The sequence below is a fragment of the Lissotriton helveticus genome, chromosome 8 (assembly GCF_964261635.1).
Source record: "Lissotriton helveticus chromosome 8, aLisHel1.1, whole genome shotgun sequence".
NCBI classification, from domain to species: domain Eukaryota; kingdom Metazoa; phylum Chordata; class Amphibia; order Caudata; family Salamandridae; genus Lissotriton; species Lissotriton helveticus.
This window is the reverse complement of record NC_136069.1, coordinates 71509734-72061456: the sequence shown is the minus strand read 5'-3', so window position 1 is coordinate 72061456 and position 551723 is coordinate 71509734. Positions and strand designations below refer to the sequence as shown.

General features: G+C 46.1%; 2 protein-coding genes across 5 annotated transcripts in view; one reads left to right on the top strand and one right to left on the bottom strand.

Moving 5' to 3' along the window:
• Positions 1-64370: 64370 nt before the first annotated feature.
• Positions 64371-427741, top strand: NR1I2 (nuclear receptor subfamily 1 group I member 2). Of its 3 annotated transcripts, XM_078656650.1 has the most exons (10): positions 64371-64624; positions 166928-167009; positions 260844-261126; positions 316344-316474; positions 325246-325436; positions 331844-332136; positions 338120-338265; positions 375409-375525; positions 390424-390529; positions 425327-427741. In XM_078656650.1, the coding sequence occupies exons 3-10, from the start codon at positions 260927-260929 to the stop codon at positions 425469-425471; spliced, it is 1329 nt and encodes a 442-aa protein (XP_078512776.1). In that variant the 5' UTR covers positions 64371-64624; positions 166928-167009; positions 260844-260926; the 3' UTR covers positions 425472-427741. The 3 variants fall into 3 exon arrangements, with proteins under 3 accessions (XP_078512776.1, XP_078512778.1, XP_078512779.1); XM_078656652.1 differs by lacking the exon at positions 166928-167009 and having other exon boundaries at positions 64493-64624; XM_078656653.1 differs by lacking the exons at positions 64371-64624; positions 166928-167009 and adding an exon at positions 253742-254831.
• Positions 427742-544943: 117202 nt separating this feature from the next.
• GSK3B (glycogen synthase kinase 3 beta) overlaps positions 544944-551723 on the bottom strand; it is a 601292-nt gene continuing 594512 nt past the window's right edge. For both annotated transcript variants that reach the window (XM_078656649.1, XM_078656648.1), the window contains exons 10-11: positions 551710-551723; positions 544944-547406 (exon numbers count right to left, since the gene is read on the bottom strand). The exon at positions 551710-551723 is cut by the window's right edge and continues 85 nt beyond it. In XM_078656649.1, the coding sequence (XP_078512775.1) occupies positions 547339-547406; positions 551710-551723 (82 nt within the window). In that variant the 3' untranslated portion in view covers positions 544944-547338. The remainder of the gene's footprint in view (positions 547407-551709) is intronic.

The following is a 551723-nucleotide window of genomic DNA, read 5'->3' as shown; positions in this document are numbered from 1 at the left end:
GACTCCTAAATGCCTTCTGTGAATACCGAAAGTCTTAAAGTTAGGATTTTTCTCAGTTTAGGAGTCCTAAAGTTAGGACTTTTAACTTCTGTGAATACCTAAATGAGTAAGTGCTTTCTGTGAACACCAAAAAGGGTAAGTGCCTTCTGTGAATACCAAAATGGTAGTAAGTTTAGGATTTTGTCTTAAGTTAGTTCTGATAATCGGGCCCCCGATGCTCCTGTAGTCTGCTGACCCCGCCCAGGGCCATAGCTGATAGCGCCCTGAGATCAGCATATCCAGTGGCACTCAGATCAGTCACGCTCACCAGTCTGACTTCATACTTCTGCCTTGTGCCTCCCGGGAGAGGCCTTTGTCACCCTGCACATATGCAGAACCAGCCTCAACCCCAAAAAACACAAAACACTGTCCCAACCAAGTTCATGACCCTTAGAGCTGCTCGCACTGCTGAGTGTGTTCGTTCTTATATGCTACGCCTCTTTTGTCGTTGAATACCACCTGCCCCTGGATATTCCTGATTACTTTTTTGAGTCACTGACATTTGATGTGTTGTCTTAGGAACTGCAGAATTGCAGACGTCCACCCTGGCCCCACAGTGGGGACAGAAAGTCCATTAGACACCAGGGAATAAACATGTACAAAGAAATGAGGGGGGGTTGTTCACCCTATCATCAGTTCAAGCTTCCAGCCACCCAAAGGGCACAAAAGTCCATGTACCCCACCAATGGCAGATTCAGGGTGTTTACCCTGAATCTACCTTGCCAAGAAGGACCAAAATTACTCACCAGACAACAGAGAAGGTAAAAAGTGTCCCAGGCTATAACACACTGGCAATATGGCAGATGAGACATCCACCACTTCTGTGACAGACCATCCCGTCCTCCAAACGCTAAATATATCCCTTATTAGAACATTGGAATGTTGCTAGCTCCATTGAAAACAATGGAGTGCTCCGGGCTTATAATGGCTGGTATAAGCCCAGAGCTCCAACATTCCAATGTGTCTTTGTTCACAGCTCTGGTTGTGAACAAAGGCTTCAGGGAGCCTGAGGGGATTTCAATCCCCTAGTGCTCCCTGAAGGCTTTGTTTAATTTGTTAGAACATTCTGCCCTCTAGTGACAAAATGTTGTAATAGCCTTATAGCCCTTCGTAGCAGGGCTATACCGGTAATTAAAGTCCCGCTGCTTTGTTAAAACCCCTCGCCTTCGGCTTGGGCCTTTAACGCTGCAGCGGGCCTTTAATAGCCAGTATAGCTCACTACGGCGGTTTATAAGGCTTTAATGTTCAATGCAAGGTGTGAGGATCATAGAACGGGTTTACTGCCCTCTGGACCAAGAAGGCACTTGTGGTCACTGGCAAGATTCTATCCTCAAGGAGTACCTGTGCCAAAAAGAGCATGGGAAAGCATGATGGGTCAGTAACATGTCCACTCAATCATTAACCTTTTCACTCAGCTAATGTGTTTTTGTGTTCTGGTCAATATTATATCAGTTTTATACAAGTCTGTCAACAGATTGTGTTACTTTTAGTTGTAATTAGTATAGAGGGAGAATAACTGTTAGTGTTACTTCATGTATGCAGAACATATTTCACCCAATGTTACAGAAGGTGAGAAGTGTCAAACAGTATTTTTTCCTCCCATGAGAGGTCTACCAAAGTAACATGCTATTGAAACGACCTAATTAGAAGCTCTTACTAACAAAATAAGAGATTTACAGAAGTGTTAAAGTGATCGCTATGCATATTTCACCCCATGTTACAGAAGGTGAGAAGTGTCAAACAGTATTTTTTCCTCCAATGAGAGGTCTACCAAAGTAACATGCTATTGAAACTACCTAATTAGAAGCTCTTACAAACAAAAATAAGAGATTTACAGAAGTGTTAAAGTGATCGCTATGCATTTAATTGATAGCAAATTATATGCTTGAAGTGCTAATTCCTTTGCTTCCACCATAGCCTAGTACCTGGACTATAAAAGTGCAAATACTTATGTTTATCTTTGTATCACATGGACACTATGTAGAGTGTACACAGTGCACACACTTCCACTTGTACATATTGTTGACAGTACATTGGTGAGCCATGAAAAGTTAGCAGCTCCTTAAAAAAAAAAAAGTTGTTTATTTACCATGTTGCATGCCTTCCTCTTGCATTTATTTTTCCAGAGACATACAGTGTGTGGTCTCATCTCCAATCCATGTGTGACACCTTCTTCCAATCCTGACTCTTTAGCCACTTTGCTTTCAGTGTCTTGCAGTTGTGATATTTGCATTCCATGTCTCTGCCTACAAATCTCAACCTGAAAAGGGCAAATAGTCTGCAGTGCCTCCAAGGGCCCTATTGCACTTAGGGCACACGTTTCCTGTTTGCGCCACATCGCACCTTTAAATAGATGCGGCACGCACACACATGGAAAGTGCACCCTATTACAGTGAATGCGCTGCCCCCAGGGCAACCATTTACTTCTGATGCCCTGGGGCAAAGCATTCAAACCTTGCTTCAAAGCCAGTCAGTGTTTCGCTGTGCAAGCGACAAACTCGCCTGCACTTTTAAGAGCGATTAGAGATCCCTGTGCAGGCCTGTGCGGTGAGTGACTGCACCCGCCTGCGAGGATGTATCAGGGTGGTCCATAGGACCACCTTTCACCCCTCCGAGGGCTGCCATAGGCGGTGCACTGACAGTACGCCTTCTGAAAGCTATCTTGCCTATGAACCCGCATTCATAATACGGCACAGGCTGGTAAAGTGATCCCCTCATTTAACTGGGGCCACAACCCTTCGCAAATGAAGGAACACCCTCTTGAAATAGCATTGGCACTATATGGGCGCTAGCTCTATCTGTAGGGGAGAGGAGTTGGCCTAAAGCTAGGGCGCTCGACCTTGGACCTGGGGATCTGGGTTCGAGTCTCGGTAACGACGCCAAACATCCTGTGTTTCTGGGCAAATCACTTAATCTCCCCGTGCCGAACAAAAATAAATGCGTGTCCTCATGTAACGTAACTGGTGCTATGTAAAGCGCTCTGATACCCGATTCGGGTCTAGTATGCGCTATATAAAACTCTGCAAAAAAAGAATTAAAAATCTGTATTACAGAAGGGGCCGCACAAGCATCTGCCGCTATATCTCTAATGTGCACCGGGAGCGCACATGCCCGTTGTTCTCCCGGTGCACCTTCTGTAATACAGCCCCAAGTGTCAAAAATAACACAGGGCTAAGTGGGGGATTTGCATCAATTATTCACCGACATTGATGCTAGTTGCAAGGTAGATGACAGGGAGTCACACAGCAGGATTAAGGAATACACCCTCGCTCACGAGGGAAGCTGATCTGTATTTCACACAGAGCTGGTAGCGGCTGACAGCGGTCACAAACAGTGGGTCAGATTTACAGATTTTTCATGCAGTGCAGCAAACCGATTTGCTGTGCTGCTGCATGCAACAGGGAAAACCAGCACAGAGCTTAATCTGCTAAATTTGGTCTGCGGCTGGTGTTATTCTAACAGGCTGCCCTGCACGATGCACAGCCTCACACCATGGTGCGGAAGTGAGTATGTGATGTCTAGCGCAGGCTTAGTATTGGAAGTATACCCTTCCAGTACATAGTCCTATGCCAAGGCAAATTAGGCCAATCTCACATATTGCACATGTGCTGTGCACTGCAGCACAAATGCAGTGCATATGTTTTTATTGAGTAATAATTACATTTCCCCCTCTTAATGCCTGCTTCAAGGAGGTATTTGTTTTTGATGCAAAGCCCAGTTGGAGATCTTAGTAGATTGGGCTTTGCTTCTAAACCTATTGGTATGTGTGCCGCTACGCCCTAGAAATGGCCGTTTGACACAAAGCAACACAAAGGTGAGTTTGAGCTAAGAAAAGGGTACCTTTCCAGTGCAAAACTGCTTTGCTTCAAATGGCTTTGAGCTGGTGCAACACCCTAGAAAATATGGGGCAGAGTCTCAAACTGATTCACTCCTGGTCGCAGTCTGCATGGGCATCAAGTGGTACAATGAAGGTCGCACACATTTGTGTCACTGCGACGCAGCCTTGGAGCGCAACGCATCCTGCTAATATGTGGCCCCAAATAGTGTGTTGATAAAGAGTACAGTTTCCACACTGGATATTGGCCCTGGCATTACCAAGCAGGTCATTAGCTGCACAATAAGCTGAAAGAGGTACAGCCAGGAAACAAGCAATAGAAAAGCCAATAAGTTTGACTTTTAATCACTGCATAATAATTGATGAGTGGCTTTTTCCGTGGGATTGTTAAAATGGACAAATCAGTGACTGTGAGGATTGGGAGTGAGTAAATGCAAGTGACTGGACAAAGGTGAGTGCTAAAGTTTGATCCACGCATCATTAAGTGTTAATGAACATTTGGACATTTCTGGACATCACAGTACTAAAAGCACATGCACTGTTGAATCTTTTTTTAAACGTATATGGTCAGATTTATCATGGTATTTTGTTGCCCTTGTATCATGCATGGTGAAGTCTACGGAACATGCTGCGTTTTCACCAATTTAATACCAGTATAAATGCATACCCATGTATCCCTAAATCCTCTCCTAATTCTACGTTTATGTATTTTCCTTCCTCACCTTGCTCTCCTAGGTTAATAAGGCTCAACCTAACAGGCATGAATTGAATGTCCCGATGATGATCCGTATATATTTCCCCAATAGATCGAAACGCCGTCGACACTTTAAAACACCTTATACGCTCAAAAATTTCGATTTGTACATTGTAAAGGTGTTCTTCGCAATTTGTTCTCTGACACTGTGAAATTGTTCCTATGTAACAAACCACAAGCTTTGCCTGAGCCCCCTGTTGTTGCTCTTTCGTTTCTTGTTCTGTACTCGATTGGTTAAGTAGGACACAGGCCTGTGTCCCATTTTATGCATTAATATTTAACCACTGTTTATTTATTTATAAGTAAATATTAGACCTCTGTCCGGCTGGACATGTCCACTTAATATAGCAATGATTGAGTCTATATTTATTGCTTGGTTCCTATTTTGAACTTCTCTAGAGACCGTTGTTTGAAATAATTGATTCCCAAGGTCCCTGGTCGACTTACCTTGGGTCTCCTTGTTGTTTTATAATATGTTGCATAAGTTACGACTTTGGTGTAAGCCTACAAGGTGCATTTTCCCACTTGGTTCAAAAGCACCATCGATAAATGTAAAAGACAGATTATTGTAACCCCGCGAGATGCTATTCAATGTGTAATTGACATAGAAGTATTGCTTTTGGAATACTAATAATCCTATAAAGGGATCAGCGGCACAGTGATAACAATAACAAACATTATTTCATTATTCACAGCATGACACACACACGGCACTACGAAGAACAAACACTTTTAGGTAAATAGTATTTATTACTATAGGAATAATCTGTTTCTCGGTATGTCTAAGGCAATTACATGGAATATTATAAAAATAGCAAGTAGACACTTTATAAGTAACGAGAATAAAATGAACATTTCTAGCATTTTCTTTTAATGTAATTTAAAACATAAAAACATGCTGAAGCCCATTTCTGTGTTAAACTAAGAGAGCATGGAAGGCAGAGCAACTTGCAGTCTAGAGTTTCTTAGGGAGAAGAGATGCAATGCATACCTTGTTGACAGCAAAAGCGGTCTTTTATCAGCGGAGGCACAAAGACAGTATTTCCTGTGAAGGGCAAGTACACGCTGCAGTAGCAGTCAGTCGGTCTTCCTCTGGGACTTTATCAGTTTCAGGCAGGATGTAGCATCCATGAGGTTTGCTGGCAGTAGTTCAGATTGTCTATGGAAGAATCTTGGGTGACAACCTGGGCTAAGGGCCTCTCCTGAAAAGTGGTCAAATGTTAGTCCTTATATATTAAGGGCATGATTTAGATTTTGGCGGATGGGTTGCTCCATCACAACGGTGACAGATATCCTGCCTGCTGAAATATAACTCACATAATATCCTATAGGATTTATATTTCAGCAGACAGGATGTCCGTCACCATTGTGAAGGAGTAACCAGTCTGCCGAAATCCAAATCAAACCTTAATTCTTATCGGAAATTGGAATTTCTGACATAAGTTTAGGAGTGCCTGACATAGCTTCTGTCAGGACTCGAGAACCAGATGCCAGCAATCCACAGGAGTGAAGAGAAATCCCCTTAACCTCTAAAAAACAACTACAGGACTGATGAAGAACATACAATCCTATAGGCTGTTCTCTAAAAGTATGGGGGAAAATTCCAAGGAGTGTCCACCACTCTCCCCATACGTGGGGTGGGTTAGTGCAGGGGGATAACAGGTCTGTCTGGTCTCAAGACGGTCGTCCAGTGCTGAGAAAGGAAACAATAAGAATATACCACTATACTGCAATATAAACCATCCTGGTAATACATTGACATGTGATTAACATAGCATGGTATTCCACTTACCCCAAGTGAGTCTCGTAATGTCCTTGAAGAGTAGCGGGGTTAGCATATGGAACTCAAGGAGAGAGGAGTTCTGAGGGATGGGGGAAAAGGCTACTCTATATCGCACTCACACAACATACAACCCTGCAGACCAAAAGTAAAAGTGCCAAAGAAGTAACTCAAGGAGTGTAACTTAAGGAATTGCGGAGTAATGGCCGGCTCTTCTGGGGCGCCGAAGAGCGGAGCATCTACTCGCACAAGAGAGGCAAAGCCCGGCCCAATACCTTGAACTAGGCGGAGCAACACACTCTCATATAGGGAAAAAAGAAAAGTAAACGAGCAATGAGGAATCGCAGAGCCAAGTATTAGGGCTATCACCAGGCACAGCGTTCCGTAAGCTTGGGCAAAGAAAAACGCGGCTTGCAAGCCAAAAATGTGCACCAACCGGTGCGGAGGTAACGGGGGTCGAAAGATAAGAAACACAAACTTCGGCGTTCCAGCCGCGTAAAGCACCAGTGGTGCGAAATGGGAACAAGGACCCGGTTTCCAAGTTAACCGGAGAACTGAAGTTGGTAGGCGGAGAATTCCGCGCCGATGTAGCTATCTCGGCAATCTCCCCGAATGCAATCTTCGGCGAGCGGGAAAAATGAAGGGGAGAAAATCAGCAAACAAGTGTCTCGCTAGGATCAATGGCGAACACAAACACGGAACAGGAGAAATGGGGGGGGCGTGGTCACGGCAGTAAGCCAAGCATCAGCATCATTGTAGAGCGTCCCTTTACGTGCAGAAGGGATCGTCTCCAAAGTGCAGGATGTGTTGGCCCCTGAGGGAGTGGATGAAAAGAGACACGGGGTGACTAGTCAAGCACATGTCAATGTCTAGCCCTCGTAGCTGCTCTCAATCCCCTAACAGTACCCCTCCCTAAAGGCCTATTCATGGGTCTAGGTTTAGTAGGACGTGATGTGTGAAATTCTCTTATCAGTCTGGCAGCATGGATATGTTCTGCTGGTTCCCATGACCTGTCCTCAGGTGGGTAGCCTACCCAATCCACTAGATATTGTAGTTTACCCCGGACTCTACGGGAGTTCAATATTTTCTGGACTTCATACTCTTCTTCTCCCTGAATGGTTAGAGGAGGGGGAGGCGTGTCTGGATTCACAGGGGGTAGGTACTTTTTTAGTAATGAACAATGGAAAACAGGGTGTATCTTGGTTTGTGGGGGTAATTGTAGTTTCAAGGTTACTGGGGAAACGACTTTTACTATCAGAAAGGGACCTATGAATCGGGGTTGGAATTTTCTCGACCCTTCCATTCTAAGGTTCTTAGTGGACAGCCAGACTTTCTCTCCTACAGTATAAGTGGGTTCCTGTCTCCTGTGTTTATCTGCCTGTTGCTTCATGGCTTCTTTGGCTTTATGCAATTCACCTTTCGCTGTTTCCCACACATCTTTGATCAGGTTATGTTGTTCTTCTAGTGCTGGGACTAAAGCTGGGGTTTGATCCAAGACCAAAGGAAGCATTCTAGGGTGTTGAGCATGATTAAAATAAAAAGGAGATACCCCTGTAGCAGAATGTTGTGAATTGTTATATGCGAATTCCGCTAAAGGCAGAGCTTGAACCCAAGTAGAAGAGAGAGTGGTAAGCAAACAGCGGAGATATTGTTCTAGGGTTTGGTTGGTTCTCTCCGTCTGTCCGTCTGTTTGTGGGTGGTATGCTGTAGATAACCTATGATCAATGGCAAGCGTTGAACATACCCCTCGCCAGAATTTGGATACAAATTGTGGACCCCTGTCAGAAATAATCACAGAAGGCAAACCATGGAGTCTTACTATTTGTTCTAAGAACACCTGTGTTAATTCCTTGGCTGAAGGAATCTTTTTTAGGGGAATGAAGTGAGCCATTTTGGATAACATGTCGACTACTACATAGATGGTGTTGTAACCTTGACATCGGGGTAACTCCGTAATAAAGTCCATGCTAAGTGTATGCCAAGGTGAAGAAGGAACAGCTATTGTCTTTAATAATCCTGTGGGTGCACAATGAGACGCCTTTTGTCTAGCGCAAGTAGAGCAAGCCTTAACGAACGACTGAATATCTTGAGCCATGTTCTCCCACCAAAACCATCTGTCGCATAGATTTTGAGTCTTCACTCTCCCTGGGTGACCCGCTAGCAAACTGTCATGACACCATTCTATAATTTGTTTCTGTAAAGCCTGTGTGGGGATAAACAGCTTGGATTTATGGTAATACAAGTCCTCCACAATAGTGTTGTCTTTGTCTTTTACCCATTGTAAAGGAGGAATAGTACCATACACAACTTTTAAGTCTTCCAGGAAGGATCTATTGGTGTCTCCTACCCCAATGATTTTGTGTACCGGTATGATCGGGAGGGCAGGATCCCCTGTCTTTTCAATAGTGTGCCCCAAACGAGATTGTGCATCTGCTTTGCCTTGTTGGGGTCCCGGCCGATAGGTAATGACAAAATCATACTCACTAAAGAAAGACACCCATCTCATTTGTCTAGGAGTGAGGGCTCTAGCTGTTCTGAAAAACTGGAGGTTTTTATGATCTGAGTAGATGGTCACTACATGGGGAGAGCCTAAGAGATGATGTCTCCATTCCTGAAAGGCTAATTTAATGGCCAATAGTTCCCTTTCTCCAATGGTATAGTTTTGTTCAGCAGGTAGTAAGGTCTTGGAGTAGTACGCAATGGGGTGTAATTGTCCAGTATTGATGTCTCTTTGTGATAACACTCCCCCTACGGCATACTGCGAAGCGTCAGCTTCTACAAAAAAGGGTTGGGTGTTGTCTGCGTGTTTAATCACAGGCGCAGATGTGAACTTGGCTTTTAGTTTCTGGAACGCTTGTTCTGCGTCATCTGACCAATGAAAGGGGACTCCCTTCCGTAACAACCTGGTTATGGGTGCTACCGAGTCCGAAAAATGGTCAATAAAATGCCGATAAAAATTGGCGAATCCTAAGAAGGATTGAACTTCTTTAACAGAAGAGGGACTCGGCCATTTTAACAAGGCTTGAATTTTTTGAGGATCCATGACTATTCCTTCTGGATTGATGATAAACCCCAAAAAGTCAATTTCTTTTGTGTGGAAGGTGCTTTTGTCCAATTTAGCATACAATTGGTTTTCTTGCAATTTACTCAGGATCTTTTTTACATGGTCAACATGGTCGTTTTCATTCTGGGAGAAGATCAGTATGTCATCAATGTATACTATGACAAAGATGTCCAGGTATTCTCTGAGTATATCATTAATGAAATACTGAAATGCCGCAGGGGCATTGCACAGGCCAAAGGGCATTACACAGTACTCAAAAAGACCGAATTTTGTTCTAAAGGCTGTCTTCCACTCATCCCCCTGTTTAACTCTAATGAGATGGTAGGCTCCTCTGAGGTCTATTTTCGTGAATATCTTGGCTCCTCTCAGTTGGTCGAGGAGAACAGGAATGAGGGGGAGTGGGTATTTGTTTTTTATAGTAACCTTATTGAGGGCTCTGTAGTCCAGGCAGGCTCTCAGGCCTCCTTCTCTTTTGTCTATGAAAAATAGAGGCGATGAGGCTGGGGTTCTTAGGTCTCACCGGACATTCTTTGCCGTAATGTCCTCCTTTGCCACAATATAAACAGAGATTGTTTTTGCGTCTCTTGTCTTTTTCCTCTGCGGTTAACGGACCTCTCACACTACCTATCTGCATGGGCTCTACTGTGTCTTTGACCTCTTTTTTCTCTGAACGGATCAGGACATATTTTGAAGCTAAGCCTCTTCCTTTTTCCCCACATCGCTCGTGTAATCGATTATCTAATTTGACTGTCATTTCAATAAAAGAAGGACAATCGTCAGGTGGGTTAACAATCTGGGACAATAAATCTTTCAATTCATCCCCTAATCCTCTATAGAATAGGGAAGTTCGTTTATCTTCTGGCCAATGTGTTTCTGCGACAAGTCTGTTAAAATTGGTTATGTAGGACAAAAGGTCTTTATTTCCCTGTTTGAGATTTAAGAGTTCATTGTCACTGGCTTGCATATAGGTATGTTTAGCAAACAGACTTTTCATCTTGTCTAGAAAAGAGGTGTAGTCATTCAAAAGAGGATCATTAGTCTCTATCAAGGGGACCGCCCATTCTGCCGCGTTGCCTGCCAGGTAAGAGATCACAAAGGCAACTTTAGCAGCGTCATTGGGAAAAGACGACGGTTTACACAAAAACTGGAGCTGGCATTGATTTACAAACATATTGAATTTAGAGCTATCGCCTGAAAACCGTTCAGGCATAGCTAATGGAACAGGACTCGGCGTAAGGACTGTTACTTGTACAGGGGTCAGCTCACCCTCTATTCTGGCTTCAGCTCCAGTGGGATTTGAGGGTACTGTGAATTTCGCAGGTTGGATATAACTTTTCCTACTTTTTGGGATAGTGCCAGGGTCTCTGTACTCCAGGGTTTTAGACTGCAATGCTTCGGTTTGTAACCTTTGATTCTCCTGACGCAATCTCCCTACTTCTGCCTGGAGTTCCACTACAGCTGTGGCTAATTCTTCCGGCTTGGCTTTCTGTCAGGACTCGAGAACCAGATGCCAGCAATCCACAGGAGTGAAGAGAAATCCCCTTAACCTCTAAAAAACAACTACAGGACTGATGAAGAACATACAATCCTATAGGCTGTTCTCTAAAAGTATGGGGGAAAATTCCAAGGAGTGTCCACCACTCTCCCCATACGTGGGGTGGGTTAGTGCAGGGGGATAACAGGTCTGTCTGGTCTCAAGACGGTCGTCCAGTGCTGAGAAAGGAAACAATAAGAATATACCACTATACTGCAATATAAACCATCCTGGTAATACATTGACATGTGATTAACATAGCATGGTATTCCACTTACCCCAAGTGAGTCTCGTAATGTCCTTGAAGAGTAGCGGGGTTAGCATATGGAACTCAAGGAGAGAGGAGTTCTGAGGGATGGGGGGAAAGGCTACTCTATATCGCACTCACACAACATACAACCCTGCAGACCAAAAGTAAAAGTGCCAAAGAAGTAACTCAAGGAGTGTAACTTAAGGAATTGCGGAGTAATGGCCGGCTCTTCTGGGGCGCCGAAGAGCGGAGCATCTACTCGCACAAGAGAGGCAAAGCCCGGCCCAATACCTTGAACTAGGCGGAGCAACACACTCTCATATAGGGAAAAAAGAAAAGTAAACGAGCAATGAGGAATCGCAGAGCCAAGTATTAGGGCTATCACCAGGCACAGCGTTCCGTAAGCTTGGGCAAAGAAAAACGCGGCTTGCAAGCCAAAAATGTGCACCAACCGGTGCGGAGGTAACGGGGGTCGAAAGATAAGAAACACAAACTTCGGCGTTCCAGCCGCGTAAAGCACCAGCGGTGCGAAATGGGAACAAGGACCCGGTTTCCAAGTTAACCGGAGAACTGAAGTTGGTAGGCGGAGAATTCCGCGCCGATGTAGCTATCTCTGCAATCTCCCCGAATGCAATCTTCGGCGAGCGGGAAAAATGAAGGGGAGAAAATCAGCAAACAAGTGTCTCGCTAGGATCAATGGCGAACACAAACACGGAACAGGAGAAATGGGGGGGGGGCGTGGTCACGGCAGTAAGCCAAGCGTCAGCATCATTGTAGAGCGTCCCTTTACGTGCAGAAGGGATCGTCTCCAAAGTGCAGGATGTGTTGGCCCCTGAGGGAGTGGATGAAAAGAGACACGGGGTGACTAGTCAAACACATGTCAATGTCTAGCCCTCGTAGCTGCTCTCAATCCCCTAACAGCTTCTGTGCATCAAGGTGTGCATCACAGACGTTTCCTTGTGAACATATAAGATAAAAGGACGTCAATGCAGACTACATCATTTTGCTTAAATGTCTGTGTTCTTTTCAAACATTTGAAGAAAACAAGGACCCCCTGAACAGTAAATAGTACGATTCCTGGGACAGCGTAAAATCAATAGGAAGAAAGTAACTCCTAGGCTTATCTTATCAGGACTTATCAAAGATTAGGTTTAGTCCTCCAGCATTGAGAACTGTCCCTTTTCATAAAGTGTTTTAAATAATTGTGTGGCTACTCCTGAGGAAGGCGTTGAATATGCTGAAACGTGTGTCGAAAGCTTACAAAATATTGCCACTTTTTTAATTTTGTCTATGTATATGTTATTATAAAGATTGAAGTACTGTATATTGTGTAATAGACACAGTTTTTATAAATATATAAAAAATCTTTTTAACTAACAATTATTAAAGTGATAATACAATTCATATATTTTCTTCTTTCTGTTTCTCCTTATATTATGATGATTATTTACTTTGATCTTGATTGCCTAGGAGTTACTTTCTTCATACTTCTTTTTAAACATTACAATGGTGAAGAATAGACATTTGACCGATACAAATGTTGCATAAAGTATTGCATCTATGTCATTAATCAAATTACTTGACACTTTCACAATTCTTAGAAAGATACCGTCAGATGACATCGGCGCCTAAAGACATGACAATGATTCAACATAAATCGGGAAAGATGGTGACTTCCATTGATGGACAGTGGGAAGATGGCGACCTCCATTATCCCTGATGGGGTTAGGGCTTACCTAAAATGGAGTCGGACCTAAGGGACTTTTTTCATCCGCGGCTTGTACGTCTTTGAGTGACGTCATTGGGGCATATCTAAAAAATAGGAATTCGTCCAGTCTATATGGAAGTCAATGCTTCCTCATTATGGAGGTCTAAAATACCTAGAGCCGAAAACATACACCTATTCAAACCATATATATATAAAATATAATAAAAAGCAAATCATGCAATATTAAACATAGAAATGAAGCCCAAAATGAAGGCAGTCAACACATCATATATGTAAATGTAAAAAATGAGACATATAATGAATAAAGCGTAGCACAAACATTTTCAAGCCTTGAGTTGTTTCAGATTATCTATCTATATATATGTGTGTTGTAATCCATCTAAAGGTTTTAAACATACCAGTGATCATATGAAGCATGCCAAATAAAAAATATGCAGTATAAAAATAAAAAAAGTCTTATTAAAAAGAAAAGCTTTCTTCAGTTCATCAAAAATACAGGCTTTTGCAGTATGTATGCCACATCGTTATTCGTTGCTCAACTAACTTGTTGAATTCGTTAGTTGTCAGAGAACATGTCGACACCATTGGGTGCACACACAGCACATCTGTGATTGTTGTGGAATCCACACAGAGCATGTTCATAATTACCAGTCTGTGTATTTGGAGCGGCAACTGGTTGTCATGGGCACTTGTTTGTAGTTATGGCTCCTTTCCAGAGGGTTCGTAAGATAACAGCGAGTCAAGCCAGTCATCAAGAGCTGTGTCAAGAAGTGCCACCGGTGAGATTGGCCTATCATAGGAAGCATCCTGTAAAAGGGACAGATGCATTGCTCGGCATTGTTTCTGGTGCCCATGTGGAGGTTGAATATTCAATTCCATATCAAAGTAAGCCACTAGGGGTGGTTCCAGATGTAAGTCCAAGATGATTTAAGTCGGACAGTTTATGCACCAGAACACAGGTTTTTGTGGTGTAGCGTCCATTTTGCAAAAGGTGAGTATCCAGTAATCACTGAGTTCAGATAGCCAAGCTTGTCCCATGTAGCATGTTAAGTCTCTCTGCAGATGGATACATGTACTACATGTTGTTGATTTCCTTGTCATAACAGGAAGAAGATGAGGATACCACAGCCGATTATCAGTATGATGATTGGAAATCCTCCAAAATGGCTGTAAAGCAAAGAATGAAAAAATTGGGAAACAGCCACTACAACGAAGCCGTTTCCACGAATGCACTAACCACGCATGCTTTACAACGCATGCGTGGTTACCACTATAACCTTTACCACGCATTCCTATACTACGAAATACGTAGTAAAGGAATGTGAGTTAAAGGTTAAAAAAAAGGGGGGCTGCAGGGGGTCTCCCCACCCCCCCAAAAAAAATACGAAAACGAGAGGGTTTAAAAACAAAAAAAAGAAAGAAAGAAAACGTACCTTAAACACGCTCTTCTGTGCCTCTGTCCTTCATGGAAAGAGCCTCACTAACAGACGTGATTACGTACGTGCGTCTACGTACTGCATCAAAAATAGAGAAAGGACCATTTAAGGAGTTAGAAGAAGGAGAATACTGTCGAAAGAAAATGTAAGTATATTTCTTAAATATAATATTTTATTAGGTTAGGCATAATTAAAAAAACATATATAGATTTGAATATTCAATCATGCGGTCGGTTTAACATGAAAATGCAAATATCATGCATAGTTAAACAACGAAAAACGTTGTTAAACTACGCGTGGTAAAGGCATTTTCGTGGTAAACCATATGCGTGGTAAAGGCATTCTGTTGTATCGCATGCGTGGAAAAGGCATGCGTTGCAACGGAATGCGTTGTAACATCATATATTCGAAAAAATTACGGAATCAGTCCAAATAGTGCTGCTTTAAATCCAGTCACCAGACCAGATCCGAAGTCGAACAAAAGATGTACAACACCAGTTGTCAGAGACAAATTAAATATTGTGCTTATGACATCTGCAAAATGCATCAGGTAATGTGTGTGTAGCAGCCGCTGAATTTCTGAAGCAGTTCTGGCTGTTTGCAGATTATAAACTTCAACCACTGAAGACAAGGGGACTTCTTTTTGCAATAGAACAAACAATGGCTTTGTTTATATCACATAGATTTCATACTTATACTCGACAAAGGGAGGTCCCTAATGGTATTTTTAGGTGGGGGATACAAGGTTCACAGCACTGTTTTGTTTCTGAATCGATTATCAGGTATGGCTGGCTGGGTTCCAACACACAGCAAGTAACATTTGTTTAAAATAAATGAGACAGGTTATTCAGAAGTTCATGATGTGCAGGAAAGGATGCAGTGGGAGAAACAGATAAAACACAACCCTGACATCAAAGCGCTACACATTTCCTGCAGTCATGTGGTGTAATATGGTGTCACACAGAAGGGAGTGGCCACATGTAGCTTTTTGACGTGGTCAATGGACACCTTTTTTTTCTCCTTGAGCCAGGAAGAGGAGGCAAAATAACAGTGCTGTTGCTTTTTATCCCAAGAACAGTGATGGGTGGTCTGTACGATGGTTTAAAAGCTTTCTTGTTGTAGACTTTTTGCCTAACTGGGTCTCCAACCTTGGGAACCCACCAGTCATTAGCAGTCATAACCTTCTCTTCACAGTTGGCAGCTTTAAAGTGATTTGTGTTAGACCTCTTGTCTCTGACTTCTTTTACTCTGTAAAACATTCAAACATTTCTCCAAGTAAAATGTATCTTTGTCTGCCACCTTCCCAGAATTATTTAAGCCAGGCACATACACAGGAATTCCAAAGACAACCTCATATGGAGTGCGTTCTCCCAATACTCATATAGGCAAGTGTTTTTAATGCTCTCTGAACTCCATACAGATTATGGTACAAACTAAGACCTGAACTTAGCACCCTAGCAGTCGAAGTTTGTTTAATCATGCCATTGGCCCTCTCTACAAAGCCCTTCAATTAAGCTTTGAATGGGTTGCTGAATTGCAGACAATCTTCCAGAGCAGACATTAAATCCATGTACGCCTTGGAGGCGTGTGCAGCACCGTTATCTGAATGAAATTAATTAACTGCCTCCACTAACACTGGGCACTGCAAATCTATTACTACTGCCGTGCTTGCATTTCACTGTGGCCAGAACCATAGAAATTAAGAACATAAATCAATAGCCACCAATGTGTACTTATATCAGTTAGCTGAATGGAGGGGACCAATGTGGTCCAAGTAAATCACCCGATAGGGGATGTTTGAGATCATGAAGGGAATTGTCGAGGGTCTTTTGACTGTGGACAAATGCCTTACTGCCTAACCAAGGGCCCGATGTAGGTAATTGTGAAATACCGATTTCTTAATACCGAATTTTACCGATTCGGTATTAAGAAATCGGTATTTCTGATGTAGGTATTTTTGCCTCATTTTTTCCCCCCTTTCTATCTCTTTGTGTATCATGTATGTATTTGACTTTATGGAAAATATGGTTTAATGTATTGTAATAAGACTGGCTTTCATTTTTTTATGTGCCATTTGTGCGATCATGGATTATGAATAAAAAAAAATGTGTATTTTTTTCTGATGTAGGTAAATATTCTGTAAAAAATACCGAATCTGTAATGTTCCTTATTACTGTATCGGTAATTGAGATTCCGTAATAAGGACTACCTACCCATTCATTCCTATGGGCTTGGAGGCCCATAGGATTGAATGTGAAGTCATTCAGTATTACCGATACGGCATTACCGAATCGGTAATACTGGGAGGTATTTCAAGGGTGCCAGGGTGTCCAAAGGACACCCTGTTGCACCCCTGAAATGTGCATGTGTGCACATGTGGCGCACATCCATGCCCTGTGCCACATGGCACTTTAAAAAAAAGCAAAAATGTGCTTTTTTAAAGGAAATCTGTAATTACCACCAACTTGAAGTTGGTGGTAATTACCACATTGTAAAGGCCCAAAAGCACTCTTTAAAGTGCTTCCTACATTGCATTTAAGGAATCTGTATTACCGATTCCTTAAATGGAAGAGCAATAAGGAATCGGTATTAATGAATCTGTATTTACCGATTCCTTATTTATCGATTCCTTACCTACATCACACATGGCTAAATACCGGTCGGTAACTGTGAAATTTACCGAATTCCACTGTTACCGACCGGTATTTAGCCACCTACATCGGGCCCTAAGTCCTTAGTCATTTTTTATAAACTATGCCACCAACAGCATTGCTGTACCATGGCTACAATTGCGTTAATTCCTGCATGTGCAGAAGCCAACTCTCCATGAGCTTGTTTGATTTAAATCTAATCTAGTCAAACTATTAGGTATTATTCTGTCTCCTACTCCTGGTATCGTAACCACATGAATATGATCTGAATTATGGGTGTAGGAGTATTTGGGAGGAAAGCCTGCAGGAGGCTTCCCAACTTGCTTGGTTGCTTTTCTAGCTGTTAAAATATCTGTGCTGATCTTCGTTTGAGATCTGGTTAGGACTGCTACTCTGACACTCTGAACTGCAGCCTTTGCCACTAGGTCAGCTGCACAGTTCCCTTTGGCATGAATGCCATCACTCTGATGGCCCAAAGCATGCCTCACATGGACCAATGGAAGCCTGCCCTGTAAGAGTGCTACCTTTCCCCAAAGCTGTTTATTCTTTATAGGTTTTCCCTTTGAATCCTTAAATCCATTCAGCCGCCAATGCTGCAAATCGACACTGTAACCTTGCAGACAGAAGGATGAAGCAGACACAGAGGACCCGATTCACAGAATGAATTTAAGACTCAATCCTAAACTTACTACTATTTTGATATTCACAGAATGCACTTACTTCTTTTGGCATTCACAGAATGAACTTACTACTTTTGGTATTCACATAAGTTAGGATTTTGTCTTAAATTTGTCTTAAGACAGACTTAAGACAACATCCTAACTTAAGTCTGTCTTAAGTCTGTCTTAAGACAAACTTAAGACAAAATCCTAACTTCTGTGAATACCAAAAGTAGTAAGTTCATTCTGTGAATGCCAAAAGTAGTAAGTGCATTCTGTGAATACCAAAATAGTAGTAAGTTTAGGATTGAGTCTTAAGTTCATTCTTTGAATTTGGGCCCTCAGTCTTCTGCAAAAGTAAGTGGCAGGGCATGTAATTCTGCATGTTGTGCAGTTCTGTCACCTAAAATTTTAGTGTGGGTGCATTGTGGGACCAATTCAACATCCATCACTACACCTTGAACTGCTGCGCCGGCTGTAGAGTATGTGTATTTAGTTCCTACCGCATGTTTGGCAGAGCCATCTGTATAGAAGATGCTCTGATAAGACTCAATTGGTAAAGTGGCTGCAGTTGGAGCAATATGTTGTTCATATTGGAGTTTTTTCCACCGGATAATTGTGACTTTTGTAATACATGGTATGTCCCATCCAATGTGTATGTTTAGCTTGTAAGCCCCATCAGTAGGATTTAATGTAGATCTAGAGTTTCTGTCTATATAAAGTCATCAGTTGGATTCACATCCAGAAATCATTGAAACTTCGGATGTATTATGATGACTTCTGCGGCGCTGTCTAGAAGCGCCCTCGCCAAAGTCCTGTTTTGTAGGAGGACTCGCAGCTGTATCTGCATGTTTTTGGGAAAGCCCTGTAACTTTCTTCTTATTTACTGGGGTTTAACAATACAATCCTTTCTATTCCCTCTTTCCGACGATATAAGTCTCACGTCCTGCTTCACTTTTCCTCTTGTACTCTTGCCATTGATGCTCAGATCGGCTCCCCTTTCTGTACTTTTGAGTACCCAAGGTATCTCTACCTACAGAGGTATAAACTTATGTGATGACTTTTAGTAGTTCTCTTTCACTGTCTTTTTTATTTTATAAACAATTTTATTGGATTTTAACAGCCACAAGGTGGCCAACAAATGAACAAGGCACAGATTTAGCATATATTATCACATGTATACGTAGCAACCAAGCACTAGTTCGGGTGGATGAGCAGCTGCAGTACCCTTTTCAGTCTGGTGGCCAGCATCACAGCAAAAACTTTTATTTCGCAGTTAAATAATTAAGGGCCAGATGTAGGTAGCTAAATACCGGTCGGTAACGGCAGAAAGTCGGTGAATTTCCCATTACCGACCGGTATTTAGCCCTTCCTAATGTAGGAGGCTGGAAATAAGGATTCAGTAATTTACTGATTCTTTATTTTAAGGAATCGGTAAACTACTGCTTCCTTATTTTAAGGAATCAGTAAATTCCGATTCCTTAAAACCTATGTAGGTAGCACTTAAGTGAGTGCATTTTTGCTTTAAGGATTTGTTTTTTACTACCAACTACAAGTTGGTGGTAAATACCGAATACCTTTAAAAAAGCAATATTTTTCTTTTTTCAATGTGCCATGTGGCAGACACACATGCCCTTAGGGCATGTATGTGCACCACATGTGCACACATGCACGATTCAGGGGTGCAACAGGGTGTCAGTGTGACACCCTGCCACCCTTGAAAAAGCTCCTGCTATTACTGATTCAGTAAATACCGAATCGGTAATAGTGAATGGCTTCCCATTCATTACTAAGGGCCTCCAAGCCCATAGGAATGAATGGGAAGGTATTCCTTATTACCGAATCGGTATTACCAAATCGGTAATAAGGAATATTACTGAATCGGTAAATGTTACCGATTTTTTACCTACATCATATTTACCGATTCCTAAATACCGAATCTGTAAAATCGGTATTAAGGAATCGGTAAAATGAGATTACCTACATCGGGCCCTAAATGGGGCGGCTGTGGGTGCAGGAGGTTGCATCTTGGGGAAAACTTCTATAGGGGCAGGATTTCCAGGTCTTCCGGGAAGGAGACCATGTGACACGCCTCCTCAAACAGGGCAAGAAGGTGAGGGAGAAGTAAGTCTCATTTTCTCAGCAGGTATTCCAGGGTGAACCTGTCTGGGCCAGGCGCTTTCCCTGGGTGTAGTCCAGAGAGAGCGTACCCAGCCTCCCCCCTTTGATAGGGTCGTACAGCAGCTGGAAGTCTCTGTCCCAGGGTGCGGAGTCCAATTCTGTGTAGTGGGGGGCAAAGGCCTGAGCGATATCTGGCAAGCCAAGGTGTGCATTGTCCGTTCTGTCCTTAATCTCTGGGACTATTCTGTGGACCTGCTGGTGGGAGGTGAGCCAATACAGCGTTTTCCCATTTTTGTCACCCCAGCCGTAAATATTAGCTGTTGTTGCGCGCCAGAGGAGCTTGGCCGCTTCTACGGAGTGCAGGCGTATGTCCACCTGGACAAGGTGCAGCTGTTGGGAAATAGCTTCCTGTGGGTCAGAGAGGAGGCGCTGTTCCAGGCGTGAAGACTGGGTTTCTAGCTGAGTGATAAGGGTGAAGCCCTTTTGCAACTTGACCAAGTGTTTCGCGTACTCGCAGAGGGTAGCTTTGCTGGCAGACTAGAGAGTATTCACCCTGGCCACTGATCCCGAGTTATTAGGAAAGTAGACTTGGAGCTTTGTTCTCAGTGCTTGGACGGTGGTTTTGTCTCAGAGATACCATGCGTTAATGCGCCACATGGGTCTTGGGGTTCGAGAGGGGGGTGCCCAAGTGGAGGAGCAAGGGAGAGTGGTCTGAGACCTTTCATGGTCTTGAACCAGAACTGCTTCCAGTCTCTGGCGTATAGCCAGAACTGAAGCCTCTCCCTTGATGTTACTTAAGATGATAGAGGATATTGTAGAAAAGTTTCCCATTAACTTCATCCCTAGATCCATACCTGGTGCAGCTCCGTGCTCATTTTGTTCCTGTCTAAGTACATCAGGGACGACTGACAATGAAGGTGTACCATGTGTGCTAGTGTAAATGCATGCAAAGAGGCTTCCCAAGGTGTTACATTGCTCAACTGGAGACACATAGTATTATGTGTTTGCGTTGGGGAGTAGTGTATGGATGCACTGCTTCTATTTGATTGGTCTTGCAGGCAATGCATAAAGCCATCTCATCAAGCTTTGTGGGCGCTTTTTTCATGATTTTGTTAATAGTCTGTGGACTAATGGCCTGTATTTGTGCGGGAGCGAAAGGCCCTGCTGCAAAAGATCTGGAGCTCTAAGTTCGTTGTACAAACTGTACAAGCCTCCTATATAAGGTGACTGTGTAATTTAGCACCCCTATCACCTCAGCTTGAATTAAGAACGGGAATGTAGCCAGCCAAAACTGGCCACGTAGCTCCATCATTGCCCAGAGGCCCCAAACGGACATTTCTGTGCATGTGTGGCAACTGACCACCAAACCCATTTTGGTGTTCTTGGTAAGTTAAAGGGATTTTTAAATCTTGGTAAGCACTGTAGTGTGCTGGCAGATCTTCTGCTGTGTATTCTTGAAATTGCCCTGAGGCAGCATCAATAGGCTTGAACTCCACCCATGCTTAAAACGTCTTAAAGGCGTATGTTGAATGTGCAACTATTACAAAAGGGTGAACAGCCTTTACAACGAAACTTTTACAACGCACTACCTTTACAACGCAACTTTTACAACGCAAACTATTACAACGCATTGCTCTGGGGGGCGCTCTAGGATAGGGAATAGGTTAATTTACTATCCAATAACCTTACCTAGTGTCCACGGGGACTGGAGTTGGAATAGTAAATTAAACTATTCACTATCCAGCACCCCAAAGCACTATGCGTTGTAATGGACTGCGTTGTAATACTTACGTTGTAAAGGCATGCGATGTAAATGCATGCGTTGTAATGTCATACATCCTTACAAAAGTAACTGCCCCCACCCACATCGTAGACACTGGGAGCTTTGAGATGCTAAGTAACTGCTTTGCTGCAAATGACCCCTACCGCAATAGGTACCGCCATAGGGAATAGATGTAGCATTTGTAAAGTGTGAAGTATGCTGTCAGTAGGTGAAATCGTCTCTGACAGAATCTTGGACGATAATATGGGTGAAGGACATCTTCTGACAAGTGGGCAAATTGTAGTCCTTATATACTAAATCTTATCAGAAATTGAAATTTCTGACATAAGTTTAGGAATATGGCAACACAAACAAGCACCCCTGGGTCTGAATGGAAACGGCAAAGTGAGGTTTCCCTCACCCACTTGTGGGTGGCATGCTGCATCATTGGGAACCTGCTTGCACTGCGAACCTAGTCGCAGAGTAGGTCACAACCCCCTCACTGAAAGGGAGGAGCTCAGGGATGTTTTTTCAAGGTAGTTGTGAGGTATTCTAAAACCTTCAGATGAGCCGGGCATGGAGGAAGTATGTGAGGATAGTGAGTGTGAAATTAAAACTAACTTCCTGATATGCTAAAGCCAAACTTTATTGAGACATCTAGGGGTCAGGTTTAAGAAGGTGTGGGCTATGACAGGAAGATTCAACCTGTCATGGTCTCTAGAAGGTCGACATGTTTCAGCCTAAATGTCCTCTGGGGAGGTGACGTGGCTTTCTTCAGGACTAAGTGATGTGTGGAAAAAATGTGGAAAAGTGAATTGTGCCACAATACCAAAACTGGTAGGTGGGAAAAAAGGATACAGCCAGCCAGTGGGTTATTGAACGAGTTATAAGAATCTACTGGTCAGCGTTGGCCCTGTAAAGAGACAGGTGTTTAAAACAGAAAGTTTTTACACATTCCACACGCACTTCTTAATTCACGTGCCACATATATATTCTTAGTGTAAAATGTGGCTACGCAATAAATACAAAATAACAATTTCGTGATGATTACCCGTATTGTCGGGAGAGCTAATGGCAGCTCATCCTCGGCGCACGCACTCGAAGTGGCTTCCATATCTTATATTAGGAGGGGGGCAAAATGGGTTAATTGTGGTGTACAGTCACACATACACATACAATACAGTTGAATATATATGCTTACGGGTAGGGAGCAAGTGACTGTTCAGTGCTCTCATTGCAAAATACCATCTACTTGAAGTAGGTGGTATTTTGCGATTCCTTAAGCCAAAATCACAATTTTAAAGGCACCCCTACATAGCATTTAAGGAATCGCAAAATTGTGATTCCTTAAATGCTTGAGCAAAATAAGAAATCGCAATTTTTGCGATTCCTTATTTTGCTAAGAGGCACCTACATACCAACAGGCCGTTTGCGATTCGCAAACGCCTTCCTACATATGCCCCTTTATCTTTTGCCCCAGTATTCTAAGAAAGAAAATCACATCATCAGGCATGAGCTTGACCAACAAAAATTGTTAAGCTGGGAGCAGGTCCTCCCTCCAGCACTGACTGCATCAGTTGTGTTAACATGCCTTCACAAACAAGGTGACGGTGAAAAAGAGTCAAAAAAGCAAGGTCAAGGTTAGGAGAAATGTAGTGACAAGGCATAAACAATAAAAAAATGAATCCTAGATACCTTAAGGGACACTAATATCCAATATGACGCCACTGATGTCCAATAGGACTCCCACTTTGCAAAGATGCCATACTAGGAATTGTGTAATATTGATGAAAAATCTGAAAATTTGATGCAAAAATAAGTAATGAAATAGCTTGTTAATCAAACACCATTAGCAGGATGCTAACGGTTGAACCAGGACTGGGTCACCAGGGTCACCACTTCCTCTCTGTATCTGGCACCAATACCAGTGAAGTCATTTTGATTTTCTGTGGAAGTCTGCCTCCTGCAAGTACTCTTTGTAATTCAAGAAGTGAACCTGCAGAACGCAGCATAGAGTGTAAATAGAAAATGGCTGCAACGGTGACTGGTGACAAATGGAAATAAAACATTTTTTTTAAACATAAATATTGGTATCTTTCGGGCCACAGCCCAGCATGTACCATACAAACTGAATAAAATATATTGTTAAAGAAAAAAACATAAATATTGGCAGACCCAAGAAAAAAATGGGTAGGTGAGGAGAAATCCTCCCTTCCCCACTGCAGACTGCCCTTCACAGAAAAAGATGAAACACACTGAACATTTCTTCTTAAATAGTCTCAGTCACAGGGCAAGGCACACTCCGCTCTCTCATAAGTCAGACAGGCTTCTAGGCACTAGGAAGACCCTTAACTCCTCCAGAGGAGTGAAGACTTCTGGTGATGTCCCCTTACCTTTGCACTGGTCACACAACAGTCCTTTGAGTACTCTAAGGAGAACTCCCTTTCTTCGTCATGAAGAACTTTGGGGTATATGTACAAAACATTTTTGCAGTCGGAAACGAGCTGGTTAGCAGAATTTACCTTTTTGCGACAGCAAAATAGCAATTTCTAATGTACATAAACCAAATTGTGATTTCGTAGCTTGCTACCAAATAGTAATTTGGTTTTGCGTTTTGGGTATTTGGAAGAGGCATAATTAGGGCGTCCCTTTCAAAAACAGAATCGCAGAGGTATGTATGAATATTTTGCAGCTTGTTTTCCATTCTTGCTGGACAGGACATCAGGCTGCATGAATTTGGTGGGTTTTAAGTGCTTTGGGGCAGAAGATAACTCGTTGACATCCATTGCCCCACTTTCACAGTGCGATGGACTAATATGGGTTGTCCACAGTACTGGTAAAGAAAATATTTCAGGTAAAAACACCAGAAACATTTTTTTTCAAAATCAAAAGTCAGGAAGCTATGGAAATGCTTCCCACGAGTCCCGAGTTTGCTATTTTTTTGTAGTAATATTTCATAGCATGAAGTGCGTGGTGATGTCACAGCAAAGCAAAAGTGAAAGTAGACCATGCAAATGGAATCCTCAAGGATTCACAAATGGTTATGTCGTTAGCTGTAGTATTTTAGCCCAGACTGGGTTGACACCCAGAGATACCTGCCAGGCCCAGACATTTCTGAAAACAAGGCACCTAGCGTGGTTGCATGGATCCCAATGCCTTTCCTTACCCAGAATGCTCTGCAAAAAAAGCTACACTTGGCTAAATCACAGATTTTTCTGTTATTTCTGTGAAGGAATATTCAGGAATCTGTGAGGATCCATAAAACTCCTAACACTCAGCCTTCCCACACTGTTCCCAATAAAAACTGTACACCAAATGTTCACCAAGTATAATGCATTATATAATGCCCCAACTTAGCCCTGGCCGCCGAGATGCTCCACCCGCTAAGTTGGGGCCACGAAGTGGAGCATGATCCCTGGAAATAGGTTACGCTCGCATGCTGAAGCCCATTTGCGGGCTTTTAACTAACCAGCAGAACATTTATGCACACAGTACAAGGGGATATCTACATCCCTCCATGACTACAGCCTCCAGAAAGCAATGCGCAGGCTCATCCCGAGCAGCCCATAGGGGGCGCGCGATCGTGTATTTCAGAAGCTGACAGCACCGGACTGTGTGTCATTTCCCTTTCACCACCAGCCTCTGATGAAGAAATTCAAAACGCGTCAGGAAGGGGTGTAACGGCTGCGAAAAGGACTCGGCATGCCAGCGTTTCCACCTTTGAGCAGGGCGGCAGCTTGAGGCCCGGGACTGTGCTCGAGAGCATCTCACTAGTTTGGGACAAGCAGGAGCTATATATATATATATATATATATATGCTGTCCGTCCCATGACATGATAACCACGCCTTGCTGGTCATCACGCAAGACAGGGCCCCCATAGGATCACAAATGTATTTATTTATTTATAAAGGATTTATAATGCGCATGACTGCCTCAGCGATGAGGCGTCCCAGTGCAACCAGAAACCAAGGAGGAACAAAGAGACCACCCTTCCAACCACACACCATATATGGCGTATCTTGCTGCCCATGTAGGTACGCACGTCTGTGCTCCACATAGGGATTGTAAACGCTGTGTAATTGCTGCAATACAATATAATAAAATATTGATCGTTACTAAGATTTGTTTTTATCCTATTAAATCTTTGTTTCCATCACACTTCAGGATTACAAAACAAAACGTGCTTCATTTGTCCTTTCATAACTGCTGATATATATGTTGAAATATGTGTACAGTTAATTTACAGGTATTTAAATTTTGTTGAATATAAGAAACAAACTGACATCCTACAACGTTCTTTTCACACTCCCTGTACCCCATTAAGATTGTCACATAGTTCACTTTACAAAATTCTCTCACTTTGCAGTCAGAGAAAGAAAGATAAGCATCTCCATGTTAAAAAAATAAGCAGAATTTTTATCAGAATAAGCAGCAATCTTTTTATCAGAAGACATTACCTGATATTTGGCCTCTGTCTTTAAACCACCCAGCAAATGCAACATTCACCTTCTGAACTCCAGAGTAGTTATTTGAAAGCAGAAGAAACAAAAGGAAATTAACTCCACTCGACCCCAGTGAGTCTGTCCCCCAAGGGTCCAACGGAGAATATATTTTAAAAGAAGCTCCTGACATTTAAGAAGCATTCCTTTTTTGTGACTCTCTGATTGAGCTCACACAGTTCCATTTGTATGCTGCTGTAAACAGTCAAAACAATTGTTGCAGGGATTCTGCTCAGGAACAGAACTATGCTTGGGACCATAGAACATCAGTCTGTAGGGACTGAGTTATCATACTGAGTCATCATACTACCTCAGTATCCATGAGCCTGAGTACGACTAGCTATAGTGCCCCACTTGCTCTACTAACCTTACCAGAGAAACAGGTGAATTGGCACCCCAGAAGACAACACTCTCGACCCTCGCAGGGATCGCGGTAACAGGACACACCCTTTCGCTCTCTCACTTGTATTTTTCCACAATTAAATAGTCAGAAGACACAAAGGAAGTTTAGAATATTTATTTAAACTATTGCACTCTTAAATGTAGTATTCATGTCACAATTAGAAAACAAATGCATACTAAAAATACATGTTGGCATGGTTAATAAACCGTATACCATGAAAAGGCCTGTCATTATATAGGACAGAGTAGCCTAAACCCCCCTCCCCTGCTATTAAAGCTAAATGAGTATATATCAAAGATTAGTGGCGGACCCCGTACCTTAAATCCCAGGAAAATAACACAATGCAAAAACATATGCAGAATCCGTGTGAAAGAACAATGTGGCACAAAAGCCAGCATGTTTATATAGTAACATGTGCAAGAGAAAATGAGGCCTATAATGTGCACAGTTAGGCAAACATAGGGAAAACCACAATGGGCCGTTCGGGAAACGCACAACAAGATGTAATAATAATAATAATCCACATTTGTAAAGCGCACAATCACCCGTTAGGGTCTCTAGGCGCTGGGGGCCGTCGGGAAGATTAAGCAAGCTATTGCCCAGAGTCACATGGTGCTGGGCTAATCTGCCGCCGGGGCCGGGGATCGAACCGTGATCCCCAGATTCCAGCGTCAGTCGCCTTGGCCGCGGCGCCACACCTCTCCCACTCAAAGAGTCTGACCGAATGGCTGTCTTGTGGGTGTGTACAGACAAGGCTGAATAGGGCTGACCTATTGCTTCCGATATGGGCTAATACACAATGTTATTGACAATGTCGCAAGCAAATGCCTAAAGGAGGCTGAGTCAGAGTCCACTATATGATATTTTTGTAGAAATAAAGAAGCCTTCGCCTACATTGAACTAAAATGCAGGATTCTAGGGGCATATTATCAAGGGGGTTTATCTCCGCTTTTTTGGCTTTAAAAGCCAAGAAAGCGGAGATAAAATGATCTCCCTATTACCTAGCTGTCGCTAACACCAGTTAGCGACAGCTAGTAGGAGATAGCGACCATCTTGGGCCCCACTTTGCATGTCAGTGATATTTATCACTAATGACATGCAAAGTGGGCGTGCCAAGATGTTAGCGACTGGAAACTGTCGCTAACATCGCTATCTCCTATTACCAACTTTTGGAGATATTCGCGCTAAGCGCGAATATCTCCAAAAGCTAACACCTGCCCTGAGCAGTTCTTAGCCATGTTATTCAATGGGAGGTGGATAACATGGCTAAGAGCATTAGCTCGGTAATGCATGAATATCGCTGACTTTTCAGCGATATTCATGCATTGCAGCCGTTTTTTATCGCTTTTGCGATAAACCTTGGTAATACCAAGGTTTATCTGCGATAAAAATCGCCGCAGCTCAGCGATAAAATTTTGTCTCTAACCAAGCAATAGCGATAATTATCGCTATTGCTTGGTAATATGCCCCCTAGTCCTTCCCATTTTGAATCAATAATCTTGTAGCCTCAAGCTCTACCTTTCAATGTGAGAATCTTGGAATCCAAAAGTGTATATCAGGGCCTGATGTTCAGTCATGTCTGTAATTAACCTTCCCATTTTCAAATAAGTGAAGGAATTCACATATCCATACAACTGCTAGTTTTTTTTATTTTGCTTGTATTTCTTCTCAACCGGCATATGCAATTACCTTCAGGGTTAAGACCAGTGCTGGAAAGTAGGGGGATCCCAGTTCTGGCAGCTAATCTGGGCTGGATCCCAGGAAGACATGCTGAATTTGCCCTCCTGTCAGTTTCTGACACCAGGACACATTTCAGCAGCGGCTGCATGGTGTTTGCATTGCATTTGGAGCTGCAACATGCAGACAGGGAGAGGACTTTCTTATTTAAACTTCCAAATGTGCCCCAACAAAGGCCTAATTTAAAGAGCCATCAGCCCTTCTTTTATACAGATATCATCCTGGTGGGGAGCCGCCTGACACCTAACACCTAGATGCCAATGCAATGGATGAAAACAATCACTACACAAGTGCTTAAGAGAAACTATGATTTGGAGGCAGGCTTTTACCTTTGTTCAACTCCCTATGTAGGAGAGGTGCATGCACTGCAAGAACGCAAGATGTATCTGTCTGTACGAGCAAGTACATAAATATTGATGTAAATGGCATTGTTTACTTCTTTTATAGCAAGCACCACATATCCCAATGTAGGGTGTCAGAGCGCTTTACATCACACACAGAGGCCCAAGAAATCATACAAGTGTGTAAATCAATGTTACATAGGACATTGAAAGTTATAAGGTGTAGGAATCAGATATCACCGTATGATCAGGAGAAACGTAAAGTCAGGATATAAAACGTAATGCAGTGATTGTGGTTGTCTGATCTAATAAGACTTTATTACTTCCCAAAGGAACCCTTCTTTGCACTCCTAGAATATAGTCTGTTCAATAAAAGACCAATTAGAATCTAAACCCATGATTGACAGTTTGCATGCAGCGCCTTGATGCCGGTAAATAGATCATTGTGCTATAGTAGGAGACTTACAACTTATAAACTGGAAGAAACAAAATGATCTCAGTGTCAAAAGCAGCAGCCCATGTACCTATCTAAATAAAAAACAAATCTGTGTTTGAGTCGCTTTCCAACAGGCCATTAACCCTCTCTGCTACACTTTGAGTCAAAACTGTGAGTGGACAAAACTCAGAACTCTCCCAGAACTATGTTAACCACTAGAGTTATCTTACCTCTATTATAATACCCTCAATGATCTCTGCAGCACGTGTCTGAACTCTTTCGGATATTTTAAAATGCAGCCTCTTAATAATTGTATAGGTTGACTGTCAGACTCTGCTTTTCAAGCTCCACCCCTCGCGACTCCACCCCCTTTACTCTTCCACACCTTGACCCCTAATTTATGGGGTCCCAAGTAATTTTTGGCAATTCAGCAGTGGTTGGAATCACACTGGGCAAAACTGCAGAGAACAAGCGAACTGGCATCAACAATAAAGCCACTGAAGAGACTGCACGTAAGGCTGACCTTTTTCAGTGAGATGATATAATGAAACATTTATTGAAGCAAAGTACCCAGTACCACAGTAGCAGGCCATGCCTGGAAATTAACTGAGAGCTAAATTGTTTTCTGGCGTAGTCATCAAGGTGCAGGGTTCACCCTTGCTAGCATGCTGAGCCACACGCTTCTTTGGAAGGAGCTGTTTACGTTCTACAAATGGAAATCCTTCATTCATTCAAAATGCCCCTAAATGTGTTACCACTAATCGAAATTGACCCTTGAAAGGCAGGTGCACACTAGTGGTTGTAGTTAGGAGTTCCTGCTTCTGTCGTGACACTCAGTGGTGCCCCAGAGGGGATATCTTCACACTTCCGGCCTCAGGGTCAAGCACTAGTTCAGGGAGTTCACCACTGAACTCCACTGGACTGACCATTGCTGCATCCACTTCACCTTTTGGAAACCCACCATGCACCACCGCACTCAACAGATCCCCCGCCGCAGCTGGAGCAAAGTCACCGAAAACCAGATAAACACCACCCTCACCCGAAGCCCACCCGCCGACCCCACCGCTCACCGCCGCCCGCAACCTCAGGCGATAGACCAACGACTGCGCCAACACTCTCGCCCCGATCAAGAAACCCTCCAACAGATGCACTAACAAGAAAGCTAGCTGGTTCAACGCGGACCTCAAGGCCTCCAAGCAAACCTGTCGAAAACTAGAGAAGAAATGGAACTGCAAACAGATACTGGACAGCTACGCAGCCCACAAGAACGCCATCCGCAGACACCATCACCTCATCAGATTCGCCAAAAGACCCTCCTTCAAGGACCGCCTCGACAACAATGCGCACAACAGCAAAGAGCTCCTCAACATTGTGAAAGAACTCTCCAACCCCAGCTCCAACCCCAACGACATCCCACCATAACAAGACTCCCTTGCCACCTTCTTCCATCGCAAGATTGCAGACATCCACGACAGCCCCAACAGCCACCGACACCTCAGACCCCACGGCCACCACCCACATCGATCCCCTGCTCACCTGGACCAACATAAACGACAACGACACCATCAAAATCATGAACACCATCCTCTCCGGCTCGCCATCAGACCCATGCCCACACCACATCTTCAACAAAGCTAGCGCCACCATCGCACCCCATTTCCGCAAGGCCATCAACATCTCCTTCAAGACCGCGACCTTCCCGGAGAGCTGGAAGCACGCTGAGATCATCGCCTTACTCAAGAAACCCAAGGCAGATCCAAGGGACCTCAAGAACTTCCGGCCCATCTCCCTGTTCCCGTTCCCGGCGAAGGTCATCGAGAAGACCGTCAACAGACAACTGACCCGCTACCTCGAGGAGAACAACATCCTGGACAAAATCCCAGTCCGGGTTCCGCAGCAAACAGTACCGAAACTGCCCTCATCGCTGCCACCGATGACATCAGGGTACTGCTGGACAACGGCAAAACCGCGGCCCTCATCCTCCTGGACCTATCAGCCGCCTTTGACACTGTCTGCCCCCACACCCTACGCAGCCGTCTCTACAACGCAGCGATCCAAGACAAGGCTCTGGAATGGACCACCTCCTTCCTTTCCGGCAGAACAGAAAGCGTCTGCCTCCCCCCTTTCCGTTCCGAAGCCTCCAAGATCATCTGCAGCGTACCCCAAGGATCATCCCTCAGCTCGACATTTTTCAACGTCTACATGGCAGCACTCGCCCACGTCGCCTGACTGCACAACCTCAACATCATCTCTTACGCCGACACCCAGCTTATCCTCTCCCTCACCAAGGACCCCTCAATGCCAAAACCAACCTCCATGAAGGAATGAAGGCCGTGGCCAAGAGGATGAAGAACAGCCGTCTGAAGCTGAACTCGGACAAGACGGAGGTCCTCATCCTCGGCTCCACCCCCTCAGCCTGAGACGACTCCTTGTGGCTGACTGCACTGGGAGCAGCACCGACACCCACCGACCACGCATGCAACCTGGGGTTTATCCTCGACTCAACACTCTCCATGACCAAGCAAGTCAACGCCGTCTCATCCTCCTGCTTCAACACTCTCCGCATGCCCCGCAAGATCTACAGGTGTATCCCCACCGAAACAAAAAGAACGGTCACCCAGGCCCTCGTCAGCAGCAGGCTGGACTACAGAAGCGCCCTCTATGCAGGAGCCTCGGCCAAACTCCTGAAACAACTACAATGCATACAGAATGCCTCTGCACGCCTGATCCTCGACATCCCTCGCCACAGCCACATCACACCCCACCTGAGAGACCTGCACTGGCTTCCCGTCAACAAGAGGGTCCCCTTCAAGCTCCTCACCCACGCACACAAGGCACTCCACAACACCGGACCGGCATACCTCAACGGACGACTCACCTTCTACACCCCGAACCGCCAGCTCCACTCCGCTGACCTCGCCACCGCCCCCGCATCCGAAGAGCAACCACCGATGGCAGATCGTTCTCACACCTCGCCATCAAGACCTGGAACACTCTCCCCATCCTGGTACAGCAGACCCAGGGCCTTGTAACCTTCAGGAGGCTACTCAAGACCTGGCTATTCGAGCGGTAGCAGCACCCCTCCCCCCAGTGCCTTGAGACCCTCAGGGGTGAATAGTGCGCTTTACAAATGTTCTGATTGATTGATTGACTGTTGTCATCATCATTATGAGACGAAAGACTGCCAGTTGACAAGAGCATTTCTTTATGATTGACTTGACACAGAGCTGATTTTAGGACGGTGCGACTGGTGCCACTGCACCGGGTGTTGAATTCAGGTGGGGGCACCTTTTTTGCAACCATATTATAGTTTTAACGCCCCTGGTGCCACGTTCCTGGTTTCAGGTAACAATAAAAATGTCAAGATATTTCCGGTGATTAATGTTCTTCCTGGAGAGAAATTGGAGTTTTGTCTAGTGGAAGTTTCCTCTGATCATAATGTAGAGCAGAGGGTTAGTATGTCTGCTGCAAAGAGTATGCATTATGCAGATCACAAAGTGCACATAATGTAAATAGGTCAGTGGGTTACTGCTTTTGTCAGAGAGATACTCTTGTTACTTGCAGTTTATAAGTTAAAATCCTAACTTAGAACAGTGAGCTATTGACCGTCATCAACGAGCTGCATGAAAACTGCTAGATTTCAGATATACATTAGAGCATTATGATTTTTTCCCAGTCTTTCATCATCCTAATGTTGAAAAAAGGGTAAATTTGGGCAGAAATCAATACTTATTACTGAACTCCCGACCATGGTGTTACGTTTTAAAATCGTGAGTTTGTGCTACTCCAGACCAAGCACTCTTAAACTGTACTACCTACCAGTATGGATGACATGTGACTGCTACACCTTGTAGTCCTCTGCCTTACGTAACATTTCCTATACACTGATTTACACATATATGATGGATTGTCTCTGTGTCGTGTGTGTGACGTAAAGTGCTCTGAAACCCTACACTGGTATGAGTGGCGCTATAAAACTAATTAAATGCATCTGAGAGAGCGTAGTTATGGAGACTTGAGGGGCACTGTTAAAGTGTGGTAGTGAGATAATCCATGACAGAGATGGTAATTGGAGGGCGCCAACAAACACTGTTGCACCAGTCGCCACTAGCGCTAAAGCCGGCCCCGACTTGACACCCTCACGGGATGAAGGCCTTTCTGATGAGCTGCTCTTGATAGATGGTTCTGTTGCCTTCTGTTCTGGCTGTGATGTGTGTTTGGAGTTATCAGGCTTTGGACCTGACATTTTTTGTGAGGATGTGCAGTGCTTCAAATGGTGCCAGTACTGCCCGGTACAGCGTTAAGGCACTTTTTTATTTTGAGAGGGAGAGTACAGGCACTTCTCAAGAGAGACCTAGGGGCAGATCTACAAGAAAGTGCCGTAGCACGGCACCATAAGCCCTTTGGCTGCGCCACGCTGCAGCACTTTCAGAGCACAGGAATGCAACATATTTACAATAATATGTCGCATTCCTGTGCTTTCCCCTGTGCTGGTGCACAAACAGCTGCCATGCGCCGCCGCAGGCATCCTTGCATGATGCAGGGATGCCTGCGCCATGGGGAGATTGCTTTTTTGAAGGAAGGGGTCCCTTCCTGCACAAAAGCAATCACTACAGGCATTTTCCTCTTTCAATGTGTGCTGTAGAAAGCAGCACGCATTGAAAGAGGAAAAAAACGAGGAGAAATGAAAACATTTCTCCTCGTATCACTTGGCTACGCCACCCTTATGGTGGCGCAGAAAACTGACGCATTTCCAGGTTTACAATTTCTCGTAGATCTGGAAATGCATCAGTGGACATGGGTGTTGCGTGGGAACACCCACAGCAACACCCATGTCCCGCTCCTAACACACTGAGGGGCAGATTTATGATGACTGCCGCATCCCCAGGGATGCGCCAGTCATCCTGCGCCGCTGCTCCGCCACCCATGGTGCGCCGCATTTACAATGCGGCGCACCATGAGGCAAAAACAGCACAGATGCGTGACGCATCTGTGCCGTTAGGTGGCGCATTGCTGGAGCTGCGTCGCAAGCGCGACGCAGCTCCAGCAAGGCTCGGGGGTGCACCATCTCCGCAATGCTGCGTCAAGACCTACGCCTGCTTCAAGCAGGCGCAGGGTTTTGACGCAGCATTGTCCTGAAAGTGACTGAGTGAAATCTTATAGATTTCACTCAGCCACTTGTAGGAGGCGTTCCTGCGCAGGAACGCCCCCCTCTGTTCAGGAACGCCTCCTATGGCGCAGGGCTTTACAACGTGACGCATCTCCTAGATGCGTCACGTTGTAAATAGGGCGCATTGTTTGCGCCGCCGTTGCGTCAAATAAAGTGACGCACAGGCGGCGCAAGGCCTTCATAAATCTGCCCCAAAGTGTTGTGTGAACAGGGGTGATATTTACAAGCACAGGTTAAGTCATGCAGGGTGACTTTACCTGTGCTTGTAAATATCCCTTAGTAGGTTGCGCCATCCTTGCGTCACGCAACCTGATGCTCCGGCGGCGAATGGGGCTTATAAATCTGCCCCCTAATACCTTTAGTTGGAGAGTACCGGCACTTCTCAGAAACAAGCAGGTACTCTGCACTTCTATTTTTCCATCTCGAGCCCTGGATGCGCGGGAGACCGGATGCGTCTTTGCTGGCTCGCCTGCGCACGTGCTCTTGAAATGACACATTTTCCACATTCACAGTCACTTGGCGGACGTGCAGTGCGCCTGTGTGTGGGGGCTGTAAACGCTGCATTTGTTTCACGTGTGTGTGGGGTCAGACATAGCGTGGTGTTGCCTGTAGCTTCTTCCTTGCTTCCACGCGCAGTGAATACTGCCTGGCAGGTGCCGCCATGTTAAGGGTCCCTCCTGCTGACGTGTCTTCTTGTAGGACCACAGCTCATAGTCAGTCAGTTACTTCTTTATTCGGTCGAAAATGACCATAAAAGCACACATAAAGAAAGCATGCACATAATACCAGGATAAAGTCATTATTGATAAACAAGCATTTCATATTATAAATTAAAACCAACAATTTTTAAGAACATTGTTAAACATAGTGGTGTCAGAATACGATAGGGCGAGCTCCCCAAACGTAATCCATTCAACAAAAAAACCTAAAATGTGTGGTAACAGAAAACGTTTTGGGCCTCCTCATCCCTGAGAAACTGTGATAATACAAAAAGCCGTTAAAAAGACATAAATCGAAGTATCATATGAGAAACACCCATACTCAAAAATAAGTTATTAAAACACAAGTTGTTTAGAAGCAAGACAGAAAAAGTCTGAGGTAGAAGACCCAGCTAGTGAATCTAACAGTTTGATAGAGATCAAGAGGAGAGGTATACTATCAGGATAATGGTTTCAATTATAATTCCACGTTTGTAAAGTACAAACACTATGGGTATCCAGGCGCTGGAAGGCGGTTGGGGAGATGAAGTGAACTATTGCCCAGAGTCACATGATGCACAGAGTCAGCCGCTCTGGCCGCCACGCCACACCTCTCCAATTAACATTATAATATTAGATACTGAGCAAGAAGCCAAATTGGGATTGTAGGTATTAGCCTTCTCCTGAGGCACACCTATTTCTGATCTTTAACGCAGAACAGACGTAGCGAATAACTGAATAGCAAACCCGCTGTGATTCTAGGTGCTGTGAGTAGTGCAAGCCTTCTTTGTGTCCGAAGAAATTCATGGGAAAGTTGCAAAATTGGATGTAGGAAGGATGATCTCGGAATGCTGTGCAATGTGCAACAAAGCATAAAATGAGTTGTGGACTGTTGTGAGATGGAATCGCAGGGTCAACAAGGCAGTGAAATGAACCAGGAGCTGCTAAAAAGTGCACTGTGCTTAGTCTCAAGCGGTTAAGGTAGAATCTGTGTTCCAGGTTGACTACCCGTGATAGATATGGATCCAGACCTTCAGTTGTCGAGATCGGCCCATAGCGTAGGACGAAGTCTATTTATAAGACTCTATATATTCTGACATCATTTTGGGATTTAAAGAACATGGATGTTACTGCCCCGTTTGTGTGAGCGAGTGATACTGCCTGGTGACTTAAAAAGATTAGGTCTACCAAGGTCTTGGAGAGCTTGCTTAGCATGAGCAAGTCATGGAATTAAGTCTGTGTTGTCTAATCTCAGGCAGTCCTGTAGTACCTGGTGGGAAAACCTGGGGGCCGATTCACAGAACTAATTTAAGACAAAATCCTAAACTTACTACCATTTTCGTATTCACAGAAGACACTTACTCATTTTGGTATTCACAGAAGACACTTTCTCATTTCGGTATTCACAGAAGTTAGGAGTCCTAACTTTAGGACTCCTAAATGCATTCTGTGAATACCGAAAGTCTTAAAATTAGGATTTTCCTCAGTTTAGTTGTAGTAAAGTTGAGAAAAATCCGAATTTTAAGACTTTCGGTATTCACAGAAGGCATTGAGGAGTCCTAAAGTTAGGACTCCTAGCTTCTGTGAATACCGAAATGATAGTAAGTTTAGGATTTTGTCTTAAGTTAGTTCTGTGAATCGGGCCCCTGGTCTCGTGTGAGATACATAGTTTAAATCACAAGCAATGAGGCAGTCTTCACTTGGTCTCCCAGTTAGGGGAGGCCCAGTTGTAGATGTGCGATATACCTTGCTGTGGTTTTGGGAATAGCTAGCAGCCTACACAACAAGCATTGGAAATGCAATCGGGCTCGGATTTATTTGAGTTTGAGCTAATGGCATTGTAAATGGCAATGTGTTTTCGCCATGTGTTATGGAGTGTGTGCATGTGGTGTGTAGTGGAATTATGTGAGTTAGATTGGAATTGTAGCAATGGTGGCATGCTGTGCTTTACATGAATATGTTTAAAAGTAAAGTGTACCATACTGACATTGCTACAATAGTTAATTGTGGATGTGTTAACAATTGATGCATGCACTGATGGCTGGTGGTGTGTTTGTGACTGCCTGTAGAAATTGTGCACTGATGGCTGGTGGTGTGTGTGCTTGGTAAAAGACTGCACTGCCGCCTGGAGGTGTGTGTGCCTGGTGGAAGGGTGCACTGACGGCTGGTGGGTGTGAGGTTGATAAAAGCGTGCACAGATGGCTGATGGTGTGTGTGTTTGGTGAAAGCGTGCATGATGGTTTCTGGTGAGTGCGCCTTGTAAAATAATGCACTGACAGCTGGCGTGGTACGCCTGGTGGTGTTTGTGGTTTGTGAAAGCGTGCATTGATGGCTGGTGGTGTTTGGCCCTGGTGAAAGCGTGCACTGACGGCTGGTGGTGTGTTGTTGTGTGTGTAGTGGTGAGTGTGTGGTGGTGAGTCTGTGGGGGTGAGTGTGTGGTAGTGAGTGTGTTACACCAATGTGGCGCACTGGTGCCACTGCACCTGCTCCACCAATGGTAGCTACGCCTACGCCACACTGGTACCACTGCACCTGCTCCACCAAATATACTTACACCACACCGGTCCCACTGCACATGCTGCACCAATGATAGCTATGCCACACTGGTGCCACTGCACCTGCTGCACAATCATAGCTAAGTAACACTGATAACACTGCACCTGCTACACAACGCCATCTACCACACACTGGTGCCACTGCACCTGCTGCACAATCATAGCTAAGCAACACTACCACTGCAACTGCTCCACCAAATATACTTACATCACACGGGTGCCACAGCACCTGCTGCACAATTGTAGCTATGCCACACTGGTGCCACTGCACCTGCTGCACAATGGTAGCTATGCCACACTGGTGGTACTACACCTGCTGCGCAATAATAGCTAAGTAACACTGATAATACCTCACCTGCTCCACGAATGGTAACTACGCCACACACTGGTGCCACTGCACCTGCTGCACAATCATAGCTAAGCAACACTACCACTGCACCTGCTCCACCAATGGTAGCTACCACTCACCGGTACCACTGCACATGCTGCACCAATGATAGCTACGCCACACTGGTGCCACTGCACCTGCTGCACAATCATAGCTAAGTAACACTGATAACACTACACCTACTACAACAACGCCATCTACCACACACTGGTGCCACTGCACCTGCTGCACAATAATAGCTAAGCAACACTACCACTGCAACTGCTCCACCTATGGTGCTATGCCACACTGGTGCCACTGCACCTACTGCGCAATGTAAGCTAGGCCACACTGGTGGTACTACACCTGCTGCGCAATAATAGCTAAGTAACACTGATAACACCTCACCTGCTCCACGAATGGTAACTACGCCACACACTGGTGCCACTGCACCTGCTGCACAATCATAGCTAAGCAACAATACCACTGCACCTGCTCCACTTATGGTAGCTACCACACACTGGTGCCACTGCACCTGCTGCACAATCATAGCTAAGCAACACTACCACTGCACCTGCTCCACGAATGGTAGCTACCACTCACCGGTACCACTGCACATGCAGCACCAATGATAGCTACGCCACACTAGTGCCACTGCACCAGCTGCACAATCATAGCTAAGTAACACTGATAACACTACACCTGCTACACAACGCCATCTACCACACACTGATGCCACTGCACCTGCTGCACAATCATAGCTAAGCAACACTACCAGTGCAACTGCTCCACCTATGGTGCTATGCCACACTGGTGCCACTGCACCTACTGCACAATGGTAGCTACGCCACACTGGTGGTACTACACCTGCTGCGCAATCATAGCTAAGTAAGACTGATAACACCTCACCTGCTCCACGAATGATAACTACGACACACACTGGTGCCACTGCACCTGCTGCACAATCATAGCTAAGCAACGCTACCACTGCACCTGCTCCACCAATGGTAGCTACCACTCACCGGTACCACTGCACATGCTGCACCAATGATAGCTACGCCACACTGGTGCCACTTCACCTGCTGCACAATCATAGCTAAGTAACACTGATAACACTACACCTGCTACACAACGCCATCTACCACACACTGGTGCCACTGCACCTGCTGCACAATCATAGCTAAGCAACACTACCACTGCAACTGCTCCACCTATGGTGCTATGCCACACTGGTGCCACTGCACCTACTGCACAATGGTAGCTAGGCCACACTGGTGGTACTACACCTGCTGCGCAATAATAGCGAAGTAACACTGATAACACCTCACCTGCTCCACGAATGATAACTACGCCACACACTGGTGCCACTGCACCTGCTGCACAATCATAGCTAAGCAACACTACCACTGCACCTGCTCCACCAAAGGTAGCTACCACTCACCGGTACCACTGCACATGCTGCACCAATGATAGCTACGCCACACTGGTGCCACTGCACCTCCTGCACAATCATAGCTAAGTAACACTGATAACACTACACCTGCTACACAACGCCATCTACCACACACTGGTGCCACTGCACCTGCTACACAATCATAGCTAAGCAACACCACCACTGCAACTGCTCCACCTATGGTGCTATTCCACACTGGTGCCACTGCACCTACTGCACAATGGTAGCTACGCCACACTGGTGGTACTACACCTGCTGCGCAATCATAGCTAAGTAACACTGATAACAACTCACCTGCTCCACGAATGATAACTACGCCTCACACTGGTGCCACTGCACCTGCTGCACAATCATAGCTAAGCAACACTACCACTGCACCTGCTCCACCAATGGTAGCTACCACTCACCGGTACCACTGCACATGCTGCACCAATGATAGCTACTCCACACTGGTGCCACTGCACCTGCTGCACAATCATAGCTAAGTAACACTGATAACACTACACCTGCTACACAACGCCATCTACCACACACTGGTGCCACTACACCTGCTGCACAATCATAGCTAAGCAACACTACCACTGCAACTGCTCCACCTATGGTGCTATGCCACACTGGTGCCAATGCACCTACTGCACAATGGTAGCTACGCAACACTGGTGGTACTACACCTGCTGCGCAATAATAGCTAAGTAACACTGATAACACCTCACCTGCTCCACGAATGATAACTACGCCACACACTGGTGCCACTGCACCTGCTGCACAATCATAGCTAATCAACACTACCACTGCACCTGCTCCACCAATGGTAGCTACCACTCACCGGTACCCCTGCACATGCTGCACCAATGATAACTACGCCACACTGGTGCCACTGCACCTGCTGCACAATCATAGCTAAGTAACACTGATAACACTACACCTGCTACACAACGCCATCTACCACACACAGGTGCCACTGCACCTGCTGCACAATCATTGCTAAGCGACACTACCACTGCAACTGCTCCACCTATGGTGCTATGCCACACTGGTGCCACTGCACCTACTGCACAATGGTAGCTACGCAACACTGGTGGTACTACACCTGCTGCGCAATAATAGCTAAGTAACACTGATAACACCTCACCTGCTCCACGAATGGTAACTACGCCACACACTGGTGCCACTGCACCTGCTGCACAATCATAGCTAAGTAACACTGATAACACTGCACCTGCTACACAACGCCATCTACCACACACTGGTGCCACTGCACCTGAGCTAAGCAACACTACCACTGCAACAGCTCCACCTATGGTAGCTACCACACACTGGTACCACTGCACCTGCTGCACTAATGATAGCTACACCACACTGGTGTCACTGAACCTGCTGCACAATGGTAGCTACCACACACTGGTACCACTGCACCTGCTGCACTCATAATAGCTACACCACACTGGTGCCACTGCCCCTGCTCCACTAATGATAGCTACACCACACTGGTGCCACTGCACCTGCTGCACAACTGAAGCCACCGTCTATATAAACACAGCTGTAGTCAGTAAAGAAAACCAGATCTGCATGAAAAGAGGAAACGCGAGACACAGAACAAGCACGAACGCGCGCCACTCACTGCAGACTGGTGAACGCGCCCCGACCATCTGGATTCTATTACGGCGGCACCCTGACAGCTCCTAATTGAAATTTATAACACTCCCCTGCACGCGTAACCACACAGAATATGGCGGAAGTGCCCTAAATGATTTACACATGGCCTATTGCGTGAAGGCTACTAGAAAGACAGCACAGCGACGACGAATCACTATGCAGATGGCAAAAAAAAGGACTGAAAAAGCTCGCGCACTGAGGAATTTTTCCTGCAAGATTCAAAAGCCCTTAACAAAAGGAGCTCGGAGCTCCGCCCCCCTGCTGACGCTGGGGGGGCATAGGCCGAGCCCTAAAAATGTATTTTCAAGGGACTGCAGAGTTCCCAGAGTAGCATGGCCCCAGACTCCTGCACTGTATGCCCTGACTGCTTTTGTACAGTAGTATCATTTCTCGAATTGGCTTATGGCCTAACTTTTTGCAAGTTGAAGATCACCTCGCGCGCCCAAGCGAACGTCTGGGCTCTTTAAGTGAGTAACTTGTCCCATTTCAAGTTGGCATCCAAAGTATGCCTAAATAATTACAAGTTGGAACTTTAGCAATGGGTATCCTCCCTAGTAAATATTTTCTCATGCGAGTATTCTTTGGGTTACAAGTTATTATGTAGGATTTCTGTGGTTCATCTTTAAGTTAATATTTCCCGTAAAACCATTAAAAGAGTCTAGCAGTTTCTTTTTTTTGAATGGTTATTTTTATTGGTATTTACACATTACAAAATACGATTTGACATATAACACATATCAGATTTCGCGGACATTCACATTGGGGCATGCTTCTTGCTGTGAGAGTTGTGTTTGGTTGTTCGAATGTAGACGAGTGGTTGGTTTTCCGGTCTACACTTGTCTGCCCTACAGGCTTGCGCACATATAACATTGAACATATGGGTAAATTGTGATTGGTCGAGTGTCTAGTTGGTACATATAACATAACACAAAACAGATACGTGCTTGGCGGTTTCTATAGGCTGTTTGCCGTGCATGCAATTAGGACCGGGTCTTCAGCATAAAGGAGGACGGGAAGTGGGCGAGATCCAACGTTGGGTACATCCTTTTCTATTTTGACTAGTGCTGAGTCAAGGGTGTCAACGTAAAATAGGAATAAAAAGGGGGCTAGGATACCTCCCTGCTTTACCCCTCGAATTGTCTGTACAGATTGGGTACAATCTTTGTTTTGGCCATAACAAACTTTGGTAATTGTATCCCAATACAGTCACTTGAAAAGGTCTAACTGGGATGCCTCATTTCCCTGTTTCCATCAAGACCCCAAGCTTCTCCCTGTCAACCAGGTCAAAAGCACATGTGAGATCCATGAAAGCCATATGTAGAGAACCTCTCCTGGCTTTGAGGTATTTCCCCATCAACAAGGATAGCTTAGGGGCTTGTTCAACCGTGCTCAGCCCTGACCGGAATCCATATTGCACATCTGAGACAACGGTGTTTGGTTCAGCCCAATCTTCCAACTTCCCTAAAATTACCTGCCCTAGTATTGATGAATCCAATAAGGAAATGGGGCAGTAGCAGACCAGAAGATTTATCACCCCTTTTTAAAAAATTGGTACAATAATTGACTCCCACCATGATTTAATTGGGCGACCTCTTATTCCAGCACAGAGTACATTTGTTATTAAGGGAGCCCAGAAGGTGGGGTTTTGTCTAAATATATCAATTGGGAACTCCATCAGGGCCTGGCGCTTTCCCAGCCGGGCATCTTAAAATGGACTTAGTAACATCTGCTACCTCGATGGAGCCGCTTAACTGGGACATGTCAAGTGGCAGAAGAAATGGAGGATCTGGGGCTAATGGCTGTTCAAGCGAGAGGTTGTCTGGATCAAACGTTTTCGAGCAATGGGGTACCCAGTCTTTTGCCGGAAATTGACATACGGAGCTCGAATTTGGGTGCTTCTAAAAAAGCCGATTTGCAATTGCCAAAAGTGCTCAATTATTTCTTTATTTAGCGTCCGCTTCCAGATCTACCCAGGCTTTAATTCTTCTTTCTATCCTTCTTTTGCTAGAGCCATTTTATAATCATATGTAGCTTCTCTAAAGGCAATAATGTTGGGTGGTGTCATTTTAGTGGTTTTTTTTAAAGTTTTTAATAGCAGCAGTATAGGCGGAGTTAAAACATTTGTGCGTTGGAGGGTCTTTGGATGGTTTCTCTGTGGTCAGCATACACAATACTGAGTTACAGACCTCCACAAAGCTATCCAGAACTTTACCTGACTCAGCTTCGGCAAACAAACAACACATAATGTCCTCATAGATTATTAGATCATAAAAAACTTATTAGGGTGTATACTGTCCCACTTCATGTGAAGATATTGTTAGATATGTTTGGAAGATATTGTAGAGGGAACCTGTTCCCGGATTTAGGGGCTGATTACGATGGCGGTGAACCCGCCAGGACATACTTTCGGTGGTGGGTTTACCCCCATCGTGAGGCCATTTCCCACCCGCCACATTTTGATGGCGGGCGAAGTGCTGGTGGGCAGAAAGCCCGACTGCCAGTAATCCGACAGGCTCCTTGGGCCCGGCGGTGGGCCTCCCAATCCCTACAATGGTGGCGTGCCTGTCTGGCACCGTCGGAGGAATTAGGATGCTCCCTCCCCGCCAGCCTTTCAATGGCAGTCCACGCGCCATGGAACGGCTGGCGGGGATGGGCATTGGGGGCCCGTAGCAGGCCTCTCTTGCCCGTTGGCCCTTTTAAGACAGACTTAAGACAGACTTAAGTTAGGATTTTGTCTTAAGTCTGTCTTAAGTCTGTCTTAAGACAAACTTAAGACAAAATCCTAACTTCTGTGAATACCAAAAGTAGTAAGTTTAGGATTTTGTCTTAAGTTAGTTCTGTGAATCGGGCCCAATATTTCTTTATCCATTGGTCCTTCTCTCCATCACTCTGTCTTTTTCCTTCCTTTTCTATCCAGCCATCCATCCATCCACCTGCCCACCAACCATTATATCTACTTTTCTTTCCATGTATTCATCCTTCTCTGCATTCATCTTTCTCTCTCTTCATCCATCATGTATCTTTCTCTCAGTGCATCTCTGCATCTATCCATTTCCCCATCCTTCTCTCACCCATCATCTCCATCCATCATCTCCATCACTCCACCTTTCCTACCTTTCTCTTTCAACTTCAAGCCTCTGATCAAAATTAAGAACCCATAAATACCAGCTTATATGTTTCGCATAACTCCGAATTCGCAGTGACACATACCCACTGAAGTTGGGGGCATTTAATCATACCCATTTTATAGTGGATGTATCTGACAGTCTTATTTTTGAAGACAGAAAAAAATCCCAAGTCCCAAGACAATCATGTGGAGGGCCCTCTGTTGATTATTGTCTATTTAAAATCTCTTTCAAGATTTATTGGGGTGCTCCAGCATCTCCAGCACCCCTAGTTCCCTCGCACTGTAAGTATATGTAGTCAATATCTGTCTTGGACCTAGAGTATGAAAGATTCTTGTGGGTGGGACCGCTTACACCTATCTGTGTGTAAACCAGTTTAACTCTTATGTTCTCTGTATGTAACAGTGTGGCGTGCTGGGTAGGAAAGAGGTTGCCAGCCTCTGTGTAGACAAAATAGAGAATGCAAGTGTAACCATTCACCTGCCTTTTCCCGCACAGCCTGGGGTGCAAATGCTCTATTTGCTCAAATTAACAATTCATTAAATCAATACTCTTCCAAAGTTCAAAACATGCTGTTCACACATTGTCAGTAGACATTTCTCTTTTATTCCGGATGCTTTACCGTAATCCTCTTGCCATTAACATGTGTTTAACAAAAACATATGGTCTTTACAGACATTATATACATGATATTCACAAGCAACAAATAAACTTTGATGTTGTTTTCCCAATGCAGTTCGGGATATCCTATCCCTTCATCAGGGGCACTAAAAATAAATGTTCTGGTTAAGCATACAAGGAGGAAATAAACCCACTGCTTCATCAAACATTGTCTCCTTTTCACATCATGACCAAGCACTAAAAGATCACATTATGCTCTCCCCAACTACCCAATAATAGTGATTTAAGTCGCCCTTCACCAAGGAGAGTGAATTAATAGTAAACTGTCAACTGTATAGCAGAAACAACCTGAGAATCTGGATTACCATGACTTATTTTCACACCAATTGTACCTGCTGTATGATGTCTGCAAAATTATTTTTGTCAAACAGCTACCTGTAAACATTACAAGAATCCTTTATAATCCAAATCAGAACAATATTAGCTTTGTAATAGGACACTACTCCCACAGGACTTCAGCAATCAGCTGCGCTCCCTACGACCCTGCCTGTCTGTTTTGTCACTTTTTTTTTTCCAGTTGGTCTATTACGTTTACTTCATTTCATTTTATAAATCCTCAAGGCAGTGGTCAGATACACATAACATTCACATTACATCAAACTAAACAAAATTGAGACATAGTGTGTTTTGTCACTTTTTGGTCTCATCTTCGAGGACCTACACTGGTTGCCTGTGGGACAGAGGGCCCGATTCACAGAATGAACTTAAGACTCAACCCTAAACTTACTACTATTTTGGTATTCACAGAATGCACTTACTACTTTTGGCATTCACAGAATGAACTTACTACTTTTGGCATTCACAAAATGAACTTACTACTTTTGGTATTCACAGAAGTTAGGATTTTGTCATAAGTCTGTCTTAAGTCTGTCTTAAGTTTGTCTTAAGTTTGTCTTAAGACAAACTTAAGACAAAATCCTAACTTCTGTGAATACCAAAAGTAGTAAGTTCATTCTGTGAATGCCAAAAGTAGTAAGTGTATTCTGTGAATACCAAAATAGTAGTAAGTTTAGGATTGAGTCTTAAGTTCATTCTGTGAATCGGACCCAGAGAGTTCTATTCAAAGCAATGCCCATAACAAGCTATAGGGATTTAATAAACAGTACTTGCAGGGAAAGTAAGATTTGATTATTGATGTTTTTTCCCTCTCAGTCATGGCTACACAATATTTACCTGCAACTGAATCATTTTTGCAAGAACCTGAGCTGCTATGCATGGGGTTGAAGGACCGGAAAGAAACATTTGAAACATATTTGGAAGCTATAGGGGGGAATCTAAAAAGAAATTATCCATTTTAGAATAGTTTGAGTGTAGAAGGCAGGAAAATCCTCAAAACCCTTCCAAGGCCTATAGTTGAAGGTAGGAATGTAGATGCAGGGTCTCATTCTCATGAGGATGATGAATAGGAATGCACTTTAAAGGCATTGGAAGAGAAAGATGGGAGAAAAGTGAGCATTGTGGTCACATTATTTTCTTGCACCCAAATGCAAGGGGAGACAATTCAACAGTATATTGCTGTGCTGAGGTTAGCCTTTTTGTGCAAATTCAGAGACCTATGTTATGAAATCATAAGAGATCAATTGATAAATAGAATGAGTAAATTGCAAATCCAGGAGAAGTCATGGCTTTAGGACCCCACATTAGAAAAAAACTATAGATGTTGCTAGACATATGCAGAACACCTCACGCTATGTTAAAGAATTAGCTAGCACAACATTTACAGGTGGTGTGGAGACAGGGAGTGCATGTGATTTGAATGTTGTGAAGAAAACCACATGTAGAATTAATGATGCAGACAAGGAGGTGAAAGCTCAAGACGTTGAGAGAAAGAAATTATGCTACAGGTGTGGTAGTGTGAAACATGCAGCTGAAGCAACTATTTGTCATGCTGCCAAGAGCAAATGTTACAAGTGTAAGAAGAAAGGACATTCCTCTAGGGTGTGTAGGTTGTCTGACAACTTAAGCTCTAAGGAAGCAGTCAACTTGGTAAATGGACAGGAAACATCACTGTACAAGGAGGAATTGAGTGTGAGTGAATAGGATGAAGTTGAAGTGTTAGTGGTGTGTGTGGTGGAGCCACATCTTATGGGCAGTGCTAATGGGATAGGTGATGCATAATTCACTCCAAAGAGCGCAGTCAGGGGGAATGGTAAGGAAGTACACGTTTGAGCAGATTTGTGTCACCATTCATGTTGATAAACAAAATCTGCATGGAAAGAGTTGAATGAATGCAAATCATGTCCCATAGAATCAGAGCCATATTGCAGTGAAAAATTGCCAGTTTTGGGATATTTCTTGGCACAGCTGGAATTTGAGGACAGGAAGAAAAACAGCAAATTGTATGTAGTCAAGAAGGGGAGGTCTTTACTAGGTTGGACAGAGCAAAGTGCATTGGGTTTGGAGGTGATCTAGGACCTGAATCATCCTAAGCAGGTACTGCTTACAGCATCCCAATGAAAGGATGAATTTCGAAAATGGGTCACTATGTTTTCAAATTTATTTGGAATTTTATTTAGGATGTTTAAAGAAATGTTAACACTGAATTGTACTAAAGAGAAGTGTGGTGCACAAGGTATGGAACATTCTGCTTGCCCTGAGAGGATTGTTAAGAGAGGAACTGCAACGGTTATGGAAGGAAGGTGTGATCGAACCGATAGAGGCCTCTGAATGGTTAAGTCCAATTGCTATTGCTAAGAAACCCAAAGACAACCTACACATGTGTGTTGACCTCAGGGATTTGAATGAATGCATATGGATAGATCACCATCCTCTTTCCCGAATAAATGAAATGCTGATGACTGTGACTGGTGGCAGATGTTTCACTGCCCTATACTTGTCCAGTGCCTACCATCAGCTACAGTTAAACTCTGAGTCCAAGCATTTGACGTATTTCATAACACTTGAGGGGGCACATCAATTCATTTTCATGCATTTTGGTCTGGCCTCTGCATCCGCAGTGTGCCAGAGGGTAATGCAGGATGTTGTGCAAGGATTGTCAAATGTGCTGGTGTTCCAGAATGATGTATTAGTCTGGGGAGTGATAGAGCGCAGGCTCACCTGCCCGTTATTTACCATACTCACCTGGGCCCATATAAACTTATATACGCAAAAGTGTATAGGTAAAACCTACACTCATATCACAATGTGTTTAACCATTCAGGACCTATACCATTTGACTTACCAATCCTAGTCACCGGTACATGAAAACCTAATGAATCAGGGTGTTAGAACAATTGGTAGAAATATAACATTTGCACTCATATAATAACCACAGACTCTGGGAAAATGTAAACTCTTTATCTATATAAATCTTCAAAAACCAATGTCCATACTACATTAATTGAGACTTGATCAATCAGCAAGAATATGATTAAAAAGAAATTAAATGAAGACCTTTCATTGAGCATTGAAACAAAGGAAGGGTAGAAAAGGGAAAACAGTACAATGACGAACCCACATTATATTTACCTAGAAATGGTGTGAAGACCAACCCTGGCCACAGGCTGGGACAAAGGACAGAACCCCACGAAGCAGGTGCCAGTATAGGGAGGAACAGGCACAGATCAGAATCAGGACAGTTCGGACCAAATTGGATCATGACAGGACCACCTCGTGCTAGAACCGGCACCCGCAGCTAAAGGACAAACGCCTGTGTTGGACCCTCTCTGCAGCTAACAGTTGAACCCCGATTAGGTCAGCAAATCCTTGGACAAAGTGCTTCGCCAGCACCCAATTCCCTAACCCCGATTGGGTTATCGAACCATCTGACAGAGTGCTCCGCCAGCACCTCTGCTCTCGATCACCTATTGAGTGCGTTGGGTCAGTGACAGGTCAACTATTCGGACAAGTCGGACAAATTAACTAGCTAAGCCTACTCTAGTTATACTATTTTTCAGGGCAGTGTACCACCCTCCAATGTTGCAAGTGTAGGGATCCCCAATTTTGATTGGGCAAGAGACGGGGAGAGGTCATCATACCATACCAAATCTAAACTATACTTCTGAATATTTAATTTAACGTTCTCGCCCATCAATTTAACTTTCCCATGCATCTTTATTCCACCCAACAATGGATGTTCTTATAGAAATACAATGTTAACAGTTTGTCTTCCGCTTGGGGTCATCAAGTCAGGTTCCCAGGCGCATCTTCTAGTGCGATGATAGCTTGGCATTGATTCAATAACAAATGACTTAAGCTCCTTCTGAAGCTTGACATGCGCAGTGTGGGTTTTCAAGATGGAGTAATAGCACCTCCCAGGCCCAAGATTACGATAAAATAGAAAAGAAACAGTTTTAGAACACAGAATAACTTAAAGCACTGTATACCACTTATCTCTACTCTATTCCCATTACTTTATTTTAACTATTGCGTTTAGTGTTTAGGCAAACAAACAGCTTAGCAAAAGCAGCAGTGCAAGCTTCATGCATGCTGTGACACATAGCAGTATACAACAAAGGAGGGGTTTGGCTTAAACGCAGTAAGGCTGCGCCAGTTAAATCAAAACAACAAAAACGGATGCCAGTACTGCTCAATAGTTTAGAAGATATATAGAAACATGATTACAAGATCTCACATTTCAAAAGACCACTCTTTCAGTCTAGAACCAAATCTCAAAATAAGTTTGAAGTGACACATAGCAGCCATCTTAGTTCCAGTGCGCAGCAGCAATAGTTTCCCTCCAAGCTAGATAATACGTCGTGTCACGTGAGTATGACAGACGCTTCTGCACTAAGAGATCCCGCGTAGCAGCAGCCATTTTAATGCAAGCAGATTATCTTTAGTAAAAGCACATAAGCAAGCGTCCCTTAGATACTAGTAACGTTGTGTGGTGCAATTATAAGTACACGAAACATGTTTATTATTATGTAAATAGTTATTTCGAGAGGGCTGAGTTTGAGCAAGTCACTCTACGTGCAAATCCTTGCTCCATCAGGAGTGAGCAAGGAACAACACATTGGCATATTCAGAGATGTGTTGCAAAGGTTGGCAAAGGCAGGACTTACCATAGGTCTGGAGAAGTGCAAGTTTGGCATGGAGGAGTTGGAGTACTTTCACTCATGAAGGTATCAAGCCCAAACTCAGTTTGGTGAAAGAGGTTCAAAAAGCACCTACGTTCCAGGATAAGGAACTGTTATGGTCATTGTTGGACCCCTAGGAGTATTACTCAAAGTTTGTGTATCATTTCGAGAGTTCATGTGCTACCGGCTTTAAAGAAAAAGGGTGGAAAGTTTATTTGAAAGACAGCGTGTCAACAGGCATTTGAAGTAGTGAAGGATTACATTGTTAAAGCTATTGCTTTGAAGACATTTGACCCAAATGATGAAAATATCATTGTAACAGACGCCAGTAATTATGGGCTTGGAGCTGTGTTGGTGCAAGTGTACAAGGAGAAAGAGAGCACGCAGACAGCAGCGGGAAGCCTAATCACCACTGTAGAAAAAGAGGCGTTGGCTTGCTGGTGGGGAATGCAGCATTTCTGAATTCTCATGTGGGTAGTAAAATTCAAGTTGCACACTTATCATAGACCCCAAAAAATACTTGATGGCAGTGGTACACAATAGCCAGCACCTCTCTATATGTTTGCCACAAAGTAAAAAGATACAAAGGATATTCTCCAGCGTGCTCAATGTCAAGCACTGATATGTAGAAAACCTCCATATAAATTGGCTATATAGTATCAGAAGGTGGTAAGTACGAAACACTCGGACGGAGTATATCCCTGCCAGGCTACCTGAGTTCGGGTGTGTGACAAGTACCCCATTATCAAATGGGTTTGTTATCATTCTTTGGAAACTTGTGATTTCTAACGTGGCTGAGTATATCAACTTAAATTACTAATTACCGTATCGTGGAAACACTACTATATGTATCTACCTATGAGGGAACTTCCTAATGATTGCCTAAATTGCTGAACTACATTTTTTAGCCCTTTGTTTTTGCATATTGGCAAAAATACATAAGCCAGTGCAATTTTAGTGAATGCATTACACGGCTTTCCGAAACTTTAAGAAGACTTACCACCTTCTGATAGTATATAGCCAATTTTAGCCTTGAAAAAGTCCTGTAGAGACGAAACACGTGTCGGCTGTTCTTGTGTTGTCCCTACGTGTCAACATTTGAAGAATAAAAACCGAGTTGTTTTTCACTTGAGTTTCGCTATTGTTGTATTTCTTATTGCCGACTCACTGGAGTCATTGCTGTTATTCTATTTTAGCTGTGCTCTGTCTGCTTGTTTACTTATCATAGACCGTTGGTGGACTTGTTCTCCACAGCGGTGCCAGTAAAGCTACACCATGCATTGTTAAGTGGCTGTACCTTCTCCGGGAGAACATGTTCGCAATCAAGTATATACACTTGCAGAAGAAATATTAATACGGATTGCTTATCAAGATTACCCCTGAATGTTGCTGGCGCTGTTGAGGAGGGTGAATGGATGGTAGAGGACAACACTGAAGTATGTGGAGATATTGGAGAAGATGAGCAGAGGGAAGCTATTTTGGAAGATTGTGTGTTAGTAAAGTTGATATAGGCATTACTGCTTGTAAAGGGGTAGAAAGCATCAGTGTAGTTAGAGTTGTTCAAGAGTGTATGGGGAGAAATGTCAGTAGTGGATGGCATTGGAAGACAAAGTGAAAAATTGGTTGTGCCAAGCAACTTGCAGCAAAAACTAGTGGAGCCACCATACAAAGGTCACAGGGGAATGTTGGCCATGAAGAGGAAGGCCCAAATTGACTTTTGGTTGCCGGGGATGGATAGACAAATAGAAAGATTTGTTTGTGATTGCATACCCTGCACATGCAGTGACAAAGCGCACGTCTTGCAAGAAACACCTATATGCCCAGTTGCCTTACCATAACGTGAATAGGAAAGGGTATTGATGGACATATGTGGTCCGTTTGATTGCCTGGGTGCGAATGAGAGATTTGTGGTGGTAATTGTCAGGATCCGAACATATGTGGGTCACTGACCGGCATCAGCGAGAACTCAATACATCGGAAACTACAGTTCCCGGCATGCTCGGGGAGGACGTTGCGTGCTTGATGCATGGCACGCATTATCGGAAGTAAATCCCTGCTCGTCAGTGATGACGGGGCCGATAATTCTCTTGGAGTCAGAGGCTGGTTTGTTTCGTTTCTGCAGTACCGGTAAGCGCTGCCTCTGTTGAAGTGATCGTCTCCGGTGGACACTGTACCGGAGGTAGGTTCAGGTCCTTTGGGAGGCGAGTCGAATCTCGCTAAGGAACGTAACCTGGTGCTGCTCATTTTGGCAGAGATCTACGGGGAGCAGCCAGGTAACATTTGCTCTCTGTGGTTCTGGAGAACGGAGTCGACCATGTTTAATGACATTTAATGTGGTGTTCCTGCGAGTGGATTAAGGATTGGTTGGGGCTCCAACCATACTCATTTCGTCATTTGATTTCCTACTTTGAAGGTGTTGTGAAGGGGAACTTTGAAACTCCAGACTTCCAAGGTTGTATGGTACAGCTAGCAAGGTTAAGAATCAATTAACCCTGGCGTGATAATTATTTTCTTTCGTTGTTTCACATTGCTGTTCTTCTTATGTTCAAAATACAGGGGAGCTGAACTGGGGGGAGACTCAGAGGGATTTATCTATTTACAAGATGTGAACTCCTATATATATAGGTATGTGTGGTTATGTTAATAGGATTAGTTTTGCATCAAAAAATCAATAGGCAAATCACACAAACCTGCCTCATGTTTTTTCTATTGCAGTAGATGAATCTCTGCTCTCACCTCATTCCTCATCCCTGGTTTACGCCTTCACTATTTTTCTTTACAGGTAGGGACAAGGATTATACAGGGGTTAGCAAAAGGGTATGTGTGCTGATATTGAACGGAGTGCTTACTGAAGAAATATATACTTAGTGTATGTTATTGTCATTTCAGGTCTCCTTCCCTGCTGTCCCCTACCTTTCTTTCCCTCACCTGACTATCCTAGTAGTCTGTGCATATACTCCAGACTCTTGGGGACGTCGTGCGGGGGAAGCCATAGGCAAATCAGCACAATCCCGAAGAAGCACGACGGTGGAGCCTGACAGTAATGATGGATTACTTCTCAAAGTGGCATATATGAGAGAAGTATAAGCAGCCAATGGGACTGCGTTCTGTGAGGACATTTTCCGAAGAGAGGGTTGCCTTGGTGTGATGCTGTCTGACCGTGGACCACAATTCATTTCAGAAGAGTTTGAATTTTTTCCTAAAAAGTGGGGAATTAAACATTGCAAGACGGTAGTGTATTAGCCATGGGGAAATGGTTTAATTAAAACTTTAAGCGTGAGTTGGGGGAAAGGTATACATTTGGCAGTGTCAAGTAATGAGTGTTGGAGAAGTCAGGTTAAAAACATGGTGTGTGTTGGACTTGGCCCTTCTGGCAGGTTCACCCCTAAACTTTTTGCTTTAATAGGTGACCTGGTGCTGATTGTTTTTGGCTTCTGCACACTTTCACTGTGTCCCAGTGTAAAGTGCGTGCGTACTCTGAGTGCGTGTGGTGAGATTGGCCTGCCCTCCCATAGGAATGCATGGGGAATGTGTGTGTCCATGGTAGTTCCTGATGCGTGGGGAGTGCAGGCTCGAGTTTAGTATGTGCGGACTCGTGAGATTGAATGCTGCGCGATGATGTGTGCGGCGTTAATGTGTCGAGTGTGGAAGTGCCTTGTGGAATTATACAACCACAACGAACTCAGTGACAGGAGAAACGCCATTTTGTTTGTTGAAGGGAAGAGTAGTGTGCACTGTGGCAGTGCCAGCTTGAATGACGAAGTCAAATCATCAGAAGATTGATTATTATGTGTTTAGTCGGAAAGTGGAGAAATGCCAAACTCGATAGGTGCAAAGAAACGAAGAGAAGATAAAAAGAAATGCCAAGAAATTTGAAAAGGGATGTTTGTAAGGGTGGGTCTGGGAACCGCGGGTAGGAAAAGTTACTGCAAGTTGTCTGAACCCAAAATGGTGTTGGAAGCTAAGGGTAATGTAGTAGTAGTATAGCTTTATTTCGATACGGTACATATCATAAAAGCAGTAGAAAAAGTAAAATCATTACAAAGATGCATAATATAAAATACCGTAGGGAATCATGATAAGAACAATAATACATAAAATACACATTTAAGTTATCCTTACAAATATTTGAACTAGTATCTAAAACAGGTCATAAAAAAAGGGCATTACTGGATCAATAGCTTTCTTACAGATCTTATGCGCCATGCCCAGCCAAGAAATTTTGCCATGCAGCATGCAAAGAATGGGCGGGCATCAGAGCGTAGTATACATAGGGCTTCTAGGTGTGATCTTGTTCCCAGACTTCTGCACAAGGGCTTTAGCCATTTCAATCTAGGAGCTGCATAGACACTACACTCAAACAGAAGGTGGGCGACAGACTCAACCCTTGAGTCGCAAAACGGACAAAACGGGACCGTTTGAAAAGGAGGATTCCAGGAGGAAGTAAACAATCCTAAGGGGAGAACACCCACCCTAAATTTGAAGTAAAGTGATCTATCTCCAGAGCTGTGGATTAGGTCCAAATAAGGTTCCCTGAAGGGGAGATCTTTGACTAGTAAAAACTGGGCAACAGATTTGCAAAGGTTGGGATTACGCATTCTGTTATTTTTTACCCATAACCAGTAGGCGTTCTTTAGAAACAGCTTGGGCGGTGCTGTTTTATTGGCCCAAGCATCTCCCAATCCCAGCTCATAGAGCAATCGTTTTACCTCCCTGAACCAGGGTATCTTATTACAACCTGGGAGAGACAACAGATCTTTCAGGGCGTCAGCATAACTACACAATTCTGGGACATTCCATACCCGGGACCAAAGTAACAGGGGGCGTAATTTTGCTTGCTCACAAATTGGGCGGGTACCTGTATCCAACAAGAGAGGGATTGTAGGAGTGCTGTGGGGTAGCCTCATCAGATCTTTATGGAAATTGTTTTCCATATGGGCCAAAGTATCGACTCTCTGCGTACCCCACAGTTCGGCGCCATATAAAGCTGCGCTTACAACCCTTGCTCTGTAGATATCTAGCACTGCCCCGATTGGTTTCAGCGAGGAGGCTCGTTGTTCCTTGAGCAAGACACCCGTGACCCTTTTATGAGTCAGAAACACCTTATGATGGTGTGCCTTCCAACTCATTGAGTCACACAGACGTATTCCCAAGTAGTCAAATTCTTTGACTCTCTCCAGGGGGGTGGAGTCTAAAACAGGCGGGGCGACGGATTTCTTAGGGGGATTAAGGACAAGGAATTTGGTCTTGCTTATGTTTATAGCTAAACCCCTGCTGTCACAGAAGGATTTGAAGCTAGAAAGCAATTTCTGAATGCCTGCTGGAGATTTCGAGATCAGGAGGGTGTCATCCGCAAACAGGAGCGTTGGGACCTTTCTGCCCGCCAGAGTAGGTGCATCCGCAGGATGTTGCAGCAGATGCTCCACCACTCCGTTGACATATAAAGAAAACAGAGTGGGGGCAAGCACACACCCTGGCGGACGCCCCTGTCCACTGGGATGCGAGATGTTTTTTCTCCCTGGACACCCCACCTGATCTGGGCGAAATTACCTTCATGAAATTTTTTAAGCAAGAACAACAGGTAGGTGGGTAACCCTAAACCATCGAGGACATTCCATAGTAGTTCCCGCGGGACCAGGTCGAAGGCCGTTCTCAAGTCTATAAAGACTAGATATAACGTACCCCCTCCCAGCACCACCACCTTCCAGTATATCATTAGAAGGCGGAATGTTTGCTCGATGGTGCCTGTCCCAGTTCAAAAACCTGCCTGAAAATCAGACAGGATCTTTCCCTCATCGGCCCACTGCAGGATCCTACCCAGAACAACTTTCCCCGCAACCTTCTGGGTTGAATCCAGCAGACTTATAGGGCGATAGTTTGCTGGGTCGTCCCTGCTGCCTTTCTTAAAGATAGGCACAACTTCTGCACCCCTCCAGGAGTCAGGAAAAGATCCCCCTAGCAGAGCCTCATTTAAGAGTGAAGCGATTAATCTGCTCCACACTGCTGGGTAGGATTTAAGTAGGTCCCCTGGGATCCCATCAGGGCCTGGAGCCTTATTGGGGACAATGCCCCTAATAGCCCCTTCAACTTCCTGACTAGTGAAAGGGAAGTCTATAGGAAGAGAATTAGCCGTTATAATGGACAAGGATCCCGGACATGGAGGAGACAAGTCCAATGCAGCAGAATAAAGCTTGGAGAAATGGGCAAACCAAGCGTCTCCGGAATATTGCAGGTTATTTGCTGGTCAATGGGCTTGTTCCTTGTTCTTAAGAGATCCCAGAACCCTTTGGAATCCTTCAAGGTACTAGCTTCGGTTAGGTCACACCAGAAATGGTAATCATAAGCCTCCTTTGCCTCAGCCACTATTTTTTTGTAGGATTTCCTCGCAGAACTAATGGCGACCTGGTCCCTACTCTTTACTGCAGCGATAAGCTCCCCCTTAGCAATACGACACTTAGGAGAGTACCAATTATCTCTAGCATTGGAATCACTTTTGGAACCCACCCTGGGCTTAGTATATTGAATAATAAACAGTTTACTCAATGATACTATGGTCTCTATGAAAAGTGGTAAGACTTTTGTGCTTGCTGGGCTTAAAGCGTCAAGCCGAGGCTCCACCACTGACAAGATGGACCCGGCTTGCGCCAACCTAGCCTCATCTGCTTTAACTTTTGCCCACTTCAAACGCCTACCACAATTAGACGGAACAACTTCATGGGATGACTTCCAAATGTGAACTTGCTTGTACTTCTTGGTTTGCCAAATGGGAGAAAGGGTTAAGCAAAGAGGGTTGTGGTCACTATCGCAAGATGCTACAACCTCCATATCTAGGTGGAAGGACCAGAGATTGTAATTCAAGATGATAAAATCGATTCTGGAGGAATGGCCCGGTCTGTTATAAGTGTGAGGACCCATAAGGTCCGATTTTGAACGTCCATTCACTGATCTCAAATTGTGCTCCAAACAGAGTGCATTGATGTCTATCGCACTTTGTGTCCATTTGGGGATCGGGTCAAGGGACAGGGTCGGGATACCCCTTCTTGCATCTTCCTCAAAGGAATCCAAAATATCTTCCTTTGCCAATGGTTCAAAACAACAGTTAAAGTCGCCTGCAAGGAGAATATAGGAGTCGATTTTGCAAGCAGCTAAGTTGTTGCTAAGACCTGTCTGGGGTAGGCTTGATATCCCGCTCCTGGCGCCCCTCAGATATAGGTTGAAAACCTCTAACATCTTGCCCCCCTGGCAATATATTGAGATCCTCTGCAAGTCGGGAGAGTGGGTGGACCTATGGCTCACTTTTAGACCCAAAGCAATTCTAACCCATATTAAAAGGCCTCCAGACGGGCGACCCTTTGAACCCCTTTGTTGGAGAGCTGGGACAAAATAGGTGGTAAATCCTACTCTATGCTTTGGATCCACGGTCCAGGTTTCTTGCAAAATACAAATGTCAAATGGCTCTATGAACACATTCCATTCGGGATTATCAAAGTTCCGATTTAGCCCTGCCACATTCCAGCTTACAATCTTTAACGGGGGTACAGCTATGGTTGGTTGGCTGGGAGAGTAAGCAAATGCAGGTGAAATAGGCACAGCCACTGGGGGTAACCTATCAAGGGGCTCATCTTGGGAAATTTTGTGGAAGGTTGTAGGGACCATAATTCCCTCAGGCTGGATTCCTACAGATGATGTGGCCTGTATAGGGGCCTTTGGTAGGGTATGCGAGGGTTCCAACTGGACATCCCTACCTTGTGGACTAAAGGCTTCCAATTCAGTCAGCTCGGCTAGATCTGCACTACTCTTAGCTATCAAACCCCCCTCAGAAATAGAGCTATATGGTGTTCGAACCTGGCCAAAAGGATGTGCAATTACTGAGGATTCAATGCCTACACAAAGGGACCCGGGACGCCCATGGGTTGGCAAAGATGGTGCATTGCCTGCTGTGTGGGAACCAGAGTGCCTGGGGAGTCAATCTACTTCCTCCAGGCCTCCGAATCTATTTGAGATTGGGAAACCATTCCAATGTAAAAGGGGATCCACTTGATGGTTAAAAAGGTTTCTCCTAGGTTGGTGGTGGACTAGTGACCAATTGTTCATCTGGTTATACATGGGTTGTGGGGGATAGAAAAAGGACAAGGGTTTCGGAATGACACAGGACCCTTCACTGCAGGGCCACGAACATATGTGCTGAGCCGTGTACGGGTCATCGAAGGTTATAACTATACAATCCCCCGCGTTCGTTTTCCTGGTTGGGCCCACCCAGGAAGTTCTGCGCACCATCAGAACTTTACTTCTGCGGCCATTGGGAATAGGTCTATTGACGTTAAGCCAATGCATTATTTTATTTTTCAAGGACCGGTGATCCTCGTATTGGCCATTGCTGATCTGTGGAACCCCCATCAGCACAACTACAAAATCATTTGCTTCCGGGGGGAGGTCAATATAGCCCCCTCTAAAGTTATTCTGAACCTGGAAGTCCCGGCTGGGCGGTATAGTTGCCTTGCCAGGTTGGAGTTTTGGGGTTAGCCCAGCTTTAGTATTAACAGGTAGGTGGGTTGGAGCCCACTTCGGGGCCTTAGGGATTGTAACAGTAGGCATTTGGTCCACCTTCACAGTCCTCGGTTTAGGGACCGGGCGTGCAGTGGTAGGTGTAATGGGCAGGCTTTGGTATGTTTTTGCTGTGGGAGCTGGAGAAATAGCATCAGCTACAGGGAGGCCCTGATTCTCAAGACTTCTCAAACCGAGAGTGGCCAGAGCAATAATGCTCTTTTCCATCTCAAGTAAGTTATTTTCGATTCGTGAAAGTCTGAGATCTAGAGGGGAAAGAAGCTTTTTAAGGGATTCCCATACCAAATCTATAAATTCCCTATCGTTGTTGCCCAAACCATCTATCTGTAAACCTTCAGTTACTGGGGTGGTAGCGGGTGATTGCTCGATGATTGTCCCCACCCCAACTCCCTCCAGTGGTGGCTGCATCCCCAATGGCCGGACAACTTTGGTGGTAGGTGTTGAGCCTTTCGTCGGTGTCAGGTGTTGTGGCACCGCGATTTTCGCCTTCTTCCGTGCATAAGCGGAACGAGGGCGAGGCTTCCGGTTTGGTTGGATAGCACTAGGGGCATTAAAGACCACTGGGGGGGGGAAGGGTAGTAGTGACACTCTGGGCGCAAGAGGTGACGGGCGCGCTCACTTCCAGTAGATTGGGTTGTGGGGTGTGGTGTGGGGAAGGGATAAGTTGGGGTGGAATCGGGTGAACCTCAACCTGAGAAATTATACAGAGGGGAATGGGAGGACGCTCTGGAGTGACCGCCGCAGCTATAGAGCCCAAGGAGGATTTTTTGGAAGTAGCAATGACTTCAGACAATCTTCTAGCCGCTGCCAACTCGAGAGATACCCGAGTTTGAAGCTTGGATATTTCCTGGTCAATGGCGAAGTTAGTGCGGGTAATGAAGTCATCCATTGGACCACTAATTGGGTTACCGCCTTTAGTGACCTTACTCCTGGTTATTCTGGTGCACATATCTTAAGCAAGGGGCAAGGCCAAGCAACAAATTATATAAGAAAAGGAGGGCGAGGATTGAGCTTTGCGGCCCTCTATAGTAGAGAACAGCGGGCGAAAGAGGATGGGCCAGTCCAGTCCGCTCAGTCCTCGAACGGCCCGCTCTTTGCCCGGTCTTAGCCCCGGTGTTCGCCCCGCACGCGTCCCGCGTGCGCGATACTGCCTCTGTTAATCAAGGAAAGGCTAATGGAGGGGGCGGGAAGAGGACCAGCTGCGGCCGATGAGCGCCGCTCAGCAGGCTGGTCCTCGCAGTCCCGCCTCTTGCCTGGGTCAATGATTCGGCGGGTGTTCTGGCCGCGTTGGTGCTCCTTTGGACGTTGCCAGCACAAGAAACAGCAAGTCTCCACCAGTGTCCTACGCCTGCGAGCGGCACCCGCGAAGCGGGGGCCGCGAGGCGTGATGTGGCGAAGGGGCCGGCAAAACAGTTAGGCGAACACAACTCCCAGCAGGGTCAGCAATCAGGAAGGAACCCAGGATAGTAACACTCCACTCTGCTTTTATCCAGTGGAGGGGGCGGGAAGAGGACCAGCTGCGGCCGATGAGCGCCGCTCAGCAGGCTGGTCCTCGCAGTCCCGCCTCTTGCCTGGGTCAATGATTCGGCGGGTGTTCTGGCCGCGTTGGTGCTCCTTTGGACGTTGCCAGCACAAGAAACAGCAAGTCTCCACCAGTGTCCTACGCCTGCGAGCGGCACCCGCGAAGCGGGGGCCGCGAGGCGTGATGTGGCGAAGGGGTCGGCAAAACAGGTAGGCGAACACAACTCCCAGCAGGGTCAGCAATCAGGAAGGAACCCCTAAGGGTAATGTAGTGAAGTTGTCTGATGGCAAGTGATGGAATGTGAGGAAAGTGGCTGTGTGCAGTGAAGTAGAACAGCGAGAATGGTTTATTTGAGAAATTGCAGAGTCAGAAAATTCCGGAAAACATGCCAGGATGTACTGGTCACTCATGTAAGGGTGTAACCTAGAAAACTTGAGGATTATATATGTACAGAATATGTATTTAAATAGTTGACATTTGGGAATTTTTGTTTAGTATGTTTTCTAGTGTTATTATTTGGTTTTAATTGTTCCTAAGGAAGGGGGGGTGTTGTGTTCTCTATCATGTTTCCCAGCAGTTGGGCTGCATCTACTTCTAGAGTCTGGTTGGTGGGATTCCGAGAAGGAGAGCTGGAGACAGTTGCTTAAGGGAGCAGAGATATTCCAGGGATCATTGTATGGAGCTCAATAAACCTTCTTTAAATCTCACGTCCAGTGTGCTGTCATTTTAAAAAGGCCAGTCCCTCCACATACCCTACTACACACACCTGTCATCTGATGGAGGGGTCTGAAAGGAGAGGCCAGTCCCTCTCCAGGCCCTACTACGCACACCCATTATTACAGAGAGAGGTCTCAGCAAAAAGGCCAGTCCCTCTTCACACCCTACTATGCACACCCGTCATTGCAAGAATAATGACACCTCAAAAAAAAAAAATTGCTGGTGACATGTGTTGATATCGGAGTTACAATAACTGAGCAAATAAAGAACTTCAATTGAATATTTATATGTTTAATACTTAAACACATTTTACAGAGATTTTGCAAACTGTGAACCAAACCCTGTTTTGTTACATTAAAAAAACATTATTTTACCAAAATAATATCAGACACAACATATATTATTATGTCATTCTACCATACATACACTCACAAAAATAATTTACTTACATTTTTTTTTTTTTAAATCGAGAGTCACTGAATAAACCAAAGGTTAAGGTAAATGTTCTATGACATTCTTTATGACACCACTGATTACAGCTCAAATGACATTATTGGTGACAACACTGATGACATCGCCCAAGTGTCATTTTCCAGCATATTGCTGTACAAATTGCTTTGGCCTTACTCATAGCATAGTTCACATTAACAATCAACCACAGATATATGGGAAACCTTCATTGAGCATCGTGTTAATCTGCACACAACTTTTTCTGCAGTACCAAAATACTTATGTGGAACATAATGAGGACAAACCTACTGTCACCCGTACACAGAGTTCCTCTTAAATACAAAGATGTATAACGTGTTGAATAACTCTACCCAGCTATGGTGCATTAGGATGAAATGTGTTTTCTAAATACTTACAACCATTAGGGGACCCAAATTGTACAAAATTAAGTGGAAAAGTAATAGAATAGTTATCCGCCACAATCTAAAATATATAACAAACAGGCACACTCATTGGATGATGTCATCAGTGAAAGCCTGTCCTGTGCCTTTAACAGCGAATAGATAAGATCCAAATTGTGGTCCATACTGACTGACTTGGGGAGGATGAAGGGCTTCTTGATTTTTTACGGGCCTTGCACTAAAACTGGTGTTATTTCTTGGTAATATTGGTATCATAGAGAACTAGCTTTGGCACTGGCATAAACATGTTTCTGCTGTGCTTCTGTTGTGTGCCACATTTTCTGATTTAATACACATAGCTGCTTCAATCAATAAATCAATCAATCAGGGGTTTTAAAGCGTGTTACTTACCTGTGACAGGGGCGCGGTGCGCAGCTCCGTAGGTCATTCGAGGAGCCAGGTCTTGAGATCCTCTCTGGATTGGTGCAGTGTCAGGCTTCGTCGGATGCAGTGGGGGAGTTTGTTCTCCAGTATTTGTAAAGCGCGAACAATTACCCGAAGGTGTCAAGGCGCTGGGGGCCTTTGGGAAGATTAAGCAAGCTATTGCCCAGAGTCACATGGTGCTGGGCTGATCTGCCGCCAGGGATCGAACCAGCAGCCCCCGGGTTCCATAGTCAGTTGCCCTGGCTGCTGTTCCAGGTCTTAGCCGCGAGGTAGGCAAAGGATCTGCTATCCACTCCTGCCCTGTGGATGCAGGGGACAGTGGCTAGGGTTAGGTCGGCAGAGCGGACGTTTCTCTTGGGGGTGTGGAAGGAGATTCTTTCGTTGAGGTATTGGGGTCCAGTGATTTGGAGGGCTTTGTAGGCGTGTGTAAGCAATTTGAAGGTTACTCTTCTTTCGACGGGGAGCCAGTGGAGGTTGCGGAGGTGTTGGGTGATTTGGTCATGTCGTGGGATGTCGAGGATGAGTCTAGCGGCGTTCTGGATGGTCTGGAGTTTACAGAGGAGTTTTTTGTTGACTCCGGCATAGAGGGCATTTCCGTTGTCCAGTCTGCTGGTGATGAGTGCGTGGGTGACGTTCTTCCTGGCGTCTAGGGAATCCATTTGAAGGTCTTGCGAAGTATGCAGAGGGTGTTGAAGCAAGTGGAGGGCACAGCATTGATCTGGTTGCTTCTGCAGATGAAAACATTCTTGGATACTGAGCCACTCCAGCCAGTATCAAAACATTTTATAAATTGGCCTACAGAGAGGCATCTAAAGTACATGGTTCTTTAGCTCATTAAAACGCAAGTAAATACCCTGTTGGTTTTCCTAAAACATATTAGGACAGTAGGGGCCAATGCTCCAGGAGTAGCTTTGGAAACAGGGACTTAAGGTTTGCCCCTGCGGCACAGTGGGGCCTCATGCCTCAAGGAGCCTGTAGTGGGTTAGTATTTCTCTTTATTGTTCATGTTGGTGTTCCTTTTGCCTCGCGCTTGAAGTGTGCATGTTCAGGGGTTCGAACGGCTTTTATCAGTTGCAGATCGAGCCTCTGAGGGTGCGCTGCTCCATGCCGTGGCTGAAGCTTTCCTGAAATAAACTACCTGCATGTGAAGAAGAGTGGCTTCTCTTGTGATTAATTATCATTTACCACATTTGGCGACGAGGATGGGAATCCTTTTGCCTCGCGCTTGGAGCGTGCTTGTTCAGGGGTTCGATCGGCTTCTATCAGTTGCAGATCGAACCTCTGAGGGTGAGCCGATCCGTGCCGTGGCCGCCGAAGCTTTCCTGAAATATTTCCTGAAATAAACTACCTGCATGTGAAGAAGAGTGGCTTCTCTTGTGATTAATTAGCACTTACCCCAGGGCCTCAGTTCAACCCAGGTCCATTCATACCTATAAGATATGTGAGACTCGGCAGGGTGCGGGGAGGGCGGGTGGATACTCACCACATTCTAGGGGAGCATAATTTTGCTTTATGTCATTGGTCGGAGGGTGCTGGTTAAAAGGGCGAGCCTGGTGCTGATTATCTATTGAATTCCGCCCCATCAGCGCCACTTGTTAATGCAGTGTTTTAAATGTAAAAAAGAAGTGCAGGTACTCACTCTTTGGAGTACCTGTTTGCTCCTGGGAAGTGCTGGTACTCCTCCATTAAATAAATCCCCCAAGTGCGGAGAAGAGCAGGTACTCTTCCTTTCAAATTAAAGAAGTGCAGGCACTCAGTGCCGGGCAGTGCCTGCCCATTTAAAGCACTGTGTTAATGGGATTATTATTGTCCATTTCAGGTAGGGTGACCAGGAGTCCCGGATTTGCCCGGACAGTCCCGGTTTTCAGCCAGCTGTCCCTGCAGATTTTCATTAAATTAAGCTCATTTCCCGGTTTTTAGAGAGGGTCGGCTGAAAACGGTGGTAGGAATCTTTTTATGTTTTGCAAAGCAGGGATAGTTAGCAGCTGTTATAAGAGAACAATTTAATTAACATGCATGCTGCTGGCTTTAAAAAAATTATTTTATGTATGTTATTACTGCCTCTTCTGTAATTCTCTGCTAAGGAGGCTGTCATTCTGTGCACTATTAATAAAATAATTAAAATAAAAATAAGTTGAAGGGAAATTGTAGTCCTCCTATTTTTGGGAAATGTCTCGGTTTTTGCCTTTAAAATGTTGGTCACCTGGTTGCTGGCTTCCAGGGTGAGTTGCGAAGTAGCGACGTCTAAAATGTATGTATAACATTTCTAATAAAATTTAAAAAAAATGTTGGTCACCCTAATTCCAGGACGCTTCCAGAGGCTGGACGGAAACCTTTCCTAGCCCCACCAGCCTGGCCCTTCACCTGGAGGCTTCACACAAGTCTCCGCCCCCGAATGCTGTTTGGTCCCCGCCCACCCCGGTGCCACCTGTAGCACTCTCCTCCTCCGGGCTCCATGGGAACCTTGAGCCCGCCCATAGCTGCGCTGCTATTGGTGGAGGGAGGCTGACGTCGGTGTAGGTGTGCAGCGGGAGCTGTCAGTGCAGGTCGGGTCCCTGGAGACGCAGGGGCTGAGAGTGACGCAGGAGCAATCCTCCAGCACGTGACACGCACCTGGAGCCAGTGCGCGTGGGAGCCCGGCACGCCCCGGGCAGGATTAAGGACTGCAACGCTCCGCCACCGCCTCTAGGCGCACGCTCTTGTGCCATGGTGGTGAGGCGGAGGCGGCACAGAGGGCTCCGTGGAGAGGGGCGCACAGACCCGGCCACAGGTACCAGCCGCGCGCAGACGTGGGGAGAGGGACGTTTTTATTTGTATTTATTTTTATTTTATGCGTTTTTATATAGCGCCGACTTTACCCGAAGGCGTCAGAGCGCTTCACAATAGGAACAGTGGTGAAACATGAGGAGAAAATTACAAGTGAGAAAATTACAAAAGCAGTCCCTGACCTGTCCACGGTGAGGGCAGAGGGCACCTGGCGCGCGCAGACCTCCCCACGGTGGAGGGGTGTGGAGAGGGGGAGGGCTGCAAGGCTCGTGCACAAGGGGGTGCACCAGAGCCGTGCACCGGGGGTGCCTGGCCTGCCCACGGTGAGGGCAGAGGTCCCCTGGCGCGCGCAGCGGGGGTTGTGTGCAGAGCACCGCGTGCCTTTTGGAGAGAAAGGGGCTTCTTTGCACAAGTCTGCCCCCTCGTGAAAAGGGGTCACTGGTGACCCGGGGGCGCCCACAGTGAGTCTTTGGAAGACGCGGCGCTGGCCTGTGAGCTGTGAAGTGACGGCTCGACTGAGAGGGCCACAGACGACCTTTGCTCTCTCCGTGGGCAGGAGGCGGCAGACCCCGTGGGAGGGTCCCGGGGTTCTATGTTGATGGTCTCCGCTGATCACTCCCGCAGGGCGCCTGTTTCTAGGCGCTAGCGCTGCCAGATGTTTCTCAGAGTCAGGGCATTATTAGACGGCCCGGCCCGGAAACAGAAAGAGGCGAACCTAGTTCACTGTTTCCGAACTCTACTGCAGGGACATCGTAAGGATTTTGGGGGTTTTAAGCCAAAATGATTTTGGGGGCCTCTGTTCGTAGCACCTTTGAATTTCTGATATAATTTCAGCTCTCTGTGACCACTGATTCAAATTAACATTTGTTTGCATCTAGCATTCAGGGATCGTGATGTGTTTCCAGTTTTGTAATGCAGCAGCAGCGCACTAATATGAATACAATGTTTGTTAGTTACCCCCTAACATTTCTCATGTGTGACGTCCTGTTTGGATTCAAAATAATTTTCATGGATATTGGTGTTGAACAACATAAACACGGCAGTTCTCTGCAAAAATGTCTGTAACGACTTCAAAAATACATTGAAAAACAGTATTTACAATAAACTATGTTTGAGGATCATTCAAGGGGAGAGGAGTTGGCCTAGTGGCTAGAGCGGTCGACCTGAATCTGGGGAACCGGGTTCGAGTCTCGGCAATGACGCTGAACAGACTGTGATTCTGGGCAAATCACTTGATCTCCCCTTGCCTAACAAAGTGAATGTGTCTTCATGTAACGCAACGGGTGCTATGTAAAGCGCTCTGAATCGGGTCTAGTTCGCGCTGTAAAAGAAACATAAAAATGTTATCAGGTCGGGTCTGTTTGCAGAACAGAGCTTGCTCGAGCAGACAGCTGATGAGGCAATCGAGGGGCCATCTGAAATGCTGGGGTCCTAGGCCCTCCCCGTGCCTTAAATTATAACACCTCTGCTCTACTGTCTGGAAATGAAGTAACATGGATTGACTTTGCCATTAGGCGCTGCACTCGGCGTTCAGGCAGCGGGGCCCATCAGGACGGCGCTTGGGTGTGATGTAGTTTCCAGCTTTACATATTTGAAATGACCTGTGTGGCGTATGTTTGGTTTTAAATCTTTTGTCTCTCCTTGGTCTGCACACGTGTGTGCTGTGCGTCACGGCGCAGTGCTGCATTGGGTAGAGGGCGGTGCGGGTGGAGGCAATGCCGTCTTGTGCCCAGCAGGAGTTGGGGTTGCATTGCAGGCAGAGGGCTGCACCCCCGTGCGTCAGGAGAACCGGAGTTGCGGGTCTTGTGGAGTCATTGCGAGGCGATAGATGATGCGGGAATTCTGCTAATTGTTGATTGTGGTTCTACACGCAGCTTCGGAGAGCGAGATTCTGACCATGTAAACCCCTACGCCCCTCCCCCTTTATGTTTATGCTGGGTCTACTGGCTTAGTGGACTAATTCGGCCTCTGTTTGATCTCATGGTCACACGTTCAAATCCTGGCGGGTCCACTCAACCTTTCATGCTTCTGAGGTCGATAAAATGGGTACCATTGAGATGAGTAACAACAAACATCTTATTCAGCGCCAAGCTACCCTTCAACGTGCGCTTTACAAATGCACCTTATGTTAGGTGATGTTATGTTTCTCAATGATGTCAGTGGGGCGGGGTGGTTCGGGGTTTGCAGGGGGAGGTGTCCAACAGCTGACACTAGGAAAAGAGAATCTTAGCAGACCGAGTGACTGCTTCATGCAAAAATCTAGCCTTCATGCAGGCCTCGCGTCCCAGTTTGTGCGCCTTGCGGGGAAACCTTGTCCGCAGCACCTGCGAGCACAGATCTTGATGCCGTGGACTCTAATCACATTTCAGAAAGAAATCGATTAGTGTTCGCCAGCTTCTCTAATATACATAATAGATCACACTCAAGCCTTTTTCACTCCCTCTTTCACCCTCTCAGATGGCTTCCCAACGGTTCGCGACCCTAATTGATGAGCCTTAGTAGCCCCAACAATAATGCTGGGGGGGAGGGGGGCTTAATTTAATAAATAAAAACAATTTAAATTTATATTCCCGCTGGTCGGGTCCTGCATCATCTCTGCTGCGCACTCCTGCCTCTGGCAGGAACAGGAAGCAGGCAGCCAGGCTCCCACCCCTAGGCCAATCCCAACGCTGCAATCAGCATTGTGATTGGTCGGGACCTCGCCCAGCCAGGGGCTAATGGCCCGGCAATGTTCTCCATGTAGGCTGCATTGCAGCCTGCATGGAGAAGGGCAGAGTGCGCATGGCTGGTTTGGTCGACCCCAGAGGGCCGACCAAACCAGTCATGTGCACTCAAGGAGTGGACACACCACTCCTCCCCCGCCCAGCCCTGCTTGCAGAGCAACCCGCCCGCCCTTCTGCTTTCTTGCAGTGTGAGAAGCAGAATCTTAAATTGGTAGTTATTACCATTTTATATTTCTGCTTCTCGCACTGTGAGAAATTAGTGGGGCGACGCTCCACCGCCCTAGTGGAGTAGCCGCCCCTGCAGGAATTTTCTTGGGAACGAGTGCTTAAGGCAGTGGTCCCTCCAATTTATTGAATCCTATATGAATGCCCTTTACGATTATGGACACTGTTTCCAGTCCTGGACTTTTGTGTGAAAGCCTAATGCATTCTGGGTGTTGTAGTCTTATTTTGCTTTTAATGAACTATTTATACTAACACACCTGGAATCAGTGGTTTGTAAGCGTGAAGTTCAGAGCTGGAAATAGTGTCTGTAATGACCCGTAGCGCGGTGGTCCTCCTGTTGGGCTGATATCACTTCTGCTCTCCGGTTCCAACCAGATGGACTTGGGTAGTCTCGTCCAATCAGGTTTCTCTGAGCTCCAGGATATGGTTCCATCAGCAGCAAGGTTGCATGGTGTCTTCTTTGATGTTTCGTACATAGTCATGCTACACCCTTGATCTATTTTTCGATGCTGAGAAGTTGCTGTTGCTCCTGCACATAAACATGTTCTTCATGTAATGATGGTGGTGGTGAGACATGGACACATCTGTAATGCCACCTGCTTACGGCACACCTGTATTGGTCTTCTCTCAGTATCTTGGTGTTTCTGGAGACCTGTTTGGGAGGACCTTGATTTGGGAGCTGGTGAGATGGATTATATTCCCGTGGCAGATGGCACCCGTTGACACATCTTTTTGGAAAAGTACCTCATGTCCCACATGACCCTTCCTGCCCTTCTGTATTCACAAAGTAGAATAAGGCTGATGCCATGTGTGCCCTGAGCACAATTATGGTGATCCACAGAGGTCACGGTTAGTGGACTGATAAAGGTAGATGTGTGTAAGACCATGGGTGAAGGTGTCATTGGTTCACAATCCTGGGAGATCAGAATTCAGAATGTCACTTTGTGGCTTTTCAACATCAGATGCTGCAGGAGAGAGAGACCTGCAGTGAGGAAAGTGTACTTTTCATTTGAAACTTTTCACTCTTCTGGGAAAAGTCTTCTGCTCTGTTCAGTTACCACACACCAGGTAGCATGGCTACATCTAAAACATTTTATTTGCAGATAGAAGATTGGATAATGACTAAGCATGGGCGCAAAATCCGTTCCCGCGAATTTGCCGAAAATCCGTGAGCGGAACGGATCCGGGGGGCAAAAGTTCAAGCTTGTAACTATTTTAGAATGGCGCCGGCAATCTGCCAGAGCCATTCTAAAATAGTTACTAAGTTAGCTTCAACAGGAAGCACTAATAGATAAAATGAAGCAGGTGCTCGAGTTTAACTGAATTCGAGCTTCAACTCGAGCACCAGCTTTATTTTATCTATTAGTGCTTCCTGATGAAGCTAACTTAGTAACTATTTTAGAATGGCGCTGGCAGCTTGCCGGCGCCATTCTAAAATAAAACAGGAGTGTGGCAGAGGGCAGAAGTGCACAACAACGAGTGGGGCAGAGGGCAGAAAGGGCACAACAACGAGTGGGGCAGAGGTCAGAATGGCACAACAAGTGAGGCAGAGGGCAGAAAGGGCACAACGAGTGGGGCAGAGGGTAGAATGGCACAAAAATGAGTGGGGCAGAGGGCAGAAAAGGCACAACAACGAGTGGGGCAGAGTGGGTGAACCAGAGGGTGGCAGTGGTGAAACAGAGGGTGCTGTGATGAACCAGACGTAGAAACAACATGGTTGCGACCCGACAAGTAAGTTCGCGTTTGCGAACTGGTAAAAAACACTCACAAACTGGCAGAAACCCTTGCGAACACAAAAAAATTCGCGAAAGTTCGCGAATTTTGCAGATTGCAAATTTGTAAATATGCAAATTCGAAAAATTCGCCCATACTTATTAATGACTGTGGTGTCAGAGCCTAGCAGGAGTCTCTGAAGCCTACCCTCAAACAGGACTGGCTCTAGGGCAGTGCGACCGGTGCCACCACACAAGGCACTAAATTCGGGTGTGGGCGCCACATATTTTGGTTTTATAAGGCACCTGCTGATGTGTTCCTTAATTCCAGCAACAATAAAAATGTCAAGATAACTCTGGTGATTAATGTTCTTCCTGCTGATATAGTGTTGTAAATTGGAAGTTTTGACTCATGACACGTTAGCACAGTGGGTTAATATGCGTGTTGCTAAGAACGTGTACCATGCAGATCTCAAAGTGCATATAATGTAAACAGGCCAGTGGATCACTGCATTTGTCAGAGAGATCCTATTGTTACTTGCAGTTTATAAGTTAAAATACTAATGTAGAACAGTGAGCAATTAACGGTCCTCAAAGAGCTGCATGAAAACTGCAAGGCATAGGTTGAGCAATATGATTTTTCCTCAGTCTTTTATCAGCATAATGTTGCAAAATGGTGTAATTTGGGTAGAAATCAATTCAAATTATTAAAGAGAACCCCTAACCATGGTGTTACATTTTAAATTCTACGTTTTTGCTTCTCAAGATCAAGCACTCTTAAACTAAACTGCCTACCAGTGTGTTAGACACCTTGTAGTCCTCTGGCTTGCACAAAGTTTCCTATACACTGATTTCCACACCTATGATTGATTGTCTCTGTGTAATGTGTGTGATGTAAAGTGCTCCGACACCCTACACTGGTACAAGTGGCTGAATAAAACATTACATCTGAGCGAGAGTGGTTATGGAGACTTGAGAGGCAGGGTTAGAGGGTGGTTGTGAGCATCTCTGGTGGAGGTGGTCATTTGCGGGTGCCAACATACATTGTCGGACCGGGTGCTACCTAGTGCTAAAGCCAGCCCTGCCCTCAAAGCAGGAGGTCTGGGCTAAGTAAATGCCATCATTTGTAATGCGCACCGCTACCTCCAACAGAGGCGTCCTGGCGCAGGGGGCCGTCGGGAAGATTAAGCAAGCTATTGCCCAGAGTCACATGGTGCTGGGCTAACCTGCTGCCGGGGATCGAACCGTGTAACCTGTGGTCCAGAGTCAGGCACCCTGGCCGCTGCGCCACACCTCTTCCACAATAAATCACAGCCTTGTAGAATTCCCCTTTTTATGGCAAGTATTCCAGGAGGACAACCTTGGCTGCTCTTGGTGCCGAGGCTGAATCCTGTAACCCAGGGCGTCTGCTTGATTCTGTGTAATGCTGCCCCACGCCCTACATGGGCGAAGCTGGCTGGATTCTGTGCTGCTCACCTTCCAGCAGCTTTTTCTGCGGGAGGTGGTGCCGGGGGAGTTAATGATTTGTGGACCGGGAGGAGCTGTGTCAACAAGTCACAAACAGAACGCTGCATGCAGTGCAGGTGTCCTACCTTGTGGCAACTTACTGGACTTCCCCTAAGACCACCGGACCTCGTGGGCCTAAGGGGTGCCCTTTCATGTGGTTACACAGATGTGTGATGGAGCCAGACATGCTGCTGCTCCAGATCATGTGTCCTGAAGGTAGGCATGCATGGTGGAATACTTTATACAGCCTGCTGCCGATGGCTATACTGCTTATTAAAGTCCCTGAACCCAGCGAGGGCCTATAACAAGGAAGAGGGCCTTTAACAGCTAGTATAGCCAGAGGCAGAGGTCTATAAGGCTATTAGAACATTTTTTATGGAACTTCGCCGAGGAAAGACCCTTAACGCTAAAACGATTGAGCCAAATAATTATGCCCTCCAGGCGTCGGGCTGAAAGAGTGACTTTTTGCTCTTTCCATCATTTACACATAAGGAGGGGTGTTAACTTAAATTGAGTGCACATCAATTGCACTACCCTCTGCAGAAAAAAACCGAAATAAGATATACATCAAGTTTCTGGATCCATACCAAATTATCGAGGTGTGCATTGTACCACCCTTTGCAAAGGATAAAAAAGGAAATAAAGGTTAAATTGAGAGTCCTGATCCATATTAAATTACTGAAGTGTGCATATCCAAAGTATTAGAGGAGCCACACCTTCCCAAGTGGTTTTTGCACTGGTGAACTATAAATATATGAGTGAACAATGTGGCCGAGGGAAGAAAATTGTTAGTCCTGAGGACGGTGGCTTTAATTATATATTTCCACCGAAATGCGTCGACGCAAAAGATTGTGTTAAATTTGAAGAGAGTCAGCAACTACAAAAAAGACAGGAAAGCTTTTCTCCTGTAGGGTGTTGTCTACATAATTTTCAAACCAAGTTGTAAGACAAATTTCACTGTTAGTTCCCAGTCCAGAGAGATTGCTCATTTATGAATTTGTGTCTGATTATTTAGGTGTTTTTAACATTTTTATTAAGACATTTTTATATTATTGAATTGTGATTTATAACTGTCTAAATGTTTATCATGATATGTAAATTTATTGTTTATATAAAAAAACTTCTTTCTTTATGTGACATGATCTATTAAATACGCACACGTGTGCTTATATACTCTGATTGGAGTTGTTTTAATCTTAATCTTTGGGGGAATAGTGAAACATCATATGTTCAGTGGTATGACTGATGTATGAAACTTTAAGTGTTAATATGGAATTCCAAAGGGAAACATTTTGATTTTAATTATTAGAATATTTCACCCACTATTGATAGAATGTTCTAAATTAAAACGCGAAAAACATGAAGAAAGACATTGGAATGCTGGAGCTCCGGGCTTCTACCAGCCATTAAAATCTTAGAGCTACTCCATAGCCTTGAATGGAGCTCTCAACATTCTAATATAATTTACAGGAGGGTTTCAATTCCTTTAACACTGGCCCAAGCCAGGATCAAAACAATATTGATATTTAAGAGCCAATTCGAGGATACCTCGCAGCCTGTTTTCACATGTTGGACTTGCCCAGTTGGTTTCACACATTATCAAGCGGTGATGTGGACTGAGGGCGCTATTTGTAATATCTTTCTGATTTGTGAAGGTCACTGTGCGCACTCTTTGTGCAGCATTGGCAGCCTGTCTGTCAACAGAGCTGCCCTGCTTGCCAACATCCTTGCGAGCTCCTTTGCAAGAACCAAACTCCTGCATATCTTGGAAAAAATACTGTTGGTTGAAGTTTAAACTGTCTCCTGTCTGTCTAGTTCAATGTGTCAGTGTTAGACCTGGCTTCCTTGGCATATTTTTCCCCTGTATTTTTGCTTCTGACCTCCTGTTTTTGACTGTGCGCTGCATTTCGTTTTTGCTGGCTTTAGTGCTCTGGGCCCTTTACCACTGCTGATCAGTGCTAAAGTGCAAGTGCTCCCTATGTAAATTGTGATTATGATTGGTTATCCATGATTGGCATATTTGATTTACTGGTAAGTCCCTAGTAAAGTGCACTGTGTGCCCAGTGCCTGTAAATCGAATGCAACTAGTTGGCAGCAGTGGCGGCTGGTGACATTTGAAAGTGGTAGGGCAGAAAAGTCGTGGATGAGTGCTACGTCGCAATAAGTTTTTGAAAAAAGAATGGGCAAATAGAGCATTTAAGGCAACATTGAGAGTGCAAGAAGGTTTAGAAAGCAATTGTGAAACTGTAGACTTGAAATAGTTAAACACATAACAAAATACCCCATATCCTTCTGCATTAAATATGTTCAACAGTTAGGTTACTGTGGTGTGCAAATCTGCTTTATTAGCTGTAATTAACAAGTGAGTCCTTTATCATCTAAATAGGTGAATATGTCCATGTGTAATGTAACTACTTGCTCATGTAAAGTGCTCCAATACTTTCGAGTCAAATATACGCTTTATAAAAGTGCAAAAATAATGATATATATCTTTTCAATAGTTTGACTTCATGTGTTTACCCCATGCATTCCTGGTTGACACGTGGTGCACTATTGCATTGGCATCTGTAGCAGAGCGACTGCAATAGAAACAGGAGTCCAACAGCTACTACAATCGGATCTATTCTATAAAAGCGCCAATTTCGAAATGCAGACAGTGCATTGTGAGGTAAACACATGCCCAACCTCGGACAACTATGACATTTTTTTGACTATCGAAAGCTCACTAAATCAGCTTTTTAAACAGTAATTGAGCATTAGGGCGCTGCCAAAGGCTTTCTCCTCACACATCATATAAGCGCCACAGCCCAGTACTACCTACGCACGAAGTAAGCCATAATCATGTAATTTCGGGCACATTGCTTTCCCTCTATGCTTAAAAAGATAAAAATGTACTGTAGCCTTTGCGCTGTGACTAAGTCGTGGAGGGTTTCAAAAGCCACATTTTGACTTTGCTACACGTGCTGACAACCGGTATTGTAATTTGCAATGCAGGCCATTCCTCCAGAGTGTTACATAACATCTCTAGGGCCTCACGAGCAGAGCTCTATCATCGTGATCACTGACTGCCTGGGCCACCGCCACGCACACCACACGCTCTTGTACACAGTCACTGACTGGTGATACTATTACAAAAAAAACTTACGTTACGGTTATATGAGGAATTGTGTTTTTGTTTGCTCACGATTGTCACTTTCGCCTCATGTAATGTAACTTTTGCTTTTGTAATTTGTTCACTTGTAACGTTCTCACTTCTCACGTTTCAGTTCTGTTCCTATTGTGAAGCGCTCTGAGTCCGACACCCTCGGGTAAAGTCCGAAGCCTGTTTTGAACCGAGCAGCATTGCCTGGTAGCATTTGATGACTGTGAGTGCCCTGACGGGGACTGTGGAACTGCCTGAACGCAAGGGCTGGGCCCAGCCTGCTGTGCGCGAACCACGAGGCAGAGAGATGTGGAGGCCGGATTGTTTATCTACGTGGCCTTGGAGTGGTGGCACTGAGGTGGAGGCCCCGACTCCGCGCAATATTTAAAAACGCATAAATAATAAATAAATAACCCCAGCCCAGGAGTCAGGAGCGGCCGCGCTGTCGTCGGCGCTGCAGATATCGGGGTGACACTGAAAATGAGGGGGGTGGGGGGAGGTGCCGGCAGCCGGGGCTCAGGGGCACCTCAGTGCAGTGTCTGTATAATGCACACTCTCCCTCGCCTCGTGACTCTGCCTCGTCGTGTTGTTGTGGTACGTCAGGCGCAGTGACGTCACGTGCAAATGTGTATACTTAGCCAATCCTGACGCAGCTTAACAGCGCCACTGCACCAGGATTGGATAAAGAGCAGGGTGAATACTGCCCTTATGAGACCCGGGGGACCCGGGTCCCTGCCTGTCTGCGACCTAGAGGGGGAGGAGGCGGGAAGGGACTACCTCGTGTGCGCATGCGTGGGCCAGTCGTAAAAAATGACTAGTCCAAAATGCGCACACACGGTGCTGCCTGCTGCGCAGCGCTCCTATTTCTGCTCAGCTGGCCCTGAGGCTGTCACTCACTGTCCCGCAGCCCCGCCCCCACACCCTTCCGCGATGTACGATTCTGTCGGGCTTGTCCCTTTACAGCTGGCTCTCATTGACGCACGCAGACTGTGAGTGCGCTTCTTAGGATAATTTATTTTTGAATCACTGCAGCACTGCACATACTTAATTGAATGCGTGACCTGACGACGGTGGCTAGTGGGGCAACGCCCCAACGCCCCCAATGGACCCACCACTGATTGTGCCACCCACATGACTAGCCCTATCAATCAATCAATCAATCAGAACATTTGTATAGCGCACTACTCACCCGGAGGGTCTCGAGGCGCCCTATAAACATGTCTCAGGCCTTCCACTGCAGTGTCTGTGAGTATAGTTTTAAACTGCCCTGTTGACCTGGCAGGTGCACCCCCTTGCCAGGTCCAAACCTTCCCCATCCCCTTTCTACATGGTAGGCCCATTGTAACCCCATAGGCAGTGTGCAGTGTATGTGAAAGGTAGGACATGTAATGATGTGTTATACAAGTCCTGATAGTGGAATACTGCCAAATTTCTTTATCACAATTGCACGGGCTAGCTCTCCTATAGGCTATCATTGGAGCTGCCTTATAACATTTTGCAAGTGCAACTTTAAATCGGGAAAAGCTAGAGATTTGGAGTTTGGACTCTCTAAGCTCAGAATTCCAATACACATCTTTTAGTAATGGTGGTTTATAAATTGTATGTTTGAAAATGCCACTTTTAGAAAGGGAGCATTTTGTTGCACTGCATCCTGTGCCTCTTCCTGGCTGTGTAACCAGTGTCTGGTTTAGACTGACAGTTGGGCTGTTTGTGCATTCACTCTAGACAGTCACACAAAGGAAGCTGAGGTGTGCCCTGCATATCCTGATTGCCCATTACCAGGCTTATGGGCCTCCCTGGGCTAGAGTGGTCGGTGGAGCTGTCACTGACACCAGCATAGGGCTGTGCATGGCCTCTCACAATGCTGTCTCCACCCCTCTGTAGTTTGTCTGGAGCCAGGACAGGGCAAAGCAGAATCTCTGCACTACAGACTGTCCTTTGAAGTATGCCTACTTCAAAGGCCAACATTGGAATGAACGAAGCAGCATTTATTGAGCGCATAGCTACCCAAGGGTATCCCAGCGCTATGACTGTAGCAGAGAAGGACAGCGCAGCACAATTAAGGGAAGAGCCAGGTCTTCAATGATTTACGGAAGGCTAAATGGCTGGTTTCCCAACATATGCAGGGGGGGAGGGTATTCCACAGCTTATTGGTGTTGTAGGCGAATAGGCGGCTGCCACTTCTGGCCCTCTTAATCCTGGGAACAGTAGCCAGATGTAAATCGTCAGAGTGCAGCTGTCTATTTGCCGCATAAGGCTGGACCATAGAGTGGTTAATCGTGGAACTATTCCCAGTTAGCATCTTGTGGACAATGCACATGGCCTTAAAGTTAACTCGCTCCCAAACAGGAAGCCAGTGGAGGGACTTCAATGCGGGCTTTGCGAATTGCCAGTTTGAGATCCCCATAAGCATTCTTGCAGCGCAGTTTTGCACCGTTTGGAGTTTTGTGAGGGTCGAGACCAGAGCTCGGGGGTAAAGGGCGTTCCCGTAGTCCAGGCAGGAAATAATAAGTGCCTGTACCATGAGTCTTCTTGTGCAGAAGGCGAGAAGTGGAAGCACTTTACGGAGCATCCTTAGGATGCCGAAACAGGAAGCCGCAACCTTCCGTGCTTGGACCATGAAGCTGAGATCCTGATCCAGCCAGATACCTAGACTCTTTATCTGGGTCTTAGGAATGAGGACAATGCCCATACAGGCTGGCCAAAGAGCATCTGCCCTGAAGAAGGATGGGTTGGCAAGTAGCGTCAACTCAGTCTTATCACCATTTAAAGCTTCAAGTATGATCCATTTGACAACCTCTTCTAGGCAGGGACAAAGGCCAATAGAGGCATTGTCAGCATGGTTTAGAGCAACGACCAGTTGGGTATTGTCGGCGTAAGTCACTATGTGAACCCCAAATGGGAGCAGGATCTCTGCAAGTGGAGTCATATAGACATTAAAAAGAGACAGACTCAGGGATGACCCCTGTGGGACTCCGCACTGGAGACGCAGAGATTTTGAGGAGACATCATCCTCCGAGACCTGGAAGGATCTCTCTTCCAGGAATGATTGCAACCATGTTAGAGCTACCCCAGTCACCCCTAAACCTGAGTCGATGAATCAGAATTTGGTGGTTGACCGTGTCAAAGGCAGCGCTAAGGTCCAAGAGGATAATTGCTGTTGAGCCTTGGGTGTCAAATCTTTTTAGATTCTTCGCCAACTGCCAACAACGCAGTTTCTGTTCAACGACCCGGGCAGAAGCCCATTTGAGAGGGATGGAGGAGGCTGAATCCAGATATGTTGAGGGTTCTGTGTTGACATGTTTGTCAGCTATTTTACTAATCCCTGGGAGGAGTGAGATAGGGCGGAAGTTACCCAGTAGATCCGGATCAAGACTAGGCTTTTTCAGGAGAGGTTTTACCATCGCTCTTTTCCATAGGGGTGGGACCACTCCAGAGGAGAGAGAGGCATTGATTAGGTCAAGAATGACTGGGGAAATTATTTCAGACACTTGTTTCATTATATTAGGTAGAGCTGGTTTTATAGGTGACTCGCTCTTTACGAGTGCCGACATGGTTTGGAAACAATCGGAGTCCATCTTTGAGAAAGCCTCAAGGGAGTGATCTCTCCTGTGTAGATCCTTATCCTCTGAGTGGAAATTGTTTAGACTGTCCACCAGGGAGAATGATGAATAAATTGTTTGGATCTTATTATGAAAGTAGTTTGCGAGCTCATTACAACGTTGGCCAGTGGCATCAGGTCTATCCGGGGGTGAGGGGGCCTCGAGTAGTGTTTTTGCTATTCAAAAGATTTTCGTGGGAGAATTGGCTGCCAGGGAGATTCTTTTGTCATAATATGAGGCCTGGACAAGTTTGATTTCGGCTTCGTATGCTCTTATGGCTTCACTATATTCAGTTTTCTTGTTTGGCGAGAAGTCCTTTCTCCAGGCTCTTTCACATTTCTTGCCAATCTGTTTTAGCGACCGGAGCTTTGGGGAATACCGTGGTGTTCTGTTGGGTCTCACTTTAATTTGGGTGAGTTTTTTCGGGAGACTAGAGAGGGCAGCATTGCGGTTATCTTAAGGTCCTGTTACACCTGCTCATTTGTCAGTCTGTGGAGGGCTGCAAATCCGCCAGTTTCAGAATCTCTTTTAGCACTCATTTGACTATGTCAGGGTTGTTAGTCTATCACCCCCCTGGGCCAGCTAAGGAGTTCAAATCTGCTCTTATTGATGTCACCAGCACTCTGGCAATGAGTGCAGCAAAGTTCAGCATTTCGGGAGACTTTAACCTGCATTTTGACCTCCAACATGATAATGAAATTGGCAGGTTGCTCGCAGACCTGGCGGCTTGCCAACGAATTCAATTGGTTTCAGGCCCCACCCATACTGCCAGTCACTTGCTGGACCCTGTCTTCTCTAATATTCCCTCCGCTTCTGTCAAGACACCCAGTCCAGTATGTTGGTCTGACCACTCTCTGGTTCCTATGTCTTTCCCGGTCTTAGAGCCCCCGTATAGAGCCTCTCAACTGCCCTCTTTTAAATTCCCTTGGCGTAAATTGAAGCTCGAGGATTTTCATGCCCTTTTTTGTGAACACCCTCCTAAATTGAACAGTGAATCTGATCGGTCATATAGATCTTTGTAATTGGATTCTTCAAGCTCTTGATTCTCATTCCAGCCAAATGGTCTAAAGGCCGCAACTCTGAATCTAACCCATGGTTTAATGATTCTCTGGCCGCAATACGTAAATCTTGTAAAAAGCCAGAGCGTGCCTGTAGAAAGGACTATGACCCCATGGCTAAAATTTGATATCAGTCCGCTATTAAGAGCTACCATAGGACTATACACTCTGTCCGGTGGCTTACTTTGCCAACGCAATCAAGTGAAGCCGCAATCCGGCTAAGCGTATTTCCAAAATACTTAAGGGTCTCCGAGTTAGGAAAAACTCTACTGCCTTCGGGATTATGTCTGAGCAACATTGTGAGGACCTTGCGACCTTCTTTGTTAATAAAGTGGAAACAATCTATAGGTCCTTCCCTCTGGTGCCTCCATCTCCCATTGCCCCTCACGGACCTCCTCCTTTTAATTCTTTGGAGGTTATTCCTCCCATCTTGCAGGAAGAGTTCTTACTACTGAGTGGTACAGTAAAATCTGGCTCTCCGGTAGATCCTTTGAAACCCGCCAAGTTTAGGGACTCCCTCTCTGTGCCAGGTTGTTAATACATCTTTTTCCACAGCTGTGGTCCCTGAGCTATGGAAGCAGGCTATGGTGGGTCCTCTACTTAAAAAAACATTTGCTGGGCCCGGCTAAGCTGGAAATATTTCACCCCCCATATCCCTCCTACCAAGGGTACCCAAGATCGCTGAGGCTCATGCAAATAAATTCTAAACAGGGTTCCTGAATATTAATGGCACCTTGGATCCTTCCCAGAATGGCTTCCGCCCTGGTCACAGTATGGAGAATGCTCTCTCGGCTGTGACCAAACACCTGCGGACCATTCTCGATACAGGGCACACTGTGGCACTGATATTGCTTGATCTCTGTGCCCTATTTGACACAGTCTCCCATAAGGTTCTTTTACATTGTCTGGAGGAGGCGGGTGTCGTTGCCCTAGCTCTAGAATGGTTTAGATCTTTCCTGTCAGAGAGAACATTCCAAGTGACTGTTCCCCGTTTCTCCCACGTGTCCAGTCCATCGGGCAGGGTGCGCCTCAGGGCTCCGCTCTGAGTCCTTTACTACTTAATCTGTACGTTCAACCTCTTGCTACGGTGGCTCGGGATAAAGGCATCACTGTGGTCTCATATGCTGACGACACGCAGTTGGTGGTTGCCCTCACCGACGACTCCACGCGGGATGCTTCAAATTTTAGGAGCGGCCTGGCTGCAGTCGCAGAGTGGATGACCACCAACTGCCTCCAGCTTAACGCCAATAAATCTGAGGTGTTGCTGTTGGGGAGAGCTAGGGTTCTATGGAGTGAGCAATGGTGGCCCATCACCCTTGGTAGTGCACCCACCCCTAAGACGGTGGTGAAAAACTTAGGGGTATGGATGGATTCTACTCTCAGCTTTCAGGATCACACCAAGAACGTGGCCGGCACTTCTTCGGGGACTTAGGCCCCCGGCTGGGGTTTTTTGATCCACCTACCCATCAGTTGATCGTTCAAGCGGCCATTTTATCTAGGCTGAATTATGCCAGTTCACTCCTCCTAGGGGCTAATCGGGCTGAGGGAGTGCGCTTGCAGCGAGTCCAAAATGCAGCTGCCAGAGCCCTGCTGGGGCTCCCCAATAGCTGCTCAACAGCAGGTGCTATCCATCGGTTACATTGGTTGCCTATGGCCAAGCCGGTCGAATTCAAGGCTCTCTGCTTGTCCTTTAAAATTCTGAAGCTTGTGTCTCCCGGGCTTCTGGCCAACTTGCTGGTACCTTATGTTCCTAGATGCCAGCTGCACTCTCTGGGGCAACACTTGGTTGTGGTCCCTCGAGTGAACCGTCTTCTTGCCGGGGGACTGTCCTTCCGTTGTTTGGCAGCCAAATTATGGAACTCCCTGCCCTTTCAGATTCGTAGTTTGGATAGCTTGCTGGTCTTTCGGAAAGCCATTAAGACATACCTCTTCCCCTTGGCCTAGTCCCCCTTTTCTATGTGCACTACTTTCAGCGCTGGGATGCCCAGTCTCTTAGCCTCTATGTTCCTTTGCTGTTAGCGCCGGGACGCCTCTTTGCTGAGGCAGCTGCGCGCGATGCAAGTCTAGTTAACATCACATAAGTTGGAAAAAATGGGGTCTAAAAGGTGACCTTTTGCATGGGTCGCATTGGTGACCTTTTGTTTAAGTTGATAAGAGGCAATATCTTTGGTAATCTCTGCCGCGGCCACATGTGATAGGTCATCAAAATGCCGATTGAGGTCGCCTAGCAAAGTGAAATTAGCAGGGGTGCTGGCGAGCCTTTTGGCCATCTCTGGTAATGATTTGCAGGATTTACCAAATGCACCGGGGGGGGCGGTAGATTAGGATGCCTGTCAACGAGAGCGTGGGGGTAAACCCTATTGTAAATAAGAGGTTCTCGCAGTCTGGTAAAGGAGCCTCCGATGTACGGCAGCTGAGGTGGTTTTTGTAAATGATGGCAATCCCGCCGCCTTTGCCAGAGCTTCGATCTATCCTCTGAATTAAGTAGCCAGGGGGGAGAGCTTGGACAAGGTTAGGGTCCGACCCTGGACTAAGCCAGGTTTCAGTCAGAAACATGATTTCTCGGCATTCTCCCCTTAGCAGAATGCTTGGCAGCGATCTACAGTTCAACCAGTTTGTATGGCTTTGGACGGGGCTGTGAGGTTTGAGTGAGGGGAGATAGTCTGAAGGAGCAGTGCAAGCAGCATGAGACCAGGCTGCCCGGGGCAATGGAATGGGCACAGTGGGACATAGAAGCTGTGTTTAGTTGTTTCAGCTATTCAGCATTATAGTGAGACATTTTTTTTAAAAGGGGCAGGGGTTGTGGCCCCCGGCTCCAGCCGGACGTGTGCAGACGGGCGCAGACGGGCTTCCCTTTGGTCCGCCAGCAGCGTGCCGGTTGTGCACCCAGCTGAGTATGTGTCTTAATAGCTGGCTGGTGCGAGGATGGAGGAGTGGAGACAGCGTATCCCACAGCGAGGTAAGAGTAGTGTGAGCGGCTATTTTAAATGTAGGGTTTAAAAGATAAAGATAAAAAGGCAGCAAGAGTCCAGGAATTTAAAACAAACTACCCCCAAGTGCTGAGAGCAGCCTACAATTCAACTAAAAAATGAGGCACGAGGGGGGCGTGGCTAGCAGCCGATGATGGCGGCCGCTGCTTAGGGAGGCTCCCGGGAAGAAGCGACTTCCCGCACCAATCCGTCTCTAAATATCCTTCCCTCACTAGCTGGGTGGGGCGGACCGGACCCGGAGTCCGTGCGGCTGTCTTTGCCGAAATTTTGGGAGCGGCGGAGGCTTGCTAAGGTACAGAGTCCCCGTTTTCAGGCAGAGGAGGAGCTGGGCCTACCTGCCGCAGTGCAGCCGCGGAGCCACTGAACGTCTGCAGCCGGCCGGAAGCGGCCGGAAATCGGAGGAGAGGTGACCGGAAGTGCCGGTAAGCCGGGCGCATCGCTCCGAACATCCACGGAGCCCCATCCAGTGCCGTGGCTGCTTGTCCACTTGTGCGGGAGTGGCCCTTGCACATCTACCGGCCCACGTGATCCGCCCGGAGGAGCGGAGGACACCACGCACCCTGGGCTCGGCGCTGCCGTTCTCCCGCAGTACCCACGAGGCACACCAGGACCGAGCGACGGCTGTGTTTGCAGCGCGGTGCCCACAGTCTGTGAGGTGACTACAGCGTGTGCGGACCACTTCATTAGGGCGCCGGGCGGCGCTTACTAGCCGGACAATAGTGAGGGCGGGGGTCTGGACAGCGTCACACTGCGGAGGCACTGGAGTGAGGCACGCCAAGGGACATACCACAGGGGCATAGCCTGGTGTTGGAGGTACTTTGTGGTAACCGCCTGGTTCCCCATCAGGCCCCGTCAGGCCTGCTACTGGGGTGCTGATTCGGCACAGACTCGGCAGACGGCCGGGGCATAGCGTCTGAAGGGGCGAACCCCCCCCCCCCCCCCTCCTCCTGCTACGAACTTGCGAGAAGACGTCCTCCGCCCTCACTGAGCACTCGCCTGCACGCGTTGCCACGACCTACCACCGACCTGCGTGGAGACGACCCGGCTTTCAGTCGCGCCCGACTGCACCCTCTTTGGCAGCTTCGCCACAGCCTGCGCCATGTCACACAGGGGCCCTAAAAACACCTTAACTCAAGCCAAGCTGGACAAGTTTGCGTACGACAGGCAGTCACCGCCCCAGGAGCATCGCAAGACTGCTGGTAAGACGACGGAAACCGAAGGGGCGAAGAAGGCCACGCTTGATGATGTCCTGGCGGCATTGGCCCAGGTGCAGGCTACGGTGGGTGCCACGGCGACTGAAGTCACCTTAATAAGGGCGGATCTCCAAAAAATGAATGAGAGGGTCAAACAGGTCGAAGTGATTACTAAATCACTGGTCGAGGATGTGTCCGAACTGCAAACGGCGGTGGAGCGGCTGCAGACGGATAATAAGCTGCTCAGAGACAAACTGGATGACCAGGAAGGTTGTTCCAGACGCAACAATGTCCGCATTATAGGTGTGCCAGAATCGGAGGACACGGGGCCCTAGACCTCTACGTGGAGGACTTGGTCAAGACTCGGCTACAACCCAAGGGGCTCTCGAACTTCTTCTCGGTCGAAAGGGCTCACCGTGTTCCGGGAGGAAAGCCCAAGACGGGAGGCGCGCCACAACCGATATTGGCCAGACTGTTCAATTTCCGCGATCGTGACGCCATTCTACAGGCTGCGAGAGTGGCGCCGGCCCTTCAAATCCAGAACTCGAAGATCGCCTTCTTCCCGGACTACACGGCGGAAGTGTCCAGAAAGAGGAGGACGTTCCTAGAAGTGAAAAAGACCCTGAGCGAAAAGGAACTGCCATACTCCATGATATTCCCGGCTAGGCTTCGAGTGGTTGCGGACAAAAAAGTGTGGTTTTTCGATACCCCCGAATCGGCCCGGGACTGGCTGGAGGGCTGGCACACTGTTGGGCGACAACGCAGGACGCATAGGCCGGATCAGGACCGTAGAGGTGGCAGCAGAACGGGCTCACAAACGTCGGGTCGAGTGGAGGGCGCGGAACAGTCTCCATCCCACGGATTTGAAGGGGGAGGTGGGGGCGAGTGACTCCTACCCCGAACTCTGAATTGCTGAGGATCGCTGTTTCCCAAAGGTGACTGGTTGCTTGAACTGCTGCACGTAGACTCTGGCGTGGCCGCCCCGACAGCCTACAGGGAGGCCGCCTGCCCGGGGAGACGCTCTTCCCCCCCTACAGGCAAGTACTCTGGTTGTGGGATGGGTAAAGCACTCTGCTCAGTTGGGGTGGCGGGCAGTTCGAAGTCTGTTAGGCAGGGGGGCAGGGAGGGGGGTTTGTTTTGAACTGTTCTTGTTCTTGTTGGGAATGTATGCAAACGGTCAGGGTAACTGTTTTAATTCATGTGTGTGCCAGTGCAGATTGATGGGAAAGGACAGTGATACTAGGCCCCCGTGATGTCCCTTTGTTCTTTGCTGTGCAATGGCACGGCCGCAGGACTAGACCTGCTTTTCAGCCGGTCCATCGCGCGCCCAATAACTACCGATGGCTGATAATTCTGGCCCGACAGTGGATGTAGGGTCTGCTGACTCACACTGCCCTCCCTTGCGTTTAATGTCCTGGAATGTGAGGGGCCTGGGAGATAAGGTTAAGCGGGGGTTGGTATTGACTGCCATCAAGCGCCAGCGGCCTACTGTGGTCCTGTTGCAAGAGACTCATCTGGTAGGGGGAGCTGCGAAAGCCTTGGACAGGCGTGGTTATAAAATGTGGGTCCACTCCGAGTTTACGTCTGGATCCAGAGGGTCCGGCATACTTGTACAAAAACACTCACGATTCCTGCCTTTATCGACTAAGACGGATGACCAGGGATGCTTTGCAGCCTTACATGGACAGTGGGAGGGGAAGCTCTTTAACGTGGTGTCCGTATATATCCCACCAGCATTACAGTCGGTCCACCTCCCAAAGCTGGGAGAATTCCTCTTGACTCTCCCCGAGGGCGAGATCATTCTGGGGGGGGGATTTTAATGCGGTCATGGACACGCAACTGGACAAACACCCCGCGCCGGCTCCACAGGGGGGGGGCTCCTACCTCCAGCGTTTCACAGCAGCTATGGGCTTGACTGACATCTGGAGACACTTGCACCCCAGCGCGCAGCAATACACTTTCCACTCTGCAGTGCATGGCAGCCTTTCGCGCATTGACTACTTCCTGTCGCTGGGTGAGGGCCTCCGACATGTTGATGCAATGGTAATTCTCCCTCGAGGAATTTCTGACCACTCGCCACTCACACTTTCCTCGCAGACCAGTGCGCGCAAACGCATCTACCCCATTAGTGCTGCCTACTTCAAGGTCCCGCAGGTTCGTAAGGCTCTTAAAAACACAACGAAGCAATATTTCATCGAAAACGTGAGTTCAGTGCGCTCCCCGGCGACTCTCTGGGAAGCCTATAAAGCGGTCCTACGGGGGCAAGCCATTAATTCCATTACGGGGCATAGGAGGCAGCTGTCCCGGGAACTGGCTGATCTGGAGGTGGCGCTACAGGAACAAACTGAGGCTCATGAGCGACACCCCTCTCCCTCCGGCCTTCACACACTCACCCTCCAACAACAGCTATATACTGCTCACTTGCGCCAGCTGGTGAAAGGACACATAGTCGATACTCAAAATAGAATTTATGAGGTGGGTGACAAAGCAGGGAGAATGTTGGCGTGGCTTGATAAGCGGGAGGGTAATTCTAGGGGGATCCAACGCCTGAAAGATGAGAGAGGGGAGACACACACTGATCCACGGCGTATCACGGAGCTACTGGCGGCCCATTTTGAGCGGGTGTACACCCAGGAGTGTGCGATCACAGCTGAGAGGGCCAGGACCCTCTTAGCCCCAATCGAGGTCCAAATGTTATCACCGGAGGCCTCCAATGAGTTGGAGGCGGACATTACTGCCGACGAAATCCAGTTGGCGATTAAGGCTCTAAACCCGGGTAAGGCAATGGGCCCGAACGGCATACCCATTGAATGGTACCAGGCGATGCCGGAGACCCTTAGTGTGCACCTGTTAGGGATGTATAAGGATTGTTTGGAGAAAGGTTGCCTCCCGCCGGACCAGCGGGCAGCGACCATCGTGACCATCCCCACGCCTGGCAAACCGTCGGAGGAGTGTTCCTCTTATCGACCCATTTCCTTGTTGAATGCCGAGGTGAAGATATTGGCTAAACTCCTGGCACAAAGGATCCTGCCCCATCTGTCATCGATTATACACCCGGACCAGTCCGGATTTATGCCACACAGAAACACATCGTTGAACCTGCGGCGGCTGCACGGGGTACTGGCTAGGGCGGACACCATCGGCACACCAGCAGTAATTTTGGCATTAGACGCCAAAATGGCTTTTGACTTGGTGGAATGGGAGTACCTTTTTGAAACGCTGAACCGCTTGGGATTTGGACCTCGCTTTATAGCATGGGTCAAACTACTGTACACCGGCCCGGTAGCGCACGTGGTGGCTAATGGCCACATTTCGCACACATTCCCGTTGGGGAGGGGCACGCGGCAGGGGTGCCCTTTGTCGCCCTTGCTGTTTGCGATCTCTTTGGAACCTCTTGCGACTCTTTTGAGGACTACACCCCTCCTCAAGGGTATACCGTGGAAGGGGGGTTGGGAGGACCGTCTGTCGTTATACGCGGACGATATGTTGCTTTATCTAACAGACCCTGAGGGTGGGGTGCCGGCTTTGCTCCATATTTGCGATACGTATGGCAGAGTTTCTGGCTACGCGTTGAACTGGACCAAATCGGAACTGTACGTTTTGCAGGGTCCGGCCCCTAATCTGGCCGACACGTGCCCACTGAAGCTGGCGGGCTCTTCATTTAAATACCTGGGTATTCATATCACCAAAGACCCGACCGAATTTGTTGATAAAAATTTGAAACCTCACCTAGACAGGCTGAAACGGGACGTTGTGTTCTGGTCTGGCCTGCCGCTGCCGCTCTTGGGCAGGGCGGCGCTTTATAAGATGATGGCACTACCGCGTTTCCTGTACGTCCTCGAAAATACGCCCTATCCCGTGGCACCACGGTTCTTCCAGAGAGTGGCTGCTCTGGTTTCGAACCTTCTTTGGGGGAACCTCCCTGCACGCGTGGCGCAATCTAAGCTGCACAGAGATTGGTATGATGGGGGTATTGCACTGCCGAACGTTAAGCTGTATTACTGGGCAGCACACCTAAAGCCAATAAACCTCTGGATTCACGCCCCACACACCGAACCGGCCTTCCAGTCGGACAGGGCTCAACTGGGCACAGATACTTTGTTGGGTCCATTGTATGACCACCGCAAGGTGCGGGCCTTGGTGGGCCCCACTAAATTGACTGTTCAGTTGTGGCACACGGCGACGGCGGCACTGGGCTGGAAGGGGAAGATCACTGGGATGACTCCGCTGTGGGATTCGCGGGCACTGGGCAATATGAGGAATACTAAGGGTTTTGCGAACTGGGATACGATAGGTATTTCCACGGTGGGTGATTTGTGGGAGAGGAATGCTGTGATACCCTTTATCCGACTAAAGGAACTATATGGTTTGGGTGACGGAGTTTTATAGGTACATCCAAATACAGCACGCACTGCTCGCGGCCCTACCCCCCGACACACCTCTGCCCGAATCCTCGCCCTTGGAGGATCGCCTCCTCACTGACTACATGTTAGAAAAGGCGACATCACTCACGTACCGCAAATTGCTTAATAACTCCCCGGATCCGACACTCCAACTGAAGGGGAAGTGGGAGGGGGACGTAGGCGACATGGACGAACATGAATGGTATGCAGCACTTGGGTCCCCTAAGGAAGTGGGCATCTCAGCGTGCATGCGTTTAGTGCAGTTTAAGATCCTACACAGAGTTTATTACACGAGGACCATGCTACACCGCATAAACAGGACTCCCCATCCGTATTGCCTTCGTGGGTGTGGGGAGGAGGGCACGTTTTTTCATACCATATGGGAGTGTCCCAAGATACAAGACTATTGGAAGCGAATACTCCGTACGATTTCACAAACACTGAACCGGTCCCTGTTGCCCGACCCGCGGAGGTGCCTACTTAACATTTGGGAGCCTACTGACCTTTCTAGGTACGATCAACTCTGGGTCACGGTGGGGTTGATGGTGGCAAAGAGAGACATAGCGCAGCGATGGGGTGTGGCAGACCTCCCTTCCAAGTCCCAATGGTGTCTACATATGGATACAGTGATGGTGACCGAGAGGGCGGTGTACTCCAGCCGAGCCTGCCCAAGGAAATGGAACAAAGTGTGGTTGCAATGGAATGGGTACAGGGGGGACATTTGCGATCCCTTAGTGGAGGATGGGCAGGAGGACTCGGACGAGGAGGGGGAGGAGGGGTGAGCCTGAACGAAGTGGTTGAGCAGGGTGTCGACCGGGGCCGCTATGCGCGTTCTTCTTTTGAACCGCTGACTGTGGGATGAGGGTGGATGTGTGCATAAAGCGGGTGGGGGCGCTAGAAAGCTGGGGCATGAGCTGGGAGTAGGCCTCTCCCAAGAGGCACTTATAATTCAATCTGCATTGATCCATGTCTGACCGTACTATCATTCTAATGTTTTAGTTTTAGAGTTTGTTGTTTTTCAAAAAAAGATACAATACCATCAAAACCATCTCGAATGCTGACAATGCTATCTCAAATGCACTTTTACTTTGCAATAAGCTCTATTGGACAGTTGCGAACGCTGTTGATTTATTGGACACTATGCAAAGCTCAATTTTGTCTAATGAGCACGTGATAGCGGCCGGCCCGCAGGGTTGTAGGCGTTTCGCTGTGTAATATACAAAGTGCAATAAAGGTTTTGGAAAAATAAAAATAAAATAAAAAAAATTGAGGCACCATGTGCTAACTGGAGAGCGATCAAGTGAAAATCGGGAGTCCTCTGCATTACTGTTAGACCTATAACTCCAGACTTTAGAACACTTCTGGACTAAGAGGAGATTCTGCCAAGAAGAAGAGCTGGAGAAGCTGTAGGAGGGGATCTGCCACTCTGCTTGTTACTGTGTTGTGCTTGCCTGCTGCTCAGTAGCAGCTCCTGCTGGACGGTGGTTGTGGGGAGGGGACAGGTTGGTAAATTAAGGTAAAAAAATGCTGAACCTTCGGCTGGCCGGCCGGCAGCTACCTCCCCTGCGTCCTCTTGCTTCCTTTTTCCAGTCAGGCTGGCAGCAGGAAGCACCTGACACAGGCTCCCCATAGCCAAAAACAACTCTGCAATGCAGCGTTGTTATTGAACGCTGTGGTTCGGTGCTCAGCCGGGAACAGGAGTCTGTGCATGTTCCTCGCTAGGCTGTGTAATGCAGCCTGGTGGGGAACATGCAAAGTGCGCATGAACTGTTTGGTCCGGCCAAGAAAGTCGGCCACACAGTTCATGCGCGCTTTGGGAGTCCAAACCACTCCTCCTCTGCTCTGGACAGCCCCGCCCTGCCCAGCACAGCACACAGTTTACTGACTGCATACAATAGGAAAAATAAAATGATGATAACAGTACATTATTCTCTTTTTCTTTCTTTCTTTTCTTTTTTTGCAGTGGGGCAACGCTCCTCTGCCTTAGCAGAGGAGCCGCCACTGTCTATCTAAAACCACAAAATATTGAAAAGAATATTATCAAAGACGTTAAACCACAGCTTTTGCTTGAAAATGCGAGTTCTAAAAGAACCTGTTCCTCAACATATGCAGCTGATTTGCAGAAGTGATCAATAGCAGAAGCCCAACGTGTGCCCTCCTCCTTTTTTAGACCAAGCATTCGAGACCTCTTGTATATACTTCAGTATATACTTATATGTGTATGTACTTTGTAGGCTCTGGAGATCAGCCCTAGGACGTATCTGCTTCCACTTAGGGACTTTTTTTCTGTTCAACTGCCTCTATTTAACTTTCTTGATTGAAAACGACTAGCAGAGGTCGGTAAAATACCAGAATCAGTTTAGCATTCTCTAGATTCCAGTCCATAGAAATTGTTTTCCACGAGCACCCGCAGACAATATTTTTTTCAAATCTTGTATTTTCAGTGATACGACAACCGTAGGCCCTGCTTTTATATTTAAAATAGAGCTTTGGACTATACCATTTCCGGCTGAAAGGCAATATTTCTCTCCATGTGTTCACATTTTTGGCGTGTCACACAGTCTGGTGCTTACTTCCCTCCATGTTAAAGAACCGTAGATGTTTCATCACCCAGGCTAATGTGCTACATAGCTAAATACATATAAGGTCCCAAAGGTGAGACCGATTGCATTGCAAACGCTTGTCTTTTCGGTTATTGGCTCCTGTTAGCACTGAGGCTTTGGCCGCCATGTCTAAACTATGGATAATTATACGAAAAGCCATGTTCATTTAGGACTGGATAAGGTAAAGGCCATGTTTCAGTGCTACAATAGGTAACTGGTGCAAAGCTGGAAGCCCGAAACTGGTCCTAGGATGCTTGTTTCTAGTTCAGGGAGGACCAGGCCTGGCAGTTCGGGCTGGACTGTTCCCATTGGGCGCAGGGTCAAGACTGATTTGCATATGGCTGGGTCCAAACTGGAATGGTATGGTGAGCAAAAGAAGGATGGATTTAGGCCCAGATCTCTGTACTGGGGTAAATGTATGACATTATTCTGCATTCTGTCCATCAATTGTTCTTTGTTCTCTATTTACAATAGGTAACTAGAGCACAAATGCTCTAAACTTAACTACTCAAGACTAGGGGAAGAATGCGTCACGAGATAAACAAAACTACTTGGAATTCATTATTCACTCCGATTGCCTTTTTGAAATTGAGAGAAATAAAGCTAGGATTGACAATGGGAAATACTGTCGGCTAGGAAGTGTGTTGTTGTGGGAGATGGGTTAATGATTCTCCAGCACACTTGTTGCTGCACTTTAGCAGGGAAATGGAACATATTTTAATTAAGTCATTTGATTGCTCGGAATCCTCTGCAAATAAGAAATGGAAGGGATTGACTGGGTTATCACTACGGACAGTTTGTAAATAGATTTGCGTATAATTAAAGATAAGAGTTTAAAACGGGTGGTAAAATGAAGACGTAACACCTGGTGTGGTGTTTATTGATGTGCCACCATTGCCTACGTAACGTTTGTTCTTGTGCCTGAGTGTCTAGCATATATTGCAGTATCATACCTCTAATTGTACTTTGTTTTCTCTTGTAACCTGCACACATGTCACTCTTTCCTCCTGTAATGCACTGTTTGCTACCTCATGTATTTTGTTTGCTCACAATTGTCACTTTTACCTCATGTAACTTAAGGTCTGCTTTTGTAATTTGTTTACTGTTCCTTTTGTGAAGCGCTCTGACGCCTTCGGGTAAAGTCCGCGCTATATAAAAACGCATAAATAAAATTAAATAAAAAAATGTGTGTTTAGGACGCACAGCAACGAGGTTGACAGGGAAGCAGTGACTCGTACGAGAATTAGTCTCCTAAACTGTGACGTCAGAGCCGAATGTTCAATTAATGTGCGTTTCAGGTGGGTGGGCGCAGATAAAGGAGTGAGTTGGAAGCTGAGTCAGTTGTAAGTATCCTGCTGGTGTAGTCCGGTATGATAGATGCTCCCTGGAGAGGCCCAGCCCCCGAGAGGGAGACGAGCCTAGGAAAAACCGCGGATATCGGAGAAACATCCGAGAGTAGACGATGCAGTGGCGTTCCTGGGAGAACTCGACATGACCGAGTATCCCTGCCCCTCCTGGTCCTCCAGAGCATGGCTCGAGTCGGGGGTACACGCAGGTACACGGCATCCCCCCCACTCTTTTCACAGGGTGGACGCCGTCCCCCCTGCCAACACCTCTCACATTTTGTTTGCTTTCGATACCTGCACAAGTGCCACCATTGCCTATGTAACGTTTGCTCTTGTGTTTGAGTGTCCTCCATATATTGCAGTATCATACCTCTCCTTGTACTTTGTATGCTTTTGTAACTTGCACACGTCACTTTTTCCTCCTGTAATGCACCGTTTGCTACCTCTTGTATTTTGTTGGCTCACGATTGTCACTTTTGCCTCATGTAACTTAACGTTTGCTTTTGTAATTTGTTCACTTGTAATATTCTCATGTATGAGTTCTGTTCCTATTGTGAAGCGCTCTAACACCTTCGGGTAAAGTCCGCGCTATATAAAAACGCATAAAAAAATAAATAAAACGTGTCCAGTGTAATTTTCAAACACCGGGACACGCTCAGCATGTGACGTCATGAGGTCATTTGCATATTGTCAGCCCCCCCCTTCTTTTTATAGGACTTGTGCCCTGCCTCAGAGGGACTAAAGAGTGACCCTGCACGCATACATCCAACGTTTTCCCACTGAGACTGCAAGATCAGAGAGATCAGCAGAGGAGGCCACAGAAAATTTATTACAAATATGTATTGTTTTGTATTGTAATTGCATTTATATAGCGCTTACTACTAACGAGGCGGCGACGCACCTTTTCAGCCAATAGCACGCTACTCCGGAACCAATAAAGGATTAGTGGTGAATTAGTACAGTGAAACTATGAAAGTAATTTGAGTGGTGGATATGTTAGTCAGATTATTTGGATTGAGAAGGTTAGTGGAAGGAAAGAGAAGGGAAAAAAGGTTTGCATTTATATAGTGCTTGCTACCCCTGATGGGGGTGGGGGGGTTGAAGTGTTTTTTTCGGCGAGTAGTACGCTACTCTGGAATCCATACAGTGTTAGTGGTGAATTAGTATAGTGAAAGTAATGTGAGTGGTGGCTGTTAGTCAGTTATTTAGCCCCACAAAACAACTCTGGCCCCCACCCCCTAAAACTTCTCCACCAACCCAACTGTCCCCTTGGCCTGAAAACTGCCCCTTTGCTGCCCTGCGCCCTAAAACTCTGCCCCCTAAAAACGACTCCGACCCCAGCCCCCCTCTCTGACCTCTAAAGCCTACCCCCACCTCTCCAGATCAACTTGCACTGCCCCGGTCCGTCCTTCCTGCCTTCCGGTTCCTCTCCCATCCACTCCCACAGCTAGAATGCTGACTGTGGTTAAGGCATATGCATGATTAAGGCAAGCGTTGTTCAGCATGCGGCAAAACTGCACAGGCGCTTAAAGCCGCGTTGTAGAGGCCGTTTCCCCTTTTCACACATGTATGAAGGCTGCAGCCTGGCAAGAATCCAAACTCCTGCCACACAGGCCACTTGTAAATGTATGCAGCATGGACTCGGCCACTGAACTATTTCTATGGATTGGAACTTGTGCAGCTGTTTACACAGGTTTCTGCAACAACTTGAACTAACCAACTGCGTAATCCTATTAGCGTTTTAATCTGCGACCTGCTGGTCAGGGCAGAGCTGTGCAGAAGGCACATTGACATTAAACTGAATGACTGCGGGAACAAGTTGCGTGTAAAATTAAAGTGCTCTTGTAATGCACTTAATTTACTTGCACGTTTCACTATACTAATTCAACACTAATCCTCTATGGGTCCCGGAGTAGCGTGCTACTCGCCGAAAAAGCGCTTTGACGCCTCGTCAGGGGTAGTAGGCGCTAAACAAATGCAATTACAATACAATACGTGTAATTTGTGGGCCATTGAACTGGATTTTGCTTGGAGCTGTGTTGTGAAAATGGGGGGATAGGGGTTCAGTGAGCCATTGAACTCTGGGTACACTGGCAGGGTTTTGTATGTAGGGCGAAGGCCTGGAAAGGAGCTCTGAGGCTGCAGTGGGGTGTGTAAAGGCCATTTAAGGCCACAAAGTGGTCCTGTAAGCCACAGTGTGGGTCTCAGGAGTGTGCTTGAATATCCTGAGGTCAGCACAGGTGCTCCCCTGGCTGGCTGCAGTGTCTTCTAGGCCTGGGAGCTTGGATGTAATAGTCAGAGTAGGAAATCTCAGGGGATCTGGTCAGGGTTGAACTGGAACAGATTATCATCCTGGGCACCAGATTAAGTGGCCACCAGTAGCGAATCGGATAGCTAAAAAAAAGTGTCTTACATTTGCATAGTAAACCAGTTTTGAACTTGTAAACACATGCTGTGTAGGTGTTTTGCAAGTTTGGGAGGCCTCGTGCGTTTGTACTTGCTGCAGGCAATGTTTGTGGTAATACCAGGAAATGTAATTATAAACCTCCTCACACGACCATAAATCAGTCTCAGTCAAAACATGGCCAACTCACTGACTTGTCAGACAAGTCCTTCTGGCCTCGCCAGATTGTCCTATAGGCCAGCGTGACAGTCAGGGCTATAAGTGGGATGAAAAAACTGGAGGGTCTCAAAGAGGCGTGGTCGATATAATTCAGGGCGTGGCTTTTTTTTTAAAGTTCAAAAGTGAGTTTATTAGGATAAGGAGTTGCAATAAAATATGAAACACAAGAACAATGAAAGTAAGAAGATAACATACAATATATCAGTTGGATTGAATAAAACTTAAGGGTATAAAACAGTCAATCGCATATTTTTCATGCAAACAACATAAGCATATTATATGTAACATCGGTATAAAGAAAGGAAATTATACATGTTCTACAGAAAAATTATGATAGAAAGTGAAGTATAGAAAAAACTATTTAATAACATAAAGGAAGTCATCGAGGTTTAGTAACTTCTTGTTGCAGAGGAGTAGGGAGAGCAGAGCACCTAGCACTAGTATTGATATATAATGTAACCGGTGCCTACAAATTCAAACGTTTGGACAACAGATGTGCCATGTACACAAATGTGGTATCTAACCTATGATTATAACACACGGCATACCACCATGCTTGATATGAAATTTTTGTGAAATCTTTCCAATTCTTAGTTGTTTGTTGGAAGGCAACCGCTAATAGTAGGTCAATTACTTTCACATTAATGTCGGAACTATCCCATATCGGAGATAAGCTCCCTAAGGGAGTGGCTTAAAACACCTAAGCTAAAAATCTGTGCTTACCATACTGTGCTACCCCACTGGTATTTTGCTGCTTCTGTCATTGTATCCAGACATATAATACAACAAGTAACATTGCGTCTACAACAAGCCAGAACTATTGGCTTTGTCAATGGATATTAGTTGCATAAGATAACTAAGAAACCTCTATGGCTTCGTTGTATATAATATTGAAAATGCTTCCGTTCTGAAATGATGAGAGCATTAAAGTACCACCAGTCTCTTTGAAGTTACCCCATAGGCTGGGATGGGTGGTACTGCTGCAGAGTTGAGATTTGTTTTTCACCCTGATGGGGAGGGCAAAAACTGAGAGGCCGATAGAGACCCGTCTCGGCATCTGGTTTTTAGAACTGCTGGTGCTGAGCACCATTAGGACCCGGCCCACTTAAAGCTCTTGTGACCGTTACAGTGTTTGCTTTTGGGGGGCTGTGGGAGACGGCTGAGGGTTTGTTATTGGATGCTGATGTTCTGAGGATGCCTTTTGGAATGTGAGTGAGCAAAGGGCTTTTCAAGGTGGATATGGGTCTCTGGGATCATATTTTCGTCTCTGGAATCCTCGGATGGCAGTCTGATAGTAGCATATGGTGGGCAAAGGCAGTGTAGGGTGTCTGTACTAAAGAAAATCCATATATTTGCATCAGTGTGAAGTCTAAATAGTTTAATGGAGCAACATTTCTGAAATTGGCACTCGATAACACAGCACTTTACCTTCTGGGACCATGACAAATGCAATGCTAACCCCTCCCACAATTCAACACTTTCTGTGCATTCTGGTCCCATAGACCGCAATGGAAGGGGTATATGCAGCAGAAACTGGATCTCGGACAGTATGCGATTCGGCAGGTGTCGGGCTTCCTCATAACCTGTTGCGTGAGAGCGTTGGCCAACGGCCGTCGCAAGCACTACCGAGGTAGTGCTGCGCATATCCGTTGGCCGACGCGGGCCCCGCCCACTCAATAGAACTCCTGCACTGCGGTGGAATTTGCGCCGCGGTTCAGGAAATAAGGATCGAGAGGATCTTGAAAAGATACATATAATCTAGATTTCTCAAATGCTGAGCTAGTCAATCAATCGGTCTGTTTTCTAGAGCGCTGCTCCTCACCCCTGAGGGTATCTGGGAGCGGAGGTCTCTCTGGTTTTAGTCGAAGAGCCAGGTCTTTGGTTCTAGTCTGTTTTCTGCCAGGGATGGAGATGATCGTAGGTGGAGGGGCAGGTCGTTTCAGGCCTTTGCGGCGAGGTAGGAGAACGCACGCCCTCCGCTGTGGCTGTGCCCGATGCAGGGGTGCGAGCGAGGGCCAGAAAGGAGGAGCGCAGGTGTCTGGCGGATTGGTGGAAGTTCACGCGTGGTTGACGGATGCTGGCCCCTAATCATGTAGGGCTGTATAGGCGTGTGTCAGAAGCTTGAACTGGCATCTCTTCTGGTCATGTATGAAGCTTTGCTTACAAGTGACAATGAGAGAACATTGTTTTCTAAACATTGACCTGAACACCCTGCAAAAGAAGAAACTTAACTCCTTGATAGTTGGCACCTGTGAAAAGCAGGTGCCACAGGGGCAACTTGTTCTTGCTCTGTCACAAAACTCCAGTTCCACTGATTGCATTTTGGTCTCTTTGTTTATAGACCGGCCAGGGCTGAAATTGAAACAAAAAGCGAATTCAGCCTGCGGATTGTCGCTGCCCATGCTATTGCACTCAGTGGATTTCGATCAGGTTTTAGAACACACAATCAAATTTTATCCCTTTATCCTTCCGGAAACAATTGAAAACCTAGCTTTTTTCTCTTCCGTGATGACAGCTCTTTTGGATTTAGTGATGGCTCCTTTCTTTGGCGATCTAGCGCTTTGACGCCTTGGCATAATGCGCTTTATAAGTTTCCTTCCATCCAGCTCAATGTAGCCAATTTTCGATGAACAATGCAATGCTATTAGAAGATCGCCTAGGATTAAATCATTGAAAGCGTTGAGTAATTTCTAACAAATATTCCCTTTTATAGAATAAAAATGTTATGCTATTATTAATCAATATGACAGATCGAGTTAACAAGCATCTTATGATTACGTTTGTAAACTGATGGAAGGAGCAATTGGCAAAAGTTCACGACTACGGTTGTTACTGCATCTATAGTTCTGATAGTTTTAACTAACTATGCAGAAGAGTACATTACACCTCGGAGGTGCCTGTAGGAAAGAGGCTGAGCACCTCAGAAGCACGACTAGAGAGTTAGGCCTAAGTATAGCTAAAGTAAACAAAATGGCTGCAATGAAACAAAATTGTGTTCTCATTAAATGCAGTATAAATCTAATAAATGGTTAAAAGGTAAATGGTAAATGTGTTGTACTTGTATACAGCTACCCCGGACCGGGGTCTCCCGGCGCTTGTACAATACCGCTGTGGAACCCTTCCTGGCCTTTCCCTGTGAAATGTCCACTCCTGGGCATCCCCAAGGTGAAGCCAGGCATCCCAGCGCTGTTGGGGCCGTTGTGGAGATTAAGCAAGCTATTGCCCAGAGTGGCAGCGTGGGGCCCATGATTAGAATAGGCACCGAGGCGAGAATTATCAGGTCCGGGGAAATTAAGCCAGAGACCCGCCGAGGCGGGAATCGAACCCTGGTCCCGGGCCAGAGCTCTGCATCAAGGTCTGCCGCTCTAACCATTGAGCCACACTTCTCCACCCTAGGTCACCTGTGGAAAGGCAGAGGGCATCTTCGGCAGGGTCTGACCCCTTGGAGAGGTCGCAAGGTCAGTTGTAGGAGACTGAGGCCAGTGAAGACTGAGTGCCCGCTGAGGGTCTCTGGTGGGTGGGTGCTGGTCCCAGGGGGATGGTCAGTGTCTGGCTGAGTGTTGGGCCTCCCAGGGCATCTCGGACAGATGCTGAGGGCGAGCTAGGGATTTCTTAATTTGGCTGAGGGGCTAATGGACTCATGAGGGTCTGTGAGCATCTTGTAAGTGTCCGAGGGCTGGTGATGGATGTGGGCACACCTTGAGGGTCCATAACAGCACTGAGAAGAGGGTGAGTCGAGGCCATGGGTCAGCAGGTAGTGAATTGAGGGAGGCTGCATTACCTCGGGTGTTCTGGGGGATGTCAGAGGCCCGGGTCTACCCTCCAGCATACAGTGCAGAAGGACCTCTGAGCAGACCCTTGCTGCTACCTTCCCTCCGATGCACAATGTCGGGGACAGAAGGCCCCCCCCCCCCCCCGTTTTAGCAGCTACAGCGGTATCCCTCCTTAGACTCATCCAAGACGTCATTTACTACTACTATGATCTCCCTAATCCATTTCAGGAGACTCTTCCCTCCGCCATCTTTCTTTTACTCATATCAAGCGTCATCCTACTACTACAACGATACCCCAATAAACACTTTCTAGACTCTTCCCTCCATTATCCTTTCCATCCAACTAACCGACTCGCAGGTCCACTGATTCGTATTTCCCTATACTAATTCACGACTAAACCTTTTGGGTTCCAGAGTACCGTGCTACTAGCTTAACAGCGCTTTGATGCCTCGTCGGGGGTAGTGAGCGCTATATAAATATTATTACAGGGGGGGGGGGGGAGTTATTGATGGGCCTCTTCTGTCTGCAGCTTGACAGACAAAAGTTAATATCCTAAATAACGTGAAAGGGTGGGTGAGAGTGAAAAGGTGAATGGGTGGCTGAGTGAAAGAATGGATGAGTGAAAGGGAGGATGTATAGGTGGATGGATGAGTGAAAGGGAGGATGTATAGGTGGATGGATGAGTGAAAGGGAGGATGTATAGGTGGATGGATGAGTGAAAGGAAGGATGTATAGGTGGATGGATGAGTGAAAGGAAGGATGTATAGGTGGATGGATGACTGAAAGGGAAGCTGGATGGATGGATGGATGGAAGGGTGAATGGATGAATGGATGGATTTGTGAAAGAATGGATGTATGAGCAAAAGGGTGGGTGAATGAATGGACAAATGAGTGAAAGTGTGGATGGATGAGTGAAATTGTAAATGGATGGGTAGATCAGTGGATGGATGAACGGATGGCTGGATGGAGTGAAGGGAAGTTATGAGATGGTGGATGAATGACTGAAAGGGTGGACAAAGGATGGATGAGTTAAAGGATGGATGGATAGATAGATAGATAGATAGATAGATAGATGAATGGATGGATAGGTTTGGAGATGATTGGATAGGTTTGGATATGGATGGATGGGTGGACGGATGGAATGGTGAAAGACTGAATGATGGATCTCAGCAGAAGGATGAACTGATGGATGCTTGGATGGGAGAGACGAGAGAGCTCTTCTGGGGAGGGTCGTGATGACTTGCTTCATTTGCTTGATGCCATAAGAGCTTTGGTTCGAAGTGGTGGGTATTTGGATTGTCAGGCTACTCCCTTGTCGAAGGTCCCTATATCTGCTTGCATACACTGTAGCCCAGGAACGCCCCCCCCCTCCTCTTAACTCTCTGTGAAGGCCGTGCTATACCTGTATTTTCTTACGTTTCTTAGTCTCCGTCACCGGCTCATCCATTAGGCCGCCTATTCCCGCTCTCTTGTGGGTGCTGTTCCCGGCCTCCGCCAATCAAGGCGCAGCTTCTCGCCCTCTCTGACCTGCCGCCTTTACAAGACCCCCAAGTGGCGGCCACTAGAGCCGGGAGGAGGCGGGCGAGTGGGCGCCTTGATGTCAGGAGAGGGGCTTCCATGGAAGGCCTCCCGTTGCCATGGGCACCTGTGACGCGCCGAGGGGGTCTGTGACCCCGGCCTCCCAGCCAAGGTTCATCCACGCGCAGCTTAGCGCACAGGTGAAGAGCTTTCTAAACCCAACGCTACATTATTGTCCTTGCAGAGAATCCTCCTTGCGCACATTAGCTGTTTTAGTGAATGAGTCTTATTATAGCGTTTCAACGCCCCGCCAGGGGTAGTAAGCGCTATATTAAAGTGATTTCCTGCCACCGTTTTCAGCTTCCAGGCGCTGTAAACAACATGTTCTAAAATAAAGCTCCCGGTCTGTCCGCACCAGAAGGATGAAGGGCAGCGTGAATCCCCGGCGTTCATACCTTTAACTGTCAGGTTGCAAACACATCTCAGAACCAGACATTCGCCAGTATTAAAGATTTGCTATTTTATTTTATGCGTTTTTACATAGCGCGGACATTACCCGAAGGTGTCAGAGCGCTTCACAATAGGAACAGTAATGATACACGAGGAGAAAATTACAAGTGAGCATGTTACAAAAGCAAACGTTACGTCACGGGCGGTGACTTATGTAGCGGCGAAATTATAAAGCGGTCAGCCAAGCGCTGCCACTTGAGAGCTACAGCTGAAGCCAACCCCGTGTTAGGGTGTTGGACCCCAAGTCCGTGCCCCCCTGCCTGAACAACAGTGCGAACAGTGAGCTGTGCGAGTCATCGAAGGCCAGGTGCAAAGGTCAGCGGAAATTGCGTCATCACTCGGAGGTACTAGTGACCTTCACTTCTTACTGTTTTGTTCAACGGCCCATTTAAGTTACAGTCCCACAAATGATTTATTTTTGTAGTAATTCACATTTGTACTTTTAAACTGCTCCACGTGTGCTCCGAAATACTCGCCAACACCCTGAGACCAAAAAGTTGCTCGACATTTCAAGTGTAAAACCTGTTCATATAATGGCGTCCCCAGGAATAGCGTCACATAACGTTTGGCCTCCTGATAATATAACGATACATCGCATTATGTGAGGAGTTGGCCTAACGGCTAGGGCGCTCGGCCTTGGACCTGGTGATCTGGGTTCGAGTCTCGGTAACCACGCCAAATCTCGTGTGGTTCTCGGCAAATCACTTAATCTCCCCATGCCTAACAAAAATTAATGTGTGTCCTCATGTAAGGTAACTGATGCTATGTATAGCGCTCTGACATTCGGTTCGGGTCTAGTTCGCGCTACATAAAAACTCTGCAAAAAAAAAAAAATGCAACTCGAATCTTGGAGCAAGGCCATGCGAGTTCTGGGCCAAATGCCATGGTAAAATGTAACGACCATGATAAAAGGAGCGACCCGTGGGTCCAGTGCCCTCTGCTGTGCAGTAATGTCCGTCTGTAGCTTCAGCAGCGAGACATACGTGTCAGAAGACTGCGCTGCTTTGTTGGCACTTCTCTTCCTGCTCGGGGTGCCCATTTCACCCTTAACAGACTTCTAAACTCTGCAGCTTTCACAAACTATAGTGCTTACTCCTCTTATTCGGGGTGCTGAAGCGCCTTTTCCACACACATAACACGCTACACTTTGTGGGTGTGTGGTTGGAAGTGTGTTTTTGATTTGAACCTTTGCAGGAAGTGTTTCTGTCATGTGTGATAACCACCAAGGTGCAGATGTCGCCAATCCGTAAAATCAAATAGTGCTTATTCAGCACACCCGTGATGCTCTCAAGGCGCTGTGGAGGTGGGGGAGGGCGTTGCAGGTCCGACTAGGCGCTGTGGTTTATTCGAAGAACCAGGTCTTGAGATCGTTCCTGAATTGTATCAGAGGCCTGAGGTGGAGTGGCAGGGTGTTCCAGGATTTGGCAGCGAGGTAGGAGAAGTATCCTCCCTCGGGCGTGGTCTTGTGGATCCGAGGGATGGTGGCGAAGGCCAGTTGGACGGAGCGGAGGTGTCTGGATGGTGCGTGGAATGAGAGGCGGTGGTTCAGGTATGCTGGTCCGTGTGTCGGAGGGCGTTGTAGGCATGTGTGAGGAGCTTGAAGGTGACTCTTTTGTTGACTGGGAGCCAGTGGAGTTCTCGTAGGTGTTCGGAGATGTGGCTCCGGCGGGGGATGTTGAGGACCAGTCTGGCTGCGGCGTTCCATACGTTCTGAAGTTTCCTGAGCAGGTTCTAGGTGGGGCCTGCGTAGAGTGAGTTGCCGTAGTCTAGTCTGCTGCTAAGTGCGCGGGACTCCGTGGTGAGCTCTCTGAAGGTCTACCGTAGCAGGCGAAGGGTGTGGAAGCATGAAGAGGTAACACAGTTGATCTGGTGGTTCATGGTGAGTGAAGTGTCCAGTATGATGCCGAGGTTTCATGCGTGGTCAGTGGGCGTGGAGGGGTGTCCTAGCTTGGTGGGCCACCCGGAGCCTTCTCAAGCGGAGGTGTTGGGCCCCAGGAAGACGACTTTGGTCTTTTCCGAGTTGAGCTTAAGGCAGCTCTCTTATCCAGGCAGCGACTGCCTGCATCCCGTTGTGAAAGTTTTTTCTGGCGATGGCGGGCTCGTTGGTGAGGGAGAGAATCATTTGGGTTTCATCGGCGTAGGAAAGGAAGTTGAGTCCATGACTCCTGACAATGGCAGCGAGCTGGCCATGTGGATGTTGAAAAATGTGAGGATCAAGGAGGAGACCCGAGGCACTCCACAGCTGATCTGTGTGGGTTCCCAGAGGAACGGAGGAAGTCTGACTCGCTATGTTATACCGGTGACGAAGGAACGGATCCAGTCCAGGGATTTGTCGTGGATGCTGGTGTTGAGTCGTGTGATTAGGTTTTGGTGAGAGACTGTGTTGAAGGTGGCAGAGAGATCAAGGAGGATGAGTGCTGCTGTGTTTCCCTAGTCGAGGAGGGAGTGGATGTCGTTGGTGGCGGAGAGGAGTGTGGTCTCTGTGCTGTGGTTGCTTTGGAAGCCGGATTGAGAGGATTCCAGCATGTGGTTTCCTTCGATGAACTTTGAAATATGGGCGTTGAAGGCCTTCTCGATGACCTTGGCAGGGAAGGGGATCAGGGAGATGGGTCTGAAGTTCTTGAGGTCTGTCGAGTCCGAGGATGTTTCTTTAACAGGGGTTTTATATCTCCATGTTTCCATGCAAGGAAGGTGGCAGCCTCAATGGAGCAGTTGATGGTGCGACGTAGTTCGGGGGCAAGGTTGGTGGCAGCTTTGTGGAAGATGTGGTACTGGCAGATGTCTGAGGGGGTTCCAGAGTGAATTCCCTTTATGGTTTTGAGAGTGTAGTCTGTGGTGAGTGAGGTCCAGTTGAGTAGGATCTGTTGACGGGCGTCGTCCTCTCGTGAGGTGGTGGCGGGAGTGATGGGCAGGTCTTGGGTGTCAAAGCTGTTGTAGATCTGCTTGGTCTTGTGGTGGAAGTAGGTGCCAAGTTTATTGTAGAGGTCTTGGTAGGGTGGGACTTTGTTGATCTCGCTTCGGGGTTGGTGGAGGAAGGGCAGATTGTTTATTGTTCCCCGAAGCCCAGTAATGGCAGCCTTCACCCTGCGGTTGTGTATGGAGGGGTTGTACACAGACTTGTTCATTTCCAATAGTATTGATCTTTGTAGCAGTGCGTGGCTGGTTGCTTGTTGGTCAAGAGCTAGAGAGGTGGAAATTCTGTTTCCAGGCCAGACTGGTAGCACCCTTAACCTTTACCCTTTCCCTTTCCTGGGAACCCAATGTGGATGCCCTAAGAGCCTTGGATGAATAAAGGTTAACACCCTAGTTTTCAGATCTAGATTTTAATGGGAGCACCAGACACACCAATCAGGTGAACCATGTCCAATGGGAGCCCTAGAGCTAACAATTTGATGACCGTTGTCCAATGGGAGCAGTAAAAGATTGGTGACCCATGTCCAATGGGAGCCTTAGCCCTAACAACCCGGTGGCCTACATCCAGTGGTAGCTCAATAGTCCGTTTGGTAGGGCTAAGCTAATTTATGTCACCGGACCCACCCTTGAGAACCACGGACGGAATTTTATTTAATTTTATCCAAGATCTTTTCGCCAGAGATTGAGACCCACCATCTAGCCACTTGGTGTACTGAGCGACAGCTGTCTCTGGATTGTCAGAGACAGTAGTGCGAGAGGTATTTAGCCGTAATGTAAACTCTTCGGCTTGGATTTTATGCCATGCGCGACAGGGCGTACATACCGGACGAGCTGGGGATTCACATGTGTATGTTTGCTAGGGAAACAGTTGGTTTCAAACCTGTTATTTTCTAATAATTTAGTTTCATCACATAGGAAATACAATATGGCAATATTAAAGTCTACTAAAGGGGGCTATAACATTTGTTAAAGGCCCTCTTTCTGAGTTCTAGGCAGAAGTCTTTGTCGAGGCTTCTAATCCATTGTGTATTTTTGTCAATGTGCTACTTCACACATAGATGAGCGCTATGTCAACATTACTCTGTACTGCTCCTCTCTGCCCTGTGGTTTGGAGGAACACTCTCACCCTTGGAGTTCACTGGACTTCTTGCCTCTGCAGTCTCAGGCACTCACATGGGCGTTTTTTAGGTGAGGGTGTGTTCCTTGTGAAAGGGTAAAATTCTGTCCGTTTTAGTGAAGTTAGCCAGTGGCCCCTTGCCCCATACTGTATTCTGCAAGGGACAGAAGAAAAATGTGATTGACACAATAGCTGATCAATTCATGAAGAAGGCTGGCTGAATGCCTCTTTGAGTAAGAAGTATAGTATGCATATCATTTTAGTAAAGTCCAACAGCCAGATTCATCAAGCGAAATGCGCTCGCAAAAGGGCCAGATTCTGAGAATCTGGCCCTTTGCGAGTGCAATTTTTGCCTTTGGGATTCATCATCCCAAATGCAAAAATCGCTAATAAAGAATTCGCAAATTTGCGAGGATTAGCATTTAAGGAATCTCTATTAGAGATTCCTTAAATGCTATTCATGAAACATTTAAAAATTGCTAATTCGCAATTTAGGACCGCTATTTACCACGAAGTCAAACCTCGTGGTAAATAGCGAAAACTTAGAAAAATGCATTTAAATGCATTTTTCTAAGTTGCATGTTACACACACACATGTCCTTTGGACATGTGTGTGCATAACATCAGTGTAAATTCACATTTCAGGGGTGCTACAGGGTGTCCTTTGGACACCCCTGCATCCTTGAAATCGCATATTTATTTGCGAGTAGCAAATTGCTAATCGCAAATAAGGAATAACTCCCCATTCATTCCTATGGGCCTGTAGGCCCATAGGAATGCATGGGGAGTTATTCCTTATTTGCGATTAGCAATTTGCTAATCGCAAATAAAGAACATGTAGGAATCGCAATATTTTTTGCAATTCCTACATGAATCCCGTTTTGCAAGTCCTTAATAGCGATTCCTTATGAATCGCTATTAAAGACTCGCAAAACGGGTCTTTGATGAATCTAGCAGCAAAGGTCTTGGCTGTCGCCAGAAGTAATCAATTGTCACTTACAAAATGGCATCTCCTCCCAGTTTGCATGTGTAATTTAGCTTATTTTCTGCATTTTGCATTCACCCAGCACACAGGGGGTGGCAACTGCATAGGCAAAACTATAATGAGCACAATGTACACTCCAAATCGGTGGCAGTCCAAAAATGGGAATATATACAATGTTCGCCCACTTTTGCGATTTTATATAGGGTCTAAATCAACCTTTTGCAAACTTTCTGTGGTCCGTGGATAAAGTAGAGTATTTTAGCAGCTGAAAAATGCCTGTTATAGGTTGATCATGCAGGCAAGCCATTTGTAGTCATTTCTTTTCTTTTTTTATTTTTTTTAATTATTTTTTTATTAAACTTTTTATTAACTACATGAAAGAGACAGTAGTGTACATCACATTTTGAGCATTTTCCGCATTTCCGTACCAGACAAAAGCAAGGCTCGGCACATGAAATCACAAATACAAACTTTACAATGAGTAGGATTACATCATTTACGCAACATTTCGAGTTCTGTTTTTTTAATGAAATGCCAAAGTAATCTTGTTTGTTGTAATATGCCACAGCCGTTCGTGTGGGTAAGAGCAACAAAACGGGCATTAAAAAAATGTATGGTGTATACCCTGAAGCATCGGAGTATTCGGCAGTGGGGAAAACTGAAATAAGGCATGAAATGAAAAAATTGGCCAGTGGAGGGGGCAGGTGAATAAAAAAAAAAAAAAATAAGGCCATAAGGTCTTCAATATGATACCAAATATGTAACAATGTTGAGATATGTATGAAATATGATAATTGGGTAATCTAGGTACACATAACGATTATATTCAGGACATGTTGTTATGAATAACGTAATACTGTTCAGGATGTCATGATACTATACTCTAGGAAATATTTCTAATATAAACCCTTATATCAGACAGAATTCATGTCTATCATTCTGCTTATATGGTTAGATTATATAAGCGTGTCTCCACCAGGGAGCATTTTATACTTGAATTTTATTCGTAATTTCATTTGTAATTTCATCTGTAACCTAATCTCATGCCATCTTGTTGTGTCTTTCATTTTCATTATTGTTCTCGTTTTGGAAAACCCAATAAAAATGATGTGGGGAAAATAAAAAAGTGTGTGTGTGTGTATATATGTATATATATGTATATATGTATGTATATATATATATATATATATATATATATATATATATATATATATATATATATATATATATATATATATATATATATATATATATATATATATATATATATATATATATATATATATATATATATATATATATATATATTTTTTTTTTTTTTTTTGACGAAGGCGGCAACGCCGAAACGCGTTTGTAACCTTGCCAAAATTGCAAAGAAACTGTAAATAAACCTTGGCAAACCATGCAAGAGAGGCTCAGAGTGCTCTTTTTTGAAAAACGAGTCCCGAGGATCGAGGGACCTGGTGTTAAAAAAAAAATATATATATATATATATATATATTCGGTAAAGAAGAACGCCGGACACCCAGAGCTTCAGTTCAGGAATTTATTCTGGCATGTGAAAAAGTCTCCACGACGCGTTTCGCCAATAAGGCTTGGTCACGCTCGCCAAGTTTGTGTTGCCAGCCATTTTTAAACCACCCAACACCCTCGTGCTCAGATAGTAATACGAAAAGCGGCGGACATTTTGTAATAGGCATATACTGTAGGCATTATACAATCATTGCGCAGCAAATCAGCGTACATAATGTCCAAATTGCATTAATTCAGATAATACATTATTATCATTGTTATTGAGCCATATTTGATATTTACAACTAATTATTCAAAAAGATACATAAATAATGCCACAATATTCTATATATTTAAGGCATGTCGAAGCGGAATAGACAATGTGGATGAAAACTTTTTTTGCTGCAACTTATATAGATACATTGCATAAATGATATATCTAATGCCCATGATTTCAATTGGTCATTTTTACAAAGCTATCCCGTGATTGGATCACGTTGCGTTGTTGCTAGGAAAGAAAAAGCAAACATGTTCCTTTCGCGTATCTATAGCAAGGAAAAATACCATAATACACAATCCTGTGATGGCCTATACAAGTGTATGAAGAGTTTCAATACTCCACTATATACTTATGGAGGATGGTCTCCGTTTGCGATCCCGCCCCAGTGGGCAATTCAGCTAGCAACCACAATGCATAATAGCTCATAGTGATAAATATAATAGTAGAAAGTATTCTTCTCCCGCCCCAGTGGGCAATTTGAACAAACACAATGTCTATCATGATGGTACAAATACCGCATTGTCATCGACTGTCTTCCGCTACATCGTATTACGTGTAATCTAAAATCAATAAAAAAATAATGCTTTAAAATCTTGAAAAGACCGCAGACAGTATATAAACAATACAAAATTTCATTCATGTAAATGTATTGATAATTCTTCGCTGTTGTTCAACCCTTCAGGAGCTAAACACTCGAAATCCACAATATACTTAGATTCCAATTTCCTGAGGGATAATATATTATATATTTTTTTTCTTGTACTCCATAAATAAACACTATCTAAAGAAGTGCAGCTGACATTTGCTTAGGAGTGAGTCCCAGTGACTGCTTTTTTGCTGTAGTAATACAAAGAAGGGTGGTATCACGAAATCATCTGAATTATTTTATTTTTGGTGTTTCAGTCCAGTCCTACATTGGGGTCACTATGTGAAATTGTGTAGTGTATTCCCATACACCAAGAAGTGGTCGTGAGCAGTAGAAACTGGGAACTAAATTTCACTTGTTTTTTTTTTTTTTTTTTTAAATTGTTAAATACCTTAACTGCTATTTTCATACTTTGGCTGTGTTTCTTGGGGGCTAAGAACGCTTATTTTTATTGTATAATTGTTCTGCATGCTTTTAGTGGCTAATTACTTCCTTGCTGCTACTGATGAGCACCTGAGGCACCTTCCCTACTCCTTCCTGTCAGTCATAATCCAGTGTTTGTTGCAGCTTCCACTCCTGCACGTAGGCAGATGGCTGATTGATGGGGTGGAGTGGCTGTTTTCACTGCTAATTGCCCAACCTTTCTGCTTGTTGGCTGAGAGGTTTATAATTGGATTGGTCTCCTCGTCCCTCTTCTGTGCACAGCTGAGGATACATTTGAAGTGATAATGAGACACTTAGCGGTGGTGTTTTTATGTACATTGAAAAAAGAGGGGTGTGGGGGTGTTGCCTAGTGAATCTCGCAATCTCCCCAGAGAATGGGGAATTTAATTAGAGGTGGAGCTTCTGAGGAGTATTTCCATTTAAGTTTGTCCTTTGTTAATTTGGTGGAAAAATAAAGGTTTAAATGGTGCCCTGAATCGTGAGTTTTCGAGTTCAGAAAATTCTGATTAGCCTCCTATAAAAACACATATTGACCCCCTCATCCTCTCGAGCTGGAGCCCTGTTATAGACAGCAGAAAGTTTCCAAATGTTAATGGTCAGTTGCTTTTTTTGTGAACCAGACAACTAATATTACTTTATATTGAATCATGAAAAATAAGATGATCCACTTCAGTTTGTGGTATGTGCATTTAATCAGTAATTAGGTCTTCCATAGTGTTAATAGGGCTAAAAAAAAAATTACGATTTTTTTTTTTTTAGATTGTTTTTAGTTTTTTTTATTTTTATTTTTTAAAGAAAATGTAAGCAAAACAGTATCCACAATCCCACTTATTCACTTGGGATAATCTGTTTTTCAACCGAATAGGCTAATCGTCCACTGCCCATTTTTAGGAGAACAGTTGCAAGCATTTTAGGTGAAAGGAAGACATGGTGATAGTTGCCAGTATATGCCTAAAGACTAAAGTCAGCCGACCATGTCGGACACAAAGTACCTATTTAGGTGTAGTGAAACATTTCAGAAAATATTACCTGATTAAATGGCGTTATTTATAAATTTGTGTCCAAAAACGTTGTGCAAATGGGCTTACCTGTGTATGATCTTGCATCTTGTTCTGATTAGGGGTGGGTGGAATTTGCGTAGTCGCGCTTCGCAAAACGGTAAAAAATCTCTGCGAGCATGCAGAGTTCCACGAACATGCAGAATTGCTTGTTCTGCCCGTTCGCGATGCTTTTTTCCTGTTCGCAAATGCAGTTTGTGTGCTCGGGGAGAAATATATCTTGGGAACACGCATTTTTAAAGGGCGAACAAGCAAAAGATTTCGCGTATCGCAGAATTATTGGCTTTTCCGCAGAACGCAAAATTACCCAAATTCCGCTAGCAGAATTTACCGCCCAGGCTTAGTTCTGATGAATAAAAAAAAGGTGAGGGCGGTAAAGTACTCACAGGTTACCTGGATACCACTGGAGTTTTGCTGAAATTGAAAGTCCACATAACAAAGGAAAGTCGCATTTGTGCCTCATTGAAGTTGATTGAAAAGTAATTTGCTTCAAGACGGCTACAGGGCCCTACCTCATGTAAGAGTGACTAAGTTTGCTTAAAATAAGGGATGCCAAAAAAATCCTTGTGAAACCCAGACACAGGGTAACGGCAAAAGAGAAGCATGTTGATGTATACAGAGTGGACTGAGGGAATCACCTGTACTCAAAAGAAGCCGTGCAGCCGCCATGATACCATTGAAGCACAGCGTGGCAGATCCATTTAAAGATGGCGGCCCGCGCTAGATTTGCACCAAAATCTCACCAGTTAGAAAATTCACAAAAACTGGTCAGAAACCGATTTTGACAGGAACTAAAATTATGCTGAGTGCCAAGAACTATTGCCTATAATCACATAATCGGTGTAAATAAAGTACGTTTATGAGACCTGTGTATTGCACAGTGTGAATCCGGACTTCTGTCAGAAAATAGAATTGGTGGTTTGGGTCCATTGCTCTGTCTTTCGCTGATGTGATTTCTCTCCAAGCAGATACAATAGGTGTACGTACTTAACTGAGTTTACAGTTACAGAAGGAATCGGCGGCGGCCGTCATAAACAAAGGGTGGTGGGGGCGTGTGGAGGGAACTCGTGAGGGCTCCGTAGTGGGTGGAGGAGTTGGGGGGGTAAGAAATACTACATAAAAAAATACCTTTAGCCATCTCAAGCATTGCGTTCCCTGCCGCTCCTCTTCCTGGGTCCCAGCAGCCACTGGGGCTGACTCCATCCAATCACCGTGCTGCAGAGCAGTGCTGGGATTGGCCTGAGCAGGCTAGAAAAATGCCCAGCTCTGGTCAAGCAGTATGTGGGGTTTCTCAAGCCCAGATGCTCATTGCAGCTCTGCTGGAGAAAACCCAAGTGTGCATGTGGGTTTTGTTCGGCCTGAGACACCCGGCTGAGGAAGTGGAGTGCACTTAGCACTCCTCCTCCCCCCCCCTCTTTCCTAGGCCCCGCCCCTCCCTACAGTACTAGCTAAGAGCTGGCAAATGCAAAATAAAACGAAGCAAGAACATAACTTTGCTGGCTCTGTGCCAAATTTTATTTTACTTTGCTGGCTCTGTGCCCGGCAGTGGGGCAGCTCTCCTCCACCATTTCAGAGGAGCCGCCACTCAGAAAATGAAGCAACTTTTTGGTGCCCTTACGAAGCTGTATAAATTGCGCCTCTAGGCTCTTCAGCTTTTACCTTAATTGTTCCTAAATATAAGTGTTCTGTGGCATTGCACCAATAAAAGATATTTAAAATAATTAAGGATAGTGGCTTCTCATGGCTACATGGCTCTTACTCTGGCAAAGTGGGAATTTCTGGTCCTTTCGCTACAAATTGTATCCCGGGCCACTAAGAACATTATTTGCTACTCTCACATTGCAGCTTTCTTCACTGTACTGGCCGCAGTGCTTAATTTTTTAAAGAGTGTGCCCATGCCAGAAGCTCTGCTCAGAAGCCCGCGGCCGGTGCAAATAAATGTTGATACGCTGAACGCCAAGGCCGGTAGTCTTAAATCCACCCTGTGCTTCTCTTATCTACTACTAGTCACTCCTGCCCCTTTATCCATCTTGCAGGTTCTTGGTTTCTCTCTTTGTGATGTTTTTTCCGTCTTTATCTTCCTCCATCTTCCCCATCCGTTTTTTCCCCCCATCTCTTGCGTTTTGTAAATATCTGATGCGGAAAAGAAGTGTGGGCACCAAAAAATAAGTATTAGTGGCCCCCACTGGCTCAAATTAAGCACCAAGTGCTGGTACATTGGGTGGCACAGTCCTTCAGTGATGACGTCATGGTTACTTGATAAATTCTCACCATTTACTACACTGCGAATAACATTTGGAGCGAAATGAGACAGATTTCTTCCAACAAACCTAAAATTCTTGTTTCATCTCAGATAAAACTTCTGGCCAGACTCTTGGTGCAGTAGATGGCACAGAGAGCTGCCATGCTCAACCACAGGAAGAGCCTTCAGAAAGTGGCAACTTTGGGTGTTCTTCGGAAGCAACGGGGTGGGCCATACGGATTCACCTTTGGGTTGGATTATCGTTCCTAGGTTCATCTTGAGCTGTTCCATGCTCTGGCCATAGGTCGAGTGTCCACGCATTAAGGTCCACAGCGGCTTCAGCATGCTGTTGTCTGGTGTGGTGGGCTTTGACTGGTCCTCCTCTTCAGGATGGTGTACTTGACTTGTATAATCCCTGCAATACTCTCAGAGGCTGCTGGAGCCCCTAGTGGTCCTGAAGAGAATGTCATCTCAGATCTGGTGAAGAAGGAAGAACAAAATGTCCCTTACATAACCCAAAAAACAAAGGAGGTGATTGGATCCTCAAGAAAACAGTTATGTTACAGACGCTGGGACCCTATGGAAGATGCAAGTAGCTGAGAGGGGCTGAAGAGGCAGAGATGGGGAAGGAGGCTGAGAATATCAGGCAGACATCTAACTTCCAACCTGCCTATCAGAGCAATCCTCCAGCTGCAGGGTCAGGAGGGACATCCATGGACAGTGTTGGCCTATTACCAGAAACCATTTCACAGCAAGGCCAAACGTAGAGTGAAAAGTGACACAGGAGCCAGAAAGGCAGATGCACAAGATACACAAGAGTTGAAGGTCTTCAGATACACAAGAGTTGAAGGTCTTCAGATACACAAGAGTTGAAGATCTTCAGATACACAAGAGTGGAAGGTCTTCAGATACACAAGAGTGGAAGGTCTTCAGATACACAAGAGTGGAAGGTCTTCAGATACACAAGAGTGGAAGGTCTTCAGATACACAAGAGTGGAAGGTCTTCAGATACACAAGAGTGGAAGGTCTTCAGATACACAAGAGTGGAAGGTCTTCAGATACACAAGAGTGGAAGGTCTTCAGATACACAAGAGTGGAAGGTCTTCAGATACACAAGAGTTGAAGGTCTTCAGATACACAAGAGTTGAAGGTCTTCAGATACACAAGAGTTGAAGGTTTTCTATGATGTTACATTCAAAACAATAGTATAAACCCAATTCTAAGCCACCATCAGATACCTCTCTAGCCTGTAATTGTTCACCTACCACCACCCCACGGTTGCAACCTAATAATAAAGGCGCTAATAAAAAATGCACATGGATACAATGCAGGTTTACCCTTCTACAAACGCTGCAGCTATATGCAACACACTTGTACTAGGAAAAGACAATCTTATTTTTAGTCCAATTCAGTTAAAAAAAAATATATAATGATATATTCTGTTTTAAACTATATATCCACTGAAATCTTTTCAGTTCGATGGCGCCTGGTAACAGAATAAAAGTAGCTTGTAACATCCCATGGTGACACCCCCTGTTACGTGTGTTGCTTGTAGGCTTTAATTACTGCCTCCGAGCACTATTTTCTCAAATACCTTTATCCTGCCTGCTGTTGCAGGCAGGACACGCTCTCCTAACGCTTTTTACATTTTTTTATAGCACTGGCGCTGGGATTTGCAATCCAAATGGTCTCGCATTTGCGAGAGTTTAAGCCATTGGCATTGTAAATGACAATGCCTTCTATCTGTTTTAAAAACAACACATAAATAAAAGGCTTTGTCATTTACAATGCCAATAGTTCAAACTCTTGTAAATGCGAGACCTATTGCATTGCAAATGCTTGTTATGTGTGTGTTCCTTGGTTAGAATTTAGGCAGAGATTTTTCTCAAGTGTTTTGGTACAAACCTGTAGCAACTGTCACTACAGTAGATGACAGAGAAACTGTTTATCTCCAAGTAGAAATTTGAAAACGTGACATTGTCTCACCCTATCATGAATTTAAATGCACGTTTTTGCACTTGGTTCTCTCTGCAGGGCCATCCCCTAACTTTTTGCCTTCACCTTCCTGTTTTCCAAATCCCTCTTTGTTGGCTTTTAAGATTCTGTGCACTTTACCACGGCTGAAGTGCTTGTGCGCTCTCACTTAAATATGCTAAAATTGGTTTACACCCGATTAGCACATATTATTTACTTGCAAGTCCCTGATAAAGTGGTACTACATGTGCCCAGGCCCCGTAAATGTAATGGTACTTGAGGGCCCGCAGCACTCATTGAGTCACCCACTTAAGTAGCCTTTCTAAACATGTCTCCGGCCTGCCACTGCAGCCTGTGCGAGCAGTTTAAACTGCCATTTTGATCTGGCAGAATAAACATTTTGACTGGCCTAAACCTAACTTTTAATAATACATATAACTCCCACCTTGGGTAGGCCCTAAACAGCCCATAGGGCAGGGTGCAGTATATTTAAAAAGTTGGACATGTACCTTTTAACTTTTACATGTCCTAGTAGTGAAAAACTCTTGCATTTGTTTTTCACAGTTGCAAGGCCTACCTCTCCCATAGGACAACATTGGGTTACCATATTACATTTAATAAGTAATCTCTTACAATTGAGAGCAGGTAGGGATGTCACGTTTATTGTCTAAAGAATTGTAACTTAAAACACTCTTTAATGCTAAAGTTGGAATTTACGTCACAATTCTGAAAATGCACTTTTAGAAAGTTGGTATTGGCTTCTCCCAACCATTTGGTGCCTGCAGCCTGTATCCTTGGTCACATGACCAGGTGTACCTGGCAGTTGGTCTTTGTGTATTACTCGCAGACCGCGAGACCTATGGGGAATAGCTTTTGGCAGGATGGGCGATCTCTGACTTGATACAGGGGGCAAAGCTGTCATCTACCACATTTGCACATTATCTGCCTCATCATACTTGCGAAGGGTTTCAGTCTAGGCTTTTGTGACTCCAGAGAAGCAGGGCCTGGGCACGGAGGCAGGAAATCCCAAACACCTCAAGGTGGAACCCATAGAAAAATGTCTTGCTGCCTGAGCGAGAAGGACTGGACCTGCATCTTGAACGCAGGTCCATCAGAGTGACTCCAGGGGGCTAGTTGGATGGCCTTCTGGTCAGAGTCTAAAGAACAGAAAAGGCTCCAACCAACTTGAACCCAGCACCTGGACTCTTCCTGCAGTGAGTCTTGCCCCCAAGTGGTGCCACCCTGGTTCTGGACCCTTGGAAGTGGGACTGAAGGTTCTTTGCCAGCCCAGCTGTGGTCTCTTGGGCAGAACCAACGCAGCACAACACATCTTCTCGCAGCTCCGCATCAGAACACTCACTGTGTGATGCTTTCCTGATGCAGGACCTCGCATCAGCTTCTTTGAACTACCTCTGCGCAATGCATCTTCAACACCGGACTTTGCATCGCAAGCCTTTGTCGACCGCATCCTCGGCGACGTCGCAGGACCTCGTATCCCAAGCCCCCACTGACCGCTTCATCGGAAATGCCGCTGAGCGATACATCTCTGATGCAGGACTTTTCATGGCCGCCTGCAGCTCCTCAGAACTGCTGCTGCACTTTGTCCCTGCATCCGGCCCATGCTCCATTGCAGCCGGCCTGAACTTGTGACTATAACGTAACTTGTGTATTTTGTAATGTGCACGTTCACCCAGGGGTATCTTGGCGGTGAATAACAGGTGTTTATTGTTAACCAACTCAATGGTACTCATTTTATTGACCTCAGAAGGATGAAAGGCTGATGGACCTGCTGGGATTTGAACCTGTGACCAGGAGGTCGAACACAAGCCCCTACAATGGAGTATTAGTCCACTAATATGTTCCAGTCCGGCACAACCAGATAACCACAGTTGGCCCTTTGTGCTCCTATGCAATGTTTTCACTTACATCTTTAAAGTTAAATATCTACGTTTCTACGGTTTGGATTTTTGTCATTTTGGTAAGTCTAACATAATTTATTAAAATGAACTATTTTTTTAAATTGGTGTGGGATTTTCCTTGTGTTTTGTTTTCATGTTACTGTTTGTGTGCTGCATTTATACTTGACATATTGCCTCTAACGTAAGCTTGACCTGAATGTTTGTGCCACGCTACAAGAGGGTTGAGCCTAGGTCAATTTGGGATTTGCATGAGTTTCACCCTGACAAGAATTGAGGTTGCTGCTTGGGTAAGGTCTAAACTCCCCACCCCTTACCAGTAACCCAATTTCTTACACACATCTTAATTTTTACTGGAATTTTCCAAGCACTTGTAAAATGTACTTGTGTACACATTTGAAACGGATTAACGACCATCGCACAGTTTGTTTTTAATTTATATTGTCATTGCTTGTATTTTGTACCTAGACAGAAGGGCAGCCCTTGTTACCTAAATGCATGCGATAACAAATTATATGAAAGTGATTTGCATTCCAGATGTATTGTGTACATAACTTACCTACCTTGCAAAGAATGTAGTTTTTTCAGTTTGTTGTGCTAACTTGCACATACATAGCTTTGAAATATCATTTTACTTGCACACCTGCCCCCTCACCTCCTTAGCAACTTTTAGTTTCACAAATAAGAGGTTCTTGGCACACACTCAGTCAGTCCTTGCGTCACAACGTCTCTACTCAAGCGGTTCTCCTTTAACTGGTAGCTGACGTCAATGCTGAGCGCCCCCGCTCAAAGTGGGCGGTGACGTGGACATCAGCACCTGCTTAGGAGGACTTGCTATTGTAATGTGATTATGATGCCTTGTAATCTCCTGGGTTTACTCAGGGTGGTGTTTGTCACAGACCTTTAATTATGCACAGCATTGTTAGGCTCTTAGACATTTGGCAAAAAACCCCATTTGCATAGTAGCCAAACAGGAAGCTGATAGTTTTTTGGATTGTGCGACAACAATGCACAATTTAGTGATAAATCGAAATAAATGCAAATGGTTGGCGAGTGGTCTGTTATTGCAGAGAGCCGGGGCTTATGGGACGCAATCTTGCCAACTGTGGTGTCCACCCATATTTAATCCTATAGTTTTTATGCTATTTTTGCCACCCATTTTCACTCTTTGAACGAATATTTGGAAAGATGTTTTTGGAGAGCACAATAAACCGCAGTAAAAGCACAATAATAAATAAAAACAGGTATGCACTTTTGGGGAAAACTCAATTAAGCAAACAGTAGGTGCTGATATGCCTGAAACGTTACCATGTTGTCGGTGCTTAAGATTGACTTTAACAAGTTTTGAATATACAAATCAATACAATAAAGTCTGAGATTTAGCTTTTGTTAGTGAGTTTCTTTCCCATTTAATTAATTTTAGTAATTTTTTTAAGTCCAGCTTTTAAGTTAATGTAGGCTGGTGATTTGGGAAACCATGCAAAATCCATAGGAAAAATGTATACTATTTCATTTTACGATATAACCTAATACTCAAATCTAGCGATTCGTAACCTGTCTGGAGACCTCTGGGGGTCCACGACATCGAACCATGGGGTCCGCGCCTGCTTAGAAAATTAAATCATATTCACAAATGTATAATGTATATGTAAATTAATAAGCAAAATGTACAATTTTAAAAATTAAAACGTTAAGTAAATGTGAAGGTACTTGCAGTTGTGGGCTAAAAATTAAGTTGACTTCCTCAGATTTGTTCGCGGGAGAAGTGCAAATCCAAACAGAATATAGCATAGATGATAGGTGGCCTCAGTTGGATTTAGAAAAGCCCGAACCATCCTATTAAAATGTTGATAATTTTTTATATTTATTTGTACATTTAAATAAAATATGTAATCGTTTTTAGGTATTTGTATAACAAATGCTTGCTTCTGTATTTTGTGTATAGTTTTGGGGTTCAAATCATCCAAATTGCTTAAGCCGGGATCCCTGGCTTCCAGTAATGACTCAGTGGGGATCCCCAGATTTCAATAATGATTAAGTGGAGGTCCACAATTGTCAAAAGATTGAAACACACTCTCGCTCCGTTCCAATATGTTGAGACTAGATCTTCATTACTGGTAAAGCATTAAAAGGCATACTGCTGCAAAAATTAAAAGTTACCATCAACTATAGCATACCTTTCGAATCAAATTAGTTTTTGAGGTAACTCATTTTTAAAAGAAATCAGATTAGTTTTGAATATAAAATCTGGGGATATTGTGATCTACAGCAGATGGGTCCAGAGGGGCTCACTTTCTGTGATAAGTTGATTGTCTGGTTGCCATGGAATGACGCAGGGTGACTGCTGAGCCTCATTAGCGGCACATGGATTGGCGCGTTTGCAGAGCTACCCCTGTGGTACTTCATTATGGCATGCAGGAAATCCCACCCAATCCACATCAGTTCTTCTTCTTCTTCTTCTTCTTCTTCTTCTCAGATATATATATATGTGAACGCGACTGTGGTCAAGGGGATGCAGAATGCTTTTAGCTAGATGGAAGGGCATGAAATTATTATCTGAGTGTGAATATCAATACCTGAAAACGGATTACCCCGTAATGCCCTCGATATACTTTATCCCTAAGGTGCATAAGGACCTCGCAAATCCCCCGGGCAGGCCTATAATAAGCGCAAGGGGGGGACTGCTTGAGAGCACATCAGTGTACATAGATTATTTTCTGCAAACCTATGTACAATCCCTGGATTCTTACATTCAGGATTCAGGGGATTTCCTGTGCAAACTAAAGAATATCCAGTGGCAACCGGGTGATTGGATGTTAGCCCTGGATGTCAGTGTCTTATACACGAGCATTCGCCATCAGGATGGGATCAATGCAGTTAAATACTATCTTGAAAGAAGGGTTGACGCATTTAAAGAACATAATGTCATGTTGATCAAAATACTTACATACTGCCTGGAACATAATGTGTTTATGTTTAACAATCTACTATACAGACAGCGGCGGGGAGTGGCGATGGGGGCCAGTTTCTCCCCTAGCTTCGCATGTTTGCACATGGGAGCTTGGGAGGAACTGGTCCTCAGAACCGACTTTGATCACGAAATGAAAGTAAACGTCATTGCATGGTACCGGTTTATTGATGACTTATTTGTGGTTTGGAGGGGCAGTCGTGAGGAAGCAGTGAAATTTGTAGAAGACATTAATGAAAACGCATATAACATCAAGTTCACTGTCACGATGAGTCAGGAGCTGGTCCCCTTCTTGGACATCGAAGTATATGTCCACAGGAATAAACTGGAAAGCAGATTATTCCGTAAAAGCACAGCAGGCAACACCACACTGCATGCCAGTAGCACCCACCCTGTACATCTAATAAAGAGCATCCCGTATGGGGAGATGCTCCGTCTAAGAAGACTATGCAGTGAGGATGAGGAGTTAGTAAAAGCTCAGGAAGCCAGCACACACAGGTTTTCGGATAGAGGTTATCACATAAACACCATTAACCAGGCGAAAAAGAAATCCATGGTTATGGATAGATCCAAGCTACTTGCCAAATATGATGTCTCGGCTGAGATACAGAATCAGCAAGCTATGGCAAGTAGGAGTGAGAGGGAGAAAGCTGATCCTTTTCGGATAATCATGGGCTACTGTAATCAGCACAGAGAGATTAGCAAAATAATTGACAAAAATTGGCCAATAGCATGTAAAGATTCAGTCATTGGCCAAGACCTCGCTAAAAAAGCATCCATCACTTTTAGTAAAGCTCCGAACATGAGAGAGAGAGAGTGGTTGTCACATGCCCAGAAATACTGGACACTTCATCATGGTTCAGAAATAACAGAGGGTTCTTCAGGTGTAAAGCCTGCACCCATGTTGTAAATAAACGGTCATATAAGGATGGATTTAGTGATTGTGAACATCAAATCACTAAAGTATTCACTTGTAAAACGGAATATGCCGTATACATCCTGGAATGCCCATGTGGACTTAGATATGTGGGGAGCACTAAGCTTCCCGTCCATAAAAGAATACTTCAGCATCTCAGGGCAATAACATCACAGGACAATACCTATCCGGTGGCACGCCACTTCAAATCACGACATCAGAGCAACAACAAGGATCTTACATACTATGTGGTGGATACTGTCCTCGCCAGCAGAAGGGGAGGGAATAGGGAGGCCAAATTGCGTAAACTGGAAACCAATTACATTCTGAAATTAAATAGCAAGCAGCCAGGGGGGTTGAACCTCACAGAGGATTTATATACGTTTTTACATTAGGATGTACAGGTTCATCAATTGTTACCCGCAGGCACCCGGTCAACAGGAATACATATACAGGCGCAATCCAATGAATCAATTATTTCCTCTTGTATAATTGCATTTTTAGAGATTTTTGTATTTATTGTTTTAAATTCACAATATCAAATTTATTAATATGTATTTAACTGACTGGCAACTGAACACCATATTAGTGACTGTATCATCATTTGTATTACACCTCATCACTGGAGCTTCCTATTCCTATTTTTGGTATAGTTAGGGTAATTGGACACTCATTTGGAACTACTCTGTTGTCATGAAGGACAGCAAACTGAAAATGGTCATTATACATTTATGTATGATGTTGCACCTAAGACAAAAAATTAAACCGAGCGAAAGATTGACTTATACTTGGTCTTGAAACCTTCTTTCTCCTTATACCTTGTAAAGTGGGGTATCCATAACTGTATTGTGGTCCAACTGGAAGCTGTAGCAGCTCAAAAGTAACATAAGCAGTGGGGTATGCCAATAGGAGCAGCATCCATGTAAAAGATTGAAGAGACTGGGCTCAGTCATATTCAATTGTAAATGTTAACAAAACAAGTTTTATATTTATTCAACAATATCTATTGCACTTATTTGCACATTGGCACAGTATGTTTTAGCTTAGCTGGTCTGATAAGGGTCATCAGTGGGTATAGCAGGAGTAAAAGGGGATTTAACCCATCATTTGAACAGGTCTTAGGACAAAAGTATTTTCAGGATTTAACCTGGTACAATACAATCATGAAATGTTTTAACAATGATTTTATACAAACGTAACTATATATTTATATATATGTACTTTGTATTGATTCCGGGAGTTGAAATGCATAGGAATCAATGTTAGTCTTTCTTCATTGTTTACACGGTTGGTGACCCAATCAGAGAGTAGCACTTTGCACTTTAAATATTCACTACAAACGATGATGCGCTGTCATGTGATCAAGGCTTTGTGCCGAAACGTTATGGCGACCTGGTCCGTGTCTGCTTCTGAGGGCGTTATCGTGGGAGGACGATCGCACAAGGGAGACAGAGGCTATATATATATATATATATATATATATATATATATATATATATATATATATATATATATATATATATATATTCATATTCGCAACTTGCCTCGTCGCAGGGGGAGCGCGTTGGAGCTGGTGCCAGCAACGAGACCAAGGCAGGATCCCGTAATTATATTCACGCAAAGTTCAACAATTGATGGCACTCCACTCGAGAAATCTTTTAAACAGCATTTATTTTAGGCTGCGAAGACCTATGCGTTTCGAACGTTACGTTCTTGATCACGGTAACATTTTAAACAATAAGTCCCTTTTCACTTTTGCTTTATATACACATTGGTGCTCCTAATGCATTCTGGGCATTGTAGTTAAATTAACATCATTCAACTTAAAGCAACATTTCCTAACTGATTTGTTAACGTGTATGGAAATGACAAAGATTTTCATAAATCATAATCGTTTTTATCATTATTCATTGGACTAAGTGCCCTTTCAATGCCATGCATATGGTGTTAGTTTTAACATATCATGTGTTAAACAGACAAGTATCCAGGCATATGCCTGGATACTTGTCCACTTGTGCAGATGGTTGGATTGAATGCCAATGCCTTTTATTTATCTGTTTTGATAATTGACACATAAATAAAAGGCATGGTCATTTACAATGCCAATAGCTGAAACTCTTATAAATGCGAGACCCGTTTCATTTTAAAGAAGCGGCCGCCGTTGTCCTGGGCTGCTTGGAAAGTGAAAGATTGCCTGGTGACCGCTGAATGTTGCAGGAAAGCATGTCATGCCTGCAGTAGGAGAAGTTCAATAAGGAAAATTGTACTTGCAGACTTAATAAAGCATACGGTGTTGCAGAAGTAAAAGGCCCAGTTCTCATAGGAGGTTACAAATGAAGAAAAGGCAGTACTAAGAAGGGACTAACAAGCCTATTAACTAATCGGAAGACAGCATTTACAAAGGATAATGACACAAACCACTGAAAAATATGGGCGGAGAGCGGGCAGAGCTTCAACTCCATACTCGAATACAGCATGTCTCGGAGAGCAGCGCATGCGCTGCCCAGGCTCGACCTAATAATCTGTGTGAGGAGGGGACAGGGCCTCGTGTTGAGAAGTACCTATGAGGCCCTTTTGCTCCACCCTGTTCCAAGCCCCCCTTCTCCACAAACAAAAAAAAGAAGCTGGTGCTGATGTCTTGGTGTGTTTTCACACCCCTTAACGAAGTCGGCAGTTCAAAGCCTTGCAAAACTAGCTTGAAATCCACTATTTACAGTGATTTTCGACTAGTTTTCCCCGCCACCGTGTGATTCGGCTCCTCACTGGGTGACTGGCTGATGGGAGTCTGTATCATGTGACACTATATAAATACAAACCTCTTTCCATCTTCTATTCCGCCACCTACCCTTCTCTACCCAAATAACTGAATAACATATCCACTACTCAAATTACTTCATATTTTATTATACTAATTTTCAACACTAATCCTTTATGGGTTCCGGAGTGGCGTGCTACTCGCCAGAAAAGCGGTCCAACACCCATCAGGGGTAACAAGTGCTATATGAATGCAAATCTTTCTTCCCCTTTTATCCCTCCGCTATCCTTCTCACTCCAAATAACTGACTAATATCCACCACTGAAATTACTTCATATTTCACCATATTAATTCACCACTAATCCTTTATAGGCTTCCTGAATAGCGTTTGTCAACAAGCTCTATATAAATACAAACCTTTGTCCTCCTCTATCCTTCTGCTATCATTCCAAATAACTGACTAACCTATCCACCACTTAAAATGTACTTGCATGTTTAACTATACTAATTCGACACTAATCCTCTATGGGTCCAGGAGTAGCGTGCTACTCGCCGAAAAAGCGATTTGACGCCTCATCAGGGGTAGTAAGCGCTATATAAATGCAATTACAATACAATACAATACATGGTGGTACGGTGTGAGTTGGCAGGTATGGGATTGGGAGTAGAGAGGTGTGAAGTGGTGCTTTATATTTTTTAGCTGTGAGACTGGCGTAGTTCACATAACAAAATTCATGTTACAGATTTCAAGGAAATATTTGTTAATCACCTAAGAAAGACATTATAATTTTTTTAAAAGTTTAGGCATTGGGTTGTAATAAACACAATAATTCCTCCAGAAAAAGACTCTGGGGCAGATTTATGAGGCCCTTGCGCCACGTTTACGCCGCTGTTGCGTCACGCAAGGCGGCGTAAACGTGGCGCATCCCTACGAGGCATTTGCAACGTGACGCATCTATGGAGATGCGTCACGGTGTAAGGCCCTGCGCCACATGAAACCTGCGTCAGGTTTCATGTGGGCGTTCCGGTGCAGGGGGGAGCGTTCCGTCGCAGGAACGCCCCTGGAAAGTGACTCAGTGAAATCTACAAGATTTCACTGAGTCACTTTCTACGTCAATTCCTTACGCCTGCTTGAAGCAGGCGTAAGGGTGATGCACCATGCAATTTAGGGGTGGCCCCTGTGCATTGCAGGAGTCATGTCGCACTTGCGACATGACGCCAGCAATGCGCCGCCCGTACGCCGAAAGATGCGTCACGCATCTTCCCTGCCTTGCACCATGGTGCGCCGCATTGTAAATGCGGCGCACCATGGATGGCGGGGCAGTGGCGCACTGTGGCGCATATTAACTGGCGCATCCCTGGGGATGCGCCAGTTAACGTAAATCTGCCCCTTAACATCTCCACGTGTAAGAGCTGTGATGAGAAGGCACTAAGAGTTAGGCAATTATTGATGATTGCCCTTAATTGCAACATTTAACACGTCATGGAGAGTTATGCCTTCTTCCCTTAGGAGTGATCTTTTTGTATGCTTTAGAATTCACCGTTTGTTTAATGTGTGCAATGTCCGCACTTGATGTATCCTTACAAAACAGGCTGAATGTCATTATACCAGAGAGTTAAACAGAGGTGTTTATCGTGGCATTGATGTGTGGTTGACCATGAAGTAAATGTGTTTTTTGCCTACAATGGCGGGCTGGTTTTGAGTGCGTGCGACAGTTTTTTGCTTTAAATAGCACCGTAGCACTTACCTGGCACAAGTTGAGAAGTCACAAGTTGAGAACCTCTACTGGTCTGGTGTGTCCGTCACCCATAGTTCTGTATTCTTAACCCTGCACCCATAGCCCCAAACTGTATCCTGGGCCCTAAACCCACTTTCATGTCCTCTTAACATGTGCCATTAATCCTGTACCCTTTATAAATATATTTATGTAAATGTAAATGTAGTATACTTGTAAAGCGCACAGCTGCCCCAGCAAAGGGGCGTCCCGGCGCTGTATAACTCTGGGGAACCCGTCCTGCCTTTCCCTGTGGGATGGTCCCTTGCTGGGAGTCCCCAAGGTGGAGCCAGGCATCCCCGGAATTGGTGGGGCCGTTGTGGAGATTAGGCAAGCTAATGCCCAGAGTTGCCGAGTGGAACCCCTGATTAGAGTAAGCACCGAAGCGAGAATTATCGAGTCCGCTGACCAAGGTCCACGACCCTGCCGCGTCGGGAATTGAACCCTGGTCCCGGGCTGACTTCTGCTCTCAGGCCTGCTGCCTCTAACCAGTGAGCCACACTACTCCACTTATGTTCACTCCTAAACTACAGATCAAGGTTAGTTATGGTTCAGTGAAAAAAAATCCTGAACTTCACCAGTTATGGTATGTAATGCTCACATCACCGCTCAAGCCATGTTTTCATCTTGGTACCTACCCTTCCCCTTCGTCCATGAATTGAGTCCATGGGCAGTCCCCACACCTTCTCAAACATCCGGGCGACTCAGCGAGATGGATACACTAGTTGTTACTGCTGCCTGCACCAGTCTATGCTGGATTGCCAGTCCTTCACCTCTGGAGGTGCTCCCTTACCCTAGTTTTGGAATATATCCAGCTTGGCCCGTGCCAGCGCCATACTACAAAACAGACTTGGATATTTGTCTAGCGACTGTTCTCCCATATACGCAGCATTACTAGAGTGGGAGAAAGGTTCAGGGGAAATCCAGTCCTCCCGGCAATGTCCCAGCAAACTTGTAGGCATTGCCATCCCCACAGTGTCTGCACCTTTGCGCCCCTCCCCTCCCACCCCATCCTGGAGTTTTCTGGTCCGGCCGATAATGCTATCCTGGGGACACCCCCATCCCACAGCAATTGCCTCGTTATCATGTCCACTTCCCTAAAGAGTCGATCTGCGAGCTTAAATGGGGTATTCTGCCGGACATATAAGAATTTAGGCAGGTGGATCATCTTATACAGTCTCCCCATACCTATTATTGTTTGGCGGAGTACTCATCAGTGTTTGACATAATTGTGCTAATTCTCCAGGACCCTACCAAAGTTGTTGGTATAAAATCTGTCCCTGTCTGTTGTCACAAAGATCCCTAAATATCTGAATTCACCTAGGCTACCATTTCAGTGACCAATCCCATTTGTCTTCTGGTTCCAGTTTATCAAGGGATAGATCACAGATTTGTCCCAGTTAATGTGGATTCCTGCATAGGTCCTGAACACTGCCATAATCTTGAAGACCTGCCTCAGGGCGTCATCTGGGTTTGCCAAGTAGAGGAGCATATCCTCTGTGTATAGCGTTATCATATCTTCCCAGTCCAGGTCCCATCGCAGCCACCGGAGCTGCTAGTCCATCCTGAACCACAGAGCCAGTGGCCCAATAGCTACTGCAAACCGCAAGGGGGACTTGGGACAACCTTTTCGGGTGCCCCTGCCCAGACAGAATTCCTGCGATATCACTCCTTAACCCAAACGCATGCCAGCGGTTCCCTCTACAGTAACTCTATCCAAGGTACAGCCACTCCACAGAATCAAAGGCTTTTTCAGCTTCTAGGGATATGAGAGCGCCCGGCTCCCGCACTTGCTCTAGAAATGCTAGGCAACCAAAGGGACTTCTCAATGGTCTTTACATTGTGAAGCTGGAGTCATCCAGAGCAATCAGTGTCTCCACCACCTCAGCACGATTGGCCATTACTTTGGCCAAGACCTTAGTTTTAAAATTCAGCAAATAGATCTGCATATACAAGGCACACTCCTCTCTTGGTTCCCCTCTTTATGGTTAAGCACTATAATCATTCCTTCTTTCGAGCCACCATTTAAGTAAGGACAGCAATATAATCCGCCTCCCCACACGCCAATTGATCTTCCAACTCCCTCAGGTCTTTTTTTTTTAAAACATTTTATTGTCATTTCTTACTTGTACAATCACCAACATTTGGAATACTATTAAACAGCAATCCTCTCCAATTATGTATGATTGAGCAATTTACATCAACATTGCACACATTACAGATCAATATCAGCAGTTCAACATTTCCCCCACGTCTGCAATACCGTTCTCCGCTGTACCCTCCTCCCGCAGCCTCCCATGTAGACCTACAACTCTGTCCCTTGAATCGGATCTCGTTCATGGGCTATCCTCTGGGGTGGAAGTCACATGTGGCGGATCACAGATAGTCCCTCTTGATTCATTCCATTTTCCCCATATTCTGGACCATTTTTTGGAAAAGCCCCTGTGAGTGTAAACCGCTTTTTCCGCCACCATGGCAATGTCCATGTCTGTACCCCACTGATTAAATGTTGGTGGTGACCCTGAGCCCCAGTGTCTGGCAATGTTCCGCTTGGCGATGGTTATGCCTACTGTATCCCAATTCTGTAGCGCTAGGTTTAGGTCGGTAGGTGGCCAGATGTTTAAGAGGCAACACCGGGGGACTCGCTGGACCTCAGCCACCCCCACCTCCGATATTTCGGTTGTAACTTGGTCCCAGTATGATTGGATTTGGGGGCAGTCCCATATGACATGATAGAACGTCCCGACTTGCCCACAGCCTCTAAGGCAGAAAGGATCCGGTGCGCGCCCTAGCTTATGTAAGAGGGTACGGGAGTAGTACACCCAGTGTAATACCTTGAGCTGTATCCGCTTGAGTCGTGACTGGATCGCTGACTCACGGGCCGACGCCAGTGCGCCCAACCAGTCTGTGTCGTCAATGTCTCCGCTTCCCATTTGGCCCGATGAAGCAATGTGTGGTTGGGTTGATTATTAACTAACTTTCTATAAATTTGCGAAATAGCTTTTTTGTCCATGTGGTCTGTTAGAATTCTATCCTCAAGGGGTGAGGAATCAGCCAGTGTGGTGCTCTGGGGGATTGGGCCCTGAGGGGCGTGCCTAATTTGTAAGTATCGGTAACGTTCTGTGTCCCCCATGTTATACTTGGCTTGTAATGTCGCGAAAGTGAGGATCTCTCCTCGCACCCAGAGGTTGCCAATCTTTGAGATACCGATAAGGTCCCATTGTCTGAATCCCTTGGTGTTCACTAGGGTGCCGAGCCGTTGAGTCCTCCGGTCTTTTTCAAGGTCCTTCCGTTTCACAGCTATGTGGACTCAGTAACACATTTCCCTAATTTCTCTAGCCCGTTTAATTGCAGACCCGGTAGGAAGTACCTGGAAGCCGCCGCTATATCTGTTCCATTCCACTGGCCTCTAACCCATCTATTGGTGGTTTGTAATGGTAGGAACCTGTGAGCCAGTCTCCCCATCCCTCTTGACCCGGTTGTAAAGACCGCGTGACCCTCCATTTGGTACTTCCCTCTTTCTAAGAACCCACAGTTGTTCCCTACCAGGTATCTCTTGCAGCAGCATTATGTCTGGGTCTTGTCTGTTCAAACATTTGGACACCAGGACGATTTTAAGTATGCTGCCCAGGCCATTCATGTTCCAGGACAATAGTGTATGGGTCAGCCTGTCTGTGGGATGATGCCTCATGGATGGCGGCAAATTTCCTGCCTCCAGATGATCCTATGCTCCTCGAGTGGTATTATTGTATCCACGTATAGTAACGTGCTGACGTCCATCCTCCTGCCCCCCCTCTTAACTTCCCTATCCCCACATCTTTGTGCTGCAGGTTCCAACCTACCCACCCCCCATGCCCAAGGTCTCCGCCGCCCCTCAAACATTCGTATCGCGAGCAAACTAAGCAGTACTAGTTGCGACCCACGGAACAGACTGAGCCCTGACAATATTTTCTCTTGGGGGTCCGCGTCCTTCTCCATTCAGCATGGATCTCCACTTTCCCTTTCCGAGGGCACCAGCTGTGGGCAGGGCCTCTCCAGTCCGATTATCTTGTCTGCGGTCATTGGGGTGACACTCCGCTGAGAGGGTTCTTCAGGACTCCCTTCAAAGTCAGAAATCCCTTTCTCAGAGTTCCGAGAGTCGTCTGCCAGAACTGACCATCCGTTCTGTGTCAAAATCTACTGCCATTTAGGTATTTCTGCCACCACCTTGGCCTTTTCCGATTCGATTTGGTCACAAGTGGTGGCCACCTGCAATCTGCGCATTGCACGCCAGCTCCTCTTTGTGCCACGGCTATCTGGAGTCCAGGATCAATTGCGATCTCCCAGTTTGGAATGTCCTCTGGCCTCAAGTCAATCCCCTCAATCTGCACCACAGCAGTGAAGAAATGCAATTGTGTCCGTTGTCTAATGTGTATCTTCGCAGGGTGAAGCAGAGATTCAGTATCCATAAATGCAGTTTCACCCCCGAGAATGGTCTCCCCTTGGCGCTGCACTACGGGAGGGTAATCTGAAAATAGCTTGTATGACTCATAATGCCATTCATCACAATACACCCAGCTATCTGGCACAGAAACTGGTGACCTCTTGTGGTGTCAGATCCTCAAGAAGTTCTATCAACCTTCTACTGAAACCGCAAAGATTCAACAAGAATAAAACCTATAACCTAACCTTTTCAGGGATGACGCCCAGAATTTGGAATGCTCTAACCCCAGAAACCAGACTTAATCCCTCTACTGCATCTTTCAAAAAAGAAGTGAAGGCGCTTCTCATGGCTAAACTCACTTGAGCAGGGACTACTATTATTATGTGACTCAACGTATCCTCTACTCAGAACTTTACAATGTCCACTGCCCAGCCAGATATCCTAGATATTGTATCTATATTATGCTTGAAACTCATTGAACGTTTTTATTATGTGTCATATACCTTGTATCAGCGATAGACAATGCTAGAACAATCATTCTATCTGTGAACCTTATGCTATTTACCTTGTTTCTATGTAACTAAGACTCTTGCCCTGTAAAGCGCTCTGATACCCGCAAGGGTCTAGTTCGTGCAGTCTAAAACTCTCAAAATAAAAATAAATAAATAAGTGTTTACCATCCCTCCCTCAATTTTCCATGAGCCACGCATCCTGGCTTCATGCAAGTTGCTTTGCGATTGTGAAAATTTAGAAGTCTGGCTACCACCACCCTCTGTGGAGCCCCCAGCAGCGGCAGTTTCCCGGGGACCCTGTGAACATGTTCAACCATCAACCATTTCGTAGTTGTCCCAGGGCACTGTGGAGGATAGCCACTCCTTCAGTAACAGTTCCATACTAGTGCCCTCAGTCTTCTTTGGAATACCCACCAACCAGACGTGGTACCTGAGCGATTGCCCTTCAGCATCATTTAATTTTTCAAGCAGGGTGGCCACTGCCTTCTCCAGGCATTTTAGTTTGGTGGTATGTTTGGAGGTCATTCGTCATGCACAAGTTAGGATGGTCTCCACTTCTGTTACCCCGTGCTTCATTTTCCTGTGGTCCGCCCTTGGGAGATAGACATCCTGGCCACGGTGTCCATTTTCAGTTTCAGGGCCATTTTAGTATCTCAGATGGGCGCTAGGATAGTCGCCGCATGTACTTACTGGCAAGCCTCCATTTTCTCCTTCTTGTGCTGCTTCCCTTCTCCCATCCTCTGCCCCAGCCATCATTTCTGCCGGGGTGGGCTTGGTTGGTTTTTGTCGCACCATTGTTGTGGCGCTACTTGGGACAACTCCAAGCTATGTAGCCCCATGGACAGTAGGAGCCCGCTTTCAGTCAGTGTTGCCCCGACCCATGGGATTGAGCATAACGCAGCGTATCCTGCCAGGCCACAGGTGCTTATCCTGGGAAAGTCGGCTTTCTAACCCCTCCAGTCCCATCCACCAGCAACGCCCGGGCATGAGCACATATGCTTCAGTTTCAATAGCACAAACTCAGTTTGCGGATCGGAGGCCATTCCGGCACTGGGCCTGGAGCCAGCTCTGGGAGCACCCCAAGAGGCAGCAGGCTGGCGGTGCACCTTTTAACATCCCATAAGCCAAGGCACTGAGGGCTCCCGCGGAGTCCCTTAGGCTCCGTCCCAGGCTGGGCCTTTCACTCCTTTGCCATCTCTACTAGTGGTACCATGTCTGCGGGGCCCACGCACCTAGTGGCAGGCGGGGGGGAGGGTGGTTCTGTGCCCGATCACTCATGCTCTCTTTGGGTGGCGCCTTCTCCCCGTAACACTTGTTCCACCACCTATAGACCGCGACTGCTTAGGACCACCTCCCCCTGCATTTGCTCTCTTGGCTTCCCAGTGCCCGCACATCAAGCAGTCAGTAGATGCTAGTCCGCTCCTTTCCAGTGTTGGCCAATATCTCATCAAGTGGTCATACCTGTACCAGGACTGCCATCTTTTTTCCCCCCCTCCCTGCACCACGTCTCTAGCCTCTCGAATGGAACAGGTCTGGCAGCCTCTCAATACTATCTCCATTCCCCAAAAGCAGCGGGAAACTATAGTTTCTTGGCCCTAAGAGGGGCGGGATGCATGTTTCCGCGGCTCAAATTTCAGGCCTCCAGTTTTTTGTTTTTTAGATGCAATCATCAAAGTCGCGCATTAAGAATTGCGGGCAGCAGGAGTTATGATGTGTTGAGTATTGCATACAGTAACTGGAAAATGTCTGTGTTTTTTCAGGGTTGTATTGCTAACTGTTAAAGTTTTTTCTGTAAATTTCTTTTTTTTTTAATGATTTACTGCATTAACCTGCCAAGTGCAGATATTGCCCTACAGACACAGCATTGGTTGCCCACAGGAGCCCTACAGCCGCTTACCCGTGCACCCTACTTATGCCTTCGCCTAACCCTAGCCTTGATTGTTTTATCATTTTTTTTATTTTTTTTGTTAGAAATTATGATCTTGTCTAAAATTGTGATTATTTATTGGTGCCTTTTTGGAATACAGTATGATACTTTGTGGTTGCAATTTTACCCTAGCAGATTTGCTTTCTGTTTTCTACTGCTATTACTTTTGCCTCTTAGGCACCCCACCCATCCTCCCCCATCAAAATCTTTTCGCATTTGGAATCTTTCTTAGTACCTCTCTTAGCTGTGATTTATTTTTTAATAACCATAACCACTTTAACTGTTTTATGGGAATAAGAGTTTTTTAAACATATATAAATATCATGTAAGCAGAAGAAAGTATGACTTATCATGAACAATGTTTTTTTCTTTGAATACACTTTGAATATATAATATATATTACCTACTGGTAGTCGCCAATATGTAGTTATAGATTGGACCTAGTTTCCACAGGAAAAGCGTTTTTTGACTTGCCTATATCTTTGGCATTGGTTGACGAATCTTCACGAACTTTTCTCAACAAAGTCACAGTAAGTCTTGTTGTGCATGGTGATCCGTGAAGCAGGGCCGCAAAAAAGGGGAATAAAAAAAGTGTGTTTTCCTATGTTAAGTTGGGACGTGTAGTCAAACCGCTGGATGGCACCAAATTTGGTAGGAAGATAGATGTTGTAATGCAGATTGTGCTTTTTGTTATTTAGTACAAATTGGTTCTGTAGTTCTTGGGAAATTTAAGAAGCAAAGTTAGAGATATGTGTTTGAGGATATCTCACAACGAAATCAGGATTAATCGCAAATGTGTGTGCCAACGAGAATGCTGTAATTGGCTGGCTGCAACCTGAAACAGAAACTTGTGGCCGCCATTTTATCGATCGGGGAACGGTTACCAGTGTTGAACATTTTTGTAAAAGTTGATGTAAGGGGTCAGGGTGGAGGTACTCTGACCCAATGTTTGAGAAATGGGGGAGTTAGTGACGCAAGTTGTGTCCAAATTTGATTTTTAAAAATTGCGCACAACATTTACGAAGACGCCGCAACTGTGTGGGCCCCCTGTAATGCCGCAATCAAGTTGCAACGATCACGAGGTCTTTGCGAATATTGGTGAAAATATATATATTCAAACACCCACCCTCCGTTTTACCCACTCGCACACACTCATGCACCCAGTGACACACCTATTCAGAAACTTGTACACCCACTGACAGTCTCACTCTGACACTAACACATCCTCTTACATAGTAACGCACACACCCAGAGACCTATTCACTCAGCCACAGATGCACGCTCACAAACCCAGTGAGACTGTGATGCAGCCACTGAGAGACTCTGTAAGATACTCAGACCCACTCATAGACCGACTCAAACCCTGACTCACCCACTCACAGACCCACTAAGACACTGATGGATCTGGACAGAGACCCACTCACACTGGTGCACCTAGTCCGAGGCCTACTCGGACACAGACTCACCCAGTCACAGACCCACTTAGTCATTGATGTATCCACTCACAGACCCACTCTGACAGTCTTGCACCCTCTTAGAGAACAACTCACTCATGCACCAACTCACAGACCCTCTCAGACAATGATACACTCACAGACCCGGTTTATAAGGATATTTTAGTTGGGAAATAGAAATTTAAAAACCCTAGAAATTCACTTTAAAAAAACAAAGGTTACAGGGACATTATAATTAGAAAATAGAATTTAAAAAAACCTTAGAAATACACTAAAAAAACGAGGGCTATAAGAATGTTATAGTCTGGCTCAGATTTCACTCGTACAAAAGCCATAGAAATTCAGCAGTTCTGTTTACCTGAGCAAACTAGAACTTACGCCCCCACAATGCATTGCTTATGGTCTCACATTTGACATCACTGATGACATCATCCAAAAAACCACTCACACACCCATTCACTGCCCCATACAACCTCTCATACGTCCACAGAGGCACTTTCACATCCACTCACTCATACAGCCACTCACACAACCATTCACTCACCCTTCAGATACTCGTACAACCAGTCTCTAATGCCTACAGCTTGTCACATAGCCACACACACACACCCATACAGCTACTCACATACCCATACAGCAGCTACTCACACACCCACTTATTTACCTACACACGCTCTTACCCATATAGCCTCTTAGCAGACTCACCGAGAGAACCACTTACATACCCATTCACACATCCATAGAGCACTCCCACATCCACTTATTCATATAGCAATTCACACAGCCACTCACTCACCCGTACAGCCACAGCCACTCACTCACCCGTACAGCCACAGCCACTCGCTCACCCGTACAGCCACAGCCACTCGCTCACCCGTACAGCCACTCGCTCACCCGTACAGCCTCTCGCTCACCCGTACAGCCTCTCGCTCACCCGTACAGCCACTCGCTCACCCGTACAGCCTCTCGCGCACCCGTACAGCCTCTCGCGCACCCGTACAGCCTCTCGCGCACCCATACAGCCTCTCGCGCACCCATACAGCCTCTCGCGCACCCATACAGCCTCTCGCGCACCCATACAGCCTCTCGCGCACCCATACAGCCTCTCGCGCACACCCAGTTACTTAGTCATACAGCCATTCAGACACTCACACAGCAACTCACTTATCCACACAGCCACTCGCACACCCACTTACACATCCATCAACACAAGGATACATACAGTCACACAGCCGCTCACATAATACGTTCAAAGTAGTATCACTCAGTAGTAGTGCACCTAGTAAACTCTTAACTTTTATAGTAGGTTAGTATTTATTTAACAATCATAAACTCTTACAAAATACTTACTCACTAGATGATAATCAGTTATGTCTTCAGAGATGTCATTTAAGATGGTCAGTGACATCACTGATGACATGTCATAAGTGATATAATATGTGAGGTCCTAAGCAGTGCATTTCGGGGGCGTAAGTTATTGTTAGCTCAGGTAATTATAACTGCTGAATTTCTCTGGTTTTGTATGAGTGAAATCTGAGCCCAACTACAACGTCCCTGTAACCTTTGTTTCTTTTCAGTGGAAAAAAAGTATGTATTCATTCATCGACAATACCTCTTTTTTTTTTTGTGTGTGGGGGGTCTTCTTGGTGCTTTTTGATCAAACCTTTTGGTCCAAACGGTAGGGCTGGTTCAACTGTTAATATTTTTTTATCGCCTGTTACCTACAATAGAACAAGTTTGACTGGCAGTTTACAATTATGAAATTCAGATTATGTGCTGCAACTTTATAATCAAATGTTTGGTGTTGAAATGGTAGGATATTGTTATCTTACAATACAATCCAGGTTTATTGGCTTTAACTTTGAGGGTTACAAAGTGTACAGAGCTTCATGTGTTCATAGGCGTCGTAACACTTTTACGTAGGGCTGTTTGTGTGTCAAACGGTGTTGCAAGCCCATGTCTACCTCCTCCTCTTCTTCTGCTCTCTGAGGTTTCCTCCAGAAGGAGGTCTTTCTTGGACAACTCTTCAAGCCTTGAGAAGCCTGAGATGTGCACCTTGTTTTACTCAAGGGACTGGTCCCCTTGGAACACAAGGGGCAAGTCACATTGTTGAGTACTCTGGTGTGACTCTGCTCTCCAGACTGTGGAGAAGTGTGGCTCACTGGTTAGAAGCGGCAGACCCTGAAGCAGAGATCGGCCCGGGATCAGGGTTCAATTCCCGTGTCGGGGCAGGGTCTTGGGTCAATGTACGCGGACTCGATAGATCTTGCTGCGGTGCCTACGCTAACCATGGGTTCCACTCTGCAACTCTGGGCAATAGCTTGCTTAATCTCCACAATGGCCCCATCAGCGCCGGGGATGCCTGGCTTCACCTTGGAGGTGCCCAGGAGGGACCATCTCACAGGGAAAGCCAGGACGGGTTCCCCAGCGGTATACAGCGCCAGGACACTCCGAGATGGAGTAACAGTGCGCTTTACAAATATACTTACCTTTACCGCACCCTGTCTCAACCTGAATTCTGTGATCCCCGATGCTCCCCATGGCCACCCATTTCCTATGTTTGAATGCTCCACTGTGATTAAATATTCTGCTGGTGTGTAGTTCCTGTAAGCATCCTGTTCCAATACATTATATTATGTGCCGTGTAGGTAGTGGAGTGTCGACCTTTGGTTCAGCTTCATTTGCTAGCAGGTCCCAGTAGGGTGACCGTGGGTTTCTCTAGTGTGTGTTTTTTGTTTGTTTTTTAAATGCAAAGTGAAGGTGTTGGGCTACTGACATGAACTTTGTGTCTTTAGTGCTGTGGTTCAATGGGAGCTGTGACTGTCCTCCAACTTCAACACCCCCCACCCCATAAAAATCAGTGTATTTTCAAAATAGTATATTTTGTTTACCGGCTGTTTTTTTTTTTTAATTAGCTTGTTGTGAACAAATGAGCATAGAGCATGACTCCATCACAGACCGGTTACTTCCCACAGTGTAATCTTGGCTCATCTTTGTAGGCAGCTTGGTCTGGGTATAAATACACTTTTGTTTTGTAACCAATAACCAGTAAACAATAGCAGCTCCAGAATTTAATGAGGTCTGGGCCTACACCAGTGGTTATTACATTGTGACTTTTTGACCCCCACTGAGTCACTGCCGAAAGCCAGGAAACCTCCGACTAAAATACAGAAACAAGAAATATATCAAATACACAAATTGAGACCCATTTTAATTTACAGACAAAAAAATCGAAATTGAAATTTTACAGGAAAGTTTGGAACTTTTTAAAATGTTAGTATTATTTCTAAAAGAAATCATGTAGTTTTAATTTTAAAAGATGAAGCGATAAGCTAGTCTCTAGTTGTCACTCCTGCAGTAGGTTTTGTTTTATGTCGGCAGGTACCAGTGCTTTGGTGGAGGCCACCAGTCAAGTAACTTTTAGCTTCCAGTTTTAAATCCTTTCACAATTTAGTTGTTTTAAAATTTTCAATTTTGTTTTTTTATGCATATATGCTGAATTTATCTGCTGATATTCGTGTGGAAACAGTTGCCCACCCCCAGAGTAGACATCACGTATACTAGGTTAAGAACCTCCAGTCCACACTGAATTTCAGTAAAGAGAAAATAGAAGTATTTAAAAAAAAGGAGAAAAACAGATGAAGGTTTAATAATTTGACAAAAATGACCAGAAACCCCCACAGGTGTGGGTCACTCCTGGCAACTAGCGGAAAGGCCGTTGTTCTTTAGGCTCCTGCTTTTGCTCTGGCCAGCTTCCTGTTTCAGATGCATGCTGGGCTTCTTTATCATGGGCATTGGAGGGTAGCAGAGCACTGGCAGATATTGCCAGAAAGGATTTTGGGCACCATGGATCGCATCACCGGCGCGAAAGCAGCCATATCTAAAAGTTTATTTCCAGATACAGGATGGCGAATGCTCCATAGGTGTGGAGTTCCTTGGGCCTGCGCCTAGGCATGAGCCTTGGATGGAGTGCCCAGGGCATTGCGTATTGCCATAAAGGAGTCAGTAAGTGGCATTGATGGGCTCTTTGTGGCAAAGCATTTTGAGTTTTGGTATAACCAGAGCCACCATAAGAAATGACATTTTTAGAGGTGGTGGTTGCAAAGGACAAGGCCACAGGGCGAGTCTTTTTGAACCCGACTGTCGGACTGTGGTGTAATGATGGTAAGTGTTGAAGTTGCAGAGTAACCGCCAGAAAGTCAAATATAGGTGAACCGGATTTTCTTCTGCCCACACTTGGAGAAGAAAAATGTTAGTGCCAGCCTGCGAGGTACAGGCAGGATAGAAAGAGCGCATTGTGGGATTGGACTCCATTAGGAGGGAGTAGGACATGGTGGTACTATGAGTGCAAGCATTTGAAACACGACTTCAGAAAAGTTTAGCATGCCATGGGTTGAATCCGATATTCATGGAGAAGAGGATGATTTTTGCCACAAGATAAAACCTGGTTTGATTTAGTCTATATAACATATTGGAGGTGCTGGGAAATATTCAGAAGACGTCAAACTCGCACGTGTTGGGATGTCCTGTAGACTTTCCTGGCTCATACTTAGTTTACCTTTTCTGGATGCTGTATTTCCAGGTGCCTACCTTTTTCCTAATGCACCAGACTTGCACACAAATTGTTTGCCAAGGAATGGCCCAGCATTTGAGAATCCTGAAGGACAATAGAACCTGGATGTTAAAGACTTGGACAGTGACCGCTTAGCCTGCCAGCGGCTGCAAAGAGATTTCCAGGCTTACGTCACAAGTCTATTAGAAAGAGGCAAAAACACCCAAAACTACCCATTCTCTTCTGCAATATAATCAAAGGACACAGTCTTACTCGCAATGCCACCCTTTCCCAAGACCCTATGGACAGTATTCATTAACTTTTTGCGGAAAACATCTGCCACATCCGGGCAGATGTTTGCCACCAACAGCTAAGAAGAAACAGGCTGGACTGTCCAAGTGAGACCTCTCCTTGTTCTAGACCGCTCTTAACTAAACATGAAGGTGAACAACACGATTGTGATGGGAATGAGTCTGGTGAACTCAGATACCCTGAACAAAAGGGAACCTTCTCAGTGATTCAAAATAGATCATAGCTCTCTTTTGTATCCTGGAAACAATTGGCCTTTTTGTCGATTTGCATTCTTAACCCGGGTAAGAGTTACAATACTACAAAATATTTTTTTCGTCACCAATCGGAAAGCCTATGTAAAGTGCTGAGGTGTTCCTGGGGAGGTAAGGTGGTAGCCCTTAATGAGTGACTCTGTTTCAAGAGAAGACCAGGCAGATGTTCCTGGTGAGTTAGAGGTGGAGATTAGAGGTCTTGATGACTTGGCTGCTGAATGCAATCTTGGCTTGAAAATAACCCCAAAGTTTCTGATTGTCTTAGACGAAGTTGGGAGATTCCCCTTGGTGCAGAATGAAAGTGCTTGTAGAACATAGGAAGGAACCCACCAATAGGGTTCACGCTCTATCCCCTTTGAAATTTCTTTACTCAACACAAAGGTCAGCTGAGTTTTACTGCCCGCATGCTATTGTGGTAATACAGGAACGAGCTGAACCATGAACACTTGATTCAGCAGATTAGGATTTTGCCTATCCAAGAAAAAGAAATGTTTCAAAGGAACCTTTATGCAGACTTCTACAACTCTTTCAACCATTCCTCTACAAATAATGAAGCGTACAAATGGCACCTAGGATGTTATGCCTCAATGTTCTTTTAAAGCCCTTGTAGTCTTGTGGGGTCTGGATTTGTCGCCTTACCTGTATTGATTTTCCTTTTTTATGTCTTTATAATTTTGTGTAGAAAATTAGCGTTGTTAAATTTAAAAAAAATATATTTTATTGCATTGTTAAATTTTGGAATATCGTTTATTGAGAACTAATAGCTTTGCTGATGCATTAATTGTATTTTGTAATCTTATAGAATTAAATTATATTTGGATATATATATATATATATATATATATATCACAGTTAAGGTGTCAGTGTGGGATATCACAGATCTTTGCCAATATTTTGTAAGAATATCTGTAATTGTGTGGAAGTGAATGGAAGCAATGTAGATTTGTTGAGAGGGAAAGTAATTTAGCTGCGGATAAACACCCTAAAAAATCCCATTAATGAACTTCCATGGAGGCGTCTGCATCGTAAACTGGTCTGAGAAGAAGATGTATTAGAGATGTCATCAATCGTATAGGAATGCAACTTCATTTAGTTCTGTAGTAGTCTTTTAATTTTTATCCACAACAAATTAAATGTAAGATGATTTTGTAAATGTATTTATAAAAAACAGATGGTGTCAAACAAGCCATCTTCAACTTACTCTTGTTAAAAGTGCCTTAAAAGTGAGCCATGGAGAAATCCTAATTTTCTATACAAACTATTCTTTGTTAGAAATGACTGTAGTTTGTGTCTCCTCCAGTCTGGGTGATCATCTCTTACGAGAAAGGGCTGGAATGATTATCTCGACCAAAATAGATAATGTCTAAGAGGACAAAGCTCTAGTAGTGTCTTCTCCACATTTTATGATCTATTCTAGGAGAGGGCTGGTGTAAATGACTCCTCTTGATTGAATGGTGGTTTCCAAGGGAGGTGTTGCCCGCCTGCATAAAAAGGTAACTTATTAACTAGTTGCCACCAAAGACTCAAGGATGAAAATGGGAGGTCAGAACAACACATTAATTTGTTTTATCCAAAGAATTAGTGATTAGGACACCCTTAGGTATAAGTGCGCTTTATAAGCTCCAAATAATAATAATTATCTTAGTGAATGTCTAAAAAGTTGCAAAATCATTCCCATTGGAATAAAAAATATATACCTTGCTGCATAATTAACTAGTTTAAAGTCTACTAATTGGCAACCTAATAGTCAGAAAGCTGTGAAGATCAGCAAGCCGTGATCCTTCACGCTGGGTTAGAGGCAGGAATAGAGGCTGTTGGGGCGGCTGGCGCGACTTTCCTTGGAATCGGAGGACGTTGGTGCTCAGTGTTTGTTGGGACGCAGTGTGGCTGGTGGCTAGGATAAGACCGCTCTGCTTTTTTTGTTCCTTTCATTGGGCTCTACTGAAAACTCTTTGAGTGATGATACAATGATTATTTGTCCTACATTACCAAAGTAAAAGTGTGTTTGCACTCAAGTTCTGTCTAATGGGGGTGGAGGTCTCTTGGTCCTTCAGGTATTTGAGTGATAAAAATACCTTTCTGGTGTTGCTGAGTTTTCCATCTGAAAGTTTGGCTTTTCTGACTGATTCCCTTTGTTCTTGGTACCAACTGTTAGGCTTTCCGCATGTCCAAAGTTTAAGCCCAACGCTTTTCCTAGTTTCGGCATGCCATGGGTCGCAATCCCGGGATGTAACGACGCACGTTGTAAATACCTACATAGCTAAGTTCAGTATTTTACTGGGTGTAATATTATTTCCACATTCCAATCTATGTACTTAAAAATTGGGGGATAACGTGTTTTCCCCTCTCTGAATCTGCAGTGCATGTCTGCATGAATTGCGCCAGGTTTTGACAAAAATAGTGTGAGCAAAAACATGCAGAGTGCGCTACTATCGCACCAGCTGGAAGCCTGAATTGGAATTATTGGGTGGCCCCTTGGCCACTTTCCTTGACCCGACGCACCTCCTGCACACCATGCTTGTGTCTGGCAAGTCTGTGTAGTGTGCTGCATTCTGGTCTGGTTCACACCTCTCTGCGGTAGCTTGTGACCTGATGGCCATCACTCTGCAGTATTGTGACTTGACCCCCAAATACAGATGCATTGTATGGAACCCACCTGGCATTACAGCTGTAAATTTAATCTTCAGAAAATTGACAAACTGCACGAGTTCCTTCTCTCTGACAATGAATCCAGCAAAAACTGAATTACTCTTACTCTGCTCCATGGAAACCTCCCCACCAGTCCAAAAATGACCAACTCTCAAACCCTGAAGAACAGAGGAAGGGAAAGAGTTTTTTACTGATGGATTCGTACTCCCTAGTCAGATTTATATAAACAACAAGAATCCACCCTAAAGGAGAAGTGTTCACACAGTAGTGTGGAGCGCTTGGTGTTCTTTATACCCCTCACACACCAAAAGGACCCTTGGTGTCATGCTTCATCATTGGGGTCTTCGCACCCCTCTACGGGATGCGGCGTGCTACGACCTAAGACTACGCGGGAGCACTTATAGTGGTAGACTATGTATGGTGCATGTGAGGGTATTTATACAGTGCAGTGAGAGTGGTGGGCTGGGTGAGATTTAAAAGTGCCTTAAAAGAAGTGAAGCGCAAGGTGTATTGCCTTAATTATGGACAGAACCTCTTGTGTGCGTCGACATGTTTCGGAGGCTGGGCTTCTTCTTCAGGACAGGGTGACCCCCTGACGGACATTCAGAAGGAGATATTGAACAAAGGTCTTGGCTTTGTACCTACCAATAGACCGGACATGTTCAAGCTCCACAATGAGATCCAAGATTTCATTAGGAAATTGAAATTACAAGCATTTTCCCAGGGAAAAGAGACATTGGTTGTCCCCACAGATACTGGCTTAAGACCTAAATCGACATTCACCCCTCCTGATCAATGTTTACCGATCGAAGTTTTGACTTTCAAGAAAGCCATCATGAGCGAATTGAGCAAAATGGATCCAGCACATAAGAGCACTTTGCAAAATACGAGTACCCAGGAACAAATAGCAATCAGGGAATTGGCGAACAGTGAAAATATTGTAGTCAAACCAGCAGATAAAGGGGGTGAGATAGTGCTCCAAACAGCCACTGCTTATGATGAGGAGTGCCTGAGACTTCTTGCAGATAGACGGAACTATACCATCTTACCAGATGACCCGACTGAGTCTCTACGCACAAAAATAGGCTCAATGATTGAAGAAGGGTTAGCACATGATTGGCTCAGTAAAAAAGAAGCCGATTTCTTGGTGCAAGACAAACCACGAATTCCCTACTTCTACTGCATCCCCAAGATCCACAAGAACCTTGAAAAACCACCCGGGAGACCAATCGTCTCGGGGATTGGCTCCATTCTTGAGCCTTTATCAAAATATGCAGATGCCTTCCTAAGACCTTTGGTGCAGGCCACAGACACTTATCTAAAGGACACGAAATCAGTCCTCCAGCTACTACAAAATCTACCCTTTGATCCCTCAACACAACTACTGCTCAGTTTAGACGTGGAAAGACTTTATATAAGCCTGCCCCACGACGAGACACTCTCCATCATTGAAGAGATACTCTTTTCCACCCTTTAGCGATATCAGACACCCAGGGGTTTGGTATTAGAATGTATCTCCATAGCACTTCAAAAAAAAAATTTCAGTACAAGTCCACCATATACTTGCAAAGTCATGGGACCAGCATGGGAAGTACGTTTGCCCCAAGTTTAGCTGGTCTTTATGCTCACCATTTAGAAACCAATAGGATTCTGAACGAAAATAACCCTTTCAGGCAGAACATAAGTATCTGGAAAAGGTACATAGACGACATCCTGGTCGTCTGGAATGGAGACTTACAATCAGTAACGGACTTTGTACACTGGCTGAACACTCAAAATCCCTTTCTGAAATTCACTAGCTCGGTGTCTAATAAGACACTAGTGTTCCTGGATCTCAACATCTATTCAGAAGGTGGTATGCTAAAAACAACCACACATTTTAAACCGACAGCAAGAAACTGCTTACTCGCGTACGACAGCTTCCACCCGAGACACCTAAGGGAGAATCTCCCCTACGGCCAATTTTTGCGCCTACGAACAAACTGCACAGAAGTGTCAGAATATAAAACACAGGCACAAGATTTAAAGCAGGAACTGAAACAACGGCAATACCCTGAAAGAATAATCAACTCAGCCATGAAAAGGGCTAGGAACAACAACAGGGATGCATTACTAGAGGACAAGACTGGACAGGACCCAGAGAAAAATAGACCCATATGTGTCACCACATACAACACAATTTCAAATGAGGTTTCCAAAGTGGTAAACAAACATTGGGGCATTTTAACGTGTGGCAACCTGAATCTCGAGAAACCCATGTTTTCACACAGACGTGGCAGGAATTTGAAGGACATACTGGTCCACACACGTCCACGAATTACCTCGGGACACATAGTACCAACGAATCGGGTCCAAGGCCACTTTCCCTGTGGAAATTGTAGTAATTGCCACCTAACTCAGAAAAGCAAGAAATTGACATTCAGCAATGGCACTACTTGGGAACAAAGGAAAATGACCAACTGCAACAGTAAAAATGTTGTCTATCTCATCACTTGCCCCTGCGGTCTAGAGTATGTAGGCATGACAACAAGGGCAATAAAGACCCGCATTACTGAGCATAAGAGCAATGTGCGTTGCAAAAAAACAACTAAAATGGCCACCCACTATCTAAACGCTCTACACTGTGTCAATGACCTCCGCTGGACAGTGATTGAGCAGTTGCACCCAGACGCTGACCTTTTCCAAAAGGAACAACGCGGGGTATTCCGTCTAGGAACAAACCTGACTGGACTCAATGATGAAATACCGTGGGGACAAGTGACAACCTGACCCACAAGGGATAAGGAACCAATACCACCTAATATTCATTGGTTCATCCTGTAAAGTGCTTTTTCCTAAATAGCTCTTGCCATACAGATAAGTGCTAATCCCAATAGTAATCACTCACATAAGGTGCATACAAAAGGATTTGCCCATCCTAAAATTCCTAAGGCGGTTCCCTTAATAAACTCATTTTTGTTTAATATAGAGTATGTCTCTCGAGGATATACCTTGGAACTAACCTTTTCTTGAGTGAGTGATCAACAAAATATAATCCTAAATAACAGTAAGCTATCTAAATATGCATGGAAACATATGAAAACCGTTTATTATATCGCCACAATGAAATGAACAATTTTGAAAGCACAATTCAGCTGCTTTCGTTAAACACTGAACGCATTTGCTCCGTTCCAGAACAGTGCCCATGCGCGAAAGCCTACGAATGCACTGACTCTCTGTGGGCACATGGGCATTGGATTGCTCGTCGTTGAGTAAAGCGCACCCACTCAAAGACAGTGTACAATCCAAACACATGCGCGTAAGAGGGCTCACTAACACGCATGTGCTTCTCAATACTCCGGAAGAATGCGCCCTACATCCGAGACACTGGCATACCCATGTTTGGGCAATCCACCACTTCCGGGACCTCCACCCTTATTGGCAATTACTCCCGATATACCAATTAAGAGCTAGAATAAATACCGAGGGCAATGCACAAGCTCACCATTCCAGCGGAGCCTTCGCCTGGGTAACGAAGGGGAGAACTCCGATTGAGTTCGTGAGTATTCAACAGAATAGAACTTCCACAACCTTCAACAAGTAAGCAAGAGGTTCACGGTCGCCATCTCTTTTCAGATTGCAGATTTGGCAATTACTACTACCCCAGACGTTCGGAGGGCTCATGAAGCTAGGAACCTAATTAAGACAAGTATGATCGTTTGCCACAGTATACAACCCCTTACCTTCCTCCTTAATCACACCACGGCCATTTAGAGTGTGTGTTTTATGTTATATGTTCTGTATGTCGGGTCTTTGTCTTCTTTTTTACAGGGTAAAATCTTCAATGATTATTTTAACCCCTCATACCTTTTTCCTAGATGATTGCACCTGTTAAGTGGTTCTGTGAGGTTTACTAATGTTTCTTTCCTCCATTTTTCCAGACAATGCAACGGGCCTTTTTCTGAGATATACCGCTGTAGGTACGTTGTAACCTATACTGCAGGCACATATATAGATATCATTTTCACGTTTTGTAAATACATACCATTGTTTTTACATTTGAAATACGTGAGTAAGGTGGGGAAGTTGTGCACCCTGTCCTGAAGAAGGAGCCCAGCCTCCGAAACATGTCGACGCACACAAGAGGTTCTGTCCATAATTAAGGCAATATACCTCGCACTTCACTTCTTTTACTAGTACCAGCCCGGGGACCTAATTAAAGTTTTTTTGAAGTCCCACGAGCCAGGCACTTTTTAAATCTCACCCAGCCCACCACTCACTCACTGCACTGTATAAATACCCTCACATGCACCATACATAGTCTACCACTATAAGTGCTCCCGTGTAGTCGTAGCACGCCGCATCCTGTAGAGGGGTGCGAAGACCCCAATGATAAAACATGACACCAAGGGTCCTTTTGGTATGTGAGGGGTATTTAAAGAACACTAAGTGCTCCACACCACTGTGTGAACACTTCTCCTTTAGGGTCAACTCTCAAACCCAGCATCACTCCAAAACTGTGCCTCCTGACAAATCATTGGGTTTCACTGTCGCAAGAAGTCTCACTATGGTACCTCACGTTGGGCTACCTACGATATTTGATTTGATTTATGGTTTTGTAAAGCGCACGTATGCCCTTGGGCGTCTTGGCGCTGCAGAAGAAGACGTGGTGTCCTGGTGTCACCAAGAGCTGGTATTAATGGAGGTTGAACAGCCATGTTTTTACTGATTTCCTAAATGACATCAGTGAGGTGCAGTTTTTAATAGCGAGGGGGAGTCGATTCCAATCTTTAGCAGCGTGCAGTAGAAAGCTTCTGCCTCCCCATCTAGCCTGTTTAAACCTAGGAACTTGTATAAGTTTTGCCTGGCTAGATCGTAGTTTTCTTGTGGGAGTGTATGGCTTAAGGTGGGTTCTAAGGAACAGGGTTCCGGCGCCCAGGAGTGCCTTATATGTTAAACATAGTGACTTAAACCTTATTTGTTTAGCCAGTGGGAGCCAATGTAGGGTATCTAGATGGTGCGATATGTGCTCTGTTCTTGGGATGTCTAAGATTAGGCGTGCAGCTGAATTCTGCAGGCGTTGTAATTTGGTCAGATGTTGGGCCTGCATACCAGCGTATAATGCGTTCCCATAATCGAGTCTTGATAAGGCTAGGGTGGTCACTACGGTTTTGCGGGAATCCAGAGGAATGTATGGCACTAGTTTCCTGATCATTTTTAGGATAAACCACATAGTAGATGCTAATTTGCTAGTTTGGGCGTCAAAGGTGAGTCTGTTATCTAGCATAATGCCTAGGTTTTTGACTTTAGTTACAGGTGACGGACAGTTGCCCATATCCGCAGGCCACCAGTCTGGTGACCAAATTCCAGCATTTGTTCCTAGTAACATGACCTCACTTTTGTCTCCATTCAGTTTTAAGCAGTTTTGCTCCATCCACTGGCTGACCTGTTTCATGCAGTTTTTGAATTTGTCTGCGGTATCTGAGCTAGCATTTTTGATTGACACAACGATTTGTGTGTCATCTGCGTATGACACGGGCAGGAATCCCGATGCCCTGATGATTCCAGTGATATCACCTCCTACTAAAGATATTACAACCAGACAACCCTGAGGCTGACTTCAGAGCTGTGGTACAGGCTCTAGTTGTCTCTCCTTGAGAGCGGGAACGCTCTACTTCCCGGTCTCCTAAAATCCACCCGGCATTCCTCAAAGCCACTCTCCATGCACCATTTCACCTTCTCAAGATGCACAAAGATCACATCTCATAGCCACCATTTGTCGGAATCTACCTTGGCTTCCCCTTAACATCATCTGTATCCTACACACAGTGCTAAATTGAGGCCTCCCGATACATCTCAAAAGCAGACTATGCACCTCTGGAGGTCAGAGGAACATTGAAAGCAAATCAAGCATTCTAGGGGACATCCCAAAGGCAAAAAAGAGAAAGAAAATGAAAGCCATTCTTATGTCAAGCTCCAGGATTTGAAGCCAGCCCTTGCAGAATATCCAGTCGGTGTCCCCAAGCAAAGGGTCTAGAAACCCAACTTTTCAACTTACTCTGCAATCTAGACACCACTAATTCACCACTAATTGTTATTACCGTTGGCCATTATCAAGAATCCATGTCACTATTCATGGTCATCGGTTACACGTAAAGCGCTGCGTTCTCTTGTGACTAGGTGTGCACTATATAAGTACCATCAATAAGTAAATAAATGTTTTATCATAGGTCTCCCTATGCTGTACAAAGGAACTTATTCAGAGCTGCTACCAAGAGTACATAAAAAAGCCTGGGGTTCATTACTCAATGGTCAGATGTCCCAGTTGATGATAGCTTTGTGGGGACATTCCTTCTTTCCTGCGTCAGAGGCAAGCAGCACCTCGTCAAGGGTTCCTAGCGCGATACCGGCACCGGCACCACAGCTCGCCGCACCCGCTCCGCGGGTGCCGCTTCGCACAGGAGTGCGTTAGCTTCTTCAACTGGCACTTGGGCACTCTAGGCGGAGGTAGGGTGTGAGGCTTGGTGTGGGCTGCGAGTGTGCAGGGACTCCAACTACCAGGAGTCCCTGCGAGACCACGGACTTGCCATCCGGTCCGCTCTCCCCGCCGGCCCGCCCCCCCGCCCGTCACGCCCACTACATTAAAGCACCACACTCCCGCAGCGCGGGACGCAGCTCGGGGCGAAGACCGGGCTAAGAGCGGGCCGTTTGAGGCCGTTCGAGGCCTGAGCGGACTGGACTGGCCCATTCTCCTTCGCCCCGCATAGCATCTTAAACTCCATTCTTGGACTACAAACCACTGCGACCCTTTCTCCTTCCCACTTCTAGCGTTATTGGTTTTCTCTTATCCCTTAAGGTATGAGTTCCAGGATGACTAGGAGTAAATCCTCCAAAAGCGACCATTCAATTAGTGGCCCCATGGATGACTTTATTACCCGCACCAATTTCGCTATAGACAAAGAAATATCGAAACTTCAAGCCTGGGTATCCCTAGAGTTGGGCGCTGCTAGAAGACTGTCGGAAATTATTGCTACTTCCAAAAAATCTTCTCTAGGCTCCATAGCTGTAGCCATTACCCCAGAGCGAACTACCATTCCCAGATGTATAGTCACACAGGCCGAGGTCTATCCGACCCCGCTCCCTCCTACTCCTACTCCACCCCCCGCCCTATTACCCAAACCAAATGAAGTGAGTGCACCCGCTACTTTTTGGTTTCAGAACGCTATCGCTAAATTTCCATCTCCGGTGATATTCAATGCCCCTGGCGCAATTTTACCTAAACGAAAACATCGTTCTTGTTCCGCCCACTCGCGGAAGAAGGCGAAGATTGCAGTCCCACATGACTTGGTAAGACTAGATGGCGTAGCTAGCACCACTCATGGTGTACAGGTCCCAGTGGTACAGCCCGTAATGGAGGGGGGGGGGCTGGGTTAATCACCAAGCCAGCCACTGAGCTGGCCAACTTGTTTTCTGTAGATGAGGACCTGCGGGTGGATGGGTTGGCCAACAACGATAGAGAATTCATTGATCTAGTGTGGGAATCTTTAAAAAAAACTCCTCTCCCCTCTAGACCTCAGACTCTCACGGATCGAAAATAGCTTACTCGAAATGGAAAAGAGCATTATTGCTCTTGCCACTCTCGGCCTGAGAAGTCTTGAGAATAAGGGTGTTTCTGTTACTAACACTGTACCTTTAGTACCAACACCACAAGTCCATCAACCTCTCCCTATAATTCCTACCACTTGCCCGGTCCCTAAACCAAGGACAGTGCCTGTGGATCAAATTTCGAGTCTCACAAACCCCAAGACCTTTAAATGCGTCCCTACACACCACCCTGCAAATCTTAAACCTGGAGTCACCCCCATAATTCATCCTGGTAATAAGGGCTACCAGCCTATTAAGGATCCCCCAGTTAAGAGCAACTTTAGAGGGGGTTACATTGACCTCCCACCGGAGGTTAACGATTTTGTGGTTGTCCTGACGGGTGTTCCCCAGATTGTTAATGACCAATATGAGACTCATTGGTCGTTGCAAAATAAAATAATGCATTGGCTTAATGTCAATAGACCAATTCCCAATGGCCATAGAAGCAGAGTCTTGATGGTGCGTAGAACTCCATGGGTGGGTCCTACGAGGAAAAGCAACCCTGGGGATTGTATAGTTGTAACATTTGATGATCCTCATACAGCGCAGCATATATGCTCGTGGCCCTGTAGTGAAGGATCTTCTGTCATCCCCAGGCCATTGTCCTTTTTCTATCCTCCACGCCCTACATATAACCAATCAAACAACTGGTCACTTGTAAACCACCAAGCTAGGAGAAGCCGCCCTAACAATCGTGTGAATCCCTACCCAAACTGGAATGGTTTCCCTACTTCAAACAGATTCGGAGGCCTTGAGGAAGTAGACTGACTGCCCAGGGACCTGGGTTTCCACACACTGAGGAATGAACAATCACTGGAAGCTGAAGGGCCCCCTGATTTTGCTTGTGGTGGTAGGGATTCCTTATTTATCGACCTCCCTTCTGACCTGGTTAGAACATCAAACAGCCCATCTCGGGAGGGAGGGTTGAAAACTACGAGCAGGGTAGCTCAAGGCGATCTGACTCTAGGTGATTTTTGTCCAGGTGGTAGGGAGGTCCAGTTGGTGCCCTCACATACTACACCTATGCCTCCAACCCAAGCTATTCCAGCACTTAACTTTGTGTTGGTGGATACTATGACATCTAACATCCCACAAAATGAGCCCCTAGATAGTCTTCCTTCTGAGGCTGTGCTTTCCAAATTCGAAAATGCCAACTTCGCTGTTCATTCCCCTATAGAGGCATCACTGCTAAAGATTGTTAGCTGGAATGTGGCAGGGCTTGTCCGTAACCTTGATAACCCAGAGTGGAATGCGTTTCTTGAGCCTTATAACATCTGTATCCTGCAAGAAACATGGACCCAGGAACCAAAACATAGGGTAGGCTTTGCAACCTACTTTGTTCCAGCTCTCCAGAAAAATGGATCCAAGGGTCGTCCGTCGGGAGGCCTCCTAATATGGGTCAGCATTGCTTTGGGCCTAAAAGTAAGTTCTAGGCCCACTAAATCTTCTGACCTACAGAGAATCTCAATCCACTGCGAAGGGGGGAGGACGTTAGAGGTCTTTAATCTTTACTTGAGAGGCGCCAGGAACGGGTTATCAAATCTACCATCGACAGGCCTAAGTAACGACCTGGTTGCCTGCAAAATTGACTCCTATGTTCTCCTTGCAGGCGATTTCAATTGCTGTTTCGAACCATTGGCAAAGGAGGACATTTTGGATTCTTTCGATGAGGACTCAAAAAGAGGAATTCCGATATTGACTCTCGATCCAATCCCAAAATGGACGCAAAGTGCGATAGATATAAATGCACTTTGCATGGAGCACAATTTACGCTCAACGAATGGTCGTTCCAAATCGGACCCTGGAGGTGCCCATACTTATAATAGGACGGGCCACACCTCCAGAATTGATTTCATCATGCTGAATTACAATCTTTGGCCTCTCCATAAAGATATGGAGGTTATTGTGTCTACCGACAGCGATCACAACCCCCTCTCTCTAACCCTTACTTCCCCGTGGCAGATAAAGAAACAGGATAAGTCCCCTCACATCTGGAAATCATCCTATAATGTTGCACCGACAAACTGTAGCAGGCGCTTGAAGTGGGCTAAAGTCAAAGCAGACGAGGGCAGACTAATGCGAGCTGGGGCCATTTTGTCTGTGGTGGAGTCCCAGCTCGATGTCTTATGCTTATCCAGCCTAAACGTGCTACCTTTATTTACAGAGACCATAGCAATGCTGAGTGAGCTGTTTGTTATCCCTCAACCTAAGGTTAGGTCCGCTGCTAATAGTGTCCCTAAGGCTAAAGATAAATGGTACTCTGCTAAATGTAGAGCTACGAAGAGGGAGCTCATCTGTGCAGTAAAAAACAGGGACCCGGCGACTATCAGTTCCGCAAGGAAATTTTATAAAAAAGCGGTGACTGAGGCGAAGGAGACTCATGAAAATCACTTTTGGCGGGAGCTAACTGAGGCCAGTAATAGGAAGGACTCAAAGGGGTTCTGGGATCTCTTGAGAGCAAGAAATAAGCCCATTGATCAGCAGTTAACCTGCAACATTCCCGGAGATGTCTGGTTTACCCATTTCTCCAATCTATACTCTGGTACACCGGGGGAAACTCCTTCTCAAGGCTTTATGATCTGCCCAACAACTACTCCTATAGTTATCAACGACCCCTTTACCACCCAGGAAGTCGAAAGGGCCATTGGAGGTATTGTTCCTAACAAGGCTCCGGGTCCTGACGGGATTCCTGGTGACCTGCTAAAGTCCCATCCAGCAGTATGGGGCAGATTGATTGCCACACTCTTAAATGAGGTTCTACTGGGAGGTTCCTTTCCTGACTCTTGGAGAGGCGCTGAAGTAGTGCCAATTTTTAAGAAAGGCAGTAGGGATGATGCAGCCAATTATCGTCCCATCAGTTTACTGGATTCAACCCAAAAGGTGGCAGGAAAGGTGGTACTGGGCAGGATTTTGCAGTGGATCGATGAGGAAAAGATTCTGTCTGACTTTCAGGCAGGATTTAGATCAGGGACAGGCACCATCGAGCAGACATTCCGTCTCCTAATGTTATACTGGAAAGTAGTGGTGCTGGGAGGGGGCAGTTTGTACCTAGTCTTTATTGACTTGCGAACTGCCTTCGACCTGGTCCCACGGGCACTACTTTGGAATGTCCTCGACGGTTTAGGCTTACCCCCCTACCTGCTGTCCCTCCTCAGAAAATTCCATGAGGATAACTTTGCCCAGATCAGATGGGGTGTCCAGGGAGAAAAAACATCTTGAATCCCAGTAGACAGGGGCGTCCGCCAGGGATGCGTGCTTGCCCCCACTCTGTTCTCTCTTTATGTCAACGGAGTGGTGGAGCATCTGCTACAACATCCTGCAGATGCACCTACCCTGGCGGGCATTAAAGTTCCCACGCTCCTGTTTGCGGATGACACCCTTCTGATATCTAAATCACCAGCGGGCATCCAGAAACTGCTCACTTCTTTTAAATCCTTCTGCGACTCCAAGGAACTTGCAATAAACATAGGCAAGACAACATTTCTTGTCCTTAACCCCCCCAAGAAATCTGTTATTCCTCCTGTCTTAGACTCTATCCCTCTGGAAAGAGTCAAAGAATTCGACTACTTAGGAATACGTCTCAGCGATACCATGTCCTGGAAAGCACACCACCAGAAGGTATTCCTGACACACAAGAGGGCTACTGAAGCCTTGCTTAAAGAACAGCGAGCCTCTTCTCTAAAACCAATTGGGGCACTGATTGATATCTATAGAGCTAGGGTTGTGAGCGCAGCCCTGTATGGGGCTGAACTGTGGGGTTCGCAGAGAGTTGATACCTTGGCCCATCTCGAAAATAATTTTCATAAAGACCTGATGAGGCTTCCCCACAGTACCCCTACAATCCCTCTCTTGTTAGATACAGGCACACGCCCAATCTGCGAGCAAGCAAAATTGCGCCCTTTGCTACTCTGGTCTCGGATATGGAATGTCCCTGAACTCTGTAGCTATGCTGATGCCCTAAGAGATCTTCTGTCGCTCCCAGGTTGTAATAAGGTACCCTGGTTGAGGAAAGTCAAACTCCTGCTCTATGAGCTGGGTTTGGGAGATGCCTGGGTTAACAAAACTGCACCTCCCAAACAGCTACTCAAGAAGGCATATTGGCTATGGGTAGATAACAAGCGAATGTCCAATCCCAACCACTGTAAATCTGTCGTCCAGTTCTTGCTAGTTAAGGAGCTACCTTATAGGGAACCCTATCTGGACCAAATCCATAAGTCTGGAGACAGATCGCTGTATTTTAAATTTAGGGTGGGTGTGCTCCCTTTAGGACTACTTACTTCCTCTTGGAACCCCCCGCTCCAAACGCCTCCTTACTGCCCGTTCTGTGTTACAAAGGCTGAGTCTGTCGCCCACTTTTTGTTTGAGTGCAAAATCTATGTAGCACCAAGATCGAAATGGCTAAAGCCCTTGTGCAAGACTTTGGGAACAAGGTCACATGTTGAAGCCCTACGTATATTGCGCTCAGATGCACGCCCGTTTTTTGCATGTTGCATGGCGAAATTTTTAGGTTGGGCTTGGCGCTTAAGAACTTCAAGGATGTTGCTGCTCCAGTAAAATGTCCCTTGTTAAAACTGAATTTTAAGTTGGTGTATATATGGAAAGGGATATTATTATCTGCACACTTGTTCCTATTGTTTTTATCTTTTAAATCTTAAAGTACTACTTTGTATATTTTGTACTGTTTTAATTGATGTTGTACTGCTTTTATGATACGTACTGTATCGAAATAAAGTTAAACACATAGGATAGCTTTGTGAGAATCCCAGCTCCTTCTGCGACTCTTTTGAGTGGCATCCCGTGGCTGGCTAAGTTGGCTGTCCATATTACACAATCTAAGTTTACTGTGGGTCAAGTCGAAACACAATATTGATAAAAACATTTTAAACTGAATAAACTCATTAATGAAGACAGGATTACACAAGGAAACCATAAAACAATAAAACGGGAAAGGCCCCACCCACCGCCTTCTATTAGCCCCAGCATATCACCCAGGTCTGATTTCTAGTTTAGCAATTATCTTTGCAAGAGACACCTTCCCATGATGACGTAAATGAAGTGCCCATTGCAGAGCAAGGGTGGCCACAGACAATCAGGTACGGTAGAACTGGAGTGAGGGCACGTGCGGCCAACTTTTTTATTGACATGGTCACCTGACTAGTGATGCCTTTGAGTGGCGGCTGTGCACAGAGTGGGAGGGACAGTGGTGCTGGAACAATGTTCAGAGCAGGGCTGCTGCCATCAGTGTTACATCACTGAAGTCCTGGGGATTGTGAAAAATCCAAGCGTCCCACAAAGGACAAGGGTAGCAGATGAGCCACGCCCATTCAGTAGGAGCGTGGCAAGTAAATAGCCAGAGGGAGAGAGGGGCATTTTGGAGCACACTGTCGCAAATATATTACTAAAATATGGTGTGATCGCGCACTCATTTAAAGGCAGCGCATTTTCCATTGACGTAGCTACAAAATTTTCACAAACGTACAGTTGTACTGATCAAACGACACCGCGCTCAAAGAATGTGTGGAAATTGGGATTCCGCGAATATTTATCATTTGTGCATCGCCAAATGAAGTCTCTTGATTTGTTTTGATCCTGTGAAAATCTGTTTTCATCATACTTCAGAATTACAAAATAATGTGCTTCGTTTGTAATTTCCTAACTGATGATATAGTTTAAAATGTGTACAGGTAGTTTACTGATATTTAAATTTTGTTGTAAAAATGGCATCCTAGAGTCAATACTTTCAAACTCCCTGTGCCTCAGAAGGATTGTAGTATAGTTCAGTTTACAAACGTCTCCCCAATTTGCAGTCAGAGAAAGAAAAGTAAAGCCAATCTAGATGTAAATAGTACATGGCCTGACATTTGACCTCTATCTCTGAACGCACATGAAATGAGTCAAGATAAGAACGCATCTTGTTTGCTGGATTACCTTCTGAACCTGAGCCTGAATATTTTGGGGGTGCAGCAGCACCCCTTCTTCCAGCAACCATGGGGAGGGACTGTAGTGTGACGTGTCCTGATGAACAATGTAGTCACCTCTGCTTCTAAACAGTGACTCCAGCAGAACCAACCTTTCCCTGTTGACAAATCTTTTGGTGCTACAGCAAGACCAGCCTTCCCTGTTACACTTCCAGGATGAAAGATTTTTCCACCCATCCAAAGCACCATTGAAAGCTAAGAACTCTTGGCGACCTGCTCACTCCATGTCAGACTTTAATAACCTCACTTCCACACAATCACATTAAGGAACAAACTTGAGGGGAACTTGTTAAACTAAGAGCACCCCTTCTTGATGCAGGGTTTCAGACTTGGTAGTATTAATCAGTAGTTTCTTATGAGTGCAATACATTTCAAGTGCACCTAGTGATCATATTGAATGATAATCATTAGTTGGGATGTCATCACGGATTTATTTTAAATGCACTCAAGTGCCTATTACTAGGGGGCGTGGCTTGGTGGCCGATGGAGGAAGACGTGTGAGCGCTGAGCTCCACAGCGGCCTTCCCCCATTAATCCTGCCGTAACTGATCCTGGTGGCCCTGGCGCCCTGAGACTGCCCGTGTCTCCTCCTGTACTCCTGGGGGCCTGCCCGGAGGCGGCGGAGGCGAGCCCCCGGCTGCGTGGAGCCCGCGCCGCACCGACGGATTGGTGGGCGGTGCCGGCCATATTGCGGCCTTGAAGATCAGCCGCATCCCCGGCCTCACGTACTCCGGCGGCCTACCTGCGGTGATACCTGGCCGGCCACTGGCTGCCAAGTGGCCTGGAGCCCTGGGTGCGGAGTTCACCGCAGCGACGGGATTCGACCCGCTTCCTTGTGGGGACCCGTCGGGGGAGCCTACAAACGAGAGGACCTGGTGAGGTGCCCGGCCCGGGGGGGGCCCTGCTGCTGCCCGGCCGAGAGGCTCGCGCTTGGGGTCGGACTTCTTCCTGTGTGGCCCGCCAGGGACACGGCGACCGGCGCTGCCCCCTCCCGACTTGATTTGGGGCCCCCGCTGTGCACCGCCTGTGGAGCGCAGGCTTGAGGTGCGGACCGTTACGGTGCAAGCCAGAGGAGGGGGGTGCTGCGGGCCGAGGGCCCCGGGACTGGGGTGCATCCGGACCTTGAGGCGGCCGACCTGGGGGGGGGACGCCCCTGCGCGACCCCTGGCCATCCTCCACTGAAGGACCCTACCACCACCGGCTGACGAACTGGTGATCGGCACCTGAGGACGCCCGGGGGCTCCTCTCTTGGGGCCCGGGCACGCTGATCCTTGACCCTCGTGCACTTGGGTCCCTGCACGGCCGCCCTGCCGCCATTTTGGACTGACGGAACTGCACGTCGCAGTTGGATTTGAGGGAGTGCTGCGGCAGGGGGGGCCCTTGGTGGCCGGCGGCCTACATTATATCGAGGGGGTCCCTGGCATCGTCGGAGAGTGGCTGGGTTTTGGGGACCGGCGAGCCCAGAGGAAGTGCCGCACGTCAAGAGGCCCCGAGGATTGCGGACTGGCGAGCTGTACGCGGGGTAAGACGTTGACCCTGTTGCTGCGGGGGAGAGACGCGGCTGCCCTCATGGGGAAACGCCCCTTGAAGTCCCCCCCGGAGGCTGCTGGGGGGCCTGTGGTTGATGGGGGCCCCATTTCGGACGCTGTCCCGGCGGCGGGTCTGCCGCAAAGTCAGCTGGAGCAGATCCTGAAGGCCATCGCTGATACCAGGGAGGCCCTGCATCGTGATATCGGGCAGGTGTCCACGAGCCTGGGCCTACTACGTGCAGACCACGGCAAATTGGCAGATCGGGTCAAGGAGACCGAAACCCGGATTGAAGCGCTGGAACCTTCGTCGAAAGCGGCTGGCGCCTTGCTGGGGGAGCTGCAGCAGAGGGTGCACCTGCTGGAACAGAGGGCGGAGGACGCAGAAGGGCGAAACCGCCGCAACAACATTCGCGTGGTGGGCCTGCCGGAGAAAATTGAGGGGACCGACATGCTGGGCTATCTGGAGGTCTGGCTACGGGACGTGGTTGTCCCGGAGGGGCTGTTGCCGTTCTACACTCTAGAGCGGGCCCACCGCGTGCCGGCTCGCCCTCCGGCCGAGGGCCGACCTCCCCGCCCGGTGGTGGCGCGGTTGCTGCACTACAGAGATCGAGACCTCATTCTGCAAAGGGCGCGAGCTTTGGGGCCTTATAAAGTGGACAATGCCCAGGTCTCCATATATCCTGACTACTCCTGGGAGGTCCAGCGGCAGCGATCTACTTTTTTGGCGGTCAAGAAGGCGCTTCGGGAGGAGGGCGTCCGCTACTCTCTCCTGTTCCCAGCCCGCCTGCGGATCATGCTTGATGGCAAATCTTCCTTCTACGACAACCCCGATGATGTCTGGGACTGGCTGGAGTTCTACAGGACCGGTGCGGATGCACATCACGCGCCTGGGGAACAACGGCAGGCGCCACCGCGGCCTAAACGGGGCAGGCGACGCAAGAAACGTCCGCCGAAGGTTCGGACACCTACGGTATCACAGACTGAGCAGGAGCGCAGGGATGCTCTCCAGGCGGTCTCCGACATCTCCCAGGCGCTGGACTCCGCGACGGCTGTGGAATCGGGGTCTCGAGGTGGCACTGGCGGGGGGACCTCGGAGGACTCGGTGACTGGGGACCCCGCACCTCCGCATGTCACGCCTGGGACTGCAGATGGTCTGATGGACGAGTGAAGCTGCTGTTCTCCTGAACTGGTATCGTATGGCCTGCTGTGTTCGTGCACTGGGATGGCGACATTGGCCTGCTGGGCCCGGGACTGGAGTTGGGCGGCCACCTCCTGTTGTGCTGATAGCTTTACTTGTGGAGGGGATGCGGGGGGCATGGGGCGCGTAGGGGAGGCCTCACGAACTCGGGGGAGTGAGCTGCTGGCGGTCTGGCGAGAGAGGCAACAGGCCGCCCCCTCATTTTTTCCCGCACCTATTGTGGGACTCTGGTAGTTACCAGGGATTGTTGCTGTTGGGTGCTACCTATTTGGATGGGTTTCTACTGTTGGGGACCTATTCTGGGGAGGGGTGGGACATGGGGCTGTTGGGATGTGTCGGGGTTCATTTCATGGGGAGTAGCCAGTGTGAGTGCGGAAGTTGTCTTCGTTGGGGTTGTGCTTGTTCTGAGGTATGGGGACCCTCCTTGACCTGAAGTGTGTGACCTGGAATGTGAGGGGTCTGAATTCCATGTTGAAACGCCACAGGGTCCATGCACATCTTGTCCGCAGGGGGGTGCAGATCGCCTTCCTGCAGGAAACTCACATTGATCGAACTGAGGGGCGGGCCCTGCAGCGCAGGTGGCGGGGGCATGTGTTTTGTACCACTTACTCGGCGTTTGCTCGGGGGGCTTTGATATGGGTTCGGGCGGGGGTTCCCTTTCAGCCTTTAGTGACGATAATTGATCCTGAGGGAAGGTTTGTTGCTGTACAGGGCCGCCTAGATGGGAGGGACGTGACACTCTGCAGTGTCTACGCCCCGAACCTGGATCAGCTTGCCTTCTTTGCGCGACTGTCTGGGAAGCTGGCGACTGTCCTGGCTGGCACGGTCCTGCTTGGGGGGGATTTTAACTCTGTGTTGGACGTGGGACTGGATCGCTCTCACCCGCCACTGGCGCAGGCAGCAGCTCACAAGTTAGCGCAAGGTAGAAGAGATTGGCAGGGTAGCTGGGACCTACTCGATGCATGGCGGACCCACCACCCGTCGGAAAGGGATTACTCCTTTTACTCCCCCCCGCACGATCTGCATGTTCGCTTAGACAGCATTCTGTGCTCACTGGACATCCAGAGCCTGATCCGCCATAGTAAGTATTTGACTAAAACTGTGTCTGACCACAACCCTTGCCTAGTGTCGGTACAGTGGATGCGACGCCGCCAAGCTATTCCAACGTGGCGGTTGAACCCACTGACGCTGGAAGACCCGGTGTTTAAGGCAAGTGTGCGTAGTGGGGTGGAGGGGTATTTTGACACCAATGTGGACACAGCCTCCAGCAGAGCTGTGGAATGGGACGCATTTAAGGCGGTGGTTAGGGGCGTTTGCATCTCGGCCACCGCAGGTGTCCGCAAGACCCTGCTGCAGGATGTGGAGCGCAGTGAGGACCGATTGCGCGCGGAGGAACGGCGCAACCACACGGACCCCGAGGCTTGTGGCGCGGTTTCGGAGGCGCGAGAGGGGGTGGCGACGGCATTGGAAAAGCTGCGCTGCTTTGATTATAAGGAGTTCCTGGTCCGGGCTCACGCTGAGCGGGACAAAGTGGGTTCGTTGCTGGCGTGGTTGGCCAGTCCTGGGGCCCGTGGCTCCCCTATAGTGGCGCTCGCCACCCCGGAGGGGCGCATGGTCTACACGCAACTAGACATTAACGACCAATTCCTTCGGTATTATGAACACCTTTACGTGAGCAGGATGCCGGGCCTACCGGCAGGGCTGGAGGAGTTCCTGGTGTCGGCGCAGCTACCCAAGCTCGACCCGGAGCATGTGAAACAGCTGGGCGGAGACATCTCCGAGGGTGAGATCAGGGTGGCCATCAAACACATGGCTCGCCGAAAGACTGCGGGCACGGATGGACTCCCGATAGAATTTTATGCGGCCTACGCGGATGTGCTGGTTCCACGACTGCGGGCGGTTTACCAAGAGGCCTGGGACTTGGGGCGCTTGCCGGCGTCCACTCGCGAGGCCTTGGTGATACCCTTACTGAAGAGAGGGGGTGATGCGAGCTGCCGCTCGGCGTACCGCCCGCTCTCCATGCTCACCACGGATTATAAGATCCTCAGCCGGGTTCTCGCGACGCGGCTATTGACCCACATGCGCTCCCTGGTGCATAGCGACCAAGCGGGCTTTATTCCTCAGCGCACCACTGCCACCTGTGTGCGCCGGCTGCTCAGGATCATGGGGGGTGAGGCCGCCAGCTTTCCGAATGCCGCAATCCTCTCAATTGACATCGAGAAGGCGTTCGACAGTGTCGAATGGCCGTACCTGCTCCGGGTCCTGGAGACATTTGGGCTGGGTGAACGCTTTGTGAAGTGGACTGCCTTGCTCTATGCTGCGGCCACGGCCCGGGTCAAAACGGGGTCCACCATTTCTGCCTCGTATGTGGTGGGTAGAGGAACTCGACAGGGGTGCTCTCTGTCACCCCTGTTATTTGCACTGGCCATAGAACCGCTGGCGGCGCATGCCCGGCTGGGACGGGCGTATGCAGGGCTCCCGCTGAGAGGCGACGCCCATTACATCTCTCTCTATGCGGACGATTGCCTGTTGTTCTTGGCGGATGCGGGCGATTCACTTCGCGGGGCCGAACAGCTCCTGTCGGACTTTGGTCGCCTCTCGGGGCTGCGAGTTAACTGGGGGAAATCTTGCCTCTTCCCGTTGACTCCGAGGGCCGATGACACCCAGCTAGAGGGTGCCTTGCAGTGGGAGCACCATTGTCTCCCCTATTTGGGCACGCACATCTATCACTCGCCTGCGGCCCTCCTCGACGGCAACATCAACAGGGCAATTCGGAACCTACGGGGTTGCATGGGCTTCTGGCAGACGCTGCCGCTCTCGGTCGCGGGTCGAGTCGCGCTGCTGAAGATGGTAGCGCTTCCCCGATTGCTGTATCTGTTCCGCACTCTGCCGATCTGGATACCCGTATCGGTTTTCAGCGGACTCCGTTCCCTGATGACGGGATTCATCTGGAGCTCGGGCAGGAGACGGGTTGCGCTGACCACGCTGATGCGCCCCAGGGCGGACGGAGGCCTTGCCGCCCCGGACTTCGAGTGGTACTATCTAGCAGCGCAGTTGCAGTGGCTGACCCAGGCAGTGGCTTTGGAGTTCCGTGGCCCGGAGGATGCGCCAGGAAAATTGTTCCCGAGGCATATCATCTCTTTTATAGTTCTGGGACAGAAACTGGACCTAGCTTTGCTCACTTTGGAGGAACGGACGATCCGTAGCTGCTGGCTTCGGGCGCACAAGCGCTCTGGTGCTGTTCGCCCTTACGCCCCAGACATCCCGCTCGGGATGTGCACTGCCTTCCCTCATGGTGGCGACTGGTCCGCCCTAGCAGTCTGGGAGGAACTTGGCCTGCATATGGTCGGCGACCTCTACAGGGACGGCTCGCTGCTCCCGTTTCAGGAGCTGCAGGACTCCTACGGTCTGCCGAGGGGTGGGTACCTGCTGCATGCTGCATTGGTAGCAGGTGTTCGCCGATATTGGAGGAGTGGGCTCACTGAACCCCCGACTTCGGAGTGCTGCCAGTATGTGGTGACGGCCGCTGGCACTTATAAGGCCGTCACGTGCCTTTACCGACGGCTGACATCTACGGCCTTGCGACCCTTAGACGGGCTACAAGCCAAATGGGAAGGGGACATCGGGCGTCCTATTCCTGACACGGTGTGGCCACAGCTACTGCGCAGAGCGTGGAAGGGCACAAGGAACGCCAGGTTCCAAATGGTCCAGTTTTTCACTCTACACCGAGCGTACCTAACACCGATGAAGCTCTCGCAGTATTTCGAGGGGGTTTCCTCGCTATGCCCCAGGTGCGGAACCGCGGATGCGGACTTCGCCCACATGTTCTGGTCCTGCACCAAGCTAGCGGGTTATTGGGAGGCGGTAGTGTCTTGCCTGAATGCTGTCACGGACCGGCAGATCGATATTGACATGGGCACATGCCTTCTGTTGTGGTTCCCTCACACCCCTCGCAACCGAGTTACCAGCAAATTTTGCGACCTGGGTTTAATACTGGCTAAGCGGGAGATCTCCATGCATTGGAAGTCAATTCAAGGCCCCAGCTACCTGCGCTGGAAGACCACACTAGAGCGCTGGGCGAAAGCGGAGAGTACATTGCGGCTGCGACAGGCTAGGAGTCTTGACAATGACAAAGCGCTGGAGGTGGCCAGGGCGTGGGAGGCCTTGGTGGTAGCGCTTCAATTGCCGGATGACGACCAGAGCGAGGATGAGGGGGGGACCCCGGGGTGAGGGCACCGAACTTGGGATTCTTCACACTCCCCAAGGTGCACACACTACTTACACTTACCGCTGGCTGATCTGGGGGTCGGGACTCTCCGTTGAGGGGGGCCTCTTAACCTCCATTGTGGTCCTTACTCAGGACGAGTGCTGATAACACATCATCGACTGGAAGAGAAGAGCATGACACACTGGCTACGGGGGGGGGAATTGTAGGAGGGGGGGGGGTCAGTTGGGGACTGTTCATTATAAACGGTGTAGTGTTGGAGTTGTGCCGCTTTATCGCATCGTTAACCGATGCCTGACTTGCTTTATTCTGTATTGTATCTCTCCACCTGCTTGCCAATAAAAACCGTTTTTGCAAAAAAAAAAAAAAAAAGTGCCTATTACTAAATAATGTTGGGATACTGCAAGTCGTGAAGGAGTTAAGTGACCAAGCAAGAGACTGGCTTGAGCTCCTTGTAAGGTCACAGAACTGCAAGAAAATGTGCAATGTTCTTTTAATGTATGTTAGGGGGTATTTTATTGCTTATAATACATGATCCTTCCATTATACTTCATCCAGATCCCTATGAAATATTTTGTTTCCTTCATTGAATGAGAGTTCTTCTGGTTGCAGCTATCCAGGATAAATATAGAATAGGTACTGTAAAAATAGCATAGCAATATTTAATGTCTAGCATACCTATTTTAAGCATTTTGATGTAGCACTAAGAAAACCTGTTTTACTTGTTACAATATTCTAAGACCAGTAGCTGTGCAGGAAATACACTCGCAACCATGCCTCGTGTTCAGTCACGGATTGAACTTCCGTGGAGAGAAGAAATCGAGCTTAAAAGCTATTCCACCTTTTAATTAAGTAATGTTCTACTAAGAAAGCTTCTCATCACACTGTCTACTGACAGGCATTGATGCCTTACAACTGCCTTATAATACATTGTTACAGTAAAGTAGTGATATCTTATTATAGATGAGTAGTTGGTTCACAACTATTCTAAGAAAATTAGGTTTTTAAAGAGTGGTGTGGATGTTTATTTATTGGAAGTCATTCTAGTCAATATCTTAATAATTCAGAAAAATGTATTATAGTTGTTATGCAAATATCCTTGCTGGGCTTTACCCAAGTCACATTTTCTCCTTTACAATAACCTGCCACACAAGTAACCCAGTGCTCGCTCTTCTAGCCCTCCACTGGTTTTATTTGACACCACTACTGATTCAAGGGGCACGTCACTGCTTATTTAGAAGGCAAATGTGTGCTTTTTTTTAGCAAATATAGCGTCTATAGATGCCCCAGTCTTTTTGGGGAAGCTATAGAAGAACCTGTTGAGGGTTGAAACTTTGCTCTTACCTCAGCAGCAAGAGATTTACCAACAAGTCTCTAAAAGGTGCGCCTCGCTTCGCGGCTGCGGAGTGACTACCTCTGCTGCATGGCGCAGGTATGATGCTGAAGAAGAGATGGGTTAGAGAGGACAATACGAATTGTTTAATTGTTAACTGTAATCTGTGTCTGTTTAAAAAAAAAACAATGAAAAGATTATTTTTTTTAAAAACCTGGCCATGCTGCGCCAACGCCATTCATTTATGTCATGACCTGTATATCTTATGGTTTGTTTCTGATTAGCTTTATTATTGTGCTAGATGTAGCCTTTTGGCTAAAACAGAGCACCCAATAGGATAAGTTACCCAGTCTCATGAAAGAGCGATGCAAGAGTGAGAATATATTCAGCCGGGTACGGTGGCGCTCACAAGTTATAAGTTAATTTTCTTTTGTTTATCTACTTAATAAATATGACATGCCTGAAGAATAGGGGATTACAGGACAAGGGCCTTGCTTGAGACTAGGGCTCCCGGTTGTATGGTAGTTATTTTGTTGACATTTCCGTCTGTATTTATCCGTATTTATTTTTTGCTAATTTTATCTGTATTTATCCGTATTTATTTTTGGTTTTGTGGAAAAATTAAGCTGAAATTAGTATATTTCCACTTTTATATAACCGGTAAATATGCACTCTTGCTTGAATGTCTACTAGGTTTCAATGTTGTAAACCCCACAGAAGATAAATCAATGCACTGATAAGAAAATATGCATATTCCAGTATCAACTTTGTGCATATCTACTGCTGTTAAAGCCTCTTTATTAAAATTCCTTTCTTTTTTAGCCCACTTACCTTTCAATCCACACAGCAATTGGCCTGACAGTCATGGCAGACCGTATTTAGAATTACTCAAAAAGCAACCCAATTTCTGTTTTTATCCACATTTAAAAATAAATACAGACAAGAAAAGAAATGTTTTCTGTCTGTATCTGTAAAAATCAGTAAAAACGGAAAACAGGGAGCCTTGCTTAAGACTAATAATATGAGACCTTTACCTTAAAAACGGAATGCTCAGCGACAATGCACTGGAGCCCCCCCATATTCCTCCTGTCTCAGAATGTATATGTTTTTTATTCATGTATATAATTTTATTCTGTTTTTCCCCTCATATATTGTCACATTGTCATAGTTTGTATTTTTTTGTATGATCGTTAATAATTTAAATAAAAATCTACAAAAAAATGGAATGCTAACCCTATGTGCAATTATTGGGGTGAATGGACTGATGTTTGGTTTCAATCTGTGAAAGTGACCTAACACGTTAATGCATGGGTGTCTGGGTCCATGCAATTGATGAAAATGTTCTAGTAAACCAGATGCTTGTATCCAAAGTCGGTATATTATCCTATTCTAACAATAAACCGGGCCCCATGGAAAGGGGGGCACGGGCAGCCCACAGTGCATGAACTTTATGAAGAGGCTGCCCCAAGAGGTTACCTACAGCGAGCGGCATGCCGTCTGCCAAATGATGCATACAATGGGTTGCGAAGTGGGTGGTTTGTTAGGGATCATGGTCCTGATGAAGGCCACAGATCTTGGTTGGGGCTCTGGTATGGTGGCTGAAACATATGAACCCTAGTATAAGAGGGATGCCTACAACCCTCATTAGCTGTTTACATTTTTAATAGTACTACAGGAGAACGAAATACCTGTTTGTCTACCGTAAGGTCATTTTAACCAATTCTGGGTCCGCCACTTCGCTCTTTGATCACAATAATTTAAGAAAGGAGGTGAGCATTACATTTTCATGGAAAAGATCTCCTATTGAGAGGTTCTACATATAAGCTGACCTGAGCAGTGCTAAGTATAGAGCTGGGTAAGGAGCATACCCGCCCATGAAGCCTGTTAGTTCGGCGGGTGAAGGTCCAATGTCCAAGGAACACAAATTAGCTGAATTTAATTTGATCTTAAATAAGATCCTCATTCTCTGCTCTACTAATTTTCACGCTTGTCATACTTATTTAGTACATATATGTACTCTGGGTTTTGGGAGGACCTACGTAAAATCTTATCTCGCCGTTGCTTTCAAGGTGCTATTTAGGTACAACCTGAAGGCAGCGTGCAAGTACCTATTGCATTTAAAAAAAAAAATCTAAAAAGGGGCTTTAAACACGCCTATTACCCATCATTGATTGGCATTCTTAACACTCTTCTTTGCTGCCTTCTAATCCATCAGGGCTTGCAAGGCATCGCTTACTGCATGACTGCCTTGTGTTTGTGTGGAACGTGGTGGAAGTACAGACTGATTTAACTTAGTAGGAAAAAACAGAGCAGGGGTTGAGGCAAGCAAGAAATGCACCTAACTATTACAAATTACCAATTTAGTATGGTGATGGTGCTCAAGACCAGGAAGTACACCCCTATTTACCTGCTATTTGAAAAGAACCAAATCAAAACATAGAACACATTGGAATTGGCACCCATCAAAATCGTAATATTTGAAAATTTTGATGATTTGGATTTTGAAAGACGTTGTGGAAGCTTATCAATAAAGAAAATTTTTTCTACTCCAAGCCGATTCGGGACCTGCTCTTTCAAATCTTTTCTTTTTGGGCATTTGTTGCCGTGATAATTTTCAAATATTACAATTTTGCCGGGATAATTTTCAAATATGATTTTGATGAGTGCTAATTCCAATTTGTTCTATGATTTAACTTAGTGTCCATCTGCTGCTCCCGCTGTAAATTGAGCTACAATTTTTTTTTTATTTTTTTTTTTTTTTTTTTTATATAGCACGAAATTGACCTGGCAGGAAAGTACTGGCGCTTTTCATGAGCACCAGTTACATTTCACAAGTTCACATTCATGTTTTTTATGCCGGAAGATTTGGCCAGAATCTCAGGATGTTGAGGCAACCCCACTTGTATGTTTTTTTCAGCCGAAGCCCTCCATTGTTGCAACTGTTGAGCCGTGTGGGTGGGCTTCAGGTAGTGGTGTTCAGTCAGCAGCAGTAAACCGGATATCTGTGTATTTTTACTGTTCGCATTCCAAATCCTGACATGGGGACTGTGTTGCACTGGCTAAAAAAAACAGGGTCGCTGGCAGGCACCCTGTTTGTTGGACCAGCTACGCGTGCGTAGCCTGGTGATTTCATGCAGTTAAAACCAGCAGCAGCCGCTCCATTAGAGCGGAAGTATGTGTGCCACCCCCCCTGCCACCACCAGCAAATAAACGATAAAACTAGATTTAAATCAGTTTTATAATTGTTTTATTTTAACCCCCTAGGCCCCGCCCACCCCAGAACTTTGATAAGTTTTGGGGTAGCGGGTCCAGGGAATGACACTGCTGGTGGGGGAGTGGTGGACACTCCCTTCACTGTGCATGAGGGTTTGGCCCGTTGTCTCAGGCCGGCCCACCCTTCATGCAGTGAAGTTCTCACAAGCCCCAGCTGCATTGTTGGGGCTAGAGAGGGCAGGCACAGGCTCCCAGCCTGCCCGGGAGCACAAGTTGCCGGCACTCGGGCCAATGGCGATGCTGGTTTCATGCAGCGTCCGGATTGACTGCAGTGCATTCTGGAGCCTGTGGCCCGGAAGCAAGAAGACCGCGATGCGGCGGGAGATGGCGATGGCATTTTAAAGGACTTTTTTCCCCCCCCAAACCCTTCCCACCTACCTTCCATCCTCTGGCCAAGCCAATCCCCCCCCACTTTGGCAGGGGACTGGCCGCTACTGCTTGAAAAGGATGCGGTCCATTTGCATGTTCCACTGTGAGCGCTACTGCTTTGTAACCCTACTCCACTACAGTCTACTCAACCCTACGTGACCCCGCTCTGCCCAACACCAATCTACCCCACCCCAATCAGTCCCAGTCTATCCTACTCACTATATCCCGACTCTACTGCACCCCATTTTACTCTACCCCACCCCAATTTAGCCCACTCTACCCTACCCCAATTTAGCTCACTCTATCCCCAACTACCCTACTTCAATTTACCCCACCCCACCCTACCACACCACCATCTACCCCAATCCACTCTACCCTACCCCAATCCTTACCCCAATCTACTCTACCTCAATCTACCCCACTCCTCAAATTTAAACTACCCCACTCTAATGCAATCTAACCCACTCTACTCTACCCCAATATACCCCAATGCAATCGACCCCAGTCCAATTGACGCCACTCCAATCTAGCCCAGTCTACCCCACCCTAATCCACTCCACTCTACCCACTCCAATCTACCCCACTCTATTCCGCTCTACCCCAACCTATCCCACTCTAATCTACCCCAATCCAATCTACCCTTCACTCTAGTCCCTCCACGCTACCCCATTTTACCCCCTCTACTCCATCCCTATCTACCTCAGTCTACCACTCCACCCACTACAATCTGTACCACTACAATCTACCTCACTTCCTAACAACCCTACTACCTTCAATGTACCCCACCAGATCTACCCCACTCCAATCTACCCCACTCCCTACAATCTACCCTGCTCTATTCCCACTCCAATCGTCCCCACTCAACTCCTATCTAGCCCAACTCCACGCCACCAAGTTTTAGCCATGCTGAACAGCAGCCAAATTGGTGTGCAACCTGGCTAAAACACATTGCCAAAGCCTGTAGCTCTTGCATAGGTGAGACCTTCTGTCTTTGCCAATGATTTTTACTTTTTTTTTTATTGTCTCCTAAAACGAAAGTGGTGGGGCTCTGCTCTCAAGGAGGGGTTTGGGGGTTCCATAGTCTTGGCCTGAACTACTGGGATCCTTCTCCAAGCTTGAACGTAATGTCTTTTGAATCAGATGAGCACAGCTTTCTGGCTGGAGCACAGCGTGGAGCAAGGTTTTTAAAAGGATTCCAGCCGACACAGGTGGTCCAGGCGACCTACTGTGGATGGATGGATGGATAGATAGATATAGCTCCTCCCTTAGCTGTATCTTTCTTTCACCTCATCCTGTTGGCTGTATGGTGTATCTTGCCACCTTCCTGGAAGGACTACTTTCCATCTTAAATGTGCACTCAGTCATGACCCGGTTGCAAACAATTCTTCATCTGCTTGAGAGGGAGAGGTGTGGCGCCGCGGCCAGGGTGACTGACGTTGGAATCTGGGGATCACGGTTCGATCCCCGGAACCGGCGGCAGATTAGCCCAGCACCATGTGACTCTGGGCAATAGCTTGCTTAATCTTCCCGACGGCCCCCAGCGCCTAGAGACCCTTACGGGTGATTGTGCGCTTTACAAATGTGGATTATTATATGCATTATGTCGTGACGTGTCCCCCAGTTTAGTCAAAAGTAACGGGCCTGGCTTCATATGAGAAGCAGCTTTGTTTGTATAGGACCTGTTCATTAAAGCTTGAACTATTGGCTTTGGCAATACTAATTTTGAATAGACTTTGTGAATGGCAGAAATGTTTTAAATCGCTGCTTTCACTAGTAGGCATCTGGGCCATAAACCAAAGTAGCCTTTCCCTGAGCCTGTTCCCGGGCAGTGTAGTGTGATTTCCTCAGATGTCGTGTGATGTCACTTCCAGTGCTGTCATCGCTATGTTAATTAGTGGGTTTTAAACGTGATCGCCCCTGCCTCCTGTGGCCATGGAATGCTGTTTAGTAGCTCTTGACGGCTCTTTCACCTGCCTGCTGCCGGTCGGGTCTGTTTGGAGTACTTCCCCCAGGTAAACATTAACATTATCTCGGCTGGAAAGGAACACCGCGTCCCGAGGCCGGGCCCCGCTCTGCGCATGCCCGGCTGGGTCTCGAGCTGGGGAAGGTCACGGGAGTTTTTCTTCTGCACATAGCGGGTGGGGTGATTGCTTTTATTCATATCTGCCTGAGCCGGTGGGGTGACTTTTTTTTTATTCCTTTCTGCTCACAGCTCACCAAAGTGACCTTTAATTGTGGTCTGATCGGTTAATTATAATGTTATTTTACAGGGTTCCTCCTGAAATGAAGGGAAACTGACCCCAGAAGATGCTCGCATTGCTGTCCAGGAAGACAAGATGCCGGTCTGTGAAGGTAATACTACACTTTTTACTTATTTTTTTTTTTACAAAAGAAATAGCAGAAATACAGGGCATACTAGAAACAGGAACTGAGCAGCAGAGTTTCAAATGTACCGTAAAATTAATGAGGAAAACCTACCAGAAAAAAAAATCACTACTCTAGGGGCAACCTATAGTAGAGGTGTGCTGGGCAGCCGCCCAGGGCGCCACCCCGAGGGGCGCCATATCACAACTGAACACCTCAAATAGATCCTTGGTGCTAGAAGCATTGGGACCTTTCTAAGAGATAAATGCTGCCACTTGTTCCTGTTTTCAGATTCTGGCAGCCAGGACCAGGAACATAAATAAGAATGTTTGTAAAATGCTCTGTATTCATTTGTACATGGTAATGCTGCCTTTTTAATTGAATTATCAGCTATAGGCAGCTTTTGAATACTTTTCAAGTGATTTATTCTTGTGTTTTCTAGTTTTTCCAGGCTTGACGTAAAAGTACTAGTCTTGCTGGTAAAACACTAGCCAAGGGGCAGTACTAGTCTCTAGCAGGAGGGTGAGAGCAACTTTTTTTGTTGTTTCAGTTTTATATAGCCCAAACACCACCAAAGGTATCAGAGCGCTTTACATGAGCACCAGTTACTTTACACAAGGAGACATTCATTTTTTGTAGTTTTGGGGAGATTAGGTGATTTGCCCAGAATCACAAGATGTTCAGCTGACGCCGAGACTCTAACCCAGTTTCCCAGCTCAGTTGTCGGCAGCTCTGGCCTTTTCGACACATATATCTCGTCATCTCCTTTTGCCTGTGGCCCCAAAATCCTTCCATGAGAAATGAGCCAACCTGCTTACCTGTGTACTACTTGACACACAACTATCCCTCTAGCTTGTAAGAGCCTACGGGTATTGATGCGAAACACTTTATGTATGAATTGTGTTGTGTACATGTGTCCATGTGTATAAATGTATATTTATATAGCGCGTACCTAGCTATAAAGTAATGGATCACTCGGTCTATCCGCATTCCATTGCTATGTTTTCTATCTCCTTCATTGCATGAAAGTAGGCATTGGTAAAGCCAAGGAATTCATAGGGTTAAGCTGATGATGTTGGGACCGTCCGGAGGTGCTTAGTTTGTATTGAAAGTTGGTATATCAATGTTGCACAAATGTTGGCAAGCTTTCCGGCTCAGCAACCCAGGAAAACGCAACTACACAAAGCCAGGCAGGTATGGCAGAGTGACTTGGACATGACCGATGCTGGTCCTACTGCTGCGAAGCGACAAGGCGGGTGTCACTGAACGGTAGGCACCGTCTGATACACTTTAAATGCATCAACAGGGTATACGTCACTCCCAACAGACTTTTTTTGCTATGGCCTGCGGGAATCCCCGAAATGTGACCGGTGTGCGGCGCAAGAGGTTGTGGGACTTTATAGTTAGGCTCAGCTTTCACTCGTGCCCCCGCAATGCAAGGCTTATGACCTCGCATAGTGCATCACTCATGACATGGTTAGTGACATCACTGACGACATCATATTTTCAAAAAGTTTGAGTGTTAAATATATATACCAAGGTGTTTTGGTGAATTAGTGGGTGTATGAGTGCCTGTATGGATGATTCAGTGGGTGCGTGACTGACTGTATAAGTGAGTGATTAGGTGTCTCACTAACTTTTTGTGTGAATGTTTGTATCAGTCTGTCAGTTGGTGTCTAAATGGCTATAAGGGTGTGTAGTATGTATGTGAGTGACTGTATAGGTGATTGGTTGTCTGAGTACATGTATAGGTGTCTGAGTGTCTGTGAGGGTGTGTGTGACTGTCTGTAGGGATGAGTGAGTCAGTCACATTATGGTTTAGTGTGAGGGTCTGTATGGGTGAGTGAGTGTTCGTATCGCTGTGTGGGTGAAAGGATGTGTGCGTGCGTGTGAGGGTGAGTAACTGGGTATGTGAAAGGCAGTAAAGGTGAGTGATGGGGTATATGAGTGACTATGGGTGGGTGGGTGAGTGAATGTGAGAGTAGCTGTGTGAATGTGGGAGTAGCTGTATGGGTGAGTGTGTGCTTGTGAGTGGCTGTATGGGTGAGTGTGCATGTGTCTGTGAGAGTATAGGTGAGTGAATATGTGTTGGTAACAGTGTGAGTAAGTGTGTGTGTGTGTAACTGTATGGGCGACTAAGTGGCTGTGTTATTGACTGTATGTGTTAGTAAGTAGGTGTGTGAGTAGCTCTATGGGTGACTGCCCCAGTGTGTGAGTGGCTGTATGGGTGAGTGAGTGGATGTGTGTGTAGATCTAGGAATGGGTGAGTGGATGTGTGAGTTCTGGTATGGGTTTGTGAATTGGTGTAAGGGAGTGGGTGTATGAAAGGTTTTATGGGGTGTGAGTGGGTGCGTTAGTGATTTTGTGGATGATGTCATTAATGATTCCATCGGTGATGTCACTGACCATGTCATGAGTGATGTAATATGTGAGGTCATAAGCAGTACATTGCAGGGGCACAAGTTATAGTTAGCTCAGTTAACTAGAACTGCTGAATTTCACTGGTTTTGTATGAGTGAAACCTGAGCCTCACTATAACATCCCTGTAATCTCGGTTTTTTAGGTCTCGACTACGGCATTGCTTTAGTAATGCTTGTTTGTCGAGATTATAGTAAGGCTTTTAAAAGTCTACCCAAACTGCGGATCGGGTACAGTGCATGTGACCACAACCACGCGCTCGTGCGCGCGCTCTCCGCCTCTGCTGCCACTTCAGCTCACCAGGCTGCACACCCCCCTCACTCTCCATATGCTCGCGCGCCTTTCCTTTGATCTCACAGGCTCCGCCCCCCCCCCCACATCAGACTTGAAAGAAATGCGCTCCCTCGCCACGCCGAGAGCTTGTTATTTATATAGTATTGTGGCAGTCACCTTACTTTTCTGCAGCATGTCCCAACTCTTTAACAACAGATATGTCGATGCTAAACACACCGCATTGCTTCCCGGAGTAGAGCACAGTTCATTGTGGTATATATTGCGATGAGTCTGTTGGGAAATCCCCTTTCTACTTTGCTGACTTCTCATACCTTAAACCCCAGTTTTTCTTGCTGTTCCTATGGTATCAAACAATTTTCATAAGTTCCTCCGTTGCCCAATCATTCACTTTAAAGGCCATTTTGGGCACATGGAAATGTAGGTGTTTTGAGGCATCCTCGTTGAACTTTTGACAAACTATTACTAACGCTGGAGCCCTCCTCAAACAGCATGATTATTTTCTCACCTGTTTATCTTGTATTCTTCTTCCAGGCGTGTTCGCTTTGGCGAGTTGCTCATGTTTAGACAATGAGCACTGGGCAGTGAACGGTCAGTCGTGCTTAAAATTGGTGTCCTTGAGATAAAAGCCATCCACAGAAGGCATCGGCTTGTGTTGTCTACTCTCGTAGCATTGGCTGTAAATAATTATGATTTATATGATGTCATCAACGGAAAAAGATCGATGGTTTATAATTTGAGGTGTGCTACTTATTCATATTGGAGGAACAAGGTCTGCTTTGATCGACAAAATACATTAACTATTGATTAGAAACACAAAGGGAAAAACGAAGATTTTCGGGAAAATACTTGTTTTGCAATAACCGTGTTTGTTTTTCGTTTCTAGGTCGTAACTTTATATTTTCATTTAATGGAGCAGTAAAGGCTATGTAATGAGTTTGTTTTATCCTGAGCCCATTGCAGGCAACATTTTCTCATTTCATTCTCCCATAACTACACCACCAGTAATTCTCAATAAGTGTGCCTATTTTTGGTCGTATAATTTTACGTTTCCCATTTAGATTGCATCATATTCTACCATTTTAGATTTTAGATTGTATGTATGTGCGAGGTATCTTAAATAAGTTGCGGTAACATTTTCTCTACACTACAACTTTACTTCTAATACTTTCTACACAATTAAGTTCATTTATCTCATTAATGACAATAATACTGTTAATACATTAAAGCAATAAGGTGAAATGAGGATCTTGGTGATAAAGACACATAAGATGCGACCCTTATCTGAATGCACCCTGAGAGCAGCAATCAATGCTGTCCGTGCACTTCTGGGGGCGGATAAAAGGTGCAGAGTTATGGACAGTTAGACGCCTTCTTAGACTACTTCCTGGAAAATATAGACCCAGAATGCTGCAGTAATTTAGTCATGAATAGATTAAGAAAGTCACTTTAGCAAACCTGTGGAAAGAGATTCAAATTAGTTAAATGCACATTAGTGGTTTCTGGTTTACAAAAACGGATTTACCAATTTTCTCATTTGAGAAGCCAAAGAATACTCTGTTGTCTCGGTTTTTTTGCACAAAAACACAAGAGAAGGACAATCATTCATATGCTCTGACCGGAAATGGTTTGACTAAAGAACGAGATGACTATTAAGGTTTCCAATCTAGTCTTTCTTGAGATCAGCAAAAGCAACATGTGTGCAATTTCGGCAATATGCTCTTCTGGATATCAAATGTGCTGCAGAGTATCAAACAATATCTTTAGAAATTGTGTGAAATATTTAAGGACTGGCTAGAGAATTTCAACATTAACATTTGTCAAAAATGATACTATGCCAGTATTACAGTTTTGATTAGCTTGAAATGGATTGTAGATTTAATTTCATGATTGGCAGTCAGTCCTATGATCAAATAAGCAGTTCCTTTAGCTCTTACTATTTCTTGGTATTCTACAGACCATACATTGCTTGTGATATGAAAACTTTTTTCGCCCTCACTCTATCTATCCGTCTGTCTATCTATCGCCCTCACTCTATCCATCTGTCTATTGCCCGTACATTCAGCACCACCACAGCATCACTCAGCACCACCACAGCATCACTCAGCACCACCACAGCATCACTCAGCACCACCACAGCATCACTCAGCACCACCACAGCATCACTCAGCACCACCACAGCATCACTCAGCACCACCACAGCATCACTCAGCACCACCACAGCATCACTCAGCACCACCACAGCATCACTCAGCACCACCACAGCATCACTCAGGGGCACCACAGCATCACTCAGGGGCACAACAACATCACTATGCGCTACCACAGCATCACTGAACGCAACAGCATCACTCGTCGCCACCACATCACTCAGCGCCACCACAGCATCAATCTGTGCAACCATTCAACAACTGGTTCAAATATGTTCTCTCAATGTTTCAACTATAAATGTCACAAAAAGATGTTCATATTTCACTTCTGTTCTTGGATTTTCGTCACAATAAAATACACTGAACATAATCTTCACAAAAGTTATTTACAAAAGTTTAAGCTATTGCCATTATAAATAACAATAACTTTTATTTACGTATTGATTATTAAAAAAATTAAAAGCCATTATTTGTCATAGCAATACATCTAAGTCACGTAAATACAACAGATATTGCATTACAAATGCTATAGGTGTCACATTTGTGAAAGTTATAACTATCGGCATTGTAAATGACAAAGCTATTAATTTCGCTATTTTCAAAACCAACACATAAATTTGTCATTTACAATACCAATAGCTCACACTTTCCTGATGCGAGACCTATTGCATTGCAAATGCTTGTTCATTGTGGCCCCCTTCCCTGGGAAGTATTGCGTCCTGGGGACCCCATCCTCTGGGGCCATGCATTTTTTGAATAGGGAGGGGTGCTGCGAGGCCCCCCTCTTTGGAACCCCATCCCTCAGGTCCAGCCGTTTCTTTTTTGAAAAATGTGTTTTAAATTAAAGGAAGGGAAGGCCAGGTGGCCCCTTTCCCGGGCTGATTTTAGCACCAGGGGCCCCATCCCCTGGGACCTGCTCTTTTATTTCTTTTATTTAAAAATGTTATTAAAAAAATAAGGGACGGGGGGGGCGCATGGGCCCCCCCACCCCTAGGCCATTCTGGCCCCGGGGACCCCATCTTCCTGGGGCCTGGCCACAATAAAGGCCTCCCCCACATTAATATTTAAGGTGGACCTTGATGCATAATAAACCCCAGGGCATTTTAAACCCCAGGAGGGGGGGCATGAGCCCCCCCTCCCATAATTTGAAATGCCCCCGGGACCTGGCCTACCCAGGTGCTGATAATGAACAAATCATTTTTTGTTTTAATTTTCAGACGGATCCGTGGGTCCCGACAAAAAAAACCCTGCTTTTGTTTGGCCCTGCAGGGATGGAAGCTATGTAGGTAAAGAAAGGGCCCAGTTTTTCAGATGTAGCGTTCATTGACAAACATGCATGGGAATGGCAGGGGTCCAATCAGCAGGCCTGGCAGCAAGGCTGCAGTGACAGCCACGACTGGAAGTCTCTGAGTCACAGCAGCAGGACGTGCAGGACGCTGACGTGAAATATTACGTAACGAGAAGGTGTCCGAACTTGCATATTCACTCACCAGCCTGCCTCTACGTTCCTCTCAGTGTGATTAAGTTCACACACCAGAGATTTGTTGCTAACCTGAATGTCGCACATGCTTTAATTATGTGTGATCTGTGAGCAATGAAAGCTTGTAATGATCTGCCCTGCTGGCTCTGGTGCAGGCAGTGAAAGCTTGTACTGATCTGCCCTGCTGCCTCTGGTGCAGGCAGTGAAAGCTTCTACTAATCTGCCCTGCTGGCTCTGGTGCAGGCAGTGAAAGCTTGTACTGATCTGCCCTGCTGGCTCTGGTGCAGGCAGTGAAAGCTTGTACTGATCTGCCCTGCAGCATAATGTCTGGAAGCAATAAAAGGACTGTACTAATCTGCCCTGCAGCATCCAATCTGCAGGGCAGCGAAAGCTTGTATTGATCTGCCCTGCTGCCTCTGGTGCAGGCTGTGAAAGCTTGTACTAATAGGCCCTGCTGCCTCTGGTGCAGGCTGTGAAAGCTTGTATTGATCTGCCCTGCTGCCTCTGGTGAAGGCAGTGAAAGCTTGTACTGATCTGCCCTGCTGCCTCTGGTGCAGGCAGTGAAAGCTTGTACTAATAGGCCCTGCTGCCTCTGGTGCAGGCAGTGAAAGCTTGTACTGATCTGCCCTGCTGGCTCTGGTGCAGGCAGTAAAAGCTTGTACTAATAGGCCCTGCTGCCTCTGGTGCAGGCAGTGAAAGCTTGTACTGATCTGCCCTGCTGGCTCTGGTGCAGGCAGCGAAAGCTTGTACTGATCTGCCCTGCTGCCTCTGGTGCAGGCTGTGAAAGCTTGTATTGATCTGCCCTGCTGCCTCTGGTGCAGGCAGTAAAAGCTTGTACTAATAGGCCCTGCTGCCTCTGGTGCAGGCAGTGAAAGCTTGTACTGATCTGCCCTGCTGCCTCTGGTGCAGGCAGTAAAAGCTTGTACTAATAGGCCCTGCTGCCTCTGGTGCAGGCAGTGAAAGCTTGTATTGATCTGCCCTGCTGCCTCTGGTGCAGGCAGTAAAAGCTTGTACTAATAGGCCCTGCTGCCTCTGGTGCAGGCAGTGAAAGCTTGTATTGATCTGCCCTGCTGCCTCTGGTGCAGGCAGTGAAAGCTTGTATTGATCTGCCCTGCTGCCTCTGGTGCAGGCAGTGAAAGCTTGTACTGATCTGCCCTGCTGCCTCTGGTGCAGGCAGTAAAAGCTTGTACTAATAGGCCCTGCTGCCTCTGGTGCAGGCAGTGAAAGCTTGTACTGATCTGCCCTGCTGGCTCTGGTGCAGGCAGTAAAAGCTTGTACTAATAGGCCCTGCTGCCTCTGGTGCAGGCAGTGAAAGCTTGTACTGATCTGCCCTGCTGGCTCTGGTGCAGGCAGCGAAAGCTTGTACTGATCTGCCCTGCTGCCTCTGGTGCAGGCAGCGAAAGCTTGTACTAATAGGCCCTGCTGCCTCTGGTGCAGGCTGTGAAAGCTTGTATTGATCTGCCCTGCTGCCTCTGGTGCAGGCAGTGAAAGCTTGTATTGATCTGCCCTGCTGCCTCTGGTGCAGGCAGTGAAAGCTTGTACTGATCTGCCCTGCTGCCTCTGGTGCAGGCAGTAAAAGCTTGTACTAATAGGCCCTGCTGCCTCAGGTGCAGGCAGTGAAAGCTTGTACTGATCTGCCCTGCTGGCTCTGGTGCAGGCAGTAAAAGCTTGTACTAATAGGCCCTGCTGCCTCTGGTGCAGGCAGTGAAAGCTTGTACTGATCTGCCCTGCTGGCTCTGGTGCAGGCAGCGAAAGCTTGTACTGATCTGCCCTGCTGCCTCTGGTGCAGGCTGTGAAAGCTTGTATTGATCTGCCCTGCTGCCTCTGGTGCAGGCAGTAAAAGCTTGTACTAATAGGCCCTGCTGCCTCTGGTGCAGGCAGTGAAAGCTTGTACTGATCTGCCCTGCTGCCTCTGGTGCAGGCAGTAAAAGCTTGTACTAATAGGCCCTGCTGCCTCTGGTGCAGGCAGTGAAAGCTTGTACTGATCTGCCCTGCTGGCTCTGGTGCAGGCAGCGAAAGCTTGTACTGATCTGCCCTGCTGCCTTTGGTGCAGGCAGTGAAAGCTTGTACTAATCTGCCCTGCTGGCTCTGGTGCAGGCAGCGAAAGCTTGTACTAATCTGCCCTGCAGCATCCAATCTGCAGGGCAGCGAAAGCTTGTATTGATCTGCCCTGCTGCCTCTGGTGCAGGCTGTGAAAGCTTGTATTGATCTGCCCTGCTGCCTCTGGTGCAGGCAGTGAAAGCTTGTACTGATCTGCCCTGCTGGCTCTGGTACAGGCAGTAAAAGCTTGTACTAATAGGCCCTGCTGCCTCTGGTGCAGGCAGTGAAAGCTTGTACTGATCTGCCCTGCTGCCTCTGGTGCAGGCAGTGAAAGCTTGTACTGATCTGCCCTGCTGCCTCTGGTGCAGGCAGCGAAAGCTTGTACTGATCTGCCCTGCTGGCTCTGGTGCAGGCAGTGAAAGCTTGTACTAATCTGCCCTGCTGTATCTGGTGCAGGCAGTGAAAGCTTGTACTAATCTGCCCTGCTGGCTCTGGTGCAGGCAGTGAAAGCTTGTACTAATCTGCCCTGCTGGCTCTGGTGCAGGCAGTGAAAGCTTCTACTAATCTGCCCTGCTGGCTCTGGTGCAGGCAGTGAAAGCTTGTACTGATCTGCCCTGCTGCCTCTGGTACAGGCAGTAAAAGCTTGTACTAATAGGCCCTGCTGCCTCTGGTGCAGGCAGTGAAAGCTTGTATTGATCTGCCCTGCTGGCTCTGGTGCAGGCAGTGAAAGCGTGTACTAATCTGCCCTGCTGCCTCTGGTGCAGGCAGTGAAAGCGTGTACTGATCTGCCCTGCTGCCTCTGGTGCAGGCAGCGAAAGCTTGTACTGATCTGCCCTGCTGCCTCTGGTGCAGGCAGTGAAAGCTTGTACTGATCTGCCCTGCTGCCTCTGGTGCAGGCAGTGAAAGCTTGTACTGATCTGCCCTGCTGCCTCTGGTGCAGGCAGCGAAAGCTTGTACTGATCTGCCCTGCTGCCTCTGGTGCAGGCAGCGAAAGCTTGTACTGATCTGCCCTGCTGCCTCTGGTGCAGGCAGCGAAAGCTTGTACTAATGTGCCCTGCTGTATCTGGTGCAGGCAGTGAAAGCTTGTATTGATCTGCCCTGCTGCCTCTGGTGCAGGCAGTAAAAGCTTCTACTAATCTGCCCTGCTGCCTCTGGTGCAGGCAGTGAAAGCTTGTACTAATCTGCCCTGCTGCCTCTGGTGCAGGCAGTGAAAGCTTGTACTAATCTGCCCTGCTGCCTCTGGTGCAGGCAGTGAAAGCTTGTACTAATCTGCCCTGCTGCCTCTGGTGCAGGCAGTGAAAGCTTGTATTGATCTGCCCTGCTGCCTCTGGTGCAGGCAGCGAAAGCTTGTACTAATGTGCCCTGCTGTATCTGGTGCAGGCAGTGAAAGCTTGTACTAATCTGCCCTGCTGCATCTGGTGCAGGCAGTGAAAGCTTGTACTAATCTGCCCTGCTGCCTCTGGTGCAGGCAGTGAAAGCTTGTACTAATCTGCCCTGCTGCATCTGGTGCAGGCAGCGAAAGCTTGTACTGATCTGCCCTGCTGGCTCTGGTGCAGGCAGCGAAAGCTTGTACTGATCTGCCCTGCTGTATCTGGTGCAGGCAGTGAAAGCTTCTACTAATCTGCCCTGCTGCCTCTGGTGCAGGCAGCGAAAGCTTGTACTAATCTGCCCTGCTGCCTCTGGTGCAGGCAGCGAAAGCTTGTACTAATCTGCCCTGCTGCCTCTGGTGCAGGCAGCGAAAGCTTGTACTGATCTGCCCTGCTGTATCTGGTGCAGGCAGTGAAAGCTTGTACTGATCTGCCCTGCTGCCTCTGGTGCAGGCAGTGAAAGCTTCTACTAATCTGCCCTGCGGCCTCTGGTGCAGGCAGTGAAAGCTTGTACTAATCTGCCCTGCTGTATCTGGTGCAGGCAGTGAAAGCTTGTACTGATCTGCCCTGCTGCCTCTGGTGCAGGCAGTGAAAGCGTGTACTAATCTGCCCTGCTGTATCTGGTGCAGGCAGCGAAAGCTTGTACTAATCTGCCCTGCTGCCTCTGGTGCAGGCAGCGAAAGCTTGTACTGATCTGCCCTGCTGCCTCTGGTGCAGGCAGCGAAAGCTTGTACTGATCTGCCCTGCTGCCTCTGGTGCAGGCAGTGAAAGCTTCTACTAATCTGCCCTGCTGGCTCTGGTGCAGGCAGTGAAAGCTTCTACTAATCTGCCCTGCTGCCTCTGGTGCAGGCAGTGAAAGCTTGTACTGATCTGCCCTGCTGCATCTGGTGCAGGCAGCGAAAGCTTGTACTACCCTGCCCTGCTGCCTCTGGTGCAGGCAGTGAAAGCTTGTACTACCCTGCCCTGCTGCCTCTGGTGCAGGCAGTGAAAGCTTCTACTAATCTGCCCTGCTGCCTCTGGTGCAGGCAGTGAAAGCTTGTACTAATCTGCCCTGCTGCCTCTGGTGCAGGCAGCGAAAGCTTGTACTGATCTGCCCTGCTGCCTCTGGTGCAGGCAGTGAAAGCTTGTACTGATCTGCCCTGCTGCCTCTGGTGCAGGCAGCGAAAGCTTGTACTGATCTGCCCTGCTGCCTCTGGTGCAGGCAGTGAAAGCTTGTACTAATCTGCCCTGCTGTATCTGGTGCAGGCAGTGAAAGCTTGTACTGATCTGCCCTGCTGCCTCTGGTGCAGGCAGTGAAAGCTTGTACTAATCTGCCCTGCGGCCTCTGGTGCAGGCAGTGAAAGCTTGTACTAATCTGCCCTGCTGTATCTGGTGCAGGCAGTGAAAGCTTGTACTGATCTGCCCTGCTGCCTCTGGTGCAGGCAGCGAAAGCTTGTACTACTCTCCCCTGCTGTATCTGGTGCAGGCAGTGAAAGCTTCTACTAATCTGCCCTGCTGCCTCTGGTGCAGGCAGCGAAAGCTTGTACTAATCTGCCCTGCTGCCTCTGGTGCAGGCAGTGAAAGCTTGTGCTGATCTGCCCTGCTGCATCTGGTGCAGGCAGCGAAAGCTTGTACTGATCTGCCCTGCTGCATCTGATGCAGGCAGCGAAAGCTTGTACTGATCTGCCCTGCTGGCCTCTGGTGCAGGCAGCGAAAGCTTGTACTGATCTGCCCTGCTGGCTCTGGTGTAGGCAGTCCAGCTTATACGAATCTGCACCGCTGCCTCTGGTCTGCAGGCAGTGAAATCTTGTACTAGAGGCAGCAGGGCAGATTAGTACAAGCCTTTTATTGGCAGCAGACCAAATACAGGAAGGCAGATCAGTACAAACCCTCCCTGCCTGCACCAGATGCAGCAGGACAGATTAGTACATGCTTTTGATAACAAGCATTGGAAATGCAATAGGTCTCGCAGCATTAGAGTTTGTGCTTTTAGAATTGTTTATGGGTTTTTTTTTAAAATCTTTAGCATTTTTGTTTCCTGTAGGCAATGCTAAAGAATTACAAAGAAAAAAAGCCATAAACAAATCTAAAAGCTCTAACTCAAATGCTCCGAGACCTATTGCACTGTGTGAGGGTGAGGGGTTGAGGGTGAATGCAATAGGTCTCGCATTAGGAAAGTTTGACCTATTGGTATTGTAAATGACACATTTTGTATTTATGTGTTGGTTTTGAAAATAGCAAAATTAATAGCTTTGTCATTTACAATGCCAATAGTTTTAACTTTCGCAAATGTGACACCTATAGCATTTGTAATGCAATATGTGTTGTATTTACGTGACTTAGATGTATTGATATTACAAATAACAATGGCTTTTAATTTTTTAAATAATTAATACTTAAATAAAAGGTATTGTAATTTATAATGGCAATAGCTTAAACTTTTGTAAATAACTTTTGTGAAGATTATGTTCAGTGTATTTTATTGTGACAAAAATCCAAGAACAGAAGTGAAAAAATGTAACATCTTTTTGTGACATTTTGTAATAAAGCTTGAAACATTGACAGAACATATTTGAACCAGTTGTTGTTGAATGGTTGCACAGATTGATGCAGTGGTGGCGCTGAGTGATGTTGTGGTGGCAACGAGTGAGGGCGGTAGAGTGAGGGTGGTAGAGTGAGGGCGGTAGAGTGAGGGTGTGAGGGCGGTAGAGTGAGGGCTGTAGCATGAGGGTGGTAGAGTGGTAGAGTGAGGGCGGTAAAGTGGTAGAGTGAGGGTGGTAGAGTGAGGGCGGTAGAGTGGTAGAAGTACAGGCTTACCTGACTCTTCGCATGCACCCATTCAGTTGTTGGCCTCTCAGCTGAGTCTGCCAACTAGACAACAAAGTGGAGGTGGAGCGGTTAACTAATGAGGCAGTAAAAAAAAATGCGTTCTGAATTAGTGAGACCGTGGCAGAAGTGCAGGCTACCTGACTCTGAACTATCCCACAAAGTGGGTCATCACACTGCCCTCCAAAAACTAACAAAGGGAGCTAAGCATGAATGCCGAGAGGCGAGTGAGATACTAGCGCTGCCTGCTCTGTAAGCATTAGAAACAAAAGTGCGTGGCAGAAGTACAGGCTACCGGACTCTTCGCACGCACCCATTCAGTTGTTGGCCTCTCAGCTGAGTCTGCCAACTAGACAAAAAATCTCAATTTACTAAACTACCCATAAAACGGTAATGGGATCCATGCCTCGTGCGGCGGGGATTATTCAAGCAGAGTCCCGCTCGCGGGCAGATGTCAGAGGGGGCGGGGGTGGGATGCGCGCGCTCTGGATGAAGTCGGCCGAGCTCTTCCTGAGCCCTCGGGTCCCGCTCGTGCAATCAGGACATGCCGTGGATCACATAACATGAGCAAGACCAGCAAGTAGCACAAATTGATGCGGAGACCACAAGACGCAGCCGAGGGCCTGAGTGCATTTCTTCTTAGAGGGTGGATTTTAAGTGAAGCACGTAGGAGGTTACCATGGGTAACATGAGGGAATGAGGTAGCATGAAATGGAGGAAATCAAGCAAATGTGCAATAGCAAATGTGACACCTATAGTATTTGTAATGCAATATGTGTTGTATTTATGTGAGACTTGGATATATTGATATTACAAATAACAATGGCTTTTTTTAAAATAATAATAATAATACTTAAATAAAAGTTGTGTAGAGAGAGAGAGTGCGAGAGAGGTGTGTAGAGAGAGAGAGAGATAGTAAGAGTACGCGAGGTGTGTAGAGAGAGAAAGATATGCATATAGAGAGAGAGAGATGCATATAGAGAGAGAGAGGTGTGTAGAGAAAGAGAGAGAGAGAGGTGTGTGGAGAGAGAGTTAGAGAGAGCGATGTGTAGAGAGAGAGCTTGTGCTCTCCTGGCTCCTCGGGTCGGTTTAGTGTTAACACGTAATTGACAAACCCATCGTCAAGCAGGATGCCTCTGTCTATGTTGTTGCCCACTGGCGCCTGATGTCTGTTTCAAGCAGAAGAGCTGGAGAAGGCGGATGCACATGCTGCTAAGGGAGAAGGGAGGGGGTACCCCCATAAGAATGGCTCTGTCTGCCTTGTCCCCAGTGGCGCCAGTTGTCGGTTCCAAAGTAACACTTGCTAATTAATAATTGTAGCAGAGAAAATGAAAAAAAACGACACAGATGTGTACCAACAGAGTGTAGAACCGGTATTTCTGTAACAAAATGCACAACCACGCAAATGTTTTTCCCTTCAGTAAATACTTAATGTAATAAAAGCGCTTGTTTTTTGAAAATTACCTTGCATCTCGCAAACAGAATTCCTTAATGCACGCGCTCTATATATTGTGGAACAAGCATACTAAGCCCTGTTGAGTTTTCAAACCACATGTAATATAATTGGGCATGTATGAAAATGAACTGTGCTTCCCTTGTGTACTTGTACACAAATGTAAAGGAGTAGTGCGAAATAATTCCAGGCTGTATCCTGAAAAGCGATCTTTACAGGTTATAGGTTGAATCCCTTCAATCTTGTACGTTTGTTTCGGTACGTTTGTTTCGCTACCAAGTGAAATGTTGGTGGTTTGCATGTAAGAAGGGATAGATGTTATATTTGTCTCAAAATACGTAGCAAAATAATTAGATGTATTAATTTAGTGTAAACTTTTAAAGCTTGTAGAGATTTCCCTGCATTGGGATCTTCATTATGCCCCGTTAGTTATTGTCACACCTCTCGGTTTTAGTAAAAAAAAAAAAAATTTCATCCACCCCAGAGACTTAATTGCAATTAAATAAAACTTCTAAATTCACCGATGCACAGAGACATACAAACGCGCAAGCACAGATGAAAAAAAAACGTGCAAACACAGACCAGGCACACCTTTTGGAAACCCATCCACTTGCAGCCGTATACACTGATGTATGCAACTACACATGCATGCAGCGACCAGCACATACAAACCTACACACGCACATAAATATACACACAAAAAAAGCATGCACAAACATATAGGGCATTAGCAATTTACACACACATAAACAAGCACACATATGCAGGCACTCCTACATACCTACACATATTCACACTCAAACACACATGCATGGAGGCATGCTCCCGCACATATACACGCACACGCTCTTGTCTGTGAAGCGACTTTAATGAAACATTTATTTTAATCCTTCAAAAAATGCAACATTTTAAAGTGCTAATACGGTGGCAGCATGTGGGAATGCCCTCTGTGTGGGAGTACACATACTAAACGTGGTTAGTGGGCATGTGAAGCGTACGCTGTGTGGGAGGCGGGTTCAAATAAAGGCATGGACACATGCTCCCGCACATATATACAAACACTCTCTTGTCTGTCATGCGACTTTAATTAAAAATTTATTTTAGCCCTTTAATAAATGCAAACTTTTACATTGCTAAGACGGTGGCAGTGGGTGGGCATGTCCTCTGTGGGGGAGTACACAAAGTAAACGGGGCAGTGGGCGGGTGGAAGCGTCAGATGTGTGGGAGGTGGGTGCAACTAAAGGCACTGAGGCATGCTCACGCACATATACACTCACACGCTCTCGTCTAAAATGCGTCTTTAAATAAATGTTTATTTTAAGACTTTATAATTTTAAGACTTTAAAATATTTAAACTTTGACAGTGCTAAAACGGTGGCAGCGGGTGTAAATGGCCTCTGTCTGGATGGACGCAGGGGCAGTGGGCGGGTGGAAGCGTCCGCTGTGTGGGAGGCGGGTGCAAGTAAAGACAGGGCAGCTGGTGGAAATAAAACTGCTAAAATGAAATGGAAGAAGGGAGTAGGTGCATGCGAGATGGTAGCGTCCGCTGTGTGGGAGGCGGGTGCAAGTAAAGACAGGGGAGCTGGTGGAAATAAAACTGCTAAAAGGAAATGGAAGAAGGGAGTAGGTGCACGCGAGATGGAAGCGTCCGCGGTGTGGGAGGCGGGTGCGAGTAAAGACGAGAGCTGCTAAAAGGGAAACTGCTGAGAGGGATTGGGATAAAGGAGGGGGTACATGCGAAACAAGACGGAGGGAAGAGAGGGGAGGGGGGAGGAGAAATGCGAGGGGCCAGAGCGGGTAAAATAAACAAGACGGAGGGAAGGGAGGGGGGAGGAGAAATGCGACACGGCGGGAAGGGGCAGGCAGGATGACTCAGGGGAGGGGGCGGAGCGGGGCAGAGCGGCATGTGGGTGTGAAGAAGCCGGGCCTTTGAAGTGAAGCTAAGCTTCACTTCAAAGGTGTCGGAGGAATGCGGGCGGCTGTGCACGCGCTTTTAAGCTCAATGCACATGCGCATTGAGCTTAAAAGTCACGGGCACTGCAAGGAATCGCCACGATTCCTTGCAAGTTAGATAAAGTCTGGATGAGCCCCTATAGTCTCGCTTGCTCGATGCGCATGCGCATCGACAGGCGAGACCTAAAAAGTATAGGCGACCACGATGGCCGCTCCGAACTGAAGCTCCATGGCGGACCAGCTCTCTAACATCCAAAGCAGCACCTTACCGGGATCAAATTCCCTCTGGACGCATATTTCCCACAATCTGAATGCTGCCTGATCTCAACGAGCATAAAACCGCCTTTCTGTGATTCGGATTATCCGCGTAATGTCTTGCGGAGTCCCCGTACGGGAGCGAGCTAAGACGGCGCCCGGAGATCTACGCGGGAGGACGGGAGCCAGATACCGTGATGCCGCTTATTTTCCACTTGAACTCCCAGTAGTAGTCCATCTCACCCAGCAGTAGAGCAGTACTGTCGGCCGATCTCTTGGGGGTAGCTTCCTCGAGGAGGAGTTGGTTAATGATACCCCCTGCGGTGCTGGCATGGCGAAACCTGTCTCCCCCCTCTTTTGCGACACACTCGAACTGCCGCCGGAGATCTGGGGCGGAATTCATCCACGGGGCTCAGCTCGTGATTCTTTCGGATCGTTCTGATCATTTTGCTGCGGTATGGAGACAAGATCGTTAATTGAAAGGTCTCCATTTCACAGAGGTTCTGCCAGGACATAATGGTGGCCAGTTGAATCTGCTCTGAGCAGAACGACTCCCGAATCTCTGGATGGGTGACAATAGCTCTGATTGTCCCCTGATTAATACTTGTGGCAGACACCTACGGGCCCGCATCACCACCCAAGCACACACTGGCTGTCCTTCCCTCACCCCCTCTACTAAACTCAACATCTAGTACCTCCCATACGCGGCACAGACAATCCTTTCACGAGCTTCCCCTCCTGGGCAGCAAGCAGGGGAGAATCCATTCGCTCAAGGGGATGCCTGACTCCAACATGGCAGCTGTGGGAGTCACGATCATCAGGATGAAGCAATTGAGGGATCTCAAACTACATGGGTGCCTGACCTCGTCTTGGCCTCCGCACAAATGGACTAAACTCCTAGGCTCCTGACATCTATTCTTCTATTCCTCACCCTTGAAACACCTCCACACACACTGGACTCCCTGGACTGGCACTTCGAGGTTACTCTAGCGAGACTAAAGGTGCTCCCCCTCCACCCTGGCTCACCCACCTTGACTTTAATTTTGGGATCTTCCTCTGACCGTTGAGACCTATCTAGCTGACCAATGCCCGGTGGAGCTACCTGCTAGCTGAAAAGGAGTTGGACTGTGGATTTCCCCTGCGACCATCACCTACCCAGCCAGACTTTGGGCAGACTTTCCTTAGTCTGTCGTTTTCTCCCCCTACCCTTTTTCCTTTCTCCCACCCCTTCTACGCTCCACTTTTCTCGTCTTCCTATACTCTTTAAAATGTTTTGCTTCTTAAACGAGACCTTGCTATTTGGCCCAGGCCCGGAGGAGCTACCTGATAGCTAAAGAGGAGATGGGCTGTGGACTTCCACCTTAGCCGTCACCTACCCGGACTCGGGCAGATTTCCTTTTGTCTCCCTGTCCTGTCTTCCCCTGCCCCACCTTCCTTGCCCCCTTACCTTTCTTCGCATCTATGCTCTTGAAATGTTTTTCTAGCAACTGATGTTACCTGATTCTATTGTACTGTCATTTTGTGGAACCTTACGTAAAGCGCTCGGATACCTTCGGGTTTAGCCAGCGCTATATAAAACTCTTCAAATAAATAAATACATTTTATTGGTGGAACACCAGATGCTGCAGGGCATTTTTAATGTATAGCTGACCTTGGTGGATGTCTGACGCCAATCTGACTTGCGGCCAATTTACTTACTAGAGCTCATCGTATTCACAGATGCATCAACTCTAGCCCGGGGAAGTCAACTGGCCGTTGGTCTCAGATCAAGCAGCACCACCATATAAATGTTCTCAAGCTGCGAGGTATCCTTATGGTGCCAAAGGCTGTTTGCCTTCCAACACAGGTGGGTTCAATCAAGTTGGGAAGAGGAGTTGGCCTAACGGCTACGGCGGTCGGCCTTGAATCTGGGGAACCCGGTTCGAGTCTCTGCAATGATGTTGAACTTCCTGTGATTCTGGGGAAATCACGTAATCTCCCCGTGCCTAACAAAAAAAATGAATGTGTCCTCATGTAACGCAACTGGTGGAGAGGTGGGGCTCAATGGTTAGAGCGGCAGACCCTGATGCAGAGGTCTGTCCCGGACCAGGGTTCAATTCCCGCCTGGGCGGGTCTTGAGCTCAATTTCCCGGGACCTGATCATTCTCGCCTCGGTGCCTATTCTAAGCATGGGTCCCACTCTGCAACTCTGGGCAATAGCTTGCTTAATCTCCACAACGGCCCCAACAGCGCTAGGATGCCTGGCTGCACCTTGGGGGTGCCCAGGAGTGGGCACTTCACAGGGAAAGGCCAGGAAGGGTTCCACAGCGGTATGTGTACAGCGCCTTGAGACCCCTTTGGGGGTGATACGTGCGCTATATAAGCACTACATTTACATTTTACATTTATATTACAACTGGTGCTATGTAAAGTGCTCTGATACCAGATACCTTCGGGTCAAGTTCGCGATATATGAAACTCAATAACATTTTTATTTAAAGTGCTGATAGACCGAGCAAACACCATGTGATACTGAAACAAGCAGGAGGGAGTGTGAACTCCTGCCCTCCTTCTGGAGGCTCTGAGTTTGGCGATGCTGACACTTCATGGTATTTCCCTGACAGTCAACTAGTGGGACCCCCGAAAGCTTCGAACCCTCATTCTGTAGGACGTATGAGTATGTGTGGTTATGCTTCTGTGTGTGTGTGTGTGTGTGTGTGTGTGTGTGTGTGTGTGTGTGTGTGTGTGTGTGTGTGTGTGTGTGTGTGTGTGTGTGTGTGTGTGTGTGTGTGTGTGTGTGTGTGTGTGTGTGTGTGTGTGTGTGTGTGTGTGTGTGTGTGTGTGTGTGTGTGTGTGTGTGTGTGTGTGTGTGTGTGTGTGTGTGTGTGGTGTAAGATGTGCTTGGACGATGTTGGGTATATTGGATACCTTGTTTTCATATAATTGCGATGTTATATTTATTGAATACATTTGGTACTTTTTTGGACTTAATGTACTTATGTATTATATTTTGGTAGGCCAGTGTTTTATGTTTGCAGCACTTATATCAGTGATGAATAGCACTTTGGATTATTTACACGGGCAGACAAATCCTGTTCTGATTGTAATCCAGATTTCCACTACCTCCAAAAACATTAGTTGGCTAGCCTTTTGCCCCTTAGAGCTTCCTCCTCAAGAGAGGGGTTCTGCCCTCGGGAGAACTCCAGGCTGCTATACTCAGTTCTGTCTCTGCTGGTCTTGAAGTGTCGGGTAGGACCGAGCATACCGGATTATGGTGAGCTTGGGTGAGGCCAGAAGGGTCGGGGACCCTGAAATGCTGATCCTGAATATCTACCAATCAATCAATCAATATCATCTTTATTCGGATTCAGAAACATATCCATAAAGTACAGACAAACAACAACATATGCGATGAAAATTCCAGCGAAAAAGGGGCAATTAACATATCCGATGAAAATTGATCCTCCAGTAATACAATTCACAAGATGTTAAAAAGAAAGCAAAATTCATTAGAATATTTATATGCCAACAAATACACATAGCTTAACCCCTTGCATGCTGATGACGTCCCCCAGCCGTCATGCAGGATTGGTGTCACTATAACGCGGATTTTTACAACGCATTCCGTTACATCGGAATTTTTACAACGCAGGATCCATTACATCGGATGTCATTACAACGCATGGCATTACATCGCAGATGCTATTACAACGCATGGCATTACATCGTAAGTATAGGTAAGTATACTTTTTAAAAAAAATGTAATTAAGTTAATTTAATTAATTTAATTTATTTAATTTAATTAAAATACATTTTAAAATAGTAATTAATTTAATTTAATAAATTTAAATCTATTTATTTAATTTAATTTTAATAAAAATTGTAATTAATTTTAATTAATTAATATAATGAAATTATTTTAATTTAAATATGTTTAAAATTGTAATGAAATTAAATTAATTAAAATAATTTATTTAATTTAATTAATTTAATTAAAAATGTAATTAATATAATTAATTTAATTTAATAAATATATTTTAATTAATTTATAAATGGTAAATATAATTTAATTAGCCCTAAGCACAAACCCAACCCTGAACCCTAAAAACACCCCTGTACCCCAAAACCCAAACCCTACCCTAAAACCTAAAAACACCCCTGTACCCCAAAACCCAAACCCTACCATGAAACCTAAAAACACCCCTGTACCTCAAAACCCAAACCCTACCCTGAAACCTAAAAACACCCCTGTACCCCAAAACCCAAACCCTACCCTGAAACCTAAAAACACCCCTGTACCCCAAAACCCAAACCCTACCCTGAAACCTAAAAACAACCCTGTACCCCAAAACCCAAACCCTACCCTGAAACCTAAAAACACCCCTGTACCCCAAAACCCAAACCCTACCCTGAAACCTAAAAACACCCCTGTACCCCAAAACCCAAACCCTACCCTGAAACCTAAAAACACCCCTGTACCCCAAAACCCAAACCCTACCCTAAAACCTAAAAACACCCCTGTACCCCAAAACCCAAACCTAGCCCTGAAACCTAAAAACACCCCTGTACCCCAAAACCCAAACCCTGCCCTAAAACCTCAGTACACCAAAACATATACTGCTATACTCATACTTATTTAAAAAATTACTTAAATTAATAAATTTAATTTATAATATTTAAAAACATAAATAAATATTTTTATTTATTTTTATTTATAATTAATATTAATTAAATCAATTATATAATATTAAATAAAATAAAAAAAATTATATACTTACCAATACTTACGATGTAATGGTATGCGTTGTAATAGCATCTGCGATGTAATGCCATGCGTTGTAATGGCATCCGATGTAATGGATCCTGCGTTGTAATAGCTGCGTTGTAACAGCATTACGACGTAAAAGTTGCGTTGTAAGTGATACACACCGTCATGCACTATGGCGCTCGTGTGCTGATGACGGCTGGGGGCCGTCATAAACCCGCCCACTTGCGATTCTACCGCACAGGCGTAGAATCGCGGCCGCATGGAAGGGGTTAAGGATTAAAAGGAATGGGATACAATTATATGGTTCGGCAGGGGCACATAGAGTTACGATTGCGCACCGCCGCTTTCAGAAAATAACCAACCCAAATATCTACCATTCACTTCAGTTTCCTCTTTTGGCTACATGTTTCCCCAGCAATAAGGCAGGGTGTGGTAGCAAACCTCGACAGGGTCCACCAAACTGGATAATTGAGTAGAACCAACTGGGGAGCACTGATCTACCATCTGAGGTGGTTTGTGGTTAAGATATTTTTGGCCTCTTTTCACTCTCCAACCATCTCATGCTATTTAGGCCACTGGTCCTAGTTTGTCTTCTGGTGCAAGCAGAAGTTGACCGTTTACAGACCCGATTATCTGAGACTTCTGTTTGTGTTATCTTGACCTGGCAAGGCTTTGCTTTGGATACTGTTAAGGGTTGCAGATCATGACTTTTGACCTTTTACCTGCCTGATCAAAGCTCCTTATTCAAATCACTCATTGTGATGTCTTTTCTAAAAGGGCTTCCACATGTTTCCTCCTACCTCGTTCATTGTTTCCCCAGTGGAACCTCAATTTTGTTTTAACGTTCTTGATGTACGCTCCTTTTGAACTTTTTCACAATTGTGTTCTGAGATGCTTAACTCCAGAGACCATGTTTCACACTGTTATCACCTCTGCACATCACATTAGTTAGCTGCAGGTAAACCAGTACTTAGGATACTTTCTCCCAAAAGTGGTGTCGACTTTCCACATGGGGCAGTCAATCTTGATTCCTACATTCTTTTCTCAGACACATCCATCTTCAGAAGAGGGGAGGCTATACCAGTTAAATGCAAAGCAAGCCATTAGTGTCTGCATTGATGGGACTATGGAGTACCGGGTGGATGATCAGCAGTTTGTTGTTGGTGTGAACTAAGGAAAGGCATCCAGGAATGGGGTTTGTCATCTCATAGTTTGCCCTCTGCTGCACTGCTGAATAAGCTCGAGTGTTTCAGTTTTCGACATCTGGCAGGCAGCCACAAGGGCATCTGTTCACACTCTCACTAGGCACTATACTGCATCGATTCACAAGTCAGCATGGAGGGTCATTTTGCCTGCTCAGTTCTGCTGGGCTCCCTGGTCTAAAGTCCACTCTCCAGATCCACCACTTTGGGGCTTCGCAATGGATTCACAAGGTTAGGAATTTGTGGTTGGAAGTATCCATCAGAAAAAAGTTACTTGCCTCAAGTAATCGTCTTTCTGGTGGAAATGCTGTTGCCAGTGAAAGATCCGTTCTGTTAGCCATGTTCTGTGTTCCTTGGCGTGGGATGTCTGATTAGGTTGACAGTGTGCAGGGACGATACCTTCATGTGGCTTTGTATTGTCGTGTCTGGAGGTGGGATGGAGTTTCAACGGAGATCCATGACACCATTTGCCAGCATGCAGGAGGTGTTGTAAGTTTGTAGGCCAAGTCTGGTGCCTGGGGAAATTCACACGGTGAGGAATCTGAGGTTTGATAGAGAATACACCAGAAAGAAAAGTGTTACCATAACTAAGTTGGTTACACATAGAGTAGACCAATGACATTGTGGAAAATCTCTTTTTCGGGGTGTTTGAGTATGCAGATATTGGTTATCTGAGTTGTTACCCGGGTTGAAAGGATACATGAAATTGCTGGATGTGCTGGAAGCGTCTAGATTTAAGGGTGTTTCTGCGTAATCAGTGGAATGATCCAGTTGCCTCTAAAAGGGAGCTCCTCACGTGTGTGCATAGTTGGTTGCAATGCAGTAATTCTAATTAGGTACGTATAAAAGGGGGTCCCAGTATACAGTCTATATGGCAAAGGAAAAATTAAGTAATCATACATGTAAATACACATATAAAGATTGTGTGAATTAAGCACACTGTTATTTAATCACGATGCGTAAAAAAAGAGGCATATATCATTAGCACATTTAGATATAGTAAACATTCGTGCCCCAAGGTCTGAAAGAGTAAAAAAGTGCAAGTGAAGAAAAGATATGTGCAAAATGTCCTGAGTAAACAAAGGAGAGGCTAGTCTTCCCTCTTCTTCTTGTTTACTCAGGATATATGTCTCTTTTTTTCTTTTACACATTGTAATTAAATAAGTATGCTTAATTCATACAATCTTTGTGTGTATTTACATGTATGATTACTTACGTTTTCCTTTGCCATATAGACTGTATACTGGAACCCCCTTTTATACGTACTGCATTGCACCCAGGTCCCAGTGACTTTAATGGGTATACCCGTCTACTGTAAGCAATTCTAATTAGGACGTGCAGTCTGGAATAAATCATTGTTACTCTTTGGTGTTGGTGCATCATCCTTGTGGTTCTGAAACCAACATTTAGGATGAAGAGGAAGACTCCATTAAAGTATATCCCCCATGGCATGTTGCTGAGGAGCTTTGTATTGTGAAATGGTGACAATTCATCCTAGTATGTAAAGATTGTTTGGTCTCGTACGTGTTTTTCCAAGAAGGTCTTCTCTTGTAGTGGATGCGATGAAGAACAGTTTTGGATCAGCAGATGATCCACACTTTTTCACGGGCAGTTGCATTACAAGGTCTTGGAAATGATGTGCTGCCACAAATGTGAGCATGTCTGGCATGGAGGTGGTACCCTGGAATGGTGGGGCAGGAAGGGGTCCTAGATCGAGGAGGAAATATTGCTCTGTTGTAACTGTTTCCGAGCTAGCATGATGGGATTACATGGGAGCTTTGGGTGTCCTCTGCAGACCCTCTTCTCACAGTCTCCAAGAACAAATAGACTAACTCCCTTTCCACCTAGACTAATACTTCTTCGAAGACTTCCATTTCTCATCTTGGACCCCAGCAAGTGGGCTTCACCAACGGCTATTTCTCTAGGAGACACCTTGGCCTGCTGCACAATGGTTGAAAGCTGAGAAAATGCCCCTTTTTAGGTGGCCACTCCCATTTTTGGTTATTTTTTATTTTTTATTGCATTTTGTTTTTTAGATTCTACACCAAAGGACCCTGCTGTGTAGTGCCCATGGTGTATGCTCTGGCCCCTAAAACAAGTAGAAATTGGCTGATCCCTAATTAGAAAATTTTACAATCTTATACGGTTCTAGTAAGTGGTGTAGAAACTGCACCCATGGCATGGAAAATTAATTGTCACTTGTGGACTGCAGCACATATTGCGTCAGGCTTTGTGACCTGTTAAAATAACCTTTTCTTACAGGTAATACCCTCCCTTTTAAATATCAGTAGATCGCCCCTATGTAACCTGTGTGGCCCACTAGGTAGGGTGCATGGTATTTAAATTTGGGACATGTAGAAAATGAATGGTACTATGTCCCTACATTAACTAGAACCCAAAAGCTATTTTAGCTGTTTAAGGCCTAACTGTTTTGTGTAGTAAACCAGAGTATTGATTAAAATACTAATACTGCTATCTCAGGAATGGAACCAGCCCAAATTAATTAAACAATTGATTAATCATTTTTTGTAAACAAATGTCAAGCAAAATTGTCATTTAGTAAGTTACTCCTTACCTGCCTGATGTTCCTGGAGGTGAATTTGCATTAGCTATTCAGCTTCTCCCAGCCTGTACTTGACCTGAATAATGTGTGGACAAGGTGTGAAATGCCTCCCAAGAGCAAACAAAAGGCTAATGTGACTAGGCAGAGATGACTTCTCTGAACTCCACAGAATATGCAGGTGGGGGCTGTGGGCATCTTGTGACAGCATGGTGTCAAGTCCTGTTTGACAGGCCTGTTGAGTCACGTGTAAGACCTCGGGTGCACTTAAAGGCGAGAACAGGATGTCAAGATAATTCTTGTGTATCCACTTTCTGGTTGTTGAAAGCCCCTGGTTTTGTTCCCTACCAAACATGTGTCTCTGGGTTTGTTGTGAGTAAAATGTTTGCTTCAAACTGGATTTTAGTGTTAAACGTGGGAGGACACTGCCTAATTTCCCTATCACACACACACCCCACACCACGTTTAGTGTGTCCAAAGACTTTAAGTTTCAAAAAAGTAAAGTTTATTGAAACAAAAGGGGAAAGAAAAAGACAAGAGGAAATACAATAAGAATATATGTACAATATGATATGAAGACCTATGATTATATATGAATGAGTGATGAATCTAACAATAACAAGAAATATAAAGATATAAAACTGATCTGGTCATTTATCGGAAACGCAACAGCATAGCTCTATTACATCTATATAAACTAGGTTAAAAGTAGAAGAAAAAAAACTGAATGTCAAGGAGGTTTTAAAACCACTTGTTTTAAAGCAGTGCGTGCATGTGAAAGCTTAGCATGACAATCGATAAATGTCGTAACTGGGGACCATATATTTAAACGAAGACTTTTACGATCTTGAAAATGCTTTGTCACATGAAATTTTGTGCTCGTTTGCAGTAAGGTAAACGGGAACTATTGCAAAAGTGGGTAGGTCCCGGCCTGGGAACATGTATCCCATTGGTCATAGAGGAGCCAGTAGTGTGTCTATGGGCAAATGAACCCTACAAAGCTGAACTCTCACCCAGCCTTCCTCCGAACACTGCTGGGCTTGCGATAGGACACCAGGTGGACTGAACATGATGCCACGTGCAGCTCTGACCTGTAGGAAGTACTTTAGGAGGCTGACCCCTTTTTACTTGAAATCCGAAGACCGGAAGCTCTCCAAGGATAATAAGACTGGTGCCCTGGGTGGCCCCAGGAACATAAAGCTGAAGAGGACCTTTCTGGGAAGAATCCCAGTTGACCAGTGGCAACTGGACTTTGGTTTTGCCCCCTGTCTTACACCATGAGACTCTGAAATGCTCCACCTAAGATACTAGGGGTGATGGAAGCGTACTGTAGTTGTGTGGGCACCCAAGTAAGTTTTGCACATTTTTTGAAACCTTTGCTCCATAGCTGCAATGGGGCTGACTGGGGAAAAATATCCGACTGACCGTTCCATCATGCTGGATTGGATTTCAGATTTGTCCCGCATGAAGAAGAATTAATTCTCAGAAAAACGACTAACTCCCTTGCCAGAGTGAGACTTAGAAACCCTTTGATCTTACCTACTTCCAGGCATCTAGACTTTAATGCTGCGTGAAGGACGTTTCGCCATCACATTTGAGTGAAGTATATATGAGATTCGAGCATTGATTTATACGCGGCCGTCCAGCCGCGGAGTATGCACCACCCCGATACCCTGGGGGTCACGAAAGTGAAGCAGCAGTCGTACTTGGAATCGAGGACGGGCCCACTTGTGGAGTCCATACAGGACTTGATTGTGTGCTTCCCGGACCACACTTCCCAGAATGCAGTCTCATTTGAGCCTCCCATCGGTGGGTGTGTTATATATAAAATGGGGAAGTGGGTCGGTGGTTGCGCACACCGCTTCTGTTAAAGCCCCTGAAGAGAAGCATATGGAGCTTCGAAACGCGCCGGGCAGATCCCGTACGGAGCGGCGTCTACGAGTGGATCCCCGTCCTCACCTATACATAAACCAAGCTGCTGTTCGCGTGCTACTCAAAGGTGGACACCTTCGAGCATTGATATGTATATGTGTATGTATGTATATATGTGTATGTATATATGTATGTATATATGTATGTATATATGTGTGTATGTATATATGTGTGTGTATGTAGGTGTGTATATATATATATATATATATGTGTATATATGTATATATAACGTATATATATATATATATATGTATATATACATATATATGTATATGTGTATATATATATGTATATATACATGTATATGTATATGTGTGTGGATGTATATATATATATGTGTGTGTGTATGTATATATATATATATATATATATGTGTGTATGTGTATATATATATATATATATATATATATATATGATGAAACCACTTTCCAAAGTGAAACCACAGCATATGCACCACCACCTCAAATCTAACTTCTATTTCTCTCCGGACTGCATTATGATACAATATCAGCACACCATTATTTAGGCACCATCTCTCGCCGACCATGTTTTACTTTGTACCAAATGTACACTCGTTAAAGCAGCAGTTGGTCCTGCATAGAATATACTTTCATTTTAGACCTCATATTGTAGTGTAGTTCCTATTATCCCAATAGGCTCTGCGCATTGGAATAATACCTCCAATAGTATAGACCTAGACCAGACGTTAACTAGGTCTTCTACTGTCGATATTAGACTTAAAGTTTTGGGTTTGCCAGCTAGCTCAGAGTTCACTAGAAACTTTCTCGAATAGACAAGGAGGAGTTGAACCTCCCTGGATAGACAAGAAGGGATTTAGTTTCTGACAACCATAGAACATGACAACTTTGCTCTCCCCTAATCAAGAGTGTATCTCTAGAGTCGTGTGAAAACAAAAGACAACTTATTTTACTCAGTCAGTACGTGCAGTCTTAGTTTCACCAGATTGTAGAGAAAAGGAAGAGACGGGCGTGTTCAATAAAAGATGTTATTTATTGATCAGTCTCTTTTCTCGTACAAGAGAAATGAATCGATATTATTGCAATACTTATGGTTAAGTAAAGTGCATACAATAAAAGCAGAAGTATAAAATAATACTGTAAAAACATTGATATGGTTTCTAAGCCATACGTTATTTAAAATGGACAGAATAGATACATACACATATACATTTAACTAATCGTACTCAACTGGTGCTTCTAACCACGCCTACCCCGGTGTACCTGACCTAAGCCTAATACGTGGGCGGGGATAGAAAGTAGTAGTTTAAGTTAAGTTTGTTTTGCCAAGTGACTGATTCAAGAATTCTCTGCAAGGGGTTATTCAGTTCCGTACCTTGAATCTAGGATGATTGAGGGATGGTATCTCTCATCTTTGGTCTCGATATTCCAGGCTGCCTGCAAGGGCTGCTCGGAAGCGCCGGAGCTGGATTTCTCGGCAGGAGAAAGGCAGCGTCTCGTTCTCAGCGCGTCAGGAAGGCGGGGCAGCTAGTGGGCTTCGCTCTCTGCTGGGCTTCGGGAAGTCTCGCTGCTCCGATCTCGTCACCACCGCGTGTGTTTGCTTAAGGCAATATCGGTAATATTTATACCTGTAAGGTGCCGAGATTGACGTAAGGATGGACATAGATACGTCAATAAGGATGTCATACGAGCTGGTCGTTAGCGCATTCTTTTGCTGAAGTTCTCGGTGAAATCAAAACAATGGCCGCAGGGTTTTTCCCAGGTTGTCATAGGTTTGATTTGTTTTGAGAACTCCGTATGCCTTATCAGGGGCTGGAGGAATATTGCTTGCCTAATTAGATGGCAAGCGTTATGACCTAATCAGATAACGCGCTCCTGTGCCGTGGTCTGGCGTAATCCGATAACGGTTTCTGCATCATGGGATGGCTGCTAGTTAACTCGTTAACCAGAATAGGGTCAGGAATAGGGGGATCGATACAGAACCTATAGGAATACATCACAATATTAACGCCGCTTATCTATTATTTTCATGGGAATGTCCAACTTCACTCTTATATACTGAGCATCACATACAACCCCAACAAGTCTGCACACATTGCTACAAAAGATAGTAACAAGGCCAGTGTATATCTGTTCCCTCAACCTATGAAGTTCATCCATTTAATTAGAGTGCTACAATTACTGATGACCAATTACTTTAAAACTATTAAAGCCTATAAGAGCATCATGTAAAACAGCAAAATCTCAGGCATGTCTCTACAAGAAAGGAGACAACAACCTATGTGTAGTTTCCGAACTATGTGGAAAATAAATTCACGTACACTATTTCTAACGCGGCTCACTTAAGGCCTTAGAACCAAATGCAGGATCTATACAACATACGTGGGAAGCGAAAAGAGCCTCCTTTTTAATTCTTAGAGCCTTAAATGGCGTTGTCCCAACAAATCCTGTTGTGTGGCATCTATACTGTTGACATGCAAAAATTTATGAAACCTTGCGTCTACCAAAGGGGTACTCAAAAACGAAATATTCAAAAGTCTTGCATTCATATTTGTGCCAATTTGTGCACTGGATACACAGTAGAATAACATTAAATCAAAATAACCAAACTCACAAACTACAAATACAGAAATCAAATTATAAACTGCTCTATAACCAAACTAGTTGATAAATTGTTTGTCCGAGTATGAATATAGCCTCACTCTGTCAAACCGTGCCGACCCCTTCCAGTATGTACATCACCAGAATTGACATCCGAAATAAGAATGCGAGTTCCACTATGCATCAATGGAATTTCTATAGGAACAATTCTCATAAACAAACATTCGGCTATATACGTTTATCGCCAATGTAAATTCAGGACATACTCCCAATTACTATATATCAGTGCACCTCAACCTCCAAAAATTGAATTAAGAGAAGGACTACCACAATAAATAAGATGCCATTAAATTGTGGGCATACATACCTATCCCTCATTTCTAATGGCAATTAGGAGTCCCTTAATCAACACAACAAAGCCACCACTAAGCAAAAGCATTTCAATCTGTTAGCCAAGGATGATATTGACCGGTTTCTCCAACCTAATCTCGTTGACATCAAAATACAGAGACTAAATAGTTCAATTCCATTGGGGTTTCAAGCTCCCAGAAGAGCTAAAGTACACCATTCAACTGCATCATTAAGGCCACATTTATCGGTATCCAGGTTCCATATGCATTGATTCTTTCTCATTGACCGAATCTTATATTAGCAGCTCTTTTGAGGCACTGACCCCATTGATGACAAATCAAAACACATCTCTTTTCCTTGGGATTCTTTCTTCATCATTTTTCACCCTAGGGTCCTTCAGTTCACCACGCCAAGCCCTCAATTGGTGATATAAAATGCAACATCCCACTTCTTGAGTGGTGATTCTTGTGTACAGTAGGCACCAGGGACACGCTATAGAGTAACTTACTTTCTTACTGTTAGTTTGAATGCATCATAAGTGTCAATTTCTTCTTATTGACCCACAGTGTTTTAAGTTTTCCAGTTGTTTTACAAGCAGCACAATGTCCACATATAAGGTGACTTATAACAGGGCTTACAATCCGACCATTAAAGGTATATCTGGGCACTGCCCACTTCTCTCCTGGGGACACACGAGGGTATGTCTTTGCTCTACCCTTCTCTCTCTGGACACACAGAGGGTATGTCTGGCCTCTGCCCTCCTCTCTGCTGGGGACACACACAGGGTATGCCTGGGCTCTGCCCTCCTCTCTGCTGGGGACACACACAGGGTATGCCTGGGCTCTGCCCTCCTCTCTGCTGGGGACACACACAGGGTATGTCTGGCCTCTGCCCTCCTCTCTGCTGGGGACACACACAGGGTATGCCTGGGCTCTGCCCTCCTCTCTGCTGGGGACACACAGGGTATGTCTGGGCTCTGCCCTCCACTCTCTGGACACACACAGGGTATGTCTGGGCTCTGCCCTCCTCTCTGCTGGATACACACAGGGTATGTCTTTGCTCTACCCTCCTCTCTGCTGGGGACACACAGGGTATGTATGGACTCTGCCCTCCTCTCTGCTGGGGACACACAGGGTATGTATGGGCTCTGCCCTCCACTCTCTGGACACACACAGGGTATGTCTGGGCTCTGCCCTCCTCTCTTTGGACACACACAGGGTATGTCTGGGCTCTGCCCTCCTCTCCGCTAGTCACACACAGGGTATATCTGGGCTCTGCCCTCCTCTCTGCTGGGCACACACAGGGTATGTCTTTGCACTGCCCTCCTCTCTGCTAGTCACACACAGGGTATGTCTGGGCTCTGCCCTCCTCTCTGCTGGACACACACAGGGTATGTCTGTGCTCTGCCCTCCTCTCTGCTGGACACACACAGGGTATGTATGGACTCTGCCCTCCTCTCTGCTGGGGACACACAGGGTATGTATGGGCTCTGCCCTCCACTCTCTGGACACACACAGGGAATGTCTGGGCTCTGCCCTCCTCTCTGCTGGGAACACACAGGGTATGTCTGGGCTCTGCCCTCCTCTCTGCTGGGCACACACAGGGTATATATGGGCTCTGCCCTCCTCTCTGCTGGACACACACAGGATATGTCTGGGCTCTGCCCTCCTCTCTGCTAGGGACGCACAGGGTATGTATGGGCTCTGCCCTCCACTCTCTGGACACACACAGGGTATGTCTGGGCTCTGCCCTCCTCTATGCTGGGAACACACAGGGTATGTCTGGGCTCTGCCCTCCTCTCTGCTGGGAACACACAGGGTATGTCTGGGCTCTGCCCTCCTCTCTGCTGGGCACACACAGGATATGTCTGTGTCCGCCACTTCTGTTTGCCTCTAGGGCAGGTACTGATCATCTTTGCCTGCAGGTTCTCTTTTAGATCCGGTGGATCCTGTTCTGCGGTTGTGAATTCCTCTCTACTCTGCTTCGTACTGATCTACATACAACCCACCCCAGATCTTTCCCAATCCGGTTCTTCTTATGTGGCCCGACCTTTGAGGCTACCTCTGTCTGTCGACGAGGATGAGCTCTTCTCTTAATCGCTTTGTAAAATTGAGATCTCTTCTCCTTCAGTGTATGAAGGTGATTCATAAACGCTGACTCTGCAGTTTTGTTGTCACTTGGAGAGAAGCGAACCTACTAGCCCTCTTGGTGCAGCCGCAGAAGGAAAAGAGTTTAAAGAAACCAAAAGTTTGATGTGGTTACTTTCCATGGACTGACTTGGGGATGCACAAAAGACAAGTACCCACTGGTACAGGGATATGACACTGTATTGGTTCTAAAGAGTGCATCAATAAAGTGGTTGAGGTGTGAACTTAGGGGCCAGTTAATAGAAATGTGCTGTCAGGGCAGGCAAGATTTTAACTTTGTTACCCAAATTTGTCAACAAGAAGCTTCCTGTCATTATCCGTATCAGAATTTGAGTGCAGACCAACCATGCTAGGGGTGCATCAATACGGCAACACTTAACAAGAAGGCCCCTATTGGCACGAAGGGCACCATAGGGATTTCTTCCTGAAAAGTGGTTAAAGTAGAGATCAGTTGTCGCAACCCCCGGGCAGGCCATTGAACATGCCTATGGGGGTAAATAAAGCTGTGGTTAAAACTGAGAACAGTAGTTCCCAAGTTAAGTGGAGGCCATCGAACTTGCATCTGGAAGGGTAAATAAGCCATGCACAAGCCCACCAAGCATGAGGGCCTGGTTGAAATCTAATTCAAAATCAAATTAAATCAGAAGGGCTTGGTGAATTGGGGGTGGTCTCTTTAGTGCATACATCACAAGGTTCCCCTGGTAGGGCCGGGCATCACTTGCAGAGGTAGATGGGAATTGTCCAGCCGATAGGACTGGTAACCTGTCCGAGGTAGATGGGAATTGTCCAGGTCTAGAGAGACCTTTGAAATTTCTCGCAGAAGGGTAAACCGTGCCATGCACAAATTCACGGAACAGAGGGATTTTGGCTTTATCAGACACGGTCTCTTGCATGCCAAGACTACAGGATGTTTTGATGTGGATGGGGTCCATTTGTCTAGAGTGGGCATGGACCTCTTTCAGTTGGACCTGAGTGATGCCCTAGAATCACAGGGTTTAAGTAAGAATGCCGGCCTTGGTGGGGGGCCCTGGGTATGACGGGTGCCACACCTAGAGCTATGGCAGAGTTACTGGGTGATCCAGAGGCTGAGTGGGCTGGTGGTCCACAGGATGTAAGGGATAATCTCCTAAAATGGTTAGCACGATTGGTTAGGCCATGGTGCAATTTGGCTCTTGTAATGTAAACTGGTACTTATACCACGCAACTGTCACTCCAGGGAGCATCTAGGCGCCTAAGCTGACCAGAGAGATCTAAAACACTGGTCAGACTGCTTTCGAAGGTCCAGCCCTAGATGGTCACACTAGTGCTCTGGCGCCGGCATCAGGGAGATTAAAGATCCAGGTTTTCAGTGCCCTTCGGAACTCGAATTCTCGTTCCATGGCACGCAGATGAGGGGGGAGTTTGTTCCGTGCCTTAGACCCTAGAACAGGCAAGGATTTGCCACCTCTAGAGCGGAGTCTAAAGGCAGGGACCGACAACAGATTGGCATTGGAGGACCTCAAGGTACGCAGAGGATGGTACCGTGAGAACCTTCTTTGTATGTACTTTGGTCCCCCGAGAGTGAAAAGCTCTAAAGGTAATTAGTAGGATCTTAAAAAGGACCCGTTTAATTACTGGTAGCCAGTGCAAGGTATTTAATGCGGCAGATACGGACAATTTCTTTGGCCATTTCAGCACCAACCTGGCCGCTGCATGTTGCACCATCTGCAACCTGTACAAGACCACTTTATTGGTTCCCGCATCTAGGCTGTTACAATAGTCAAGTCTCGAGGTTACGAGAGCGACTGCCATCATTTTCCTGGCTGACAAAGGAAGTAGATCAAAAAAAATTCTTAGTCCCTTGATGACATTAAAGCAGGTGCCTGCTACCGCTAGTGCCTGTTTGAACTACAGAGCGGCATCAAACTTGATACCTAGATTACGTGCCGTATTGGTTGTATGCGGCGGTACCTCTGCGTTCTCCGGCCACCATAGCTTTGGGACAAAGTCATTTTGCGGGCCCATTAGCATAATTTCAGTTTTGCCCGTATTACATTTTAAATGGTTCTTCCCCATCCAATCAAATGTTGCCGTCAAGCAACGTTTAAGATTTTCTTCCCAGTCCTTTGAGTCTTTATCCAGGACTAGGATAAGTTGCGTGTCGTCCGCGTAGGCAACCACATCTATTCTAAAGGACGATATCAACCTGATCGGAGGGGTGGTGTACACATTAAAGAGTGTCAGGCTCAAACTGGATCCCTGTGGTACTCCAGTGGTGAGTATTTTTTCCTTTGAGCAGAATTCGCCCAAGGTGACCACTTGCCGCCTGTCACTTAGAAAGTTCTTCATCCAATCCAGTACCTTTCCAGTTATGCCAGATGTTGCTAGCCGGTCAATCAAGATGTCATGCGAGACCGTGTCGAAGGCTGCCGACAGATCTAATAATATCAGGACAGCCTTCTTACCCTGGTCTAGCGCCATTCGGATGGTATCGGTGGTGAACAGTAGAGCTGACTCTGTAGAGTGTTGAGCTCTAAAACCAGATTGGTTAGAGTGCCAAGCAGAGTTGTCTTCCAGGAACTTAGTGACTTGTTTATTCACGAAGGACTTTGTTACTTTACATAGCACAGGGAGCAGTGAAATTGGTCGGAGATTGGATAATGTAGTAGGGTCAGGTAGTTTTTTTTTTCTGCAGGGGTTTGACTGCCGCCAATTTCCATTCTAAGGGAATAATTGCTGTGGCTAATGATGTATTTATGATATTGTTAATCTCTGGAGTGACAGTGTCTACAAGCGCATGTAGAAGCATCGGGGGGCAAGGGTCAAATGGTGATCCTGATTTGGTCGCCAATATTGCCTGGCGAGTTTCCTCCAAGTTAATTGGCCGGAAAGTCGCCATCAGATTCGAGGGCATACTAACCCTGCTACTGACTTCACCCAATTCTTTGTCAGGAATCACAAAGTCCTTGGTGAGGCCCTGCACTTTTTGCTCAAAATAGTCCGCAATTGTGTTAGAGTTTTTCGGGTTGGTAAAGCCCTTCACTATTTTGAAGATAGATTTTTGTTTGTTGTTTGCCGCTTTAATAGCTGTTGTGTGAAAAGTTAATTTTTGCCTTTTTTATCAGTGCATGATATACACTTCTAGCAGCTTTGTAATTACAGCGTTCCTCCTCTCGATACTCCTTCCGCCACCTACGTTCAGCCCTTCGTACTTCACCTTGTTTTTCTTTAAGTGATTGATTGAACCATGGGGCGGATGCTCTCTTATGGCTAGGCCTATTCCTAACCTTAGCAGGACCGGCTTTATCTTTAAGCGCAGACATCCATTCCCTGAAGCTGTTATTGTCAATTTCCGGGTTTCCTGTCATTGGAGGCCTGCAGTCACTGGCCATCGCGATCAGGTCCGGGTGGCCGACGACTACTTTGTTCAAGTGGGCTAGGCAGCATAGGGGCTGCCTGCCCTTGGATTCCCCGTAAGTTGGCCCACCATGTTGGCATATTTCTTATGCAAAATAAACCTGCAGCAATGTTTTCTCCAACGATCAATGTGTCTTGTGTGTTCTTTATTATGGTATTGCTGTATTAGCGGGTTGTGTGTGTTGCCGATATTGGCACTAATAATGCAACTGTTTCAAGCCCACTGTGGGTGTGGTAGGTGGACTGCTGTAGAGGCAGGGTGTGTCTGCTGGGACTTTCTAACAGCAGAATTGTGTCCTTCTCCCTCATGCCAGAACCGTCACATACCCTGGTGCTCCTAGGTACATGGCTCTGAATATCATTGGAAATCTGGGGTTGTGACTACTTCGTGAGGGTCGACTCCACCGTTATGGCAGAAGGGCCTCGTACCACTGCAGTAACCAGCAGGCGCATGTAAAAGAAAATCCAAATAAAGCAATTAATAAAACTGCTTTATTATAATTTTTCTTTACTTCAGTGCCGCAGCTGCGTCTGAGGGTGGAGCCATCACCAGCAGGAGTTTTGGGTAAAGGGCACGGTAAGTGTGCATGCCGGTCAAGCCGGCTATCTTAGGACATCCAAAAAAAACTTGGATATCTCCAGGCTGTTTGGAGATATCAGCAGGGCTCAGGAGCACAGGCTCCCAGTCCTGCTGGAGCCTAGAACCAGCCTGCTGCGCCCAATCCAGACTCCTCTTTCATGCTGGGTTATACCAGCATATGAGTATCGTCTGGATTGGTGCAGGGGAGTCTGGGAGCCTGTTTGAGCATTGTCAGAGCTGAAGAGGCAGCTGGCGTCCGGCTGTGCAGGTAAGTGTTTGTTTTTTTGGTCCCCCATGCTGCCTTACCACTTTCCCTGTTAGCAGCCGCCACTAGCTTAAATTCTCCAAAATATCCCCTCCAGGCGAAAAGCATGTCAATAATTGTTTATTGGGCCTTTCTGATGAGGTCAATAGGTCTGGCTGTTCTAGAGGCAAAAGTGATTCTTCTTGATTAAGATGTGCACCATTGCCGCATCAGTCACCTTGGTTGCATGTCACATATGCGCTGTCGCTCATTAGTGCTTGCTTCTGGTCTTAATCCTGTTGTGTGTTAAAATTCACCTTATCCCAGATAATTAGTGCATGCTTCAGTTTGCACCACTAATCCTCTGTGCAGACCTAGATTTGTACAGTCAGTCAGCAATGATTAGTGTGTGCTTATATTTGCAATGTCATTCATAATTCTAGTGTGTCTTGGTTTTCTTTAATACTCAATAATTATTGGTGCATGCTCACATGTACACCATCACTTAATATTCCTCAATATATGCCAAGATTTGCACCATCATTAGTTGATAGTCCGTGTGGTCTTATATTTGCATCATGAATTGGAATTCTAGTGTGTGTTGAGATATACCTTATCAATATCGAATCAATAGCGCATCTTCTGATTTCCACCATCATCCACTAATCTTCATACCAACGTTTGCACCATAACTCAATAATTAGTATGTGGTTCAGTTTGCACCATGAGTCGTAACTATGTGTTCAGGTTCAGTTTAGTACTGTAGAATAATTGGTGCAGATTTTCACCATCACATCACTAGTCTTCAGTAGATAACAATATTTGCACCATCACTTAATCTGTGTGCTTATATTTGTGCAGTACCTCTTAATTATAGTGTATGTAGATTTATTTTACTGCGCGCAAATAGTTCAAGTTCAGATTTGCACCATCCCTTATTAATCCTTTGTACAAAATCAAGATTTGCAACCAGAGTGCACTCATTTTTGCAGAAACTCTCAGATGTTTAATATGTACACAATTACTCAGGAATACTTGGTGCATGCCTTGTCTGTTATATTTATAAGAGACCAAAAATGGGGCAGTGATATCTGTCTTGGTCTGTCTCAATCTGTCTCGATCTGTCTCTCCTATCAAATCTAATCCATCCAATCTGATCTATTTTATCTGATCTATTTTATCTGATCTAATCTGTCCTGTCTAATCTAATCTATCCTGTCTAATCTATCCTGTCTAATCTAATCTATCCTGTCTATTCTGTCCAATTTAATCTAGCCTATCTATTCTAATCTACCCTTTCTAATATATCTTATTCAGTCTCTCGCTACTAGGTAGTTACAGTTAGGATTGCTTTTTTGGTTTGCTAATAACTTTGGCGTAGTTTGACAAAACTTCACCAAACTTTCCCCCCCCCAAAATTAAGCAAATTCACTTCAACTCCTTGCTGTCAAGTTTCAAAGTGATCCATAAAGCGATGGCAGAGTTAAAAAATTGGGGGTCCCAAAAGCAAATGTCCCCATGTGTTTACCATAGACTTCTTTTAAACAGTTACCCCAAAAACTGCTGAACGGAATTGCCCCCAACTTGGCAGAAAGCCAGGTCCTAATCTGTAAAAAATTTTGTGATTTGGTGTAAATCTGTTCAGTATTTTTTGAAAAAATAAAGAAGCGAATATATTTGTATATCTGAATCGATGGGTCTGAGGGACTCTGCGAGAGTCTTACGGGAGGGCACCAATTTAAACATAGAGCTTTCTGATTGGCCCAGGAAGCTTTATTTCCTTTGGACCATCTCGCTGGTGCTAAGATTAACAGGCAGGAACTTGTGCAAAAATATAGCTGGCAGCCATTACTGGTCCCCTGTACTGAAGATAAAAAATAAATATGTGGGCAGGTTAGGGAGACCCTGCCCCCCCCCCCCTTAGGCCCCATGGGGCAGCTGGGGGGTAATCTGAGTCAATGGGCCAAAATAAAATAAATCTGCAGCATTTTCAGCGATTCCTGTTGGATTGCGGCAAAAAAAAATGGCAGCTAATATATATGGATCTAGATAGATATAGTGTCACAGTCCCCCTCCCCGGGGCAGAGTATATTTGAAAGGAAGAGGCACGCGGCCTTCATTCAGACCCGATGGTGGCCCTGAGGACCCCTTCCCAAGGCCAATTTCCTAAAATAAAAAGTGGGTCACATATCCCAACACCAACCCCCCACCCTCCCAAGCCTGTGAAGCAGAAAAAAACATACATTTTTGGTTTTGCTCCTGTCTGGTGGGAACATTTTTAACTCTCCTGCCAAACGGAAGCAAACTCTAAGTCTGCTCCCAGCCAGTGTGAGATTTTTAAAATGCTCCCACTGGCTGAGAGCAGACTTGTGTTCTGTTTCCATGCCCACACATACTGCTTCAGCCCGGAGGGAGCACCCAGAAAGCAGCTACTCCCTCTGGGCAGGAGCAATGCCAGATTCTGCATCATACAGGGAGCCGACTGAGGCGGCAGGGGCCCTGGGGCTCTCCCCACTGCCCCCACCATACTTGTGGGTGCCCCGGATGGGCACTGGGACACCCACCTATATTGCAGGGAGGCCCTGGGTCCATAATAGGCTTGGAAAGGGGGACAGATGGCTACCTACCCATTTTAATCAAATACGTCCTCAAGGAATGGGGTCCCTTGGGCCCAATAAGGCTTGTACGGGGGGGGCCATGCGGTCCCCTATAATAAAAAAAAATGCATGGTCTCAGGGGATGGGGTTCCTGGAGCCTGAAATACCTTATGGGTAGGGGGCGTGCATCCCTTATCTTTAGAAAAAATGATAATAATAAAACACTAGGCCTCAGGGGATGGGGTTTAAATGGCCTACAAATGCTCGGGGGGGATGTAAGCCCCTCACCGGTTATATTGCATTTAGCCCCAGGGGATGGGATCCGCAGGGCCTTTTAAGGCTTGGGGAGGGGTTGTACACTGCCCTACCCCCTTTTATTGGAACTGGACCCGGTCAATGGGGTACCTGGGGCAAATTAAGGCCAGGGGAGGGGGCGACTGCATGCCCACTTTCCCGTCCCCTCAATATGTATGTTTTGGCCTTAGGGAATGGGGTCCCCAGGAACCGAAGATCAACCCTACGCTGTGCTGTTGTTTTGGCCCCACAGCTTAGCAGAAGGCCAAGTCCTGTGGCCAACCCTCAGTATGGGGTTGGCTGCCTGGGGGGGGTTGCGAAGGCCCTGGCCGCAGAAGGGCGGGATGGCATAAGTGATGTAATATGTGAGGTCTTAAGCAGTGCACTAAATTCAATAATTCAATTAAACGTTTTTTTTATACAGTATGCGATTGCCCGAAGGCGTCTTGGTGCTAACCAAACAGCAGAATAAAAGTAAAGAAAGGAAAAAGAAAACCTAATTTGAATCTACCGATTAAAACGCTACGTCTTAAGATTCTTCCTAAAGGAAGTGCATGGCTTGAGATGAAGTGGCAGAGCGTTCCACCGTTTAGTGGTCCCGTAGATAAAACCTCTTTCGTCCCAGCAGGCTCTTTTATATTTTGGGACAATTCGATTGAAAACTGATGAAGATTGCAGTGACCTAGACGGATTTTACTAAATGAATTTCTTTTTCTGATTCTACATCATGCAAGGCCTTAAAGGCAGTGTACAAATCCTTAACTCCTTGGCCGTGGCGGTAAATCCGCCGCGGCGCTAGGGGGGAGGGGTGCCGCGCGGCGCCGCCATGCTCGTGACGGAACCACTGTCACGAGCCGCGGTGGCGCTGTGCTTGTGACGGAATGGTTCTGTCACGGCCCCGCCCGCCTAATAGAACGCTCAGCGCAGGCGTGAAATTAGTGACGCGCAGGCGCGGCGGCCGGGCTGTGACGGAACCATTCCATCACCAGCACAGCCCCACCGTGGCTCGTGACTGAATGGTTCCGTCACGAGCATGCAAGGGGTTAAAACTGATACGCCTATGTACTGGTAACCAGTAAAGTTGAACGAAGGCTTTGGAAGAAGATTGATGCCTAATAATTCCACCTAATAGCTGTGCCGCTGCATTCTGCAGGATCTGTAATTTATAAACATTTCTGCAGATTGATATGCAGAGCATTACAATAATCAACCTGAAAGGATGAGAGCAGTAACGACTAATTTCCGCAGAACTATTGGAATAAAAGGAAGGATCTTGTTCAAGATTTTTAGAGTGAGGGAAGATGAGGTCACTGCGTTGACCTGTTTGTCAAATGACAAATGGTTGGCAAATGCAATTCCCAGATTTTTTTACTTTTGATACCAGCACAGGTGCATTGTCTAGCTCAGATGGCCACCAGTTTGGAGACTAAAAAGAGACGTTATTACTTATAATTCCGTTTTGCCGGAATTTAATTTTAAGCCGTTGCTGGACATCCAATGGTCAACATGCTGCTTGCAGCTGAGAAACTTTGCGGCAGATTCCTGCTGTTTTCTAGATATAGAAACTACAATCTGGCTATCGTCTACAAAATTAACAGGAGCAATACCAAATCTTTTGATAAGAAAGGCGAAAGGCGTCACATACAAGTTGAAAAGGGTAGGGCTCAATGATAAGCCCTCGGGGACCCCACAAGGAAGAGAGAAAGAACTTGAACAATATCCATTCATGGATACAAATTGCTCTCTCTGAGAGAAGATTTAATCAGCACAAGAGGAGCGCCACTAATACCCAGAGACTCGACACAGTCAATCAAAACCTTATGATCGACCATGTCGAACGCGGCTGAAGGTCCTCGCAAAATCAATGCCGCAGGGTTTCCATTGTCCACGATGGCTCTCAATTCCTCCAAAGAAGCAATCAAGGCTGACTCTGTTCTATGCTGGCCGCGACAGCCAAATTGAGAATGATCCAGTCATTTGTTGAATTAAAAAAGTAGGTCAGTTCTTTGTTGATTGCCTTTTCCACAGTCTTGGATGGAAAGGGAAGGTGAGATATGGGACGATAATTGCCAGTGTCCAAAGGATTGAGAGGTGTTCATTTTTTTTTATTTAAACAAAGGTAAAACTGAGGTTACCTATTTGTTGGGAAGTATCCTTAACAAAATATTTCGTTAAAAATGATGTTCCAGTGGCTAGCTAGAGTATTAGAAGCCAGCTGAAGAATCTTTGGTGGACAGGGGTCCAGAGGTACCCGGACTGTGTACTAATAAGATCCTGAACTTGATCCACGGTTAAAGGAGAACAAGAAAGAGATGGTGAGCTTAGAAGCAGAGGGTATTAACCTGGGAGTCTGGAGGAAAAACACTTCCAGAAACTGGGGCAACACATCTAGATAAGACCGGGGCTTTCCCCAAAGTACTAGAAAAGTTGTTATAAATATCCAACACTTTAACCTGAAAAGCAGACACAATATTACCGGATGTTCAAGTTATAATTAGCTCTGGTAACTGAACTGGTGAATTTCTATGGTTTCTCGAGTTCAAAACATTAATGTTGCCACTGACCTTCACCAAATTATAATGTCACTTTAACCTAAATATATAGATTTCCACTGAACATATATGTCTGGGCTTTGGCCTCCTCTCTGCTGGATGCAAAGGGTATGTCTGGGCTCTGCCCTCATCTCTGCTGGACACACACAGGGTATGTCTGGAATTTGCCCTCCTCTCTGCTGGACACACACAGGGTATGTCTGGGCTCTTCCCTCTTCTCTGCCGGGGACACACACAGGGTATGCCTTGTTCTGCCCTCATCTCTCCTGGGCACACACAGAGTATGTCTGGGCTCTGCCCTCCTCTCTGCTGGGGCACACACAGGGTATGTCTTTGCTCTGTCCTCCTCTCTTCTGGACACACACAGGGTATGTCTGGGCTCTGTCCTCCTCTCTCCTGGACACACACAGGGTATGTCTGGGCTATGCCCTCCTCTCTCTGGACACACACAGGGTATGTCTGGGCTCTGCCCTCCTCTCTCTGGATACACACAGGGTATGCCTGGGCTCTGCCCTCCTCTCTCTGGACACACACAGGGTATGCCTGGGCTCTGCCCTCCACTCTCTGGACACACACAGGGTATGTCTGGGCTCTGCCCTCCACTCTCTGGACACACACAGGGCATGTCTGGGCTCTGCCCTCCTCTCTGCTGGACACACACAGGGTATGTCTGGGCTCTGCCCTCCTCTCTGCTGGACACACACAGGGTATGTCTGGGCTCTGCCCTCCTCTCTGCTGGGCACACACAGGATATGTCTGTCCCGCCACTTCTGTCTGCTGCTAGGGCAGATCATCTTTGCCTGCAGGTTCTCTTCTAGATCCGGTGGATCCTGTTCTGCGGGTGTGAATTCCTCTCTACTCTGCTTCGTACTGATCTACATACAACACACCCCAGATCTTTCCCAATCCGGTTCCTCTCTTATGTGGCCCAACCATGGCGGCTACGTCTGTCTGTCGACGAGGATGAGCTCTTCTCTTAGTCGCTTTGTAACATTGAGATCTCGTCTCCTTCCGCGTATGAAGGTGATTCATAAACGCTGACTCTGCAGTTTTATTCTGACTTGGAGAGAAGCAAACCTACTAGCCTTCTTGGTGCAGCCGGAGAAGGAAAAGAGTGTAAGGAAACCAAAAGATTGATGCTGTTACTAACCAGGGACTGACTTGGGGATGCACCAAAGACAAGTACCCACTGGTACAGGATATGACCCTGTATTGGTTCTAAAGAGTGCATCAATAAAACGGTTGAGGTGTGAATTTAGGGGCCAGTTAACAGAAATGTGCTATCAGGGCAGGCAAGATTTTAACTTTCAGTTACCCAAATTTTGCTAACAAGAAGCTTCCCAGCAATATCTGTATCGGAATTCGGGTGCGGCCAACCATGCGAGGGATGCATCAATACGGCAACATAGCATCCAACTAGAGCCCGCAGTTAGAATTGCATTGGATGCTGTACATGCTGTCTTCCTGTTTGTTACAAAGAAGAATGATGAGAAGACCAGGTGATGTAGAACAGGATCACAGCTTTATTCACAAGATCACTTCTTGGTTGCAGGTTACAAGATGTTAGGTAGATCCATTAAAGTGCCCCACCAGGAGCAGCCTCCTCGCTGCTCAGCCCATCCACACAACTGGTTCTCCCTTCCAATACAAACACGCTCAACATTCTGACCTCATCATAGGCTGAGCAGCAAGGCAGAGAACTTCTGTAGGGAGAGTGCATTGAGTAAAAAGTACATTACAACACTGTTCTCACCATTCGGAATCTTTTTCTATCTCTGGTCTGCACCCTGGTATCATTAGCAGAAGTTTAACACTGGGCTACTCCCGCTATGGTGGGAACATCAGCAGGGTGACTCGGGAGCTAAAAATCGCGGTCAGATGTGATGGGCTTGCAGGCCAAGCTGACATGAAGCAAAATACTGTAAGGATGAGTGTAGGCAAAGGTTCCCTGCAATTAAGCTAATACAACCTGTTGCCCTTCAGCCAGATGAGCTGTGTCAGTTCGTCATCCAAAAAGTGTGTGGTGGCCTCAATAGTGTTGAGAAAGAGGGGTTTGGAGCACATATGCTGACAAACACCAAAACACACATTTGCATTTTCAGTTAGAAAGGTGCAGGTAATTGGTTCGTATGTTTTACTTCAGGTTTTCACGATCCAAAAGCAACGGCATCTGTTCGGCACACTGGTATACCTTTAGCCAAAATAGGGTTATGGGCTACACACAAAAAGCGCTATTCAGTCAGGTGGAGGCATGAGTTTGTCATTCCTAAAATGGTGCTGTTACCTCAATGGTGCTGAAAAAGCTGTGTTAGATCACAAATATGGACAACTACCAAAGCACATTTTGCCTTCATATTTAAGAGGGTGCCGGTATATTTGCTCATATGTTTTACTCCATGTCCTCAAATCCAAAAGCATTGGCAAATCTTTTTGGCACCCTGCCATACCGTTCGTATAAGCTGTCGATGGGCTACTACTCGGGTGGGTACACCAGCATGGCGACACAGCAGCGGTCACATTCCATCCTGTCCCCTCCCAATGACCCTCTCCAGGGGGTTCATATTTCTCTTGGTGCCGCACATGGTCATCAGTTTGAACCTCCAAAGGTGGACTTGCCAAGCAAGGGAGGTAACCAAGGGCTTAGTCAACCCCCCATATAGAACTGCACATAATGGTACACATAGTGCACAATGGAGTACACCACCCAGAAGCCTGGTCATGAAGAGAGCGGTAGTTTTAATTGCTATGGTAATCTGTCTGGCCGGCGCTGTACTCCCATATAACGGAGGTCGGCGAGTAGAGATTAGGTATTATGTTGGCCACAATTAATAACTGTTAACAATTATACTGATGGTCTTGGAGGCGAACTCCACTTTGTCTACCTGCAAATCCTTATACCAATGACTGGGCGGTAATGGGTACACACATGATGGGACAACACCGAACAAGAAGGCCCTTCTTGGCACAAAGGGCACCATAGGGATTTCTTCCTGAAAAGTGGTTAAAGTAGAGATCAGTTGTCGCAAACCCCGGGCAGGCCATTGAACATGCCTAGGGCAGTAAATAAAGCTGTGGTTAAAACCGAGAACAGTATTTCCCAAGTTAAGTGGAGGCCATCACACTTGCCTCCGGAAGGGTGTATAAGCCATGCACAAGCCCACCAAGCATGAGGGCCTGGTTGAAATCTAATTCAAAATAAACTAAAATCAGAAGAGCTTGGTGAATTAGGGGTGGTCTCTTTAGTGCATACATCACAAGGTTCCCCTGGTAGGGCCGGGCAACACTTGCAGAGGTAGATGGGAATTGTCCAGCCAATAGGACTGGTAACCTGTCAGAGGTAGATGGGAATTGTCCAGGTCTGGAGAGGCCGCTGAAATTTCTCGCAGCAGGGTAAACCGTGCAATGCGCAAATTCAGCGGAACAGAGGGATTTTGGCTTTAACAGACACGGTCTCTTGCATGCCAAGATTACAAGATGTTTTGATGTGGATGGGGTCCATTTGTCTATAGAGGGCATGGATCTGTTTCAGTTGGACCCGAGTGATGCCCTAGAATCACAGGGTGTAAGTAAGAATGCCGGCCTTGGTGGGGGGCCCTGGGTATGATGGGTTCCACACCTAGAGCTATGGCAGAGTTACTGGGTGATCCAGAGGCTAAGTGGACTGGTGGTCCACATGATGTAAGGGGTAATTCCCCCAAAATGGTTAGCACCGATTGGTTAGGCCAGGGTGCAATTTGGCTCTTCAGGTGGGCAGGGCAGCATAGGGCCTGCCTGCCCTTGGATTGCCCGTAAGTTGGCCCACCATGTTGGCATATTTCTTATGCAAAATAAACCTGCAGCAATGTTTTCTTCAACGACCAATGTGTCTTGTGTGTTCTTTATTATGGTATTGCTGTGTTAGCGGGTTGGGTGTGTTGCCGATATTGGCACTGATAATGCAGCTGTTTCAAGCCCACAGTGGGTGTGGTAGGTGGACTGCTGTAGAGGCAGGGTGTGTCTGCTGAGACTTTCTGTCTAACAGCAGAATTGTGTCCTTCTCCCTCATGCCAGAACCATCACACACCCTGGTGCTCCTAGGTACATGGCTCTGAATATCATTGGAAATCTGGTTTTGTGACTACTTCGTGAGGGTCGGCTCCTCCGTTATGGCAGAAGGGCCTCGCCCCACTACTGGAACCAGCAGGCGCATGTAAAAGAAAATCCAAATAAAGCAATTAATAAAACTGCTTTATTATAATTTTTCTTTACTTCGGCGCCGCAGCTGCGTCTGAGGGTGGAGCCATCACCATCAGGAGTTTTGGGTAAAGGGCACGGTAAGTGTGCATGCCGGTCAAGCCGGCCATCTTAGGACATCCAAACCAACTTGGATATCTCCAGGCTGTTTGGAGATATCAGCAGGGCTCCCAGTCCCTGCTGGAGTCTAGAACAAGCCTGCTCCGCCCAATCCTGACTCTTCTTTCATGCTGGGTTATACCAGCATATGAGTATCGTCTGGATTGGTGCAGGGGAGTCTGGGAGCCTGTGTGAGCATTGTCGGAGCTGAAGAGGCAGCTGGCGTCAGGCTGTGCAGGTAAGTGTTTGTTTTTTTGGTCCCCCGTGCTGCCGCACCACTTTCCCCTGCTAGCAGCCGCCACTAGCTTCGACTCTCCAAAATTCCCCCCCAGGCGAAAAGCATGTCAATAATTGTTTATTGGGCCTTTCTGATGAGGTCAATAGGTCTGGCTGTTATAGAGGCGAAGGTGATTCTTCTTGGTTAAGATGTGCACCATTGCCGCATCTGTCACCTTGGTTGCATGGTCACATATGCACCGTCGCTCATACTATATGAGCAAATTTCTCCCTTAAGACTTTATTGGAGGACTGTTGTCTATAAATTGCTCACTGGCCTTCATAGCTCTGCTAACCGTGGGATGGTACAAAGTGTATCCTGTTTTCTAGCTGTGCTTTGGTAATTTAACTACTGACTGTATATATGTGTATATGCTATACTGAAGTGTGAAACAATAATGACTGGTTTTGTCCTTTAATGTACTGGTTTTGCTGAAACGCCACTGTAAAGCGCTCTGATACCCTACACTGGGTCATGTCCGCGCTATAGAAAACACTAAATAAATAAATAAATAAAATAAATAAATTCACCTTATCCCAGATCATTTGTGCATTTTTCAGTCTGCACCACTAATCTTCTGTGCAGACCTAGATATGTACAGTCAGTAAGCAATGATTAGCGTGTACTTATATTTGCAATGTCATTCATAATTCTAGTGTGTTCAGGTTTTCCTTATTACTCAATAATAATTGGTGCATGCTCACATTTACACCATCACTTAATATTCCTCAATATATACCAAGATTTGCACCATCATTCGTTATTAGTCAGTGTGGTCTTATATTTGCATCATGAATTGTAATTCTAGTGTGTGTTGAGATATACCTTATCAATATCGAATCAAAAGCACATCTTCTGATTTCCACCATCATCCACTAATCTTCATACCAACGTTTGCACCATAACTCAATAATTAGCATGGGCTTCAGTTTGCACCATCAGTCGTAACTCTGTGTTCAGGTTTAGCTTAGTACTTTAGAATAATTGGTGCAGATTTTGACCATCACATCACTAGTCTTCAGTGGATAACAATATTTGCCCCATCACTCAATCTGTGTGCTTATATTTGCGCAGTACCTCTTAATTATAGTGTATGTAGATTTATTTTATTGCGCTCAAATAGTGCAAATTCATATTTGCACCATCCCTTATTAATCCTTGGTACATAACCAAGATTTACACCATAATTCAATCAGCGCGTATTTATTTTTTTGCAGAAACTCTCACAGATCTTTAATATGCACACTATTACTCGGGAATACTTGGTGCATGCCTTATCTGTTATGGTTCTAAGCGAGCTGAAATGGGGCGGTGATATCTGTCGTGGTCTGCCACTGTCTGCCTCAATTTGTCTCTCATATCTAATCCATCCAATCGAATCTATCCTATCCAACGTAATCTAACCTATCCTATCCAATCTAATCTATCTAATCTATCCAATCTATCCTATCTAATCTATCCTGTTCTTTCCAATCCATCCAATCCAATCTAATCTATCCTAGCCTATCTAATCTGATCTATCCTAGGCTATCTAATCTGATCTATCCTAGCCTATCTAACTTAATCTATCCTAACCTATCTAATTTATCCTAGCCTATCTATCCTATCCAATCTGATCTATCCTAGCCTATCTAATCTGATCTATCCTAGCCTATCTAACTTAATCTATCCTAACCTATCTAATTTATCCTAGCCTATCTATCCTATCCAATCTGATCTATCCTAGCCTATCTAATCTGATCTATCCTAACCTATCTAATCTGATCTATCCTAGCCTATCTAATCCCCCCCCCCCCGAGGCTCCATGGGGGAGCTACGGGGACATCCGAGTCAGAGGGCCAAAATAAACTAAATCTGCACATTTCGCGGCAAAACAAATGGCAGCTAATATATTTAGATATAGATAGATCTAGTGTTGGAGTCCCCCTCCCCGGGGCAGAGCATATTCAAGAGGAAGGGGCACGCAGCCTCCATACCAAGCCGATGGTGGCCCGAGGACCCCTTCCGCGGCCAATTTCCTAGAATAAAAAGTGGGTCACATGCCCCCACTCCCCGCCCCGAGCCTGTGAAGGTCCAGGGGCATAGCGCGTGCAGAAAAAACCTTTTTGCTCCTGTCTGCAGGAACATTTTTAAATCTACCACCAAATGGGAGCAAACTCGAAGTCTGCTCCCAGCCAGTGGGAGATATTTCAATTGCTCCCGCGGGCTGAGAGCAGACTTGTGTTCTGTTTCCATGCCAACACATATTTCTTGAGCCCTGAGGGAGCACGCAGAAAGCATCTACTCCCTCTGGGCAGGAGCAGTGCCGGCTTGTGCATCGTACAAGGAGCCGACTGAGGCCGCGTGGGCTCTGGGGCTCTCCCCACTGCCCCCACCATGTTTGGGGATGGACACAGGGGCACCCACCTATATTGCAGGGAGGCCTCAAGGGAAGAGGTCCCTGGGTGCATAATAGGCTTGGAAAGGGGGACAGGTGGCTCCCTACCCATTTTAATCAAATACGTCCTCGAGGAATGGGGTCCCTGGGGCCTAATAAGGCTTGGAGAGGGGGGCCACGCGGTCCCCTCCAATAAAAAAAAAATGCATGGTCTCGGGGGACCGGGTTCCTCAAGCCTGAAATGCCTGGGGATAGGGGGCGTGCATCCCTTATTGGGTATTTTTCAAATGCAATTAATTTTAATTTGACAAGTGAATATGCAGAGTTGTATGCACTGTTGATCCTCTCACGCACTTTAGATTAACAAGAAACATGTTATTGGTTCTAAATGCATATAATAACGATATTGAGAATGATGATGGGTTAAAAACAATTGTGTTTATATTATATTTTTAGATGCCCCTGATGAAGGGATTTTTCCCCAAAATGCATTGGGTTCTTTTAATAAACATCTCGACATGTGGAATCAACCTGTGCCTTTAAGTTTTTTAACAGCTTTGTAAAAGCAATGGAATGGATAAAACTAATTGAATGACCAGTTTAACAAGCATTTGCAATGCAATAGGCCTCGCATTAGGAAAGTTTGAGCTATTGGTATTGTAAATGACAATTTTTTTATTTATGTGTTGGTTTTGAAAATAGCTAAATTAATAGCTTTGTCATTTACAATGCCAATAGTTATAACTTTTGCAAATGTGACACCTATAGCATTTGTAATGCAACATGTTTTGTATTTACGTGACTTGGATGTATTGATATTACAAATTACAATGGCTTTTAATTTTTTTAAATAATTAATACTTAAATAAAAGTGATTTTAATTTATATTGGCGATAGCTTAAACTTTTGTAAATAACTTTTGTGAAGGCTATGTTCAGTGTATTTTATTGTGACGAAAATCCAAGAACAGAATTGAAATATTAACATCTTTTTGTGACATTTGTAATAAAGCTTGAAACATTGAGAGAACATATTTGAACCAGTTGTTGTTGAATGGTTGCACAGATTGATGCTGAGGTGGTGCTGTGGTGGCGCTGTGGTGGTGCTGTGGTGGCGCTGTGGTGGTGCTGTGGTGGTGCTGTGGTGGTGCTGAGTGGTGCTGTGGTGGTGCTGAGTGGTGCTGTGGTGGTGCTGAGTGGTGCTGTGGTGGTGCTGAGTGGTGCCGTGGTGGTGCTGAGTGGTGCCGTGGTGGTGCTGAGTGGTGCCGTGGTGGTGCTGAGTGGTGCCGTGGTGGTGCTGAGTGGTGCCGTGGTGGTGCTGAGTGCTGCCGGGGTGGTGCCGAGTGCTGCCGGGGTGGCGCCGAGTGCTGCCGGGGTGGCGCCGAGTGATGCCGGGGTGGCGCCGAGTGATGCCGGGGTGGCGCCGAGTGATGCCGGGGTGGCGCCGAGTGATGCCGGGGTGGCGCCGAGTGATGCCGGGGTGGCGCCGAGTGATGCCGGGGTGGCGCCGAGTGATGCTGGGGTGGCGCCGAGTGCTGCCGGGGTGGTGCTGAGTGCTGCCGGGGTGGTGCTGAGTGCTGCCGGGGTGGTGCTGAGTGCTGCCGGGGTGGTGCTGAGTGCTGCCGGGGTGGTGCTGAGTGCTGCCGGGGTGGTGCTGAGTGCTGCCGGGGTGGTGCTGAGTGCTGCCGGGGTGGTGCTGAGTGCTGCCGGGGTGGTGCTGAGTGCTGCCGGGGTGGTGCCGAGTGCTGCCGGGGTGGCGCCGAGTGCTGCCGGGGTGGCGCCGAGTGATGCCGGGGTGGCGCCGAGTGATGCCGGGGTGGCGCCGAGTGATGCCGGGGTGGCGCCGAGTGATGCCGGGGTGGCGCCGAGTGATGCCGGGGTGGCGCCGAGTGATGCCGGGGTGGCGCCGAGTGATGCCGGGGTGGCGCCGAGTGATGCTGGGGTGGCGCGGAGTGATGCTGTGGTGGCGCGGAGTGATGCTGTGGTGGCGCGGAGTGATGCTGTGGTGGCGCGGAGTGATGCTGTGGTGGCGCGGAGTGATGCTTTGGTGGCGCGGAGTGATGCTTTGGTGGCGCGGAGTGATGCTGTGGTGGCGCGGAGTGATGCTGTGGTGGCGCGGAGTGATGCTGTGGTGGCGCTGAGTGATGCTGTGGTGGCGCTGAGTGATGCTGTGGTGGCGCTGAGTGATGCTGTGGTGGCGCTGAGTGATGCTGTGGTGGCGCTGAGTGATGCTGTGGTGGCGCAGAGGGCATAAAGGCACAAAAAGAAGTCTAACAGAGGGCAGAAGGGCAAAAAACAAGGGAAAACGAGTAACAGAGGGCAGAAAAACAAGGGAACAAGCAACAGGGGCGGGCAGAGTTCACACTTAACTCCACATTGTTAACCCACTGAGCTGTCTTGTATGCGCTGAAGCCTATGATGTTCGGTTTACGCGCAGAATTCTGCAATGGCTTTATTACTTCCTTGTGGTATTTCATTGGCATGTTAACCGGTTATTAATTTTAATCCATTTCAGCTAGAAAAAAAACCTTTGTTGCATTTTGCAAATTACTTAACAGATGACGGATTATGTAGCAATTGCGCAAAATTCATGAATATGCAGAAAATATTGCCACCACAGAATCATATAATTCCAGTGAACCTGCATATAGTCCTTTGCTCTGGTGAAATATATATATATCTGTCTGCAGGTCTCAGTTACCATAATCAACCACAAACTTTGGTTCCAACAGGTGCCTTTGGCCTTCCTAGACCCCGTACAACTTTGGTTTATGTTCACCATTTCACCACCCCTTCGCGCAGCAGAGGCAAGCATGTATTCCTGACTCACACTACATGATCCAGGATGTAGTAATTCTGCAGCCACTCAATCCCTTGTGGCACGTGACCCAGGATAATATGCTGCATAGCTAAACACGTATATGGACCCAAAGGGGAGATCGATTGTACTTCAGATGTTTGTTTTACATGTTGCACAGGAGTTGATCTGCTGTGCAACATTGCTTAAAGAAATATTAGAAAAAACACGTTCTACGACGCGTTCAATGCTGGCTGAGCAATAGTTTTTTTTAACTACGTCATAGCGTGTTTAATTTTTTTACTTTAAGCCATGTTGCTCATTAGCTCAAATGCCGTGCAATATGTAGAAAAAATACTGACAAAGTCAATACATTTCGCATAGGCGAAACCTTTGTCTACAACACATTGACAAACAAATAGATTTAGCAGAGGTGAAACCTATTGACTTTGCCAATGCTGTTTTCTTTAAGCAGGCTGTAGTGCCACGAGCCACTCTCTTCGCAGGCCAGCACAGTAGAAGCAGTCAAGGAAGTCATGTCTTTGCCTGTCCACAAGTTACTGTTCTCCCACAAGAACCAACTGGCTTTAAACAGCCCTGTGTGTGTAGTCAGCATCAATCAATTGCGTGTTTGGGAGGCAGGCTGCGGGCTGGAGGTGTGGGGCTGCCTGCTTGTTGATGGCAGTAATGGAAGCTGTACCGTGTCAAATTATTAAAATGGCTCAGTGTGGTGGGAATAACTACGTTTCTAAGGCTGTCCGGTTTGGTATGTTATTAAGTGTTAATCTAAAAGACGACTATGTATGAAAGTTTAAACAGCCATTGCGAAAAAATTCCAAAAGTAAATATCGCCCCGTTGATGGAACCAAAGTCATATTACCAACCCTTGGTGTCAGTGCACAACACAGCACAAAGGTAACGAGTATGTTAAAGCAAACACGCCGTCCGTAGTGCATAGTGTGAACAGATTCACTTCTCAGCAAGCTGCGGAAACGCTTATTATAAACGCCTGTTTCTGTTTAGAATGCTAGACCCGTCACTGTGGTATTCAAGCTCCGTACTAATTACACGATAATGGTTCTCAATTAAATCACATCAAAATGACAGACTGAAAGAACCCGATGAGACTCCAATAGTTCACTCTCAAAGCAAGCATGCCAAACTGTGAAACGGGACCCCACCGACTGAGCTATCTCGTCGGCGCAGCGTCCATGCCATCATGCATGGGGTGCGAAGTGTCACTGTAAGTACTCCGGGACATTGACTGAGATAAATGCGTGTCTCCTTATATCACTGACCTTTCAATCACCCCTTCAACACCTCCCTTCTGTGTTAACCATACGTTTTGGCTGCTGCCCCTTGTTTTGTCTGTGGTTAGAGATTCAAGAATCCTACATCCTTCTAATGTACCCTCCACCGATAAAGAAATGCGGCTCGGGAGCAAATGGTAACAAGCGCGTGAATAGCGGCCGTGGGAGGTGGGAGGGGAAGTCGGAGAGTGCTAAGTGCAGGCGGGGGCGGGGAGCGGAGCCTTTGAAGTGTTCCACAAGTTACTGTTCTCCCACAAGAACCGACTGGCTTTAAACAGCCCTGTGAGGTCAATAGGAGAAGAAGCCGGGATGTTAGAGGCAGTAATCTGCCTTTTTTAAACAACGAAAGGCTGTTTGTGGAGTTTTGTGGCGGTGCCTCTCTGTGGTTGGGCGTTTTTGGCTCTGCGTACTGCTCGGGCGCACCGGGTAAACACTAGGAAAGAGCTGTGATTTGCTTCAAAGGAGCGCTGCATAATAAAGCCCTGGCTTCCTTGGCGCTCGCAGCAAGATCCTACTGCTGGTGAAAGCAAATGTGCCAAAAGGGTTGAGTTGCATCTTGGAAGGAGGGGGAGGGGAGGAGAGCGGAGGCCACTGTGAGAGGAGGGCCTCGCACAGCATGAGCCGAGGAGGGGAAACAAGGGTGCAATGATGTGTTTGTATTGTAAAAGAAAAGCACCGAATGAAAATGAGGCCTGTAAATTTGATGGCTGTGGCTACAAGAAAATGGACGTTAGGACAGACACTAACGTAGTGTAAAAAAAACAACAAGTCATGGCCTGGCGGCCGTGAAGTGTGAAGCAGTGGGTGGGGAATCTGATACCTTTGAAGCTCTCGCTGCGCTGGAGGGGGTGGGCTGCCTGCAACTCGAGCGACCATATGGAGAGGAAGGGGGGTGGACGGCCTGCTGGGAAAAGCTTGTGTGAGGGAGACTGTGCTGCCTTTGATGATCGAATGCAAGCTCGTGCACGAGGAGCTTGTGGTCACGTGATTCACGTGAATTGTTGAAAATCCTCATCGTAAAAAGTCAGTTTTGTGGATGGGTGGCATTAGGTCTCTCTGCGAGACCTAAAAAGGATGAGAAGCAAGTGGATAAATAAATGGATAAAGGGGAGTAAAAAATATGGTTTAATTTAATTCATTGGATTCATACTGTGACACGGCTGTGCAGCTTGGTGGAACCATTGATGGCCCCCCCTTGATTTGTTTTGAAAGCAGCGCAAAGAGGCATGCTGATAAAGTTGAATCAGTTTAAATATGGACGAAAAGTAAGAAGGAAGGGTGTGCATCTCACCGCCCCCAATCTCAGTGCTGGGGGTTTGGCCACACAACCTAGCAGAAGGTCAAGTCCTGTGGTCACCTCTCTGTGTGGGGTTGGCTGCCTGAGGGGGTTGCCGAAGGCCCTGCCCGCAGAAGGGCGGGATGGCATAAGTGATGTAATATGTGAGGTCTTAAGCAGTGTATTAAATTCAATGAAACTTTTTTTATAAAGTATGCGATTGCCCGAAGGTGTCTTGGTGCTAACCAAACAGCAGAATAAAAGTAAAGAAAGGAAAAAGAAAACCTAATCCGGATCTACCGATTTAAAACGCTATGTCTTAAGATTCTTCCTAAAGGAAGATAAGGAAGTGCATGGCTTGAGATGAAGTGGCAGAGCGTTCCACCGTTTAGTGGTCCCATAAATAAAACCTCTTTCGTCCCAGCAGGCTCTTTTATATTTTGGGACAATTCGATTGAAAACTGATGAAGATTGCAGTGACCTAGACGGAGTGTACTAAATGAATTTCTTTTTCTGATTCTACATCATGCAAGGCCTTAAAGGCAGTGTACAAAGCCTTAACCCCTTGGCCGTGGCGGTAATTCCGCTGCGGCGCTAGGGGGAGGGGGGCCGCGCAGCGCCGCCATGCTCGTGACGGAACCACTCCGTCATGAGCCGCGGTGGCGCTGTGCTTGTGACGTAATGGTTCCGTCACGGCCCGCCCCCCTAATAGAACGCTCAGCGCAGGCGCAAAATCAGCGCCGCGCGGCGGCCGGGCCTTGACGGAACCGTTCCATCACGAGCACAGCACCACCGTGGCTCGTGACGGAATGGTTCAGTCACGAGCATGCAAGGGGTTAAAACCGATACGCCTATGTACTGGTAACCAGTGAAGTTGAACGAAGGCTTTGGAAGAGGATTGATGCCTAATACTTCCATGTAATAGCAGTGCCGCTGCATTCTGCAGGATCTGTAATTTATAAACATTTCTGGAGATTAATATGAAGAGCATTACAATAATCAACCTTTGAAAGGATGAGAGCAGAGTCAACTCATTTCCGGAGAACTATTGGAATAAAAGGAAGGATCTTGCTCAAGATTTTTACCGTGAGGAAAGATGAAGTCACTGCGTTTAGCTGTTTGTCAAATGACAAATGGTTGTCAAATGCAATTCCCAGATTTTTTTACTTTTGATACCAGCACAGGTGCTTTTCCTAGCTCGGATGGACACCAGTTTGGAGACCAAAAAAGAGACGTTATTACTTATACTTCCGTTTTGCCGGATTTTAATTTTAAGCAGTTGTATGACATCCAATGGTTACCAAGCTGCTTGCAGCTGAGAAAGTATGCGGCAGATTCCTGCTGGTTTCAGGATAAGAAACCACAATCTGGGCATCGCCTGCATAATTAACCTCTTCCATGCTCATGACGAGCTCAGCTTGTCAAGAGGCACAGTTGAGCTGCACTCATGACAAGCTGAGCTCGACACGGCCGTTAGAACGTTCGCACGCGGGGATAATTACCCCGCTGTGCTGAACGTTCGAAAACGGGTGTGGTTGTGACGAGCTCCGCTCGTGATGAGTGCAGCTGCACTGTGCCTCATGACGAAATGAGCTCGTCACAAGCACAGCACCGCCGCGCCCCCCCCCCTCCCCCCCGCACAGGGGGGGAAAACACCCCACAGCAAAGGGGTTAACAGGAGAGAGACCAAATTTTTTGATAAGAATAGCTAGGGGCATCACATACAAGTTGAAAAGGGTAGGGCTCAATGATAAACCCTCGGGGACCCCACAAGGAAGAGAGAAAGAACTTGAAGAATATCTATTCATTGATACAAATTCCTCTCTGAGAGAAAAGATTTAATCAGCACAAGAGGAGCGCCACTGATACCCAGAGACTCGACACAGTCAATCAAAACCTTATGATTGACCATGTCGAACGCAGCTGAAGGTTCTCGCAAAATCAATGCTGCCGGGTTTCCATTCCAAGATGGCTCTCAATTCCTCCGAAGAAGCAATCAAGGCTGACTCAGTGCTACGCTGTCCGACAAAAAGACCGGGGCTTTCCCCAAAGTACTAGAAAAGTTGTTATAAATATCCAACACTTTAACCTGAAAAGCAGACACAATATCACCGGGTGCTCAAGTTATAATTAGCTCTGGTAACTGAACTGGTGAATTTCTATGGTTTCTCGAGTTCAAAACATTAATGTTGCCACTGACCTTCACCAAATTATAATGTCACTTTAACCTAAATATATAGATTTCCACTGAACATATATGCGTAAATGTAGATATAACTCCATAGCCCTCCATGACAACTGGCTGTGATGCGAAGACAGACTTACCAGGCAGCATTTACAGCGGTCGGTGTTTCCATCCTGCCTATAAGTATAGCCTGGATTTTTGCTGTGCTTTCCCCCTGCATCTGCATAACTCCTGCTGCAACCCCTTTCCCTCCGTCTGTACAACAACAAACCGCCTCGGCTGCAGTCACCACAAATGTCTCTCTAAGAATAGACCTGGGACAGGAAGCCAGAGTATATTAAGGTACAAAAGCAGGAAGCACAGATGATGTGGGCTGGGCTGGGAGGGTAATGGGGTCATGTTATTGATCTGCAGAACCACGATTTCTGTTTGTACTAAGGTTATTCCAGTAGCTTGCGGAAAGCAAAGGTTAACAAGCATTGGCAAAACCAATACGTTTTGCCTATGCGAAATCTATGTTGTTAAATCAACATAGCCTGAAGTAAAAAAATGTTTTTAAAGCACTGTGACACGGCCAGCATTGACCACATCCTGGCACTTGTTTACCTATGAGCCATGTTGCACAGCAGCCAGCACTGCTCTACAATATTGTAATTGCATTTAGATAGCGCTGACTACCCCTGATGAGGAACATACATCAGAATCTGCAACTTCAAATTAGAATTCAGATGCAGAATCTGCAACTTCAAATCAGAATTCAGATGCAGAATCTGCAACTTCAAATCAGAATTCAGATGCAGAATCTGCAACTTCAAATCAGAATTCAGATGCATGCAACTTCAAATCAGAATTCAGATGCGGAATCTGCAACTTCAAATCAGAATTCAGATGCAGAATCTGCAACTTCAAATCAGAATTCAGATGCATGCAACTTCAAATCAGAATTCAGATGCGGAATCTGCAACTTCAAATCAGAATGCAGATGCAGAATCTGCAACTTCAAATCAGAATTCAGATGCATGCAACTTCAAATCAGAATTCAGATGCGGAATCTGCATCTTCAAATCCGAATCTCTGCTACACTTGATTTGTTGTCGTCCCGGTATGCTACAACCCCGTCAGAAGCTTTTACAACAAATATGGCTACGCAACGGGGTTCGGACAGTGAAAGAAGCAGCTTTGGTTTTATTTTCCTGCACCCTACCGTCCGACCTGGCCAGATTTGGGAGATATATGGCCGAACAGCATCTCGGGCTTACTGAAGAAGAGGATCCTGGCTATACTGAAGGCCATTTTGTCCGCTAAAAAGTCAGACTCCGGCAATTAGCTTGTGAAGATGCCTGCTTTGAATGCAAACCTAAGTAGACATATTAATTTTGTCACAAGGATGAACTAGTAACCTTTCACCTTCTTTTAATGTATTTAATATATTATTCTTGCTTTTATTGGAACTAGATAATGCCCCATATGAACTCGCTTTGTATGAATTTTTTAAACAATAGTAATCCTGTTTTTCCTTTTAAACACTTTTTTTATGCATGTAAGTAATATTGCAAATGGTTTTAAGTCACTGTACAGTAAAAATAAAATTCATTCATTCAAATGTTGCATAAGCAAAACTGAAGTAACGGGTGCTGTATCGAGTACATAAAAATCCCGTAATAAAAGTGAACGCATACGAAACGCTAAACATCCTTCCGCTTTATGCATTAAATTTGAACACTTTACAACAAAACTTAGGAAACGTATATAGTGTGCACATTTATATTTATTTATTTATTTATTTATTTATTTGTGGTTTTACATGTACAGCCCGTCCGAGGGTATTGCATTGCTATTCCGGAGCACCAGAATATGTTGCATCATTTTTAGGCACTGATAGATAATGTGATTTGCCCAGAATCGTAAGAAGTTGGGTCGAGGCATGGATTTGAGTCTCATAAATTGCAAAGTCGACAAAATTAGCCACAAGTAGCAAGCAGTAATTTGCTTCCCTTTACTTCTTTACTCATGTGTAACAATTTACGCGATCTGCACGCCTTGAGCAACAGTGTGCAACTGTAAACAAGCGAATATTTATTTATAGCTTTACCTGAATAATGTCAGTTTATGATGCACACTATCCACTGTTGTTTACATTTGTCGACTTTCAAGTGCCACACTAATTGTTCCCCTGATGTCTCCACTAAGTGATAAACATTGCAGAGTAACTGCATATTAACACCCATTAGCCACAAAAATTACGATTAATGACACAAAATTACCTGGATACAGTGAGCACAGTGTCTGCTGTGAGACTTCACCACCCCCTCCAAAATGGCTGCCCCCCTTACACCAACTTCCCTTGAAAAAATGTTTTAGGAAGGCGCATCCATCATTTTTGATGATTTTGTCTTCTCAGAAAAGGTGGCTGAGTGGAACCTGCAAGGGTACCCGCAGTTTTAATGGAGGCTACACTGGTTTGTGCAAACTGCATATTGCATTAATGTCCCCTCGTCCTACTAATTATAGGGTCCTTTGGCAACAGAGTATATCAGTATGGGAAACCTAAGCAACCTCCAAAGGATTGACAGCATCCCTGGAACAGCAGCCTCAGCGTGACGTTACCGGGACAACGGGTGTGTACAAGCCCCATTTAAAAAAAAAAAAAAAAAAAAAAAAACAAGCATTGGCAATGCAATAGGGCTCCTATTTGCGAGCGCTTAAGCCATTGGCATTGTAAATGACAATGTCTTTTATTCATGTTTTGTTTTTTAAAACCTAAATAAAAGGCATTGTCATTTACAATACTAATAGCTAAAACTCTCGCAAATGCAAAACCTGTTGCATTGCAAATGCTTGTTTTGGAAAGCTGTGTAGTAATTGGCTAAAAGGGTAATGCTGTCTGAGGCTCCTTAAATTTAAAGTGAAAGCCTTGTTGTACACGTCTGTTTAAAGAAGGGAGCACACTTCCCATGAGCTCAGGGAAGCAAAAGGGAGGAAGGGGTTATGGGTGGGTGACTCAGTGAGGCAAACCGACACAACCCCACCCCCCTTAAAAAAATATATATATTGTCTTTATGCAAGACGGTTGCTCAACATCCAAAGCTGCCTACGTTGAAGCTGGGTGACAGAGTTCGAGCCTCGGCGTGGGCGATAATTCTTATCTCCTATCCGGATCTATTCACTAAAAATAAATAGCGATGTCGGAGAAATGGCAAGCAGCCACCATTGCTGAGGTTGCTCTTCTGAGAAATACAAGTGCAAAGTGTGTTAGAAAGCAGCCGCCATTGCAGAAGTGGCTGAAGCTGGGGTCCTGCGAGTGCAGCATGAGTGCGATGTACATTAATAAAGTAAATAGTTCTCGGGACTGCTAATGAAAGCTACCGAGTTAACCCCTTCGCGCGGGGCTAATTCCCCCGCGGTGCAGGGGTGGCCGCGCTTGGCGCCGCGGTGCTTGCGATGAGCTCAGCGCCGCGGTGCTTGTGACGAGCTGGGCGAAGCGGTGCTTGTGACGAGCTCGGCGCCGCGGTGCTTGTGACGAGCTCGGCGCCGCGGTGCTTGTGACGAGCTCGGCGCCGCGGTGCTTGTGACAAGCTCGGCGCCGTGGTGCTTGTGACGAGCTCGGCTTGTCACGCTGCACGGTGGCGCTGAGCTAGTCATGACCACGCTCGTTTCCATGGACCGCTCAGCACAGCAGGGGAATTATCCCTGCGTGGGCGTTCCGCGGCAGTCCTGACGAGCTGAGCTCGTCATGAGCACCCAAGGTGTTAAGATACTAGCAAAAGGCCCAATCCTTATGGTAACCACAGAAGACAGGGTGGTACTCAGGAGAGACTAATGAGCCTATCAACAAATCCGAAGCCAACAATTACAAAAGACAATATCACAAGGCAATGACCAATATGGGCGGAGAGTGGGCGGAACATCAAGTGCATATCCAAATACAGCATGCCTTGCATAGCAGCGCACGCACTGCCCAGGCTCGACCTACCAAGGGGGTTCACGATGGTCAAGCAACACTAGGGAGGAGGGTGGAAACACAAAGGAGAGCAGAAGAAGGGCTACGAGAAAGGGTGAAACAAGGGTGTCTGAAATAATGGAGAGCGGAGGAGGATTAAAAGCAACGGCTGTGAGTGGGAGGAGGGCGGGGTAAAAAAAAAACAATTGGGTTAAAGGAGAGGGACTGCAGACCTATGCGCTCTCTAACAGTGCATTACAAAAAGTAAAACCAGCATTACCTGCCCAAATTAAAAAGAAAAAGGTAGTAGTCCGCGATAGTCTGCTGTCAGGTGAAATTGTGCAGGGTAACGAGAGCTCAAGTGCTTACTTGTGTAAGCCTGGTCCCGTGCTGCGCATGGAAATGTCCCTCCCGGTCTGAGTGTGGACGTAACTAGACGTGGGGTCAAATATCTGAATACCAGTACACGTGCATATAGTCCGGAACTAAGGATAGTCAACAGCATGAAAGGACTGCATATATTGTTTATGCGACCGAGATAAATGGTCAACGTGTGCCGTTGTTGAATAGACCTAGAAGAGATATTTTTACCCATAAGTCAATTGTGCTTTTTAAATGCCGTATCCTTGGCATACTTCAAAGAAGTATCATGGGAGTAGAGAGTATGTGGCGCAGCGGCCAGAGCTGCTGACTCTAGAGCTGGGGATCTCTGTTCTAGTCTTGGTGAAGCAACATCCTGTTGTTGGACCCTGCCTCGTGGCGTGGTCCTACCCCTCCCACATGGCGGGCCCTGGACGACATTGGCCCTCCATCGACCCGCTGTAGCCCCCCTGAAACTATCCTCCACGAACTCTCGACGAGAGCAGCCCCCCTGGCAACCCACGGCTCTCCCCCCTGGAACCCGGCGAACCCTGCTCGCCCAACCCTGCAGGTCCGGCCACCACCCCGGGCCGCCATTTCAGGCCCGACTCCATCTTGGGCCCATCACATCCCGAGCACGTGGCCTCGGCCCGACCCCGGCCCCAGCGAAGCCCTGACATCGAGGCACCAAGATCCGCCCAGGTGGTAGAGTGGCCACTTCACGAATCCAGGAAGAGGGGAGTTTCGATGGCCCTCCAGCCGTCCCCGGACGCCTGGTATCGATCGCCCTCCGGCCTCCCGGGGCGCAGGCTCCACCCCCCTGCTGGGTGTCTGGACCCTCTCATCCCGGCGCCTCTGACCCCCAAGCGCGAGGGTCCGGACATCAAAGGACTCAAGTCCTATATCTGGGCCAGCCCTGGAGTAGGACTCCAGTTGTATCTTGGAGTCGAAGCCCTGCTGACCTCGTCGCGGCTGATCCTGATAAAGAACTCTCGTACTTGGAACCTGGAACCTCAGAGCCCTGCTGACGCTGTCGCAGCCCGACCACGCTGAACCATCCTCGGAGCCCTGCTGACGCTGTCGCGGCCCGACCACGCTGAACCATCCTCGGAGCCCTGCTGACACTGTCGCGGCCCGACATCGCTGAACCATCCTCGGAGCCCTGCTGACGCTGTCGCGGCTCCTTGCACCCCCCAGCTCGAGGATTGAGAGCTGTGCATAGGGTATCCTAGCACCAGTTAGTACCAAGACTGTCCCGCTACCCCCTTCCCCCTGATACCGAGACTTTTAAGGATCCCTCGATCCCCCTGTACATATTGCTGCGAGAACTTGCCTTTATCCTTTATATAAAGACTCTTAAGAATCTACTCTCGTGTGGTGTCCCTTTGTAGTGGTGTGATTGCTCGCCTGTTACGATTGTAGGAGAGGAGCCTCGCCAAGGAGGCCTCTCGACGGCGCTCGGCCAATTCCATAAGGAGAGGTGGGTCTCGGGGTGGTCAGTCAGACATCTTCTGTCTCCCCTGGGATCGCCTTTCTAACACCTGTGATTCTGAGCAAATCACTTAATTTTGCCTGGAGATACGTTGCACTATATAAATCTGCTGCAAGACGAAAAAGCATTAAGAGCCAAAGCTTTATGGAAAAAATAGTTCCATCAATGCGAATGTTAATGGTATTTCTGCTACGGGAAACTGATAAGAAAAGCAGACCAGGAACAAGCATTCGTAAATGAGGAAAATAAACTACAACCAATAGAAATTGAGGAAAAGTAAGTAGCATGCACTGAAGTTGATGAGAAGCCAGGAAAGAGAGGAGGCGGGATGTAAGTCCCTTTTCAGTTTATATTAAAAACAATAGATGTCTCAAGCGCAGGTGGAACCTAAAAAGCACCTGCCAGGTTGGAGGGGGCAGCGGGTGAACAGCACAAACTAACTTTACGGTCACACGACTTGATGGTGGTCCGATCCTATATTTGTTTAAAACCAGTAGAATCCTTCAGCACGACATATCCAGCATGTCTAGATAGAAAGCTGATGGCTCTTAGATTCAGAGTTGTGCCATCCTTGGCTGACCTATCCACATGGAGCTACAAAGGCTCAAGATCGTGCAGACTCTGTGATGCACTAAAGGAAGATATAATCCAACTAGTCCTCCTTTGCCCAGCCTTAAAGCAACCTGAACTCTATTTACTGAAACAGGCATTCAACGAATGGGAGATTCGCACATGCTGGATGCCAATAATGAAGAGCCTTGCTCCCACAGATCACAAGATCAGCTGCAAACAGTTGAAATTTGTGCGCCAAGACGCCCTTGGGCATTCGTGCGCTCTATAAATTTATAAATCAAATCCCTGCATGAGCAACAAATTAACTCTTCCTGCCTCCTTGAACACAATACAACCCCTGAGTCTCTTAGGCTACTACCGTCACAGAAACTGTTTTTTCTGAAATAAAATACCAACAGCGACACGAACAGGTTATTTCAGCTAAAGGATCACTATTTGAAATCGAGCAAATATTTTAAACAACTCACCGGGGATAATGCATTCGCTTACAATCATGTATGTAAGTTATCACTCCGAAGGTTCAATAATAATGGGAACAATAATACTATTATAAGCACAAGCCCCGCGATCATGCCTAGTGACAGCGGGGAATCCATGTTCCCCAGTAGGTCAAACAACGCAACAAATAAAAAGTAGCCACAATGGCACCATATTCACTCTAACAACGAATGATCTTAGATCACTCAGCAGTTTAGAATGATATTTAACCATGCACATAATGTCAATTTTATTCATTGTTTTATATGTACCACGAAATTACCATATGTAAGGTTATTGCGATGGTTTTGATTAACTTACAACAATAAAGATTGATCGATAAGTGGGTCAGTGCATCTACAATGCAGTTCATGCTAAATAGTTTGCAATAAAAAGTCTAAATATGTACATCGGATGACATAATCTAGATTTTTTTTTTTTATTAAATGGTTTTCTTTGGATAGTAATCGTATTCTTCTTGCTTGTGCAGTCCTGCTCGAAGATTTCTTGTAAACCGATTTTTAAAATTAGTGGATCCGCCAGCGTGTGTTTTGCCTCCATCTTGCCTGAGCCGTTCTCAAGGCTTGGGTTGTCGCTTCTGTCTTCTAATCTGTGTAGCTCCGTTGAATATTGAATCCATTATCGGCTGGGCATTCTGTGTGGGTGAGTGTGTGGGTGGGTGTGTTGGTGTGTGTGTGTGGGTGGGTGTGTGTGTGTGAGTGGGTGGGTGTGTGTGAGTGGGTGGGTGGGTGTGTGTGAGAGTGGGTGGGTGGGTGTGTGTGAGTGGGTGGGTGGGTGTGTGTGAGAGTGGGTGGGTGTGTGTGAGAGTGGGTGGGTGTGTGTGAGTGGGTGGGTGTGGGTGTGGGTGTGGGTGTGGGTGTGTGTGTGGGTGTGTGTGTGGGTGTGGGTGTGTGTGGGTGTGTGTGGGTGTGTGTGAGTGGGTGGGTGTGTGTGGGTGGATGTGTGGGTGTGGGTGTGGGTGTGGGTGTGGGTGTGGGAGTGTGGGAGTGTGGGAGTGTGGGAGTGTGGGAGTGTGGGAGTGTGGGAGTGTGGGAGTGTGGGAGTGTGGGAGTGTGGGAGTGTGGGAGTGTGTGAGTGGTTGTGGGTGTGTTGTGGGTGTGTGGGTGGGTGGACGCGTAGGTGGGTGTGTGTGCTCTCGCGGGTGTGTGTGCTCGTGTATGTGTGTGTGCGTGTTCAGATAGGAGGTCAGGATAGATCTTTCTTAATGCTGGTTTTGCCCCTCATGCTTTGTTAGTGGCCACTGCCTAGGATAAAAGCATATGTTGCAATAGAACTGAAAGCATGCAGGCCCTTAATATGAGACTGAATCATACATCCCACAGCTAATAGCATGAGGTGAGAGAGACACACTAAGCTGGGTGGAGCAGCCAAAGCCCACTATTTTTAAAGAACTGGAAACAGAAGATCGACCACAACCTAACCCTGTCTGTAGCCAGATCTGAAAACCAAGAGCCTGGTCTAAGCTGCCAGTCCGCCCTGCCACAGCCTTTGGAGCACAGAGATGCTGGTGCAATCCAGGCTCCAGGACCTTTTGAAAAGATGATCGCTCCAGCGAGATGAGATACGTGGCGGCCATGATACACTGTGTGGCACAGCACCAGGCCAGCTGTGATGTCGTAAAGGACTCCTATTTTAGAGCATGAGCAGTCATTTTTTGGATCCGGTATAAAACGTTTAAGACACTTGGGAAAAAACGTGTCTGAAAATGGCGGACTCTAAGCCAGTGGCGGCTCCTCTGCTAAGGCGGATGAGCATCGTCTCACTGCTTTTAAGCATTGTACATTAAAGAAGCATACAATTATAATAAAGTTATCATTTTATATTTGTGTTGCTTAGCGGGCAGGCAGGGCTGCTCTCAGGACAGGAGAGGAGTGCTTTGCCCACTCCAAGTGAGCAATGACAATTTGGACGGCCCTCTGGGGCTGTCCGACCCAGTCATGCAGACTTTGCATGTTCTCCATGCTGGCGGCATTACAACCGGTGCGGAGAACATGCCCAGGCCCCCCAGTCCCCATCTGAGCGCCGAACCACTGCGCTCAGACCAATTACAACGCTGCATTGCAACATTGTGATTGGTCAAGGGAGCCTGGGTGGTTCCTGTTCGGTGCAAGCAGAGTCCTGATGCAGATGAGAGACGCGGCGGCGATATGGTAAAAAACATTTTTATGTCTGACCCTCCCTCCACCGGCCGCCACTGCTCTATGCTAAAAATGGCTGCAGAAGTCTGACCCAAAGCAACTAAAGCTTGCTGGTGGCTGACCCAAAGCAACGAATGGCTGTAGGAGTCTGACCCAAAGCAACAAATGGCTGCAAGGAACTGACTCCAAGTAGCAAATGGCTGCAGGTGGCTGACCCAAAGCGGCAGGTGGCTGACCCAAAGCGGCAGGTGGCTGACCCAAAGCGGCAGGTGCTGACTGGCTGACCCGAAGCGGGCAGGTGGCTGACCCGAAGCTGCAGGTGCTGACTGGCTGACCCGAAACGGCAGGTGGCTGACCCGAAGCTGCAGGTGCTGACTGGCTGACCCAAAGCGGGCAGGCGGCTGACCCGAAGCTGCAGGTGCTGACTGGCTGACCCGAAGCGGGCAGGTGGCTGACCCGAAGCTGCAGGTGCTGACTGGCTGACCCGAAGCGGGCAGCTGGCCGCCCCGAAGCGGGCAGCTGGCCGCCCCGAAGCGGGCAGGTGGCCGACCCGAAGCGGGCAGGTGGCCGCCCCAAAGCGGGCAGATGGCCGACTTGAAGCGGGCAGATGGCCGACCCGAAGCGGACCCCTGGCTGCAGGGGGCTGACCCAATGCGGACCCCTGGCTGCAGGTGGCTAACCCGAAAGGCCTTCTGCTCATTGTTTATGGCAATTGGCTTTATTTATCATTTGGCGGACTGGATGCACTGTCGCAAACAGTCACAGATAGCCTGTCTCCCGTATTACGTGTGCCTTCTAGCCTGTGGCACTTGTAATAAAGCGGTTAAGATATCTACCATTTTTTGAGGTAGTACCCTGTCAAACTTTAAATAAGCCGAAAGCGTATTTGGCTACACCAGACTTTTGTTATGTACTACCGTAATTAATCTGTGTCATTTTCCCCAATGTCAGTGGTTTTAATTAATCAACCTTAGAGGGATGAAAAGCTGTGCTGGCCACAGTGGCACTGGGGTCCATGGATTTCAACTGCTCTACAGATTCCTCAATAGAATCATTACCTCACTCCGCTATTGTAATGTTTGTATGCGGGCCAGATGTATCAGATAGTAAGATATCTCAGTTGGTCAAGGGCCTTGCTGCTGAGATCCCTGTGTAATCAAAGTCACAGCTTTCTTTCAAACTAATGTAATAGCTCAGTTGGTCCGTGTGCTTGCTGCAATGCACTGTGCGTGATCTGTGTCACAGGGTTGAATCCTAGAAGAGTGCTCTGTGGGTTCACGCATGCCTTAGAGATTTAGTGACCACCTGTAGGGCACAGGCTCTGTTACTGATAAGAAAGCAGAGTGTGTTATGCACATGCTGCAATCACCTGCAAGTCGGGCCCGTAGCATACATTTGAATCCCTGCAGGGCCAACTTGTGTTTCCATTCATCTGAGGTCGATCAAACGAGTACCTTTTGGGTTTGGTAAGTAATTGATGCAGTATTTAACGCTAATTAAAGGGTAGTTAACAATTATTTTTAAGTTCAATGCCATATATGTGGACATTATTGACTGAATGCTCACATACACTTCAAATATTGGGAGAGGATGTGGTCTAACGGCTAGACTGCCGACTTTGGAGCTGGGAAGCCAAGGTTAGAGCCTCTGGGTCGACCCCACACCCTGTGATTCTGGGCAAATCACTTAATCTCCCCAGTGCCTACCAAAAAAAAAATTACTGTGTCCTTGTGTAACGTAACTGGTGCTCATGTAAGGCGCGCCAATACCTTTGGGTCGTGTTCATGCTATATAAATCTGCAACAACAACAAAATATATCCTATCCTGTCTGTCTCTGTCTGTCTGTCTCTGTCTGTCTGTCTCCTGTCTGTCTCTGTCTGTCTGTCTCCGTCTGTCTGTCTCTGTCTGTCTCTCTCTGTCTGTCTGTCTCTGTCTGTCTGTCTGTCTCTGTCTGTCTCTCTCTGTCTGTCCTGCTCTAGATTTGAACTGCAGCATATTTTATTTCAGCAGAAATTCTACATGTGCCTGTTCAGAGGGTTGGAGCATTGAGACACAGCTCTGTTGGGCCCTAGCTGACGTATGCTCTTATGCTGCAGCCCCCGACCTCCCACCCTCCTCTCAGGATACTTAAGTGCCCAAGATAAAACTGGCACTGCGTGTTCTCTGGTGAGTGGTTACAGAGAGGGCTGGGACAGCTCTCTGCACTACCCCCTTGTGGGTGGGCACCCTTTGGCCAAACAGGAGAATGGGTAAATCTACCTTGGTGGCGAGAGGAAGTAAGTTGGTGATACACCCTTCCCAGGGCTGTGCAGTGTGGGGCCACCAGCTAGACTCAGCCTCAAACATGTCTGCTCCTTTCAGTCCGATCACTGAGTGCCTGCCCACCCTCGTTTGTGTAAAAGCTGCATGACGTAAATCTGGGATTCGATGTCTGTCAGTGATTGTTGAAGGTGGTTTGAGCTCATTGCTGTCAGCAGCAGGAAAATCTGCAAGCCCCGTCAGGGGCGGCTCTAGGCTCATGGCGGCCCTGGGCAGGGAGCGTAGTTAGGGGGCCCCGGAAGAGGGGGTCTGGGCGGGGCGGAGCGTGGAGGCCAGTGAAGAGGGAGGGTCAGGGTGTTTGGAAGTGGAACAGAGCCGGAAGCCACCAAATCCCTGCCAGGGGCTGCCAAGCAAATATGTATCCATCCTCAGATGATTATTATATTAAGGATATATATTGGCGTGGTGGCTCCTGGCGTTTGGCCGCCCTGTGCAGGTGCACCGCTTGCACATGCCTAAGGCCGTCCCTGCCCCATTCACATAGCGTGTTTACATGAGTGATTTTAACAAACTTAAAAATCCAGAAGTAAACGCCTACTCACACACACAATTCTGTGAATCCATCCCCTTGGACAATAAACATCAGGATAATTATCCATAAATTGCCATAAAAGTAGGCCGATTCTAAAATATATTTCCCAGACGTTAACCCACCCACACTTGCGCTGATTTTAGCATGGTTATTCCTTCAGTCGTTTTATGAAATTGGTTTCCTTTTTTCTGTCAATAGTAGGTCACATTTTAAATGGGTCAATCGGCGCCCAGAACGCAGTGCCCTGCTTCCAGCATCAGTCACGCTCACACTGCCTGTGGCAGGACATTGACACATTTTGTAGCACAAGCCCCAGTTTCCGTAATGGAGAATTAAAGTAGAATTCGAGAAAAATGAAAGGAAATGGGGGAAATTTCTCATAATTTGATGGTGTAATAAACTATGTCCCCGCCACCTGCAAAATCTTCGTCTCTTTCGGCAGTGTCTAGGAAGGCATATGCAAAAGAAACAATTGATGGACGGAATGCTGACAATGCAAACATTCACCTCAGTCACAAGGATCTGGGCTTAATCTATCATTCTTTTGCTCACCAAACCACCCCAGTTTGGACCCAGCCATATGCAAATCAGTCTTGACCCTGTTCCTTGTGGGAACAGTCCAGCCCAAACTGCCAAGCAAGGTCGTCCCTGGACCGGAAACAAGCATCCTTCAATTGTTTCTTTTGCATATGTTGCCCTAAGTGGGAAGGGTATGCCCAGACCTGGGTCCCATGCTCACTACACCACTAGATTCAAGCTAGCCTGGCTGATGAAGGGTGATGCCCTGAAACCAGGCCCAGGATGCTTGTTTCCGGTCCAGGGAGGACCTGGCTTGGCAGTTCGGTCTCGACTGTTCCCACAAGGAACATGGTCCAGACTGATTTGCCTATGGCTGGGTCCAAACTGGTGTGGTTTGGTGAGCAAAAGAATGATGCATTTAACCCAGATCCTTGTGACTGGGGGTGAATACTTGAATTGCCCAGCATTCAGTCCATCAATTGTTTCTTTTGCAAGTATCTAGGAAGGGCCAGTGCTCGACTGTGGACTTGTGCTGCCCCCTCTACGGTTGGTGCACGTTCTGGCTTCCAGGTCCCGGTGGCCTTTACCCGGGGACTTTCTCCTTTGCAGAGAGAGCGATAGGTGGTTGCATTTGAAATGATTGAAACTGCACTAAAAATTGAAGGTATTTGCCGTTATAAATGATAGTGATTTTCGAGTATATATCCGAGTTTTGACAAGAGCGAAACAGGTGTCAGTAAGTTGCACTGAACAGTGGAAACTATGAAACTACATGCATAAGACGATCAGGCACGGAATGCTGTGGTGGAAGGCAACAGCGGTCTCCCCTCGCTAGACCAAATACTTGGAAACAAGAGCTGGTTTGTTGGGAGTGCGGCCCCTCCAGAGTATAGTGAAAAATCACTTTCCGTAGATGTGGCAGAGACCCACAAGTCCATTACTGTTACTAGCTTCAGCGTTGTAAGAAGGGCATCTTTAGCACCAGTGTTCAGCTTGCAGGGTAGTAAAATTCAGCATTAATTAATGTTCAGTGGGCCTCTAACTCTCCTGAGCCCCTGTGCTACTTCTCCTCTGATAGCTACATCCCTATTTAGCCTCTATTTCAGGGCAGGAGTGGGAACCAAAATTAGCCCTGGTAAAAATGTGCCAGCCAGCTCCACGCTGCAGGAGGCCGCGGCTAGAAGGGGGCAGGGTCACGACAGCGCATCCTGGCCCTTCTCTGTTTCAGTGACGTGGTCCCTGGAGGAGGGTTAAGGGTCATGGCAGTAGTGTAGTTCAAGGAAGGAAATGCACCCTCCTCAACCATTGTTTGAATTATAAAATAAATTAATAATAAGGGTTCGGTGGCGCCTGAGGCTTCTGGTGCCACTGCACCTGCTGCATCATTGAAAACGAATCTCCTGGATGATTATCCAATCAGAAGGCTGGGGGAGCCGCGGTAGGACCGCGAATACCTTTCAGGGAATTATGAATCAGAAGAGCCGAGCGTCAGCCCGAGCGAGCTTGCAATGCCTAATTAACTAACAGAAGAGTTGGAATGACAAAAGCCAATTAGGGCTAGTACTTGGACTGCATGAACCGGGCGCCTGGGCCAGCTGTGGGCGCACTGGTGCCTCATTAGATGCTCAGCCGCGGGGGCGGGTGCGCGGGCCGCGCATTGGCCAGCTTCTCATTGACGTCATAGTGTCGGGAAGCAGTGGGCGTCCTCGTGGAGCTCGTGACGCAGGCTCTGCGCGGATTACCCGGAATCAGGATACAGAGCAGGATGAGGAAAGGGGCGCTCGGAGGATGAGCGGATCATGTCTGTCTGAGCAGGAGGCGATCCGATCCCGGAAGGCCTTTAATCCCGTCTGAGGAGGCTAATCCGGGCGGGTCTGTTTATTTATGTTTACCACTTGGGATTGTGGTGATTAACACTACCATACAGGCCAACATTTTAGGACCAGGAAGTGGGAGATTTAAAAGAAAAAATCGGGAGAATGAAAGTTCCCCATTGACTTCTTGTAAAGATGCACAAATCCATAGGTTGAAGTATATACTTTAATGTAGCAGGTATACAAATACAGGTGAGCGCCAGGGAGCGTACGCTGCCTTCCACCGTGGCTCCTTAACTGTCCCCACAATCAAAGCATGCACATAACATTCCAGATGACATCATTACATTCCAAGTCAGTCTCCCACGAGCCTTAAAGGAAAACCCAACATAACACATCCCCCTCTTTCCAATAAGAGAAGAAAAAGGGATATGTAACTAAATCAAAATAAAAGAACTAAAAGAACATTAAATAAAAAAAACAAAGAAGATATAATTATTCTGTAACATAATCCTTGAGCCAAGCAGGTGAAGTGCGAGTTCTTTTTCCCAAACTTCCTTCCGTGCCATTCAACTCACAACTGGCATTTTCTGAAACTCCATCAGCACTATGGACCCTCACACTTCCCCCCTCCTCACAAACGGGGTCGTTCACCATTTCGTCAATGTTCACAGCCCCCCCGGCGAGTTGTGTTTGTACGTCGCTGTTTTCAAAATGATCCTCCACCCAATCATACATATTTGGAGAATGAGATGCATCTTCCCTCAATCCTTCATGCTGGTCATGACTAAAAGCTATACTTTTCAAGTTCCAAACCTTTCCATCACTGAGTCTGACCGCATTCCTTAAAACCTCAATCACCTGTTTCTGTGGTTCAAATTGACTTTCACCTTTAGGTACCTTGTACGGTTTTTTCACACGCACCCACTCACCAACTTTAATCTCTACATCCTTTGAACCATGGTGACTGTCATAAAACTCTTTACTTTTGGAATGAAGTAGTTCCAGATCCTTCCTCACCTCCTTAGGTGACCATTGTGTGACTTTACCATCAATTAACCAACCAGGATTGACTTTACCTCTCTGTACTCTTCCCCTCATCATAATAAAAGGTGACAACCCTGTACCCATCTGTACCGTAGTTCTATAAGACCAAATTGCTTTCTGCACTTGTACTTTCCAATCCAAATTTTTACTAACAGCTGCCTGGATGACCCCTTTGATCACTCTGTTGAACCTTTCAACAGTGCCATTCCCACTGGGATTGTACAAAGCCGTAGTTTTATGTTTTATGCCACACTTCTCAAAATAAGTTCTAGCCATGTGTGACAGAAACTGTACACCATTGTCCGTGAGTACACACACTGGTAAGCCCTCCATAAGAAAATTTTTGTCCAAAAATAACAAAACACTAGATGTGTCTGCTTTGTCCACGAATTTCACTATAGGCCACTTAGTGAATAAGTCAATAGCCACCAAACTCAACTCCCTGGACTCCCCAATAGGCCCAATGATGTCAATTGCAATAGTCTCCCACGGAAGCCCCGGAATTAGTCCCTCACTCATACAAGGTTTCAAGGTCCTGAGAGTTTTGTCAGCGGAACTACAAACACCACAGTTTCTTGCAAAAGTCTCAGTGTCCTTATCCACACCCGGCCACCAGAACATACTCTTCACCATGATCTTATTCCTCCCAATGCCAAAATGTCCCTCATGACATAGCTCTAAAACTTTTTTCCTTAAAGAAACAGGAGGAACAACCCTGTCTCCTCTGAACAGTACCTCCTTCTCTAATGACAACTCCATCCTCACCTCCCAAAACGCCCTAAAGACTCCTTCCAAGGAACCTTGTCGAGGCCAACCAGTACAGATAAACTCTTTAATCTTTTTAAGTACAACATCTTTGTCTTGTTCCTCCATCCACTCTTTATTACTAATGGCAGAGGCACCAGAATCATGAATTAAGGCAATGCTAACATTCCCCCAAGGATCATCCTCACATTCCTCTAACGGAGACGGCAACCTAGACAAACAATCAGCAATTATATTATCTCTTCCGGGTAAATACACCATTTTGTAAATAAACTCACACATACGCATGGATAATCTTGCCATCCTTGCTGAAGCCCCAGAGATGCCCTCAGAAGACAGGATTTTTACCAAGGGACGGTGATCCGTTCTGATAGTTACAGGTTTCCCCCACACAAAAGCCCTAAAGTGCTCAAGAGCCCATGCACAAGCCAACGCTTCTCTTTCGATGATGGGGTACCTGACCTCTGCCGGGGAAAGTGCTCTCGACGCAAACAATATTATCACCTCTTTCCCTTTCTCACTCACTTGAGATAACACCGCACCGATACCCTTATCACTTGCATCAGTGGTCAATAAGCATTCCGCATTAGGATCAAAACTTGCCAAAGCGCTAACATTCTGTAACTCAACTTTAATCCTATCAAATTCCTCCTGGCACTCCTTGGACCATGTAAACTTTACATTTTTCTTGAGCAGACCACGAATGTTAAACACTTTAGATGCGAAATCCTTAATAAACTTAGCACAATACTCCGCCATTCCAAGAAATGTTCTTATCTCTTCTTTGGTACTAGGTGCACTCGAATTGACAATATTCTCGATCAATTCCGGTTTGGGTTTCACACCTTCTTCACTAATGATGTGCCCTAAATATGATACACTCCTTTTACAAAATTTACACTTCGACAACTCTACTGTAAGTCCTGCAACCTCTAAAACTTTCAATACCTGTCTTAGTTTGTCATCATGTTCAACTTTGTCTTTTGCAGCTACTAAAATATCATCCTGGAAGAATGTAATCATATCCAAATTCCCTAGTAACTTATACATCAATTTCTGAAATACAGCCGCAGCTGATGCCAATCCAAAAGGCATTCGTCTAAATTGGTAACACCCAAAAGGTGTGATAAAAGCAGTCAGGCATCTTGACTTACCCTCTAATTCAACCTGGTGGTACGCAGCAGACAAATCTATAGTAGAGAACCAAGTGGCATCTTTGAATGAAGCAACCATTTCATTGATCTTAGGCAAAGGGAATTTCTCTACAATGATGTTGTTATTGAGATGGCGTAGGTCGATGCACAAACGGATTTTTCCGTTGGGTTTCCGTGCTATGACAACGGGACTGATCCACTCTGAGGCCTCTACTTCCTCAATTATCCCCTTGGCCAGTAGTCCTTGCAATTCCTTCTTCACTTCATCTCTAACCAACATTGGGATGGGTCTAACTTTGTGCACCTTAGGTTCTGCATTTGCCTTAAGTAATATTCTATGTTCGAACCCCCTTAATTTCCCCAAGACATTACCAAACACTCCTGGAAATTCCTTGATCAAAACATCATTCAACTTGCTCTCCTCATCCACAACTAATACTTTTTCTTCACTGTTAGGGTCCAAAATTATACTTAGGCTTTTCTGATCCCACCACCCCAAAACTGATGGTCCTATTTTAGACACGTACAACTTTCCCCTCGTGCTCCTTCCTTTAAACCAAAATGTGAGCCATCTGTAGCCCAGCATCTCAATCCTTTTCCCTGAAAATCCCACTGGACAAATATCAGAACTCCTCAATTGATCACCAATTTTCCCCACAAAATGTTTCTTCCATACTTCCTCATTTACGATAGTGTAAGGTGATCCGGAATCTGCATAAACTTCCACCACCACACCCCCAAAAGACACTTTACATAGGGGTTTCCCTTCTAAAGCCTCATCCGATATATTAATGACGTAATTACCACTCACATTCTTTACCCATTCCAAACCCTCTTCTTCTTCCTCAACAATCTCCTCTTCTTCACCCCAAACATATTTAACGTTACTGCGTTTGCGGCACATTTTTGAAAAATGACCTAACATTCCACAAATCCCACATTTCTTATTAATAGCAGGACAATTCCTACTAAACGCTAAGTGTTCCTTGCTATCGCACCGATAGCATCTTCTTTCTTCTCCCCTAGTGTCCTTCCTCTGAAATCTATTGGGTTGAGCGTTCCATCTTCCCTGTGCATTAGATTGAAATCTTGTTGGAGTTTTGTTATGTGGTGTAACCTTACAAACGGCACCCGCTGTTTTCTCAAGTTCCGTCTCTTTTACTACTGAAGAGCACCTTCCTGACATTTCAGCTTTCCTCATAATGGCTAACACCTCTTCCAATGGAGCATCGCCATTTACCCATAGTCTATCCTGTAGAGTAGTGTTATTGTTATGCATCACAAGTTGGTCCCGTATCAACTCATCGTTTATAGCTCCAAACTTACAGTCAATTGCCAACTTTTTTAACTCATCCACCCATTCATCCACTGTCTCCGTCTTGTTTTGCTTCCTTTGAAAGAATTTGTCTAGTTACACCCATACACACTTTCGGTGCGAAATATCTATCCATGTTTTTTATACAGTTTTCAAAGTCATCCACATTCGCATCCTCAATTTTGTTCATTCAAGAGTACGTTTTTAGACCAATAGCTCCTAAACCATGTAGTAGGATCCTCTTTTTCTGTTCGGGTTTCATTTTCTTCTCCTCATCAATTGCCTCAATGTAGTTGATAAAGTACTCCTTCCATTCAATCCATTTAATTTCCGGCTTAGATCCCGTAGCCCAAAATGGTTGTGGAGCATTTATGGTAAAATTCTGTTGTGCCATCCTGTATTGTACAACTTCAGAATTTTCACTAGTGATGTTCTCCACAGAATCCCCACTCTCCATAAACTATATAAAAATTGTGCTTCAAAAGGTTTCACAATTATATAAAGTTTCTCCTCTTTATTATGCTCCCCGACCGTCTCACCTGTATTTTCCTTATATCCAACAATTCTAATTGCCCTTAGTACCTCGCGTAATCACAAACGCGGTAACAGCGTCAATTTCACCACTTCACAACGATATGCGCGTTGACTTCAAATTCCACAATGTGTTTTCCCAAAATGGCCGCTGCGCTAGGTTACGCTGCGTGCGTCGACTCGTCACTTCCTTGTACGCCAGCTGGTGTTTCACGCGCTAGACCCTCGCGCTTCCAGAGGGATCGTTGCTCTGCGCGCATCAGTTTGGAACTTAGCCCCACATTCAAAAACTGCACCACGGAATCGCTAGGCAAGGTGTGACCTACAAATATCACAAAAGACGCGGTATGCCGATTTGTCTGCGCGCTTACCGCATGAAGGTCTCCGTAGTCTTTTTCTTCTTCTTTTTTTTTTTTTTTTTTAATTACCGTGATTCTCCCTCATGATGCAGCATGAAGCTGTAAGCCGACTTCGACAGTGTAGATGGTTTCCAAAAGGGTTCTTCTGTACTCCGATCGTCGCCAATTGTAAAGATGCACAAATCCATAGGTTGAAGTATATACTTTAATGTAGCAGGTATACAAATACAGGTGAGCGCCAGGGAGCGTACGCTGCCTTCCACCGTGGCTCCTTAACTGTCCCCACAATCAAAGCATGCACATAACATTCCAGATGACATCATTACATTCCAAGTCAGTCTCCCACGAGCCTTAAAGGAAAACCCAACATAACACTTCTGTTGTAGAAAATGCAATTTTCTCTCATGTCCCAGTTTTTAGAGGGGCTCAGCTGAACACAGTGAAAGGTACCTTTTTACGTGTTCTAAAGCAGTGCTAGTTAGCAGCCGATGTAAGTAAGCAACGTAATTAACCGGTATGATGCTGGTTTTGGAGATTGCATTTTATTTATTTTCTCAGAGCCTCTTCTGTGTTCCTGCGTCGATGAGCTGTCATTCTGCCCCGCTCTATTGATGTAAACTTCGAGTCCTTCTATTTTTGCAAAATGTCCCGGTTTTTGGTTACCCCATCCTACTACAAACTCTCACCACTGCAGTGAGCCTGCACCACTTCACTACCGCAGTTCACCAGTGGACACAGTTCCCAAAATGGCGTCCTTCCACCCCACTGCACCACATTGCCATCCTACAGCTTGCACTACTTACTCCACAGTAGTGCACGGGCACCACATTTGCTGCACCACACCACTAAGTTGTCGTCTCAGCAGTGTACTGCACCCTAAGGTATCGGATTATACAACCACCACCCTATCCATAAAAACTACTACGACCCTATCACACCACTACTTTGCCCTCTAGACTACCACACTGCACAGCACTGTATCCACACCACCGCAGTGCAGCACACCACAACCATGACAGCTGTCCTGAAACTACACACTACACCATCACCTGCACCACACTCCCTCTACCCCTCTGGAGCCCCTTGCATGGTGGTACCCTCCTAACCTGAAAGTGGTCCGGTGTTAGTGTGTTACAAGTAAATAATGTGTGGGAAGTGAAGGTCTTGCCTAAAGGGGGGGGGGAGCAGGATACCCCCTTGTGATGGTCCTGCACCTCGTCCCACCACCCCTCCAAATTAACTGACTGCCACCATGTTACTGCTCATCCTGCAGTCAATTCTTTTACTGCATTTGCCTAAGAAGTTGATAACCGCGCAACTGGAAACAATTATTTTAAAATGTATTATTATTTGTGAAACGCAAGTTGAATTTTGACCTGAAACGTTGCCTGATAGTTGCAGTGACGCCAGGGGTGCAGGAACAGTTCTTAAAGTGGGGGTGCCGGCCAGTATCGTCACCTCACTAAAGGCAGAGGGGGGCTGCAGCAGTCTTTATTCGAAAATAGGAAGCTGCCTGAAGGAAAACATTTTAATTCCCCCTTTATTGTTCTCTTTCCATCTAAACTTTTCAAGTGTTATGGGGTGCTGCAGCATCTCCCGCACCCCCATTTCCAGCTCCGCTGGTTAACGTCATGTAGCGCAGTGTGGGGCATTCTCAACAAAAATGAGCAATTTTGGTGTGAAATATTCCCGCTATTCTCTGACAATTGACAGTCAGGTTAGTTAATGTCTGTACTTGACAAGAACCACAAGCGTCTTGTAATTTATAGCACTAGTGGCCCACCGTAGGCAGATATTTGTTCAACACTTAATTTGTGCCGGTGTTTGCAGGTGGTGGCCACTTGCACTTGTTTTTTTTTTTGGGTGGGGGGGGGGGTCAGGAATTCTATTTTATCCTCGGTCTTTAACTTCGAGTAACACAGAGCGGAATACAAACAAAGTGAGAAAGAAGCATGAAAAGAAAGCTGGGGAAACAGGGAAAAGAAAGCTGGGGAAACAGGGAAGGGAGAACCTTTGCAAGAAAAAGAACCTAGAAAGGGGCAGGAGGTGTCGGGTGGTGGGTGAAAGAGGCGTGTGGCGGAATGAAGTCCAGGTGGAACCCTTCATAATCCTGGCATTCAACAGCGCTGACATCAAGCTCCCAAGAAAGCATTTGATTTCCTAATTAAACACTTCCTAACCAGTACCTAAACCCAGGGATCCGTCTCCATGGCAGCAGTGCACGTGGCACTCTGCTCAGCATGTAACCTACAGCCACAGTGTGATGGTTACTTTTGAAATAGATTGATCTGGCCTCGTCTAAGCACCACCTGCTGCCCCCTGGTGTGGCAGCAGGACAATTCTTTTAAATATATACTCGAAACACTAGCAAAGTGTTTTGAGCCATTAAACCTAGCTAAACCTTTTAAAACTATATTTCTAGTGAATATTTGCTTGCATTGATAATCTTTCCTAGTTTGTTCCAAAAAATGTGCATCCATAAATTGGTAGATTATTCATACTCGGTATTTTATTTCATATTGGGCTCACAACTCCCTTCCTCCTCAGGGCATTGCATTCTGGTTGCAGTGGAAAAAGACAAAACAAAAAACCTCCCAAACCCTGATAGCTGATGTGAAACTGTTCATAGCCCCATGGTGCAAAAGACAACATTCCGCATTGCCTACAGGGCCGGACAGGCCTTTTTATTCCACCGGGCATTTCCCTAGTGGGTTAGAGCCTTTGGAGGCCGATTGTGAAAGGCCAGTGTGGGTTTTTATTTATTTATTTATTTATTTAATGAGATTTTTTTTATAGCGCGAACATTACCCGAAGGTGTCAGAGCGCTTTACAAAAGAACCAGTTGCGATACATAAGGACTGAGGATTACATGAGTTACATAAACGATACAAACAGAAAAAATTGCAAATGTACACGTTGTAAAGTCACACAAGGAAGAGGTACAAACAGAAAAAATTGCAAATGTACAAGTTGTAAAGTCACTCAAGCAAGAGATACAAATGGATAAACTCTAAGAATCACATAGGAATGGTAGTGAGTAAAATGTCTACTACATATACTAGTGGTTAGAGTTATCTCTATATACATATATATACAAATAGATTTTCTCAGGATTCCAGCGATTAGGCTTGGACAAGTATATATCACATATTTACAGAGTGAAAAGAGAAATAAAAATAAAAAGACCCGGGTTGTGGGCATCGATGGAAACCATCTCACCATGGCAAGATGCACCCAGGTCAAGACCCAAAAAACCAGGAGAGCAGAGTTCCATTAAGTGGGGTCGAAGGGAGGGGCAGTAGAATGTCTGCTGTTTCGCAAGATGGCGGACCAAGGACAAGAGCGACAACAGGAGAAGGTCCCAATGGCGCACACGAGTTCCAGTCCAAAAGTTACGAGGGCCAAGTCCAAAGAAAACCAGGGAGCCAAACCAACGGCTTTAACAGACAGGGAGAGGGAAAGAGAGATGAGTGGATGGGTGGATGGATGGATGGATGGAATTGCGCTTAGCACAAGGAGAGGAAGAGAGCCGGGCTGGTTTGAGCATTTTTGTCTGGGCTGCTTTTGGTTTCCAGTGAGGCCATGATTGCCTTTATGAAGGCTAAATGCACCAGGAGCGGGGATAGACCTGTCGGTCCTGGAATTATTTTCGCTGTGATCCTGTGCAGGGTGAGACTAGGCTTTGCAGGGGGCGGGCCTGCAAAAGAAGGCGTGGATTTGGAGCAACAGCACTTTCAGACGCCTCACCTACTTTCCCCAACAGCTCAAGGAAAGGCATCACGGACTGCTTCATATGTCCTTGGGAATTTGCAAAAGTCATACTTGATTATCAAAGTGCAAAGTTGCACGTGTCACACAAGTTGGGAACCTCTTCTGTGCAAGGGATTCCAGCTCACCTAGCGGGCCTGTGAAGTGTGCCGATTGTGTCTGGCCCACGAGGGCCATGTGCCTGCCAGGTCTGCTCAGGGGTGAGCAGGCATCTCACGGTGCAAGGCCTGTAGATGGGCTGCAACATCAGACTGAACGTTTGCAGGAATAATTAAGCCCATTAGATGCAAAGTGCACAACAGGCATAGTTATTTGACTGCACTGTTGTTGAGATATGGTGACTGTTTCCTGTGCATCTTCGTTTAATGCAAAACATCTTGGCCATCTCAAAATGCATTTCTTTTCCCTGTAATTGCGAAGTTTTCTTGAACATTGTTCCACGATCCCTCCTTTGTATTACATAAGTGCCCCAAGGGTGCAATGGGTGTTTGCGCCCGCTTTGCACATCCCAGTGCACTTTGGTATTACAGAAGGGGCTGCAGACGCTTGTGCAGCCCCTTCTGTAATACAGAGAGTGCTGACGCACATCCAGCGCGATCAGCAGGGGGGGGCATTCCCTCATTTGCATGGGGGCGTGCCCCATGCAAAAAAGGGAATTTGCATGGGGCAAAGTATATAGTATATTCTGTGCCAACAGACAGGGCTCTCACCTCGGAGGCGGAGTTGCCATAATATACAGATCTCATTGGACTCTATCCTCTTTTCCTTACAACCAATTGGAACGTATTGAAGCACTTCCTTTTTGTATCAAAATAGCGGCCAATTTTACTTTTACCGGCCTTCTGGTTTATCGTCCCCCTAACTCTAAAACATCTCATCTCCCTGCATTCCTAGATTATGTTCTGCAAGCTACATCGCGATATGTTAATTTCACTCTTGGGGATTTTAATCTTCACGTTGATAATCCCTCGGACTCCACCTCCCTTAATTTTTTGTCTATCTTCTCAGATGGAGGGCTAAATCAACTCATCAGTTGCCCTACTCACAAGGCGGGCCACACCCTTGATTTGATCTGTACCAACTTGGGATGGTCTGGCCATAAGCGACCCCCACCCGGTGATCTGGTCGGACCACCTCCTCGTCCCTTTTTCGTTCCCATGGCATCGTCAAGATCGTCATATTTGCCCGGCCAAACTACAGGGCAGAAATTGGAGTAAGATCTCCCCTGACAGCCTTGCTGCCCATCTCCAATCCATTGATCCCCTTGACACGACTCCTGACCTAGACACTCGTCTGAACAACTTTAACGGCTTGATTTTATCCGCAATTGACCTCCTGCCATTATCAGGCCCATCAAAACCTACCGTTCTGTTCCATCGGCCCCGTGGTACTCCAACGATCTCCGAAATCTCAAATCAGAATGTAAACGCCTTGAGAGACGTTGGAGAATAACCTACTCACCTAACCGTAAATCCCTCTATAAATCTGCCTTAAAAGAATACAGGAAAAAGATCATTGAACATAAAAGAACCTTTCTAGAGGAAAAAATCAATCGTTCTCAAGGCTCATCCAGGGAAATATTTGACACAGTCAGATCCTTCACCGATCCCTTGGCTTTAAAACGTCCCCCTCTGGTGTCCCAGACTCTTTGCAATAGCCTCTCTGATTTTTTGGAGAACAAAATAGCCACCATATACGATTCCTTTCCCAGTAACACCCACTCTGACAAAAGTACCACTAATATTATCATCACTGGACCTGACTGTACGTTTTCCAACTTTAAAGAGATCACTTTGGACCAATCTCTCAAAGAACTCCATAAAAGTAAATCTGGTTCTCCTCTCGATCCCTGGCCTGCCAAGCAATACAAGTCCCTAGCACCCATTCTCAATCATACACTGAACGGGATTTGGAACGACTCGCTACATACGGGAGTATTTCCAGACTCCTGGAAGCAAGCGCGATTAGTCCCCATAATTAAAAAAGTCAACGCTGACCCGAGTGAACCTTCCAACTATAGGCCAATCTCTCTTTTACCAACCCCCGCCAAGGTGCTCGAAAGACTCGCTCAGCAACAACTAGTGGGTTTTTTAGAAACTTCAGGTGCTTACCATGACTCTCAGCATGGCTTTAGACCAGGGTATAGCACTTAGTCAGCACTAATTGAGATGGCAGATACAGTACGTTGGAGGATGGACGAGGGATCAAGAGCGGTGTTGGTGCTGCTTGACTTGTCAGCAGCATTCAACACCGTCTCCCACCCCCTCCTCCTAGACCGCCTACAATCTAAAGGTATCCAGGGTACGGCCTTAAAATGGATTGCATCTTTTTTGTCTAACCGTACGCAGGCAGTGTTCACCCCCCCCCCCATATACCTCAGATAGCCATCCTCTTCGGTGGGGAGTCCCCCAAGGCTCCTCTCTGAGTCCCCTCTTATTTAATGTTTATTTTTCACCCCTTTTCGACATCATCGCCCAAACTGGAATAAAGGCCACCTCCTACGCAGATGATATTCAACTTTTGTTTTCATTCAACAGCATTACCCACACAACCTTTGATCCCCTAAAAAACTGCCTTCGCACAATCGCCCAGTGGATGGACAACAATTTTCTAAGGCTAAATGCCGTCCCCACTAGACCCCAACATCTGGTGGCCTCTTGATTTGAGTGCACCGCCTCTGCCCAAAGACTCGGTGAAAAACTTAGGTGTTAGATGGGACTCCAACCTCACACTACATCAAGTCCAAACTGTCTCTGCAGCATGCTTCGCCAAGATCAGAATGGTGAAAAAGTTTATCAATTTCTTGCCCAATAATACCAGGAAGATTGTAGTCCAGGCGTTGATTACTTCGCACCTGGACTACGCCAATGGCTTATATACTGGTCTGTCTGCGGGTCTCTGTCATCGTCTCCAGACAGTCCAGAATGCTGCAGTGCGACTGGTTGGTGGTATTCCCCTACGTGAGCACTTCTCCCCCACCGTCGTAGACTTCATTGGCTCCCGATACAGAAAAGGGCAGAATTCAAGGCACTGGTACTGGCTCACCGTGCACTGCGAGGCAAGGGTTCTGTCTATCTTTCCTCCTGTCTCATCCCTTATAACAACACTAGGACTCTTCGGTCTTCCTCAAAAAATCTCCTCACCACTCCCAAATTTAGGAAAACTCGCTCAGGCGGAAAAACTTTCCAAGTATTTACCTCTGCTCTCTGGAACAAGTTACCAAATACCATCCGGTTGATCCAGGAAGAACAACCCTTTCAGAAAGCCCTAAAAACTCACCTGTTCTGTTGACCACTACTTTTCCAAATAACACCTTAGCCAGCATAAGATCACACAGGAGCGCCGGGACACCCCGTTGGGGTATCTGTGCGCTATATCAAAATACACTAAATAAATAAATAAATAAATCCCTTTTCCTCTACGCCCCCGCCGTATTACAGACGCGGGCACAGAGGTAAAGAAGCTCTCAGGAGGCGCACACTGAGAGCAGCACTCTGCACCCCCCTATGGACTCCCCAGACATCCCCTTGCAGGCAGGAGCAGTCACTGACTGGACCCGCTTGCATGAGGATTTCTAATACCCCTTCAAAGTACAGACGTGTTGTCGCCAGCACAGTGACGCACTGAGCGGCTTCAAAGCCGCCGCTCCAGATTTCACTTGAATGTTCTGCCCTCAGGGTAGCACGAGTTTGCGGCTGCCCTGGGGGCAGCGCATTCTATGTAATAGGGTGCACTTTCTTGGTTTGCGCCCGGCGCACCTGTATTCACTTACATGCCAGGTACTGCACATACATACCTATGGCCTTTGTAGAATCAGCACATGAGTCTTTATTGCCTCATCGCTTCATACCCCTGAGCTGGACAGCGATGGTCACAGCTCTGTTTCTTCATCAGACCCACCACAAGCTCTTGTGTCCTCTACATCTGACCAGCCATTCGTGATCGATTTGTTCTTGCAAATCTTGATGATGGCGCCTGAAGCTGTGTGGACAGGAACCGTAGGAATTGCTGCACATCACTTCATAGGACATTGAACGATCACTGAATGTGGTAAATTTGACGAGTTACTGGTATCGTACTGCACACGCCATACCGCGTCGTACACATGCATTTTTTGCTTCAGTCAAGGCTTGAGATTTACTTAGACCAAAAACAGGTAGCTGATAAAGATTCAGGATTTTGATCAAGGTTACACTGGAAGACCTTTGAACCCGGCATGCACTGGACTTGTCGATTGTGTCATCTAGGCCGTGCATGGAGGCGGCATGCAGATTGCAGCAGCATGGGATAGGAAGTGCATCTGGCCTTTTCTTTTTACCATCCCTCTGTCTGTTCTGCTACATTGCTGCCCTAAATGTAAAGGTTCCTCATCCATACTCTATTGTATGTGTGTGTATAGGGTTAGAGCGGTGTCACTCCACCATGAAAGAAGCAGATTGCCCACCTCACCTGCCACTGTTTTAGAGTCTTTATTTGTTGTGTACCTCTTGTAGTGCCCCTCCTTACACCACCTTCTTTTTTTACTAAGGGCCTTTGCCCTCTGTTCCCACCATGTGGGTATGTTTTCATGCGTTAGTCTATTTTAACACCTTCGCCGCCGGGGCAATTCCCCCACGGCGCGGGGGGAGGGGCCGCGGTGCTCGTGACGAGCCCAGCACGTCATGAGTCACAGCTGTGCGTCACAACCCCGCCCACTCATTAATTCTCACGCACAGGCGGGGAATTAGCCGCGCCGCGGCAGGCTCGTCATGAGCACAGCTCCACTGTGCCTCATGACGAGCTGGGCTCGTCATCAGCATGGAAGGGGTTAAAGCAGTAATGACACCAATATACGGCACGGCACCTAGTATTAGTGATCAAATGTTCTGGAACCCTTAGGGTCCCACTGCCAAAAGACCCTCTTCATAACTCCACGAGAAACACACGGTAAAGGGGAGCGCTAAAATGTGTTGGAATGTCCCCAATTTCTTACACAAATATATCACAAAAAATGAAGGTCCGATATATATCACAACTTAAATCCATTCTTCATTCAGTCCATTCTGAGTACTTGAACCAGTGTCTGTTATCCACAAAGTTTTTATTCTTCTGGAAAAAAAATTCTCAACCCAGGCAAACGCTTTTTGTCCAACAAATTGGACTTCATCAGAGCTGCGAAAAACATGCAAATACACCCAATGAGTTAAGAACGTTTAAAAACTCTTAATACTAAAAATACTGCCCATAACAGCTTGGCTCAAAACATATACAACAGAACATGGAACTGGATTTCAAGTGTGCAAATATATATCAAATCACAATACCTACAAAAATATAAACTTTCAATTTTATTAGCAATAACAAATTGTTGAATCAGTGGTTGTTATAATCCTCTACCACCTTATTTGATATATCCTCACACGAAGAGTCCGTTATAAAAATCTACCCCCATTATTCCATAAATCATTGCACGAAGACAGAGGACTTCAAATCCACAAAACCTTTTTTTAAATCCATATTAATATATACATACATCATTATGATTTTCACTAGAAAGCAACTCCTTTATAAAACGCATCAAATGCCTTACAATTACATAGCTCCGTATATATCCCCCATATTGCAACCAGTGTACATTATATATCCACCATATTATATTAAATGTAAAACACAAGCAATAAATGACAATTAAATAACTTATAACCATGTAGGTCAAATAAAAGTTCAAAACTGTCTGCTGCTACTTGCATCCTATTTAGAAGGAATTAATAACGACCTTTAATCTCTCAGTACCCGAAGATCGACATTGTCTGCATAATTTAGCTCTGGAAAAGATGTATGTATATATCAGCAAAAAAAAATCATAGCAAATATTTATCATTAAATTGACAGACAAATCAATCAACACAACCTTCCCAAAATGTAATGCCATGACATTTATACCCCATCCTCATATTCAGCACCATCATTTAGACCACATCCTCATAGTCCACTCACAACATACTCTCCAATACCTCAGTGCAATCTTAATCCTCTCAACAAAATTGCCCTACAGCCTATCTAATCATTTAAATCAATAGACAACATCGAAACGTTCTCCATGCAAACACTGCATCCCCATGCATCACTGCCATTCCGTAATGCACAAATTTGCCCAGGATCAACCGTGGCCACAAATAACAGCATCCCACACTACTGTATATATCAACCCCCTGTGAAACCGACACCACCACTCCTACAGCATAAATCAGCTCCATCTTAAAATAGCCAAATGTTATCAGTACCATAACGCTGCAGGCCAGCATCCTATCAAAAATCTTAATGTATCACAAAGGAAAGATAAAGTCTACAACAACACCGCATTCATTCCCACCGACTCTTCAGTCGATAACTTCTTAGTGTGGGAAGTACCAACCAGCACACACAGCCTACGTGTCCACACACCAATCATTCATCTTAAAGGAAAAATCATTAGCCACCTCCAAACTGTGTCTGTAATGCTCTGAAAGGACGTGCTCCCCCATCACCAATTCTCTTTTCCTGCTCATCGCTGTGTACCAGAATCTGCAACTCTGCAACTCTGTGCATGCACACTGCAAGCACTCTGGTCCAAGGGATGTTGGTAGTATTTGAGCCTCATGGGAGGGTCCTGGAACAATGACGTTGACAATGACGTTGGCGCCCCGTTAGTCCTTTGGGCGGTTGTGGGTCTGAACAACCGGGGGCTTGCCTTGCTACGCTCCGCCCTGAAAGGGGCATGAGTAATAAGGGACCAATGTGTTGTGTGAGCCGTTAAGGGGATCATCCCTATAAGGGTAGCGCTGATTGGGTTTTCCACAGTGCTTGGCTCATCAGGCAAGCAGGGCAGCATAGTTTGGTGCAGCTGCCTGCCCTTGCATCGCCCGTAAGATAACCCACCGTATTTGCATACTTTTGTATGGAATAAACCTGCAGCAATATTTTCTCCAAACAAAAAAGTTGTGTATTTATTCATGCATGCCTATTCTGCTGTGGTGTGGGTGGGGTCTTGCACCTATAATGGAACTATTCGTGCCACGGGTCTCTCCGAGAGTTGAGGCTGCACACAACGCTGGCCCCCTGGGTGCAGAAGCGGTGTGTGCAATCCAGCGCCTTAAAGTAGAGTCTCTGCCGAGCAGGCACTCGTGGTAAATGTGCCAGGACTGTGAATCATTCTGGCGCTGGGGGGCATGCGATTGCAGGCTGTCGAGTTAGCCTGTGCTGTGGAAGAGCCCCTGGTAGTAGGGTGGTGCCCCTGAGATCATGGAGAAGGCTGCCAGCGAGTCGCAAAGTCAAAGAGTCAAACCCTTCTGAGTGTTGTGGAGAAATACTGCTCCTGATTATTCCTGCAGAACCTGAGGTATTGGGTCATGTTATGAGCTCGTGCTGTGCAATGGAGCCGAGCGTAAACCGCACGCTTCAGTGCTGCTCGCAGCCGCCTGCCTGGAGGCTGGCCCGTGCGTAAACACAAACCAGAATGAGTAATCCGAGCCAGCAGGTTATGTAATAACAAAACCGCAGTGTCTGGCAAAGTGAGAGTACAAGCCTGCTGTCTCCACCGCCAGAACACGCCTGAGGGCAAGGACAGAACAAAACAATGCACAACCTTTCACACACCAGCAGATTCGTTCTTTCTCAGTTCATCTGGGCCTGGTGAAGGACACGTGCGCCTTTGCGCAGCAGGAGCGCCCAGCCGAGTCCCCTCAAGAGGGTTGAATGGCTTCAGGCTGTTAATCTGGAGGACTGAATTGGGAGGAGAGCCTGGCATGGCCCTCCAGCCATCGCCCTCCTGAAGCCCGGGCGCGTCGAGATGGATGCATCACACCCTCTGCCACATCTTGCTGTTTCCTGGAGTTTACCTGTTGTGATTCACTGTTCTTCCACCGCAAGTTTGCCTGGGTTTCATTCAATTTCTTCACTTTGACAATCCGAGCATGGGTAAAAAAAAATCATCCTCCGCTGAGACCTTGTTTCATTGCCCTCTGGCACCTTTAGCGCCTGCACTTCGCACTGCTTGTGACCGGGGTGCTGCTCCGTACACCTCATGTTTGTTCACAAGGCTCTCTCTGATATTCACTGTAATCGAGAAGCTTAATTTTCTGTCTTTTTTTAAATCAATTTTTTAAAATTAATTTTTGATGTTGGATACAGGATTAAATAAATACAAAATACGCTACATTAAGGTAGTATACAGAGCTTGAGTGTTGCATTAAGAGTACCTTAGTATATGAGACCCAGGCTCAGGAGAGCAATAAGTAAAGTGAACTGCAAAATTAGTGATGAAGGAAAGCATTGGTGTTGGCGTGGCAGATGGAGTAAGCGGTGGTCGCAATCCGTTGAGGCTCCAGCCTGCGCCTGATATCCTGATTTGATCCGGACTCCGCATCTGCCAGCGACTCCTGGCAGTGCTGTGTTGCTGCCGGAGGTGTTGCAGAGCGTTCGCAGATGGGCCCGGTGGCTGCTGCGTTCCTGGCTCTGCTGTGACCTTCGCGATCTACGGGGGACTAGAGCAGGCAGTGGCTCAGTGAGCCTCACAATTTGTGGCAAGTGGAGTGGACCCTGCTGAACCCCCGGGCGAAGACTGAGAGCGTTGGCGGGCCTACAAGATAAGTCGGACCGGAGACAGTTGGTCCAAGACCTGGAACACCCTCCCCATCCACCTATGGCAGACCCAAGATCTGTTGACCTTCAGAAGGCTCCTCGAGCAGTAGCAGCTCCCCCAGCGCCTTGAGACCCTCACGGGTAAGTAGTGCGCTTTATAAATGACATGATTGATTGATTGGTGGCACGGGCCGCCCTGTTGGGTGTTGCTTCTGGTAAGGGTGGGTGCAAACACCAGTTGCCTCATTAGGTATGGCTTTTGGCATCTGTTCATGCCCGAGGGGCAACAGTGGAAAGCAACCCCCCCCCTTTTTTTTTTAACCTCCTCCTACAGGGCCGACACACCGTGCCGAATCAGAGAGGGCAAGGAGACCGTCGCTGGTGACCCCTCTCAACTCCCTACATATTGTAGGCGTGGGAGAGCGGCGCACCAATTAGATCTGCGTACATGGACTTCACTCCTGCACACCTTACTGAAATCAAGATAATGTATCTCTGTAAAATTAAAAAATATAACATAGATACAGTGATAACGCTATTGTATTAGAATAATAAACAGTATTTTTCTACTTGCATGTCTCTGTGTGTTGTGGTATGTGCCTTTCACCTTGATTGTATTTAGAAATAGTTGGCCTTGAGTTTTTTTTTAATTCAGTGATATCATCTCTGCCTTGGGCATGTTATCTTGTAGCAGAGGACCCCTCTTTTTTTCTACATTATACAACCCAGAGGAAGACATTTGAACCAGCTAAGCCGAGTCTGAAGGTTATGAGCGTTAAATATATGCCCCTGTTCCCGGCCAAGCTCAAAATACCCTACCAGGGGGAAACGCTGTTCTTCAGTCACCTCCATAGAGTGGCTGGATGAGCCCCCCCCCCCCCTCCCCCTGCCGGCAGCATGTTAGCTGTCTAAGATGTGGAGGTGTAGGGGGGCACGGGTCAGTCTCATCTCAGCAGGGGAGATGTAGGGCACCGTGGAGGTGCCTACAGAAGGACATTGAACCGTAATATGGGGGTGATCAAATGCCTCTGACGGGGAACGGGGCAAACCATTTCTTCAGCAGACCAATGATCACCTGCCAAGGTTCATACTTCTGGGCCACGCGAAGGGGTGTTTGATGATTTAACTGTTAGAGCAAAAACCCCAAACTAAACCTATAAGTTTGTTACAAAGAGCATGCATTTCTATTCCAACCCAGACATAATGTACATGTGTCTCCCAGATCACTATAGTCATCTAACATTTGGTGCATGAAGACCAAAACCGCTTTATGCCCGGCAGAAGCACTCGGCACTGCCTACGTAGACTCCATGTTGCCCTCTCAACTGGACGAACTCCAAGAGCCGGCAGACCTCCTCCAGGTTGACTATGAAAAAGCCTTTTATACTGTCCATTGGCCATTTCTCTTCCACATACTTAGAAGAATGAACTTTGCTCTAGATTTCTCTCCATGATAAAGGCCCTATACGACTCCCCAAGCACTAGAGTTCGCGTGAACGGGATGCTCTCTTCCTCCTTTCCCATACAATGCAGTACTTGCCAGGGATGCCCCGGTGCCCCTTCTGCTCGCCCTCGTGATTGAACCACTAGCACGCTGGATCAGTGTGGACGCCCAGCTGAAGGGCTTCCTCTGGACCTCTTGCCATGAGAATAGAGTGGTGCTTTAAGTGGACAATATAATTTTATACCTGCAGTCCCGCAGATGACTTTACCCTGCATAATATGGATACTGGACATCTGGGACGATGAAGCAGGGCTACGGATCAACTGGGAGAGGTCTCGATACATGCACCTGACTGGTCAGATCCCTGACCCTATGCTGGATAGAAGACTAAGAGTTACACATGGGCCAGTCTAGTATCTAGGCAACACTATCTTCCGGGTCCCACAGATATCCTGGGAGTATGGACAGATCTGGTCTCCTAGGCTACTCTTCCGCTTAATCTCCTAGGGCACATCGCTCTCTAAGAGGTGACAGTCCTTCCCAGGTTCCTTTATGTGCTTCAGAACTACCCCAACACTTTCCCCCATCATTTTTCCAGATCTGCAGCCCATGACTACAAAGTTTTCTGTGGGAAGTAAGATGCCCAGAGCGTCATTCTAAATGCACTGCCACACAATTTGAGGGAGGACTATGGACCCACGTCTTCGTTTCTACTACTGGACGGCACACATTGTGCCGTGCGACTGGGAGTCTGGTTGTTTGGGAATCGTAACGACGACTCCAGGTGACTAGAACTAGCCATGCTTGAGAGATGGGGGGAGACCGGAACTCCTGTATGGGAACCGCTTTCTGGCCTCCCTTCCACAGGTCTCTTAATCCCGTTTTGGTGCTGGCGCGTGCCTTGACACACATCGGATGGCTAGAGGAATTCACTGCTCAGATCCCCTGTGGGAGGTAACTTGGCTAGCACAGGTGACCATGCCAAAGGGCTTCTGGGGCTGGGATTTTATTGGAATTTTAACATATGGACTCATATGGGACCGTGACTACATCTTCTCCTTTGATCATCTCAAGATGGAGGGGGAATCCCGACTTCAACTCACTAGAGGCGAAGCTGTTGACAGGCCCCCTAGGTCAACAGGAGATTTACTCTTTTTAGAAGTCCCCGTTACTCAATGACTTGGACCCCTTGGTGAACCTCTGTGCTGGGAGCTAGATGGGGGCGAGCTTAATGATGACTGGCAAAGCCAAAATGGCAGCAGGGGGTCTCAGTCATACCCTCTGATCTCAGGCCTGTACAGTCTCACTATTTCCACAGGTTATATTATGGCCCGGACAAGCTGTGTAAAATGGAGCGAGTGAGAACACCATTCTCTACATGATGCGGCGACCCCGACGGGTCATTTTTTCATGTCCTATGGTCATGCCCCATCAATGTGAACTAGTCCTAGATTAATGCCCTAATTACCCAACTACTGCAAGCCCCTGTTGAGCTGAATCCTAAGGTGGCACCTCTGGCGAACATGGAGGGACCGACCTTGAGATCGCTCGCGGGAATTGGTTAACTCATTGCCAAAGGAGACGATGACTGACAATGGCCTTCCCCAGACCCTTGTCCAATAGCTCTGTGGCGCAGGGCAATGAACTTTTGCGGAAAAGCTGAGAAAAAAATACATAAAATACGTAAATAGCGGGGGCGCACCACAAAATACCTTAAAATGTAGGGCCTGGGGCACGTAGTCTACATATTCACCCAAACGTGAAGAATCTTGCGGAGCCCTCCCTTCGCCTTCTCTATCTTGATTGCAGGTACAAATAGAATGTATTACTTGATATGATTGTAACTGCTGATGCCACAGGCGGCTACTGCATGACTTTGTTTTGGTGTATTTTACATATATCACAAAATTCAATAAACATCTATTCAAATATATAAAAGTTAAACATTGGGAAAAGAACCGAAAATAAGATATTTGCAAAAGCCAATGGAAAAGTACAGCCTGTTGAACATCTACTTTTGATTAGTTGTTCCAGACTTTGACACATCATTGTTCTTTGCCTTGTGTTGTGTAAATCACTGTTACTTAGGAGGCTTAGGAGGCCATGTTGGCAGTCCAGCTTTTGATGGATGTCTTGTGCTTGATTTTCCGGTACCTTGGGATTGCCGCTTGTCGTGGTTAGACTTTTCTGAACCCCGCAGGACTGGTCCGCGGTGTATATTTTAAGTCCTCAAGGATGACCGCCAATGGCTGTAGCGTAAAGTTGTGCTCACTTGAGTCTTCATCGCTCATAGGCAGTGGTCCCTCCCCACACTCAACAATGGTAATACACAGCATCTGCATATATACCATATATTGAATTTGTTTGGGTCTTTTTGTAGCACTGGTATATTTCATAGGGACCGGTGAAATAAGTTTCGTATTTATGTAAATAACATCCCAATGAGAGCCTCTGCAGAGGTTTTTCTTTGCTTATTGTTTACTAAGCAACCACTACATGAAAGCTAAATAAAAACCGCACCACTGAAATTGCAATCGAGGCACATTGTTAACTGAACATTGCAGCAGAAGCTTGAAGCAAGAGCTTAGCTACCGCCCATTGTTAGTTTCACAGCGTGTTTGTGAAAACAAACAAAACATGAATATTGTAAATGCAGTCGGTGCTAATGGCTAGGTGAACACAGCAGGAGTAGTTTCACACATTCCCGAGCATGACTGTTGTGTACTGTGTCAAATGTCTATTTATGAATGTTGAGTAGTCTTATTTTAACCATTGTTGACACTAACTGGCTGTGAGTAGCTTCAACAATCTGATTTATATAGCCAGAATGTTTATTTAAAAAAAAAGCAAATCATGTCTTACCTGTTTTTTATTTTAAAAAAATTCTATTTATTATATATATATATATATATATATATATATATATATATATATATATATATATATATATATATATATATATATATATATAAAAAAAATAATTTATAAATTAAAAAAAAGATTAAATACTTTTCTCTTATTTTTCTGCAGACAGTCCAACATTATAGTCAGTATTTGCTCACTGTTTTTTTCTTTAATAACTTTCAGTTTGACAGTTTTGTTTTCATGCACACTGCATTGAATGAAATGTGATATAAAAATACAGAACAGGCAAGTGTTGTAATATTTACCTATATTGCTATATCAGTGACATGTATGACCTCTACGTTAGTACTGGATCATCAGGGCTGTCACTCATTGCTCTACAGATTCCAGCCCGGATTTCCACACGGGTCCCCATACTTTGCATTCCTTGGGGGGCCGGATTCTTGCAGTTTAGTTCGAAGCTGCCCAGCAGCGTTCCTAAAGGCTGTTGGCACACATGAGGGATATTTGTCGCCCAGCCCACTGGAGACTCTTTGTAGCGACCTCTGAAGGATGAAGGGCTGAGTGAAGCCAGAAGGACTGAACCTGGTACTTCAGGGGTAAACACACATTTTCCTGTACCACCACACCTGGCGTGTAGGCCAGGAGAGCCAGTTAAATGTGAATAAGGGGCTCAGTTGCCACCCCAATAAATAAATACTGTGTACGTGTGTGAAGGGCAGCAGTCCAATTAGAAGAAAAGTTTTGCTTCAAGGATAGTAAGAAGGTTTATGTCGAGTGGAATATATATATATATATATTTTAATTTCTGTAATGTATAAATAAATAATCTGCTATAGTGAGTTCCCGGTCTCCGCACTGCAGCTCGGCCCTGCAGACTGCACTGAGCGGCTAGGCAGGGACATCTTAAGGATTTTTGGGGCCCTGGGCCAAACGTATTTTGGGGGCCCCTGTTCGGAACAGCTTTGAATTGATGATCCAGTTTCAGCTCTTTCATGCCCTCTTTGGCCAGGTCACTGAAAGTGCACAGGCACACTCGTCCAAATTCTAAATGTTTACATCTAATAATTGGGGATAGTGAGGTGTGTTTTCGATGCGTAACACAGAAGAGGCTCACTAATACTACTGCAAATAATCTCTGTGACCTATGAATACGTGAGGTCTTGCTTTGATCTGAAAGAATGAAACATAAACACATTTCTCTGCAAAATGTCTGTTTCAAATACCTTTCTCCTTTCATTTATTTTGAATATGGGTGAGTGCGAGAGTCTATTACAATCTGTTTTAAGAATTTTTCAAGGTCATCAGGGAAAGACTCTGCTGGTACAGAGCTGGGTCTATCAGGGGGCCCCCTTGAAAGGCTGGGGCCCTATGGCAGAGCCCACTTTGCCCGTTCGGCTAAGCCTGGCCACAGAGCATCAGGGGACGCCACAGATGGTCCTTTCAGCCAGTATTTCCCTTCACTGCGGGGTGTTTTCCCCCGTGTGCGGCGGGGAGGGGGGGCCGCGCGCAGCGCCGCTGTGCTTGTGACGAGCTCAGCTCGTCATGAGGCACAGTGGAGCTGCACTCGTGACGAGCTGAGCTCGTCACAGCCACACCCGTTTTGGAACGTTCAGCTCAGTGGGGAAATTTTCCCCGCGTGTGAACGTTCCAACGGCCGTGACGAGCTCAGCTCGTCATGAGTGCAGCTCAACCATGCCTCATGACGAGCTGAGCTCGTCATGAGCACCCAACGGGTGATTATAGATTGAAACTAGAGATGGTAATTGTGCAAAGTATCTCAAAATGTAAACTAAAGTAAGAGCACAGTACTAGCAGCCTTCTGTTTGGTTCTCTCCTGGTAGATTTGCTGAAGACATCTTGGCTTGAGGTCCATCAATAAAGAAGCTGTGGCTCGGATTGGGTGTCAGTGGACCAGGGCGCGGTCATGTCTGTCATCGTGGACCCCAACGCGGTGCAGGAGATGGACGAAGAGTGGGAGTCTGAGGCGGCCACGAGCGGTGACACTGGCCTGGATGAGGAGGAAGAGGATGACGGAGAACCTAAAATCTGCCGGGTCTGCGGTGACCGGGCCACGGGCTACCACTTCAACGCAATGACGTGCGAAGGGTGCAAGGGCTTCTTCAGGTACTGGTGACTTCTCCTGACTTGGCCTTCATCCTCCTGCTCTGTTCACTTCAAGTAGAGGGCACCTCAAGGCACTTTGTGGCTTCTAGAACAGCATGAGGTTGCAACAGTGTGACAGCAAACCATTTGTGTCCCGAATATTGCAATTTATGTTCACTATGCTGCCAAAATAATGTTTTAAACCAGAAAAGTGCCAGTATTTGCCCTGATTCTGCCTTAGAGGCCCCACATGCTGCAACAAAGTTTAGTTTATTAAAAAATTGCTAAGTTAATTAAACCCATTGCAATAAAAGTTACACAGGATATAAATACAAGAATACATGATGAGCATAAAATTAACAAATTTAAAAATTAAGTCTTTGCATTCAAATTTAAAAGTATTTAGTTATAAAAAAAGAAGGTGGAAATCAGTGATTTAGTAAACAAGAAGCGTTACTATAGTGTATTAGATGTTATTGCGTGGGTTAATGTCACATAGAAAGGGAAAGCAGTTTGTTTTTAAACTTTGGATTTGGCCGTGTTTACAGCACCTGCTGCAACAAGTTTTTTTCAGATTAGCAGCTTCAGTCATTGTGCAAAAATCTAACCTGTGAGTGCCTCATATCATGCTGTTTTTGTCCAGAATAGTGATACGCCCATTTTGCTATGACTTTCAGTATGCCACCGGTGTCCAGATAAGTGCTGAATACATATTGTTGTGATATAATCTGATAATGTGCCCACGCTACGCCACGCTTATCCAAAGAAGTGCAGACACTCGATAGTGGTGTTACAGTAGTGCTCACATTATTATTATTATTATGCGTACTTATATAGCGCTCGATTACCCGTAGGCATCTCGGCGCTTGCCTTGGGAACCCGTCCTGGCTTTTCCCCTGTGAGATACCCGTACTGGGCATCCCCAAGGTGAAAGCCAGGCATCCCGCCGCGAGGGGGCCGTAGTGGAGATTAAGCAGCTAATGCCCAGAGCTGCAGAGTGTGAACCCGTGATTCGAGTAGGCACCGAAACGAGAATTATCGAGTCCGTGGATATTTGGGCTCAAGACCCTGCCGCGTCGGGAATTGAACCCTGGTCCCGGGTCTGACCTCTGCTTCAGGGTCTGCCTCTTCTAACCAGTGAGCCACACTTCTCCACACATGCCAGGGTGTTGGAGTCTGCAGAAGAGGCTCCTGCGTGAGCAGGATTTCACTAAAAGTACCATACCAACAACTAAATGTTGGCTTGGGGAAACTATGCCAATATGCACTAGTGAAATAAAAAGGAGGTTTAAGTGGAGATGGCACAATACACCCCGACAGCACCTGCCAGAGCCTGGACCACGGGCTCTTTAAGAAAGACGCATTCAAAAGAACAGATGTAAGCATAGCATTCTACATTAAGACCCAACCCAAAACTCTCCAGAGCACGGACACAATACAAAACACAAAGGGTAACCATGCAAAAGAAAAACAGCAAATCTATAGGGGAATATATTACATTCGTAACAACTAGAGAGGAAGGGAACAGAGTTGGCGCTGCTATCCCCCTCAAGGTAATTCAAAAGAAACAACAAAGGAGCGTCTAAAGACTTTGAGAAGAGAGCACACATGTTAGCACTCAGTCTCAGTCGGCTGTGAAGGAGACCTTTTAAGGTTGTTTGGAAGGCCCTCACTCACCAACCTGGTTGGTGACATGCTTCATCATTGGGCCCCACCAGGAGTGGCCGCGTGCCACCCTAGTGTGCTACAACACCAGGTTACTGCGGAGCTGGGTTTTTTGTGAAGTGTGATGTGTAGAGTGATTTAAAAATGTGCCAATTGTGTCAAAGAAAGTAATTTTAATAGTTTTGCCAATTGGAAATAAGTAAAAGCAGTGGTGTGGGATAAAGGACCAAAATTACAAGTCCAGATTTATCCTGTGTTGTTGGTCAACATGTTTCTGCCTCAAAGATAGTGGTATATCGGGCATTCGTCAGGACCAGTGAAGTGAATAAAAATGTTATTAGACCCCGATGGTATGGTGCGCTAAGGCCCACCCTAGCCTGGGGTATAAGTGTTAAAAGAGAAATATCAAAAAACACTTGTCTCAAGATTCCGGTAAATAGGAGTGGAACCGAGTTTATTAGAAAGTGCTAATCGTTCAAGCACCATGGGTCTCAGGAGGGGGTGAAAGCAATTAGGCACACCGCCCTCAGTGCTAGTCACCCGTTCGGTACCTAGATGAACCCTCAAATGGCAGGACCCCGAGGATTCCCTCACAGCCGACTGAGACTGTGAGTGCTATTACATGCGTGCTCTCTTCTCAAAGCCTTTTGATTCTCCTTTGTTGTTTCTTTTGAATATATCACATTGTCACAAAATCTTTCACTTGGTTAGGCAGATAATGTTCTCTCCAAGGACATTTCTTCTCAGTTATGTTTCCACTCCCAATATTTTCACTTCCAATCTAGGGCACTTCTTTAAAGTCACACAGACCAAACGTCCACACACCACATCAACTTTGTTTTTGGCATGGCCACCAGCTTTTCATCCATTGGCCACAACAGTGTGCTCTTTCACCCTCATTACAAACACAGGTGCTCAGAATTTGTTTTTGTGAACTAAAATGGATTTCCTAACCCTTCTTCAATCTCCCACGGTCACTGTTGTACCATGCTTGCTGTCAGAAGAGTACGGTTCTTGCAGATGTCGGTCACTTTCCTCAACTTGTCAAATGTAATGTCCCCATGATCTATCCATCTCTAGTCAACATAGAACATTGAACCCCAGCCCTAATGCAAACAAAAGGGGATCTCCCATTACTCAAATGTGGCATGGCCCTCCTTGCCCACAGCATGTCCTTCAAGGCTTGCCTCCAACCCACACACTGACCAAAGCAAGCTGCAGGCAGTCCTTAACAGCCCACTTGACTTGCTTCACTAACTAACCTTACTCAAGGATGATGCAATGAAGGCCTGATACCTTTGATCTTGCAGACTCCAAAAAAAACCTTTCTTTCGAACAGTCATCTGAGTGCCATTGTCTGTTTCCAGTTAGTTGGGAAATCGCCTCTCCAAACCCCCTACTGAATACTTCATTGAGGAATTCAATCATGGCACAAGTTCTGACATCAAAACACACAAGATAATGGACGGAATATTGCACATTGGCAAAACATTCACCCCCAGTCACAGATCTGGGTTTATCCATCATTATTTTGATCACCACGCGACCCCAGTTCAGACATGGCCATATGCAAATCAGTCTTGACCCTGTGCCTCATGGGAACAGTCCAGCCCGAACTGCCAAGCCATGTCTTCCCAGGACCGGAATCAAGCATCCTAGGACCGGGTTCTGCATCCACAAATTTAATTTCTGGTCATTAAGACATAAAATCAACAAGTACGAGGTCATATATAGGTGCTTCTCCCAATACACCAAAGGGTCTTGAAATGTCAAAAATGTCCTGTAGTCCCGCTACAGGAGAGATAGATGTGGAATGCTTTACATGGAATTTGTCATTTAAAATGCAAAAACTGCAATCTTTTACATATTTTCCACAACCTTATTGATCCCAGACCACCAAAAATCGTGTCTTACTCTAAGATTCTTCCTCATGGGCAAGCTCTAGCACCTTAGCCCAAAGGATTCCCGTATAACCAACAGTCCGGGGTATCTGAATCATTTGATATCACAAGACCACTTGTCAGAAATCTGACCAAATAATGCAACTTTCGAGTTCAAATTAATGACGAAGACCGTCCTTCCTGCACAAATCAAATCACTTCCTTCTAAATTAAATAGTCTAAAGCCTCCCTTCACTCATCCTCCTCCACTTTTGTTCCTTGAGTACACTGTCTAACGCAGACAGCACTTGACTCACAACACAGACAAATTCTAACTCCTCACATTTGACATCCAAGAATGCAAGACGCCAGCATACAACACACAAAAAATTTGTAGCAAACTTTTACTAGGGACATGTCACATCATACTGATATTGCCACTACCCTGTTCACGGAAGAAGTCCGCCAAGGGCTTGTGGTAGGTACGTAACTTGAACCTTCGGTTCCCCACCTATGTTCTAAAATGCAGCGTTCCCCATCCTAGTGCTAATTGTCTCCTTTTTGATGGTAGACTCTGCCCCTGCAGAATGCTGTAAGTGAATGCAATAATTTCCTCTGACATCGCTTCTCATTTGAAGCAACCGTGCATCTAGCACTTGATGACTGACATCTGTCATAATATTGGTAACTTCTTCTGTGTTGCAAAGTTTAGGAGGCTGTGCATCAACAATATCAAGCGTTACACGTGTAAAGTTGACTTGGCAGTCTTCACAACATGCCGATCTCCCATTCTTCTTTAAAGCTTATGCATGGCAGTAATCATTTCAGAAAATAATACCACAATCTGAACAGTTTTTTAATGAGTCCAAGAAATTACCTTAACTGCTCCATATCCTGTTTAGGAGGCACATCTTCAGTAGCTCTCATGATTTTCAACTTGGACACCACACCCTTCCCTGGAACTTGGTTTCCCAGATAATCCACAACACTCAGAGCAAACCTGCATTTCCCTCCCTCTCCTTTGTAGAGTCATACCATGCTCCATTAAGATTTTCAGCCCCATCTCCAATCTTACATCGTGCTTCTTGACATCTTTTCCATACACCACAATGTCATCCTGAAAATACATTTCTCCACACGTGTTCCCAAACAAACTTCTCAAAACACCAGAGATGCAGAGATGCGGATGCAAAATCAAGGGGCATGAACCTATGTGCGCTCTCTGGTAACAAATGAGTAAGATGTTTAGATTCTTCACTAAGCCCGATTTATGATATGCCTACAACATTTCAAGAAATGTGAAGCACTCTGCATCTTTCAGGTCACCTAGCAATCCGGATATTACACAATCAGCCCATATAGTCTGGTTGATCCCCAAGTCGATGCACATACTGAGCAACATGTCTACCTTGAGTGTCAACATAACTGGGGCCAGCCATTCAGAACTTTCATTTGGCGAGCTAATCTCAAGCTCACATAACTTCTAAAAGTCTTTGCGCAATTCCTCTCTCAATCCCAGAGGTACTTTTAACACCCTGTGCACAACTGCACATCACACCTTGAGCACCACTTGCACTGCATTATCCTGTAAAATGAATCTCTGTTAAATCATTTTCCTAATACTTTCTCTGAAAACCTCAGGGAACAACTGTGGCCACTTCAAAGTGCATCTATTTTACTCTTCAGTCTGAGTGACTTTATGAATGACGTCCAGCACGATATTCAATTCACCCTTGTCATGCCAATCGAGCAAGTTTGAACCTTCCTTGGCCTTATACACTACCTTACTGACAACATTACCATCAAGCTCCAACTGCAGTTAAACTCGCCCTTCACCTTCTCTTTCTGCCATAGGCTAATATTTTGATCCTTGAGTTTCTCGAAGCAATGGGTTGAAAAATCTCAAATACATTTTCACCAGTTGGAGAGCAGGGCGAACCTGAATCGGCTTTAACTTTCACTTTGTGACCGGGGATAGTAATATTGCAGTTTCCTCCTCTCCCGCATAGTACAACAATCTCACTAGATATGTAATTGCATTCCACAGGCAATACATTGCCATTCATCGCTGTCAATATCCTTACTCACCCAGCCAACAGTGCTACTTTGTACCATAGCTAATTTCCACACGCATGTGAAAAGGGGTCCATTTTGCTGCAGTTAAAACAAAAATGAGACCAAGCAGGACATTGCTTTACATTTCCTAAGTGTGACCTACTGCTACATCTGAAACATATAATGTCCATGTTATCCTTGCATTGTTTCTTCTGCTAATCAGCATTACTACTTTTTTGTGCCCAAAACTGGGCTTCGGTACATCCTGGACCTTGAAACTAGGAGTTTTGAGTTCCCGTGTAGAAAAGTCACTGGCAGTGGATATTTCTTGCATGTGCGCCTCTGAATGTTCAATAGCACAAGCTGTACTTGAAGCTTGTTCCAAGTCTGGTCAACAATGATCTTTCCTGAATTCTTTTGTTATTGTTTTTTCAATAAGATCTGATAATTTTGTCCTTTAAATGACTGTAATTACATGTTACAGCAAGTATTCAAAGTGGAGCTATAAAATCATTAGTAGGATCTTATGCTTGCTGGGAAGAATATTCAAGGGCCAAAACAATGCTGTGGAAAGAAATTATTTCCAACCAACTACAAAAAGTGAACTCTGTGGAAGTAGTTAGTTCAATGCGATGAGTGGTTACTACTGGAGCCAAGGTCTCAAGTTGCTTCAGCACCACAAGCGCTATGCAAGTGTTGAGGCAATGCTACATTGTGCTGCTCACCATGTCAATTATCATGGGTAAGAGCAATTAATGCACAGGAATAAGATAGCCCAGCCGGCATACAGGCTTTTGACTGGTGCGCTCATCATTAAACCATACAGGATTGGGCCTTGTATGCACTGAAACTGAATTGAGACTGTCCCAGTGTCCCTGCATGACAATAGGGAGGTATGACGATGCGTTGGCCCGTTGTTCGTTTTTCATCCAGTAGGGCTTATACCAACTTGTCCTCCAGTTGTTCGCCGTGCATTGGCCTGGCCTGGTTAACGCACTGTCTGCTGTTTGGACCTTCTCTGATTAGGGTCCGGGTAAAGCTGTGGTTAGGATGGAAGGTGAAGCAATAATCAACCAGGTGTCTGAGCTCCTCACACTCACTGAAATGAGGGTGCTTGATCATTCTGCATTCGCGCTATTTCAGTACATCTGCTTCTGTCTTGGGACCTACATGTCACAGATCAAAGTTAAGAAGACACATAACAATCAATGTGATCTGTCTAATGGTGCCCCTGCTTCAGCTGATCTAGGGTGGGGCTTCTCTATTTCTTGGTAAGCAGAACATTCCGGAACGATGTCCTAAGACCCAACACTTAGTGGCTGGACTGACAAGTTTATTTTAGGCTTCCAAGTGGAATAAAGGAAATGTGTAATAGTGGTGTTTTATTTTGCTGCAGATTTTAAAGAGATTGCCTTAGGAAAGATAGAATTTGACCACCTATTTAAAAGTGGAAAAGTGGATAAATATCTAGTTCCATTCAGCGGGGCTGATTCCAGAGAAAGCCCTGCCCCATCCTGTTCTAAGTTAGACCAGTGAGTTGCGATACCGCATCGACTTAATATGGTCTCTTGCAGGAAGCCAGTCAGCGATAGAGCTCATCACACAGACAGGATCCCTCCAGCTCATGCCAATGATCAGCAGTTCCTTGACCAAAAAACTCTGGAACTGGGAGAGAAATTAGGGGTGCATTCCCTTTGATGTGAAACAAAGTGAAACTGTACTTTGAGTTAAGTTGAAGGTTGGGTTCCTCCAACTTTCCTTCTCTCCGGGACTCTTTGCAACTCTGATGCCAAGGTGTTGTCCTGGGAGAATTGTATGCTAATTGAATGGCATCGGCCTAACATTGTACCCCTCATTTTCTATTGTGAAAAGGCTGAAATAAGAGTGCAGACTAAATGTAAATAGCCTAGTGACCAAGAAGAACCTCAGATTCTGGTAGTGCTTCCTGGGATAGGAACTGACCGAAAGAGCTCAGAGACCAGGAAAGGGCTCCAAGCTTAATGGGGAGACGGATGGGGACAAAGGTAAATGTGACTGTAGGGTGGTCTTTCTTTTACATGTGTCCTGTTCTTCTCTCAAAAGTATATTCTAGCATATTGTAATTCAAAAGCTTATTTTGTACATATTTTTTTAGCTGGTTTGGGTTGGAAACTCAGCTCTGCCCGGACTCTTGTTGTCCCTTTTGGTGCAGTGGAAGTTGCACTGCTTACTAGGAGTTTTTTTAATGGGTTAACAAAAGCATAAATGTTTGGTCACTTCGACCTACTGAGACTCGCTCCTCCATCTACCACCTATCCAAGGTGACTGACCCCTGACCATCAAATGGTTCTAATCCTTTCTTTTGTCTCAGCCAAGCTTATATTACACTGCAAAGGTCTTAAAAACAGATACCACACAGTCAATACGAGTATCCGATTGAAGGTTAATAAATGTACGCTTTTGTAATACATAACAATTAATATGCTGCTATTTTATTGACTGTTGTAATTGTTTTATGACCTGTGTAGTCCTAGAAAAGAGGAAGCTTTCGAATAATTTGATGGTCGGGGGTCACCTTGAGTGACCTTGGGTAAAATGCTAAAAAGAACACGGTGGTCCACGGAGGAGCCTGCTGTGGGCAAGTCCAAGTGGACAAAGGCATTCTGCACAGTCAACCATAGTATCACCATTGGCATCCTTTTCCACCCCCCCCACATAATATACATTTCCCATAAATAAACACACAACACATTTTTGGTTTGGGTGAAGTGGCTGCAGGTTTATTACATACACCGTTATGTAATAGGTGGGTTATCTTACGGGCGATCCAAGGGCAGGCAACCAACTGGGCCGTCTGCAGAGACCTATTAAGCTACTCTCTGTGCCATACCTAGGGCGGAAGCCGGATTGAAATGGAGTCGGGTCATTGTTATGATACTTTCATGTTCCATCGCTCAGTGGGTTGTATGTGATGAAGTCTTCTTTGCAGAGGTGCTTTTTCAGCTCGTTCCTAAATTGGAGCAGCGGTGGGGCTGTCCTGATGGATACAAGGCAGTTGTTCCAGGTCTTGGGTGCTTATATGAAGAAGGCCGGTTGCCTTTATTTTTTTTATTTTTTGTGTCTCTGGTATGATGGTGTCCTGGCTGTGAACATGCCGAGAGCTGCTGGAGGTGGTGAACTGGTCATCCAGATGGGCAGCGGTGCCAGCTCTCATGGCTTTCCAGATGATGCAGTTGGTTTTGAAGATGGTGCGGGCAGGCGGTGGAGTTAAAGCAGCAAGGGGTCACGTGCTCTGATTTCTCTAGGCTTTGCGTCCTGCCGCTGGTCTTGGATGCCCAGAAGAAGGGTGGCTTGTGTGGACTCTACCAGGCCTTGTAGCAGGGCACTGCTACCATCCACATGCAAGAGGGCTTGAAAGTTGGCCTGACTTTGTTTTCTGGGAGAAATTTCTCACTTTTTTAGTTGAGAGTTTTGGAATCTTGCTGTGTTAGTTTTCTTGGCGATGTGTATGTTCTCAAAAGATTCTCCGATTTGCTAAGTTTTTTTCTATTTTTCTCAGCCCAGGTGCTGTTTATTGAAAGCAGAAACTGCCATTCAGGTTCACAGCAATGACTTTGTAGAAAAAGGATGCGAATGCAACATGCAATTTAAACCATAAGCGTTATTTTCTGAACTACAAACTGACTCACCAGCTTTATTCCGTTTTGTGGATAATAACCATAATTATATTAATGATAATAATCCAGTCGCTGTTGGTTTCGTCATCTTATATCTACGCACGCACACACAATCCATACTCTGACTTGTAGCGACACGCACATAAATGCCGATACCCACGCAGGTTACACATACTCACACACTGGCAGATATGTACAGGTGCACACACACCTATATTCAAACACTAGGACATATTCACACAGACTCATGCAGAGGCATGTGGGCACATGCATAAAGAGACACTTGGAGTGAAACACACAGACACTCAAACATACCCTACACAAACACACACTCAGACATGCTCTTAAACAAATCCACACACTAAAACACTCTGACGCCCACACACACTGGCAGGCACATACAGGAAATAAATGTATTAAAATCGCCTTCACATCAAAGGAAACTGATTACCCATTACCTCCACAGTAATGAAGATACACCCATCATTGCTCCCGTCACACGGAATATGCAGTTAATCATTGCCCCATTATACGGAATATGCAGTTAATCATTGCCCCATTATACGGAATATGCTGACAATCATTGCCCCATTATACGTAATATGCTGGGAATCATTGCCCTCATTATATGGAATATGTTAAGTTATGTTATGTTAAATTAGCTCTTCTATAGCGCACGGCTACTCGGAGGAGTGTCCCGGCGCTTTGGCGAAGAGTGAAGCAAGGTTAGGTACAGCATAGCAGTGATCCAGAAAAGACACAGACTACAGAGTGAAAAGCCAGGTCTTTAGCTCCTTTCTAAAGGCTAGCAGATTAGTCATCAGTCTTAAGAATCGAGGGAGATCGTTCCAGCACCGGGGCGCAAGGTACCGAAAAGAGCGACCTCCGATTCGAGCGCGCCTAATGGAAGGAACCACCGCTTTGGCCTCGAAGGCAGACCTGAGAGCTCTTCTGGGGACATAGAAGGCTATCCGCTTACGGAGATAGTGAGGACCAATTCCGTGAAGCGCCTTAAAAGCCAGAGTCAAGGTTTTAAACGTGACTCTCTTGGCCATCGGAAGCCAATGGAGTTGCTCCAAAAGCTCCGAGGCCCGCGCCCTCCGGGGAAGTCCAAAGATGGCTCTGGCCGCCGAGTTCTGCACCACCTGCAGACGGGCCATCAGATATTTGGGAAGGCCCAAATAAAGCGCGTTCACGTAATCGAGGCGTGATCCTATCAAGGCCTGCACCGTTATCCTTTTGTGATGAAAGGACAGCAAAGGGAGAAATTTTCGTAGCATCCTAAGGATGCCGAAACATTTCCCCGTCAGCCCGATGATCTGAGGTCTCAGGGAAAGGTCGGCATCGCACAAGAAGCCAAGATTCTTCGCCTTTACTGCTACCGTGGAAGGAGGGGACATATCACACGGCCACCATGACTTCCAGGCCGGGTCGGGAGAGCAGCCGAAGAAGAGCAACTCGGATTTGTCTGAGTTGCACTTCAGACTATGTCCCTGAAACCACTCAAAAACGGCTTCCAGACATTCCCGAATCCGCCCGCCGTCGAAATCCTCCCCCTTGCCACATGAAAAAAGAAGCTGCGTATCATCCGCGTAGGAGACGATCTGGGCACCAAAAGACTCCGCCACCGCCGCAAGAGGGGCCATATAGATATTAAAAAGGGTGGGGCTCAGGATGGACCCCTGAGGAACCCCCACCTCGAGCGGCGGCATTTCGGCGGAGAACGGCGGTGCCCAGACCACTTGCCGGCGGTTGGTCAGGAACGACTTAAACCAATCCAACACCGTCCCACGAAAGCCTATCTCCCAGAGTCTTAAAAGGAGACCGGCGTGGGGCACGGTGTCGAAAGCCGCCGACAAGTCCAGCATGACCAAGATGGCTTTTCCCCCTCCATCCAATATCTCGCGGATAGCATCAGTGATCTCAAGAAGAGCCGTCTCCGTGCTAAAATTATCACGGAAACCCGACTGAGAGTCGTGCAGAATGTTATTACTCTCTATAAAGGTGGAAATAGAGAGGTGCACGTGCTTCTCGATCACTTTGGCCAGCGAGGGGAGGAGGGAGATTGGTCTATAGTTCGCATGTGCAAGAGGGTCTAAAGATGGTTTCTTCAGCAGCGGGAGGATAAGGGCATGCTTCCAAGAATCCGGTACCTCTCCGGAAGACAGGGAGGCATTGAGCATAGGATTGATCAGATTGTTGACTGCCGGCGCAATCTTCCCCAAGCACTTAGCAGGGCAGGGGTCAAGCGGCGAGCCCGATTTGAGCCGAGAGAGCAGATTCAAAGAGGAAGCATGGGAGATAGACGGAAAAATCCTGAGCAGAGGACCCGCCGCCTCTGCAGCAGAAAGCCCAGATACTGGGGGGTCAGCCAGAGGAGAAGGTGCCGGAAAAGAGCCCTGAATGATTTTAATTTTATTGGTGAAAAATTCACCAAGTTGGCTGATCCAGACAGCGCTATGTGCATGAGTAGGTGTGCCGGATACAGGTGACACAAATTCCCGTACAACTTTAAAAATTTCCTTGCTTATGCATTCGGCGGCATCAATTCTACGCTCTAAGTACACCTTTTTTGCCTCAAAGATGTGCTTATGATAGACATAGATAAGCTCCTTATATTTGCTCTTATCTTCGGGATCATATCTTCGTCTCCAAGCCCTCTCTGCCCTCTTACATTCTTGACGCATTGAGGCCAAGAGTGGGGTAAACCAAGGGGCCGATGTCTGTTGACCCGCAGCCTTACTCGGCTTGCCCGGGGCGAGCTCCTCCAATCTCATGGACAACCACTTCTGAAACAGTTCCAGGTCCTGTTCCAGGAAACCTGTAAGCTGACAGGGATAACGAACAAGAGCGTCGGCTAGCATGTCCGCCGTGACTCGGTGGAAAGGTCGGGACCGTCTTGTTGCGTCAGTCACCCCTCTAGAACCAGATGAGACTGTAGCTAAGATGCAAAATCTGATCAGATAATGGTCGGTCCACAGGACTGGCAAAGGAGAAGATGCCTCTATAGTCCTAGTGGAAAAGATCTGATCCAACACATGGCCTTTAACATGCGTAGGATTGACCACATAAGGGGTCATCCCGAATGGACACACCATGTCAGAAAGCTTGATGGTATCAGCGTCTAAGGGTTTATCCATGTGTAGATTAAAATCTCCCAGAAGGATACAGTGCTCAGATCTGAGACACGGCACAGACAGAGCGGCCTGCAGGTCATCAAAGAAGGTGCCCAGCGGGCCAGGAGCCCTGTAGATAATGATCCCTGAACAAGTTTGGCACGGGGACAGTTTCAGGGTGAAACCAAGGGCCTCACAGCCAGCAATGGTCTCCACCGCGAAAGTCCGGCAGGGGATGCTATTATCCACTATAATCGCTACTCCACCACCTCTGCCGTTATCTCTATCTCTCCTAAAGATGGTATAATTTGGAGGAATAGCAGCGGCAACATCGGGGGCGGAGCTATCACTCAGCCATGTCTCAGTGAGAAACAGACACATGATTTTAGAGTCTGTTAGCAAATTCCAGATGTCTGTGGAATGCTTGCTGAGTGATCTGGTGTTGAGCAGATAACAGGGGTACTGGGGTGAGTTACATCCAGCAGCACCATCCTCCTTAGGGAAAAGATTCCAACCACAACCCGAACAGCCCTTCCTCAGCGACCGACCGCCCGGGAAGACATGATGGCATGCAGGCGCAGAATGCCTAAGTGCAGATAACTCGCTAGATGAATAACATAACATAGCTCACAATAACTAAAAACAACGAACAGCTAAAAAGCCTACCACGCCGCCTCGCCGCCCTCCGAGACGCTGACGAGCGCAGACGGGCAGGACTCTGGCACGACTCAGGCACAGAGAAGGCACGCCCGCTGCGCGTCACCGCTGCGCGCCATCAGGCGAGCTTTAAATAGGCAGCTCCCCCAGTCCACGAGCGTGAGGACGCTCAAAGATGGCGCTCAGAGAAACTCACCACTACAAGATGGCGCTCCCCGCCCTCTGCCTCCCCGGAACCGGACCCGCTAAACAGCGGTGGGTATCCAAACAATTAGAGTGCGGGTGAGTGGCCAGAGACCCTGAGATTAAAACCAGGGGAAAAGAAAAATAAAATTAAATAAAATGAAAAACGGGATGATTAAAATCCAGAGTAGCGCTGAGAGAGCGCGCGTGGGCTGCAGCAAAGCGCTGCTGCAATCCTGACCTCAGGTCCAATTCGCCAGGATATGCTGATAATCATTGCCCCCATTATACAGAATATGCTGACAATCATTTCCCCGTCACACGGAATATGCTGATAATCATTGCCTCCATTATACGGAATATACTGATAGTCATTGCCCCATTATACGGAGTATATGCTGATAATCATTGCCCCCCGTCACACGGAATATGCTGATAATGATTGCCCCATTATACGGAATATGCAGATAATCATTGCCCCCATTATACAGAATATGCTGATCATCATCGCCCCGTCACACGGAATATGCTGATAATCATTGCCCCATTATACGGAATATGCTTATAGTTATTGCCCCATTATATGGAATATGCTTATGATCATTGCCTCCATTATATGGAATATGCTGATAATCATTGCCTCCATTATACGGAATATGCTGATAATCATTGCCCCGTGATACGGAATATGCTGAATTTTGCCCCCGTTACAAGGAATATGTTGATCATTGCCCCATTATACAGAATATGCTGATTATTGCCCCTGTTACAGGGAATATGCTGATGATCTTTGCCCCCCTTTATACAGAATATGCTGATTGCCCCCATTACAGGAAAAATGCTGATAATCATTGTCCCTATTATATGTAATATGCTGATTATCAGCATATTCCATATAACGAGGGCAATGATTATCAGCATATTACATATAATAGGGACAATGATTATCAGCATATTCCATATAACGAGGGCAATGATTATCATTCCCCCTTTATACAGAATATGCTGATAATCATTGCCCCATTATATGGAATATGCTGATAATCATTGCCCCGTTATATGGAATATGCTTATAATCATTGCCCCCGTTATATGGAATATGCTGATAATCATTGCCCCATTATATGGAATATGCTGATAATCATTGCCCCCGTTATATGGAATATGCTGATAATCATTGCCCCCATTATACAGAATATGTTGATTATTGCCCCCGTTACAGGGAATATGCTGATGATCATTGCCCCCTTTATACAGAATATGCTGATTATTGCCCCCATTACAGGGAATATGCTAATAATCATTGCCTCCATTATATGGAATATGCTATTAATCATTGCCCCCGTCACACGGAATATGCTGATGATCATTGCCCCCATTATACGGAATATGCTGATGATCATTGCCCCCCGTTATAGAGAATATGCTGATAATCATTGCCCCATGATTCGGAATATGCTGATGATCATTGCCCCCGTTATACGGAATATGCTGATAATCCTTGCCCCCGTTATATGGAATATGCTGATAATCCTTGCCCCCGTTATATGGAATATGCTGATCATCCTTGCCCCCGTTATATAGAATATGCTGATCATCACTGACCCCGTTATATGGAATATGCTGATAATTATTGCCCGTGATATGGAATATGCTGATGATCATTTCCCCTTTATACAGAATATGATGATTATTGCCCCCATTATATGGAATATGCTGATAATCCTTGCCCCCATTATATGGAATATGCTGATAATCATTGCCCCCGTTATATGGAATATACTGATAATCATTGCCTCCATTATATGGAATATGCTGATAATCATTGCCTCCATTATACGGAATATGCTGATAATTATTCCCCTGTGATATGGAATATGCTGAATTTTGCCCCCGTTACAGGGAATATGTTGATCATTGCCCCATTATACAGAATATGCTGATTATTGCCCCCGTTACAGGGAATATGCTGATGATCATTGCCCCTTTATACAGAATATGATGATTATTGCCCCCATTATGTGGAATATGCTGATAATCCTTGCCCCTGTTATATGAAATATGCTGATAATCCTTGCCCCCATTATATGGAATATGCTGATCATCATAGCCCCGTTATATGGAATATGGTGATAATCATTGCCCCCGTTATATGGAATATGCTGATAATCATTGCCCCCATTATATGGAATATGGTGATAATCATTGCCCCCGTCACTCAGAGTATGCTGATAATTATTGCCCTGTGATATGGAATATGCTGATGATCATTGGCCCTTTATACAGAATATGATGATTATTGCCCCCATTATATGGAATATGCTGATAATCCTTGCTCCCATTATATGGAATATGCTGATAATCATTGCTCCTGTTATATGGAATATACTGATAATCATTGCCTCCATTATATGGAATATGCTGATAATTATTCCCCTGTGATACGGAATATGCTGAATTTTGCCCCCGTTACAGGGAATATGTTGATCATTGCCCCATTATACAGAATATGCTGATTATTGCCCCTGTTACAGGGAATATGATGATGATCATTGCCCCCCTTTATACAGAATATGCTGATTATTGCCCCCGTTACAGGGAATATGCTGATGATCATTGCCCCTTTATACAGAATATGATGATTATTGCCCCCATTATATGGAATATGCTGATAATCCTTGCCCCCGTTATATGGAATATGCTGATGATCATTGCCCCCATTATACGGAATATGCTGATAATCATTGCCCAGTGATACGGAATATGCTGATGATCATTGCCCCCGTTATACAGAATCTGCTGATGATCATTGCCCCCATTATACGGAATATGCTGATATTCATTGCCCCATTACATGGAATATGCTGATAATCATTGCCCCCATTATATGCTGATAATCATTGCCCCGTTATACAGAATATGCTGATAATGAATGCCCCAGTTATATGGAATATGCTGATAATCATTGCCCTCGTTATACGGAATATGCTGATAATCATTGCCCCCATTATATGGAATATGCTGATAATCATTGCCCCCCTTATATGGAATATGCTGATAATCATGGCCCCGTTATACAGAATATGCTGGTAATCATTGCCCCAGTTATACGGAATATGCTGATAATCCTTGCCCCCATTATATGGAATATGCTGATAATCATTGCACCCGTTATATGGAATATGCTGATATTCATTGCCCCCATTATATGGAATATGCTGATAATCATTGCCCCCATTATACGGAATATGCTGATCGTTATTGCCCCTAATGCAGGAAATCTACCAGTGCTACAGTTGAGACCACCAGTTCTCTATCCTAGGTTTTCTTTGCTTTACTTGTGTTGCTCCCATGAATCATGCTAAAGATACCAACTTTATTTTTAGCCTACAATGTCGAATTTCTTCACATTTACAAGGCGCTTTACATTTTTATGTATGTCACCTAAATGAATCTGCTAATGTGAATTGTCTAAACTGTTACAGACCCCTGAATATGTGTCGTGAACCCCAAGGTAAGAGCCTTAGTTTACTAGCATCAAAGAGGCTTTTCTATGCCCTCCTGCAATCTTTCAAACCAGTTTGATTGTACATTTTTATTAAACTTGCCAGCTGTTTTTGACCGTTCTAACCCCACCTTTTACATCATATAACTAAAAAAAAGCTGTACAGGAGTCCAAGATATCAAAGCTTGCCATAGCCTCCAGATCATATATATTGATTATTCATTACATGGATAATCTGGCCTTCTCGCTCATGGTTCTGTTTTATCGAAGTTCGACTATTACTACTGGTAAATTTCTCTGCGTGTTCAGCCTGTTGCATACAGGATGCAACTAAGTGGTAAGGAATTTGGATAATTATGATTCACCCGCATTGAGGAATAGGCCCATATTCATTGTTCCCACCAGGGCAATGTGCTAATCTACATTGTCCCCAGTAGCTTAATCATTGTCCGTTTTGTAGTAAATATGCCACTATTCCCAATAGAAGGGATATGTCCTTCATTGCCCCTAACAAAGAGGATATGTTCATATTCATTGCCCCAGTAGAGAAGATATGTTCATATTTATTGCCCCAGTAGAGAGGATATGTTTTTTTTTTTTGCAGAGTTTTATATAGCGCGAACTAGAACCGAACCGAATCAGTTATCAGAGCGCTTTACATAGCACCAGTTACGTTACATGAGGACACACTTTCATTATAGGCACGGGGAGATTAAGTGATTTGCCCAGAATCACAGGGGGTTTTTGGCGTCGTTACCGAGACTCGAACCCTGTTCATATTCATTGCCCCAGTAGAGAAGATATGTTCATAGCCCCAGTAGAGAAGATATGTTCATATTCATTGCCCCTAATAAATATTATATGTTCATATTCATTGCCCCAGTAGAGGATATGTCCATATTCATTGCATCTAATAAATATATGTTCATATTCATTGCCCCTAATAAATATATGTTCATATTCATTGACCCTAATAAATATTATATGTTCATATTCATTGCCCCAGTAGAGAGCATATGTCCATATTCATTGCACCTAATAAATATATGTTCATATTCATTGCCTCTAATAAATATATGTTCATATTCATTGCCCCTAATAAATATTATATGTTCATATTCATTGCCCCAGTAGAGAGGATATGTCCATATTCATTGCACCTAATAAATATATGTTCATATTCAATGCCCCTAATAAATATTATATGTTCATATTCATTGCCCCAGTAGAGGATATGTCCATATTCATTGCACCTAATAAATATATGTTCATATTCATTGCCCCTAATAAATATATGTTCATATTCATTGCCCCTAATAAATATTATATGTTCATATTCATTGCCCCAGTAGAGAGGATATGTCCATATTCATTGCACCTAATAAATATATGTTCATATTCATTGCCCCTAATAAATATATGTTCATATTCATTGCCCCAGTAGAGAGGATATGTCCATATTCATTGCACCTAATAAATATATGTTCATATTCATTGCCCCTAATAAATATATGTTCATATTCATTGCCCCTAATAAATATTATATGTTCATATTCATTGCCCCAGTAGAGAGGATATGTCCATATTCATTGCACCTAATAAATATATGTTCATATTCATTGCCCCTAATAAATATGATATGTTCATATTCATTGCCCCTAATAAATATTATATGTTCATATTCATTGCCCCAGTAGAGAGGATGTGTCCATATTCATTGCCCCTAATGAAGATCTGTTCATATTCATTCCCCTGATGAAGATATGTTCATATTCATTGCCCCTGATGAAGATATGTTCATATTCATTGCCCCTGATGAAGATATGTTCATATTCATTGCCCCTAATAAAGAGGTTGGGTCCATATTCATTGCGCTTAACAGAGGGAATACGCCCACAACCACTGCCTCTAATAGAGGCACTATGCCAGTACGCATTGCTACTAATGGAAACCACAATTCGAGAAACATTCCCTCAAAGTAAGGAAATACACCATTTTTAATTATGCCTAGTAGAGGGTGTTTGTCATAAGTCACTGACTGTAAAATAGGTAATAAGCAAGTATTCGTTGCTCCTAATAGAGGAAGTATGTCGGTTTCAGTGCCCATCATAGAGGGACTGTGCCAGAGATCATGGTCTCGATGCTGCCACTGTTCGTCATGGCCAGCTGTGGCCAGTAGGGATGGAAAATATAAAACTGTTAAATGGTAAATTGTACACTACAGTCTTAATCTTTGCTTTTCGTCTAGGCTTAAAACTTAATGAAGTTCCCGGTCATTATGTCCTAGGTTTAACCCCTTGTGTCCGCATGACGGAACCACGCCGTCATGAGCCACGGGCAGCCCGTGACTCATGACTGCGTGGTTCCGTCACGAGCACGTAAGCGCCACAGTTCTTTGCGTGGGACCAGGCAACATCCAAAGGATTATTTTTAGCTGCTTTAGGATGGTGAAACAGGTTGAGGCGACCTTGACTGCTTGCTGCCTCATTGACAGCTGATCGTCCATGATTATGCCTAGATTGCGGACCTGTTGTGCAGGTTGAGGAAGAGTGCCCATTTGAGGAGGCCAGTGCTGGGGGCCCCAGAGATCTTTATTTTTCCCAAAAATTAGTACTTGTTTTTTCGCCGTTAAGTTTTAGCAAGTTGGCTTGCATCCAACCTGCTATATTTTGTAGCCCTGCCTGGAGAGAAGATGACTTGGATGCCTCTTTGATGGAAAGGCAGAAGATTAGCTGGGTGTCATTGGCGTAGGAAAAAATAGACAGCCCAGCGTCTTCAGCAATCATAGCCAGAGGTCTAATGTAGACATTGAACAGTAGTGGGCAGAGAATGGAGCCCTGCGGTACTCCGTGAGGAGACACATGGGACTTAGAACTGGCTGATGGAGAAAAGACCTGAAAGTACAGTCTGCCAGGAAATCAGTGAGCCATTTGAGTGCTGCCCTGACAACGCCCAGTGATTGTAAAGCTTTTAGTAGGGCGGTATGTGACAGTGTTGAAAGCAGCACTCAAATCAAGCAGTAGGAGTGCCACAGTTTCACCCATATCATGGCAGTGGCGCAAGGTTTCCGTAACTCCCAAAAGAGTGGTTTCCATAGAGAAACCAGCTCTGCCACCAGACTGTGATGCATTAAGATATTTGGGGAGTCAACCAAAATGCGTCAATTGCTGGTTAATATGTTTTTCTAGTATTTTGGAAAAGGCTAGAAGTAGAGATCGGGCGGAAATCGGATGGTTCCTCCGGATCAGCATTGGCTTTTTTTATTTTTTTTTAGGAGTTGGAGAACCATGGTGTTTCCATTCAGATGGAACAACTGCTTCCTGCAGGGATGCATTGAGCAACTCCATGATTAGGTTAGTTAGAAGATTCAGCGGGCACGCGCAGTAAGGGAGGCTGCCTACCTAGTGGCGCCTCTATCTAGCCAGATAGCTAGGACAGGAGGAGCTGTGGGAGAGGCTGCGCTCCACCCTCCCTGTCAGTCTGCTGTCATTGGCAGCGAGCAGCTGGTGGGCGGTGCTCTCAATGCACATCTGTCCCTCTCTAGCTCACATCTGTGCTCTCCGCCATCTTGGAGACGGTTCTAATAGAGGTCTGGATTTAGGAAGGTTGCTCTGGAAAGAAGGGGAGGATGCCGAAGCCTAAGGTGTCTTTGATAATCAAACACCAAAGAAGGGGAACTGGGAGCTAATGGAGAAAGGTCCAGTCCCCGTGCTCTCAATGTCTACGTGTCAATCACTGGAGGGTAACTGTTCCTAGAAAACAAACCCGGCCTAGTGGGTCACTAGAAGTACAGGCGAAGGAAAGCCGAATTCCTACACAGGTTATTGGTTGGATATAAAGAGGTGAGCGGGCGAATTCCTTCTTGTTAGAGAAGTGCCCTCACACACCCAGGCGGGTGTCATGCTTCATCATTGGGCGTTGCTCCTTGTGGGGGCGGCGCTGCCGTCTCCCACAAGCCCCATGAGAGGGCTCTTTGTCGAAGATCTTTTTAGAGGAACGCCGCTGTTGAGTGCAGGTGTGAGTGAGTTAAAATTATCATACTGGTACCCTGATTATTATTTTTTTATTCTGGGGTCCGTGCGATGTGGTTAAAAACTGGAGCCAAGCAGAATACTCTTGATCTGGTTGTCAGAGTTGGGAGTATTTTCCTTCTGTGTATCTCCGTGCTTGTGGTAATAATAAAAAGTGGTGGTTTCAAGTCGACATGTTTCACACCGATTGTGGTCCCTAATGGATCGAATGGTGTTTCTTCAGGACCATGGAAGATTTGGAAAGTGAGGTGCATGGGTCTGGGACGGCGACACTCAATTCTGTAGTAATACCTAGATTCAGGTGTGGTCAGGGCGACTCTGCACCCGAACAGGTTCGACCTCCTACGTATCAGTATCCAACCCCAAAGAGTCTTGTAGGGAGTCCTCATCGGCATATAGCACAACTTGAGTTGTAAATAATGACCTCTGCACGAGACAAGTCAGTTACCTGCCCACCGCTGCTCGCCCTCCGTTGTTTTCTAGGAACAGTTACACTCCAGTCTTTGATAATCACCCACACATCGCACTCAACCTGGCTTTCCACTCCTGAGGCGCCCTGCTTGACTTGAGCTGAGTTGGTGGTTGCAGGTGGTGCCCACCGGCGCCTGTTTTTGGGGACCAACACTTATATTATTCATCCTCATCAGACTTTAACCAGATGTGACCAGTGGAGTGCCCTGTCTCCAGGCACCTTCCTAATGGGAGTGAACACCCCTTCTGCAGTAATGCCATTGCAGCATTGTGCATTTACAGACTCTGCTGCAACTGCAAAACATGCATTGACAAAGCCAAGAGGTTTGACTCTACTGTAGCGCATGTAGAGGCTTACACCGCCCACACTCACTGAAATTGATGAGCCATGAATGCACATATGCAAAGAGAGCAACATACCTGCAGACATCATGCACACAGACCAACATATCAATAGACACGCTCACTAACACTCTCTCTCACTATCACCCTGTCTCTCTCTCTCTCTCACTCTCTCTCACTATCACTCTCAATCTCTCTCACTCACTCACTCACTCTCTCTCTCACACAGGCACTCTCACTCTCTCACACATGCACACTCTCACTCTCACACACGCACTCACGCGCACTCTCACATGCACTCTCACACGCGCACTCTCACATGCACTCTCACACGCGCACTCGTGCGCACTCTCACACGCGCACTCGTGCGCACTCTCACACGCGCACTCTCACGCGCACTCTCACGCGCACTCTCACGCGCACTCTCACGCACTCTCATGCACTCTCACGCGCGCACTCTCACGCGCGCACTCTCACGCGCGCACTCTCACGCGCACTCTCACGCGCACTCTCACGCGCACTCTCACACTCTCACGCTCACACGCTCACTCTCACGCTCTTTCACGCTCACACTCTTTCACGCTCACACTCTTTCACGCTCACACTCTTTCACGCTCACACTCTTTCACGCTCACACTCTTTCACGCTCACACTCTTTCACGCTCACACTCTTTCACGCTCACTCTTTCACGCTCACTCTTTCACGCTCACTCTTTCACGCTCACACTCTTTCACGCTCACACTCTTTCACGCTCACACTCTTTCACGCTCACACTCTTTCACGCTCACACTCTTTCACGCTCACTCTTTCACGCTCACACTCTTTCACGCTCACACTCTTTCACGCTCTCCCTCTCTCCCTCTCTCCCTCTCTCCCTCTCTCACTCTCTCACTCTCTCACTCTCTCACTCTCTCACTCTCTCACTCTCTCACTCTCTCACTCTCTCACTCTCTCACTCTCTCACTCTCTCACTCTCTCACTCTCTCACTCTCTCACTCTCTCACTCTCTCACTCTCTCACTCTCTCACTCTCTCACTCTCTCACTCTCTCACACTCTCTCTCACTCTCTCTCTCACACACACACACACTCTCTCTCTCCCACACACACACTCTCTCTCTCCCACACACACACTCTCTCTCCCACACACACACTCTCTCTCCCACACACACTCTCTCTCACACACACTCTCTCTCTTCCACACACACACTCTCTCTCTTCCACACACACTCTCACTCTTCCACACACACACTCTCTCTCTTCCACACACACACTCTCTCTCTCACTTTCACACACACACACACACACACACACACACACACACACACACACACACACACACACACACACATACATACATACATACATACATACACACACACACACACACACACACACACACACACACACACACACACACACACACACACACACACACACACACACACGTGAAATAGGATAACTCTGTATTGACTCTTGGATTATGAAAGATTGGACAAGAAGTGCACACTGCACAGACGCAGAAGGATCATTTGAGAGGCACATGCTCCTCGCACTTTGCTCCTGCTGCCTCCTCCGCCTGCCCCACCGTCTCGGGTGTATGCGAAGGGATCCTTTCCTGTAACCAGGCTCATGCACTCCAATAAGTGTGTCCCAGTGGGGTGTGATGTCCTCTACTGCCAGGATGCGCTTTTCCTGCCTTCTGTAGGAGATGTGGGGGGCGAAGCAGTTAACCTCACTGCAGCACTGATGTCCAAAGGAGGCTGTAGGAGAAGAGAGCAAGGCGACAACAGCGACCCTGGTTGATGCAGTTTATTTATGAAAGGCTCCCATGTTTCCAATAGCTGCCTGACTGTAGTAGTGTAGCCAGTGTCACAGGACCTAGTGAAAGGTAGGAAATTGCCCCCCCCCACTAAGGGCCCGATTCACAGAAGTAACTTGAGACAAAATCCTAAACGTACTACCATTTTGGTATTCACAGAAGGCACTTACTCATTTCGGTATTCACAGAAGTTAGGAGTTCTAACTTTAGGATTCCTAAATGCCTTCTGTGAATATCGAAAGTCTTAGAATTAGGATTTTTCTCAGTTTAGGAGTCGCAAATTTAAATTAGCTTGAAACATTTTAAGCTAAAGCGCTGGTGCCGCGATACAAAAGTAAACAAATAGAAAACAAATGGCTGCCAGGTTCTTTTTTTTCTGTTTATTTACATTTGTTACAATTGTGGCAAACGTGCTTTAACGTAAAATGTTTTAAGCGCGAGGGCCGCGATTTATTTATAATCACTCCAGATCTGTATGCACCCCTGCCATCTACATTACGTGAACCAGTCTTTCATCTGAAAATCTTTCCCAGAAGATTTCCGTTCAAAGATTTAATTCTGTTCAAGAACGCAGTCCACAGGAAAGTGTGTCGTGTTTGCCAAACTCCTTAAGAGAAGTTGTTTGCAACAGAGAATGTTGCCGAGCACTATAGTGAAACAAAACATGAGTCTGGCACCGCTGTCTCCAATCTGTTGAAATCAGCAAGAAGCCCAGCCCACCTACGCCCAACTCAGTGACCAGATGTAAATTGAAATGTAAATTGATACTTGTATAGCGCGCTACTCACCCGCAAGGGTCTCAAGGCGCTTGTACGAATACCGCTGTGGAACCCATCCTTGCTTTCCCTATGAGGTGTCAACTCCTGGGCACCCCCATGGTGGAGGCCAGGCATCCTTAGCGTTGTGGGGGCCGTTGTGGAGATTAAGCAAGCTATTGCCCAGAGTTGCAGAGTGGGACTCCATGATTGGAATAGGCACCGAGGCGAGAATTATCAGGTCCGTGGAATTTTTGAGCCCAAGACCCGCCGAGGTGGGGAATTGAACCCTGGTCCCGGGTTAGACCTCTGCATCAGGGTCTGCCGCTCTAACCACTGAGCCACACTTATCCACTCCACTCCAGATCAGCAAGACTCCAGAGCTATGAAACCAACTACAATTACTGTTTGCAATAAAACGAAAGATGGACGTAGCCACCTTGTAGAGTGCTGGAAAAACACCTAAAATTACATAATCCCTATTCATGAATCCTCCATCGGATTCATCACAATGAACTTCTGCAGTCCAAGCAAAGCTGAAAAGAAGTTTAAATAAACTAACTAGGAAGCTCTACTACTTAATGGGAGTAATTCGGAGAAGACCTGCATGTACACCAGCGCCAGGATACCTCATTGAGGACGCCCTATGACTTAACAAAGATTCTTTATTCATGAATTAAACCCAGGGCTTTAAGTGGGCCGGGTCTCACCGGGCTCTGAGCACCAGCAGTTTTTTCAGGGGGTCTCAAAATGGGTCTCGTGCTCGGTTTTGTGCCCTGGCACAGGCGGTACTTTTTTTTTTCCCAGACTGCAATGACACAGCAGGCACAGGATGTGCGCTGCTCACACTGCTCACTTCTCACTAATGGAGAAGTTACGGCATGACGTCAAGCCAGGTGAGTGTTGTAGGGGAAGGGAACTCCTTTAAAGAGTCATATTCTCTCTGGATTTCCCTTCTCTTTTTGAAACTCCGGAGCAGCAACATTGTTGTGGTTTCACCAGGGCTTTAGGTGGAAGTTTTTTCAATATTCTGTACAAGCTATAGTTGCTGCTTATTTATCTTATGCAACTAGCAACCATTGGCAAAGCCAATAGTTGTGACTTGTAGGTATGATGTGACTTTTATCATATATCTAGACGCAATGACAGGAACAGCAAAATACATGTCGGGCGGCACACTGTGCTAAACACAGATTTTTAGCTTGCGTGTTTTTAAGCCACGCCCTCAATTACATTGACCACGCCCCTTTGAGAGACCTCCCAGTTTTTTCATCCCACTTAAAGCTCTGATTAAACCTGTATGTATATAAATATTCTTAAGTAAACAGGATCACTTATTCCACACTCTGATGTAACCTTCAGGAAACGGTGTATAGTGTTGTACTAACCCGTTGGCGGCTGCCGTCGGCCATTGGCCGACGGCAGCTCTACCTCGCTGGTACTGCCGTCGGCCAATGGCCGACGCGACCGCACCCGTTTTTTAAAACAGCTGCAAAAAAGCGGAAGCAGCCAACGGGTTAAACTTCTACATAAACAAGAACAAGATTGTTCATTTCAAAGGGCTGGTTTGGCAATATTTACATTACACACTCACACAATTCGTGTTACCTAATGTAATCTGCACTTGTAAATATTACAGATTTTAACCATTTGTATGGTGTTTTGCCATTAGGGCGTCTTCGGTACAGCTCGTGTCGTGCTTTGGTTAATCTCCCCGTGGGGTGCCCTCCACACACCACCACCCATCGCTGCTTGCCATGTTAACCCCTCCTCCCATTCTGCTTTAACCCCTTCCATGCGTTCGTCAGCCAATGGCCGTCGCGAGCATTATCTCCGTAGTACTGCGCACGTCTGTTGGCAGACGCGGCCCGCCCACTCTGCTAAACCGTAATTCCACCGTGGTTGAGCGGTTATCCATTTTGTAATTAAGCTCTCGTGTTTCATCCGTTCATCTAATAGCAGGCAATTTGCAGAGTAGACGACGGAGTTCTCGCTGCAGTCCAGTAACTTTTTTTATTCCTAGGAACATTTCAAACAGATTTTTATTCAGTCCACCCAAAACATCTTTAAAAAGACCTTAGACCCCCTCACTGAAACAAACGGAGATGACTTTAACACAAAACAGTCGGTAGCTTATCACAAACATATGACGTGTTTGAGTTGCTTAGACTCCCTTTCGAATCAATTAAAGGGTTTTCCCTTATCCAGTTCCATGCAAGGTTAGTGTGAAGCCCCCAGGCTAACTTTGGAAAACAAATTCTATCGGAGCCATTTTTGTTTTTCTTAAAGTAACAAAGAAGTTGCCGATGATAAACATATTCTTGTTCCAAAGTCACTCCTCTGCTCGAAATGAATGACTAGATATCCCTAAAAGAAAGGTGGCCCCCAGATTAAATATACATAAATTCACACTGATAGAGCGCAGGCTCACCTGCTTGTTTTTATCATACTCACCTGGGCCCATAAAATGTACTCTTTGAACAGGTAAACCCACGCTAATCAGATATTTTAATGAACCTATTAGGACTTAACTTATTAACCTTTGACTTCCCAATCCTTGTCACCGGTACCTAAAGCTCTAAGGGATCAAAGGGAGTTAGCATAATAGGTAATAAATATCACATTTTCACTCATAAAAATACCACAGACTCGGGGAAAGGTTTAAACACTTAATCTACGTAAATTCTTAAATGTCAGAGTCCATACCAAATCCATTAAAGCTCATTTAATTAGAAAGAATATGATCAAAGCAAGTTGAGGTAAAAATAGTACGAGATTTCATTTAGCATTGAAACATAGGAAGGGTAAGAAAAGGGAAACAATACAGTGACAAAACCCACATGAATTTATAGTCACCTAGAATGGTGTGAAGACCAACCTGGCCATGGGCTGGGATAAAGACAGAAACCCCGATGGTTCAGGTGTCAACAGGATAGAAGAGGTGTAGACCAGAATCAGGACAGGTTCGGACCAAATTCGATCAGGACAGGACCACCACAGGCTAGAACTGGCACCCACAGCTAACGTGCAACGCCAGCGTTACACCCCTCTCTGCAGCTAACAGCCGAACCCCGATTGGGTCATCGATAACCTTCCCTGAACCCCAATTGGGTATTCGATTCTTCTGACAGAGTGCTCTGCCAGCACCTCTGCTCTCGATCGCATATTGAGTGCGTTGGGTCAGTGACAGGTCAGCTATTCGAACAAGTCGGACAATCTAACTAGCTAAGCCTACCTTAGTTATACCATTTTCCAGGGTAGTGTACCACCCCCCAATGTTGCTAACGTGTGAATCCCCAATTTTGATTGGACAAAAAGATGAGGAGAGGTCATCGCACCATATTAATATGAGGTAACTTCCATTCAGAATTCAAATTAACGTTCCCTCCCATCAATTTATTTTCCCATGCATCTTTATTCAACCCGGCAGTGAATGTATCAATAACGTTGTATTTAATTTTGTACAATTCAGCTTCCTCTTGTAGAGTTGAAGGGTTAGGTTCCCAGGGTTTTCACAGTCAAGTCTGATGCTGGCATAAAATCAATGCCACGGCTTGTGAACTCTTCTAAATTCAGCACATGCGCATTCTCGGGACCCAAGATGGATCAACATTGTACTTGATTAGGCCAAACACGAGCTAATAGCAAAGTCGAAGAAGAACAGTTTTAGAACAAAGAATAAATGAATGCACTGTATACCACTCATCTCTACTCTATTCCCATTACTTTATTTTAACTACAGCGTTCGGAATTAGGCAGAACGTACAGTTTAGTGAAAGCAGCAAAGCAAGCGATTAGCACGTTAAAACATAAAACAGCCATCTTAGTACTAGTGCGCAGAAGCAAGAGTTTCCCACCAAAGCAAAGAGTATGTCATGTCACGTGAGTGTGACAGACGCATGCGCAGAAAAGTTCCTACATTACGGCGGCCATATTAGATCACTCGAGTTGCGGTTAGTAAAAAAGCACATAGGTAAGTTTCCCCTAGATACTATAAATATCATGTGGTGCATTGTTAGTAATACAAAACATGTTAATTAGTACATTGCAAATTATTTCGCGTGGGCGGAGTCCAAGCACGTTGCTTTTCGTGAGCAACTTTGCTCCATCAACACTCCGCGACATATTGGGTCTTCACACCCATGAAAACTAACTTTCTGACATCACGCCCGTGTGTAAACACGTCTGACAGACGCACATTTCAAACCACCAGGCAACTTAATTTCTTCTTTTCTCAGGCAGTTTCCGAACAGAAATATGGTAAGAGCATAGTTTAGCATGTTTCTGTGTTTGTATTTGAGGAGGCATGAAGGGATATAATTAAAGCAGAAAAGAGCCTGAAAGAAAAGCTATGCTCAGTAACTAACAGGTGTTACTTGCAGACCACTGCATGTTGCAGCAGTGAACGTTAAAATGAAATAAAACACCTTGCCGCCTTGCATCCCAACCCACAAACGGACTTATCTCTTATGTGGTGGTGGTGGACGTGGTGGTAGTGGACAATGCCTTTTATCTGTTTAAAAAACCAACACATAAATAAAAGGCATTGTCATTTACAATGCCAATTGCTGAAACCCTCGTAAATGCGAGACCTATTGCATTGCAAATGCTTGTTGTATTTGCTGTAAATTTAGACCCCATGGACAGATCTGTACCAAACTTGTCAGTCACTTAGCGCACCTAGCTAATATCTGGCTCTCTAAATTTCAGTGCTTTGCGGGGACAAAAGCTGCACGTGTCAAAAAGATGAGTTTTCTTATTTTAGCTCCCATGGGATATTTAGCTTACACCCACACCCAAAATTTCTTAATGGATTTACACCAAACTGGGCCTCAAATTAAGTTATTGAGAAAGTGTGCTTCTGTTGGTGTAAATCCATCCTGCAGTTTTTGACTTATTAGCGTTCTTTGATAGGCATAGTTGGCTTTAATGGGCTAACTCTTTTGTACATCTTGCGCGTTTTAGTCTGCAGGCCGGCCGAAATAAAGCCCTCCGTGATAAAGCTTTGTAGAATGGTTTGGGGGCTGTTATGATGCCGAAAACCATATTTCACAGGGAACTGTGAACAGGGAACTTCTTTCAGGGTTCACTTTGAAATATGTATTTTTTTTAACCACTGTATTTTGTGCAATGAAACTACAAAAACATGTAATATATATTTATGCCATGGAATTCAATATAATTTGTAGTGTGGCAGAAGTTCGATATACATGACAATAAATGCTTAAACCCTCACGGGAAGGGTGTGACTCACGTGCTCGGCAACGTTCCTGAAGGAGGGGGTCCCGGGGTGGCCAGAAGTAACTACCTCTGTCCCCTGGAGACCTTCCCCTTCCAACACTGGAAGCAACGGAAGGATATCGAACCTCAGCCACACTACAAATTGACACCACACGGGTTGGTCAAATGCGGAATAGATTCTTTATAAAGCAATTCTCATCAGGGCAATAATACAATGCACAATCAGGTTAGGGATCAGGGTTACTCTGAGGTTGGGGGTAACTAAGGAAGGGCTTGATCCGGGGAGGTCGGTGGAATGTTCCAGGTACTCACAGTCCCCACTAAGGGGGTGTCCTTAGTCCAGGTCTGGGCCAGTTCGGGGGACCAGTTAGAATAGTCCCACGGTCGCTGGTGAGGAGGCTGACACGTATCCGGTGCACGGCTCTCAATCCTCGTGCCGCGGGATACAGAGGGGCCTTGTTGCGGCTGTTTCAGGCTTACGACTCACAATCCTCGAGTCGCGTGACACAGCACAGCCTCCAGTGCGGGCCGCCTTGCGTGTTCAAGTCGTACTCCCCGGACCGATGTAGTTCTTTGAGGCGGAGGTTTATTCGAGGGTTCGTTGGTACCTTTCGAGCCCTGGGCTGTCCCCTTGCGGTTTACAGGTTTGGCGTGCACAGGATCCGGCTCGTACCTCACGAGCACTGCGGACCCCCTGGTGATTAAGTATGGGGCGCACAGGATCCGGCTTGTACCTCACGAGTGCTGCGGATCTCCTCGGGTGTTGCAGTACGGTGCGCACAGGGTCCGGCTCGTACTTCACGAGCGCTGCGGATCTCCTCGGGTGTTGCAGTACAGTGCGCACAGGGTCCGGCTCTTACCTCGCGAGCACTGCGGACCTCCTTGTGGATTTTCAGCAAGGGGCACCCAGAGTCCGGCTCAAGCCGCGACTAGGTCCCCAGGGCTCGGACAGGGGTAGATAAAAGTGTCCTCGAGGTCCAGGGGAGCCGCGACCAAGTTAGCAGGGCTCCAGGGGTTCGAGCAAGGAAGTGAACGGTCTTTACTCAGAAGGCTGGGCCGCGACCAGGTCAGCAGGGCTCCTGGGGTTCCAGCAAGGAAGCGACCGGTCTTTACTTAGCATGCTGGGCCGCGACCAGGGCTCCAGGGGTTCAAGAAAGGAAGCGAACGGTCTATACTCAGCAGTCTGGTCCGCGACCAGGTCAGCAGGGCTACAGGGGTGAGGGACGGCTCGTAGATTTCTTTCCTTCCAACAGATCAGCCGCGACCAGGTCAGCAGGCTCTCTTCTTCCAGGATTCAACTGCGCCCCCTCTACCAGCAGCTTTGGTTATACTCCTCTTTTCCTTTGAAGCTTGAGCCCTCCCAGGCGGCTTCCTTGGCCCGGGGCTAATTGTCGGTCCCTTGGGCCATCTGGCACTCTTTCCCTTTGAAGTCTCGCTGGAGAGCTCCCAGACGCTCGGTGGGGAGTGGGGCCATCCCTGGCAGGAGGTGTTATTGAAACTCCTCCGCCCCATTCAACGGAGGAGAGGCTCGCTTTCCCTCAGCTGGTATGTCGCATTGGGGGTCTAGGTTTCTCGGGGATTGGAGTGCGGTGTGGGGGCGGTGTGGGGGCTATCGGGTTGGGCCTCTGGAGGGAAGGGGGGTGCTACACGGGACTGCTACTATTCCTCCGGGGTCAGGAGGGATCGGGGCGGATAGAGGACAGGGTTAACGGGCGTTGGCTTCGCACGGGGCCAACGGACGGGGCACTGGATGTACGGAGACCCAAGCCAAGGGGGCCAGGTCTAACATCTTGTTTTTAAGTTGGGGTGTACAATCTGGGGGTAGGTCTAGGTGGGGATGCAAGTTCTTTGCCTCATTCCTATCCCTGTCGTTACTGCGGCTAACCCCATGTATCTCTAGGGGAACTATGTTTTCACCACTCACAGTTCCACCCCTTAACTTATTGGGGCCCGTTGGTTGCACAGCCTGATCCACAGTGGGTGGCGCAATGATATTCTGGCAGGCTGCGGGATCCCTTCCTCCCTCCCTTGCCGACTTATTGGCGTGACCACAGCTCACTATTTTGTGATCGGTCCTCCCAAGGTAGACATTATCAGTCTTTCCGATTTTTCAAGCCTGTTCACAATTAATGAGTCTTTTCATTAAGGGCTCCAAAGAAGATGTTATGAGGGTGCCTATTTTTAGCCAATACACTTCCTCAGTCTGCGGTAGTCCAGTTACAATTTCGTCCATGTTCATGGCATTTACTGCAGACAGAGATCCCTGTGAGACTTAAGTGATTGGAGGGTCTATATTTGGCGGCTCTGTTTGCTTGGTTTAGAGAGCTTAGGCTTCTTTCCCTTCTGCTGTGTGCCTCCTCGTGTGCTTCCTCGTTTTCTCTTAGAAGCAACCCTCTGCATGTATTCCATATATTGTAAGGGCTCTTCGTGAACTTGTGCCATGCACATAACCGTGCTCTTAGATGAATTTGGCAATGCGCTGCGTGGCAGTGATGTAGAGTTCGAGGGGTCTCCATCAGTGTTATGGGATGCTGAGGTTTGCTGTAGATTAACATTCGCCGTCTGGGGGCCAATGGCAGGGGCAGTCTGTCAGTGACTTTCTGGCAAACACACATTCATAATACCCCCCAGAGATGATCTTTTTGAAAACACAGGGTCCATAGAGAGATGTCGCTCCGTGATGGCGATCTCATGGGCAACCACAGATGTAGCCCTCGTTATGAATTGGTCAAGAGTTCCTGCAACATACCCAATTCCAGCTGCTTTCCTCCCTCTCCCCTCACATGCTGCCATTTTAGTTCAAAAAGAAAAAAAGGAATTAAGATTAGCTCAAATATCAGTCTATAAAACCACTTACTGGAAAGGCAGGTCAACCGTTGATATCGAAGGCCTTAGAGGGGAGCCCCAGCCCAGCCCATCCTTTCCCTTTCTCGAACGGGCTCAAACGGGCCCGCCCTTGGCCCGGGCTTCGCCCGGGCAGCACCCGCGTGCGTCCCGCGCTGCGGGAGCCCTGTCTCCCTTTTGAGCACCTCCCAGTGCTCGCGGTGCAGGGCGTGCGCGCCGCACAAAATTCTGGGGGATGTAGTTTCTGGGCAATAGGGCGTGCAGCAATGGCGGGTCCCATGCGCCTCGTGCCTGCCAGCAAGTCCGCAAAAGAAGACCGGGTCAAATGTCCAGGTTGAATGTCCCGCCTGGTCAGCAGCATGAAGAGAGCAGTCCCCAGTCCAGCAGCCGGTAAGTTTTGCAGAGAGCTATATAGACTGACTTTTCTCGGAACATGCACCAGTCCAGATCTTCCCTCCACTTTTCTATTCTAGGTGGTTGAAGGGCTTCCCAGTTTTGTGCTATATTCCTTTTTGCGATCATTACTGCTAATGTTGTCCATTGCTTAGTGTAGGAGGTGAGGTCTGTTGGTTCCCAAATGTTCAATAGACATCTACGTGCTTCCGGATACAGGTCGATTGTGAGAACCTCACTGAGTGTGTGGTGTATGGCATGCCAGTAGGTTTGTATGTGTTCACACTTCCATAGAATATGGATGAGTAAATCTACTTCTTAGCAACAGGGCTCATTGTGATGGACTTTCATAATGCAGTGAAACTCCCCAATTTATAATCTGTTTATAAATCTGCATCCAAAACTACCAGTACAAGCCTGACTCCATGCCACGGGCCTGTGGATGCCTTTGTTAACCTATTGCTAGTCTTCGCCATCACGTGAAACAATAATGTTTCGGGTCCATAATCCCAAGAGAGTATCCTGGGACAGCACATTTTGAAACCACACTGTGACATGGCAGCATGCAGCAGTGACCTGCTGTGGAGAATCCAGTATTTGGTTGAGGGGGTGTAAACCCTGCTCAAGCAAAAACCACAATCCCTGTCAAGATGAACCACAAAGTCACTACATTAACCTGTTCTTAACCCTATGATAGCTTGGCACAAAAGCAGTCAGGCTTAACTTAGAAGCAATGTGTAAGATATTTATGTGTTCCTCACCCAATAATAAAATGAAAATAACAAGAAAAATCACACGCCCAGTTAGAAAAAAAGAGTAAAATTAATAAATTTGATACTTGTACAGCAAAAATCCAATCAGTAAAACCGGAGTTATAATTTTTTAATGTTCTTAGTGGATCACAGCTCCAACCGTGGGCATCTGGTGCTCTAGATGGGGCAAAGTCAAAAGTTACGGCCAACTGCGATGCAACACGGTTCGGATATATGCAGTGGATTGTGCTCTATTTCGACTGACCTTCGGACGCTGAATAATTTTCACAGCAAAATCTCTGAGAAAGTAAAGTTCAGCAGGGCAAGGCAGCCGGAGGACAAAGTTGTTGTGAAGATTTCTTTCGGACTTTGTCACATTTTTGGAAGTTGAAAATATTTAGTTGGGCAAAGATTCAGGCTTTAGCCGACCAGGACTCCCTTCCACAAAGGTTCAGCTGAGCAGGATTTGCTACTGAGGATAAGAGCGTAGCAGGAGTGTTAGACTTGGCATCTTTTGGCCTGTTTCCCCTGAGTTTTTGCTTTCTGCCCTCCCGGTTTTTACTGTTTTTGCTGGCTTGGTGTTTCTGCGCACTTTTCTCACTGCTGATCAGTGGTAAAGTGCAAGTGCTCCTGTGGTAAATTGTGTTATGGATTGGTGTTTCCATGATTATTTGATTTACTTGTTAGTCCCTAGTAAAGTGCACTGAGTGTGCCAGGGCCTGTGAATCAACTGCTACTAGTGGGCTGCAGCACTGATTTTGCCACCCATGTAAGTAGCCTTAAAAGGTACCTCAGACCTGCTATTGTAGAGTCTGCACGCAGTTTGTAACTGCCATGTCGACTTGGCCAATGCACACACTTGCCTGGCCCTAACCTTCTCTTTTCTTTCATGTCAGGCACCCCTAAGGTAGGCCCAAGGTACCCCAGTGGGCAAGGTGGAGTGTATGTGAAAAGTAGGACATGCCCTGGTGTGTGTGGCATGTCCTGATAGTGAATTACAACCCATTTCGTTTTTCACTATTGCAAGACTACCTGTTCCCCATAGGACAGAATGGGCAGTTTGGTTATAACATCTTATAATCCTAACTGACCCAGGGAACATGGTAACAATACGAATTTAGTATGTCTGAACTCAGAATCTAAAGATGCATCTATTAGTGAAGGTGATTTTTAGGTCGAGCATCGAGAGACCCTCTCGTATACTTTAGTATACCTCTTGCTTACTTGAATGTGGGACAGGGGAAGTGCACGCGCTTTCCCTCGCCGATTTCACCTCGTGGGCGCGCAGGCCCAGGCCGGCGCCGTACACATCCCCTGTCCCACTTTCACTGCAAGTCAGCCTCTCGTTTAATTATCATGCCCAGACACGGCGCAATAATTCAAAACAGATGGCCTGGTGCTAGCTCTCGCGCGTGCGCCATCTTTTGTTTCCCTCTCGTGCAGGCACACCACTTGCGAGCTTGTTCTTGTCTGCCTCCCATCTCCCCTCCCTTATTGTAGCAAACCCTTGTTGGGGTGGGTGGCGCTTCGCGTACTGCAGGCTATCGCTTTGGGGTGTCCCTGACGAGTATGTATGAGGTAAATGACATGTTACACTTGTTCTAGGCATAAGGAGATAACGTGATGTGCCCAGAATCACAGGATGGTGAGCTGAAGCTCGGATTTGTGGTTCTCAAGCTTCGAGGGTGGCAGCTGAAACTGCCGGCCCCCCTCCCTCTCATGCTTCACAATGTCTGCCCTCTGACATTATGTATAGTTCTGTTCGGTGTTTTGCCGCCCGTGGCTGTATCGATAATTCTGTTCTCTTTTGCTTGCTCGCGGTCTGTGGGACTGTTTCATGTGTGTTGCTCTCTCTTTCAATATGTATTTGACACAACTACTCTTTTGTGATATTTGTTTATCATATCTGTCATATCATATCATATTTGTTTATCATATCATATTTGTTTATCTGCTGGAGTATTTCAATATCATAAGCTCCGTCCATATGCATTTGTTTTGCTGGTGCCATATGTTTTTTGAATGTATTTTCTGTATTGCATACTTGGCCCGATTGCACCGGAGCGCTTTACAAAAAACAGACCAGTTACACTTGTTCTAGGCATAACGAGATAACGTGATGTGCCCAGAATCACAGGATGGTGAGCCAAAGCCGGGATTCGTGGTTCCCCAGCTCCGAGGGCGGCAGCTGAAACTGCCGGGCCCCCTCCATCTCCTGCCTCACAATGTCTGCCCTCGTATATTATGGATAATTCTGCTCTGTGTTTTGCCGCCCGTGGTGCATCTATAATTCTGTTCTCTTTTGCTGGCGTCCTGTCTTTAATCGGAATTATATATTACTGCCTGGGTTCATTTTGCTATAGAAACTTTGGAAGCGTGCGGATTATTGGCCTCTTTCAATATGTTCTGTCAGTTTGTAACTCGACCCAACGTTACAAGTTATCATTCAACAAATGCAGCTAACACTTTGTGGTTAGCTATCAGCGCCGAAGGTGACGCACGCGCGTATGCCACCCACAGCTCGCTGACTTTCGTGCGATGAGTTTCGTGCTCTATTCGGCCTTTGGTAAAGAAAAGTGTGTTGCAATTTTTATATAGCGCCAACTCGACCGCAAAGTATTGGAGCACTTTACATAAGCACCAGTTACATTGCACAAGGACACATTAATTTGTGTAAGGCACGGGGAGATTAAGTGATTTGGCCAAAATTTCAGGGTGTTCAGCCAACGCTGAAACTCGACCCTGGTTCCCCAGCTCCAAAGTGGCAGCTCTGGCTGTTAGGCCACGTTCTATCCAGCAGGCAGCAGCTGAGTGGGTTACAGCTCATGTTGTGGTGCAGGCGTGCAAAGAGGGCTTTACGGCTAGCATCCCACCCTCCCCACTTTCATATCTCAGTTGTGGTTTTTGTTACAACCCCCAACCCTCCTTCTTTTACAGACAAGATCTCGTTCCTGCCCTTGCGTGCCTCTCTGGCTTCTTGGCTCTGCAGGTACAGGAAGTCCCACAAGCATTGGCATAGCCAAGAGGTCTCACCTTTCGGACCTTTAAGTGTTTAGCCATGCAACACTTGATGTTGTTGCACCAAGGATATTGTGCTGGATAACTAAAAACGTATAAGGTCCCAAAGGCGAGACCTATTGGCTATGCCAATGCTTGTTACATTCTGGGTTTAAAAATACCACTTTTAGAAAGTAGGTATTTTCTTGCTCCGTCATTCTCTGTGTCTCTGTTGGAATGTGGATTGCCTGTCTGGGTTTTGGATGACAGAAGGATGGGGAGCCAGAGGGGCTCCAGATAGTCTAGGTAGGTCAGGAAAGGGCTGAATAGACCTGAGCTGCGATGGGGGGAGGAGATTTCCTTGCACCTCAAAGGGCCTGGTCTGCCTCTGACAATGCAGTCTCCACCTCCTACCAGGAAATCACACCTGAGAAGGCAGAACTGGTTTTGGCCGGGCACAGACACCCTCTACCTGCCAGATCAAAGGATTTTTGTGTAAAAATACTGGGGCCTAGACCCCTGAACTTTAGAACTCTTTTGGATCAAGAAGACGGACTAGGAAAGCTGGAGAAGCTGTGAGGAGGACCGACCACTTTGCTGTGTTGGCCTGCAGTGACTGCTTCTGTCTTGGGCAATGAAAGGACTGGACTGAACTTTCTGCAATCTGCTTTGAGTTTCTCCAAGGGCTTGAGGTAGAGCTTGCCTCCTGTTCAAGAAGTCTCAGGAACAACAAAGACTTCAAGCTCTTCTGCCTGCAGCACTGGAGACTGTAACAGAGGAAAAGCAACTTCAGGACGTCTACGACGCCGCTGCCGACTCCGTGTCCTGACGGCACCTCAGAGGGCAACGCCACAGCGCAAGCCTGGTCTCACAGATGATGCCTGCTGACATCACCGAGTCGCTGCTCACTCCGCGACCTGTGGGCACCGCACTCTGCACCGCCTCACGACAATGCCTTGGCACTGCAGAGGGCACCTCCGCTACGCAACCCTGGTGTAGCATTTTCACTTCATTCATATCTGTACTGTTTCCCTTTTAAGATTATTTATATTGTGTTTCCCTTTTAAGATGCTGTTCATTTGTTCTGTGCACATGCATGTGTCAGAAGATTCACTATTGGAATTGTTTATCTGTAAATGTGTTGTACTGGCATTATTCTGCTGGGACTTGAAGAAGAGAGTACTGTGCTGTTACCATTAAACCAGTACCAACTATCCTTGGATTATTTGAGTTATTTATCTTTATTTGCTACACCTGATCTCACCGACGCCGCCTGCTGATGCCGCCACCGAGCCGTTGCTCGTACTGCGACCTGTGGGCACCACACTCCGCACCACCTTGCTTCACAACGACGCCTTGGCCTCCCTGACACCGCCGCTCCACGCCAAAATCGACGCTGCTGCTTGCACCGTGGTTCGAGGGTAACGCTCGTAAAGTTCCACAACACACCGCCCTCATCCCGCACAGCAGCCTTGGCCTACCGAAGCCGGTGACATCGACTCCAGTTCGTCAGCCGACAACAGCGCTTTAGCAACGATGACACTGCTGCTTCCATCGTGACCTGCTAGTACCGTGACGAGCACCGCCTTCACCGCGACCCTGGTCTCACCGATGACGCCATCGGACGCCGCCACAGAGCCGCTGCTCGCACCGCGACCTGAGGGTACCGCACGCTGCACTTCGCACCGCAGCACCCGACGCCCGCTGACGCTGCCGCTCCTGACTTCAACAGAGAGGAGATCGACCTGCAACGCGTTTGACTTAGAGTGCCCGACAACTCCTGCACCGACGCTTGCGGACTCGGTGTTTTTGAAAGCTCAACGTGAGGTCGCAGACGCCCTGCATTTCTAAAAGGTACTGTTTGCGGGTCTTCCCGACACCGTAGTTGGCCCGCGACACTGTGGTCAGCCTAAACTGTTTGGATTTGCTTGCTCACGACGCCGCGATAGCCTCAGACGGAGCTGTCGACATCAAGGAACTGTTTTTAAAGCCTATTTTGATAATTGCTGATTTTTAAGTACTGTATTGTGAGTTTTTATTATTTTTTGGTCTTTTATATAAACATCTGATATTTTTCCAAACTGGTGTGGTGTCTTTTTGTAGTGCTTACACTGTGTTACTGTTGGTTATGCGCAAATGCTTTACACACTGCCTCTAAGATAAGCCTGACTGCTTGTGCCAAGCTACCAAGGGGGTGTGCAGGTGTTATTTTAGAAGTGTAACTGCCTTATCCTGACTAGGAAGTTCTTCTATCGGTCCTCAGGCCACTTTTTAGTGGGAAATTTTCAAAGTCCCAAGTTTTGGTTTTTGGCTGTTTGGCACATTTATCACGACTTTCAAAGGACCATTACTCATTGGGCACCACTTGGCGGGTAGGACTCACTTTAGGCAGGATCCAAGTTGGTGAAGCATGTTGTGTCCCCATTGTTCAGAATAGGAGGCCAGCCAACTAGCCCTTGGACTCACTCTGGTAGTCCTGGGTTCAAGCGACAAGGCAGGCTTCAAGCAACAGGGCAGTCTTTTGAAGGTACAAGGCAGTCCTCTGGTAGCAGAAGGGCAGTCCTCTGAGGTTCAAAGCTGTCCTTAAGCAGCAGGGCAGTCTTCTGAATTAGAATATATTCCTTCAGAGTGTCCATAGGTTCAGGAGTGTACTGAAAAGTTGTTCTGAGGGTTCACTATTTATACCTGCTACCAGCCTTTGAAGTACGAGAAACACCTAGACTTCCCCCTAGATTTAGTTTTAGAATTTCCCTCCTCTCCTGCCCAGGCTGCAAGAGGTCTAGGGTGATGGAAGAGTGGTGTCCAGATATTTTTGAGTGCTGGAGGCAGCTCATTTAAAATGTAAGTGAGGCAGGGACCAGCTCCACCCCACCCCTCCCATCCTGGCAAGATGTCCCATCCTGCCAATATCTAGCCTCCCTTTTGTCTCACCGTTTGGGAGGAAAACACAAGGCCTACTGCCACTCCATTTACAGTTATGTGACCCAGGACACAGGCTACAGGCACCCAATGGTTAGGACAAGAAAAAGCAAACTTTCGAAAAGTGACATTTTCCGAATTGTGACTTAAAATCTAACTTTACAAAGGATCTTAAATTACAAATCTTTTGAGACCAAACATGACATTTCTACCTATTCCCAAAGAAAAGTTATCACTTATTAAATGTAATAAGGTAACCCGTTGTTATCCTATTGGAGAGTAGGCTTCACAGTGAAAACTCCCAAATTAATTTTTCGTTACTACCAGGACAGGTAAAACTTAAAAGTACATATCCAACTTTTTACTTACACTGCACCCTGCCCTGTGAGCTGTTTACGGCCTACCTTAGATGTTACCTCTGTGTATTAAATAAGGAGGTTTAGGCCTGGCAAAAGATATATTTTGACAGGTTGAAGTGGCAGGTTAAAACTGCACACAGGCTGCAATGGCTGGCCAAAGACCTGCTTTAAAGGGCTACTTAAGTGGGTGCACAATAAGTGATAGGCCCACTAGTAGCATTTAATTTACAGGCCCTGGGTATACGTAGTACCACTTTACTAGGATCTTGTAAGTAAATTAAATGTGCCAATCAGATGTAGGCCAATTTTGCTATGTTTTCGGCAGAGGGCACAGAGTCCTAAAGCCATCAAAAATGTATGCAGAAAACAGGAGGGGAGAAGGCAAAAATGTTTGGGGGTTATCCTGCGGAGAGGGCAAGGTCCCACACCTGTATTTGTTTAAAATGAGAAATCGAAAACATTTCAAACAAAGTTTAACAAAGTTAAACTTTCAATGTATCGTCCTACCAGAAATCAGAGATCCAAGGATCAATTCTTGCTCCTCCCACGCCGCGTTCGTACAGTCCGATATGGCGGCCGATCCTTTTCATATCTGGGTCCTTATCATTGGAACAGACTCCTGCCTCACATTCACGTTTGTAGCGATTTTGTCTGTTTCAAAAAGCTACTTAAAACCTGGTTCTTATGATCGCGTTACTTTTCCTCCTCTTTGTTGGCGCTTCAGCACTGAGATACCCCTTCTGGGGTGATTCGTTACGTTTCACTGTTGTGAACTGCACGCCATCGTTGGTGGACTCCACAATATCACTTGGAATCACACTGGGTAAGAACCTCAACATGCAAGCTGACATCAACGTGATGGCTAAAAATGCCCGCTTTCACCTCAGCTATCTCAGAAAAATGAACCCATTCATCGAGAACCCGGACTTCCAAACTGCAGTTCAGTCCTTAGTCATATCGAGATTGGAGGACCGATGTTCTACCCTCTCAGGGCTTCCAAAAATCTCCACCGCCCCTCTAAAAGCCTGTCTTAACGCCGCAGCAAGACTCATAACAGGATCTAGGAAATTTGACCACATATCGCCACACCTGAAGGCACTCAACTGGCTACCCTATGAAGCTCGTATTCACTTAAAGATGGCTTGCATCACTCACAAGGTGTTACACCACAACACCCTCCAGTACCTATCCCAAAAACTCACCTTATCTGGAGGAAACAGACACTCTAGGAGCACAGATAATCTACTCCTGAAACCCTCACGGTTCATCAAGACAAAAACCTCCAACAGAGCATTATCTAGAGTGGTGCCAAGCATTTGGAACTCGCTTCCGCCATTTATCCGAAAAATCATCTCAACACCTCTCTTCAAAAAGGAAGCAAAATTATTCTTGATTAGCAAACTCCTCCCTTAAAATCCGCACAAACACCACGCCAGCTTACAACCTCAAACTTTCCTGTACTCTACGTCCACTGCTAATTCGAAGCTAAGACATGCACAATCTTGAACATATTCGTACTACTTAGAACAATTCTCTAATCTGCTTTTATCCCCCCCGATCTCCGTTATGCTATATTGTTACTTTGTATGTGTTGTTCTTGTATCCCATGGGTTTACTATTGGGCTATTCATACCTTGCTCACTATGTAAAGTGCTCTGATACCCTACCTTGGGTCTGGTTCACGCTATAGAAAACTCTAAATAAAAATAAATACATCAAGTTTTGGTAACATAAGTGAAAACTATAGTGGGTGCAGCTCCGGTCAGTGATGGTGCTTTGAGGACACAGTGTGAGGACAAACATTATGCTGCCTAGTTTCAGGGATTGCTATTGAATGCCTAGCCCTAGGGTGCTTACACTTAGGGCCAAGTAGCCTCTAAGTCTTCTCTATTAATCCCTTGTTCTGGAAACTGACGGATTAGTTTGATCAGTAGGAGAAAAAAACACTCACACATACGTGCACAATGCACCTGCAGTGACCTACAGCTGACAAGTTCAAATCCTGTGAAGGCTGAGTCTGCCTTTCATGCTTCCAAGGAGGGTAGGTTGAGTACTGTCAAATCTGTAATTTACAGTGGCTAGACACAGGGCTAAGTGATATGCGCTGTATGTAAATGATGTATTACTGGAAAAACTTCATTTTATTAATGGAGCGTTTTACCTTTGAGACTGCTGCAGTCACACGTGCTGAGCCTTAAGAAAGTGGTCTAACCTCATAGCTTCTGCTGCTGCCTTTAGTAGAGCTACAAAAGCATGAAATTATAGCGAGTCTTACTTGCCCTTGGCTAATAGCCAAACTTGACAACAGGTGGGGGGTCGGCGATGGAGCTTGGATAGGTGCTGGAAGGAGCGCCCTAGCTTCTCCATCCAACACACAAGAAGCACATTTTTTTAAAAATTGCCATCACTAATGGAAGACTCTATGAGAAGAAGCTGTTTGCAGATGCAAGCTGGGAGCTGTATTCGTTCAATATCTGCAGAGAGATGGCTAATCTCATGGTGACTGTCAGAATCCCAATGCTGCTTTGGGGCCACTTCAATACATGATTTGACATTTCTCCTGATTAGCATAAAGATGCAAACACATTACTTTTTCTAAAGCTGTGTTCGGCCTCACAACTTCTTTGCTGCTGCTCCTCCCTCCCACATAACTCCCTAAGCAGTTATACAAAGCTTTATAATCTGTGGCTCAAGTGATTCACAGAGGAGAAACAATGTTATTCAAAAAATTAAATAGATAACGTTTTAAGTGCCCATTCTGTTTTTCCTTACTGTCTTCCTCCTGCCTTTTGCTTCTATCTAGCATGAATTGGTCACTAGAGAGAGTGCTAGAGTGTGAGGGGTGCTGGCTGACACATTAGTCCAGTTGCTGGTCAGTTTGTCAAGTGAAGCAGTGCTGCCAATATCCAGGTACACACAAGCAGAGGTTTTGGCAGGAAAATGAAACGTTGCTACGCAGCATTCATGGGTCTCTGCTGCCATCTATTGGCAAAATGCAGGTGAAACACTATTTTTATTCTAGTGGCTTTTTTATTATCTTGGGGAATCAGTTGAATCCAAAAGTCCTATCTAAGGCTCCTTATCACACTCCACACTGGTAGTCAATTGCATCCTACACGTTGCACAGCTGCATATAGACTATCAGTATAAACAATGGAGAAAAAAAATTTAGAAGTGATGTGCTCATGAATTAAAACCAGAAATCTAGTGAAATCTGCCAGGTATGGTTAAGAACATAGGGCCATATGTATCATCAAACTATTTTGGATTTCCTAAATAGCGAATTTTAAGGAATCGCTATTTAGGAAATGCAAAACGGTATGTATGTACAAAATCCCTTTTCAATAGCGAATCCTTAGCATTCCTAATTTGCGATTAGCAAATTGCTAATCGCAAATTACCCATTCATTTCCATGGGCCAGGAGGCCCATAGGAATGAACGTGCAATTTGCGATTAGCAATTTGCTAATCGCAAATTAGGAATTTTTCCAAGGGTGCAGGGGTGTCTCAAGAACACCCTGCTGCACCCCCGAAAAAGACATTTGGGGGCATATGGCGCACATACATGCCCTAAGGGCATGTATGGGCGTCATATGGCACCTTTTGTTTTTTGGAAAAAAGCTTTTTGAAAAGAATTCGCAAATTACCACCAACTAGAAGTTGGTGGTAATTTGCGAATCCTTAATGGCATTTTTTGCATATTTTTTGTTTGATACATTGCATTTAAGGAATCGCAAAATTTGAGATTCCTTAAGTGCAATCGCAAAATAAGGAATAGCAAATTTTGCTATTCCTTATTTTGCATCAAACATGTTTGATGCATACCATTTATCTAATTAGCATTCGCAAAGGCCGACATTCGCAGAATTTCGGCCTTTTCGAATGCTAATTAGCTTGATACATATGGCCCTACGTCCCTAACTCTAACTCTGCCAGCTTAGGCTCACCTTGGCCCATCATGCCCTTGGATTTTTTTCCCCATACAGTATCGCAGCACTCTGTGGACGCAGTTGCAATCTGCAATCCATATATTTTTGTGTTACCCAGCCAGTCGGAACATAACAGATTTGTGAATCATCAGTGGACAATGGGAGAAAAAAACTCCCTTCTCGAGTCATGTCCAGTTATAATTTTAATTGGATTTGCAAATCTACAGATAAATGGTCCAAATTTCTCTATCATGTAACCCTTCACGCCCACGCTGAAACACTCTTTTTATTTTAAAGTCTGTTTATTGAAAGTAAAGCAAAAACAAAGGCCAAACAAATTGAGGACACATGTCCCTGTGAGTGATGTAGCAAAATAAGTTCACATTCCATGTTACACGGTGAAATATCATAAGAAAACAAACACACAAGGAGCATAGTCTAGACTATGCAAAATATCACCAATTCCTCCCTTGTGTAGTATGTCAAATTAGAGGAAACCAATGCATGCAGTACTCCCAGACCTTAATCAGCTTGACAGTATACCCACTTCAGGGGAGTACATAGAGAACTGGGGAACAAGAGATACTCCACAGTCCGGTTGTCCTGTGTGGTTTCATCATTGCCACAACCATAAAATCGTTGGGGACAAGTTATGCATAGCCTAATTTTTTTTATTTTATTTTTTCATTTTTTTTTTTTAAATGTTTTATTGAAACAATTAATATACAGTTACATCACTGTGAGCATATTGCAATGAGGAAGAAGTAATCCAGCCAGCATGTGCATTATATGTGAAAACAATAATAGCAGTCAGTGTTCCGGTAATTACAATCGTCACAGAACTAGGCAGTTGGCTTCAGTGGGAATAACCCCGGCACTATGACTAGATGACATTCTCTCATTACACCTCATTGTACGTGGCGTCATCTATCCCACCAGAGTACCCGGCTTACCCTGTCGTCCAGGGCGCGCCTCTGGTCGATGCCCTCCATATTGCCCACACCCTCATACTTTGTGTTACAGCGTGTTGCTCCCCAAAGAATTGACCTCTCCGGGCAGATCGGTCACTGAGATCGGTGTGGTGATGCTGCTTTCTGAGAACGCGTCTTGGCCATTGTCATATTGCAGCGGGTGAGCACGGCGTGGGCTGCCGTATGGCGTGTGTTCGTGAATGTGTCTGTCAAACATGAAAGTACAGCGCTGTCAACTGGGGGGCAACAGCCTGTGAAACCAACCTCCAAACCGAAGGAGGAAGTATAAGAGATATCGGGTATGGTGTGAACATTAATTCGAGGGGAAGGGGGTGCTGCATTACGGTTCCGATTGTCTATGTCTCGTGGCCAGGTATCGCGCCTATGCGGGGTGGGAATGTTTTGCATATGTGAGTCGGTGTATGTGGATGAGCTGCGGGGGCGTCCAGTGTTGGGGTGATGCAGCTTTGTATAAGTCGGTCGCATGGTCGGTCGACCCCAGAGGGGGGGGGGGGGAGAAGAGAAATGGGGGGGGGTGGGTTGGAGGGAACGGTGGGTGGAGGGGGGAGGAGCGAGGCTAGTTTGTGACTCCGTGCCCTATGTGTGTGTTTGTACCAATCGCCTTGGTGTTACCACGTGTCTCTCCCCACCTATGTTCTTTCGCGCCATAAGGGGGTCGCCCTACTTATGTTATACCCTGCTCCTGACATGCCTTGCTGAAGGCCTGTAGGATATCGTCCCAGATCTGCGCAATTGGGATAGCTCTCCGTCCCGCAGTCTCCTCTCTACGGAGGACCGTGCCTTCTGCTGTCGCCCAGTAGGTGAGAGAGGCACACCAGTGTTTCGTCTGCGGTGGATTTGCGTCCTTCCAATGTCGCGTTATGAGTCGTTTGGCGGTTATCAGTCCCAGATCCCAGAACCTGGCATGGGCTTTGGTTTGCTTCGTCCTCTTGAACAAGCCTAGCACGCAGGTTTCCCAAGCGTGTCGTAGTTCTGTTCCTGCCCCCTTCGTTAACAGTGCAGTTACGTCCTGCCAGTACATTTGCAGCCTGGGACATGCCCACAGCATGTGCAGGAGGTCAGCGTTCAACAACGAGCAGCGCGGGCAGCCGGAGGTGTCTAGTGCAAAGTATCTGTTGATCTTATCGGGGGACAGATATGCCCTGTGAATGATGTAGAATTGTATGATTTTAAATCTCGAGTTGCGGGGTATGTGGCGCGGTCCTTCCAGTATTCTTTCCCACTCCTTGTCCGTCCAGTCCCTCCCTCTGTCAGTTGTCCATGTGTCTCTCAATGGTTGGAGCGTGCATGTTGTGTGTGACTGTAACGCCTGTGTCAGCCAATGTATCACGTGGGACCCATTCCCCATGATGTGGAGGTACTGCATCAGCAGGTGTGTCTGAGGTTCCTCCGTCATGTCTCCCCAGTGTCTCGTGAATTCCCGGATCATGGAGGCGTGAAGTAGAAATTGCCCCGCCGGCAAATCGGTGTCCTCCACTAGGGTCCCAAACGGGATGAGGGTGCCTTCATTGTACAGATCCGCCATCGTTTCTATCCCCGCACGTTCCCAGCTGTCTAATAAAGTCGCAGTAATCACTCCTCCTAGCCTGGGCATGCCCTGTAGTGGGAGTGCTGGGGCGTAGGGTGTGACCTCCCGCGTGAGTCTTATTGTGCATTTGTAGCATTTAAGTGCCACCGTGAGCTGTAGTTGCGCTCCGCGAGGTGCTTTATTTAAGGGGTGGAACAGCGTTAGTGCCCGTGCATGGGTCAGGGCCGATTTTTCCGAGGCCGTATCGTTCAGATTCCTTCCCGCGAGCCAGCCCACCACCCATTGAAGCTGCGCCGCAAGATAATAAAGTTCCTGATTGGGGACCGCGAGTCCCCCCAGTAGCGTCGGGGCGTATAGTTTCTTCAGAGCCACTCTGGGTCTCCCTGTGTTCCAAATGAGCGCCCGTACCATAGTTTCCAGCTCTCTAAAAATCCGGGTGGGAACGTACACCGGTATGTTTGAGTAATAATAAAGGAGTCTCGGTAATATTATCATTTTCGTTAGAGTGACTCTGGCTGGGACATTCAGTGGGAGTGTGCCCCAGGAAGCCATTTGGGCTCGCAGGGAGGAGATAGCCCGTACCAAGTTGCCGTCCAGCACGTCTGCCGGTGACCGGTAGATGTGGATGCCTAGATATTTGAAGGCACCTGCGTGCCAGGTCAGCGTCGTTTCTCCTAGTTGCACCTCACATTCCTGCATGTCAAGGTGAAAGGGGTAAACCCCGGACTTCCCCCAATTGACTTTCAGTCCCGAGTGGGCCGTGAATTCTCATAGGGTGTCCGTGAGCCCTTGTGGTATCTGTGTGGGGTCCCGAATGTAGAGGAGCAGGTCATCAGCGTACAGCGAGACCGCGTGTGTGCCATCTATCAATGGGATGCCCCATTCTGCACCCTGCCCCCTCAGCAATTCCTCCAGTGGTTCCATCGCTAAGGAGAAGAGCAGTGGCGACAGGGGGCATCCCTGTCTTGTGCCCCGTCTGACTTGTATGGTGTCCGACAGGAGGCTCCCGATCCGGACTCGTACGCTGGGCGTTTGGTAGAGGAGGCCAACCATATCTGTGTACGCCTCTCCTAGGTCGTACTTCTGCATTACTGCCCTAAGATACGGCCATTCCACTGAATCGAATGCCTTTTCCAGATCTAGTACAAGACATCCTGACCGTGGCCAAGGCATCCTCGCATACTCCTGCACCCGAAATAGCCGGCGGATATTTTGTGATGTACTACGTGTGGGTACAAAACCGTTCTGGTCTGCATGGACCAGTGTGGGCGTATACAGGGCTAGTCTCCGGGGCAGTGTTGATGCTAATATTTTATAGTCGGTGTTCAGGAGGGCGAGTGGCCTGTATGAACCCAACAGCGTCCCGTCTTTTCCTGGTTTTAAGAGGGAGACCAGGGTGGCTTCGTTTAGGGAGGGTGGTAATGAGGAGTCTTCCATCGCTGCCTCATATACTTTGATCAGTTCAGGGATCAGGAGGTCCGGATACGCTTTGTAGAACTCCGCTGGGAGTCCGTCGGGGCCCGGGGACTTCCCATTGGAGAGCGCCGCTATGACTACTCGGAGTTCTTCAGAGGTGATGGGCGCCGCTAGATCGTCGCGTTGGACGTCTCTAAGAGTCGGTAGCGGTATTGGTCTGAGGTATTCCTCAGTGTCCGGAGCAGGGGTAGGCAGGCAAGAGCGGTATAGTTTGTCATAGTGACCAGTGAATGCGCAATGTATCTCCTGCTGAGTGTGCAGGAGCGTTCCATTGGCTCCCAGTATTTTCGTTACGGGTTTCGTCCTTTCCTCCCTGCTAATTAACCATGTTAGTAGCTTGCCTGGTTTATCTCCTCTATCGTGGGTACGCGCCGCGTGGGCTGCATAATTTAAACACCATAGCCTCTCCATTAATTTCTCATGCTCCGCCTGCGCAGACCTCAACTCTGCTCCGTCATCCCTCACTGTATCTTGTTCATGTCGTATCAACTCTGCCTCTACCCTTTGAAGGTCTTTCTCAACGCGCCGTTTAAAGTTGACCTGTGTGCCCAGGCATTGTCCCCTTATGACCACTTTGAACGCATCCCATTCTATCTGGGGGGTGGTGGCAGTGCCCGTGTTCTCCTCAAAGTAGTGCGCTATATGTGTAAACAGTGAGTCTCGGAAAGGTGCGTCCAACAGGAGATCTGGCTGCAGTCTCCAGGTGGGGACAGGAGGGTGTGTGTTCGCCCATGTGACTTCCAACATGTGGGGATTGTGGTCCGAGTGCGTCTGGCCCATGTAATATGCATCTGTTACTAACGGGAGTTAGTCTTCGGTGAGCATGTACCTGTCCAGTTGTGTGTGTAGGTTATGGGCTCCCGAATAGTATGAGTACGTCCGGGTGTTCGAATTTCGGTGTCTCCATACGTCCTGCAGGTTCCAGTGAGTGGCCCAGGCCATAAGGGCCTTCATGGCGCCCACTACTGGCGCATTGGGTAATGGTGGGAAGGAGCGGTCCAGTGTGGTGTCTAGCACACAGTTGTAGTCCCCTCCCAGTATCCAGGGGATCCCGTGCCAGTGCGATAGGGCTGTCGAAACTTTCGCAAAAAAACCCTGCTGGTCCGTGTTAGGAGCATAAAGCGACGCCAAGACTAATGGGCGTCCATCCAGGCGTCCCTTCACAGCAACCAGCCTCCCCTCTACGTCTATGTAAGAGTCTTCAATGTCAAACGGGGTCCCCGGTCTCATCCATATTAACACACCCCGTGCATAGGAGGAAAACCCTGTCGCATACAAATGTCCTCGCCACCGTCTTCGTAGTGTGTGTACCTCTGGTGTTGTCAAGTGTGTCTCCTGCAAGAGTGCTATTTGGACCTTATGTCTCTTCAGGTATGAGTAGATCATGTACCTACGCGAGGGTGTGTGTATACCACGCACATTCCAAGTGCAGATCTTATCCGCAGCCATCACAGTTTATCAGCAGGGCCCCATCCACCCTCCCCCCAGCCACATACACCTCCCTGGAGAGCCTCTCACCGCCCATCACAACAACATTTCCACGCATACCTGCAGGGCATAATAATGAGTACAATGAAATCGCCACTAGCCTGTGGATGCAGCATATTCCAAAAGAAGGGAGAAGGGAGAAGGGGGAACATGAACTGGGGATAATACCATAAGGTCGGCTGCTGAACGTGCAGTTGTCCAAACACTCTACTGAGATAGTCAACGTTCAAGTCTGGGGGGTTGCTGCCCATCACGCAGGGCGAAGGAGATACAACCTTCAAGCAGAGCATGGGTGCGTGCGTAGTCACACATGGGGGAAGTGTGTGTGTGTGTTCCTGGCTGGCCACTCAGTGGGCCCCGCCGTAGACACTGCAGTGTGTCCATTAAGTCGCGCGGGACCACTTGTGCCAGTCCTCAGAGTGCAACGGCGACCCGGGTCCGCCGAGAGGGACCGGTCCGGGGGGCCTCCGCTGTAGCAAGACCAATTAAGAGTGGGTACCTGAGGCCGTCTATTCGTTGACAGCCAGCGCCCTGCATGTCTCAGTGTCTACTCACTGCGTCTCAGGCGTGTGTATCAGCGGGGACGGTCTGGTCCATCGATCTCCTCCCGTGTGGGCAATCAGTGCCTTGTGACTGTCTCCTTCCAGCACTCCGCTCTTTCCGTTCAGATAATGGTGGGAAGGGGAACGGAAGGATTTGTGGAGCGATGGGGAGGGGACGCCAGGGCGCGCCATTCTGTTAGCCGAACAGGTCCGACGTCTGCGGTGTGATGTCAGGCAAGTCTCCCGAAACTTGTGAGTCTGGTATTCCGTAGATCGCCTCGTCGTCGCTCAATAATGCTCTGGGGCTGGTGCTAGAGCATGTAGGGTGGAGGAAACGTGAGCACAGTTATGTAGCCAGAAACACAACTTTGGCAGAACTTGAGGTAAGTATTAAAGGTATATACTATGGGTGTGGTAGGTCAGCTTTGTTCCAGCTGCCACAAAATTGGGCAGGTAGTTGCGATTCAGCTTTAGTGTTTCAGAAGATCCGTCACACTGCCAAAATAGACTGGACGCCTATAGTAGCAAACATAATTTTAAGCAGATAAGTGACATTTTTGGAGCTTTTATCCCTGTAGTGGGAGTGGTGTTAAATGATGCAAAGATTAGGAAACTGTCGACCCTTGTTGACAGGCCGGCAACAAATACAGCAGGAGCACTAACTGTAATTAACAAGGAGATGCTTGTAATGAGGACGCTGATCATTCAGAACAGTCTTGTGCTGGGCATGCTGCTTGCAAAAGAAGCGATGTCAAAGGGATGATGGACGGAGCATTTGAGCAAATCAAACAATCTCCCCCAGTCAACTGATCTGGGTTTAATCCATCATCCTTCTTTATCTCACTCCACCACCCCAGTTCAGACATGGCCATATGCAAATCAGTCTGACCCTGTGCCTCATGGGAACAGTCCAGCCCGAACTGCCAAGCCATGTCTTCCCTGGACCGGAAACAAGCATCCTGGGACCGGTTTCTGGCTAATCAGCTGTCATCAGCCAGGCTAGCTTGAATCCAGTGGCAAAGTGAGCAAAAGAAGGGCAGAGTCTGTATGGCAAACCATGCCAGAGTGCTGCACATACATCCCAAACATAGCTACATTGTCAACATTAAGTATGAGATAACGGAGCTGGAGGAATCTGGTGCTTGGGAAGGATTAAGTGTCAACTTTGGATCGTTTGCACAGGAATTTGCTAAGATTGGTCAGTGGCTGTGAAGCCTGGGTGGAGGCAACTTAAAACTGCTTCCAACTCCTCTATTGGCCGTACTAAGTTGTGTGGTCTGTGTGCTTTTCTTCCTAAAACTCTGCAAACACATTTCATCAAGTGGTGGGTTATTCTGTGGCAAAAATAAGCTTTCAGCAAGAAGTGGATGAAAAAGGAAACTAGTGGACCTTAAACTTGAGGAGATACAGAGCAAACTTTCATGCGGTTGGAAATATCTAAGAAGAAAAATCCCTGATTGTTGAATAATGTGTTGTAATAAAATGGCACGATGAATGTGATGATTTAAAAATAATCAGGGAGTTGTTTTTTTAATATTGCTTTCCAAAATGTGTACAAAATAAATGAGAAAACTGCGCTTGGCCTAACTTGCGGTAACTTTGCCTTTCTGTCCATTTCGACTGTGATACCGCGGTACACCCTGCAATCATTTCACTGCTCGCATTCGGTATACCAAAGGATCTGTTAGACTTGTTATGAAAAGACTTGGGATTTTTCCAAGTGCGCGGGATGAGACTGTACCTTTCGAAGGACAACTTAACGGGTCCAGACTGGATAACATACATGTAACAAAATCATGCTTAATGTGAACACCTGAGCTCAATATACTAGAATGGTGAGAGAATCACCTAATGTATTTAATAGTAAATGTTTCTTTCTCATTGGTTGAAAGCTTGTGAATCATGTAGTGAATTTATGAAACCCTTTGTCTAAAGTCATATAAAGGGGATTCCCTCTACCCACCATTCCAAAGGTGGATCTGTTCTGGTTTTACTAGACCCCTTGAGCTCTTTGATTGCTAATTATTGTTCAGTCTCTTAGCTATGCTTTAAATTCATGGATCAGCTCATGCATCTCCGTAACTGACTTACTTTAAGTACATTTTTTAACCTTGTCTGTCATTTTTATTCAGAGATGCTTTCCGCAATCTCAAATTTAGGAATTTAACTAGAAGAAAAACTTGTCCAGCGGTGAGCACCAGAGTCCGAAAGGGACTTCACCGCTCCTGGCTCGCATTGGCAAAGTAAACCTGATCCGACAGATCAGCAAGCAGAGATCAAAGACAAACCGTATCACAAATATCACAGCACTTATTAATTAACTGATGAATGACTAATTGATCTAACATGATATTCTAGGGTCTGCATGTGGGTGTCACATACTACAGAAGAACAGGGATCAACATAACCGGTGTTAGACTAAAAATGAGTCCTTCCAGAGAAGGAGTGAGCTTGTTAACAGGGATTTCAGAGACCTTGGAAGCTGAATTTGACAATCTGCTGACACCCACATAACATTTATTGGCACTGAGAGAAAGCAGATTGTTGCCCTTTGGTTTGGTATTAAAGCCTCTTCGTCATCTTGTGTGGATGGTTTGAGGTTGTCATCAGCCAGGACACTCAGTTGCAAGAGCGGAAGACAAAATTACCTAAAAGCAGATGAGCATTTCGTAAAATAATCAGGGAGGATTGAGGTCGTGACTAAAAGACAAACATTTGAAGAAAAAAAAAGGTGTATCCTTCCACTGTGAAATTAAAAGCAGAAACCTAGAATATTTTATGCAGTTTCTGAAATACAGAATGAAAAATAAGTAACCGAAGCCCAATTAAACCTCTTACTCACTAGCTGCGAACAAACATAATGGCTCAACCTCCCTTTTCCGAAGCTGTCTGCTTTTTCGAAATCTAGAGAAGCAAAATAAAGCCCCCAAATAATGAGTAAGGGGAAGTGTTCTTCCATAAAAAGGTATCCTGTATCCAGGCACAGATGACCTGTAAAAAAAACTGACGACCATTGAGATCTGTTAAGTTCTCACTTGCTGGACCACACCGCAATGGCTTGTATCCCCTCAGCACCACCACCACCAGCAGCAGCAGCAGTCTGCTCAGCTGACTCGCTGAACTGCAGCCTCCATAAGTCCCTAAATTGGACCATTCCAAAGACAATATCACCTCACAACGGCCAAGACCCAAGAAAAGGACACACGCAAGGTTTGCCAAAAGCACTGAAACGGGGCTCTTCTGAAAATGGGTTCAACCCAAGACCAGTTGTGCCTCACCAAGAGGTGATTTGTCCACATCTAGAGACACTACAACCATGAAGGTGAGCTAAACCCTGTTCACTCCCACCAAAACGAGGCTCCGCTCACCCACACAAAGTACAACAATGGCTAACTATAGGTAGCCAAGGCTTAGATTGCCTATATCCGGTCAAGCACATTATTATTGGATTTTTATATAGCGCATAGCTACTCAAGAGTGGCCCAGCGCTTGCTCTGCTTCAGAAGAGACGGAGACAAGTTAATACAAAAACAAGGTACAATATGATTGAGGACTTCAATAGTCAAGTACTACGCATAACCAATTAAAAAAATGTAAAGAAAAGTGAAAACAAAGTTTTCAAAATGTGAAAATGTCATCACGATAAAGGAAGCTTAAAATGGTTGACTAGATGCAAGAGTCGATGTGACAGTAAAACAAGCTTTGCAAAGCCAATAAATCTTAATGCCTCCTTTTTGCCGGCGCTTATACTAGTGCTGCTCCAGGTCAGAATTTGTTCATTCTAGACTCTGTTTGCAGTACGTGTGCTGCAACCATGAATCAAGATAAGGATAACAACTTAATTGTTAGCCTCCAATTTCAAAGTCCTCCTCACGTTTACAGAGTTTTTTAAAACTTTGATTTGTTCTTTCTTTACATGTGCTTTATTAATTTGCTAATATTTAATTTTATTAACAGTTGCGGGCGGTGGCTCTTCGGACCACAGATTGAGAACCACAGGTCAGGGGTTCAGACATTTTTTACCTGCACCCAAGGAGAGGGACATACTTGCCCTCTTGGTGAATTCTGTCAGTCTCCTGTAACTGTCTCCCTCACTTCTCTATTTGAGTAAATGGTGTATAAATCCATATGTTTATCAGACCTTGTGGCTTTCATAAAATGATGGCTCTCTCGTGAGGGTCAATCCCAGAAGATCTGATCTCTGAAGGAAGTAGCCCACATTAATATTCCTGAGAGATCCCATTAATGTTATTAAGATATTTGGCTTGGGTAAGTCCAATACACAACTAGCCGCTTTGGTTACTTCCACCTTGCATGCCCTCCATTCTAGATGGCGCGATGTCAGGCTTGAGTCTATATAAACAGTATTTCTCATACAGAGGGGACCTGCATAGACTGTTTTGCCGGCTGCAGGAAAATTGATATATTTATTTAAATATAACCCCAACCATCTAGACAGCTGAGTCTTCAGTAAATTGCCATTGATCAGGGATCACAATAGGCACAGGGGTCCTGGCTCCCTGTTTGCCAGGAATTCTCAGGATTTTTATTTGAGCGGGTATTTTTAACAACAACCCTGCCAAAAGTATTGCATGCTCCTACTGTCGGGGCAAAAGCCGCTTCTGTGGCTTTTCCATGCAGCTTCTGTAAAGTTTGGGCTGCCGCACTTCAGAATCTCTCTGCTGGAATCTACATGTTCACTCCTAAGTTTTAATTTTCTTGGGGAATTTCCTACTCATGGTGAGTAAAGTGGGGTCCGCATGCGATAAGTAGGAGGTACTCACAGTAGTGACTCTTGAACTCCTAGTTGTTCAGTTGTCTTTTCTATAACTGACCCGGGCGCCCTCTGCATTCGAAGAATGTGTAACATCTGGATAGAAGGAAAGTGAAAAAGAAGTGTGTAATTGTCCCCATGGAGTTGGGGCAGCATTCATTATCCTCTGATGACTGTTTGATTGTAATGGAACACATGTTCATATCATTTCTCCAAATAAGAGTTCATGAATAACTTGTACATCTTTGTTTGAGTCCCCTTTTTTGAGTGGAAAGAGTGAGGTGGCCAGAAGGGTAGGATGATATTTTCTTTGGATCTGGGATGGCTATGATTGGAGGGACAGATGCTCCCAACTCTGAGAGCAAAACTATTTAGCATTCCTGTGGAAGGAGGAGCATCTGTTGGCCTCAGGTCTGTGCTTCACTTGCACCTATACATATTTTCTTACTCCATGTCTGAAGGAGACAGAATGTAGCTTATCAAGGGGGATCAAGGGTTCAACCTGCACTTCATCCCTTAAACTCTGGGTTCTTGGACAATTGATAATGACGCTTGTACCTTCATCACAGGATGTCCATTCTGTATTTCCGGTTATGGATTAACCCCTTCCATGCTGGTGACGAACCCCAGCCGTCACGCTCCACGGTGCTCGTGTGCTGATGACGGCTGGGGTTCGTCACGGCCCCGCCCTGTTCGTGCGGTTGCCGCACACAGGGGGAATCGCGGCCGCACGGAAGGGGTTAATTCAGAAACACTGTAAAGTTCTAATTTTTTTTTTTACAAAACAGGAGAACTACTCTGTTATGACACTGTACTGAAATCTTTGTAAAACCAGGCTTCTATTTACTTTTTGTTTTTGTTTTGTAGACGTGCCATGAAACGGAGCATTCACTTGAGCTGTCCCTTTCAGAGATCCTGCGTCATCACCAAAAACAACCGCCGGCAGTGCCAGGCGTGCCGTCTGAGGAAGTGCCTGGACATTGGAATGCGGAAGGAGTGTAAGTGTCTTCTCTGAAGACCGTGGGCGTGCGGAGTGAGGTTTGCATAGGATGTTCAGACGGGTCCCTGGTCAATTCTTCGCCATCTGTAAAGTGGGCGGGAGCGGGTCAGGAGGAATGGCCCGCACTGGTCTGAGCTATCAGGGATTTGAGTGGACATTCCTTCCTGGGGATGCTGGTGTTTGGATGGGGTCTACATGGAAATTCCTTTCTGAGAACCTCGGTGTGTGATTGGAAGTCTTCAGCAAACTTTATTTTGGTAACATTGTGCAACCACTGTATCGGAATCCAAACCTAGAAATGTTGGTTAACTTTTCACTAGGTTCATTTTATACGTGTTATATGCAGAGATGGAGGAGGAGTGTGGCTCAATGGTTAGAGCGGCAGACCCTGATGCAGAGTTCTGGCCAGGGACCAGGGTTCGATTCCCGCCTCGGCAGGGTCTCGGGCTCAATTTCCTCGGACCTGTTAATTCTCGCCTCGGTGCCTATTCTAATCACGGGCCCCACGCCGCAACTCTGGGCAGTAGCTTGCTTAGCCTCCACACCAGCCACAACAGCGCTAAGGATGCCTGGCTTCACCAGGAGTGGACATTTCACAGGGAATGCCAGGAGGGGTTCCACAGCGGTATGAGTATCAGCGCCAGGAAGCCGAATAGGCGACACCGCAAGGTGACCGTCTGGTGACAGTGTGCTCTATAAGTACCATGACATTTACACTTACATTTAGAGATAAACCTCGGCACCCTGACCTGTTCAGTAGTTTATTCGCGGAGAGTTATCCAATTCTATGATACTCAATTTAAACAAGGAGCAATAGATAGTTTGCAGTTCAATTTAATGTATATAAGATACACACATTCGGCAATTTTCTCAATACATTTAGTTCAAAAGCAAAGATTGCAATGACACAGTATTACATGGATGGCGGGCATAATACAGTAAACCTCCTTTAGAGCGTTGGATCGGCAGCCAACATGTGTTTCGTTACATAGTAACTTTTTCAAGGCTTAAAAAATCCACAAAGTTTGCTCGAATTTCATAGACACCCAGGGTCTTCTTATGAGGTTGACTGAATCCTATTCAGTGACTTTGTCGATGTTGTCCAAAGCGATAACTGCACCACACTGATTCAGTGGGTCAGATACTTGTCAATCCAACATCTTTGGAAACAGTCTCGAAAGATTCATCATTTTATACGTGCCTAACCACTAGCCATCCAACAACATGTGGTGCAGCCTGCTCCAGGTTTTTGGTAGTGAGCCAACACACCAACGTTTCCTTAGACATTTGTATCTTAAAATGTATTCTCCACAGACTTGACCTAAAAATGAATCATAATCCACATGAAGGTCATGATCTACCTTGCAGTGGCTGTGCTCTAGCTAAGAAAACAAATGGTACAAGGTTGACGACTCGAGCCCTGGAAGCGCAAGTCATCCAGCACTGCTGATTGCAAGGAGCCTCTTGGTCATTCATTTGACTGTAGACGACATCCATGCAGAAAAACCATGAGCGAGTTCTAAACAACAAAGTTTTGCATGGCATCTTTTATGAGTAGGTTAACTCAAAATGGACCTCCTTGCAAGTGGAAGCCATATCAAAAGCCCAGTTATAGTAGTGTGGGCTCAGGATGGAGTGCAGTGCCCTTTTGGTCACCCCATAAGCAAACATTTTCTACATTTCTTCCTTCCCTCTTATTAGTGATCCCAACAGTCTGGAACATTGATACTTCTAGCTCTGGATGATACTGCAATGCATTGTGGGAATCCTGGTTACTTTAAAGGGGCAGTGTTCCATTTTGATGTTCATGATGCTGTTGCCTATCGGCTCCATTTCATTCCTTCTTCCCTTAAAAATGGAGTTGGAAAACAGTTTTCAGCCCCCTAATTGGTGGGAATTAGGTCTTTAATGGCTTCTTTCTTAAAATACAAATAGACACAAATATGCTGTCAATGCACTCTGTAGATATATGTGCATGTGTGTATTTAGATCTGATTAACAGACAAACATAGTGTATTATTTCACCAGCGGTATTCACTTTCTGGATGAGCCTCTGGGAGACCTGGTGGCCGAACATGGAGTGTCCATCCATGAGTAAGCTTTTGATACTGAGCTATACCTTATTACCTTGTTTCAAGCTGATGTAATCGGATTACAGAATTGTTTGTCAACCAGCGAGCCTTGGATGACTCACACCGGTCTGAAATGCAGACCTGATGACACTGAATTTATCCTTTGTTTTTCAGGTCGAGAAACTTCATTTTGTAAGTGGCTTTTAAAAAGTGCCACCAGAGGCTTTTGCTGGCCTACAGCTTGAGTTCACAAGCGCGTGCACAGCTGCCATCTGTGTTTTTATTGCTGTAATCAGGCTCCTCTGCTCGCACTCCCCCTCCTCCTCTTCGTCCGTTTCATTTGTGTCTTCTATCAATGTGAATGCTCCTGCTTCCACCAGGCGCACACACCATCAGTCGTCCGTGCACGCTTCCACCAGGCACACACGCCATAAGTCGTCCGTACACTCTTCCACCAGGCACACACACCATCAGTCGTCAGTGCACGCTTTCACCAGGCACACACACCACCAGCCGTAAGTGCATGCTTCCACCACGCACACACACCACCAGCCGTAAGGGCGCGCTTCCACCAGGCACACACATCACCAGCCATCGGTGCAGCAGGCAGGCTCTTCTCAGTTTCTTGGTAAATATGTGTTCGATGTCGTGGAGGGAGTGGGTCGAGTTTCCTTAAACCATGCTGTGTATGCAGGTGCAGTGCATGAACTCCTGTGTGAGTGAGTCATGCTGCCTGGGGTTCACTCACTCCACACTCGCAAATTGCGCCTGCACCAGGCTTTTTCACATTTGCAAAGTTCGGCGCATGCGCACAGCTAGGCAGCCCCACACCCTCGGGAATGACTGCTTCCTACAGCCAGAATGGAAACAACATTCAGAGCAATGAAAACAAGTTCATTTGATGCAAAGAACTGTTAACAAAAACCATGTAGAGCTATTGTAGATCTGGCAACTTAAACAAAACAGAAACAAAAGCAAACCAGCATTGGCATAGCCAATAGGTCTCACTTTTTGGACCCTATAAGTATTTAGTTAGGCAGCAGAATATCCTTGGTGCAACAACACCAAGTGTTGCATGGCTAAACACTTCTAAGGTCCCAAATGCGAGACCTATTGGCTATGCCAATGCTTGTTACTAGAAATTAGAGTACCCATTTCTTGTTGACTCCGCTAAATACCATGGTTTCGTGCTTGACTCCAAATTAACCATGCTTATTGCAAACCCCCCAGAATGCTCAATTCCACATTTCCTTATTTGAGTAAAACCTAACATTCCTAGATCAGCTTTTCCGACAGGCGCCCAATTATTAGTCTGGTCTCATTCTGATGGGTGAAGGCGGGCACTGCTGACTGACTTCCCTAAGAAGACCCCTTTGTTGGAACACTGTGTAATAATTCCATGTTAAATCTGTTGCAATGCCTGCTTTTTAATTGATTATGTTTATATTTAAACTTTATGTACAGCACTCAGTCATCCGTTGACGAGGGTTGCGTTATACAAAAATTAAAAAAATTAAAAATTAGCAAACAATAAAATAAGTTGATCTCTTGAAGCCTGCACAACACCCTATGCTACGGTTATGCAAACATCTCAAACTACTGTATGGATATAGCCCACAACACAAAAAGGCTGTATTTTACATGAATTTCTACGTTATTGTAAATATAGCTGTAAGTCTGTTCAGCCGGTCTTTCTGTGGCGCAGAAAAAATAAAATAAAAAAATAATCTGAAATGAAGAATGAGATGTCTTTTCCAACCATATACAAAAGTTCATGAAGGTTTGTCAGACAGCACCAACGTTTTAAACCAATCTAAACCAACCTATGGAAATCTCAGCACTCTTGGGACTATGGCTTATTTACCTGCCCCATGTTAATTAAATAAAGGACACTCCTGAGTAGCAGTGCGCGATATAAGTCCCTTTATAACATACCATAACATATCTCACGTTCTAATTAAACACCACTAGGTTACTGGGGTGATGCAAAATATTGAAGATATAAAAGATAGCACCTCCACAGATTAGAAAGTTTATAGAATATCTAAAAGTACATTAGGTGGTTACTGATGATTAACAAAGCGCCTCTGTTGCATAATTTGCAGCCAACAGGATCTGTGAATGTCCGGTGAGAGGGCAGTAGCTCGGGGAAAGGTGAGCGATAAAATGTCAATGAGTTGCATTGCAAAGCAAATGCAACAGGGTGGTGGTTAGATCGCTGTGCCACATTGTGGTCAGATTCCACCACCATTAAAAGCAGAAGAAAAGACGAAGAAAACCACAACAGTGACAAATATATATATTTTTTTTAATTAAAGTTTAAGAAATATTTTAAGTACATTAAGTCCTGCATTATAGTTTGGGTGAGTAAACGTACTGAAGCACCATTTATCTCCTGTTCCATAATTGGAATCATAAGTTGTGTCTTAAATGGTAGTACTGCCTTAACCTCTTCATGAGCACCGGAGCGCCGTGGCTCATGACGAGCTCAGCTCGTCATGAGCGTGGAAGAGGCTAAATCACTGAGGGCCAGATGTAGGAAGCCCAATACCGGTCGGTACGTTACAGACCGGTATTTAGGGCTTGGGATGTAGGAGGCATTTTTTGGGATTCGGTAATTACCGATTCCTTATTTTAAGGAATCGGTAATTACCGAATCCAAAAAGCTCTGTAGGAGGCACTCAAGTGAGTGATTATTCACCACCAACTACAAGTTGGTGGTAAATATTGAAAACCTTTAAAAAGCAAATTTGGATTTTTTTAACTGTGCCATGTGGCAGACATACATGCGCTTAGGGCATGTATGTGTGCCACATGTGCACACATGCACGAATCAGGGGTGCAACAGGGTGTCAATGTGACACCCTGCCACCCTTGAATGTGTTCCCCAAATTACCGAATAGGTATTTACCGATTTCAGTAATTCCCATTCATTCCTATGGGCCCCTTATCGATTCGGTAAAATTTACTGAATAATTACCTACATACTATTTACCTATTCTTAAATACCCAATCTGTAAAATTTGTTATTTAAGAATCCGTAAATAGTATTTACCTACATCTGGCCCTTAATGTTTGGGAATCAACATACATCCTGGGTATTCAGCAGGTAGTGTCTATATGGATCCATGCAACTAGAAAGACTGAAAGTTGCAAAATATTGTAGTGAGAAAATGTAAACTTAGAGCAAATGCAAAACGTGTGAAAAACGATGAGCTAAGATAAAAGTGAGCAATACAAGTGAACATAAACATTAACTTGAACTAAATTTCTTATTTCTAACTGTAACTCCTAAGTGAGCCAGGTAAACATAATCCTACCCCAAAGCCACATACTCTATTACTCTGTTCCTAGTTTACGGACTTCTTTGTACCCTGTCCAAAGCTTTGTCTATCTCTATTCAACACCATCCTTAACAGAAACTCTTTCCTCTATCCTTTTCTTCAAATTATTTCTGTGATTAACCCTTATCCTGCCTTTAGTGTAAATACTTTCCCTTGCAGTATTCCTATTTCTAACTCTGTCCTAACCCTCTCCTATCACACCTGGTTTTAGACTTTTTTGATACCCCTTGTAGTAAGGTGGAATCAGACTAAATGGTTACCCACACTTTTTGCCTGGTGTTTTGCTGGTTTTCGACTTAGTTGGACTGGGATCCTGCTATTCAGGGCCCCAGTCTATCTGCTTTCTCTATAAAATGGATTGCATGTACTTTAGGTACATATCAGATTGGTCACTGGGTCACCATTGAGTCCCTGTATATGGTACCTTAGGAGCCCAGGCCATAGGTACCCCAGAAGCCTACCAGGGGCTGAAGCATGTATTGTGCCACCCCTGGGCAGCCTTCCAAAATGACACCACAGGTCTGCACTTGCAGCCTGGGTAAGGTGGTGTAAGCACCTCTCACTTATATAGGTATACTATATCTAACACATATTAACCTATAAGTCACTCCTATGGCAGGCCTTGACAATCCTGAAGGCAGAGTGCTTGGTTTTGTGTGAGAGGGTGCCCTAGCATGAGTTGAGCCCCTCTGCAGCTTTCAGAACCATCTCCTTATAGCTGTTCTATGATATAGCCATACCATAAACTCTTAAGTGCATTATAATCCTCTCGGTTAATGCTAACTTTGGTTTGGCTTTATCAAAAAATGTTGTGTACGGTGTCAAACACTTTGGAATACTACTCCCCGCCAGTTCTGGCGGCAGGGGTAGCATTCCACCCTTCTAGAGGGAGAAGACATGTACACACTGGTATACCGGTTAAAGTTTTAAAAGAGCCTCAGCATCACAAAATGGATGCTGTTGCCACAGACACGAGTCTGCCCTCCTGCTGCTGGACGACACTCTGGCAGGGGAGGCCTGGACAATAGGTTTCCAGTCCACGGAGGTGCTAGCACCTCCCCAGAGAGGCTTTAGTGTATTGGGGCAGGGTGGGTTGCAATCAGTGAATGCTTTTCAGACACTGCCTGGGGCACACAAGGTGCTCCATGCATTTCCCAGTTCAAACCGGGTGCTGAGGCACTCAGCCCCAGCTCTGGCGCAAAACTGGACAAAGGGGAAGGGGTGTAACCACCCCCTCCCAGGTCCTCCCATAGGTGGGACCCTAGAGTTAGTCCAACCCCTAAACTTACTATAAGAATAGGAAGCAAGTCCCTAGGACTTGAGATTACCCTGGACGAAACTCTGCAACATATATCTTGGACCTTTGACATTCCATATCGACTGGAAGACGGAAGAAATCTCCCTTATGGTCAAGGAGGGACCACCCTGTTCAAACAGGCTACAAAAGCATCTTTGCCGGTCTGCATTGTCGAGGCTCCAGCCGGATCCCGAAGACACTGCCACACAGGACACAGACTTCCAGACATCTGACGCTGACCTGCGCTCCCAGCAAAGCTGAGACCTGTAGCGGACACGAGAGACATAGGACCGGAACTCCTAGACATCCTGCATTTTTGCAACTGCACCTACTTCCCGAAGTTGTGCATTGGGGTATTTGAAGCCCCTGCCCGAGCACCTTTTGCACCGAAGCTCAGAGGCCTACACTTCACAAGTGTTCCGTGGGCCCGCTTTGTGCATTTCCACTCAACGCTCCTTCACGGTTCCTAGTCCATTGGCTAGTGAGCCCCCACAAAGGACAATCCTTAGTTTCTTGAGCTTTCCTGGTTGCTCCAGACGTGCTCTCACTCCTCTCCAGAGGAGGAGTCCCTCAGGCCTTGCTGGTCTGAACAGAAGCCAATCTCGACATCTTGCGTGGGTTGCTGTTGTCAAGGCTTGTTGGATCCAATCCAGATTCTGACACTGCAGCACTCAACATCCTTTATGGGACAGCTCGAATCCAGCTCCTGGTCGTCGTCGACGCCTCCTGGTCCTCGTGGCTGAAGAGTCCAGCTTCACCTCTTTCACCTGAAAACACCCGACATCGGCTGGCATCTTCTTCTCCTCGCCATCCTGTTCACTGGCTAGTGAGCCAGACTCTGTCCCCTTTGCTTTCAGGTTCTTCACATCTCCGAACTACCCTTGGATCCACCCGAACACTTTTCCTCGGGTCGCCTGCAGCATTGCTATGCAGCTCTCCATTGGAATCGATGACGAAACCCGACACCAAAAGACACCTATGCACCCGGCTTCCCTGAGTGAGGTAACACGAGTACTCCGGTGCTCCCGTGGGTCTTAAGACTCGAAGTGTCCTAGTCTAAAAGGGTTCCATCGTAGTTCGCCTCTAAGTGCCCTTAATCTTTAAAATTGTAACTTGCTTGTTCTCTATAGAAAGTCAATGGTGATCCGCGGCTGTGTTTAGACACTGCACGCGTCCCCCGTGGGCTTCCTGTGTCCCTACCTTGGGTGGTTCCTGGTTGCCCCAGCGGTTCTACAGGCCCTAGGCCTGCTTTCTATTCCTCACATGGTTCTTATACCACTATTTTAGTATATGATTTGTGAGGCCCCTAGCGCAAAATGTATACTGTGCAACTTATCGTATGCTAATTAAGTTCCTTGTATTGTACTTTTACCTCTGACCTCATAAAGAGTCCAGAGGGGTTGTGCTTAGGTTAAATACATATATATTTGATATTTACCTTGTGTGGTGTGCTTTCATTTGATCATTCAAGAGCCTCCATCTGGTAAAACAAGTTGCTTAACTCGCCGCTAAGTCTTAGCCTGAAGGCTGCTCTCCACAGCTACCACTGGGATAGCTTTCTATAAGGTTGAATTTACAACCTACCATCAATAAGGGTCGTTTGGACTGGTGCAAGGTGCCCACGAGAATAGTGGACATCATATGCCAGGCCAACTTCTCACACACCTCACTAAAGGTTCTCTGTATTTTGTTCTCTTTGGTTTTCTCTCCTTTTCCCTTTCTTACTTTTGACATACTACAACAAAGTGTATTACTTAGCCCAGAATCTCTTATGGTCACTCAAAGCCAAAAGTGGGCATTGTATACAAACTGCCCTCTTGCTCATTTGAAGGATGCCCTCTCAAGGGGTGTTGAGGCATATTGACATCACTGTCAAGGTCACGCTTGCCTTTATGTCAGTTTGACACCAATTATGAGTCCCATATTCTAATCTAACAGTACCACAGTGTCCAAAAAAAGGCTTGTTTTGGTATTTCTTTGTGTGTCTTGGGTTTGCTAACTTCCTCCCTTAACTACCACACAAAGGCTCTTTACCTCCTCTTTTGTCCCTCCTTAGTGATCATGACTGACGAAGCCGTGGAGAACAGGCGGGCCTTGATCAGGCGGAAGAAGCAGATGCGCCGCGTGACTGTGTCGGCCGAGGTCCAGACTGGATTGACATCCGAGCACCAGCTGCTCATTCAAGAGCTGACCCAAGCACAGAACCAAACCTTCGACCGGTCCTTCAGCCACTTCCACCATTTTAGGGTAAGAACCACTACTGAACCATGGGCGTATGGCGTCCAAGAGTGTTGCATACCGTGTGAGCTACGCGCGCCTTGTCATTCATACATTCATGGGTTCTGCTTGAGCTAGAGACATGAACTCTGTGTGAGCTCTGGGTAACGTCATGTGTGTGAGCACTCTTCGTTGAGTCAGTTCAGTAATACTTTATTCGGTAATTGAAACCCATACAAAGTTAACAAAGCCATTAAAACCTTGCACATTGATTAATCTATAAAAAGTGAAAAATGTCCTTAAAAAATATAAAAACACAGTACAATCATTAAAAACAAGAGGTTTCGCAGCTCATTAGGTGGGGTCCCCATAGTGACTAACTTATTTGCAAGTCTAAGGGCATCAGAAAGAAAACTTGTGACCCCCAAAACAGACCATAGGGGATGGGAACATTTATAAATACAACAAAGCTGGTTTTACTTGTGCAAATTTGTTATCTCTTATCGAGGTAATAATGAAACGGTACCCTAATATCCTATAGAAATCACACAAAAAAAGATAGAATGTATAGTATCTTGCTCAGAGAAATTATCACAGAGACCAGGTTTCAGCTCCCCAATTTTATGAAACCCATTTCGGACTTCGTTGAGTCAGTTTGCCACCATCAACCGGTTAAGGGACTTTTAGCCCTTCCATTCCACCCCTTTCACCCACTCCTTCCAATAACACACTGGGCTGTGGATCCAGTTCCCTAATGGAACCCCCTATGTCTTGTTAATAATGGATCTCTGTGGGTACTGCATCAGCACAAACCATCTGTTCTGACCTTCCTGCATGCACCCGTATTTCAGACTGACGGGTTATCGATGGGCATTGACATCTGCATGCCCTTGGGGGAAGGATATGCCATCTTTGTAGCACTGAAACCAGTTTCTACAGACCTCCTGCTCTACCACTACCCGTTCTTTCAGGTCCCAGCACTTTATCTCTAAAGGGGTCTCTATTTATAAGAGACGCCAGAGTTTGAGGAACTCCTCAACAAATAACACACGCTCCAAGGTCTATTAAAGTAGTCTGTTATGTCAGGGCTGGCTTTAGGGCAGTGCGACTGGTGCGGCCGCACTGGGCGCTGACCTGTAAAGGGGGCGCCAACCTCATGGGGAGGCGCTGTGTTTAGCAAAAATGTATGATTGGAGAGATGAGGCGCACTTATGCCCAGTAGTAGTGAGAGATCCCGAGGAGGCATTCATGTGGGGTGAGGGCACCAAAAATGATTCTCGCACCGTGCGCCACCAGCACTAAAGCCGGCCCTGTGTTATGAAATTAAGAAATTGTTATTTCCAACCAAGAAACCACTTTGCAAAGAGTTCCTAAAATAATACTCCGATGAAGGCTGTCAAAGCCACTGCAACATCACAGAATTCAATGCAAAACAGTTCTATTCTTATGAGGGAGGGCTTACTGGCACAGGCTTGCTCTCCACAGCAGATGCCGTGTCTTCCACTTCTGTGAACCCCAAGCAAATCCTCATCACCTCCACCACGCTTGATATCCAAGGGCATTAGGGATTTGTGCCCTCTCATTGCACTAAACATTTCTCCCAAGGCAGGCCATTAAGCACCTGACCAGACCGAGGGAGTTTCCCCAACCCTACCTTAATGGATCCTTCGAGCCAGGGTGCATGGGTCAAAAGGGGCATGGTTTGGGTTAAACCCCACACATGCAAACACAGAGAGCTTCCTGGCCCAAAATGTTCATCTTAGGAGTTGAATGAGATAAACAGCTTAGCCAGGGACAGAAGATATTGATTGTGGTGGTAATATGATAGAGAACATTGATATCTTTTTATATGCGTCCCTTGTGAACTATTGTTCCTTCTATTCATATTGACCCTGATGTCTTGTGGCATATGGATTGCTCTTCTATGTAATTTTATTCACTACACTCTGTGCTGGCTGAATACACTATATGCACATGGTTCCTTCTGTGCCCACTGGCATCAGTAACTGAATGCATCCTCAATGGCCACCTGGAGCCTGAGTGCAACAATTTACAAGCCGGAAAATGCATAAAGCAGAATCTAATCCCTATAGAGCTCTGAAACTGAGTGAGTACAAGTCATTGTCCCTGGTTATACACATAGAACAAACGGGTCAGTGAAACAAATGTCTGGGCAACAGAAGCTCATAGAAACAATATTGGGAAATATGTGCAGAATTGATATTTCCTGGTCTTATATTGTTCTGTGTGCAATAGTACACATCTTTAAGAGACTAATGATATTGATTAGATGTGGGTGTTTTGGAAAAAGAAATTCAGATGCATCAGCTAGTTTACCATAGTCCACTATTGAACTATTGATATTGATTTGGGTGAGGACCACCTCAACTCCCATGGCACAGGTATCTGTCTTTACAGTGAAAAGGTTGACTGTAGCCAAGGGTGTTCAAGACTGGCTTACACAAGTACGGGACTCCATTGCACAGTGTCTCCTTCAGGTAATCAAAGACTTACCTGAAGGAGACCACAGTCCAGATCACCTTCTTGGTCTGCTTCACAGAGGTCAGGTCTGCTAAGGGGCAGTTATGGTTCCATATTTAACACAAAGTTATGGTAGTACCCGGTGAGGCCTAGGAAAGTTCCCACCTGGGTTCGAGTAGTGAAACCTTCCTATCAAGTACTGCCTGTACTTTCCCCTTTATGGAAATACTTTGTTTCCCTACCAAGTGTTCAAGATAGGCCAAAGATTACTAGCTCACCTAGCATATTGTACACTTGAGGGTTAGTTTGACCCTCCATCTTAATCAACCCCTTCTCTAGGTGTTTCAGGTAGTTGTCCCATAAACTGCTAAAGATGGAAGTGCCATCTTCCATCCAGACAGTACATTGTTGACCAGGTGCTTTGAAGTGGTGAAGTTTTCTATTACCCAGAGGTAATCATCTTTAACTCCCAGAGGCCCTCTGGGATGGAGAATGCTGTCTTTTGCTTGGCAACTGGCGCCAATCCAATCTGCCATTAGCCACGGGTCACATCGCAAATACTCCAGTACTTGTCTGTCCTCAACCTGTCCACCAGCTCGTCAACATCTGGGACACGATGGGCATCCATCTTTTTGACACTAGTAGCCAGTAGTCGATGCAAAGAGAAGGTCATTTTTACCCCTGCTTAGGTACCCCCTGCACTGATCAATGGACTACAGTACTACTTGATCACTGCCAGGTCCAGCATCCTCACCACTTCTCTCTTTACGCACTCCTTGGCATGGTCTGCCATTCTGCAGAGCTTACAATTTCGCTGAAATGTTGTCACCATTGTCTATGTCCCACATACAGACTAGAGTCAGTACTGAGGCAGTGAGAAGAGGTAGGTGAACCAGCCTAATGCCTCTCTACACTTTCCGCTAGATAGTAGTCGAGTCAGGTGTGAGTTTTGCCTTATTGACTTAGCCATCTTTTTCATCACAGTGTAATAAGTTTAGAAGGGTCTCACTCTTATCCTCAACCTCTTCTGTCATTTCCATTTGCTGACTGCGTAATCTCTGTGGAGTTGCAACTTGAGCTTCTCCAAGTGGAACATTTGCTGGGGCTCTCGAGTGGCACCGGTGTCAATCAAGTAGTGGACATAAGAGATGACCATGGCTTTGTGTAGGGCACACTCCATTCGTTCTCCACAGCTTGAGGATACATTTGCTTCAGCACCAGTGTCTCAAGTTAACGTGGTCTTCTGGCCTTAAGATTCCGTAATAAACTCCTGCCTAGCCTGAGGATTCGGTTTTGCTTTTCTTCTGAACAGAGCCATCTTCTTATGGGGCCCAGAACACTATAAGATGACAAAGGAGCCAAGAAATACCTTTGCAGCCCTCTCTGATCAAAGTTAATGGACCATGGGCATGGAGCCCAAAGGGAAGTTCTTAGGTGCTAAATTGTACCTCTTTTTGTGGGTTTTACTATAAGCAAACCAGATATGATAGGAAGAGATGAGATGTCCTCTTCCTTTTTGTGAATTGTTCCCATCATGCTCTTTAAGTTCATGTTGAGGTTTTCCACCAACCTATTCGTTTGGGGTGATAAGCAGTTTGAGTAGTGCCAGGCCACTCCTGCCTGCTCCCACATCACCCTCCTTTATGAGGAGATGTAATTCATGCCTCTGTTACATACCTCTGTGCTGGGAAATTGGGACCTTTCAGAACATTGGAAGAAGGGCTCTCTGCACTCCTCACAGGACCCACCTCAGAGGACCTGGTAGAGTTATCTACCATAATAGAATTATCTACCATAACTGTTGGAAGGGGGATCAGATGGACCAACCATGTCAAAGCACATCCTCTAGAAACTACACACCAACTATGAGTAGAGGCACCAATTGTGACTTGCAACTCACTTTACTATCTAGGCAGGTTGTGTAGAAATTCTCAGACTTTTGGCCCATCCCTGGTGAGTAGCACAAAGCTTCTGACCTGCCTTAGCCTTTCTTATACCCAAGTGCCCACCAGGGTGTCCCTCATGGACTTGTAACAACAAAGTGTCTGTATGCTTATGGAGCTGCCAGCCTCTTACTGGGATGGAGCTTTGGATCCACTGGCTCACTATATAATATTCCATCCTTCTAGACCTTGCGGTGTCTGAGTTCTGCAGAGGCAGTCTGTTTTTAGGTCACCCTATGTGGACTCACTAGAGTAGGACACCCCTCCAGTGCTTGATGGAACTATTCTTAGGATAGTCCTCGGGCAGAGCTAGCAGCTTATGAAGCTCAGACAAGGACCTAGACTCTGCATGCTGGGCCTCGACTTCTTCTCCATCTGAAATTGGGGCAGTGAGCACCACCTTGCATCCAGGGCCTATTCCTCTTCTCTGACTGGAGCAGAGGCGATGGATATTATGGCCAGTGTAGTCTTAGAGTATGGCCTGTACTACACTACTCTTTTCAGATTCCTCCACTTGAGTGGTCACCTCCTCTTACTGAGTCTGAAGTGCCCTTTGTGCTCTGGTAAGAACTGATGTAATTCAGGACATGTAGGGTTGGCCCTAGCAATAGCCTATAGTCATTGTCAAGAAGACCCTAACGCCCTCTTTTCCTCACACCCCTGTGTTGACCATTAAGCTGTTGCTGGCACCGCTGCTGGCTATCAGACCACTGTATTTACAAAGAAGTCCCTGACAGGGAAGATGCACAAAAAGAACAACGAATATAGGCCTGAAATCAGTGCTATATTAAGGATGTCCAGCCGGACAGAGAATTTTAATAATGTTTTGAATCATAAAAAGTAAGAATAAAGTGGGACAAAATCCTGCGTCTAACACAACACATGTAACATAAAACACAAATGGACAAAAATTCGCAGGAAGGACAAAAAAGTGCTTGTAAATTATATGTGAAAATACAAGCAAACAATAAGTAGTAACACCATTACACATCAATATTTATTTCAATTGCGTTTACAGTGTATATAAGGTCGATATTTCGATCTTGTAAAACCAATACTGGGATCATCATCGGGACGTAAAGTTTACATGTCTGAGATAAATTATGCCTGTAAAACAGTAGTAAAAGGTGGAAAAGACAGAAATAAATAGTAAATAGATCATAGGAATGGTTGAACACAACCTCTAAAATATAGTGCCAGTGAAGGAATAGGTGTTAAAACCTTCCATCCAGTCGTCGTGTGCTAGGTGTTCCCAAACTATGCACAAGTTATTCGGCATCCACTTTTAGCCAAAGAGACAGGAACCGACCTCACAAGTATTCCAGCAGTTGAGTAAGTAATTTCAAAAACTAAGAAGTCATTTGCACTCCTAGATTTCAGTATCTCCCATTAGCAACAGTTATGGCGTGCCATGTCACCCAGGCGTGGCGACGACATTACCCCATTTTTACAGTTTAAGCGTGTTAACTTACATCCATGGCACTGCATGTTTGTCCTTGTGTACAGTTGGTGATTGGTTCCTCTTTTTATCGTCTGTCTCTGCGCATCCTACCCATTTAGAACCTGTTCTGTAGGTCCTTCGCACGCTGCAACCTTTAGTAAACATCCACAATGAACCTCGTCCACCAGGCAGTCAACCACAGACACCACATGAAACAGGCAGCTGTAAACCCTAAAATTAGCTCTTGCCAAGCAGGGAACTTTACTTCCTTTCCTGAGCCACTATAATATCTGTTTGGTGATAGTAGTGCCTCACCCAACGCAAGACTGAGTTTGGGATTTACTCTTTGTTTTCTCATTCTCCAGTGCGGAAAAATTTCCATCTCCATTTTGTCAGGACAAGTTTACAAATCTCATCATGCATCGACTTGGGAGTTGAAATGCTTGAAGTCTGTTTTGCGTTGAACCTCTTGTTGAACTTTGCTTCTGTTGCTTTTTCCATCATAAGTTATGTTGGCTGGACTCTTCCATGTGGTCCTTTGATTTCACACCCTGGGCTCTTTTGTATTCCAGCCAGTTGAACGCAGTCCTCTCCGGTCCTGTCATTCCGCAGAGAGCTTTGATGAATACGTCCCGACCAGCTATGGTCAGATCTGGAGGGGAGGCAGCGGCGGGAGCAGCCCGGAGGACCCTTACCTGACTCACTGCCACCAAGATCCGATGGATACTATGGCTCCTGACTCCTTGCACAAGTCTGAGAACAGTGCGGAGCGCAAGGTCTTCTGCATGCTGCCTCACATATCTGATCTCTCAACCTACATGATCAAAGGTGTTATCAGTTTTGCCAAAGTTCTGGCTCCTTTCCGGTACGCTCAATAGTACATGTCTTTGTTACTGTTTTAATACTTACAATGTGTGCTGTATGTTTCTACAGGCTAGTGCGGTCTTGTGGTGCTGATACCTTATCCGAAGCCTAAGCGTGCACGTGTGGCTGCATACTGGCCTCAATGGAAAATGTTCGGTATTGTACCTGATGCTCTGAGAGGTCACCTGATGAATGTAGATCAATGCTGTGCACTTAGTCTTGCAATGCCAAAATAAGCATGCAGAAGGCCAAATAGTGTTGTTAAACGCCGCAACGTCTTATGCTTATTTGCGTATTCCTGAATTATTATGAGGGGAGATCCGGGTTTGAACCTTCACTAAATATATAATTCAGACCCTTGACTAATAAATCAGGTTTCAGTGAGGATCCTGGGTTTAACCCTGGTAGCTTTGGCACAATGGAAGAGGCCTTTATGTGGGACAAGTATTTAAAGCGGCACCACACGTTATCTTTCCCAAACCAATTTAGTTAAAAGAAGAAAAATGCAGTTGCTAAAGTAACACCATAATTGGTGAAAATGAAATGAGGGGATCCGTTATGGGTCTTGGAAGATAAAAAGTCAAAAGACTCCAAGAAACAGCAAAATGCTAGCCTGTGGGCACGGGTGACTGGTACTAGGTGCATTTTCATTTGCAACGGTGATGCAACATGGCTAAGTAAGCTTAGTGGAGCAACCCACTCATCATTTTTTATCTTCTCATGAAGTCTCAAGATTGGAAGTCAAACTCCTCCAGCAGGATATTATAGGACACTGTTAGGTGGGGCTCCACAGTGCTAGATATGGTGACCTTTCGGTTCAGATTACCCCCTTCCTTTTGGCACTAAGAGTTTGGAGTGTGGCAAGCTTGGAAACTCTGGCCACCAAAGTCCTCTTATGGGTATCTTTGCCATCTCACGCCCTCCATGTTGTGACTTGGTTGCTTTCCAAAATACAAACTTCCCTAGTAGGGCGAGGCTGGTAGTATACCTGGACATGGCTAAATGAGTTTGATACCTGAAAATCTTACCCTCGGAGGTCACGCTTTGGTCAGATAGCATCAGCACCTCATCCTGGTCCTCCTGTGTTCAAATATTTCTAACTGCTTACTTTTTTTTTTCCGGAGTCCTTCCTTCTGGTCACTCCAAAAGACCTCGGACTACAAGAGAGCTTCTATGGTACTAGGCTGCAGACAGCTGTGGGAGGAATGCTCAACCGCGTCTCATCAGCCATGGAACAACCACACTTGTGTCCACTGGTCAACGGATTCTTCTGCGAGTGCATTTTTTGTGCTCTACGTCCCTGGGACCATCGGAGTCCAGCTGTCTGACCTTTGATAAGCACTTCCACAGCTTCAATGCATGCAGAGTCCAAGGTCTCCGCAAGGCACAGTTGTTTTCCAAAGTGTTTTGAAGTCGGGAGCCTTCTTAGAGTAGTCTCCGGCTGGTGCTTGGTGATGGTACATAGGCTTAGCCTAAGGAAGATCCCACGTTAGTTCAGTCTCTGTTGTGGTATAGCAGATTTATTTTAATGCGGTTATTCGTGCCCATACAGCTCAGTGCAGTCTTATCTCCACAATCCGGATTAACGAGGCGGTGCATCTGATTTGAGGTACAAACACATCAGAATATGCACCTCCCCCCCTCCCCCCCTCTCCCACTGAAGCGCAAACTGGACCAGTGAGGTTGTGGTGACCTGAATAGTGGTATCAGTGAAGAAAAGTAATTCACCAGTGTAGGAAAGTGGTACTTGTTGCGTATTTATAGATCTGTCTAATGTTGATACTCTACAGCACTATCAGAACACATAGACAAGAAAGGACCTAGAAACGTTCCAAGGTGCCAGAAGAACAAGAGGAGGCTACATCTGTTTTTTTTGTCAGAAATGTCCGAAGCTTTGACTTCAGCTTATATACGTTTGTTTACCATTTTACGGCAAATGTTGGCTCTGAACCATGGATTTGTAAGAGCCATATTTCATGTACCAAGAATCTCCAAACATATGATGTCCTTTCGCTTCAAAATCAACTGACACAATTGGGACCCATTTTCGGTCCTTTGACCTCAAATAGACTTTTTCCAAACCCATCAAGTAGGTAGCAGCCTTTTTGATGGGTCTGTGGGCTTTAGCCTACCTTGCCAGGATGATGGACCTTAGGCCGTAAATGCAGAAATTGGCTGCTTGCTGTCAAGAGTTTGTCTGGGAGGGAACCCAGTAGGCCCACCGGATTTCCAGTTCACACTGGGGGGTTAGGTTTAGGATCCAAACCAAATTTAAAATGGGATCATAAATTAAATAAGCTCTGGATGAATAGTTGAAATGGTTCAGGGGATCCTGGTGACTGATCAAAGTCAATGGGCTGCTAGCCAGAGACTTAGGGTAAAGTTTATAAAGCACTGAGTCCTTCTCAGTCTATAAAAAAACATCCCATCCTCCCTCAAATCAGGGGAGGTCCTTAATGGTGTGTGGATGATGCAGGCTATGGAAATGATTCTGTAGACCGCAGAGAAAGGAAATAATCTGTGCACTGACGAGCATTTACTGTGTCCTCCACAAGGCACCATTCGCTCTGCCCATCTGCTTCCACCCACTCGGTATATATAAAACTAGTCATACCCGCTCACTCACAGTGCCATCATTGCCAATACACTTGATTTATACAGGCGTATCAACCAAAAACGTTGATATTTTGCTTTTTTCCTCTTCAATCTTCCTCCATTCCAATGCAAGGTAAATATGTTAATACATTTCTTGAATGCCCTGTTGTGCTTTTCGAAATGGTGACCTGTATGCAGTAGAAACACGCCATGGGGATAATTATTGCAGAGGTTTGTTTTAGGAGAGAGCGCGTGGACCTTCCCTTTCAGTGTACCCTGCACTAGAATCTGCTACCATAAAGTGTAAATCTTGCAATATAATAATAATAATAATGATAATAGTAGTAGTAATAATAGCCAACCATCAACAATGGAGTCTTGTGCTTCCTCCAGTCAGTCTTCAAAACATGGATCAAGTGCAGTAGACTTAGACTGGGGAATTCAATGGATGAAAAATCCTTGGTAGTTGAGAAGGTACCGTAGGTGTAGGGTACCACAGCTTTTCTTACTGTTTGTAGATTCTTCAACCCTACAGCAAGTCTGGAAGTGTGCAGACTACAAATGTTAGCAGTATTCTCATATTTCTATACAAGGCAAATTTATAGTAAAAAACTACTCAAATCCACATCATATAATGTTAGTACATAAATACTTTTATTTGATTTGTTAAAATATTAAAAGGGTGGAACATACCACAATGTGATAAACATCAACATATTGAATCAGCGTAAAACAGCATAAAACATGCCCAGTGTCCTGGGCGACTTTGCACAGATATACATGATAAGTAAAATCAGGGAGAGTGTTTTTAAATATACAAAGATAAAAGGAACAGGGGTAGCACTTTTATAAGGCGGTGGCCCTCTCATTAAAAGATTGGGGCCAGCAAATGACTGTTCTAACAAGGGGTGCTGCACACATAAGGGCTTATATTTGATTGGATGTAACTGTCCCCTCTTGTCTCAAATAGAAGGCTTGCAGTGTCTTAAAATAAAAGAGAAGAAGGGGGGTGGCTGTAAAGAGAATGAAAGAGGATCTGGGGCCGCTGCAAGGTGTCCATATGTTCCAGTTCCTTTTTTACTGCTTCCTTTTTTTCGAGCTCTTGAGCAGCAAATTTCAGGAATTTTATTGTTTTTCAGGAAAGTTGTATCGAAGACACACTGAGGCATTTTATCACAGTTGCCCTGCAGGTCCTGAATTGTGTTTCTCTCAGGAGTGGCCTCAGGAGGATCTTCCTTTGATTTTGTAAGGCCGGGCAGATGCATAATAGATGCAATAACGACTCTACTCCCTTATCACAGAGGCGACAATCCAGAGTTTGCCAGGTCCGTAACCATTTTGGGGTAAGGTCGTTACTCGAAAACCACCCCAACCCCAATGAGCTTAGTTTCCTCTTATAGTGATCCCTGAAACATTCTTGTACATAGAATTGTTGTATAATGTTAGTGTATACTCTAGCAGTTGACAGTTATGAGGGTCAGCACATTTAGCAAACTACACATTACGTATACAACCAATAGTCTACTACATTCCTGATTGATTCAAATTATTGTAGAGTTCATTTGGGAGTCCAGGACTGATATGTCTCCTCTTTGGGAAGTACTTCAGATTACAAATTTACATCCGACATTCAATATGGCATATTGTTACGCAAATATAAAAGTGAACAGAAAGGAAGTGGATGGACATCTAACAGATCAGCCTGGCTGCTCAGTCTCAAATTCCTAAAACAAATCCTTAGTCTTTAGTCTAGCAAGATTGGTTTCACCAACAAATTCCACGTTTCCAAGCACTTTGCTACTTCTCCAAAAGCCATATAACATAATTGCAAAGCCAAACCAATTGACTTTCCATCTCTCTGCTTTGGAGGTTCCATTGAGTTATCTAAATTCAGTCTGTCTTAGTAGGAGAGTTTTTTTCAAATAAAGATGTTATAGTTTCTTTTTTATGAAGGTCAAGAAATTGCCACCAGTCTGTTGATTGGAAGGAGCAATGATTGAATTTGCCCAAACATATTGTCAAGTTTTATCGTTCACTTTCATCTGAGTGGAAACAAATTCTGAGGGATTCTGATGAAGATTTTGCTTACTAGCCTTTAAATGTTCAGATGTTTTTCACTCCTGCCACTGTTGAGCTATAGGTTGAGGAATCATGTTTGCAGCCGCCTGTGAACGTCACACAGTAGTGCTGTTAATTCTAGGGGGGGGCGGAATTTGTGTAGTCGCGCTACGCAAAGCTCAGTGAAACGGTAAAAAAACTCTGGGAGCATGCAGAGTTCCGCGAACACGCAGAATTGCTTGATCCGCCCATTCGTGATGCTTTTTCCTGTTCGCTTGCTCGGGGGAAATATCTTGCGAACAGGCATTTTGAAAGCGCGAACAAGCAAAAAATTCCACGAAGCTGCCGTTCGCAGAATTTTTGGCAATTCCTATGCCCAAATTCCGCGAGCGGGACGGAATTTACTGCCCAGGTCTAGTTAATTCCCTCTGTGAAGTCTGTACCAAATTGACAGTCTAGGTTGCACAGACACACCAACCTCCCCCCTTTCAAATTCAATTCAGAAGACCTTGATAAATGTTCTAACTGGATCACCTAAAGGTCCCCACAAATCCTATTTTGCTTTGTATTGCTGCATGAGCCTTTGCGTTTCAAAGGGATTCAATAATTCATCACAGGTGTGTTTACAAGAGAGCTGAGGACCGTGAGCACCTACAAGTACAGAAGAGACCAAAAACACATCCTGGTCAGTGAGGTGGGAGGTAAAGGATTCAGGCAGGGGTGGTAAGAAGGTTGTGAAGAGGTGGGTTTTCAGACTTTGCTAGCATATTGTCCCAGATTGTTTGCTGTCACGGCTCTCAAGGGTGGCACAGCAACCAAGTCCATGTGCTGCATGGCTGGATGTACGTCCACGGTTGTGTATCAAGAACTAGTTCAAGGGGCTTTCCGCACAGCAACCCTTCTGGCACAGGGGTGGCTGGTTCCAATCCAGCACAGCTGCACATGTTTAGCCTAACCCTTTGTTATGTTAAAATTATTTCTTAAGCGCGCTTACACCAAGCGGTTTCATGGCGCATGGTTTCATGGCACATGGCGGTTGCATGACCCTTTACTAGGTTAGTTCATGTGATGATCTGGTATTACAACAGGTTGGAGTTAGAGCCTTTTCCAGCTGTTAGCATAGTAGGAGGTATTAGAGGCTCTCTTTTCTAGATTCTCAACTCACATTTCATTAGATAACGATTCCAGTTCTGTATAAAGTTTTAGTTTTAATTCTTAAATAACATTAAGGAAGAAGATATCATGTAATTTATTAATTCCCTTACATGTTGTTAGACTTTCCAACCTGTTTTTGTTGATGGGCCTGCCTCTCCTCTTCCCATTTCCTCCAGGGAGCTCAGCATCGAGGACCAGATCGCGCTGCTGAAGGGAGCCGCGTTTGAGCTGACCCAAATCCGCTTCAACACTTTGTTCAACTCCACCACTGGGTTATGGGAGTGCGGCAAATTGGAGTATGACATCAACGATGCCTCTCTCGGTGAGTCAGTGGATCCGCCCACGTTTGGAGACACAGGAGGAGAAGCTGCAGGAAGAGGAGGGTATGGAGGAGTCTGTCCCCTTCCTTGACTTTGCATGCTAGGGAGGTCTGGATTGGAAGTCCAACCTCCACCTCTTGCTTTCAAGCAACTTGTAATGACAACAGGCAGAGTAGAGACACCTACAAGGCTTTGGTCGGCAGCAGTGCTTAATTTGTTAAAATAATTGGTGCAAGCTGCAGTGCCCTCCCGACAAGGGCCCAGCACTTCTCATTGCCCCTGATAGTGCTTACAAAGACAGTATCAACACACCCACTAACCATCACTCTCCTCCAAGTGAGACAATTCAGACTATACCAGTCCTCCAACGCTATAAGAATGTTGCAGGTATTAGTCATTTTAAGGTATATTGAGTTAACAAACTACTGTTGTGCTTGTTTCTAAATTAGACAAACAGCGCCACCATATGGCAGACTATCATAAGTGATGGTGTTGACAGTGAAGTACCGGCACCGAGCACCGGAAACCACCGGCTCAAATTAGGCACTGGCTGACAGTATGACCAATCTTACTCCTAATGAATCGGAGTCTTCCTTGATGATGGCCTGCTGGGTCAAGCAGGCCAGCTTAAACAAGAGACTGGTGATGCCTGTGGCCAACTTTTAAGACTAGTAGCTGCTGCCCTTTGCAGTCCATACAGGCGAGTACGGTCATAGGGTAGATCCACCTAAGCCCAATTGACATGCTCGAGCCTTGATGGAAGTAAAGTGAGGGTACCTTGAACTGATTGCATGTGGAAATGACAAGCGGAAGCACTCTTTTGATCATTTTCAGGCGCCCCATAACCGCTCGGATCACCTTTGTCAACGGTGATGCCAATAACATGTATTTACCCATTAGGAAACTTACAATTGTACCTAAGTGATGAGCAATGAGCAGTTGTCCCTCAGAGTTTGTGAGATTTCCCCTTGGTCAGCATCTCTCTGTAGAATTATTTTGAAAAAGTATATCATTACCAAACCCAAGACAATTCTCGGATAAATTTGAAAGGGTGGTTACGGCCAACTACTGATAAATATCACAGACCCATCACAGAAATTTGACTAAAACAGAGGTTCCCTTAAACTTTACCCTAATAGCCGTCATATTGTTTAAAATGCAAAACCTTGAAAAAACACTTGTTTGGCAGCACAGCCACCCTGCCCCTCATTACCTTATGGGACCTCATGTATTAAAATATCTAAACTCTTTTCCTACATAAATAAGTTTTCTATTTTAGTAAAATGCGTAATATGTGAAGAAGGAAAAAGAGAATAGTTGAGTGCGCAAAGGCTAGACTAGGAACTGGCAGGTAGAGCTGGGACGTGCGGTCTGTTTTTTAATATGATATTATAGTGCATTTATATAGCGCTTAATAACACCCATCCAGCTGTTGAAGCGCATTAGCAGACCGGTGACACACTGCACCTTGGATGAGAGCTCGGTTGGAAGAGAGTTGAATGAGAATGTGGTTTATGACCGTGTGAGACCATTTACTAGACACTACATTTTGTAGTAGTAGTTCTTTTCTTAGTGCTTAATGTGCAAAAACAGCACACCTGGGCGTACAAATTGGATTCCGAAATACTTTCTGTTAATATTTTCAAATTCTAAATTTTTATTTGATTCAGACCTCACAAGAGATCAGCAAATACAGATATTTAAAAATCATTATTCTTGGGGCTTGGATAAAACTGTTACATTTCTAATTAATAGTGATTGAATAATACTATTTATACAACATACAGTTAATGGAAATACTCAAATGAAACGTTTTTAAAACCAGTCTGTTCTCAGCTTGGCTCCTAGCAGCTGCCCTTCCTGAACCCTTAGCAGAGATTTGTACTCTGGACTTCTTGGGTTTTTCACACACTCCCCCATGGGGTTTTAACTGTGTGAGTCTTTACACCAAATAGATATGATGTGCAATCTGTGCTGCACTTTTATTCTATCTGGTGTTGGCCACAACCTTTTCATTTTATTCAAATACTATGCATAATATGCTTTATCCTCTTCTGTGCTCATGACGATCTCAGCTCGTCATGAGGCACGGTGCTCGTCATGAGCCGTGCAACGCTCGCACACGGGGCTAATTCCCCCGCTGTGCTGAACGTTACGAAAAACGGGCGCAGCACAGCGCCACCATGCTGCATGACGAGCTGAGCTCGTCACAAGCACCGGGGCGCTGTGTGCGCCCCCCAACACAGCGGGGGAATTACCCCCGCTGCAATGGAGCTAAAGGTGCTCTCAGCCAGACCTGTTCATCCATTGATCATTAAGTGTATCCCTCACGTGTTTTTCTTCTGCACACTACAGCATGAGGCAGCCTACTCCAGCCATTGGTTCATTTCACTATGTTTACTGTGAGTGAGGGCATTCTGTCCTTTCACCAGGAGCACATCCACACACAAAGTAGTTTCCTTAATGCCAGGGACTACTGTGGTAATTTCAGATTTTTCAGACCAAACATATTTTTACTTTTATCCATTGTTTTTTTTTTTTAGAGTGCGGACCCGGCCACTTCCCCAGGAATAAAGCTTTGCAAAACGCATGACAAAACGAGCATTGACAAATCCAAAACTATGGCAGCCAAAAAAGTCCTATTCGCTTTGCCAATGCTTGTTTTTGTTGGGCTTCTCTGTAAGCAAGGCAACCTATATATTCACACCACATGCTGCGAAGCTCACGAGCCCTGCAGTTTTAAAGTATGGACCACTTGTAGGTAGATTAAAAACACAGAGCCATGTTGGTAGTATGTGTTTTGTGCACTTGTGTAACTCTCTCTGGATTCAGTGAATGCAGTCTAACGCGCATCCAGGCTGCTCACTGCCCAGGGAAAGCACAATCTATTAATAACAAACATTATAATACTACGATTACTACTAATAATAATATTCGCACATCAGTATAGAGTCTCTAGGCTCTGATAACAGGTGCTAATATTCAAGACAGTGTGACTTCTATATCAGCCTCTGAAGAATGACAAATTATTGGATCCTCAGGGATTCACACATTTGACTTTCCGGTTTGAGACATCTGTAAATCGGATGCATTTGCCCTCTGAGCCTTCTTACTGCCTGGTAACCTTTCCCCTGACTGGTGTAAACCTCACTGGTTGCCACTCCCTGCTCACCTGGAACTGCAAGTATGTCCGCATCGTCCTCAAAGGTGAAGCAGATAATCATCTACTCCAGGGTGTCTGTGCAACACAACACAGAGCACCCCAGGGCCATATTATGGATTGAAAAGTACAAAGAAGCAACATGGACCAATCCTTCCCTAGCTAAGCACTCTGACTCTTGAGCAACCTGCTCATCAATCTTGCAGTGCCCACATGTTCAGCACTTCCGGAAGGAGCCAAGGTTCCGAAAAGCGTTATAAACATGCTGGACTTCGGTGTATATGTAAGTAGCTCTTATTTTATAGTGAAGTAGAAGCAATAAGTACGCCTAGATGTCTCACCAGCACCTAGGAAGCTTTGTGCTCAGCCTTATCTTTCACTTTGTATCCCCACTCATACATACCCAGGATGACCTCTCCAGTATTCCGTACAGCAGTAGCATTCTAGCTTGGGCAGTGGTAGAGACCACGAAGGACGTAGAAGAAACCAGTTCCAACACATCTCCCTCCTTTGCAACAACCATGCAATTGGGACTTGCATCTGCACACTTAAGGTCTGATTCACAAAGGAAGCCCGCAGTCGTCGGGGAGTCTCCGCACTCGAGGCAGAATCGAGGCAATGAGAATTCTCATGACGAAGATTCCGACTCGTGTGCGGAGATGCTTCCATGGCTGCAGGGCCTCCGCAACAAGTCCGGAGGCCCTTTGTGAATCAGGCCCATTCAGTCTAGTAAGTTAGTGACTCAGACTGGAACACCATTCGACACACTTAGAGACGCAGCCAAAAATGAGTGTTCTACTCTGGACTTCTTAATCCTCAATATGGTTACATACTTTCTCAGGGGCAACCATTCCTCGCTTGCATAAACATACAGTGACATTTTCCAACTATGTGGACCTATTTAATACAATAAATTGCCATATACTATTGAATTGCCCTGAAGAAGTTCCTTTGGAACGAAACGCATTGGCTGTTTTTAAGAAATGAAATAATAAATAGGGAAGTTTTGGGAAACCGTTGACTACTGTGCTCAACTTGTGTGCCCTCTTGTTTAGAAAGTTCTGTCTCAGACTGGAAGACAACTTGGGAACAGGCTTGATGAATCTCCTCTAACGTACATTTTATATTAATACACTTTACATTTTCGACACAAAACCTAACTTACTCCCAAAAAACGCTCATTAATCTTCCCTAGTAGATGATCTGCATATATTATGTGCAGATGACCACGTGCAGATTTCCTTCATGTGACACAGAGTTGGACCCGGATTGCTGTGTTTCTGGGATAAAGTGCTGAGAAACTTGTGAGCTGCAATGTGTGAATGGCTCACAACATTGGAAAAGCAATGCTTATTAAAGTAGCGGGAATATATCAGAACCTACGTGGGTCCACTTTCTACGTTTGCAATAGTGTATTAATATTCAAACTACAGAAGAATCCACAGAGGGACAGAAAATGTTAATTTCTCCTCTAATGACAACACTTCCTTCGGCTTCCAGAACTATGAGGTTATCATGGTTCCAACAGAACCTCAAGACACCATCTTGACGTCTTTCTAACGTGGGTAAACTGCAAAAAATGATCATTTCCAAAAGCCGCTTCGATGGAGCACTGGTGCCAAATGGCCACCCTCAAGGCCTTTTTATAAAACAGATCCCGTGTTCTGGGCGCCCGAATGAATCCTGCTGGATGATTATATCCTGCAAAGGGAGGAATCCCCAGATTCCTGGAGGGGTGCAATTCTCCCCCCAATATTCAGCAGGAATTACAAATCAAATCCTACAAATTGCCAACTAGTTGCCCTCTTCAATAATGATGGTGGAATCCAAACAAGGCTTCAAGTAAGCCACTTAAAATAAACAAGCATTGGAAATGCAATAGGTCTCGCATTAGAAAAGTTGGAGCTATTGGTCTTGTAAATGACAAATATTTTATTTATTTGTTGGTTTTTAAAATAGCTAAATTGATAGCTTTGTCATTTACAATGCCATTAGTTATAACTTTCGCGAATGTGACACCTATAGCATTTGGAATGCAACATGTTTTGTATTTACGTGACTTGGATGGCAGCTCTGGTCGTTAGGCCACATCTATATAGAGAGCAGGAGAGTGCAGCAGGGGAGAGAAGCACAGCAATGCAATAGGTCTCGCATTAGGAAAGTTTGAGCTATTGGTATTGTAAAGGACACATTTTTTTATTTATGTGCTTGTTTTGAAAATAGCGAAAATAATAGCTTTGTTATTTACAATGCCAATAGTTTTATCTTTCGCAAATTTGACACCTATTGTAACACAATGTGTTGTAGCACTGAGGGGTGTGAGGGTTAGGGGGTGTGAGGGTTAGGGGGTGTGAGGGTGAGTGGGTGTGTGAGGGTGAGTGAGGGGGTGTGAGGGTGAGTGTGTGTGAGGGTGAGTGAGGGTATGAGGGTGACTGAGGGTGAGGGGGTGAGGGTATGAGGGTATGAGGGTATGAGGGTGTGTGAGGGTGAGGGTGTGTGAGGGTGAGGGTGTGTGAGGGTGAGAGGGTTGTGAGGGGGGTGAGGGTGAGTGTGGGTGTGTGAGGATGAGGGTGTGAGGGTGTGTGAGGGTGTGAGGGTGTGAGGGTGAGAGGGTTGTGAGGGGGGTGAGGGTGAGTGAGTGAGGGTGAGGGTGTGTGAGGGTGAGGGGGGTGATGGTGAGAGGGTGAGGGGGTGTGAGGGTGAGGGTGAGTGGGTGTGTGAGGGTGAGGGTGTGTGAGGGTGAGGGTGTGTTGGGGTGTGTGAGGGTGAGTGGGTGTGTGAGGGTGAGTGAGGGTGAGTGAGGGGGTGTGAGGGTGTGTGAGGGTGGGTGAGAGGGTGTGAGGGTGGGTGTGTCTGCTCACAAAACCAGAGCTTTCAACACAACTATCTTTTGTGTGCAAGAGGGACACATCTTGCAAGGCAGGCACAGAGAATTTCGGAACTGGCTGCATATTTGAAATGCATCAGTTCAGTGTGCAGCTACTAGAACTCACCAATGAGATTGTGCTTTAATCTTGCTCGTCATAGCCACCGGCTTTCTGCTGCAAATTTAAATGAAAAAATTGCACCGAAGAGCGTCACATATAAAAGTGGACTACACAAAGTTTTTAGTATGGTCTCCAGCTTTACCCCCATATTCTCCGCAGTGAAGAGGTTTAGAATTCCACTGTAACTACGATAATTGGCCGCATTTAATCAAAAACTGTTTGTGCAGACAAGGAATGCTTTCCACTTTTACCTCTGTGTAGTCTCTTTCAAGTGAAGGGAGTATTTTCTAACCTAGGTGTGGCTCAGGGGATTCCCGTGCAGAAGGCAGATCGAGGACAAGCCAAGCGTCTGCAATGAATGAAGGCTCTCTCAGGAGCCAACACACGGTCATTGCTTTTGTGACCCCCATCTCTCCTTCAGCAAGATCACTAGCCCGTACAGAGAGTGACAGTGCAGACTGGCACTCTGTGAAACTCTCCCTGCTCTTTGGTGCATGAGACCTGGGCAAAAGTTGACCGAGTGCAAACTTCACAGCAATGTAAAGAATTCTCGGTGAGGGAAGAGGGTGTGAGGGAGAGAATAAAAGAGAAGACATTGCCTTAGCTGGTAAGGGAAGGTGTCGGGAAGCAGAAAGCAGTGAAAGTTCGCTAAATCTGAAGGAAAGAAAAGCGTGCAGAACAGAAGGGCTGCGGAGGAGGGGTGGCAGCTGCTCCTGCACTGCACACTTGAGGAGGAGTATTCACCAACGCACTCAAAGCACAAGACGAGAGGGAGTCTGTATGTGTGTGTTAGATATTTACCCTGAACACAGCGGCATAAAAAACGGTGACCTACCTGTAGAGGCACAAGATTTCCATATACAAAACAAGCATTGGCGCCGCGCGGCTTTAAAAGTGACGCCGTGCTGAAATAAAACAAGAAAGGAAACAAGACGGAGGGCATTGCTGTGGGGGGGGGAGGAGAAATGCACACGGCGGGCAGGGGAGGGGGCGGAGCGGGGAGAGCGGCATGAGGGTGTGAAGCAGCCGGGGCCTTTGAAGTGAAGCTAAGCTTCACTTCAAAGGTGTGGGAGGAGTGCGGCTGAGGGAACAGACGGCGATTTGGTGATGTGCACGCGCATTTTAGGTCAATGCGCTTGCGCATTGACCTAAAAGCCACGGGCACAGCACCAAATCGCCACAGTTAGGTAAACTTTGTTTAAAGCCCTATAGTCTCGCTTCTCTCAATGCGCATGCGCATTGATAGGTCACGAGACCTAAAAAAATTACAAAATAGCGACCCCAAAGGTATCTCTGGGTTAGAAAAAAACAAAGAAAAAGAACATTAACATTCAGAAATACAATGAAGCATGAGAAAAAGGAAAACATGCCCAGATGCGAATAAGTCACAGACTACAGTACCTATGCTTAAATGAGCCTTTTTAGGGGCTCACTGGTGGAGGGGTTCACACTTATCTGTCCACTGGTTCTTAAACCAACCAACAAACAAAGAAGAGATTGGCACAGAAGCTGTAATATCAAAGAAATAGATTTATTAACCTCTCGTGAGTGGGACTATATCGATACAACACCCTTGGGCACTGTATAAGGTAGTCCAAGGAGTACAGAAACCAGGGGTCTTTTATATACAGTTGCATTGTCAGCATGAGACCAAGGGGAAGTACTGGCATATACAAGAATAGTTATTGACTAACATGGGCATACACATGTGTTTTGGTCAGCAAAGTGGGAGGGGAGACATTTCTGCTTGCGTCAGTTAAAAAAGCCTGACAGTTACATACAAGACAGATGCATTCTGGCAGCCACAGGCCTTTCTGAGCATGTGCAGTGCTCTGGCGAAGTACTGAAAGAGTTAACTATAGTTGATGACTCAAGTGAAATAGAAAAGCGGGCAACAGTGAAGACAGGAGAAGCACATGGCGAGCACATGGCTAACTAAAATGGATGCCACAAACAAAATGGCTTCAGCTTATGCTAACGGTAATTTCTGCTATTTCCACACCTACGTACAAACAATTTAATTGAAGTAGAACATTTATTATCCAAAATAAACAATCACAAACATTCACAAAACAATAATGACGCTCATGGAGTTACACAAGCATTGCTGGAAATACAGACAATACAATGTGTAATCGAACAAAGTGGCAGAGAGAAAATATACAAAAGCACGGTTCTGGACAAAACGGAAGCTCACAGCAGAAAAATGAGTCCTCATCAATTAGAGCCACATATCAGCGTTGACGGCATTTCGACCAAATGAATCTTGGAAGGTCATCATCAGGACAAAACATCAAACATGAGAGCGCCCAATAGATTTCAGTAAAACATCTGTATCAAAACAGGAAGTCCTCAACAATTAATAATGAAGATAAAGCTCAGGAGGTACAAGGCTTCAATGCACAAAGGAGAAGTCGCACTCTAAAGGGATATCAGGAAGCAATGACAGATGTGGAGAATAGCAAAGAGTCAATAATGAGGCTAAATATTCTGCTGGCCTTTTACTACAAGACCTTAACATTTGGGATATTTGGCGGAAGATAATTCCTGTGAGCCAAATCACTGCCGACGATCGGGGCTCTACAAGATGGCGGTGTCCCCAGTCTTGCCTAACCTCCGTGCACCTGGCCATCTGAGGACCCCGCAGTGTTTGCTACCGCATGTTTCTCTACACTCTGGCTGCCTAATCTACGGAGTTTCGCAGAGCGGGCCAATATGATGCTCAGCTGCTGCCTTCGATCAGCGCTCAGTAAGTTTAAATTAAAATGAATAAGATTAAATTAATATGGTGGTGACCAGATATCCTCAGCCATTGAGAAGTGCTCATCAAAATGGCAGTGACCAGATCTCCCCAGTCATTTGGTTATCTGCTACTGGATGATGACCTGACTCCCGTGCACTCATCCGTGCATGCAACTCACTGTCATAGTTCACCGTACAGACAGACCCGTCCTGAGGCTATCTCAACACCTGTATGCATGAGCATACCAATCGACCTTTAACCGCGTTGCCACGCTGGTTCCCATTACATTGACGCTCCGTATTCTTTCAAAGAATTTGCTTCTTTTTTCACAGCCCTGAAGAGTCACAGCCCTCACACGGTGTGACGAAACACGTGTTGGCTAATTGATCTCATATGTACTGATCAACACTGAAACATTAAATATTTGTATACTCTACGCTGCTGGACTCCGACCTCACATTTTGAACTTTCACCAATTATCTTAGAGTTCTCACTTGAGAACAACATTACACATATACTTGTGCGCAGGACACTCTTTGCATTTGTTGAGTAGGGAATTCTTTCTCTATTTTGGCAGGGGCGGTTTTTCTACTGTTTGTTCCCCTGACCTGCTAGCACCATGGCTACTCCATCTACCAATACTACCCACATACCAGGTACCCGCTGAGCTCCACTTCTTCCGGACTCCCTTCCAAACCCAACCTCTTCTCGCGCACCAGATCTCCCCAGTCATGCCTTTAACCTCTGTGCGCCTAGCCGTTCTGGGGGGGCCCTCACTGTGTTGCGGCTGCACAATCTTGAGATCCAACTAATCACACTGTGCCTCAACGCAGCCTCTAGCCTAACTTTGGCCGATCTCTTATCTCTGACCTCTGCTTGTGCCCTGCCGACCATCCTTCCAGCTGAGAGCACTTTCAATTGAGGCTAGAGCAGGGCTTTCACTCACAGTTGTCTGGCCTCAACGCAGCCCTCAGCCCATCTTTGGACCTCTGACCCTCTGCTGTGTCCTCCTGACTACCCTTTCCCACTGAGGACACCTCCAAGTGTTCCTGAGGTAAGACTAATACCCACCCTTATCAGGACTATCTAGAGCTTGCTGGCTGCACCAACCCCTGCTGAAGTGTCGTCCCTCTAATGAAACCCTACTACTGTTGAAGCCCTTTGTGAACTGGCCATAGTCTTAGCCTTAGCTCTCTGGGCTCCGTGGGCTCAATAAAACTATGACGACACCCCCTGGGCGGATAACAAAACTGTTTGTACTTACCGCGGAGCCCGAGCAACCTTGGCCGAGGCCCGTTGGAGCTGTCCTACACAGCAATAGAGGAGTCTGACCCCTGGGCCGTCACCTACCCAGCCGGTCATCTGACATTGTTTTCCTAGTCTCCCAGTCCGTGTCTCCTTCCCTCACCCTCCTTCTCCCTCTGTGTTTCTTTGATTCAAACTGATGTAACTATGTAACCTGTAACTCACTGATTCAAATGATATAACTATGTATCCTGTAACTCGCTGATCCTCCTGTAAAGCCCTCGGATACCTCCGGGCCTAGCCAGCTCTATATAAAACTTTGCAAATAAATAAACATCAAGCCCAATCTAGCCGGCCTTTTCATTAATCTTGAAGAAAAACATTTGCAACCCAGACATCATTACGCCTGTGTTTTGTGGACTTTAGATCTGTGTTTGCCTGCATACAAAGAAATGAATGGTGGCAGGATACCATTGAACCTCCTCAGGTGCATTTAGATATTGTTCAACAATACCTGGGGAGTGTTAAGATTGGTGATGGTCACCATGTGTCACTGAAAGTTTTGACCACTGAGGCCTAAAGCAGGGCTGTCTGCGTACACCACACTGTGTAATCTCTTCACAGATTGGTGGAAGGTTAATTTAATGGTTCTAGTTATGCTGACCATGCTGTGCTGAAAGCAAAAGTAAATAGGCCCAGAGGCTCCTCTATAAATTGAACAATTACCCAGATACTAATAAGCTGGAGATTCATTTCAATAAAACCAAATCCTCGTAATTGATAGGAAGCTAAAAAAAACTGGGACCTGGAATTTAAATAACTGCCATGTGGAGAAGGAAGTGGACTATACATATCTGTGTGTGGTCCTTGACACCATAGGCTCCTTTGTGCCCCATTAGCAGTCAGTCTAATCTGCAGCATGTACACTGCTGTCAGCATGTTTCAGCTTGCACAACACCATATGGGGCCAGGCCGTGGTGCCTCTGCTGAAAATAATCTAGGCTAAATTGCAACGCACCATCTCCTAGGGCGGTGAACCACTTCACAGTCGAAAGGTAAACTCCTGGATGCAACTACTTCTAACCACTATCGACAAGTATTACTTCCCTAGAAACAAGTGTTTGCCGGACTCTTTTTGTAAATATGTGCTTCATGCTTTTGGTCTTATCAAGCAACAATGTCTCAACAGGTAATATTTGAAAGACAAATACTAGAATGCAAAATAAGTTACAAGGAAGAAGCAAGAAACTGAAAAAACCCAGAGTTGGATTTTGCTGTCTGTTTTAGAATTTTTAGTTTAGGGATGACACCAATATTACATTTCATTATATGCAAGTGTGATCCAAAACATAAGTGCACACAAAGGGCTCATGGCAATGTGAACGGCACAAAGCGAGGCACGTGATACAGTGAAGAAAACAGTGAGACGCTCAGTTTTAACATTGGTACATAACATGAACACTGAAATCACAATTTATTGGAAACCTGCTAGGAGCCAAGGAAGACGTATTTACGCTAAGTTTTGTCGACTGTGTGTCGATCTGTGTTTCAGGTGATCATCAGGACAGGATTACACATATTGATTAACCACAGCTTTATGGGGGGAAAGGAGAGGGTTAGGGGAAGGAAGGGGTTGGAAAGAAGCGAGGGAAACAAGGGTGAGATAATGAACTACCTGAAGTGCAGTCTGGATGCCTCAACAAGCTTTAGGTCAGCACAAGAGGAGTCATTAGAGCAGCTACTTTCGTCAGAAATGAACTGCTCCCATGACGAACCTCCCTCACAACAATATGTGGAGCAACCTGCAATTAAGAGATATCTGGACTGCAGCAATCACTTTAAAAGGACTTAAAAAGCACCTTAATAAAAGGATGCAGACACCATCCCACCTTCAGGACAAAATGAGTTGGCAAACCGGTTGCATGCAGAAATGATTATAAGGGATTGTCACACTATACAGTCAACCAACCATACTTTGCCATTTGCTATACAAAACATATAAAATTAAAGTATATGGTCTATCACTTTGGAGGTTTACCAACTCTAAAGTATGTCCCAACGTGGACTCCGCATCGTGTCGGTAAAAAATATAGATTGTGTAAAAAAGCAGCTGAAACTATCTTACACATTGGATACCTTTGTCCATACTCTACTTTGTTTATCTTTGTCTATCTTCCTTTGTTTGCCTTTGCCTATTTTCCACGTTGTTTATCTTTGTCCATCTTCCACAGTATGTCTTTGTCTGTCTTCCACATTATGTGCCTTTGTCTATCTTCCACGTTATGCTTTTCTCTGTCTTCCACGTTATGTGCCTTTGTCTATCTTCCACAGTATGTCTTTGTCATCATATAAGCTTTATTTCGACTATTCAAGTCATAAAAGCTACAAAGAACATGCGTAATGAAACACAGAAATATAATAAAGAAAGAAAATGCACAGAGCATCTAGCAATGAACAAATGAAAACTTGTATCAGAAGATTTTTGTTTGGCGACAAGTTGCCTACATGGCTAAAACATGTTAGAATAATATAGGGGGAAAAAAGAAAAAATTACATAAGATGCTCAATCCAACTACCCGCAACAATTAAAAATGAAGACAAGCCCATGTAGCAGCCGGCAAGTGGATACCATATCGGTTCAGGAGGCCAGTTCATAGTTATACATCATAAAATCTTTCATACATTTAAAAATCGGATTCAAACACAAGCACGGGTGCACCACATTACAAAACGCAATTCAAAATGGAACAAGTGCAAGTCCAAATCCGAAAGATAACGAAAGCAAGGCTCCTCAGTTTTGATCTTTTTTTTATTCCATTACGTGGTAGGGAAAATAGTACAGTAGACGTGTTTCATCCCAGTGTGGGACTTCTTCAGGGCAAAAGTCATTCCTACTATCTCCACGAGTAGCAGAAGCTATCCAGAACATCCACCGCAACCAGGTATGAAATCATCCAAACAGATATGTCAACGGTGGTTAGGTGTCCTCTTATATGGAATCACAAATAATAGCACCAGATCTAGTTTCCAGACTTCACAAAGATTGTACCAACTTGACCTCTTGTAATAGCTACAAAAATATTTCGGAGCGAAAGTGATAAGGCGTCCAGTTTGGACTACCAGATGGTTCCACATGGTGAGTTTCCCTTGATTAGGCTTAATAGACTTGCGATGCTCCAACCTTTTCCAATAGCATTGCTTCAGGTCCTCTTTTTGAAGCAGGGTGGGGTTTGGCCTGTCCCAAAGGCCTGGAGCCTGGCATCTGACATCAATGTTTAACGTTTTTAATCCACCTTACCTTGTTGCATGTGTCAAGACGGATGACCTCTGCCAGGCCTACCGCAAAGGGCAATAGCTCCTGTGTCCTCATAATGCGTGCCCAATAAAGCAGCGGGCGAAGCCTCACTTGGTCGCTAATAGTGCGTCTGTCTATATCGAGGATTAAGGGTGTAAGCGGGGTAATCTGGGGTAGCAACGCAAGGTTCCTAAAATTTATTTTCTGAGGGACTAAGCTCGGATGTCTTGTCAAAACCCCGTAACTCTGCGCCATAAACCACTGCGCTAACCGCCTTCAGATCATAGACCTGCAAAGCGGCAGCAACCAGTCTACTGTGCGAGGAGCGATGTTCCTTCCCTAGCGCACCAGTAACACGCTTAGGGTTCAGGAACATCTTGGTTATGCGGGGATTCAAAGGCATTCTATTTGAAAGGCGGACACCTAGATCGTCAAAGGTACCGACTCTTTCCAGGGGGGGAACCATCTAACACTACACTGCCTTTAAAGGAATTATGCAAATTAAAGGCCATGAATTTAGTTTTGGTAGTGTTAATACCAAACCCCTAGAATCACAGAACAATTGGAATCTATTGAGCAGAAGCTGAAGTCTCGCCTGGGTCTTAGTCACCAGCAGGGTATCGTCTGCAAGCAATAGAGTTGGTACCTTGCCCCTCTCTTTCCCCCTCACCCCCCCACCCCCAAGGTTGCAGAAAGCTGACCATCCCGTTCATGCATAATGAAAAAAGGGTGAAAGCCAAGACACAACCTTGGCGGACTCCCCTACTAACTGGGATACGCTCTGTGAGTTGACCCTGCGGCCTCCATCTGATCTGTGCATAATTTCCCTCATGCAAACGAACTAGCAAGCTGAGGATAGGTGGTGGAATCCCCATGTCATGGAGCATGAGCCATAGCTTGTTCCTGGAGACTAGTCGAAGACAGTCTTTAAATCGATAAAAGCTAAATAAAGACTGCCCGACCAATCACCACTTTCCAATACAGAAGCAGGAGACGAAATACTTGATCAATAGTCCCCATAATTTTCCTAAAGCCAGCTTGATACTGGGATAAAATTGCATTTTCTTCCTCCCAAGCCTGGATTTTATGCAAAAGGATCTACAAAAGACCTTTTGGAGGGCATCGAGCAAGCTGATAGGCCTGTAATTTGAGGGTTCGTCTCTATCTCCTTTTTTATGAATTGGGACCAGCTCTGCCCCCTTCAATGACCCTGGAACTGGAGCACTGGACAGAAGTAAGATGTATTAGCCCAGCTTGGGATATCCGATAAAAATAAATCCACTGTTATGCCATCAGGCCCTGCCGCTTTAGCCCAAATAATTCTACTTTGAGAGGACTCGATCTCAACAGAGTAAAAAAACTCATCTGACGCATGCTGGATATGGGGCCCAGCTTACTCCATAATGGGCATCTCCCCAGAGACCAAATTAAGCTTCGAAAAATTATCAAACCAAGCCTGGGCAGTAATACACGTGGGTGGTGATTGGGCCCATGCTTGGTTACCCCAGGCGACTAGGGACCAGAAAGATTGAGAATCTTTATCCGTGCTCGCTGCCTTTAATTGCTGCCATCGGGATTCATCCCAAGTCCATCTTGCTTGAGGCAAGGTTATTTTACAGCTCTTCCTAGAGGTCACATCATAAGATACAAAAGAAAAACACAAGATATAAACCCACAGCAACAGATTGCACCCACAAAAAATATACTATGAAGCTATTACGCTGGCTAAAGGGCCATTTTACTCAGCCCGCATTGAATCAGCCAGTAAAAACTCTAAAGAAATCTTTGCTATCATTCAGAGCTTCACATCCCCTCTGGCCCAAGCTAGCATGTCGTCATCTTCGCCTATTTATTTATTTATTTATTAATGACACTTGTAGAGCGCGTACAATTACCCGTGGGCGTCTCGGCGCTAATTTGCAATGATGTCTCTCCGTGATCAGTTTGTTCAGAAGCTTGAATTACTGATTAAATAACCATGTTTTCAGTTTTTTTCTAAACTGAAGGAGTGAGGAACTTGTTTTTATGTGGTTTGGTAGGGTATTCCAGATTTTAGGGGCCGCAATTGAAAAGAGGCGGTCACCCCAAGAAACTGTTCTGCTGCGTTGAACCACTAATTGGTTAAGTGAGGTAGATCGAAGTATTCTGGACGGATTGTAGGGAATTAGTTGCTCTTTGAGAAAACGCGGTCCTTGGTCCTGCAGTGTTTTGTAGACTATGCACAATGATTTGAATTTTAGCCTGTTTTGGATGGTTAACCAGTGGTAAGTTTTCAGAGTATCCAAGATGGGTGCGAATTTAGGTTTTTTAGACAGCACGCGTGCCGCTGCGTTCTGCACGGTCTGTAGCCTACTTGGTGCAACACTCTCTCCTGCTTCTTTAGGGAAAAGATCCGGACTATTCAGGTGGCTTTCACCCCCTGTGGTACCAGCAAGGGGCATCAGTGGAGTTTCAATCTGCTGATCCTATTCATTCTCTGTCCATATTTAGGACAGTCGATCCTCTGGAATCTCTGAAAATTCTAAAGGTTCTAAAGTCTGGCTCGGCTATTCGCATCAGTGGCAGTAGCCATGAATACAGAAGTAAATACCATCATTAACATGTCTCTTCAGAAAGCTGATGTACCACAGGCTTGGAAGCAGGCTAAGATCTTACGACTTCTAAAAAAGCGGTCATTGGACCCCCTCAGCCCAAGGAACTACCGGCCTATCTCACACCTTAGCCAGAGCAGGTAGGAGGGAGAGAAGGTGGTTAATAAACCGCTTACGGAATTTGTGGAAAGGGAGGCACTCCGGCATCCAGCCTAATCTGGGTTTCGGGCGTCTCCTAGTACAGAATCTGTTCTGGTTGCGGTGGCGGAGGCCATCCATGAGTGTTTGGACACTGGCGGGAGAGCTGTATTAATTTTGTTGGACCTATCGGCGGCGTTCAATACGGTCCCGCACTCGCTTCTCCTGACATGATTAGCCAGGATTGGTGTGTCAGGTGCCTTTTGGGTTTGGCTCAGGTATTTTTTGGAGGGTCGAATCGAACAGATTTGGCTCCCACCGTACTCCTCCTACCCTCAGCTAGTGACTATTGGAGTCCCCCAGGGATCCTCCTTTAGCCTGCTTCTTTTTAATATTTGTTACTCTGCTGCTACATCTGGCGAAGGAGTTGGGGGGGGGGGCAAGGTGATGGCCTATGCTGACAACACCCAGTTGCTTTTTACCTGGGACAAAGACGCGGATTCTGTGTTATTGGTTCAGCATTGCTTATCTTCTATTTTTAAATAGTTGGCGAATGCGCAACTTAAGTGCAATGAAGAGAAGTCAGCGATTTTGCTATTTGATAAATTTCCATCTAACATTCGAGAGCAGCTCTGGCCTCCTGAGTTTCCATTTCCTACCTCCACAGGGAAGCCTGTTACAATCTGGGGGTATGGTTGAAGTCTTTCTTTTTCGACATATTCCTATTGGGCACTTCGGCTGGGAACAGCGTCCGTCCTCAATTGCGATCCTCCACTAGCGCCCAATGGTAGATAGTGTTACATTTAAATCCTTGGTTTTGGCCCATCGTGCCCTTCCAGTTGCGGTCCTCTCTACCTGCAGAGACGTTTCTCCTTTTATGTTCCTGCGCGATCTCTACGATCCTCAGCCCCATGTTTTGTCCAGATTTCCAGCTTCCAGTTTCAGAGGCTTGGGGGGCAGCTCCTTTGTGGTGAAGGCTGCTGATGCCTGGAATGCTCTTCCTCTTGCCCTGTGCACAATTCAGGATCCAGTGGCCTTTAAGAGGAAATTAAAAACACATTTTTTTTGCTTGAATCTCACTTTCCATACCCCGCTAGGCACCACGCCGGGATACTCATGAGTAGCTGCACGCGTTACAAATTCATGTATCATAACATACCATTTCCTATATCAATTCCAATCATTTCCCCCCTTTGTCTTTACTTCCTCCACCATTGCCATCTCTTTTCTATTCCATTGTATGTATTTTCCCCCTACCCTTATCATCTCTTTCCCATTGTATGTATTTCTTCCCCATGTCAGTCTGTCATCTCTTTTCCCAATTATGTCTTTTCCTCCGCCATTTATTTTTGTTACGTGATCCAGATGCACCATTTTCTTATCTTTTGGATGGGAGGAAAGGGCGGCAGCTGTCACACTTTCAACTATAGATGGGAGGCTGTAGAGGCATGTGAAGTGTGATGCTGCAGTGAAGCTGACATGCCACTGCCTTTGCGCAGCACTGATGCCACGGCGCACGGATGATATTCCTATGGAATCCTAGCATGGGTCATGCACCAATTCCTATGGAATCCTAGATGGGTCATGCCCCAATTCCTATGGAATCCTAGCATGGGTCATGCGCCTATTCCAAAGGAATCCTAGTATGGCTCATGCACTAGACCAGTTTGGGTTTTGTTTCAAAATGAGTCCTTTGTCTCCCCAAACCTGAAAGGTCGTTTAGGGTGATCCTGGCAAATTAGCCAAGTATTAAACCTTACCTTTAATGCAAAAAGAAGATAAAGGTAAACACGAGGCCCATTGCAGAATTAAATGCTCATTGGTAAACGTGAGGTCTGTTAACAGGCACTGTGTGTAGCTAAATCACAAAAAAGTGTTTTGATAAAGCATTAAATCAATCATTGTTATTAATCCTGCAAAATTATGGAACCATCTAAACCAGTAGCCAAAGTTTTTCTCAATCTCATGCCCAACTCTTCCAACTAGTAAGAAACACTATGGTACGCCCCGGAAGGTGTGCTACATTACGGATTCTCCTGGGTTTGTCTGCTGCCGCTTGCTCTGTTGCTTTCCCCAGTCGACCGCAGCAATCTCGTGCTGTTTGTGTGGAGGGAAGCACTTTCGTTTTTACTTCCTGGTTGAGCACGTTAGAGCGGCCATTGTGGCAGGGCGACGCTCTAGTGCTCCATCAGCTGCAGGGCATTTAAACCCAGTTTGGGGCTGACGCGCTTGAGGACAGTAAGCAAAATCTCCTCGCGCTAGTTCCGCTCGTGTGAACTTAATGCAACTGTATTGTATTCTTTTAAAATTGCACATAACCTAATTGCTTTTAGCTGTTTGGCTCTCGCTTGCTCTGTTGCTTTCCCTGATCCACCGCAGCAATCTCGTGCTGTTTGTGTGGAGGGAGGCACTTTAGTTTTTACTTCCTGGTTGAGCACGTTAGAGCGGCCATTGTGGCAGGGTGACGCTCTAGTGCTCCAACAGCAATGTGCCATATAAATCACACCATGACGCTAACGCGCAGCGGATGCGCGCAGCGGGTGCGCCAAAGGCAAGCCCGTCTGCGCCGGGCCGTGCCCAGGGGCCATGGATTATGGCAAAAATGTAACCTATTCATTTAGGGAACTAAACTACTAAGACCTCCTACACACCTCTGTCCTTCTCTGGACCTCAACACCCATCACCGTATTTCCATCAATGGCATCTCTAGGCCTCTATCAGAGCATCGTCCTGCTCCTCCCGTTATCACTAACCCTACCACAAACTCTCAACTGGATCTTCATTGTGTATATCTCAACACACACTCTTTGGTAAAACACCAACTGGACATCTTCTTGCTACTCGCCACTGAAAAACCTGATATTCTATTAATCACGGAAAATTGGTTAACCCAGGACTCATTACCGGATATCCTAGCAGCACTCCCCTCAGATTATTACATTCTATCAGCCAATCGACCCCTGGGCAAATTGGGAGGCTGGGTGGCAGCTATTATCCACAAAAACTATAAGTTTGTCGCTCTATCCCCTCTTGTCCTGCCGGAGGTCGAGAACCTAGTCATTAAACTCTACACGGACACTGGCTCGCTGGCACTCATGTTGATCTATTGACCCCCTTAGGCTATGGCCACATTTCCCACCTCCCTTGGTGAGCAGATGGCCTCCTTAGTTGTAAACTTTGCTAAAGTTCTCCTAATTGGGGACCTGAATTATTGGTTCAACAACACCGCAGGCGGCCCCCAGGCGGTCGAACTCTTGGAGCTCCTTCTGAACCTGAACTTGGTCCAACATATACATTCCCCCATGCACGAAAAAGGACATATCCTGAACCAAGTATGGTCACACAATCTCTCACTCTCGACTCCTTCCATCACGCCTTGCATATGATCTGACCACCACTTAATCCAGTTCACAACCACTATCAATGGCTACACTAAGTCCCTGCCCCGGGCGGGAGGGGTAACTAGAAAATGGAAGTCCTTAAACACACCGGCCTTTGTCGACACTCTGAAAACCACCTAACCCACTTTCTGTTTGGATGTCAACATTATGGAAGGAAAAATCACGGAGTGGTTATCAGCGGCTAGCGACACTCACGCCCCCCCTGTTAAATTTTCCCGCACACGTTGTATGGATGCCCACAAATGGTTTACTTCTGACCTAAAAAAATTAAAACTTGAATTACGCCAGAAAGAAAGGAAATGGAGAGCAAAATACACCATGCAAGATAAGGAGGAATTATCCATAGCCTGTAGAGAATATAAGAAAACTATCCTAAATAGCAAAGCGGCTTATTTCTCTACGAAAATGCTAAACTCTCAAAACAAATCAAAAGTTATTTTTAAAATAGTGAATGACCTATGTAACAGTGAAATAACAGCACCTACTCAGACCCCCCCCCACCCAGGAGCTCTGTAACTTGTTGAATGAGATCTTTATAGACAAAATCTTTGCTATTAAAAAACAGCATCCCTAATTCCCTCAGTCAGGAACCATTGGATGACATCTGTAATAATCATCTTACTCTTGATGCCCTCCCTCCTATTGACCCGAAAACATTCTCGGAGCTTCTGTCTCGGGTTAATTCCGGGTCGCCTAACGACAGCTGCCCACCACATATTATGAAAGCGGTCTTCTCGGCCCTACCCCAGAGTATTCTCCCCTTCCTCAATGAATCTCTCGCACAGGGCAAGGTTCCTTGCACCAAAAATGCAACGGTCGTCCCACTCATAAAAAACCTGGGGCAGACCCCATGGACCCGTCCAATTATCGGCCCATCTCCCTTCTCCCCTTCATGGCCAATGTAGGAGAGTAGGGTCTGCTTCCTATGGTCACCCCCACTTTTTGATGTGATTCACTGGTTTTTCGACTTTATTGTGGCTGTGGGCCTGCTAATCAGACCCCCAGCCCAGCTGTTCTCTATCTAAATTGATACCATGTACTTTAGGCACATACCTGATTGGGTATTGGGTCACCTTTGTGAGCCCCTGTATAGTGTACCATAGGTACCCAGGGCATAGGTGCATCCAAGGCCTACCAGGGGCTGCAGCATGTATTATGCCACCTCTGGCTGGCCATTCAAACTGACACCACAGGCTGATCACTCAGCTTGGGTAAGGTGGTGTAATCACCCCTTACTTAGATATAGTATTTCTATATCTACCTTATATATAGACACATAGTAACCTATAAGTCACTCCTATGGCAGGCCTTAACAATCCGGGAGGCAGAGTGCTTGGTTGTATGTGAGAGGGTGCCGTAGCATGAGCTGAGCCCCTCTGCTGCTTTCGGAACCATGTCCTTATAGCTGTTCTATGATATAGCCATACCATATACTCTTAAGTGCATTATAATCCTCGCGGTTAATGCTAACTGTGATTTGGCTTTATCAAAACATGTCGTGTAAGGTGTCAAACACTTTGGAATACTACCCCCGCCAATTCTGGCGGCGAGGGTTGCATTCCACCCTTCTAGAGGGAGAAGACATGTTTGTTACTGCTTTACCCGGTTAAAGTTAAACAGAGCCTCCGCATCACTAAATGGATGCTGCTGCCACAGACACGAGTCTGACCTCCTGCTGCTGGACGAAACTCCGGCAGGGGAGGCCTGGACAATAGGTTTCCTACCTTGGGAGGTGGTAGCACCTCCCCAGACAGGCTTTTAGTGTATTGGGGCAGGGAGGGATGCAAAACGAGACACTGCCTGGGGCACACAAGGTGCTCCATGCATAGCCCAGTTCAAACCAGTTGCTGGGGCACTCCAGCCCCGCTCTGGCGCGAAACTGGACAAAGAGAAAGGGGTGTAACCACCCCCTTCTCAGGGTCCACCCATAGGAGGAACCTAGCAGGTAATCCAGCCCCTTAGATTAGTATAAATATAGGAGCTGTGTCTAGAGACATTAGATTATCCTGGAACGAAACTCTGAAATGAAACTCTTGGACCTTCGACTTTCTATATCGACTAGAAAACGGAAGACATCTCCCTTGTGGTCAAGGAGTGACCATCTTTTTCAAACAGGCACCACCAGTAACTTGCTGGTTTGCTTTGTCGACGCTCCTGACGGAACCCGAAGACTCAGCTACTCAGGACTGGACTTCTAGACTTCTTGGACTCCGACCCACATCAAAACTGAGACCCGTGGTGGACACGAGAGACGTGGGACCAGACTCCTTGGACATCCTGCAAATTGCTAACTGCATCGACTGCTGAGGTAACTCGCAGTTGTGCATTGGGGTACGTGAAGCCCCAGACCCGAGCATCATCTGCACCAGAGCTCAGCCCTCCTCACTCCACGAGTGCCGCGTGGCGCCCGCTCCTGTATTTCAGCTTGACGTGTCTTCCCAGTTGCTAGCCCGTTGGCTAGTGAGCCCCCTGAAGGCGAACCTTTGAATTCATCTTGCTTTCCTGGTTGCTCCAGGCTTACTCCAGCTTCCCTGCAAAGGAGAAATCCCTCAGACCTTGCTGGTCTGACCTGAAGCCAATCTTTACTTCCTGCGTGGGTTGCGGTTTCCAAGGCTTGTTGGGTCCAATCCGGATACCGACACCGCAGTCAACTACATCCTTTGTGGGACAGCTTGAATCCAGCTCCTGGTTGTCGTCGACGCCTCCTGGTCCTCGTGGCTACAGAGACAAGCTTCACATCTTCACCTGTTTGCATTGCGACATCACCTGGTTCCATCCTGGTTCCTTCCTGGTCACTGGCTAGTGACCCAGACTCTGTCCCCTCTGTTTTCAGGTTCTTCAGCTCCTCGATCCACCCTTGGATCCACCCGGACACTCTTCCTTCGGCCGCCTGCAGCACTTCTTTTGCAGGTCTCCATTGAAAGCATCGACGAAACCCGACACGAAAAGACACCTATGCACCCGGCTTCCATGTGTGAGGTAACTCAAGTACTCCGGTGCTCCCGTGGGTATTGACTATCCAAGTGTCCTAGTTTAAAGGGGTTTCATTGTAGTCCACCCGGAAGTGTCTTTAATCAGTAACTTTGTGACTTCTTCGTTCCCATTGTAAGTCAATGGTAACTCGCGACTGTGTTCCCACACTGCACGCGTCTCCCGTGGGTCTCCTACTTCCAAACCTTTGGTCCTGTAGTGTAGCCCCACCGATGCCCTAGGCGTATTCACTATTCCTGAAGTGGTCCTTATACCACTTACTTAGTATATGGTTCGTGAGGCCCCTAGGGCAGAATTGTATTTGTGCAACTTATAGTATGCTTAGTGAGTAACTTGTAACGTATCTCGAACTCTGACCTCATAAAGAGTGCAGAGGGGTTGTGTTAGTAATAAATATATCTATATTTGATATATACCTTGTTTGGTGTACTTCAATTTGGTATTCAAGGGATTATATATGGTAAAACAACTGGCTTTACATGCTCTTTGATGCTTTTTAGCCTAAGACTGCTGGTCCCTGCTACTACTAGGATAGCTAGTCTATAAGGTTGACTTTACAACCACCATCAATATGGGCCGTTTAGACTGGTGCAAGGTGCCCACTAGAATAGTGGACATCATATGCCAGGCTAACTTCTCACAGCCAAAATATTAGAGGCCCACGTGTCTAGCTGTCTTTCGAATTTCATCGAACACTCTGACTATCTAGAACCTAACCAAGCTGGCTTCTGCCTGTCACACAACGGAAGCGGTGATCCTCGCAGTTCAGGATACTCTTAGAGTCAATGCGGACAAGGGCAACCACCAGGCCCTGGTGCTCCTGGATCCGTCAGCCACGTTCGACACGGTCGACCATAACATACTATTGAACCGTGTCGAACAGGCTGACCTCAGGGGATCCACTCTCAGGTGGATTGCTTCCTTCATTACCAAGCGGACGCAATCAGTATGACATGGAAAGTTTACCGCCCGAGACTCTCTTCCCTCTGTGGGGTCCCTCAGGGATCATCACTGTCGCCACTACTGTTTAATACACTCCCTAAAAAACCGCAAGATTACCATTTTCAATTACTCTGATGACCTGCAGCTGATCATTCCTCTGAATTCTCCAGGTTCAGCGGCACAGTTCCGGGCAACCATGTCCCACATACGGAGTTGGATGGACTTGAACCATCTAAAACTCAATCCAGGCAAGGCGGAACTAGTATAGCCTGGGAAGAGTGAGCTCAGTTGGGGCCCGCATTTCTGGCCGTCCGATATGGGCTCTTCTCCCTTTGCTTCCCCTTCGGTAAAAAGCTTAGGGGTCATCCTCAACGCAGACCTGTTGCTTAAAGGACAGGTGGGAGCTGTTGTCTCCTCTAGCTTTTTCCAACTTCGAAAAATTAGGAAAATTGCACACCTGTTGACTCACTCTGCACTCATACAGGTAGTGATAGCCCTGGTACTCTCGCGCCTGGATTTTTCGAACGCCCTATATCTTGGCCTGCCACTGGGCTTGCTAAAACGACTCCAGATGGTTCAAAATCAGGCGGCAAGACTCATTTGGAAACAGCCCAAATGGCAGTCCGCTAGACCGGGTATGTCAAAACTTCACTGGCTACCGATGGCCCAAAGGGTTGCCTTTAAGACGGGTTGTATAGCTTTCAAGGCATTGCATGGGAACGGCCCCAAATTTGTAAGAAACATGATTAACAACTACAAACCTGTGGTAAATTAAATTTACTTATTACCTCATTTCTGAATTTCTATGCTTAATAAATCATAATTTCTTGTCAATGCAAAGCGAGGAGTCTGTGGTGCTCAAATGAAGGAGGAGGAGACCAATAACTCGAGTTAAGGGGAGCGCTTCCAGCACCAAGCGGGCACAGTAGCAATCTCTCAAGTCCCTCTCTTGAAGTGGGTGTCTTTATTTTCAACAGCAGGACATTTATACAGTCTTGGTCACGAGGCAAAATAGAGGAACAAACAGGTCATGGCAGATAGAGGAACAAAGATCAGCAAGAGGAGCAGATTGTGAAGAAATGGGGGCGTGTCTTAGGCTTCGTGAGGGGACTTGCGATGTGAAATAGTCTGACAGTTGGAAGGGGGAGGCTTCCTCATTTGGGGTTTGTGCTCGTGCTTCATGTCAAAAAGAGGAACTATCTTGTGTAAAACCGAGAGCTATCTTGCTGGTTCTGGGAATTGGCTGAACCACAAGAGTCAAAAAGAGGAACTATCTTGTGTAAATCAGAGACCATCTGCTCTCTGGCTTGCAGTAACTAATTCTTAAAACAGGAACTATCTGCTGGTTCTGGGAATTGGCTGAAGCACAGGAAAGGGTGGTCAATGTGTGGTAAATAAAATATTACCCTGGCATAATTTCTAGTCATTAACAATTAGCATGCATCAAGTGAGAGGCAGAGTCCGTGGTATCTGAGTTAGAATGGGCTTTATTCCAATAACTCGAGTCAAAGGGAGAATATGTTCCATCACCTCTGAGGTTCAGGAAGAGTCTTCTAATCATTTAATAGCAAAACATCATATATATACTTTTTACTCCTTGTACATAGGGAGCTCGAGGCAGAGCAAGACAGAAAATGAGATAAGAACATGTGGGTGTACACTTGATGAGTCATAGGTGTGTGATAGGTAGGTGTCATAGGTGGGTGGGTACTTAGAGGAGGAGTTGGCATGACCAGCTCGAACTGTGCCCTAATAGTGCAATTTGAGCATGACGTGCAATTGACGTGTAACTGGGAGGAGGCTGACTTTCAACCTAGCAGAGAGATCTCTTGTGTCAAGGCGACCAGCACATCTAGTACAACTGATATCTAGAGTCAGGGGATGTATTATCTGAAGAAAAGGTTGTTCGTCACTAAAATACAGAGAGGGCATATTTATTCGTTCATTGCATGAGGGCTGTGAGCTCTTCTATGGTTGCAAGCACCGTGATTTACTTAAATGGAGTCAGAATGGCTAGGCCCTATCTCCCTCAGATAACAGTTATACATAATACAGTCTTGGCAGGCCTCTTGCTGGGCTTCTCTCGGCTGAGCTAGAAGTATGCGAGGTTAGAGGGACGTAACTGCAGCTTCAGTGTGTCAGGAGTCATGAACTGCAAATACATGGGCCTTATGCTACCTTAACGTTTGGGAGATTTTGATGACTGGCATTTCTAATGCAGGACATGATTGCAGGGGCCTAGTGATTCAGGCCACTACAGGGAATATGCATGGATGACATGCACACACATGTAACATAGGGTATATGTAGTGGACATTTTTGGTCAGGCAAAATATCATTTTCCTCATTCCCTCCTTGTCCCCTACATAACCCTTTAGGATACATCTATATTCATGAGACCGTATAGTTGATCATACAGAATCATTTGTTCATCTTTAACTCTTTGTTTACGTGGATGGGGAATACAGGCAGTAGCACACAGGCCGCAAATCGCCGGGCCGCACTGCAGACAGAGACAGCAACCAAATACCATAAGTAGGGCCATTCCTAGGAAGGACATAACTTTCCATTCCCATGCAGATATTACACCCCAGAACCAACTGGACCAAGTCCATGTGCCTGGATCTTGATGTATGACATGAGCAATCTTGTGGAGTCTTGTTATTGCTTCGTACACAGATGGTGCATTATCTGGGATGAAAATGCAACAACTAGATCGGATCACTTTACAAGCTCCGCCCCTATCCGCCAAGATGACGTCTAGAACGAGGCGGTTTTGAAGAACGACAAGTCTAATAGCAGACTGTTCCTGGGTCAAGTTCGCCAGGGCAGATGCAGTTATATTTACAACTTTTTCAAGAGTCCTTGTTAACCTGCGTATCAGTTTACTGTTTTGGACGGGACCTATGAAGAAAAAGAATCCTCTGTTGAAATCTGTATATTGCTCCAAAGCTGTTTCAGTCTGATCGATCCCTGCGGAATCTGTCTCTCTCTTTTGTCTAACATGTTCTAGTCGTGAATCTCTATGATAATTTGATGGGGCTAGAAAAACGGGTGGCAATAAGAATGCTATATAACAAGTCCCACCCCAGTCTAAGGGCAGATGTACATAGGCTGTCTGACCACAAATGAAATAGGTATGGCATGATGTTTTGAAAGAAGAAAGTCCGTTATCATCAAACTCTACTACAGTGTTACACTTGCTGTGTCCCATATGTACTGAGCCTTTCTTACTAACACATAAATCACCTTTTGCTGGCAGGACTGATATAAACGGTGGACCTGTGTTTTGCTTGGGCTGAACGTTTAACATTACAAAATTAACAGATGTATTTCCCTGTTCGTACTCTTCATTCTCTAAATCGGTTCCCTTTCTTTGGGGGAATCCGTCTTTGTCTGGAAAGCATGCTTCATTCATTACTTTATTCAGGTTTCCATATATCCAGCCACCTGGATAAGCTATGTACCTTCTATCTATTGATGTCATTAGAGCAAACCATGCTCCACAGGAACCATTGTGTGAGACCGGTAAAGGGTAGAAGGGCAGAACTCCCTTCGTTTCTTGATAAGGAGGCAGTTGGCCACATACCCAGCAGTCAGTCGCATTGCTGGTCTGATGAGAATGGTGTAACATTCGAATAAATGTATTGTTACGCAGTGCAAGTCGATATGACAGTACATGGGGTGGCAGGTCACTAAATGTATGCTCTGCGGAACTGTTACTGGAAGAATGTATATGTGAGGAAATGGGAAAGAAAACATGTAGCAATAAACTAACACCCATTATAACAATGCACAGAATAAAAAGGATGATCAAAGTAACTATACATCTACTGCGTAATACCTTGCAGTACTTTTCCTTCTTATCTCTCTTCTTGCTATTCTCATATGTGATCTTATGCATGTCAGAATCGAGTCTAACCGATTCACCACCGGGTGGGCTTAAACAATTAAACTACGTCTGACTTACTAGTTCTTAATCTAGACCTATACTCTTGCTGAGGGGTATTTTCTAGCAAAGGTCAGTGTTCTTTATCAAAAGTTTCAAAGTTCCAAAGTTCCAAAGTGTCTTTTGTAGTGATGAAGGTGAGTTTGGCCTTTACGTCCTTCCACCAACTTCGGCGTCTTCCAACGTGGCTCAAGGGGACTTGAACGATCAAAGATCCTGAGGAGTCCAAATTCTCCTGGTGCTATGGCATGTTCCTTGACCTGGGTGTTGTCAGGGAAGGCGGCAGCAACCTGTGAATGAAAAGAGAGTAGTGCAGAAATCAAGGAAGCCAGGTGATCTGTCAGCATGTTACTGTCAACATCAGTAATTTTCTTTGGCATAGGCGTACCTCACATATATACTCCATAAGGAGATAGGCCTGTTCTGGAATGAGCTACCATACGCATGTAAAAGAGGGCAACCGGCAAGGCCACCATCCAATCCACGCCTTTGTCTGTACAGATCTCAGCAACTTTGTCTTAATTGTCTGATTTTGTCTTTCTACAAGGCCTGCGGCTTCTGGGTGTCTGACACAATGGAATTTCCATGTATAACCTAACAGAAGGGACACTTGTTTCATTAATTCAGAGGAGAATGGCTGATCGTTATCTGAATAGATCACATGAGGTAGATCACATGAGGTGATTCATAGCTGGGGAAGTACTGCGCACTAATTGTCTGGCTGTTGTAACAGCAGTATAATCTGGAACTGGATATGCTTCTGTCCATCTAGACAGTGCACACACAACTACTAGGACATACTTGTTAAACCTCTACATCTGTCCATTTGGATACAATCCATCTGGAGAACTTCAAAAGGGTGGTCAGGAGGATGAAATCCGCCTTGTTCCACCGGAATGCCTTTACCTGGATTGAACTGGTAATAGATCATACATGTTCGCTGCTTGTTAAACCAAATGTTCTGTAAGCTGTCTAGCATTGCCTTCTCTCCCAAGTGTGTTGGACTATGTGCTGAGAAGAAAACAATGTACCTTTTCCCCTAGTCATCTAACCTTGGTTAGTCTGGACCCCTCCTTGTTCAGTCCAATTCTTTTTCTCATCTGTTGTGGCATGTGTCTGTATGTCAAGTACATCTTGTGTAGGGTCCCTGACTGTCATACTTTATATCAGTAATGGTACCTCTGTCCTTGTCGTGTCTGTTGGTGTCTGGGCTGTCTGAGCTGTTCGGTCTGCCAGGTCATTACCCTGGGAAATGGTGTCTGTAACTTTGGTGTGAGCTTTGCATTTCAGGATAGAAATGGCTGTAGGTAAATGTATGGCCTCTAACAGGGCCTGAATAAGCTGGCTGTGCTGAATCTTGGTCCCATGGGAGGTCAAAAAAAAAAAAAACTCTCTCCAAAATCATGAACTACGCCATAGGCATATTGTGAGTCAGTATAAATGTTTACTTTCAAGTGCTTTGCTCTTATGCAGGCTTGTGTCAGAGCAATGAGCTCTGCTGCTTGTGCAGACAGGGTGTCTATTTTCTGTGTCTCTATGACTTCTGTGGTCACGGCATACGCTGCTACTAAGTCTCCTGTACTTGTTCTCATGCATGATCCATCTACATAGAGTGTCAGGTCTGGGTCTAGAAGTGCAATATCTGTCAGGTCTTGTCTTGGTTTATTCATTACTTCCACACAGTCATGTGGTGATGCATTTACTGTACTTGAGGGCAAAAGCGTTGCAGGATTCAGAATATTACAACGTCTGATCTCTATGTGTGGTTGAAATAATGTCAGTCCATATCCTGTCAGTCTCGCTACAGTCAAATGTAAAAATAAATAAAAATAAAAAAGCATAAAATGTTTACTGTAACATGGAGTCGCTTAAAACTGGCGCTTGACATAATGCTCTTTTTAATTCCTCAAATGCCAAGGTGTGTTCTTGTGTCCTAGGGAGAACAGTCAAAATGGCTGCCTCCTGTGTAGTTAACTGTATGAGTGGTTTGGCTAGATATGCATACTGGGGAATCCATTACCTACAGTAAGAAGTAAGGCCAATAAATGGTTATGTTAGCTGTATACCTGGTGTACCCTCCTTGGAAAGCAAGTGTTGTACACCACTTGCTTTACACAGAAAGTACAAGACTGTCAGAGATGCAATGTCACAGTCTGGTTCTGATCTTGCTGTAATTAGAATGTCGTTTATGTACTGTATCAGTGCTGTGTTGGAAGGCATGTAAACACTGTCCAGCCGTTCCTTTAGTGTCTGACTGTAAATGCTAGGGCTCACTGTCATCAATCTAGCAAAAATAAATGACATAGAAATAAATAAATAAAGAAAAATGAATTTTCAATTCAAAAGCTCTGCAGTTTACAAAAAAAAAAAAAAAAACCTACTCTAGATCTTGGGAACAGTATGACCATACTACCTACAATATGTTCTCTAAATGTATTTGAATAAAACCAAAGTATTCTTGTCATAGACAGAAGGCTGGAGCCTCTGTGAGAAACAGCCCCTCCCTCTAGAATTATGTTCGCGCTCGGAGTTTTGAATCCACTCCAAGCCGGGCTACACTGAGATCTACAATTGAATGACTGCCAGATGCTGAACTCATTGCAAGAGCAAGACTCCTGCCAAATATTCTGTTTACACTACTGGGGGAACAACTATCCATTTGCAAGCGTGACTTTATCTGAAGTCAATGAAGCTTTTAGTGTTGACCGTTTCAGAGGAGCGACTTGGCCCCCCTTTACATAAACATTGTCTTCGTGGCTCGTCAAGTATTTTTATTCTGTTCGCGAAGGAAGCCTGACTTAGCTGGAGAACAGCCAATAATCGTCCGCGGAAAGGAATTTGAGGATGGCCAAAATCAACAAGACAGGCACTCCAAGAGAGAAAAAGCCCTCCCTTTACATAAACATCATTTACTGGGAACCAGGCCATCTCGGACGGACTGTGTCTCAAGGTCAAAAATACACATTCCTTGTACTTCAAAACATATCTGTTCCCAGGCCAGAGCTTTTCTAACTTTAACTGAAGCAAAATTTAAAACGTGGTAAAAAGTAAATTAATAAAGACATATATTTTTCTGTAACTGAGTGACATGCTAGCATTTTAAATAATTCTGTACTGCTACTAAAAAGCTCCACTTTCTAAAAAACACTTTTGTCTAACTAATTCAGCTAGAAGGCAAGACATTTGAAACATGGGCATTTGTTTAGCATGCAAATTACCATACAAAAAAGAAAGGGACAATTTGCTTCTGCACACAATGTTAAGCACTTTGCAGTTGAGAGAAAAAAACAAACGAATTATCATGGACTGTTGCGTTGGGACTGTTCTCTGCATATATCAATGGAGGCTTCTCCACTTAATGTTGATCTGAAACCATCTGTGTAAGTATTGTAGCCCTGAATCAGACATAATAAATCCTATTTTCCAAGTCTTGTTTAATGAACACTGCTTTTACCGTGCAATATATCACCATTCTATCAGCAGCCTGTCAAAGTACATAGGTGAGCCTTGAAACTAAATGAATGCAAACTAAACTAATGTAGGGGACTCTTAGCAATGCACTAACATGGTAGTGTATTGTAGCTATCAAAAATGGCCACGTTCATTAATTTCACAAATAGCCACTTTCCTAAGCGAGTGGGATAACTGTCACACGCTATTCTAAAGGGCAGCTTGCATTGGGAAAAATATTCTGTAGAAACATTCCTATTAAAACAAAAAACACTGTTGCATTACACTAATTAAAAACGCATTCTATAATGGGTCTGTTTCATATTTTCTTTCCAACCGTGAAAACATTGAAGCACTCTTTGTGCAAACCCTTATCTCACATTTCAGAAATACGCCCATTGGATAACATGGCAAATCGCACCTCCACACAAAACATGCTTTTTTCACCACTTCCACAGCTCAAATCCCTTTCAAATTTGGCATCACAGTAGTCCAAGCTATTCCCTAAATCCTCACCAAAAAGCAACCAAATCCCTCCACTGGAACGGGTACGAATTTCCGCTCAAAAACACGCCCCCCCGCAAACACCAAAAAACGCCAAAATCCCTCCACACCTTGTTGATCAGCATGTTAAAACAAATACTGCCTACTCAGTACAAGATATTAACTCTTCGGCAGCTGAAGCACAATCATTCCCCAATGACTGCAGTACATGGGAAAGTCATGAACTCATCTCTCCACGTTATCACATAACACATACGCACATCTTCAAAACATTTTCTCCAAGTACTTGAAAGAGATCCAGCTCTCTCCTGACTAACGTAACGGCTAGGGACCTGATGATAACATGCTCTGCACAAGCCATAACTACATGGCGCTATTCACAAGCCATATTTACAAGAAACTCAACAAGTCACAAAAATGACACGCTATTCACAAGGCATATTTACAAGGAGCTATACTTAAGAAAATTCAACAAACTACTCACAAGTCTTAATCACAAGTCGCTATTCACAAGCAACTACAAGCCATTCACAAGGCGATACACACATGGATGTAACAAACTATTCACAAGTCTTAAGCACAAAGCGCAATTCACAAATAAACCAACTAGTTACTCACAAGGCACTTGCGCAGTCCAGAAGGGACTTGTCTAGATACAAGGAAATGAACGCTTCAGATGCTGTCGGCTTTAATTCTACATACTCTAAAGGGTACAGGTGGTGGCGTTCTCTACCTACTGGGTCTTTCTGAGGTGGTCACTTTAGCTAGTTTTTCTGACAGAACGGGATCAATACCAGTTAACAACGGCATTTCTTGGCTTGTTTAGCTCTCTCTGCTTTATTGAATTCTTTCTCTGTTCTCCTATGTCACTCTTTGCGCCATAACTCAATGGCATCTTTCTGAGAGGGTCTTGACTTCTTTCTCCAAATGGCGTTTAGCCCATGCTTATTATACATAAAATGACCAGGTGTGTCTCTAGGCCGGATATTAACTGTCTATTCTAGTAAACCTCTTCTGGTCCCTATCTGACGTAATTTTGAAAACAGAAACCAATACAATGGAAACACAATACACAAAAATAGACTGTAACAATCAACAATCATTCACACTAAAACAACATAACATTGAAACACTAAAACAGATACAACGTAAACTGATACAGAGAGTTAAACATGTACTTGAAAAACATTTTTGTGCACTGAAAATACAGTACAACCATACCGGTCCCAAAAATTGAGACACGTCTTTACCGGGCCCACGTTTTACTGTGGACACGTCTTGACCGTTCTCATCTAAAATGAGCCCGTCTTGAAACTAGATACATTCCCCATAGTGGTACTCACCGGGAAAGCAGAACTTGAAACTTGAAGGCCTCGGAAACTTGACTTGACTACGCTTGCGCCTTGGAACAGGTGGACCTCTGGAGACCTCGGACCTTGCTCTCTCACGGGCTGGGCCTCTGGTTGAGACGATCCGCGATTCTCACCGCCTCACATGGATGCCTGGTCGCAGTCCGTCCTCCTCCGTGGGCCTGAGGGAGTGGCAGGAAGTCCTGCTGGTGTGCTTTGAAGTCCGTCACGGCTGTAGAAGGGGGCAAAGACTAGACCGACAACTCCGGCGAGTGGGGAAAGGGATATGTTCCTGTTCGGGCGCCAAATTATGTGGTAAATAAAATATTACCCTGGCATAATTTCTAGTCATTAACAATTAGCATGCATCAAGTGAGAGGCAGAGTCCGTGGTATCTGAGTTAGAATGGGCTTTATTCCAATAACTCGAGTCAAAGGGAGAATATGTTCCATCACCTCTGAGGTTCAGGAAGAGTCTTCTAATCATTTAATAACAAAACATCATATATATACTTTTTACTCCTTGTACATAGGGAGCTCGAGGCAGAGCAAGACAGAAAATGAGATAAGAACATGTGGGTGTACACTTGATGAGTCATAGGTGTGTGATAGGTAGGTGTCATAGGTGGGTGGGTACTTAGAGGAGGAGTTGGCATGACCAGCTCGAACTGCGCCCTAATTGTGCAATTTGAGCATGACGTGCAATTGACGTGTAACTGGGAGGAGGCTGACTTTCAACCTAGCAGAGAGATCTCTTATGTCAAGGCGACCAGCACATCTAGTACAACTGATATCTAGAGAAAGGGGATGTATTATCTGAAGAAAAGGTTGTTCGTCACTAAAAGACAGAGAGGGCATATTTATTCGTTCATTGCATGAGGGCTGTGAGTTCTTCTATGGTTGCAAGCACCGTGATTTACTTAAATGGAGTCAGAATGGCTAGGCCCTATCTCCCTCGGATAACAGTTATACATAATACAGTCTTGGCAGGCCTCTTGCTGGGCTTCTCTCGGCTGAGCTAGAAGTATGCGAGGTTAGAGGGACGTAACTGCAGCTTCAGTGTGTCAGGAGTCATGAACTGCAAATACATGGGCCTTATGCTACCTTAACGTTTGGGAGATTTTGATGACTGGCATTTCTAATGCAGGACATGATTGCAGGGGCCTAGTGATTCAGGCCACTACAGGGAATATGCATGGATGACATGCACACACATGTAACATAGGGTATATGTAGTGGACATTTTTGGTCAGGCAAAATATCATTTTCCTCAAATGAACTAAGATGCCAGGTGCAGGGTGTCTTACAGTTAAGAATATTAACCCCCCTCCCCAAGCGCCTTGAGACCCTCTGGGTGAGTAGTGCGCTATATAAATCCTTGAACTTGAACTTGAACTTTAAGAACAGGAACTATCTGCTGCTGGTTCCCAGAATTGGCAGAACCACAGAAATGTGTGTGTTCACAGTGTACAACCTTGTGCTTCTTCTTTCAGTTGGGGGTGGTCACAGGGCAGTTGGTGTGACAGGCTGAGTTACCAACAATGGACAGGATGTGGCTGAGTCTCTGGCACAACTGGGGGAAGGCACACAGGCAGGCTTCTTGGCATTGGCTCGACCACAAGGAGCAGGGGGTTGTGCAAGATTCAATGGGGATGTGAAGGACAGTTTTCAGACAAGTTGCTGAGAGCATGTCACACACAAAATGGGTGTTTGTCTGAGAAAAATGCCTGTCAGGCAGAAACAGGGAAATGATGGGGCACAATTGTCAATTTTATTTCCACAAACCCCAGCGTAACCTACGCTCTGCCCATCTCCACTTGGTAACTATCCCATTGTTCAAACGAAAAAAGCAAGGAGGAAGCTGTTTCTCCTACCTAGCCGCCACTTTCTGGAACTCCCTCCCCTTGTCACTTAGGAACTGTGACAATCTCTTGGTCTTCAGGAAGTCCCTGAAGACGTGGCTGTTCCAGCAAGCATACGCCTAGGGATTTGGTTACGTCTCTCTGCACTAGCGCCATGAAACCTACGGGTGTACGTGCGCTCTACAAATGGTTATTAACATAACATAACATTGTTGGTTCCCTGAACCACTCGAGTCCTCAGAATTGAAGCCCTGTTTCCTTCAGAGTTCGAATTTGAAGACTTACTCCATGGGCAAGATAAAGGTGATGAGAATGAGCCTCACAAACCTGTGGCTTAGATGGACACCGACATGGGTCTTTTGTTGGATTTTTAGAATGGCGGTTTAGACAGCTCTCAAAGGGAATTACTCGTACCAGGAGCACCACCCCAGCAGACAAATCTTTTCTTTCTCAAATTCTCAATGACGGATATAAAGTTGGGTAGGTTTTCAAACATTGTACAACCTACTGTAGTTAAGTTGGAATTATAATTCTGTTTATAGAGTCTAAGACATACTTCATGCTTGAGTATGCTAAACCCCATTCACTGCCAGCAGTTAATAAACAGACGGTAAAAAAGTAGGCCGGTGCCTTGAAAGTCCACATTCCTGACCCCTTTTTCAACCCCAGGTTACTTGCAACTGCAGACATCATAGGATGAACATTACTTTGCTTCTTAGCAAAGAATCAAGAGGATTGATGCAATGGTCAAAAGTTGTGTATTGGGAGGTATCACCCTTGGGATAGCCAATGCTGACTTGGTCCACCAATGTACCATGGGGAAGGGTCACTGATAACCTGCCAGGGCAGAGGGAAGGATCACTTGCACAGCTGATGGAGAGCAGATACACACAGACATATCCTGTGTGCAAGCCTTTACACAATATATATGATTAGACGGCATGCTTGGATTGCGACTGCTGGAGAGAGGACGTGTGAAAGCAAGTCTTATTTGCATGCCAGTGTATGACCTTTTTTTAGGAAAAAAGACAACTTAGTGGGGGGAAATTAATTTAGACAGTTTGCTCTTTGAAATCAATGTTTCCATAAAAACCAGTCTACTGAAAATACTGGAAGGGAATTCTAAAGCAACTTGATGTCACGTCGGCTCCAACTGGCGTCACTGCAGCAGGAACCTTATTTTAGAGTGAAAGCAAATCAGTTAGAAAGGCTCACTAAAGCAACATATCAACTTCAGCTCTGCCCCTGCAGCATCAGAACTATTGGAAGGGCACAATATACTCCTTGCTTGCAAAATGGAGGGTGATGACGTCACACCGTTTTATGCTAACCTTTAAACTGCCACCCATCACACCCTTCCCTTGTCACCTCCCTCCACACAAGCATCTTGATCAAATAAGTGAGGATGCTCATGGCTAAATGAATTCTTGGGAAGATTCCTGCATCAAAGAAGTGACGTGTTACACCTGCCATTTCATGATTCCTAAAATGAGCCAAAAACTGTGACCAATACCGACTGTGCTTGTTTAATGAAGACATTGTTGAGGAAACAGCATTCACCTGCATAAGTTCAAATTTTAGAACTGCAATGGACTGGTGTTTGATTTCCTGAATGTGTACTTTTGTATTCCTCTTAGAGTGTGCCAGAGGAAATATTTGAGGTTTGCCATGCAAGAGGAACATTTTAAAATGGAGATTCAGCATCCCACCTTACATAAGCTCACACAGTCTTCTTCAAGTCAATTGCAGGAGTGGCTGTCCACCTGTTTTACTGAGGATTCGTATAGAGAGTCTGAAAGCCCGGATGCTGCAGCAGAACATTTTGAAGTCCAAGGCATCTATTGCACGAACTTTGTTTCTTACCAAATTGAGACACGTTATTAATGTTGTTCTCCTTGAAGGTCAGATCATCATGGCATTGCTTGACCTAGGGGTGTCATCATCTTCAGGTGGATGGTGGTATTGCTAAAAAAGCGAAAGTGAGAATTAAGTCTGGGGGAACTTTCAAAACCGGTGAATTTGTAGGAAGATGTACAATAAATTAGAAAATATGTTATCAAAAATAATCACTTTTTTAACAAGATAGATGGTAACTACTTGAACTAAGCCCCACGTGATGTGTTTTGGACCTCACCACTGAAAATACATTCAACAGAGCCTCAAAGTAATAAGACAAGTATTTTAACTATAGAGCAATCATCACCCGCTGAGTTGGACATTATCCTCCAATTATCAAAAATCATTTCCACTTTAATTAGTTTATCTGTGCCATTCCACTGTATCATTTTTTTCACCCTCACCTTGAAGTTTGTGAATCTTACTTTTTCTGTGTCCACTCAAACTCCGAGGCGATGGCTCAACTGCAGCGACATGTACTACAACCTCCCTGTTTCTTCCCTTATAGCTTTCTAGGGCCTTCGTTTGTGGTCCATATTCCTGCTGCCAGTACAGCTCAGTCAGATCCAGTGTCCTCTTGTAAGTCTCCTTCCTCCTATGATCATCGTTGCTCCCTAATTTTGCTTTCTCTTCCTCTTTCCAGCTGGATTCAAGGCGCTTCTCCTGGACCCTCTCCTGAAGTTTCACTACATTTTGAAGAAGTTAAATCTACAGAACGAGGAATACTCGCTGATGCAGGCCATCTCCCTCTTCTCACCAGGTATTAACATGATTGCTACGAAGTCTTCCCCCAGGCTTTTCTTCCACCATCAGCCTTAACTTGTATTTATTTGAGGTTATTCATGCTCGACATGCATTTCTAGTGAGGAACTGTTGGAGTTAGGGGATACAATCTGCACGGTAGACCACATTCTTCTCCGCTCATAGTGAAAGTCTTGATTTGGTTTTATCCACCCTGAGACATTCTGCTTTGAAACCAATTTCCTTTTGTGATTTTCATTACAAATTTCTTAGTATCCTCTATATAGGTAAGGAAAGGTGTGAAGAGACTGCCCAGCCAAAATATTGGGAATTGGAAAGCGAAGTAGAAGGGAATTATCTGTCCATGGAAATAATCTGCTGTTTTCAGATGGACCTCCTGGATGATTATCCGGAAAACCAGATATAAGCAAAGTTGAAAAGTGATTGCTAGATCTGCTTGAATTAAACTTAATTGCTTGGCGTTCCACTAGCAAGCATTCCATTCAATTGTTTAGCATGCATGTTCCTTTTAGCCTTGGCCTTGCCCCAATATAAGTAGTTCTGCCTTGAACTGCAGTGCTGCGCCTCCCCTGGGTGGGAAAACTAACCAGTGAGACACATGAAAATCTGATGCATATTTGTCCGGAGCCTAAATCTCCATCGCCCATCTGATTCAAATTTATTTATCATGCATAGCTAATTAAAACCATTACATGTCCATTAAACCACATTAAAAAACAATGCCATATAACATACTATCAGATTAAGCTGTGCCAGGCTAAACAATTAAAACAATATCTTATCTGGTTCAGGTCCAGGAAAACAGTCCCCTAAACCCTAATCACCAGCCGGCTGGACTACGGCAATGTGCTCCACGCAGGAGCCACCACCCAATTCCTGAAAAGAATCTAGGGGATACAGAATTCAGCAGCCAGACTCATCCTCGACTTCCCCAAATGGACCCACCTCAGGACGTTCCACTGCCTCCCCATCCTGAAAAGATGTCTATTCAAGATGCTGACACAGCCCTGCATGACCCAGGACCAGCATACATCAACCACCACCTGAACTTCCAGCAACCTTCCAGACACCTGCCCTCCGCATACCTCACCCTCGCTCGCGCTCCCTGCATCCACAGAGGACGCTCCTTTTCCTATCTCGCTGACAAGTCCTGAAATGACCTACTGCTGCACCTCCGACAGCATCCTCTCTCCAGGTATTCAGAAACGGAGTTGAGACCTGGCTTTTCGACTGATCCCAGCAATATCTTAGTGCCTGGATACCCTTGCAGGTGATTATCCGAGCTCTACAAATCCTAGTTGATTATTCAGTCAGGAGGAGCTGAACCCAAGACTAAAATCAGTCAGAACAGATATTGAGAATCCACAGGAACCAGTTTGAAGGAAATCCCCTTACGTTGTATCTCCTGAAGGACTTCGATCTCTATACCCATTCAGGCAGTGAAGTGCCTGTCGTACTGTGCAAACTTTATGCATTAAAGTGCGTGTGGTGCAGCTATTTTTATACCTATTAGGGAAAGCATGTGCACTTCTACGTTAATACTCTTGCCATAATTAAAATATTTGATTGCATACCCATAAAAACTTTATTTCCTGATGATAAACTCTTCTAACCGGTTATAAAGTGCTAATCATAATTACTCCCTTCCCAATGCATTATGCACACTCAAACCATAGGTGAGTTATTCCTTAGAGGAGTATCATCTTAGCCAATACTTTACCCCGTGTATCCGTCAAGGTATGGCATGCTTAAAATGCAATGACGAGTACAGGTTATTATGTACCTGGCGCAAGCACAAAAACTAGCTGTATAGAACCTTATAAAACGTAATGTGCTAAACCGGTTTAAGGTAGTAAAATGCTTGACATGCTATTTAACCCCTTCGCAGCGGGGGTAATTCCCCCGCTGTGCTTGGGGGAGGGAGGGCGCGCACAGCGCCCCGGTGCTCGTCACGAGCTCAGCTCGTCACGCAGCAGTTCCTGTGGAACGCTCAGCACAGTGGGGAAATTAGCCCTGCGTGCGAGCGTTGTGGCCGTTATGACGAGCTCAGCTCGTCATGAGCACACGGCCACCGTGCCTCATGACGAGCTGAGCTCGCGATGAGCACCCATGTGGTTAATGGACCTCCCATAAACGAAAAAGAAATAAGCTTACAAAACAGGCAATAGTCCTGAATAACCATGCATTCTGATGTTCTCAGGCTCTCAAAACAAAAGATTATACGATCTTGATCCGTTTTGTAAACAGTAATATGACAAAGCCTATATTCAGTGTTGTATTGATGGGTTTCAAGCAAGCACTGTATGACTACAGGTATGGAATCTCACCTTAATCAGAGGCTTCCTGAGATACTGTGTTTGTGCAGCTAGGAGGTTAGGACAAATACATAAGATATGTATTAACGTTTCCTCGGCCTTACCCCAAAGCTTTTCTGGTGCCTTGGTCAAGAGTGGTAGCTTATCCAAAGTTGAGAGGGCCCAGAAAATATAGTGTAAAAATGTACTTTCTAAAACCTGTGAAGAGCAGTCAGATAAATAACCCTGTGGACTAGAGAAGGAATCATTATTAATTATCTGCCATGAAGCAGTGTGCTTGGCCATGTCGCTTTTATTAAAAATAATTTTTATATATATTTGTGTGATTTTAACCATTTTATAAACATGCTTTTTACATTGTGATAACATTAATTGAATGAAACAGGTTTTGTAATTTTCTAATTGAATGAGTTGGCATATGATTTTACTTGTTGGGTAGGCTGGAAACAATACCAGTGTGGTTGTTTGGTAGGTAATAGTTAATTCTCAATCTAGCAGTGTTCTAGGTGATGTTACATATACTATGGTTCAAGGGATTATTTGTTTAAAAAATCAATCTGTATATTCCAAGGAACCTGTAGAAGTGCTCATCTCTTGCCAGATCAAATTGTCCAGGAATCCTGGGTGACCATTTTTAAATCAGTGACATATTTATCAGCATTCTCTTACAACTTATATCCAATTTAAATCCCCATCACTATTCACATGGAAGTTCCAGCCAAATCTTTCACGCATTTCTTGGAAGTTATAGCTATATCTTATCTTGTATCCAACATTATTCTGTTACAAGTTACTGCCTAGGTCACATATGTGCATCTGCTTACAGTTTCCAGAGAAGCATATTTCTGTGTAATAACATTTTAAAATAGGATATTTTCTACACTCTAGGTAAAATTACTTTAATTGAAAATGTTTGCCTGCTTTTACCAGATGTAATACATAGACTAGATTTGCCTCAGCAAAACGGCCAACCTGTTGAAAATTTCTTGAAGTGCTGCAAATGCAGAATGAAGTGACAGCATGATGGTCCAATGAAATCCTTACTACCACAGTTGTCATAAATTTCACAACACACAGTATTTCCAATGTTGATCATTGTGCTTTGGTCTCCAAATAGATAAATATCTTTTGCACATCTCTAGGAACTGTGAAAAGCCATTACCAACTTTTGAACTAACAGGGAATTAACAATATAGATGGTTTGTGAACAGTGATGGCCACAGAGTTATGTATTGTTTGGCCTTAATGCATTAGAACATCTAGTCCTATTTACAGGCTTCAATGATACCTTCGATTACAGCTGTAAAGTTTGAATGCAGGTGTGTGTGTCTGTCTGTTTTGTCTGGTCTGTCTGTCTGGTCTGTCTGTCTCCGTTTCATAAATTGAGAGCCCAAAAAGTAATGTCATTGTGTCTGTGATGGATGGCTCTACTTTTCCTTTGAAACTGGTCTTATCCACATGTCTGTCAGATGTGGAGGACCTGAGATTGGAATAAAAGATCTAAAAATGAAATGTTGCCTGGCTTGGGTCAGGTTGCATGATCTCCTCTATGTATGCCCTGAAATTGTGAATAACTGTAGGAAGTATTAGAAGAGAAGGCCCTACATAGGATACTAGGTCTCATGTTGGGTGCATTGTGGTTGCATCGGGTGCTTCACAAGTGGCATGAGGAGTTGAAAACAGACATTTGAAAAGCAGCATTTCAGACACTAGCTTTACCTGAGAAATTTGCTTCAGGTTGGTCAAAGGTTGTTAATGGTAAGATCCCAAAACAGGTCACTTTGTCAAACAGCGTAGGAAGGGCCATAGGTCATTGTTGAATTTTGTAATCCGAATTGGAACATTGGAATGTCGAGCGTGCCACTGAAGAGGATACAGGGCTTCTAATGGCCGGTAGAAGTCCGGAGCATCAATATTCCAATGTTTCTCTTTGTTCACAGCTACTGCAGTGGACAGAGGCCTTACGGAGCCTGAGGGGATTTCAGCCCTCTCGGGCCCCATGAGACCGTTCTTTTACTATTTAGAACATTCTACCCTCTAGGGGCGGAATGTACTAATTGCCTTATAGCCCTCAGTAGCTGGCAATACCGGCTGTTAATAGGGGTGGAATGTTCGAATAGCCTTATAGCCCTCTATAGCGGGTTATGCCGGCCATTAAAGGCCATTAAAGGCATGCTCCATTGTTTAAGGCCTTGCCTTTAACGTTGCGATGGGCCTTTAATGGCCAGTAGAGCCCACTACGGCGTGCTATAAGGCTATATTAGAACATTGCAATGTTGAAAGCTCTGTAGAAGACAATGGAGCAGCTTCAGGCTTATTATGGCTGATATAAGCCTTGTGCTCCAACATCCAATGTTTGTCTGTGTTTCTCCCTTTTCAATGCACAAGATGTTATCCTTAGTTGGGTGAAATAAACAAATAAAACCATACGATTTCTTCGAACTAACTTAGCTTAATACATTGTTTAAAGGGTCCGGTATCAACCTTCTCCCCTAGTAGCATCAACGTTTTCAATATTGTATACACAATTAAATAATAAAAATTCTAATAGCCTTATAGCCTTCTGCCACGGTCTATACCAGTTGTTAAAGACCTGTGTCTCCGGCCTATAACACATGTTCAGGGCCTTTAACAGCAAGTATAGTCTTCAGCAGGGGCATAAAAGACCATACTAAGTGCCCAGTGCACATACAACAGTGGTGTATATGTCAGTAAATGTTTATGAACCATCACTGGTTTCTAAGATCACAATAAAAACTTTGCAGAAGCTCTGTGTAGGCGATACCCGCATCCTGGCTGTCTCAACTGTCAGACGTACAACATACAAACACTCCCATCTCAAGTAACATTGGAGTCTAAAAACAGACATACGTAGTCCATTATTTGTGAGCATCATAGAAAACACAACAACTATGTCTGTGTGGCATAGCCCATGATATGGGAGCCACAATTATAATACTTAAAGCATACACGCTTATATTGAAATAAGAAAGCAGATATAGTTGATTGTAAGTGAATGTAAAAATAACAGGTTAACAAAGTTGGCGTAGGCTGAGCTTGTGGTCTCTGTAATACTAACTGCCACACTTACTTCTAAAACGCATCAACAAAGTTTGGACAGTGCCACACATACAGACAAGTCTGGTCAAAAAGCAGAAGATCCTAATGTTTTGTGAAAAGCCTGATGAGTATAATGTACAAGAGCAACTCATATGCCAAGGGAACCTAGGCAATAAAATATTAAAAACAATGGTTTGCCAGGGACTAATTTAAGTGGAATGGATACATGCATAGCAAAGCAATTACTATCAACTGAAAATATTGATCATAGTCCTGAATCTAAAAACACAAAACCAATTATTGTATTCAATAAACTTGTAGCAAGCCTGTGAAGCCAGAGAGAGAGCAGGAGAAACAGGGGCATTGAGCAATCTGAGGAACCAAATCATGAGAAAACTGTGGGCTCAGGCCCAGTGGTAAAATGCACAGCAGTTAAGACCATCACTATCCCAGGGTGGGTGGCAGAGGAGAGGACACCCTGTGTTATGAAGCTGAGAGGTTAGTGGTGCCCCAGCAGCTACCATGTTACTGGGATACAGAGAGAGCACACCACTGGAACACTGAGTCATATAGGTTATTGGTAGGCACCAACTTGTATCTACAATCCTTCTCAAGGGGATATGGGTGCCCCTTCACCCACCTCACCTAAAGCAGACCATGTACCTTAGACCTGTGGCCATAAGGGCAGGGGTACCACCAGGATTACTCGGCCATCCCTCCCCACTCATCATATCTTTTTGTGGGTGTTGGGAAGGAGTGAAGCGTGTGCAGAGGGGAAAGCTCCTGACACTCCTGAGACAGTCGCCATTGGTGCATGCTTGCGTATGTTTGGTTCCTCATGAGCACCAAAGCTGACAGAGGAGGTGCATAAATGAAAAGTTTAGAAATCTTGCAGTATTAAGGGTCATAAACCTCTGAAAATCCTGTATAATTACCTGTAGGCCCATGAAGATAATATGAGGGAGGGCTCTGAAACTTATGTCTAGGTCTGAGTAAACACAATCACTGAAGAACCCCCTTTCATAGCTGTGGGGCAATAAGGGTGCACCAGGAAGCAATCGGATATTGAGAAATGTCACCTGTTATAGAACATATTGAGTTGCGGTGAATGTGAGTGTATTTGTCGCACTCCCAGAATAATAGACTATTTTGAATGGACACAAAAAAAAGTACTCGTTGAGCACTCTTTGGAGAGGGAGCTTTGGAAATAAATGACCTCACGATAAAACATCTGCAAAATTCTGGTGGCTTCCTCACACCTTCTCTAGGTCTGTAGGGCCAGAAACTGTAGAATTGAAAAGCAAACAGACCACTGGGACTGTATGGACTAGGGTGGGTCTCACAGCACCAAAGCCCAGGCACCCTTCCAGTAACTTCCCTTTCCTATCTTAACAGAAAAGTAAGGGGATGAAAGACCTTCTAACTGAGAACAGGGGTCTTGGGAAGGTTGGGTGGAAGATAGGGAAAATTGAAAGACCTAAAATCATTAAGTTTGCGTGAATGCTGTTCACCTCAAGCTGCATGGACTCGGGGCCTGTGACCCTCACCCTATGGGTTCTATAATACAGTTCTATGGTTTGGATGGACAGGTGTTTCTGTACCGCCCTGGGATTGGAAGTTGGGTAATTTTTCTTACTGTTAAGCGTGGTCACTATCTTGTAGTTCTGGGCACGGGCTTTGCTAAAAAAGTGATCCCCTATACACATGTATCTCAAACATAGGGGAGTACACATTGCCTTCTTACAGGAAACTCTTCTTGGCAATGGGAGGGTCATAGACTACAGAAACGTTGGAGGGGACAGGGCTACTGCACGGTCCACTCTAGTTATGCAAGCAAGCCACTCGTCTGGATCAGAACCCTTGTCCTCTTCCAGTACGTACATGTGCTGGCATTTACGAAGGGGTGCTATGTGTTTGTTTAAGGGATCTAAGAGGACCTGCCATTAGTCTTTCCCTGGGTAATTTAGCATACTCCCAGGAAGCCATAAACACAGCATTTTGCATCTACTAGCACTGCTGAAATTCCGTGACAGCCTCATGATGCAGTCTTTTTCTACTCAGTCACCTTACCGGTGGTGCCTGCAATGCATACTCTCTGTAGACTGACTTATCAGAGAACAAGAAATCCGTAGCACCAGAACTGACTCTGCAACTTGCAAACCTGAGGTGTGCACAGTCCGGTGATTGAATTTTATATGACATATGAGGACCTACTGGTCACAAAGTTGGCAGAAAGTGTACAACTCCACCCTGGATACCAGAATACAGACACAATTTGTGTGCAAGGTCCATCTGGTCTCTTTCCCCAAAATGGTCATGTTTGACAACGATTATAAGACCCTAAGCAAAATACTAGTGATGAGACTAATGGAAGCAATGTTCAGCGTGGTCCGCCCTGACCAAAATGTCTTTACATATGGCAGGTCCACCTTCTTCAATATGCACAGGTTACACAGGCTCCTTGAGGAGGCGCCACTACTTTGGCCTTTTTCAGCTTGACTGGTTTTGGTTTTAGAAAAGGCCTTTGATTTTCTACACTGGGGATATATGTTCATGATGCTAAGTAGGGTCGGCCTGGGGACAGGTAGGTAAGTGCCCAGACATCTCTTTTGCTTCAGTGAGACCTTGACCTCGCCTTGCCCTTCTGACTGTATTGGTGTCTGTCTTGTGCCGGTTTCCCTGTTGGCTGCTCGTTCTGCCACGAATCAGTAACTACTCTTTCATTGTTTTTGCCATCTGTTCTATCTGCCCCAGTCTCTGTTTATCTGCTACTTTTTGTACCCCTTGTTCCTCTCAACTGCCTCTTCTAAAAAACAATTTCACTCTCTTTTACATCTTGGTCTCTCCTGTCAGTTTTTGCCCTCCAACTTGCTCCTCTGATCATGTTTTCCTGCCTTGCCTCTCCCACCAAACATTCTTGCTCTCCCCGCTGGACTTTCCAGCCCTTGCTGAGCCCATACACCACCCCCTGCACTACCCCCAGTCTCCATGGTCCTACTGGACAATAGTACCAGGAGTGATTCAGGCCCCAGCGGGCAGCGCAGCGGGCATGCTAACGGTGCACCAAATGCAAGCCCATCGGCGCCCCGTCTGCACCTTGACCACACCCATTGCTAGGAACCCTGGTCCAAATGCCACACGCAGCTACACCGCTAACAAGCTCCACCTGCCACCGCTGCCCTCAAGACCTGGCTGCTCAAAAACACCTTTGGGACCTGCAAGCGCCTGGATACCCTACAGAGTGATTAGCTGCACTTTATAAATCCCAAGTGCTGGGCCCTTCGCCACACCACACCCTTCCATGACGTGGCCAGGATCTGGCTTAGGACATGGAACATCCTGGGCATGGGCTTTGCTAAAAAAGTGATACCCTATACACATGTATCTCAAACATAGGGGAGTGCACATTACATTGCCTTCTTACTGGAAACTCTTCTTGGCAAAGGGAGGGTCATAGGCTACAGAACCGTTGGAGGGGACAGGGCTACTGCACGGTCCACTCTAGTTATGCAAGCAAGCCTCTCGTCTGGATCAGAACCCTTGTCCTCTTCCAGTACGTAGATGTGCTGGCATTTATGAAGGGGTGCTATGTGTTTGTTTAATGGATCTTAGATGACCTGCAGTCTTTCTGGGCAGCATCTACTCGCCGAGCCACCTGAAATTCCTGTCTGAACTATCCATGCAGTTAGCTCGCTATCCACCCTCAATCATTGAGACTTCAACTGCATATTCAACACTGCACCGGATAGGTTGCATCCTCTCTTCCCCTGAACAACCACAGTGGTGGTCACCCTGGTCACTGGAAGGCTACCCCAGCACTAGGGAATACTCCTCCTCCCCTCCACCCCCGATCTCCACATCCGGCTGGATAGTGGCCTGTGTCAATTTACCACACAGACGTTGGTGCCTAACGAGGAAAACCTAGCGAGGACTATTTCCAACCACAATCCCTTGCTCTGCTCCTACAACTGGGGGGTGGGGTGGATGGCTTCTCACCAGTCCCAACCTGGAGGCTCCAGCTGGACGCCCTGGAAGACCAGGCCTTTTACCAAACCCTCTGACACCATAACCCATTACGTAGCTGAAAATAGTAACTCCGCCTGTCTTGTAGAGTGGGATGCTCTTAAAACTGTGAGTATGCAATGCCCCTGAACCACTCTTATTGGGGCTCATGGCGCAATGCACCGAGCAATGATCCTACTAGAAGTCTCCTCACAGTTCCTGGAAAAGCCCACTGTGGAGGGGTGAGCATGCTCGGGACAACCTATTCACAGCACGTGAATGCCATGTGCAACTCATTAAATCCTTACGCTTCTTAGATTAGAAGGCATATCCTGCTAGGCACGCACATGGATGCGGAGAAGTTTGGGTTGATGCATGGGTGGCTGATGCAACAAGATTCCGTCACCACTCCCACAGCTGCCATTTGCCTTTCCCTGGGTGATATAGCATACTCCCAGGAAGCCATAAACACCGCATTTTGCATCTACTATTTCTGCTGAAATTCCGTGACAGCCTCATGATGCAGTCTTTTTCTACTCAGTCACCCTACCGGTGGTGCCTGCAATGCATACTCTCTGTAGACTGACTTATCAGAGAACAAGAAATCCGTAGCACCAGAACTGACTCTCCAACTTGCAAACCTCAGGCGTGCACGGGCTGGCAAATGAATTTTATAAGGCCTATGAGGACCTACTGGTCACAAAGTTGGCAGAAAGTGTACAACTCCACCCTGGATGCCAGAATAAGGTCCATCTGGTCTCTTTCCCCAAAATGGTCATGTTGGACAACGATTATAAGACCCTAAGCAAAATGCTAGTGATGAGACTAATGGAAGCAATGGTTCGGCCTGGTCCACCCTGATCAAAATGTCTTTACATATGGCAGGTCCACCTTCTTCAATATGCACAGGTTACACAGGCTCCTCGAGGAGGCACCACTACTTTGGCCCTCTTCAGCTTGACTGGTGTTGGTTTTAGAAAAGGCCTTTGATTTTCTACACTGGGAATATATGTGCATGATGCTAAGTAGGGTCGGCCTGGGGACAGGTAGGTAAGTGCCCAGACATCTCTTTTGCTTCAGTGGGACCTTGACCTCACCTTGCCCTTCTGACTGTATTGGTGTCTGTCTTGTGCTATTTTCCCTGTTGGCTGCTTGTTCTGCCACGAATCAGTAACAACTCTTTCCTTGTTTTTGCCATCTGTTCTATCTGCCCCAGTCTCTGTTAAGCTGCTACCTTTTGTACCCCTTGTTCCTCTCAACAGCTTCTTTTTAATTTGTTTGTACTCTGTTTTACATCTTGGTCTCTCCTGTCAGTTTTTGCCCTCCAACTTGCTCCTCTGATCATGTTTTCTTGCCTTGCTTCTCCCACCAAACATTCTTGCTCTCCCCGCTGGACTTTTCTGCTCTTGCTGAGCCCATACACCACCCCCTGCACTCCTCCAACTCTCCATGGTCCTACAGGACAATAGTGCCAGGAGTGGTTCAGGCCCCAGCGGGCAGCGCAGCGGGCATGCTGCCTGTGCACCAAATGCAAGCCCATCTGCGCCCCGTCTGCACCTTGACCACACCCATTGCTAAGAACCCTAGTCAAAACGCCACCCGCAGCTACACCACCAACAAGCTCCACCTGCCACCGCTGCCCTCAAGACCTGGCTGCTCAAAAACACCTTTGGGACCTGCAAGCGCCTGGATACCCTACAGAGTGATTAGCTGCACTTTATAAATCCTAATTGATTTAGCAACGCTCCAAGCCGGCTGCTGGAACAACCCTACCAACGAACTCATCAACAGCAAAAACAACTTTCATATCTTATCTTATCTTAACAAGGTTTTATAAAGCGCTCGCACACCCTGAGGTTTCATGGCGCTGGCCAACAAGCGCTATATGACTACAAATTGGGCGGCTAAGAAGAGTTAGGCCATGGATTGAGCAAACAGCCAAGTTTTAAGATGCCTTCTAAACGGAAGGAGGGTGGTAGAGGAACGGATTTCCAGGGGAAGGGAATTCCAGAGTTTAGAAGCAAGGGTGGCGAATCTTCGCTCACCCTTGCGTTGGAACTTGAACCGAGGGACAGCAAAAAGTATTTGCGAAGCGGAACGTAGACTGCGGGAAGGAGTGTATCTGGGTAGGAGGTCTTGAATGAACTTTGGACTACGAGCATGCAGAGTCTTAAAAGCCATACAGGCCATTTTAAAAATAACACGCTGTGTGATAGGAAGCCAATGGAGTTGCCTCATTAACGGTCTGGCAGACTGCCAGCGCGGGAGTCGATATATAAGTCTGGCAGCCTGATTTTGGGCTATCTGCAGCCGCCTACTGAGGGCCGCAGGGAGGCCCAGGTAGATGGCGTTGGCGTAGTCTAAATGAGACAACACCAAGGCCATCACCACCTGGGTCAAGGCTGACTCTGTAAGCATCTGGCTGATCTTTTTTTATTTTACGGAGCTGAAGGAAACATGTAGCCCACCACCGAATTTACTTGAGGTTTTAATGATAAGTCTCTGTCGATAAGCACCCCCAGACTTTTGACCGAGTTGGATGGAGTGGGGTGGGCCTAGTTCGGATGGCCAATAATGTGGGCCCCAGAATAGCTGGCTTTTGCCAAAGAGGACCAGTTCCGTTTTATCCGGATTTAACTTCAATTGGTTACCATCCATCCAATGACGTATGTGGAGCATGGTTTTCTGAAATGAGTTGTTCGAGTCAAATGAATTGTCGATTGTGAAAGTGAGTTGCAGATCTGCGTAATTAAAGGTGGTGACTTTGAAGGTTTTAAGAGACTGAAGCAGGGGAAGCAAATACCATTTAAAATTGGATCACCTCCTGTGCTAATAACCTGCTACCCTGAAAAAACACCGAACGCAAAAGATCCAACAAACAAGCTGGCTGGTACAACTCTGACCTCCGAGTCCTTCAGAGTTTGCAAACAACTCGAAAACAAATGGAGAACCCCCCGGTGGAACCACCGCAAGAAACACCTACAAGGCTGTACTTGGACAGTATCACCATCAAGTGAAAGAGACCACGAAAAAGGCCCTGACCCTGAAAATCAAATCTAGCTCCAACCACTGCAAGGAACTTTTTGCCATCGTCAAGGAATTCACCAACCCAACAGCTGCAATCAGCATCATCACCCCTACATAAGAACTCTGTAACTACTTCTTCGACTTCACTGAAAAAATTACCACGATCTACAACAACTTCGAATTCCCAGCCTCCTTCTCTGCCGCCTCCCCCCCCCCAGTCGACCTTCCCAGCTTGCTAACCTCATCAACCAAAGACTCCCAACTGACAGCATGGAACCCTCTATCCATCGAGGACAGTGCGGCAATAATGAAGAAAGTCCGACAGTCCACTCAGGGGCGCCCACATATCCCTGCCCCCACCATATCTACAACCTGGGAAGGGGCGCGTTCAGCGTTGCACTCACCTCCTTCATCAACAACTTGCTCAAGAAAGCCACCTTTCCAGATAGCTGAAAACATGTCAACTTCACCACCCTCCTCAAAAAACTCTCAGCTGATCCCCAACTACTCCGCAGCTACCAACCAATCCCACTGCTCCCCTTCCCAGCCAAAGTCATCGAGAAGACCATTAACAGACAATTCTCTAACCACCTAGAATGCCACAAACTTCTTGACGACTTAGAATCAGGATTCCAAAACAACCACACTACTGAAACAGCCTTAATCACAGCCACAGATGACATACACACCAATTGACTGTGGACAGACCACCACCCTCATCCTCCTTGACCTCTCCACTGCTTTTCCACACTGTCTCCCACCACACATGCCTCTCCAGATGATACACACCGAGAATACAAGAAGCAGCACTCAAATGGTAGCCTCCTTCCTTTATAGTCCAACTAGCAGCCCGTCCCGACCTTGTCCGGGAGCAATCAGGCTTCCCCGACCCCCGCCTGCCCCGACATGACCCCCGCCTCCTCCGACATTGCCCAGCAGCCCGGGCCCCCGGCCGCTCCGTCCCCCGCCTGCCCCGACCCCCGCCTGCCCCGACATTGTCCCCCGGATGTCAGAAAGGCCCAGTGTTGAGGCGCTCTGCATAAATCTCCATGGCAGATGCTGTAAGTCCCCGTCCCCCGCCTGCCCCGACATTGTCCCCTGGAGCCTTTCCTCAGCCGATGTAAATTGTACCCTTCTGTTTTGTTGTAACTCCCCGTCTCCCGCCTGGCCCGAAATTGTCCCCCGGAGCCTTACCTCAGCCGATCTAAATTCTATCCTTCTGTTTTGGTGTAAGTCCCCGTCCCCCACCAGCTCCGACCCCCGCCTGCCCGACATTGTCCCCCGGAGCCTTACCTCAGCCGCCTCTCCTCAGTTCACCGCTCCTCCTCCTGTTTTGGTGTAAGTCCCCGTCCCCCGCCTTCCCCGACCCCCGCCTGCCCGACATTATCCCCCGGAGCCTTACCTTAGCCACCGCTCCTCATTTCACCGCTCCTCGCCGCTGGTCACCGTCCTTCCGCCGATCTGCTGCTAGTCACCTCCTCCCCGCGCCATGTCCGCCGCTCGTCACCGCTCCTCCCCCGCGCCATGTCCGCCGCTCCTCCTCACGCTCCTGGACGCCGCACCTCCCCGCGCTCCTGACGTCAGCACGCAGGTCGCGGCCGGCGCTACTTTGAGGGGACTACTTTTTTTATAATGTTAATTTTTTAAATAGAACGTATTTTTTTACTTTATATAGCCTATGTCCATCTGCACACCCTGAGGATTACAACGATGTATCGGGTGTGTGGATTGGCGCTGTGGTTCCAGAGTTTACCCGCCTCAAAGCCTCAAAGTTCTTCCTTTATAATAGTAGTATAGATTCCTGACCACATGTGAACCCCCGGTACTCTTTCAAAGAAAAACTTTCAGATTAAGACACGTCTATCATATCCAGTAGATCATTTCAATTTGTCTCCACAGATATTCAAGAGCTAAAACCTTGTGTTATCTAATTGATCAACCAGGATTTCAAAATTCAATAATCGCTATTTATTAGCAATATCAGTCAGAGATGCACATTGAGCTGAATGTTTATTGAAATGTGTGTCATGTTTCTGATGTCACTCTGAAAACCTTTTGATGTCCCACATTCATTCCTATTGAAGTAGTTCAATTACACTTTTTACGGAATTATACGTCGGAGTTCAGGCGAACCGACCCTCTGTGCTCATAATGTTTCTGTATCTGCAAGATGGGTGTCACGTGGGTGCCCTTAGGGTTAGCAACGGAATTAGTTCCCAAGCTTCTGCATGAGACCACTGTGATGTATCTAATATGATGACTGACCGTTGGAGATAAAGAATGCCTTTAGATTTTTCTAGCTTTGTCCTGTAGTGCTTGTATATGTCATCAGTCACTGTTCATTAACAGGGTTAGGTGTGTTGAAAAAATGTTTACAAATTAATCAGCAAACCAGATCAGTCACACTTTTAAAAAGTGTGAATAACATCACCATCAGAAGAACTCAGTAGTATGTGGTCATATCTTACCATAGGTGTTTCTTTACCTTATAGATCGCCCTGGTGTCAAACATAGTGAGAGGATTGACCAATTGCAGGAAATGTGTGCTCTGGCGCTGAAATCATATATCGACACCAGACGTCCACAGCATGAGAAGAAGTGAGTATGAATGGACTTTTACATGCTAATCGGGTTGGTCCTTAATTTTCAGTGTTTTGAAAAGAGAATAGTATCCATTCCATGCGACAGAACAGTTGCCCCGTATATAGATGTGTAGCTATAAATTACAGCTTTGCTCTTTACGAACCTTGAACCTTTTATTATAAAAATAACTTTGTCTTTAAATCTAGAAACTTTACAGAGTAGTCTCATTAATTTGCACATTTTAGTGCTCCTCAAAGTAAGACTCTCAAAGATGGCAGAAACGTTCAGTAAACTATGTCCCTCATACATGCTATAAATCCCATTGGACCAGGATTGTGTCAGGAGGATGTGTGTTAGGGTGGAAAAGTCCTCTGCATGGTGACGACCTGTCCCCCTGCTCCGAGTACCCAACTGTACTGTTGTCTGGAACCGTAATTCAGATTTTTTGTTGTTGTCATAGGTGAACATAGAGTATACATGTGCGCCATGACATAGGCCTGTCTCAGATTGCGGTCTTGTTGGACCCGGGGGAAGGGAGCGCCCGAAGCGCTACCCTCATAGTGATGGAAGGCTACTGCCTTCAGCAGGAGTTGTGTTACAGCAAACAAATGATGGACGGAATGCTGACAATGCAAACATTCTCCCCCAGTCAAAAGATCTGGGTTAAGTCCATCTTTTACCCACTACGCCGCCCCAGTTTGGACCCAGCCATATGCATATCAGTCTTGACCCTGTGCCCCATGGGATCAGTCCAGACAGAACTGCCAGGCCAGGTCCTCCCTGGACTGTAAACCAGCATCCTGGGACCGGTTTCAGGGTATGTCACCCTTCAGCCAGGCTAGCTTGAATCCAGTGGCACAGTGAGCAAGGGACCCACGTCTGGGAATACCCATCCCACTTAGCGCAAGAAAGCAAAAACACACAATGTCCATCAACCGTTGTTTTTGCATTTGTCACCCCGAGTGGCGAATGGCTTGGTGCCACTGGATTCAAGCTAGCCTAGCTGAAGAAGGTTGACATACCCTAAAACTGGTCCCAGGATGCTTGTTTCCGGTCCAAGGAGGACCTGGCTTGGCAGTTCGGTCTGGACTGTTCCCATGAGGCACAGGCTCCAGACTGATTTGCATATGGCTGGGTCTAACCTGGGGTGGCATGGTGAGCAAAATAACAATGGATTTAACCCAGATCTCTTGACTGGGGGTGAATGTATGATTCATTCAGCATTCCGTCCATCATTTGTTTGCGTCGCACATTCAGCAGGACTTGAGCAGCATTAGAGCTGTTGTGACGGGTCACTGTGTAGTGATCTGTAGTAATGAACAGGACCTTTACCCTCAGTCACTGGACTGAGGCCTGCAGGTTCACTCACATTTTTTAAAAAGGTCTGTTGCTTTGTGCTTAACTCACCCTTGACCTACATCATGTAAGATGTCCAGTGTTGCGCAGCATAGGAGTAGTGACTCTGTGTAGTTTTTACATGTACCTGGGAAGAGTACAGTACAAGGAGGGAGCAGTGCTGTGCAGTGCATGTGTGGTTAGTACATGTACTGGGAGTATTTATGCCTGAGCGCAGTACTTTACATAGGAGATGTAGCACAGCAAAATCATATGCTTGGGTGTATTTGTGCTTTATTGAAGTATAATACATGAAGGGAGAAATGTGCAGCATTCATATAGTGAATGTGTGTGTTAGCAGTGTGTTTGTAAATAGCACACACTGGTTGAAGATAGAAAAGCTTCAGTGCTGAGCACTGCGTGCAGATTGAGTGTGTGTACTGAATATATGTGTACATGTATGGGTACAATGCATGGGGTAACTTTACTGGATGCAAAGTATGCTGTGAATGTACACTGAGTGAGTGTGCCTGCAATGGTACGTTGTATGGAGGACTATGGGTTCCATTTTGGGAAGAAGAGGCCTGCCTGGTGAAGACTGAGAGAAATTGCCCCAGACACATTTGTGTGTTGCTGCATTCCTGTGAGCTGGGTGGGACACACTGGAGGGAAAAGGAAGAGACTCCCTTTAGTCTTCAGAAGACTGCTCTGTGATTCAGTGCTAGGTCACAAGGGAGGGGCCTGGACACATCTCAGGAAGTGAGATGAAGCTAATAAGGGAATCATAAAGAATAAGGTTGGGGGTCTGGGATTAACCTTTTGATGGACCTATTACTGTTGCTGGCATCCAGGTGTCAACTCTGGACACTCCCATGAATTGTGTTGAGGACAATCGGCTTAGGATTCGTGCCTGCTGTGTCAGACCTCTTTCATAAAGGGAGATGAAAAGTGCCCACTTCAAAAGAAGCAGAACCCTAACATAAAACTTCAAAGACCCAGACCCTAAATCACATTTGGTGTATGGAAAAGGGGAGATTCGATCTCCAAAAATGTAATCTTCTAAGCAGCCAGACAGGCTGTGTGAGAAGGGGAAGCTCAGCAAGACTTTTGCCTGTGACCTGGACTGGAGACCAAGGCCTGCTAGTCACCTTGCTGGGTGAGGGGACATCACCCAGGAAAACCAAGATCACTTAACCTGGAGCACCAGTGCATACCAAAATCAATGACTAAGAATTTATTAATAAAGAATTTTTTGGCTTCCAATTTGAACGCAGTCGTTGAAGAGATTCGGCCTACTTCTGGTGGAAGAGAGTTCCATATCTTTAGGGCAGCGCTGGAGAAGGCTCTGTGACAAGTTGTCTTTTTTCTAAGAATGAGTGGTTTCAAGAAAGAACACAAAAATGAAGGGGCGAGACCTAGCTTTGTACTCTCAAAGTAGGACTCCACCTAGGGCTGCCACCTTTCCAAGAGAAAAAATACCGGCCATTTATTGTTGCATTTATTGTTGTTTTAAGGGTCTGCATTGGCTGGGACGTGATACTAAATACGACTTTAAATAACTAGCAAGCCAGTAGGGCCAGTGAGAACACTTGGCTTTGTCAGTGTTTGTTGGAAACAGGATCCCTGGCTGGCCAGGGCTTTCGCCAAAGTCAGTCAGAGACCCCCACCTCCAAGGTCAGGGCAAGGGAGTTACACGCCAAGATAGCCCCTGCTCACCCTCTAGGTAACGTGGCGCGAGCAGCAAGGCTAAACTTGGAGGCGATGTGAGTTAAGTATTTGCGCCCGCACCCCAGCAACAACACCCAAAGGCCCACCACAAAGGAAACTCCACACAAGGTTATATAAAAATAGCCTTTGTATTATAATAAAAACACATTAGATGAAACACAGACTGTTACAGTGTGCCAACAGGCACGGGCAGAATTTACAAGGGATTATGTACAGGACAGGGCCACCTGGACCACTGTCAGGGGTATGCACTTTTTAGAACTTAGCACTTGTAGAAATAATAACTCTGTAGGAATAATACTCAGCACATAAATCATATAAGGACTGTAGCATCAAAATAACACATGTAGCACACACAACCAGGACTTCCTGGTAAAGGGTAAATACCTCCTACGTAACCCTAACCACTCTAGGAAAATCACGCAGGGAACTAGGACCTTAATATCAGGACCTATGGAAGGAAAAGCAATCACCTAAGCATCAACACATAGCAAAGGGAAAGAAGAGCAAGACACATGATGCATCTATACATTCAGAGGTGTAGCAATAACCATTGCGCAGAAATCACATTTAGCACGTAAATCATAAATGCGCCAGAATCACATGGCACAACACTAGAACTGTCCCTTAGGCCAACTGGCCTCACAAGGGCTGTAATGCCCTTAGTCCACAATGTCAGGCAGGCTGCGCAGGCAGCCAAGAACACAAGCCTAAACGTGGCAGTTGCCCACAAAGTGCTGGGCAACTGGTGTAGCAATGATGATGCCACCGTTGGAGCCTCGTGGGCTCAAGAACACAGGATGGCACCCAGGAGCCTCTCTGGGGCTCTAAAACAGATGTGGGCTGCGAGCCTCTCTGGGCTCGTGAACAAAGACTGCGGGGCGAAACACCGCGTGGGAGCCTCGGGGCTCTGGACAAAGAACTGGCCCTCCTGAGCCTCTCAGGGCTCGTAAAACAAGGAGCTGGCACTCGAGCCTCGCAGGCTCGTAAACCCAACTGCGCCACTGCTGAGCCTCTCGGGGCTCTGAATCAAATAGGGGCGGGAGCCTCTCGGGCTCGGAAAACACACATTGCCACCAGGAGCCTCGGGTCTCCAAGCACCAGAAATGCGGGGTTGTTGGAGTCCCTCACGGGGGACTCAGGAACACAGAATGCCCACGGTCGTCGGAGCGGCCCTACAGAAATGCGGCCATCGGAAGAGTCCCCCCCTCTGGGGACTCAAGACACAAGATGCCCATGACAGAGACGCGACCGGGGGCACGCCAGCACTCACCAGAGACTTCGGGAGGCGGTGTCTCCTCGCGGCGTCGGCTCTTCTCGGCTGGGCTTCTCCTCTCCCTCGGGAACCTCGGCAGGCTGTTTCCTGCTTCTCCGGCCTCCCCGCAGCCAATCACCGCACAGGTCGCCCGGCGAGCCTCCCGCACCCTCCACCAATGGCAGCGTGGCTCCCGGGTGACGTCAGCGGCTGCTCCTTCGGCGTCTCCTCTGCCCTGGGGCTGCGGCGGTGATGCGGGGCGGAAGAGGGGTAGGCTCCCTCGATGAACTTGTGAATCTGCGGCGTGTGCAGCCGCGAAAGGAAAATAAAAGCACTACCAAGCGCTTTAAGCAAAGTCAAGCGCTCCCAGGTGCCAGGGGACAAAATAAAGCGCTCACAGCGCTATGGGCCAAATAAATCGCTCTCAAGCGCTGTGCAAGGAATCACAGCGCTCCCCAGTGCTGAAGGACAAGAGAGCAGCGCTTCCAGCGCTATATGCACAGCCAAAGCTCCAGCAGGGTCTGGAGGCAGGCAGGGGGGCAAGGCTGGGCCCAGAGCCAGCTCACTGGGTCTCCAGGCAGGGAGACAGTCCAAGTGGCGGTCCTCCTGGCCCCAGCAACAGCAGCAGCCCCCTCAGGATCCTGGAACAGAACAGAACAACTTGTAAGGGGACACAGCCCCTTCTTATACTAAGAAAACCTTTGTCTCAGGGTGCAGGGTGGGGGGAAACCAGTCGCAGCTGGTTTTGGAGCACCCTTGATGGCCCAACCGCCCCTTTCATTCACTGGGGAGGCCAGGGTTGTTAGACGCACCACAGGGGGGCGGAGCCAGCATTGTGTGGGAAAAGCCCAGCCTCATCAGGAACCAGGTGCAGCCCTCCCTCACATCACTCATGCTGATCTCTCCACTCACTCCTGGGCAGACCCATCCAGACTTCCTGGAGCCAGGCTTGCCAGCCAGCTCCAGCCAATCACGCTCCAGCACCCTCACTGCACACACACATCAATGTCTAGAAGTGGCACTTCCCCACTAGACACATACAAGCCGCACATGCCATCGCGCAGCATTCACTCTCACGAGTTCACACATACCAAACTCGAGCCTGCACTCCCCACACATCAGGAACTAACATGGACACACACATTCCCCATGCATTCCTATGGGAGGGCAGGCCAGCCATACTACACGCACGCACTTTTACTCTGGGACACAGGGAAAAGTGTGCAGAGACCCAAAAATCACTACCACCAATTCACAAGTACAAGCAAAAAGTTTAGGGGTGAACCCGCCAGAAGGGCCAAGTCCAACAATGTTTTATTACCCATAAAGCACTACTGCCTCTGGTGCAGATTCCCAGCCAGAATAGAGTCTTAGTGGAGATCCTGGCCTGCACCTTGGTCCCTGTTAGGATCTGCTCTCTTTTCTTCAGAGGTCTCTTGGTACATGCACCATTCCTGTCTTTGACTAAAAGCTTCCGTGTCGAGAGCATCACCAGGAACTTGTGCATGATTCGCTGTTGGCATCTACGTTGAGCGCTCCTTTCTCATGGTCCAGGGTTGGATGCTGCAGCCCATAGAGAACCATGAAAACGCCTCATAACTTCTAATGATCCAATTCTTTCAGGAGGTCTGCACCAAAGGAAGCAATAGAGTTTGGAGCCCTCAGACTAGGACGTCTCATCCCAGAAACGAAAGGAGACCTGAGGTTTTCCGGTCCTGACGGGTGTCTTGCTTCAGGGGACAAAGAAGAACTTGTCTCCCTCAATGGCCTAGGAGTAAAGGGAAGGCCTCGGAGCAGAGACCCAAGTATCAGTCAGTGGCCAAGATGGAGCAGATGCTCCATGAATTCTCCTTATTTCATTCAGTCTAGAATTACTTCAGTGGATGACAATACTATGTTTAACGAACATGGAGGTAACATGATCAGTAAGATTGGTGGGGGGTGGGAGCTGCACATTTTCCAACCATCATGCTGGCATATCATATTAAGATATATGAGAAGCAAGGAATGAGGGGAGCTTAAGAGTCGGGGAGAGAAGGACAGATTGCTTGAGATATTTAAAACACAATATTTTGCAAAATAAGCAATGCTTTTGAAGATCCTCAAAAGAGAGCATGTTTGTGTTTTGTTCTGTGTGTATGTAAAAATCCCAGGTGAAATCCAACAGATACCGCAGCATACCGGACTAAAAGTGCCTGTACTGAACTACTTACTAAATAATACATTTATTAGAGTGGTACATTACTCCAACCCCATCCCCGAAGCTATGCACCTCCTAATGAGAAATCAGGAAGCTCAACATAGTGGCTTTTGACTCAAAGGTGCAGACTTCCATGTTTTGTACAGACTTCTCACGCCACGTAAAGAACTCTTGTCCTTCGGATTCTGAGACCACTTCAGCTGACCATGGAAGTTTTTGTAATTCCTCCCCAGGAACCCTTATAAATGTAGACTGAAGAAACCTATATGGCTTTGATAGAGCGCGCGAGGTCACCCAGCCAATGATTTCGCCGTTTCCGGCTTCCGGGCCCATATACTTTCAATTCACACTATTCATTGACCAGGCGACTTCACGGGCTGCTACCAATTGTATGTGTTCCCTACTGTTATTACTCAGTGTACCCGACTTACCATCCACCGACACGGGTACCTATGACTTCAATGGATCAGGGGCCTAGCTGTAAAAGGAAAGGCAACAAATGCAATTTCAAATGACATTCAATACTGTTGGAAATGACCACGGACAACTGGAAGTTTTAAAATGTTTATCTAAAGTTCGTTTTCTGAAAGCATGAGATTTACAAGAATAAGGCAATCGATAATCAGGATAATGAAAAGTACATAACTATAGAGAAATAAAGTCAGGGTAATCATTAAAATGCAATAATGAGATGCAAAGGAAATATGCTATGCATTCAAGGCAGGAATTCTTTAGAAAATCTAAGTAAGGTCGTTCTAGACCATATCAGAAAATGACAAACAGCAATGCAAAATATGATTTCTAAAAGATAGGGTAACATGGGAACATATCAAGAAAATTATGCAAATGACTTTACGTTTCAATAGTTTGCGGTAAAAGCATGGAAAAATCAACATATGCAAGATGTCTTTTATTAAAGCAAAAGACTGAAATATAGAAAGGTGCAAGTTTTAAGGAACTTAGAGCAGTATTTACCTAGACTGGTGTGGAAACCAAACCCTGGCCACGGGTCAGTTAAGGACAGGAAACCCTCAAGGAAGGATTCCCCTCAAAGGACAGCAGGTGCAGAATGGACACCCAGGACAGGACAGGATACCCTCAGATTAGGAATCAGGACAGGACCTCAGGACAGGACAGCAAACCCTCAGGACAGGACCGCTCAGGACAGGACCACACCCGCAGTTTGGAAGCAACGCCTGCGTTCCACCCTCTCTGCAACTATCGATTAAGACCCCGATTGGGTCAGCGAACTCCCAGCAAAGTGCTTCGCCAGCACTTTAAGGTTCAGTAAAACCTTAGTCTATGGTCAATTTCGGACAGAGTGCTCCGCAGCGCTCTGTATCTTCAGTCACCTATTGAGTACGATGGGTCAGTGACAGGTCAGCTAAACCAGACAAGTCGGACAATTCCCTAGGTGAACCCAGGGTAGATCTACTGTTTTGGGACAGGGTACCACCCCCCAAATGTTGCAAAGTGTCAGAATCCCCAATTTCGATTGGTCCTAAGGTAGGCTTTGGGTAACACACCAATCATATCAGTCTATTTAGATGCTACATTTACATATTTGGGTACCGCCTAGCGAGATTGGGGTTCCCATGAGAATTTGTGCAGAAATACAATGGCAAGTTAACAATGTAACACATGAGGAGCAACAATTCTCCGTTCTCGTAGCGCAGAGGTGGCTTTCCCAGGCGCATCTTGACTGTGGCTGCCAGCTGGCTGAGTTCCACTGCCCAAAGTTGCCACCTTTCAGTGCTCCCTGGTCATGCGCAGAAGAGACAGTCAATATGGCTCCCAATCAGTTTGGACCCCCATTCCCCGCGGTACATGAAAAGTAAGCGAGAACAAATTAATACACAAACATAACGTTCTGAAATCACATCACAGGGTTGTACTTTCAACTTATCATCATAAAATATACTTATGCAGTCTAAATGTTAGCTACATAGAAACGGTGACAAGAGCAGTGGCACGAGCAGTACCACATTATGGGCCAAGCTATGTATTACGCATGCGCATAATTTTCCCTCCAACTCTGCAGACGCGTCAGGACACGTGAGTGTAACTGACGCATGCGCAGTAACTAAATACAAGCGGCAGACATTTTAAATGACTCGAGTAAATTATTTTAGTAAAACACATAGGCAAGCGTCTGGAAACCTCGTTTAAACATAAAATGAACATTAGTAAGACGTACACTTATTACCTTGTTATACATAAACGAGGTTCATGACTTCGGCAAGGTCGCAAAATATGCGAAGCTTTGCTTCATCAATCCCCTCTTTGATGATATTTACTATCATCACAAAATAAATGGAACCAGATGCCAACTTTTCTTTCACACTTTATACAGTTCTATTTCTTCTAGCAATCGCTCCAGCTTTTCTCGTTCATTTTTGGTAGGGTGAGAATTCTTCACCTTTTTATAGATCTGATTATTCATCTCTTCTAATTCGAGCTCATCCACACTCGGTTTCACTCCTCTTGTATTTACTTCTCTCGCATTCACCTCATACTTCTTTGTGTGCTTGCGGCATTTGCAACAGACAAATATGAAAAATAGGATGAGACCTATAATTCCAATTGGCATTAGTACTTTGAGCAATAAGCCTTTACCTATACTAGCGAACCAATGACCTACATTTGAGAGACCATCTACCAGTCTCTTCCAGGCACTATCAACCTCGAGTGGTCTGAGTTCCTTTGCCAAATTAGTAATGTTTCTCACATATCTTTTGAGCTGCACACTTTTGTCCGGAATATAAGTGCAACAATGTTGCGCCTTCAACATCCGGCAGACTCCGCCCTCTTTTGCTAATAAGGTGTCAAGAGCAAGTCTGTTCTGCAAAACCATTGATCTGATCGCAACCATTTCAGTATTGACCAGCAGAAATCCATGAGCTGTCTCAGTCGACAACACATCCACTATAGTGGACAATTTACAAATTCTGTGAGTGTTCAGAACCACTCCCACTCCAGGTATCAGTGCACTGAAAATACTACCCATTATTTCACCTATGCTTTCTCTTTTACTACGCACTAAGCCATTAGTATTTTCACTGCTTCCAGCAACTCCATTCACATGGTATATTTTCGGGAAGACAATGCCAAAATAGCAACTTCCATACCAGTGATCCGGCAATTTGAAATAAGCCTTGTCCCCACAAATATAATAAATTCCGGGAAACACAGGCTCTGACCCATTTTTGAAACCCCAACCTCCAATAACCTTGTAATTATGTTCGCATTCACTGGAACCAATGAAAATGTTATTATAATAGCTAGTCTTCTCGCGGTGAAGACATAGCTTGCCTTTCTTTTCAAAATCCAGCAACAGAGCAGGACCCGCTCCACCAGTTGAGGTGCCTTCCATGTTCTCTGCCCACTTTGGCTTTTTCTGACTTTCGTCATTAGCCTTCTTTTGTATTTTAATTCTCCTTTTCTCTGCCATGTTTAGGAACATCTTTTCCTGCTCATGCAAAGAACAAGTCAAGTTATCTCTGTGTGCGTCCGCTATGTCAATGTTACCTATAGTCAGGAAATAATCTCCCATGTATCGTATTGCGTCACTTTTGGTATGTACAGGATTCAAGTTCCCACGTATAGGAAGCTCAGAAAAGATCACGTCATTATTAGAGTAATAGTACTGTAACGGTCCTCTTTTGTAAAATAAACTAGCTAAAATGCTACAGGAAATTCCGTATGTCAGCGGTAAGTGATGGTATGTCACGCCTTCAGCTACAGAAGTAGGTAGCTTCATGCAGACATAGCAATCTTCAATTTCCATAGTCTCTACATAGTGTATTAACAAGTTTGCGAAAACATTTAAGCGTGTCCTGTTTTTGATTCTATGATAATGTAGTTCTTCCTCATCTGATGCTTCTAAGTCTTGTTTTGTTTGTCTCAGTGCTCTCTCATGTCTAGCTACACTTTGTGTTGTCAGCTCTTCACTGTCAGTATTTACAATTTCAGTAGGGACAATATTAGTGTCTTTGCTTACAGCAAAGGGAATGAAAATTGTTAGTCCTATCCAGAGTAATATTAGGACAACTATACTACAGACACATACCTTGCAGCATGTTTTGCAACCGCTGCGACTAGGTCTACCATTCACGTTTGTATCAGACATTTTGGCTTTCAGAAGAAGTTTCTCGACCCCTCTTTGTGACTCTACACAAGTATCTTACTTTGTGCAAATTCACGGTGGCTCTTCTTCCTCTTCGTCAGAGTACTCAGGGACGGGCTCTCCGTCGCTTACGTCCGTGATATCGAGATCTTCAAGTTCTTCTAACACAAGTGTCCATTCAGGTGACTTGTACTTTTTGTTTTGTCTCTTTATCCGATCACTCCTTCTTTTGGAAGTGTCTTCTGGTTGTTCTGCTATACGAGCACTTCTCCTTTCTTCTGCACGTTTTTCTTCTACTGTTTTTATTCTCAATCTCAATTTCTTTATGTATTTAGGCTCAAGATGCTTTCTTTTCTTAAGTCTTTTGGTTGGTACTTGGACTTCGTTTTCTCCTCTTGCCCTCTTATTTTCATTAGCTTGTGGCAATTCTGTTTCAGTTTCTTCTTCTTCTATCTGACTAATTCCAGGGCTAGCATCTGTTTCTTCTGCCTGGGTACTAATCTGGCCTTGTTCAGGTATACTGTGTGTTTGCTCTTCAAGTGTCTCTGACTCTGTTTCCTGAACACGTTCTTCTAATTCTATCTGATCCTGTTCAAGCACTTCGATCTCTGGACTTTCTTCTGCTCGAACTATTACACTATCTCTAGTCTGTCCCTTCCCGATATCAGGAGTCAGTGGAGGAGTATCAAACACTTGCTCTGTATCCTGCACTTGTTCAGTATCGGGCACTTGTTCAGTCTTATTCACTTGTTCTGTATCAACCACGTGCTCTGTCCCTGTCTGACCTTCTCCTTCCTCAGTTTTGATGTGAATCTCAAGATTCTGAGGCTCTTCGCCTATGCCTTGCTTTTCCTGACTAGTCCACTCTCTACCTTCCCAAAGTCTCTCATTTGTTCGAATAGGGTCTTCAGTGAGGTCAATCAATGGAATCCACTCTTCTGGCCATATGCTTGGCAGCTACTTCTGGCTCAGCTTCTTGGACCCCTTCAGCAGGCTGGGCTCCTGGTAGTTCGTTGTCAACTATTCTTGGGCCAACGTCTGCTGATTCTGCAGCTTGACTGGTACTGGGCTGTACATCGTCAGCTACTTCTGGCCTGGCTCCTGCAGAGTCCTCTGCTGGACGTCCTTCTGCTTCAGGCACTTCGTCTGGTGGTACCTTCTGGGTGTGGCTGGCGTGTACCCAGCGTGGAACTCCTGCACACTTTACTGCTGTGGTAGTTACCAGGATCACCTGACGTTTTTCTCCCCACCTTGGCTCCAGGCAGCTCTTCCGAGTATGCTTCTTTATCTTCACCCAGTCCCCCGGGACCAGTTTGTGGAGGGGAGTCGTTGGATTGAGGATGGCGTCTTCTCCGATCTGGCGAGAGATAGAACGCACTTGGTCACCCAATCTCTTGCAGTATTCAAGCACCAAATCATCAGTATTACTCAACAGTTTGCTTCCAGGTACCCATGCTTGTCTCATCACTCTTCCCATAATGATTTCATGGGGACTTAGGCCTGTTTTGCGGTCAGGAATACTTCGGAGTCCCATCAGGACCAAGGGCAGGGCCTTCACCCAGGTCAATTTAGTTGCATCACACAGTTTTGCTAGTCTGTTTTTGATAGTTCCATTTATTTGTTCCACTACTCCAGAAGCCTCTGGACGGTAGGCACAGTGAAGCTTCTGTGAAATTCCAAAGGCCTTACAGAGTTCGTCGATCACTTCATTATGAAAATGTGAGCCTTGGTCTGATTCAATAGTGACTGGAACCCCGAACCTAGGTATCAGTTCTTTTAATAAACACTTAGCTACTGTTTTTGCGTCATTTTGGGGAGTAGGGAAAGCTTCCACCCACTTTGAAAATAAACAGACCATGACAAGGACATATCGTTTCCCTTCACAACGGGGCATGGTGATGAAATCAACCTGTATCCTTACAAAGGGACCCCCGGACCTCCCAATTTTCCCCAGTTCCACTACAGTCTTTTTCCCTGGGTTCATCTTTTGACATGTCAGGCACCTCTGGCAGAGGGACTCTGCTACTTTCCTGAACTTTTTACTGTACCAAGTCTGTTGGAACACTAGAATCATGGCGTCCCTACCAATGTGTGATCCTTCATGTATCAACCTCGCCATTGTGCTAAGTAAGAGTCTAGGTAACACAGGCATACCAGTTGGACCTAAAATGACGCCATCCACACGTCTTGGTCTACACCCATCGTCCTTCCACTTCTCTCTTTCTTGCCAAGGTGCCGCCTGCTGCCACTCTTTCACTTCATCCCATGTAGGCACTTCCTCAAACACTTGAAGTTGGCAGCTGATTCCTGGCCCCCCTCGTTTTGGATTTACGATATACCGATCTCTTGCGCACCATTGGGCCACTCGATCAGCATAATCGTTCCCCAGTGATACCTTGTCCATGCTCTTCTTATGAGCAGCACATTTTACCACTGCCAGTTCCTTTGGTAACTGGATTGCCTCTAAAAGGTCTTGGACAACTTTTCCATTTCGAATAGGGGTACCTGATGAAGTCAGGAACTCCCTCTGTAGCCACAACTGGCCAAAGTCATGCACAACCCCATAACAGTACTGACTGTCAGTATACACCGTTATGCGTATGTTCTTCCCAATTTGGCAAGCTTTTATCATAGCAATCAATTCGGCTACTTGTGCAGACTTGATGTGATATAGATAACCTGCTTCCTCAATTTTCTCTAGGGACACTACTGCATAGGCAGCACTCAGGCCTCCTTGTTCATGCCTTAGACATGAACCATCTACAAATAGTTCTTTGTCATGCTCAGGCAATGGTGTTTCTTTTATGTCTGGGCGTGGCTTGGTATTGAATTCAGTTAGATCAATACAATCATGTTCATCATCCACCCCCCCTTCCATATCCTTCGGGTCGGGGAGTAAGGTGGCTGGGTTCAGAATACTGCACCTAACAATGTTTACATTTGCAGCACCCACAAGAATCCTCTCATATTTAGTCAGCCGACTAGGGGTGAGATACTGAGTTTTTGTTCTGGTCAACAAAATTACCACTCCATGCGGAACATACACAGTTACCGGATGTCCCATGACAATTGACTCACTCTGCTCTAAACTGGCACAGGTAGCAGCTACTGCTTTCAGACAACCTGGTAATCCAGCAGCCACTGGATCTAAGGTGGCAGAGAAGTATGCCACAGGCCTTCTTGTTGTGCCATGTTCTTGAGTTAGGACTGACAATGCGCAATTATCGCGAGTGTCACAGAATAGGGCAAACTCTTTGGAATAGTCTGGCATTCCCAGTGCAGGAGCAGTACACAGACAATCTCGTAGTTTGGTGAAGGCTGTTAAGCTTTCATCATCCCATTCTACAATTTCGGGTGTTCCTCTCTTAGTCATTTTTATCAAGGGCCTGGCTAGGACTGCAAATCCCAGAATCCACTGCCTGCAGTATCCTATCACACTCAGGAACATTCTTATTTCTTTCTGAGTACGGGGCAACTGCATCTTTTGAATTATTCTCACTCTTTCCGATGTCACTTTTCTGACACCTTTTTCTATCTGGTGCCCCAGATATTTCACCGATTTTGCACAAAACTGTAACTTGTCAGGGGACACTTTATGTCCTTTTTCACACAGGTGATTCAGTAGGGCAATGGTGTCAATCACACAATCCTTATGACTTTTAGACGCCACCAAGAGGTCGTCTATATATTGCACTAAGACAGAGTTCCCAGGTAGGACTAAAGTTTCCAAACATTTTTTCAAGATCTGATTAAAGATAGAGGGGCTCTCTGTATACCCCTGAGGGACCCGGTTCCAGCAATACACGTGACCTTCGAAGGCAAATGAGAAAAGAAATTTGCTATCTGGATGCAAAGGAATGGGAAAGAATGCATGACACAAATCTATCACAGTGAACCACTCAGCATCCCAGGGAATCTGATACAGAATCACTGCTGGATTCGGGACAATAGGGCAACAGGGGACTACTATTTTGTTGACTTTTCGTAGATCCTGTACTACTCTGTACTTGCCACTAGGCTTCTTAATGCCCATAATCGGAGAGTTACATGGGCTACTCATCACCTCCTGTATGATGTTTCCTTCTAACAATTTCTTTATTTCCACAGCAACACCAGCTTTCACTTCTGCATTCATCCTGTAGGGTTTAGTATTGGAGTATACTGCATTGTCCTTTATTGCTATCTGTATGGGGTCCACATTTTTCATCAACCCTACATCTTTCCCAGTAAAGTCCCACACCTCTGGCTTCACTGCTTCTTGTAGTTCTTGGGGTAAATCCTGCATGGTCATTCGTTTAATTTCCGAGTCAGGGCGGACTAACATTAATTTATAAATGCCGTCTTCATCTGGGGTCTGAATTTCAACACCCTTTGGTGTGCAAAAGATGGTACAGTTCATTTTGCACAGCAAATCACGTCCCAGCAAGTTCACTGGACTGGTGTCGCAAACGACAAATCTATGCATTTCCTTAAAGTTTCCAATTGAGATCTCCATGGGCTTGGTAACAGGAGTACTAATCAATTGATTAGATACACCCACTACTTGGATGGCTTCTCCTGAGAGGGGTAGGTTTGGAACGTCCACTGTTCTCACAGTAGAACGGGTAGCGCCAGTGTCCAACAGAAAGGTGACATCATTTCCGTCAACCTTTCCTTCAATGTATGGTCCGGACTGGTCTACCGGCAAGGAGGCGCCAAGTACGCACTCCTCGTCCTCCCCTCTCAGGCCCCGTCAGTACTGGTCATCACAAAGGAAGGTATCATTTAGAAGATACTGCGAAGTTGCTGCATTTCTGTTCTCATTGCTTTCCCAGACTTCTATCTCATCTCCCTCTGCCTGTTTTCCCCTATATACTTGCTTTGGTGCTCGGGGCACCTGAACTGTTTTTACCTGTGGTTGAGTCTTTCTTGGTCTCTCTTTCTGCGTCTGTGGAGTTAAATCAGGAGTTTTGGGGTTATCTTCGGGCAAGTAAGGACACTCGTTACGCCAGTGTCCAATTTCGCCGCACTGATGGCAGGGAAATTTCTTCATAGCCTCTTCCCTGCTCATTTTGGGCCGGGGCTTGCCTCCTCCCCCTCCCCCAGGGCCTTCGTTCTTTGTATTTTTGACCATGTTACTCAACTGCTTTTCCTGCTGTTCTGCGAGCTTCACCTGAGCCCACATCACTTTTTCCTTGAGAGCCTTTTTCTTTTCTGCCATCTCGTCCTCGCAGTACTTTGCGTACCGCAGGACCTCGTCTACCTTTTTGGAGTGCCAACAGATTTTGTTATCTTTTATCCACTGACAAATTTCTGGTCTTAAACCGTTTACAAACCTGTAAATGAAGTGCGTCATGTCCTTCATCTCGATGTTATCTATACCACTGTACGTTTTAAACACCTGCAACAGCCTTTCATAATAGGAGTGCACTGTCTCCTCTCTTTCCTGCGTTGTTCTATCTATCCTGGTCCAATCAGTTTCCTTAGCTGGCACCTTTAGTTTCAAGTGCTGAATTACTTGTTCATACTTTCTCATGACTTCCTTCGAAGGTTCCCCTGTTTCTTTATCTCTGGTATACTCTTCACTAGGCCAGGCTATGGCTATTTTACACTCGGTCCATAGATCGACTGGGACCACAATGTCGAAAAACCCATCCAGGTCTTTCCACAGGCATTTCTGCACCTTTATGAACCTTTCCACTTGCCGGTACCATTCAACCGGCTTCTCGCGCAGTTTCGGGAAATCGTTAGTAAAGGACACGATATCCTGTCGGGACCATGGAACGTGCACATATCTCCCACCTGGTACTTCCCGCATGGGGCATAATGTTTCGGGTTTGTCTACTTCTCTCAGAGGGAACTCGGGGGTAGCTTGTCTTGATCGGGCCTCATCTTTCTTACGTGCCCACCTCGTTTTCCACCTTTCCACGTCTCCCCATTTTTGCAACACTGCAAGCAACTCTTTAATCTGCAACTTCCTCCCTGACACATTCAAGTTCTCTAAATCCTTATCTGAGAACTCAGCTCGGTATGGTTTCTGCAAGGGCTTTGATCTCGATATATCTATCCCCATACTAGCTGCAGTGTCGGTCAGTTTTTCGTGGAGCACCCTGGTACTTCTGGTAAGGCTTTTACACATGAACAGCAATTCTTCTTCAGAATAGGTGTTTAATCTGTCTAACCCCACATTTCCTGCCATCAATTCCTCTATTTCTACCCTCAGCTTGTAGAGGTCTAAAGGTTTCGTTTGCGGAGCCTGTTTTTCTAAATCACGACTCCAATTTTCAATCTCTTCTGGCGTTACCAAGGAAACACTCCTAGTCCCTGTTGCTGATTCTAATTTAATTTCTTTCGCATCAAAAGGATTATGCCTCTTCCGCACTCCCTTTCCGGTCTGTTTGTTTGGTAGATCCAAGAACACCACTTCAGACTCGCACTCACTGGACTGATCGTCTATCAGTAGGGGCTCTTGCCTCGGCAGGGCCATTATCGGGTTCATAACTGGAGGGTTCAGACCTCCCTGATTATTCCCGTACAACGGAACCACTGGTCCGATTGTTACTGGAATAGTCAAAGCTTCAGGACTGGTATTTAACTGGGAGATCTTCTGAATTATTTCTGTCCTCTGTCTAGCTAGGGCCTCTTGCTCCCTTTCATCTAATACTCTTCCTAAAGTTCGGTCAGGTATCATCTGTGGGGTCAGGTGAGGGGTAAGACTCAGGGCAGTAGGATGCGTCTCACTTGGACCCCCACCATAATTTGGTTTCGGGAACAAAGTTCCTGTGCCAAATGACCTACGCTCTTCCCCATATGGAGGCTGCAAAAAGGGTACTCCTGAACTTACTGGCTTTTCTTCGTTTTCATACAGAGATCTGGGGTAAAATGTTCTTTCACGGGAATATTTTTCCTCTGAGCTCTCGGGCATTCTAGGATATATATTGCGTACCTCCGGGGGCTCGGGCTTCTCGAAATAGGGCAATACCTGGCCCCCTCCCCCCCTACATAGGGATCTGTCCTCCTCCTTAATATATGGACGCTGGAGATTCTCTCCTGCACTGGAAGGTCGGGCTCCTTCATTATAAGGGGGCGGACTTCTCGTAAAGATGTCATCTAACAATTCATCGTCTGACTCTCCAAGGGCTCCCCAATGCTTAAATTTTTCTGTCTTTTTCCCTTCCCCCGAAGGGGTACAAGCTGGCATCATGGGAAACAGACCCTCAACAATCATGCTCTGCCTCCACTGTTTCATCCTCTTGTCCTTTGTCTCTTGTTTCAGCCTGGGGTACCACTTAGTCAGACCTTTGTCCATTCGGGGTTTCTCTCTTTCAAAAGCCTCAATTTCCCATTCCTCTAATGCCTCATACTGCGTTAGTCTCGGTCTGGGATGTAATTCATTCATGCGGGTTCTCAAATTAAATAAAATTCTGCCATTAAAAGTACCGTCTAACGGAAAAGCCAATACTCCGTCATCTTTTGTGTATTTTACCCAATTCTCCAACCACACACAGGTGTTGTACCCTCGGTCAAACATCATAAATGAGGCAGGAGTATTCGGTGGCGGGATAGTAACGCCCTCTCTAGACTTAATCGGGTTGTCCGTTTTGAAGAAATTCTTTACCCTGCTTACAAGGGACATCTTTCTCTTAGCTCCGTATATAATATCGTATCTATTAGCTTTCCACTGATCCCTTTCAAACCCTTGGTTTCTTGGATCCGGTCTAGTCTCTGGACAATACGAGTGCCACATACAATTTCTACGCTTAACTCTGTTTACAAAATCACTTCCAATCAGAACGCGTCTTGCAATTCCGTGCGACCAATGGGGTGCGCACGTTCAAATAATTTCGGCCAATGGGTGCGCGGCCCCTTCGTGAGACTGTCCTCACTCCTCGGTGCTTCACCCCTCCTTTACATTTCCAGCCCCGCTACCCGCCCGCTGCTTCTACCAATCCCAGGGCGGCACGGAGGGACGTCAGAGGCGCTTCGCGACTGACTCCCTCCCTTCACAAGGTAACGGAAACTTTCTTTCCTTTTAAAGTGCTCAGTGCTTGGTTATTTTACAACAAATACACATTCGCCACAGTGCTCAAGTGTCTAGACAGCAAGATTTCTTTTACTGCAAGAAAACTACTTCCATTTACTTTTCACGTGCTGCGGGCAGATCTCTTCCGCCTACCCTTCACTCTAGCATCGGTGAACCTGTTATTCCCCTAAACTCATCCACTTCTTTCCGGGATATATCTGAGTCTAAGGTTTCCCAGCGGACCCCTTTGCTTTCACCCAAGCTCCGAGGAACCTGCTACTCTTCCGATGTGACCCTTACTAGGTTACGCCACTATGGGAATTTTGCCAATGAACCTCGTTACTGACATTTATTCACACATGTATTCAGAAAACCCTAGTTAGTGCTTCCCGGTTATCCTAACCTGCACCTAACTTTCCTTAAGCCTGTGACCTCAGGACAATGGATTCTATTCACCACTTGCCCTTTCAATTCCCCAGGGAGTTCGGACAACAAGAAACAATACGGTTTACAAATGCATGGATTAATACATATAACAATATAAGAACAAGAATAATAATGAAAAAACAGTTCATTGATTTCAGCAGCGTATTCACAAGAGAGTGATCAGTCCCCTCGGAACAGCCGCTCTTATAGCAGCATTAATGTACTAGCAGCTTCCGACTTAACTAGTCTAACTAATCCTGCCTAACCTTTAGCTAGTCCCTAACCATCCTCTGATCTACCAGAAAACTGATAGAGCGCGCGAGGTCACCCAGCCAATGATTTCGCCGTTTCCGGCTTCCGGGCCCATATACTTTCAATTCACACTATTCATTGACCAGGCGACTTCACGGGCTGCTACCAATTGTATGTGTTCCCTACTGTTATTACTCAGTGTACCCGACTTACCATCCACCGACACGGGTACCTATGACTTCAATGGATCAGGGGCCTAGCTGTAAAAGGAAAGGCAACAAATGCAATTTCAAATGACATTCAATACTGTTGGAAATGACCACGGACAACTGGAAGTTTTAAAATGTTTATCTAAAGTTCGTTTTCTGAAAGCATGAGATTTACAAGAATAAGGCAATCGATAATCAGGATAATGAAAAGTACATAACTATAGAGAAATAAAGTCAGGGTAATCATTAAAATGCAATAATGAGATGCAAAGGAAATATGCTATGCATTCAAGGCAGGAATTCTTTAGAAAATCTAAGTAAGGTCGTTCTAGACCATATCAGAAAATGACAAACAGCAATGCAAAATATGATTTCTAAAAGATAGGCTAACATGAGAACATATCAAGAAAATTATGCAAATGACTTTACGTTTCAATAGTTTGCGGCAAAAGCATGGAAAAATCAACATATGCAAGATGTCTTTTATTAAAGCAAAAGACTGAAATATAGAAAGGTGCAAGTTTTAAGGAACTTAGAGCAGTATTTACCTAGACTGGTGTGGAAACCAAACCCTGGCCACGGGTCAGTTAAGGACAGGAAACCCTCAAGGAAGGATACCCCTCAAAGGACAGCAGGTGCAGAATGGACACCCAGGACAGGACAGGATACCCTCAGATTAGGAATCAGGACAGGACCTCAGGACAGGACAGCAAACCCTCAGGACAGGACCGCTCAGGACAGGACCACACCCGCAGTTTGGAAGCAACGCCTGCGTTCCACCCTCTCTGCAACTATCGATCAAGACCCCGATTGGGTCAGCGAACTCCCAGCAAAGTGCTTCGCCAGCACTTTAAGGTTCAGTAAAACCTTAGTCTATGGTCAATTTCGGACAGAGTGCTCCGCAGCGCTCTGTATCTTCAGTCACCTATTGAGTACGATGGGTCAGTGACAGGTCAGCTAAACCAGACAAGTCGGACAATTCCCTAGGTGAACCCAGGGTAGATATACTGTTTTGGGACAGGGTACCACCCCCCAAATGTTGCAAAGTGTCAGAATCCCCAATTTCGATTGGTCCTAAGGTAGGCTTTGGGTAACACACCAATCATATCAGTCTATTTAGATGCTACATTTACATATTTGGGTACCGCCTAGCGAGATTGGGGTTCCCATGAGAATTTGTGCAGAAATACAATGGCAAGTTAACAATGTAACACATGAGGAGCAACAATTCTCCGTTCTCGTAGCGCAGAGGTGGCTTTCCCAGGCGCATCTTGACTGTGGCTGCCAGCTGGCTGAGTTCCACTGCCCAAAGTTGCCACCTTTCAGTGCTCCCTGGTCATGCGCAGAAGAGACCGTCAATATGGCTCCCAATCAGTTTGGACCCCCATTCCCCGCGGTACATGAAAAGTAAGCGAGAACAAATTAATACACAAACATAACGTTCTGAAATCACATCACAGGGTTGTACTTTCAACTTATCATCATAAAATATACTTATGCAGTCTAAATGTTAGCTACATAGAAACGGTGACAAGAGCAGTGGCACGAGCAGTACCACATTATGGGCCAAGCTATGTATTACGCATGCGCATAATTTCCCCTCCAACTCTGCAGACGCGTCAGGACACGTGAGTGTAACTGACGCATGCGCAGTAACTAAATACAAGCGGCAGACATTTTAAATGACTCGAGTAAATTATTTTAGTAAAACACATAGGCAAGCGTCTGGAAACCTCGTTTAAACATAAAATGAACATTAGTAAGACGTACACTTATTACCTTGTTATACATAAACGAGGTTCATGACTTCGGCAAGGTCGCAAAATATGCGAAGCTTTGCTTCATCAGCTTCTGATCAAGAACTCTAGTTTAGACCAAGCAGGTCTCCATGAGATTCGTTCTTCTCGGTTTCCATTTGCCTCTGCTCTTTGTGACAAAACTTGCAAAAAATGGACAAGGCGGGTTAGAAGGTGTTTCAAATACTAGCTCTTACCTTAAGAGTGTCCAGGTCAAGCAGTTCACATATCTTCTGCCCAGAGACAAATTAATTGATTTTAAAGAGCTGGTAAACATAGGTATTTTCTTGCTGACTAACTTATTACTGCTGACAAGAATGCGCCTGACCTCTCCACCACAAATTTCCATGAAACTGGAGTCCTGGCTTCACCCACCTGGACTTCAGAATGATGCATAAGAAAAGGCGCAGGAGCCTCATTTTTCAGTACTTTCTGATGAGACTCAGAAGGTGAAAGACAAATTGATACAATCAATCAGGGGGTTTAGAGCGGGCTACTCACCTGTGAGGGTCTCAAGGCGTGGGAATGGGGGGTGCAGCTCCGGTTCAGACAAAGAGCCAGGTCTTGAGGCTCTTCCTGAAGGTGTGCAGAGTAGGGTAGCGTCTGATGTTGACCGGTAGCTCGTTCCAGGCTCTGGCCACGGTGTAGGAGAAGGCTCTTCCACCCGCTCTGGTTGTGCGGATGTGCTGGGTTTTTGCTAGGGCGAGGTCAGCAGAGCAGAGGTTCCTTTTGGGTGCATGGAAGGAGACTCTTTTGTTGAGGTATTTGGGTCCGGTGGTGTGGAGGGATTTGCAGGCATGGGTGAGTAGCTTGAAGGTGACTCTCTTTTTGACGGCAAGCCAGTGGAGGTCTCGCATGTGTTGGGTGAAGTGCTCATGTCGTGGGGTGCCAAGGACAAGTCTGGCCTCGGTGCTCTGGATGGTCTGGAGTTTTTGTAGCAGGGATTTGTTGATTCCAGTGTAGAGGTGTTTCCATAGGCCTGTCTGCTTGTTATGAGTGCCTGGGTGACAGTCTTTCTGTCTTGGGGGGGGGAGGGTCCACTTGAACTTCTTGCAGAGGGTGTTGAAGCAGGTGGACGGGACGGCATTGATCTGTCGGGTCATGGTGAGGGAGGAGTAGAGTATGATGCAGAGGTTACGGGCGTGGTCTGTGGGGTTGGGGGGGTTGCCCAGGGTGGAGGGCCATCAGGATTTGTCCCAAGCTTCAGGGAGGGCCCAATAAAGAGGACTTCTGTCTTCTCTGAGTTGAGTTTCAGACAGCTGCTGCTCATCCAAGCTGCAACGTCTTTCATTCCTTCTTGGAAGCGGAGTCTGATGGTTTTGGGGTCCTTCGTGAGGGAGAGGATGAGCTGGGTGTCGGCATAGTATACAAAGCGGAGTCCATGCTGTTTGACGATGGTGGCGAGGGGGGCTATGTAGATGTTGAAGAGCGTGGGTCTGAGCGATGATCCTTGTGGTATTCCGCAGGTTATCTCTGTTGGTTTGAAAAGGAAAGCCGGGAGTCTGATCCTGTGGGTTCTGCCAGTGGAACGGAGCCAGTCAAGGGCGGTTCCCTGTATTCATGCGTCGTTGAGTCTGGCTGCAAGAATGTGGTGAATGAATGAATGAACGAAATGAAATTTTTAACGCGCAACTTAGCCCAAGGGCATCAAGGCACCTGACAAAACAGAGATAGAAGATCACAGGTCTCTAACAGCCGGGTACATGATTTAAGAATAAGCCTCTCGGAACAGCCAGGTTTTTAGCTCTTTACGAAACTGTGTCAGCGAAGATTGACCTACCAGATGGGGCGGAAGGGCATTCCAAAGCTTCGGAGCCAGGGCGGAGAAGACCCCCCCCATCTGGCCATGGCAAATCTTGGCACTTGAAGAAGATTTTTAGTAGAGGACGTAAGAGCTCTACTGGGGAGATAGGGAACCAGAAGAGACCTAATGCCCTCTGACCCCGAGCCATAAATGGCCCCATGGGCTAGGCAGAGAAGCTTAAACGAAATCCTGACCTGAATAGGCAACCAGTGCAGATCTTTCCTGGCCAAGGAAGCTGAGGAGAGTCTGGGAAGATTAAGCACCAACCTGGCCGCCGCATTCTGGACCATCTGTAGTCGATGGACAGCGCTCTTATTCATGCCCACGTATAACGCATTAGAGTAGTCCAGTCTCGATGAGACCAGTGCTACTGTCGCCTGCTTCCTCGCCTCGAAGGAAAGAAAGGTACCTATCTTTATGAGGATCCTAATGATCCCACAGCAAGTGGACACTGTCCTACTAACCTGGAGATCAAATGAAAGGGAAGTGTCAATCAACACCCCCAGGTTTCTTGCCGAATGGGAGGGAAGCGGACAGTCCCCGAGGGAATCCGGCCACCAGTCCTTGGACCAAATATCCTGGCCGCCCCCAAAAATCAAAACTTCGGTCTTTTCACCGTTAAGTTTTAGGAAGTTTTGTACCATCCAGCGGGAGACTGCCTCCATACAGGTTTTAAAATTGAGGGCAGAGTCTTTTACCGACTGGGTGAGGGAGACCATAATTTGGGTGTCATGAGCATAAGATAGAACCTCGAACCCGTAGGATCTCACCACCCTGGCAGGTGGGGCCACATAATTATTAAAAAGGGTCGGGCTTAAGGAAGACCCTTGAGGGACCCTACACTGCACAGGGGTGGGAGGCGACAGGAAATCACCCAGTTTAACTCTCTGCTCCCTCTGATGGAGAAAGGAGGCTAAGAGTTTGAGGGCAGTACCCCCGACACCCATCTCCCCAAGCCTGGAAACCAGGATTGAAGGGGAAAGGGTGTCGAAGGCCGCCGTCAGGTCTAGTAACACCAGCAGGGTGATCTGGCCAATGTCCACCTTCCCACGGATGTTGTTAACAACCACGGTCAGAGCTGATTCAGTACTGTGGGCTCTTCGAAAACCGTGCTGTGAGATATCCAAAAGGTCCGAGTCGTCCAGGAAGGCGGTAAGATGTTGGTTAAGGTGGACTTCCAGAATTTTAGCAGGGGCCGGAAGCAAAGAAATGGGTCGGAAGTTTTTCAAGACCCCAGGTCTAGTGAAGCTTTCTTCAGAAGCGGCTTAACCACCGCCATCTTCCAGGGACGAGGGAAAACCCCTTCAGTAATGGCAAGATTGATCACCTCTAGAAGAGGGGGCAAGATCACCTCCCTGCAGCTTTTTAGAATTTTCTGCGGGCAGGGGTCCAAAGGAGAACCCGATTTGATCCTGTCAAGGAGATGATTTGACTCATCAAGGGTAAGGAGAGGAAAAGTAAGCAGACTCTGACTGGGGACAACACGGTCCGACACTGCATTAACCAGTGACAAAGGGAAGGAGGAGTCTGACCCCTGAGTGAGTCCTTGATTAAGGAGCTCCAGGGAGCTGTGAATATCCGCGATTTTCGCATAGAAAAAAGTAGAAATCTTATTGCAGATCTCCTGAGATTCTACTATAGCGTCCACCTTCTGAGGTGTCGAGAGGGAATCAATGAACTTGAAAAGCTCCCTGGAGAACACAAGGAAGTGGGCAGGTTAAGAAAATAGGACCTTTTTTCTTCGATGATGGCCAATTTGTACTCCTTTCAGAAGGAGTTTATGATGACATTTATTCTCAGCAGATCTCAGATTGGCGCGCCAGAGCCTCTCCTGCAACCCTATCTCAGTCCTCTAAGTCTGTTGGAGTACCAAGGTGCAGAGGGACTCTTCCTGGCAGAATAGTGAGGCTTAACGGGGGCTAAGATGTCTACAGCCCCCGAAATGATGTTAAAGAGGCCTGCCGCAGCAGAGTCAGTGTCCTTAATAATAAGGGAGCTGAAGCTGTTCAAAAGTGGCGCAAGCGCTTTGTTAATGTTTTTAAAGCTCCTTCTGAGTTGCCATTTATTTGAGTCAGAGGAAGGGAACGAATTAGTGTAACACTTAAGCTCAAATGGAACTGCCAGGTGATCTGACCAAGCTAAAGGGAATGGGGTACCAACCGTTAGTCTATGATCGTTAGAAAAAACCCCCATCAAGTGTATGACCGGCCAGGTGTGTAGGACCCTCCGCAAGTTGCATAAGACCACAAGCCTGCAGGGACTCAATCAGGGACAGAGTGTCCCTAGAAGTCGAGTTCTCTAGGTGAAAATTAAAATCTCCCAGGATGGTGAGGTTGGGTCTGTCAATAAGGGGTTCTAAAATCCTTATTAAGTCCTGACAGAAGGAAGTTCTGGGGCCTGGGGGTCTGTAGACCAAGATGCCAGAGAAAGAGGCCGTAGGAGTGAAGTTGATGGAAAAATACAGGGCCTCAAAGGCATCTGCGGGAGAGGAGAGATGCTCAATTCGACAGATGGAGGACCCTTTATGCAGAATACCCAGTCCCCCTCCTCTACGTCCAGATCTATCCATCCTAGTCAGAACATAACCCCCAGGGATAGCCTAAACAAGGTCCGGGCCAGATGATTCCGAGATCCAAGTCTCGGTGATAAACACCCAAGAGGGGTTAATGGATGACACAAAGTCCCTGAAAGCAATGTTGTTCTTAATCAGGGATCTAGCGTTTATCAGAAAACCTGTTTCGTTCTCCGGGATAGTAGCTCTCAGCACCCTGACATTGGAGGAGCCCCTCGAGCCTTCCGTAGCCTGCAGGGGGCAGGATGACATATGCCCCAGTGCAGGTAGGAGAGGGCATCGGGTAGAACAGAGGGGTGACAGGCTTTTTTTGACGGTTTCAAGGAAAGCAGAAAGTCAGTGGAGTAGAGGCTACTTCCCCGATGGATGGAAAACCGGGGTCCAGCCGCATGGCACCTGTCACTGACTCAGCCCGGACGGGGGCAGACTTTGGCACGACTTTGACGCGAGTCAGCTGGGCGCGTCCGCTGGGCGCGGAGAGAGCCATAGAGACCTAAATAGTGCTGGGCTTGAGTGTCACGGCCCACGTGACCCGCAAAGGCCAATGGGGGCAGAGACAGCAGCTGTTCGCCGGCGCCCTCCACAGCAATCGTGAACACCCGTGGTGGACCGGGGCGCTGGCGGGATGAACAGGTAGCAGTTAAGCGCAAGGAGAACACAGCTTACAATAAGCAACCAAGTGATTTTACAAGCAAATTATGACCGAGGCATCTAATCATGCACACTGCCACAAGGTGAGCACAGTTTTAAAAATAAGCAGCAAAGTGATTTTAAACAAGTTGGTAGCGAGGCATCTAATCATGCACACGGCCAGAGGCGAACACAGTTTTAAAAAATAAGCAGCAAAGTGATTTTAAAACAAGTTGGTAGCGAGGCATCTAATCATGCACTCGGAAGCAAAGAGACATCAAGCGCAAATCCAGACATAGAGACCAAAATAATATACAAGCACTCGGTTATCATATACAAAAATATGATCCTAGATGCCAAGAAGAAGTATTTTTCGGAAAAAATCGAACTTGCTAAAAATTCAAATAAAGCTTTGTTGGAGACAACTAAACAACTGGCCGGTTGTTTACCTAATCTTCAACCCCCTTCCTCCCAATCGTTTTGTGATGCACTGGCCAATCATTTTTATGACAAAGTTAACGACATTTATACTGTCTTCGCCAGCTCCGCAAAAACGCCAGTAAATACCACTTCTGAGAAGGCGAGTTCCTCCACAGCCGGTCCTTTTCTTTCTCAGTTTAAGGAGGTATCTATCACTCAGGTCAGGGATTTTTTATCACCTATTAAATCAGGATCTGCCCTTGATCCATGCCCTTTTAAAGTATTGCTACCAGTTTTGGAAATCCTGCTCCCAGCCATCACTAATATATGTAATACTTTGATCAATACAGGAGTCTACCCTGTTGATCTAAAAAAGACATTACTTAAGCCGTTGCTGAAGAAGCCAAATTTAGACAGGAACGAGCTCAAGAAATACCGACCGATTGCCAATTTGCCCATCTTGGCCAAAGTTGTCGAAGGTTTTAAACGCCCAACTGTCAGCCTTTATAGAATTCCATCATCTATTGGATGATTCTCAGTTTGGTTCTCGCCGACATCATGGGACGGAGACGGCCCTGATCAAGGCCACAGAGGACATCCGAATCATTCGTGATGCTGGTGGCACTGCGGTCTTGATACTGCTGGACCTATCGGCAGCATTCGACACGGTCGATCATGCTATTTTGATCGACCGTGTCGAAGATCTGGGGATTAAGCACAAGGCTAAGACCCTATTGGCATCCTTCCTTGCCGAGAGGACTCAGGTGGTCACCATAGGGCCTTTTCAGTCCACCACCTTGTCCCTGCCATGCGGAGTACCCCAAGGCTCATCCCTGAGTCCGACACTCTTTAATATATACGTGTCGGACCTTGCCAATACTATCAGAGCTCATGGGATGAGCCTTACATCCTATGCTGACGATACCCAGTTGGTCTTGGCCATCAGAAATGACGGACAAAAAGTGGCTAATAACTTCAATCTGGGCATGCAAGCTATAGGAAGTTGGATGGCCTCCAACTGCCTCAAATTGAATTCGGATAAGTCCGAGGTGGTCATCTTTGGACGCTTATCCCCAGATTGGTCTTCCCGCTGGTGGCCACAGTCCATGGGTTCACCTCCCATCCCAGTCAGCAAGGTGAGGAACTTGGGGGTCATGGTTGATGACCGGCTCACTTTTCTTCCTCACGCAAATCAGATTGCTTCCTCCGCATTTTATAAATTACGAATCATCAAAAAAATCCTTCCTTTTCTTCCTACTTCAGCTGGCAAAACCTTGATCACGTCCTTGGTCTTATCCACCTTGGACTATTGCAATGCTCTATTCTTGAATGCCCAAGAGAGAGTCCTCAACAAACTGCAAACTATTCAAAACGCTGCTGCCCGACTGTTGGGTAACATCCCCAAATTTCAATCAGTCTCGAGCACTATCAGAGAGTTGCACTGGCTTTCCATTAGGAACAGAACTAAGTTCAAGGCTATGTGCATTGTCTATAAGGCACTGCACAACCAGGGACCAGCCTTTCTTACTCAACAACTTATTCCCTATCGGCCCACCAGGTCCCTGCGGTCCTCTGATCTCTTCCAGCTGAAAGTACCCCGTACCAAACTGGTCTCATGGGGTGACAGGAGATTCCTTGTTTCAGCACCCAAGCTCTGGAACTCTTTGCCACTAATCATAAAGAACAGCCCCTCTTTGTGGTCCTTCCGAAAACAACTCAAAACGTGGTTATTTGACCAATAATCAGATTTTCCTGTAGGGTTGAATTCAGCAGATACCAGCGCCGAGATGCCCAAGGGCCTTTGTAGCGCTTTACAAGTGTTTAAATAAATAAATAAATAGTGCTGGGCTTGAGTGTCGTGGCCCACGTGACCCGCAAAGGCCAATGGGGGCAGAGACAGCAGCTGTTCACCGGCGCCCTCCACAGCAATCGGGAACACCTGTGGTGGACGAGGGCGCTGGCGGGATGAACAGGCAGCAGGTAAGCGCAAGGAAAACACAGCTTACAATAAACAACCAAGTGATTTTACAAGCAAATTATGACCGAGGCATCTAATCATGCACACGGCCACAAGGCGAGCACAGTTTTAAAAATAAGCAGCAAAGTGATTTTAAACAAGTTGGTAGCGAGGCATCTAATCATGCACTCGGAGGCAAAGAGACATGGGAGACTGTGTTGAAGGCTGCAGAGAGTTAGAGGTGTGGCCTTGGTCTAGGCCCGTGCAGATGCAGCCTGTGGCGGTGAAGAGGGTGGTCTATGTGCTTCAGTTGCTGTGGAATCCGGATTGGGAGGGGTTGAGGATGGACTTCTGTTCGATGAAGTTTGTCAGCTGGGCGTTGACGGTCGTCTCGGTGACTTTGGCTGCCAAGGAAAGAAGAGAGATGGGTCGGTAGCTCTTCAGGTCCGTAGGGTCTGCAGAGGGTTTCTTGAAGAGGGGCATAAATTCTGCGTGCTTCCAGTTGTGAGGGAAAGTGACAGATTCGAAGGGCGCTATGTTGGTGGTGGCTCTGTGGAAGATGTGCGGGTGCAGGGGTCGGTGGGGGCTCCTGAGTGAGTGCTCTTCGTGGTTGTGGTGGTATCTTCGGTGGTGACCGGGGTCCAGGCGGTGATGGTGGGTCGGCTGTTGTCACTGTAGAGTCAGTTAAAAAATTCGATCTAATTGGTTTTAAACTGCTGGATATTTAAAACCTCTACTGGCATAGACATGAGCGCTAGCCTGGATCAGGTTTTATTGTTAGCACCTTCTCTCGTCATGGGCCACGGTGCTCGTGTGCTCATGACGAGCTCAGCTCGTCATGACCATTAAAACGGTTGCATGCTGGACAAATTCCCCTGCTGTGCGAGCGTTCTAAACAAACGGGTGTGGTCATGACGAGCTCAGCTCGTCATGAGCACACGACCACCATGGCTCATGACAAGCTGACCTCGCCATGAGCACGGGGGCGTTGTGCGCGCACCCCCCACCCCCCAGCACAGCAAGGGAATTTGCCCAGCTGTGAAGGGGTTAACTAGGATTACACTTAAGTAGCATTTCTTTCTTGTCTTAATCTTAACTATGAGAAATAAGAGGCCTACACATTTTGCTGTGGTTTTTCCAGTAGAACCAACAAAGACTGCTTGATTTTCTGAATTGATCTGCTAGAGAGCAAGTTCAGTGTTCAACCTCTGTTTGGCGTTTGGTCATCTCTCTCCAAAACTTGAACATGGCACTAGTACAAAGCTCCTGTTAATTTGAAATACATCTTACCACAAGTTAAAAAAGGTGCACAAGTTACCTCTGAGACTCCTGAGTAGGTCTGTAATTGCTCAAAAACTGTGGTTTTGGGGTAAATTGTCTCCAAGGACTTGAGCACTTGCCTCATCCTCTCTAACTATTTTATGCTGTGGTTGACTGCGCTGTGGTTGACGGTGCTGTGGTTTCGATCTCCCTCATCCATGATGACCGATCTCTCAACGACCAGCATCTTGACAAAGATTACTTCTCATTGCCCATATGTCTTATGTCGCGGAGGCCACAGTCAACTACTAGTCCAGCGACGATGTCCTCAACGATGAGTAACCATCTATGATCAGGTCTACCTCACAACTCCTAAAGTCACTGCTGATGTTGACAGTACGTACTGTATCGACAAAGGGAACCTGACATATCAAAACCTACATCCCAGAGAAAGCATCATTTGGTTTTATGTTTTTCAAACTAAGCCTTGTGTGCATCTTAAAGCATGACAGACAAGGTGGAACCAAGGGCACTGAAGCGAGACCTGTGGAGAGGCAGATGGCCGTTTTGATAAAGGCCTGAGACCTTGAGATTTTTCTTCATATGCTCTGCCTAATGAATGTGGGACCCTGAAAGCTTTTAAAAGATGATTAAAGGTCAGCTGTCTTTATGTGAAAGGCTCTAGTACTTTGGCCATGTTTCAGATGTGAAGTGGAAGCAAGGCATATGGTAAAGATTTCTGTGGTTCTGCTACCTAAGAATAAACCATAGGATTCCACACACATTCTAAAGGAGGGGCAAATCACCAGATCCAACTTTGGGGTAAGATTCAGTGGATATTGGCAAAGCTTGCTGATAGCGGGCTATTCTTATAAAAGGTAAATTAACTGAGGGACACCAATTGTGAACTAGAAATTCAGATGAAATACTTGAAAAATACACTAAAATGAAATGGGAGGAATGCTTGCTAGAAGTCTAACAACTTGCAATCACTCAGGGTAGCATACCAACCCATCTTTCTTTTGCCTACCAGGCCACCTCAATTTTGACCCACCCATATATAAACCAGTCTTGATTTAGCTCAAGTAATTACTAGTGGCCGAGCTTAATTCCTGCAATTCACACTTTACTAATAATCCAAATAAAATAATAATGCAAACCCTTATATAGATTGTGGAAGCTGCCAACCCACAGTGAGCGCCTTCCTCAGTATTGTGCCATGAGACAGTAGACCTCTAGAGTTTTCATCATGCAAAACTCCTTGACTTGTTCATACATTGACCTTGTTGTAGTCTTAGCATCACTATGTAATTGTGGGGGGGACAAAGGAGGGTGAAACGCTGAGTAGCTATGTTAGACTGGGCCCTTCTGGCCGGTCCCCCCCCCTGGTGTTTTTGCTTGCTATAGGTGACCTGGGGATGGTGATTCCCACTCTGAGTGCGTGTAGATGAGAGAAGCCTGCCCTCCCATAGGAATGCATGGGGAATGGGTGTGTCCCTGATAGTTCCTGGTGCGTGGGGGGTACAGGCTCGAGTTTGGTATGTGTGGACTCGTGTGATTGAATGCTGCAAGATGATGTATGCGGCGTGTGTGTGTCCAGAAGGGAAGTGCCACTTCTAGACCTCGGTGTGTGTGTGCAGTAAGGGTGCTGGCGCGTGATTGGCTGAAGCCAGCTGGGGAGCCTGGCTCCAGGAGTCTGTGTGGGTCTGCCCCGGTTGTGAATGGAGAGATTAACATGCTGATGTGAGGGAGGGGCTGTGCCTGTATCCTGTATGGAGCTGGGCTTTCCCCCACAGTGCTAGCTCCACCCTCCGGGGGTGCGTCTGGTGTCCCTAGCCTGGCCAGTAACAAGAAATTCCTTATAACCAGTTCTAGCTGGTTCTCACCCTGCCTGCCCCTTTTCAGACAAAGGAATCTCATAGATAAAAGGAGGGTGAGCCCTCTTTTCTCTCTCTTTTCCTGCTTGTCCTGACTGGTATCCTGCCAGGGGCGTGCTGCTGCTTGGGGCTCAGAGGAAGGGCTTGCCTCCCTGAGCCCTGCCTAGCCCCTGAACTACTGCTGTCCTGGACCCTCTGCTGCTTTCTGATACCCCAGCGCCTGGAGGCGCTTTATTTCCCGTTTCTGGCTGTCCTAGCGCCTTGGGGCGCTTCATCCATGCTCCTAGCGCCTTGGGGCGCTGCATTCATGCTCCTCGCGCTGGGAGCGCTATAATCTTCCAGCCGGTGCCCACCCGGCATTTGCCCGTTCGTGGGAGGGGGCCCGAGCCCCCAGCGAGTGTCTACCTCGCTTGCCCCCGTCATCGCTATCTTCATCGAGGGGGCCTGGCCCTCGTCAATTTCCCCCCGAGTTCACCACCGCAGCCCGGGACCCCTCGTGGCAGCTGCCACGTGTAGGTTTGTCCCTGGCTACCTGCAGCCTGCCCTGAAAATCGTGACATTGCCTGTTGGAAGTATCGATTAATGTTAATGTGATTCTGAGAGTATTACGTGTTGCCTTCTGAGGATGCCTCTGTTGTGATATGTACCTTGTCCTTCCTTCCCTCCTGAGTATCCGATGTCCCCTGCATGTAATCCTGGTTAGAGTGAGTTCTACCGCTAGTTCCCTGAAGCTCCTGGGTGTAATGTGTTCTAGTGCTAGTTCGAGGAAGCTCCCAGGGGTTATGTGTTCTAGTGCCAGTTCCATCATGTGCATATTCCTGGCAGTGGTCCCCTGGCCCTGTCCTATGTACAGTCCCTTGTAAACCCTGCCCGTGCCCCTGGCACCTTGTAAGTTGCGTATTCCTGTCTAAGTGTGTTCTTCAATACAAAAGCTATTTTCATATATATCTTGTGTGGAGTCCCTTTTGTGGGGGGCCCGGGAGGTTGTTGCTGGGGGTGCGTGCGCAAATGCTTTACACATGACCTCCGAGATAGGCCTGACTGCTCGTGCCATGCTACCAAGGGGGTGAGCAGGGGGTGTTTTGGCGGGTGACTTCCCTACCCTAACTAGAAATGGTGATTCCTGCCTGGCCTTGGCACAAGCCTCGGCCAACCAGGGATCCCGTTTCTAACAAGCTATTACCAGAAAGACCGTAGAAGTTGTAAATGTGAAGAGTGCCTGTGCCCTATATTTTTAACCATAAGTACTTTCCATGAGAAAATTGTAGTTCAGCTAATCTATGTTTAGCATAGGACTATGAGTTCTACATTTTGTAGTATCGGTTTTCAGTAGGCCTAGTTACGCCGCTAACAACTATCAATACCTTAGAATAGAAGTTGGCACGGAAACTGGAATAGAAAAGACAAGTTTATTAAGACCACATGGGGTGGTACTACATTCAGACAACGCCCTTCGGCAATGCATGAAGTAGCACACCGAACGGAAGGCACATGGTCCTTTTATACCCACACAGGGGCTCGGAAAATAGGCAGCAAAAACACAAGACGAATTTATGTACATATAAGGGCATTTTCAATGCACATTCAACAAGTGGGAGGAGCTAACGATTTGACCAGTTTGGGGTAAACATCTCTCGACCGTGATTTATCAGAAAAAGATGTGGCTCAACTGAGCATGCGCGTATTTCGATCACAAGCTAAAAATAGCTCGTTACTAGGCAGAATATGTGAACAACTAGAAAAGAGGTAGGACAAAGCACATGGCGAGCACGAGGCAATGTGAAGCATACAAAATGGAGTGTAGCAATACAAAATGGCCTCCGAAAACAGGCAACATAACAATGGAAAACACGTTCGCTTCAGCAAATGCTAACCTTATCGCAGTCAATTTACGACACCTGTAAAGTGCTTGTGACATTCTGTGGACCATGTTCCTAATGTTGATGTGAAGTAAGCTTGTGGTCTGGCAGAGCACCGGTGGGTTAGTCAAAAAACGAGGACAAATTCAAAGATAAATACGTGGAAGGTGAGACGAGAAAGACATTCAAAAGGGATAACTGATTAAATTTGCTTTGGGGCGGTGGGAAGACGCGTTGAGTACCACGGCACTGAGAATTAAGATCCGTTGAGTTACCTGGAGTAGTTCTATAAAAAGCTCCTGACCTAAAGATCCTAATCCGCTTGGCGCTAAAACTATTTGGGATAATTAGATGTATACATGGTGCGGGTGAAGATCTACACTTGAGGGTGTGATGCTTGTGTGACACTACTTGGCATTGCATAAACACATGGAGTGATTAGAAGAACATGGAAAATGTAGTCAAGTAGCCTTGAGATTCATTGTAATGTCACCAAAGAGAGTGAGTGATGGAGGACGTCTTAACTCCCTCCAACATTGTGTCTTTTAAGTCCCTCCATGCCTTAGCTCCCTCCATGCCTTAGCTCCCTCCGTGCCTTAGCTCCCTCCATGCCTTAGCTCCCTCCATGCCTTAGCTCCCTCCGTGCCTTAGCTCCCTCCGTGCCTTAGCTCCCTCCATGCCTTAACTCCCTCCATGCCTTAACTCCCTCCATGCCTTAACTCCCTCCATGCCTTAACTCCCTCCATGCCTTAACTCCCTCCATGCCTTAACTCCCTCCATACCTTAACTCCCTCCATGCCTTAACTCCCTCCATGCCTTAACTCCCTCCATGCCTTAACTCCCTCCATGCCCTAACTCCCTCCATGCCCTAACTCCCTCCATGCCCTAACTCCCTCCATGCCCTAACTCCCTCCATGCCCTAACTCCCTCCATGCCCTAACTCCCTCCATGCCCTAACTCCCTCCATGCCCTAACTCCCTCCATGCCCTAACTCCCTCCATGCCCTAACTCCCTCCATGCCCTAACTCCCTCCATGCCCTAACTCCCTCCATGCCCTAACTCCCTCCATGCCCTAACTCCCTCCATGTCCTTGCTTCATTTCAGGTTCCTGTTTCCCAAGATCATCCGGTGCCTGACGGAGCTGCGGAGCATGAACGTGGAATACTGTAAGCAGGTTGTGGAGATCCATGACATCCAGCCGGACAACAGCCCTCTTATAATGGAGGTTTTCAGCAGAGGGAATGACTGAAACGCTAACCTCCTCCTAATCTCTGTTCTTCTGGGAGCGTTACGCCGGGATATGAGTCTGAGGAGTCTGTCTGGCGTTTGCTTATGCTTTCCTAGGAGCCGCTGTTCTGGATACGAGCCTGGTGGCCATTGGGAAGATTGGCAAGTGGATTGCAGGTCCCATGCAACTGCTTGTTGCTACCTGGGAGGACTGCTGCACTTTAAAAACAAAGGTGCAATCAGCATTTATGAAAGGAACGCTGGAGCTGCACTGGTGGCAGCAGACTGTGGTACATGAACAGCTGGGAACAATCCCCAGAAAAGACAGTGATGGTGTTGCACACAACCTTAGCTGTGGGTTGTCCTTGGTCTAATCAGGTGGTCCTCACAAGGACTATTTGCACGCACAATCCGTGAAAAACTGGAGGCATTAACTCAGGACAGTGCTCTGTGTATTTTTGATGTTTTATTTTTCTATCGAAATTTGTTGTGGAAATAATTTGTGGCTGAGCTCTAGAAATTAGTCCAAGGCATTGACTTATGAACCTTTTAGATCAGAGTAAATACTGGACAGTTCCAACAAGAAGCAACTTCAGAATAAATGGACATCCAAGCACTAGTGAAAAGGTGAAGAACAAGCAATTGAATGTACACATTCTCTATACAGTAACCAATAATGCTTGGGTTCAAGTGGGAACTTTTTGTAAATGCACTTTGTAGAGCATTGATATGAATGTTGTGCCGTATGCCTGTTTTATCTTCTCCGTTGATGTCTATTTCTTTTTTTACCCTAGTGAAATCTACTCAGTGATCCAAAAGTGTCTCTCTGTACAAAGTGTGCAAGCACTGAAGAAGGCAGTTCTTTATTACCTGCATGTATGCTTGCATCTATGCCCCAAGAAGATGGAGGGGATATAGAGAGCATGTTCCTAGGTACTTACTGCCTCATTAACCAGGATTTCTGGCAATCAAGAGGCTGTACTCACTCAGGGTGTGATGTGGTGTATTGCCTGTTTCTCTAAAATGGTACTGAGGGATGGAGAGTCTATGCAAGTTAGACAAGAGGCATTTGCCTGGCTGTGTCTTTTTCTCTGCTAGACCTCTGAGGATGTGGACAGCAGACTTGACAGATAATATGGTAATTCCCTGCTTGTGACTCTGGGGCCCCTCTAGGGGAAGAGAAAGTACATGACATCCCTTGGTGTGTGTTTGTGTGTCTGATGTGCATCACAGGTGGAGGAAGATGTCTTAAAGTTTCATGCTGAGATGTGTATATGTCTCTAATATGGAACTCAGTAGTAGGGAGGATGTGCAGGAAGATACTTCTGTGCTTAAATATCAGTGTCTTTCATCTGTACTGCTGTAGATGGAGTAATAGATGTGGTTGTAATTAGGTGTTTGATGCCTGTGTGTCTGTTCTGTAGTTGGCAAGAGTAGACATAGAAGATGAAGAAGTGCGTGTGTGTCTGTGTCTCTGGGAGTGGGGGAACTTAGTAGATTTAAACTATTGCTATTGTACAAGTTATGCTACCTGTTCAGAAAGAGGGGTTTTCCAAGGTTGAATTCTGTGTAACTTAGCAAGGTCAACTGTCTGTTCACTAATGCTTCAAAGGCTAGTCACTACTTGTAGACACACGCCATAGTTCTCTCTCTTCACTCTTGCTGTATGGGTGTGTTGAGGAGTACCTTTGCGTAAGCTGCTCTGAGACCGCCTTTGAAGTTGGCTGTGAGTTGGAGATCACCTCTACGTGTGCTGTTGAGCCTATCCTCTTCTAAAAGATGTACTTTACTATGAGCTGGTATTTGTTTTCTTCTATGTATGATTAAGGAAAGAGGACAGGGTCATGCTTTCCTGAAGAGCAGACTCCATGTCAGTCTTTACTGCAATTTCTACCGAGCCAAAATGTGAAACAGGTACACAGGGTGCCACGCAGTATCTGTGACTTATCGCTTGGGAATACTAATTGCCACGTCCTGTGCCCACATAGCCAAGTCGCAATTATAGTAGTGTGGAAGACAGTCTGGCTTCTTCAACATGAATTTCTACCTCATAGCACAGGTTTGATGGTGCTTGCACATATATCCCACCTTCTGTGCCTGTGATCCTAACAAGGTCGGCTTGATCAATTCTCAATGATGATTTTGAATTCTGCACTCTCTTGCTTGCTAGACACCTCCAAATATCTGTGTCCGCCAGGTTTCATGTTGTTGCATTATGAGGAGAGCATTTGTGCAAGTACAAGTTAAAGGGGAACTATCCTGTACCAATAAATTAAAAAAACATTTATCTGATGGCGACTTGTACGGAATTCAGTTTGCACAAGCACACTATTTGCTCACTGGAATGCTTGGGTAAATGACATACATGCGGATATGTTTGAAAGCAATCAATCTTATCAACTTATTTTGTAAGACTTTATAAAATGTGCAACAAAACCAATTGTCATGAACCTGTTCTTTGCAATACACAACTTTGGTAGTTCTGAATACGCTCTTACCCCCATAGCACCTATGACCGATGAGCAAGGGTACACAAGTGTTGGTCAGTGGTGTAGCTAGACCTACTGCCACTAGGGGCAACCCCTAAGTTTGCCACCCGGAACAGGTAAGAGCGGGGTGGTGGCATCCAACAGACTAACTGTTTGGAGGGGGGAGGGGGAGGGGGGAGTAGCAGCCGACAGATGACTTGTTCACCTCTGCTGCCCCAAAAACAGTGCCCCGGGTAGGTACGCCACTAGTGTTGATTCTTAAAACATATGTAATAAACAATGTGTTTGTTTCATGTGTTGCTGTAGATACTAGTGTTCTGCATGCTCTTGCTATCTAGTGTTGGGATTACACATTTGCAAGTTGTATATCGGTGAAGTCTTTTGTGTTATGGAATGCACTGTGACACCACCCACAATTGTTAACGCACCTGGACATTAGCTCCATGTTAGACTCTATTTTTTTCCACCATCTGATTTGGATGTGTATCTACAGGGATTCTAGATTTGAAGTGTCCACCATGTGTCTTTGGGCCCACACGGCAAATTTTAACACTGATGCTTGGAAAAGCTTTCATCGTCCTTGCTTTCGGCCACATCATTTGAAGACCATTCCAATCACATACAGACTGCAGGCAATTGGGCCCTCTCTGGAGCCCCGGGCCCATCTCCTATCATACTGTGATTATGTCCTCCGAAGAGGCCTGATGTAGAGATCAAGCACCATCCCTGTGGGGTTTGGGGGTTTGAGTTCCACATGCAAACCTTCCCAGCCTTTAGGTCCTCTGCTGCCTTCAGGCTGTGGTCGGCACTCACTAAAGGCATCGGAGACTAGGCCTCTGAGGCTGAGGGCCTTTTTGATGCTGGCACTGAAGCAGTCATCGACTCCTAAGCCGGTATTGACTCCAACTACCATTGGTGCTGAAGATTGTTGATGACCGGCTCTGATAACTCAGAGCAACCAATCCTACAAAGATTGCAAGGTGAACTGGATGCAAGGCAGAAAAGACTTTTTATCCATCCCCAAATGGGGCAAACTTTGACGACGTTACCTCAATTGAACCTCCTCAGAGACAGTGTCTCGGAGGTGCAAACTAACTTGCTTGGGAGCCCTTTCAAGCTCTTATGCTCAAAACCATAAAGATCGGGCCACCGGCCCCATCCCCTATATTCCATCTCCTTCCACCTCTTCATCTTTATCCACCAAATTGTCTGCCACCGCCCTCTGGTGCTACACTCTCCAGAGGGATCTCCAGGTTACTGCTACAGGTCTGAGGGCACCTTCTGCCCTGCGGACCTTTGAGGCTCCTTTTCACCCAGAGCCCACAATGACGACCTCTGTGTAGACAATGATTTTCTCTCAACACCCTCCACCACCCCTCCTGCCAAGACCTAGATTTTGGCCATTACCTCATGTGAATATCTCCTCTATATGACACCACAGCTTATCATGAGGTGATTCAACAGAAGATCAGCTTTCATAATTTTGATAGTATGTCCGAATGAGGTCGCACACCGCTCGTCCCATCAGCGTGTGACCCCGGAGCATGATGGTCGATGTAGTAGGTATCAGCGGGTGCGCTTCTACCCGGGTCTTGAGTCTTCAAGGTATTCACTTGGTGTGCTTGCCATCCCTGGACACGTGTTTCGCGTTCATTAACGCTCATCAGCAGGGATTAGGCGTGTGCACGGGGTTGCTGCGTGGGCTGCCGAAAATATTCGTAGGTCCAGATACCTCTTAAGGCGCGCGGATGCGTTATCTCGAGGTAGTCACCTCCACCAGCTCAAGGGAGCCTGTATAAATAGTGTGCGACCTCATTCGGAATTACTATTTATACAGGCTCCCTTGAGCAGGTGGAGGTGACGACTTCGAGATTACGCACCTGCGCGCCACAGAAAGGTATCTGGACCTATGAATATTTTCGGCAGCCAACACAGCAACCCCGTGCACACGCCTAATCCCTGCTGACGAGCGGTAATAACCGCGAAACACGTGTCCAGGGATGGCAAGCACACCAAGTGAATACCTTCAAGACTCAAGACTCGGGTAGAAGGGCACCCACTGATACCTACTACATCGACCATCATGCTCCGGGGTCACACGCTGATGGGACGAACAGTTTGCGACCTCATTCGGAATTACTATTTATACAGGCTCCCTTGAGCCGGTGGAGGTGACGACCTCGAGATTACGCACCTGTGCGCCACAGAAAGGTATCTGGACCTATGAATATTTTCGGCAGCCCACACAGCAACCCCGTGCACACGCCTAATCCCTGCTGACGAGCGGTAATAACCGTGAAACACGTGTCCAGGGATGGCAAGCACACCAAGTGAATACCTTCAAGACTCAAGACTCGGGTAGAAGCGCACCCGCTGATACCTACTACATCGACCATCATGCTCCGGGGTCACACGCTGATGGGACGAGCAGTGTGCGACCTCATTCGGAATTACTATTTATACAGGCTCCCTTGAGCCGGTGGAGGTGACAACCTCGAGATTACACACCTGCGCGCCACAGAAAGGTATCTGGACCTATGAATATTTTCGATAGCCCACACAGCAACCCCGTGCACACGCCTAATCCCTGCTGACGAGCGGTAATAACCGCGAAACACGTGTCCAGGGATGGCAAGCACACCAAGTGAATACCTTCAAGACTCAAGACTCGGGTAGAAGCGCACCCGCTGATACCTACTACATCGACCATCATGCTCCGGGGTCACACGCTGATGGGACGAGCAGTGTGCGACCTCATTCGGAATTACTATTTATACAGGCTCCCTTGAGCCAGTGGAGGTGACGACCTCGAGATTACGCACCTGCGCGCCACAGAAAGGTATCTGGACCTATGAATATTTTCGGCAGCCCACACAGCAACCCCGTGCACACGCCTAATCCCTGCTGACGAGCGGTAATAACCGCGAAACACGTGTCCAGGGATGGCAAGCACACCAAGTGAATACCTTCAAGACTCAAGACTCGGGTAGAAGCGCACCCGCTGATACCTACTACATCGACCATCATGCTCCGGGGTCACATGCTGATGGGACGAGCAGTGTGCGACCTCATTCGGAATTACTATTTATACAGGCTCCCTTGAGCCGGTGGAGGTGACGACCTCGAGATTACGCACCTGCGCGCCACAGAAAGGTATCTGGACCTATGAATATTTTCGGCAGCCCACACAGCAACCCTGTGCACACGCCTAATCCCTGCTGACGAGCGGTAATAACCGCGAAACACGTGTCCAGGGATGGCAAGCACCCCAAGTGAATACCTTCAAGACTCAAGACTCGGGTAGAAGCGCACCCCATTTACCTACTACATCGACCATCATGCTCCGGGGTCACACGCTGATGGGACGAGCAGTGTGCGACCTCATTCGGAATTTCATAATTTTGATATGCATGTTTTCACAGGGAAGATGACTTCCCAGTGGAGACATATCCTAACCAGGAGTCCTAACTTTACTACTCCTAAACTGAGAAAAATCCTAACTTTAAGACTTTTGGTATTCACAGAAGGCATTTAGGAGTCCTAAAGTTAGGACTCCTAACTTCTGTGAATACCGAAATGAGTAAGTGCCTTCTGTGAATACCAAAATGAGTAAGTGCCTTCTGCGAATACCAAAATGGTAGTAAGTTTAGGATTTTGTCTTAAGTTAGTTCTGTGAATCGGGCCCAATATCAATGCAACGTATTATTATTCAGGCGTTTATAAAGGACAACAGCCAGTCCAGAGAGTGTCCCGGCGCTGATAGGGAAGTCTAGACCAATAGATAGAGGCATTAAAAAACAGACCTTAAAAGTCTTGAGGATTAAAAAAAAAAAAGCTAAATGTCCTCAGTGGCCTGTCGTTGTATTGGAAGAGCATTCCATTCCTTGGTAGCCAAATAGCAATAAGAGATGCCACCATCATTTTTCCTTCTGAATCGAGGGATGACCACCAACGGAGAATTGGAGGACTGTTGTGATCTATTCGGTTGATATGGAATAAATCTGTTGGACACATACTGAGGGCCTTAACGATCAAAAGCTCTGTGAGTAAGGACTAAGCCTTGCCTGCTCGTGACGAGCTCAGCTCGTCCTGAGGCACAGTGGAGCTGTGCTCATGACGAGCTGAGCTTGTCATGACTGCCGCGGCCAGCCCACGCGGGGCTAATTCCCTGCCTGTGCGGGCATTCGAAAGGAGTGGGCGGAGTCGTGACAAGCTCAGCTCGTCATGAGCACAGCTCCACTATGCAGCATGACGAGCTAACCTCGTCACGAGCACCGCGGCGTGGAAGGGGTTAAACCTGATGCTCTTTCACATTCAACTGATGTAAATGTTTTAAGGCTGGCTGAATGTGGACTCTCCTGGGAAGATGCAGCAAAAGTCGGGCCGCAACATTCTGCACTAGTTACAATCTTCTCACAAGATAGGCTGGCAACCCCCAGTAGAGTGAGTTGGCGTAGTCCAATCTAGAAATGATGAGATTTTTTTTTGTTTCTGCATAAGGGGGAGCAAATAAAGAATTTTATTTTAGCATGCCAAAGCAAGTATGTAATACCCGAGATGCAAAAGACGGAGTTATCAAACGTCACCCACAAATTGTGTGCTACCTCTGCCGGAGGGGAGCATCCTGTGGTCCAAGACCATTGTCTCCGGTCAGGGAGGAGGGGGCGGGGAACGGGGCAGAAAAGCAACATTTTGATCTTGCAAGTTTTATTTTGGAGGTTCCAATTACGCATCCATTGAAACACGGCAGTCAGACATGGCTTGAAATTGCTTTTGTCAGTGGGGGATATATGATCTAATGTAAGGAGGAGTTGCGTATCGTCCGTGTATGAGACCATGTGTACGCTAAAGGATTCAGCCAGTCGCTAAGGTAGTCATATACACAATAAACATTGTTGGACTCCCTGCTGAACCCAGCAGAACTTCAAAACCCATTGCCTAATTTTGTGAGGCAAAAGCGGCCATCCCCACTGATTGAAACCTCTCTGCCTGGAAAAGATCCCAGCCATGCCAAGATTGAACTAACCACACCTACAGCACTGAGACACTGCAAAAGAATTAAACGCAAGAACGTATCAAAGGCTGAAGATAGATCTAGAAGAACCAGTGCTAACTGTTTCCCCTGATACACCGTTAGCCTGATCGTGTCTGCTACATCCAACAGAGTGGTCTCAGTGCTGACGACAGGGTGGAAACCCTCCTGTAAGGGTGGAAAAACGTGTTATGCTCTAAAAAGGCAGAAAGCTGTTCATTAATAAGCTTCTCCAATATCTTGGTGAAGACTGGGAGCAGAGAGATCGGGAGATAGTTGGCATGGATGGTTTTATCAGCCGATGGTTTCTTTCGTAATGGGATTAGCTTCACTTGTTTCCAACCACAAGGCACTGTGGCTAAATGGATTGACTGATGCAAAAAATGGTTTAAGAGCGGGTTGATAGGATCACAATTAGCGACCAACATGTGAGGAGGACCGGGTACATCCAGTGGCCTGGATTTGCAAGATCTGAAAGGGATCCTTCAACAAGTTTTGGGCAAAGCCCTGTAGTTGTTGGCCCGTGAATGGCAGAACCTCCTGCTGGACTAATGGGCCATCAGTACTCGGTGGAACCTTATCCATCGGAGAAAGGGAAAAACAAAGAGAAAGAATCCTCCACACAGTAGGTGTGAAATGGGCTCTTGTGTACCACATTGACAAAGCCAAGCCCTTTGGTAATATCCCCCCAATGGATATATGCAAAGCAGCCAACTTGGTCAACCCCACACACATTTACCATGTACTATTGTGTGGATATCTTAGCCAGCAAGCAATGGTTAGCAAAACAGTCTTAAAGGCCTTATGTCCGACATCTGCATCATTTACATGCTAGCCACCACTCATTGGGGGTTACTCCTTTACAGTCTATGCAGAGCATGTGTATCTACACCAACACATTCTACAAATGGAAAACTAAGTGTTTACAACATAGCCGTTACCACGCAGTACCTTTACCACACATCCATTACAACGCATATGCCTTTACCATGAAAATGTAAGTATTTTGCAGGTAAGCATAATATAGAACAATAGTTTTTGATTTTGGTATAAAACAGCAGAGAGTTGGCAGCAGAGATTAGGCAAAGGTGTCTGGATGGGTGAATTTCTTTACAATTTTAAAAACCTTGCCAATTTTATTTTCTGATGCATCAATTGGAGTTGTAAGAAATTCAGTCTGAGCCGTTTTGAGCATGTCTCCTGAAGCAGAACAGCACTACCTCTCTCCATCTGTCGCATCTATGGCAGCAACTTAGCATTGGGCATTCCATCACCGCATACACCTCCCGGGTCAAGAATCTCCCAGGAGTAGACAACAACTTGGCAGACCTGCTCAGCAGGACGCATCAGCAAGTTCGTGAGTTGGAACTCCCATCGCCAAGACCTACTCCGCTACTTACCTGCTAAATGTTTACATTTTTGTTGTAAAGGCATGCGTGGTAAAAGTTTGCACGATAAAGGCATATGTGTTGTAATGGACGCGTTGTAAAGACGTTTGGTTCCATCATACATTCCCCTGTTAGCATCGGTTTGTAGCGTGTAGTGCTGTGGATTCACGTGTACACCTTTCTCTGCGGACGCATGTGACTCTATTTGCAGATCTCCTCTTTACTAAATACTTCCCTATTCAAAATGCACATTTGCACCACACTACATTTGCCACTCAATAACCATCTGTGCAAAAAACAGTCTAATGGAGTTGATCCCCATGCGTATTGCCAACTAAAAGGGTGGAGTCACGGTGCACCCTGTGACTCGAAAGACTTTCTTCAAAGAAGAACTGGGAAACGTCCTGCAGTAGTTAGGATTATGCACAGCATGTGAATCTACAGCACTACACACTATGAACATATGTTTACCAGGCAACATTTTCCTTCTAATATATGTTTAAAGAATTTGTAGCCACAGCCACCAAGTGAGCATGAATTTGTAGTTTGAGACCTACAAATCTCTAATTGTTCATTTTATTTTGGCTCTAGTCCTTGATTGAGGTGAAAGGATGTTTAGAGGATAGGACATCGATTCAAAATTATATAGGCTATCACTGCCCATTCTGCCCATTCTACCCAATCTGAACATGGAAAATATTAAACAAATTTAATTAGAAAGTACAAAGCGATCATTGTGTTGGTATTGAGGTGTCAGAGAAACAGTAATGTATGTGAAGGTAAGTCTCTTGATTTGTGGCTAGTCCAACTGTGAGGTGTCACTATCGAATTTAATGCCATTAATCGTAATACGTTGTCAACGACTCTTACTATAAGCAATTTGCAATTAAACAACTTCATCATGGGATGTTCAATGAAGTCATAAATGCAGATCATCTCTGCCGGGTTGGAGCCGGTACACTTTATTCACATGGAGATACTTCTTCCCCACCTTATTTTAAAATAAATCCTACCTGTAGGCAACATCTCCTAAATTGTTTTGAATGATCCAGTTGAAAAATAGAGGAAATTAAGTTCAACCAGTTAGAAAAGAAATAAAGCCCTAGAAGTGGCTGGGCTGAAATGCTTAAATCTCTCTCTCAAAAAAATGAGAGGGCCCCACCTTGATTGTTTAGCTCAGTTCAAGGCACCATGATAGAACCACAGGAACCTTTGACATGGTTTAAGCCATTTTTCTGTTTTCCATTCAGGGTCAGCAGCCTACTCTTACTAAACCAGAAGCATCCATGGATACAGAGAAGGCAGTGATCTCCCAGATCATAAGGCTAATGACTCAGGGGCACGCCCTGCTCCAGACAAGGCCAGAATGCTCAGAAGAATCGTCCAAGAACACCACTGGCCAACATCTTCAGGAGCCCGTGACTCAACATCATCTCCTACATTGACGACACCCAACTCCTCTTCTCCTTGACAAACAATCCAACAACTATCAAAGACCAGTTCCATAGATGCATGAAGGACGTGGCCATCTGGATGTACAACAACCTTCTCAATCCAACACAGACAAGACAGAGGTACTCCTTTTCGGGAAAGGCAAGGACACCCCGAGGAACAACAAATGGTTGCCACCTGAGCTGAGCCCTACCCCCAAACCCACCGAACACTCCTGCATCATCCTCGACCGCCACCTATCCATGAGGCAGCAGGTCAGCGCCATCGCCTCTGCTTGCTTCCTCACTCTCTGAATGCTCAGGAAAGTCTTCAGATGGCTCCCACCAAACACAAGGTGAACTGTCACACAAGCTCTCGTCACCAACAGACTCCACTATGGCAACTCCCTCTACATAGGAATCACTGCCTTACTCATGAGGAAACTCCAAACCATCAATAACAGAGCAACCAGACTCATCCTCAACACACCCAGGCAGATGCACATCACCCCTTACCTCAGGAAACTACACTGGCCACCAGTTCAAGCTGTTCACCCACAACTACACAACGAAGCACAAGCGTACCTTAGCAAATGAGTGAATATCCACCAACCTACCAGGAAACTTTGTTCCAGATCTTGACACCATCCCAGGTTTACTTATCTTAGTAAATCTGGGATTGCGTCAAACTCCACAGGTAGGTGCTTGGGACGCCGTCCCAACGCAGAGTAACGTAAGGCAGCGATTTGTGCCACCTTGCATTGCTCTGGATTTACTAAGCCACGTAGAGATATGCAAAGTGACTTTACGTGGCTTAGTAGATTTCACTTAAGCCGTTGTGTTGTCTTGCGACGCCTCGCATGACACAAGGGCTTATTAAAACTGATCCCGTATACCTAGGAGGATATGTACTGTGTACACAATTAACGCAACACAGTGCAGCAAGGCAAGTTGCTGTGCTGCATTACATAAATGGAGGGAGCTAAAAACTGGCATATCTTCAAAGAAATCGCGCTCTCCAGCTCTCACTCTCTGCGCTGGTAGACTTGTAGCTACCTGGAACCAACGCAGGCACTCTTGCACTTTGGTGCAAAAGTGTCTGGTGAAATGCAGGCTTGTTTTGTGCAGCAAGGAGCACCTTCCTGCTCAAAACCAATCCGTATAGGCGTTTTCCTCTTTCTATGTGCCGGGATAACCTCACGGGTGATTAGTAGCGCTCTACAAATTTACTGAGTCTTTGTAAATCTGGGAAAGCGCTAAAACATGTGTGGTTGCTTTGGACACCCATGCTCCAGTAATGCCTTCCTGACACAGAGTAGTGCAAGGTAGCACATTGCGCTACCTTGCTTTACTTTACTTTGTATTTACTAAACCATGCAAAGCCACGCAAGGTAGCTTAGTAAATTCCAAAAAGGATTCCGCGTGTGGGCTGCCATGAAAGTGGCACAACCCAGACTCAAAATCTTAGTAAATGGGCCCGAAGGTGTCTGAAACTTTGTGACCTTTATTTTTTTAAGAAGTCCACAAAACAGAAACAAATCAGGCACTCTTAAATAGTGGGCTTGAAAAGAGGACGGAAAATGCAAGGCTTCAATAAAAAACCTTGTGAAGAAGTTTGCTTCAATTGCACACTAACACTAACATCAGCAGACACCTTTCACTAAACTCGGCACTCTCAAATGTTACAAACGAAATAGTAAACCATTAGTAGATGAATAAAGAACATTTTCTTCAACAACTGGGAGGCAAAATGCAAGAAGATTCACTCTTGTACTTAAAGAACCATTCTTCATTTGTAAAGGTTGCTTGCCGCCTGTCAAAACTTTTTCTCTCTGCAGTATATATGTTTCGTTTGCTTCGAACTTCTTCAGGGTTGATAGGTTATTCCTTTGTGGTATCCTATAACAATCCCCATGTCAGAATTAATACTGCAATCAAAATGTGTTGCTTTAAGCCTAAGTATCAGCACAATATTCTTTGAGTAGCTTGTAGGTCGGTTTTAGTGATGAATACTCTTCCATGTCCTCTAACAGGCATGTTGACTTATTAGAACTGGCCTTCTGACCTCTTGTTTTGGATGGTATGCTATACTTCGTTGTTGCTGGTCTAGTGTATCTGCTCACTTTTTCACTGCTATTTAGTGCTAAAGTGCAAATGCTCCTACTGTAAATTGTGTTAGGATTGTTTTTCCATGATTGAGATATATGCTTTACTAATAAGCCCCATGTACATTGCACTGTGTGCGCCCAGGGCTTGTAAATTACATGCCACTAGTGGACTTGCCGCACTGGTTGTGCTACCCACAGAAGTAGCTTTCAAAGGTGTCTCAGACCTGCCACTGCAGTGTTTGCATGCAGTTTGTACTGCCATGTTGTCCTGGCAAGTGCACCCACTTGCCAGGCCCTTATCTTCCCCTTCTGTTTTTTGTTGTTGTTTATTTTACATGTAAGGCACTCCTCAGGTAGGGCCAAGGTACCCCCATGGGCAGGGTGTAGTGTATGTGAAAGGTAGGACATGTATTGGTGTGTTTTACATGTCCTGATAGGGAAATACTTTGTATTTCGTTTTTCACTATTGAAAGGCGGTCTGTCCCATAGGCTAAAATGGGAGCTGCACAGTAACAATTTACAAGTGTAACTTTCCATTGGGACAAGATTGAGAAATGGAGTTTAGGCTTCCTGAACTCAGAATTAAAAAATTCTTCTTCTTAGTAAAGATGATTGTTATATTGTGTGTTTGAAAATGGCACTTTTAAAAAGTGTACTTATCAAAAATGGCAGAATGTGCACCAAATTACACACTTACATAGCTTTAAAGATGCTCAAGGGCTTTATGTTGTTACGTGCAATCCTGGTTTAGCGTGCTCTGTCCATGCGCGTAAAGTTTATTCAAAATAAGTGGAACCTCGTCAAGTTCCAACCCAGGATGCACAGCATGAAGTGAGTTCATGAACAAATCGAATTCCAACAGTTTTTTTCATTATTATTTCCTTTAATGTCATCTCAACATTGGTAATCCATTTTGATCCAGCATATTCATTCCAAATATTTCATCAATAATTTCAATGGATGCCTACCCAGGTTTTTCTCTACACATGGGGATTCACTATTCCTATTAAAGCGACATAATTTATAAAAACCCAATGCATTTCGGGCAATAACTGCCCTTCTTCAGGGGTAACTGTGAATTAAATAAATAAATAGTGTATCAGTAACAATTCCCCATCCCAGACTCATCTCCATTAGTATAACTTAATACGCCTCTCCACAAATGTGATTTGACCTTAGCTATAATGCAGCCAATTATTCAACGACCGAACAGCCCTGCGTGCTCCCATGGAATTCGTTGTGAAAGTTTAAATAAAAAGAATAAGACAAAACTGCATCCTATAATGTAGTTTACATGTTGAGTTAACATGCTCTGTGTCAGAGAGACCATACCCAAACTCTGAACCCCTGTGAGTCCCCCAAAAGGAAAAAACTGTGGTAGCAAAGCATATTTAAAAACGAAATATTGTAATGACTCATTTATCTGCGTCTAAATACACACCCAAGCTTGCCGAATGCCCAAGTAAACATGCTACTTAAAACCAACTGCCGTCTCGAGTGCATTTAAATCAACCTAGGTGATACAACCAAACATGTGCCTCACGAGCCCAAAAAGCTAAACAAAAAACTAAGGTGCCTATTAGCAAGAAATAGCGATATTTATCGCTAAACGTGGTTAGCGACTTTTTTTTAAATTTAAATCGCTGGATATTTTAGCGAAGAAAACATGCCATTAGCAACGTTTTTCTCCATTGTGCTAAAATATCCAGCGATAGCGGCAAAATGCGAGAATATCGCTGGAAATCCAATGATATTCTCACAATAACGCCAATGGGGGCTTAATCTGATAATCCACTCCCCATTGACTACACAGGTAAGGCAACGTTTTAGCAGGCGTTAGTTTATAGCGATAATCGCGCTTAGCGCGATTTTTTATTATCGCTCTGCCTGCCTTGCTAATAGGCAATAGCTGTGTTAGCGATTGTTTTCAGACGATAACAGTTTGGGTACGCCCACTTTGCATGTCATTAGCGATAAATATCGCTGACATGCAGAGCGGGCCCCAAACCTGTAGCTATCGCCTAAAATCTGTCGCTAACTGCTGTTGGCGACAGCTTGCTATTAGGGCGATAAAAATATTGCCGCTTTAGTGAGAAAAAGTCCTGTTAAAGCGGCGATATTGCCCTTGCTAATATGCCCCTAAGATTCTTAGGTGCCCACAAACACCTTCACACAAGATCAAACAAACTAATAATACAAGATGTGTGTAAGCACATAATTAATCAAAGTGTAATTTTCAGTCTTAATAATTTGCATGAAACATAGGTTCTTATGTGATAAACAATGCTATCGATGATTATTCGGCTAGGAAGCCTGCTGATGTTCTCCATGCGTCGAACTGTCCCAGAAAGGTGAACCTCCACTGTACTTTTCCCCATTAGCTGTTCGCTTAACTAATATTCCTTTACATGCTTATTCTGCGGGTGCAGACAGGCCCCGGCATAAATATATACTCCTAAAAAATGACACACCAAATTACACACTTACACAACTTTAAAGATGCTCAAAGGCTTTATGCTGTTGCGAGCAACCCTGGTTTGGCGCGCTCCAGCCATTCACGTAAAGTTCATTCAAAATAAGTTGTTCCAACCCAGGATGCATAGCATGAAGTGAGTTCAGAAACAAATCGAGTTCTAACAGTTTTTTCCATTGTTATTTCCTTTAATTTCATCTCATTATTGGTAATCCATTTTGATCCAGCATCTTCATTCTAAATATTAATATAAAAAGTGGGCATTTTCCTGCTTATTCATCCTGTGTGCCTCTGCCTGTTTGTGTATTCACTGCCCGGGTTACGAGCGACAGGAGCTGGGGATGTGCATTATCACTAGATAGACACAAGGGGGAGGTTGAGGTGTGTCCTGCCTTTCCTGAGTGACTCATAGCCAGGCTGAATAGACCTGGCTGCATTTAGAGGTGTGGGAGGAGTTTTCGCTTGTATCTGAATAGACTGTGGCTGCCTCTCACAAAGCTGTCCCCCCTCCTGGAGTGAACCTGGCCTGAGCCAGGCAGAATTGGTTTATGTATGCCAGAGGAACTTTTGTTGTGCCAACTTCAAAGGGTATAAATATTGGGGCCCTGACCACAAGACTTTACACCCTTCGGGATTAAGGAACCTGGCAAAAAGAAGAGCTGGAGAAGCTGTAAGGAGAGACTACCACTTTTCTGTGTTTTATTGGCCTCCAAGTGAAAGAACTGGACTGAACGTTCTACAACTTGTTTTTCTGAGTATCTCCAAGGGCTTGAAGTAGAGCTTACACCCTGTTCAAGATGTCTCAGGAACAGCAAAGACCTCACCTTCTGTATCTGGAACTGTGTGTTTCAGCTGCCACAGAGGGATAAAACAACCTGATGCCTTCAACGACGCCACTGCTGGCTCCATGATCTGCGTGCACTGCAGAGGGTGCAGTTGCACTGCAGCCCTGGTCTCACTGACGAGACAGCTGCCACTGAGCCGCTGCTAGCACTGTGACCTTTGGGGTCCGCATCGCCTCACACTGCCGTCCTCGTCTCACCGATGACGCTGCAAGCTGACATCGACGCTGCTGCCTGCACCATGGTTTATGGGAACCGCTCATAAGTCGCATGACGCACTCCCCTATCCCACACTGCAGTTTTGGCCCATCGACACCAACACCATCAACTCCAGATTGTCAACCAACACCGCTGCTTGCACCTTGTCCTGTGGGCCGGCACACTGCATTTTGCCGTCTCTCACCGCAGCGTTGGGTCTACTGACAACATCGCTTCAGCAATGACAATGTTGCTGCTTGCAACGTGACCAGCCAGCACTGCCCAACTTCACACCACAGCCCTGGTCTTACCAACGCCGCTGAACGACTGTCCCCTAGTGGCTGCCTGTACCGCAACCTGAGGGCACAGCACACCACACCTCTCCAGTTCACACCGAAGCCTTGATGCCTGCGAATGTCGGCGCTCCTGACTTCAACCTCACGGAGTTCAACATGCACGCATGTGACTTCAAGGGTCCGATGACTCCTGCACTGACCTCTATAACAGACGCAGGCTCTTCGGAACTCATTGCACGGTCCCTGATGCCCTGCATTTCTAAAAGTACTGTTTTGCAGGTCTTCCCAACACCGTAGCTGGTCCTAGACGCCGTGGCCATCCTGAACCATTGGATTTGTTTGTTCCTGATGTCGTAATAGCCCCGGATGGAGCTATCGACTTCAAGGAACTATATTTAAAGTACATTTTTGCATTATTTGTATCTTGTTAACTGGATTTTGATCAGTTTTGCTATTTTTCTAAAACTGGGGTTTTTTTGCAGTGTTTTCACTGTATTATTGTGTGTTATGTGCAAATGCTTTACACACTGCCTCTAAGATAAGCCTGTGCCAAGCTACCAAGGGGATGAGCAGGGGTTGTTTTAGAAGTGTGACTCCCCTATCCTGACTAGGAAGAAGGGTCCCTACTTGGACCGGGTAACAATCTGCCAACTAGAGATACCAATTTCTAACATGATTCCAGATTGTGTATGGGCATGCTCACGGCAAAAGCTGCATTTACAACAAAAGCACCGTACAAGAGCAGTTTTGGGAGTGGTGGGATGTTTGGGGTGTGACACCCCCAAATAAATGCATTCTTGGCTTGGTCAGTGGATCTGGGGGCCTTAGTCGGATCTGCTTGTCTCAGTTGGTTGTTCTCATTCTTATTTCATAAGCATAGGATGAATGATTGCAAATAGTCTAACTGCTGCTCTGGGAACCATTCCAACTCATCATTTCTCGCAAACTGTGCCACTCTAGACAGAGGCCACCTAATGCAAAGTACTACTGACTCTATTCCTCTTGGGGAACAATCCATCCTAAATCTTCTTCATCTCAACCTTCCACCAAGGGGCCCACCTCAATTTTAGTTGGGAAATTTAAGATTCATGCTCCTGATTTTCTCTAACTAACCTACGCCGCACTGAAGAAAGGGGCTCTCCCAGGACCAATCTATATTTTTTAAACAACAATACCACTTATGTTTCTGCAATTTTTCATGTGATCTTCAATATTTTTAAATGGACACCTCCTGCTGTATACTGCATCAGTTGCATCATCATGCTTGTAACAAGTACATAGGTGCCTAAGGTTTCGAAGTTTTACTTATGCACCTGAATGTTTCTAAAGTTAGTTAAGACGATTGCTTGACTTTGATTTTCACAAATGTTGTTCTTTTAAGCAGTTCTACACACCCTTGTATTGTCCTGAGGAGGCCACGAATAATTAGGCTGAAATGCGTCAACCATAAATATTTTGAGAAGCCTGCTGCGAAGAGCTTAGAAGGACAATACACTTGTGGACCTTTGTTTCAAACTCCCAGATGCTTAAAACCCAAGTTAATCTGAGGGTTTCAGCTTGAGTGGGCTACCTCTAGACAGTTCACTTCCCTTGATGCAGTTATGATTGATATTCAAGGATGGTGTACTTCAAGATTTATTTGTTATATCTAAAAATAAACTTGTTTAGATGTATCTGTTCTACCTTTACTAGATATTGCAATTCTAAGAGCTATACAGCAGGAGATATCCATTTACAAATAGTAATCAATCAATCAGACAAATTTGTATCGCGCGCTACTCACCCGTTAGGGTCTCAAGGTGCTGGGAGGAGGGGGAGTCGCTACTGCTCGAACAGCCAGGTCTTGAGTTGTTTCCTGAAGGAGAGATGGTCCTGGGTCAGCCGTAGGTGGGTGGGGAGGGAGTTCCATGTCTTGGCCGCCAGGTAGGAGAAGGATCTTCCTCCGGCGGTGGCTTTGCGGATTCGTGGGACGGTGGCAAGGGCGAGGCTGGCGGATTGGAGCTGGCGGGTGGGTGTGTAGAAAGAGAGGCGGCTGTTCAGGTATTTGGGGCCCATGTGGTGGAGAGCCTTGTGTGCGTGGGTGAGGAGTCTGAACGTGATCCTCTTGCTGACGGGGAGCCAGTGCAGGTCTTTCAGATGGGCAGAGATGTGGTTGTGACGGGGGATGTCCAGGATGAGTCGTGCCAAAGCGTTCTGTATGCGCTGGAGTCTTTTCTGGAGTTTGGCTGAGGTTCCAGCGTAGAGGGTGTTCTCGTAGTCCAGTCAGCTGGTGACGAGGGCCTGGGTGACCGTTTTCCTATTTTCGGTGGGGATCCACCGGAAGATCTTTCGGAGCATGCGTAGGGTGTTGAAACAGGTCGACGAGACGGCGTTGACTTGCTTGGTCATCGTGAGGGAGCAGTCCAGGATGAAGCCTAGGTTGCGTGCATGGTCCGTTGGCTTGGGGGCAGTGCCCAGGGCAGGGGGCCACCAGGAGTCGTCCCAGGCAGAGGGGGATGGTCCCAGGATGAGGACTTCCGTCTTGTCTGAGTTCAGTTTCAGATGGCTGAGCTTCATCAATTCCGCAATGTCTTTCATTCCTTCCTGGAAGTTGGCTCTGGCGGTGGCGGTGTCGTTGGTGAGGGAGAGGATCAGCTGGGTGTCGTCAGCGTAGGAGATGATGTTTAGGTTGTGTTGGCGTGCGATGGCTTGCAGGGGGCTCATGTAGACGTTGAAGAGGGTGGGGCTGAGTGAGGATCCTTGCGGAACGCCGCAGATGACTTCGGTGGCCGCGGATCGGAACGTGGGGAGGCGGACTCTTTGGGTCCTCCCGCCGAGGAACGAGATGATCCACTCCAAGGCCGTTCCTTGGATTCCAGTGTTGCTGAAGCGCTGTATCAGAGTGCGGTGGCATACGGTGTCGAAGGCTGCTGAGAGGTCGAGGAGGATGAGGGCAGCTGTTTACCCGTTGTCGAGCAGGGACCTGATTTCGTCGGTAGCTGCGATGAGGGCGGTCTCGGAGCTGTGGTTTGCTCGGAAGCCGGACTGCGAGGGGTCAAGGGATCCGTTTGTCTCGAGGAAGGCGGAAAGTTGTTTGTTGACGGTCTTCTCAATGACTTTGGCAGGAAAGGGGAGGAGAGAGAAGGGGCGGAAGTTCTTGAGGTACGTGGGGTCCGCGGTGAGTTTCTTCAGGAGGGCGCTGAGCTCGGCATGTTTCCAGCTCTCCGGGAAGGTGGCGGATGCGAAGGAGCTGTTAATGATGTCTCGGAGTTGGGGTGCGATGATGGAGTCGGCTTTGTTAAAGATGTGGTGTGGGCAGGGGTCGGTTGGGCAGCCGGAGTGGATGGTGTTCATTGTGCGGGTGGTGTCTTCGGTGCTGACCGAGGTCCAGGTACAGAGGGTGGTGGTGGGGGGGCGCTGGTTCGGTGGTTGGATGCGTGGTATGTGCGCCGAAGCTGTTGTGTATGTCGGTAGTAGATCAAAAATTGTAGGCGCATAGCCAATAGCAATTGAAGTGTTATTGTTGAGGGAATAAATCAAAACATCAAAGGAACACGATTTCAGTGCTTTCCTTACCTAAAAAGTCTAACTAAATAGGTAAATAGAAGTTCAGAGGGCCCGATTCACAGAACTAACTTAAGACAAAATCCTAAACTTACTACCATTTTGGTATTCACAGAATGCACTTACTCATTTTGGTATTCACAGAAGGCACTTACTCATTTCGGTATTCACAGAAGTTAGGAGTCCTAACTTTAGGACTCCTAAATGCCTTCTGTGAATACCGAAAGTCTTAAAATTAGGATGTTTCTCAGTTTAGTAGTAGTAAAGTTAGGACTCCTAACTTTAGGACTCCTAAATGCCTTTTGTGAATACCGAAATTCTTAATATTAGGATTTTTCTCAGTTTAGTAGTAGTAAAGTTAGGACTCCTAACTTTAGGACTCCTAAAAGCTTTCTGTGAATACCAAAAGTCTTAATATTAGGATTTTTCTCAGTTTAGGAGTCCTAAAGTTAGGATTCCTGTCTTCTGTGAATACCGAAATGAGTAAGTGTCTTCTGTGAATACCAAAATGAGTAAGAGTCTTCTGTGAATACGAAAATGGTAGTAAGTTTAGGATTTTGTCTTAAGTTAGTTCTATGAATCGGGCCCAGAATGATTAATGTGCCCAATAGGCTAACAAGATGCCTATTTTTTTCCACTTTACCATCATGGAGGAACACATGAAATATTTTAGGTTTGAAGTCAGTAGTCAACCCTACCAGTAAATGGCACTTCACTTTGCCTGGAGTCTGCACCACTGGCCTTCTCCAGATGCATGACATTGGTATCCGCTCACCTAAGAAGAATCTTGAGAAAGACGAGGGGTACAGATTGGTCTGTGCAAATATGCATCTACTCCAGTAATATCAGTCAATACTTGAGGTATGTATTGAGCAGATTGAACACAAAAAAGTATCATTTAGAGAGCTGGCTGCCTCTTTCCTTTAGAAAAATCCTTGACCGAATACCAGACTGATCTCACCTCTTCTGGATTTGATGGCCTCCTGCATCAACATAGTTTATTATCTGAAACTGCACAAACTATCTTCAGAGATGCCTGAAAGAGCAATAGTGCTAGAGTAAGGGGATATAGAAGCTAAGCTATCTCTAATGCGCATTTCTCTTTGAACTCTTAGCTTGTGAAGAGAGTTCTTCTTCACAACCAGCTTCCCACTTCCATAATAGTTGTAGATGCATCTGGGTTAAAGTGAGTTACTCACAACAAACACCTAAAATGTAAGGATTTTTTGTTTATTGAGCGAGAATAGCAGGCATGATAATCAAGGTATCTACAAAAGACAAGTTTACATAAAACCCAATCTCATATTAAAATAGACAATAATGCAAATTTATATTCTATTTTACATGATATAAAACCAGCAATCTATAAGGCACATCCGACTATCACCCAAAAAGCACAGTCAAGATAAAAAGGTACAAGTAATATTACTACAGGCTGACCTCATTGAGATATTTGCAAGGAAAAAAAAGAAGAAACCTGCAGTTTCTGAATTGAAACCCCTCTCCTTACATTATGCCAGAAACAGCCACTTTTACAAGTTATCATTTGTATAAATGGTCAAAGCATAGCCCTCCCAGGTCTGCCTAAACCTACGAAGTGCCCCTAACCTATGTAGGCTTCTTCAAATTGGTAGGCCCGATCCAGCTGTAGGCACCTTCTGGGATCGCCAATATTGCAATACCAATGATCTGGCTACCACTATGGCCGTAAATACAAAATATTGGCTATGTTTTGGTAGCTGAAAAGCCAAACAAGGCCAGCAATATTGAGGGAAGGATTAGCATTGACATTCAGAGACTGATAAACCTGAACACCTCCTCCCAAAAAAGTTGTAATCTATGGCATGTGAACAATATGTGTGACCAGTCACCTGCCTCCGCCAGATTACATCTAAAATGGCTTTGGGATTGAAGGAAACCATTTATGTAGTCTGAGGGGAGTATAATACACCATCCATCTTGAAAGAAAGGACATCTGTTAACGGCTTAACGGCGGCCGCGATTTTGCAGAAGTGGGGCACTTCTGCAAAATGGGCGGGGCCGCGTCGGCCATTGGCCGACGGCAGCACTGGGGAGGTAGTGCTGCCGTCGGCCAATGGCCGACGGCAGCACGGAACAGGTTAAACTTGTTCAGAGCCCTATGCCCCAGCTCACACTCGCGTTGCCATTCCTGAATAGTAAACCAACAATCAGATTGTTGAGCAATTTTAGGGAGCATTGTTTCAACAAGACTCCTATTTATGTGCTGAGCAGTAGCCAGTACCACTTGCCAATTCCAGTTAAATTCATCTCGAAGGCTGCTTTTAAGGTTGGTCTTACCCTCTCATTGTTTTATTATTATTCGAGAGAAAGATTGTTATCTGCCTAAAGCTTAACCAGAGATCACAGCCCTAAAGACCGCATTGCGCTACAAAAGCCTCCCATGTTTTCAAATTAGTGCCTTCGTGGAAGTTACCTAGCATACAAAAGCCTAAAATATTACATGATTGCAGACCGTTACGCGAAAGTTGAAGACCCATAGTTCATAATCTTGGAGAAAGGTATGTAGTCATGGCATGTTTGCACATTGTAAAATTTATCAAACTGCTGCATGCGATTTTGAAATATAATCACAACCTTATATTTGTTTTTTTTTGTAATTTTGAGGTGCATAGGAATGCTGGTAACTTAATTGCACTTTCTGTTAAAATATGACTAAATAAAAAATTATCAAGATTTGAGTAAGGGGCCACTAGCTGCTTTATTAACCCTTTGGCCGCTGCCGCGATCTCGTGGCAGTGCGGCCGTTTTAAAAAATGGGCGGGGCTGCGTCGGCCGTTGAACGTGCGCAGCACCAGCCAGGTAGTGCTCCGAACGTTCAACGGCAGCACTTAATGGGTTAAAATAAGTAGCGCAGCTTGATAATAAGTAGATAAATGAGGTATTGCAAGCCCCCTCCTGCCCTATGTCTTGTAAAATAGGTAACTTAACCCGAAGTTTCTTTTTTGCCCAAACAAACTCATGGACCACTTTATCTACTACATTAAAATGAGATTAGTAGATTTAAAAACAAAAAAATCAGCAAGGGAAGTATCAACATCTTTACTAAGGCGACTTGACCTATTATGGTCAGTGGTAAAAGCGACCATCTATCTGAAAGATTTTTTATTTTATTAAGTGTTTTTACATAATTTAAGTGAAAAGGTTGAGAGAAGTCGGCTATAACGAGTTGGCCTAAATATCTAATAGGTCTTAAAGTCAGAAATGTCATCCCTCCAGGGAGATCGGCTCCCAATGAATTAAATAAGAGAAGGTCCGTTTTCGACTGATTGACCTTGTAACTCCCCAGCTCTGTAAACGCCTGGATTTCTCCAAGGGCCAACTGAATGTTCGCCTTATCTGGGTTCACGTACGAGATCAAATTGTCGGCAAACAGCTTAATTTTTGCCATTCCTGTTATGGGAGCCCAAATTAATATATTATTGCTACTCTTTATCGCCAGTGGCTCTATAAAAAGGGAAAATAGAAGGGGGGTAAGGGGCGCAGCCCTGCCTATTACCTCGCCTTCTCATCACTTCTCCCACTAGATCTGAGTTTATGATTATTTTTGCGCTTGCCCTCTTATAGATTCACACATCGCAATGAGGAGGAGTGGAAAGCCATACCTCCTTAAGATGAAAAAAAGGGCCTACCAATGCGCCAGATTGAACGCTTTTCCTGCATCCATCTTTAATCCATTGGCTGCTGCCGTCGGCCAACGGTCATGACGAGCACTACCTCGGTAGTGCTGCGCACGTCCATTGGCCGACGCGGACCCACCCGTTTCTTCGAACGTTCCGCACTGGTGCGGAATGTTCGAAGCAGCGAACGGGTTACAATGGCAGCACTAACCTTTCTAGCTGAAAAATAGTCAATAGCTTGAACAAAATAAATGTATTTGGAGCCATCAATCTACTAGGCAGGAACCCTTTTTGGTCTGCATGTATTACCTGTTGCGCACTGCCCGAGATCCTATTCGCCCAAATTATTATAAACAGCTTATAATCTACATTCAATAGACTTATTGAGAGGTAGGTGCTCGGGTCATTAGGCTCCTTATCCTTCTTCAGAATAGAGAACACAACAGATTGCTTAAATCTGTCCGAGACCGGCAGTCCAGCCATAAGCTGATTAAACAGTGATAACAAAAAGGGAGAAGGTTCCTCTAAAAACAACTTATAGACTTCAATCGGTATCCCATCGTTACCACTTGCCTTAGCAGTAGCCATTTCTCTTATCATTTTCTTTAGTTCTGCCAATGTAATCGGTTAATTCAGCAATCTATAGTCTTCTTCTGGGATCATAGGCAACTGAACTGTCGTAAAATAATCTACAAGAGCCTGGATGTTAACTAACTGGGCTTCCGCATAGATCTTCCTAAAATGAGACACAAAACTTTCAGCTCTTCTATCTTTATCATTAACCAATTTCGCAGTGCTAGGATCCCTTATTTGTGGGATTATTTGTCTACTCTGATGTGTTTTTGTTGACCAAGCTAGAAATGTATGTATGCGATGGCTCACTTCGTAACTTTTTGTTGAAATGCTTTGCTTTCAGAGATCTCCTCCAGAAACAAACGTTTTTTAGTTGCTCTTTCACCCTTACTAGTTTTTGCTGGAGAGCCTCTTCCCGAGAATTTTCTGGGGCCCTAGACATAAGAACTTCCCTAGCCCGATCAACAGCCTTCTGAAGGCCTGCAATCTTATGTTGCCTTAGTCTGAAGAGATTCGCCCTGTATGCAATGACCCGTCCCCTAAAAGTAGCCTTAAAATCCTCCCAGACTATAAAACCTGATTCTATGTTAACATTTTCCTTAAAAAACCATTGTATAAAATCACGGGTTTCAGCAATCCGTATTGGGTCTGAGAGCAATGCTTTATCAAAATACCACCTGCTATTATTTTTTTACCGGGGCGGGTAAATATGTTACTAAGGAGTGGTCTGAGAATGAATTAGAAAAGATAACAGACTCCCCTCTTGTAAGATGATTACTTATCTAAAAGAAATCCAGTCTGGATGCTGTTTTATATCTAGCTGAGTAGCATGTGAATTCAGTAAAGCCTGAGTGGTCAATCCGCCATAGATCTAATAGGGTGAAATCTTCTTTCATAATTTTTAATAATCTTGCTCTCTATGGCTTTAATTGCTGCTTACCCTTACTGCATGTATCCAGACCAAGATCTTTAATAAAAATTAAAGTCCCCACCCATAACTATAAAACCATGAGCGTAAGACACCAGATCATAAATCTGTTTCAAGGACTGCGTGTTATAAAAAATTGGTGCGTAATAATAATGCAGCACAAGGGCTACTCCACTGAGACTTCGACCCAGATCCAATTCGCTCCCTCATCCCGAATCACCTTTCCCAGCTCCCAGTCTAGCGCAGAAGAAAGTAGAATACCCACCCCATGTACCGCTGCATGTGCCGATGCAAAAAACGCATGAGCATAGTTCTTGGGGAGAGAAAGGTTAGGGGAATTAGACTTAAAATGTGGCTCTTGTATAAAAAAAAATCACCTGAGGGGAAAAGGATTGTAGCCATTTCAACATTGCTCCTCTTTTCTGTATGTTTAACAATCCATTTACATTACAAGAAATTATCTTCAATGGTTGTGTCATTTCAAAATAAACCATGTCATCAAAACAAGTACATGATGTACTCTTTCCTATGCCATACTTCAAACTGTACTGTCTCTAATGAAAAGGTTACATATAGCTCCTTAGTGACATGGAAAATGCTGCATATCCCTTGACCCATAAGCTTGATTATGTTACCTTGTTGCTTGTTAACCCATGTTTACCTGCTATTCAACCGCCCATTTTTTAGGTCTCGCCCAGCAGCGCGGAAGCGCTGCTTTAGAGACCTTTTGGAATTGCTCCAGGCTTTATTGGGAACTCGTGCATGTTTTGCACGGTTCCCAATGAGCCCTCGTGCACGTTTGGAGATTGCCTTGCGGGAGCGAGCAGCAGTGCCAAATGTTAGCAATTATCATGCTGGCTCCCGCAAGGTAAACGCTGTGCACCACAGGAAAGCCATTGGCCACACAGATGCCAGCTTTTAGTGCCCCACGCGTTTGTGTTTCAGTGCTTGTTCTCTATGAGTATGCGTATTTTCATTTCGGCTCTTGACTGCTACATTTTAGGAGCCCGCATTGGCCTTGTTTAGAAGAAGTCCTACTTCGGTGCAGTAGGCGCACTGCTATTGGCTTTCCTAGCAATGCGACAGCTTTTTCTCTGAGTATGCGTATTTTCATTCCGGTTTGTGACTGTTACATTTCAGGAGCCCGCATTACCCTTGTTTAGAAGAAGTCCTACTTCGGTGCAGTAGGAGCGCTGCTTTTTGCTTTCCTAGCAATGCGCTAGCTTTTTCTCTATGAGGGTGCGTATTTTCGTTCCGGCTCATCCTGTTCTGGAGTGACGGCCTAGTTGTTTTGTTCCCCATTGCTTCGATATGTACAAGACCTACGTTTAGTGGTTTTCCGGTTTCTCGAATATGCACGAGATTCATGTGGTGTACGAGATCTGCGTGGCTCGCGCTTTTCATTAGTGTTTCAAGCTGTGAGCAGTCCAAGAACCCTTTCCAACACGCTGGCAGGTAAAGGATGTTACTTGTTTAACTAATTTAACTTGTTTAATCTATACCTATATCGTTCTAGGTCTGACTGTTTTGTTGACACACTAGCAAATTGATTCTAGCATTATGGTGACAGTGACCCCCCCCCATATTAAGTATTACAGATCCGGTCTCTTGTTGTCTTAAAAATCCACACCTAACCATAAAGAATTCAAGGTACATATTTTGGTGACGTAAATATGCGGCTAACAAGAAGGGCTGGGCTTGACATATGTATGTCAGGACAGCACCAAGCAGTCTACTACCTGGTTTATTACACAGACGGGTGATACCATTTACTCAGCACGATTTCGATGGCTTTTAAGCAGGTACTTCGGGCATGAATACTGAAGGAGCATTACTTGGCTGGTCTAAGGAATTCTTGAGTCCTTCTTTAATTTACCATTTCGAAACGTTTGGCACTTCACATACTATGCATGCTGTGCGTGTGGTGGGAGTTTCTCAGTTTTTCATGAAAAAAGTTTTTCAAGTGATTGGTGTTTTAAATATATTCCTCTTTAGATTCTCAGACCCTTACTTTTTGGATGGTGTCAGATACAGACCAGAAGTAGATTGGCCAGGGGAGGCTAGTTCATTCTTTGGTTGGTCTCCCTCATGACCTGTATTTAGAGGTCTGACAAGATTTATGTTCTGTTTCTTAGGTTGCTATCAAGGTAATATCTGTCCTGTATGATTGCCTGTAAGCAGTCGAAACCTCAACATTTTTGGGTTTCCACCACATCATTCATTGACAGACTGTCAAAATCTAAAATATAACCATGTCGGATTCGTAGAAACCTGGATTAGAGTGACATTGAAACCAACTGGGCTCTCCTCTTTTTTTGCTATTTAGCGTGCACACAGGGCGCTGGCCCCGATGCCACAGCTGGGGGCCCGCCTAGGAATTCATCCCGAGTGCTTAACTATAAAGACTGTGGGCCCGATTCACAGAATTAATTTAGGACTCAATCCTAAACTTACTACTTTTGGTATTCACAGAAGTTAGGATTTTGTCTTAAGTTTGTCTTAAAACAAACTTAAGACAAAATCCTAACTTCTGTGAATACCAAAAGTAGTAAGTTTATTCTGTGAATGGCAAAAGTAGTCAGTGCATTCCGTGAATACCAAAATAGTAGTAAGTTTAGGATTGAGTCTTAAATTCATTCTGTGAATCGGGCCCAGAGATGGTATTTTAACAGCTGTCAGGGAGAACCCGATCCCCCAGTTCGAGGGCCGAAATGTTGCCATATACCCTGACTATACTCATAAAGTGCAAGAACACCGCAAGCTATTTATTGAAGTGAAAAAATGCCTTAGAATGATGGGTGTCCGATATATGCTTCTATACCTGGCAAAAGAAAGTCCCACTTCTTTGAGAGTCCGGTAGAGGCATGGTCATGGTTGGATATGGCGAATCCCACTGGAAAAGGTCCCTGGTTGACCAGGAACCTTGGCTTACCCACAGTAGTAAAGGCAACAGCCGTAGGCAGCGGCCTAGAAGAACAAGCATTTTCAATGCAATAGAGTTTAAGCTATTGGCATTGTAAATGACAATGCCTTTTATTTAGGTTTTAAAAATTAAAACAAAAATAAAAGGCATTTTCATTTATAATGTCAATAGCTCAAACTCGCGTAAATGCGAGACATATTGCATTGCAAATGCTTGTCTTTTGTGATGCTACACCCCCCATTCCCACCCCAGGCTATCTGCAGAGGGAGGTAGTCCTTACCTCGCCTCCCCAGCCCCCCAACGAAGAAAGGTACCTTGACGTGGCCCCTTATTGCATGTCCAACCCTCCCTCTGCAAAAATACCATCAGATTAAGTAAGCCCAAAGGTATTACTTACATAAAGTGCTTTTGTTGTCAAAAAGTGCTTGTGATTTAAATAGTACAATACTGAAAGTGAGCACAGTGCATAAAGTGCAAGCTATTACTTGAATACTGCTTGCAGAGAGAAATAGTATATATACACCAGAAACAGTACTAGCGGCTGTAACCACTACCTCAACCCCGGGAGAACAAAGTGCAAATGGCAAAAATACACACAATTAAAGTGGGCTTAGTGCCCGAGTGTCTAAAATGCCTAAAGTGCAGAAAGAACAAGCTTGGATTACAATTACTTTATGTAACCACAGTAACTTGAGGAAATCTCGTTATTTTCCATTTGCTTGACCAACCTATTGTAGCAGTTTCTCAAAAGCGAAACATTTAAAGTACAAAACATCCTTCAATATCCAGCGCATTCCCCCCAGCCCTCCCCCTCCCCCCCAAAGGGGGATCTCCGCAAGCTTTCCTCAATACCGTAGGGATAGTACCATTTTTTCCTGGTAAGGCGAGGAAAACTAAAGTGCACTAGTGCGACAGTGTAATATTGAGAGTAAGCACAAAGCGTAATGTGCAGAAGGCGTTCTAAAGCTCCAACACTGGATACTTTTACCAAGCGAGAATAATATCTATAGCAAAAAAAAACACAGTAATAGCAGCTATACCCAATACATCCCCCCCCCACCCTCCCCACAAGTGGAGAGCAAAGTGCAAATGGCAAACCTACACACACTTAAAGTGTTCCCTAAAGTGAACTCAGTGCCTAAGTGACTAAAGTGCTTAAGGTGCAAAACGATCATGCTTGGGTTTCCATTGCTGAATCCGCTTAAATACCCCTCCATTCATTAATTTCCATTTGCTTGAGTAATCATTTGTAGAAGTTCTTGGGCTTCTTCAAGAGGGGAGCAGAGATGGAACCTTCCTTTCCATAGGACTTTCAGTTTAGACTGCTGGGCAATTGAAACCTGTGTTCCCTCAAGGGAAGTGAGGTAGCAGGGGTCTACATTGTGAGTGTGGTAAAGTGGATTATTTAAAGTTAATGGTCATCCTGCTCCCCCCTTCTTCTGGGCGTATTTGATGCAGTGACCATGCAGACAAATGCAGACATTCAGTTGGGTGTGAGCCAGGTCTCCCTGGTCACCACCATGAAGTGCCAAGCTATACTTGATTTACAAATGAGATTGTGATGAGAGGAGAAATTACAGTTTCTTAACTCGTTGCGTGTGCATGACGAACTCAGCTCGTCATGATGCACGGTTGCGCTGTGCTCATGACGAGCTGAGCTCGTCATGAACCACGCGGCGCTCACACACGGGGCTAACACAGCGCCACCGTGCTGCATGACGATCCGAGCACCGGGGCGCGGGGCGTGCCCCCGCCCCCCAGCACAGCGGGGGAATTAGCCCCGCAGGGGAGGGGTTAACGTGCTGTTAGGAGAGTAATTTTGATGCAATGGGATTGAAAAAGGGCGAGGTGTAGGAAGTAGTACAGGTGAGATGCAGAAGGTAATCAGGAGTTTAGAGGGTTGAAATTATCAATCCAGACAGTTAAGGTGAACAGTAACTAGTTTATTAGTAATTGTGGGTCCCCAGCAACCACATAACCCTACATAGGCAGGCAAGAACAGCAACTGCCTTTACAAATGCAAACCAGTACAAACGTTCGTTCAAAAGAGCGTGCCTTAGCGTAGAGTGGAAAAGAATACATCTCGCGCCATGGGGTGGAATCAACACTACACCCCCCCCCAATGAAAGGGGCATCGGAGGAGGGCAGAGTTGATGCAGACAGGGGGAGCTTCCCAGGAAGATGATGACAAAAAGAAAACAACTTATTAAACTAACACATAGTATAATCAGAGTGATCCAGGAAGATGTAATGGGCAGGGACACTGGAGGAATAAAACCCTCATACCAGCAGTATTGTTAACACCAGTGGCGGCTGGTGACGTTTGATAGTGGTGAGGCGTAAAAGTTTGGGATAAGTGCCCAGTGGTGAGCATAGCGAGCAAGTCCAGCCATCATAATGAGGTCTGCGTGGATTCTCCCCTCGAGAAACATTTGAAACAAAAGTGGGCAAACTGCATTTTCAAGCATATTTGAGAAAGCAGGGTGGTCAATAAAGCAATTGTGAAAGGATAGTTATGACATTAATAAAGAGATTTGATATGATAAGTAAGTAGGTAGCTGCATTTTCAGTATTAGCAAAAACCTACTGACAGGAACTGTGCGGAACGTGTTGTGGGCCCTAGGCCCACATGCTGTTAAGTAAATGAAACAGACTCAGTTACTGTGATTATTCAACTGGCCACGAGCACTCGCACCCGGGCCCTTTTATTAGCAGGCTCACGTCACTCGTGATGGATGGGTGTGGGGTGCAAGTGTGCCCACTCCCATAGGGGGAGTGGTTAGCAACTCTGGGCCTGTCGAGACACTACAATGTGTCTCGCAGGACACAACATTCCTCCAAAATTTTAATAAAACAAAAGCTCTATAGTTCAACCTATAGGGATAAACAGTAACAAAATATACACCACAGGGTCCATCAGTTTCTCGGATCCGTCATCACGAAGACGGCAGACACAGACCGGTGAAGTCGACTGTGGTAGGACACTCTCAGCAGGTATGCATCATTTAACCTGACTGGTGCAGGACACAAACTCTTGCTTGAAGAAGTCATCTGCACACTAGGAACGTGCCGGTGTAAGTATGTCCTTGAGTCTCACCTAGCTTTCGTCCGCTGACCTGGATGATGGTATGTGGTGTGTAACAATAGTTCATTTACTGGGTGCGTCAAGATCATGGTGGGAGTCCATGGTGACAGTTCACTGGATTATTTCCAAATCGCCTGAAGTCTCTATGAGGCGGTCTTGCTGTGTCCGGCGACCTGTCAGTGGGGCAATGTCTCTTCTGTCTCTCCCGCCTGGGGAGGCCCTTCGTCGAGCTTGCCACGGGACTGCTGGTAGGCTGCGATGGGGCTGTGTGTGTGCCGGCTAGGGGCAGCTGCAAACCACTGATGAGTCGGTAGCCAGTCTCTCGCACAAACGTCAAGGGTGTATGGGTCTTGGTCAGGACATGCTCTCACTGCCGCAGTTCATGTGCACACCAGGTTAGCAGGTATCCTCTGAGTTTTCTTGTTGCCTGGTTTGACAACATTGTAGGACTCCATTCCATGTGTATTTGAGATGGTGTCGATAGACACACGTGATTGAGGACTGGCGTATTAGCATGGCCAGCCGTGTGGTGAATCGGGACGACGGCGGGTGGTGACTTACCTTGATGGATGCAGGCGTCTGGTCTGGAGTCGATGACTTGAGGCAGGGAGTGGCCAGGTCCCTCCATGTTCTCTGGGGAGGCACTTGTATTCGTGTACTCGGACTTCTTGGGCTGTTGGGACTTTGAAAACGGAGGAGCAATGAACACGCTGAGGAATGTACGACTTGAGACTCAGTTTGCGCAGGCTGTGCGGCTTACTCTCGGACTCCTGCTGTGCGGTTGCCAGTTCCTCTTCAGGTTACCTCCTCTTCCCTTGCTGTCGCGGTATCAGGACTCACTCCTGTTGTAGCTTGGATTTTCTTCATCATCCGGCCCTGTCATTCACGACTACCCCTTTTGATCTCAGCTGATTGTCCGATTCTTGGTCTAGACCCTCCGGTCACACTTCCACGTTTCTTGTTGAGTGCGGTGTCATGCACATGGCACTGATGACGTAGCTGCCATGGGGCCTGGATGACAGGTGACGATGATTAACTGGGAGAGGAAGTTTCGGAATGGACGTCATAGCCACGTGACTGTTGCTTCTGAATCTTCTTTTGTACCTCTGGCATCTGCGGTCAGGGGCAGGGATGCCGTTAGACTCCAACTGCCGACACTCGGGGCTGGACGGTCTCACTGTGAAGCTATGAGAGCAACGCAGTTTGCGCTTGCTGCAGCTTACGTGTGGTTCTCCCTTTGTGCTGTCACCAGGGCCGTCGGTCCGCCTTGATGGCTTTCTGGTGTCTTTGGAGGTGTTCTTGGCTTGTGGTGCTACGAGTCCTCGTGCTTCTCCTCTCGTTGTCTTTGACACACCTGCGTTTGTCCAGCTCCTCTGGGTGACACGATCTCCACTCTTCTTCTGCTTCTCCTCCGGGTGCAGTAACATGCACCATGTTCTAACAACGCCAACAGGCCTATTAACTTCAATGGACTCTGGACCATGCAGGCGAAACTTCAGTCGCTTTTCTCGGCTGCATGGCGAGCAGCCACTCATCTTGGGTGCTCCTTCTTCAGGCAGCTTCTCAACGCTCCTATTCTGGGTGTTCCCTCTCCAGGGAATGGCTTCTACAGGCAGTGGTGAGCTGTGGTGGTGGCTGGCCACTTGTGGTGTACGACTCTCCTCTCGTCAGCCTTGGGTCACTAACGACTCCTGCTTGCAGCAGTATGAGGGAGGATACTATGCTGCATTTTGGCTCCATTGCTGTTGCTTCTGTGGAGATGTGTGGGATCTCCTTGCTGATTCCAGCAGTGCTTCTTTGCTTTTGGAAAGGTCTCTCTTCCTCCTGGGCGTGCACCTGTGCTGGCACGCTTCTGGGTGGATGCGGCGCATGCCTCGGACTGCGCGTTCTTCTTTGCTAGGGCACCCTCTTCTGGCACCGGCCGTGCCTGCTCTTTCTCCTTGCGGTGATGGTTGCTCACTGCCAGGGGCGCGTGGCGCACCCTTCTCACTTGCTGTGGTGTAAGACAGGCACTGAGGCTGCGCTCTCCTTCAGTCTTTCCCTAGGTTCCTTGTAGGGTTTAACAGTTTCACCCCTCCAATGCGACAGACCTGAGTTGGTGCCCCGTCAGGCAGTGCTGGGGCTACTATTCAGTGTCTACTGGCGTCTTGCGTACTCACTTGCCTCTAGTAGTGGTGGGCATTTGCATGTTGGGGACGTGCTGTGCTGTCTTCTTTTGCAAGGATGTCTCTTGTCTACCTGTGGCCTCTTTCTCTGGCCAGCATGCACTCAGTACCATACCTCTCCCTAGACTTGCTGCTGTGGTGGAGTGCTGGTGGCTGACTCCCACTGCTGACCCCTTTCTTTTTCAGACCTTCTGTAGAGTGAGCAGTATCTCTATGTCAAACTGTCCTGCAAACCATGGGCACATGTGGCACTATCTTGATCAGTTTGTAACCGTGACGTCTTGAACAGTGCTCAGTGTAGCAGCTGTTCCTGTGCTGCTGCACACTTGCTTGGTGCTGTGCTTCCATTTACTCCTGGCGTGTTCCTGCGCATTGTCTTTTCCTCCGCAAAGGCTGTGTGGTGGCCTGGCACCACTCTAGCACACCAGTTCGCTGTCACATTCGCTTCCTGTGGCTTTAGAACCGGTGCAGCGTGCATGCAGTCTTTTTTTGTTTTGTACCATCCTTATTTTATGGTCACATTTGCTGCTTTTTGCTTGTGTGGCTAATGCAGTACTGGGGTGCTCTGCTCACTGCAAATGTGCCGCTGACCCCTTGCATGCGCGGCTGCTTTGACCTGCTGCTGCTGGGTGTTTACCTGGCTGGGCGTCATCTGTGTGCCTCATGCAGTCATTGCTGCGCATTCTGTTCTGCTGTACTGTACTTTATATCCACTGGTGTGGTACTGCTGATCAGCCACTAGGTGGACGTGTTGCTTTGCATTTTTTTTATGCCTTCGGCAGCTTCTCAAACGCTGTGGGCCTCATGCACTCTCTCCCCCAAGCTCTCACTAACAAACATGGGTGGCTGGAGGCCCCGGGACGACTCCGTCTTCGCCACGCTACGTCGCAGTGCAGCTTTCCTTTTCCTCTGCGGCTGCGCCGAGTGCACCCTATCTCTTTTGTGTGCTCTGTCCCTCGCAGCAGGCGCCTCACGCTGTGCGGGGTCAATCTTTGCTAACTGCGGTCTGTTGACTTGGCTGGGGGTAAACCTCCACTGATGCCACCACCCGACTATCCTGGCTCGGTCAGTGCGGATGGCCTCCAACCAGACAACCGCCTCCACTCTCCTTTGCCCCACCGCCGCAGCCCGTCAGCATGGCGTGGTGGGGACAGTGGCTGCACTGGGGGGTTATCGGCACCCTTTACAGGGCATACGCTGGCGCCGGACACTGCTGACTGTATAACGGGCACAGTCTGTTTTCTTTCCCGGGCGAGGGAGTGGTTAGCTACTCCACTTCTGACCTTTTCACCGTAAGCCTACCTTCCACTTCAGATGCGGGGTAGGCTCCCGCAGATCTCCGGCGGTCGGGATCACTCCTCCCTGTTATGTTCTGGGGATATGGTCCGCCCCTGACGCCAGGGGCGTGCAGTGTTAAAGTCATGTGACCTGGTATAATAAAGAGAGGCCCCGCACGCACGTACGCAGTTCAGAGACGAGCACACGGAGAGCCAGCAAGTTATTCCCAGAGTCTGTCTCAGTTATTTCTAGGGCCACGTGTCAGGCCTAGTTAGACTTAGATGCCCCGGAGTGTAGGCCCCCAGTTGTTACCCCTAGGGCGGTCATTCCCTACCTTCAGGACACAACAATTGGCGACGAGGGTGGTTGCTGGATCCTCGCCTGGTGGGTGTACCTGCCTCTTGCCCCGTGGGGCAGCTGCGAGCCCGTCCTTTGGCTCGTGGTGCTCGTGCCTCGCGGTGTACCCCACCCCCACGCGGAGCGCCTGGAGGGGCGACTTCGAGCCCTGGAGTCTAGCAGGTGAGCCGTGCTGCCCAGCGCCTGCCTGCAGTGTGCATCGGTGTGTCTGCCCAGTAGACACGCTCTCTCTCCGGTGGCTTCACCCCCAGCGCCGCACTGTGCCCCCCGGCTCGTGCGTGAAGCGCGCTTCGGTCCGTTTGGCCCGCCGATCGGGGCGGTGCCCTGTTTCTTCTCCCGCGTCTGGCGGACGCGACGTGTGCCTGTCCTGCCACTGGCCTTGCCCGCCCGTGGAAAGTGCGCCGGTCGCACGCGCATTCCCGGGGTTCCTGTGGCTTGCTCCACGGCCACGGGCCGCCATACCTGCGGGTGCGGACGGTCCGGTGCTCCGTACAGACCAGCATCTGCTCACCCCGCGCACCGCCTCGGGTGCTGCCATGGCCAGGTGGTTGCCTGATCTAGCGCTCCCTAGAGGATGGCCACGATTCCGCCCATCGAACCGTTTGTGGTGGAGGGTGCGCCTTCGGCTCTCGCCCCGAAATGGAAGGAGTGGGTGGACAGGCTCCTGGTATTCTTCGAGGCCACGAAAACCCACAAGGAACAGAAACGGGCCATGGTGTTACACCTAGGGGGCAAGGACATCCACTCTATTGCTCGGACCCTTACAGAGGCGACCCCCAAAACGCATCACACGTTGATAAATGCCCTCAATGCCCACTTTGAGCCTATGGCTAATCAAGACTATGAACGTTTTGTATTCAGACAAGCGCGTCAGCTGCCGGAGGAATCATTAGACACCTATCACACCAGACTCAAAAAGTTGGCGCTGACGTGTGGCTTTCAAGATGCCACAGAAGAGATCCGTGGGCAAATCATACAGGGCTGTGCCTCGGCCAAATTGAGAGAACGGATACTGGAGGAGTCTGGCAAGCCGCTGGCCGACATCTTAAGTCTCGGCCGCACGAAGGAACTTTCCTAGGCCAGGGCCGCGCACATGGAAGCTGCCTTGCAAGCATCGGTCAAAGTGGAACCAGTCAATAAGATTCAGGCCCAAACGCCCACCAAGTGGCACAAGAGACCACCCACCCCGGGTGGAGCATCGGGACATTCATGTGGTTATTGCGGAGGCCCGCGGCACCCGATGTCAGAATGCCCAGCACGAGGCAAGCGGTGCTCGGGATGTGGCAAACAAAACCACTTTGAAAAGGTGTGCCGATCGAAAAAATTCCGCAAGCCACGCCCAGCTGTGCAGGCCATAACGGAAGGGGAACAGAGTCACAGCGACATGGATGACGATGAGGAAGAAGAACGGTCGGTGCACAAGGTACATATGATCGGCACCGCCGCCCGTCGCACCAGACCGCTACCTCAATGCTCCATACAGGTGGCAGACCAAGACCTAATGGCGGTAGTGGACACGGGTGCATCCATAAATCTCATGAGCGCTTCGCTCTACAGAACCATGGCCACGCCTCCGGCGTTGAGCCCTACCCCCATCACCGTCTTTGCATATGGACAAGACACCCCTCTCAAGATTCGAGGGAAATTCAGAGCGGCTATCCGCCATGGGAACAAGACCATCAGAGCAAACATCTTTGTGTCGGAAGAAGGTCAAGGCATGTTGTTGAGCTGCAGGGCAGCCGAAGACCTCGGCGTGGTGACGTTTGCCTTCGGAGTCCATGAGGAGTCAGTCCAACAACTCCTCATGGAATACCCGGACCTCTTTGAGGGCATTGGACGGTTCAAGGGCCGGGAGATCCACCTACACATTGATCCCACGGTGCAGCCGGTGGCTCTGCGACACCGTCGCATCGCTTTCCATCTGCGGACGCTGGTAGAAGAAGAACTCCATAAATTGGAAGCGGCGGGTATCATTGAGAAGGTCTCGGGTCCCACTCCCTGGGTCTCGCCCATTGTAGTCACCCGGAAACCGAAACAGCCAGGGGCGGTCAGGATCTGCGTGGACATGCGCCTTCCCAATGCCGCCATAAAACGGGAGCGTCACATCACCCCCACCATTGATGACCTTATTGGAGAGATGGCAGGAGCCTGCTGGTTCTCGAAGTTAGATCTACGGTCAGGATATCACCAGCTGGTGTTGGACATGGAGTCGCGGAACATTACCACTTTTTCGACCCACATTGGCCTTCGAAGGTACACTCGACTCAGCTTCGGAATCTCCAGTGCAGCGGAGGTGTTCCAGAATGTCATCCAAGAATTGATTGCTGGAATACCCGGAGTGATAAACGTCAGTGATGACATAATGATACACGCCTGCACCATTACCGAACACAATCACAGGCTAACTCAAGTGTTTCGAAGGCTCAGAGATGCAGGACTCACGCTCCACAGAGAAAAATGTGAGTTCCTACGGAGCAGAATAGGATTCTCTGGATATATCTTCTCAGCAGAGGGCGTTAACCCAGACCCTGACAAAGTGAAAGACATTAAAGATGCACCACCCCCCAAGACAGTCACCGAAGTCCGGAGTTTCCTGGGCATGGTCAATTATTGTGGCAGGTTCATCAGAGATTTGGCCAATCTTACGCTTCCCCTCCGTGACCTCACAAAGGACTCCACTCCATGGAACTGGGGACTGGAGCAGGAGAAGGCATTCCAAGACATCAAAGACTCTCTGTCCAGCAAAACCACGCTTGCATTCTTTGACCCTCGAAACATCACTCTCATTGCGGTGGATGCTGGGCCGGCCGGATTGGGAGCTGTCCTCATGCAAAAGCAGAGGGATGACACAGACTGGACACCCGTCGCTTTTGCGAGTAGATCCCTCACAGACACTGAGCAACGGTACTCGCAAATCGAGAAGGAAGCGATCGCCATTCATTGGGGGTGCAGACACTTCCATCTGTACATTTATGGCAAGCCATTCACGGTGGTGACTGACCCCAAACCACTACTGTCCCTGTTCTCAGGAACCTCATCAAAGCCGCCGCCTCGTATCGAAAAATGGTTGCTCCAATTGCAGGAATACAACTGCACCATTGAATATCAGCCAGGAGCAAAGAACCCGGCGGACTATCTCTCTCGACACCCCAGGCCAGCTACCCCAGAAGAGATGGATGAGGCTGAAGAGACGGAGGCCTATGTCAAATGGGTGGTAGCGCGATCATGCCCTAGTCCCCTCTCCATAAATGACATTGTGAATGCCACGACACAAGATGCCTGTCTCCAGAGGGCCAAAGAAATTCTCCACACGGCCAACTGGCACCGAGCCAAGGAGGGATGGAAGGTGCTCACTCCAGATGCTCAGAAGATAATGGAAAGCCTATATCATGTCCGGGAAGAACTCAGTGAGGAAGAAGCGGGATGCCTGCTGCGAGGGCATCGCGTAGTGATACCCACGGCCCTGACTGACCAAGTAATCCAGCTGGCACATGTAGGTCATCAAGGAATGGTTAAAACCAAGGCACGGTTGCGAACAAAGGTGTGGTTTCCCCTGATGGACGACATGGTAGAGAATGTGGTGAGGACATGTGCTGCGTGTCAAGTGACTGGAGAGGCTCCTCGTGAAGCCCCGATTATAGTGGAACCCCGACCCCAACAGCCATGGGAGAGGGTCAGCATGGACTTTGGCAGCCTCCCGGATGGCAGATACACGTTGGTAATGATTGATGACCATTCCAAATATCCTGAAGTGGAGATAGTCTCCAGTACAAGTGCTGAGAGTGTCATCCCGAAGATAGAAAAAATTGTTGCTACTCACGGGGCCATGCGTGAGCTCCGCACAGACAATGGGCCCCCATTTCAAGGGCAAGACCTGGCCACTTATCTGTCATCCCTGGGCACTCGACATCGACGCATCACCCCTCGCTGGCCTCAAGCCAATGGGGAAGCTGAACGCTTCATGAGAACTCTGAACAAAGTGATTCGTATTGCCCATGATAAAGGCCAGTCCGTGGAGATGGCTATCTTCACGTTTCTCCGCAGCTACCGGCAAACCCCACACTCAACCACGGGGATAGCCCCGGCACACCTCCTCATGGGACGGGTAATACCTGACTCCATTCCTCACCATCCCCAGTGGTCACCGGAAGCAGTGAATGAAGAAATAATTGCGAACAAGAGAAAGGCCGCTTTTGCCAAGATCAGCCGGAAGAGAAGGGCGATAATGACACATTTCAGCAGAGGGGATGTGGTACTTCTTCGCAACCGGGTGACCAGTGGTAAGTTCAGGCTGAACTATGAAAAAGGACCGTGGCGAGTAATCGGTGTGAAAGGCACCCGTATCACTGTGGTCCGAGAACGAGAGACAGTAACCAGAAACGTATCTCATTTCAAACATTTTCACGGGGAGCCGACGACAACGGATTCCCCAACGCTGCCTGCTGAAACTGAAACTGCAACGAACTTGCCATGCCAGGAGCTAACGCCCCGTCCCGAGGTCACCCAGAGTAACACTTCGAGAGCAGTGATCAAAGAGGCGGGGGATGGCGCTGAGGCCCTCGAGGGCACTCCAGATCCGGAGGGGGCCGACATAGAGGCGCCCGAGGCAAATGCTGCCCCAGAGACAGACTGTTCAAGCCAGCGAGGCGTGCATCAAAGGCTGAGAAGAAACCCAACGCCCTCCTGCCGGCTACGCGATTATCTCACGTAAGACTGTTTCATGTACCAGTGCTAAGTGCAATGTTCATTAATATGCCCTACCCGTTGGCAGTAGTTTTTGAAAAGTGAACTCGGAGTCTATGAATAATGCTATAATAGACTGCCCAACACGATTGTTGCTGGTGTTGTTGGTTTTTCTTGTTTTAGGAGGAATGTTATGTTCTGGGGATATGGTCCGCCCCTGACGCCAGGGGCGTGCAGTGTTAAAGTCATGTGACCTGGTATAATAAAGAGAGGCCCCGCACGCACGTACGCAGTTCAGAGACGAGTGCACGGAGAGCCAGCAAGTTATTCCCAGAGTCTGTCTCAGTTATTTCTAGGGCCACGTGTCAGGCCTAGTTAGACTTAGATGCCCCGGAGTGTAGGCCCCCAGTTGTTACCCCTAGGGCGGTCATTCCCTACCTTCAGGACACAACACTCCCTTCTTGCCACGACACCTTCACATCTACAGGCTCACCTCCTGCCGGATGGGACAGCCGCAGGCTCTTCAGCGCGGGGTGTGCTCCCGCTCAGCTCTTTCACCCCCCAGGGCTCTTTCCACGCACTGTGGGCTATCGAGCTCCTCTTCCCAGGGGTTGCAGGCACACCAGGTGCGGGGTGGGCTCCCGTTCACCTTCTTCATTTTGTTCAGGCCCGGGGCTCATCAAATGCCTCGCGGGTCGTTAGGCGTGCCTACTCGCAGGGGGTGGCCTCAACACGGGTAGCATTATCCCCCTTTTCCGATCTGCTGGGCTGCTGCACGCATGGGCACAGCCTCCTCGTCACCAAATGTTGTGTTGTGGGCCCTAGGCCCACATGCTGTTAAGTAAATGACGCAGACTCAGTTACTGTGATTATTCAACTGGCCACGAGCACGTGCACCCGGGCTCTTTTATTAGCAGGCTCACGTCATTTGTGACGCCTGTGATGGATGGGTGTGGGGTGCAAGTGTGCCCACTCCCATAGGGGGAGTGCTTACCAACTCTGTGCCTGTCGAGACACTAGAACTTGTCTCGAAGGACACAGCAGAATTCACACTGCCTTTAGCAATTGCTCTATAGCTCTCAATGGTGGCACTTCAAGTGATCTAGTACGCATCTTATAAAAACATAGATATCTCCATAGTTTTTCCCCAAAGGCTTTTTTAAAATCTGAATTTAATACAAAATAAAGCAGTAAATTCTGTTGTGCCCTACTTTACATTTCGCAGCGAATGATTGTGCTCTACACCACAGCTCCCATGTGCAAACTGCAAAGTCTTGCCTCACAACAAACCAGGCCTGATTTCTCCTTTACCTCTGATTAATATTTTTATTATCACTGTAGAGCCTATGAACCACAGGTACCAAGAGCTGGCCATGGAGGGAGGCACTCACAAGAAGACAAGCAGCTCCAGCTCCTAGTGCTTTCTATGCAAGACTTTTTCAAACATAAAATAAACACTTTTAATTCTCTCAAGCGACAAAATGTTGATATAATTTACAGCGTTTGCTAAAAACGAAATGATGCGTGCATTGCGCCTTATCTGTGTATGAGAAGAAACATAGGTGCCTCTCCTGCGCTGTGTGCTAGTCAACCGCACTTGGGGGTAGAGGGGGGCCCAGGCCCAGTACATTGACACTTTTAAGAATACAGAACACATCTTCTTGAAGTAAGGATTTATTGAAGAGTGGTACAACGACCCCCAGAGGCCACCTCTCAGCTCCACTGCTGGACTCTACAATACAGATTCCAGCAGTAGAACCTTGTTGCTAAGAGATGAAAAGGAACATACAGAATCTCAAGTAAAAGAAACATAACACATCTCCATGGCTTAATTAAAGGAAAGATAACAATTTATAATTACAACAGAAATGTAATAAAAATGCAATTAAAGAATGCAATTGATATACGTAACTTAAATAGATATAGATTTAAACTGTCTATGTACTAAAATTGCAAATCCTGTATGCAAAGAAAATCTACATTAATCACAAACCTAACTGTCCAAAAACTTCGGTCTGATCTTCAAACGTTCACTGGGAAGTCTTCTACAAACTTCACTTGAATAATTGATTATTTCAGAACTTTTATTTTTCCAAAATTTCACCTTTGTGTCATTACATTTGACAGCCCTACGTACATTCCACCACTTACCATCAGACAATTTAAGTGAATTTCCTTTGACCATCACCACTTCCTTTGGTTCACATAATTTAGAAGCACCCTTCCTTTCAATGTTACCTGAACACAATCTTACGAAATCATCTTCTTTATAAACCCTATTGCAATTTCCTATTTTGTCATTATGTCTATTTTGATAAACATCTTGATATTTTTCCACCTTGGTACGTATATCGTAATCATTGATGTTTCTCCTACCACTCCTTCCCATCCACGCTGGTACAGGGACAGTACAAGGAACTCTGCCCTTAAGCAAACAAAAAGGAGTTTCTCCTGTTGCAGAATGAGGGGTGGTCCGGTAATTCCACAACATATTCTTGATTTGCGACCTCCAACGCCCATTCATAGATAAAGTTAGTTGAATGTTTTCACCCAAAACTCGGTTAAAGCGTTCAACTAAACAGTTTCCCCTGGGATGATAAACTGGAGTTCTCAAATGTATAATGCCCCATTTTTTTTAGAAAATCACCAAATTCTTCCGAAACAAATTGAGGTCCATTATCTCTGAGTATCTCTGAAAAATCTCCTCACAAAATGCAATACCACTACTAGTTTTAACTTCGCTAACAAAAGCCACCTCCGGCCATTTTGAATAATAATCTATCATTACTATAGCATATTTCTCAGACACACCTAAGCTGTCAAATGGACCACAAATGTCCATGCAAGCCTTTCCCAAGCTTTACTAGGTAGCTTCGTAGGAGAAATAGATGATTCTCTCAATATGTGAGATTTGTCGCTACACATGCGAGATACGCACTCCCTCACACATCTTTCTATGTCTCTATCCATGCCTGGACACCAAAAATCCATTCTAGCCTATCTTTTGAGTGCAGACATTCCACCTTGGCCTTCATGTAATAATTCCATTAATCTGAACCTCAAAGGTTCAGGTACTACTAGTTAAAACATCATTTACTAGAGATAATTCCTCTCATACATCCTTATACATCAAGACATCATTGTCTAATTTCCGTCCAAAAGTTGTGGGCAAAGTCGACTTTCACCAAAATGGTATCGGCAGAGATAGCTTCCTTCCATTCATTCTCACTGATGGCCTGACAAACATCAATAATGTTAGCTACACTCCATTCATCATCATCTTTATAATCTTTTCCATCTCCTTCCAAAGGTAAAACAAACAATCTGCATTCTCATTTTTCACTCCAGGAACATACTTCAATTCAAATGAAAATTCTTGAAGACGATACAACCATTTAGCAATGTGTGGAGTAGCCCTACCGTCTCCAGCTGTGGTAAAAATTTCCAACAAAGGTCTGTGATCCGTGTAAAGCTCGAACTTTGTGCCCCAAACATAAACACGAAAATGTTATACGCCCCATCAGCAAGCTAGGGCTTCCTTGTCTATGGTAGAATAAGACATCTCCGCACCCTCGAGAGTACGTGATTCAAAAGCCACCACCCTTTCCATACCTTCACTCCTTTGCATTAGTACCACCCCCTGACCATAACCACTGGCATCAGTTACAATTATGGTTTTGTCTTGGGGATTATATGTCTTTAAAGCAGTAGCACTAGCCACAGCTTTCTTCACTGCCTCAAATGCTGTTTGACACTCATTTGTCCATTGAAAAGATACTCCTTTTTTCATGAGTTCAATCATAGTACAGCTGTACTAACTCCGAAAAATGATATACGAATTTGGCATAATACTCGGCCAGACCGAGAAATTACCTTAATTGATCTTTGTCACGTGGGGAAAGGAGCCTTTTCCAAATCTTCTACCAGATTCAAATTAGGTTTGATTCCAGCAAATGATAATGCGTGACCCTAAAAGTCTACCTCATGTTTACAGAACTTACATTTCTGGAGACTAATGGTGAGGCCAGCTGCTTCTAATCTTGTGAGTACATCTAACAAAACCTCATCATGATGTTTTTCGTCTTTTCCCCATATCAAAACATCATCTTGAAAAACCAACACATTTTTTACATCCCTCAAAATGTTTTGCATCATCCTTTGACATACAGCCAATGCCAAAGCAAGGCCAAATGGCATTCAAATACATTGAAACACCCCTTCTGGTGTTATAAAAGATATTAAATGTTTTGATTCAGGTTGCAACTGTACCTGGTGATACGCACTGGATAAATCCAGTGTGGTAAAATACTTACCACCTGCTACACTAGATAACATCTCATTTATACGTGGCAAGTGTTATCTGTCCAACCATATACAAGTATCTTAAATCCACATGTGGATATTTCCATTGGGTTTGTGTGCGATAACAATCGGACTTAACCACTCAGATGCTTCTATTGGTTCTATGATCTTATCCTTGCACAACCTTTGCAGTTCATCCTTTAATTTCCCTCTCAACGCCATGGGAAAATTGCAAACTTTATGTACTTTAGGGATGGAATTCTTCTTTTACACAATCCGATGTTCAAACTTTTTGAGACATCCTAACTCTTCTTTAAACAGATTTGGAAAATTATCAACCCATTTGTTAGCATTAGAACTCGTCAGTAAAACTTGTAAAGGATGATTAGGATCGAGAATAATGCCCACATTTTTCTGTTCTCTCCATCCCAATAAGCATTTTCCTGATTCCACCACAAATATTTTTGCTTCAGTTTTTCTCCCTTTAAATAACACCATAGCATTAAAATATCCCAACACAGGTAATTTCATGCAACAATAACCTTGAGGTTCAACGTCAGTAGGAATTAATCCTACGGCTCCTTAGTCTTCCCACTTCTGCTTGGCAACTAAAGTAAAAGGAGAGCAAGAGTATGCCTAGATAGGTACATCAATGTTATCTATGGTTACCATACATTTCGGGGGTACATAAACACTGATTGACTTTTGATCTAAACTGTTAACTTCTTCCCCCACCATTACTTCTAAATCAGTGTCACATTCGTTTTGTGTCTCGATAGTGGCACAAGATGTAACTGAATTGTCAATTATGTTTACAGATTTCTTTTGTTTGTGAAACTCTTCTGCTTTGCAAACTCTTGAAAAATGGCGTATTCTCTTGTACTTCTAGCAATGACTTTTAGAAGCAGGACAGTGGTTGGCATCTGCTATATGTTTATTAGTCCCACATCTATAACATACTTTCTATAACTGTCTTCTTGTTTTACGATAAGCTTTTTGTTTTCTACAGTGTCTACTTTTGTAATATTCTTAGTGGAATTCAACACACACACTTTACTTGGATCCATATAATTTTTTTGTTTAGTATCAGCCAATTCCTTTACATATTGAGAAGTATTTTCAATACGTTTGGCAATCTCTAATGACTTATCTAATGTAGGATCCTTCAAATCAAATAACTTTTCTTGAACCCTCATATTGTTGGTTCTATTAACCAGCTGATCTCTAATGATCTGATCCCTTAGATCTTTAAATCTACAGTTTACTGCCTACCTCCTCAAAGCAGCCAAGTATTGTTCAATCTTCTCACCTTGTTTCTGCGTACGCAAGAATAACTTAGGTCTTTCAACTAGAATGCTTAACTTCTTTCCAAAATTTTTAGGTAACACAGTCATGGCATTCTCATACACAGCACACTGATCATCAGAATCTGACTCAAGATTTTCTGTACTAGGTTTAAAATTGGGCAATGAACTTAAAACCTTCCTTCCCTCCACTCCCAGTATGAGTATAAGTTTTAATATGGCCAATTTTCTCTTTGGAATAAATACTTCACACCAATAGCTTCTAAATATGTGGTAAAGGCTTACTTCTAATCTTCCCACTCCATGCAAGTGGGTCCATGTTCCTGCAAGAACGTAGGAGGTGGCGGAGTATTCTGTGTTGCCATTATTAGTAGTCGAATACACAACCAAATGGTAAGATTAGTAATAACGGTTACAGAAAAATAAAGCACAGTATAATATGGGTTCTTACGTACTGAAATGAAATGTCAGCCAACTTGCACAATCAATGATAAATATTAATAAGTAATTGTCACTTTAAAAAAAAAAACAACGTACCGCGGTTCCTATGTGCTGATATGAAATGTCACTCAAAATGCAGTACCAACTTACTGTTCTACTGTCCCACTACGCATAGATAAACACACTCACTCGTGAAGATATAATCAATAAATAAATAATTTCTAATGTCACGGCACACCACAGTTTTCTCTGTTGCCTAGTAACAATATAATGGATTTCAAAATGGGGGCACGTACACCATGTACATCACCACGCCGCCTCCCATAGTTCAATTTGCTGTAAATGTGCAGGGTGGAATATCACGTCACTTCTCCTGACGTTAATACGTAGATATGCCCACGATACCAAATCACGAAGATCGTGACTAGGATAGGACGCTCTCCGCACGCTTCACACACGCACGCTCCTGGATTCCACTCTACCTCGTTGCAAGGGAACCTTGAATCACGAGAAGCGCAGCGCAGCGCGACCTCTGATCACGTGCAGTGTTTACCTACGAAACTTCAGCTCTCTTCGCACGCTCCTGGACTCCGCTCTTCATTGCAGGTAAGAATCGCACGCTCCCGGACTTTACACCTCATTGCTAGGGAACGGTATTTACATGCAAAGTCCAACTGTTACATGTAATCTCCGAAGTCCAACTGTTACATGCAAACTCCAACTGCCTTATCTGTCTGAGCCAGACAACTTCAGAGAAATAGTCCAAGTTTGCTGATTATTTTCTTCCTTGACAGAAAATCAGTAACCACATCAGCGTAGCCACTGATCATGTTCACCCACAAATTCAGACAGCCTTTCTTGTTCGATCCAGACGGTTTCAATTAAAACAATAATTTCCTACAAAACGTAACTTTCCCAACAGCGTGTTGTAGATCTTTCAGCACGATGGTCCAAACTGAGGGTCAATAAATTTAAAATTGTCCAATGGATTAGACAAAGTCGTAATCTTCATAATGTATAAATCCTTCCATAAATGAGAAATTTCTCATCTTTAAAGGCATCCCATCCTCGTCGCCAACTTTAAGATTACAGAACACATCTTCTTGAAGTAAGGATTTTTTGAAGAGTGGTACAATGACCCCCAGAGGCCACCTCTCAGCTCCACAGCCAAGCTTCACTGCTGGACTCTACAATACAGATTCCAGCAGTAGAACTTGTTGCTAAGAGATGAAAAGGAACATACAGAATCTCAAGTAAAAGAAACATAACAAACACCGCACAATAAGATATTTTATTTGTACTGGGGCGACGGAGGAGAAGTGCGTAAGATATGCCTTAGGCCTCAAAAGCTGACAAGTTATGGAAGATTTATTAAATACCAACATTCGGCTAGGAAAAGACGGGACAAATGCATTGCTTCTATTCTCGCGCACCTCCCGGAGACTTCTGTCAGGGGTTTTCCACGCCTGCGTACTGCGGTTTACTCTGTCTTGTGGAAAAAGGGAGCTGAAACTTAACATGGTCTGGGACTACCGGCCACCCCCCTCCTTAACACACTGACGGCATTACTTAATTCAACCATTCAACACCTGGGTCTTTGGAAGTCAGGGGGTCAGGGCCCCCCCTGGCCGTATTTAATAAAATATGAAAACAAAATTAAAATTTTAATAAAATAAACATTTAGACAATTATTAAATGCACATTTCAGAACATTAGATTAACATCCATTTTGACATGGTATGATGGGCTAACCTTAACAAATATCTAGTACAGCGTGTTTCCTAACCGAATCTAACATCCTGAAAATTAAAATGCATTCTAATAATTAAGTCGTACGGCAAGGTCGCTAACCGGTGTCAGATCCTTTTACAGCTACGCTCTCACGTTCGAGATGCGCATGCGCAACCCAGGGCACGTTTCACCCACGTGCGCTCCCTGAACTCCATTTAACCATAACAGGAGGGCCCGTACACTCGCGCACCTTGATGACGTCATAGTGTCTGTGAGGGGTGGCTACCAGCCTGAGGAGAGCGTAGACTCCCTCTCCCGCACCCTTCTAAGTAATGGATATCATATCCTGCCCCTGAAGTTCTGGGAGAGACCAATGGCCCCTCCCGACGGGCGGCCCCTTTCGTGAATGGGCCCGCCCCCCCCTAAGGACCTTAAAATGCTGCTCACCGATTATGACCTTACCGCCAGACCCACATAATAAATACGACATTGCTATACTAAGAGGGAGAAAAAGGCTTAGTTAACACACAGCAAAGCACAAAACATATACATATGTACATTTTCCTGTAAACGGGAAAAAAGGCCTAAGGAGGAAATTAGTTAAAAACCACAGCAAAGCACAAAAACATCTCCATATGTACATTCCACCTGTAAACGGGAAAAAAGGCCTAATGAAGCAAGCATGTTATTCCTATGATCCTGCACATCGCTAGACAGTATTCCTACCATTGACTGTACCCAAGTTCCGCTAATCAAGGGGATGGAGGGTGGGGAAAATTACACAGCCCCACGGTGGGGCGAGGAGCGAGCCTGGGAGCGCGGGCACAAAGAGGCCGCTTCCCGCGCTCCCCCGGCTCTTAACCCTTTCGCCGTCGCGGCCCCGCCCCCTCGCCCCGGAAGTGCACAACTACTTCAGGGGCGAGGGCGGGGGGCAAGCCACCACGAAGGAACAGGGGTATGGGGGGGGGCGGGCCCCGCCATGCCTGCGTGGGGGCCGATTGGCCTCCCCTTTTCTTGTCTCCCTGTGGTGACCTTGGCATGGCGTTGTGGCAAACGGTGAGAAATTCCCCTCCAAGTCACTCCGCTCCTCGAAACTGACCATAAGAAAGGTAGCGTGTAACCTCAAAATTATTAATTTTGATCTTTCCAAATACCATAAAAAAAACTGCAATGGTAAAAATGTCCTGCTGCGTGAGGCAGAGAGGGGTCTGTCGTAGTTGGGGAGCCAGGTTCGTCCCCGAGGTCTTCACGGTTTAATATTATCCCAGCAGAGTCGGCGTGCCAGAGCCAGGTGGGCCTCGTCTGGCCATCGCACTCACTGCAAGGATTCTCAAGAGCAAGACGTGGAGAAGACTTTTTACTTAGTTCTCAGCTCTCCCGACAAACAAGAAATACATTACAGCTGGGAGGTGCTAGCCGAAACCGGGTAGTAGAAGGTAGGTGATTGAAGCAGGGATTTTTTCCCCTTGGTAGGGAGACCAGACGTCCTGGTTTTTGGGTGTACATCCGGGTGTCTCGATAGCTTTCTCCAAATTAAATACTAAATACATTAAAAACAAATACATGTCCCTGTTTTGAGCCGAGGTCAAGCCAGATACAGCTCTGCACTTGAAATGCTGCTTATAGAGATGACCCTCTTGTAATAATTCTTTCAGCGCGTTGGAATGGCAAGCTTCTTTTTTTTTTTGCAAAACACCTGCTCCATTCTCTCAATCAATCAATCAATCATAGCATTTTTAAAGCACACTACTTACCCGTGAGGGTCTCAAGGCAGTAAGCGGTGGGGAAAGCTGCTACTGTTCGAAAAGCCAGGTCTTGCGGAGTCTTCTGAAAGTCAATAGGTCTTGGGTCTGCCGTGGGTGGGGAGGGTGTTCCATGTCTTGGCGGTGAGGTGGGACAATGAAATGCCGCCGCCAGTCACTCTTCTGATGCGGGGGACAATGGCGAGGGCGCGGTCGGCGGAGTGGAGCTGGCGAGTAGGGGTGTAGAAGCGGAGTCGGCTGTTGAGATACTTTGGTCCGGTGTTGTGGAGAGCCTTGTGTGCGTGGGTGAGGAGCTTGAAGGATACCGTTTTGTTGACGGGGAGCCAGTGCAGGTCTCTCAGGTGGGGTGTGATGTGGCTGTGGCAGGGGATGTCAAGGATCAGGCATGCAGAGGCGTTCTGGATGGGTTGGAGCCGTTTCTGGAGTTTGGCCGAAGCTCCTGCGTAGATGTCATTTCCGTAGTCCAGTTTGCTGCTGACGAGGGCCTGGGTGACCGTCCTTCTCGTTTCTGTGGGAATCCACTTGAGACCCTGCAGAGCAGGCGGAGGGTGTTGAAGCAGGAAGAAGAGACAGCGTTGACCTGCTTCGTCATGGAGAGGGTGGAGTCGAGGATGACCCCTAGGTTGCATGCGTGTTTGGTGGGTCTTGGAGCTGTTCCCAGTGCGGTCGGCCACCAGGAGTTGTTCCAGGCCGAGGGGGTGGGTCCGAGGATGAGGACCTCCATCTTGTCCGAGTTCAGCTTCAGTCGGCTGTTCCTCATCCATTCGGCGACGGTCTTCATTCCTTTGTGGAGGTTGGTTTTGGCGGTGTGGGGGTCCTTGGTGAGGGAGAGGATCAGCTGGATATCATCGGCGTTGGAGATGATGTTGAGGTTGTGCAGACGGGCGACTTGGGCGAGCGGTGCTTTGTAGATGTTGAACAGCGTTGGGCTGAGGGATGAGCCCGGGGGTACACCGCAGATGATCTCGATGGCTTCGGAGTGGAAGGGGGGAGGCGGACGCTCTGTGTTCTGCCGGAGAGGAAGGAAGTGGTCCAGTCCAGGGCCTTCTCTTGGATCCTGGCATTGAGGAGGCGTGTTCGAAGTGTGTGGTGGCAGACCGTGCTGAAGGCGGCAGGCAGGTCCAGTAGGATGAGGGCCGTGGTTTCTCCGTTGTCTAGCAGGGTCCTAATGTCATTGGTGGCGGCTATGAGGGCTGTCCTGGTGCTGTGGTTGCTGCAGAACCTGGACTGGGACGGGTCCAGGATGCTGTTCTCCTCGAGGTAGCTGGTCAGTTGTTTGTTGATGGCCTTCTCGATGACCTTCGCCAGGAGCAGGGAGATGGATCGGAAGTTCTTGAGGTCCTTGGGGTCCGCCTTGGGTTTCTTGAGTAAGGCGTTGATCTCAGCGTGCTTCCAGCTCTCCGGGAAGGTTGCCATCTCAAAGGAGATGTTGATGGTCTTCTGGAGATAGGGTACGATGGTGGTGCTGGCTTTCTTGAAGATGTGGTGTGGGCGTGGGTCTGACGGGGATCCGGAGTGGATGGTGTTCATGATCTTGATGGTGTCTTCGTCGTTGATGTTGGTCCAGGAGAGCAGACAGTTGGTGCAGGTGGTGGTTGTGGGGGCGCAGGTCTCAGCTTCAATGCCACGGCCACCCCTTCAACCACTGTTGTGGATGTCGGCGATCTTGCGGTGGAAGAAGGTGGCAAGGGAATCGCACAGGTCTTGCGAAGGTGGGATGTCGTTGGTGTTGGAGCTGCGGTTTGAGAGTTCCTTCACGATGTTGAAGAACTCTTTTCTGTTGTGTGTGTTGTTGTCTAGGTGGTCTTTGAAGGAGGCCCTTTTGGCGGATCTGATGAGCTGGTGGTGTCTGTGGGTGGCTTTCTTGTGGGCTGCGTAGCTTTCTGGTGTTTGTTCACGGTACCAGTTCTTCTCGAGCTTTCGGCAGGTATGCTTGAAGGTCTTCAGTGAACCAGCTGGCTTTCTTGCTGGTGTGGCTGTTAGGGGGTTTCTTCTTGAGCGGGGCGAGGGCTTTGGTGATTCGTCGATCCACTGTCTTAGGTTGCGGGCGGCGGCGGCGGCGGGGTCGGTCAGGTCTGCCGGTGGGTTTCTGGCGAGGGTGGTGGATAGCTGGTCTTCAGTGACTTTGCTCCAGCAGCGGCGAGGGATCTGTTGGGTACGGTGGGGGGTTTCCGGAAGGAGAAGTGGATGCAACGGTGGTCGGTCCAGTGGAGTTCGGTGGTGTGGTTGAAGTAGACGTGGGGGTTTGCGGGGTAGATGGGGTCTAGCGTGTGGCCGGAGTGGGTGGGTGTTGTCTTAGTCCGAGGTTGGCGAGGTTGTCGATCAGTGTAGGGGAGTTGCTGTAGTTGTTGTTCTCAAGGTGGAATTTCAGGTCCCCAAGGAGGATGTAGTCCATGGACGCAAGGGCGTGTGTGCTGACGAAGTCGGCGATTGAGTCGCTGAACTGTGGCCGGGGTCCGGGGGGTCTGTAGATGAGCGTTCCTCTGAGGGTGGTGTTGGGGGTCGGTGTGGATTTGGAAGTGCAGGTGTTAAGCTGTGCTGAGGGTGTCATTGGTGTTTGTCGTGACTTTCAGGGTGTTCCTGTGGACTATGGCGATTCCTCCTCCTCCTACTCCGTTGGTGTGGTCCTTGCGGGTGATCTTGTATCCTTCCGGTACTGCTGTGGCGATGTCCGGTTCAGCCAGGTTTCCGTCAGGAAGGCGACATCTGGGGTGTTGGAGTAGAGTAGGTCCCAGAGTTCAACGGTGTGTTTGCAGGCGGAGTGGGTGTTGAGAAGGATGCATTTGAGGTAGTTGAGTTCTTTGGTGGGTGGGTGGGTTGGCGGGCCGGATGCTGGTGAAGCTGCAGTTCCGGCAGGAGAGGGTCCTTGGGTGTGCTTCGGGGTGGCCAGGCAGCAGGTGCGTGATCATCCGGCATTGAGTGCATGGAGGGTGCTGGCGTCGTAGTGGTGTTGGGTATCGTGCCAGTTGCCAGGGGTTCTGGCGCTGGGCGAGGTCCAGGCACGGACGGGCCCAGACGGGCTTGCCTTAGGCGCGCCCGCTGCGCACGACCGGCATATATGGGGAGGAGGGAGGGAGGAACCGGTGGGAGCCGGGTGGCGAATAGGTACGCAGGGGGGGCGGGGCCACAGGGGAGGCAGCAGCGGGAGATGAGCTGGAGGTTTAGCGGGTGGGAACAATGGCGAGGGGACAGAAAACGGGCAGTACAGTACACAAACAGCTGAAAACAGTAAAACACACAAAAGGGCACAGAAATGCAAAATACAAATGCAAGGGGCACAGAAACCAAAAAACGCTGAAGGTGCAGCTGACTTGCGGCGGCAAACTCAGGCAGCAGGGGGTAAAGGCACAAACACACAGGTGGTGCTGTGTGGCATGGGGAGCAGCCTGGCCTGCAAGCAGGGTCAAGGGTCTCAGCTTCATTAGGAGAGAAAGGCTAGCAGCTGAGCTCCACATGTAACATGCCACATAGCTTGCCTTACTTTTGTGGCACATGCCATTTGAAAACGTTCTTTCATGGCATGCAAATTAGGTGTTGCTATAAAATACAAGGACTAAAAGGGTTGCAGCCCTAGCCCTGTCGTGACTTATTCATTGCCATTTTTTGAGGGCGTAATTGGACATTTAATATGGATTATAACATTTGAAATAATGTCCTCTGTGATTACCACAAAAATGCCTGTCTAATGTTGTGCAGTGAGTATTTTAATTACAGAGCAAAACCAAAGGGGATGATGGACGGAGTGTTGACCATTGCAAGCACTTACCCCCAGACAACTGATCTGGGTTTAATCCCTCATCATTCTTTACCTGACTCCGCCACCCCAGTTCAGACATGGCCATATGCAAATCAGTCTGACCCTGTGCCTCATGGGAACAGTTCAGCCCGAACTGCCAAGCCATATCTTCCCTGGACCGGAAACAAGCATCCTGGGACCGGTTTATGGCTAATCAGCCGTCATCAGCCAGGCTAGCTTGAATCTAGGGCAAAGTGAGCAAGGGACCCATGTCTGGGCATACCCTGCCAACTTAGGGCGAACAAAGCAAAACCAAAGGGGATGATGGACAGAGTGCTGAACATTGCAAGCACTCACCCCAGTCAACTGATCTGGGTTTAATCCATCATCATTCTTTAGCTCACTCCACCACCCCAATTCAGACATGGCCAATGCAAATCAGTCTGACCCTGTGCCTCATGGGAACAGTCCAGCCCGAACTGCCAAGCCATGTGTTCCCTGGACCGGAAACCAGCATCCTGGGACCGGTTTCTGGCTAATCAGCCGTTATCAGCCAGGCTAGCTTGAATCCAGTGGCAAAGTGAGCAAGGGACCCACGTCTGGGCACGCCAGGCCAACTTAGGGCGAACAATGACATTGCCTGTAGTTGTTCACCCTCACTCACTCTGCACTTATTAAAAAGTTAAGACCAAATTAAGGTCCCATTTGGGCATAATAAAAGGTGAAGGGTGAATCATATCTGTACAAGAGGTGAGTTGAAAAGAGATGGCTGATCGGCAGCTAGAGACAAAGCAGACAGGGCCAAAAGGTAGCCCTTCAGAGTGCCAAGACCAAAGCAGAGCTCTGCTGGGCCAAGGAGAGAATAAAAGAACATCTGACCGGAAAGCAGAGAAAGGGTCAACAGACCGTCTGTACAGTATTAAAAAATGTTTTGCTAGTGGCAGGTGTATACTGACTTTGTGGAGGGATGCCTGGTTGCCAGAATAACCTCACAGACATCGGCAGGAAGGTCAAAAGTAGTCAACTGTTGCTGCTCAATCGCCACGCAAGGAGGCGGAGATTGGACAGGTTTGGGTGGAGGACTCTCCCCTGCTGTGGCAACAGAAGGTCCTCCTGAAGAGGCAGCCTGACCAGAGGAACAGTGCTCATTTGGAGAAGCTCGGGATACCAGACTCTCTGTGCCCAGTCCGGAGCCATGAGCATGACTTGGGCCCGGTCACTCCTGAACTCTGGGCAGGAGTGGTATGGGGTGAAAGGCATAAAGGAGGCCTGTGCTTCACTAGCGATGAAAAGCATCGCCTAGCAAGAGCCGCCTTGGAAACTCCAGCACACAAAACGTATGACATTGCGCATTCTTTTTGGAGGTGAATAGATCTAACCAAGGCTCTCCCCACTGTTGAAAGAGACCTTGCACCACCTCTAGATGAAGATGCCACTCGTGATCCGCAAGACACCGACGGCTGAGTTTGTCTGCTCTGGCACTTAGAGAACTGGCTAGATGTTGAAGCACCAGAAAAATGCCCTGTTGTTCCAGCCAAGTCCAGAGACACAGAGCCTCCTGCCAAAAGAGTCCACGACCCCACTCCACCCTATTTGTTGAAGTACTACATGGCAGTAGTGTTGTGCCATAACACCTGACCTAGCCTTCCTTTGACAGAAGGTAAAAAGGCTTTCAGTGCCAATCAATCGCACGAAGCTCCAACAGGTTGATATGGAGCTTGGCTTCAGCCAGAGACCAGATCTACAACTCTCCCAGATGGCCGCCCCATCCCAGAAGGGACACATCCATCCCTTCTGTTAGATCTGGGTGGGGAAGAGAGAGGGGTCTTCCTCTGGCCCAATCGCTGTTTGTCAGCAACCACCGCAGTTCGTTCGCAGTTTTCTCTGATATATGAACTAGATCAGTGAGGTTTCCCCGATGATGTGCCCATTGGAACTTTCGGTCCCACTGCAGAGCCCGTATGTGCCATCTGGCATGGTCCACTAGCAGGATGCCAGAGTCATTCTTACCGAAATCCAGGATAGAGGCTGAAACATCAGTATCATACCATGAATAACCTGGGCTTGCTGCTCGGGAGGATACGCCCGAAACTGCACTGTGTCCAGAATTGCTCTGATGAAAGGAAGCGTCTGAGAGAGAGTCAAATGTGACTTCAGCATGTTGATAGTGAACCCCAGCGAATGCAGGAGGTTTGTCGTAGTCTGGAGGTGGGAGACAACTGCTTAGGCGAGCCCACCTAAACAACCAGTTGTCAAGATAGGGGAAGACTGGAACCCCTGATCTCCGCAGATGGGCTGCGACCACCGCCATCACCTTCATGAACACCCGAGGGGCAAAGGTGCAGCTAAAAGGGAGCACAGAAAACTGGAAGTGCTTGTGGCCCACCGTAAACCGCAGGTAGCGATGATGGGCAGGCAGGACGGGTGTAGGAGGCTGGCTGAGCATATGTTGCACACTTATTTAAGTGAAGCACGCTGCACTAATACAGACAGCCTTTATGGTGATTTTAGTGGTCTTAGGCGACCATAGAAAGATCTCCAAGTTGTAGCTGAGGAGAGCATCCTTCAGGCTTAGTCCAGAAGGAGTGTTAAGCAGCTTGTTTTACCAGAACTAATCATATAGTGTAGATTAAACGAAAAAGAACCACACAGTGTAGTTATACAAAATAGTTATATTTATTAAACACACTCACTAACACATTGGCATATCTCCTACCCGGAGGTATGAACACAATACACACAATATTTACAAAAGGAAACAGCTAAGTAAGCACAAACACACAGTGGTCTCCAGGGGGAGACCACACCATATACTAAAAAAGTGGAATGCAAACTTCAACTAAAGTCGAGACTTGACCCAGGAGGTTGAGAAGAGACGATGACCCAAGAACCACCCAAGGTAAGTAACCAGGACCCCCCAAGGAGGCTGTGTGCAGAGTGGAAACACAGCTGCATACTCAATACAAGTCAGTGAGAAAGTCGCAGTTGCAGTTTTGAAGAAGAACCCTTCCCAGTAGACCCTGAAGAAACCCCATGGAAGATGGAAGGTTGGAGAGCCACCCCACCCGTGGATATTACAGCAACCAGGATACCTACACCAGAGAAGCCGGGTGCATAGGTGAGAAGTGACGTCGGAAATCGCGAACACAATGGAGTACTTCAGTGAAGATGCCGCTGATGAAGAAGGTAAAAGAGTCTATGCCACACGGGAGTGTCCAGGAGGCACGGAAGACCAATGACGGAAGATGCTGGAGAGTTGACGGTGCTGTGGAAGACCAGGAGCCATTCACGCAGTGTGCCAGGTTGGAAGTTAAGAACCACGGGGTCGGTGTCCGGCGGGAGCACTAACAAGCATTGGCAGCAGCAACAACAGACGTGGTAAATGAAGAAGGTGCAGTGTCAGGACCAGCACGGTGCAAAGGACTCACCGAATGCAGGAGAGTCATAGCCGGCCCGAGCAAGAAGGGGAGCCCACTGAAGCCCAAGAAGAACCTCAAGAGGACCCACCGGCCAAAGTCACAAGAGTCGCAAGAGGACCTCGAACAGCTCACCAAAGATGCAGGCTCACGGTGCATGGGATGTGGTCAGGCAGAAGATCTTGGTAGGAAGAGATGCTGGAGCTTCTTGGAGCCTGAAGATCTCTAGATGACAGTCAACAAGCCTTGGAAACAGCAAGTTAACACTATGCACAGGGGTTCTATTCCAGCGGTTCTGATGAGGGCTACTGCCTCAAATTTGCTGAGAAGACAGTTCAGGCCTTGAGGGAGTTGCAGAACCACCACCTGTGTTGCTAAGCTTTTCAGGTCAGTGGGACCTCAGGAGCAGAAGACAGGTCAGCTTCATTGCGGTGCCTGCGGATGCAGGGGAGTGACTCCTTCACTCCAAGGGAGATTACTTCGGGTGTCTTTGATGCTGACAGGCCTGGAATAGAACCTGGATGAAGCACAAGCACAGACGAAGCAGAAGAGTGGCAGTACGATGAGACCAGGAGCAACAGGAGTCTCGGTTCCAGGCGAAGTCCCACAAAGTCCAAGGTGCCTAGACGGTTGAAGTGAAAGTAGTTTTGGATCTGAATCTTGTCCCACAATGAATCTGAAGAGCCACCCACAGGTAAGCCCTTAACCACATGGATGCTTTAAATATTTCTCTGCTGTGCTGCAGATCCTAGATTTCCATTGTTCATGACGAGCTCAGCTCGTCATGAGCACACAAGCAGTGTACTGCATGACGAGCTGAGCTCGTCATGAGCATGGAAGGGGTTAAGTACCCTAAGTGAAGCGTTGGGACGATTCAGGGGTCCCTCCCAGAGGAGGGGCTGGACAGAGGGGAGGATACACCCATGACCCATATCCCTTGTACATATTCGCACCAGAGAAGGAGGCAACAGCTCCCTGAACTGCTTTCAACTGGTGTATGCCAAGAGGGCACCGAATGTGCACTTCAAAGCAGTCTGGTGGCACTGGCAAGTGCCCCTACTCCAGCCAAATACATTAAGTCCTGTCTGGGAGGTGGTTACACCTCTCTGCAACAGGAAACCTATTGTTCTACCTTCCCCCTGCTCGAGCTTAGCTCTGCAGCAGGAGGGTAGAACCGTCTCTGTGGTCATCAGCAGCAGCACTAGCTTGTTGTTAGTCCCTGAAAGGCTGGTGCTGTGAATACAGAGGGGGCTCTCTAAGGGAGCCCCCAGTACATGGGATCCTTCATCCAACACTGGAATCGGTGCTGGGGTAGGATTCCAACATGTTTGATACCAAACATGACTGGTTTCGGTGCAGCCAGTATATAGTTAGACATCTTGTATTTGACTTGATGTCCACTATTTATTTATTTTAAAAGTTTTCAAGAGTGTGAACAAAACCGAAATGGGTATTAGAGCGCTGGGCAAAGGAACGGACGTTGTCATGAGGCTGATGAGGGTTATGAACCCGAAACCGGTCCCAGGATGATTGTTTCCGGTCCAGGGAAGACATGGCTTGGCAGTTCGGGCTCGACTGTTCCCATAAGGCACAGGGTCAGATTGATTTGCATATGGCCATGTCTGAACTGGGGTGGCGGAGTGAGCTAAAGAATGATGATGGATTAGGGCTTTGTTCGCCCTAAGTTGGCAGGGTATGGGTCCCTTGCTCACTTTGCCACTGAAGTCAAGATAGCCTGGCTAATTAGGGTTATGAACCCGAAACCGGTCTCAGGATGCTTGTTTCCGGTCCAGGGAAGACATAGCTTGGCAGTTTGGGCTGGACTGTTCCCATGAGGCACAGGGTCAGACTGATTTGCATATGGCCATGTCTGAACTGGGGTGGCGGAGTGAGCTAAAGAGTGATGATGGATTAAACCCAGATCAGTTGACTGGAGGTGAGTGTTTGCAATGTTCAACAATCCGTCCATCATCCCCCTTGGTTTTGCTGTGTTCACCCTAAATTGGCAGGGTATGCCCAGACGTGGGTCCCTTGCTTACTTTGCCACTGGATTCAAGATAGCCTGGCTGATGATCGTTATAAACCCAAAACTGGTCCCAGGATGCTTGTTTCCGGCCCAGGAAAGACATGGCTTGGCAGTTCGGGCTGGACTGTTCCCATGAGGCACAGGGTCAGACTGATTTGCATATGGCCATGTCTGAACTGGGGTGGCGGAGTGAGCTAAAGAATGATGATGGATTAAACCCAGATCAGTTGACAGGGGGTGAGTGTTTGCAATGTTCAACACTCCGTCCATCATCCCCCTTGGTTTTGCTTTGTTCACCCTAAGTTGGCAGGGTATGCCCAGACGTGGGTCTCTTGCTCACTTTGCCACTGGATTCAAGTTAGCCTGGGTGATGAGGGTTATAAACCCGAAACCGGTCCCAGGATGCTTGTTTCCATTCCAGGGAAGACATGGCTTGGCCGTTCGTGCTGGACTGGTCCCATGAGGCTACGGGTTCAGACTGATTTGCATATGGCCATGTCTGAACTGGGGTGGCGGAGTGAGCTAAAGAATGATGATGGATTAAACCCAGATCAGTTGACTGGGGGCGAGTGTTTGCAATGTTTAACACTCCGTCCATCATCCCCTTTGGTTTTGGCTTTGTTCACCCTATGTTGGCAGGGTATGCCCAGACGTGGGTCCCTTTCTCCCTTTTGAACCCGAAACCGGTCACAGGATGCTTGTTTCCGGTCCAAGGAAGACATCAATCAATCAATCAATCAATCAATCAATCAGAGTACTTGTAAAGTGCGCTACTTACTCGTGAGGGTCTCAAGGCGCCGTGGGGAGGGAGGGGGGTGCTGCTACTGTTCGAAGAGCCAGGTCTTGAGGAGTCTTCTGAAGGCGAGTAGGTCTTGGGTCTGCCGTATGTGGGTAGGTGGGTGTTCCATGTCTTGGTGGGGAGGTAGGAGAAGGATCTTCCGCCATAGGTCATACGTTGGATGCGGGGCGACAGCGGTGAGAGCGAGGCTGGCGGAGCGGAGCTGGCGGATGGGGGTGTGGAAGCTGAGTCTGCTGTTCAGGCAGGCTGGTCCGGCGTTGTGGAGTGCTTTGTGTGAGGAGCTTGAAGGTGATCCTCTTGTCGAAGGGGAGCCAGTGTAGGTCTCTCAGGTGGGGGGTGATGTGGCTGCAGCGGGGAACGTTGACGATCAGTCGGGCGGAGGCGTTTTGGATGCGTTGTAGTCATCGTAGGTGTTTGGCTGCGATCCCTGCGAAGAGTGCGTTGCCATAGTCCAGTCTGCTGCTGATGAAGGCCTGTGTCACCGTTCTTCTTGTTTCAGTCGGGACGCACTTGTAGATCCTGTGGAGCATGCGGAGGGTGTTGTAGCAAGAGGAGGAGACCGCGTTTACCTGTTTGGACATGGAGAGGGAGGAGTCGAGGATGAATCCTAAGTTGCGTGCATGGTCGGTGGGTGTTGGTGCTGTTCCCAGTGTGGTCGGCCACCAGGAGTCGTCCCAGGCTGAGGGGGTGGGTCCGAGGATGAGGACCTCCGTCTTGTCCGAGTTCAGCTTCAGACGGCTGCTCCTCATCCAGTCATCGACGGCCTTCATTCCCTCATGGAGGTTGGTTTTGGCGGTGTGTGGGTCCTTGGTGAGGGAGAGGATGAGCTGGGTGGCGTCGGCGTAGGAGATGATGTTGAGGTTGTGGTGGTGGGCCACTTGTGCGAGGGGGGCCATGTAGATGTTGAACAGCGTCGGACTGAGGGATGAGCCCTAGGGGACGCTGCAGATGATGTTGGTGGCTTCGGATCGGAAGGGTGGGAGGCGGACTCTCAGGGTTCTGCCTGAGAGGAAGGACGTGGTCCAGTCAAGGGCATTCTCTTGGATTCTGGCTTTTAGGAGGCGTGTCTTTAAAGTGCGATGGCAGACCGCGTCGAAGGCGGCTGACAGGTCCAGGAGGATGAGGGCTGATGTTTCGCCGTTGTCTAGTTGGCACCTGATGTCATCTGTGGTGGCGATGAGGGCTGTCTCGGTGCTGTGGTTGCGTCTGAATCCATGCTGGGATGGGTCCAAGATGTTGTTGTCTTCCAGGTGGCTGGCCAATTGCATGTTGACTATTTTCTCAATGACCTTTGCCGGGAACGGGTGCAGGGAGATGGGCCGGAAGTTCTTGAAGTCCTTGGGGTCGCTTTGGGCTTCTTGAGGAGGGTGTTGATTTCGGCGTGCTTCCAGCTTTCCGGGAATGTCACTGTTTCGAATGAGATGTTGATGACCTTCCGTAGTTGGGGTGCGATGGCTGCGTCTGCTTTGTTGAATATGTGGTGTGGGCACGGATCTGACGAAGATCCTGAGTGGATGGAGTTTATGACCTTGCGAGTCTCATTGTCGTTGACGTTGGACCAGGAGGTCAGGCGGTTGGCGCTGGTGGTGTTGACAGGCGAGGTGGAGTCTGGCGTGGTCGGGCGGTCGTGGTGTTGAAGCCGTCGTGGATGTCAGCGATCTTGCGGTGGAAGAAGATGGCTAGTGAGTCGCACAGTTCTTGTGAGGGCAGGATGTCGTTGATGTTGGCGCTGGGGTTGGGGAGTTCCTTTACGATGCTGAAGAGCTCTTTGCTGTCGTGTGCGTTGTTATCCAAGCGGTCTTTGAAAGAGGATCTCTTGGCTAATCTGATGAGGTGGTGATGTCTGCGGGTCGCGTCCTTGACATGACTTGGCAGTTCGGGCTGGACTGTTCCCATGAGGCACAGGGTCAGACTGATTTGCTTATGGCCATGTCTGAACTGGGGTGGCGGAGTGAGCTAAAGAATGATGATGGATTAAACCCAGATCAGTTGACTGGGGTGAGTGTTTGCAATGTTCAATACTCCGTTCATCATCCTCCTTTGTTTTGCTTTGTTCGTTCTAAGTTGGCAGGGTATGCCCAGACGTGGGTACCTTGCTCACTTTGCCCCTGGATTCAAGATAGCCTGGCTGATGAGGATTTGTAGTGAAGTTCCTATATTCCCAATAGGCTCTGCACATTGGAATAATATACACTATAGATTTGACATAGGACTGAGGTCAGTATGTCTCTATCGAGTATATTAAACTTAATTGTGTGTGTGCCAGCTAACTCAGAGGTCACTAGAAACTTTCTCGAATAAACAAGAAGGGATTCGTCTCTGACAACCGCATAATAGAGTCGGAGGCATTAAAGTAAATTACCTGATATTCTTTACAAGGAAAACTGCGAAATGGCGAGATGTAATTTCAAACTTACTAAACATAGTGTCCATCACCAATATTCCTCATGGCACAAAAATCAAGACTAAACCAGCCCCTAGATGCAGAGCTGACCTTAACATAACTATATACAAGAAGGGTATAATACTAATACAAGCCTCTAATCGCGAGTTAGAAAAATTTGATGAGATATTCCATGCATTAAAAGGTCGCACGGAGAACACAAGAACGAACCAGTACATAACGCGTCTAGAAGACACACCGGTCACCAGGAATATTACGTCTACTGATCTTATGATAACCAGAGAATCACAAAATATACAACACTCTACACAAGTAACAGAGCCAAGACGTATAAAGGGCATAACACCGGGAATTGAAGCAGAGAGAACAGATAATGCCTCGCAATACACGGGGAACAACAAAGAAGATCAGAAGAAAGATGAATCTACGCTAGTAACCGACTCAAGACTTATAAAAAGCACAACACCTAGAAACGAAACAGAGAGAACAGAAACTGCCTCGCAACACACGGAGAACAACAAAGAAGGTCAGAAGAAGATCAAATTTCCTTCATCTAGGCCACTCCATGAAGATCGTGAAGGCAGAGATACAGAAAATCCCAACACAGTGACACCCCATCCTACAGAAGTGCAAAGAACCTCAGAAAGAATACCGTGTACTAAGCTATCTTACACGAACAAAACTAATAATATCAAAAAAGCAGGAATTCTGTTAAAAAGACCGGATCAAAAGAATAAAGGGAAACCAAATCACTCAACAAAAAGGGAATCGTTACGAACACAGCTCCTCAAATCAAGATAGAGCTCAAAGATCTTAGAATAAAAATGAACATCATGTCGCAAGACATTCGAATCTCTCTGCTTAAGATAGGAAAACTATATGAAAATACTGAAAACACCCACAAAAAAATAGAGCACATCATAGAACTAATTCTTTACTCCCAAAGAAAAAGTAAGGAGATGGCGATACCTCTATCAAATAGACATAATAGACCAGACAGAACACCTAAGGACCTAACGGAAAAAGAAACATTCTCCTTACTAACAGATTATGAGATGCCGGAGCACAATAGAGTAGAGTTAATCAAAACAGTCCAGATCAACGTCAACAGAAAGCCTAGACCGAATGACAGGAAACCCAACCTCAATAACTTACAACAAGTTCAGGTTTTCCCTGAACCACTAATGCCGTCCTTAAACGACATAGATAAATCACTGAAATGCCTCTTGATCAACTGCAGATCCGCAGCTAAACATGCCTCAGACATAGCCGACCTCATCATTAGCCAAGAAATAGATGTGATAATCCTCACTGAAACATGGCTATCTGAATCATCATCGCCAGTTCTGGACCTCCTAGTGCCCCCCCACTACAACATCGTGAGACTGGATAGACAACTTAAGAAAGGGGGTGGCATAGCCAGCATACATCGCTCGGATATAGAAATAGGCCAAATACAATCAGAACCGCTCAAAGAATGTGAATACCTAGGGCTAAAGATAAGGTCGGACAGCAACCAATCATGCACCCTGAATGCACTATATCACCCACCTGGTAATAATATGCCGTTCATAGATCAATTAATGGAGATAATCACAGCAAATCATAACTCCGACGGAAACAATATATTCTTAGGAGACCTTAATCTACACTGGAACAACAACAATGATAAACAAATAAACACCTTTAAAGATTTCCTAGCTGAACTCAATCTTTCACAATTTTGTACACAGCCAACTCATTCGAAAGGAGCTACGTTGGACTGGATAATTTCAAAAAACAAGAACATATCAGTTGTATCAATAGAGCCTTGTGACTGGTCAGACCATCATGTCATAACATTCACGATTCTTACATGGTAAAAGAACAATCACACTCAACCGAACAGAACTAAAAAGTGGGTGAGGGACACGAAAGACTCGAACATCGAGCTTTTACTAGAAGGCTGTGAAAAAGACCTACAACCACCAAAGAACATACAAAACGTAAATGATCTAACCGACTACTACTATACGTCTATAACGGATATAGTCAACTCCTCAATACCTCTTAAAATGAAAAGAATCACAGAGAAGATTAAAAACCCATGGTTCAATGGTTCACTTAATGAGGAAAGACGTAAACTGAGAATGGCGGAAAGAAAATGGAGACAACACCCCTCCTCTCCAGTTCTGAAATCTCTAAGAAAAATAAGAAAAGAGTATAACAAAAAGATCCTCAACTCCAAAAAAGAATATATCAGATCGGAATTAGACACCGCCAAAAATAGACCGCATAAATTATTCGAAATATTGAAACAACAGTCCAATAAGGCGGCCAAAACGAACCAAGAATTCACAAAAACACAACTAAACTGTGAAAGCTTCTCTAACTTCTTCACAGACAAATCCAACACTTTGGAAAAGGAGCTCAAAAGTGCAGCAGATTACCTAGAAAACCAAACTCAAACAAACATTTCCAATACATTAATCAAGGTTAATGAAGCTAAAAACAAATCCCAATGGGACTCTTTCAAGCTATTGGACCAAAACTACATTGCCAAAACTCTACGGGAAATTAAACCCAATAACCACTACAGTGATCCACTCCCATCGAAATACTTAAAAGAAATCGACCAGGCCGTGATTCCCATATGGACAAAAATTAACGCCTCGTTATCTCAAGGGATTCTTCCTGGATGCCTAAAAACAGGTCAAGTAGTCCCCATTATCAAAAAAGCGACTGCGGAGCCAGACGATCCGAACAACTTCCGCCCGGTAACTAACATTCCGGTACTTGCCAAGCTAATAGAGAAATGTGTGCAGCGTCAAATCAACCAACACATAGACAATTTTTCTCTTTTGGATGAATGCCAGTCGGGTTTCAGGGCAGGACATAGCACTGAAACAGCGATCTTACAGATAGTTGATTATGCATTACAAGCCCTAGACCAAAATAGATCATGTCTACTCATCCTTCTAGACCTATCAGGGGCATTCGACACGGTGAACCACCTGAAGCTACTAAACAGGCTACAGGATAGGATGGGAATATCCGGTACGGTGTTGAAATGGTTTGAATCTTTCCTTCAGGACAGAACACAAAGATTCTCAGTCAATCAATCACTTTCAACATTCCGTCCTAACACGATTGGAGTACCACAAGGATCCACTCTATCTCCTGCACTGTTCAACTTATACATCGAACCGCTCACAGTAATTTTGCATAACTCCAAAATCTCCTATCACATGTACGCAGACGACACGCAGATATACCTCAAGATCTCGTCATTGGAAGACATCAGGTTAATGAATGAGGTTTTAGAAGTGACGTTAAAATGGCTAACAATCAATCACCTAAAACTAAATGCTCAAAAAACAGAATTCCTTCTAATTTCTCCATCTAAGAAACACACAGAAGTTAAGTACTGGGCCAAAATGATCACTGCGCTAAACTGTACCCCTACATTGGTCAACTCAGCTAAATCCCTAGGGATATCATTAGATGAGAATCTGGATATGAAAGTACATATCAAGGCCATGGCAAGAAGCGCCTGCTTCCACCTGAACTACTTAAGAAAGGTGAAACCCTTCATTTCAGAAGCAGATCTCAAGCTAGCTGTACAATCACTGGTTATCTCTAGGATTGAATATGGATGCTCTACACTAGCAGGCTTACCACAAATCTCCACTGCTCCGCTAAAAGCATGCCTCAACGCAGCAGCAAGACTTATAACCGGCTCAAGGAAGTTCGACCATATCTCTTCACACCTCAAAGCTTTAAATTGGCTACCCTATGAAGCCAGAATTCAGTTAAAAATAGCATGTATCACCCACAAAGCTCTTCACTACAACACTCCAAGATATCTTGCCCACAAGATAGTTCTATCAGGAGGAGACAGACCTGCTAGGAGTGCTAAGGAGTTGGTACTGAGACCACCCATATTCAAAAAGAAAAAAACTTATGATAGAGCATTCTCCGGAGCTGCCCCTAGAATATGGAACTCTCTCCCACCAAACATCAGAAAGATAACAAACACAGCAACATTCAAGAAGGAAACGCAAATATTTCTAATGAGCAAATTGCTGCCTTAACTCTAGCTGGCTACTCTATAGCTTAAAAGCAGAGCTATATTACAAGGGCGAAGAAGATGGAAATTACAAGCCCAGATACAGGAATAATTGAACTTAATTGTCCAAAATCAGAGTACCTCAGGCCACGGTAAGAATAATGTAGATATTGTAATTAATTGTCTTGTCATATATACGGTTACATTTAATCTGTATAAGTTGTATCTCCTTACTACCTCATAATATGTAAAGCGCTCGGATACCCACGGGTCCTGTTCGCGCTATATAAAACTCTTTAAATAAATAAAATAAAATAAATAAAATAAACATGACAACTTTGTTTCCCCTAGAACCGGAACAATATCCTCAGAGTCATGGAAACAACAGATAACTATTTCACTCAGTCAATCATTTCTACAGAGTTGCACAGAAATAGAGAGACAGGCGTTTCAATAAAAAGGTTTATTGAACAGTCTTCTTTCTCAAGCAAGAGATATGAACTGCTACAATCGTTAGAATGCGAAGTATAATGCATACAGCGTGAACAGTAATATAAAATAATACTGTAATAGCATTGTCTGTTGCTGTGACATATATAAAAATACATACATAAATAACACAGGCTAAAATACTCAACTGGTGCTTCTAAAATACACCTACCCCAGTGTACCTAACCTAGTTCTAGTACCAGGGAAGAAGTAGGTGCTGTTTAGTTATAGTTTTAGTTCTGCCAAGAATTTGCCAAAGGTTTCTCTAGGTTCTAATCAGCTCCATACCTTAGAATGAGAGAGTTTTGTATCTCATTCCCTGGACTCGATCTCCCAACACCCCGCAAGGGTAGTCAGAAACAGTGGAGCTGGATTCTGGGCAGGAGGACGACAGATTCTAGTCACTGCGTCAGCTGGAGAGTTGGCTTCCTTCGGCACTTGCTATAGCGAGCTGCGTCGTGCAAGTAGGTAGTCGAACTGCACCGACCACACCGTGCTTTGCTATAGCAAGTGAAGGTATATTTATACCTTGAAGGTGTTTAGTAATGCCAATATTGATGTAAAAGTCGGGCATATGAACGTCATGAATGAACCCCTAAGGAATAGATGTTCATGCATAATAAATGAGTTCTTGGAGAAATCAATATCCAGGCATGGGGAAGTCAGTTCTGCTTAAAAGTCTGGTTTTCCAAGAAATCGTTGAGTTGTAGATGAACGGATGGAAGTAGCCATGCCTGTATTTGGGTAGCATGGACTACGCCTAAAAAAGGACTGGATTTCTATGCCTATATAAGGGCAATGTGAATTGTGCCTATATAAGGGCATGAAACGGGAAAATTCATACAGAATCAAAATCATACACAACACCCACTCCACTTTCTTATGTATGATGTTCCTAAACATGTTTAAACATATCTAAAACATATCTACACATGAAGTGCTAAAACCCCTCCAAAATACATAAAAAATGCATTAGAACTGGTTGTAAGCATAAAAAATGCATTGGTGCCGTACACATTAAAGCAATGTTTCATTCTAAGCATATATTTGCATTTGAATGCTAAATGAATGAAGCACGAAAATATACATTTATGAAATGGCTCATAAATAAAGAAGAAAAAAGGCTGAAACCATTTCATGTCAGATTACATAAACGGTTTGTATGTGGACAAGGTCATATATTGTCTCTTGGAGTATTGAAAGAATTCTTGTTCTCTATGAATAGTTCTACTATAAACAGATTACTTGTGCCAAAAAATGAAAAATACAAATTTGGGGGAAAAAATGTATCATAGGAAAAAGTTCTTTGTTTTCAAAAATGAAGGTCAAATTCAAAGTCTCTCAGAACACTGTGGCAATTTCAAAAGTCAGTGTTAACGCTTGGAGAAAACATGAAATCTTCTATGTCTGTAAAAAAATTGTCTATCATTGTAGGTGACAGTTGGATTACCTCGTTTAGAAGATTAACTGCACATAGATGTGAAGCATCGCTTTCAGCATTGGTCCCATTAGCAATGTTCGTATCAGATGTTACCTGCGTGCCAGTAGTTTCCTCTCGTACCTCAGCATCAGCATTTTGCATCTGTGATATCTCAAATGCCGTCATCAGAATTGGTAGCCGTTGGGGACAACACAGAGCATGGGCCGTTGCCGGGTCCAGCAAAGTATCATCATCCGTTGGCATGACTGATGGGAGTGTTAGACAGATGTCTAGCACGCATTCTTCTCCGCATAGCAGGCAGCGTAGAACAGGTAAGATGCAATCTTGCCAGATTGGTCTGAATGACTGAAACCATGTGGTATTAAATTCTCGTAGACGAGGTAATCCCACAATTTGGACAATGCGCTTACGACACTTCATCTCCAATAGAGCTCTCTCTATGTTGCTTGGAGTGTCGCTGGTGATTTGGCTTGCCATATCGTAGCAGAAGGAGCAAAAATAGTATCCCTGCAACGAGTCCCGAAACGAGAGGCAGTCCCAATTACAGAGTGCACGAAGTTTGGAAATATTCCTAGGAATGCTTGAAAAGGTGCCAACAGCCCGTAACATACGTTCTTAAATAGATGTACAATACCGCTCGTATCAGACATGTTTAAGATACAACTTAACATTTCCGAGAAATGTATAGGGCAGTTTGTAGTTAAAAGGGCATGTATCTCGGCAGAAGTCCTTGCAACTTGCAGATCATAGGTTTCTTTGGCCGAGGTCAATGCACAGTTTTTTGCAAAAGAATGGCTTTCATTCTGCTTAGAGTATCAATTCGTATAGAAGAGATGTTCAGTGAAGGCCATAACGGCGACTCCCTGACTGTCTTGGTTTTAGGAAACAATACTTGCATACAGCAAGTGACCCTGGCTGACACAGTTATTAGATACGGTATGCCTGGCAACTTGCCACAGCAGCCGTGATCGTTCAACGTGAGGTAACTCCCATTTGAAAATTGTCCAAATATTGGATCAATCACTGCAGCTGGTGAACCTTGCAGGTGACAGGATAAATTGTTAGAGGAACAATCGCAGGCCCCGTGTAAATTAATACCCTGACAAAGAAGAGAACCGCTTAGTGCGTTTTCACCGATAAGAAACACCTCACGTCCCCCACTCCAACATCTGTGTGTGCATGGTAAATCCCTGGATGTCTTGATGTATTCTTTACCCAACCTTTCATATGTGCCTGCTGGTATGTGTTTTAGGCAATACTGAAAACGGAAAATTGTAACAGGCAGAGTGATTGTTCCATGTATAATCCATTGTGTAGCTGGTTTCTCTGCTACCTTAAATGGCAATCTTTCCAGTTTTTCAATGCTCAGCACCGTATAGTCTGCTCCCCTCTGTGCCAGTTTGTTCTGTTTATCAGTGAGATTGAATTCTGAAAACAGGGACGTGGTATTGATTAAACGACAAGGCACATAACCTGAACGAAGGTTTTGCAACCTCCAGCCTAATAGCATGATAGATCGTAATTGCGACTGACCATGTTGCAGCATGACCAAGCCCTGTTCCATGATGTCTATGGCAGAAGACACTATGCTGTCCAATGAATATATCCTGGACGACAGTCGTTAACCCATTGTCAACTACAGAGAGAGTTTTCTCTAAATGAATACGATCAATTTCTTGTATTCGTTCTGCAGTCTCCGCTTGCGTAATCTTCCATGCTTCATTATAAGCAGCATATATACCAGCATATATAAAACATTTATGACGCGGTTTTCTTGGTCCTAGCAAGAATTCCCTAAGGTCTGTGCCATCTTTAAGTAAAGATAAGTGTTGTTTTACATCCTTAAGTGTAGATCTTTGTAGCCAATCAAGGCATAACTTCCCTACACTGTATGTTGTTACTATTCCAGGATGCTGTCTTTGAACATATCTTGGGTATGGCCTATTGTATTTAACCCCTTGTGTTTTGTTCAGGAATCTATATTGACAGTTGTTTGTGTCTGTGGGCCAGATCAACCATTTGTTCCAATCTGGATCTGTTCTGTAGTGAAGCAAAATAGCATGTACGTCGACCTCCCCCTCTGAAGTGTCTTCACTATCAGGTGTAGGTATGGACGGATTGTTCATGTCTATGATCTTGGCTAACCCAAGGCAAGACGTCTGTTGGACAGTGTCATTTAAAAACATAATTTGCTCAGAGCTGATACAGGCTCTAAACATAGCTTCTATCCCCTGTACGTGCCAATCTTTTGTAGCCCAGACAGTTTTTGTCTCAATGTTGTCTTTCCAAAAGTCGAAACCTAGTCCAGACAATGGGGCATAAAAGGCTGCAGAATAAATCTGTTTTGTGTTTGTTAACATAGTTTTCAGTCCCGTTTTGTTTACATTGAACCCTGAAAAGTAAGGAAGCTTATTAGTAAAAGTTTTTGAGCTACCCTTTGGTGGTGTAGGACAATGTTCCCATTGGTTATACATATATACATTTCTAGGCATTGTTGATTTGTGCAAGAAATGATACCCTTAGTGATTATAACAATACATTTGTTCATAGTCTGAAGAACCTTCTAAATATTCATGATTAGTGAACTCTGCAGACATTTCTAAGTCTGACATCATATTATTAACAGTCTCAAAGTCCCAATCATCGGAAAAGGTACTATATGAAACAAAGTCACTTAATGAAATCTTGAACTGGTGTGGAATCTGCAACAGCTCCGACGCGCCAAAGATTTCATATTCTGTTCTGTCCCAAGCTTTACCATCAGGTACACAAACGGCTGTGATGTTCACTCTTGACAAGTGTTCACGAAGAGATGATTTGTGTGGTTTGAGGAGTAAGTCTTACTTGCTGTGTCCATTTTGACATATCTTCCATTTATCAGCATACCCAGAGTTATTACCAGCGCTAACCAAAGTAGAAGTAAAAATATTCCCAACACAATCCAAAGTTCAATCCATGTTGAAACCAGATAAGTATTTTCCAGGAGATGAAAAAAGTAATTTGCTTGTTCTTTGAAAGTTCTTTTTGCTGGCGTCGTTTCAGGTTCGCTGGGATCTTCAGAAAACGTATCAAAGTTAATGAAATAGCCAGAGGCAGTTCTGTCAATTGTAGGGATTGCATCATGATTCGTTGAAATCACTGGAACCACTTGATCACTTGTTACTACGTTGTAGACAGGTGTTTCTTGACAAACTGTTATTTGGGTCTCAAGAGGTTGCATAGCTTTGTGGCATAGTCCTTTTTTCACTGCAGATTCCTCAAAGGTGATGAGTCTCTCAGTTTGAACCTCTTGGATTGTAGCTAGAGAAGTGCGTCTGCTACTTGGCCTTGGTGCTTAGTATTGGCCACATAGTATGGTTTGATCAGGTCGATAGACACAAACCTGTTCTCCTTTTTACCAGCAAGGGTTGACAGTAAAACTGTTCTTGATCCATGGACTGCTAGGACAGGTACTGATGGTCTGTAAGAAGGCCCAAATTCCTCCTTGTCCGCAATCTTTTCTCTAACTAGATCACCAAGGTTTGGGATCCAGACAGGCCTTGCTGGGACAGTTCATTTTTCTCCAGTGGTGGTTGGCTTCAGGAACACATTGCTTTGTTTAATTCTTAATTCATTTAAGTCCTGTAAAACAGCCAAACGATCTTTGATATCAAATGTTTTTTATTCCACCACTGATATCTGACAATCAAGGTCGGGACCAACATTCTTATCCCAAAAAGGACCTCATATGGAGTGAAACCCCTTAGAGAACTTCTTGGCAAGCTAATTAAAGTAAGGTGGACACTTATTAGATGTTTGACCCACCCGTTACCCAAACCGGATACCCTAGCTGTTATAGATTGCTTTATGTCCCGGTTTTTTCTCTCCACAACCGAATTTCCCTCAGGATGAAATGGACTAGAATACCGCAATGTAACGCCTAAACTGGCCATGGGTTCTTTGTAAGCTCGAGAGCTAAATGCAGGACCCTGGTCAGAATGTAGCGTACCGATTGCGTATGTGCCGATAAAGACTCGCAAATCTTTTAGAACAGTTTGAGCGTCAGCCGAGCATGGAGGCCACATCCAAATAAACCTTGATTTAGTGCTTGTGGGACTGCATTTGTCTGTGTGTAGATAGTCTAATGCTGTCTAACAATGGTGTCTGTACTGGGATGACTATGCTTTAGTCTGTTATCTGGCGGCGTTCTGTGCTTAGATCTCTTTTGCAGTCTATGAAGTAAATTTAAAAAATGTGAATGTGTGCATTCATTACTGGCCACCCGTACGTCTCTTTTAACTCTAATATTGTTTTAGAGATCCCCTGATGTATCAGACCCTCTCCCAGAAGTGCTTTGTAAATCAAAGCTGTCCTTCGTTCCTTGTTTAGAATTACTCTATCCCCCACTCCAGTAATTCGAGCAAAAGGAACGTTGTTTGCATCAATTATATGTGAGTATTTGAGTGGATAGTTTTGAGGTAATGCTGCACAGCTGCCTTTGCATGTTGCATTGACAACTACCATTATTTCACGGTCTAGTTTCGTTTTCGAATGAGTGATTGCAGCTACGGAAGACGTTTGCACAGACCCCTGTGCAGCTTCATCAGCCAATAAATTCCCTTCAACGTGAACGCCAACACGTTGATGACTCAGCGTATGTGTCACGTGAGTGTTTTGTAGTCCTCGTAACTGAACTACTTGTTCCCAAATCGTTTTATGCTTAATTGTGCCACCTTTTGGATCTTTGAAACCATTTTGAAGCCAATTCTGTAAATATTCATTTTAAGACTGCGCACAATAGAAAGAATCGCACACTATGACTGTCGGGAATTCGCGTTCCGTATTTTCAAGTGCCATTTTGAATGCTTGTAGTTCAGCTCGCTGAGCTGTACAATCTCCTAGAGATCGTGTTTTAGTGACTATTGGTCTAAATTTGCCATCGCGCATACGTCCTTTAACGATCGCACACACCGCACTATAGGCTTGTTTACCCTCCGTAGCGGGTTGAGCTGATCTGTCAGTATAAATGATACATTCATACTGGTCAAGAGGTAGAAATGCTTGTGTTTTCAAATATGGATCAAAAACGTATTCAACATATTTTGCTGTAAGAGAATTAACCCATTGTATCCATCTCAGATGTAAAACTTTAGCATTTGGGATGCTCGCTTTTGTCACTGCCTCTACGGCAAGTACAGGAGTTACGATCATAACGTGTTTCTCTTGTGCTAGGGCTCTTTCTTTTGCTACAGCGGTTTGAACAGCTGTCAGAATTTTTTCTGTTGAAGTGAATTTCATTTCTGCTTGTGTGTACAAATTTGATTTGTAAGTTATTGGAATTGTTTCACCTTCGTTAAAAGTTAAGTAGGTGAATCCGCATTGACCCGGAATGATTCGGATCACTAGGTTGCGTACGTTTACGCTTGTTTGCAAATGTGTAGTTGCTAACATGTCTGTTTGCAGTGAACGCAAAATTTCTGTGTGTTTTGTGTCCAATTTATCGTTTTAAAATCAGGTTTGATTAATTCATAGAGAGGCTTAACCCTTTCTGTGTAGTTCAGAATGTAAGTTCTTCCGAAATTTAGAAAACCTAGAATTGACTACGTTTTTCAGCGTTCTTGGAGGTTGGAGCAGCGCACACTTTTCTAGAAAGTTCGCTGCTAGGCTTTTGCCTTCACTTGATAGTTCATATCCTAGAAAGAGGACTTTTAAAAGGGCAATTTTACATTTTTTTAAATTGATTTTATAACCCTCAGAGGCGAATCCAAGTATAATGGTGTTCACCCTATTCAAGTGCCTATCCAAGTCATCATCTGTCAGATAGATGTCATCCACATATGACAATGCTTCATCATCATAAGTTTGTAGTAACTCTGTTACTCTTGCTGAGAATAACCCTGGACTATTCTTGAATCCTTGAGGGGGAGGACAGAAGTGATGCTGTGTCCCCATAATTGAGAAAGCAGTCAAATACCTGCTTTCAGGTGCAATATTTTGACAAAAGAAACCATTAGAAATATCTATTGTGGTTTTATATTTTTATGCACGTTGTTATTCTTTAATGCTGTACTGTGTGCATTTTGCACTGCAAATGTTTGCAACAAGAGTTTAGATGTCTGTCATCCAATACTAGACAATATGTATTGTCTGGTTTGGAGACAGGCAACAAAGGATTGTTCATTGAAGAGGTGCATGTTTCAATCACCCCTTGGTATTCAAGTTGATCTAAGATCTCCCTGACCTGTTTTTTAGCTTCTTGCTTAACTGGTTACTGCCTTCGTGCAGTTGGTTGATTTTTTAGTTGGATTTTATGATGAGGCGAGTCCTCATCTCGTCCTACATGATTTTTGTATAATGCTGGGGCTTGGGCAATTGCCCATTTCCTGGCATAAGTATATTTGAAATGAATTGGAATATGGTTAGAGAAGGCTAGCATAATATTGTCTTCGCCATGTGGGCACTCCCTGACAAATGTCGGTGGCCAGACTTTTTCAGCTAGAAGTAAGTTATAACCCTCAGAAACTCGCTCCCAAAAGAGTGCTTTCACTTTTCTTAGTATGTCTCCCTCCATCCAGAGAGTTATTTCATATAACCTATGTGGAGAACTAACCCTGGTATCTGCAGTTTCAACTTGAATGAATTCATTCAAGTCCACTATCTCCAGTAGACCATTCAGGTTCTGGCGAGCTATTGTGACTTCTGTTGCACTGTCCAACATTGTCTGAGCCCATTCTCCATTCTTGAGTTGTGTCCTCAAGATCCTCAGTATGTCTGATTTTTAGACCCGCTACCTTTTTTTTGGCGAATTGAGATTTCTTGTTTTTCTGAACGTGTTGATAGTCTTTGGACTTCATGCGTTCTTCCTTGTTTTCTGACCGTCCTCTTCTTTCAGATTTCTGTGACGAAGTCTGAAAGGTACCAGAGGAACGTGCCTCAGTATCTTGATATCTATCAGGTTCTCTCAAATTATCAATATTCCTGAGGTTATACCTCCTTTCGGAGGGCTTCTTTTGAGGAGACCTACCAGAGGGAATGAGAACGCTTCTCTTTGGAAGTTTGTTTGCTATTTTCCCACTTCTTTTTAGAAGAGGTAGGAGTGTTTTTAGTAAAGACCTTTTCAGGACTTTCAGACAGTTGTGGTTTCCCACCCAAATTGTCTCTGCCTAACTCTTCATAGGATTTTTCAATAATTCTGGCTGATTCTTGTTACATCAAATTCCCTCAACTTCTTGCGGATAGCCACTGATGCTGCTTCTCCTTAATTATTAGTTAATATTATTGCTGAGACCTGTTTGAAATCTTTCAGTAGTTTCGTACCCAAATTTAAAGCAGGCTCTGCCCCTTATTTGTTTTGAATCTGTTTCAGGACATCAGGCATTACCTCCATAGACGGAACACCATGGGGTCGATTCCGATCTGGTAAAAAGCGCTCCGAATCGTCGTACGGAGCGTTTTTCCCCTGTACGAATCGTACCTGTAAACGTCCCGTACGTACAACGAAGTATAATTCGTACCAGGAGCCGTACTCCGTACGAATCGTACAGAGACCGTACAAATCGCATCCCCATACGATTCGCCCTCGGAACGCGGTGTACGCGACGTCTTTACGGTTCGCGGCTGCTTTTTCCGACCTGGCAGGTACGATTCGAGTACGACCCTTTTTCTACGGGAGCTGAAAACTCCAGTAGAAGCAGAGTTTGCCCCGAAACAGGTATGGAACACCCCACCCCCCGGGTACGGTGCGTACCCCCCATGATCGTAGGTGTACGGCTCGTACACCCCATGATCGTAGGGGTACGGCTCGTACACCTACAATCATGGGGTACGGCTCGTACACCCCATGATTGTAGGTGTACGAGCCATACCCCTATGATCATGGGGTGTACGAGCCGTACCCCTACGATCATGGGGTGTACGAGCCGTACGGTGTGTATGTGAATGTGCGCTTTTCCGTACGAATCGCCCTTACCTGATGTGGCCCGTACGAATCGCGTCCTGATCACCCAGTCTGGATCGTACTGGCCGAGTCGTATGGTGTGTGTACGAGTCGTACGGAAACGGCTCCGGATACGAATCGTACGGACGGTGATTGTACCCGATCGGAATGGACGCCCATATGTTTTAGTGTAGATTGAAGCGAAGACTGTACCCCAAGTGGTGCAATCCTCCAGATGTGGTGTGATCCCCAGTGGTAAACAGATTGTTAAAATTGAGTGTTTCTCATTAGGGCTAGTATTAGGAAATACTGCTTCGATTTGAGTAACTTTTTGAGCTATCTAGAATGGAATTTGTTCACGTTTTGTAGGTAATTTACCTATGACTAAGTGTAAAGTCTGTGGTGTAATTTTTAGTGTATTCCCCTGGTGAGAGGTTTGTTGTGGAATATTTCCTGTAGGTTGGACTGTAAGAGTCCACATGACATATTGAACCATTTCTCTGTAAATTTTGATTAACTCTTTGAGTTGAGCTAATAGCTCTACACCTGTCATTTCTTCAATGTCAGGATGTGGTTTATAGCCGGCTTAAATTGGCCATGTTGCTCCTGGTCTACCTAGTGGACCGAGCCTGGTAATGTGATTTAAATGTTTTAGGGTACCTTTAAACCAAAGCTCATGCTCCTGGTATGTGAGTGGAATTTCAATATCCTCGAAAGGAATATACTCATCCGGTGGTTCATCTTCTTTGTAGAAGTGAAACAAATGTGTTACTGGATTTGCTTCTGGGAAGACTATCCATGAATAGAATACCTCTGTCTGGTGATATTCATGTGCCTCTATCACAAAAACTGCCCTACCACCTCTCGATGTTAGGCCATGTTTTATAAGCTTTATAGTGATGGCTTCCTTAAATTTGGAGGAATGATTATAGCATTCTCATCGGTTTCTCGGAAACCTGTATAGTTTAAAACTGCATTGGCTGGATCAGCTGCAGCTCCACCGGTTTCGGTGTTGTTATCCCCATTTAGGGACATTTTTCTGTTTAATGAAAACTGCAGATCAAGTTTCAAGGAAACAAAGATAAGGTGCACAATATTTTGGAACACTGTATCCTTCAACGTTGAACAAACCAAAAACTAATACATTGGATTTTTCGTCCTACTCAGCTAGGGCGGATATTATCCCTTACCCACTCCAGACATCTGTTGGAGTTTTATGAGTAGAGGTCTCTGAGAAAAGAACGACTGAGTTAGTTCAGTATCTAGCGTTAAATTAGTGTCTTACCAAACCGTTAGGCGCCATGTAGTGTAGTTCCTATATTCCCAATAGGCTCTGCACATTGGAATAATATACACTATAGATTTGACATAAGACTGAGGTCAGTATGTCTCTATCGAGTATAATAAACTTAATTGTGTGTGTGCCAGCTAACTCAGAGGTCACTAGAAACTTTCTTGAATAAACAAGAAGGGATTAGTCTCTGACAACCACATAAACATGACAACTATGTTTCCCCTAGAACCGGAACAATATCTTCAGAGTTGTGGGCGTTTTAATAAAAAGGTTTGTTGAACAGTCTTCTTTCTCATGCAAGAGGTAATAACTGCTACAATCGTTAGACAGAATGCGAAGAATAATGCGTACAGCGTGAACAGTCATAAAATAATACTGTAATAGCATTATCTGTTGCTATGACATATATAAAAATACATACATAAATAACACAGGCTAAAATATTCAACTGGTGCTTCCAATATATGCCTACCCCAATGTACCTAACCTAGGTCTAGTACCAGGGAAGAAGTAGGTGCTGTTTAGTTATAGTTTTAGTTCTGCCAAGAATTTGCCAAAGGTTTCTCTAGGTTCTAATCAGCTCCATACCTTAGAATGAGAGAGGTTGGTATCTCTTTCCCTGGATTCGATCTCCCAACACCCCGCAAGGGGATTCAGAAACACTGGAGCTGGATTCTCGGCAGGAGGATGACAGCTTCTAGTCACTGCGTCAGCTGGAGTGTTGGCTTGCACTTGCACTTTCTGTAGTGAGCTGCGTTGTGCAAGTAGGTAGTCAAACTGCACCTAACCACACCGTGCTTTGCTATAGTAAGTGAAGGTATATTTATACCTTGGAGGTGTTTAGGAATGCCAGTATTGACGTAAAAGTCAGGCATATGAAAGTCATGAACGAACCCCAAAGGAATAGATGTTCATATATAATAAATGAGTTCTTGGAGAAATCAATATCCAGGCCAGGGGAAGTCCCTTCTGCTTAAGAGTCTGGTTTTCCAAGAAATCGTTGTGACGTAGATGAACGGATGGAAGTAGCCATGCATGTATTTGGGTAGCATGGGCTATGCCTAAATAAGGACTGGATTTCGATGCCTATATAAGGGCAATGTGAATTGTGCCTATATAAGGGCATGAATCAGGAAAATTCACACGGAATCTAAATCGATACACAACAGGTTATAAAACTCGAAACCGGTCCCAGGATGCTTGTTTCCGGTCCAGGGAAGACCTGGCTTGGCAGTTCAGGCTGGACTGTTCCCATGAGGCACAGGGTCACACTGATTTGCATATGGCCATGTCTGAACTCGGGTGTCGGAGTGAGCTAAAGAATGATGATGGATTAAACCCAGATCAGTTGACTGGGGGGTCAGTGTTTGCAATGTTCAACACTCCGTCCATCATCCCCCTTGGCTTGGCATGAGGTAACAGCATGAATACAGTACAATAAGGAAAATACGAAGTACCTGAAACATAAAGAGTACATGGGGGTACAAGAGAAAGACTAAATAAAAAGTGATCAACAGGTATCGGCCCGACTAGTAGGCGCTATTCAGTTCTAGCAGAGCAGTATTTCAAAAAGGCAACAAAACACACTTGAAACACATTGTAAAAATATTTTCAAACAGGAGATGGAAGTAAATTGCAAATAGCATCATGGCTCTTGATGGTGAAGTTCATTCAGGAGCAGCCATTTGAAATGTTTTTTTAACGACGCAGTCGATGGGTTGGATCGGATCTCAGAAGGAAGGGCATTCCAAATTCTTGGAGCAAGCCTGGAGAAGGCACGGTTGCAAGTTCTATTCTTGTTAAATTTAGGTCTCAGTAGTACAGTATTAGAGCTTAAGTTCCGACTAGAGCCGGAGAGCTTATGTTTTTTGCCAGGTAAAAGGGGGTGTTGTTGTGAACAGCTTTGTACCTCAGGCAGGCTATCTTGAAGCAGATCCTTGCTTCAATGGAAAGCCATTTAAGTTGAATTAGGTCAGGTGAGATATGGTAATGTTTTCTGGAGCCTGTGATGAGTCTAGTAGAGGCGTTCAGAGTGACTCTTAGCAGAGCTAACCTAGCTTTAGGAAGCCGAGCTGGAGTCACCAAACCATATTCCAATCGTGAGATAACTAGGGATTGGACTGCTGACAGGATGTCCTAAGGAGGTAAGAAAGGCTTGATTTTCCTAAGAGTGTTGAGCTGATGATTGGCACCCCTAATGATGGCACTGATTTGCACTTGCATATTAAGGTATTAGTCCAGGGTAACGCCTAAAGATCTAGCAGAGTCAACAATATGCGGGGTGCAGTTCAGTGTGGAAAGTTGTTTGATCCAGTCTTGCGTAGGTGTCGAGTAGTTACGAGGGGCAATCAGGAGAAATTCTGTTTTGAGGGTATTTAATAACAGATGATTATGCGTTAGCCATTGCTGAGTTTTTAGAAGTGCACCATTAAGAGTTTTTATGTCATCTGGAGAGGAGCTCTTCAAATACAGTTGAGTGTCATCTGCGTACATATGGTATTGAATGCTAGAGCAGTTCAGAATATCAGATAGAGGTTTCATGAAGAGGTTAAATAGTGTGGGTGAGAGTGTCGAACCTTGAGATACTTCAATAGTCACTGGGGTACTAGCAGCAAGTGATTGGTTGACTTTCTTTGGGTACAGGTATGCAGGAAAGAGGTGATCCAATTTAAGACAGGGCCAGATAACCACATCCTATGTTGAAGAAGAGCAATCAAATTATCATGTTTGATAGTGTCAAATGCAGAGGACAAGTTAAGAAGGATCAGAAGACAAGGGAATGGCTGACCGCACTTACAAAGCCTGAAGAATAGACTCCTGGGTTTGTAGTCAAGTCAAGTCAAGTCATAACATTTATATAGCGCACTACATACCCAGAGGGTTTCAAGGCGCTTAGGAAGGGGAGGAGGATTATTTGTCAAATATCCACGTTTTAAGCTGCTTTCTGAAAGCTAGGTGATTCTGGGTGAGGCGAAGGTAAGCGGGGAGTGAGTTCCATGTTTTGGCAGCCAGGTATGAGAAGGATCTGCCTCCCATGGTGGTCTTGTTGATGCGAGGTACAGTGGCGAAGGCTTGGCTGGAAGAGCGAAGTTGTCAGGAGGGGGTGTAAAAGGACAGTCGAGAGTTGAGGCAATCTGGTCCGATGTCGTAGAGTGATTTGTGTGCGTGGGTAAGCAGTCGGAAAGTAATCCTCTTATTGACGGGTAGCCAGTGGAGGTCTTTAAGGTGACCAGAGATGTGTTCGTTGCGTGGGATGTCTAATATGAGCCTGGCTGAGGCGTTTTGGATTCGTTGTAGTTTCTTCTGGAGTTTAGCGGTGGTACCTGCGTAGAGGGTGTTTCCGTAGTCCAGTCGGCTCGTGACTAGAGCGTGGGTGACTGTTTTCCTTGTATCGGAGGGGATCCAGCGAAATGTTTTTCTGAGCATGCGAAGAATGTTAAAGCAGGAAGAGGATACGGCGCTGACTTGTTTGTTCATTGAGAGTGAAGAATCCAGGATGACGCCAAGGTTCCGTGCGTGGTCTGTCGGGATGGGTGCATTTCCGAGGGCTTCCGGCCACCAGGAGTCGTCCCATGCAGAGGGGGATTTACCTAAGATGAGGACTTCTGTTTTGTCTGAGTTCAGTTTCAGACGGCTTTGTTTCATCCATTCGGCGACTTCCTTCATTCCTTCGTGTAGGTTAGTTTTGGCGGTGCTGGGGTCCTTGGTGAGAGATAGGATCAGTTGAGTGTCATCCGCGTAAGAGATGATGTTGAGGTTGTGTTGGCGGGCGATGGCCGCGAGGGGGCTCATGTATACGTTGAAGAGGGTGGGACTGAGTGAGGATCCTTGTGGTACGCCGCAGATGACTTCGGTGGCCTCGGACTTGAAAGGTGGGAGGCGGACTCTCTGGGTTCTTCCGGTGAGGAACGAAGTGATCCATTCCAGTGCCTTTCCTTGGATTCCGATGTTTCTGAGGCGTTGTAAAAGGGTGCTGTGGCAGACTGTGTCGAAGGCTGCAGAGAGGTCGAGGAGGATGAGGGCGACTGTGTCTCCATTGTCCAGCAGAGTTCGAATGTCGTCTGTTGCTGCGATGAGGGCGGTCTCAGTGCTGTGTTTGGCTCGGAAGCCAGATTGTGAGGAGTCGAGGGATTTGTTGGCTTCAAGGAAGGCGGCGAGTTGGTTGTTGACGGCTTTCTCGATGACTTTGGCCGGGAATGGAAGAAGCGAGATGGGGCGGTAGTTTTTGAGTTCGGTGGGGTCTGCTGTTGGTTTTTTCAGAAGGGCGGTGAGTTCAGCGTGTTTCCAGTCTTCTGGGAAGGTAGCGGAGTTGAAGGAGCAGTTGATGACGTCTCTGAGGTGCGGAGCTATGACGGAGTCTGCTTTGTTGAAGATGTGGTGAGGGCATGGGTCTGTGGGGGATCCAGAGTGGATGGAGTTCATCAGGCGGATGGTGTCCTCAGTGGAGATTGGCTTCCAGGCGTTAAGGGTGTTAACGGGGGGAAGATGGTCAGCTGATGGTAGGGTGGGTTGGCTTCCGGGTTGGTTGACAAAGCTGTTGTGGATGTCAGCAATCTTGTTGTGGAAAAAAGAGGCTAGGGAATCGCAGAGGGTTTGAGAGGGGGTGATGTCGTTGGAGTTGGCCGAGGGGTTGGAAAATTCCTTGACGATGTTGAAAAGTTCCTTGCTGTTGTGGGCGTTGTTGTCAAGTCGATCTTTGAATGCTGTTTTCTTGGCTTTTCGGATCAGTTGGTGGTGAGTACGGATGGCGCTTTTGAAGGCGTCCTTGTTGCTGGTGGATGGGTCTTTTTTCCAGGCCTTTTCAAGGGAGCGGCATAGTTTCTTGGACTTCTTGAGGTCGTCGTTGAACCATGCGGCCTTCTTGATGCCAAGTTTGTGTTGACGTTTTTTCAGTGGTGCTAAGGTGTCGGCGGTGTTGGATAACCAAAGGGTGAGGTTGGAGGCGGCTTCGTTGGCGTTAGAAGAGAGGGCTGGGGAGGTTTGAAGGAGCGATGTGGAGATCTGTTCTGTGGTGATTTTGTTCCAGTTTCTTTGTAGAGTTGGTTGGAGGTGGATGATGGGTTTCGGCTTGTTGTAGGTGAAGTGAACGCAGCTGTGGTCAGTCCAGAGGAGATCCGTAGTGTGGCTGAAGGCGACATGGTTGCTGGAGGTGAAGATGGGGTCGAGAGTGTGACCTGCGATGTGGGTGGGGGAAGTGACCAGTTGTTTAAGTCCGAGGTTGTCGAGGTTGTCTAAGAGGGTGGCGGTGTTGCGGTCGTTGATCTTTTCAAGGTGAAAGTTGAGGTCTCCCAGAAGGATGTAGTCTTTGGAGGGGAGCGCGTGTGGGGTGATGAAGTCCGTGATGTCTTCACTGAATTTTGCGCGTGGTCCTGGTGGTCTGTAGAGGAGGGTGCCTCTGAGTGTGGTCTTGGGGTCGATGTGGATCTGGAAGTGAAGGTGTTCGGAGTTGGCGAGGTTGGCATCAGAGCTGGTTGAGATGCGGATTGTTTTCTTATGGACGATAGCGATTCCACCTCCTGTATGGTCGGTGCGGTCCTTGCGTGTGATCTTATAGTCATCAGGGATGGCGATGGCGATGTCAGGGGCGGAGGAAGCGTTCATCCATGTTTCCGTTAGGAAGGCGACGTCAGGAGAGATGGTGTCTAGTAGGTTCCAAAGGTCAATGGCATGCCTGTGGACCGAGCGGGTGTTGAGAAGGATGCATTCTAGGTGGTTGGGGTCGGGAATCTGTGTTGTGGTCGTAGCGGAGTTGGTGACGGTGCTGCTGAATTTGCAGGAGTAGCAGGAGAAAGGTCCATGGGTGCGTCCAGGAGCGGCATGGACGCAGGTGGGGGCGCGGCCGGGGTTAAGGGCTAGGAGGGTGGCGGCATCGTAGGTAATGCGGGGGGGGTGGGCGGTGAGAGGGGCAGGGGGTCTGGCGCTGGGCACGGTCCAGGCGCGGACGGGCGTAGACGGGCTTACCTTTGGCGCACCTTCGGCGCGGATTGGGCGCGGTCGCTGCGCGTGAACGCTGCGCGCGGGAACTACTGTCATATAAGGAAGAGGAGGGGGGGAGGGGCGAGGGCGACTCAGCTGGGAGGCGGGGCGGGCTGACCACGAGAGCAACAACAAACAAAATGGAGGAGGGGGGAGCACAACAGAGCGCCTGGGAACAAACGCGCTAATACAGCAGCTGAAAAAGTACACTTTAAAGCCAATGCGCGTTATATGCAAAGCGGCAGCCAGGCAGATCAATAAGAGGCACACAGGAGGCAAATGTCACAGAAGCGCTGCAGTAACGATACCAGTACACGCCAGGGGGCACTGGGAGCGACCACACTAGGGGGTGTCCTGCTCATGCAGGGCACCCTCACACTCATAACCTTGCAGGCTGCCTGCAGGATTGAAAGGCCTACCTTAGGGGTGACTTATAGGTTTTAAGTGCAGTGACCGCAGATATAAGGAAACTTATATGTGATGAGTAGTGCTAACACCTGCTCACACAGGCTGCAATGGCAGGCCTGCAGTCACAGTTTGAGTGGTCTTTCATGGGTGACATAATACATGCTGCAGCCCATGGGAGTCCCCTGGTGTATGTGTGCCCTTGGTACCTCAGAACCATATACTAGGGCCTTAGACTGGTACACCAGTAGCCATTTGGGAAGGTACCGAAGTACTTACCATGTCCAATTTTAGGAAGGGAGTAAAGTGACTGGGTCCTAGTCGACCAACAGAATGACACCAGCAAAAAGTGGTGGTAACCATGAAAGCAGATCCTAATTTCCTAGACAACTCTCCACCCCAAACTAAAGGAGATGAGACTAACCTTGCCCAGTTGAGTCTTTATTTTCTAAGTGGAAATATCTGCAGGGTCCATCTGCGTTGGAATGTTTACTCCCAGGTCTATGTTCCACTGAAGAGTCCATCCCCTATAGGAAAATAGGCAACCAAAAAAGTTTGGGATTTTCACCCTCCATCTATTCAAGCCATAAGAGGGGCTAATAGTCTGTCTGAACAATGAAGTGAGTACCAAACAGGTATGGCCTCAACGTCAAGGCCCAGACCACAGCAAAGGCCTCGCTCTCTATAGCTGACGAACGTTTCTCCCTGGAGGTCAACCTTCTGCTTCTAAAAGCTACTGGTTGGTTGTGGCCCTCTGTATTAAGTTGTGACAAAACAACTCCTAACCCGATCTACAAAGCATCTGTCTGGCCAATGAAGGTTTTGGAGTAATCAGGACTTTGCAGAATGGGAGCAGTGCACATGACCTGCTTTAGGTCATCACATGCCTTTTGACAGCAAACTGTCTACTGAACATTCTTATGCATCCTTTTTGAGGTGAGATCATAAGGGGAGTCACAATGGACCCATATCCCTTAACAAACCTACTGTAGTACCCAGTCAGGCCCAAGAATGCTCTGACCAGAGTCTGGATAGTTGGAGCAACCCAGTCCATTATGGTCTGGATTTTGCTCTCCAAATGGTTGAACGTGGCCTCCACCTACCAGGTGACCCCAGTATACCACCTTACTCTGCCCTATCTGGCACTTTGTGACCTTGATAGTGAGGCCTGCCTTTTGTAGGGCCTTCAGAACATTTCTGAGGTGGACCAGGTGAACTAGGTGGAGCTAAAGACAGCCTTGTCGTCTAGATATGCTGCACTATAGGCTTCCAGACCTGTGAGAACATTGTTCACCAGCCTCTGAAATGTGGCAGGTAAATTTTTCAGAACAAAAGGCATTACAATAAATTGATAATGACCACTAGGGGTTGAAAATGATTTTTTGGGCTAGGCATATTCCGAGAGTCTGATTTGCCAGTAGGCAGGTCAAATGTACTTTGATACTAGGCTGAGGCCAAAATATCAATAAACTCATCTGCCCTTGGAATTGGATAGGCATCCGCCCTAGTGACTGCACCAAGGCCCCTGTAATCCACACAAAACATCATCTCTCATTTACCATCTTTGGTGTGAGGTTTTGGCACAAACTACTGAACTAGCCCACGGGCGATCCGAAGGCTCAATGACCCCCAGTTCCAGCATCTTTTGGACCTCAGTACTGATGCAGTTTGACATGGTCAGGCTGTCTGTAAATGTTATTCTTTACAGGCAGACTGTCATCGGTGTCCACTTCATGGGTACACCAGGTGGTTTGACTGAGTGTCAGAGAAAACATGTGGGAAAACTGATTGAGGACATTCCTGTAGTCAGCTCTCTGCTGGTCAGGGCTGCCAAGGCTAGTGCATCAGCTGACCCACCAACAGGGTCACTCTCTTCCACCTGTCCCTCATCAGTGGCCAAGAGAAAGCTCTAACAAAAGGCTTCAGGCGGTTCACATGAAGTACGCTGTGGGGACTTCTAGGAGTACCTAGGTCAACCAAATAGGTGCCCACACCTTTTTTCTCGAGAATGGTGTGGGGGGCCCTCCACTTGTCCTGGAGAGCTGCTGGGGCCACAGGCTCCAGCACCCAGACGTTCTGCCCTTACTGATAAACAGTCAGTACAGCCTTTTGGTCATGCCAAGCTTTCTGAAGCTCCTAGCTGGCTTCAAAATTATTGCTGGCCTTCTTTATGTACTCAGCCATATGTGAACACAGGTCAAGGACATAGTCCAAAATATCCTGTTTAGGAGTTTGGAGAGGTTGCTCCCAGCCCTCCTTAACCAGACACAATGGATCCCTAACTGAATGTCCAAACAGAAGTTCAAATGGGCTGTAGCCAACCTCCTTCTGTGAAACCTCTCTGTAGGCAAAGAGAAGGCAGGGTAGTAAGACATCCCATTTTTGCCTGAGCTTTTCTGGGAGCACCTTGGTCATACCTTTGAGAGTCTTGTTGAACCTTTCAACACGCCCATTGCACTGTGGATGGTAGGGTGTGGTAAACTTGTAGTTTACTCCACATTCTTTCCACATGGCAGTAATATAACTAGACATGAAATGTGTTCCTCTGTCTGTTAAGACCTCCTTAGGGAACCCCACTCCAAAAAATACACCCAGAAGGGCCCTGGCCACTACAGGAGCTGTAGTGGTCCTAAGGAGAATAGCCTCTAGATACCTAGTGGCATGGTCTACCCCACTGGAATGAAACGGTGTCCAGATGATGATGTAGTGTTTAACGGACCAACAATGTATATCCCTAACCTCTCAAAGGGAACCCCAACCACTGGAAGTAGAATTAAGGGGGCCTTTGTAGTGACACCTGACTTACTACTGGCTTGGCAAGTGACACAGGAGTGACAGAACTCCTTGGTGTCTTCAGACATATAGGGCCAGTGCAAATGAGGTACAAGCTTGTCCCAAATCCTGATTTTCCCAAGATGTCCTGCAAGTGGAATATCAAGTGCCAGGGACAGAAGAAAACCCCTGAACTTCTGAGGTATTACCAACCTCCTGGTGGCACCAGGTGTGGGGCTCTACACTCGGAGAACAAGAGCCCATCTTCACAATTAGATCCTAAGGGACCTATTGACATTCCCTGCTTCCAAAGCAGCAGCTTGCTGTCTGAGCTGTTCAAAAGAGCGGCAGGAGGTCTGCTCCAAACTAAAGTCTGCCCTGGAATTGCCTTCTGCCCACAAGAACTATGCCTAGTCAGGCCCAAGTTCATCTGGTGCAAAAGGGGGTGGTGATGGACGGAGCATCTGAACCAATCAAACACTCACACCCAGTCAAAAGATCTGGGTTTAATCCATCACCGTTCTTTAGCCCACTCTGCCACTCCAGTTCAGACATGGCCATATGCAAATCAGTCTGACCCTGTGCCTCATGGGAACAGTCCAGCCCGAACTGCCATGCCATGCCTTCCCTGGACCGGAAACACGCTTCCTAGGACCGGTTTCTGGCATTTCAGCAGTCTTCAGCCAGGCTTGCTTGAATCCAGTGGCAAAGTGAGCAAGGAACTCACGTCTGAGCATACCCTGCCAACTTATGGCAAACAAAGCGGTACAAAAGGGGGTGGTGGTGGACGGAGCATCTGAACCAATCAAACACTCACATCCAGTCAAAAGATCTGGGTTTAATCCATCACCGTTCTTTAGCCCACTCTGCCACCCCAGTTCAGACATGGCCATATGCAAATCAGACTGACCCTGTGCCTCATGGGAACAGTCCAGCCCGAACTGCCAAGCCATGCCTTCCCTGGACCAGAAACAAGCTTCCTAGGACCGGTTTCTGGCATTTCAGCCGTCTTCAGCCAGGCTTGCTTGAATCCAGTGGCAAAGTGAGCAAGGAACTCACGTCTGAGCATACCCATATGCAAATCAGTCTGACCCTGTGCCTTGGTTCAGATTCTCCGTCCATCACCACCCCCTTTTGTACCGCTTTGTTCGCCATAAGTTGCAATAATTTACTTTCTACTCTTCCCTACATAACAAATTAGACTACATTGCGTTTTCATTTGAACTGATGGGGCAAGTAGGGATTGAGAGTTATCCTAGGGCTCTGTCAGATCACAACCCCATTATGTTGGAGTTCTCAGGTGTAGGATTACCAAAAGAATAAAAAATCTGGACTTTTGAGAGGAAACTTTTGCAGGATGCATTGTATAAGGACTATATGTCTAAATGGATAGAGGAATTCTTTGAGATCATCAGTGGGACGGCTATGGTTAGCTCAGTTTGGGAAGCCGCAGTTAGAGGAGAAACGCTCAGCTTTTCTCTCTACCAGCAACAAAAAAAAAGGGATATGATGCGGGGGCTATATGATCAATTGGCCCTTGCTGAAATGGATCTTATAAGTAAGGTTTTTAGCGGGTTGAACACCTACCATTCTCAAAAGCAGATATCGATTTTAAAATCTAGAACTAACAAATACTTTGGGTCGGAACTGGCCGCCAAATTTCAGCAATAGAGAGCCGAATGTTAGGTTTATGGGATTTTTATTGCGCACAAATACCCTAGGGTGTCTCGCGCATATCGGACTTCCTGGGACAGAGAGCCGCCAGCTGGATCATTGATTAAATAACCAGGTTTTCAGAAGTTTACGGAAGATGATAAGAGTGGGACTGGTTTTGATGGACAAAGGGAGAGAATTCCACAGCCTGGAGGTTGCTACTAAGAAGCGTCTGTCTCCCCAGCTAGTGGTTCTGGTACGTGGGACAGAGAGGAGGCAGGTACAGGATGAGTGGAGTGATCTTTTAGGAGCGTAAATCCGAAAAGCATCCTTAAGGAACCTGGGTCCTGAGTCATGAATGGCCTTGTAGGCGATACAGAGTGCTTTGAACTTTATCCGACTCTTGACTCTTAGCCAGTGCAGGTGACGTATGGCCGAAGAGGTGGGGCGGCGAGTGGGGATGCCGAGCAGGATTCTGGCTGCAGCATTTTGCACTGATTGCAGTTTGGTTAAAACCTGTTCTTGCGCGCCGAGGAAGAGAGCGTTGCCATAATCCATCATAGAAAAAACGAGGGTGGTGATCAATGTTTTCCCTGCAGCTGAGGGAGATATGGCTGCAGCTTCTTGATCTTCCTCAGCATATAGGAGGAGGATGCGACCACTGCATTCACATGGTGCTTAAATAACAGCTTGTCATCGAACATGACGCCGAGGTTTCTGACCCTGGCAACCGGAGTGGGGGGTGGACCCATTTCACTGGGCCACCAGATAGAGGACCATTCCGGTGAAAGGTTGCCAAAGGTCATCACCTCGGTCTTGTCCGAGTTTAATTTCAAGCAGTTGCTCGACATCCATGAGCTAATGGCCGACATCCCCTCCTGGAATCTTGCAGCAACGTCTGGTCCATCCTTATGTACCGCCAACATCAATTGGGTGTCATCCGCATAGGTGGTTAAGCGCAGCCCGTGTGCTTTTATGACCCTCGCCAAATCCGCCACATATATATTAAATAATGTGGGGCTTAGCGAGGAGCCCTGGGGCACCCCGCACGGAAGGGTGAAAGTGGGCGAATAGAAAGTGCCCAGTTTCACCTCCTGCGTGCGGTTGGTCAGAAACTATGCAATGAGGTCCCTGGCAAGATGAGCCACCCCCAAGGATGTGACAAGGTCGATCAAGATGGAGTGATCGACCGTGTCAAAGGCAGCGGACAGATCTAGGAGTACAAGGACCGCTGCCCCACCCTGGTCCATTATAGTCCTGATCTCGTCCGAGGCCTTTATCAAAGCTGTTTCTGTGCTGTGGCCCTTCCTAAACCCGAACTGGGTATCATCTAAAAGTTGGTGACAATCGATGAACCCCGAAAGCTGTTTGTTCATGATTGCTTCAAATATTTTGGCCCGGAATGGGAGGCAGGCAATAGGTCTGTAGTTAGCCGAGTCAGCGAGGTCCAGGGACGTTTTTTTTTTTTTAACATGGGCTTGATGACTGCCTTTTTCCAAATTTCAGGATAAATACCTGTCTGGAAGATGGAATTACATAAGTCCGTGAGCAGGGAAGTAATAACCTCAGTGAGAGCGCTCAGTATGGAAAGGGGGCAAGGGTATAACGGAGACCCAGATTTAATAGCAGTGATGAGGTTGCTGATCTGATCTGTCGAGACCATATGAAAGTTGGGAAAGGTAGGTGTGAGTGAGGGGGACAGAGGAGGAGTGTCAGGACAATCCGAGCATTTAGGGGAGGAGAAAGATGAATAGATATTCGTTACCTTTGTGGAGAAAAAAATTGCTACCGCATTACAAAGGTCTTGAGATGGCTCAATGGGAGGCCCTGTCGGAGGGTTAGAGAGAGAGAATCGACTACTTGGAATAGCTTTCTTGCCGAGTTCTGGGCAGACTCAATCTGGGCAAGAAAAAAAGGGCTTTTATGTTTAATAATAGATTTCTTATATAGCGCTAGCGCATCTTTGTAGGTTTGCTTGTCCGAAAGACTGTAATGCTTGCGCCAGCGCCTTTCTAAATTCCTACAAAACTGCCGTTGTAGTTGAAGATCCTCTGTGAACCATTAGGCAGATGGCGTGGCCCGGTTGGAAATAATGGATTTGGCCAGGACTACTTGATTGATTGCATCCAGAATCCCTTCCTGGTATCTGTTGGACAGTAGACTGGGGTGCGGTGTTGCCTCATAAGGAGAGCCAGCCAAGATATTGGTCAATAAAGGGTAATCCAGATTTTTCCAGGCTCTGGTATTAATGGGGGTACGAGATATGAACTGAAGAGGGTTGGAGTTATGAGCCAGGATGGTGAAAAGGACTGCAAGGTGGTCTGACCATACTACGGGAAGAACTGTGGACAGTGAAATGTTGGGGTTGTTGGTAAACAAGCCATTAAGCGTGTGACCTGCTTGATGAGTAGGGGCTGCCACCAACTGCTGTAATCCTACAGGTCGGCGATAAGTTGAGTGGTGTCTTTGTCCCCTACGACTTCCAAATGAAAATTGAAGTCCCCTAAGATGGTATAGTCAGAATGGCCTAAGGAGTGTTCCGTAAATTCATCAAGAGCCGAAAGGAAACGGGTATGCGGGCCAGGGGGGCGGAATAAAAGAATTCCCTTGAAAACTTGATTGTGAATAAGTGTGATGGAAAAGGTACAGGCTTCACAGTCCAGTCGGTGAATAGGTTCGATCTTGGAGTGAAAAACCCCTTTATGGATAATGGCTAAGCCACCTCCTCTCCCCGTAGTTCTGTCCTGCTTTACCACACAAAAGCCCTCCGGTGTGGCCGAACAGAAATCCGGACCGGAGGCAGCATCTTCCCAAGATTCAGTTATAAACAGGATGTCCAGCTCCTGACTTACTATGAATTCCCTAATTTCCAAGCTATGTTTCGGGAGGGAGCGGGCGTTGATAAGCGCCGAGCGGAAATAGCGCTTAGGAGTGGGGCAGATACTATAAGCAGAAGGCATAGGACATGGGAGAGTATAGTTACAGCCTGGACGTGGGGCAGGGGCGGACACAAGGCAGCTAGGGGCAAGTGTCGGCACCACGTGTTAGTGATGGGTGTATTAAGTTCCCGCAACTGAAAAGAGGAATAGCGCAAGGGGGTAGTGTGGGAATCAATGAGCCCCGGTTATGATTTTGGGGCGAACACAGGAGGACTCCTGGCCAAACATATCCGACAGAAAGAAATTGGCTATCACACTCCAGGCAGGACAGCTGTTTGAGTCCCCACTGGATATTCTCAGGAACTTAAAGCAATGTCATGAACAACCATACACCACAATTCCAGACCTGTTGAAAGATGAGGGCAGGTTTTATTTTTTAGGAATTGGATAATGCTAAGGTTAAAAAGGAGGAAGGACTGTGGGAAGCAATATGCTTTCTAGCAACTGGCAAGGCCCCAGGCCCCGATAGTATTTCAGTCGAATTTGATAGACATTTAAAAAAGAAATATTGCAAGATATGCTAACAGCGGCTCTACAGGCTCAAATTGAGATGATCCCAATGTCATGAAGGATCAACAGTATATTATTTTTTTTAAAAGAGGGTAAATCTGCTGAACTACGGGGGTCGTTAGGCCAATCTCCTTGATCAACTGTGATGGTAATGTCTATGCGATGTTAGCCAATATATTAGGTAAAGTAATCGCTCCCTTAGTCTCAGTGCATCAACATGGTTTTTATACCAGGAAGTACAGTTGACCATGTCTGGAGAGTCATTACTCTGTTTGACATCACTCAATATTTGATATCAGGTCACAACCAGCAGTCTCCAAGCAGCATGTAACATCTTTAAAGTCCGAGGTACTATCTCTACACTCAAAAAAGCTTCCACCAAACATCCCTCTGGCAGAACTCGATATCAACTTGGGAATACCTGTCCAACATGCCACAGCGAATATCATCAACTCGACAACACCCGCAACTGCAAAGGAACTACCAACTCTGAGCCTAGCTATTGCCTACTGGAACGTTGCAGGCCTAACAACTAAAATAACTTGTCCTTCATGGCTCGACACAGCAAGGAGCAAACAAATCTTGTGCCTACAAGAGACCTGGCGCACAACTCCACTTCATTTAGCGGGCTACAAAACATTCTTCACCAAAGCAGTACCTAGTACTATGGGAAGACCTAAAGGTGGACTCATGATCTATTTTTCCAATACTGTTCCACTCACTGTAAAATTATTAAAGGAAACGCATAATTTTCAAATCATTCAAGTAACACAGCCAATGGAATCAAAGAAAAAGTTATATGTATTCATAAACTACTATAATAACACCGGTACTCTGGAATGCTGCTCACACCTAGACGAAATAGCGGCATACTTATTTTTACTTCAGAAGACAAATTCCAATTCCATACTCAAGTACATCTGGGGAGGTGACTTCAATTTATCACGGTGCCCAAATTACAAAAACGGGAACTGTGGGCTCCAGAACGAACTCGGAAATCCCATTCCCCACTTTGTGCACACCTCGGGTGGTAACAAACTAAATGAAATCCTCTTTACCCTAGACCTTGACTTTGCTAACGAATTAGTTAACCCGGTGCAGGACTTTCTACCCACCTTTCACGGGCGAGGCTTTCTGTCTACCATCGACTATATTTTAGCTTCAAATTCTTATAATGGGCAATTAAAAAACTACAAAATAGGGTCTAATCCAATCAGTGACCACTATCCTCTAAGTGTGGAAATCCTCATGAAAAAAGCAGGAACACTCTCTGCAAAAGTCAGCCCTCTTGACCAACAATCGCTGGCCATGAGGAAGACGAATGGCTACGCAATCAAATGGTCAAAGATCGACCCGGAAGAGATAACACAAAGGGTTCTCGAAAAAACCCATCTCTGGTTAACGAACTGTTTGTCCCCCGAGGCATCATCAGAAATAATTATCACCTCCTTTAATAACATCCAGGAAGTAATAAGGGACGAGCTATTCATAAACACTAAAAACAAGCCTAGACTTCCGACCACGAGATGGTTTGACACCGACTGCCGAAAGACCCTTACATCCCTTAAAGAAGCCCTAAGACAGAAACCGAGGGACCTCCAATTAATCTCACAACGGAGAAAAATCTATAATACCGCCCGAAAAAACCGTAAAAAGCAGATAAAGCAAGATCTATGGCTTCAACTACACGACAGTGCAGCAAGGAAAGATAGCACTGCTTTCTGGCAGACCATAAGATCACCCTTTTTGGCCAACATCACTGACCCAAACCACCTTGATGTGGCAATAACTGAGGACGACTGGGTCTCTCACTTTACAAAAATCTTTGCATTACCAACGGGTGCTCAGATAATTCAGACACAAGATTCTGAAACAGCAAAGAGAAATATCTATCCCATTAGGCTACGTTTTACCCTCAACGAGGTCAGAAAGGCAATCAAGGCCTCAAACCCTGGCAAGGCCCCCGGCCCAGACGGGGTTCCCATGGACTTGTTCCTACACAATGTCGATTATTGGTCAATAATACTCACACGGGTAATGGCAGCAGCTGCCGAAACTGGTCTCATCCAATCATGGTCCACATCTACATTATTGCCCATCTTTAAGAAAGGGGACCGAAATGACCCCGCGTGCTACCGACCGATCTCCCTTCTGGACTCTACGGGTAAGATTGCAGGTCGAATACTCCTGGACCGACTACAATCATGGGCCCGGGAGAATAACATCATCACTGACCTGCAATATGGTTTCCAGAAGGGGCTCGGAACGGTGGAACAGGCCCTAAACCTCGTCCTTTTGGCAGGAAAGTACACACGCGCTAAAGGAGGTAACATCTATCTGGTCTATGTAGACCTAAGCGCGGCTTTCGACTGCGTACAGCATGCAAAGCTATGGCAGATCCTGGAAAACCTCGGAGTGGACCCTCCCATACTAGCCTTCCTGAGAGAGCTATATACCAACGCAGAAGGTCGAGTTCGTTATGGCATTGGCGGCGAATTATCACGTCCCTTTAAAATATCACGAGGAGTAAGGCAGGGGTGCGTGCTGGCTCCCTTCCTGTTCAATTTATACACAAACGGGCTCGAACAGGCCATGCTGGAAGGGAGCCTGGACCTCCCGCAGATAGATCATCGCCCGATACCAATCCTCCTATATGCCGACGATTCTGTCATCCTGGCACGGACATCCAACCAACTCCAGCGACAGCTAAACAAATATGTGACTTTCATGGACTCCTTGGGATTGAAAGTTAATATCAAAAAAACCTTCACAATGACCATCGGACCAAGACCAGGAGTCTCTAAGCCCATATCCATTAACAACAGTAGATTAGAAAAAACATCGGTGTACCCATACCTGGGCATTTTAGTGGAAGACAAAATGAACTGGACTAAGGCAGTGGAAGCTAGAAACCTTAGTTTCCGTCGCGCAGTATCAGCATTAAGTGCGTTTTCAAGGAAACTAGGCAAACCAGCACCAGCGGAACTAATAACGATATACTATGCAAAATGCCACAGTGTGGCCACGTACGGAGCAGGCATCTGGGGCTATGGATGTATCGACCAACTCCAGGTTACTGAGAATGCTTTTATCAAATACATCCTAGCTCTCCCCCAAAGTTCCCGATCCTAACCTCACACCGGGAACTGGGTATGGAATATATGACCGACACCATACGATGCCAGCCCATTCTACTGTGGCAGCGAATATGGTGTAACCCCGAAAGTCACATCACCCGCTCCCTTATCACCGAATGTCTCGGCCTAGCGTATTGGAAGAAAATACCTTGGCTCAATTATATTTACAAATTCTTTTTAGACCTTGACTGCGAGCACTACTTCCTCGAACCCCCCTCAATAGAAGATATCTCGAAGAAACATCTGAAGGAACTATGCATGGGTCACTTAAGGGAACTCCGCAATCAAGCTGAGATTACTAAAAAACATAATGAAAAATCTCGCATATTGCAGACAGGGAAACTCATACAGCCATACCTGACATACTTTCTCTCAAACTATGAAAAGTTTTTAATAACAAGACTCCGGTTCAATCTTTTTTTCCGTCTGGTCTCATTTCCAGAAATGAAGAACTGGTCTAGAAAACTGATGAGCTGCCCCTGCAATGGAGTCTCTGAACAATCAACGATACATGTTGTCCTTTTCTGCAAGTACTACAGACTAGCAAGGAAAACATGGATCTTGCCCCTCCTCCGCTCAACTGGTCTTAGACAATCACACTCAGCACTTTTACACTTACAATCTCCGAAATCCCCGCATGAAGCAAAAATGATAGCGACCTTTCTTAAAATTGTAATATCAACTCGTCGCAAAGTCAACTTCTAAATTCGTTTCATTTCTATAACAGTAACCCACTTTGACATTTTCTGTCCAATATAGCGATGCCAGATCTGTGATTAATAGCACATTGACTTTTCTTTTTTTACTGTGTTATATTTCCCTGTTTTAAATATACTTTTAATGATTATACAAGTCTATAATCGAATAAAAGTTGATGAAATGACATCACTCAAGTCATGGGATAACCCCTTGGTCTTGCCCTATTATACGCTTAAAAGGCACTTGACCAAGTATCTTGGTGGTTTTTGTGAGTGGTTTTACAGTTGAAGGGCTTTGGGGTTAAATGTATTCAGGCTATTAGGGTTTTCTATAAAACACCCAAGGCTGTTGGATAATGGGATTGGAATGTGAAAGTATTACTATCTCAAGTGCACTAGACAGGGGGGCCACGTTCTCCGTTATTTGCTCTTTATACAGATCCCTTTCTGAGGAACCTAGAGAACAGCGCTTATATTAAACCTGTGATTGTTAATCAAGTAGGATACAGGACTCTTGCGTATGCAGACGATATCGCAGTCCTTACAACTGACTCTTCCTCTGCACTTCCTGAGGTGGAAACTCTAGCCAGGCTGTTTGGGACATGTTCCAGGTACAAGTTAAATGAAAGTAAGAGACAAAATGTGTGCAAATAAGGAATTGGATTTGATTAGGGATGGATGGGCCCAACATCTACATATCACAAGAGCTTGGTAACAAGGTTCTTCTACTTGCCACATTTCTTTAGCCTATACTATACACATGCAAAAATTGTGAGATGGGGGTGCTATTCAGGGATGCCAATGTAATAGGTGTGGGTGCAGTTGGCCGATAGTCTTCATATGTTTTTTCTTTGCCCCAAACTGGCCATATGTTTACAAGAGATGGAGGTTTTTGGAAATAGTGCTAGGCACACAGATTCAAATAACTCAGATTTTAATTCACATTGATGATCCTGGGGGCTAATAAGGACACAAAGAATAATGAATCAGAAGAGAGGGCAGTAGGAAGCTGGCTCTGTATATACTATACCAAAGTAAGGTATAGTGTACAGAGACCCCAGAGGTATAGCAGAGGCTAAATTAGGTAAATATTACAAGCTCTTTGTGGTAGTGTGTGAGAGCAGTTAGGCTTATCCAGAGGGCGTGTTAAGCATTTATTGTATTCACTCAATCAAAACTGATGGCACACACTTAGGACTAAATCCAAACCAATTAGGTAAGTATAAAAAAGGTATACTTATCTTTTATTTTTAGAATCAAGCAGGACTTAGCAAAGGTAGGTAAAATGTACTTTTAGTCATACAACATTTCAAGAAGTGCAATTGGGATTTGATTTACAATCGTTACAAGTCGGTATTGGTTAAAAAAACAGCTTAAATTACACACTAATTACTTTTGGAATACTTTTGGATTACAATGACTACTCTGGGTGGTATGCCTAGATACCACACCGGGAATCTCACAATACAAGGTAAGTAGGCTTTTTCTTGATTTTAAGCACAGTTACTTCCTGTCCATATAAAAGTTCAACTCGACAGAGAACATTTTAGAAACAAAACTCGTAACAGTGGTTCCAATGGCAGAAAAATGGTTATTGTTTTCACAGGTAAGTACGCGACTTATGAGTGGGAGTTTTGGGGGTTAGGACCAGGGGCTTCCCAAGGTCTAGGTAGGCACTGAAATTGAACAACCAGTGGCACAGGTGCAGAGTGCAGAGGCCCAATGTTAGCCAATAGGGATAAGGGGGCGTTCGGTCAGGGGCTGCTTACGAGCAGGTCACTCGAGTATGGGAGCAAAGCTCCTGGGGGTTAAGGTGAGCGCTGCAGGTGCCAACAATCCGCACATGAGGTGCACCACCAGTGACACAGGGACGGCCAGGCGCAGAGTGCCAAGGAGACTTCGGAGAACCTGTGGATTCCAATAGACCTTTGGTTTGGCAAAGAGGCTGCAGGCTCGGGCAGGGAGACTTCCTGAAGGGGACTACCTGCTGGAGAGGTAAGTTCGGCTCTTGGGCCGTGGGAAGTCGGGTGAAGGGGTGTCTTTTGGCATTGGTTCTTCTTACCAGCTCTGGTCGTGGGGACCCTTCAGGTTGAGGTTAAAGGCGTGGTCTTGAGGGAGGTCAGGGATCACCAGATCCAAGGTCAGGACCACTGGTGAGATCTCCTGTTGTTGGGCCATTCGAACTCGGGCTGTGGGCAATGGGGTGCATAGTGGTGCAGAAGCGCAGAGCCACCTGGGTCCGGGTTCTGGTCTTAGAGTCTTGAGCAAATCCGGTGCTTACGGGAGTCTGTAAGGTGAGTGCAGGGCAGGTCCTCCTACTCTTGGGGGCTGCTGGACATGGCTGTTTCTTCACTGTAAGCAGGTCGGAGTCGGGACAGGCCGGTAGGGCTGGGACCAAAGCAGTAGGTGTCCTCTTCATCCTGGGTCAGCACGGCTCTTAAGGTCCTTAATCTTTCTTTCTCGAATCTGAGGAAGCAAGGTTAAGGGTGGCCCCTAAATACTAGATTTAGGTGCATTTACTTGGGTGTGCAGATCAATCAATCAATCAATCAAGGCATTTATAGAGCGCACTACTCACCCAGAGGGTCTCAAGGCGCTTAGGGGGGGAGGGGTGGGGTGCCGCTACTGCTCGAACAGCCAGGTCTTGAGCTTCTTCCTGAAGGAGAGGTGGTCTTGGGTCAGGCGGAGGTCGGTAGGGAGGGTGTTCCAGGTCTTGGCGGCCAGGTAGGAGAAGGACCTTCCTCCTGTTGTCGCTCTTCGGATGCGGGGGACGGCGGCGAGGGCGTGGTTGGTCGATCGGAGGTGGCGTTTGGGAGCGTAGAAGTTGAGGCGGTTGTTGAGGTAGTTCGGGCCTTGGTCGTGTAGGGCTTTGTGTGCGTGGGTGAGGAGACGGAAGGTGATTCTCTTGTTGACGGGGAGCCAGTGCAGGTCTCTCAGGTGACCGGAGATGTGGCTGCGTCGGGGGAGTCTGGCTGAGGCGTTCTGGATCCGCTGGAGTCTCTTCTGGAGCTTGGCGGTGGTTCCGGCGTAGAGGGCGTTGCCATAGTCTAGTCGGCTGGTGACGAGGGCCTGGGTGACTGTCTTCCTGGTCTCGGTGGGGATCCACCGGAAGATCTTCCGTAGCATGCGCAGGATGTTGAAACAGGACGCGGAGACGGCGTTGACTTGTCTGGTCATGGAGAGGGAGGAGTCCAGGATGAAGCCCAGGTTGCGTGCGTGGTCTGTCGGTTTGGGTGCGGTGCCCAGGGCGGGGGGCCACCAGGAGTCGTCCCAGGCGGAGGGCGAGGAGCCCAGGATGAGGACTTCCGTCTTGTCTGAGTTCAGTTTCAGGCGGCTGGTCGTCATCCACTCGGCTACGTCTTTCATCCCTTCGTGGAGGTTGGTTCTGGCGGCGGCGGGGTCGTTGGTCAGGGAGAGGATCAGCTGGGTGTCGTCGGCGTAGGAGATGATGTTGAGGTTGTGCTGACGTGCGATGGCCGCCGGGGGGCTCATGTAGACGTTGAAGAGGGTGGGGCTGAGCGAGGAGCTCTGAGGAACGCCGCAGATGACTTCCGTGGCTGCAGATCTGAACGGTGGTAGGCGGACTCTCTGTGTCCTTCCGGCGAGGAAGGAGATGATCCACTCCAGTGCCTTCTCCTGGATTCCGATGTAGCTGAGGCGCTGCACTAGGGTGCGGTGGCAAACAGTGTCGAACGCCACGGAGAGGTCTAGGAGGATGAGGGCCGCTGTTTCACCGTTGTCCAGCAGGGCTCGGATGTCATCGGTGGCAGCGATGAGGGCGGTCTCGGTGCTGTGGTTGGCTCGGAAGCCAGATTGTGAGGGGTCGAGGGATCCATTTGTCTCGAGGAAGGCGGTCAGCTGCTTGTTGACGGTCTTCTCGATGACTTTGGCTGGGAACAGGAGGAGCGAGATGGGGCGGTAATTCTTGAGTTCGGTGGGGTCCGCTGTTGGTTTCTTTAGTAGAGCGCTGAGTTCGGCGTGCTTCCAGCTCTCAGGGAAGGTTGCTGTGTCGAAGGGGGTGTTGATGATGTCCCGCAGGTGGGGTGCGATGACAGCGTCGGCCTTGTTGAAGACGTGGTGGGGGCAGGGGTCGGTCGGAGATCCGGAGTGGATAGAGTTCATCGTGCAGATGGTGTCTTCTGTGTTGATCTGGGTCCAGGCGCTGAGGGTGGTGGTGGGGGGCGTTGGTGCGGTCGTAGGGAGCGTTGTTTGTGGGCTGAAGCTGTTGTGTATGTCAGCGATCTTGTTGTGGAAGTAGGAGGCGAGGGAGTTGCAGAGGTCTTGCGAAGGGGTGATGTTGTTGTTTCCGGCATTGGAGAGCTCTTTCACGATGTTGAAGAGTTCCTTGCAGTTGTGTGCGCTGTTGTCCAGCCGGTCCTTGAATGCTGTTTTCTTGGTGGCGTGGATCAGTTGGTGGTGCTTCCGGGTGGCGAGCTTGAGGGTGGTCATGTTGTCCGGTGTTGGCTCCCTTCTCCAGGCTTTCTCGAGGGCTCGGCAGTTCTTCTTGGAGCTCTTGAGTTCGTCGGTGAACCATGGGGCCTTCTTGCTGCCGGGTCGGCTAGGCGGGGTCCTCAGTGGGGCGAGGTCGTTTGCGCAGTTGCTGATCCACTTCGTGAGGTTGTCGGCGGCCTGGCTGGGGTTCGCTGAGCTGGCGGGAGGGTGCTGGCTCAGGGAAGCGACGAGCTGGTCTGCCGTGATCTTGTTCCAGTTTCTTCGAGCAGCCTGTTGCTGGTGGTGGTGGATCGTGGTCCTTCTGAAGCTGAAGTGGACGCAGCTGTGGTCCGTCCAGTGGAGTCCGGTGGCGTGGCTGAAGGTGATGTCCTTGCTGGATGAGAAGACAGCGTCGAGTGTGTGTCCGGCGAGGTGGGTGGGGGTGGTCACCAGCTGCTTAAGTCCGAGGTTGGCGAGGTTGTCAAGCAGGGTGGTGGTGTTGCGGTCGTTGTTGTTCTCCAGGTGGAAGTTGATGTCCCCCAGGAGGATGTAGTCAGCGGAGGGGAGGGCTTGCGGGCAGATGAAGTCGGCGATGTCTTCGCTGAATTGTGTGCGTGGTCCCGGGGGTCGGTAGATGAGGGTGCCTCTGAGGGTGGTTTTAGGGTCCGTGTGGATCTGGAAGTGCAGGTGTTCGGCGGTTTTCAGGGTGTCGTCGGTGTTGGTCGTGATGCGGATGGTGTCCCTGTAGATGATGGCGATGCCTCCTCCAGTCTGGTTGCCGCGGTCTCTTCGGGTGATCTTGTAGCCCTCTGGGATGGCGATGGCGATGTCGGGCGCAGAGGAGTCGTTCATCCAGGTTTCCGTGAGGAAGGCGACGTCAGGAGCCGTGGTATCGAGGAGGTTCCAGAGTTCGATGGTGTGTCTGTGGACGGAGCGGGTGCTGAGTAGGATGCACTTGAGGTGGTTGCTGCAGGTGTTCGGCTTGACGGGTGCTGGAGCGGGGCAGGTCCGGTTGCAGGAAAACTTGCAGGTGTGACAGCTGAAGGGTCCGTGGGTTCGTCTCGGGGTGGCACGGTAGCATCCCGGGAATCGGCCGGTGTTGAGTGCGTTGAGGGTGGCGGCGTCGTACGTCCGGCGGGTGGGCTGGGGTCTGCGGCAGCCAGGGGTCCTGGCGCTGGGCGCGGTCCGGTCGCGGACGGGCGCAGACGGGCTTACCTTTGGCGCGCCTTCAGCGCACAATCGGCGCGCCCGCTGCGCGTGCGCACGGTCGCCATTTATGGCGAAGTGCAGGGAGGGAGGGGCAGCTGGGAGGCGGGAGCGGGGAGGAAGGGGGCGTGGCTACACTCCCCGGCGGCGGGAAGTTGGCAGCAGGAGCGGAGAGCGGGTGCAGGGGACGGCAGCACAATGGGGGGGAAACCAGGGGCAGCCCGGGGACCAAAAGCAAAACAGAGTCAGGGTACAGTGAAAAATAAACAGCAGAAATAATACAGCAGGCAGGCAGGCAAAGGAACACAACGCGGAGGGAACAGCAGGCGGGGGGCGTGGCCTGAGGGCGGACCCGAGGGCGGGAAGGCACTGCGAGGCAGGCAGAACGGCAGGCGGGGGCACACGCAGCAGCTGGTGGCCGTGCGGCGCGGGGGTGTCCTACAAGTAGATCAGGACCAATGGGTCCCTTCTTTGGGGTGAGTATAACCCTATTATTCCTCTGTCCAGTTGGAGGGGAGCATTAGCCTCTTCCCGATTGGTTGGGTTGCCTCATCTCAAAGATGTAGGGAACTGAGATGTGTGCTTCACCTCGCCTCCCCCACATGTGGGGTGGGGCTGGCAAAGGTGGGCACACCTCTCCCCCACCCCCCCAGAGTGGGGGTCAGACAGGTGGGAGTCACTTGCTGGGAGCCGCAAATGGCAGGCACAGCTTCCAAAGATGGCAGGACTTTGAAGCTTCCCCTTTCGTGGACCTAACCCTTCCTGGGAGAGGAGACATGACACCTCTGCCCAGGATGGGCTTTGCTTCTGGACCCAGAGAGCGGAGGCTCTATTCAGGGATCCAGAAACAAGCCTTGTGGTGGCAAATGGCGGGCAGCCATTCCGGAACCACACCAGGGCTGGTCGCTTTTCAGTGGGCATCTCTAAGTTGCCCTCTGTGTTCATTTTACATTAAATCTTACACTGGCATTAGTGTGGGTTTAATGTGCTGAGATGTTTGCAACTAAACTTCCCAGGTTTTAGTAAAGCCATTATAGAGCTGTGGAGTTCTTAATGACCAACTTCCAGACCATATACTGTTTGTGGATGTACTACACTTACAATGTCTAAGAATGGACGTAGACACTGAAGGGGTACAGGGCTCATGTCACTGTACCCTCACCAGGGGGCTAGTGCACCCTGATAGAGGGGTGACTTACTTCACCCCAGACAGTGGGTGGCAGACATGGCACACAGGGTTAAATAATAGAACTTTTGAATTTCTTATTCCACAGTGGTCACCACGAACGTGGTAGAATCTCGTTGTAGAGACAGTACAGATGGTCCTTCATTGAAGGTATGAGCACACTGTGTAATATGGTGGTCTTGAGACGTTACTTTTCTTCCTTACCTCATTCTGATGGCAGTTTATTTTTTACAGAATGAGCACAATAGGAATATTGTTTACTATACCTTGAACAAAGGTGCAGGCAAGGAATTTTAGTTGGGAGTATCAGCTGTCAATTAGGAGATTCACCTTGGTTTATTTATGAAGGGCAGTAATAGGTCGGCGCCAATTATGTGATTGAAACTGTGCACATCTTTGAACCTTGCAACTTTCTATTTTCTTTGGCACATTTAGTGACATGTGGTCACACTATTTCATGCTGTTATGGTGTTTTTAATCTCTGGTCTTTTAGGCAGAAGGGTTTATTGTTGAATTACCTCTCTGATTCGTGCGAGTGGGTCTAGGGTCTGCTACTTCAAATATCTGCCGTTTCATCACGCATGAGCAGTATTCTTTAACATGCATGTGACTTTGCTTGATCAAGTTGCGTGCTCACAGAATCAAATATATGGATAGGTGATATTTCCTCCCCTTCATTATTGTACATTTACATTTTTTACAGGGGCCCCCGAAGAAGGGACCGAGATCCCGAAATGCATTGGGCAATATTATATATGTGAAACAACTAATTCCTACAACAAAATAATTTTTTTTGTTAAATAGGCCTTTATTCTTTGAATCCCGTTATTTTTTCATTGTTGAATATATCAGTATGAAATTATATGATGAATGCACATTAGTATTGACATTGTGTATGAATTATTACATTAAAAATGAATACAGAGGATTATGGTGGTGAAATATATCTTTTGATAGAGTCTTAGAGCTGTGCGGTCAGGTTACAAGAGTCGCATGAAGCATTGAACACCGGGATGTGTGCCATGTGGACTCTTCACTTTTCTCTGCACCAAAACATGCAGCCTGTAATGGCAGTGTATGGGTATTATCGTACATGGCCTCAAAGTGTGGAACAATAGGTGCTGCAGCCCTTGGAGGCCTTTCCTTGTCACAGTGCCCATGGTACCTTTTACAAGGGGCGTGCCTGTGGCCAGAGAGGTGCCAATCGTGGGTACAAAAGTACAGCTTTGGGAAAGAAGCCAGGCCCTGGGAACCTGACTGGTAGGGACCCAGGCCACACCAAGTCAAAGTGCATCATGTGTGTAGGAGGCTGGCTTAGTATATGGTGCACAAATATTTAAGTGAAGCATACTGCACTAAACCAGACAACCCTTATGGTGATATTAGTAGTCTTAGACAACTATAGAAAGCTCACAAAGTGGTAGCCGTGGAGAGCAGACTTCAGGCTTAGTCCAGATGCAGTGGTGTTATGTTATGTAAAGGTTCTTGTAAAGCGCAACTAACACCTAACGGTTTCTTGGCGCTGTGAGCAAAAAGGAGACAGAGAAGGAACTGTCAGGGCGGAAGAGAAAAGAGAGGAAGACCTAGTTGTATGCTCTGCGGAACAGATGGGTTTTAAGAACAGATCTAAAGTGAGTATAGGAAGTAGTGAGCCTGCATTCTAAAGGGAGGGCATTCCAGAAAGATGGAGCAAGAAATAAGAATCTAAGCCCTCCGTGTTTCTTTCCTCCTTCTTGGGGCAGCTGCCGGTAGACCTCAAGGTGGTGCTTGGAGGAGACTTCAACTGCCACTTTGAACCCCTTGAGGGCATGTCGGAGGGTGCCCTTACGGCTGAAGATGACTACTGGGGAGTCCCACCCTCGTCCTCCCCACATCCTAAAGCCTGGTCCCCCCTTGTAATACAACTTATGTCCCTTACCCTGAACTACGCACTGAGGGCTTGTAATGGGCGCACCATCTCCGATACTCCCTCAGTGTGCACTTTTAATAGGAGGGGTCATGAGTCGAGGTTAGATTATATTATGGTGGATATCTCACTCTGGCCTAAAGTCCACGATTTCAGGGTAATAAACAGGTCAGATAGCGATCATAATGCCCTGTGTTTAAATATCCAGCGGCCTCCCCATGCAGCGGGAAAAGTGGTAGAAAACTCAGGGGGAGAGGAGGGGGACTTGGTTCTTACAACCAGCAGGCGACGGGTTAAGTGGGGAAAACTTGTGAGCTCAGAAGAGGCCATTAGCAAACTATACGGGTTGGCAATCCCAAGGTTTATGGAGGTGGATGCACTGCTAAACGCACCAAGAACCCCGGAATACAATGAGAAACTGGGTGATATCCACCAGGGTCTTGTAAGAGATTTGGCTGAGGTATTCCACCCGTTGGTGCCAAATAGAAAGAAAAAGACCCATGTTCCCACCTGGTATACCTCCTCTTGTAGGGCAGCAAAGTCTGAGCTCATTGCTGCAATAAAAGAGGGGTCAAACAAGGCCAAGGTGCGTGCCCATAGGAAACACTATAAAACAGTGATGGCGTCTGCCAGGACCGAGTGGGACTGGAACCACTGGCATGATCTTTGTGATGCCCTAAAAGTTAGGGACTCCCGCAAATTCTGGGCCCTTGTTAATAATGGCACAGGGGAACTCAAAAATGCAGTAGAACCTAATATTGCCCCCGAGGTTTGGGAGGCCCATTTCGGGGAACTTTATCAAGATACCAATCCTTGTCCTGTCACGGCTCTGGATGCACCTTGTGGCATACAGGACCGTGAATTGGAACTATCCCTGGGGGAAGTGGAGGCAGCCCTGAAGCAACTACCACCGGGGAAGGCGCCGGGTCTAGATAGGCTACCTGGGGATTTGTTTAGGCACCATCTGGACATCTGGGGCCCTTACCTCCTTATTCTTTTTAATGCCATCTTAGGAGGTATGACAATTCCCGGGTCGTGGCTGGGGGCAGAGATTGTTCCGATCCATAAGAAGGGATCTACTCTGCTCCCCGCCAACTATAGGCCCATTAGCCTAATAGATGTCCCCCAAAAGCTCTTTGCGCGCCTCATCCTTAATCACCTCCTGGACTGGGTGGAGGAAAATGACATCATGACCCCCCTCCAGGCTGGCTTCAGAAAGAACACGTCGACCATGGATCAGATCTTCCGCCTTCTTCTCCTATATTGGAAGACTGTCACCATAGAGGGTGGAAGACTGTACATGGTCTTCGTGGATCTGAGGTCAGCCTTTGACTTAGTCCCTAGAGGGAAACTCTGGGAGGTTTTGCGGAAGCTAGGAGTGCCCCCACACCTTCTTAGTACTATCATCAGGCTCCACGAGAACAACTATGCCCAAGTAAGGTGTGGGAGGGATGGTAAGCTCTCAGGCAAATTCCCTGTCCTTAGAGGAGTCAGACAGGGCTGTGTCCTGGCGCCAACCCTCTTCTGCCTCTTCATTAACAGTGTCATTCAACACCTTGACACTGTCGAGGACAATGACGCCCCGGTTTTGGCAGGCAGGAGGGTTCCGGCAATCATGTTTGCTGATGATACCCTCCTGCTTTCCAAATCCCCCATGGGGATCCAGAGGATTGTAAATGGTTTTGGCCTTTTCTGTCGGCAACACGGGTTGGAGGTCAACACAGAAAAAACTAAGTTTATGATCTTCAATCCCCCTGCCAGAACCAGACCCAACCCAAAACTGGGGGAAGTTAGTCTTGAAAGGGTCTCGACCTTTGTCTATCTGGGGGTAACATTACAAGAAAATTTGGCCTGGGACTGCCAGATAGCGAGATCAAGGCTGAAGCTATCCCAGTTAGCGGGCGCACTCCTGAAGGTGGCAAATAAATCCACCTTTAAGCCTGTAAGCCCGGCCCTTGAAACCTATAGAACTCAAGCGAAGGCAGCAGCCATGTATGGCAGCGAGCTGTGGGGTTACAAAGCAGGGAAGGCATTGTTAGCGGTGGAAAATACATTCTTGAGACGCCTACTTGCTCTCCCGCAGGGAACGCCACTCCTCCCCCTAAGATTGGATCTGGGCTTACACTCCATCGCTGAAGATCTTTTATCTAAACCCGTGAAGTTCTGGCATCGGATATGGTCCACTGAGGAACTACATCACTATAGACAGGACCTTATCCATGTACTGAGGTTGAATGGCAGTAACAAAATCCCCTGGCTGGCTTTTATTAAATCAGAATTGTTCAGTTTGAACTTGCCAGACCTCTGGGATGATCCAGTTCAGGGTTGTCAAAGGATCACACGCAAAACTCTTGCCCAGCTGTACAAAAACAAAAATTTGGCTAACATGGACAATGCTCATAGCACCGGCACCCTGACGAGTCGTTTTATGGAGTCCAAAAATTCTTACCTTTTTGAATCTTTTATGGATTTTATTTTTCCTCTTTTGGCGAGGAAATTGTTCCTGCAATGGAGGTTTGGCACACTCCCCACCAAAGTATTTACCCACAAATGGCTCACTGGGGGTGACAAACTCTGTCCTTGTTGTAAAACCAAGAACGAAGATGATCTGCACATAATGTTTGTTTGCCACGCATACCAGAATCCCAGGAAGCGCTGGATTGCACCGCTGTGCCGAAACCTGGGTTTTCGGGAATACCTACAAGCATACAGGGTTATGAAAACCAATACCCTAGGACACATTGTTTTTGCGGTATCAAAATTCCTAATGGCAGCTTGGTTAATAAGGAAGAAAATGTCCCCCTGAATTGGTGCCACTGTGTTTCCTTACCTCATGCAGACCCTCTAGCCTTTTTATATGTAAATTTTTTGTAATATATGTATTCCATTTTACTGTGTATTTATGTACTGTATTTTACTGCATCTTTTATGGCCCAGGCGGCCGAAATAAAGAATTTTTGGAATTGGAATTGGTTTCTTGCGTTTGAAGACAGGTGTCTTGAGTAAGGCCAAATGAGAAGAACGGAGGTAGCGGGGAGGAGCATAATGGTGAAGTAGAGAAGAGATGAATGACGGACCAAGGCCGGCCAGGGCCTTGAAAATGGTGCAGCTTGTTTTACCAGAACTAATCATGTAGTGTAGATTAAACGAAAAAGAACCACGCAGTGTAGTTATAAAAATAATTATATTTATTATACACACTCATGAACACATTGGTAAATCTACTGCCCGGAGATCTCAACACAATACACACAATATTTCAAAAGTAGACCAAGTAATTAGCAAAAATACACAGTGGTCTCCCGGGGGCGACCAAACCATATAAACTTTAATGCAAACTGCGACTTGTCCGGCCTCTTGGATTCCCTACCTGGACGAGTAGTAGGAAATGTGCCAGGATTTACTCAGGAAGTGGAGGTTTGGACCACCAAGCTCTCTGGGGTAGGATGTTGCTTCAGTAAACTGGGGTCCCGTGGGGGTGGGGTGGTGGGGACAGCAATCATCCTGGTCACTGGAGCCCCTGGGCAGGGTTTTGACCAGGTCCCAAACAGGGGAAGCGGTTCTGGGGGGTGGGGGTTCATTCCTGGCTGAAGCACCTCTGTCACGACATTAGTCTTGAATATCAAAATGAGAGAGGAACAGAAAGGCTAGTTCCCTTCCCCGAGGAATATATATACATTCAAGATGAACTAGCTAATGTTAAGAACTGTGTGGTTTGTCAGGGAAAGAAAAACTTTTTCTTATGACGGCCCTCACCCACCAACCTAGTTGGTGGCATGCTTCATCATCGGGCCCCACCCGGTGGCGGATGTGTCTGGAGTGCTGCACTCGCTAAGGTGCACTATAGGTGCACTACAGGTAGAGGGTTAATGCCCAAAGCAACCAAGTAGGTCATAACGAGGGTCTGGACCTGTGGTGAAAATGCACCAGCCAGAACCCGTTGCCGGATACTCATGAGGTTCACCTTGTCAATCGCAAGAGTTGATCTCGGGAGGGCATTAACCCTCTACCTATAGTGCACCTTAGCGAGTGCAGCACATAATTGGTCATCCTAATTTAATTTTTTGACCACTCACTTTATGCACATTAGGTCCTGAAGAAAGCCAGATCAGTTTCAAGGCCTGGCTGAAACATGTCGACCACAATGGATGTGGGAGATCATTGCTAACTCCAGACACATCTGCCTTGTTTTTATTACTGCCAAAGGCCCACTTATAAAATAACCCCCGTGGGTAAAGGTACCCGAGGACAGTTTTTTTAACTCACACTCTCACACAATCACAGCACACACGCCTCAAAAACCCGGTCCGCTGTAAACAGGCGTCGTAGCACGCTCGGTGCCACCGGGTGGGGCCCGACGATGAAGCATGCCAGTCAATTCCTCACACAAGTTCATGTTTGGGTCTAGCGGCTGGAATTCTTCAGGGTCCAAGAGCCCCTCCCAATCTTCCTTAAGTCCCTGTGTATAAGAATAGGGCTCTAGCTCCAGCCTGGAAGGCATGTCTCCAGTTGACATCCGCAGACAATCCTCCCCCTCCATGTTGGAGTCAGGGATGAGAATGTGATGGCACTGCCTTTGGCATCAGGATGGTGGAGGTGGTATGACATGACCAGCACCAGTCCGGGGTCATCTGTACATCCAAGGGGTCTGAATAAAGACGGGGATGGAACGGCTGGCGGAGGGGCGCCTCCCGAACCCGCAAAACCCGAAGTGGCATCAGCGGGAACCCAAGTATGAGGTGCATCGCATCACTAAACGCTCAAAGTTGGGTGGGGGCACTCTCAGAAACAGGGAGGCGTGGAGCCAGCCCAGGTCGTACCGCAGAGCTGGGCCTTGAATGAGGATACTCACTCATCTGGTCGGATGGTTTCAACGGACATGGTGAAGTCGAAGACCTCTTTGACTTCTTGCTTTTCTTGTGGGACTTACCAGAAGACTAGTTCGAGTGCGATGAGTATCTAGGGCTCTGCGATCCTTCCTGGGACCTTCCTATCAACCAAAATCGAGACGATTGTGGCATCGCACTTCGAGCGGCAAGGAGCTTGAGGGATTGCTCCCTCAAGACCCTGGGGTGCATGTCGTCACAGTTGATGCAGATCTTGGAGTTGTGGACACACTCAAGACACACGCAGACAGACGAGGTACGGGTCTGTCACAGACATCTGTCGATGACAGGCACTGCAGGGCTTGAACTCAACTTTTTAACTGACATACCTGCCACACCCAGAGAATGATTCTCAAAAAAGACTTGGGCAAAAGTAGAATAGAGTCAGTCAAAAAGTGACTGGCGAAAGCTAAAAATTTGTGCTGACTGGCATGGAAAGAAAAGAACTGACATCAGCGTGCTGGGGTGGCGCCTATTTAAGCACCACGCACATCACTTGCGGGGCAGATGATGCCACTCAGACCCAAACCCACCTAACCGTGCACAAGGGTACTGTTACGCCTGGGGATAATTCTAAGATAAGGAATCTACAACTAGAAGTCTCTATCAGGTCTCTCATATACATTGGGGATGCATGACCATCTTAGACTTCTGGATAGAACCTTCATTGTGACTCACAGCCTCTTTGCTGGGCAATCATGATACTAGGTTGTATGTGGATCTAGGATATTCTTTGTTCAGAACTGTCACTTCTTCCAGTTATTTAAGGGACATGAGGAATACGGACAAGTATTTTGGAAGTAGATTTGTGTTGTGCATACTAACTGAACCATCTGAACATTTAACTTGAACTCTAAGACCGTAGGATTATCACTGAAGGTTATAATGAAATGGAACAGAAAGCATTTGTAATATATATATATATCTATCTTACAAATGTTATGCATTCTGAATGTGTGTACTTTATTCAGTGCTACAATAATGCCAACGGGAATAGTAAAGCTTGTATTCACAGAATATTAATGTAGAGTGACTTACTTTACAGTGCCACAGATTTCAAGCCACAACTAGAACTCTTTTTCCACTAATGTGTGTAGTGAGAAAACCTGTGGTAGTTATCCAATCCGAGGTATTCAATTGATAGAGAGAACATTGAACACATATTTAATATACTCACCATTTGTAGGTTTAGTTTTAAGAACAGCAAATTCTACATCACAGTACAGAATGTTGGGGGTTCAGCTGGAGGTTTCAGTTGTACAGTATGAGGCGCTCTCACAGTGCAAGCAATAGCGGTGATGATGGACAGATTGGGAAAAACTCTTACACCATGTATCAGTACTAAACCGCAGTTCACATACAGACGTGGTAAGACCCTATGTTCCAGATTAAGCCCAACTGTGCCTCCCACATACAACACCAATAACTGGTTAACTCCCCACATGAAAGGTTTCTACAAATGTGGTTGTTGTGGTGTGTGCAAGTGGGCAAGAAATAATACCAAACATTTCCTGGGCCACCACAAAAAGTAATATGAAATCGACACCAAGATAAACTGCAACACGAAATATGTAGTATACATCGTGGAATGTGTGTGCCACAGCCAGTACGTTGGCAGTACAATCAGGCCCTTGAAGGATCGCATCAGTGAACACGCCAGAGCCATGCATCAACAGGATCCTCACTACTCTATGGGCCTACACATAGCCAAATGTACAAGCCAATCCACACACAAAAGATTTGAATTCTATGGAATAGACAGTGCCAAACCAAACATACGCGGAGGAAACCGGGAACTCCGTCTTCACAGATTGGAAGCCACCTGGATAATGCGTTTGCACACAGTCAAATACGGCCAAAATTTAGACTCAGAACTAGAAAACTTCTTGGATACATAATCAATGCCTGAAGATCGTATCTTGCAGTCTGTATCTCCTTCTTCCTCGTTTCCTTAGGGATTTTCAAATACCATTTTTCCTTTCTCCTCCTTCCTTATTCCTATTATACATCCATGACCCGTGGATACCCAGTATATGCTCACATGATGAGACACCTGTTCTTATACTCCCTACAGCAATCATACCCAATTGTTGTGCATTTTCTTGTTTCATGAATTTCTAATTTTTCGATTGTTGACACCCTTATTACCATACCACATGATATACTTGACAACCTTCACTTATATGTGTCTTTCACCATACAAACAATACAATGTTCACCTTCAATTCATGCAATTTTGTTGACATCCTTATCACAAGATTCTCTATTTTTCTATTGTGTAATACTGCATTACTTTCTCCAGATGTGATGTTCAACCGTTTATCTAAATATGCTGCTCAACCGGTTCGTGTAATATGCAAAGTAACATTGGCCGTTTTGTAAAAATATGATCCCTTTTTCCACTTTCTATTCACCGCACTTCATTTCCCCATTTGCCCCATTCCCATATTGTCGCTACTTCCTGGCACAACGCTGCACTTACTCAAGCGTCTCCTTCCGGAGTTAGCGCTCCAGTTGTTTCACAATCCTACTCTCCCTACTTCCGGTTTTCACTGCAGTACGTGCACGTGATCTCCACTTTCCTCACTACTTACGTGTGGACCCACAGCCACCACGTCTTCCTTCATCCACCGCCACACCACGGCCAGGAGCATTCTCACCGTTCCCAGGTAATTGGCCAACCCGTAGGCGGCCTTAACAAGCCCTTTTTTTTTTTTTTTTTTTAATCGATTGATATCACATTAGCAATCCAGTTCGAGTGAATCCGCCGTGGGCCGTCCGTGCCGAATATTCTTTCGTAGCACATGTATTGGCAGCTTATCAAGGACTGCACAAACGTCGCTTTACGTCTATTGTACCTAGGATATCAATTATCTGTTCCCATTACATTGGCCAGATTTTCTCCATTCAACTTGACTGCACTATTGTAAGACTAATCGCCCATCACAATTGCCCTGACAAAGCTCCCGTGGTTGGGGAGCGAAACGCGTTGGCTGTCTTGTGCACTTTGAGAAATAAGAAAATAAAAAGAAAAAATAATTTTTGAACAAACTTTGGGTTCCGTTGATTGACTTTGAACTTGGTGCTGCCTCCATTCTTTCTTGAAATCCAGATTATGACCCGTTTTTTTCTGGTTTCACATAGGACAGCCCGTAGCATTCGTACCCGACTGCACGGCGGCCCCATGCTCAGCGTTTACACTCGCTGACCTCTACTCCATTGGATTGTTTTACGTACTTCACGTTACCCCGGTGAGTTTGGTTCCTACCCTCATGTGACCCCGCTTCTCCCCTTTGCATTTGCCATGTGGCCATTTCTACATCCCTCGTTATTTCTAAATACATCCCTCTCTCATTTCCCTACAGATATTCATTGCGCCTTCTACAGGTACCTTGACTTTATTAACAACGTTTTGGGGATCATGTTTTAGTCTTGAGCTCAATGATTGTATCTATGATGTGTAACCCATGAATATTATCGTTTTTCTATTTGTTTACTTATGTGTTATCCAATTATAATGTTTTCCCGCGCCGCCAGTAAGACCAGGAAATTTTGATTCTAGATCAGATAGTTTACGTTCATTACAGCTATGTTTTGGCGTTCTACTGACATGTTATTTTAAGGGTGTTCGTTTCTTTATAAAATTATTCTCAGTTCTGGTTATAAGTGCATCATGCTGTCATTGTTACTATGATAAGTCATGCGCACGTTTATAAGCACACCTTGTTTACATACTGTTTCCCTCCTCCCTGGGGTTAATTTTCACTGCGTCATGTTTTGTGTGACATATCGGTCAGTCACCTATTATTTCGTGACCTTAATCCGCTGTTTTTCCATGATACATTATACATGTGTTGGTAACCACAGTTGCACATTCACGCGCTCTCTTAGGTTTTGTACCTGCATGTGCGTCCGCGTGTTTCCAACTTGCTTTGCAAATTGTTTGCATGTTTATCATTTGGGCCCACTGACCCTCTCAGGTTGCCCTACTCACCATCATTCGTCCATGGCCATCACTGGCATCATCAGAATTTGGTAGCTTCGTTTCGAGATATATTGCACATCCCCAGACTATTCTCCACTGCGCACTCACAATTCACCTGACCAATACCAGACACCATCACATGACTACATTGCATGTTACTCTTTTTACACAACCCACCACTGCATGTCACATTCTGCACTCACTGTCTTAACCAGAGAAGTTTCTCTTTTTCATGCTTATCATTTTGTCATTGCCCTTATTATTTGGACTGCTGCTATAAGTCCGTTTTCTCATTACAACTATGTCTTACAGCCCTGATGAGTCACAGTATTCACCCTGTGATGAAACACGTGTCGGCTGGCGTTTGCTAAACAAAGAAAAGAAATAAAGACTAATACTCAACACTACAAACTGTATTCAATTTATCAACGACGTTCACTTTTCTCTGTCATAAAAACTACCATATTACCGATACTGCTTTGATCATACGTGTGCACAGTACCTGTTTACAGTACAGAATGTTGGTTGCACAACTATGTCATGTATGTATGTCCATTAACTGTCACAATGTAGTGCAGGACTAGTGTGGCCCGTTAATGGACATCTCTTATTGTCTTTAGACAGTTCGCTACGCTTTGCAGACCAGTGTGTCCAGCAGAAGGGACAGGTTAGAGTGGTGGAATGTAAATGTCTTGGATTCTTCTCTTACCCCCACTTTCCATGTTTACCAATGGCTCTCATATTCAAACAAGTTGTAATCGTCCAAGCCCAACACTAGATGGCAGGAGTATGCAGAGCCTGTGTATCTACAGCCACACATGCTACGAACAGGACATTTCTCAACCCATATAAAGAAATTTTGGGACAAGGTTTTGCAATGAATTGGGAATAATTATTTCTGGGAAAGAACCACACTGAAGCATCATCACCATAATGCTTCCCCAAGTCATCAATACTGCCATTCACTACTCAGTTGGAGTAGTTATTTTGCAGTCCTTCAAGGCCAGCATAGCTTTCAACTGCATGAGTGTTTCTCTTCGTTTTGGGTGAGCTTTATAATCTGGATGTATTGCAAACTGTGCACAACTACTCATCATTTTCCAAAAGCAGGCACAGAATACATTGTATACTCGTCGCTGATCGCTAACTTATGATGGAGCGTGGACAAAATATAAACGGTGCCCAGGTCATTGTAAACTCACTGTGAATGCTTTAAAAAATAAAAGCATTTATAGGACACAGTTATACTTACAGGTCCTGCTAGGACAATGTTATGAATTAGTGTCCCTGTTTCACATCAAGGATGCATTGGGAAAAAAAAACCTCCAAATATTTCTAACATTTTCTTTCAGAGTTGCGGATTCTAGTAACAAAAAGTTAGGGAAGAGAGTACTTTGTAGATGGTATCAGCATACACCAGTATGGGGTAATTCTGAGGTTATGGTCGACGTGACAAAGGGTCCGATTACAAATATCATTGACAAGATGTCCAGAAGTCACTTTTAGAATAAACATTTCAAGTCAAACTGCTAGACAGCTGCACGCAAAGAACAGATTTCGAATGCAAAAGTCTACAAATAATTTACTAGTATGCAAGGGGTGCCCAACTCCTGCAGGTAAAAAGTTCATTCTCCAACACCAGGGAGGTGGATTTTCTCCAGTAATCGCTTTGAAACGCCCTCCTATTGGACAACTCTAAGGAAGAAAACACTCCGTATTTGCATGAGCTGTAAAATGTGTCTCGGGCCATTTTACATTCCCATAAATATTACATGAATAGTATTAGCATCCTTAATTCCCATATTATATATACCTTTGCAAACTTATGTCAGTAAGTGGCATTTTAAATAGGCCTGGGCGGAGTTCTGCTACACGGAACTCCGCGAATTGACGAAAAAAACTTTGCAGCGCTACGCGGAGTTCCGTGAGCTGCGGACTGCGAAAAGGTGCGCTGCTTTTGCTTATTTTTAGTGCCAGAGTTTGTCCTGCCCTGTAAAATCAGCACGGACAGTACCACGCGCAGCAGAAGAGGGTGCTGCTTCCTTCTGCCGCTCGAGCAGATGTTCTACTCAAGCGGCAGCTTCCACAATTAGCGCGGCAGGTATCTCAACTTGAGCAGTAGCGACCTGCTGCCACCGCCTACGTTGAGAAATCTCGCCTGGAGGTGGTTTAACATATGATGTTTCTGTGTTGCACTCACCAACTTAACATTGGCGAGCTGCGCCAGGGAGAAAACTTTGCTCTGCAGCCTTTCGTAGAGTTTTTTGGAACTCCGTGCTGAGTGGGCAAAGCTCCATGAACTCCGCCGGCAGAGCAGAATCAGTCGCCCATCCCTAATTTTAAAGGCTTTGATACTCAAGAGCTCCAAGTTTCACCAATGCCCTCTGAAGTAGAAGCAGGATGTCTCCATAAGGATGAAGGAAATACTTAAATTTTTGTCTACCAAAAATAGTAATCGTTGGTGTGGGAATGCACAAAGTCAGCACACAATTTTTTTCTTACCATTTTTTTATTTTGTTTTGAGGCTAGCCTACTTATTAATTAATGCAAATTACAGTACCAGTTAACTATTTTGGAACAGAGTCACACAGAGAACAAAATGTATTTACAAAGGAGTGAGGAGGAATATAAGGGAGGGGCGATATGAAACATTAAGCAATACTTTTCACAAAAAAAGTTTATATTCAAAATAAACAAAACATTCAGTCACAGGCATTCAAGTAGTAATGCTATACAGGATTTCTTTTCCTTTAATCAAGACAGATTCTTGCCCAAGTGTATGCAATGGTTTGTATATAACCCACAATCATCTTTTTTTCTTATAGGTATTTTAATCTTTTCTTTTGGCATGGGGAGGGCAGGTGGCTACACGATCAAGTGAACCTTTTGCGATACAATAATGAACGGGCACTTATTACAGGCAAGCAATAGAAAGAAGTTGATGAGAAGGCTATAGCAGACCTAAAACTCCTTGACCTGATGACAGACTTCCTGTTTTTGGTTTATTTTTTCCACCACGTAATTTTGCTTTTTTTTTTATTGCGTTTTTGTTTTGCAAAACTAAGATGCAAAGTTCAAACAACATTTTTCAAACTTTTCTCTTCATTTCTACCCATCCAGCCCACTCCCCCCAAAGTCTCTGTAACAATGAACAAATCCAGAGCAAACATTTATATCATAAAGGCAGACCCCCCAATTTTGATGTGTTGCTGTGCTTTTACATTCAGCAACATAAAGAGTGGAAGAGGCCTACCAATAGGTGTTCAGAAACCTCCCTGAAGGGGAAATTCTGCTACTCTTTTCCTTAAAAATGTTTCTTCTTAATGTAACATACCGCAATGAGATTACTGGAAATGTTCCGTAAATTTACACAATGAATCTAATTCATATTTCTCTAGAAAGTCCTAAAAGGGACAGAGCTTGGGTTTTAACCCAAACAGAAGGCATATAAATCATGCTGGAGAAGACTACGTCTAGACGAGACTATGGGCTGGTGAATGGCTCAAGTCTGTGATAGCAACCTCCAGCTTACTGCCTTATGACCACTGTAAACTTTTTATTGACTACACTATACTTACTATGAACCACTGGAGTAGACAAAGCTTTAGAAAAAGAAACACCTGCTTTCAAACTCTTGCTTTATCTATTGTAATGGTGACCAATCGAGTACTTTGCAATAATGGCAGATAAACTGTGGAAAGAGGGGGGCTGGACGTCGAGCCTAGTCCTGGGGACTTGAAGGGACTATGCCACCCTGTTCAAAGGCTAACCAAATGTTAGAAGTGGACACAGTACATGGGTTAAAATACTATTGCTCAAAAGATAATGCCCACCCTGCCATCACTGGCCACGACATGTGGAGTGCTGCCTATATCATGGATGTGAGGTCTTGTAAACGGCTACCTTTGGCTTTTGTATGAACACAAATATAAAGTTTTGATCTGAAGCACAGTCATTTAAGAACCACCCAGTACAAAATGCAAAAACAATCAAAAATGTTGTCAAAAAAAAAAAAAAGAAATTTGAAAAATCTTGCTTACATTTAACTCTGAGCAATTACAAAAAAAAATGGTTTAGATCAGGTTTGGGAAACACAAATGAGAGAGGATCTGGAGTGTTTACTTTTCTGGTCATATCCCTGGAGGCTTGTTTCATCAGACAAAATATTTGGCGCTGTAACTGGAGTGTTGTGCAGTAAACGGAGCTGGAGGGAACGGCATGGAAAGGGTCAGCTTGGGGCAGAGAAGACTTTAGTGTATGTAGGGAAGACAGCTTAAAGGACAATTGGACAAAAGCTACACTCACCACGTTTATATGGGTATTTTGTGGCCCTACAAAGAAAGGCAAAGAGGAGCACAAGGGAAGTCACAGCTTCTTGAGCCATAGACATTTAACTGTTTGGGTAAAGTGATCCCTCAATGAACAATGCTTTCTTTTGAAGGAAGGCAAACTGCAAGTTGTTTAAGAAATCCGCCAAGGAGAGCCTCAAGAAAAACTAATTTTAAAACGTACTTACAGATATGCAAAAAGTGGGTAACAATCTGAAACCTGGATAAAAGTGACATGGTAAGTGAAATGGTTGACTGAAATATCTGAAGGTGGGTTACTTCTTCCTCAGACTGTTGAGTATGGCAGCAGCAAAAATCTGTCAGCGCAAATGTGATCTTGGACTCAATGAACAGATAGCCTTTCTGTAGGTGTTCGTCCAGAAGACAGCCATTAAAAATTACACATGAGGGAGAGGGGAAATTCAAAATACAAAAACATCTTTTAAAACTAAAGAAAGCGAAGGCACTCCAAACTATATATAGATACACTGTACATTGCTTTCGCTATTGTTACAATAATACAGGGTGCAACCTACTGTACAAAGTTAAATTATATGTCTTTAAAAAAGCTCTTTTTATGTATCAGATAATAAAACTGTCCTGAATGGTAACTCCTTAATAACAGTTCCAGGGTCTGTATAATTATATACAAAGAAGAATAACAAAACAAAAGTGTAAATCCCCACAAATATTACATTAAGTAGTAAGACAATGTACACGCTTGAATTTGGTGGGGAGCTTTATATATTTACAAAGCACTGTTTCGTCTTTCTCTTATCAAGGACCCATACAGAGGAGGTATAAAATAATTTGCTGGTCCCTGGTAGAGAGAGAGAGAGACAGGATAACCTTTACACCAACTCCTCAAGCAAAATTAAAGCCTTACAACTCTGCTTCTGAGAAAAAAGCTTCCTAAAATCGTACACAAGTGACATTTATAACAAAGTTGGCTATACAGTGAAACCTGTAATTGAGATCATGTCTTCACAACATGTACAATGACACAGACCACTTCAATAAATAATCCAGAGATAGCATGTCACAAAAGGCTTACCGGATCCTAAAACACCTGCATAACACATCATACATGACAGGACCCATGCAAGCAGAGCTCACACTTGACTTTGAATCGCTGGCGAATTATGAATCCAGTAAAAGTGCAACCCCTGTGAAAACAATCCTTATTACGGAGACTCCTTCTAAGTAGGAGGCCATAGATACAAAAACATCTGCCAACAAACACGTATCTACAGAGTTTCCTAGAAAGAGACTGCCAACAAAAGACATACTCCGAGAAAAATATACCTGCCTCTGCAGACCGACCCACGCTAGACACCTGAACGCCAACACCACTCCTGGCCATATAAGGACACTTGGCTAAGGCGGATGGTTGGTGGAAAGAATAATAGACAATAGAGTGAACATTGTATTTGCGCTTCACAGATTTTCAGCTGTATTTGGTAGAGCAAAATAACACCAATGAACGGAATACTAGTATGTGATCTGAAAGAGCGAATGTACGGGCAGAAAAACCCATAAATCATGAAAGAAATCGGTCTCCTGCCTATCTGTACTGTGCTACTGTCTTAGGCACACAGACACCAAATCTCATATACTTCAATGACCGCTTTGCGTAGCTAAATATTCACATAGCACAGGAACCTCTTCTCTGTGCTCCAGAAATCCAGGACACAAGGCTGATGACACAATTACCACTAAATGAACAAACAATACACCTTCAGCAAGCAACACTGCCTGTTTGCAAGATAAACTCTATCACCCTTTGACAGCATTAACATTAGAAGGGGCAGAGAGCACGGGCTCGGTCCACAGAAAGCAGCAGTTAAAAGAAGATGTAGTACCTTAAGTTAAACATAAAACAAACGCAAACACAAACTGCACTTCTACAACTTTATCACTGCACTTTAGCAAGGCTCAGCAGGCAATAAGGTACTACTCTACAGAGATGCGCATACTTCATTGGCAAGGACAGGGGCATGTCACCATGGGCTTCCAATAGCGTCCCAGCCAAATTCTGCCCTTTTGATTGCCACCAGAATAATCGCTACTGGAAATAGAACCTACTGCAATTCTCTAGGGGTTAGAAACGTGACAAAACGAATGAGAAGTGGAACTAGGAAACCTGGCCTCGTCGAATATTGGAATTGTCAGGTGCAGCACTGCCCACTCTCTCTGTATTAAACAAGGACACACGAAGCCTTTAGGATCAAACGTCAATTAGAGCTTGGACAAGGTAACTCCCTAGTCACCTCCTGATGTCTGCAGGCATGCATAAAGTGAACCTATCAAGTGAAGAGGAGGGCCTCCCTGAATGGTAGCTCTCCGCTAACCTAGGGTGGGATGAACTACTTCGGCTGTGGACTACTGGCCAAGAGATTTTAGTTACTGTGATACAGTCACCTTCTGCTTACCACTATGAACAGACAATACAACTCAAAATCATAGAAACAAAGTCAAAATAAAAGCACTGGTTCGGTAAGCTACAAGACACCAACCACCAGACGGAATTCATTCCAGCACACTCTAAAAACAACTGGCAAATTAGAAATGGTTTTAATGTTGCAACAACAATCAAAATGTGTTTAGGTCAAAGAGCATAAACCTGTAAAAAGTTTATCTTTAGGACTACACTGTAGTTGTGACAGTGCAGTCATAAATATCAGCATTTTAGTCTTTCACACTGGGATTTCTAGGAGCGTACTCTGGGACAAACAAATCATAGCCTGGCAGAACACCACACGTTTTCTCAAATAAATGAGATTAGCTATATAAGGCCGTCCGCCACTGGAGTCACAAAAGGGGGCATAGTTACTACATACATAAATATGTATATATATATATATATGTATGCCTTTTTTGCAAACAAATCCATAAAAGCCATCAAGATACATAAGTGTTTATATTGTAAAGATGCATATATTTTTATTCTACCAATGACAGATTTGCGCAAGACAATATTTCACATGCAGCAATAAATAAAAGTGATAAAAACAAAGGTGATGATAAAGTAAAATTAAATACAAATTCTGAATTTAATTTAAAATTCAACAATGTATATGTGATTTGCAAGCCTGCCTTCCAAATGTTATCAATAAAAAACATTGAACATAAAAGAAGCCTGTAGAGTTACAGTTCACATTGTAAAAACCGAGGAATTGACCAAGCAGCTGAGGCACATTTCACAAAGTGCTTTGTGGTTGGTGAGCACACTGCCCTCTGTTGGACACAATGAATCAAGATTGAATTTGATGGCCAATTATCTTTCAGCACAGCAGCTTGAATTTGGGATTGATGTTTGCTACATAACGCCTGGCTGTTTGAGCAGTAGATGACATTGGAACGTTTGGATAGTCGGTGATAGAGAACCGTCCCTGAGGCCTTCATACAAGGATTACAAGACAACCTTGGGACTGAGAGAACCAGTGCCACCACAAAAATATCCGCAGATGACTGACTTTGCAGTGCAGTCCCCCATTCCTGCATCAGTGGACAGCCAAGCTTGTATCCGAAGATGATCCTTAGTTTCACAGCTTGATCCAGAAGCTGATAGCTAAGTGACACCTAAAATGAAATGGCCTACACTGCAAAACTCCTGACACCTACCCTGGCTGGTCACTGTATAACCAGGATCTGCAAGCCTAGTGCTGCCAGGTGAAGATTCTCTTCTTGGGCTGTACATTACAGGTTCTGACACCAATACCCAGAGAGCGCCCAACCTGGACTGTACAGCAAGGCTGCTTAATTGTAGACAGAGCGAACAAGCTGTAGACATGGACTGCACAGCTCTAAGTCCATCCAAGATGAAAATAGACCCTGTGGAAAACGCTCCAAATATATTCTGAAACATCTACAAAATTCAAATTTCCTAGTTGACCAACTCATATCCACCCTAAGGCCAGTATAATTATAAAAGTGCCTAGAAGAGAATCAATTTGCTGCACTGATGTACAGAGTCCCGAAACCAAACATGTTTGTCAAGAATCACACAGTGTGGGACTTGTATAGCTAAACACTGCTTCGAAATGTTCAGACAAGCTAGTACTGTCCTCAAAGAGCCAGAGAGTTAAAAGTTTGGAGTAGGCTATTTCCTAAAGTTCGCTTCAACAGAATGGCAAATAAGAGAATGAGGTTTGCTCTGTAAAGAGCTCCATAAATGTCTGGACATGCTTACATATCTATGGAATAAACGTATATTGGAGTATATAAAACAAGCGATGGGGACAATGTGGTACATGATGGTATTTCAGAGAAACAAAGCATTTACAGTGGAGAACCTTGATAGTATGAGGTGGCATAATCCAGGTGTTTATGGTCCAGTATTTACGATAACTTTAAAATAAATAAAAGGTGTTATACAGACAACCGCAGGTTGCAGTACGCCATCATTGCAACCACAGCAGGCCACTGGATAACCACATGCTAACAAAGACCTCATTGATGAGCAAGGCTTTCCTGACAAATTACATTTAGAAGTTGGTTTCTCCACCCATCTCCGTCATAACAGCAAATCCCTGCTGGAAGGAATTTAGGTCAATCACCAACATCTCAAAGCTTAGTGCCTCAAGCTGGAGGCATCATGTGTTCCATTTCATGACTCTTCTCATCTTCATTTCTCACCCAGCCCCATTCGCATTGAGAAACAGAACTACCCACATTGGAAAATGTCTTCTTTTTCACCCCATCTGTGCTTTTTTATTATTTATCGAACGCCCAAATGTCGTACTGTGCATGGACAAAAGGGACTGAGACTTCATTTTGGGAAAAGGCAAAAAGAGAGGTTAAAAACAGCTTCAGGTAAAATCGGCAAGTGTGTCTGTGTTTCTCTTTGCTGGGAATGGTGGACTAAGGGGGAGGTGAGCATGAGGCAGAACCGCCAGAGTCCACTGCCACTTACCCTCCGTGTAAGGATTGTCTCAGGAGAAAAGCATATGGCCTGGCACTTGTTCCTCTTTGGCTCCAACCCCGACTTTGTCCTCCCCCCTCCACTCACATCAACATCCCCACAGATTCAGCATACAACAAAGCTGGCTTGTATTTATACATATTTTACAAGGTTAAATAATAATAACAACAATAATAATAATCTGTTTTCTTAAAAAAAAAATGGAACCACTAAAATGAACAGGAAGGGGGATTTTTTTCTCCATTTTTTCAGGTTTGCGTTTTAAATATTTGCTCTCAAAACGTGACCAGTGTTGCTGAGAGAGACTCGAAACTGGCCTTGTCCCCACCCTCCAGTCCTTCCAATCCCCGTCCCTCCCACTGATGTGCAGCTGCGGTTCTGGATGGAATCAAGTTGAGTTTGAGGCGGATGCTGAAGCGGTATTGTTGGTCTGACCACGGTCAACTGTATTTGAATCTGTAAAATGGAAAAAATGATTAACAATATTTATGGGGACAAACGCAAAAAAAACAAATTTTCAGGCACTGCTAATGTGTGTTAATGTACATTCATTTGATTTGCCTACATCAAACTGTAAGCAACCAAAATTACCAATTCAAATGGTTGGATGCGTCAGTCACCAGATGGGAGGCAGAGTCACACTCATCCTTCTCATGCAGTGAGCGGAGTCCAGGAAGTGGTAAGGAGACAGACTAGTGCTCTCTCTTCCCAAAACAAAAAGTTGTTTAAAAAACGACTTTCCCTTTCTGTGATTACTGTCTTTGCATGTGGTTGTTACAGTTTAAAATTGTAGTTTTGACCTACCTGTGATTGCCTATTTTATCACCTGTTTTGTGTTTTAAACTTGTGGTTTTCCCCGGACCATGATAGCTCCCATTTAACGTGTTGAATTGTGGGATTTGAAGTCCAACCTCTGTAGTTTATCCCTCTCATTCCTTGGTGACAAAGTGAAACCAGCCCCCCTGCCTCCTCCCACCCAGCAACAGAGATATTCTACACCAGAGGGTGCTTCTGTGAGCTGTTTAAACTGTTTACTGGGGCCTGTGCACTTCGTTTTTTGGCCAGCAGAGGGAGTAAAGTGTTATTCAAACAGTATTGTTAGATTTCAAATTAGCGAGGCCTTTACCTGTAGTAGTCCAAAGTATGGATTGAATCTGTCTTTCTCCTAAAAGATTCTGAACAGGAAAATCAGTTTTTAACTCCCTGGCCAGCAAACCTTGTCTGAGGTGTCTGGTACATTATATGGTCTGCTAATGGTTGGTACATGTGTACACTGATTGGTAGTTGTATCTGGTGTTTCTATTGGATTAGGGTTGATGTCCTCATTGGTTGAGTATTTGAGGGTTCTTATTGGTTTCTGGGTCTGTGATTCAATCAATGTAGGGTTGGCACTAGGGCTAGGATTTCTATTGGAAGTAGGGACTAGGGCTTCCTATGTTATTGGTTGTTGGGAGTAGGGTGGGACTAGGGCTAGGATTAGGCCTTTAATTGAAAGTAGCGACTAGGGCTTCTGGTGTGATTGGTTGCTCGACTAGTTTTTGGACTAAGAGTAGGGTTAGGCTTTCTACTGGAAGTAGGGACTAGGGCTACCTGTGCCATGGGTTGCTTGGACTAGGGTTGGAACTACTGGTAGGGCTACGGTCTATATTGGACGTAGAGACCAGCTTTTTTTTTTAAAACTGATTGGGTGCTTGGACTAGGGCTAAGATTGGTTGTAAGGTCCCGGTCTCCTATTGGTTCTAGATTTAGGGCTAGTGTTGTGATTGGATAGTGTTAGGGCTAAGGTTCCCATTGGCTGAAGGGGTCACCTGATTACTAGGGCTATAAGAGGCCAGGCTTAGGGCATCTCAGACCGGGCGTCGAGGCTAAGGGCGGAGAGGACAAGGGCAGTTGCCTGTTTGATCCTGTTAAGGGCGGAGAGGACAAGGGCAGTTGCTTGTTTGATCCTGTTCGAGACTGGTTGGGACTAGGGCCAGAAATTATGCACTTTTTCTCATTTAGCAATACACAGCCCACACCAACCACATCCACAAACGGAGCAACACACTCACAACAAATGTACACCACGCACAACACTATGTACAGAGTAATGTACCAGCATGCACCACAATATATAAGCAATTGTTTTCACTATTGAAATGTACCTATCTTTGTGTATTACTTTGAATAAACATGTAAAATAATATAAGAGAAAAAAAATAAAGAAATAAAAATCATCTTTGGTCTACATGTACATACTTCCATTGTGCATCTCTGTACCTTCTATGTACTTGGACCTGTATGTCTGTTACTTTTCTCCTGAAAAAGCATATCCAATGCACTACCCTATTTCTCATCCTATACATCTATCAATACATCTTCTACATCCACTCTCTCATTTATCCCAAACCCCATACCACTACTATGATCGCCAAAATAACCCTTTCTAAACTCTCTCCTACTCTACCCCTCCTTGCATCATCTGACACCTCTTTTTACTATACTGATCCCCTAAAACAAACCTTTCTAAACTCTTCCCTCTGACTCCTCCCCTCCAAAACTCTTTTTACTCACCCAAAAGCCTCCTCCTACTGCTAAGACCTAAAAAAAAAATCAAAAATCCTTTACTCTTTTATCCCTCCTCTATCCTTTTCAATCAAAATGAACAGACTAACATGTTCACTTCTCAAATTCCATATTCAACTATACCAATATACTACCCAAATAACTGAATAACATATCCACTACTAAAATTACTTGATGTTTTACTATACTAATTTTCAACACTAATCCTTTATGGGTTCCGGAGTGGCGTGCTACTCGCCAGAAAAGCACTGCAACACCCATCAGGGGAACAAGTGCTATATGAATGCAAATCTTTCTTCCCCTTTTATCCCTCTTCTATTCTTCTCACTCCAAGTAACTGACTAATATCCACCACTGAAATTACCTCACATTTCACCATATTAATTCACCACTAATCCTTTATAGGCTTCCTGAATGGCATGCGTCAACAAGCGCTATATAAATACAAACCTTTGTCCTCCTCTATCCTTCTGCTACCATTCCAAATCCAAATAACTGACTAACCTATCCACCACTTAAAATGTACTTGCATGTTTCACTATACTAATTCAACACTAATCCTCTATGGGTCCCGGTGTAGCGTGCTACTCGCCGAAAAAGCGCTTTGACACCTCGTCAGGGGTAGTAAGCGCTATATAAATGCAATTACAATACAATACAATACAATGATATGTGCCTCATAGACTTATATTTTCCAATACAAGAAGAGGCGGACAGCAATGTGGTTTGTACATTGTGGTCTTATTTGCATTCACTAACAGTAATTTTCTGTCATTTGCTGAATTGACTATTGTGATAGGTCTTCCATGGTCTAGTTCTTTACAAGGCTCCTTTCTTTAAACATTAAAAACAGAACTGTGATACCATTATTTAGTGGTGGGGAAAAGCCTTTTAACTTGTTTGGCAGAATTTCCAGAGGAGTTTGTGGACTGACGTCAAGAATTCTCCTTTGAAGCCGACCATCCATGAAAGTGGAGACACTTCATGACATGGGTGATTTGTTTTTGCATAAGGGCTACTATGAGTACCTGCTGATTTTAATCATTAGGCAAACATCAATGCTTTCTGCAGATTCTGCAGAAGCTTTGTGCTGACCAGGTCTGTACCCTGTTTGCTTGTCATACTGGAAAAATAAGATGTTCCGATTCTGTATAGTATTACAGGATTTAAAACCAGGGGAAGACGGCAGACCCAACATGCAGTTTTATCAGCAATAGACAGAGCAATATGACCCCCAGAATATCGCCTTTGTTAAAGTCTCAATACACATATAGCAATTAGGCGATGGATTCTAGTACACAAAATTAAGTATTGCCTGCTCTTAGCATCCTTCAATGAACTCTGTTTTAGGGTTCTGAGGTATGTTTAGCATATTCAACTGCTAGAAAGTGGAGTCTTCGGGTTTTCTCTGCGGTATTCCTACTGGACCAACCTGCATGAATGCAGAGACTCCTCTCTGAAGGTCCTGGGAGTTTTCAAACCAGCCGCAAACATATGTTGGACCTTAAGTAAGAGCTAATCAAGTTTGATCGTACGTGGGTAGTTTGCACAATTACAGTAGTATTCACTAACTGTTGGTAAGAGTAATACGCACCAATTCTGGCAGTGATTATAAACGGGTTGTATAAGGAGGGTAGCCTGGCTGACAGGATATATAGTAAACAGTATTAGACTAGCGTTTTTTTTTCAAAGGAAACACGTTCTGTTGACATGTCAGTGGCTTTTATTACAGATTTAGAGGATGGCCTTATGCACAAATGATGTGCTAAGGGTTTGATTATATTTCCACTATTTCTAGCCGCTACTATAACAACCTACAGGTACAGATATTACAAGTTAGGAGAAACTTCTTAAACACACTGAAAATTACAAATATGTTTTGCAAATATGCTGCTGAGAGCTTTCTTGTCAATTCTTCCTTTTGAATGAAGTTTTCTTTCAGTGTTCGTTTTGTTGAAAGGGGAAGTAAAGAGATGGCCGTTCTAGTGCATGGGGATTGCATGTAGCAGCCTCCTTCTGCATGGTTAGATACATTTGTGTTTTTCACTGTGGTACTCTGATGGAATCCTAACGTAGGCAGGGGAGGGAAAGATAATGTTGGGCTATTCTTAATGCAATCTCAGCTAAAGACACAGAAGACAAACTTGTGTCAGCTCTTGTCGCACTTAATACAAAGAAAAATCCCAAATCTTACCAGATGTTGCTGTA

Bases quoted from the DNA above. Each gene is read 5' to 3' on its own strand.
- NR1I2 (XM_078656650.1), top strand. From the start codon at position 260,927: ATGTCTGTCATCGTGGACCCCAACGCGGTGCAGGAGATGGACGAAGAG. The intron at 332,137-338,119 runs GTACGCTCAATA...CATTTCCTCCAG, and splicing joins AAAGTTCTGGCTCCTTTCCG to GGAGCTCAGCATCGAGGACC. The intron at 390,530-425,326 runs GTGAGTATGAAT...GCTTCATTTCAG, and splicing joins CGTCCACAGCATGAGAAGAA to GTTCCTGTTTCCCAAGATCA.